At 40.4% G+C, this 496,211-nt stretch overlaps 3 protein-coding genes across 10 annotated transcripts; all 3 read right to left on the bottom strand.

Annotated features, from left to right (window-relative positions):
- Positions 1-14,348: 14,348 nt before the first annotated feature.
- Positions 14,349-421,418, bottom strand: SHANK2 (SH3 and multiple ankyrin repeat domains 2). 2 transcript variants are annotated; one of them, XM_054200512.1, is made up of 31 exons: positions 420,824-421,418; positions 419,884-419,996; positions 419,104-419,176; positions 417,786-417,902; positions 402,067-402,317; positions 387,611-388,374; positions 371,979-372,109; positions 351,405-351,476; positions 333,480-333,699; positions 323,681-323,884; positions 320,300-320,371; positions 319,432-319,540; positions 319,011-319,162; positions 318,030-318,197; positions 314,555-314,671; positions 310,142-310,219; positions 288,311-288,377; positions 240,166-240,475; positions 235,434-235,603; positions 221,461-221,574; positions 174,778-174,853; positions 155,124-155,206; positions 153,396-153,520; positions 55,209-55,344; positions 52,176-52,256; positions 51,813-51,821; positions 49,044-49,064; positions 31,671-31,801; positions 30,236-30,368; positions 26,759-29,171; positions 14,349-14,922 (listed from the first exon to the last, which is right to left on the bottom strand). In XM_054200512.1, the coding sequence occupies exons 9-31, from the start codon at positions 333,681-333,683 to the stop codon at positions 14,349-14,351; spliced, it is 5,547 nt and encodes a 1,848-aa protein (XP_054056487.1). In that variant the 5' UTR covers positions 333,684-333,699; positions 351,405-351,476; positions 371,979-372,109; positions 387,611-388,374; positions 402,067-402,317; positions 417,786-417,902; positions 419,104-419,176; positions 419,884-419,996; positions 420,824-421,418. The 2 variants fall into 2 exon arrangements, with proteins under 2 accessions (XP_054056487.1, XP_054056488.1); XM_054200513.1 differs by lacking the exons at positions 288,311-288,377; positions 310,142-310,219; positions 314,555-314,671; ... (12 more) ...; positions 419,884-419,996; positions 420,824-421,418 and adding an exon at positions 243,951-243,987.
- Positions 421,419-424,570: 3,152 nt separating this feature from the next.
- LOC128909591 (actin, alpha skeletal muscle B) lies at positions 424,571-444,842 on the bottom strand. 3 transcript variants are annotated; one of them, XM_054201486.1, is made up of 10 exons: positions 444,540-444,842; positions 444,313-444,389; positions 441,964-442,110; positions 440,239-440,367; positions 435,495-435,605; positions 432,881-432,965; positions 431,583-431,744; positions 430,741-430,932; positions 429,137-429,318; positions 424,571-427,873 (listed from the first exon to the last, which is right to left on the bottom strand). In XM_054201486.1, exons 3-10 carry the CDS (start codon positions 442,090-442,092, stop codon positions 427,730-427,732), a joined length of 1,134 nt encoding a protein of 377 aa, XP_054057461.1. In that variant the 5' UTR covers positions 442,093-442,110; positions 444,313-444,389; positions 444,540-444,842; the 3' UTR covers positions 424,571-427,729. The 3 variants fall into 3 exon arrangements, with proteins under 3 accessions (XP_054057461.1, XP_054057460.1, XP_054057462.1); XM_054201485.1 differs by having other exon boundaries at positions 444,313-444,842; XM_054201487.1 differs by lacking the exons at positions 444,313-444,389; positions 444,540-444,842 and adding an exon at positions 442,544-443,185.
- A 717-nt stretch (positions 444,843-445,559) lies between these two features.
- On the bottom strand, positions 445,560-492,241 carry LOC128909590 (golgin subfamily B member 1-like). Of its 5 annotated transcripts, none has more exons than XM_054201480.1 (29): positions 492,135-492,241; positions 487,967-488,021; positions 487,163-487,306; positions 485,895-486,041; positions 484,602-484,724; positions 483,767-483,934; positions 483,181-483,366; positions 480,108-480,230; positions 479,792-479,905; positions 477,701-478,022; positions 477,235-477,344; positions 476,741-476,858; positions 475,930-476,021; positions 474,825-474,975; positions 470,936-471,045; positions 469,956-470,079; positions 468,996-469,129; positions 467,262-467,371; positions 466,828-466,996; positions 466,365-466,469; positions 455,209-466,095; positions 454,766-454,917; positions 453,036-453,195; positions 451,092-451,244; positions 449,951-450,118; positions 448,957-449,054; positions 448,463-448,597; positions 447,445-447,559; positions 445,560-446,645 (listed from the first exon to the last, which is right to left on the bottom strand). In XM_054201480.1, exons 2-29 carry the CDS (start codon positions 488,006-488,008, stop codon positions 446,487-446,489), a joined length of 14,619 nt encoding a protein of 4,872 aa, XP_054057455.1. In that variant the 5' UTR covers positions 488,009-488,021; positions 492,135-492,241; the 3' UTR covers positions 445,560-446,486. The 5 variants fall into 5 exon arrangements, with proteins under 5 accessions (XP_054057455.1, XP_054057459.1, XP_054057456.1 ...); XM_054201484.1 differs by having other exon boundaries at positions 455,326-466,095; XM_054201481.1 differs by having other exon boundaries at positions 468,996-469,126.
- Between the last annotated feature and the right edge of the window lie 3,970 nt (positions 492,242-496,211).

Below are 496,211 nucleotides of genomic sequence, written 5' to 3'. Positions count from 1 at the left end.
TAAAGGCTCCGAAGAGCAGAAAATCCCGCAGCTGTGCGGTTCGATGCCTTCACCTCCTCTCTTTCTGCAGGGGAAGGAGGATGGCCAAATCGCAACCGAAGAGCCAAAAGGACATTTCTGGCGTCCTTGTCCTCCTCCGAGCTCAGCTGAGAGCCCAGGGGGTGGCTACACCGGTTCTGGCTGAGCATAAGCTTCTAGCAGGATTCCCACCGTAAAAGCGAAGATGATCCTCAGAGCTGGGCTCACGCAACTTCCCAGGTCAGTTTTTTTGGTGTCAAATTCCAGATTTTTGCGTTCTAGACGTTTGAGGCCGTGCAGCGTACTGCCAAAACACAGAGATACTGAAAATTAGAAGCTGAACAAGGTTAATGAGTTACCTAGACGGCAAGCTCCACGGCAAGAGAGAGAGTCCTAAGGGAAGAATAAACTTCAGGCAAAGGCCAAGTCAGGAGCTGGGGCATCACTAAGAACAGGATTCAGTTGATTTTCTTTTCAAAAGCGTGTAAGCCTATGCCTACAAAAACTTTAGAGAAATCATGCAATTTGCTTTCTTGTCCGTTTTGGCAATGAGGCTCAGACTAGTTGTGAAAATGTCAGGTAAAGAGCTTTATAGTTTTTATTAATAGCCATTTTCCTCACGGTTTTGAGCCTAGTAAAGCTGTCACTGAAGAATTATTAGAACTTTTTAACTGGATAAGGAAATCTTTTGTTTCAGTAGATCCGTGACTGGAGAGCAGGCCAGGAAGCAGGCAAATGCAGGAGCTCGTGCTGGAGGCGCTGAGGCAGGAGTAGGCGCGATGCCAGCATCCACCCTGTGCCCATCATTCCTCTGCATGGAAAAGCTTTAAAAATTACATTCTTCGGTGCATTAATGCTCAAAATCTTTATGCTCAGGGGATGACACTAACCTAAAAGGAGTCCGTGGTAATTTTATAGCCCTATGGAGTAACTGATTCGTGTGTAAGTTCAGCATAAATTACTGCATGAACAAATTACTCCACAGCCCCTGGCTTGTTCGGTGGCATCGGAGCTACTGTGCTACGCAGAGCGGGGCTGTGTTCCATGGCCTCTGGCAATGCGTCCTTTGCCGGCCGAGAGTACGGGCAGAGCGTTGCCTGCACTCGCAGAATGGTTTCTCGTGTTAACAGCCTCCAGCGCGTCAAACTTGGAAAGCAAAATAGTTCTTGGACTGTGCATAAGACATCGCCTGGGTGCCAGAGCGTAAGGTAAGGCCTAAACTACATCAAAAGCAATTTCATTTGCCTTAGAGCAAACTTCTCACACTGAGGCTTTTCCTTTCATTCTCGGTGCTGCCTGGTCCCGCGTGCCTGATGTCCCCTGACGTGACATTTTTGCCAGTGAGGGTGTGCAGGGCTCCACCCTGGGATTTGGTGCCTCCTCCCTTTCCCCAGCGTGGGGGCACGTGCTGAACCTGCGAGCCCTGGCCCTCCTTGGCTATCAGGGAGGGACCATCTCAGCTCCTGGCACTGCTGCTGTGGCTGGGCACTTAAAGTACATAAATTTACTTGTTTGACTTGTTTTCTTCTGCAACTAGTTGGGCTTCTCCAGATGCTCAGTTGCATCTGCTCACACAGGGCAGAAATACTGCTGGTAAGCGCAGATGCGGTCACAGCTGTTTGGGTTGCATTTCTTTTGCCAGTTGTCGTCCTCCTGGTTGTCCCACTGTGATCTGAAGATCTCCAGTTGACAAGCACAGTCCTCTGTGCCCCGCTCCGCGTGCCGGTGTCCTCTTGCAGTAGCTGGAGTTCCTATTTCACATCTCCGACTTTCGGTAGAGGAGAGCGATGGTGGGAATGGTTTAACGTTTGAGCTTCGTTTGCCCTTTCTGCAATCTTTTCGCAGAAACCATCCTTTCTGCGCGCTCCGGGCCGTGGCTGTGCTGCAGTGTCCTTCCTCGGCAACATAAACCCAGGATACGAGTGTGATTTCAATGCTGGCAGCCAGCAGGGCGCAATACAAACCCCTGGGTAGCGCCCTAACAGCACCATGTCCCTATTTTAGGATGGGTAAACCATTGCTGGACAATATCACTGTGAGAGAAGAGTCAGGCGAACCAATTCTACCCGCAACTGTCCAAATAGTTTTGTTTTTTCATACACGCTTTTGGCCAACCTTGTAGTTGGTGTCCCTGTTAGAGAACGTTTTGGATCGTATTTAGAGCTACAGTCATCTATGACAAGTAGTTGCTGTAACAGTGGAAGTGATGTCACGTTGATTGTTTTAAGGAAGGTCCGCTGTCTAGCATTTAATGTAAAAGATCTTAAATTGAAGGTCTGGGTTTTCTGGAGTAAAGCCAGCAGTGCACGTGCCTGGCACACGCTTTCTCTGCAAGCGGCGCGTACAACAAACTAAGCTTTAGGGCAGGTCAGAGGAAGTACAAAGACATTCTTAAAATCACGTTAGGTGTTTCGTTGAATCTCGGGCAGGAATCGACATTCGCTGAAGCTTTGGAAGAAAGGGACTGCGCACTGCTGGATCCAGAGCCGAGGAGCACCTCCTTGTCTCACGGGTAGGTTCGTCCTCTCCACAACCATTACTACAGATCCCGCTTTCATAGCAGAGACCAAGAGCAGCCAAGTTACCCTCTCCTATTAAAACAAAGGTAAGCTCTTTTATATGCAAAATCAGCTGCTGTTCCCTTGCTGCCATGCTGAGGAACAGCAGGAGAGAGTAGTTCTGTCCTCAGGCGACGTTTCCCAGGTCTGCTGGCCACCTTCTCCTCAAGCGCGATGGTCCATGCCCTAGCTCACCTGCTTACTAACTTTCTTCAGCAATGTACGTTCATTTAACCTATGTGGTACTAGATAATTATGTGCTTATTTACATTTTTACCACTTCTAACATTATTATTAATGCTGCTATTAGTCAAATGTAGGTGTCAAACAGCCCCGGACACCGGCCCACGCGCAGCCCAGCCTAATCAGCGTTAGTAGCTTTATACTTGACTTCAAGATCAATTATTCTTCCCAGGCACACCGAGCACTATTACCTTTTCTGGTAAAATATAAACTACTGCATGTATCATCTTACCCTGAATTCGTCTATTTATGCCAGCTAGAAAAAAAAATAATCCTAATTAACTAAGCCTCTCAGGTCTCTGGCTCCCTTGTGTTTGCACAACAGTGCAAGAAACCTTAATGTGGTCAACAGAGCACTGATAAAAATTAAGGCCATCAAAATCATTCTTAATGTACCAATATAAGAACTCGAGTACAGTCTGGTAGTATTCCAAGTTTACAATAATATTCCTCTACTAAATACTGGGTGTTATTTCTATTGCAATCTGGAAACAAATTCTCCAGGGAGCTCACTCTACCCGAGTCTACAGCTTTTAAAATGGCATTACTGCTAATTTGCACTCGAATAACCTTTTCCTTCTGTCAACCTTAGACGTTAGTTTTGGCCTTTGGCCTTTCTAGCTGAAAACGACAAACAAATTCAAATGTTCTTACACCGAGGTTTTAAGTGTCCGTATTCTAAAGAAAAGGCTATTTATGTTGAAGGGCTCTGAACGTATTAGAAATGGTTGATTAAATCCTGCCCTTTATTAGCAAGGCTGCATAAACCTTGTTGTTCTAACGCTTGTCTCTGATTTTAATGGTTAGGTGTATACGTCAGTACAAATACCCACCCTTTCCCAATTAAGATCCCCGAAATATAAGTTGGAGCTGTACTTTAGGTAATCCTGTGCTTTAGGCAACCCTGCTCTAGCAGGGGAGTTGGACTAGATGATCTCTAGAGGTCCCTTCCAACTCTGAAGATTCCGTGATCTCTGAAAGCTGTTCTTCATAGGATTTGTTATTGTGGTCAACTAGGTGGGACTTTCCCTATCTGATGGAACATCCTCCAGTTAGAGAGTTTCCTTCCTCTGTTATTTAATGGTGGGGAAACAAAATAAGGCAATCAATATGTTTTGCTAAAAAATAAGCTTTCAGGGCTTATGAAAATTGCTACAAGTTTTCTGCTGTCTTTGCATACAAGCTAAACAAACCCCCCAACCCCAGTTATTTGCCCTGATAACTTCTAGTCTGAGGTGAAGGAGGAGGATATGACCTCGCACCAGACAGCTTGGAGGAAGAGCAGAAAAAAAAACAATCAAACAAAAGGATTCAAGCAAAATAGAGTGACATTAAAAATCCTTACCCTGAAAGAGCACAAGGAAAGGCTGAGACTTCCAGCCCCAGAGCTCTGACCCCAGCTCTTCCCGGTGGAGAGGTGAGAACCATCCCACTCATGGTCCTTCTCTCTTATGAGCCCCGTGGCTAAAGCACATGACCAGGCAATAAACAGTCAATCGATAGCGGGGGAGGTTGTAAATGCCTCTGGATGGTGGTCAGGTGTCTTTGTTTGTCATAATTTATGTTCTCGTTAGCAGGATGCTGGTAAAGGAATTTGTCAGGCCTGACCCGATGCCTGGTGACGTCCATCACTTTGAATTTCAGTAATTTTCACCTAACCTGAAATACATCTTGCAGAGAGACTGGCTTGCTCAGGTGCTTTAACGCAATAGAGGAAGAAGCCCGTGTGTCTACCTGGGGTAACTGTGCCGATGCAGCGCGATGCTGGGGCGCCGGCACAGCCTCCCGGGGGTCCCCTTCCCTTCCCTTCCCTGGGTGGTGGGGGTTAGAAACATAGAATGGTTTGGGTTGGAAGGGACCTTAAAGATCACCCAGTGCCACCCCCTGCCCTGGGCAGGGACACCTCCCACCAGCCCAGGTTGCTCCAAGCCCCGTCCAGCCTGGCCTTGGACCCCTCCAGGGATGGGGATGTCAGTGCGCCCTCAGTCCGTCCCAGTAAGGTGGGAGCACCCTGTTACAGAGGGATTTAGGAGAGTGGAGTCACGGCCACGGAACCATCTAAAGAAAAAAAAAATCTGCCAAGAAGAACTGAAATTTGTTTCTCTTTAATTCAGGTAATACAAAACCTGGTGTTCACTTTCCTGGCTTTTATTTTTTACAGGGATCTATGATATGATGTCAGCTGTGATGTAATACACAGAAGAACACCCAGCGACAGTGGACAGGGGGTGAGTGATGCCAACATCAATCCAATGGGCTTTAGTTGTTTTAGTTCTTTCTTTTAAAAAAAAAAAAAGAACAAAACAACTGATGAAAACAAACAAAACCGGAAGGTGAGGAATGACTGGTGCGGCCCTTACTCACAGCAGCATCGGGGCCAGATGCTTAGTGCCTGAGTTGTGGAACCTCGAATTAATCCCTAATGAGTTGCAGCTCAAACACCTACTTCTGTGCTCCCTGGAGGATGTGGCAGGATTTTCTCTCTCCTGAACAAACCATTGCCCCTACCCTGAAATTTATTAACGGCCCTTCTCCCCTGAAATGTATTAACGCTGCAGCCTGGTGTTAGGTTTTGCATCCCTTAGATGCGTATCTTGGGTTTTCATAGAATCACAGAATGTGTTGGAAGGGAAGGGACCTTTAAAGGTCGTCTAGTCCAACCCCCTGCACCAAGCAGGTTCTGCCTCTCTCAGATGCGTATCCTAGGCTTTGCTTCTCTGCTCCAGTGCTTCACCTAGTGCTTCAGCATTAATCTAATTATTATTTTTGAATGTAAAATATAAAATGCATAAAGGTGTCGCGATTTACGACAGCTGGGCTTCCCAGTTGCCAAGCCCTTGTGTCCCACCCTGCTCTCCGAGGAAGGGGGCTCGTCCCGTGAGCCTTTGCAGCCTCTCCTGGGCCAAGCGATTTGAAATCCTGCTGCACACGGAAGGCGCCCCCCCCCTCACCGTGCAGTGCAAATGCCTCAGTCATAGAATCAGAATGGTTTGGGTTGGAAGGGAGCTTGAAGACCATCTAGTGCCACCCCCCCTGCCCCAGGGACACCTCCCACCAGCCCAGGCTGCTCCAAGCCCCGTCCGGCCTGGCCTTGGGAGGGTCAACCTCCCCACTCCAGCTGGGAAACAGCGGTTTAGAGCCTCCATCCGTTGTCCCAACTAAGGGGGCTTGCCCCTGGGGTAGGCTGGGTTCCCACCACCCTCTTCTTCCCAGCCCAGCCCGTGGCTTGGGCAGAACAGTTTGCACAGAAGACGCCGTGAGAAATACACAGGGGGCAGCTCCTGAATTCATGAACTGTCAGTGCCTGGGACTGTGAACTCCCCCACTATTCCTTGTAGGAGACTACACCGCAGCCCCACTCTTCTCCCCGTTAGGATTTTCTTCCAGTCTGAATTTATTCATCGCCAATCGGTAACACGTTCTTCTAGCACCAACGTTCCTTGTCGTTACATCCCTCTCCTGGCTGTTCACCCACTCAAGTGAGTGGGAAAAGCAGACATCTCATTTCAGCCTTCTATTTGCTCGGTTAAACAGAGCGAGTCATTTCAAAACCCGCTGTAAGCCCCCACTCACAGCATCTCGCGAGCAGCTGGTTCCCACACCTCTCCCCATTGTACCCGCTGCAGATGAGCTCCTGCGAACACCCTCCAGCCCACTCGCCTTAACAGGGCCTTAGTTCTTGTTGAAAATGCCTGGCCTTTTTCAGGGCTGCGTACTGTGCACGTCTCGATAAAGACAAAGTTTTCTCTTCCTTTCTGTCACCTCCAAGAGCTCAGTCCCATGGATTCACGGTGAGATTTTTTTTTTTTTCTGCTCGGTGCATTTTGTACAAGCGAATTTTCCTTGTTTCCATCGCACTGGTCTTTCAAGTGAAAAATATATGCTGTGTTGATCTTCCCTGCGAATAAACCAGCCTTGTCATCAGCACAAGCAGTCAATGCACACACTATTAGGTCCAGGATTAGTGACTTTTCTTTAACGGGCTGAAGATTGCCCGAGTGTTCCAACGCAGAACGAGAACACCCCGTTGAGCGAGGACGTGTGCAGGAACGGCAGAACAAAAGGCAAGGCGTGGAAACGATCCGCTTTGAATACACACGGCGTGTGAAGAATTTCTCCCTGAAAGAAAACTTCTTTTCTAAAAATTGCAAAGTATCTTCTGGGAGCCACCTACCCTCGTTTCAGATCTTCTCCATAATGCAGAAAATTAGCATTATGAGAGATTCAAATCACCTCAGGTGAAATGTACAGCACGTAACCTGTGACTGGGTCACGCTGAAGTCTTACAGGTGAATGAAAGAGCCCTACAGAATGTTGCACACGGTAAAACCAGCGTCCACCGGTTTGTAAAGAAAGAAAATCGCTGAGACAGAGCAACTGGAGAGCAGGGCATCCAGCGTGGCTTGAAGCAAAAATAAAGTTCTTATCACAATAGTATTTTTTTTTTCACAATTAGACACAGAGCTCAAATCTGACTATGTCCAGATATAAAAGAAGTTATTTTTGTTCATTTTCCAACACTGAGTGTGGACCATTAAGTAAATGAGACTTCTAGCTCTGTCTCAGCCACCCTTCTGTCTGTTCTCCTCTGACGAGACACTCAGAGCTCTCCCCTTGGCTCACCGCCGCACACCCTAAAAGGTCTGAGATCAGCTTCGAACGAGCCCTCAAGATGCACCGACCAGGTCAAAGCGAAATGGCAAATGAATGACATGGTCACAATAGTTTTCCTCCCCGAGTATTTTCTGGGGGGCGGGCTGGGTAGGGAGCACCCGCGTGACAGCTCACAACGGTCTTTATGGCCAACGGAGCGCCCATGGAGGGAGCTGTGGGTGCTGTACATATAGAATCACAGAATGCGTTGGGTTGGAAGGGACCGCTAAAGGCCATCTGGTCCAACCCCCCTGCAGTAGCAGGGACATCTTTAGATCAGGTCGCTCAGAGCCTCGTCCAGCCTGGCCTTGAACGTCTCAGGGATGGGGCCTCCACCACCTCCCTGGGCAACCTGGGCCAGTGTCTCACCACCCTCAGTGTAAAGAGGGTGGTGTAAAGAACATTCATTGTAAAGAACTTCTTCCTAATGTCTAATCTAAACCTGCCCTGCTCTAGTTTAAACCGTTGCCCCTCGTCCTATGGCTCCATGCCCTTGCCAACAGCCCCCACAAACACTGTGCTAATGAGGCGCCGCTTCCCCCAGGATTCGCCTGGAAGAAGCACATCCTTAAGGAGCAGGAACCTTCAGAAGGCTGGGCAGCAGAGAGGTTACCTCCTCTCCCCCAAACCTCAGTTTCAGCTATTCCAAGGCTTCCTTTTCCTGAAGTTAAAAGAAATCGTTTTAAATTGCTTTTAAGTATATAAGGAAGCTAGACTATTGGAGACAATTAGAAAATGCAAAGATATCAGTGGAAAATAACCCATTAAAACATGAATTACATTCTTGAGATTTCTGTATATTGTATTCTCTTCAAGTTTTTTTTTTTTTTCAAAGCAAAAAGGTACACGGCAACATTTATCCCAGTACATTTTTAAGCACATGCAACACCAGTGTCCTATTTGTACATCGATTTCTAAAGCTGTCCGAGAACCTTTACATTAAAAGCATACACGAACTCACACACACGTGCACGGAATTCCTTCTAGCATTAGTCCTGAGGAAAAACAACTTAAATTTTACTTGAGACCCCCAAGGCCAGTTCTGCAAGTACAGGTGGTGAGTAACCCAGCAGCTCTCCTCAGCCAACTCCCAGCCCACGTCCCCGGCGCTCCGCTGCAGCCTGGGGCTGAAATCGCTGCTGGGCCGCACATCGCAACGGCTGGAACGGCTCAAAACAGTCCAAGCTTTGCAGCGCTGGAGACAAAAAAAAACTATATTCTCATTAAAAACACACGCTTGATGCAGATGAAGGATCGTATGGAGATGCTGACACTCAAAACACAAAAACTGAGAGAACATAACCACATATAAAGTAGAAAAAGCATTGCAGTTCGTTAAAGATTTTTCCTTCGGTGTATAATTTGTGTAATTATGCAGTCAGCCTTTTTTCCTCTGACAAATATTCAGGCCAACTTACAATAATAAAAAAAAAAAAAAGCTGCTAAAATGACTTCTTGTAGAAAGGACGACAATTGTTTAGAATAAATAAGTATTTTAAAAGCTCTTATATTGCTCTGAGACGATGCCCATCGAATTCCACTAGATGTCAGCGTTATAGAACCAGTTTGTTTCAGGCGCAACAGCGTGAAGTCCACCTGGTTTATTTATTCTCGTTTCCTTGTCTGTGACACACAGCACATGGCAACTACAGGAATAACCGAGCAAGTAGTTATGGTAGTAAACGGAACCCAAAATAACAGTCGTGTTTCAATTCTTCCCCCCCCCCCCATTTACTTGATTTGAATCGAGGACTTCAAATCAGTCTCATAATGCCGAAAATGCTTCAAAATAAGATAGAAATCATTTCACTTTTCCTAACACAGCGGCGTGGACTCCTCCCTCCAAAAAACCAGCACTACAAGCTCTTTTTTTTTGTTTTGTCTCCTTCTGTAATACCTTGAAGATAAAGCTCTTTATGGTAAGTACAGTGTAGTTGATCCCGGATGAAAATTATAAGGCACGTACATTATTATTTTTTTTAAAAAAACCCCCATGCTCTGTACTATTGTTACAATCGCGCTGTTCTGGATGGCCCGTCGTAGCTACTGGGGTTTTGGACAAAAGGGACGAAAGACCATGAAATGCAGAAAAGTACCAAAAAATACAGAAAACCAAGACCAAAAACAAAAGACAAGACATTGATAGGACGTACGCTACGTCAGCAATGAGCAAATCTTCCCATTTCTTTGACCAACAAAGCATTGACAGCTGCAGAGCATCCTTTGGTTTGCACTCGAAACACCTGACTTTATTGAGATACACAGATGTTTGTCACTGGAGTGAGTGCCACAATACCTGAAATAAAAAAAAAAGCTGCTTGTTTTTTTTCCTGTCTTTTATAACAAAACAAATCTGCCAAGTAATTGCTGTTGGTAAAATATGCGAGAACAAAGAGGTAACGACAAAAACGATGAACTAGAACGACATCTGGGAAGAGAATAATAGTTAAGGACCATATGAAACCAAATGGCAACAGTTCTAGGCGTTTATTCCAATATCTTAGAAAAGAAAAATAAAAAATATTCTTCATTGCATCACCATTTAAAGATAAAAAACCCCAGATTTTTAGATTAAGCCAAAAGAAGATGTGGATTGTTTCCTTTTTATTTTTTTTTTTAATTTTTCTCCCCCCGCCCCCCATTTTAATCCCTGTTTAGTCACAGTACAAACAGACCCGGCCGGTACGTTCTTTCAGTCACGAGATGCACACGGGCTGGCGAGGAGCACTGCTTCCTCCTCTCTTCTGTAAAGCTGCTCTGCCCTACAAAAACTCCACCCCCGCCCCCAAGAACCCCCTTTTCGGAGCCTTATTAAATCGCGGAAGAGATCCACAGTCGCGTGCCTTCTGCGAGCAGCAGGGCTACGTTGCGCGCATGCATCCCCACGCGCACGTTCAGCCAAGGAAAAACACAATTATTTGCAATCCACCTTAAGGCAAATAGATAACGCGCTCTTCTACCTCTCGCTGCGAATTTTCGCTTTTCAAATTTCAAACACGAAGCTGAAATTCAGCAAAAGAACTCATGTTCGGCATAAAGAATGCTTTAACCAGAAAGAAGAAATAAAACAGAAATATTTTTTTTTTCCCAACAATAAATCAATTATTTTGCCTTAATTCTACCTACATTTTGTTAAAGCATTTTATGCGCTTTCAATAACATCAGATTGCAAGGTTTTTTGGCAACTTTTTTTTTTTTTTTTAATAAAAATTCAGACAGTGTTCTCTGTTTGCAATCAGAACCACAACCTTAGTGCAATATTATATTTATTTCTTACAGTAATTTTGGTTGCCATACAAGAGTATTAAGGATTGGGGAAAAGTGCAAGTTACAGGAGCTTGATTTTTTAATCAGTCGAAATAAGAGTAATTAAAGCACAAAAATTACAGCAACATAGATAACGTGAACACAAGTTGTTACACAAACTATAGCGAGAAACATATTAATATCTAGAAAAGAAAAGAAAAAAATGTAATGGAAAAAAATTATCAATATTTGTGGCTCATACACATAATCATCGCCAGATCAACTGGGTAATGCTTTTTAAGAACTGAGAGAAAAAAAAAAAAATCACTATTTTTATTAACTTAAGTACCACAAATAATTAACTTTTGTGATATGTAAATTCTGTAAATCAACAGTCACATCTAGTCATTTTATAATATATGAATTCAACTTAAAATGTTCTCAGACACCTAGGGAAAGGAGTCTGTGCAGTTATACACAATTTACATCTTGTAAGATTTTGGTATTGTATACACAAATATTACAGAAACTAGGCATGTAAATGCAATTTATTTAAATTACAGTATATAAACAAAAGTTGATCCTAAAACCCAGAATATCGTAACGTAGTTCATAGATCTCTAACAACTTGGTTTTTTCACTATCATAGTAGCATGAAATAAATGGGTCTTCTCTCCTCCCCCCCCAACATTTCCAGACTGATGAAAATACTCGGCGGCAACGTCGGTATCTGTTACTATTGCTTTCTGTCGCAAAATCATCCCACAGAGCTAGAGACCAATTCATCTTGGCAGAGGCGTGTTTTATTGGTGAAAGTAGGTCCTCTCAGGTCTCCTTACCTTTGCGTTGTAAGACACAATGTAAAAAATAAACTATTTCGTTAGCTCTTGAGCGTGTTAAACCTCTTTTCTGCTAATTGTATCGTACCTATTCTTTCGGTACCTGGAAAGATACACGAGCAAGAAACACACCTGTGTAAGAAAGGGATTACCGTCAACTGGAATTTACCGTGTATGTCAGCGCTCGCTCAACGTAAATTCAACAAGAAGGTTGTGATTAAAAAGCAGCTTAAAAGTCAACTTCTACATTTTCTTTTACTACCGTATTTTCTAACGTATGTTCTGGCACGTATTATAGAGGTAATATCAACTGTACCCAAAGAAATAAAAAAAAGAGCATGGCATCAGTGGTTTATTTACTGAATTCTGTCGTATCACCAAATGGAAGACAATGATGGCTAAATTACCATTTTTACACTTCTTAAAGTATTTGATGGCCTCAAGTTGCCTGTATCGACTAGCTGAATGCAACTGCCATTTTTCTACACCACCTATGGAAAAATTCAGTACTCTTGAAAGTAAAATGCCTTAGTACTTGATTTTTATTACAAGGTTACTTGGAACTTTCAAATACAAATATAGCGTAGTAACAGATGGTAAGTCAAAAGATTTGTTGTTCCGTAAAGGGGGCAGGAGGCTAAATAAGTTGCTTTTTACGAGTATCCAATGCGTTGGTAACTATAACCACTTTTGAAGAAATATTCATCCTCCTTTGTAGAAGTTCTAGCAAAGATAGAAAATATAACACAGCTCTGCTGGTTCAGATGCATCCAAATGAGGTTGATTTTAAAAAGGTCAAGACTTTATAATTATTCCACAGAAATAGTAGTAAACCACAAAAGTTTTTTTTTTTGTTTTTTTTTTTCATTTTTAACTTTCTAGCACTGAAGTGGCACAAAGGCTGCCCAGTAGACCAGCCACTTATTTTCTTAAAATATTGTGCTTATAAACTATCTGTACAACTATTTAAACTTGCAGTAAAGAAAGATATTTAAAATGCTAAACTTTATGTACTCATACTAGGGCTGTTGCAGACCTAATTAGACACTTGTCTGTGAGCAAAAATAATCACAATAAAAAAATTAGAGATAGGCTGGACCATATCAAGGACCATATCAAGGAAAGAAAGTTCAGGTACCTTGCGAAATGTAAGGGAACCTGGAAGTACGGTAGGTAGGCAGTCTAGCCATCCACACACAACGTACCCACCTTGAACAGCTTGAATATTATGTTAATAAAGACCTACAAAACTCACAGATATTAAGAGGTGTTAATTACAAGGGGAGTTCAAACATGCAGAGAGAGACTTGTTAACTTTAAAAAAAAAAAAAAAAAAAAGAAAAGTCGAAATGAAAAGTCAGGTGAACCAAATCTGCGTGTTTCCCCCTGCTGACTGAAGTCTCCTGGAAAGCTCCCGAGCTCTCCTGCCCCACCGCCCCGTCCCTGCTCGGCCGCGGCCGCCTGGTTTCTAGCAGGGCGCGGGCACCGCTCCTGCCGCCTCGCTAAGGGCCCTGCAAAGAGACGGCCGGAGGCCGACGGGCAGCGTCCAGCTCCCCCGCGACGTGCTCAGCCTGCTCGCCTTGTCAAGAAGCCAATACCTCTTAACAGCGATAAAAGTGAGAACCTGGATGCCTACCCGGTTCTCCTGGCCCTCGGAACACACGCATTCTGAGACACTACATACCTCCTTCCATCTCGGCATTACCTTTTTACCTTTTTCATTTTATTTTTTTTTTTAACGAGGCTGAAATCTCTCTCTCACTTAAAATACTGGCAACCTTCCCACTGACTTCAATGGGAACCTTCATCTATCTCTTTCTCCTTTCTTGGCCTGGTGTTCAAAATAGCCAAGCACTTACCACTCACTGAATTCAACAGCATCTCTCAGGGCTCAGCATATCTGAGCACCTGACTGCGAAGTCCAAAGGACGCCTCTGGACATAACCCCACATTTGTACTGGCTTGCAGAGTTCATATCGCGACTCGGCAGTAGTTTAGCTGGTTGAAAACTGGGGGTCTCAGGTTCAAACTAGCTTCATTTTGTTGTACCTCTAAGTGTGCTTTCCTCCTCAGTTTTTATGCAACGTCTGCAGCGTCTTACAGGTCAAGTCAATGGAGCGTGTAGTGAACTTGTTCTGCCACCTTGGAAGAGTGCTAAGTATAACTGCAGAAATAAAGAAATACCAGGTAAAACAGAGCAAGGTTACCTTGGAACTAATTCCAGCAGAACAACCAGCTTCGCTGCCAACAAATCAGAGCGCTAAACTAGTAAAAAACAGCATTATGAACTCCTCTACCTGTCCTAACATTGTGCCTCTGCTACCAACAAAAACGGGTTTGGGTGGTAATGAAGCAATCTGTCCTCTGAAAACGAACTGAGGGTTGGGGAAGGAAGCCTGCTCGGAGACTGAACATCAAGAAGAGAATCTAGTGCTTTTCAATTAAAAAAATGAAATGCTTGCAATTTTATATTGAAAGAAAAGTGGTACGTGATGGTTCCAGCAGAGGGGCGTTATCAAGGGATAATATTTTTGAAGTTAACAATTTTCTCTCTCTCTCTCGTATCTCCCCACAACTTTGAAATCAAATGGCCCCACTCGTGTAACATATTTAGATTTCTGTTTGGGCATGTAGCATACAGTCTGCGTTACCTGAGTACCAGGAATTAAGCTGTTTTCCCCCTCCCCCCACAATTTTGCTGGCACTCGCAGACAGACAAGGCATTTGGGGTATTTCAGTACCAGCCCATCTCTAGTTATCAACAGAAGTTTGTGAGGCAAAATAGCTATTCTTATCTGTCCAGCAGCTGTTTCAAAGCTCTTTCTATGTTCATTCTGTGCCCAACTCTAGTCACTCCAAGGTCTATCAGATCTTCCTTTTGTAGATTTGGTAAATGAGTGCCATCTATTTCATTGTCCATAAATGTTTCTTTATGTTCACCTAAGTTTAGACTTTCCAACCAATCTGCCACATCTGGTTTAGTCCACAGGTGGACAGGCTTAGTTGTAAAAGGCTTATTTGAGATTGGCTGTTGTAATATTGAGGGAGAAGGAGACCTGCTGCGCCCTGCGGTCAAGCCAAATAAGTCCCCAGAAGGGGGCTGGCTGGGTAGGCTAAATACATCGGACAAAGTTGGAGAAGGAGATGAAGCTGAAGCAGAAGCAGTCAGAGGAGCAGGCATGATGTCTTTATTAATCTCTGTTGGTGAAACCACAGGGCTTGGAGCATGTCTTGCTCCTGAGGTCCTACTGTCATAGTCTGGGGACCTGCTCTGCAGTGTGATCGGCTGGCTGGTTCCAGGTCGGACAGTAAAAGTGATTGTTGTACTTCGTGTACCTGAGACAGTACTCATGACTTCCGTGCTCCTGCAATTGTAAACAGACACGGAAAGTTAGACACATCAGCCACCAGCTGAAAGGTTCTCCATACCAACACGTGATAAATATGGTTAATAATATAATAAATTAATAAATATGGTTAATAATGAGCAATATCAGGTTAACAGTACCAAGATGGCATTGTTCCATCTTTCCCATCAAACGATCATCAATGGTAAGCCATAGTTAAAAACAAAAACTTTGCTCATGAGCAGTTTGAAAAAATACCTTCCAGAGCACATTCTTCCTTTTTCAGGCTACACCAAATTAACTCACGGTTAAACCAGAGACACCGAGTGGATTAAGCACACGGGCACTTTGTGCTCCCCATGAAGCGCAATCAGGAGTTGTCTTCCCTTCGTTGTGTGGAGGGGCGGGATCCTTCATTTCAGTTTTAACCTACCAGTTTTACACACGTAGATGTTTAGATAACCTAGGTCATAACAGCAGTTATGGAAAGTATCAGAAGCATATTATTAACTTGGATTTTGGATCTTTGGACACCTACTTGGTGAATTTTAGGGCATGTTTGTATTCCCATTCATTCACAGAACATGCTCCACAAGCTCCTCTCATTTCCCTTTCTGTTCAGCTGGTCTTTTCGTGCTTTAAAAATGAAACAGTTCTTCTAAGGGTCATAAAAGGACTTCCGTGTCCATTTCCTTCTACACAGAAATTATACCTTGGCAGCTTCATTACGAAACATAAGAAGACACAGCTCTTGCTGCCGTGCATGCCCAGAGGTGATGTAGTTGTGATCAAGTCACCGACACCTCTCTCTTGCCTAAAGGAAATTTCAGATTACAAACTAAGCAGGCATGGAACTTGCCGAGAGGCGAGCCCTGACGCCGAGGCTGACAGGGTGAGTGAAGGTGCAGACCAGTCTGCTTTTGTCTACTGCCTATAGAACAAAATTAGAAGCAGAAGATCCAGGTTGATGTCTGCTCATATCATAAAACGCTGAACTCCACAGGCCTTACTTCTCACGAGAAAAGTCTGCCAAGTCAGCGTGCACACTTCAGGATTTTTTTTAATTTTTTTAAAATTTTTTTTAATGGTTGGAAAGGACCTTTGAGATCATCAAGTCCAGCCATACATACACAAAAACCCCCTACAATTTCTGCCACTAGAGCATGCCCTGAAGTGCCACATCTAGACGTTCCTTAAACACCTCTAGGGATGGTGACTCAACCCCCGCCCTGGGCAGGCTGTTCCAGTGCCTGACCACTCTTTCAGTAAAGTAATTCTTCCTAATATCTAACCTAAACCTCCCCTGCCACAACTTCAGACCGTTTCCTCTGGTCCTGTCATTACTCACTTGAGAGAAGAGGCCAACCCCCACCTCTCTCCAGCCTCCTTTCAGGTGGTTGTAGAGGGCAATGAGGTCTCCCCTCAGCCTCCTCTTCTCCAAGCTAAACATGCCCAGCTCCCTCAGCCTCTCCTCATATGCCCTGGTCTCCAGACCCCTCACCAGCCTGGTAGCTCTCCTCTGGACACGCTCCAGCACTTCCATGTCCCTCTTGTACAGTGGGGCCCAGAACTGGACACAGCACTCGAGGTGAGGCCTCACCAGTGCCGAGTACAGAGGCACCATCACTTCCCTACTCCTGCTGGCCACGCTATTCCTGATACAAGCCAGAATGCTGTTGGCCCTCTTGGCCACCTGGGCCACTCAACCCTTGGGTGCCTGAAGCTCCTGAGGTTTTCACTTTTAAAATACCCTGCCAACTAGGAAAACCTTCAGACAACCAATTTCAGGCACTTCCAGACCAAAGGAAGGACTTGTTTATCCTTGAAGCGATGCTGTGGACTCCAGAGGATGATCTGGAGGACGTTGCAGTTATATTTCTAACCCAGACCCTGGCCGAAGCCCTCTGTATCTGAGTGCCAGATTGTCCCCAGGACAGACCCATCATGCCTGGGCAGAACTGAAGGTGACCTGGGTGCACAATGGCAGATACAAATGCTTTCATTCATACGGCAGATTCACCACTGCGCAGGAAAGAGCTTATAGAGCCAAAGGACGAGTGTAGTTCTGGAGCCCCCATATTTAAAGTACTGCTACGGAAGAAACTGCGGTCTCTTCTTAAGTCACTGCTTAAGGATTTTTTTGTTAATTGCCACCAAATAAAGTACCAAATTGATCCATGAAGCAGGGTTCAAACCCCACATCTGTTGTCTCTGAGGTATGTCCCTCACCACTAGATCTGCTTCATAAACGAGATGCCCTCTCCTGCTCCTCTGCCCTAGGTAATCACGACGGCTTTGCTCCTTCCTGTGAAGTAGAATCACAGAATGGTTTGGGTTGGAAGGGACCTTAAAGATCACCCAGTGCCACCCCCTGCCCTGGGCAGCGACACCTCCCACCAGCCCAGGTTGCTCCAAGCCCCGTCCAACCTGGCCTTGAACCCCTCCAGGGATGGGGCAGCCACAGCTTCTCTGGACAACCTGGGCCAGGGGCTCACCACCCTCACAGCAAAGAATTTCTGCCTGATATCTCATCTAAATCTCCCCTCTTCCAGTTTAAAACCATTCCCCCTCGTCCTGGCGCTCCACTCCCTGATCCAGAGTCTCTCCCCAGTTTTCCTGGAGCCCCTTTAGGCACCGCGGTGGCTGGGAAGGAGGGTGTAGCGTGCAGGGTCACCCTGTCTCAGCGGGTCTGCTCCCCAGCGCAATGCAATCGTGAACGCCCATGGAAGGAGAGTGGCTTGACTTTGGTCACCCACACCCTGAACAGCAGAGTGGTTAAAATTTTAAATAAAAAGGCGGTGGTACAAGCATTTCCTCATCATCTACCCTAACCCGCTCCCCCCCCCCCCCCCGCCCCGAGAAGTACTCATCCATTACCAAACATGAAGAAATGTAGGCAGATAACCTGAGGCAATGATAACGGGCTGTTAATCTCTTGCTCTCCTACGAGCTTTCCTGCAGTCCTGGTAGTAGGGAAACTTCAGTGTTCCCTTGGTTTGCTGCTGGCTGTTGGGAACCCTGTTATCTACATCCCCCCCCCCGCATCTCGGCTGGGATTTTGGCACATAAGTAGCAAACCCAGACATCAGGTAACCTCCGGCACTGCTACATCCAGGTTCAGAGCACGCTCCTATCGCAGCGAGTCGCATTTCAATAAAGCTCCGATACCATGTCATTAGAAAAGCACTAAGAATAACTTTTTGGAGAAAGTACATGTTATTCACAGGAGCAATCCCACTGATCTCCCACAAATTGGTCCATATATTTCAGTGGGAACAGGGGGATCTTTTCGAGGGTTGAAAGAGCGGTACTTCACTTAAAACACAGTAGGAACAATACTGTTAGCACTTACGTCTTTGTAATTTAACAAAGAAAGGAAACACTTGGCAAGGTTTTGAGTGTTTCCTGTGATTTGTTTGGAGTTTAATGGCTCTCATTGTCTTCCAGGACTGGAGCTAAGCATTCTTACAAATAAAAGTCTATGGCAAGAAACTATTAAATTCTACTAACCGAGGAGAGCAAGTTATTTCTACCTACTTTAACTTAGCATTAGGAGTCTCACACACTTCAATAAGGCATGAAATCAACAAAAAACCTGCTCTGAAACAGGTTGGAATAGTGTTGCCCTAGTGACTGCGAGAGCAGGATGAGTTTTGTATAAATGTAGAAATTTCTCCCTGTCTCTTTACCTACAATCAGCCTTTTACTTAACATTCCTGTCCTGCAAATACTAGAAATGATGGTTTTGTATTCACACCCATTGTGGCGGTTATCAAATGGATGATGGAAATTTATCTTCTATTAGGCGAGATGCTGAAAGATCATTTCTGGCTCAGTGTGCGCCTCCTGCTCTGTAACTCACTTCTGCTGCTGCTTCTCTGTGGTGTTCCTTTCAGAGACCCCCCCCGTCCATCCTTGTTCAGGAAATCATCATCACTTTTCCTTTAAAAAAAGTATGTTAAGCCACTAGAACTAAACCTCCAAAAAGTAAACTACGTGCTCTTATTTTAAGTATTCCTTAGCCTAGTGCCCCCTACCCTTCTCGGACGCAGGGGCAGTAATGCTGGGTCACCGAAGCAATGCAGGCAACGTCGTACTTTGCTTTCTGCCAGCCTGGATCAAGGTAATGGCTTCACAGGGCCACAAGCAACATTAAAAGATCTGTGGGCATCTTCCTTTTTTTCAAGCCACAGGTTCAGGATTACTGACTATTAAAATACATCTCTGGAAGTATGATAAGATGATTTTTTTTTATTTTAGCTGATTAATGAGGTTTCAATAGCAGCTCAGTTTAAAGCCACATCAGTACTCTAAGCTTTTATAAACATTAACCCTTTTATGAGAAATCTCAGAGCACTTCGCCAACGTTAACGGACTTAATCTTACACACCTTCTTCAAGAAAGTTCTGAGTTCCATTGCACACTTGGGAACACCGACAAGTGTGTGACCAATGCATGTCCCCATCGCTGCAAGAGCGGTCCTGCGTAGGGCAAGGTTTAACCACAGCAACTCGAGGTCACCCGCTGCCTGCAAAAATCACTGGGCAACCTGCAAGACCGAGCTCGTGCTCGGGTCCCGGCTGCCGTGCTCCAGCCGGCTCTGCCCTCAGCTCCGCAGCCACGGCCCTCGTGAAGGTCATGCAAGTCTGCTGAAGCCCACGGTTGCATTTCCAGGCTGTCAGTTGAAAGTCTTTAATTCCAAGATTCATTTTTTTTCCCTTCTTTCCCCTGCCATATCAGCTCCAGCATGTTACAGAGTCTGCTGTGCTGTAATTGTAATCCAAGGAAAAAAACCCACGCGTATTTGTGTAACTCCTATGCATCCCACATTATAATTTATGACATCTCCGATACAATCTGTGATGCAGATACAGCCTTGAAACCATCAGCTGTCTTGCATTTTCCGGTTGATTGGTATCCTGGTCAATAAGGAGCAAGCGCATTCCATCTGGAAAGCAGGCACGTTTTTCTTGTGTTGTGGCTTTTCCAGATTTTTAATAAGAGCAATTTCTTATGCCTTATTTGATCATCTGTTATACTAAACGTATTAAATACATATTAAACCTGCCTAAACCCAAATTTTATTTTAAAAAGGTGAAAAGTCTGATTATTATTTTAAATAAAATTTGCTCTGTTAGAATCAGCATATGGTTGTAATTTATAAACATTTGCTGCTGTAAGACTGCACTGACTGCGATGCCCATTATGTTGCCTCGCATTAAAATCACAATATATGATTCCTATGTCACAACGATGCGGCCTCCAAGTACAGAAGCCATCAACTCAGCTCGAAGGTAAGCAATTCTTTTGGATTTTAAATTAGATTTCCAGGATTCAAATTTACTGTTAACTTAATATCAGAAGGAAATCAGAGAAAGATGGCACGCTGCAACAGCTCCTAGGAGTCTCCCATGTAAAAACCCCCCCAGACCATTACGCTCCCATGGGAGGCGTTTTATCCTGCAACTTGACAAAAGACTGGCTGTTTCTGACAAAGCTCTTCCATTGTGTCATTGAAAAAAAAATCCTAACAGCCAAGAGAACCAATGAGTGAAATGAGTCCCTACACGGAGGTACTGCGAGAAATTAACTTTTTACAGCTTTTTTGAGAACACCCAAACCCACAAACCCAAACCTTTGCCTTCATCTCTTATAATATTTTTACTTTATTTTTGGATTGTCAAAGGAAAATTATATGGTAGGAATGTAAGACAATAATTGTCTGTTTTGGGGGAAGATGAAGAAGAAGGGCTGCTGCGATGACTGGCAGGATACAGAGCTTCTTATAGCAGCGTTATTTCAGTGAGAAGAATCGAGAAACGGTGAGTGTCTGTTGCAAGTAACACCGTTCAGCTGGAGTGAAGAATAATCGTTAAAGTCTGTGGGAGTCTGCTCCAGAACAACAGTTTCCATGTGAATGGCACAAATGTCAGGACAGCGGCAGGAAGGGGATGGTGCGGGCGAGGGGAGGAGGACCAGAACTCGGCCTCAGCCTCTCTCCTTGGAGAGCTGCAGGGAAACAGGTCAAGGGAAGCTGGAAGGAGAACGGGGGAAATCCCACAGCTTCCAAGGATGAAAGACTCGACAGTGATGACCGCAGCAGTTCTTGATTATCTCAAGGGCTAGTTCGTCTTTACTATGAACTTCACATAGGTACGGAAAAATGCACTAACCATCCCGCCCAACCCTTCCACCCTCCAAAACACCCTCCAAAAATCCAGCAGAATTTGGGCATATTCAAAAAATCACGCCCCTTATCTAGGTGCTCAGACGTAAGTTCGGGAATCTGGTCTTACGTGCTCATGTTATAAAAACATTTGCCGAATACTTCTCTGATGAAAGCGGCTTTTATTTCAGCTTGAGATGATATCCTATTTCTGGTTTCAGAATGGCTACCATTTCTGGATTAGGATGACCTAATCCACATTGCACTTTGTAACAAAGTCAACACCAAAACCACTGCAATGCAATAACAATGAGCGAGCATTAAAGAGAAGCAGAATGTACAACACAGAATATTCTATGCTTTATGGTCGTCACTTACTTCATGGCACTTCAGCATGACCCTCCTCTGACAACAGCAGTCATGAGAGCAAATAAAAATGACAAAATGGAATGACTGAAACACTGCAGAAATTACAGACAAAGCAAGCAATCCTGTGAAACTGGCTGACAAACGGTTAACGAAATGAAATGAATCTAATGGGACAGCAGTAAACTGGAAAATCAAGGCTTGAGAATTATCCCACAAGATACTTATTTCATCAACTGCGAAATCCAGACACAATTCACAATAAACCAAACGCAGGACTCACTACTAAGTTCAGTTCTGCCTTACCTGTTTGGGAAGAAAGAGGAACTTTTCCAGCTAGTCACAAAAAAAATATTCAGAGACGGGCAAAACCCCTGGCCATAGGTGGTTGCACTTTTAAAACATGCTTTGCCAACACAGCACAGGTTATTTTTCCTGGAGAACTCGATCCTGCATGGTTAAGCATCCTTCATGCTCTAAACCTCCACGTTTATAATGAGCGTTTCCCAGTCCCAGGAGTGACGCCCAACCCGCCCCAGAGGCCACGGGAGGGACACTGTGCAAACCCAGCCAGAGAAACATAAGCACTGTTTGAAACAGAAATTGTTTCTCCCTTTGGCAAAGCTATTCATCATCTTGGTATGGTGATGGTGGAGAGCAGCAGCAGTTGCTGTTCATTATTCCCTCTTAGAACACTGGCTCGGTGGTGGAAGGATGCTGTTTTCACTGGGGGCTGTGTTTTTTCTCCCTCGCAGCCACTGGGTCTATTCTGCGTTAATCACGCTGACATTATTCAGCTGATCTCGCAGGCTCGCACTTGATCATCATGTTGCTAAGCGACTGCTGGGTTCACAGACAGAGCGAGCACTCCTCCCTTAACCTGATAAAAACCCCTCCATTAGTCTTCTCCCCATTTCTTTTATCAGCTCCATATAAAAGTCAGTAGCCTCTCAAGTGAATTTATAGCACTGCTGTATTTATAGCATCATGGTTGATGCTGCTGTTACACGTTCTGTCCTCCCTGTCCCGCTCGCTGAGAGCGGAGCATCCCCTGCCAAGCCACGGGGCTCCCCCACGCTGGGTTTTCCCACCTCTCAGGCTGTGCATACCCAACTTCGGAAATGGGAATGGCGACCAAAGCTCATCACTGGGGCTTCAGGGTATTTGGGTCAATCGGAGCCCCGTAACCAAACACCTTCACCTTTTCTGTAAGGAAGGATGGGCAAAAATGGAGGAAGTGATGGCTGGATGTTGTGGCCTGACTACCTCTGTCACCAGGGCTGATCTCCAAAAATTCATGAAGGTGACCAAAACCGGGAGTGGGATTAGCTCTAGTCTACAACCACTGATCAAACCCTTTAATTACACTTTTATTAGTGCAAAGTAAGCAAGCACATCCTTTCGCTTCCTCCTCTTTTTCCTTCCCCTACCAGTCTCCTTTTTCCTATCCCACGGCTGGTCACTGCCGCTGAGAAGCAGATGGTTTCCAGTCAAACGTTTCCACGCTCTATTTAAAAATCTTGAAACTCAGTGTCTCCATAAGAACCATGGAAAACTATAAATACACCGTGTAAAATTATTGCTAAACCAACGTGCAGAGAAAAAAAGCAAGACTGGGGTCGTTTTTTAATGTAATAATTGAGAGAGCAATGCTGCTCAGGACTATAGAACAATCTCTTCCTAATCCTCATTTATCAAAAACGTAGAAAGAAGATATTTTTATGGGTCTGTCACAAGCCATTACCCAACTATCTACAATTTAATTCACCTCTACGCTACCCTAATGGGGCAATTGCCATGACTGAGCTCGAACTGTACATCTACTGGCCACGCAAAAGTGACTCCTAGTGATATTCGGAACAGCTGTCCGGGCTATAACTTCATGTATTTCCCAGTGAGCAAATATATATTTTTAATTTCCTCAGGCTGCTAGCGCTGTGAACATAACCCAAGCGAGCCTGTGAACAATGTTCCTATTTATAACACTTCCCAATACTTCTCTTTGGCTGAAGGATATGAACAGGCGTACTCGTTTTTTATCACTTTAGCAGAACTAACGAGTCGTTCTTTAATTTAGCAGAATCCCTGCTTTCCATGAGCTAAAATTCCTTGCTCCCTTTCTAATGCTACCTCACAGAAAAGGGCTACAAGCTCCACGAATGGTTGTCCGAGGCTTCATAATATTAGAAAAAAAATCAATACATTCTAAGATTTTTAGCTTTAAAATTTAAATATTAGCTTTAGTACTTGGAATTTTGGCAAGATGGTATTCCTTGGTCATAATATTTGACAGCTTTGTAAAACATTGCGTCAGTCATGCAATTGGGCTAAAAAGGCTGTCATTTATTTAACTTCTTAAAAGACAAGGCAGGAGTAAAAGCAGTTAAAAAAAAAAAAGCCTTTTTCTGGGAAGCATTTACCATGCATCCATCGCTTTTATGCCGGCAGCTTTGAGGACAGAACCGAAATTTAATGCAGCCAGTTCAGGGTACAAACACACATCGCACAAGAAAAAGAAATCAGAGCATTTTGCTATTAGCCTTTTGCTCCCTCTCTCCCACTCTTTATCAAGCTCGGAAGTGAATCCCCTCTCATCCATCCCCGGGACGTGGCTCAGCTCAGAGGGAGGGGAAGGTGCCGCCTTGCCCCACGGGGGGCTGGGAAGCGGGCATGGGTGCAGCCGGGCAGACACCACCCGGCAAACCACCCACCGCCGCTTTCCAAGCAGGACTTGTGAATCGACAAGTGAACATCTCCCTTTACATCTCTCTGCCTCACCCTTGTTAAGATGAAAAGGAATATGCCTGCAGCGCCTTTTAGAACATACTTTTACTTTCTGTAGGTAGTCGGATCTCTTCTGCTGTCTCTGATTTATTGCTCAGCTTAAAAAAGGAACCCTGAGTAACCTTCTCTGATCATTTTTACTATCTCCAATTCACCTAATTTTCTGGAGCTCGATTAAAAAATAAGGTAATCACATCGGTTTTGAAAACAGAAGGAAATAAAATACAGCCCTCTTACCTTCCATTCCCACTGGGAATTCTGTGGGGGGTCATTTTCTTCCACAGTCAAACAGCAGACGAGAGTTTTGCTGCTCTGTGCCACTGTCAACTTGTCTTATTTATTACCTCACAGCTCTTTCAATATTGGTATATCCCAAGATCCTCCCTTTAATTTGCAAAGATGCTCATTGGGGTTTGCTTTTCAGGAAAGAAGTAGGATTTCAGCCACATTGAAATAATGCTTTGTGTGGTTTTGTTTCCAAATTCAGTCTCTGTATTCCATAATGAAGACTATGTAATTTGCCAAAGGTGAGTTATCAGGATTAAAAAAGCTAAAGGACAGAAAAGCCACTTAACTTCCAACACTGTCCAAGCCAGCTCTTTCTCTAAAATGTAACACATGTGGGATTACTCTTGATTACATGATAGTTTGCTTTTCTCCAATGAACTGATATAGTAGTTTTTTCAATTATTTTCCAGTCTTTATACCTGTTTAAATGTCTTTCACAAAGCGGTGCATCTCTATTTGCTTCTATTTTTCATTTTCCTCTCAGAAGTGCAGGACTTTGACATATTTACAGTACTTTGGAGTTGCTAGTCTCAGTTATTTTCTAATAAAGCAGGGACGATAAAGATCTCTACTGTAACCTGGAAATAACCATCAGTTTAAATATTATGCATATGAAGCTAGAGGCAACATGTTCATATGGTTTAACAAGAAACGTGATCAAGCTCTAGCAAAAATAGTATTCCTGAAAACATAGGAAAAATAATACGAAATGAAACTGTCAGAGCCCTCTGCAAGGCAAGACTTATGTAAATTCAAGCTTAGTGCACGAGTACTGATTTTATTCTGGCCTGAGGTATTCTTAAATGTATAGTGTTCCGTTGCTGTGCTAACTTTGTTTAAAGACTGCCTTCATCGGGCAGCCAGTATGTATTATTCTTCTTGTACAGTTTTCATTGTATTTTTGGGGAATATTAAGACTTTTCCTGAACAGACAACTCAATTTCTACTCTGTTTAGTCAAGTGCCACTGACAGGAATTCCAGAATTTTTCTTAATCTCTTCATTGTAAGAACTCCACACCTCCCTGGCACCAGTTTGGCCACTTCCATCTTGCAGGAAATAATACACCTACCTGACTCTGAGCCTTTGGATCACGCTGCTTGCTGAATGAGCCATCATTTGCGATTAACAGAGCCGCCCTTCCCCTAAAACCAAATTATCTTTATGCATGTAAAGGACAGCAGCTTTTCAAAGGCCGAGTTAGTTATTAACCAGCAGAATGATTCCAACAAAATTTTTAAAAAGCCAAAGTCAGCACTGCATTTCTGCAAAAAACGCATTTCTATGGAGCAGCATGGGCCAAACAACATGCAATACTTCAGTAAAAGGTGTCTTTAACTGCTCTGTGTAAGGCCAAACCATCCCACACCGCAGAAAGAAATACCTCAGGCTCTCAATAAAACTAACAAAATCACGTTTTTTTTTGTTTGGTTGTTTTTTTTATGAGCATGGATTTCATGATCCATACTCCACGCAAACGTGGCTGCACAATTACTTGCACATTTACCCAATGCTGTCTGGCTACTGTAAGTTACTTATCACTTAAGTACCTTCCGCAAACCACTTCTGTGCAAACGCACTGCGCCGCTGTTGGGAGAAACGAGCCACGTCCCTGAACCTGTCAACGGCAGAGACTGTTCACCAGCAAGGTGTACAGTAGAAAGGAAGAACTTAAACCCCGTAATACCAAGTGGCAGAGATGCTAAATTATCTTTTTAGTAATAACACAAATAGTGCAAAGTGATTTCAAGGAGTGGTTTTTCTAAGACAGCTTTATACTTCACGATAAAGCGGATTAGCAGAGGTGTCAGCGGGAACCAAATGACATCACACAGCGAACGTGTATTAAGCCTGGGCAAAACCACTTTTTTACCTGTTTGAAGCCAAAATAAGTTATGGGACTAAAGAAAAATTAAATTTTCGCCACATTTTAAAGAATTTTTTTTTCAAAGAGAAAAGTACTACTCAAAAATAAATCTAACTCACATCAAAACAACTGAATGGTTTGTGGAAACGGTCTTTGACGTTGGAGAAGACCAAGAAAGCTCCTGTCCTATGGCGTAGACTACAGAAACGATGACAGTGTTGGAAATTCTTCCCCTCTGTAAAACTGTTTGTCATAGACTATTCATTAAGCAAACATGTACAATAGAATACACTCTTTAATCTAGGTGATTTATGGGGGAAATTAGTGAAGGGACGGAAAAAAATCAAGCCTTTATTACAAAATTATTTGGTTAATTACATTTACCTTGTACTGAGACTTGCGGTTTTTGTTCCAGTAGGTGACTCCAATCCTTCCCCTGGCTTTGAGGATTTCTCTCTGTTCATTTGCTGGAGTATTGAGTTCAATTCACTAATAACATTAGCCTTTGGGCCTGAGAGAATTGGGCTTTTCACCTCTGTCACATCACCCCATAGCTTAGATGTCCTTTGGGGAACAACTTTAGCCATATTGGGCTGTGCGCTGATGGGAGGTGGGGGCGGAGCGGGAGGAGGAATAACAAAGCTGTCTACAGTTTCTTCAATCAGCGCGTCCTTGTAAAGTGCATTGCTTTTGTTGATTATGGGCTTCATTTTTGGCTTAGGAGGTACTGGGGGTTTGTCCACCAGAAATGTTTGCCCATCTGCATAGACTGTACAAGTATCCACGTTCTCACCCCCTTCCGAGGATAAGGTAGAGATGCTGGACACCGTTGAGATAGTGCTGGTTGTCTCTAAGTGATGGTCACTACTACTTCGACTGTCTACCTCCTCAATCCCAGAGTCAGTGACGTTATCAAAGCTGTCAGGGGGTGGCAGAAAGGAGGCAGGCAAACAGTTTGAAAGACCCACTTGTTTTTTACTTTCTAAGGAATTTGTTGACTGGCTGGGGGCAAACGGCGCGGGTGAAGGCGTGCCATTTCTTCTTTGCTTAATCAAGTCTGTTAGAGCCGAACCGGGAGCTGCGCGGTCGTCGGGGATATCAAAGCTGTTGGCAAACTCTAAGGGGGGTGGTAGTGGCTCAGTAAAAATAAACTCTTCATCGATATCAACTGATGCTAAGGGTGGCGGAGGGATGCGGAACGGCAAGATGACAGGGTCGTCAACAGAGCTCGCTGCTACGATGGTTTTGCAGGGAGATGCCGGTGGCTCGGACGCGGCAGGCACGTTCAGCTCACCTTCCGCTTCCTCGCTCCCCTCTGGCCTCTCCGGCGGGGAGTTTTCGGGGTTCGGTTCCATTTCAGCTCTCTTTTCCTCTTCATCTTCAGGCGTATCATCTGACTTGGCTGTGTCCACGGTATGAACCATCAACAAGCCAGCTGACTTTTGCTGCGAAGTATCCACAATGTTTATCAACATGTTTTTCTTCTCCTCAGCTTTCTTCTCTTTCCCCGCATCTGTTTCGTACTTGTTCTCGGTTTCCTGCCGTCTCAATGGGCCGCGAGTGTTTTGCCTAGTGACAGTAGCAGTAACAGGAAAAGTCGTTTCAATATTGGGTCTCAGCTTTGTATCGATGTAAAGTGGTTTATTAAGGTCAGCTTTAACAGCATCTCCTTTGCCTGGAATCTGCTGTGTTTGTTCTTTCATGGCTCTGTCCCTGGCAGAGAGAGCGAGGGCTAGCGGTGAGTTTGGATCTAATAGCTTTCCTGTGACTGGGTGAACGTAATTATCTGAGCTGGACGCATTCGTGGACTTAGCTGCCACCGTACTGTTTTCAGTACCTTTCGTTTTGGACGAAGCGTTTAATGTCCTTGAATCACTTTGATTGCTGGGTTCACTGCTATTAAAAAGATTTTCAGGCTCTCTGGGTGCAGGAATCGGAGATGGCGACATAAGCTGTCTAAAACCATCTTCACTACTAAACATTGCTTCATCGGTAAATTTAGATTGCCTCATACGTGGTGTTGGTGGCGTTAGTCCAACATCCTCATCTCCTAGGTCTGTGGAAAGGAAGGCTGGGGAATTACGCCTCGCTTCCAGCCTCTTTTCCCTGTCCCTCACTGCTCCGGCAATGGCTGCTGCAAACGGGCTGCTGACACCTAAGCTATCGTCGGGTCGGAGTTGCCCAGGTTGCTCTGAAGACTGAGGATCGATTTCCATGCTGCTCCCTTGGCTGCTTTTCCCACTGCTGCTGGTGGACGGCTCTTTCACAATAATCGTCGGGATTGGAATAGAGCAGGTCTTTTCCGGACTGTCTTCTACATTGGATTGTTTCACCAGCATCCCCTTCCGCCTCGCTGGTTTGGCTGGCACGTAAACTGCTTTGCTTGCAATCTTCCCAACTTCAGAATATGGGTTTTCTGGCATCTGACCCCTCTTGTTCCTGAAATTTGCCTGAGATGCGGCGCTCCGACTGTACAGGTCCTCAGAGTCCAGAGAGTATCGGTCCAGTTCTCGTCTGAAATAGATCCCTTTGTCCCTTATCATTGTTCCCACATTCTCAGGCCTAACCAAAGAAATTTTTGCACCTGAATTCTGATTAAACGGAGGCTTAATAGTTCCATAGCTCCTTGATGTTGGGGATTTGGGAGAGTTGTACAGAGAGGGAGAAGGTGGTGGTGGTGAAGGAGGTAAGGACTGCGGCGGCGGTGGGATATCTTCAGAGGTGTCAGGCATTGAAAGACTTCTGGTAAACTTCAGCATAGGAGGAGCCAAAAACTGCCGTTCTTCCTCTGTTATTCCTAAAAATCAGAAAGTATATTTAAAATACTGTCTTCCACTGGGGTCCCCCATATCGTATTATTTCTGTATCCAACCTAAAATGACAAGGTGCACTTCACATGACATGGGGCATATGCAAAATTATGAAAGGGGTCTTTTGGTTGATTCCTACCATAGGCATTCTTTCTTGTTCAACTTCCAGAGACCCAGATGCCAGAATTAAAAAAGATGCTACAGAATTTTAATTAAACCGATCACTGATGTGTAGGCAAATGTTTTGGTTTTATGTATCATCAAGGTAGCTGTAGAGAAGCACATTTCCTTTGAAAATTATTGAACAGGGAAGACATTCTGTGCAGAAGAGTAGCTTATGCCTTGCTCTAGCACTCTAAAAACGCATATAACAATGCAACTTAAAAACCTAATGAATTTTTAAGATGCAGTTGAAACTTAGCAAAGGGACTGTGCAGATTCTATTGGGGAAAAAAAATCAGACTGTTTCATTTCAAAAGATGACATTATATTATTGCAAATGCAGCTTTTAACATAAATAAACTGGATAATATTGGGATAATTTAGATGCTAATTTTACATCAGCATAATGTGTTTCTAAATTGATAAATATAACTACTAAGATTACTACCAAGAACAAAGCAAGCCCAAATTTGGTCTGCTCTTTTTTTCTTTTTTTTTTTTTTTTCTAAAATCATCTATTGTCAGTATTTGGAATGAAAAAGAAGTTAATTTTATTCCATTTGATCAATAGGGATTCCTTCATAAACTACATCGCATAACAACGCTTTTGCCTCAATAACAAAGAAAAAAACGATCAGCTTTTTTTTCCCTTCTCACCACCCTTCCTTGTTCGAGGGAACATTCTAAAGAAAGGAATTAAATTCCATAATACTTGCCTACTGCCATCAAAGCAGAATGTGGAAATTATATCATCTTACACACAAACTTCTTTTCTCATGAACTTTGTATAAAAATTAAACAGCCATTCACTGAGGTAAAGATGTTGGAGAAATACGCTTTAAGAAAGAAGCAAAGTTACTAAAAATACGTGATTAATGCACAAGCAAACTATACATGAGAAGCATTTTACCTATAGATTTTTGTCTTCTCATTGTACCCCGAGGTATACCCAGAAAAGGACCTTGAGGACTCCCTGGTACAGTGGGCGTCATCACAGCAATACCCTGTCTCTCATACATGGACTACAAAAAAGCAAACAAAAAACCCCACAAGCATTAAAGCATGCAAGTCTTTCTCTCACACGTAAATAACTCTTCTGTCATATCTGTTTATCCGCTATCATTTTTACTTAGAATTCTTATGGAAAATAACAAATTTGGTGTTATTCTGAAAAGAAAGGGATGACTGGGCTTTGTTTGTATGCTATTAAAATGGCAACAGCTGTAAGTGGAGTTCATTGAAATAATTTACAAAGCAATATGTTAACTTTTTAGCACATTTTGCGTGCCGTAAGAAGAATGAAGCGTTTTGTTTCATTCACTAGCCCCACGCTGCATAGGTATTAGCGTTCCCTCTGCACCAAGCCGGATGCTCTCTTCGCTTCTGAAGCACAGCCCCGCTCTCGCACAGACTCGAGGTGTCTTGCACAAGGTGACGCTGGCAGCCAGCATCTCAGCTAGGAACGGAGGAACGCCACCCGAATCCCAACGCACTCCACTGTCCCTCCTTCTTGTAGGTACATTGCAAAGCTATTTGTTTTCTGCCTCGTAGAACAGCCTTAATTTCCTTCCACCCCAAGCTGCTGAGAACAGCAAAAGTGCTTGTTGTATCAGGACTGATGCTCTTTCGGAGGCATGGGTAATGGAAAAATACACCTAAAATGCAATAAAAATATTTTTTTCACATGTGAAGTTCTGTAAGAGCCAATTGTGCAATTGAGTAATCCAATTTCAGAGTTCTGGAGTTTAAATTTTTCATATGTGCTATAGTACTAATGTCAATTCTTCCCTTACAAATCATTATGTATTATTTAATCAAGGTATTACATAGGCCGTTAGGAATAATAAAAAGCCTGCAGAAGGAGAAACCTTCACGTTAGTGGAAATGGTGTGGCTGCTCGAACTCCGATGCTGAAACTGCACGGGCATACCTTGACTTTCAGCAAAGTTTTTTAGCTTGGGATTAGTGTTGTACCGACACCTTCCAGCCCAGAACTGACTGGCGTCCCAGCAGCTCAGATTACAGGCAGAACAAGTGCACATCTGGCTGAGTAACACGGGGGTAGCAATGTTGCTGATGTGTCGGTCTCAAAATAAACATAAGGATATAATGAGAAAAGGTTTCTAGGGGTAGGCGAACACTTCTGTTAAAAAGCTATTATTAGAAACACAGAGTAGGTCACGTCTTAATACGAAAAGAAAAGCAAAGTGAGTATATAAAGCAACGCTTGTAAATTGGTTTGGGCTGTAAGCCCTGCCCGCTGCCGAAAGACCCCCTCCAATCAGTTTCAGAAGTGAAAGCAGAACTTCATAGCTACCACTCACATTCATATCTGTAGCTGAGGGAAAACATCTACTAGAAGGCCGCTGTTTAATAGTTGCCACTCTTGAGTCCACAGTTGCATTGTCTGCAATTCTTGATGGCTTGGAAACCGGTACTATTTCATCCACCTTATCTGTAATATAAAAGCATTCAGTAAAATAAATATCATTTGTCCCCAAACTGAAAATGTAAGTATTGCAAGGTCAAAGGAAGAGATTTACTTTTCAAAAAAATGCAAAGAAAAAGTTTTTTTGGCATTTTTAACAAGGCAACGCTTGAGCATCATAAGTCGTGCAAGCCGAGCACTTTTTATTGCTGCTACATAACATGCATGCTTTAGTTTTAAGCCTGCATGCATTTAATGTTTACTTAGTGTGACTCGAAAAACAATCCTCTTCTTCAAACCTTCAAAATGTGAAGGGAGAATATCTATATAGAAATGGAAAGAAGACCTTTAGAAATAATGAATCTGTACAGCACTGTTTCAAATAGAGATAAGCTGACTGTACCTAGTCATCAGAATTTCAGTGATATTTTGGACAATAACAAGTACTCCAGAAGTGCTCTTTTATGCCTATTCTCCTTAAGTAATCACAACCTAATTTATTCACACTCTTGGATTATTAGATTAGCATTAGTAACTGCATCGCGTGTTTGAATGAAACTTTTATATGTATTTTATATTTTAACAACTGCCCACTCTGGGAACGTATTTAGTTGTGGTCAGAAACAGACCAAATAGGCAAAGTCCAAATCTGAACAAGAACTTCAGCGTTTGGATACGGGATTCTGATCTACCATATGATGTGATCCTAAAATACAGGGAAAACTTTAATCAAGATCTGCCAAAGTTTAGTGTGTTAGTTTTAGCCCCGTCTCCAACTTGGTCACAAGCAAGGCTCACGAGTATTTAATACATAACGTCACTCCCTCAGACTGAAGACCTCAAAGTACCGTATAATCAACTAATTATAGCCTGACAGCTCCTTTATTGCCACTTCTACTGCTATGAAACTAAGGCACGGAGAAATTAAATGACCAGCCTAAGCCAGCAGGATAGTTTGATTTTTGAAGCTGTACTAGAATCCAAAGTCAAATCATTCCAACAGGTTTCCTTACTACGCCTTCCGCTGCATTTGCTTTCCTAAGAAAGCACAGACTGCACTCTAGGGTGTTAATTCAGTGTCTTTTCCTTTGAAGTTTCACCAAAGTAAGGATTAGTTATCTAGCCTGTGGTATTTATGTGAGTGAAATACCTTAGCCTGGCTCCTAGGCTTCCACAACGTGAGTCAGAGCAACGTTACTTTTCAGCAATCAGATCCATCTCCCAAACGATTATTTGCTTCAGCAAACACGGAGAGCTACTTCATTAGGATCCTATAGACTTTAAATCCCCGGGTTTCTGGTGGTCTAGAGACGGTGTTACTGTGCCAAGTACCAGACTTAGGGATTTAAGTTTTACCTCTCACTGGAGAGCAGCACACTCGGGGCCCTGGATATGGATATGGATGGGAATAAGGCAGGAGGAAAAGAGCTTTTGGTCCTTCTAAACAGTAGATCTGTCTGATGCAAGGATGATATTTTAAATGGGAGAAGAAGAGAGGGAAGAACTTTTAGCCTTCTGGTTAGGAAGAAGGTTGTCCTAGAAGTGGATATTTCAGTGTCACAGAGGGTCAGGGAGCAGGCAGGAAAGGGAAGGTTGAGCAGAACCAGTAAGCTGAACACTGTTGAAAACTGTCTCACAAGAGTGGTGTTGCTGTTTCTTTTCAATTGAAGTTAGCATTCAATTCTTGTCATTGGTCTGCTTTATTTTTTGTGTGTTTTAAATCATCCAGTGGAAGGAGAAAAGGAAAAAAAATTCTTAAAAACATCACATGTATTCAAAAATCAAACAAACTTCAAGTCACATTTCATAAGACTTTGTAATACAAACTGTGAACTTCTGAAAGAAAAATAGCTGCACTTCTGCTCAGCAAAAGGCATCAGAAAGCAATGGTGTAACCACGAACATTTGACCTATACAGCAAAAATATGGCTAGACTGTAGAATCGTACTCAGGGGATCTATCGCCAAGAGCTTCAACTGGGCAGAGATTTCCAGTTAAGTCTCTCCCACCCTTTTTTATCATCCCAGAAGCCAAACAACTGGTCTTTGGGATACAGAAAGAAGGAAGCTTTGGAAACTGAAGCACTAGGTACTCAAAATCTGTAAATAAGAAATGTAAATATACCACGTAAGAACTGATCCCCTTTATTTTTAACAGACACATGTAACCATATACCCATTCAGACAACAAAAAGCTACAGGGAAAGAGTGATGAGGCTATGACAGACACTTGAAAAGCATGAAAATATTTGTTGGGGGATGAAACATACATTACCCTCCAGCTGCACTGATATTGCTAGACAATACTCGAAGTCAGATCCTAATTTCGGATCTGACCAAAATATCAGTTGGTACCAACGCTTAACACCATCTACTATTTCCAGTCAGAAAAAAAAGACTTTGCTTCGTGTAAGTTTATTGCAGGTTTCTCGTCTGTAGACAGGTTCTCAGTCCTTCGCGCCCTACGGCTGCTCCCATTCAAGTGGCGCTTGTGCCTTGCCAAGTCTAGCTAAAGCACGCCGAAATGGGAGAGCAGAGCGGGTTAGAGCTCAAGCTGCTTTGCAAGGAACTCTTTAGAGGTTCCTCGCGTTGTATTTCCAACGGCAGCACTGCTACGTCTGCGCAGCTTCTTCTTTTGCCCTCCTGCCTCGGATCAGAAAGCAAAGGTAGAGTGGAAGTTGTCATTTTAAAACTACGACATAAAAAAAAAAAAAATAATCTGTGAAGCTGCAGCAGCAGCAGCCAGCATGTGGAACGAGATTTATTCTAAATGGCAGCAGCTACATGGCGGGTCCTGCAGAATACGTCAAAATCTTAGCGTCTGGCCGCAACTGCACCACACTTCTGAAGTGAAAGCACTATGTAAAATAAAAACATTCTCACTGTATTGTCAAACGTGCTCGTTAGGCCAAGAAAATTAACTGGCTGAATTGTATTTAGCTTCATTCAAACTCATCCCAAAGAAATAAGACGTAAGCGTATTGGGACAAACCTTCACCTGCCTTTGCCTTTAACTAGGCTGTTCATATCCACCGTACCAGTGTGCAAACCATGAATGCACCAGCAACACATGTTCAAAAGGCCGCACATACTGGAATAATTGGTCAGGCTTACTAATCGGCTTCTCTCCCAACCTCCTTAAATACTCTGCAGCATGCATGTCTCGCACCAATGAGAGGGGAATCTTACAAGCTCGCAGTGGAAATTCTCCAAGGATACCTTTACAAACAGTTTTAACAAAAGAGATATAAAAAAGCCACAGAATGGGTGCAAAAAATTTGCACCTGGTGTGAGGTGTGTCGACAGTGTGGCCAAAGAAGCACGCCTCCAGTGGAACTCTTAAAAGGAACGCAGCTGGATGTAGGTGGAAGGGAAGAAATACTCTGGAGCGGGAAAAAAGCCTACACTGGAGGTTGGCCATGCCAGCTGCATTTCATCGTTAAACCGGTCATTTAGCAAAGTACAGCCACAAGCACGCACGCACACACATGTATAAGGGAGCAATCTGTGGCTGACTGGTAGAGTAACAAAATACTATCATCTGCTTTATTTTGAATAACTTCAGTCTCGCAGAAAGACAGGGAAGAAGAGTCTACGGCTCACTGGACAGAGGGCGCAGCTCAGTTGTCGTCATGGAAGAGGATTTTTAGGCCTACAGTTATTCTCTAGTATTTGCCAGAGGAGGAATTCATCACTGCTTTGCCACATAAACTCTTCTGAACCTTTACGAGAAGTTACAACGGCATCTTGAGAGTCAAACACAGGAGCCATGCTACACCTGTGATAATTAGTTCCCACCGCTCAAGGGGCTCCTGGTAACAGCATCCTTTCGGAGAACTGTCAGGGATACCACATGTATAAGCCAGTCTGATGCCTCTGCATGCATATAGCAATTTGAGTGCCACTATATTAAATTCCCCCGAGAGAGGCAGCACCAACAGATATAAAATAATTTATTGCCAAGTGCGTTTCCATCTGCCCTGTGGGTCACCAATCGCACCCCTGCTCTGCTCAGGGTGCCAGCCCTCAGGAAATTAGATGGCCTAAAGGCACAGAAAGCAGTTGCGTTTTATCAACATGTAGGTCGTCTCTGATGAAAAGCTCTTAATCACAGACATAGTAGCACAGTACCCAACAGCATGTCATGACTTTTACATTCTCAAGAGGTCTGGCTGCTAGGCAAGTTGCTTTTTTTGTCTTTTTCTTAAATAATTAATATCTGTGATAATACAGGGGACAGTCTCCTCCTAACAGATTGGTTGCAGGAGATGGCTCTTATCCCCGTAGAACACATTGCTTAGTCACTCCTGGTTCAAATCCCCAGACTCTCTCAGAGGAAAAATTATAATGCTGCCCATCAAACCACCAGATCCATCATAAAAGGAACTTTGAAAATGAGAGTCAGGTGCCTAGATAGATCTGGTGGCACGTCACTATACAGGCCCCAAAAGAGAAATATGAGGTATGATCCTGGCAACATTACTTATTGTACGACATAGCCAAGACATGTGGATTAGCTCCACCGAGGGTCTTAGAAAGTGAGCTGGTCAGACCCACAGAGGATAAGAATGATCATGATCCGGTACAGGCTAACCCCAACACCTCAGGCTGGCATGCCAGAAACACCAGGCAAAGACTGATCGAACACAGTTTTGGAGGCGAGTATTGCCAAGACCTGTATACTTACCACCGAGTCCAGAACGCTTGCTCAGAGGGGATGGGATAATGGAGAAAGAAAACTCAAAAAACAGCTGCCTCAAGAAATGACTTGTATTTGTAAGAAAAGCAATGAATGCCTGGCACAGAGTAAAAAAATGCTCGTATGAAGTTAAAGTGAAAGAACAGAGGCAAATGTTCTTCAAATACTAGCAGCACACATTGTTAACAGTGCAAATATAAACTACAAAATGTTAGACTAATCTAGTCAGCCAGAATACAATGTTAGCCAATGTAGGAAATGGTTGAATTCTGCCACTGATGGCCGTATGGCTAAGAATTAAAAGGACAGGCACATTAAAAAAAACCCTAAAAATCCTATGGTGTGGTTACTTTTTCTTCCCTCCCCCTTTTGCCTGGCGTGTAGGCATGGGCAACGAGGCCCTCTCGGTTATGGCTCTCTGCAGCCGGCCACTGCGACAAGGCAGCGTGGCCTGCGGTGGTTCTCGAGAGTCGCTCGTCCCTTCGGCCCCTGGTAAGCACACAGTGGAGGATGCCACTGCGTCCTCACCAGTCCATGTCGAGGCACAGGTTAACTCGACATGAGGGGTGGCTCTTTGGGAGATGCGCGTTTCAAGGACCTGCGTCCTTGGCTGCTTGAGGAAAGCTAAAATCTCTGACAGGTAGTTATGGATGGCTCTTGTGGAGGTAGCCACAATGCCCAGCTGCAGCTCCATACGGCCCATGGACTGCGACATGAGACCCATGGACTGTGCATGCTCCCTCTTGATATTTTCCAGCAGCTGCACAATCCTACTGTTGGTTTCCATCAACAGCTTCTCTCCCTCTGTTAGCTGGGGCTGCCCTCTCCAACCCCGATCCCTAGGGACAGGCTCAACACCGCGGTGCTCTTCATTCATTTCATCATTTCCCTCCTCCTCAGGAGAGTCACTTTCAAACTGAGGAGTCCTACTGAGTGACTGATCCCCGGGAGACTGTATGTCCATGGTACACTCCGGAGTCCGCGCTGGCGTTTGAAATCCCTCAAAATCCTCCCCAACGTTGCTGTGCGTTTCAGACGAGGACAACGGCCACTGCCAGCTCTCTGTGGTCCTGGCCGGCGAGTCTTCGTCAGAGGCAGGCACCGAAGATTCCTGTTCTTCGGCCGGCGTGGACGGTGAGCTCCCTCGGTGACGGCTGGCTTGCCCCGAGGATCCAGGAACCTCCCCATCTTGTTCCCCAGTGACATCTGGCAATCAAATAGAGGAGCAACAACCACTGTATCTGAGGCCAGGCAGATGGAGGTATCTACATGCATTGGACAACACATAGAAAGAAGCCAGTTGGGAAGCCAGAGTGTATGTGTTTGGGCAAACGGAAGGGCGGACTATAGTTTAGTGACTGCATTGGGCACGTGGCAGTTGACGTTATTAACCGCTTTTTGGTACAAATGCACACTGTCCTGTACCCATAACACACACAGCCATGCTGCATCCCAAGGCAGGAACTACCAATTCACCTCATCGTGACTGTGACAGGAAATGTCAGTGAACCTAGCAAAAAGCTCACCTATGCACTGCAGTGGTGTCAGTCAGAAATCCCTGGGACGAGCTCAGGGCCAAGTGTCCAATTGAGCTTCCTGGGGTGCCAGATGTGCTCCACCACTGGCTGAGGGCAGCCCTTTGTTGTTCTGAAGCACTGCTGGCTATCTTCGCTTTTGTCCGACGTCTCACGTCACCCCCCGCCCCCAGTGCGCTCTCTCCCAAATCACTGCTGCAGCGCGACGGTGGCCGTCCACAGCATTTATCCCGCGAGCAATGCCCTCCCCAACATTGGCCGGATTTTCTGGTTCTTTTCTCCAAATGGTAGGTAACTCTATCTGAGGGCATTGCTCGCCAGGATCTCATCGTCTTCTGAAAATAAACTTAGTTTTGCCCTCCCCTGGCTACCTCCTCCCTTGCCTGAGGGCACAGGGCGGGAATCTGGGTGCAAGTGCTTCCCTGCTGCAGCTTAGTGTGCAAAGAGGCATTGTTACAGATGTTAAAGAGGAGGAAATTACGCATGTGCTTACTCTGAATCCTCCCCTACATAAAATGCACTCCCAAAGGCTAGAAATCGCTAAGCTTTTTGCACCCACAGCGATCGCAGGCTCCCAGTAGAGTGCGATCTGCCCAGCACCGTTCTTCATTACGTCAGTCAGTGGCCATAACTCTCACCCTTTCCATGCTTCAGATAAAAAAACCCGAGTCCCCTGCGGGGCTTTTTGGGGACAATTTGGTCATCAGAAATTAATCTGGGGCGGTCTGGCTAACATGTTGCAGTAGGGTAGCCCAAAGAGCCTGCATTCCTCACGCTCAGGCAAGGGACCCGCGGGAGAAGAGCTGCTGTGGGTAAGACTGTGACCTGGACAGTGGGGGCTGACCGTGGCGAGCTGCCCGTGCTGCTCGCGCTACAGGGGTCTGAATGCCAGAGCATCCCAGCCTTGAAAAACGTTATTCTCTAAAGGAGTCATTTCTGCTCTTTGAAATACTCGATATGCTGCTCTTCAGACCTCAGTTTGAAGCCGTAAGCTTACATCTGGAAGGTGTTGCTGAGGTCACGTTAAGTGATACTTCTGGTTCTGTTTATGACTCAGGGCTTTTATCTTGTTTGATTTTTTATTTTTTTTTTTTTTTATTCCATATGATTTTAAACGAAAGCTCCTTCTGACAGACCCAAGCATCCCTCCTCCTATATCTCAGTCCCTGTCTACCCTATGTGGCACTCGTCATTTCTACACCCAAGTGCCTCCAATATTGTACTGCTCTAAATGGGATTCTATGTGGCTTAATATAATTATGATTTTTAAAATTCTAAAATAATGGATATTATTGGTGCATTTAGCATATTCACTACTTCAAAGTATTCACATTCAAAGTATTCACATTCTCTCTGTGTCTGGCTGGACTGTCCAGTTGCATGTTTTATGGAAAGTGAGGATGAGATTGTATTTGTAAAAAGGCATGAGCTCCTTATGAAAATGAATTTTAGGGACAAACTGTCATGCAATCATTGGCTCTTCCACTCCATGGAGATTTGAAAGGGACCGTATATCAACCTAACTGTAATAACTGCTTCTTCCTTTGCAATTCTTCTCCCCCTTTGCCGAATACAGCCGTAGCTGCAATCCGTCATTAACAAACCTCTCTTAACAACTATCGTGTAGGACCATGAAATTATTTCTCAGCATTTTCCTATTTGAGTACACATGAAAAAAAGAACAAAAAAACCAGGGGACCTATTTTTACCACACATAGCAAACACACATTTCAGTTAAATTCTATGGAATCGGAGAAAGATAAGGGATCATATGTATTCATTCTGGTAGAGCCACTGGTCATACAAAATGTCTATTTCTTTTGACATGTCAGCAGAAAATTCCCCGTATTTGAAAACAAATATTCTAAACAGAGCCCACTTAGCAACTGGTAAGTAATAGAAGCAAACTAAATTAAAAGTCAAAACCTGAAGCAAAACAAAATAAAAAAACTCCAAACCTCACATTAAATTATGAATATTTCTGTAAATAGTATCACTGAGTTTAGTTTGTTCAGATTCAGGGGGATCATAACACTTTTGTTATTTGTGCATGTTTAGACACTTGCCAGAGGCTTGCGAAGAAAAGTTTCTCTGAAAAAGCATGATAAATTTTTGCAAAGTTCCTAATTCTCTATGAAAATTTACCACTTGCTATCCTCCTCATCGTTATTTTCAGCCTCTCAGAGCTGAAAGAACAGCATCTGGCAGAGGTGACCTATAGCACAAATGACAAAGAGTACAAGCAAACAGTCACGGGCAGAAAGTTAATTGTGGAAACTATTGGCGAATACTTATGAATAATGAATACATTTCACAGGTTTTAGGATAGCCTGCTAACTTGGCTAGCAATGAAAAGGAGGAATATTCATAACTGTTATTATTCGTAACAAAGTGTTCATCAGCTCTAGTAACTCCGGTTTCTGGAAGCTTTGTGAAGCATTGACGTGGGGCGTGGGGAAACCGAGGGTGCGTTACAGGCACGGCCTTACACAAGCTTTAGGTCACTACGGAGCAATCGTGGGTAAACTGCCTGAAAGTCAATGGCTGACACCACCTTGATGCACGTGTCAGTCTCTGCCCAATAAATCTATTCCTTGATGACCAAAGGTCGCCCTGAATTGAGACCGGATCTTGGTAAGATGATTGCACCAGCGGCTAGGTTGGTGCGGCGGAAAAAGTGTGGCGGTTACAGTAGGGGCACTGGAAAACTGGGTTTGGCCAGAAACTGTCTGATCGGCCAGAGAAGAGGCTGACTGCTTCAAACAGCTGCCGGCAGTAGGGTTAAAGCTGGCTGAAAGAGTTCCCTCAACTGTCTTTATCTCATTTCCTTGGCAAAGGGGTGATTTTCAAAAAAAAAAGAGGGCATTAAGACGGTCAAGTCAGAACTGGCTACGGCCCAAATGTGGTTGATCTTAGTCGGCTGTTAATTGGCTTTAAAAAAAATCTCTCCCTTTTAAAACCAAGCCTTAAATATAGCTAAAGAAGCACAGCTAGCTTCTTTAGGTATGAAGCAAAGGGAAGAGGTCAGATTCTCCGATCTTTCTAGTTGTTTCCACCTTACACACCATTCCTACATGCAGCATTTTGCTCACAGTGATATACAGGATTTACAGGCAAAATAGGTCACTTATGTCTTTTATAGATAGCTTTACATTTATACCTAGTGATACCAGCCAACAAACTGGCAGTCTTCAAAGTTGTGACTTGCTTCATGTTCCTAACCTCACGTCCCTTGCTCTGACTGGGCATGGCTCCCATTTTGATCCTTAAATGACCAAGTAAGGGAATCAGAAAGGAGCATGTGTATGGGCTAAAGGAAGTACGAATATCTGGAAATCAGTGACCCGCTGCACTTTAACTTTAGTGTTTGATCTCTGCGAGTACTATGCAGCTATTTCCAACAGTCGCACGGGACTCACAGGTCTCTGAAGCCTGTTTCTTGTTTTACCTCACTGATTGTGTTGTGTTTAAAGAAAAAAAAAATGAGATCTGTTACTAAAGTGGTCCATGTAATAGTAACTAGTGAACCTTCATCAAAGTCCTGGCTATCTTCCTTTCTTTCCTGTTAGACAGGTCCTCTGTTTCTGCAGCGATGCCCGTAGCTGGCTGCCTGTTTGCACTGGGCTGATACAGAGCTTGGGCTGATGTGGCAGATCAGCAATTGCTCCTGGTGGCCACAGGAGAACTGCTCCATCTTTTGTGCCTGCAGGGGTGACCTGTGGTTTGCCCCATGCGGTTCTGAGCGTGGTGATCAGAAGCCAGGATTATTCCAGCCTTTAGGTTCATGAATACGTCCAACATTTTGGAGCACCGCTATACCGTGCTGTCTCTTTGCCCCACAACAATCATTACCAGTGAGAGTCCTTTAAGTCTGCTATTAGACGTATTTAGGATCGTAGCAATAATTGGGTTGAAATACACAGAAAACCGAGCAGTCGATTCAGCTGTAGGGATAAAGGACTGAGACAGAGGCCAAGAACAGAGCAGGGCTTTGGATATAGACAAACTTTAGAGACATCAGAGGAATTTCTTTAACTTTTGTTCACTGAAGAACATTTGAGATTTATGCCTGTGTTGCGCCTTACCTGCCACTTGGACTGGCAGTTGATCCCTCCCCTGAGATGTGCTGCTCTTTAAGAATCCCTCCTTTTGAAATCCCACCATTTCTGTTTCACCTCTGCTACTGGATCGTTGCCTTTTCCATTATCTTTCCTTTTCAGATTCCCCACCAGTGGAGCTGGACGTGAGGGGTGGGGTACCGTCTTCCTGCTGACAGGTAGGTGGAGATGTTCCTTGGCCACACCAAGTGGGCCAGGAGCTCAACAACAGCGGTAACACGGTTGGGGAGCTTCCTGGGACCTGCCTCTGCTGCTCTGGACCTGGGCCTCTGCCTGTATCTGCATCATGCCTCCTGGGGTGGGTGCATTTTTCAAACTGCTTAGGTACCAAGGTGATAGATGCCTTGTAAATACCTAAGATAGATACAGACAGAAACTGTACCAGGCGCAATCAGTTATGCAAAACTTCATACAATGCCAATTGCACCTATATGCTGTATTTCACCCACCTTTTCTAGCATCTGCAGCCAACCACAGTCAAATATTTGGCACATGTATTTTTCCTTTTGAAAAGTGATGGGAACACAGGACATTCATTCTTCCTTGGTGTCAACAGGCCTAGGCACATAGCCCTTAATGTCAGGTACTGCATATGCATATATTTTGTTCCATCGCCTTCCCTAAATATGAGTTTGCAAGTTTAGTTTAATTTCTTTCAGTAGCCGATAAAATTTGTTTCCTTGTCAATAATCTGCAAAAATCAGTTACATAAGCAGTACTAAAACTAAAGGGGGAGTCTTTATGTGCTTATCAAAAATGCATAGAGATTTGTTTAAACTGCATTAAAATATGGTTGTGGTGTTGCTTTTTCCTTATGGAGTAAATTTCTTTTATTTTTAACTATAAGTAGCTTGTTTTTAGCATAAAGACCAGGAGTGATTATGTGTATAATTATAACTTTGCAGGTCTGAAAAAAAATAAGCATCTGAAACAAGTAGGTGCACTTATTTACATTGTATTTTAGATTTTTGTCACTTCCCACATATATATATACATATATATCTGCAAAAGACCTTGTCCTGCTTAGTTTGTAAAAGAATAGCTGGGAAGTAACCTGATAAATACTTCAGGGCGAATATGGGTGGGGAGAACTATGTAAAGGACAAGCTGGGCAAACAGTGCGTACTGCAATCTAGACAACGCTTTCAAAGAAGCAGATGAGCAGAATTCTCTCAGCTTTCCAATAGCAATGAGGTGGTAGCAGAAAGGCGAGACCCTACTGATTTCAAAGGAAAGCTTGATCAGACTATGGAAGTTCATGTGGTAACGTTGCTTGTCATAGAAGCAATGGTACTCGACTAGATCTCTAGCGTCTCTGGGGAAAACCAGGTGACTCCTATCTGCAGACGGTTAGAAATGGATCTCTGTTACATTAGCTATGCCCAATGAAAACTAACGTCTTTCTTTTTAGCTATTCAAATAGGAATAGATGTATAAAATTCGTCGAAGACCAAAAGGAGGTAAAGTATAACTAGGCCTTCAACATACTGCTAATAATTTAAAGACTAACCTTAGCTAAAGCATTGTTTCAGAGTAAAAATATTAAAGGCTAAGATTTAAATTCCAATTTGTTGTTTAAGATCATATTTAGAGGAAAGAAACAACAAGTTCAGCCTGTAGTTATGTCATGTAAACGTATAGTTAAAAAATATACAGAAAAGGAATGATTAGGCTAATCCTCATAAATCTGCCACCACGAGCACATTTTAATCTGGAATTAACTTCTTCCAGCCCCGCCCCAAATGAACAATTTGCAGGATTGTGCTTAAATCACAATGCCAAAATCCCATATGTCCCGTACTGCAAACAATAGGCAGAGAATATTACTTTAGCAGTTAGCATAATGAGGAAATAACAAAAGTGCTTTGCAATACAGTCAAAAACATAAGCCATTTGAAACACTCTCCTTCTATCAAAATTGAGTAAAAATACTTGTATGTTCTCTGGGATACTGTCAACTCTACAAAGTACACTAAAATCCAAAAAAGGGAAAATTACGCAAAATAAATCCGTAAAACATAAAAACTGCTTAGTGACTAAAATTAATCATTTAACATTGAGTATCTATAAATAGCATTATATGATTTATGAAAATGATTTGTATATATTCACAATAAAAGTGTATCAAAACTTTCTTGAACGAAAGTCTTATTTGTGTTTCTAGGGCTGAAAATATCTTCACATTAGTACATATAAGTCACATTTACATATTATAATCACACCATCAAAAGTAATTTTAAGGAAGGCAGAAAACGGATAGGTTCAAAGTCTTGCTACAGATACAATTTTCAAGTACCAGCTCTTTAACAGTATGTTCAATTCATGAAATAATTATACAGGCATTCAAAATGCACCTGCAATCCTGAAGCCTTACAATTCAGCCTACCTTGAAAGAGGAATGGTCATTGTCTAACAGTGGTTTCTGTTCAAGAACAAAAACAAAGCAGAGAATATAGTCAATACCCACTCCTACCCTGCAAGCCAGGTGGAATTTAAGTGGCAATTTGATGTTCTGTTTAAGAGACAGCATTTGAAAATTTGGCCTAGTCACAAAGGAAAGACAATCAACCGAAAGAAACCAAAAAGAAAGGTGGAGGACCTAAGACACTTGCAGCCTTCTCTGTTCTTACACTTACTCTCACGCTTCCACACCGAGGGGAAAAACCAAACAAACTATGATGAATTATCTAAAAACATTTATTTTTAATTATATTAGAAATTAATTAACATGGGTATATGAACATTTGAAGGAAAAAAGAGAAATAGCAGCAAAGGGAGTTTTGAGATGAGGGAGGTAAATCCTTCATCTCCCTGGCTCCTGAAAAAGAGAGAGAACACATTAAAAGTGTTGAAAAAGTTTTCCACTGCCCTAACTGTTCCATGTTGGGAAACTCATGCAATTTCTACTGTTCCTCAAGCATTTATGATTTTGAATATATGGTTAGGTATTCAATTAGTAATATCTGAGTATAGCAAGCGACGCTCACGTATGCCAACATATTTAATTTGTCTGTTTCCAACTGCTACAAACCCCACATTTTCTTTAACACTTACAATTCCTTTTCCAACTTCTTTTATACCATTGTCTTGTTTGGCTGATGTAGAAAGGTTTTGAAAACCTTTTCAATTACTGTCCTGTGGTAAAGAAAAACAAGTATCACGAAAGGGCGCTACATACTCGAGAACAAGCTGATAAATTCAAGACGCTACTAGTGTAAATGAGGAGAACACCCACACAGAGACTCAACTGACCACTGCTCAGCATTCCCAGGGTTTTCAAAACATTAGTTGAAGCTGCCCACCTCAAGCGACATAAGCCCTGCTTCGAAGAACTGTTCAGTCCTGAGAGTTACCGGTTAATTTAAGATTCTGTGCCAGAAGTTGCTAATCAGCACATTGCCGGCTAGGTGCCAATTTTTTTTTTTTCAGTGGAAAACATAGGGTTAGCATTGTTCTCCTTGAAACATGCCAACTTTCAATACTTTTCTCTTACAAAGTGTTTCAAAACCACATATGTTGTAGGCATAGTCCTAATCCCATACCTTCTTACACGGCTGTGGACTCCCCACAAGTTAGACTGCAGGTCGTGAAACCTGTAACCTTGCTATGTCAACAAAAAGACAGGGCCCGTATTGTTTTCACACATATACTTCACAAATTCCACCCAGAGTCACTGCTTTATGCTTGCAAAAAATGACAACCTGATGACAACCTTTATCTTATTATTATATTGCTATCTCATTAGAATTTCAAATACGTAATGCAAATCAATTACTTACACGGATACCCTTCAAGAATTCTTCATTAAGCCTGATGCCTTCTGCTCTCATCTTCTATAACACAGTGTCTGGTGAAGATCAGAAAACCTTCTTCCTACATAGAAGCACTGCGGATGCTGGGAACTATCAAAGGAGTCGACGTTGTGAATGCTGTAAAAGTTGCTTTGATGGTATTTCCATTGTTTCCTGCAGACAAATCTCCATCATCAACTCCACCACAGTGAAATAAAAAAATGATTTTTGAACCTAGACGTCTTTGTGAGTGGTTTCTTCAAACACAACATAACACTGTAAGCTAAGCCGCTGTTTGGCATTCACGTATATATATTTGCTCTGCAATTTCATTGTTTCAGATGCCATTAGAATGTGCCACCTTTGAAACAATGGACAACAGGAATGGGATGAAGTGTGAATGCTTATTGCAGACAGAGCTAATAATATTTCTTTTGAATGCCATCAACTGATATTTTTCTATTCAAATGCCACTAAGACTTGATGCCAGGCAACAGTAGTCTGTGTTGACGATATCACAGTTATTCTGTATCTGAGAGGTGGTACTAGCATCTAAACCCTTCAAAGGAGGAAAATCCTACATGCGTATTTGGTGCTGTAGCCCGCATCAAAACCCAAAGATCAGCAGCAACACGTAGCAAGGGATTATTTTATATTGATTACCATATCGAATCTAAGCACAAACCAACCCCTAGCTCACAACTGACACTCGCGTGACACTGTCAAAGTAATATTTATTAATGCAGAAGAACTATTTATTTTGTCATTCTCATTTCACTATGACAATTCAGCCTGCTGTATTCTCAGTTCTGTACTTTCTCTTAGAGGATTTTTATATTAGTTTTTTAAAATTAAACACTGTCCACTTTAGCTTTTACTGAAAATCCCAAATTACTCACTAAATCAAACCCAGTTTCTGGGTAATAAAAGGTTAGGAGCATGAAACTTTTAAATCATGTATCTAGACATTTACAGATCTTAGTTTATGGGTATGTTCCTAAAGTATCGTATCATTTTAAAATTTTCCATCCACAGGAAATTATCGATAAACAAGTCAAAACAAAAACTGAAGGAAAACCCCTTTAAAACCAAGCTTTTCATGAGCCACATAAACTCTTTATGAACGGAGTTAAAGGTATTATTTTAAAATATTCATTTTGAAAGTCTAATGATACCTATTTTCTGTAGTGATGATGAAAATTATGACAAGAAATTATTTTCTTTTGATGTTTTATTTTTAGAGTTTTTTCAAATCTTAGTCTTAATTTGCCACATGAATATTTTGGTTATCCTTCAGTATTAATGGGCTAACTACGCATTACCCAGAATGATATTTTAAGTACTGCCTCCAGAAAACTCCTGCTGCAACTAACTGTTAGTTTACACGCTGCCATAACTTCCTCATTCAACAATTCTCGAAAACCTACAAGTCACAAAAGAAAAAAAAAGCCTCTTCCCCCTCCCGGATAGCCCGCAAAATCCACAGAGTAGTTTTACTATTGCAAACACGTCCCCCTCCAAACATACATTTTGAAGTCGGGTGCTCTCTCTGAGTCAGGCAACTACTGTAAGCAGAAAGTCAGTGGCACAGATGAAGCACAATTTACATTTTTAGTAATTCATGCCAGGTAACTGCAGTAAAATGATAGTACTGTCCATGCCATACTGCTGTGAACCTAAAGATTTTATTATCTATCTCTTTAGACACGAATGTTGTATTTTCTATCCTGAATATAAAAAATGCAACCTATGTCCTTCCCTTCTCCTACCCTCCCAATGAACCAGAATCCCTCTCAAAAGACAACCAACAAAACCACTCAAACAGAAACACAAAAGCCAGTATTTTCATCTTAATGCCTCCCTCAGCCACGACCCAGAAAAATGAATTTTTGGTTGACAGAAGGTTCTATGATAACAAGGTAAAGATTTTCTTTTTTATATGCTGCCAAAATATATTTTTCAGAAAAATACTAGTAGCAATGGGGTTTATTCTGTCATATTCTCTGAATGGAGAATAGAAAATATCACTAGCTGGAACCTCTGTTAGTGACCTGAAAGGAGGTCAGGAAAGAGCAGAAAAATAAAGAGTGGAAAATAACCCGATGTTGTCCTGTTTAACGTTACAAAGCCAAAGCTTCCCTGTTGAGAGAAGGCACTGCCTACAGCCTAGCCTTCCTTTTTGTGACACTGAACTTTGTGGAAAAGCAGGACGTAGACAGCTTTACCAGCTATCACCCACGGGCTCGGGGAGGCTGGAGACTCCTCCTTGGGCCAGACGCCATGAGAACGTGGAAATGACACAAGCCCTGCTCAGGAGAGCTTACAATCTAAGAAAGCAAAATGACATACAGGGGTATGGAAAAATACAGCTAAACACAAACAAACTTCGTATACATATATATATATACGGTTACATTTATAAAAACTATTAAAAGAGCACCACTATTTCTCTACCTGCCCCTCTGCCTAGCCATCGTTACTGAGATGACTGCTTCATAGGGATCACAGGGGAAGCGGGTCTTTAGGAGAGATTTCAAGGAGAAGGTAGTGGCCTTATCAATCAGTTCAGGGAGGGCACTTCATGCATACGGGCCAGCAGGGAAGATGTTATATTGAAAACTTAAAATTGTGCAGAGCAGCATTTCTCCAGGTCACAAGTTCAAGTGTTGTGTGCAAGATCCCTACTTCCAGAGACAGAGACGGTGTGGTTATGGGAGTAACGTTTGGCCATTAAAAAGACAAGCGGAATCACTAACGTAGGACTACACTGAGGATACGTTACTGGCCACGTGTTCTCTGTGGCTGCCAGTTAGCACAGTAACTGTGAGGAGATGGTATGGAAGGGTTGGAAAAGAGCTGGATACAAAGAAGGAAAAAAAGGCAAGATGAAGGAAAGGAGACAAAAGGAAGGAATGTGGGGAATATTTTCAAATGTAGTCTTCTGTTTGAGTTCTTAGTGTGTTTGTAATTTATTAACTAAATAACTAAAAAACATATACAATAATTAATGTACATTTGACACCATAAAATAAACTGGACCATATGCCAACATTTACATTATGTTATTATCCTTCACTATGGAAAGGTGAGAAACAGGTTAAACAAGAGACAAAATGCTTCCCCTTACCCTTCTTCTTCCGTACTGAAGCTTGGAAATAGAAAGGGAATGAACTGTGAATCAATTCTGAAGGTAATTTTTATATGCTAAATCCTTCTCTGTCATTTTTGAGCATAAGCATTTATTTTCCATCTAAGAAGTTAGTCTCTCCCTTCTAGCCTCTACTACGCACGTATCTATCAAACCACAGCAGATAAACAGCTTGGCAAAAGCACAGTTTATCGGGGTTTATACCTTAACTATAAGAAATTGCTCCCCTGCAGATATTAGGGATACGCGTACAATTTTATTCTTTTTCCTAAATTCTCTTTTAAAACCAGTAATTGGGGCAACTTATTGATACGAGGGCTTTCCAACTATGATAATCTTTGCAGATTGAAGTGGAAAGGCATCATTAGCACACATTATCTGCCATATTTTGGATTAACTCATTAGAAAGAGAACAACTGAGATGGTCTGCTCAGTATTATGGAGAACAGAGAAGCTAAAAACATGTCAATAAAACCGTGAGTAGAATTCAGAGCCAGGCAAAGGAAGTGACTGTAAAGGCTGCAAGACGTATCTTTTTTTTTTTTAAATAATATGTTGTTTAGCTTAGCTAGGAGAAATTACAAAAATATATACTATCCGGGAAAACAAATGGGGAATTTCTATTTCTCTTTTTCTTCTATTACATAATGAGGGACATTCAATAAAATTAAAGGCATCACATTTAAAACCAATAAAAAGGAAATACATCTGTACACAGCATGTAATTAGCCTGTGGAATTCTTTGCCACAAGACATTATTGAGACCATGAGCTTCTTTGATTCAGAAAAAAGATTACACATATATATTGATGAGAACATCCACAGTGTTTGTCTATACATATTTCCTATTTAGTTTGCACGTATATGTTATGAAACAAATGCTTATTCATTAGATAGTTTAATGGATATAAAAATGTGGGTGTTCTCATAATTCATACAGATGTCCAATATATACACATATACATATAAAGATATATAAATTATATATAAATACACACATACAATCTGTGGTTTATGTCAGAAGACAACTTTTAACTGATGATAGCGAGAACATTTTCTTTTTGGAAGCTGGTTTGGTTGTTCTGTAATTTAAGAATTCTTGTTCCTTCTGATAGTAGCCCTTTTACAGGACAAATATTAAAATAGGTAGACCACAGATGTTATTTATAACAGTAGTCATATTGTCTGACAGGGCGGCAAACGTTTGGAGTATCATGGAGCTGGTATTTACAGTCTTGTTTAGGAAGAAGACAAATTTCTACCATGCTCTAGTATTCCTACAGCTTTATTAGGGGACATACACTTCTGGAACACGCTTCAGGACTATTCTTCCGAACAGCAAAGTCTTGCCACTGTAATATTTGCCCCATCTGGATAGAGATGGGAAACGTGCTTAAAGATTCGAGTATGTCCCATGGCTGCTAGTCACAAGAGTTGCAGTGGTTTCTGCCAGCCGATGAGAACAAACAGCAGATCAAGTACTATAACCTGAATAGGGGGTGAGAAAGCTAAAATATGATGTCTTCATTGCAGAGGTGACTTTACTATTAATAAGCTACTTTCCCCTGGATAAGAGTGCTGCTGCTCTCTGCTTTAAGAACAGTATCTACTATGTAAGCTTGAAAAGTAAGAGAAATAGAATATCCTCAGTTTGACTTGCAGGGGATAGTGAAGGGGGAAAAATGGTGCCTAAGTATATCTGTCCCCTTGGGAAAGTCTGTTGATAAGCCAGACAAGTTTTACAATCTCTTAGCACTCCACGAAAGGAAAACAAAGCAAAACACCCCAAACCAAAAAGTGGCTCCAGAAATACTATTTTACGTTTTAATCCTGGAAGAAAAATTATGGAGCGTTCACAAACTGCTGAAACCTTTAGTCAGACTCCTAAACTTCCTGGCACAGAAAAGTCAAATTTTCTGAGACCTGTTAGAGCTATATAATTAGGCTGCTTCCTTTTGGTCTTCATTTGGTTGTTATACCGTAGAGAAGACAGTAACCACTTCAGCATCCCTTTGTTGGTAAGAACTCCCACTGAAGCTATGTGACTTGATCGCTAAAGGACGGATGGAGTCCATCTGTCCCAGAAAACATTGACTTCCAGGGAAAAAAAAGTGGCCACAAGGCTTTGATTCCTTCCAGTTGGCCCTCATATGAGTCCATGCCAGAAAAAAAAAATACGATTATAAAATGTGTTTAAATCAATGTAGGATTACATGGAAAATGGTTTTATTATAGGATAGACTCTATTAGTCTGCTATGAGGGATGTGGTTTGTTTTTATACCCAATTATCACTTGCTCAACACACTGTTCTAGTGTAATAGCCGTATATAAATATACACTGGGCTCTTCTCTTGGTATATATGGTCCATCCGTAAGATGTTTATTAGTCTAGCTGCGGAAATTCTACTTTTTAATGACCTACCAGATTAAGACCAGGAAGAAAAGAACTATTACCTTCCTCACTTCTAGGAAATACACCAAAATTCCCAAAGAATTATGCATATCTGGAATGTGGATGATCAAGCAAAGGAATCTACCATCACGTTTCTTAAAATTAGCAAATAAAAGACTGAACGCTCAATACTTTTTTATTACCAATAGTGAGAAGAATTAAATTTATATCATGCACAGAAGTCAAAGTGATATCATAATATGCACTTTTTCAGATCAGAGTCTAACGAAAACAAGTTGAAGCTGAAGCTGCTTTAACACTCTCAGCTTTTTAACAACAGCTTCTGGCAGCTTACCTTTATCCACTAATGAGAGGCCACAGAAATTTAAAATAAAACAACATTAGATGAACTGAAAATTTAGAAAGCAAAGCTAACAAAATATGATACGGCATTACTTTTTAGTAGATGTGCCAAACTTCGATGATGCATAAAATGTATCAACATTCTCTTGCGTAGCAGTAAAGGCACAAGTTTAAATAAAAATTATTCATGCAAATCATGCATATTTGAAGTCTCCAAAGATGCAGCATTCTTAAAATCTTTTCTGTTCTATATACTGTACACAGTGCAGATCCTTTTAGTCAATTTAACATAGATATATATATATATTTAACATTTCTATTATGTCAGCATGCTTGTCAAAAAACACTTTCTTACCAAGCTCTTCAAGCTCTGAGGTCATTGACTTAGACCGCAAGGTCAGTGCAGTGGTTGGAGCTCGCTTAGGAGGTGGTGGGGCTTTGCGTTAAACAGAAGGATACACAGTGTAAGTAAATACACATCTCTAAAACACTACATTCACCTACACAATTTCATATTTATTTAAAAGAATATGCTACATTAAATAAGGTAATAATAAATACATACATGCCGAGGAAAAACCCCTGAGATGCTTTTCATGTACTGAATTTCTATACCCTGACTACTTTTAGCGTAGGTTGCTTGACACATCAGCAAGCTTTTATGTAACAGGATACATAGAAACATTTAAAGCTAAATAACTGTGCACTTCTATTTTTCACCAGGAAAAAGACTTTCTAGAGGAAGTGCCTCGCAGCAGTTGTGTCCCTCCTTCTAAGAAATGTACACAGCTAAAAATCTCCTGCAGACCAGCCAGTCTCTGCCAGAATAATTTCATCTTTGAAGAAACTTACATCTGAGAAATACAAGAAAGACGATTCAAATTTATCTTAATAGTTATGGCGAGACTAGGGAAAACAGGCGATCCTCAGAATAAATCAGATTGGAAAACATCAAGGCAATCATCTAGCACAGAAACTGAAATGTAGCAGGTGTTTTAGTCTCCTGATAACCCGTGTTTCTGGCGGTCAGAAAGGAGCATAACATCAGAAAAGATTACACCAAGGTTGGCAGGAAAGTTGATTTCCAGTAAACAAAAATGGCTCTGGGACACCAGGAAAAATTAAAGATTTTGTTTTGGTCAATATTATATATCGGGCTACACCATTTTGACAAAAGGTGGCAAAGCAGTTTGAGGGCGAGAAAGAATGATGGAGGCAAGTAGTATAGAATCACGGAATCACAGACTGGTTTGGGTTGGAAGGGACCTTAAAGATCATCCAGTTCCACCCCCTGCCCTGGGCAGGGACACCTCCCACCAGCCCAGGTTGCTCCAAGCCCCGTCCAACCTGGCCTTGAACACCTCCAGGGATGGGGCAGCCACAGCACCTCTGGGCAACCTGGGCCAGCGTCCCACCACCATCAGAGTGAAAAATTTCTTCCTAGTATCTAATCTAAACCTACCTCCTCCCAGTTTGAAGACATTACCCCTCATCCTATCCCTACATGCCCTTGTAAAAAGTCCCTCTCCAGTAGACACCATTCTTCCCATACCACCTATATCTACTATGTCAGCGTCATCCTTTCCCTGTTAAGCTCCATCATCTTACAGAGGTTTGAATGACAGGGTGTCAGGAGAAAGCAAAAATATCGCTCAGGTTCAGTGCCAGCTCTGAGGCTGCAGAAGGACTGCACAGATTAACTCTGAGGTCTGCCCTTGCCCAACACCAGAAGTGACAACAAATCTGCGAGGGAAACTGCATAAAATCCTGGACCGTTAAATGAGGCTGGGTACCTGACACTGGCCTCACCGTAAAGGAGACTGATGGCAAGAAAATCCTTCCACACAATTCCTAGCTACAACAGCAATTGTCAGGTAGCAAGAAAGGCCACCAACTTGCATTAAAAAGGGACAAGATTCGAAAGTTCATGTTTTTGTCAAATGACACCTTATCGATAGAAGGCTCTGGAAAGATGACAAAGAACTGGGTTTGCTTTTATAGAAGCAACTTCCCTTTGGGTTGCGTACAACAGCATTTTTATTTAAGGCCAACATGACACATCCCAAAAGGCAGAGGTGAAAGGTTTGTTTAAAATGTGTGAATAGTAATTCTATCAAGCTGAAAATAATGCAGGACCATGTTTGGACACGGTTTACTTTAATACAGCAATTTTCCCCCCAAGGTGCTTTATTTTTGATTTTTTTTTAATAAGCAGTACATGTCAAGAACACTCACAGCGTAGACACAAAGTTTTATTCGTGGACAGAGAGGTAGCCCTCAGGCGCCAGCTCCTAGCCCCGCTCTTGCATTGAAGAGCCAGGCGGCTGTGAGCGACAATTCATGAACAGGGATTTTCAAAAATGCGATTCCTCTGTATTGAACGCTAGCAGCAGCAATCTCTTCCATTGAATGGTAATGATGAGGGTCTAACGACTTCCCAGAGTAGCTGTTACCTGAGCAAACTCAGGGGTATCTAAGGTGAAGGAAATAGAGCAAAATCCTTTTTTTTTTTTTTTTTTTTTCAGTCTTTTTTGTTGGTTGAAGTTTTGGTGGTGTTTTTTTGGATGGGTGGGTGGGAAACATATTGACATTCTTAAGGGAGTAGCCCAATCTTATGATAGAAGTTAACCCATAATCTCCATTAAAATTAATATAAAAAACCCCAACCCTAGGCTGAAAAATACCCTGTCCAGTTTGTACCCAGACAATTCTTTGCCGAAGCATCTGTGGCACGCGATGCTGTACTAACTTTTCTTGGAGTAGCTGCTCTCTTGCGAGCAGCCAAGTGGCAGAAAAAGCAGCTCTATGTGTTTTCTATTTATGGGAGGAAGAGGGGTCTTCCCCGGCTGGAACAACCCCTCAACTTTGAATTCATCTAGAGGAATTTTCCCATTAAAATGTACTTTTTTTCCAACCTTAGAACTTCAATCTAAACATGTTGCTTGCTTTTCTTATTCTTACAGAGGTCCTTCCCAAAATATGTGTTTTGCAAAATTGTAAGTTCTCAATGATTTCAAGAAAAGTCAAACTAACCTCATCTCAAGTACGTTTGGAATTAATTAATAAAAGATAATTTGTTCTTTGTGCTTCTTCTCTCTCACTACTGCAAGAAATTCAACTACAAGATCTTCAAACATATAAATGTATAAAGATCCATGAAGATGAAATGTCAAAGCAAGCACGGCAAGAGAATATTACCCTTTTTGTCACACATCAGTGCAGAAGTCAACAGAATGAGATTACTCGAAATTAAATAACAGAAGGGTATTTCAAATTTTGAAAGTGCAATCTAGAAAGCAGAATTTATAAAACAGTAATTTCACATCCATACTCAGTTTTCAGTGGAGCAAGACTAAATGGACTCCATTAGAAAAAGAGAAAAATATACCTTTCTTTCTAGCTGTGTCATCTGGATCAAGATTCCTGGTTACTGTGACAACCTTAAGAACTAGGTGATTGCCCCCTTGTCGAATCATGTTCACCACCTGCCTGTGGCCAACTTTCACTACATTCTCATTATTAACCTGCAAAGAAAGAAAACAGTCATTTAGATGAAAAGGCAGAAAACTTCTTTCAGTTTTAAAAACAGAAGGTGGAAAGAACAGGAAGATACAGAACTTCTAATTACTGTCTTTTAATAAAAATACATATTTAAGAAACAGCGTATAGCTGACACGGTAACAGGAAAACAAAGCTAGCTCTTCATGAAATATGCAACTAATTTCCTTATAAAACCAGTTTAAAAAAAAAAAGAAAGAGTTAATGAGTTCAAGCAAATCTTTCCCTTTACAGATTTTATTTCCAATAATTAGTGTGCTACAATTCTGCATTTCATACACTAACATTTTCTTAAATGATAATCATTTTTCCTGACTGTATTATCCACAAACGTTTATATGCGTTTTATGCTAACATAACCAATGAGATACTAAAAAGCTTTTCTTTTCGGCTCATTCAGGAACAAAGGGTTTCACTCCTGAAGTAAACTCTCATGTTCAAGAGACGTTCTTTTATTCTACACGCTCTCCTCATTTCCCAGCATTTTCCTTCTGCAAGGTTCTGGAAGGATCTAATGTCCTGGGAGCAAAGGCAACATCACAGGAGTCCAAAAGAGTCTTTGTGGAAAAAGATGAGTTAACTCTATGAAGCTATTTATGGTCATGCCAATTAAACTTTAAACTGCACTGCAACATTAAACTCTAAAATGTCTACTCTCTGGGTACTTCCTAGTGCTACCTCATCATTTTTGCTGTATATGTCTTTCCATAATATCAGTAGACACAGAAGAAAGCATAGGCATAAAAACTGTAAATAAGCATGGATAAAAGTAGTTTATTTATTCATTCAATCTACAAGAAGTCACCGAGAGTTACCTGAAATCTGACTGATAGCAGCTTCTAAGTGCTGCATGTGCTATTTGAACATAAAGGATCTTGAGGAACGGAATCAGGGAAGAAGAGACGCTGCCAGAATACATGCTGGGAAGTTGATCTCTATCCAAAATTCAACTGACTCAGTTATATTTCACTGAGATCACTCGGTGCCTTCCAAAATGAACAGTCATTTTCAAAGTAAGTGTTTTTAGCCTCCTCTATTTATTCTGACAGGCTGGGCATCTCGCACTCTAAAGAATTTACAGTTTAGTGCAAAATCTCTCATTAAATATTATTGCCATTTAGCAGAACAACAAGCACAACCAGATACACTCCAACTTGAAATCGTTTTTTCACCCAGGGTATCAAAGGGAAATCTTGCCTTTTTTCAGGCTTTCGCTGAGACAAAATGCATTATGATGAAATAACATCTTGGTAAACGATATTTTTAATACACTGCTGCAGTCAAAAGTCTCAAAGTATGATCCCCGTGCTATGTCTGCAAGCTTGAGATGCTTTTTGAGATACTTTTTTAGCTTCATATACAGTGAGGTAGGTGTAACACATGCTGAACATCCAGACCTGTTGAGCAGGCAAATATGAAGTTCTCTCATTCTGTAGGTGGAGGATGTAAAAGAATATCGATTCGAATAGGACTGTTGCTGTTTTATTTTACACTTTCTTAGCATCTGGTATTGAATTCCAAGATACGGTATTTATTTAGCTGGACCGACGGCCTCTAAATTTAACCTGTCTAAAACATTTTAGCAAATGGAGTTATCCATTTACTTTCAAATTCCTTCCAGTATTAAAACCTCAACCAGGTAATTCTCTTCCACACTGAAAAAACTCCTGCAATTAAACTACCGAATGCATCTTCTACTCTGTCTTTACTGGAATTACTTTTTAAGGTTGGAAGGCAGTACGGATTACAATATATCCCTTAATGCTGTCAAAAAACAGAGACCTCCAAATAAATCAGAAGTTAATATTAATGAAACACATGTACACTTCACTAGTGTAAAGTGATAAATGTGTAAAATGATAAACAGCTTATGCAGCATACCATCTGTTCGCATCGTTATGTGCAATGAGATTTAACATTTAGAGCAAGAGCAAATATATACGACACATTTTTTAAAGCTGTCTCAGAAACAGAACCTGTAAATGACTGTTTATAGCAGCTTTGTTTAAAAGGCACAGTTACAAAAGCTGGTACCAAAAAGATTTATATTGCAAAAATAAAAATATTGATAGGAGATCTAGAAGATTATTTAACTGAAAGAGTGTACAGAAACACTCGATAACGAAAGAACCATGAAATCAGCAGAGCAGCACCTCATCTTTAGCACCTCAGCGGGGAAAACTGCAGCATGATTACAAAGCACGAACATCCGAACTGTCTACAGCTTATAGGGAACTAGGATTTCAGTGACAGATTCTCTATTTCTTTTAACCTTCTTCAATATTTTATGTATAAGCCAAATGACTGTAGAAATGGTCATTAAACAGTATGAGTTCCAGCAGGTTTGCTTGATAGTTTTAGTCTGATATTATTCAGCAAAACTTTTTCAGGTGTGAATAATTTGATGAGACTGTCTCTCTGCTTCCACTTCAAGCTTTGGCAGCGGGGAGATGACTACTGCATCTCATCCAGGCTTTGTAAACAAGCTGAAGAAGGTAAATTTTCATAATCAGTAAAATAGATATCTATTTCACCTATGCCAATTCATTTAATAATTGCATGTGCACTTGGTATTAAATGCGATCACATTCTTTGAAACATTAAAAAAATATTTTTGCTTTTAGTGGAAAAGTGTTTAGAAGATGTTCTGGAGTACTGTGTCCAGCTCTGGAACTGTCAGCACAAGAAGGACATGGACCTGCTGGAGCGGGTCCAGTGCAGGGCCACAAAGATGATCTGAGGGCTGGAGCCCCTCTGCTGTGAGGACAGGATAAGAGAGTTGGGGGGGTTCAGCCTGGAGAAGAGAAGGCTCCGGGGAGACCTTAGAGCCCCTTCCAGTCCCTAAAGGGGGCCTACAAGAAAGCTGGGGAGGGGCTGTTTGCAAGGGCATGCAGTGATAGGACGAGGGGCAATGGTTTAAACTAGAGCAGGGCCGGTTTAGATTAGACATTAGGAAGAAGTTCTTTACACTGAGGGTGGTGAGACGCTGGCCCAGGTTGCCCAGAGAGGTGGTGGAGGCCCCATCCCTGGAAACATTCAAGGCCAGGCTGGATGAGGCTCTGAGCAACCTGATCTGGTTAAAGATGTCCCTGCTACTGCAGTGGGGTTGGACCAGATGGCCTTTAAACGTCCCTTCCAACCCAACACATTCTGTGATTCTGTGATTCTATGATTCTATAAACAGTCAAACCAGCAAAGCTCATTTGCAGGCACAAATCTGTGTCTCTCTCTTCTTTTTCAACCCAGTCTTTCAGTGTGTTTTCTGTGATCTTTCCCTGCAAAACCTTAAGTTCTTTTATTCCTTTGACTCTTCCACAAAACTTTCCTTCACAGAGCTTTCTTTCCCATGTCCTTCATAAAAAGGTGAAAATAGATAATAGAAAAAAATAATGTGCTCTGGCTGGTTCCATGCTACATCAACGGCAAGTGGTCATCCAAGAAGCCAAATGCAAACAAAACTCTCCCTTGGGACCACCAACAATTTCAGTAACTCTCATCTATCTATTCCCGATTCTCAGGAAAAGCCTCAGAACTTTATATTCTTGAAATTCATACTTTATTACAATTTGGTTAAAACTGGGCAGTGGGATGGAAGTTACTTCGAGCGCTTTAAAAGAATCTGAGAAATAATTTAGGAAATAATACAATCTTACAGACCCCAAAGTCTTTAACAAATACCTAAACTGGAAGCCTGAGCTATCTCAAACTGAACTTACATTTTGGTTACGTATGAAGTGTTCTTGAAGTGTTTAAAAGGAAGAAGACCTTTGTGAATATCAAGATTTTTCAACTATATGTCTCAGTCCTTTTTCCACCTTGTATAATCAACGCACACAATTTTTTTTAGAGCAGTACAATGTTACAAGGCAGGAAAATTATGACTTAAGAGCAAGCTGGAGACAGAAATAAGAAAAATTCACAGTAGACATTTTTTCCAGATAAAATAATTTGCTAGGAGTTTGCAATGCAATGCAGTGTCTTTCAATGTCTTGAGGTGTTATCAGCCACATGGCTTATACCACTGTTTTACAGGTACCTCATGTAACACAACCCTGTGCGAACCACCCGTTGAAAGGCTCACCAAGGACAGCAGGTGAGGGACAGTGACACCCAGCCTTCGTCCCCAGCGGCTGCACCATTACTGCTTCGCTTGCAGCTAAATCTAACACGAAATACAAACAAAGCAACGCTCATGCTTTGGTCAGCATTTAGAGGTATGGATGGACCGGTTTGCAGCTATGATTGGTACATGCAGCTGGTTACTCCAGGCACTTCTGGATACATTTAAGACACTAAATATTCGTACGTGACAGCAAAAAATACTTGCCATCACCTCCGCATAGTTAAGAAGTTTCATTCCCTCCTCCCAGCTGCTGGAATCAGTTATTTACACAGTTGCCACTTCACGGCTCCCTACAGCAATGCAATATACTTGAGCATAAAAACACTCAGTTCTCCAAGAAAAAAAGCAGTCTGCTGTGCCTCCTCTGCACCCCTCACCACTGCCACCACGGCTGACACGTCCCTGCTCCCTCCAGCACCCTCTTGGAGAACTGAAAACTTTGGGGCTTGGATTCAATGTGCTTCCCAGCCAGGACTCACGCCTGCTTAAAGCTCCAAACCACAGACCGTGATCAACAGCAACGTTCCTCCTGCACAAGGAACTTTGAACACCAATGATGAAGAGTTCTCTCTCCAACATGGCCATTCTCTCCAGAGATGATTCAAACATATGGAGCAAACCAGTGACAAAGACAACTGACAGTCATAAATGTCACTATCTTTAGTATCAAGGTTCACCACTCTGACTGAGCATTTATAAATAGCAACATCTAAATGCCACAAAACCTAACAAAAATCATGACACTTTATCAAGAATGAATAATGATGTGGTCTCCAAGAGCAAAATATCAATCAGGTAATCAATTTTTTTTTTTTTCTGATCTATGAATACCCATGACATCAATAAATATCTCCTGAACTTTACAAAGAAAAAGATGTTCCTGTTCAGGCAACCTTATAATCCTGATAACATCAGAGACAAGCGCACGGGACTGAGAATGACAACAGCTTATGAAATGGAAGAAGTTTAGAAAAGGTTAGGACAAGGTGGCAAGTGGTTTCCAGTGAATATGAATGGAAGGCAGTAAAGTCATTTGGTGGGTGATTTCAAGAGACGGACTCTCGCTGGAATGGCAGGATGTCAGGAGGAAGGCAGAAGCTGTATCTACCAGATCTTAAATATGATGCAGTAAGAGAGAGGACTACAGCAAGACACAAGTCAGCGTAGCCACACAGATGCTGCTGAGAGGCACAGAAAATTGTAAATTGGTTGTTTCATGTATAATTACATTCACACAGCACTAAATGATCACTACACTGCCTACAGGGCAGCTGCTATTTACTTTAGAAGCAAGGTTAGAGAGAGAATTACCTTGAAATTTGTTTCCTGAAGATTAAACTTACCCCTCCACCCTCCAAATAAACGTGTACTTCCATATCTTAACGAAAATGAGGGAGTGTATTATTCTTCACAGTTCTTATTCCCCACAGAAGCGACAATTGGGTGGGTCCCCATTCTTTTGCCACACCACACCTCCAGGCAGTATTTGACTGCAAACAGACTCTTCACTGTGCAAATACATGCATTTAGTTTACTTACATGGGCAGATTCAGGACAGGAAAGAACAAATGCTATTATTTAAAAATGTAGAGTTTTTGGAAAGGGTTAATGAGTATCCTAGGGACGCTGGGGTAGATTTTATGGATATTGGGACAGCCTGCAGAGAAGCATTTTTTTTCTGAAATGTATAACTATGCAATGGGTTGGAAAATCACAGAATCACAGATTGGCAGGGGTTGGCAGGGCCCTCTGGAGATCATCCCCTCCAACCCCCTGCAAGAGCAGGGTCACCCAGAGCAGGTGGCACAGGAACGCGTCCAGGCGGGTTTGAATGTCTCCAGAGTTGGAGACTCCCCCACCTCTCTGGGCAGCCTGTGCCAGGGCTCTGCCACCCTCAGGGTAAAGAAGTTCCTCCTCGTGTTGAGATGGAACTTCCTATGGTCAAGTTTGGGCCCATTACCTCTTGTCCTGTTGCTGGGGCACCACTGAAAAGAGCCTGGCCAAAAATAATAAAATAAAAAATAAAATAAAATAAAATATAAAGTAAAATAACCTGCACATTGTAGGATAGCAGATGCATGAGCTGGAACATATTCACCAGAGCAGCCTTCCCGTAGGAAGGTGCAAAAGAAAAAACACTAGCAGAGAAACAGACCTTTGCAGAGTTTGTTCTATTAATAAAAAAAAAATAAATTAAATCTTAATTTCTTAAATGCATCATCCCGATCCTTCCATTATCTAAACATTCTCAGTGGAAAATGTAGTCAATCATTTTCAACAGTAATTAGGAAGACAAACCAAATCATTCTGCTCAGAATGACCATTGCTGCAGTGGTGAATAAATTCACCTTGCAGTTGCGAATGCACGTTCTGTCAAAATAAGCTTCTCAGCAGCTCATCCTATCCAATCAACCACTTGAAAACACAACGAACCCCCCAAACCTGTTACACACACTTACAAACCCCTGCCTACACACTTTTAAGAAATCCACCATTTTTTGGAAATACTTCACACACGCTAACCCAATTACAATTTGTACCTGCAAAATAAATAGCACACAAGGCGTTTTGTAGGCTCAAATTATACTTTTGCATTTCCAGTAACTACCCAGTTGCAAACAGATCACTGTCTAAGCATGTCACAAACTCGTATGAATGTCCCGTCTGTGACATACTCTTATTCTGTAGCCTAAAATGCGAGACAAAGAAAGACACAGTGACCCAGACAATCTTTGGGAAGCTCATTCTACCTGCCGTTAACCCGGGGCTCAGCCGCAAGACTCCGTCCTTCACTGAAAACCAGCAACCAGTCGTGGTGTCTATGGTTGTCCTGGCCTTCAACTCCTTGTGATGGGCTGGAGCAATATTTAGCACAAACTTAGACCATGTCCAAAATTTGCACTCTACGAGTATATTTAGTGTCAAAAATCTTATTACTTGCTCTAAGTTAAAACCCCTAAATTCGTCCTAAATGCTGAATACTTTCCCCAGTGCTTGCCTTCTGTCGTAATCCAGCATCATCCACAGGCACGAAGGTAGATGGTCCACCTAGAAAGGCTTCTGTGCAAAGCAATTTTTAACAGATTACGTTGGCAGCATACTTTTCCCTGAGTATTCCAGGAAAAGACTAAATGAATACACTGGCTGATAGAGTTTGGAGATCCAAAATGAGGAGGCAAGTAAAAAAGGTCCAAATCTAAAAGATGTTTGGGATTAATGTGATATTTTATGTACTTATAAAATGCATTTAACCGCAAACAATTTCAAGATTCATCTTCTCAAGAAACTGGCACGTGAGTTTAATCTGTGTCTAGGATTAAAATAGGAAGTAATAATATTACATATAAATGAGTCCCATAATGGAAATTAATGTATGAATTTGTATCTGTAAATCCAATTTTTCACATCATGCTATAGAAGCTTAAACAGACAAAAGCAGATGGCTTCCGTCCACTGGGCCTCGGCCATTCTTTTATTTGAACAGGTCCTGGAACAGGCCTTGAAGAGTCTGGAAAATTCCTGAAAACTTACTAATACAAATAGGAAGTTAGTTTACATTCTGACCTCCACCACAAACATCTCTGATTGTTATGAGTATTTGACCATATCCCATCTAATCTAATTTAGTGTAAAAGATGCTTTGGAGACTTCATGCTCTCTGTTGACCCAAAAGGCACCATTGAAAAGAAAATAAAAACAAAGCTTCACAGAACCAGGGATACAAGCACGTGGAAACTCCAGCTGAAATCTCGCATTAGTAAATTTTTAATAGTAATCCACTTGCTCATAGATTCGCCTGGATTGGTGGCCTTAATGCACGGAAGGCTATAAAGAAGATGAAGCCAGTGAGCAGGGAACTGGAGTAAGGTGATCACCAGAGGTGACTTCCCACCTCAACAGTTCTGTGATTCTGTGAGGTTTCTTCAAAAGAAGAAATATCATAAGGAAGTATTTCAGAAAAATACTTTTCAGCCTTTCAGAAAAAAACCTATGAATTACAGGAAAAGTATCAAGTAGCATTGCCACCACACAAATTTCTTTGCATAAACTCAAATATTAGGGTAAACAAACAAGATATAAGATATCTAAAGGAAACCACCCTGTGGAGATACTATGTCTTGAGGTTTTATATTTCATCCCATCACCACATCCCTCCCTCTTTGCGTGGGGGGAATATTGTGCCTTTTCTCTTGCAGCTCCCACGGCAAGGGAAGATGTTCTGCCTGGTGCTCGCTCCCAGCAAGGGCAGCAGGGCAGGCTGAAGCCTGGTCTCCCTGGTGAGACCCGGGACGTGCAGGGCTGCTCCAGCCAGGCAGCAGGCTTTGCCTTCAAAGAATGTTGTCTCCTGAACCGCAGCATGAATCTGGTCCCTGCCTTGAGAGAGCTGAGCCATGCTGTTGAGGACAGTTTTAGCCTGCATCTCTTCATCCCCTTGAGTAGCACCAGTACTGCAAATCTTCAGCTGCACTTAGGAACATCTATTTCTGATGGAATGAAGAGGCATCTCAGATCATAAACTCCAGACTCCTTTGTTGTCATGGCAACTGCATCACATAATCTGTTTCTTTACATTTAGCCAAGCTCCATCTTGGAACTCCTTCGATTTCTTTTCCCTCTTATTCCTGTTAGGCCCAGATCCTCTGAAAATAACTTTTTTTTCCTAATTTCCATCCTAAGTGTCACTAGTTTATATTAATCCTCTTTTCCTGGGCCAAACAGCCAATAGCCTAAATAGCTATTTCCCCCCCTACTCCCCACGCGTTCGACTAACAGATCAGGTGGGCGTAACGTCCTGTCTTGGCTAAACAAGCATTTTAATAACCTATTATGACAAAGAGTCTAAACCCACACAGCTGTCCAGCACAGCAGCTCTCCAGCTGTCCAGCACTTCCAAGCCCCCTTCCAAGGGGGTTTTTTTGGGGTTGTTTTTTTTTTTCAAATGTGTCTAAGTTCGGTCAAACTAGCATATAAAGATGGTCATATGTTCACCTGTATTTCACCTAACCTACATTGCACCCCTGTCAGTGCCTGACCTCTCTCAAAAGAAACTCACAACTTACTTTCTTCTAGTCACCTACCAGATGCAAGTGGGGAATGTCTGCACTACTCCCTTCCTCACAGCTGCTGACCTGGAACACAGACATTTTTGAGCATCTGAGAGAGTTATTCACACACAGCCAGTGGAAAATGTTTGGGACAGCAAACAAAATATTTGATCCTAAAGTTAGTTAAAAACTATAAAAGTCCTGACCTTTTTCCACAAGGGCCAAGTTGTGAATTTTGCTCACGTGACCACGTACATTTCTATGCACACAAACGCCACATAACAAGAAGACGCAACCGGATATTGTAATGGAACTTCCCTTATCCCCAGCTTACTTTAATTAAGGAGGTTCAATAATAATCTAGCCTTACTAGAAAAAATAAGCAGTGGAATAATATATCAGAATGGTTTCTCAATAACATCTTATTTTGTCCCATTAAAAACATTGCCAAGTTACACAAACAGCAGCGCTGTTTCCGTACAGAACTCAATGGTTCAGTTTGGGGTCAAAGTCGAAAGCATACTCTGGAGAGAAAGCAGCAGAGTTGAAGGTTGCTGTTTATCTCTCACCCATGCCATGGTTTCAAAGGTGGAACCATGTTAAACTAGCATTATAATCTAAAATTTTGCATTTTGCATACCTGTATCTGATCTGAAAGCTCCTGAAAGTAAGGAACAACTGTCCTCATGAGATTACCTTATACAGAACATTTAAACATCACTCAATTACTTGGACCCATTCCCATTAAAAATAATTGTCTCCATTAATCAGGACCTGTTACTATTTTGAATCATGTGGTTTAAGTCACATTTCTTAGGAGAGGTTCAATTAACTTTATTGCAGTTGATTGAACTGCAGTCTACCGCAATCAATTAAATTACACTTAGGATGAATTTGTCCAATGGCTTTCAGGTGCAAGAGGTGGCGGTTTTTCACGTCATGACTTCTCTTAGGAAAAAAAATCAAGTGAATTGTGCAGGATTGTGAGGAATCTTCAGAATAGTATTACACCTAACTGGTATATATCGATACAAGGCAGTATGAGGTTGTGACCTACACTTGGTATTTTCATAGAATTGTGGAAGGAACCTTAAAGATCATCTCATTCTACCCCCCTGCCCTGGGCAGGGACACCTCCCACCAGCCCAGGTTGCTCCAAGCCCCGTCCAACCTGGCCTTGAACCCCTCCAGGGATGGGGCAGCCACAGCTTCTCTGGGCAACCTGGGCCAGGGGCTCACCACCCTCACAGAAAAGAATTTCTTCCCAATATCTAATTTTAACCAGTTTTAAAGAATGTGACTTATATTCTCTGAATATTTAACAGTCTGGGAATGTCAAAGATGAACAATAGATGTGCAGCGGTTGTCTGAGCGCTCTCTGACCAGTTCTCACTTCCTGCGCGCTCAGAGTAGCTATCGGACAGGAGCTCTGCACCTGGGAACAATCCTTAGAGGTCCACAGACACAGAGTCTGGGCACAGTTTAAGTTTTCATCTCCTTTCTCTACCAAATCTTTCTCCTCTTCCCTGCCCCTGTCCTGATAACTCGGGAGCGTGCCAGAGCCAAATACGTTATCTGGCTGGTTCACAATGAGCCTGAGGAGGGGGGTGGCCTAATTTAATCACAGAGCTTTGGATTTGGCATTCACCTCATCCCTTGCCCTAGTTTTGTTGGCACTGTATTTATTTGCTGCTCCTTTTGTCTTCTCAGCATGTACTTATTTTGTATATCGGAATTCCATTAGTACCTGATAGTTCATCCACTTTCTGGTATGTTTGCTTTTGTGATGATCAACTGGTAACTGACTGGTTGGTTTTTTTGGTTTGGATTGTTTTTCTCAAATTCCAACGCTTTAAAAAAATATGTTCTAATTTAAAATTCAGTAAAATGAAAATGAAGTTTGAAGTGCAACAGAGAGTATCTTAACATTCATTTCATGAACATGCCTCTTGCATTTTAATTTGTTCTCAGTGCTATTGTAGCCTGTAAATTATGGTACAGAGCCAGCACCAACAATAGGGTGCCAAAAATAGCAACCTAGAGGTCACCCATATACTAATGAAATATCTCGAGCATATCTGCCCTTCACAGATGAAAGCACGCATGAAAACCTAAACCCACTTAACCATTGCCACCAGAGCTGCTTTCCCCTCATTTCTCTGACATAGGCATGGTCATCCACCTCTGCCGGGGTTTGTTCTGAGGTCTGACGAAACAGGGTTTCTTCACATAAAGAAAAGAAATACAACCCGGGCAGCACATTCAAGCAGTAGTTGTGTAGTCGAAAAGCAAGTTCAACAGACTCTCGTCCCTCTGCTCTCCTCTGCTGACCACCCGCCCCACACCAGTTCGCCATTCTCTGAGCAGTCACTAGCGCTTTGTGAGGCCCTTCTGATCAGCTGGCACCAGAGGGGGGAAAAAAACAAAAAAGAGGAGGATAATTTTAATCGGGATCATTTAAGCGTCATGGTTAACACTGCATAGTTTCACAAATTATCATTGTGATCTCACTGCTGGGTCAGCGATGGGCAGCACAGTGGGCGAACGGTGGCCAAGCTGTGGCCAAGCGCCCTTTTGGCAGGACCATGCCAGCAGATCCCCCTGTTGCATCCCTCAGCTCTCGCATTTGGGACAGACTGTGTTTCTAAGCCAGGCCTATTCCTGGAGCTAAGCTCACTGAGCAGCTTCCCAAAGAGCTCCACCAGTGGAGCTGAGCGGGCGCGCAGGAACAGGGCCGAGGAGCAGAGGAAGCCGAAGCCAGCGTTACTGCCACCAGTGCTCCTGCTATTACGCCCTGGGAACAGCACTCATCTTCCATGCTCTGACCTGGGAAGCGATTAAACACTTCAGACCCCAACTATACAATTCCCAGCTTAACACTTCAGAAAAACATGAGGCTATGTTCAACCCTAAAAATATATCCTTTTCTAAAATCAGGAGTACAGCGGTATTATGCAAGCAGTGAGAAGACAATAGATCTTCATTTGAATTCTGAATGAACCACTTGATAAGTATTTACAATAGGTAGAAGATAGCAGGCTGAGCCCTTCTATTTTTAAAACTGTGCATACCTACATTAAAGGCCATTAGGCAGAGAATTCTAAAATACGTATCAAAATATAGACCTCTTTATGAGTATTAAAATGCAGCCCAATCTTCTTTTTCATTAGGTAAGCACACATCAGCCAGGCAACACAATTTAAAATTAAACTTTATACATATAATATAAATTGACCGGTTCTGTACATTCCAATGACTTTCAGTTAAAACCTTTACAGAGACTACATAGATATATTGACAGAATGTGTTGTCATCAAATACAGATAATCTGTATTTCTGCCTCCCACATACAGTCACTTTCCAGAAAATGCATCTGCACTAGAACAATAAAAAAAGTGTATTACTCATGTATTGCTCTTTATGTAGGGAAGCCTAATCTTACAGCATATAGAGATAACTCTTTCTTAAAGTCATGTTAGTTTTAACCACGCTGCCTTAAACTTGGAATTGCTTATAAGTTTTTTTTGGAGGCCGTGTATCATGTTGTTAAAACTCACAGAACAGTCAGGTTGGGATGTATGTGACGGCTTTTGCTATACAAACCTAGAAGAAAAACGTAGTAAAGCATTCATGTCTTTAGAGCGAGACACGCTGCAAGGAAATAAGAGCTACATAAGAGAGCTTTAAATAGGTAAAACAAATGTAAGCCAATATTCCTTACTCAGGCATGCATTACATTCACTGTCTTTATGGAAGAGCAGGAACAGGACTGCTTCCAGAAACAGACACCCAAACAGGAACTGCTCCAGCTCGATTTTTCAACCACATAGACTGTGCCTCCTTGTAAAGCGCGTTTGACTTGACGCCTGCATTCAGTGGGTAATGTTGGGAAGAAGTGTGATTTTGTGTTTTAATACCTATGAATACATTACTATCTACATGGTCAGGTGTTTTAATTTGTCGCCCACCAGACCCACCAAGCCTGCGGGCAGGCCCGAGCTTGGCACCGTTTGCTGTTCTAAGATGGCTGGATCGTTAGGCTGTTGTTTGCCCAGTAGAGCCGTGCAGCTGACCTGTACTACAGAAAGGTATCCTTTGATTCAACAAAGTCCTGATTTGATTAACTTTAGGCTCATTAACTTAGAATCACAGAATCGTCTATGTCAGAAGGAACCTTTAACATCATCAAGTCCAATCATTAACCTAACACTGACAAAACCCACCACTAAACCATGTCCCTCAGCACCACGTCTACCCGGCTTTTAAATATCGCCAGGGACGGCGATTTCACCACTTCCCTGGGCAGCCTGTTCTGGTGCTTGACAACCCTTTCTTGAAGAAATGTTTCCTAATATTCATCCTAAACCTCCCCTGGTGCAACTTGAGGCTGTTTCCTCTTGTCCTATCGCTTGTTACTCAGGAGAAGAGACTGATGCCAACCTTGTTACGCCCTCCTTTCAGGGAGCTGTAGAGAGCGAGGTGGTCTCCCCTCAGCCTCCTCTTCTCCAGGCTGAACACCCCCAGCTCCCTCAGCCGCTCCTCACAAGACTCGTGCTCCACACCCCCCACCGGCTCGGCTGCCCTTCTCTGGACCCACTCCAACACCTCAATATTTTTTTTGTGGTGAGGGGCCCAAAACTGGACACAGCCCTTGAGGTGGGGGCTCACCAGTGCCGAGTACAAGGGGACGATTGCTTCCCCAGTCCTACTCACCACACTGTTCCTGGTACAGGCCAGGATGCTGTTGGCTTTCTTGGCCGCCTGGGCACACTGCTGGCTCGTATTCATCCAGGTGTTGACCAACACCCCCAGGTCCTTTTCTGCCAGGCAGCTCTCCAGCCACTCTTCTCCAAGCCTGTAGCACTGCATGGAGTTGTTGTGACCCAAGTGCAGGACCCAAAAACGGGCCTTGTCGATCCTCCTACCATTGGCCTCAGCCCATCGATCCAGCCTGTCCAGACCCCTCTGTAGAACCTTCCTACCCTCATGCAGATCAACACTCCTGCTCAACTTGGTGTCATCTGCAAACTTACTGAGGCACTTCAATAGCACAACTGACTAAAGAACTGGTAAGCAGTTGATGCCTGCGGACCATTTTGCCACAGCTGTGCCTGAGAACAAGAGTGAATGAAGACTGAAGTCTGGGCTTAAAAAATGCTTAAGCACATACAGAATAACCAAGCTCACACAAAAATGTTTTCTGTATTAGGTTGGAGGTAAGAAATATACATCAGTCAGCTGAGTCATGAACTTGGTGATGTTACGAGTGTCCCATCCTAATTTAGAAAATTACTAATTGCACTAACCATACTGCAGTTTTCCATTAACTGCCAAAAGAACCTGCATGTTTTATGCAAGACTTCTGAAATTAAAAATAAAAACCAAAAGCACTACCAACCATACCGTAGCTACAAACAAGGAGGTGTTTAGTTTGAAATAACTAACCAAACTGAATTACAAATAAATTTTAAACTACCTAAAAGCAAAGAATAAATTGGAATTATTAAGGCAAAAAGAAAATAATCTCCAGTTGCAGCAGCTTGTTTGCAGAAAGAGATGGTCCTCCATCTCAGATTAACGGCTCCTGGAACTCCAACCATGGAGTGTAAAACTCAGCTGCCCAAATTTGCGTGCTTAGAATGTAGTACTTGCATGGCAGATGCATCCCAATTATTTATATTCAATCCAGTCTTGATCATTTTTGGTTCTTTGTTTAAGAAAACCAGACAGAATTCCATTAATTTGTTTCAAAGTTATTTTTCCTTTAATACTGCATGAGAATTGCACTACAATCCCAATTCAGCCTGAGACTCACCTTGTCACCTTTAAGCCCGTGCTTTGGTTCAACAGCCTTGAAAAGGGGAAAATAACTAATTCCCTGTAACACACCCAGCCAACTGTCAGCCGCTAAGGCCCAACAGATGGAGGTGAGAGCTCGAACAGGTTTGATTAGGAAGCACAACACGTTATAAAAAACAATAATGGACAATCCTCTAGCATCTACTTTTGCTGAGGAGTGTCAGAATTCACCAGATGCATCCACAGGGACAACAACAAAAATCCCACTCATCCTACTTTGTAAAAGAATATCAGAATGTACATCTGCAATTACAGTGTAAAATAGACACTAGCCACGAACACATAGTGTTACACAACATCAACTCAACAAAAACTCAAAAGCAAAAAAAGACAACTTTTGCAGTTCTTTTTAAAGAAAACAAACTTGTTTATGAGAGCAACGTCATTAATTTATAATGAGTCTTCTTGTTACCGTTTCAAAGCAGCAGTGTTCTAATTTACTTACTGTCCACACAGAATGACTTTCTACCATCTCAACCAAGAGCAGCAGTGCAAAAAGCTTCTCCACTAAGAAGGAATGATTTGTTTTGGTTAGTGAACAAGCATCATAGAAGTATAACAGCAGACTCCTTGGAGCATTTTGTCATAGTGAATAAGGATCACCAACAAACCTTTCATTAAGTTTGATTTTATTTGTAAATAGTTAGAAGTAAAAATCTATTTTTGTATGATCTGATGACTCACGGAGCACGAGGAAATTTTCTGGCCTTTAAAGCGGCTCCACCTAGCCTACACAGAACGCTAGACTGGAGGCAATATCCTCGCAAGCAAAAGGCAAAACCAGTTGCGCAATGTTTTGCCGTACGCGCTGCTCCAAGTCTGTGGGTGCCTGCAGTGGCAAGGAGAAGATGCAGCCTGTCCCTTGCAAAGATTTACTCCACAATCAAATCCTATATCAAAACAAGCTGGGAACACTTCAGTGGAAACACTTCTTTCCTGCTAGTGGCCGAAAGGAACCCCAAACCTGCCCTCCTCTTTCTCTCACCACCTAAAGTTAGCAACCAAATCGCCTGCTTCGCAAACAGAAGTCAGCTGTGCAATGGATTGGATGAATCAGTGCTGTTACGCACGACATTTTAGGAACACACTGAATCGCTCTACGACCATATAAAAATGCAGCAACTCATCAGAAGCATATTATTGAAATAAACATGCCCCTAAACTCCACGCAGACGCTGAGGGGAGGGAGACAAATGAGGCGCAAGTGAAGACCACGTAACAGGTTTTTCAATTAGGAAACAGCAGCCTCTTTTGTAACAACGGTAATTTTGCAGGCTTGTTATCCTGCTGCGTTTGTTTTCTGTGCATGAAATTAAAAAAACACCCCTCAAACCCAAAACATCGACAGGTAGCAAAACCCCAGTAAGCTTGATTCTACGTTAAACCTTTTGGAGTTTGAAGTAAGTCTAAAGCAAGCAAGGAAAGATCAGAAAACGAACTTTGGAAGTATGACCAACAAAGAAAGGGATGATGCCACCATACACTGCAGGGTAGAAATCCTAGGTGCTTCCAGAAGTAAGGAAAAGAAGCTTGGATTTAAACACCAAATATGGAAATCCCTTATAATTTAAATGAAATTGCTTTGTAACTAAGTGTTGTAGAATGGAATTTAAATGTCAACCAAGTTCTTATGCAAAGGTTTAAACCCTAAAGGCACTGCGGGAAGAGCCAATAGTTTCCCCAAAGTTATAATTGTCAAAACCTGTGCCTGGGTCACTTGCACACCACTCCTGAAAGTGAGACGGACGCCTTCAGTGAGACTCGGGAGCTCAAATTCCTGAAGTACTTCGCAACCTGCAAAGGAGATATAACTACCCAAGATGCTGGGACGACTCCTGTGAACACTTGATGTGCCAAAGCTTAATCCTAAACCCTCCCCATCAGCAAAGGGCCGGTCAAACGCTCGCTCCCGACAGCAATACAGATGGCCAGTCACGCACTGCAACCCGGCTGCCTTCCTGAGCGCTGAGCTCCCTGCTGGGCTACTAAACCCTGTTTGGCCAGCACCTGCAAGGGCACTCCAGCCACCTGCTGAAGGATTTGGGAATTGTCATGGGCCAAGGACCATTTCCAGGAGACACCATGGATGCAGCTGCCTTGCTTTGGAGGCTGAATCTGATCGTATGGTAGCGCATTCTTCAATGCCAGCAGTCACTCTCTCCAGAAAACTTTTAATACTTTAATTTACTGGTGTATGTGAGTTTTACATGCAAGAGATATAACAGGGGAAAAAGAACTTTGCATTTTGCCAAACACGTATCAGGTAATCCCACCAGTAGCTACTGGTTTCACTTCATAGCAGCAATAACAATTTCTTTAACGACATGTTGCTCACACGGCTTTGCAGTGCGATACACTCGCCTGGAGACAGATCTGTGAGGAAGAGGTACACTCAACAAGACTAATGTATAAATTTTAGATGACTTTAAGGCAGTAACTGATTCTCTTTGAATGCCGTCTTTTTTTTTTTTATCCCAGCCTCTTAGCTCTTTGCTTAATTGCCCAAATTGCAGTAGCATCCAAATTGATTTCTCTCCAAATACCTTGACCTAAATCAGTTTTGGCCCAGCTGCTGACATTGACAAGTCAGTCTGGCAATGGTAGAGGGCCAATTTCAGTGTATCCTAATACTCTTTTTATTGATTTGCAGGTGTTTTTTTCTAGACTACAAGGGAGACAGACATGAAAAATGTGATTCAGATCCTGAAGGCTGACCATGGTAACATGAAAGCTTCAGTTCTAGGAAACTTGCTGTAAAAAAGCAACCCTAATGTGTGCTACTCACTCATACTAATGGGTACTCCGACTCCTGCACAGGCAGCACTGATGGAATTGCCCCAGTCTGAGGCACAATGTCTTCTACCATTGGGTTTCATTATTGCGTGTTTCTGAGTCTTCACAGTGTCCTCCAAGGAATTCCTGGTCCGTAACCAAGGCTCCCAAGAGCTTATGAAATTAAAAATATTTTTAGATGTTCTAAATGTATGCTGTCTGAAATAGTTAAGTGATCAATTCTTAATGATATATAGTTTCTTTCACAAACGTTTACAATATACGCTTATCACTAAGAATACATTTCTTACTGAAGAAGCACAATTTTGTCCACAGGAATGGAGAAAAAACGTAGGTGTGGATTTGACAATGTATAGGTCTACTAAAAATAATTCCACTAATGGGCATGACAACACTAAAAAACTGTGTTGTTTAGAGGCAGCAATTTAAAAAGAAATAAATCAGACAAAATATGCCATTAATGAACCCTTAATGTTTTCTAAGTGGGGAGGAACAGCTATAATCTGATACAACCTTTACTTACTCCATCAACTGGCTAATCTTGGTATAACAGGGAAGGGCTACATAAAAATAACACAAAACCACAATGGAGTGGGAAAATAATTCGGTCTTCTCAACAACGTATTGACTCCAATTGTAGTGTTGTCTCAACAGAAAGCTTTACAACAATTTTGCCCACGTTTACATGGCAGGTCTTTCCCAGTGTTCTTGCTCAGAAGGAAAGAGTTGGAAATTTTATGCTCCTGGAGAGACTGAATTTCATTATTTAATTTAGAAATCGACTTTATCCAAATACATAAAAACTAAGTTGCGAAATTCACTGGTTTTGTTCGTCAAGGTCAGGCAAACATTTAGCGTTTCCTGAATTCCTGTGCTATCCCTATGGGCTTGAGGGCTGTCTCTTTGGGAACCCCTGCAATCCCTGTTTAACGTGATAAAGCTCCTGTGCATCCTTCCCATGTACCATCCTGTCCACACCGAATGTCCCCATTCCTCTCCTTTGGATCTTAAAACGCTGAAGGGCACTTCATCCTTTACCTCATTACAATTTATTCTGGAGGCATGTCTAGGACACAGAGAGGGACCGAATTCCCAAGGTGTGTGAGAGAATCCTGGATCAGAGCTAGCACTCAGCAACCTGGCATACCTCCACGACGCAGCGTGACACCATGCAGAGACGTGAGCTCCAATCCTGGAAGAAACGCAGTCATAGCAGCATGGTGCTGCCCTCGGGCTAATTAGTACCGCATCACCACGTTTTTGTCACTCCTGGTTTTGGAGCTCGCACATTCAACGCCAGCTCAAGGCTCTTTCTCCCACAGGCCATGCACAGTGTTAACGTCCGCACCCACACTGCTAACATTAAATATACAGGGACAACGGTCAGGGGTGACATATGGAGATTGCTGTTGAAGGTGCTAAGTGTAGTTTCCAAAATTTAATAAAAATCAATACGAGTTTTTACACTAATGAGTACAATATTCTCAGAAGCGATTAATTAGCTAAGCCATTCAGTAGTTATCCCTCAGCAGCTGAACGTATCTTTCAGCTTTCAGACAAATGCGATTACGTGATTTCACCTCTTACTTGCTCAGAATTCTGATTTTGCAGCAAAAGGAAAAAGGGTTAAGCCTGTCATTTTGTGACCAGATTTTTCTCTAGCTTCTGAGAAAAATATTTATACTACCAATACTCTAAGGAGCCTAGACACTGACTCCTCACTACTCCTTGCATCTCAGACTGCTCAGAAGGAGAGAAAGCTACCAAAATCAGCTCTCGCTCTTTCCCAGTAGACTCAGATTTTCAGAAATGAAGTCAAAGATATCATTAGACATGTAGTTTCCTAGTCATTAATGGGGTAAAATTACTTTTTCCCCCCATGCAATCTGCATTTTGGAGTTTATAGAGATATAAGATTGCAAATCTCGAAGGAGACATCCCAGACCAGGCTTTAATTTAGTTAGTGAATGAATACATAGCTGTTTTCTAGTATATAAGCAGTGAATGTCCTGTTTTTGTTTTGTTTTGTTTTGTTTTTTAATTTCTAAAACAAACTGTACTACAGATGGGTCATTACAATATCATTTTACCTATACGGTATCTACTTCATCGTAGCTTAGAATTTTTCTCTTTTCTCAGTGTTCTTTAGACTGTTACAATGTTTTAGACGTATGTCCTTGCTAAATGATAAATTTCTTTGTGAAAGACTAAAACTATTTGCTTCTTACATTGCTCTTTATTTAGCGTTCACTTTTTTTTTTCCTTTTTTTCTTTTTTTCTGCTAAGTGGCATGACTGTATCGGGTGTATAGCACATACAGTCAGCTTCCCATACAGGCATCATCAAACAATTTTTAAGGAGCCATACTTGGATTACGGAGTATTTCTTTACTGCAATAACAACAACAACGAAATACTCTAAAGGCCAGGGACTTCCAATCGTTCTTAAAGATGACCTTCAGGTTAAGAAAAAGGTCATTGTAAGGAGAAAGAGACTGCTGAAATGTCTCAACAAGCTGAGGGACTGCGTTCATAAGAGAAAGATCTTGAATAAATACTTTCCTGGCTAGCTTTATTTTGAAAGAGAAAAGAAGAGAACGTATCACAGAGTATTACTCAGAAATTAAGTATACGTGAGAAAATAGCAAAAACTCTCTGGAAAGTTGTCCTGTGCCTATGGAATAGACAGAACTTCCATATGTAGGAAGTTGTGTGGATGCAAGAACTCTAAAAACACAGTCAGTCGCTTTGGCTATAGATCAAAGACCTAGAAAACATGATGTAGCCTCCTCAATGCATTAGATTCTCAATTTACCTTCTGATATGTTTCCAACATTGCCTCAAAATAAATAATTCTTATCATAGAATCACAGCATCATAGAATGGTTTGGGCTGGAAGGGACCTTTAGAGATGACCTAGTCCAACCCTCCTGCCATGGGCATGGACATGGACATCTTTCACTAGGTCGGGTTCCTGCCCATAAACTCAGACCACTTACCTTAGGATAGAGACAAATATACGTCCTTGTCACATATAAAATAAAGCAAATATGTTGAAACTTTAGAAAGCGAAGATTAGAACTGTATCCTTACTTGTATTTCATTAAAGCCTTATTCTGGTGCCATTAAAGTCTACTACCACTGAGGATGGCTCAGTTCTCTGCACTGCAGTGAGAGACTTCACAAATTCTAGAAACTTCTTACCAGGCAGGAATATTGCAAATACAAAGCGTTTTCCTCCATCTTTTTCCCACTCACTTCAGTAACATCAACTAAATAATCAGGGAAACAGGAGTGAAGTAAGACACAGGATCGAATTTTGTCCTCTACTCACAAAGTTTCTCGTAATATTGAGGAGTTGAGCCACTAGCTAACAAAGCATAACTGATAAGTAGGACAGAGCCTGTTGTCTTCAGCCAGAAAGACATATTCCCAAAAAAGAGGGTGAAATGGAAAATTTTTAAAAGCCAAAAACAGAAAGGAAGGATGGATTGTAGGTTGTGATAAAAAATGAAGGTTAGTTTCTTCTATCTGGAAAAGACGATGCAATCTTTCACTTTTCTAACCAGTATGGGGAAAGTCATACATTACCTGTTTTCACTTCTTGCTTTGCCTTCTATGGAAGGAAATGGAGTTGTATAATTTTTAATTTTGTTTAAAGTCTTGAATACTGCATTCAACACAGCTCCAGCTGAAACACTAGCAAAGTCCTATTAAATCTTTCCATCGGGAAATCATAATTACCAACTGGGACTAGAGGGCCTATCAGTTATCTTCTTTGCTCCTGTTTTTGCTTTTTGTTTTCGCTGGAAGAGTTACAATCCTTTTGGCTTGAAGCAGTTGTGCTACTTGGACTTTTTTCCTCTTCATGCGTTTTAAAATGAGTACCATCTGTTTACAAAGCTACATGGCCAACCTCTCACTTAGAGGGGGACTAGGCCACTTGTCACTGAAGCATCTCCGAGCTGCCTCCCTCTCCAGCATTCCCACCGCTGGCCCTCGGGTTAATAAAGAACACCCTCACTTAACTACGTATAACCGGGTTTATTTCTTATTTTTTGTCTCGCCCCAGGGTTATCACATAATTTATCAAGACGAGATGAAGAATTTTGTTTGACACAACCGTAGCCCATCTGGAAGGTTGTAGGAGATCTAACGTGGCCAAAAGCTGTGATTTAACACAGTACCATGACAGCTAGTAAAAACCAGCAAATGGCAGAAACCTCACTGAGCACTACAGAGTTCCAGAACTGTTGTCACTGTAGAAGCCGTATTAGTCAAAAGCTTCCTAGATAATACTTAGTCACAGAAACAATAAATGGTGGTTACTTATTTTCTTTCCCATTGTCTGCAGCAAGACACAGATTAAAAGAAAAAGCACACACTTTGAGGTTTTGCCAGTATTTTGATTAGTGGCCAAAGTCAGTGAACCGCACTTTGTCTTGTCTTTTATGTAAGAGTAAGGATGAGTCATGCAAGACTAAAATAAGCACCTTTTTAGAGGCAGCCATGCTAATAATAGCTGCTACATCTTTAGAGAGTCTTCCCCACTTAGAACTATTCTATTACTAAAACAGTAGTATGGACCACAGCGCAGACAGAGCTGATTTTTACCTCAGCTGATTTTACCTTAGTGATTTGTTTTCATGTTGATATCAAAACTGACAATTCACACTAGACAGTGGGGCACAGCAATTTCAGAAATGTGCTATCACCGAAATATTTATACATCCATCAATCCTGCTCGACAGTGATACCGAAAGGAAGCTAGATTTCTGACTGCAATCCTAACCTAGAAAACAGGAATAGTACCGATTCCTAAAACATAAATCAAGTCTGTGAGCTGTTCTACACAAAGCAAGGATATTTTCAACATATGCATCCATAATAAACACATGAATTCTATTTTGACACTTTGAGAAAATTATTAAACCATTAAATGTCTTTCATGTGTCACTGGGTAGCAATGAGTATATCCATCTCCAATGGTTTTTATACAGCAAATTCAAATATTAGCCCTATGTAGAGTGCAGAATACTACACAGGTAACGCTATCTGAGGAGAAAACCTTTCACAGCACAGCAAAGCTCAGCAAATAAAATGAAAGGAAAACTTCTCTGAGTTATAACGGGACCATGAAAAACTATTCATGCTTATCCCAACAGACAAGCTCTTCCTGCTTCAGTGTGCATCAGACAACTGTATTGGATTTATGTTTCGCTGGATTTAAACAGTTTTCAGATGCTGTCAAGCTCTCCATCCTCTCCATAACAACAATCACTGCCTGTTCCTTCATCTTAGCAGTTAACACAACAGCTGAACAATGGACTTCATATATCGGTGCTTATCCCCAGGACAGCCTTTCCATTATCTGATCAAAAATCAATCACTTCTGGGTTTGAACAGCCTTCTGTACAGCGAAGGCTTTTCCTAGTTAGAACCTACTTCTCCATCACAGTTGTTTTATTTAAACATAGTCAGAATTATAATATTTTTAAAACATATTTTAAAATTGTTCAAGGGGGAAAGCCATTTTGTAGAAAAACAAGAAAATGCCCTGCAGGTTCAACACAACTGATCTTTCATTACAAGCTTCAAACAGTATTGCTGTCGGGCACTGAATTTTGCCCTTCAAAACTGACAACCAAGACTGGCTGTTATTAGAAAAACATTGTCAATGGCTTCCTCTAAGATTTAAAAACCCATTTAGATTTTAGTTTCCTCTGTGAAGATCTTCTAAGTATGTAGCCAAACTTGGAAAAGCGACGCAACAACAGATTCTTTCATGGCTTTCACAGTCCTATCATACTATGAACATACGGCATTTGTGTTTTATCCACCAAATTATTTTAGCCACCAAAATAATTTAATCTTGTTTCTTGTGCACTTCTGAATTCTTTCTGGCAAAGAGAGGTAGTGAGATTAACAAATGAATTGTCCTGGCAGCAAGAACAGTTTCTTCCTAGCCTTTAACCACCCCCCCCAGTACATACATATATATAAAGTTATATATAAATGAAAACTTGGAATACTTTTCACCCACACTCACTGTGTTACACAAGAAACAACCACAACCTATGAAGTATCAGGCATATTATTTTCAGTGTGCCTTGTCTGAACAGACGTAGTAAATCTCAGAATTGTGATCATGCAGTGAGAGGGAGACAGTGCGCACCTTTTAGCAGGGGGAGAATTGTGCATCCCACGTACCTGCAAAGCTTGATTTGTATCTTTACATCTCTCTTTCGTTTCACGGAAACTTTAAGATTAAGCATGGTTCTCAATTTCTTTTTCCTTGGTTTTAACATACTGTTTTATAGAAGTTTCTTCCAAAACAGTCATCCACTCAGTGAATTAGAAATGATGACTCAGCATATTTTCCCTCACAAAGCAAAAGCAAAATATTTCCATAGATAAAAATAAGATTGAAAGGAGAATATTTCCTTACTAAATAAAAGGACCCAGCAACAGTATCTAATATAAACTTCCATAATCTCCTCCCCATCAGCATCCAAGAATGAAGACAGCTGCCCTGAGTATTCATATTAGATATTAATTTGAAATATTCTCCCAACTAATGAACTAAGTCAATGAACTAAGTTCATAGGCTGTTAGAAACTTTCTCACAATTGCAGCAGAATGAAAGATGAAGTTCAGAACGGCTGCATTCCACTACGCCCATAACAGGTCTACCGTTAGGGAGGTCTCCAGGTCTACTGGCAGGAAGGCACCTGCCAGTGCAGGAGGAGTGGAGATTGTCTTCCTGTCTCTGCCTTCCCAAATGTCTCTCCCAGCATACCATATGCTTCACGCGGAATATCCCAGATGGATGCTTAAAGGGTTTATTAATTCCCCCAACGCCAATTTCTGAGGATCTGTGCAACTCAGACCTTTGTAAAATAGGAAGGGAGAAGTGAGAGGCAGAAAAAGTTTGGGGAAAGGGAGTTTATTTAAGATGTGTGTGCAGGGATGCTAATAAGCTTTAGGAGCCAGCAGCAGCTCTGAATTACTTCCTTTGGATCAAACTCTCAAGAACTGTCTAATTCAATTGAAATAATTATCAGTACACAAATTACATTTTAAATACAGCTTCTCTTCTGTGACATCAGGCACAACTTCGTAGTTGAGTTTTGCTACGAACTGCAGATTGTATTAGTCATAACATTAGTTGCAATGATCCTTAACCTTTAAAGGAGCAAATACGTGGCCCATTAACATTTTTGGAGGAAAATCTTCCTAACACTCTGACAGCCAGAACAGTCGACCAGTGTCTCTCATCTTTACTTTCTTTGCTTTATTCTTTTGCTCTGCCACTGTCCGCTTTGCCACCCTGAGCGCTCTTCTATTGCCACAAGACAAGAAATCACAGAAGCATCAACCACAGGATGGTAACAACAGATTTTAGACTGTTAACTCACGTGGTTTGGGTTTAGATTAACAAAAATCACAAAGCTCCGGAAGAAAGCGCGATAATAAAATATGGCCCCTCCTAACTGCAGTTACAAGAGGAAAATTGCTAATATGAACAAAATTCTCAGCTCTTTAGTGTGTATATAATGCCTTTCACCATCTTTACTAGACAGAGCACAGTTCAACTAACAAAACATAACAGGTCACTTGGGAAGGTTCCTAATTGTTTTGTTTCTATCACAGAAAACTGCTTGTTTGTAAGGCAACAAACGTTCTCCCTCCAGAAAGTTAGGTGAGTTATAGGGTACGACTCAACACCTGCCCAAACTTTATCTCTACCAGCAGCGGGCTACAGAACGGGCCAGGAGACTGCGATAGTCCTTCTCCCACAAACAGACCATCAACAGATGAAACAGGTGAAAAACATGCACTTTCCAGGTCTTACAAACACAGCAGAGTTATTACAGGTATTAGAAAGGGTTTGGCTGGTGAAGGACAGCGCTAGCTCTGATGTTATCGCCGAATTTCTACTTTTTCTCAGTAACATCCACAAACACCCACAATATTGCCCTAGCACCTAGATGGACACAAACGGAAGCACAATTTATTGCGTTTATGCTGGACTAGCAAATGGAAATATACAGGTTCTATATTTCAGGTTACTGTAGTGGGTAAAATTCATTCACTCACTCCCCATACTGGCTCAGATTAAGGCTGCATATACATAAGGCTCACATACATATACTGAGGTAGAATACAATTAACTCAATTCACAGCAAAATGGAAAAAAGGAGAAGTATGCAAATGTCACAATATAGTGACAAAAAAAAGATAATTTTGGGGGGGTTAAAAATAAGACCATTTTGAAATGAGAGATGACTGTGATCCTGGAAACACTTGCTTCAGGAAGTGTGCTCAAATCCTACAGCACTTGAAGCTGGAGCTTGAGAAGATCATGACGCAAGTCATCCAACAGAGTAGCCTGTCAAGATCCAAAAAATCTAAAAGGAAGAAGCAGCATTTCTGGAGTAGAAAGGTAAGGGAAGAGGTAGAGACAATAGTATGGAGACCTGGAAATGGTGAAAAGAAGAGGCAGGGGAAGCACTGAGACAAGAATGGGAGGAAAATAGAAGAGTTAGAGAAGAGAAAGGTGTGAAGGAGAGACAAGTTCATAAGGAGAAAAGGAAAAACCTACAGTAGGCAGCCTGACTACTGAGGCGACATAGTACCCCAAAATAATAAATACTTTTTTTCATGATATCCCCTCACAGTCCTGCTTCAGAGCAAAACATTAACTAAAGACAACTATTGCACAGGCTAAAAGACAAAAGTTGCCAGAGATACAAAAATGTTTAGCAATTGTGTTAACCTCTCCTCTGGGAATCTCTGTCATTCTTTAATACAGCATCACCCAGTAACAACGGGTAAAAATGTATCTCTACTTGCCATAAAATCAGAGCTTGTAAAGCTAAGAGCTTCCACTGACGTATCTCATCACATGAAGCACGGAAGAACCTACTGTCTTTCTCATGCAAATTAATTGGGTGTTGTACTTCAGAAAAAACGTGCTAAACCACAAATCCTTTGAAACATACATAAAAATGTGATTGGTAGACAGCAGAAAGAGAGTGTAAAATTTCTAATGCAAATGTATGCCTCCTCCTATTGTCATTTAAGATTTCAGTGGTGCTAGTTAACCTCTTTTCCAGCTCTCCTCTGTAAGAATAGGTGGAAGTCAAGTGAATAACATGGAAAGGAATAATAAAGACCTATGCCTCTGTAAGAATGAAAAACAAACCATAGAAATAGATATATTTTCTCTTCTTAGCAAACTTTTTTTTTGCTATAAGTTTCCTCAAATACATTCCTTTTTCTCCAGTCTCTGTAATTGATAAACTGAAGAAGGCAGCTTCCATCACTAAAACATTCCTAAATTCCTTTAAGGGTTTTTTTTTTCCTTAAACTGACCCAATAATAAAAGGCTCTGACATTTTACACTGGCCTTTGAGGAAAGTACAGATCATCTACAATCAATTTTTAACATCCATCTCTGCAGCATCTAGACAATTACTATCCATATTAGAAACCTTTGTAGCTGAAGAACTAACAGAATATATGCCATCCATGAAAAAAATAATAAAACCCCCTACCTATTGAAGGAACTATTTGGAATTTTGGCTGTGGCTCTGAAAGGTGAAAAATTTCTGAGAGAACACTCATTCCAGAAGTGGTATCTCTCAGCTTTCAATGTACTGTCGCATGTATATTATTGTCTGGGTGCTAACACTGGAACCGGCTTCAGAAAAGCCAGGACAACGAAGGACGCAGCTTGGACCAGGCACAGTCCTAGTGTGTACTCAGGCAACTTGGGGGTGTTCAGCCTGGGGAAGAGAAGGCTCCGGGGAGACCTTATAGCATACCTGAAGAGGGCCTACAAGAAATCTGGGGAGGAACTGTTCGCAAGGGCATGTAGGGATAGGACAAGGGGTAATGGCTTCAGACTGGAAGAGGGCAGATTTAGATTAGATACCATGAAGAAATTTTTCACTATGAGGGTGGTGAGACACCAGCACAGGCTTCCCAGAGAAGCTGTGGCTGCCCCATCCCTGGAGGGGTTCAAGGCCAGGTTGGACGGGGCTTGGAGCAACCTGGGCTGGTGGGAGGTGTCCCTGCCCAGGGCAGGGGGTGGCACTGGATGAGCTTTAAGGTCCCTTCCAACCCAAACCAGTCTGTGATTCTATGAACTAATGCACTGCTGTACCTTTATTGCTCTGGTGCCTCAACTATCTATAACATAATCTTAACGGAACCTCACCTGTGTGTTTGTATGTATATACACACATACATCTAGAAGTGCCTATATCTCTCCTAAGTACACCAGCTGCCAGCAGCATGATCAGCCGTAGCAGATATAGTTCAGCTGCTAATTCAAGAGACATGACAAGGGGCTATGAATACACTGCCTTGACTTACCTGATACGTGACAAAGTAGAGTGCGATACTCTGCAGTACCAATGAGTCCTGACGGTCCACGCTTTGGAAAGCCATGCACATTTTAAATACTACCAGAGAAGATGAAGAAACCACTGCAGCGCGTAGATAACTACTATGTTCGTACGGTTTTGCTTTCTACGAGTCTGAGGAGAGTTCAAAGATAACTGCCGAGCTGATTATGCTGGTCTAGTGACAAAAGGACAGATCACACGATTCAAATTTGGCGGTTGGAACTAGATGATCTTTAAGGTCCTTTCCAACGCAAGCCATTCTATGATTCTATGGAATTAAAGAGGATGGCAACCGCTTCTTCCGCATCTCCAGCTAGCAAAGGACACTGGGCCACTACTGGTGTATGATCCTGCTGAGATAGCTGTGGGTCCAGAAGGATGTATTAGCATTTCGTATCTACAGACTTTGCTTGTACTTCTTATTTTGCGTCACATGTAATCATCTTATCACAACTTTTAGCTGTTTCTGACCTAAATTTAATTTGTGATCCTCTCTGCCCTAATAATGTAAATGATGATAGTCCTTTCATCTGAAGCATCGAGATAACTTAATGAATAACTAGGCAATAATGTCATCCCTATATTCCCTCAGACTATGTCATTTCACCTGTTTCCAGACCCTTGTGATCTGACTTCTTTTCTAAATGTAGCCCCTACATTTGTTTGAAAAAAACCTAGTAATTTTCTGCAAAATGTTGAAAATTCTTTAAAGTTGTTTCTTAGAGGGTTTTTAGCTCCCCAGACTTTGAGGTGGAAGTGGTTAGAGGGGATATCAAAAGTAGTATTGATTTTGAATTTCAAGAACCTGCTTATTTTTCAAAATACGTATTTTTCAAAATCTGGCCCTCAAGATATATATCATCTGGCCTTCCTGTACCTTGTGGGGATAAATACCGAGTTATTTCTCAATACAGAAAAGGAATCAGGAGAGCAGAAGTACAGCAATCTCTACCTAAAGCAGCAATGAATAGTTTTTAGGGACAAAGCTTGCCCAGCGTAATCGCATCATAATGCTTAAATCAAAACTGAAATCTGTGAATCCAATTAGAGTAATGAATGAAAGTATAGCAGTTTCTGCGCATTGACATCAGCAACCGTATAGAAATACAGATTCTCTAAAAGTGTAAGAGACCCATCAGATTTTGACTGCTATCATGTGAAGAGGAAATACGAATAAGAAAATATGTCACTTTAAGGGTGTCTGTGAGCAAATGCTATTGCTGTAAGGAAGAGTGTGTGGGTGGAGATGCGGGAATCTCTTTGGGATCAACCGCTGCACTATCACATATAGAACTGCTGAAGCAAGTCCACAAATTATAAAATAAAATTTATTTATTTTTTACTCTATTTCTTACATAGTATTCCAGACCAGTATTTGTTTCCCACTAGATAGCGTGTTTGTTTCTGTTAAACCACTCTTTAATAAGAAATGAATAACAACAGCTACAGCAAAGCAGGTAACATCCATTTGACTATTTAAATTTCACCACGAGCAAGCGAAGGTGTCACTTACAGCAGATTCAAAGACAACTGACTGAAGTCCCTGTGCTATTACTTAGGAAGTAACTGAGATAATTTCCAGCTTTGTTTCATCTTTTTTCAGAATATTATTTAATCCACTTCACAGATAATTCTCCACTTACCAGGCACAAGAATTTTGAAATGGATACCAAAGACCAACATTATGAAAAATGTGCCTCGGTCCACAATAGCTTTGATTTTTCAAAAGGCATGAGCAAGTCCAGACTTTCACGGAAATCCATAAAATGAGCAGGTGAGAACTTTTTTGATGGGAGGAAAGTTAATCTATCTAAATGGCTAATTATAGGCATGTGCATTTGTGAATGTGAGCTCAAAAAGTCTGCTAGCTAGTTCCGTTCAGTAGTAAGTTCAATATTCAAAACAGGAGGTTGATTACTGTTTTTATTATTTAAATAAAGAAAGCATCTGTTTCAAAGATAGATGTTGATACTAATAAGTACTGGAAATGACAATACACACATACGTGTGTGTGTTTGCATATGTCTCTATACAGAGAGATATATATATTGTATATGTCTCTAAATAGAACTATCTCAAAATGACCAAACTCTGAAGATTTGCTTTCTCCAAAATGAGGGGGTGGGAGGAAAAAGAGAGAGAGAAAGACAGAGAGGAAGAGCGTGTCGTGCTTTAACCCCAGTGAGCCATTTGGCCTAAAGTGACACAGTAAGGTTGCGTTTCTTAAATGCCACTGGGGAAGGAATCAAAATTGGAAGCTTCCCGTGAAAATAAATAAAGTTAGAGCTCCTCTGTTGAATGAATTGACAGAAATGCAAGTAACAGCAGGATTGCCCTAAAGGAGCCCTCCTGTACAAGTACCAAAATGTGGATTTTAAGCTTACTGACTACAATACTTTCAGCATACACACCCGAATTATGATTCCTTTTTAAATAAGAAAACTCATAAAGATACCGATTTTATGTCAAAGAATAGAAATAATTTGCCAAGCTCTATTTAGAGGGCTGGAACAGTACTTTCCTTCATGACCCCTATATTGGCCCTTTTGAAATGAAAATCGCATTGCACTGAAAAATGAAAATGTAATAGGAACTGAAAATGCAAAAATGTGGCAGAAGGAGAGTAATCTTAAAATAGTGGTGTTTATTTCTTTATTATTTCTAGTGTGTTTTAATGGTTACCTGTCTACAGACTTTAAAATCAGAGTAAGACATTTAATATCCTGGCCCCCAATTACCACGGCAAAAATGGCACAGCATTTGGCTACTAAGTCAACAATATGTTAGATTGGCATTACAAGCTGACCAGTCCCTCATCAGCCAAAATCTGTCAATGCTCCTTTCTTTAACTAATCTAAAATTAATGAATGAACATAAGAAATAGTCAATAACAGCGAAAAATAATCTCACAGTAAAAACTTAGTCAAACAATGACTTTTTTACCTTGTTGATGTAGGAATACAGAAAAACAATGAATAAAGCAAGAATTTTTGTGGGTCAGTAGCTAGAACACTATGGCTATAATGTCTCCCCTAGGAACAGCACTGCGTTCACGTTCAGCATGGGATCTTGTAGACCGATTGATTGTACTTCAGCAGAGGAAATAACCCAGCCGGTGTACTTTGAGTATGCATTTTAATTCTCCACCCTCTCTTCTTAGGCAGAAAACATATGCTTTGCTTGCTCAAAATTTCTTCCATATCTTTATACCTATACCTCCCTTAAAAAAATCAACTTTACCATTTCTTATATGATGCAAATATATGGAATTCGTATGTATATATAACACATTAGCATTCCAAGATGATGGCAGCAATATTTATTAATTTTTCTTTTATCAATCCTGTTGGCAGTCAGGAAGAAGTTAAAACTAATACTAAAAACTAATGCTAACTGGATGATTGAAGCCTCAAGCAACTACTTAGTAGTTATTGCTACCAGCAAAATAATCCTCTGCAGAATCCTTTTTGATTTTAAGTTAGAGCAAACATATCAAGTAGCAAAACAGACAGGAAAATACAAGGGCTTCTCTTTGCTACAACGTGCTAAGGTTTCCTTTGGTAATGGTCGGAATCTGGGTTGGAAGGGAATGACACCAAAACTCCTTGCCATTTATCATTTTCCAGGAAGACCTCTAATGCTAGACAGGCCAAAGCAGCCGTATCCAGCAGCTAATTCCCTAAACCGCAATGGTTCCCACCATGTCTAGGGAAGCTATGACCCATGCCCACAAAGATAAAGACATCTAAGCACAAGTAGTTAGTGGGATAAACCTCTGTACACCTATGCATAGGTTCTGAAATTACTCCTCACGTATGCGGGTACATTTGTTTGATAACACATACTTTACAAAATGGCCATTATCCAAGAAGTACTATAAAAAGGCTTCTTAGATAATAAAACAAATCCAAGGAGGAGTCCCATTTGACATTGTTGCAGTTATGCTGGCAACACACTTTTTAAAAAGAAACGCTGAAAGTAGCAGCTTTGAGAGAGAAAACAGAGGTCGTTCTGAAAAAGGGCAAGGTCAGCAGAAGAGACAGCATGTGAAAATACAGATGATCACCAGAGAAAGATACAATAAGGGCTGATAAAACCTGAAGGGTGGTTAAAAATAAAGCAGAAAGCGCACAGATAGATCTAGGAAAGCTTTCAAGTGACACAGCATTTCAGCTGCGCGCAGACCCAGCACGGCTGGGCTGCTACAGAGCGTCCAAAGTGATTTTGGCCACAGACATTTATCATGGAGATGGAGGACAAAGAAATAGATAAATTCTGAAAATAATGTAAAGCAAGAACTATTATTTCTGGCTACCAGTCAAGGGCAAGGAAATAAGAAAGTGAAATAACTTTTTAAGCTTGTGAAAGTCAAGATAAAGGAAAAAACCCCTTCAGAACATTTGGAGGTGGAAAAGAAGGATTTTGGTGGTATGTGAAACACAGGTAGAAGAACAGAGTTAATCAGGGCAAAAATATTGAGGACACACAGAATTACTTAAAGAAACTGGGAAAAAGACATATCAATTTGCCGTAGGAAGCTTATTTCATCTTCTCAAGTGAGGATTCGATCCAAATGACAAAGATAAATACTGTTCTGTAACTGCAGAATGTGAATTATTTTAGAGATGGTAATAAAGGAAAGAATAAACACCAGCTGAGAACACTGGCATAATAAAGATACACTGAAACAGAGGGGAGTCATGCAGTAAGAATCTTTGTTTATATTGATTTTTTCCCCTGAATATTATTAAATTAATACTGTTTATCACAAGCAATTGATCTTTAGAATCCAAGCAAAAAAAGTAAATGTGAAATAAAGAGAGGTGCAGCATTAGTTTATCAAACTCTGGTGTATGGAAAACATTTCAAACTGCATTCATTTATTAAATGGAATAAATTAGATTTTTGCCAAGACATAGGGTGAGTTAAAATACCACTGAGCTGCAAAGTAATATTAAGTAATATTTTTGCAGGAACTCGGCACTGCCCTACAGAATCCACTCCAGAAGGCACTAAGTCACTCATAGCAGCAGCAGAATTCGGTTCTATCCAGTTCAGGTACATTTAAGGATGAGGAATTCTGGACTACTGCTAACCTGCACCTTTATTCTCTGTACTATTATGGTTGGAAACATATTTGTAGACAACAACACTTAAGATTATGACGAACAGAACAGAGAGATGGTGCTACTATAAAAAGTAAGCAACATGGAATTTTCTCTTCAGAATTAACCAGCTCTCTGATGCTGGACCTTACAATTAACCATGTGTCTATCTTTTAAAGAAAAATACCTTGGATATAAAATAGTATGCCATAAATTTCAATTGGCAACACTATAGGTAAACGTGGCAAATAGGGGTTACGACATCAGCCTGTGTTCCTAATCCCTGCATCGCCTACATACATCTTTTCCCGCAGTACAACTACCTTGGGTTGGTTTCAACCATAACCTTTTCCCTTCCTTATCTCCAAAAAGGCAAATCCAGATAGAATGATCAAAGCCATTTTATTTTCTGAGATGGGCAATCAATTTTAAAAACTGTAATGTTGTCTCCTAAATGTTATGATTCTGCTATTCATAATCTTATCAGTATAGTTTTAGGAGAATTTGTATTTAAAATTTGCTTATATATAAAGACACAGGATTTGGAGGTGAATTCCTCCTTTTAGATCAGCCGTCTCAATTGCCTAAATTTACTCTTCCATGCAAAGTGCTACAGATCCTTGTACCTTTTACTTCCCACAGCTACTGCATATCACATTATTGTACCTGATCACTGGAGCCTGTTAGCAGAAATTCATTTACAGAGAGATCGGTTTATGAACAAAAGGCCTAATCCACAAAACCAGTTTTCATCAGTAATGTTTCCACCTAGATATGTGGAGCTTTAATCATTCCTATGACTACCTACACCTATGAAGGCTTCAATATGTTAAAATTCTGCTTGATTTGTGTTTGAAGAAAACACAAAAGAATGTAAGTACATTTTTATGGAGTACTCTTGCCCACTTCAGCTGGAAAGCACCACGCCAAAGAGTGTGCGATAGTATACTTGGGTCCTGTTTTCCTTTCCAAATTACCTGTACAGAAAAGGTAATTAATATTCCTGCTGCTGGTATCATGATCTATGTAAAACAGGAACTGAAGTATTTTATTTCATGTTGACATTTCTGTGTCTGATAACTGAAGATCCTGTAATCTACCAGACTGTGTCAAAGGCTTAAAAAACCATCTGATGTTTGGAACAAATGAAAAAAATCCTGGTCTCATTTCCTGCAAAGCAATGAACTTTAGAGATGGCAACAGATCCTCGCACCACGCTGTGCTGCTCTCTAGCAACGGCATCGACAGGTTAAACATTTCCCTCTTGTTCTCAAAGCTGCTTATCTCCATAGCTTGCTCAGAGTCAGAAACGTTTGGTCGTTAGGAGCAAATCACAGTGACTTCTTAAAAATTAGCTATAAAAACGTTACAGGCAGCACACTGGAACATCGGTAAGCATTTAAAAATCATCTGCTGTAATCACAAACCCGTTCAAATAAATTTCATTATCTTTATTACCCTTGAAATCACTGAACTGTCTGAAGATCACTTTAAATATAATTTAAGGAAGTAAGTGGCAGCACTCCACTCACTTTCTCATGGCGAAAGATGGCAACCGCACGTGGTCTTTTTTAGAATTAATTTTCACCTCAGAAAAGGCAAATTCTTAAGCACAACGTAAATTTCAGAATATTAATAGGTTTGCTTAATTATTTGTAGTAAAATAATTTTCATATTGCTTAAAAAAAATAATCACAGAAGTACAAGTCATAAAAAAGCCCTATAAAAATGAAGCCGTGAATTAGTCTGCGACAGAAGTGGAAAAAGCCCCACTATTTGTCCCAGCCAGAGAGATTTTCTTACCAATGGAGACCACTGAGCCTTTTGATTCCTATCACTGCCAGAAAATAAATTTTCTTTTCTAGAAGTATTCAGTAAAAATATTCCTCCACCTCCATTATTTCTTAATTAAAATTAATGTTGCAACCTATTTATTTAGACAAACACGATTTTTATGAAAATGCGTAATCCACTTAAAATAAACCCCGAGGTCACTTGTTTATGCGCAGCTCTTGGGGGCCTTTGCTTAGGGATCTGACAAGAGCAGGAAGCCCGTCTGGGAGCAGGAGTTTTCCCCGCGTGGTTTGTGTCTGACAGCACGGAGAAGAGCTCTAGAGCTCCTGAAACCATTCCCTCAACAACGCGTCTAGGAGGACACTAATCACCGCGTGATCTGCTTGTATTGTTCCACGCTCTCCACGGCTGTAATTTCTAAATCTTGATGCTGTTCCACATATTTGCTATGATTTTATGATTTCCAAACAAGCTTGATTGCTAATATCTTAATTAGGATGTCTAGATGCAGAAGCGACAGCAACACCTGCAACGGCACGGACCTCCAGGAAGAGAAATTTCCCCAGGACGCCCTGGCGAGACGGCATCCAGAACGCAGCGTCCCTCATTTTTTTCCAGCACAAGGATTGCTCCATCATACTTCAATTACTGCTCTGACTGCGGAATAGGCACATCCAGGGATTACTCACCTCTTGCAGGACTTCTGTATGAGCAAAGTCAGAGGAGCCAATCAAGCACCTACCATTATCAGTGGCTCGATGAGAAACAAGTTTGGAGAGGCAGTTAATGATTGTGATTAAACTCATTAGACTGCACCTCCTGTTTACAGGCTCAAAATATATTTCAGGTACTTTAAATCTAAGCTGTTAGCACCCATACTAAGATGCCGGCATTAGATTTTTAAAAGCATACCAAGACCCGAAGAAAAACTAGTACCAAACAGGTTTCTATTTTTGTGTGCTCCTGTTAATGTTTTAATGTCTAAAAAGTGCAGTGAAGGCATAGTATTTTAAACACCATGGAGATGACTTAATTCAAATACGTTTGAATCTTTTAATAAGTATATAACGTCAGCATTGCAAACCCAGGTTGGAATTTCAAATTCAAGTTAATCTTTTACATTCAACTGTATAAAAAGCATGGGGTGTGCGAATAGAGAGGTTTCCGAAATGCCCTAAACCAATGTGGGCAAATTATTAGTCCCTTGTAGAAGCTATTGAATAATGCAGGTATTCAAAGGAAGAGCCGAATGCTCACTACAGACTACTGGTTTGAATACCAGTTTCTTTCTCTTCTCCCTGTCGTACATCTCGATTAGCCTTCTCCGAATATGAGCTGTGAGTCCTCAAACCTAAGCACTCACCACTTGAAAAAACAACTACATATGTGACAATTTCACGATTCTAGCAATTTTTCATGATTCTAACAACTTTGCGTAGCGTTGCGATTTCACTCAAAGTCTTTTCACAATTTTCTTCTCCAAAATCTGATGCAAATCCAGATTACAATAATAAAGCTGTTTATTTACAGCTATGGCAAAGACGAACAACTGAATGTTGATCAAGAGCAAGAAAATATTTTATGTTCTGTTTCATCTCTTCTGCTGCTTTCTATTTCTCCACCTCAGCCTTACATCTCTATGACAATCATTATACAAACTACATCATTCTGCAGCCCACACAGGCAGTTAACAATTTATCCCTGTTGTCTCAATCATATCCACTTATGAAAATGGCAATCATTCTTGCTTTGAGATTCTGATAAGTGAATATGAATAATTAATTTTATCCCTTGAGTCTCAAAACGCGTTTTCCACTGTCCCTTTAATTACTTGGACAAACAGGTTGGGATCTTCATTTCTACGCCTATTAAGCCACAAATCTTTTAATGCGATCAAAGAAACAGTCTTCACACCCTTCATTTCCCCATAAAAATGTAAGTTAGGAGTGAATCATGTCTCAGTCTTCCACACAGTACACTGCTTTTATGAAATTTCAGATACATGTCAGCTGCTTCACTTGCATCTGTTGAATCTACAACCAAGCTGACTATACACCTGATGATTAACTGTACAATTATATATATATATATAAAAGCCCTGCTGCTCTTGTTGTTCAGTCTGTATTGCTCTTACAGTAGTGAAATCTCTCTCTCCCCATTAGAAAAATCCCATGCAGTAGATGGAAGACTTCAACCACCAGAAAAATCAATCTATTGTTTGCTCCATTTCAGTTTTTTCTTCTCTTTTCCCCTTCAATGAAAAAATTTGCTACTCAGATTCCTCTCAAACACCAACATGTCATCTGTCACTAAATACGCTGTCTGGCTTTCATGCTGACACTAGGATTTCTTTTAAGCACGGGAGAACGCGATTTATCAAATGGCTCACCTCCACAAAAAGATAAAATAGCCTGTGGCTACCTTAGTCAACATCTCCAAACAAGAGCTCAAATGAAAACCTGCATTCGTATTATCACTGTTCATTGAGGAAATAATTTGAGCTTAAAATTGAATTTCAATATAAACAAACCACCTTTGATTGTCTCATTATTTGGCCATGCCTACAAGGAAAACTGTATCGTGCTATCATTCCATTAGATCATTTATCAGCTTTAACTGATACAAACCGTGATGCATCCTCAAAGATCTGTAAAAGATTTAAAATAAGAGAATTGCAGTTTTCTATTCCATTATGCCTTTCAAGCTCACAGAAACTGCAAATATTATGCTTTCTCACATCTTATTGCCAAAGCTTAACCCCAGGTTAAGTGGTTACACCTTTCTTTAACAGATACGCAAGCTCAACATGGAAAGTGATATAACTTTGGTCCCAAAGCATATATTTAATACGATTTATAAACTTTATTTGTATTATACAATAAATTATTGTCCTCCAGAAGGCAATTTACAGTTTTTAAAACACTTATTTTGTGCTTATTTTTGCGCTAAAAACAGGACATATGTCTGACATTGTTGCTATATGATACAGAATGACAGAATGGTTTGGGTTGGAAGGGACCTTAAAGATCACCCAGTGCCACCCCCTGCCCTGGGCAGGGACACCTCCCACCAGCCCAGGTTGCTCCAAGCCCCGTCCAACCTGGCCTTGAACCCCTCCAGGGATGGGGCAGCCACAGCTTCTCCGGGCAACCTGGGCCAGGGGCTCACCGCCCTCAGAGTGAAAAATTTCTTCCTGATACCTCATCTAAATCTCCCCTCTTCCAGCTTGAAGCCATTACCTCTCATCCTACCACTACACGCCCTTGTAAAAAGTCCCTCCCCAGCTTTCCTGTGGGCCCCTTTCAGATACTGGAAGGGGCTGGAAGGTCTCCCCGGAGCCTTCTCTTCTCCAGGCTGAACATCCCCAACTCTCTCAGCCTGTCCTCACAGCAGAGGGGCTCCAGCCCTCTCATCATCTTTACATCAACAGTTCATTAAATCAGTCACATTTATTTAATTAACACAACTGGTAGTCTAAACATATCTTTTCCAGCTCATATTCCAGAAAGATTCTTGTAACAGAATAACCTCCAGAGAAGGAGGTGGATTCAGTGGTTTGGGCAAAGGCTGGAGCTGCGGCCGACGTGCGGCAGAGCCAGTAGCAGCAGGACTTGCCCTCCCCGTAGCAATTCCGGCAATTTAAGGATGTGGCAGAGTCTGTGCTGCGCCCGCAGCAAGGTGCTCCAGAGACTGTCCCCACAGCTTTGGGGAAAAAGTGCTGTTTTACAGAATTTGGTCCTTAATTTCTCCATACCCAGTTCCCTTATTGATGGTGGTATTTCTTCCCCCTCAACGCTGTATTTATAACAGACTAAATCCATTATAAGACAGTCGGTCCGATAGTACCATTTTGAGGGCGTTAAGAACATCCTTTTTTCATGTATAGGACAATTAGAAAAAAAAACAAACAAAAATCCTCTGTTATTGTAAGCGTACTTCTTGATCAGAGAGGACCAGCACACAATGAATTCATAAACTTCATGGCAATTACATTCATGAAGGGCCAGTGGAATATTCCTCTTTTCCTATGCATACTGTGGCCACTAGCTTGGTGGCCCAGTGAGCCGGATGGCTTGGCCAAAGGAAAAAGGGCTTCTAAAAGCTAAACTGGCAGAAGAGAGAAATTCAAGGTTCTTTTTCCTCCTATCAATATAAGTATCTGGAGCGTATTTAAACTCTTCACGTGTGAACTTTTCGCCACGATTTGTTTTAGGAATTTGGAGGAGCACATCAGTATTAATTACACAAAACGAATAACAAATCAGGCTCCCTGAAGCCTCCAAAAGACACGGCCAAGAACAATCTCAGTTCCTTCCATGTAATCTAATGCTTTGATTTTCTGCTAATAACTCTATGGATTCTGGCAAACTAAGAGCATAAAGGAGTCAGCGTATTACAAACAGGCTGTTAATTTACTTTAATTATCTAAATAGGACCATATAGGTACCTGAGAACAAGCAAAAAATCTAGTGTATTCAATGGAAAAATTAACGAGTGTGTGAATTCACTTCATCTATCACATACTGACTTCAGTAAAACCAGGATCCCAGCTTTACATTTTCAGTGACAGGCATTAACCAAGGATACATGGATTTAATTAGGTAAAGAACCATTAAACGTGATGAACTAAGCTCAGCTGGGTAAGGAGAAAGGCAGTTTGTCTTGTCACTTATTAACACACACTCACTGACAGGAATGAAAAAATTTAAGTAAGTAACTGAATTTTAGCAAAAATTTCCTCTGTGCTTGTTATCAACTCTACGCAATTAGGATACATTCACTAAAAGAATGAAGGAAGAAGCAAAAAGGAATTTGGATGACAACTTCTTTAAAGGGATCACTTATTGTATTATCTGTCCTTCTGGGGAAAAAAATGTGGCTTTAAAGAAAAATGCACAAGAAAAAAGGGGTAGTATTTGCACACACGAGCACATGGTGCTTGTGAAGCAGTGAAAATCAGCTCAGCAAAAATCAGTGAAAACCAGAAAATTATTCACTGTGCCATAACAATCAGAAAAGAGATAAAGAAAGTCAGGAAAAAACCATCTGGACAGAAAGCAGTCTACAAAGAAGCCACATCTGATTAATTCGGGAGTAGCCACTAGGCATTTTTTGAAGTGAAACAAATTAGAATTTGTATTGAAGTAAAGCAAAATTTGTGTATTTAGTAAATATACTAAAAGGAGTTATATAGACTTAAGGATCCGTCCTGAGAATTTTTTTTCTCTGAACTTTCTTCTAAGAGTTTCTAAATAATCTATAAAAATACTTCTAATGAAGGTAAATAAGCAAGTTAACATTTAATGATCAAAAATACTCACACAATAAAAAAGTCCAAACCATCAGAAACACCTTTTCTCTCTTTTGCTAGGTTGGTACTTCAGCTAGCTAAATTTATGCACTCATCGAGGTTTATCACCGACTATCATGGCACAGAAGTGCAAAAATAAACTGCATAGATTATTACAATATCTATCGTCAGATCCAGCAAAAGCTGTCGGACGTGGAAGGGGACATGTGAAAAGATAATTAGGCCAGCAATGAGCCTCACTGTTAGATCTGAGTAGAAACATCTGGTTAGACTGTATTGGGAAAACCAAGATTTGACCCAAGTTGTCAAGTTTTTATTTGACAATACCGTCTTATTTTGCTTTCTCTTCATAACTATAATCACTTGATTATCATTTTTTGCCGGGGGAAGAAATAAAACCCAACCAAATAAGTAAAACCAAACTCACTTGGAAAGGAAATTTTAGTTACAGACCACTTGCTGCTGCTGAAATCTTACAAGGACTTCTTGGTTAGTTTGGCTTATTTATTCTCTGAGGAACCTATTAGGAACAGTAATTATGAAATGCTGAAGATGAGTATCAAAAGGAAGTTGGAAAACCTGATATTCTTCTTAACAATAAGATTAGGAAAAATAGGGATTTTGACTGTCCCATGAAACAACGTTCAATAAAATATTAATTTGGTTTTTTAACAGACCGAATCTCAATGTTTTCATGTATCTGTCCGCTAAAGCTCTTCTACCACTGTAATTCTTCATAATGCATATTTGTTTTAACAAGACCAGAAGACAAGTACAAGAAACAAAATATGCTGCAGCAGGAGGAGGAACCGCTCTCTCCTTTGCACTTAAGTCCGCAGGAGGCCCAGCGGAGATGCCCACAAGGCTGCCAAGCCGCCCCTGCCGACCTGAGCCTCTGCCTCTTCCCCCCAAAGTGAAAGGACCGCTTTGGATCTCTACCATCAAATTCAACCACCAGTTTTTATTAAATTTGTACGAACGCTGATCTTATGACTAATGACTGAAATCTAATGACTAGATCTCATGACTAATGGTTCAATCTAATGACTTCTGGCTCTGTCAAATTTGCATGAAATTAAGCAATGTGTTGAAAAATGGGAGGAGGTTGGGTAGTGATAAATGGCTGAACAGGCAGACATGGAGACTGCAAAATTTGTCCCTTAGGAAGCCAGTCTAAAAATAATAAAAAAAAATATCTAAGTGATCGATCCATTTATTTTAAATTTCTTTGACAACCGTTTCTCTTCAGAAGAGGAGTCAACTCCACAATCCAAGCATGCTAGCAAACACGGTTCAATTTTAAGCAGTGTCATATCAGCAGGAATCGAGCCAACCTAGCATTTATGACTCTTTCCACCCTTCCTCGTTGTAGGGAGCATATTATACTGCTATTTCTAAACCTTTTCTCCAGTGAAGTAGGACATAGATGGAAATAGAAAATTGGTATCTTTTTTAAGAAAATGCTACAGTTAACTCGTACTTTGAAGAGCAAGTGAAGGTTATCCGATGGTCGAAGGAGTGAGGTTCTTCAGTGGAAAAACAGGACTTGTAAGGAAGAAAAGACTGTGCAAGTACACAGGCTGGTGCAGGACCAACACCCCCGGCTTCCTGACACTGGTTGCTGAAGCTCTACAATTAGCAGCTACCCAAGCAAATGAGGCTTGGGCACCCCAACAGAGAGCTGCCAGAGGAAGGCAGCAACCACCCTTTTCTAAAACTCTTCCCAGTAACAGCAGCCACCATATTACAGCACTAGGTGTGGAAGAGAAGATCTTCTACAACAAGAAAAGTGTTTATCGAACAACCCCATCAACATCCCCTCCCCATCGACACAAAACCATGCAAAGCAGTTAGCTAGTAAAATCACTTCGGTGTTTACAAACAGCTAGAACAGATTAGCTGTGCTTTTAAATTGATGCGAAAACAAAAAAAAAAAAAAAAGAGAACATCAACTTCGTAGCAAGATTATGATAAAACATTTTCCATTTACCAGCAAACTCTGGCTGTACATATTCTTAACTCTGGCTGCACAAATTCTTAAACAAGCGTAAGTAGAATAATTACCTGTTTTACCCTTCATATTGCATTTTATTTATTCAGTTTCTCTGAGTCTCTACAATATAAAATTCAACTAAAATTTGAGCTAAACTAAGTCAATTCCAACCTAGATTTTTAAATAAAAGCAAAAGACAGTAGTGAAAGCGTATAAATTAAAAAAATACTCAATAGGCATCTTTAGATAGATAGAATAAAAAGCAGATTCTCTTTTTGCATGAAGAATCTCAGGCATTAGAGACCAGGACAAATTTAGACGGGAGACAAAGGAAGACACTTTCTGCAAAGAGACCTGGAAGTTGGAATCTAACAATTCCTCCTGGCTGACAGCTGATTTGTTAACCAGATGTACTCCTGTAACGTAAGGCTGTTTTCCTAGATCGCTAAAGACAGACACGTGACAAATACAACAAAACCTTCACAAAGAAAATCTACTGAGTCTGCAAAATATGCTACATCGTCTTGCCTGGCACTTATTAACCAACAGGAGAGACTTCGGGGACAGACAAACTGGGGAAGCAAGTGAATGGAGGAAAAATGGGAAAAAGAATGCAGATGTGGGGGAGGACTCACATGAAACATGTGGAGGAGCTAATGACATCGTTAACACCAAATTAAATGGAGTTTTAATGAGCATTTCCCCCAGAGGAGATAAGGCAGTAAAAATGTTACTTGCTGGAAGTAGTAACTAGATGAAGATTTTGTTAGACTTTTCTCAATCTCTGAGACGCAATTTGTCTAAATGGAATTTTTTAACAAAATGCCATGATATAAATACACAATATTTTGTAATCTGCCAGATTTTACCATCACCCAGAAACACAACTTTTTATCTGAATCTCTTCCATAGGCTAAGACAGGATGTGGCTGGTAAAACAAATGACTGGGACCTATCAGTACATACTTGAAATCAGTTTGAAAATTTATTTTTATTGCATAGCTGAAGTGTTAATTACTTTTTTTCGTTGTCATTACTTTTAAAACCCACCCTTCTCAAAAAGTAAACATTTCTGAGCTGGGAATTCGGAAAAACCAAAGAATGCTTAGTCAGCTGTTTGACCCACAGTTTCAAAGGGGAGTCACCAAATTAAAGAAACGTCTCCCCAAAACCAGATGATAAAACCCACATTCATTCAGATTGACTGGGGGAAGAAAGGAAGGGGGAACCTGCTACTGAATGTTTCTGTTCAAACTTAGGTAGACCATGGTCTGTTGCATGGTGAATAATTAAATGCTGTTAACTTTCTCAAACAAAATACTAAAGAAATGCTCATCAAAACCAAATCTTCAATTTAAGTAATTTTAGAGTAGTTTTAGGTGGAGTCATTTTAGGTGGGGAGAAGACAAGTGGTCCTGTGAGGGAGACTTTTTCGTTGCTGCTCTAATACAGGGTTAGATGGGTAGTTAAAATGTGGATGTGCAATTACAGAACACCTTTGAAGTATGAAGGGTCTTCATCACAACTAACGGAAGAAATGAAGTCACATCCAGGAGAGGGTTGACAGAAGGATGCCTAAGGTACTTCCGGGTGTACACCAGCTTTCCCAGCCTGCAAACCCAGAGAGGCTGTGGTGGTGGGGCAGATGGAAGTACCAGGGGGAGACCGTGCAGCAGCGGGAAGAGGAGAAGGAGGAGCCAGTGACCTTCAGGAGCACCCAGGACCTGGAGGAGCTCCACTCCCACACCTGCAAGGCTCTGCACCACTATCTACTATTTTGGCCAGCTACAGCTGCATGTGAGATGTGCCCCTAATTGAGAGGCACCCACATTGGAGAAGGCAGGTCCATGCTGGAAAATGGAAAATACCTGGGAGTAAGTCAGAGAGTGTTTGGAGACACTCTTGCTCCTGGTCTTGTGGAGACTTCAGGATGTAACTCCTACAGATGCAAAGCTTGGCTCAGTGACTCTAAAGCAAAATGTACATTGTGACGCTTCCTGATTACCTGTGACTGAGAAAGAAAATTGAAGATGGTCTATTCTTAGCAAGGAAAAGGGATTTTAAGTAGTGTTTTGAGGCCAGAAATTCAAAAAGTACCTACAGAACAGTGGCCAAAAATAGCATATTTGTAGATGGTATTAAGCACTTGGCCCTGTCTATGAAGACCTTACATTAACTGGTTTCTTCAAAACTGAATTTATACTTCAAAAGATTAGATTTTCAGGTTGCCATTTTAGCACAGTTAAATTTTCTGATATTAATGGTCATAAATTAAATCTACTTCAGTTCAAAATCTAGTTATGTATTTAATTCCATTAACTTCCTGGCACAGACAATTTACGCAGGCAATTATGCACTCTGTATGCTTGTAACTAACAGTATTATTTATTAAAAAAAATGTTTTCTAGAGAAGTCATGTCTTTGATTCCCAAAAATCAAACACGTTTCATATTTTTTCCTGGTGGCCTTTCCCATTTAACTCCTTGCTATTCATTAGGAACCACAAAGCCTAAAGAGCAAAGACTGATGGAGCCAATCTGTGTGTAGTTCTTAGATTTGTCTTGCAGCTTCTTTCATTTCTATTTTGCCTGTGCTGATGAATTAAGTTAAATTTTCTGGCTAAAGGTGGATGTTACACAACACAAAACTGCTGAAATATGCAGCTGAGTAGAAGCCAAATCATGTTTTATCTGTATTCTATTGTAAATTATTAATTCTTATGACTTATTAATGCATATTCAATGCAGAAATCTTCAGATGCTTAACAAACATTCTACATCTGAACAAGATTTTAAAAACTACTTTTCTTTAAATGCAAAGCAAAAATGAATAGGTTATATGTAGTACAGCAGCCACGGCATGGTAATAATGGCCTCTTTTTGTATTTATCTAATTCTCATATATCTAGTCAACCTGCGGGGGCGGGGGAATCACATGGCTATATTTCTCTTTTGTATTTAAAATACATAATTAATCTACAAGTCTATTGTAAGTACCATGATTTAAAATCCACAAGCTCAAGGCACTGGGTAAGTCAAAATATTGTCAGCAAACTTTGCCCCATGGATTATTGCATACCAGACACTGCTTTGAAAGTAAACCCGCAGAGTCCGAGCCTGGAACTTCCATTCCATCTTGGTAATATCATGACTTTCAATGTCATACCTGTCGTACTCTCAACGTTCTTTTGTTCAGAATAATTAGATGCATTGGGAAAACATGCTAAAGTTTAAAAATTCACAAATAGAGAAAAATATCAGAGTGACTTCTACAAGCTCACTATCATCTACCTTTCGGAGTCAAGACAGGTTTTAGCCCATATTTAATAAAAATACATACAACCATCTCTGGGTTTAACACTATAGTTACACAAGTTTCACAGTTTTTCAACCTGTGAAAAATTAGTTTAAAAAATTTCTAAATCATAACAGTAGACAGAATGTGACAAGAGAAATAGGTGGTATCAGTGTGTAGAGAAAGATCACATTTCTTCAGCTAGGAATGAAGAACATGCGTATACCTCTCCAAATGTACGTTATTTTTTGCTATTATAAGCGAGTAAATGAATCAACAGCAGCAGTACTAGGACAGGACAGATGCAGTGAAACACAGTATAAAGAGATTGCAGCTGCTGGTGATTCCAGAAGCAGCATGCAGGTGTGTTTTAGCTAAGATTTCAAAATTTTCTTTTGATTTGGAAAAAATCTTGGCTGAAAGCACTCAGGAACAGCATCTGTACACAGACAACGCTCATGCTAACTTCATCCTGTTAACACAACCGCTTGGCTGTGCTGTTGATACAACTGCCTGCAAACCCGGTCTTTAAAATGCATCCCTGAAACCATCGGGTTTAAAAATCATCTGTTTTGAGGCAGAGTACCAAAAACTGCAGCACTGAGTTCTACTACAATTGCTGGGCTTGAACCCATAGCAACAACAAATGAAACGCTCCATTCTCAGCCTTCCTTCTGCAACCTTTTCACAGATATGGCAGTTAGACACCTTAAAGTTTTATTTTTTATGAGATCCGATGGCTACACAGACTGCTGTTAGCAGGCCCTTCTGCAACCCAGTCTGATAACCTCAGCTGATGGGGGCTTTGCCAATATGTCACAGAGACACAATAGTGTCAAACTTTTAAGGCATATTCTAAAGTGCTGAGGATAACAGCATGCTTACGTCTCCTCCTTCTGTGTCTTCCTCTTGCTCACGCTTGAGGAAAAATAAAAACTAGTGCAAACTTCCATAAACCTGAAACTATGTTAAAAAGGGGACTCTGCATTCAATATTTTGCCTGTAGCAAACAGCATATATTTTTGCTTCTACTCACGTAACAAGTGAGTTATGTACATGGTTCTAATAGGAATAGAAAGGAAAAGTTAGTTATTAAGGAAAAAATGGGACGCAGAAGAGATTATTTGTCATTTAACAGCATGCAATGAACAGTGCAGTTGCTGTTTCAGCATCCTTTTAACTTTCAAATTAAGGAGAATTATTAGTGTATTACATTCTTCTTTTCTTTCTCCCTCTTCCCTCAGAAATGCTACTTTGAAGTTCTGCTGTATTATTTCTAGTACGTTAACACATCAGCGTACTTAAAAGCCTGATCTCCAAATCCTTCCTCAAGGCTTTCAGTTCAATTTCATGCCCAGTGTTTCCTGTATCATTAGGTACAGTTTCATCCTTCCCTGGGGCACGAGAGTAGGACTGGATGCCTCCTCGACATACACACCCCCGCAAAAAAGTCTGAAATTATTTTCTGTGATTCTTCCTTACATTTTGCTTAGAAATTGTCACTGTGTTAATTAGTGATATTTGCTCTACTCTACAACTAAGGTAATTAGATCAGTTACTAGCAGAAGGAGGTTTAATTCTGTGTCTCTCAACTACAGGTGAAAAAGACAGAGAGCTGAGTTTCAGTGTGCCCTGCCAGGGGTGTCGCATGCTTTAAGGCATTTTTCCTGCATTCAGAAGGAAATTTCTTAACATGTATTGTGATTCTGTGCAGAAAAGGGTTATTAACTCAAAACGTAACTCGTAAGCAATACTTTGGTCACAAGATATACCCGATGAATTATTTAAAACTATTCTGAAAATAGCCCAGTCCATAAGTATTCAAGCACGTAAATATAACACATGACATTTTTGTATCTTTCCCAACTCGTTTAAGTGACCAAGCACTATAAGCAACTCCTGGCCTTTTAATACCAACAACACTTAATAACACTTGTTTATATGTTTATTCAAGCTCACTTAATACTGGGCTGAGGCCTACTCAGTACACAGTTAAAAATTCAGCGGCAATTTACATGATTTTTAAATTTCATGATATGCAAAGCACCGAGTTGCACTTCTACAACTTAGGACTCGGAGAAGGCAATGACATTGGCTGTATAAAGACTGCCGCAACTTCACCGCACAAGGCAGAACATGTGCCTTGACATTCAAATGCGCATCGCCTCTCACGACCAGGAAGCAATTACTTCTATTTCTTCTCTCTCAATAATACGCTTGCATCTGCATAATATGATAGATCATTTAAATTTTTTTTGACACGGTGTTAGTAAGAATACAGGCTACTTTGGGCTCAATGTCTCCTCTTGATCCTACATGCTCACTAATTGCAGAGGAAGAAAAGGTTCTGTAATTAACCTGCTGGGAAATATCAGAAATCTTTAAAATTCCCACTCTACATGCAAATATATGCCATCTTTCTGTTTTACTACAGGCTCTTCAGACTGCTGTCAATCTTAACAGGCTGCACAAGTCCTAGAAGAGAGAACTGCCACAAAATTCAGCAGATCACTTGAAGCAGTAAGGAAGTGAACAGTAAAAAAGGAAAAAAAAGAAAAAAGTCTTCTATCTTTTATAGAGATAACCTGATTCATTGATCTGGTAAAATTTATCAACATTCATAACAAGAAGACGATCTGGGTTTAGAACCAGATTTTCAACCCATCTTGATGAATGTCACAAATAAGAAACCTTATGATGTTTAAATATTTTTAAATCAGAAATGCAAGGGGGAACGTCTTTGAGGCTACAGCAGCCACATACAGCAACCCAACAAAAACATCCGAAAGGAGATACAATATTAAATTTACAGCCAAAACACACAAATGGCAAAACAGTAACATTCTAATCAGAAAGCTTATTAGTATTTAATTTGGGATACTTAGCTAGCTTTTTATAAGCCTATACTTCATTTTGTCATAGGATTTTCAAAACTGAAAACGGTGACGAGAACATTTAACATACTACAACAGAAATAATTCTTAAGAATACTGTTGTTGATTTAACAGTGTATTGGATGACTGCCAAGACTAGAAGCTATATTCAATTAGTTTATGAACATATGTCTTAACGTGTTTAGAAGAACCAGGGTACAATTAAATTCACAAAAATTATTTAGCAGATGGAATCAAATTAATGTGTTCCTGTGTCTCCTGTTCATATAATTATGTTTATTTTGCTTACAAAAAGCCTAAACCAGCTATAAAACTAAAACCACGTTTTTTGGTGGGTTTTTTTTTTTTTTCTGTTCGGATGCAAAGATGAGTATCAAAAGTCGCCTTGAACTCAAGGAACAAATTTGTATGATTTGTATTTCCTCATTTTTAATACATGTGTAGAACATTTCTAGCTAGGAGAGCAACAAGTTATCTGTACTGTGATAATATTTACATAACTTCTGAAATGTGAAAGAATGACTAATGAAGATATACACCTATTAAAATCTAGCACCGCTCCAAAACGAGGAAGCCAATGGTGTTTCTAACTTGAAGTATTTCATAAAATCATAGAATCATTTCAGTTGGAAGAGACCTTTAAGATCATCAAGTCCAACCATCAACCTAACACTGCCAGCTCCACCACTAAACCACATCCCTCAGCACCACGTCTATGTGTCTTTTAAATACCTCCAGGGACGGTGACTCAACAACGTCCCTGGGCAGCCTGCTCCAATGCTTGATAACCCTTTCGGTGAAGAAATTTTTCCTAATATCCAATCTAAACCTCCCCTGGTGCAACTTGAGGCCATTTCCTCTTGTCCCATCGCTTGTTATTTGAGAGAAGAGACTGACCCCCAAATCTCTACCCCCTCCTTTCAGGGAGCTGTAGAGAGCGAGAAGGTCTCCCCTCAGCCTCCTCTTCTCCAGGCTGAACACCCCCAGTTCCCTCAGCTGCTCCCCATAAGACTTGTGCTCCAGACCCCTCACCAGCTTCTTTGCTCTTCTCTGGAACCCCTCCAGCACCTCAATGTCTTTCGTGTAGTGAGGGGCCCAAAACTGGACACAGCCCTCGAGGTGTGGCCTCACCAGTGCCACGTACAAAGGGACAATCCCTTCCCTAGTCCTGCTGGCCACACTATTCCCAATACTAGCCAGGTTGCTATTGGACATACGTGGCAACCCTAAGCATACAGTCCACTTCACCTGTGACAGGAAAAGGGATTAAAATAATTAAGGATAGACCTATAAAGCCACATACTAGGAAAGGAAAGCTGCAAAGAAAACCCCCGGCATGTGTCTACTCTAATTCTGGAGCATGTGAGGAGAATGAAACGTAGATAGCTGAAACTCCCTGACAGTTTACTCAGCTTTCCAAAGCCCTTTTGACAAGCTCCATGCAAAAGACTATTAAAGCACGAGGTAAAGCCATGAAGTAGAACCTGGTTAAGAAACAAAGGAGAAGGAGTGAGTCACGCCTTTTAGTGCCTTGAAAGAAAGTGTAATGTCCCACACTTCCACAATGGAAATGGAAAAGAGGCTGAGTAGCAAAGAGGCAAACCACCACAGCAGACAACCATTCTCAGTCAGAGCTTGAGCTTACTGAAATTTCAAAATGAACCTTGCAGGAGAATGTAAATGGGAAGTCTAATACCAAAGAAAATTTAATCTTTGGGAACAGAGGACATTCATCACTAACAGCAAGAGACCTGTGCTTTATGGCACAGGTACTTCTGTTCACGTTCCTCATTACATGACAACTGAGCTTCCTCCTAAATGAAAAGGAAACATACTCAAAAGTCATAGAATCATAGAATGGTTTAGGTTGGAAGGGACCTTAAACCCCATCCAGTGCCACCCCCTGCCCTGGGCAGGGACACCTCCCACCAGCCCAGGTTGCTCCAAGCCCCGTCCAACCTGGCCTTGAACCCCTCCAGGGATGGGGCAGCCACAGCTTCTCTGGGCAACCTGGGCCAGTGCTGCACCACCCTCACAACCAAGAATTTCTTCCCAATATCTAATCTAAATCTACCATTTCTAGTTTAAAATTGTTACCCCTCATCCCCACATTTATTGCTGACAGGTAAATAGATGATAACAAAAGGAAAATACTTCCATTACTGAGGTCGAGACTGCATGGAGGCCCCTGCTGTCATCAGGATGGACTTAAAAGCTCTTTCGAGGGTGCAGCAGTGAGAACTTGTGGTATTAGTGTTGCTTAAATTGAATGTATGTGTTACAGAAAGCAATTTAAAAGAGTTCTTTTATAGGAAAGACCAAGGCAACTCATATGCCTTTTCACAGAATTCAGACTGAGAAAAAGAGGGCATTAGGTAGGGCAGATGCTGAGCTGTTATTATATGAAATTGCTGCTTCCCAGGTTTTGACTGAATGTCTTACTCAGCGCTGCATTTACCTTTCTGTGCTGCACAATTTCTGCAGCTGCAGTCATCCTTTAGAGATCAGTATCTCTGGCTCTCATGCCTCCTCGTCGCCCCCAGTTCACAGTTCTTAGCTCTCATGTGCAACTTTGACCGTTGCCCTGTTACTTTTTCATATCCACCGACTCAGTGGTGGATACAACTTCTTTGTATCTGCCCTGCATGATGAGTTTTCCTCTGTCTAAACAAGCCCTCTCGCTTTCACATTAGCCAAAATTTAATAAGCAAACATCTAAGAATATTTTCTAGTCGTGGTACAAAGCCATTAATAATCTCTGTCCATCCTGAAAGCTGTATTTTGTTCACAGCTTCTTGTTAGCCATCTTCCTATCCAACTTTTTCCACCTTCAATAATAACTTCCTATGGAATGCTGAAGTAATGTTTTGTTTAAACCCAAACAGATTGACGCTCCTCATTCATCTTATTTAAGAAACCAGCTAATCTCTCCCTCATAGTCTTCATGAACTAGCTTGAAAAAAACACTCTGCCATTTATACCACTTCCCATTTACTTTCAGTTACCCACCTATTCTTTTCAAAATTCTGGTTTAAAACTTCATACAGAATTTGCCATCAGAAAATCTGTCGGCCTATAGCTGTCTCACATTTTATCTTTTTGAATACAGATGTTATGTTCGCTATTCACGTTTCATTCTGGACTACACTTGGACTCCTGAGAAATCCAAGCAACATAAATACTGTTTACCAGCTCTGTACCTCACCAGCTCTGTAGTTGCCTGTCAGGCTCATTTTCAGTAGGTACCTAATCACCCACATGCCCAACATGAACCTTACTGAAAGCTGACGCAAAGCGCTCCCTTTTGTTTCCAGACCTACAGAAGAGGTAATAGTACATGTTGAGAGGGGTGTGAGCTTGCTATATGTGTCCCAAGGAAGAACGAACAATTTTTTTTATTTGTTTAAATATGCCTTACAAAATGCAAATCATAGGCCTTTCTGACTGTTTTGCATTCTTTTTATTAATTTTCCTTACTTTTCAATCCCCTTTCAAATCTTTGTAGATTCTCTACATCCTTTTGTATCCTCCTTAAAAAGCTTATTCACGCAAGTAAAGCTGCAGTCTTTTCTACAAGCTTTTGACACAAGCCCATCTCCACTGCGTTCAAGGCTCTGCAGACCAGTTAACTGTACTATTTCATTTTCTTCATTTTTCAAAGCTTGTTTTTCTAAAATCCAAGTGTGTAATCATATTAGAATGTTGGTTTGTTTTTTTTTTTAATGCTTGTATCTGCTTTGCAATCTGACGTGAACTGGTGCAGCTTGCAAGCTCGCTCAAATTCAGAACTGCTCTGTTGGACCCTGAGACTCTCACTCAGCACACAAACTCCATAAATCTGGGATTTAGAAGTCTCCTATAATCACTCATTTCCCATGGATTTTTATTTCCTCCCTCATCTTACAGAAATCCACATATATTTGACATCCGTATATATTTTGACATATGCAGAGGTCAGTAGCAGTCACATCAACACTATTTTACTTCAGTTCCTTCGCTCTTCATAAAAGCGGTTTAAATCGTTCCAATCATCAATATCACCCCCGCTTCTCTTTTTAGAGGAAAAATTTGGCTAATTTAAATGGTAGCCTCACTCAGGGCTTATGTTCCTCTTTCTTGAAGAGGTTCTACCTTTCAGATCTTGGTTCTCCACTTACGGCTGCTGTACGGGATGTCCCTGTGAGGAAAAAATGTGAGAGAAACCTCCAACAGAAAGGTCAGAGAAGGAGGGACTCATGGAGAGGACTGCGTGGAGCTGATGTCCACATTGCAGCCCTCAGAGGACCCCATGCCAGAGCCAGTGGACATTTTGTGAAGGAACCGCAGCCTGTGGACAGCCCACGCTGGAGCAGGTTGATCCCGAAGGAGCTGTAGGCCATGGAGGACCCACGCTGGAGCAGGTGCTAGAAGGAAGGACTGGCAGAGATGAACTGTCAGGGACTGACCCCAACCCCATATTCCCAGTTCCCCCGTGCCACTTGGGAGGGGGAGAAGCTTAGAGGAGTCGGAAATGATGGAATGAAGTTGAACCTTGGACAAAAAAAGGGGGCGGGGGAGAAGGTGTTTTCATCTTTGTTTCTTACTATCCAAGTCTTTTCTAATGGGCAATAAATTAAATTAATTTTCCCCAAGTTGAGTCAGTTTTGCCTGCAATGATAACTGGTAAGTGATCTTCCTGTCTTTACCTTTACCCCCAAATCTTTTCATGTTGTTTTCCCCCTTGTCCTGTTGATGAGGGCGAGTGAGAGAGCAGCTGGGTGGGCACCCCGCAGCCAGCCAAGGTCAACCCACCACAACTGTCTTCCTGCCCATCGAGACCGTTCACCCTTATTTCTACGACACTCAGCCTGGTGGCCCATATCAGGTGTCCCAATTCCTCCATTACAATACAGAATGCATAAAAACCATTGCACTTTCCTCTATCTAAATGCATTCGCTATCTATCAAAATAGCTATTTACTGCTACATCCTTTTCATGACCCTCACAAAAGTCTTGCTTTGCTGCATTCTTACTCACCTGATTTCAGTGTCTCTGTACACTTGTAAGCTGCTTCCAGCCTTCTGTGCTAACTTTCTAATGGTGCTTTGCATGTTTGGTCTTGATGCCTAATAGTCCTGCAGCTATTTGGGTGATATTCAGTCCCCCCCAAAAAAGCTGCCATCTATATTTCAAGAAAATCAAACGTGTCAAGTCTCTCCTGGTAATACCATTCCCTTAAGACTATTTTCAAAACCATTTCATGATTCTCAATTATTTCTCTAGAGGAATCCCACAAAAGTTCACCTAAGCTGCAATGACTTAGAGCATTTTTCACACCCTGGCGTACATGTTTCAGCAAGACTTTGGCTGTACGGTTTGTTCCAGCAGTAATAACAATAAATTGCCTCTTTTCTATTCCTCAAACACAAGTTTGTATTGCTGCCTCTCGCTGTCAAAATTGTTATCTAGATTTTCTCCTAACAGATCTATCTGCTCTTTTCATGAGCTCCCACCGACAAAGATCTCTTATAGGTGGCATATTTCAGATGGCTGTAACAGTCTCTAAAATCATCCTCACATTTCACCTCTCAAAACATTCCTAACTTATTGTGACTCTGATACTGGACACATTTAATGATTTCCTTTTTTCTGATCTCTGTGGACTGGTCTTTCTTTCCTTCCACGCAGCAGGTTCTTCTGGCTTTTCCCTCTAATTTTCTGTAACAGCAGAACTATTCCTCTCCATGGCCTACAGTCCTTCAAGGAAAAACTGCTCCAGCCTGGGTCTGCCACAGACTGCAGTTACTGCCAGAAAACCTGCTCCTGCATGGGCTCCTCTCCACAGGCCGCAGCTCCTGCCAGGTCCTCATGGCCTGCAGCTTCCTTCAGGGCTCCAGCATAGGGCCCTCCGTGGGATGCAGTGTGCATATCTGCTCTGGTGTGGTCCTCCATGGGTTGCAGAGGGACAACCTGCTTCTCCATGGATTGCAGGGGAATCCCTGCTGTGCTGCCTGAGCCACCTCCTCCCCTTTCTTCTCTGACCTGGGTGTCTGCAGGACTGTTTCTCTCACAATTTTTCTCACTCCTCACTCACACCACCCTTTTGACAGAGGCACTGCCAGTGTCACTGATGGGCTCAGCTTTGGTCAGCAGTGGGTCTGTTTCGGAGCCTGACTGAAACTGCCTCTGACGCAGGGACAGCCCCTGATCTCTTCTCACAGAGGCCACCGCTGCAGCCCTCCCCACCGCCCTGCTACCAAAATCTTGCCACATAAACCAAATACAACCATTATCTTCAGTTACGCCTCCAGTGCATGGATCTTCTCTTCCAATAGCAACATTAGTCGCCGTGTCACACATAAATAACTTCCACTGGAAATGACTCAAGAATGATGAACGCTCCACAGCTTGCACTATGTTTCTCTATCACTTGCATATTTTGGCACTTCCTGCATTACTTTTCACATTTTCCTCCTAAGGGAAATGGATAACAAAAACCAAACCCTACCAGTTCCTTTACAAATTCCATGTAAACTCCCCTGTTTGCTACCCTATCCACTGACTACTATTTACTTGCTGCTTAGCTTTTTAAAACTTACTGCATCAGTCATCTTTCTCTCTTAATTAGGTGCAGGGACCAGACCCTAATCTGCATAGTTCTAAGAAGTCTGTGAGGCCTTACTCATGAAACATCCCACAAGACAACACAAACTACCAACTGCTGTCAACCAGTGTCATCTCTTGGGAAAAAATATGCTCCACGTACCCTACCAAACACATGCAGCAGCAGCTCTTGAATTCCTACACAGAGGAATTTCCCTGTGCCATGCAGTCTTCACACAAGTGTTTATCCCTGACCAGGAAGAAGGAGAAAATGGAGGAACACTTTCTTTGCACATCTCGCGGCCTGTCAAAACAGTTGCTCTGACTGCCAGCACTCTCACTACCTTCATGACTGGCGTACTCAGCTGGTGTCAGCAATACCCAAAGCCACCAAGCGCTTAAAAAAAAATAATTTAAGTATGAATGAAAACGAGGTTCACGAAGACAAACCAAATTCTTGTATTTTGCCATAATGTTGAGGCCCGTGCAGGTAATCCATGGTGCTGGTGTGCAGACGCCTGCCTGCCACAGGGCTGAGCAAACAGCCATGCTGGGACTCCAGCTCTCGCTTGGTCCAGGACCCTGGGAAAATCTGGCAATAGGCTAAGAGAGTTCCCAAATATAGACTAAATACTTCTCTTAGCCACCATTTCAGGCTCTGAAGAGGCCTTGTATCTATCTTCATCCCAGGACAGTTTCTTATCCTAGCGTCATATTCCTTGCCTCAAACTTCTTAGCACAGGCTTAGTCTCCATCTTCTGCCAGTCCCAGTCTTCCCAGTCTATCCTCAGTCCCACTTGCTTTATACCCTCAACCCCACTTCCTTTTTCCTTGTTATTTAGGCATTTCGCCTCCTCTATCCCTCACCATCCATCCCATATTCTTTTTATTCATTCTTCTTTTCTCCCCCCTAGATCGTCCTCTCTCTGTCCTCTAACTTCTTCGCTCCGTGCACACACGGTTCCTAGGTTATCACTCCTCTTTAGTTCCCATCTCTCTTCCGTAGCTGTTTACAAACTCATTGTTCAGTCGAGACTGCTCCTTCGCTCAGAGTCTTCTAACCAGTTGTACCCACAGTTCAGCTTTATTAGCAGTTGAGAGAAAAAAAGTCTGAGATTTCCACCAGATTTTGAAAGGTCAACTGAGGAAACAAGTGCAATTAAAGACTTGACAAACAGAACCAAATACAGGACATAATTTGTGTATATTTCCAAAGAAAACTTCTTACTCAAAAGCATAAGAGCACTATCATTTTTCTAATCAAAGCTCACCAGAATTAAAAAAAAAAAAAAACCAAACTAAAACAGAAAACATCCACTAAAACAATTATGGTTTCAAAAAATGCTTAGTAACTTTAGTGAAGTTTCTAATAGTGGTTAAGTATCTGATAATATTTTATCATAAGCAGTATAAGCAATCTTATCTTCTAATAAGACATGAACAGATGTCAGTAGTGATTATACAACATCCATGAGCTGTGTTAGTGCATGAGAATTTCACCACAAAATTTATTAGAAGAGAAGCAGTAAGGAAAGTGCAACTTGTTTCTTTTCTGCATCCAAAGCACAGAAACAGCTAAGCTGCCTGAGAGAGTTAGCCACCTTCCTAATTAAAGTAGATAATGTAATTACCTGAAGAATATAACAGCATTATTTAATATACTTTCAATGCGTATTTGAAAAGCCACATGTAAGTACCTTATTTTTAAAATATAATCTAACTTGTCTTTTTAAGGTCTTTCAGAAAAAAGGTGGGGGGTTTTTTTGGTGTATCCATGGAAGGATATTTAATATTTGGTGTTTTCATCTTACCCCCAATTTACTTAGCAAGTGTTACTCCATCACGATTTAATTTGGACAAGAAAACTGCATGGCTGCTCAAGCAGTAAATTTAAAGTGTAAATGGATTCTTGGCTGACGATGGCCCAGTTTCTGCTTCTGTTTCCATAGAAACCCATGTAGGAGTGGCAAGAAGACATAACTTAAAATATGAACTTAAGGGTTTACTTCTCCCCTTTTCCTCCCTCTCATTCTAACTCCAACTTCAAGCAAATGGGATGTAGTTTAAATTTTTAGCCCCTTCTTTCTCATCCTATGATTTTACTCATGTAAGTATAGGAAGCAAAAATCCCACTGGACAGCAATTTCTTCTGCTAAATCACAAATTCTGGGCTGCAAGAAGCGTGTACTTGAAGAGGAGGAGGAATGCCACATTCTCACGTACCTCACACACATGTGTTTGGTACCACGTCACAACCTGTTCCTGCCCAGTGAAATTCTTACCTCCTCTCTCTTATTGATGAATGGGCGTAAATACAGATGGTAGAAAAATCATCTTTAAAATGAGATGTACAACGCTCAGACCTGCACAGAAGGAAACCGTGAATCCTCTGGTCAGATACTACGTATAGCTAAATCAATCTGCTAGGCTAATAATAATTCTCTCATTTATTAACCATCACTCTCACAAAATCTTCAGCCTTAAGATTCAATTTACGAATATCTATGATGAGACCCAAGCGTGGTGTATTATAGTAATATGTCCTGTAATAAAAAAATCACGAACATAAAAATTGAGTGAGTTTGGTCATTAGAAATGGCTGAGCTCTCAGAAGTGACTAAGCAATTCTTTAAAGGAGTGACAGGGACAAACGGGACCTTAACTAAGACTTCATATTAAATAACAGGTAAAGATCGTAAAGGATTCAGAGACAGGCACAGTTTCTTGATGTCACTACTGGGCATACTTAATTGCAAGCAAGATCTGATCTAGTTAAAGATGTCCCTGCTCACTGCAGGGGCGTTGGACTAGATGACCTTTAAAGGTCCCTTCCAACCCAACATATTTTCTGTGATTCTATGATTCTAAGATCCAGTGCACACGCTCTTAGGCTACTTTGGGCAGTTTTTCAACGATTAATCTTTTCAGAGTTTTGCAGAAATGAGCCCTACGTTAAACAAACGAACCAACCAACCCACCCACCCTCCACTGCCCACACCAGAAGAGGTCAGGCAGGGAGCCAGTGAAGTAAGTGAAGGCTCCCGTCAGTCATCTTCCTCTGCAGGGTCCTTCCCTACTCAGCAAACACAAATAGTCATTTTCCCTGCCATTAAATTCTAACACAGTAATCTACTAAAATACAAAATTCACGAGGGTTTGCAAACTTTTCTTTCAGAAATGGTGGAAATAGTCACAGTACATGAACCCCTCTTCACTTTTTCTTTCTAGCAGATGTCAGGAGTCTGAGCGAGTTCTTTTCCAGAAAAAACACTTGCTAATAAAAATCTTATCGTTTCCTGCTTCAATTTACATATCAGGCTGTTAAAGCAATGCCCTATGGACTGCTGGTATTCTTTGGTGGGCAACAAGGACAGACTCTTTCTTCACCTAGCATCACAAATAAAGGACGCGGCTACAAAGGGGACATCATTTCAGAAACTAATTAAACTTGCCTTCCAGAACACATATGCCCCGTATTCATCAAGCCTCCTACCGCATGGTAAAAACAAATTGAAAAATAAATAATTAAATTTCTAGCAACCTTCTGAGCAAAGGAAAGTGTATGATGTGATGAGTTGCTGAGAAGCTTTGGTAAGAAAAGCAGAAAAATGCCTGGAAGAAACCTAGAGAGGTCTTGCAATCTGCTTCCTGTTGCAATAGGATCAATTCTACATAAATGATATATGGCGCAGGTTTATCTCACTGATCTCCAGTAATGAAGATTCTACTATTTATGCTAGCAGAATGCTCTAATCCCTTAAGTATCTTTCAATCAACAAATAATTTTCTTTATAAAATAAAAAATGTGAAAGCTTTTCGAAAAGTTGGCACTCTTCAGTATTTGCCTTTCTCAACAGATATTAGTATATTAAACTTCTATGTTAAATCAGACTAGTCTGAGGGCCGGAATGTAGATAAAAAACATTCCTCAAGTCTGTTGGACTTCCTCCCCAGCCATTCTCCAAGAAGTCAGTCCCTGAAAGATTGGCTGCTCTATTCTGACTGGAAACGTAGGTGTTTCAGGCTTGTAGCCAGAGCGGCATGTGGCTTTGATCGGGGGAAACTCTAGATAATGCCATCAGCAGACTGTAACTTCCACCCTAAAAAAAATAATAACATGAGGTTAATTTTGTTCTTGGTCTCCTCTGGGCTTTCTTTACATGATCCACATTTTCCTTGAAGTCCAATGTCCCTACTAGACATGTGTCTCCAAATGAGGAATTATCACGCTTACTGCTCCAAACAGAGCGATTGATATACTTGCCTCCCTATTAGGAAAAAAAGACACACAAACCGATCTTAGTTGCATTTCCCAATATTGCATAGGTTTTTTGTTGCAACAACATAATATTGTCTGATTCACGGAATCATTATATCATAAACCCGACTGTTCTGTTGAGAGCAGGATTTCTAACAACGTTTTGCCTGAGAATTCCAAGACACCTAGATCTTGTGCAGGTGTCTAAGGCTAGAGATGTATTTATAGATTGCCTTTGGATATTTATTTTTATTTATACAGTGCCTGTGGTACTTCACAATTAAAGTAAGTGAGACATCAAAACCTATTGGGGTATGAGGGAATAATTATGCACCAGAATATAAGGAAACCAATTAAGCAGCAAGCATCCTTCAGAAAAAAACCCTGATGTTTCCAGACAATCGAGCTTTTTCCATATTTGTACAACACAAATTAGACAAACAACTCTTTGGAAAAATCTTTGAGATGCCACGGCACATAATGCAGCTCAAGCTAGCAAAAAAACCCCTGACTGTTCAAAATAGAAGTCACTTCCTAAAATATTTGCTAACCTCTAGGTGCTACTTGTTTGTTTTGCTGGCGTTCAGTTGTAAGATAATGACTGTGACAATTATTTTTTCGTACAACATCAGTCCGAAGTAAAAGAGAATTGTAAAGAAACCTTTCAGTTGAATACATGCTTGACATAGTGAAGGCTTCACTGTACCTATCTACAAGCACAGCAATTTTTCTGATGGCACTTTTAAGACTCAGAAAACTGAAAAAGATGATTGTTTGGTTGGGAAATAACAAAACATTTGCCTGCACTCCTCTGTGTGATTAAGGGAGAAATGTTCTCTGAAATAAAAACCACTCCCAGTTCTGGGATCTACATCCGAACCATTTGAAATCTCACCAATCAGCAATTTGAAAATCCAGCCAAAGTTCAAATGATAAGTAGAAAATTAAATATATGTGAAGAAAATGCAGTAGTAGGATATCGTACGTCTGGCCTACACATTTATTAAAGTGTTCCACTAGTTTACAAACTGGCTATTACACGAAATTATGTTGAAAACATAAAATTGATAACTAAAAGTACAGCTGTAAAATCCCTGAGGAAAAGGTAATATAAGTTCTATATAGTTGCTCTCCAAATCCCGCAAACTTGTTTGTGTTTAATACTATACCAAGTATTTAACAAAACCTACTAAGAGTTTAGATTATTTTTTTGCTGTTTTCTGCGTAAGTGTGCAAACAGCTTCTCCCCGCCCGAAACTTATTTTTTTTTACTAAAAATACATCAGTGGATAGAATAAAATGACAATTATAATTTTCGTGCTATTATACAAAGGTTATGACTCATTCATTAAAATATCTAAATTAGCAAGCCTTCTGCTAGCTAAAATGGAAGATGGTAATACAGCCAAATACTCAATACTTTGCCTTATATATTACTAAAAAACCTTTGTGTAGAATGATGCATAAATATTTCCTACAAAGCAAATACCCTTTGTAAAAAGTAGCACGATCTGAAACGCACTCTAATGAGTGAGATCGCATTTGAATGCATCCAAAATGCCCTTGATTATGTGACCGAAGCAGAAAAGCAGCAGCATACCTGCTGGGTTTCAATCCAGGAGAAATCATGGGGTTTTTGCCATCCACTGGGACTGGCAATTTAGCTTTTATAGTGAAAACCCTGTTTTCCTTTCATCTTAAATCTTGAAGTAAGTCATGTCTACTGCCACTTTTCCTTCTAAAAATATACCAAGAAGTACCAGATGACCCATAAATCACCGTAGGACTTTACATGTTCTTAGAGCTCAGTAATTCAGACATAAGCCATTTCCGTATTTTAAACAGGTCTATGAACGTTGTCCAGATGTGAGCAGAGTTTGAGATAATTCTTTTATTCATTTACGTATACCCTTGATGGTATGAAAATAGAGACTGCCTCATATGACATCTTTGGATTTCTCATTTGATTCTTACACTTTTAAGCTTTTCCTTCCCTCCTCCTTTCCACACAAAAGCAGCAGAAGTTCAGAGAAGGCTTTCCTGCCTCTAGTTCATGCTCTATTACTTCTTTTGCAGAGGTAGAAAAATGAGCCTCTGCTAAAACCTACCGGAACAGCAACACGAAGCAGACTTGAATCTACAACTTATTTACTGTTGAGCTGTACTTTCCCTAAAACTTCTTTCATTATTCTCTGATTTTCAGTTTAATTTTGCGTGTGTTATATTAATGGGTTTATAGCACCAGTGCTGTGTCAGCAGAGTCCTCACAGCAGATAGAGAGTAAATGCTGACGAGAGGAGCTTTTCTGCTGGCATCAGAGCACCGTCTCTTTGAGCAAAGAGAATAAAGTAGGCAGGCAAAGGAAAGCTCGTTCCCGTCAGCAAAGCTGCAACAACGGCGCTGATTTTACCACTGTATCAATGTCAACCAAGGGGCAGAATTTTTCCCATCAAGCTGATGTGACCACATCACGGGAACGCTGTAGTACAGATGAGAACATTACCAAACTTGTTTTGTGACACACACCTTTCACACCGTAACGGGGACAGCTTCCCCACTGCCATCAGGAGATTTCCATTCAAATTTCACGCTCATCCAAGTATTAGTGCCAGCATTTCTACGCTCGCTAACAAACAAGGCTTTGACCTCAAGCTAATGAGACAGCAAAGATTTTACAAATGTCTTGGATGCATGGAAGCAGAATCTGGGATTTTAACATGCCTCAACCACTTGTGAATGCTATTTTTTTTTAAAAACAAATTGTTTTTTTTTTAAAACTACTATAGTAGTCACTGTAGTAAAGCAAAAAATGCAATCCAATACAGCCTTTTCCACTGCCATCCAGAAATGGCCTAATCCATTATTAGAAGTGTATTCCATCCGTTGTTCCTACCTCTCCACTCCCCAGAAAACGTCAAATCGAGCACAATATAATTGCAAGAAAAGTAAAATAACATCAAAGTCCTCATGAAAAGCTCAAGAAAAAAGGTTAAAATAGACCAATATTAAATGTCATCCACAGGATTTAAGTCAATGTCCATAAAGTATTTTCCTACAAAAAAAATAATTCTGGAAATATATTTTAAATTTTTTTTTCACTTTTATATCAGAGTACTAATGCATTTGGACTCATGGATTCAGTTCCAGAGAAAAACTTTTCTGTTCCTATTAAATGATTTAAGTCAGCCTGCCTGGTAAAAGGAGAAACAGAACTCTCAACTTCAAGATCAAAGCCATAACCGTACAGAGAAGTCACACGAAATTAGGCAGCTGAGCAGAACCACTGACACACTAACGGTCAGGTTCCAAGAAATACTTATTAGAAGTAAACATTTTAGTGTCAACTTCAGCTTTGACAAATTTGAAGTAAACACATGAAGGAATGTTTGATTGTTTTTCCTAGATTAGGAACCTGCAGCAGAGATGCTCTGTACCTCTGTTGGCTCCATGCCTACCTGTTTTCTGCCAAAAAAGCCACTACAAACTCCACCTTCAGCCCTGTAGCTATCCTCCAAGGAAAAAGAAAGCCTGATTTCTTTCACATAGTGGTAAAAGAAACTTGTCACAGATGCCTACCCTTTTTGCAGAATCCAGTATCTCACTCCAGGACGCAGACACATGTTGTTTTCTTCATATACTTGGCAAAATGTTAGAAAAGACAAGACCCCTGGATGCAGACCACACCTGCCTCAGGGGACATTTAAACCAAACAAAAAAAATCCAACAGTAGAACTCAAACACGGCTCTGGCTTCTAAAAGTAAAGGCTGCCAAATTTGGATTCTAAAGCTTTAATCAAACAAAGTTCCACAACTTTAATATAGCAATTAAATGAACAATGCCCCAAACTCCAACCAGAGACCAATATCCTGACATTCCCTATTGCTGCTATGTAAAGTAAAATGAAAAGCATTCCCTATGCTATGAAACTTAGAGATGCCAATTGGGTAGCACCTTTATACCAAAAATTATCCTAAATTACATTTTGAATGCATTGCATTGTGTTTATAATTCCTAGACACTCAGAGACATACACACCATAAATATTTGTCAGTCTTTCCTGAGCAGTACTGCTCGTGCTTAAATTTTTCTTTCCTTAAAAAGTAAAGGCTGGTCTTCCTACCTATTAAATGAGATGTTTCTAAGCCAAGAGTAAAATAAAACTTCCCTAACCCCAAATCATTTTATAGCCTCTACAGCACATCCTAGGTCTGCATTGGATATATTATAAGAACTATAAATCAAAGGTATCTTAACAGACTATCTAAAGTTAGCATGTAAAACAGGTATCAAGATGATCACCTAGCCGGGCAGGTGAGGTAAGAGCAGATGCTGCCTGGGTTAGTTTTTCACATTCAAGATAGAGGCTTTTGTATTTACTAGCCTAAATTAAGGCCTTTCCACATTCCATTTGGAAAACAAGTTTTTTATGAGGAATGACAAAATAAAATTCTAATACCTTCACATCCAAAATACCTCATGCACCAGCAGAACGTAAAACCTTCCCTGCAAATAACACATCGCAAATAAAATTTCAGCACAGTCTCTCTTTTGGAATTCTCTTATTCAATTACGTATAATTATAGAAAGGTTTAGCTTTTTAGAAAAGTGTTTTTGCTCCAGTAGCTCTTAGTAGGAAGCACAATACTTAGAAAATTAGTGCTAAAATGTAGTGGGCCATTTCAACTTTCTACCACCAATGAAGTCCTATTTCTCTACTGTTGGCCTGCACTAGCTTAGGCCGGGAATGTAATCACACCAAGGGGAGGACAACCTCGGAGAATCTACCTGGAGGTTTAAGAAGTGTCTGAGAAAGAATAAAGATCAGTGGCCGATCTGTTCTTCAAACACAAGAGAGCAGGACTGTTAGGAAATGAGTCCCATCATCCATCCTACGTAATTCGAGCAAGCTTCAGGTCAGATATAGCAGTAATAAAGCTGACTAGCTTTAAAGACAGCTTTCCCTTTCAGCATGTTTGACAAAGATACATGGCAAACAGGAGCTGGCCCCCAGAGATGTCCACATCCATTATCTCTACCGCATACCCGACTTAAAATGAAAACTGCACTTTTGAAACACGATGGCCGAGGTTTCATTTCTCAGCTTGAGAAGCCATTTTTCCAACGTACCCCGTTCATAACGTGGACAGGACATGATTGTAATACACCAATATACTACCATATTTATGATTATGTAATGATTTTTATCGCCTTTACAGAAACCACTTGGTTTTTTTAATTACTGTTAACTTCAGCTTTGGGTTAGGTATTTGTATACTAAGATACTATTATTTTCTTCATTCATACTCAGTTATTTAATAAAGGTACACTGCTGCTGCGCGAACATTTATTTAGAGAGTATTTAGAAAATACTAGAAGTAGGAGTTAAAGGAAGAAAAATCTCTGTTGCTATAGCTAAAATATGTGCAGTCTATAACCACCTCCAGTAGGTATCTTCCTACTCCTCCGAACTGGTAATATTCTAAGTGTCTTCCCACTCTGTTGAGCTGTACATTCGTATCTCCAGCAAAATTTAATAGGCAGGTACATAGGGTCGGTTCTTTTCATCCCTGGCTAGTTACTATCAACGAATTTAGTAGATATCTATATCTCCTCATACTTAATACATTTAAATCTCTACTCTAAATTGCTGTTAAGATTTGCTTAAGAATCCAATCAATTAAACTTGCTAAACATATGCAATTCTTCAATGGACATATGGTCAGTTTAGAAACGCAGCTGAGGCCGTACTTTTAAACATCAAGATCTCCGTAAAGTACTGAAAAACCCAAAGCATTCAATGATGTTTCTATTTAGAATAGTCCCAGTCACAGGTAAAACTAGAGAGCAGAAAAACATAATAATCACCTTTATAACTGTAAAATAGTAACATGAGCACAAATTAGCATCAATATCAGAATGTTTAAAAGCCATTTACATCCTGTAAACATTAATGGAAATAAACTGAGAAGACAGTTAAACAGACTCAGATTTTTAGTCCTCAAACATTATTAGATTCCACCAGCTGTCTCAAAAAACATGTACATTCTCTCTTGATAACTTGACATCCTGAAGATAGGGATGCTGTCATACCATAATCAAAAAGCAAAAACGCCTTCCTACAATGCTAGAAGATAATAAACCCTGCAACTTCCATTGTCTATAAAATGTGTTGCTTTGTCTGATATATATGTATGCATATATGTACATATGAGCATCTGTATAAATATACGTGTACACACAAATCAATCAGCCGGTCTGTCTATCTATCTATAAAGCCATCCACATTTTATAAAACATCTGGGCAGGAAAGCACGGAAGAAATGCATTTAAAAGCTTGGTACACTACAATGACGGGGAAAAAATTCAATGTTCTTCCCACCAGGTAGTGAATTAGATGCAAGAATTACAATACCATTCTAACGTTAAAAATAGAATTCAGAAGACTTTCCCTTCTCCTGCCAAACAAGCCAGTGAAAATAAATGAGCTACCCCCAATCACAGCATGTGACATACAAGATTTAACATTATATGATTATTTTTTGGTGCAGAGAAACCTAAAAAACATACAATTTTTTTCTGGAAATAGAAACTCTTTTGTCACCCGGGTTTTAAATATGACACATTTTGAAGGGCTGTTATTCCTTAAATAAAGACAATCTGAAATAATGTCAAAATCAAGGGCTAACAGCTATGAAAATCACAAGTTAAAACCGCTTTTACATTTGTAATTTTCTAAGGGTGACACCTTTCATTTCTACTTCTTTCAGTTTCTCAGTAGGTTAGCATAAGGTCAATGTCAATACCCGGTAAAAGAACTTGATTCACACTAAATGTGGGAAGTTATTCTTTACGTTATGTGCATGTGGATAGAGAAAATCACATTAAATCCCAAAGCTGAATAATGTGTTTTTAGGCCAGAATAAGTCATTTGATAGAAGTCAAGATCTTTAAAAATAAATCTCATTCAAGGCACAGATCACAGTAATATTTATAGAAACAAGTTAGAAATGAGATTTTCTTAACCACCTACTAAACTACGTTCTTAATATTTGTATGCAGTAAAGGGTAGCCTTTGTATTCTTTTAACAACTTTATTTTTATATGCTTATGCCCTGTAGATTCACAATCATAAAGATGTTACAGTCAGGGTTGATAAATAAGGAGCACAAGAAGCACAGGAAAGAATAAAGTGTTAGTTTTGTACATTTTTGTATGGAATAGCAATTGCGGCCACATAAAATGCTGAAATCCTCTGTTTAGGTTTGAGTCAATGTCATACTGATGGATTCTGTGCTTTGGAAAGCCATCGCCATCCCTCTGAAACTGACCTAAAAAGCTTAATTTAACAAAAACAGATCTAACCAGTTGTCATGTTACATAAAGTAATAGAATAAGTAAAAACATCTGCAAAAACAAAGTAAGCCAATTTGGGGTTAGAAAAATGAAAGTGTTTAAAAACCTGAAGGTAAGTCAACAACTCTCTGTAGACTGTGGTCTACCCATTTAAGCTAAAAATGACTTGGCATGATTTATAGGAGCCAAACCCCCAGTCCATCTCGCCCAGCCTTCTCTTTCGACTAGCGTCCAGTCACTCCCTCACGCCGTATCTTACGTAGAAGAATCCAGGAATGAGCACACGTACACGGGTCTTCCCCTTGTGTGCTCTCCCAGAACTCCGAGTCTGGAGTAGCTTAGTGATCCAGACGTTGCATTTCAACAAGTCTTAAGACTCACCAGTGGACCTGTCCCCTTTCATTTCTTTCAAGTCTGTTTGTAATTCTGGCCTCTACAGTGATCTGAGGCCTTCTATGATGTGGATACGTGGATTTAAAAAACAACAACAAACCTGCAGAGTATTAGCCTTGATAACCATATTGTTTCCAGATTCCAGAGCCAACACATCTCCTCAGTGCTGTCCTGCCACCCGTTCACTTAAACCTGTGCTCCTGCTAACACGGGGAGTGCTCCCTGTACAATGATGAGCCCCATGACTTTTATTTTTTGCATCCTGGGACAAAGAAAGAATGTGCAGAAAAAAAGAAACAAAGTCTCTTGATTCCAAATCTTTTACTTAAGCCATTTAAGAACACCCATGATGATTGAAGTTCAACACGGATCAAACCCTTTGCAATATTAAAACCAGAAAGAGAATTCAGGGCTAGTTTGAGAACCTGAACTGAACCTGAAGAGTTTACTTTCCTCAGTTGCTATGAGTAAGATCAGCATCCGACGGATGCATGAGACTTCATGTAAGTGCAAATGTCAGCATGAGCTGACATTTCAGCTACTTATTCTTTAAGTGGTCTCAAGCCACATACAGCCAGAGAGAGTAAAAATTCTTTTGCCAAACAAGAGCAAAAAGAGCAGCAAAAAGGTAACTAAGCAACTGTATCCTATTTCTCCCTTTTCTCCTCTTTTGGAGGACACGGATGCAGGGTTGGTGTCCTTCCAAAGACACACATGATTAAAAACATTACAACTTCAGCAATTTTGTTGCATGTTGCAATATAAGCATAAAAGTCACTTTGGAATGCCATCTTGCTCCTGTGTAAAAGTATTATCTTCTGAAAAGAGAAAAAAAAGCAAACTAGAGAAGACCAACATCCTTGGGAAAGTCTGAAAACTATCGTGCATTATAAAGCATTATTTGACTGCTATGACTTAAAAAATATTAATTAAAGAAAGACAAAATATTGAGTTTAGAGAGAATTCTTCCAATTAATGAGCAGCACTCTGCATTTGTATTGTAAGGAAACAGAAAGGTTTGTGGTTTGGGGGTTTTTAAGTATGAAAAACCATAACCCTAGTGTTAAAATTTTTATAACATTCCTGAGCCAGGTGTGAATTACCTACGCGTCAAGACGCCAGAAACACTTGTGCCTACTGAGGCCACCAACACTGTCTTGAAATCTCAGGACACCTTCCCATTAGTGCCAAGGACTGCCTAAGCACTGTCCTTCAGCTGGAATGGTTAGCCAGTATTTAGGGCCTTCGAAGGATATTTATGTTAAGATATCAGATATTTGTCAGCTATGCTATTTGGAACAATTATTTGCTATGATCTTGCTTATTTACAAAAATAATGAGTTAAGCTGTATTTCCTGGGAACACAGCAGAAACAAACAGCAGGTAGTTCCCTTACTCAGAAATCCCCGACTGTGCCACAATTCTGCAAAATGATATTTTCATCTACATAAGCAGAGAAAAGCCTAAGCAGGACCCAACAATAGCTGTCTGAAGATACTCTGGCCCCACTGACCTCCTGCCTCTCCCTCTTGCCGCCTTCGTTGTCTGTCGCAGTCTGCCAGCCCAACACTGTTTCAGAGCTGAGCTACGAGCCTTCTGGGGGAAAAAAATATACTCAGATATATTTATTAGTCCATATTTATTTTTTCTTTTAAGCAGTACTGGATCAGTGCCTTGCTGAGCTGTGGGGTGGGACCACCTCAAATTTCCATCAAACAAGAGCTGTGTTCCCACACTGCACCTCTGTTGTTAGACAGTCTGATACCACGATTGCCTGGAGACATCTTTATTGAGTAAAGAGACCAAACTGCTTCCTCCACTGAGCCTGAAAGAAGGAAATTGGCACACCTCTAAAGTTTCTTTTGAAGTTCTCTTAAAGACCCTGGTCCATACTGGCAGGAATTACTGTCTTTCAAAAATAATTCCAGGAAAATACTGATTAGATTTGGGGGGGGAATTACATTCCAGGGTTAAACACTTTGGCAACAGATTTAAATAGATAACCATCAATTCAGCAGATTTAATGACCAAAAAGAACTGTCTTGTTGAACGATGACAGAGAGAAGTACAGAGAGAATTTTTGCATTATTGCATTTCAAGTCTTATCAGTAAGCTCATCTGGAAAACAGCCAGCGCGTCTGGGTTGTCACTACAGTTAGGCAAAAATTACAACAAAAAATCAAGAATCACCAAAAACTAATTACATCTGAAATTAGCCCTGTCCTGTGAAGGACAGCAAACACTGGACAACCTACTGGCAAACATCACTGAGCAAGGCAAAAAGAGCTCAGGCATGGGGGCTGGGGAACAGCCACGAGGGAAACGCTCCAACCCCCCTATACCCCTCCAAGGGCAAGGACAGGGACCCCAGATCTCTCCTGAGAGCTGGACTTCTGGTGTGAGAATCACAGAATCATGGAACGGTTTGGGTTGGTTCCTCAAAGCCCCATCCAGCCTAGCCTTTAACCCCTCCAGGGATGGGGCAGCCACAGCTCCTCTAGGCAACCTGGGCCAGGGGCTCACCACCCTCACAGCAAAGAATTTCTTCCTAATGTCTAATCTAATCTAAATCTACCGTCTTCCAGGTTGAAGCCATTACCCCTTGTCCTATCACTACATACCCTTGTAAAAAGTCCCTCTCCAGCTTTCTTGTGGGTGCCCTTCAGATACTGGAAGGGGCTGGAAGGTCTCCCCGGAGCCTTCTCTTCTCCAGGCTGAACACCCCCAACTCCCTCAACTCATCTTCATAGCAGAGGTGCTCTGACCCCCTGATCGTGTGAAGGACCTGACAGACACACCACTGCACTGTTTACCGTTCTTGCCCTCCTTGCTTTATCAGAGCAGAGTAGTAGCTCCGTGTATGAACAAGAAACGATGGCCTGTCATGCTTCACAATTTCTAGCCAATATCCGGAAACAGATTAGGTACTGCAATGTTAAGCCTCACTGAACATTTTTAGGTTTTTCCTCTTAGCACTCCTAGGAAAAACCACCAGATACGTATTTTAACACCCAGGGAAAATTACACACCTCAAAATGACATCCATGCTCCAGCACACTGAAGGAGGAGTTACCCTGGATAACAGGAAAGGCTCCAGAGAAAATGTGTCTAACGCCCCGCACTTCACCAAGCAGAGGTACTTCCACTTACGGGGGGTTCGGCTTGAGCGCTGTGGATGTGTGAGCATTAGCTCTTGGCATAGAAACAAACCAGAGTATTCTTCAAGAAAAGCAAGATTTTCACTTTAATCTAACTCAGAATATGACTCGAGACACATTCTGAAGAGAGGCCCTTCTGCTCCCTGCCTCCGTCTCAGTCAGTCTCAACGCAAAACGCATCAAAGCAGAGCAGGCGTGGGATCACAGGCATCCTTACAACCAAATAAAAAACCTACTGGGTAAGACAGTGGTCTGTTTTGGAAAGAAAATAAAATGGCATGCTTCTGCACTCTAGGTTCTTGTAGAAAATCTAATTCCTGAGGCAGCCCAAGCAGAATACTGGTTTGTTGACCCAGATGAGGGTCAGGAATGGGTTATGTCCCTGACTTCTCAGACTGCAAAGCTTGGCCACCATATACCTTCCCACAAGTATGTGACTGTTTGGAGGTGGCATGTGGTACCTGGGAAACTCCAAATATCCACAGATTAGGTGGGAGCTGAATGGGGTTTGAAGCACATAATGGCGAACGCAACCAACTAATGTGAGCATCAGGCATGATTTATACACCCATGTTATTCATATATAGCCATCGCCCCTGACACCAGAGGCTGGGGTTCAACTATTCAACCATGGTTTACATTCGACCATCGGTGTGTGCACCGGCCATCGCACAGCAGGACCATGATCACGGTCACTGAGGACACGTGGCTGCGGTCATGCCCACTCACCCAGCACACAGGATTTGAGGTTTAGTCAGCTTTATCCCTCTCCCTGAACATCGTGCCAGCTGATCCAGTACACACATTGCCAGTACCATCAAGGTAATCAAAAAACGTTTTAAAAAATTTAAGCCACAGAATCAACTTTGTGCTGGATCAATGCTTTGTGTCACCTGGATGTAGAAGGTTCAATTTGGTCCTGGGAACTCGGAAAGTAGATTATTTGCCCACCTTGCTGGCATTAAGAAGGAAAGGAAACTGTAAAATCAAAACCTGAGATCCATTGGTAGAAGAGTTTTAATGTGCCTTTTAAAAGGGCACATCTGCTCTATAAAAAAAGCTTAACACAGGAGTTACAGGCTAAACCAAACAGACGTAAGCTATACAAAATACTTTTTTTGCTATTACAAAAAAATCAGTAAATATAACAAGGCTGGGACTTGCATTGTGTTTTTAAACAGGGAAATTTAACCCAGCACCATCAGAAACTGAAAATTACAGGTGTGTAAATCTCCGCAAAATATTTATTAGGAAAAAAACCCCAAGTCACGGAGAATTTGAAATAATTGCAGTCCATGGCAGCTGTATGTATTGATCACAGATTAAAAATAAACTCTTACACTATTTGCAACAATTACCTTTTACCTAAGGGGCAGAAGTTCATTGCTTGAAAATTCTAGCTGCTTCACCTGATCTTCCCCAAATCCATCTCTCTTTAAAGGTTTTTTTTGTCATGCATTTTCAAGTCTAACAAAAATTATTTGATACCTATGAGGAAAAAAATCAGTCGAATCAGATTTTTGTTTAACTCAGCTATTCTTCTTCATCTCACTAATACCTATACATAATGTGATAATCACATGGAGTCCTTTTGACTAAAACAGTCCATAATATGATATAACTAAAATGATTATTAGCATTACCGATCAGGAGAATGAAATTAAACTTCTGGATATTTAAAAATACAGTCATTTGATCAGATTAGCAGAACCAAAAGAAAGTCAAAGCTCATCCAAATAATATTTATCTGACTTTACTTCATACCACTGTGATGGATGTTGACTGAATGAGCAAGAGAAGCAGAGGCAGAGGAGCATGGACAAGGCTTAGGAATAAAGCCTGTACCAATCAGCTCCTGGACTGCATTCAGTTTGAGGGAAGAAAACAAAAATAAAACTGCGTATGAGCATGGAAAAAGCAAATCTCATATATCAGGCATAATGCAAACACAAACTTTGCATAGAATTGGGTACGCAATAATACCAAACAACTGTTTTGCACTATGAGACATTTAAATTATGGAATAAGTGTCTTACAAAACATGGCATCTTCAATGTCTTAACAGTCAATATGACCGAGAATTGTGTTTATGAGGGACTTCTAGAAAAGTTGTATGGCCAGGTCTTGGGCACCCTCACCAAGTCACAGCTGACAGTATTTTGGCGGGGGGGGTGGTGGTGGGGAGGTGGAAGGGAGAAGACAAACAACATTGTTCCTGCCACATTTATGTAATGCCAAGCTGAAACAGGAAGCGGAAGGTGCAACATTCCCAGAGATGTTACGAGAGTGGGAGGTAAATTTTCTTAAAACTAAGACACTAGATACTAAGTAATACACTGCACATATAATAAAAGGAATAAAACCCAGTTGTTCATTACGTACAAACTTATTTTAGAGTTTATAAGGACTTACGTGTAAGTCTTATACATAGAAGAGCTTATAAAGGACTTCAAATTGATGTCTTTAGCTGCGTTTGGCTATCACCATTTTTCATATGCCTTAGAGTAGTTTGTCTTTCACGTCAGGCTACAATTACATTTTGGTCAAAGGTACCACACTCAGTACACTGTAATCCTCTTCTAAATTCTTTGATGGCTATAGACCTCCTGTGACCTTATTTTTAGCAGTTTCCACTTCAATTGCTGTTCACTGAGAGATTAAAAATATCTAGACGTATTTTGATAAAGTAAAACTTTTAACATATATAAACAACATTAAACTTTTACGAGCTTTGCCTCCTCAGATGTGCATATACAAAAACGTAGCTTCTATTTTATCTCCCAAGAAAAGAAGTTGTACACAAGGTAAAACACAGGCTAAATACAGAAAGTCATTACTACAACGCATGCCATTAGTACTGTTTGGAGGGTGCATCTAAAAAATGCTTATTCAACCACCAACTCCTTGATGACCACACATAGAAACAGAGATATGTACCCTTTTATGCCAAACCCTAGTACTGTCACAGGGCAAAACCAAAAACCAAACCAATCTCAGAACTCTGTAATAATAATAACAACAACACTGGCAACTTTACCAAGCTAAACATGCAGTGAATGGCATCATTTTTTCCTTCCCCAACTTCTTTTACCTGGGAAAACCATTCAAGAAAAACCTCATAATAAGTCCAAGATGTACCTAATTTGAAACTTTTTGCTGAAAAGGCATAAGCAGACTAAGTGTGCGCATGCAAGTAAACTTCAAAATGAGTTACTTACATCATTAAATTTTGTACATTGAGGAGTCTTAATCGAATTAATGGTACAACTTTGTTTTTTGAATTTCTACTATTGAAACAGAACTTGTATCTTAAAAGCTTAGGGTAGAAAACTGGGAAAAAGATGGTAATTAGAGTAGTCAAACCAAATGCCACAATGTGGACATTTCCAGATTATTTCTAGTCACTGATACTATGAGAAACCAAAAGAAGACAAACACTATGCACACAGCACTGCCAATGAATTGTACCGAAGCTAGAAAACAAATGCTCTCTGACAAAAAAAACCACTTGACAAACAGAAAAAATAAAGTCATAAGTCAAAATGGAACAACAGGTAAAGGCAAACCTGAATTTCTAGGCTTGGAAACATTTGCAAGCACATTGCACGTCTGATAAAGTATTCTTGTCACTGAGAAATAATATCTTCATAGTTAACATGACCTCAATAATAACCATTCTCTCTGCATTTCACATTTTTAACTAATTGCAAAACTGGTCCTCTTCCAATAAGAGATGTCTATCTATTATGGTCTTTATAAAACACATCAGGAAAATTCAGATTATAGCAGAAAGATGAACTTGGCATTAAACTAGATCTGCTTTGTGAAAAAATAAATGAAAATAATTGCAGGTATCTGGTGCCATCAGATAAGCCAACTTGTTAAGTAACTAGTTTGGGAGGTTTCTTTTGAAGAGTAAAATTTAATTTCATAAATGATAAAAGGAGGAGACATTCGAGAAACACCTTGAAAGCAAAAATCCTATCTCTGAAGAGCAGAGAAATTTATGTTAATAAATAGAAAATCAGTTGATGGAACAGTAAAACAATCAGAATTTGACTACATCAAATACCACTAAAATAAGATGTCAGTATAGAAAAATTCATGGTTTCTATGAAATTGAATTCTCAGCATTCTAGCGAATGCCGAGAACCTACACTTGCATATTAATTGAGGGAATATAATAAATGCTTTCAATATAGGAGATAATTAAAAATATTCAAAACACATACAGAGAGAACGAAGGACAAACCTAGGATCACTGGAAAGGTTTAAGAGTGGGATTGCAGCTGGGTTTTTTTTTTTTGTTCTTCCCTATGGATCTCCCAGAAAGGAGAACACAAACCCTGCAGTCAGCTTCAGCGCGCCTCACGTCCACGAGTGACACAGAGGTGGTGTTTCCACTCCCTCCCCTTCAGTTTCAGAGGTCTAGTCCAAAATGCAAAGCCATTTTCACTTCTAGGACATTTCATTTGTTTGTTGACAGATTTATTAAAAGTCCCCATGCGGGGGTGGAGCAGGAGGCAGAGAAGAAGGAAAGGAGTGGGCCAGGGAGATATGGATTGCCAGCCTTTTTTCCATTTCTCCCTGCAGGAAGCAGAAGGAGAAGAACACGCTCAAGCTGCGTTGCTGCTGCCTGCGGTGCCAGCCCCCAGCCCGGCGTGTCCCACCAAGCTCTCCCCATCCCTCACCAACCGCACGGAAAGGTTTGGGACACCTTGGGGCTCAGGCTTTCTCCGGAGCTGGCAGCTTTGTCTTTCATGCTGCTACCTTGAGCTAATGAAAATGAACCGCCTCTTTTGCCCTAAAAACACAGAATAATATTCTAGGTGAAGAAAAGGAGAAAACCAGCAGCTTAATCTATATTCACAGAAAGAGAATATATATATCTCTCTCATTTTCTCAGGATGGAGATCTAATCATGGAATGGGTGGGATGCAGCTCTAATCTCTTTGTCAAGAAGAAAGTAACATATATATAAAAACATATATATATATATCTCCAGCTACCAATCTATCCTTCAAAAGTTAATATAGGGTAACAACATCCTAAAGTCCTACTGGCAGAAAGGCATTACCCGTATTATCAAGTTCACATAAACATTTCTGACTCAAAACACCTTTCCAAGGACGGCAACAAAAGTGCAGCCTGCACAAGGTACCTGACTCGCAACTGGTTCTGTTCAGCTACGTCACGGCTGTTGTAAAGGGGAAAAAAGAACTTAGACGGTACCATCTTGAGAACATGGATACCTGTAATGTACTGAGTGTGCACCAAATGCTCACTGCGCCATTTATGTTACCAATAAAAATGAACCACACGCAAATAATATTAAAAGAAATGCTAACAGTGTTCGGTAATAAAATCTATAGATATCGCAAACCAGAAAGAGTTGGTGAGAAAGCCTAGTCCTAGCAGGCTCAGATGATCCCACAGCATCCACAGCACTGACAGAACAAGGGGTAATGGTTTCAAAATAGAAGAGGGCAGATTTAGATTAGACATCAGGAAGAAATTTTTCACTTTGAGGGTGGTGAGCCCCTGGCCCAGGTTGTCCAGAGAAGCTGTGGCTGCCCCATCCCTGGAGGTGTTCAAGGCCAGGTTGGACGGGGCTTGGAGCAACCTGGGCTGGTGGGAGGTGTCCCTGCCCAGGGTAGGGGGTGGCACTGGGTGGGCTTTAAGGTCCCTTCTAACCCAAACCATTCTGTGATTCTATGATCCCATCCTGTGTGCAGTCATTTCCTATCCCGGCACTGAATTTTCTACTCAAACTGAAGCGGAACATCATGAACTCCATGTGCACCTTCACAGCTCCTTCACTTGCCACCCAGCCTATCCTGCAGCGCCCACACCGAATCCCAAACTCCTCACACTCTCGAGGACTGCAGCCTCAGACCACTGCCCTTACGTCCATTACTGTTGGAAAGCATAAATCCATTGTCTAAATTTCAAGTTAAGATACCACTTAATTTTTACTGAATAATAATAATAGTTATGGGCTGAAAAGAGACTAATCACAGAAGCTAGTGCTCATGAAGGACTGTCAGCACATTGATGTGTTTCTGCAGCATAATATGCCACATTCTCTTACCTAGAAGCTTTTAAATAATTACAGCTGGAGAAGGCATTTAATTTGTGATATAAAAATGTTTCAGCGGGTTTTTTGGATTCGGCTATTGAGATCAGTAAAGACCTCTGGATTGAACAGCATTAACGAATGTCAGAACAATACGGAACATATCTATAAAATGAGCGTATCGTTATCTGCTATTAATATATGGTCATTAACAGAAGTCATTCACTGTGGACTTTTTACAATTTTGGAAGAAGAGAGAATAGGGAATAAATTGGGAAAAGCAAAGCAAACCTTACAGTGTATTTCCCAGCATCACCCACTAGCCTGCCAAATTAGGCTGGAGAATGGAAACAGCCAGCAAACTACCAAACAAAAAGCAGATCTAGCCTGACGTTTTCTTAACCTACTGCACAGGAGAACCGAGAAGCAACTGAAGTGCTGGTTCCTGTAGCTGAGAACCAGCTATACTGGTAGGGAGTAGAAGGTAGAGAGGTTTCTGATCCCATTTCAGGGTTCAGAAGCAGTCCATAAAAGCAGGAATATGCAAGCATTACTGCCAGAACAGTTTTGGCAACACATAAAAATCAGTGCTGATAACAAAATTGTACTGCTGAAACCACCTTGTGTTTGCTCCCATTCTGGGAATAGTTCTTTCACGTCCTTTTCCCTCTTCCCGTCTCTTCATCCCCCTAAGTAAAGGGTGAAGCTTTTAATCTTCTGAAACGCCACCAGTGTTTTGTCTCAAAACACTTTTTGCAAAATTATAAGTCCCCAAATCATCAATCACATGAACGATTATACAAATTATACCAGAACAAGGAAAAATCATCTTTAGCTACTAGCTTTCGTAGCACAGTATTTCATAGACTACAATTCCCTTCCATAAAGGATTCAAAATGTTACGCCGGAATTAAACTCTGGTAAAGGCGGACTGCTGCATTCCTGCATCTTATACAATGGTTTGAGTGGTCCTAAATGAAACATAATACAACAAATAACAAAATGATGAGTTTTATCAGAATCATGTACATTATTACCTTTTAATAGAAGTTTCACGCATATATTGCTAGTTTTGCATTTAGATAAAGCAGCTGAGGAGAAATTATACCAAACATATAGATTTTCTTTCTATGATGTATATTAATTGTAGTTAATTAGATTAAATCTACACGGATAGCTATTCTGAGCTGGGCCTGCAAAGGCATGGTTTTGGTTTTGAGAGCTTGTTTAGATTCAGCTAGCTGCAAAAATAACGTTTTGACAAGCGCTACCAGTACAGATGAGAGAGCTGAATTGATTAATACGTTCGAGTTATTTCAGCAAAAAGCCTGACGTGGGCAACTGATGACCCAATCCGATTTTCCACCTGCAGGAATAGCTGCCTCTTGCTGCAAAGGGCCATCTGGAAGGCAGTTGGAGCCTGTCTTTTTCCGGCAGGAGGCATGACCCGAGGGTTGGGTGGCCAGGGGTGCGCGGCGGCAGAGCTGCCTGGGGTTCCTCCAGCCCGGTTGTACCGCCCGGGCGGTCGCACAGTTGCTTGGAGACAGTTGCTGCGTTACAACTCAACTAGCACTGGGAAATAGCACTACAGGCACAGATTTGTTACACTCTGTCAAGATGAGATCTCGTACTTACTGACTGCTCAGGGCTTGCTTCCCTCGCTTTTGCAGATGAAGAGATTGAGGTATTTAGGAAGGAATGATTTAGAAAGTTTTCTGGCTTGACTGATACATTTTTTTGATCCATATTTAACAGGAAAGTAACATGTTTTCACACACCTCTTGAAACTGCACTGATTATTTCTCCATGTTGAATTTCATTCACAGTATTTTTCTAGTGGTTATACCAAAAAATGTGGAACTTGACATTATACAGGTCAGGAGAAATATTTAATACCCTTGCTCAATAAATAAAAGACATATTTTACTAATTAGTAGCTGTATTTCGTTCTTGCTCAATATCGGGATACAAAAATAACTTTTTCCATCTCTTATGAATACGAATCTATAGCATGTTGTAAAACATTAATTTAATTTACCGCCACTCTTTCTGTCCCCTAATAGCGGCCATCGTTGGTCATATGTCTGAGATTTTTTGCAGTTTGCATGCATGTATTTTAAGTTAACCATGAAATATAGCCATAAATATATTTAAAGAACAGAAAGCAGAAATAAAATTAAAAGTGACCAGCCTTCACTTTTGTACAAAAAGTTTGAAAATAGCTGGGTCTTAGGTGGCTGGCCACTGGCCATTCAAATTTCACGCCCATGGTTCACCGTTCAGTTGCCTTAGAATCACAAAAATGCTGAGTCTGGAAGGGACCTCTGGAGGTATCTGGTCCATCCCCCTGCTCAAGCAAGGCCATCTAAAGCCACCTTTTGAACATCCCCAAGGATGGAGACTCCCTTGACCCTGCTGGCAACACTCTGGCTAATTCAGCCCAGGATATCATTTGCCATCTTCGCTGTAAGGACACATTGCTGGCTCACGTTCAACTTGGTGTCCACCAGGACCGCCAAGTCCTTTTCTGCAAAGCTGCTTTTCAGCTGGTCAGCCCCTAGCATGTACTGGTGCCTGGGGTTATTCCTCTTCAACATAAGTACCTAATGCTATTTCAGTTACCCACGGTTATCACAGAGATCAGTCCATGACTGGCAGATAAGACATAGGACCTCCAGGATACCTAAAGGCTTCTGGAGTAAAAGACCAAAGCTAACCAGGATACCCTTGGGCATCTAAACTGGTACTAGACACTTGCATTGAGCCAACTGAATAGTACCTGGTGAAGCCCATCTGGAAACCAGCCCTACAAAAATTACTGTCTTCACCCCCAGTATGAAGTGATCCTGGAGCTTCCACCTACACGTGAGGACTGGACTCTGCATTGCCTGTTTGGAAGACATAGAGCAGGAAAGCACGCTGTAGGTATAACTATGCAACTGAACACCGACACAAGCGAGAAGGTATTCCTTCCTGACTAAAACTGAGACATGCAATCAGACACAGATATCAGTACCTTCTGGGTGCTTACTGATCTGTACCTGACCTACTGATAAGCGCTGTAAGCTACCCGTGCAACCTCCTAGGAGATTTTGTTGAAACACAGAAAGGTTTTTTTTCAGAAGGCACCCTTTGTCATTTTTTCCTTCAAAGGCAAGATGCATCTGGGGAGATAATTAACATGAACTGCTTCGTTTCCCTCATCTTAGAAAAAGGCTTGAGAAAGAATACAGAGACACGACAAGACCAAACCATACAGAGTTTATAAATCTCTTCCAGTAGGAGTTGCAGTTAAAGCCCTCTAAAACTTCACACCTTTTCCCTCTATTTTGAAAACTGTTCATTTATTTCTACCCTTTATTTCTTATCCTTTATGTTAGAGGTCATTTTCTCTTAGTACACAACAGTCTGGCTTTTAAGCACGTCTTTCTGAATATCCAAATCAAAGCTGAAAGAATCAAGGTAGTTATCCATATAACCACCGACCCCTTCAAAGCACGTGATTTCCCTTTATAAATGCCATTTTGACTCTCAGAGGTTCGTCTTTTTTTTTTTTTTTTTGTAATTACATTTCCGGTGATTCTAATCTTTGTGACATTAGTACCATTTCTTCAGCAGTGGAAACAAGGTTCCTAATTCAGTTCTTAGGGTCATTTCTACAACTCTGAGACCAGCGATGTATTTCTTATGTTCCACTTCTCGGCTATTGAGGCAGAGCAACAGACACTACTTCTGCTCAGAAATTCCATATCTGAGTTACCCTCAGAATATCACCTTGTCCTCATGATTTGTTACTGTTCATTTTGTCAGTCTGTTATGAAACCTTTCTACGGTGCCTATGAAACCAAACATTGCTCCTCGGGGTAGGCTTATGCTTAAATCGATCTAACAGTAAAGTGTTGTTCCTGTGGTAGAGCCTGCAGTCAAGAGGTTTTCTGGGTGGTTCTTGATGGTTAAGTTGATCACTGACCCTACAGGTTTTGTTTCTTACATTTTTCAGGTAGACCTGCAAATTATCGCTTGTGGAAAGCAGCACAAACCTGAGGGGGAAGGCGGGAGCCTGCACCTCAGGACACATGCAGGTATGGTAAAGGACCTACAGGCCAGACCACGACTGACCTAAGCAAAATGCAAAATTGCACCATCGGTCTTTATTTCCTGAGGAGGCAGCTGCATCCCACGTTCTTCCATAGGTAACACTACCACAAAGAATTCACTGAGCTTTTGATGTATGGCATTCTCTTTCAGAAGTGTTCCCTTTTACAGGTCCAGCATCTTCCATGTCTGCTGACCTCTGGCAGACCTTCCTGTTTCTGGTAGATTTGAAAGAAAAAAAAGTCTCTCATGAGATTTTATGCCTTCAGCTAGTTCTTCCTCAAGATCTATTTTGGCGAGCTGTAGTATAGTTTTAACTCTGCAGGATTTAAATTCTTTTCTCTCTTCTTTGTTCACATTTCCAATTTTGAAATAAGACTTCCTAATTCTAAATGACATTGCTCAGAAGCCATTTAACTGTGCTGCCTCTTTTGGCGTCTGCATTCCTACCAGACAAAATGCAAGAAACAACGGAAAAAGAGAGCAGATATCTTCTGTTTTGAGAGGTATCCAAGGCAGGCCAACCTGTATAAGTGGATGCTAAATTTCCAGTTGCCAAGCAAATGAAAATACTTGAAGAGCTGAAGAGAAGTCATGTTTAGTTGAATTCAGAATGTTTTATTGCTTGTAGTTTAAACTAATTATAATTTTGCAAACAAGATATTAATCTTTTGCTTAGCAAGAATGGAATTGTTTAATTTCTCACCCTTAAGCTCGTCATAGCAAGGGTTAGTCTGCAATATTCTGTATCACTCTTTCTCCAGAGCAATCAATCTACATAACGTGTATCCAGACAGCTCCTTGAGCAGCAACCCAGGACCACTTTGAGAGCTCTCAGGAGCTGGCCTACGTCTCTCACTAAACTGATGGGGCAGCTGGTCCTCTGGGAAGCCAATTCTTTACAGAAATATTTCATTATTTTCTAGTTTCTTCATTACTCTTCTGTAGACCAGAGACCATTAACTCAGTTCTCTTAGAGCTAATGGCACAAAACAGCCACACTTCTTTTCAGCCTAAGTAAACCAGTACCCATTCAGAGAAATTTATCCAAAAGACCATTGATGAAATTAGTATATTTTAGTGACAGACTGTGAGTCACAAATGCACGATTCCCAACCGTTAATTTATTAGGTCATATAACAGTGAAAGAATTTGATCATAACATTATAACACAGCTGTTTTATTTCAGATGTGGAATGAGTCCAAGTATTTGATAATTATGCCGCTTCAATTAGTGGCGACTCGAGAGCTAGTTAAATGGTATTGTTTGCTCCTAGGCAGGAAGCCCAGGGAAGCTCACAAACAAGTCTGAGGACCTGAAGGTCTGCTGGGCTGATACACAACACACTACGCGAGGTTGCAGCACGTCAACAGCACGTACCTTGCTTTCCCACACTGAATACGGGTAACACCAGTTGAGCATAAAATTTCCTTCTTCCAGTAAAAGAGTGAGGAAGGCAGGCATAAGAGGAGGAAGGATGAGCAGAGAAAAGCAGCAAAGGATATTTGGCAATGTTGTCTGGGCCTCCGTAGAGATCTCAAATAGTCTTTAATGAAGACTTTCATAACATGAAAGAACTGATTAGCATATCAGCAGCGTTAGTAAAATAAATGTGTTTGCTTTCTTCTGGAAATTCAAGCCTATAAGGATATTTTTTTCGGTGTTCATTTCCCCACATTAGAAACCAACAGTTTATTCATGCTTTCCCTGTCCTCCTTTTATCAAAATACAGTTGTTTTATCCTTAAGGCAGTGATGCGTTGTCAGTATTTTAATAATGTCACCATAACTCAAGCATCCATAGCCACCAGCTCTCGGTATAGGATTAGTGTCCTCTGATGATCTGGAAATCACTCCATGGAGAAGTTCGGAAGCACTAGCTCTTGATTTACCCAAGAAAAAGCCTGCAGTGGTGTTATATTGCTACTGCAAATCTTTCACTTCTAGAAGAGAGACAAGGATGGAGAAAGGCTGTCAGCATTAACCACTGTGGTTGCCATTCATATTTGACCTTGGCAGTGAAGTAGAACAGGAGAAAACAAAGAATCACACATCATCTTTCAAATGGCTGGAAAAAATGTAGGAGAGTCATACCCTCTTCCTTTTCTACACTATCATCTCCTTAGAAACTTTATCCATAGGCACCTCTCTAAATAGGTGGATAGCCTAAATAGCCTCAGTAGGCCTCAATAGGCTACCTAACACAGACTTCTTCACTGAGGGGGTGGTCGGTCACTGGAACAGGCTCCCCAAGGAAGTGGTCACAGCACCAAGCCTGTCAGAGGACAAGCCTGTCTGGACAACACTCTTAGTCATATGGTTTACTTTTAGGTAGTCCTGCGAGGAGCAGGGAGTTGGACTCGATGATCCTTATGGGTCTCTTCCAACTTGAGATATTCTATGATTCTACAATCTGTACATCTTGAGGAGCACAGAGGAGGAGAAGGGGTGAGCAGCAGAGGTTAAAAAGCGCTCTCTGCTCCACAAAATCCTACTCCTGGTCGGCTGAGATACAAAGGGGTTAATATTATTATTCCCCACCACTCGCATTACTCAGAAAAACCCGGCAGACTGCCAAAACTGCCATGTAACATGAACAGCCTGAAGAGATGGATACATATGGTAGCTGAAGCAGCTACATCCAGCTCATGCAACCAGTGGCATTAGTAATGCTGAGAGACAAGGGATCTATCTGGACCGTGTGTCCCTCAGAACCACGAACACCTGAGAAACGCGGCAGCACTTCCCACAGGTAGTTGCACTTCCCACAGGTAGTTGGACTCTCATTTTTCAATACCAGCTCTCTGAATACTATTGGGTTCTGAAGCCTAATTTTGACGATGAGCTAAGATGCACCGATTTGGATATCTCTGCTTGAACTATAGGGTTATCTATAGTAACTGATAGAAGAATCAGATGGTACAGTTGGCATTAACATTAAGATGAAAAGACATGGGAGGATAAAAGGAAAGTATGGATTCTACAAATACAATGAACGGTTTTACCTTTTCAAGAAATCCTTCAAAAATGAGGAATTTAGATAATAATTTTTTTTAATGATTGTTTTTAATGATTGGTCAGAATTCCCAGGTATTAGGAAGTGCAGGATTTATGCTGTTTTCCACATATAAAAAGTGTTACAAGCCTTACTTTTACATATTTTACAGTTGATAGAGCCTTGAGTGATTCAGTGCCTTGATATACAGCCATAAATATGACAATTTTCAAATGTTTAATTTTACAAAAACGTGTACTGCCATTGGCGTCCTACTAGCATTTATGCAGAAACACATGGACTGGATTTATCCAGCCCAACTTATGTGCTTGCCTGAAATGTCTTCTGAGCACTTTTGCCCCTAATCTAGGACAATAAGGCCCTTGCTTAAAGCCCAGCTGGGCTTTGGAGTCCTTAAGAAATAAATATTATCTATGAAGCCATAGTTCTAATCTTTGAAGAAAAATTTACTGTTTTATTTTGACTTGGATAGCTCTTAGCAATGCAGTCTGATTCAAAAAGCTCCACCTATAAAGTGAAATTCCAAGCAGCCTTTCTTTTCTACACTACGTAGTAGGTTTAGTAAATGTTACATTTGAAATTAGTTTTGGCAATTCTAGATCTACATATACCCTTCTTTTCTTCACCCACTCCTAATATCCTAAAAACCCAACAGAGCCATTCAGTCAAATTGATAATCTGAATATACAAAGTTGATCCTCAGATTGATATCTCGGAGCTTTATCCTGCATCACAAATTATATCACAGCCTGTTAAACTACCGCATCAAAACGTCTCAGTATGCTGATGGCAAAAAAAAAAAAATGTAACCAACTTTTCCCAACTTTCTTGTTTTCTCTCCGGTTCTTTCAACTTTCGGGATTACTTTTATAAGGGTTTTTTTCCTGATTTTTTTTCTCTTTAGCAAAAAGACTAACAAAAGAAAAGAAGTATGCTGGGATTACATTTTATCTATTTTTGGTCTCTTTGCCTTTCTGACAGCAGCTCATCCACTACTTAGTAGATCTTACTCAAAATCAGAATTACAACAGTCAAAGTTTAACTTATCGAAGCTGAGGAGAACGCAGTAAGACATCACTGGATCTTACAAAACCTCATAAATACAGATTGTATACACTGAAAGCATCAAATAAAATCAAACCTTTCTCGTGCTAGAAACAGACAGGGCTTGCAGAGTCCGGGAGGATCCGTTGGTAATAGGTCTATTGAGCCTACCTTAAGTTTCAGTCCCCCCTGCTGATGTATGCAAATTCCTCATACACTCAACTCAGCAGGTCGTGCAGACTAAATAACCTATTTTATATTTAGGATATGAAAGCCCAGACAGGCAGGAACCCTCCTGTAACTACAGGGAAAGCTGGGGTTTGAAGTCAGTTCCTCCAAGATGCAGTCTGCAGCAGGCGCTGCAGGAGAGCCCGGTGGGGCGACGCTTCCTAACTGCGTGTCTGAGACAAGATACACCTTCAAAACATCTTACCCTGCCTCCAACGAGTAGCATCGCGAGGACCTGATGTGTAATTTTTTCATGTCTATAATTGTAATGGGGCAGTTTTTGGAGTAAACTCTGTTGCGAGACAGTTCTCTGTATGCACAGGAGAGAACAATAAGCAAAGTGAATCAAAACTAATTAAAATAATAATTCAAAAGTGACACTTCATCCAAAGATATTATTATAGAACAATAAAAGAAGCTGCTGTGCAAACACGGCATATTTTATTGAAGGCAGTGTTTCTCTATTCAGAACCCTATGGACCGGAAATCAAAATCAGAAGGGGGCAAGAAATTGTTTCCAAGCTATAGAAAATTATGAAATTTAAGTATTAGAAGGAAATAAAAGCAACCCCAAAGCCAAAACCCAACACACCATTGGTAGTTTTCTGTGAAGACCTTTTAAGGACAGAAATGCCAGACAACTGTCAAACCAGCCAATATGAGAAAATAGCCACTAATACTAACAGACTCCACAAGTCTGAAAAAAATGAAGCTACCACTGAGCCATTTCTCGGTGCCAACTCAAAACACGAACACAGTTTGGCATTGGGTTACGTACTATCTGTATTGCTTCCTATTGCCAGAGCCCAACAAACCCAAGATGTAACAAAAGACAACCATGAGATTTCAATAGAATGTTGAGAATCAGAGATCTACATATTTTTTCCTTACTTTACAGACTTTTTGTAACAAAAATATTTAAAGGCGAAAATTAGAAGATTTATTTTTAAACGAGTATTATTTTTATAAGATAATAACATAAAAAATCTGGGCATTTAAAACTAATGAAAAAGCCATAAACATTGGAAGTACAAAAACGCGAGAACTGGAAGTCTAAAAGCACTGGAAATGACCAGAAAGTGACCCATGGCAACCAAACACGCCTATTTAAAAACCCAGTACTTGCTCAAAGCGTGAAAAATAGTCCCACCTAGGGTACCGGAGAAGTGTGTAAGATCTAAACTCTATTCATCATTTTGGAAAGAATATTCTGGCTGTATTCTCTTCCCTTGATCTATAGGCCAGACATTTTAAAACAAAGCTGCTCCTGCACATTATTCCATGTACTTAAACAGCAATCTAAGCAATACAGCAATGGAACAAACTAACTGAGATGCATCTGCTCTTGATTTTAGTGAAAAAATAATTAGAAAGAAAAATTAACCCCCAAACCCTACTCTGCATTAGCAAACGTATAAACAACTTAAATCTCAGTTCCCCTGGGTGGCTCAGCTGCAGTTACACACCTTTCCTAAGTAAGGCTACATTAACTTAGGAAGCGACTGCTAAGGATAAAAGTTTACTACCTTTCTTTTGCAACCGCAGTTTTCCAAACCACAGCCATGTGTGAATACGCATCATGCTGGGTGAACGATAGCACAAACTTCTTTCGCCTGCTTGTACATCAGCTGGCTTCTAAAACGGTTTAAACTTAAGTATATAACCTTTTACTGTGAGCAAAAGCCACCCTCCGATTGTGCTCTGCTGACTGCGCCACGGAAGTGGTAACCTGCAAGTGGCTCATCTTAATTCTAGTATCTTCCTTCATCTAGTTTTATATAATTTTCTCCTGTAAATAAACATAATTTTCTAAAACGTGGATTTGCACAATCATGCCAATTTGAAAGTCAATAATTAGAATGGGATCATGCATGTACCAAAAACTGTCGTCATGTCACTGATCTGGTGTTTATTATGACTAACTGTGTTGAAAACTCTCTGGGTGGATAATTGCCTAGCAGCATCACTTTTACATATAAGATCATCACTAAAAAAACATAAAAATTAAACAACTTTTACACCTCACTAAATTGAAAGGTCTTTAAAAAAATATTAAAAAAGGAATGGCTTCATGACATTCACTTGTATAATAAAAGCAGCAAAACAGTATATAAAACTACTTAAAATATCAAATATTTTTAATGAACAGAGAGGCAAGCTGATTTTTAAAAAGTAATCTAGCAATTAGATATGGGTTAGTACACAAATGAAGGAGGAATTTCACCTATTAAAAATTCCTCTGTAATGTTAGAAAACCGACAACGTTCCTGTTTCCAAAAGGTATTCTTGATGAGTTTTATAGCAGTGTAACATATTGTAGCCGTTCACATTCTTTATGTTCCAAACCCTTCCTGTTTTCTACTCCTAAACACAAGAACTTATCAACCACATAACCCCTTTGGAGATGGAAAAATTTATCTAAACAGCCTTTCTATTCCCGTGACAGCCAACATTAACATTAATACTTCCTAATCCATACGAAATGAATTTGGCTTTCATTTCAATCTCCCTTGAGGAAGGGAAAAAAAAAATACAGCCATCAGTGCCTAAATTACAAGATTTAACGTAGCTAGATTAGGTGCATCTGAACCGCACGCAGCCATCAGAGTATTTACCCATCATGGGAAAGTTTTGAATCACAGGTTTCCGCTTCCAATAAACCAGCTGAAACACGGACACCTGGATAAGGCAATTACAATCAACGCAGAAAGCTGGAACTCCGCCTCACAGAACTCTGAAATGCTGCACGTTATCCCAGCTACTTTGTAAGGCTATCATGCTGCAGGTCTTAAGATGGCCATTTTGCATTATTGGCTACTGGCTGAGACATGAGCAGTCTCCTTAAAGCCAGAGCTGCCAAAGAGAAGCATCTTGTCTCAATACTGAGGTTCAAATATCTTTACGGGTGGAAGACGACTGATGCAGCTCGTGGCTTATCTAGAGAAAGCACAACAGAACACAGCAGTACACCTCCGGGAGACCCAACGGTCTGGGAGACCCAACAGGACAACTTCAAGCACCCAGAGCTGGGCCCACACCACAAGAAAGGAGGAAAACAGCTGAAGAACTGTAGAGCTCTCCTGAAGAGGTTTGCATGGGATAGGGAGAAGAAATGGGAAAAAAGTTTCCGAAAAATGAGACTTGGGGATGAACAATCCTACTCTTTGATTCTTGGACAATAGGTGCCTGCATTATTTCCAACTCTGAAGAACAACCTATTTGTTAGATATACACTTGATTTCTATTAAAATATCTCAAACAGATTCTAAAAAAAAAAACAACACATGGACAGGGAATTATGGGAAAAAAAGACCTACTGCTCACAGACAAAACACATCTCAAATTCAATTCCCAATCTGTACGCTATTTGTAAAAGCCAGGTCTGTAATAGGCACAGTCAAGAAAGCATATTTAGATATAAAAAACTAACAAGAAACTTTAAGAAAATGCTTACAATAAATTTTTTGCTGGTCATTGAAAAGCAGTTCTCTCTTTAATTTAGCAGTTAAAGTGAGTCATAATAACCCTCAGTGTAAATAAATACACCAAGTGCGCTGTTAACAACTTACAAGTCTGTCAACAGTGAGTACTGCCTCACACAAATCTATCTAGTGCTGAAAAGCCAAGCCACAGGTTGGTTCCATTAAAAGCAATAACAGTTGTTCGAAGCCTGTTAGAAGAACAATTCTAAAAGAAAGAGTTATAATAAAAATACGAGAGAGATTTATATTGTGATTTCAAAAAAAAAAAAAAAGAATTCTTTGATTCTGCAGTTTATATTTCTTTAAAAGAAAATACAACATAGTTAACGCAGGACTTTGGCATCTGGGTCGTAGACCTGCTTTTGGGAGCAGAAAGCAGGAGCTTCACACATATCCTCACCTGTTTTAGCATGTAGGCTGGCATCAAATATATGCAAGGTTACAACACTTTGTTATATGACATCAGTGCAAGTCCAACGCGAGTCTTTATAAAAAAGCTTTTCTGCCATCTTTAATGCCAATTCTTTAACAACTATTGAACTAGTAATTTGTGCTTATTTCATGGTGAAGTTTACCTCTGCAATGACTTACTCTGCCCAGGATTGTCATGTTCTTTCTTAACTCTCTTTTTTATTGCACTGAGTATTTAGACAACCATGATATTTTTCCAGAAACAACCCTTTTTGTTCCATGTTCTAAATAAACTCTTCCACGACTTCTTCTTTATGTACATACATGCTTTTAAATTTTCTCTGCATCAGCAAATAGAGATACATTTAGCTACCTGCTTTTATCCTATTACTCAATTTACCAATTCTTGAAAAACTCCATTAAACCTTTGATGTATTCACTAGGACAATTTTCAGCGCTCTCATCAGCAAAGCCTTCAGAGACCTTCAAGTCCAACCACATCCAGCACCACCTAACAGCTGCCACTTGCTATGGAGACTATCCAGGAGCTCCTGTTTTGAAAAGTGACAGACAAAACTCTTACCAGGGAGAAATAAGGTTTTTGTAACAAGTGAAAACTTTGTACCACGAGGTGAGGAGAACTAGAAATCGAGCTCCCCAAATTACTGCCAGAATATATGAAGCAAAAATGAAGTAGTAGAGAGAAAGGATTATTATTCTCTGTTGTTACACACAAGAGTCTCCGAAAAGATTCATATCGGTCTTACAATAGGATATAAAATGTTATTGCTAATCTGATTGCTTTAAAGTATATTTCAATTTCCTTATTAGATAAATTTGCTGAGTCCCACAGTCGCAAGCTGTAGGAAATGCTTTGAATGTGGCAGAACGCAGTAAGGTGGGGGTTCCTCAGAAAGCCATCTTCTGTCACTACCTTCCTCTCCCTGGTCTCCTGCATAGAGGTACGATAGCCTCAGAGGAGCACAGCGGCTCTCCGAGAGGGATGACCACCCATTTACTGTGATGAAGCTTAGCACACCTCCAACACTGAATGCTCCCATCTACTAAAATCAGCAAGCTTTTCACTAGATCATTTCTCAAACTATGTTGCCTTGTGTTTTGATCACTTCTATTTTCTGTTCTAGAAGATAGACCCCTGTAGTGTTTGTACATACCATAATATTGTGTAAGGACCTGAATTAGACTGAGAGATCAGGAAAAAATCACAAACTTCTAACCTACATCTAACAGCCAGAGCAGGATGAGAAAAGGAACAGGGAAGGAAGCCTTCTCCTGCTTTTCAAAGTAATTAATGGATTAAATCTGAACCCATGGCCACTCTGTAGAGGACACATTCTAGAAATTGAATGTAGAAGAAATGTTAATTAAAAAAATGCAGAGCTTCTGCTAGATCAGACTCAAAAGTTCAGATTTTCCCTAAATTAAGAGTGTTTCTGCAGTTACGAGCACCCACACAAAAGCAGTGGGGAGCCTGTTCTGTACACCAACACGCAGCGATTTGTCTAACCCCTCTGAAACATCTAAACCAGTTTAGAAACCCCGTTCCACAGAATAGGTTAAAAGATTATGATTTTCAGGAAAATCTAACAAGAAAGCTAAATGAAAAGAATACATGTCAGGATCTAGAGTTTTCATTTACTTTTTCAGATTGGGAAATGGTAGCAAAGATGGATTTGCAGAGTTTGTGACCGCAAATGAAGCTATTTCTTCAGAAAACCAGGAATTTTGGGTGGGGAGGAGGGACGGGCAGGAAGAGAGAGTAAGGTTACTGCTCATGAAGCATGTGATTATCAAGTGTCAAGCAACTTCCTTTTAACCTCTGGACACGCTTGTGGTCCATGAAACACAACTTAGCATTTCAGCATCACGCAAATTGGTGGCTAGTCTCAGAATAAGAAAAAGAAAACTGGCAATAAATAAATAAAAAACACATACACACGCAACTCCTGTTATAGTATCTCTCCTGCTTGTAAGATGCTTACATTTCCTGAAAAAAGGAAAAAGAAAAAAAAAGTAAAATAAAAATTCTAGGTATTAGATTAGTTCTACTGAAGCACTCAACAATAGGAATTTTTCAGTTAATTCTCCACTACTTAAAACAACTCATCTGCTTTTCCTTCATCTGTAATTTTGCAGGTTTGTAGCAACATCCCGCAATTAAAAGAACTTGTATTTTCTCCCCTAAAATACCAGGCGCAAGTACTGTTTTTCATATAGCTCCATTCCGGCAACCGGGTTTCCATAGTACCAAGAGACTAAAAAAAGCCAAGAGGCTTCAGAGAAATTAATTTTAATATAATGTCTTCTGGAAATCGCCAAACTATACCTTAAAAACGGCATTTATTTATATAGTATTATTAGTCTTAATATCTAAACTCAACACCTAAGAGCTAGAAATGGAACAGATGAATTATTTTGGTATTATTTGAGTGGAGGATAGACAGACATCTGCAAAAGCAAAGACTGTCCATAGCTGTGCTTTATGTGAAACGCTGGATGGCCAAGATGGCCGGATGCCACTGGATGGCTTCTACGTGGCCAAGAACTGGCTATCTATAATAAGCAGCTTATCTTTAAACAAGTTTGCTATTTTTAGAGGGTTTTGTAGTAGGAAGTCAGGGAAATATTGGTTTTCATATTCACAAGAAGGCAAAAAGCTCCCTATGGATAGCTCCACACTCCACACACAGTCCCACGAGCTTCGGCAGAATCCCTCAGAATAGAAATGTTAGCAAACTTCTCTTAAAAATACTGTGGCATCTAGGTCTAAATGCCTTAAAAGCGATAATGGAGAACTGAACGGACACAGAGCTAGTTGCTGCCAGTATCACCAAAATTCCTTCCAAATCCTCCTCTCAAAAACCCAGAAAAATCAGTTCTCAGTATCAAATTGGTACTTGTTCCATTTCTGGGAAATCAGAGAAATAGCACCATTCTCTCTTGCACCCTGGCATTACAAGCCCAGTATACACCTCATGTAGAATCAAGGCTAAAGGAAAACACTTCCCAGTTTTGCTCACAGCCTGGTTTTGTATGTCTCACAACAGCAAAGTGATTTCATTTTTTGTCTGCTTTTCAGTCTTATTTTAAAGCATATTATTTGCTTAGGCGTGAATAACTGAGCTCTTGTAAGAGCCAAGTTCTTTTCTGCCTGCCCATTTCCATCTATGCCGAAAAGGTAACAGTCTTATTAACGTATTTTTAGAGTCAAACAAGATTGGTCCATCTTTTTTATGATTGCACTGAGCACGTTTGGAATACCATCACTGCCTACAGGTTACAGGCTGCATTTAAACAGATAAAAAGAACAATCCAAAATAGTTGTCATTTTTCTACAGTGCTATTGTGCAGACCCAAAGCACTTTGAAGGCACAATAATTTCATTCAGCTGCTATCACCCATTAAAAGCATAAATTAAGAAAAAAAACAAACCCAAAATCAAACCCTCACTCACCGAGTTTAAGTGGAAAGAAACCAAAATACTTTTCCATCAAGTGAAAAAATTAATCCGCTTGGTCAGAGACTGCACAGACACACCAGACTGCTCACCACTTGTGCCAGAGCTGCTCTTTTTCCAAGACCCCATTGTCCCACTTCTCCAGTACATCTGTAGTTACACTTAAGCAGAAGAATTTCAAAAGCAAAACAGGAAGGAAGTTTCCCTTGGACTCTCACAACTTTAATTTTAAGAAGTGTCGGGGGTATGCTTGCGCTTAGTAGACATCATGTTCAGATGTCACCAAGCGGATTACGGCTAACAGGTAAACAGACATTACCTTTTTCGTCTTATGGTTGGTTGAATCAAACTATGTACCAGTTAAATACACAGATTTAAAAATACTAGTGCCCAGTCTAGACGTGCAGACTTGCAGGTTAGTGAGAGCCCTGTTACCCTGACAATAACCATGTACATAAACGCACACACACACACTTCCAGTATATATTTTATATATATGTGTGCGTGTGTGTGTGTGTGCTGAAACATTACAGCACCGTTGCAGTTTTGGTAATATATTGTTTGTACAGTTCAACCAAAACCCAAGCTAGATGCTGTGTAGGACCAGAGCAGCTCAGAGCACACCACGATGAGCCTGGCCATCCTCCGGCTTAGCGTGCAAAAGGGGAGGCCCGCTGCATGGGCAGGAGGACCAGCCAAATTGGCAACTAAAAAACCCCAATGCAAGCCACCGAACCGGGGTGGACCTTACTCTTTTGGTCCATCAAAAGGCCCTAAGTGCGAGAGGTAAAGACAGCATATAAAAATGGAAGAATATTGTTTTTAATTTCTTCCTCCCACACACAATATTAGGGAGGCTCTTACTAAGTACTGCATCGAGCTGGCGTCCACACTTTTGGGAGCATATGAACAAACTTTCAGAAAACAACTGCAAAAAATAGCAATGTGATAATCCATGTTATTACAAAGACACTAACAACGCCTCAGTTTATTTCCAAGAGAGAAAAAAATATCATGGTGCCTTGAAAAATAAATAAGTAAATAAAAATTTAGATTTATATCTGGTGGCAGAAGCTAGCAAGGTTCACACTAGGAAAAAGAGAAAACTCAGCCACAGGGCAGTTAATGAAGATTACCTGAGGATGGGAAGGTTTCTCTGTTGCAGAAAGGATTTAAATCATTAACAGATGGCTTTGCAAACCCACTTTGTAAATCCAGCCATTGAATACAAATGTAAGACATAGCATTGCTATGCTTGCTGAAAGTATTTATAATGACTACAGTCTAAGTTACAACAATAAAGTTAAAAGCTTGCTTTCCAGATCACTTTTGAGGTTTTATACAAGTGTTAACTGGAATAAAACAAAATCTAACCTGTTGTTAAATAAGAATCTCAAGTTAACTCGTGTGTATTTTTTTAAAAAAATTATTCTAGATATTTTACATGTCTTCCCTAAATGCCTATTGCTGCTTCCTACATACAGTCAGAGGACATATACCTTTATCTAATACAGTGATAAAATAATGCTGCTGGTAATAAAATGATGGCTATTTTCCACCTATCACAGCTTAAAGAAAAGTCTGTACCAATAAATTCTATAAGCCCTTGAGGACGAAGAAATGCAGGCAGTTATACTCCAGACCATTTTGCATGGTTTAGCAGATGTACAACTGAACTGTTCTGCAGCAAAATGATGAGATTTCTTCTATGACCATCTCTGGTTTTGATCCTCAAATCAAACCTTGAATTTTGCCTTTTTTTTTCCCTTTTCTTCTTTTTTTTAATGGGTAATACGCTGGTTTTATCTAGTTTACATTTTAACTGGAATGTAAATAAGCAGCCACCCTATTCTGAAGACAATAACATTTCAATTTATCTGGAAAAATAAGTGATTTTATGGCACAATAATGCAAACTGCAATGCCTCATTTAGAGAAGAAATGCATTATTCTGGTAAAGTATTGCAGAATGAGTTTCACTTTCTAAGTATTGCTATTACAACCTTATTGTTTGATGTGAGATATGCTCTGCGGCGGATGAAAAATCCCCACACATCCCATCAGGCAACACCTGCAAAACAGCTGCACACTCATGGGTGCAACAATAACAAATACTTAATAATCCACTGGGGTTTTATTTAGTAAGATAGTCTATATTTAAATATATCTATGAATACTAAAAAACCCCCCAAATCCTATTCTCAGTTAAAAAACCTCTTCCACTTTAATGGATGCCTTTATTCAAGGATCGTTATATTTGTATATGTCATCAAAGCAAATCTCAAAAGAAAACACAACCCCAACTTAAAGAATTCTTTAAGTGGTGTTTTAAGGCAGGACTCTGAACAGTAGTAGCCAATGGGTCCTCTATTTATGCTGAGTTTGACCACACTAAACAAAGGCAACAAAGGGATAGGCATCTAAAGATTATGAATAAGTAAAAGATTTAGAGTCAGAGCTAATACTTTTCTTTCTTGCAAATATTTCAAGTAACAGATCAAATCAGCTTATGGCTCATTTTTTTTCTGATCAAGCATTTCCAAACTTGAACAGGTGTATTATTGAAATCCAGTCACTCTGACAAATTAACAACGATCTACAATGGCTTTAGAATTGGTGTGGACATTAATGGCGGTTGTAGTTTTGAAATCCCTTTCTAATGGAAACCATCATCTTTTCGGTTTGATAGCACTTGCACTACTAATATGTTGCTTTGCTTTTATCTGTCTTTTTAATTGGGCAGATACCAAGATTCAAGAAAATATCAACTGAAAAAGTGAAGAACGGCAAATAGGGCAAAGCATACAATCACTCTCAGTTATAACAACCAAGTCATAACCATACTCCATTTCCTACTGTTTATCAAAGCTAAGAAAAATCAAATGAATCAGCAACTGTGGAATTGCTTATGAAAATCCACATATAATGACAGCTGTCTCCGGCTAACTGTTTCAGCTCTAAAACTACTCTTGCTTTTCCAATACATTTTATTTGTGCTCTATCCAGAAAAGCCACATAATAATTTTTATCACAAAAATATGGGTTTGAAGCAAGGAGAAAAAAAATATATTGTCAGAAATTTCAATGAAGAATCTGTGAGCACTATTCCTACAGGCAAGTTTAATATTCATCTCTAAAGTCTCATGTTAAAATTAATTGTACAGGTTGGACAAATCAGTATCACGTGGCTTTTCAGAAAAACTGCAAACCTGATGAAAACTCAAAGGAAACTGTTCCAGCCAATATCTATCCTGTTTACCTGCTGAAGTAAGACAACGCCTTCTCTTCCTTTTATGTATAGATCTTTTATTTGTTCTGCTCGACACCGACCATCTTCAATGCTGAATTACTTTAGTATGCTCAGTAGCAGTTGTTGAAGTTTTACCCCCTTCGGAGGATCCAGAGACCACAATTACACATGAAGAAATGATGCCTTCTCTTCAGCTACTCTCATGCTTCCAAAAAAAGGATCTATCTTCCTGTCAAACCTGTCTTTCCATAGTGAGGAATGAGGGAAAAGGTTCTCTTTATCTCCATGACCCCACGCCTCCGAACCTCCTCGAGCAAGAGGGTAACATTTGCTCTCCCTTGCATTTTGCCTTCTGCCAAACTGGACTCTCACTTCCCTAAAGCCTGACACTTACTGCGAGTGTTATAAATGGCACTAATTAGGATCCTAGTTGCCCATTAACTCTTTTATTATTCATGTGACATTTATGATAAATGCATTATATTACTTACAAATGGTTGAGGTGGCACTTACGCACAGCAGCATAAACTTTAGAGTCATGGGAGAAATCATTTAACAATAAGCCAGAGTAACTACACCAGTTATGATAACCACTCACCGCAATGTATAGTACATGTAACTCTGCTCAGTTCAACACAAGAAATAAAATAGCTTGGCATTCCTAGAAGTGCAGGTGGACCAGTCATTTCTGTTTCAGCACTAGTATCTTTTGCATCAGTGTAAATATCTTCAAAGATGGCTTTCTATCGCTAGAGAGCATTGAGCACTGCACGTGCCGTTCATAAAACAGAAAAAAAACCCCTGCCTTTCTCCAACATAAAAATCTTCAGCAACAGCAAAGTTGTGATTTCTCAGGATTACCACATTCTCTTAATTAAGTTGCAAGATTCAGAACAGAATAACCCCGATGAACATAAATTACACAGAAATGGATTTGATTTGCATGTAACAACTGCTTCTTTCAGAATTATTACGAATATGCTGGCCTGTACAGAGTAGGGATTAATGTCGCGATTCAGCAATGCATGTGCATGTTTAACTGCTCCTCTAAGCTAAGGCTAGGAATAAATTGTCTGGACAATCAATTATAATTCTTCTTTCATTTGCCAGAAAACCAGTAAAGCTTTGTGCAGAATCAGTTATCCCAGACTTCTTGCATCCCTTCAGAGATCTTAAAAGAATCCATATGCATAGTTATCATTCTGTAATCCTCTCCATTAAATTACACATTATTCACCATCAAACCTATCTGTGAAATCAGCCAGTACAGACTATTCCTACTCCCTATAGATTAAAAGCCTAACAAGAAAACAACTTCTAAAAATGAAGCTTCATTCTAAAAAAACCTACCACCACCTAATGCCAATAATCATAGTTTTCAGAGCGTCCTTGCACAGAGTACATATCAGTACAATTTCTAAGCTATTGTTTAATAGTTTTCTATATGCCAATTCTGAAGTAAACAGTAAGAAAAATGCACTTTGAAGGCACAGATAAAAATGCACGTCTATTTACTTTAGAAGTCTGCAAAGCCTGTTCTTTCATTGTTATAATGTGAAGAAGTGGTGCAACTATTTAAATTCAATCACCAGGGGAGTTCAATGCACACAACAAATAAAAGCTGCATATTATATCCTCTCCGGAATGTAAAGGCCAGCTCTGCAGAAAGAAATGTTGTAGCACCAGTAAATACTTTAACAAAACACATATGTGCCTGAAGAAGAAAAAATAAAATAAAGTAAAATCAACAGATGTTAGAGACAAGCCTTGGTCAATTCATCCTGAAAGACCTATTTTCAAATACCTAGTGTCACAGAATCACAGCATCGCTTTGTTGGTCATGAAAAGATTATGGGGGGAAGAGGAAGAAAATCCCAAATCATGTTTTCGTTGCAAACTGCCCAGTAACACTAAAAAAGAGTGCCAACTATTTCAACAAAACCTAAATTACCAACCAAAAATCCTCCAAAACATAGAATGTGAAGCCATTTTTGATATGAAGAGAGTATTTAAATATAGCCTTTTTATAACGTAATTTATATTGCAATAACATCCATTGCTTATTTTTTGTATGACTTTATTTACAGTGCACTGTTGGAAATATTTAATTTCAAGCAATTTGCTTTATTCTCCATGGCTTTTAAACAGCACTAGACCACTGACATTTATGATTGCAGAAATAGTTGCATAAAAACTCATTAATTTTGGTGAGTCTGTAAAAATATTTAGAAGACCACAGAACTGATAGCCTACAATAAATATTGAAATTAATCTAAATTTCAATTCAATACGGCAAAGAAGGAAAAAACCTCCCAAATTCCTCTGACAGTGTATTCCCAACCAACAACAAGAACAAATAGAAAATTCCCAGCCAACCTGAACATTGTTCTTTTTAACTGCTTTCCCAAACGCTGCAGGAGATTTTAAAATAGATAAAGTGAAGTATATTATTGGTGTTTGTCCACTGAACCTGCTAGTCAGAAGCATCACACACTTTTTCTAAAGTAAATTCTCAAAGGGAACATCGCTCTTTCCTCAGCTGAGAATCAAATTTCGGGATCTCCTACCTCGATCAAAAAGTCTCCAGTTCTCAGGCCAGCTTGCCATGCTACTCCCCCTTCGTCCACAGATTCCAAGTACTGCAAAGCAGGAAAGGCTGGAGTTGGGGTGAATTCTTCAATTGGTGTGTCAGCTTTAAAAATAAATACCACATTAAAAAACAGAAAGTTATGGAGTGCTTGCAAATACCACTTGACTACAGGCCTACTATTGGCCATTCAAATTGATGGTTAAAAAATGGTGGGTGCTAAAAGTCAGAGGGCTCTGCCTCTGAGGATATGAAGATGCTGGGACCAGAGTGCAATCTCTCTGCAATAGCAATCCACAGGTCTTCCATTCAGAGAGAAAAATACATGCTTCTTTACTGACACAAACCAAATCAAGCTGTATGAGGCAATAAGCTGGACTCTGAGTATTCCAGGATATTCGGTATTAGGTGGGGTAACCCTTTTGTTTGTAACTCTGGCAACATCCAGCTAAAAATGAATTATGCACTGCAGCCAGGAGAGAGCATCCGGCCGAGCTGGGGGGGAAGGGGTGGGTGGGAAAGGATGAAAAAGATCAAACTGAATTTTTTTTCTTCTAGATTTAGATGTATATTACAAAGACAATAACGGAAGAAATCACTTTTTAGGAAAGGAGGCAGAGCAGGCCTTGTAACAGCCCTCTCTCTCTCCCTGTCACGTACACATACGAGCAGAAAAGTCCTTGGGTCTTTCACCTGAGGTGCCCTCACTGCTACGGAGAAAATCTGGGGACAGTTGTTGGGCTCACACAGAGGGAGCAACCTCTGCTCGATGCACAGACAACTCATGCCAACGGGTTAGCTAAAAGGTAGCGCTATTGGCTTTCCGAGTAGAACTCCAAATGTTTTTATTTAGCTAAAATTAGAAAAGCTTTTACGGCACTGAAAATCTACGGTGGCACTGGTTTAGGGGTGGGGAAACAGGGAGAGCAAAAACCATGTCCCAAGAGTGAAGATACGGAATAATTTTCATGCTCAAGCAAGGCAAGGGAGAACCCATGTAAAATGAGGGGGAGCAAGAGATGGGACATACCATCATATATTTTTTTTTAAATACAAAAGGAGCAGACTGGACTGGAAGTTAAAAAGCAAAGCATTAAATAGAATGCTTTTTTTAACTCTTAAGAATGCCATTATTCTAGATTTTAGTCTGCAGAAAAGTAACATGCAGCTTAACATATGAACAGCTTTTAAAATGAGCACACTACAGGCCATGCAACATACGTGCAGCTTCTGAAGATATAAAAAAAGATCATATTTTCATACTAAAACTGCACCAATGTCACCTTGCAGAAGATCCACACCTATTTTAAACAAAACATCACTCTCTCGTCTATTCCTATTCGTAGACCTATTTAAATAGACTGACATTTGAAATAAAGAAGCAGGTTTTATAAGGAAAGCAGGTTTCCCATAGTTAGGTAAACTGCATAACGAAACAGATTACTGACAAAACGTTACATATACCAACACAAGAAAAATACAGACAAAACTTTCTCCCCCCCAAACGATTATACAGTGCTTCTCCTATGGAAAAATGCAAACTGCTACAGACAGAAGCCACTAAAATCCGTCTGAGTAGTATAGCATACAGAGAATCCTGTTGTCTAGCAACCAAGTGCACCAAGAATAATTCCTGCTTATATTCAGAGATGTATAAATTTCTTCATGCCACTGCACATCACACACACACACACACAGAAGCACGTACCTTTTGCCCCTCTGAGCACAAATCCAAATCCTTCATTGTCTTTTTTCTGCAGGACCACTGCCTTTTCTTCTATTATGCAGTCACTGTAGAGAGAATTCCGAGGATAGCGACCATTATTACATCCCTTCATCACCACTGTAGTAGCTGCTCCTCCAGTGTGCAGGTTCATCATCATCACAGCCCGTTAATCAAATAATATTGCAGTAACCAAGCATGGGAAAATAAAGAACAAATAGGAGCGAGGGGAAGACAAAGACGAAGCTTAATGATAAAAGAGAACATGACAAAGCAACTTAAAAGGAATAAAAAAGGCAGAGAGGAAAAAGAAAGCAGAAGAAATCATGCATGGTGGTTTGTGTTCTATATGAATGACTGAATGAACATGTGATCATGTAATCTGTGGGCTAGCTAGGACTCTAAAAGGAAAAAAAGTAAGTGAACTGAACAACAGTATCATTAATAAACTCCTCAATCGTGGATGTACCAGATGCATCTTCTAGTGAAGCCAAAATGAAACCAACCAGAAGAAAAATGAGGCAGCATTTTAAATTTAAAGATAATAAATTATGATTTTCTATTAGCTAACTAAAAGGCACAAATATATTCTGAAAGCTATGCCTTGCATCAAAAGCCCTTTTTCAATCCTATTGAATGTTGCATGCTGCAAGAATCCCACATGATCATCTGACAGCCTACAATGCTAACAACGTGCAGCTGCCTTGGCGTCATCAAGCACAAATTTCCACAGCATCAAGAATCTGCATAATTGAAATAGTAACAAGGCATGCACAATCAGGAAAAGACATTTCTAAGGAATATTGCCCATCTTCTGATAAACAATTAATATTAGAAAACACGGAGATGCTGTAAAGGACTATTTATGTAAGCAGTATGTCCTTAAAGAGAAAGTAGCCTTAGGAATCTTACTGTCATTGGCTAAGAAAAGAGTAGACGGTAAATGAAGAAAATGCATAAAATCCACACTGAAATGGGACCTTTCATATACAGGGAACAATCTGTAAAAGCCTTAAGTTGTTTAGTGTCTTTTATGAAACATTAGGTTACTAAAAATAAGCTCAAAGTCAAAAAAAAAAAAACCAAAAACAACAGAGAAAAAAAAGAAAGAGATTTTGAATGCTCTTTTAGGTATAAAAACCATTAGACAGCACAAGTTGCAGGACATTCTTCTGAATAAAGACAGTGTCAGGGGTTAAGTATTCATGAATCGTAAGCACTGCAAAACACGCTGCTAGGTTGGCTTTAAAATACCTACTGAACTATTTAAGACAGAAAGAAGTATGAGCAAGTTTTCTTGTCTTTTCTTAATTGTTTTACTAGCCAACTATTGTTATCACCGGGATTGTACAGAATCTAGTCACCAAAGCATTCAATACAATAAGAGACCGGATCTGCCTCAGTGCCATTAATAATCCAGAAGGGGAGGAGGAAACCAATTAAAGAAAAATTGGTGTGACCTTTTTATTTAAAGCTCTGAACAAAGACAAGGATGATGACATCAGGACACCAATGTGCAAACTCCAGATCTTTCATGTATTACACACATCATCCTTTTGGTGACTTTCCTACTCTAACTGGGGGATGCAACTCCATGTTACTGCTGAAGTGATGATGTAATTATGTCCTCCAAACTACAAAGTATATAAACACCACTGAAGGGAACGACACCTGAATTAGAACTACCACAATGGTGACTTTCTGAGCACGGGTGATCTCCGTAAGTACCAACAACTTTTGAATACTCCCTCAACTTACTATTATTTACCATATAATTCAGACATTACCTTTTCTTACAATCAATACCTGTGCTATGGAAAGGATAAAATAGGAAAATGCCTATTTCTTGAGAAAGCCAAAGACACTCCTGTTTAGGGATATTGGGGTGGAATGGAATATGCAACCCTCAGAGTCCTTACTAGAGCGCTGAAGCCCTCCATCAATGCCCTAACGTTACAGAAACTGACTGAACCTACAAGTGTACTGGCTCGTTATCTTCATTTCACCACTCACATTTTCAAGATGTACTTCATACTTATCCACTGAAGAGTCAACGGTAAAGCTGTCCCGAGTCTTTTTCTTAATCCACGGTCAAATTAATAAAAGCCATTTCCTTCAAGTTTCCTTGTAAACAATCAATAGCTTAATAGAAGTTAGAAGGCTACTTTTGAGAACCTAATCACAGAAAGTGTTTGGTTCAAAGAACAACCCTCCTCTCCCCTACCCAAATCCCACTCTCATCATAATCCATCAATAGAAAGAATTCAGAAGCCTATTCGCCAGGTACCTCATCAGCCCCTGCACTCATTCTTTCATTTCTGTTGACAAAACCAGACAAATTCACAACGCCATTCCTTAAAAAGCTGAAGGCTGAAGTTCCAAAAGCAGCGCTCGGAAAACTCGGGATCAATTCACCTGATCAAAGTTAGGAATCTACACCTAAAAAAAAGGCATCCAGGGTCCTTTCACAGTCAGCTCATGAAATGAACAGGCACTTTCAAGTTATGGTCTCTTCATCCTAACGTAGAGGCCTATAACTGTCCAGATTAAAAATATGAAAGCCACCTATGATTTTCTTTTCATGTACAGCACATTTATTGCATAAACTACCCAGTTTTATACTTCAATTTAGACACTGAAAGTGGGAATACTAAATTTCCAAAATTTTACGAAGTTTTGTGTTTTGCATGCGACAGGAAGGGGAAAGGGAAGGGAAGGAGAAGCACAACATGAATTTTTGGTAGCCAAATATACCAACTGATCTTTATGACTTGATAAACACAGCTTACTAATATGCTCTTTCACTCATGTACTACACAAGGAAAACTCCATCACAGCCTGTAAAGCAAAAATGTACATCAGAAAAAATCAGATGTGTATCCATTTCTTCCCATTTATGTGCTAGGAGAAGGGGACCTGCAATAATCTTATGGCATGAGCAGTTTAAAGTTGTTTAAAGCAATCACAGAGAGCAAATTGATTCTCTACGCACACCCCAGAGCAGCAAAGATAAGAACTAGCAGCAGGAAAAGGATGGAAAACGAACACGCGGACACAAATGATTCAAACTCGCAACCTCCACACCCTTTCTCCCAGCAAACTCACTTTGCGTCTCCCAGAGAAGGAGGCAAAGAGGGGGGAAAAGAAGTTTACCCTCTGACTGTTTGCAATTCTGCTTTTTGTTTGCCTTGCCATGAGAGGGTTCTCTTATTTCAATGTCAGATTGGACCTCTTCCCTGAGGACACGTTGAAGGTCTGTTCACAGTCTACCTGGTCTTGGCAGGCAAAGCGGTGCCAAGAGTAAAAGTAGGTCAAAATTTCTCACAATGAGCCTCCTTTGGCAGCATTGCTTTGATCCTGAAGGTGTTGTAAATAGTTAGCGACAGAATGCGTCTAGGGTATAGCTACCAGTGACAAATAAAGGGGACGTTACATTACGAGCCCGTTCAGAGGTCTGAGCTCAAGCAAGAGGAAGAGGCGTTTCTGCAAGGATGCTCTGAGTACAGTGTACGGCTCTACATGAGGCTGAAGAATCCCTGCTATCTGTGATACACCAAATTTCAATAGGTAAAATCCTTAAACTCCATTTCTGTCCCATCTCAAACTGAAATTAAACAGCATCCATTTCAGAGACAAGTTTTCAGAATATTACTAGTTCCATATTATCTTAATAAAATGAGTAATTTTAAAATCAATAGCTCATTACTTAAATAGGGTACACATTACTTTGACTTTGGGCTGTATAAAGCCAAGATACATCGGATAAAAATTTAAACACAAAATACATTCTATCAAGTGCAGAATATTTCTGCATGAAGCACAATCTCAAATATAAAAGCTTCAGGCCAAAAAAAAGGTCCACCTAAAATCACTTTTGCTTTATCCAAACACTACATATTAGAAAACATACTTGTTCATCAGTTCATGGAGCTTCCCTAACATTTTAAGGCTCGAGAATTGTGCGGAGCTGTTAGAATTTCCAGAATTTTACAAACTTACCAATGGAAAAAGGGAAATAAAGAGATTTACCCATGGTCAGACAGACACCTGAGATTTGAACCCAGCACTGTTGCAGTCAACATAACAACCACCATCTGTGTAGACTTTTCAAGACAATACTGAATGACAAAGATGGAAACTATCAGGACCATAGAATATGTTTAGGCAAGTTTGCATCACATGTATCGCTGTTGATTTCATGTGTTGAAAACAGGACGTAGAATGAACACCACTGGAACTGACCATCATTATCTGGAAACAAAAATGGCTATTGGTATATTGTCAATTTCTCCCTAAGGCAGAGAAAAACTGAATTGAAACGGGAATTATTTTCCTGATTCTCTCCAATTGTACATCCCCTAGAAACAAAATCCAGGTCTAACCTTTTCAGCTTTAGCAAACTGGACTACAGCCTCCCAAGGTAGAGAAGTTAACTATCATCTCACACATGAGATTCAAACAACCATTTATACAACAAAATGAGTAGCTTGCTTAGCCCACAAACCCTTCAGTCACATGCTTGCTCTGTCCTTCAGTGAGCAGGTATTCTCTCCAAGTTCCCGTCTTTCAGTTCACCAAGTAAATCCAAATCTCTTCATCAGACCTTTTTTATATCCTCTCCTTAGCACTCTTGCCATTTCAATCTCTTTGAAAGATGTACTGAATTCACAGCTAGCTACTTGTTAGAAGGATCAAATCACAGCCCAACGATAAAGGAAATGTCTTTTTTATACTCTGCCAGATGCAAAAAACCCCAATATCTAAACCATTCCATAAATTTATATACAATGTCTGAAAGCAGGTGCGCTAATTCCATTCCGGCTAAGATAATAAATTTATGGTGGTTACGTTCAAGCCCATAGAAGGGCATTCTGGTAATCTATTCAAGAGGAGCTCTTTACTGCATGTTCTGACAGCCAATCCCTGTTAAAAGCACATAAAGAATGTTCTCTCCCAATATTTTCCTTTTTTGGGAAGTTATTTGTCCTGATACCATATAAAATGGAAGTGCTGTCTACAGCAAATCTTACTGCAAGATACAACAGACTTCCAGTGGAAAAAATTTTGCTGTCTTTGCTGGAAGGGGTCAACCTAACTATTTATAGTCATCTACTGTAATGACTCCAGCAAAATTGGCTAATCCTTGTAATTAAGGCCTTCAAGATTAATGAAGACTCTGTATGTGATTGCTTGAGTTCCCCAGGCATTGATCATCCAGCTGTAGGTCTTGCAGAAGAGCCTTCACAGCTCTTGTGTAACGTGGAACAGCAATCCCTTGTTCAAGAGGTATTAGCTCCGCCAGTGAGCGTGGTTCTCTGCACAGCAAATCGGCAAATACAGAGATGGGTCCCTACCTAACCTGCTCACAGCCCAACAGAAGCAGCATGATATAGTCAACCGTATATTCAAACTCATAGTAACCTCTCTGTAACACGTTGCTGTCACATGCAGAGATTCCCTCACATGATGACGTCTTTCACTGCACTGCAACGCAATTTGTCTTAAGAATGTGCTTATTTGGTAAGTATATGCTATAGCTTTGAACAAAACCAGGCTATTATGCTAACGAATTATTCACAAGCCAGTGTTACTGCCTTTGATAGAATCGTTTGTAGTTTCTTACGGTAACGTCTTAAATAACCAATAACAATTTCCACCTATTTTGGTGAAATGTTTTTACCATTTTTCAGAACATGTGATTATTTTCTACATTTTGCTTTTCTCAGCTACTTATTCCCACCTTCTAACAATGCTGTCTGTACACACAATATACATATTCAGTAAAATTAAAATTCAGTAAAAATAAAATTGCAAATTTTGTCCTGCCTTGTGTCAAAAACATGCACACCCCTTACTCTGTACAACTGATCAATTCTGCCAATATAATTTTAGTCATATAAAACGAGTCTAAATGATTTTCCTTTAGAACGTATGTTTATCTGGATGTTTATAGCAAGATGTGCTTGGGAGGAAGGCAGTAAAAAATAGGTTCAAACAGACGGTTGATAAGTCCTGGAGGACAGTTAACTTTAAGTTGATAAACTCCTTATTAGGTACCACCACCACCCTTGCACTATTGCTCTCTCTGGCTTTGTTATTTGTGGCAAATAGCTTCAAACTCCAATAGAAAGGGCATATTCTAATTTCTCCTCAGCCAAGTTTACATTTCCTCCATGGCTGAATGGCTAAGTCAGCATAGCCATGTCTTCCTCAGCTGGCTACGTTCAGGCCAAGTAAAGGAAAGGGAAAAGAAGAGAGGACGCTTCAGCAATACTCCTATGTACTTCCTATATCTACATATTTGTTTTTCAGATCTCCTGTATCAGTGCTCTTTCTACGGAGTTCAGTAAACATCACAGAGAGAGACCTACGATCATTAGAAAAACATGGCTGCATATTTTCCCTTGACACTCATTTGCTGATGAAAGGGGTATATGCCAAACTGTAACACGCCATAAAAGACGTTTAGATATTCCCCAGTTCCTACATTGCGCAGGTCTGTATTGCATTGTGAGGAAGTTACAGACTACTGTAAAAGCTGACAGGGCATAAAACTCCTTCCACTTACAAAGGTGTTTCATTCACACTTTTAAACAAGTAACCAAGCTGTCTCTATTGGATTTTGAATACTTGAAACCCTTGGTAAAAAATGAACAGCTCCTCATTAAGTTACAAAAAAAATTAAAAAAATCACTCATGGAGCGATTCAATAAGAATTAGGAAGTCAGGAAGATTGTACTGCTTTTTGCAGCCCTGAGACTGAGAGTTGCCCAAAGGATTAACCATGATTATAAAGAAGCAACCTATGTTAAAGGAAGTAATAGTGCTATATATGAATTTATGCTATATAACGTTACGAAGAAATACAGGTTTAAAAAGAGATGCATTACATTTTATGACACAAGTGCGAAGAAGTTACACAACTTCTTTACACAATTTCTTTACGTAGAACCAAGGAGAAACTTCCTCTCGCTATGTATGTATATCAGTCCACCTTCTTTTATCCAGCCTGTAATTACACTAAATGTCATATTTGGTGTGGAGAAGGGAGTAAGTAATCTGAAGTAATACCCAAGTCAATTAATTTGGCTAGTACTACTTTTGTTTTTTTCCCTGTTTTCACCTTAAGTTGCTGAAACCGTAACCACTAAAGTAACATATTGATATAGCGAAACAGGAAGTCAAACAACTTCCTGGAAATATAAATCATCCGGATTTTATGTTATACAGAAATCCCAAGCTAGCATATGAAGGAAAAAAAGAAGAAAGTCAATAGTAGGTCATGATCCTATATCTATGACTATATCTCTATATCTATAGGATACAAGCATATCAACATGTATAGATATATGGCTATCCGTATATGAATATATATACACATTATATGCACAATACAGTGAGTGTATATAGTCTTTTTTTAAGAGAAATATTATTATTCTCTCCCATCTGCACTGGTAGGGAGAAAATAAAAAAAACATTGTAGGGTGAGGAGACTGGCAAAGTGCGCTTAAAAAAAAGAAAAGCTTCATTCCTCTATCTTCATTAATTTTTTCTGTATTTAAAAATAAATAGTCAGTTCAAGTACCACACACAACAAAGTGAAAACCAAACATGAAACATTCAGGCAGGTGTCCTTCTAGTATAGAACATGAGAGTTTTATAATGCAGAGTCCTTCAAACCGTTTCACGCGGATGTTCCATCAATCACATTAGTATTTTGGGCTACAGCACACTCCACTTATTCCTGATACTTAGTAGCAATTTTCAGTTGTAATTATCAAGCATTTGAGCAATCTAAGCCTGCACTATGAAAATATTAATATTCATTGCTCATACTATGAGCTTTGAACAAACAGACTGTACAAACACATACTTATGTTTAGGAAACTAGAATATTTATCCACCTTTCTTCTTAGGTTTGTATTTTTCTAGCCCAAACCAGCTGCAGCTCCAGCCCCTGCTACTGACACCAAACCACACAAAAATAGGATTTTTTTCCCTAAGCAACTTAACATATAAAGTATTCACAGAAAAGGAATAACAATGATAGCTATTAATTACAACACTGCTTTTCTATATCGCTTTTTTTTAATCAATAATTTTCCAAATGGTTTTGCTAAAGGTGGTCAGTATTATCACAGACAGACACAGTAATACGGAAAAGAACGTGTCCAAGGTTAGGAAATAGGACAAATAACAAAGGTAGAACCAGGGAAGTAAAGTAAAAGATAATGGTATGAATTTACAGAAACATTACTATATATAACAATAAAGATTTTCTTCAGCTGCTACAGCATCTAAACCAGTTCAGAAAGCTTGCTAATCAATCTCTGCTTATCTCAGAGTTGGCATGTATCAGATAGGACTTTGAATTTTTTCCTTCCCTTTTTAGAGAGTGCCACTGGACCATCTGGAGCCCAAGATCCCGTCTTTGCCACAGGCCAACAGCAGAGAAGGGTGTAAGAGCTGGACAAACACATTTGGTGCTTCCCCAAAGCACTCCACCAGCCCCCACCCAAGCTGCGCTACTTGCTCCCTGTCTTATTGAAAAAAATCCATGGTATACTCTATTCCCTTCTTCTACGGTTTTGTCATCATGCTTTGGCACCCGCACAGCCCATGGAAACACAGGGGATTAGATCTGCCTTCCTCTTGATTGGGCTCACTATAATACACTTTAGTCACACTTTCAGTTAAAAAAATGAACGAAGAAACAAAAAAGTGTTTTATTAACACTTTTACAATGTGTTACAAGCCCTTTAAGGTAGCAGTCTGACATTGCAGGTCTTTATAACAATTACTAAACTCACTACACATTTCAGTATCGTAACTTGATTTGCTCCCTCAGTCATTCAGAGAGTGTGTAAACATACTAACAGCTAAACATAAATAAATTATGAAATAGGGGAAAGAGACCAGTGACTTCACGACTGGTGATAACCATGAGTTTCCAATTAGTTTTAAGGGGTCCCTCAGGGTTTCCGTCACTCCCTGTTCGCTATGATGAGCGGGAGGAATCATCCTCCTCCTCTCCTGCATTCCTTGGAAACTAAATACAGCTCTAACCACGAGAAATCAGAGTAAACCTGACTGTTCATTTCCGTTTTAGAGACGTATTTCACTTAAAATTCTACATTGTATAGAAGTGTATAGTGCTTTAATCACCAGTGTTAAAATTCCCATAAAATTTGATGACACTTTAGTATAAGGCATTTTACAAGTAAGTTTCAAGTTCTGTCTCAAAACAAGTGAGGTATTAACAAAGGCACAGAGGAAAGGTTTTCTGAAAGCATTTTCCCACCTTTTTCTTCTCCAAGAGCTTTAAAAACACAGGATAGCCTGAGAAACTTAGATTTTCTAGGATTTTACTGAAAAGAAATTGAGGTGGTTTCAAATAGAGTTTATTTGCATGTATTAGAATATATCAGGATATAAGATGATATAAATATATATATTAAAAAAAATAAAGATTTGAAAATCCTGACTAATCACCATATTGTTTTACAATCTCATTGTCAAAAAGGAGGTGGCATCTCTACCTTTTTTCTGAAATACATTCTCCCCTCTCTCCATTTCCCTAATTACACTAAGCCCTTTAGTTTAAGTTTACTCCAAATTTTATTCGCTTATCTGCAAAACAGCTTGAGAAACGTCCATCTTAAGAGCTTTCGCTGTTAAGTATCGTCATTTTCAGGAATTTTGTCAAAGCAAGGCCAGTTTAGCCAACAACTTTGGTAGCAGTGAAAACTCACTGACTTGACAGGTATCAGCTGATGAAGAGAGAGAACTCTGCTTTATTTAAATTGGCTGTTACTTTTCCTAATTAAGGGAAAGTTGAAATGCAATCTCTCCTTATTGCCCTCTTTCCTTTAATGTCCAGCTAGAGCTCGCTGGTTGCATTGACGTGTCACTTCTGGAAATATGAAGCTTTTATTTTGTAAGTACTGGAGACAGGGTAAAACTTTTGGTTTATCATTTCAATTGAGTGACTAACTTAAGATGCACAGAGTTTAATTTTAAGTGCACTTCAGAATTTATGATATCTGAAGTGTTTACTGTAGAGGAATAAACCTCCTCTGCTGTAGCTCCAACTGTTTTATCAATCTGACAGTGCTACGCTATCAGTCTTTGAAATGCTAGTTTAAAGGATCTACTCAGTATCAGCCCTAGTTTTCAAATGACACGTTAAACTCTTAATTCTGAGACCCGTTATCTGTGCCAACATGCTTTTTTAGTTTAAAAAAAAAAACAAACCAGAGAAATTAGAAGACACATGGGTAACAGTCTTTTTTTTCTAAATATGCAGTTACCACCATTTCCTAGTGCACATATTTAACTTAACATTCACTATTCTTCTGTTCGGAATTTTGCCATGAAATTAGTTTATTTTTTATTATTATTTATTTATTTATTATTATCTGCTAAAGCAAATACTTTGTTGAAATATTTTAGTCTAAATTAAGCCTTCGTTAGACATTTTTTCTCCTGGCTAGGGGATGAAATTTGATGCCAGAGAGAGCAGCCCCCCCAGCAATATCCCCAGCTATTCAATTGGCATACCTGCCAATCATGCGAACCTGCCGTCCCCACCTGCACGCCACAACCTCGGAGCACGGAGCTAGCATCTGCCTCTTGGCTCAGGCAAAGAATAATAGTTTCAAAAGACTTGGATAGAGAATCGCTCTATGCTCCATGTTCTTGGCATTCATCAGCAATACAAGGTACGGGTTTAAGTCGAAGCAGTCTAACACACATGGGACTCAAGCCCAGATCTTCTTTATTCCAAGTGAACACTCTGACACCAGCTACTGCTTGCTCTTTTCCGGGTCCCTCTTGGTACAGTTTGACCCCACCCAACCGGTAAAGAAATACAACTCCAGCACATCTATTTGCCCCAAGGCAAAACAAGACATCCTCCTCCCACCAACCTTAGGTTTGGCGCAGTGGAAGTGACCAGCTTTACTTGGAGCATGAAAGTCAACCCCTTTCTGGCTTCTCAATAGTGTCCTCTTTTAAGAGGAAAAAAAGACATACGTTGCCTGCCAGTCACCCTTAGAATTTGCCTTGTAGGTCAAATTCTGCAAACGCAACAAATATTTGTGAAAATCTAGCTGGAAAAAGGAAAAAAAAAAAGTGGTTTAAATCATTGTTCCCACTGGAGAAAAGCCCACAGTGCGAGCTCAACAGTTATTTGTTCCTTTTGGCCTGCCAAAACTTAAAAATGCATCACTTACAATCAGCGGCACCATATGTCGGGTTTTGCTCATCTAGTGATGAGGTGAGAGGAAGGCAGCCAAAGGTGTAGCGGGGCAGGGAATTAAAGGTCACATAGAGGAAGCTACGTCATCGCAGTGGAGGCCAGGAGACAGGAATGTAAAACACTAATTGTTAGAAACTGTTAGAATTGTTAATAGTTCTATTTTCTCCTGGAAAACAAATAGTTTCATCTCCTGTTTTCCTCTGCTCTATCCTTGCATCTAATTATGTTGCTCCTGTTTCTAACTAACCTGGTACCACACCCTCACAGTCTTTTCTTGCTGTCCTCACCTTCTGTCGTTTCCTTTTTTTTACTACTTTATTCTAATTTAGAAAACTTTATTCCTCCCCATGCACAGGACACAGGCTGCCGCTTTCAGTTCTGACATTTAAATCCATCCTGTCCTCCGGCACCTGGTCAGAGGAGTTACAGAGAAAACACTGTAGAGCTTGAGAGTATCAGTTGCTGTTCAGGAAACGGCACGTCCACCAAATCACGGCCCTTGCAATCGGGACCTTCTGTACCCATCGTTACACAGTTAGGTCTTCACTAGCACTAGAGGGGGATCTTTAAAGTTTCTCACAAAGAACATATTACTTTTAAATTTGGGAAGGGATATATAATTTTTTTTCAACTTCGGACTTGGAAACTGTTGGTCTGTCTTTGCTAACACTTTATCACTAAAAATTCAGGCAAACATCTAGCCCAGAACATGTCTGACAAATTTCAGTCATTAGTTACAAAACCATTAGTTGCTAAAAGTGGGATCTTATTGAAGTGCTTTAAAGAAACTTCACTATTAAGGCAGTAAACAATTTAAAAATGCACTTAGAAGTTCATGGAAACTCTGACCACTCACTGTATAGTTTTGCACCTTCCTGTAATTTTATTAGACTTTAATATTGCATCTTCATGAAATTATACTACAGATTTCAACGAAAAGTTCAAATACATATACACACACACCCTTTTTACCTCCTAGTTTAGCAATTACTTTAAATATTTGCTGTAGTCACCAACATAAAAAGCTCAGTCATGGCAGCGCACAACAGCAGGGGAGGCAAAGTGTGAAGTTGTTTATTAGCAAGTAAGATCATTTTCATTAGAAATTAAATAACTGTAAATGAAAAACTTCACATTTTGCATCTCCACCTGTTCCACAAAATCTACAATGCCTTAATTATTGCTTAAACATAGATATAATTTTCCAAATTGTATTAAATTATATTCTTCAAGTTAATGAGGCACGAGGTATTAGAAATGAGCTACCCTTGTCTTTCTGCCTCACACGTTAAGAGCAGTTCAGCGCTATCAGACTATTATACTCACAGAAAATGAATTAATTCAGAACAGGCATGAGGCAAGCCCAACAAAATATCTTTAGAAATAAAGTAACAATACGTGCACACAAAATATTTTACATACTTTGTTTTCCATAATTTGGTTGGTGCTGATTGTTCTCTATGCCAAAAAGAACCAAGAGTATCACAAATGTAGAGATCTTAAATCATTAAAACCTCAAGGAGCATTCAGATGTAATGACATCACTATATCACATGGTTATATCAGTTTTATATACATTACATTATAGATACATTACAATTATGAGCATACTCAGATATTTTTGCTACTATCTCCCGGACAAAAATTGAGCTATGCATACATGTAAAGAAGTTAAAATACTACTGCTTTTACTTCTTTCCACCACAGAAAAGGAAACCAAGAATTATGTTTAAAACCTATGCCTGCAGCTAAGAACAACTGTAAAATCACTTTCAACTTCTTATCTATGTATCAATTCCAGAATGAAGTAACAGAACTCATGAATTTCTTTTTAAGAATGAACAGTATCCATTTTAATATCCTCACTCCAGTTCCTGCATGAGACCAACTGACCAGTACAAACTTCACAGAAAACATTAGTACAGTGGAACTGGTACCATCCAACAGAAGAACAAAAAAAGCCAGTTATGTCAATGCAGAAAGACCTAATCTCACTTCTCTCAGTGTCGCCCTCGCTGTTCTGCAGGCCTAGGGAGAACCAATATGAAAATGTGTCAAGCAGGATATAAAAAAATAACAATGGCTCTTATATATTCCTTCAATTTGTGTAACGAACCATTTGCCAGGATTTAACAGATTGCTGCACAGAAGCAGCAGCACTCGGGAGTACGTATGCCCGAATCACCGTGACACGGGAACGGGACCAGTGCTGAGCCAGAACTGGGCCAAAGTCCCTTAGCTCCCTGTGCAGCATTACATTCCTCATGACTTGCAAGGACCAGAATTCTTCAAGACGTTTCCATCCATTTAAAACAGACATTTAAAGTCATGCATAACTGCATTTTTCCAGAAGGAAGACAATCAATTTATGCAAAATACCCACATTAAACCAGATATCAAAGTAGATGAAAGTATTTCTGCATCAAGTTGAGAGCTTCCACTAAAAGGAGGGCAATTACTGTGTAACACACCTAATGCTTAAACTATTAAGACAGCACCACTTACATCACAACTTTGGGACAAAGACTGCGGTATTCAACAGGTAGATTCTGCGGGTTGAAAAATAAAAGGCACTACAGAGCCTGCCGAATTACCGGAGTAGACAACTTCAGCTGTGCCAAAGAGTCTCTCTGAGGTGTCCAGGATTAAAGCTTATACAGTTCTATCCGACAGTGCAGATGACATCAACAGAGAACTGCTGGCATACATAGCAGAGAGGAATTTCTCATTTTTGTTACGTGTTTATATGTAAATTGGCTTTTGAGGAGTTGCTTCTGTCAGCTTCTACCCTCATGAGACATGGATGCTGCCGCCTGACTCCAAGTAGGGACATTAGGGTTAATGAATGAAGCTTTTAATTAATCTTTCTCACACATACCTCCCAGACTACCCTATTCAATTTTCTCCTTTTTCTTCATCCAGAAAAATAGAACTAAAAGCAGAAGGCAAATCAATTTGGTCCCGTCGTTAACTTTGTGACAAGAAGCCTTTGAAAAAGGTTATTTATTATTACATCCTCTCCTGTGAGCTGAGTAATCCTGCTGTAGCCATGGGATATCAAGAAAAGGCACCAAGAAAACTTCTCCCATGCAGTGATTAGTACCAGTTAAAGCGGTTAGGAAAAAAAAACCCAAAAGATGTGAAAGTCGATTGCACTGTGAAGACAGCGAAGACACAGAAGAGACAGGAAACCTTACATTTACACCACATACTTCATAATTGCATGGAAGTTGGCTTTCAGTTATGCTATTGACTTCTGCTATTTCACTATTCTGTTGGGGATGGGAGGGAGATGGTGCGATTAATGCAGCAGCAAAAGTTTCCACTCGTGTTCTAAAGTTTCCAAATGCATGAAGGCAACTGGATCATGTTTTCCACCAAATCAAGTTTATAATCTTTACATAGTACCAATATTGCCCATTCATTTATGTCTCCAGAGTATGAAAACTAAGTTACCACTAAGTCATCAGTCACATTTAAAAAGGTGCTAACATTTTACATTTGAAATTAAACAGCTAATTAATTTAACATAATTTGATAACTTCATTTTGCCTTCTCTCTGATTTTCCTGACTTAAAAATTCACGGTCCTATCTTAGGACAGTGAGAGAATTGATCAATTCCCTCACTTCAGTTAAAAAGCAGATAAAAACCTACCATTTCTAAAGGTTTACCTCATTTTTAATTTTTTAAAAAATAAAGAATTTTTTAAAATTCCAACATCTGTTCTATGCCTTAACAATAATTTCTGTTACTAAACTGGAATTTGACCTTGATGAAAGAAGACTCCATGAAATAACTGATTTAAGACGTACAAATAATTTTGTTTGAATGAAATGTAGTCCTGAACCTTAACTGGACTTCTGAAGAATATTTGTAATACTTTGGAAGCTTTTGCTTCGCTGGCCACAATATTGCCCATCCGGCCTAGACAAGACAGAGCCAAACAAACATTTTTCCTAACAAACCCATTGGGATCCACCTCCCCCAGCTCTTAAAAACACTGTCCCATGGTTGTCTTGATCACTGCTTACCACAAACACAGGGAAGACGCAAAACTCCAGAGACGTGTCAAAGCAGCCTGACATTATCTCCTTGCAACTTTGTTGGTATATCTGGTCTTTAGGACAAGGGAAAATGGTTTTAAACTAAAAGAGGGTAGATTCAGACTAGATATAAGGAAAAAATTTTATACACTGAGGGTGGTGAGGCACTGGTCCAGGTTGCCCAGAGAGGTGGCAGCTGCCCCATCCATGGAAACATTCAAGGTCAGGTTGGACGGGGCTCTGAGCAACCTGATCTAGTTGAAGATGTGCCTGCTCACTGCAGGGGGGTTGGACTACGTGACCCTTAAAAGTCCCTTCCAACCCAAACCATTCTATCATTCTATTCTATGATTCTGCTTTCTGCTCCTCTCTGCGGCTCTAAGGGATGTCAACAAAGTACAGCCTCGGGCATGGCATTTCCTGGGGTCTGACACCGTGGGTGCTCATGGTGTCGTTCCATTTGGGGAGGCAGAAGGAAACTTTGCTTGTCCCACTTGCCACCTCAGCCTCCAGAGCCGCAGCCCAGGACAAATGTCCAGGGGCTCCTGTCCATCCAGTACAGGATCGGAAACTTCACCCTCTCTCACATGTATGCCATTACAACAAAGCCTAACCTTCCCTTCAACATATGTCGATCTTCATCAGATTAAAGGAAAATGATTGAAAGTAATTAGTTCTTAAAAGATTTTAATAAAATAGTAAAAGAATCCCTGTAAAGGAATGTCAGCAGTAGCAGCGCATGACAGCTGCAGGAGACATCATTTTTGCACAACGGAATTAATTCATCCCATCAGTATTTAAAGCAGATAATACATTAGACCTGGTAGTTTCAAATATTATATTTGTATGATATTTAATGACTATTTGTACTGGCAAGCAAGTCTCGCTGCCTTTCTACATACTAGTAAGCACAGTACCCATTTTTCTGAAGTGCTAATGTATGGATAACTGATCTCTTATGCAAAGCTGAAATAAGATTTAATGAACCTCCATTACTCAAGCTGCACATTTTCCTAAAGATGAAAAATGCCATGTACAATGTATTTTCCTGCATGTGAATAAGCCCATTAATATAGATTTCTGAACATAGTGTTTCTTCTCGGCAATTTTTGCCCTTTGGGAGGGGGAAGGAAAAAGAGAAGGGGGCAGACACTTCCCCTCACTCCCCCACATCATCTCCAGAAAGGAACTGGATGGGCTTTGTGAATACTTGGGTTTCAAAGCTCTTCTAATACATAGGCACAATTGCCTTCTAACAAATGTTTATTAAAACTTAGCTGCAAGCAGTCAAATCTGTTTTACTATATTCTTCCTTTACTTTGACAGGAAATGATAACAGAGAAAGCAATCAAAGCAGTACAAATTTGGAAATATCGAGAATTGCTGGTAGTTTGACACCTTGTTTGCCTTTTTCCAACAATTCCCCTCCCTGAAGAAGCCCATGCTGGGAATTAAATCTGTACATCCTAACAAGAAATACTAATCTCCAGTCAGATTCTTAAACGCAAATTCCTTTTCTTTAGCAGCAATACGTAAGCACCAGTAAAATTACCATTCAGATGTACAAAAAGCTGATTTGCAGCCTCAGTCAAGTATCTGAAACGCAACTTTGTGTGCTATTGCAGTTTTAGGACAGCAAGTCCTCAAACTCTCTTTTGGCTTAGAAAAAAAGTATCAGAACAGCATTTAACTACATGTCATGCTTGTAAAGGATGAAAAGGGAAGTCTGCCTTTCATCATGGTGTGTGTTCTCTGTAAATACATCATTACAGTAAGTTATTATATGCACCTCAGAGAAACAAGTTTTTCTTTTCCAGCAACTAACTAGGTTTGGAAACCTGGACACCAAAACCATTTTTTTAAAATTTTTCCTCACGTCATTTAACAAAATTTCTAAAATTACTGTACTTTTCTCTACTTAAAAGTGTGTTAAGCAAGTCTGCCTTTCTACTGTATTTCTTGGAATTTCCCATTAATTCTACCCTCTCTTACCTTTCCCTCTCAATTTCCACTACTACTCTTCAAAATGGGTCCACTGGATTTCAGATTCTCTGAGTTTTCTTCAAAACTCTGCTTTACTCAGAAGGTGCCAGAACTCTGTTGCTTTCTCTCTTACTGCTCAGACAATAGATATCGATGCCAAAATCAGGAACAACTGCAGACATACTTCATACCTAATTTCTCAATAATAAGGCTGTACAAAACCTGTCATTTCATCTGACAAACTCTCCTGCTCAGCTGTGGTCCTGAATCAAGCAATGTAAATTTTTTGAGAGCTTTGCTGTTGCACTGCACAAACTCGTCACCTTAAGAGGAAAAAAAAAAACAAACCCCAATCCAAAACTAAACCAACAACCATCCTCTCTTCCCCCCAGACATCTCACACACTTCCCATGACTTCCCAAAACCAGGGAGTCTAATCCATTCAATCCCAACAGCCCACTGGTTAAAAGATATACTCGAGCACCACTGACAGGGGGTTCAAGCCCACGGTCTGAACGTGGCTTTTGGCCTCCTGCTTTCAAAATAACCTCTCTAAGCGATATGGTACTGCCTATTTCAGAAAGGCAGGTGGTATTGCTGCCTCCCAATAATGGACCTGAATTTTCTCGGGAGAAGGACAACAAAAAATCCGAATGCTTTAGAATCAATAGCTCCCACCACCACCACACCCAAAAAAAAAAGTTTTGATAGTAGTGACATTTTCAAATGAAAAAATCTTTTGTTAGAAAGTAGGAGGAGGTTTCCAAGTGGGACTATTTGCTATCTCTGAGGCAATATGCTGTGGCCGCAGCTTTTAGTTTGACGGAAACAATCCTATCCATTAACACTGAAATACATAGACAAGGCTTTGAGCTTCATAGAATTGTCACTCAAAGAATGTTGTGAAAAGCCCACTCTGCTCACTGGAAATGTAACTAGTAACCAGTTAGCCGGCTTTGCAGAACAGTTATGTGTTTCATATACAGACTAACAGCTTCTCTTGACAGCTTTATCATTATTAGACTACCTAGTCAACCACATTGTTGTCCAACCATGCAAAGCCTTGGTAACTTGGCTGATCATGACAGGGGAATACATGGAAGATGTTGAAATGGGGTTTCTCTGTTCCTAAGTCCTCTGTTCCTAAGAGCTGATGCCCTATAGCACACCGTATACACTAACAGGAAGACCAGAGCCTCCAAGGTGGGATGACTGTAGCCAACCCACAAGCCTGTGCTTTTTCCCCCACCATGTCACCAAACCTTCCCTCTTCATCCAACATTGCAACACTCTTTCAAATCACAACTCAAGGGACTGCAGATTTATATATTTTCCAAATACTTATAGGCTCCATAGAGCAGACAACCAGCAGGCCCCCTGCCTTTCAGAGCTCCACACACCGACTGTCAGGAGCACAGAAGGACATCTTGGGTATCCAAACTACTTCAGCTGACTTCAACTCCATCCTCCCTCCCCAAATTGTTTAACTGGCATAGAAACTACACATGGCCCTCAGAACAAGGATTAAGATCACATAATAAAAGAAACATTAACCACATTTTTTTTCCTTTTTCAAAAAATAGCGTGCTATATGAAACTCTGCCATTGTTACTTTACACGTCTCAGAATTCTCTACAAAAAAGGTGTTTTTCTTCAAAACTAAAAAAACCCCAAGCTGTAATTACTCAGCAAAGAAGCATAACGATTCCAGCACGCCACCACAGTTTTCTCAAGAAGATACCAACAGCTAACTGAGGTTCTGTGCTTTAAAATCATTCTTTCTACCAGAAGCGGGCTGTATTTCCACTGTATATGATGCATGTCGAAGAACCTGCTTAAAAATCATGAATACTCAGCAGAAACTGCAAATAAATAATATAATTTCTAATGTCTAAATTCCTCGTTTTTAACAGCCTAATTTCTACTTAGGACCTAAGATACCATTCAGAACAACAAATCACAAAATTTTATTTAGGTCTTCTTGTCAGCAAGTATGATTCTGTGAACAGATATAGAAGGTCTGATCTTGTGAAGTATCCAACAGCTTAAGTGGTCCTTGACTGTAGAAGCAGCTGGAACATACTGCTTCTTGAAATGCTGATCTCTTTCACCACTCACGAAAACAAGAATGACACTCATTACTTCGTTACTCACTATTTTTGTAGACCCATCGCATATGAAAAAAAGTAAGCAGTGATAAAAAACAGTTTAGATGTAAAATGATATCTTGAGAAGCTCTGTTTAGTAACCTGATTCCCTCTTTCCCTCAAAAGTCTAAACAAAAAGTAACAATTAAATGAAACCCAGAAAGGTTTTGTAAACAGATTGCGACCAAAAAGAAAAAATCTTACCTTGAAGCATCAAAGCTGTCATAGGATCCAACTGTGTAGTGTCTAAAGAGTTTCTTTGTTCTATCTGTTCGTGTTTCTGCACAAAGAAAAGAGAACTTTTAATACTACTCCTGTATTTCTTAATCAAGTACTGGTTTAATTTGCAATTTCAAAGTGGATTTTCTGCTATATATCAAGAAAAGAAAACTTACAGTACTTATCACAGAATCATGGAATGGTTGGGGTCAGAAGGGACCCCTGGAGGTCATCTTGACCAACCTCCCTGTTCAAGTAGGGCTACCTAGAGCCAGTCACCCAGGACCATGTCCAACCAGCTTTTGAATATCCCTAAGGAGGGAGACTCCATGATCTGGGCAACCTATTCCAGTGCTCAGTCACCCTCACAGTAAAAAACTGTTTCCTTTTGTTCCCTTACAGTGAATTAACATGGCTTCAAGGTGGTTTGAAAAGAATTTTGACTTTGGAGTTGGGACATTCTTTTATCATATCATACACATCAAGTGAACAAGGGGAACTTCTTGTAGATCATGTAATTCACAAGTTTTAAAGTTCCAGCCATATTCTCAGTGGCAAAACCTTTGAATTCCAATCATTGGTTCTTTTATAGCCTGGACTAAGAGGGAAAATACAGGAAGAAGGAAAGAAGAAAAAACAGCTACACATTTCAGAAAGGCTGGAAAAATAGCCAAAAGAATGCAAACTATTTTTTGTTTAAACACACACATATGCACGCACACGCACAAAACTAGAGCTATTCTATAATTTTACTAGGCAAATGGAGAATGGGGTAGGGGGAAAGTAGCTGCCCACATTAATCACCATCAATCAAATCTCACAGGAAATAGTGCTATGAAACCGGTACTACCATTACATAGCAAAAGCAAACAATACGAACAACTGAGGGATATGGGGTGACATAAAAAAGATATAAACCCCATATTTGGGAAACGTGAAAAACAAAGGAATAAAAGGCAACAATACATCTACTAAAAAAGGCATTTAAAAACTCAAATACATTAAAACTTGATACTTATGCTTTTCTTAAGGAAAAAACATTCATCCCACTGAAGCAGCTCCCACATCTAGTGGTTGCAGCATTACATCAACCTGCAGCACTTATGATCACATGTTATGACCAAGTATTTCTACAATTCACCAACTTTAACACTGGTTTAGTATGGTTATAACAGTTAAAGTACTTAGTTTAGAACTCTGTCTATAGAACAACAGACATCAGAGCTAAACTTCTCTCTCCTCTAGGATTGGAAAGATGTTTTCTCATTTATTCTTTCAGTAGGTACCTACAGGAGCACCAATAAATCAAGCAGGTGGAAAAGATGCACAAGCTACTCCTGAATTTGGTTGCTTCAGTTTGCACAGCAAAGGGCATAGTCTAAGAGGCGTTTGCTGAAAGGCTATCACTATATGTGTGTGTATATATAGATATAAATATAAATATATATATATATATAAAAATTACACTTGCAGGGAAAGACAGAAGGATTGTAGAGGTAGGTAGGTAAATCATTGTTACATTCTTCTTCAGAATGAATGGAAAACACACACAAACTTACTTCCAAGGAGGCATTCAAATAAAGTAAAACATTAACCAAAAAAGAGAGTAAGGAACCTTCTTCAGTAGCTTTATGTATTACAATAATTGTTGTTCAAATGTATCAATTTTCTGAGCCTTACTCAACCTTTACCACAATAATATTTTGGTGTATTCATCCTTAGACGAATACCTTTAGTGCAGCCCCTTTTTATATGGCTTCTTCACTCAAGGGAATATACTTTTGCAGAAACTAGTTTTTGAGACAGGAAAAAGTCTTGCTGAAATACAGCTTGGTCCTCCAATGCAATCACATTAAGTTAGGCTAACAGATATCAAAAGTCAAATTGCAAAGTTTCTGCTTTAGCTTGGGACCATGAAATTCTCATCTGCATGGCTGAGGAATTTTTCATTGAAGGACAGCCTGACTCCATCCAAACACATTTTATTAGTTCTCCAAGCTAGACACAGCCCTCAAGGCACACCCTCTCTGTGTCACAACTTTTAAGGATGTTAAAAATTACCGTGAGAGGTAGTGCTGTCAGATGACTGAGTGCTACTTTGCAGAGGGAACAAATACATCAGTGCAGGATGACAGGCTTTAAACATGGCCAAGCAACACGCTGCAGAAGAACGTACTGGGAGGCAGACTTTGGGAAGAAGGGTTGACAAAATGCATCTTTCCTTGGTTTAACCAGTTCAGCTAACCCATAACTGGATCATGCCCCCAGCTGGAGACATAAATACAAATACATCCGTAATAAAGAGGAATTATGGTTGAAAATATACGTGCAGATTGCAGCTGGCTAAAAGAGTAAGCAAGTTATTTCTTCATAGTGGTGCTCCAATTTTAAGATACAAGAGAAGCAGTACTAAGAAAAAACAGAAATATATACATTTATATGAATTTTGTGGAGACTAGTCAGCCCTATCCTATAGGATGGCCAAAGAAAATCTCTATTAAAATATGAATGCTTCAAGATAGTTTTGTATTGGCTTATTTTTTCCCTTTGTCCTTCACCTCCAACCTGTATTTTCTGCCAAAGAGGCCTTACCTTTACCCCAGGTTCCAGCTCCTACTGCCCTTACCCCCCTGCCTTTCTGGAAGACACAAAAAGGACATCCCTTGCTCCAGGACTCACCTAGCACCCACCTAGACACAACCAAAGCTCAGCCAGCCAGCACGTTAGCTGCAGGGCTGGAGGACAACATGGTTTTTTTTCAGAATTTCACGGAATAAGAGCTTTAAGTGCAGTGAGCAGCAATGGTACCCAAGGCTACATTGACAGCTGCTCAAAGAGATTTGGTTTTGAAGTAGCTCACTGTATGACTGTACCTCTTAATGTGCTGTAAGGGGTTCAGTGAATTTTACGGGTCATGCCTTTGTTGCTAAGTTTACAAGTTTTGCTTCCAAATCCAGTGCCCTGCTGTGATGTGGAATAGAGTGACCTGCATGAATTGCAGTCTGTTCCCCATCGGGGAACATTCTTTTTCACACCATCCTAAAAATCAGATTAATATCAAGAGGCATAATAAGAAAGACAGAAAAACATAAACCTGGATTCCACTCAGAGTTTACCACGGGCCTGTTTTCAGAAGTCACTTAGACATAATTAAAAAAGCAAAGTATGATGAAGACTATTTTGGAAATCTTAAAGCCACTGCTTGAGCCTTAAGGAGCCAGATGTTTCTTCTGCAGAAACTGTTTTCTAGAGCATGATATTTCAGTGCTATTAACGAATACAAAGTGGGTGGGAGGAACGGAAAGGCGCAGTAAGACAGACAGCTTTGTTCAGCTACTTAGGATTGCAAAGCCAGCATTCTTCAGCTGCAGCTTGTATCTGCTGCCTGTCTCTCCCACCCCTCTACTTCCCCCCACTGCTTTGTGTGCAGTCGTATTCACAGTGATTATTTGGGAAACCATTAGCCTTACAAATCCCTGAACTCAAGGCTAAGTGGTATGTTTCCCAGGTTGCTGTGGAAATTCTTTAATTACCCTCTTTCCCTAACCTCTGACTCAGGTTCCAGTCTGTCCTACTGCACAGCATGAGTACACACATCCAAAAGTGGGGGGGAGGGATCAGGAATCTGCCATCCTATTGACTGGATACTAAAAGAAAAGAAAAAAAAAAAAAGGAAAAAAAGAAGAAGAAAAAAATCCCCACTTAAAGGTTCCCTTCTCAAATTTGACTAAAGAATACAAAGAACCTGTAGGCAATTTTTTAACAAATGCTTTCCTGAATTCAAGCCATATAATAGCGTAGTAGCACTATGACAGGTACAATAGCACCAAGGGGTTAGTTCCAGGTTTCACTGGATTTTTACCCATTCTTATGTCCCCAGGTTTTCTGAAGACCAGCACTTTTAATCAGAGTGCTTTGGAGCAAGTTAGGACCACCTCCTAATAACCCCATCATCATTTATGGAATCTTTACCTGCAGAATCCCTTGAGCATTTCTTTTTAAACTTGACTGCAGACAGATTAAAAAGACTAGCAAGAAGATACAGACAAGAAGGTCCAGAAAAACATTATTTAGCAGTGTATATATTACTGCATTATTACTGAGAAGAACATCTGTCACCACAGATGAAAAGTCATTGCCATCTAATTGGATCAGATCAAAAGTTATTCTGGGAGGCAAAACAGAATACCAGTGTTTGCATTGCCAGAAAAAAGGAACATTGGTCTATCATTTGAAATTTCTAGATCTCTTGAGAAGCCCATATTTTATTAGATTTACTCCACTGTATTTCTTCCTAATATCTATAGGTTAGAGGAATTTCTCTACACAGGCCTTCACCCATCTATAGGTTACAGCAACAGGACATACCTGGGCATGAAGTATCAGGATAAAGGTGACAGCTAACAACACAACTCTCAAAGTACTGCACAGCCGGTCATGGGGTAAAAACTATTTACGTGGAAAAGAAGGTTCCTTCTACAGCTACTGAAACCATTTTCTATAACAACACAATATCACCATAAAGCTCCCTACTTTCTGTTAAAAGAGAAAACACCACAAAAAGCCCCAAAACCACCCAAGAGGTTTTATTCACATCAATTAATGTGCCATCTAGGAGTAACGTGAGTCCTAATATGATGAGAGCCATAGAATAGTCTGCAAGGAACAAACTAATGTGGCAGGTTTTTTCCTGGTCCTTTCTCCACTGAAGCCAATGGAGTTGCAGTAGAAATAAGCTATTTGGACTGTGCAATAGTGGTAATAAAAACAATAAAGCCCTAGCTTTTTCTTTATAAGAATCTATTATTGCAGACATTTCAGTAAGCAACAGACTCAAACCCTGCCATTCCAGAATGGACTTTATAGGGGTTCGAAGAAAGGTTAACATTGAGAAGATGCAAGTGAAAAACATTTTCTCCTTTTCTTCTTCCACCTTAGGAGGAGTGATGGCTTTCCTCAACCGAGAAATATGTGTATGACTTCCCTGCAGCTTCGCTGTGTTAGCCTCAGAACTGACCACAGGACTCCAACAGTGCCTGCAGACGTTATCAAGAGCTGAAAAATCACTGACATGAAAAGCAAGAAATAAAATTTGGACTCTAACCCACAGAGAACTCCATTCTTGCTCTAATTTCTTGAGTGATTAGCACGTAACTATTGCAGGCTTGTCACAACAGACAACCTGATTACCACACTGACACTATTATTTGTAGTAGCCTGCTTACATATTTGATATTGTTTGGAAGAGTAAAGAACTAGGGGGGGAAAAATCCCAAAGCAACTGTCTTCATTCCTTTTATTCTTCGCAGGGTATTTCTGCGGCCGTGTTTCCTAGGAAACTGCGAGAGGTTGCTCTGCCAGTGGGTATGTTGTCAGACTGCTTGCCAGCGCTCTGGGAAGGGTTTACAGTGATCGACACGTCCATAGGATGAACAAAGAAAATGAAGGTGTAACAGCCTAATTTATGTGTGATATTGGAGAGACAACACAGAGCAGCAGATACCTTCCCAGTATCGCTGACTGGTAAAGTCAGGTTAGACTGCTACTCCAACCTACTCACTGCACTTGTTAAGCTACCAGAATTTAAGAAATGATTTCAGTCTGTTCTAAGCCAATTTCCAGCAAGAAGAAATAAGCCTGCAAACTAAGAAATGCTTTTTCAACCCAAACATAGTAAAAAATAAATAAATTCAAAAGTAGAGCCAGAGTCTTTCCCTTTGCTCTTCAGCTGGGCACAGTAAATTCAACGATTTAGCACCATCCCAAAACATGAAGCTTTTCTTCCTTCCGTCTTCCCACTGACATCTAAGGAGAAGTTTCACAAATACAATAGATAGTTACAGATGTTTGTTGTGAAAAGAGGTTCAGGTACAGCACTCTGCCCGCGCCTGATGGCAAGCAATGCCCAACAGTGGGAGGAGGCTTTCACTCTGCACCGTCTTCTCCTTCCTGTGGAAAAAATGCTTTCACAACTATTTGCGTTGGGGCTTAGATCAAAAGTACTCAAAGCTGAGGAAAGGAGGCTAAAATTCTTTGTTCCATAACATAAAGTTAATAGAAGTTCACAATTCAAGTGCACTTTTTCCTAGCCATTATCCATACACTTATTTTGCAACAAGACAGTGCGCCTTTCTTATGAGCCTTTCCTAAAACTGATTCAACAGTATCACAGAAAAATTTGACCCTACAAAAAAGAAGTGGCAAAAAAGTATATGCATTGAAAACATCACTAAGACCAGCATTTACTTTTCTATCCCAAGTACATGCACATTCAAAATATTTGCCATACTAAACAACGCCAAATTATCTCTATGTAGAGGAAGCCACAAGCAAAATGAGGTAGCAGCTTTGTTGGCAAAACCATGTCTCAAAAATTGAACTTAAAGTGGATGTTCTTGTCCTAAAACTTATTTAGCCCCTGTTTTTCCAATTTATTAAATAAAATAAGCCCATCATTGCATCACAGGTTCATGCTGCTGTAGGATAACCAATTCTATATCATGTGCTGGTTAAAAAAGTGCTATTTTATGTGACCAGATTAATGAATGACAGACATAACTTAAGTACCTGCTTGTTTCACACAAAGGCCATGGACTACAAATCCACCCCACAGTGTTACTATCAAATCACAACATAACTAAAGCTTTGTAAAGCTTTGATTTAGATGGTAATGTAATGTCAAGTATGTGTGAAACAACGTATTAAGGAAATAAATGTCACATTTTGCAAGCCAGAAGCATGAAGAGTTACCCTATTCCTTTCTGCATGTTGTAAGCATAAAACTTTCATATTTTCACTGATTTAACTAATTACTAGTTACGTCTGCATTTTGCTTTCGAGTAACAAATGACCTTCTTGATAACAAACACACTATGAACTTTGCTCCAGAAAAGAATTGAATTAAAAGAAAAAACCAACACTCTTCATACCACATACTGTGAAGTCTCAATAAGCTCTCTAGTAAAATCCCTATTTTCCCTATTCCCTTTCCTCCTTAGAAAGTGGAGATTCCGCAAAACTGGGATCTTCTATGAAATATGGTACATTAAAGTTTTGATAAGTGAGAAGGATTTTCAGGCCTATGATACAATTGTTTAGCATAATATTTCATATTTCTGTCTTTGAGCAGTCATTGGAGCCATAGAAAAGATCTTTTCAGGGATCCTCCTCTAAATCAAGCAGAGTAGGATCTTGGATTCTAAACATCTGTACAAAAAATGTAAAAATGTGATTAAGAAATATAAACAGAATTTGTCCCTAACTATTTTATCGTAGGATCCTTGCTTTTTAAGAACAACAGTTGTTGCACTGAAGGGATTGGAGTGTTATTTCCTCCTATGTGCTGTCTTCAAAATCTTGACTGGGATTTCACTCCCTCCTGAACATTAGTGTGCATAATTTTGAAGCTGGAATGTATAAGGAATTTGTAAGATTTGTAAGCAATACTTGATGCAAGTACAGCCTGCTTCTGTTAAAGGGGTATTAAAACTTATGAAACTGAAATCTGCAGGTATGTTCCACCCAAGAACTCAGAAGAAACTGCAATTATCTTTTTCATATCTTTGCCAATCTGAAGTAATAACACCGTTGCTTCATTAGAAAGGATAAACTATGAGGATCCAGAAAAAAGAAATACATGATGAAGGCATTTTAAATTGTAAACTAATGAAAACCTTTAATTCATAATTCATTTTTCTTCTTTTTAAGCTTGTAGATGACTTTTTTGAATCCCAGTGTTCGGTTGATGTGGTGCTCTCAGCCAATATTTCTTTCAGTTGAAGCTGAGAAATAGCAAATCTTTGCAGTTTTTGAAGTTTTTCAGATCTGAGAATAGGCATAAAAATGTCTCAAGGATGATTCCTTGACTGGAATATCAAATCCTTGGATGTCCCCTGCCTGTCTTTTTTTTTTTTTTCCCCTTGCTAACTTCTATTTTTAAAAAAGAAAGGAAAACTGATGTTGATTCCCGCCTGCGCCCTTAGAGAAAGATGAGCTGGAATACACTGAATTAGCTTACTCAAAGGATGCTGAAATGGCTGATCAATGTAGCAAATCAGCAAGTTTGTTTGTAAGAGAAACCTCCATAACTGAAATACGCATGTTAGACCTACTGGAGAGGCAGTTATGGAACAACATTGGTTTCCCATGTCATTAGTTTTCCCTTTAATTTATCAAAAACCTCACTTATACCTGAATAAAACAGCAAGTAGTTGTCGAAATATTTGCTGCTGATTCTCTAACGCTGCATAAGGCTTACAGAGCTCAATAGAAGGAAATCAGTATTCTTTTAACAACTTTACCAGCTATGTATACAATTCTGTCGCTAAAGTTTAAATCTGACTGGAAACCTAACTTCATCTTTGTGTCTTATGAAGAAGCAAAGCTATATATGCATTAAAATCGAGGCAAACCTCTGAGGTAGATTTTGTTTCAGAACTTCCCTGTGTTAGGCAAACTGTTGCTGATCTGTTTGCAGAGCAGGAGCAGCAGACAGTTTATTCTTGCATGGCTTTTCCCTCCTTTGCCAAATATTTCCAAAACACAGTGGTGCTAACTTGATCTTTCCCTATGAAGCTCTCCTTTTGGGCTTAATGCAGGCCTTCCTTCCCTCTGCCCCTCATTTACAACCCATCTGCAGCAGAAAAATTAATCAACCATCTGCAGATGTTAGTCTGGGTGGTGTCATCAAAAGAAACCAGTTGGGAGAGGAGGTATTTTTTTTCCCTTCTTTGCCCCAAGATTTATTAGGCTTCACAGACTTTGTGGCTGGTAAAGAGATGGATGTTGACCTGGGCTGGTACCAGACCACAGAGATTCCAGCAACCGAGCATGGGGTTCGTCCGTTGGCACATGTTTCGATCATTGCTGAAACACGCTGTTTTTACAAAATTGGGTCCACATAAAGCAACTTCAATGCACTTTGCTTTACCCTTTGCTGCAGACTGGCAATATGTAGTGGATACTTTATAACAACCAGTTCTCACTGTCAATTCCCAAATTGGTCCTGAACACCTAAATAAAGGCATCTTATTTTTCCATTTTACTCAGAACAAAGAAATCTTGACTTACTGCCTGCTGGCAATATCATCTGTTGCAAATATTCCTTATCCTGAAGGTCAGGATGGTTTGTTCAACTACAAAGCTCAGGTGGTGTGATGTTCCAATTGTTTGGAACTGATTTGTGGTACAAAAGTCTGTAATCGTAACACCTTATTTCATATTTTCCTTCTTTCCTGCAAATATTCTAGTCAATGACTGCAGCGTTCTCCCTGATAACAGCAGCATAATCCAAAATGATGGCCTGTAACAAAGGGCAGGAGTCAAAAACTTGGCTTAACAGTTTGCTTAATAGCGGGATTTTATTTTTCACACTCAGTAGATGCTAATTTTGCAGTCCCCAACTTGCAATGCTTCTGCACATGCTTTACTTTATGCAAACACTAACTTCCCATATTTCGATAAGTGTCATTCATTTTAAGTCAAGAATACACCTCTGTGAGCAGCAGGGACAATTTAAAGTCCCAAACCACTACACTGCAAACAGAGACAATGTGATAACATGCTCACAGGTGGGAGCAAAGTGGAGACTTTGCAGGATTCATTGTTGGTACACTAACAAAATGTTCAGTTTATAAATATTTCTACTTTCAGCCCTTAAAAGTAGAAGAGGGCTTAAAAAAAGAAAAAAAAAAAAGGAAAGGGCAAACAAAAATTGCTCTCCGCCACTCACAAGGAAGAAGCTTGCTTTAGCTCCACACCCAACCTAGAAACCCAAGGAAAAACACACTTTTAGACTAAAAAAAAAAAGGAAATCCAAGTAGTATTTTAAAACTTGGCACCTATCTCATTCATTAATTAATTACGATTTTCTTACAGTTACCACTATTCTCGAAACTGCGAGCAGAATTTGTTTACTTCTGCTAAAGAGATGAAGTTCTGCAGCTGGAAGCAAACACAAAGCCACATGAGACTGGATCAGTCCAGTCGACCATTGGGAAGGTGCCAGATGCCCCCCCATGGAAAGTTTCCTGCAAACATTCAAGAGGTGACAGTAAGTGCCACTTTCCCTATTGCAGGTATCCTGGGATGTCACAGAGCAACAACAACAACAACAACAACAACAAAACACCAGAATAGCCTTCTCATTTTGGTCAGTTCTAGTTATTAGAGTGCCAGCTTTGGTATTTATTTTCTGAGGAGAGATGACAAAACAGAAACCATTTTAATCAATCTTTTTCACATGGTTATAAATCTTCCACAAGAACCCGAACAGCAATCTAATAGAAATATTCATGTCAATGTTATTAAAGAGTAGCAGATAACAATTTTCAGTAACTTAGCCTTAAATTTAGGGAAACTCGATTAGAAGTTTGTGAAAGAACTCTGCATTTGCTTGTGTGGCGGGAGCTGTGGTCTAGTCTGCATACCACAGCTTATTCCTCCTACCTGAGACATGTTTACAATCACACAAAGATAACCAACTGCTTTGAAGAAGGTCATTCTGCACCCTAAGGTGGAAAAAACAGATGGAGAACTATTTTGGGCTGGATTAGGAAAAACAGGCCCTGAAAAGCCATTTTTCTATTCAATTTCAAAAATCATTAATTTTCATGTACAGCAAGTTTCAACAAGAGTTATTATGGGCTTTTATCATCAATGGTGATACAAATGTTTCCCCTCAATTTCCTCCCTTATGAAACCTCATTCAAGTCTAAATCTTCCCCAGCTATATTCAGGATCAATGGTCTGTCAAATTCTCTCACTTCAATAATAGATAACATTTTGAATACATAAGAAGCCATCATCTGCTGTGCATGGGAGATACGCGAGACGTTCAAGGAACCTCCCCATCTTTTTCACCATAACACTCCCTGACACGCACAGTGGTTTCAAACGTCTTTTTGCCAGGTTTGCAGTTAGCTATCAAGTCAAACTACACAAAGTTCTCCTCCTCCTGCCATCAAACAGGCCCCTGACTGCCCTGGGAGGCCAGCGGGGATGCCAAGAGAGCATTTTTAATACTTTCTGCTAGATCAGCCATATGGAGAACTCATTTGCCTTGTGCAGAACATACTGATTTCCCTCTCCTTTACCAAGGGGCACTGAAATCAATGAGCTGGGGTGCTCAGTTCTCTTGGAATATTTCAGACATTTGTAAAAATGTCTCAAAAAATAACTTTCGCACTCTGTTCTGCATTTATAGATTGCACTTTTTCTTAACGCTCTTCCCAAACTTGCCAAAGTTATTCCCCCTAACATCACATAAGAGTAGTGTGACAGGTATTTAAAATATTATAAAATGGAGATGATTTCTAAGAACAAGATAGCGCTAAATACAAATCAAGCAAAAGCCAAAAGTTTAAGTCTTCGCTCCGTCTCTTTTCTTCCTCTGCTTTGATTGCGTATATGGGCTTTACAGTCTGAATTTCACTGTGGATAAAATAATAGCATTACCAAAAGCCAACAGACATCCAGAGGAATACACTGACTTCTACTGTAAGGGTCTTAGAATAACTTATAATTTAATAATATTACTTCAGTCAGAGCGAACAAATAGCTCAGATTAGCAGAGCAGAATGTTGCTAAGCAATGTTGTACCGGAGTTTACACAGGACCGGGGAGGGGAAGATAAGGGTGGAAGAAGGAGCTGCAGATGCGTACGGTTCCCCACTCAACAGGAAGAACTTCCTTGCCGCAGTACTGAGCGTGTCTAAAATACAAAGCTATCAGGACAGCAAAATTACTCAGGAACACTGCATCATTTTTAAGGAAACTGGAGTACAAAACTATCGACTGAACTTGTGATGCTTTATCAGCTTATATAGATAAAGCTATATGTAGCTTTTAGAATAATACAAATAATATGCATTATATAATATATAAAAATATAAAAATCATCTATAGATACAGTTAGAGATACTTTATATTGACGGCTGTTAAGCAACACAAGTTTCAGGGTCAGACCACAGGCTAATTTCTTTTCAAAAAGTGAACAACTGCCACATCTAAAATTGTAATTTGACCATTGGTTTGAAAGGCTACAGCTAGAGAATCTACATACAAAATAGTTAGGATCACTGCAGTTTGAAAGCAGCAAGATCTGAAAATATTTCTCCTTTTTAAAAGTATAGAAGGTACTTGTCCTTTCAGTATTGTGAAGACAGGTACGAGCAATGTAAAAGAACACAGATGAAAATCTATGATCTGCTGCAACCTTAAACACTCCTGGAAATCAGAATAAATTGCGGGGAATGCCAAGAATAAAGTTTTCCTAAGAAAGCACTAAAAATAATATTACTAAAAGATATTATAGGTTAGGCAGTGCATATGAAGAATGTACCAAATATATTGGAAAAGCAATATAGTACTGTGCAAAGTTTTTAGAAGTACCCATACTTTACTCACTGAAGTCACTACTCTATATAAAACTTTTCCATTTCCCACCATCACCACCACTCCAAAAACCAGCCATTCTTCATTAAAACTATACACAATACCTCCAAACTGAACTCTCTTCTTGGATCTTGACTTTTCAGCCATAGTTTCTAACCAGCTTACTTGAGTTTTGTGTGTTTCTGCATCTTCACGAAGAGAAACATCCCAGACATTTAATTTCAAAATGTACTATTTTAACTACATAAAAAAAGTTGAAGCTTCTCAAGAAATGTAGGATTTTCCAAGTCTTCTACATTTTTATACAAAATGCTGCTGGAAACATTTCTTATTTTTTCAAGAACAGCAACAACAAAAATCCCAAACCAAGCTGACCACAAACAAGAAGTCTTATTTTACAGAAGTTATAGGCTGAGACTGAAAGCCCACATCCCTGCAGTTCCACACTGTACCAAGAGATTTTTTTTTCCCCTGCTGCAGGTTTCCATGGAAATGCATCAGTCACTAATCTAAATAAGTGCGAGTGAAGGACGCCTGAAAACCTAGAGCAATTACGCATGCCATTAGAGGAAAAGAATATGATTCAACCCAGCTATCAGAAATGTGGCACAGCTATCACTTCTATATATTGTTGTAGCATTCTAAAAACAAAACTGCTTCTCTGTTTTTTTAAAACCCACTCTTTCACTGCCTATGAGAGGGAAAAAAAAGAAAAAGCATTAAAAATACCTCTCACGTAACAAGCAAACAATGAAGTCAGACCATACCAGTTGCAAAACACAAGTGTAGTTAATAACATACATTTGTTTTGCCATGAAAATCCATTGTACATGAAAACTATTCTTTCCATTATTGGTCAAAGATACTTCACTTTAGTCATTTCGATGAGCAATAGGAAATGGAATACTTTGATCTGCATTAAAGGGCTAATGATCCTTAAAAATATATTATGTAAATATAACATCTGATTAACGTGCTACTGAACATCTATTTGTAACCACAACACACATGTCAGGCATAGGTGGGTCTCTACTTCCAAAGCTAACTGCAATTTAGCACCCAATATAGCATAGCTATATACAACTTTGTGTATATAGCACAAATATATAGTATATATCAGTGTGGGCACCCGTTCTTCTCTCTTTGTCACAAATGCTTATAGCTGTATTAGATGGCACATACAGATCTCCAGAGACCCCCTGATGAAGTTTCACCTCTGGCACACAGCATATATTGCCCATCTGGTTCATGCAGCAGGCACACGAGCACTTTAGGATATATATCACCTAGCTTGTCCTCAGCCTGTCTTGTCCTCAAGCCACTCTGCCCTCAACCTGTTCCTGCCTCTTGTCACACAGGAAAATTTTGAATGATGTGGAACAGGGACGGTGCTGTTGTATATGAACAAATGTTTTGCCATAAAGGCAGAGAGTTATTTCAGATTATTTGAACTTGTTATTGCTACCCAGTTATTTTCCCCCTTCCCTCACTCTCGAAGAATGAACTACTGTAGTACAACTGATAAGAGAAAACACTGGGCAGCCTTGAAAAGATCCAGTTTTATGATTCTAATGACAATTTTGTCAAGTTCTGATTGTCTATATCAGGTTTTACAGAAAATGTCTCCCAAATGGTTGTAATTACATAGAAGAGTGAGGTTACTGAATAAATAGTGCTGTTCCAAAGTCTGGAGCGCAGATTTGAGATCTAGCATCTATGCTACACATATGTATGCCAGGAACACGCTAGCTGTAGTCCCCTTGACAAGTCTACTTGAAATTACTGTGATTTCAGCCAATAAACATTGCAATTAAACCACAAGCAGTAGGATCTGAGAAGGAGGAAACACACTTCTGGAGGAAAAGACCTCTTAAATTTTTAATTGCAGTCAGGTCTCTATTCTGCATGAGTGCTGTTTCCAGACAACAGTTAAGCACTCTCCACCTCCCGCACTGGGCACATCTAGCGAAGCAAGCACTCAGGAGGCAGAGAACAGGCTCAGGGTTCTCCTTGCTGACATCGAGACCAGAGCAGCAGCAGCAGAAACTGCAAAGGAGAAGAACGGGACTCCAGGAAGCAGCAAAGGGCAATGAAGCAAACAAGAGATCAAAGAGTCTGTCTAGGGGAGTGGGTCCTACCCAGGGCCAGGACTGTAAACTGAGATTACTTATTCCAAACCTTTCAAGCATTCCCTTGTACAGCTCATTCCTAGAGCGGATGACACCATACTGATCCTAATCTGCCGCTAATCAAACCACAGAAATAAAACACCTTCAGGTTTGAAACCCAGTCAGCAGTTCAGATAGTGTCTCTGGCTCTCCTACAGGCTATACCTTCAGCATTTAGATTTTAACTACCTAAGGCCAGAACAACCTGAACCACTCTGAATGCTACAGGACCCACAAAAGTACTGTGAAACGAACATGATGGAAAATGTCATGCAAGAAAAAAATAATTGTTTGCTTTTACTTCATTAACACCCGCAGTTTATTTTTTTTTTTAAAACATGACTGGCAGGATCAGGAAATTTTATTTTGCAACAAAACATGGAAAACCTAACCAAGTGGTATCTACCCAACCAGGGAGAAGCAGCTAGGGGAATCCCAGCAAAGTACGGAAAGCTGTATCTTATAAAATGTCCAAAAGTACCAGGTCCATATTTGTCCTGCAAAAATGGAAACAAAGAATTTACTCTGAAAAGTGAATCTTATGAAAATTTCACTATTAATCCCATATATTGTATTACATTTATAATAAAAAGTTTTCTGCAGAGAAGTTGACCTTTGTTTTCCAAACTGAAATGCCAACCTTGAGGTTCCTTTATGTGCAAGCCCACTTAAAATTACATCATGAAAATATCTGTATACGGCATTTCTAGTCCAAGGAGAACAGAACAGGATTCACTTAGGTACTTGCTATATTAGCCTAACAGACTATTACAGAAAGAAAGCAACTTTTTATTGTCCAACTTCAAATTTTGGGTAAAAACACAAAAAGGGAAAAAAAGAGGTGGGGCATACACATACATGAACAAATCAGCTTGAATATATATTATCCTTTAGGTTAGCTTTCAGTTTGCTAGTTCTAACAGTTGCACTTAAATGCCTTTTCTTCATCTGCTGAAGGCTTCAAAAAAGCAGCAGAAAGTAGGTCTCTCTCAAATCTGACAATCTTTTATCTACACCTCAAGCTAAACACTTCCAAGTTTCATTTTCTAATATTTAGTCCAATCTAGACTAAGAATTTATTTTAAAAGCGACAGTAAAATGCTTGTTCAAGTTAAGATTTTAGACCTCTGCTATGACAGAAACTTAAAAAGTTTTATTTATAGCACACTTTGAAACCCTTCGGAAATACATTGCCATGAACAGATGACTAGAAAGTTACATGGGTTTAAATTGTACGCTGATTAAATTGAATAGCAACTTGTCCAGTTATTGATCAAAATCCAGTCTCACTTCAGTGAAGATTAAAGCAAAGAGCATATGCTGATACACAAATAATGCCATTCGTGTGAAATTGGCTAAATTTAAGTGAAAATCATCACTGAAATGATCACTATGAACAGTAGAAGACACACTTATTATTGTAGGTTGACATTCATAAAGTCAGAACAACTATCTAAACCTTTGGGGTGTTTCTCCTCAGAATACCGTTGCAATTTAGGTAACTGATGCACAGGGAGCGTAAAGAGCATGCCGAAGACTCCAGCGAAAGACAAAGGGAAGGCAATAAACCTGTTCTAAAGTAGTTCACCTGAAAATGCATTTGATCTTTACGTTTATAAGATAAAAATGTATATTTGCTAACTGTTACAGAAATGTCAAAACATAACTTTTAAGATATCCAAAGGCTAAAAAAGCAGGAATGGCAAAGAAAAAATGTTATCATTTCCAGATGTTTTCTGTAAGTCTAAATGACTAATTCTTGGAAGCAAGTAGTGATATGGAAATGAATTCTCTTAAGACTGATATATTCCTGAAACTCCATTAGGTATCATGCTTAATGTCTATAAACTAATAAGAAAAAACTAATTATGTTGCATCTTGGTACTTAGGAGATTTTTAGTTATGAGATTTGTAAAATGTTCTAACTGAAGAAATCAAATACTCCGGGTATATTACTCATGTGAAAAGCAAAAATCCAGGAGGCTGACTGACAAGAAGGGGTAGAGACAGCAGAGAGCAGGAATTCAGATGCATTACACATAGTCAGCAGGTACTAACGACTCTTTTATGTATCAATCATACTTAAGTAGAGAGCACCATTAACTTTGTCCAGCAACAGCGCGCCTCAAAGCACAATCCTTGTTTTATAATGGTACCAATAATCCCTGCTGAACTGAATCAGTATCCAGAGGAGGACTAACAATTTCACTGAAGTTTCCGCTTTTAGACATACACTCTTACCATTGCAGATATAAAGAAAAAGAAAAAAAAAAAAAAAAGAGTCTGGCCAACTGTAGGTTTCAGAATACTATCTGCTCAAAAGTGTTATAGTTTGGTGGTCTGGTCCTGAGTCCCAGTGAAAAAGAAGCGCTAGTCAGCTTCACCCCGGAAAGGGAAAAGATGTAGCTAGAATTGGCCCTGGATCAGAAGGAAAGAATTTCCAGCCCCCCAGCTCTCCTTTACTGGGGCCCAAAACCAAAGGGACAAACCAGTGTGCTGAGCTGGCAACTGGAGGTGGCAAATTTACTACTCTGTTCTGCAAAGCATTTGAGACTAGAAGAGCTTCTCCCCAACAAAACAAGAAGGAAGACAATGGAGAGGTAATTCTGCAGCCTGTCAACCTATCAGGACTGATGGGCTTCTATGGAATCAGAATGCATTTTTCTTCCCCCACCTTAAAGAAAAATAATGTAAAAGCCTTGACCTAGTGAACCTCCCAAAAGCAGTTTAAAACTTGCAGCCCTTACTGAAAATGTAGCCTTGACCTAATAGAAACTTTTATATTGTAGACCTGGTCTAGTTGAAGACGTCCCTGCGCATTACAGGGGATTGGACTAGATGGCCTTCAAAGGTCCTTTCTAACCCAAACTGTTCTATGATTCTATGAGTTTGTGACATCTAAAATTTGACTAGGGAAAAAAATATGAAGAAGTGGAAGCGATTTTGAATTAGTGAATTTTTGTTTTGTAACATGGGATGCACTTAATTGAGTTATGTACATAGTAGGTTTATTCCTTTCTAAAAAGGTAATTGAGTATATCAAACCAACCTGGATAAGCCATCTCTCTGTACCTGGTAATCACACTCCCTCCTTCTCACCGTTCTCCCTCTCTCCTTATCTCTTTCTCACATATAAATTCCATCTCAGCGTACTCAAAATTAATCCTCAAAGAGAACATGCAAATCTAATCCTCCAAATATATCCTAAAAAAATCCCGTTTCATTCTATTTACCATAATCCTGCACACAGACAGTATGAGAAATAATCACCTAACAACGATAATGATTTGCACAGCTTGAAGAGTTCTTTTGACACTCAAAATTAGCTAACTAGTTAAACAATTATGCTTTAATACATCACTGTCTAATTACTCTTTACGGGACTGCTAGGGCATTACGAGTTATTGGCATACATGTAACATCACAATCATTTTAGGAAAGAAAGGACATATAACTGCTCTTAAATAATCTTCTTCCCCATCACATAACCTGAAGTTGACAACTTGTCACCTCAATAACATTATGATGTCAAAATTTTAAGATAATATTGTTTGAAAGAAAAAGCCTCATCTAGAAATGGGTAATGGGAATAAGGTGGCTAAAGGCAGACTTGCTATTCACAGCATCGTATTTATAGTTTAATGTAGTTCTGTCAGCTTTAAGTGCATTTTGTTACCAAAAAATGATCTCATTAATAACTCAGATTATTAATAAGACCCCAGGTATTTCCACAAGTGCTCAGACCTCTCTAGGATTCTTGCGGAAGCTATCACAGATTCATAGTGATTTTTAGTTTGTTTTTTTTTTTAAACCTGAATTCCTTATTCATCTTGACTTGCAATCACAAAAATCAATTGAGAGATGTTGACAGCACCAGCCCAGCTCCACTGAGGTGTTTTCAGGACTGATCAGCAGGGTGCTCCTCACAGAACTAAAGTAGTAATAACACTTATTTTTCAAAGCTTTTTATCAACAAAATGTCATAAAACTGAAACACTAGTTACACCTAGCTATTTCTAATCCTGTCTGTAGATACAAAACACTGAGAATAAGTAGCAACTAAACGACCTGCCTGCAATCCAGAGAGATTCTTAGTAAGGCCAGTAATCTATCATTTCATGTTAGTGGTGTTTAGTTTACTAAATAAGCTTCAGAGATCTGATTTTTCCCCCCAAGATGTTGTGTTGAAGGCCATCTGTTTTATTCCTGAAGTAATAGAAGCCATCATACATTTTGCCCTGAGATGAAGTGAAGCAGAATGGTCATTACTTAGCCAAAAAAGTAATGAGTAGTTTCCTGAATATGTAATTAGAGATCTCATGAAATGGACTTCTTTACCCAAAGAGTCAGAAGAGTAGAAATTAGCAGGAGGAAAGAAAAGGTCTCATCAGCTTTGTGAAAAATACAAATTACAGAGAGGAGAAAGAGCCTCCAGACTTTATAAATCAGGTACAATTTAAATGTGCATTTACTATGGATATTTGGAATATCCCGGAATCTGGAGGTGACATAGTAGGACAAAGTTTTTCCTGTTTTATTTACACAACTGACAGTTTAAGGAACTGACTTCACAGATGCAGAATATTGTAATATAGACACAAAATAGGCTATACGGAGGTATTCAATGCAGATCGTATTAATACAGACAACTTTTTTCTTATAAGTCTCAACATATTGCAAAGCTCACGTACTTATAACTAGCATTACTGAGGTGCAGCTACACAACTTCCCCTCTACGACTTTATTGCAGGAGCAGTATCCAATACCTACCTCTGACAAGTGACAATAACTCCTGCACACCGTGGCCATACTGCTCAGGATGAGCCTAACGCTACACCAAGTGCAAGACATGCCCTCGCTTTTCAGCTCTGAACAAAGTCTGCTGGCATGACATGGATTGCCACCTTGGGGTCTACATAGCGCTCAGGCACAGGCAGGGATTTACTCCAAGGCACAGAACGTAACAATGATAATAACATCGCAACAGACAACACGGAAATTATTTTAAGAAAAGCATTTCCACTCAAGGCTCTCTTGCTTTATGAAGAAATGCTTCAAATATTGACACAATGTTGCTGAAGTGAGTTTTTTGGACATCTTCATAGGAACAAACCCAAGAATGACATTAGGACAAAAATATTAGCACTGTCTTTGTGCAAAAGGATAGCAAACAACCAATTCAAAACAAATAAACCCTCTCAAACCCTGAAGAGCTCCAAAAAAATGAAAATACATCAGTAAACCAAGCACATGCCATTTCAGAGGCCTCAGCCATAGCCCATGTGACTTTAAGCTTTATCAAAACATCTCCACAAACTGGTTAGCTCAACTACACTCTACAGAACACAAGACAAAGGCTGTAATTTCATCTCCACATTAAACATGCCCACATCTCGAGTACTGTGGGCAGTTCTGGTATCACAGCAAAACTGCATTGTACTTCATTTACCAGTTGAATAGGAATTTATGTTAAAAAGATAAATAATTTAAAGAAAAATAAAGGGGGAGATTTTCTCAGTCAATTTGCACATTAGCAGTGTTGGTATCAGGACAGATTCTAATTACTTGCAAAAATTAATGAATTTGTACTATTAAATCTGAATTTCTGGTGGACAAAAGAACTGAAGCATAGTTTATATGGTGTGAGAAAAGGATTTTCTTGACATCTGGTCTGCTTTTTCAACTGACAATTAGGAAGGCCGGGATTCAGGATTTTCCCAGACCAATAGTCTCCTGTTGTTTTCAAGGCTTGTTGAGGCTACTGAGAACTATCAGACAGTATTTCCTCTCCCTCCCAAAAAGGCTTCATATACATCTTAGTGCTGCAGGTATCATATAGGAGGAACAAGGACAGCTAGGTAAGTTTTTTTTCATTTTACTGTGTATAGTAGTATTCAGGGTTTGGGGCTTATTTTGTTGTTTTGCTGTAGATATGTAACACTAAATCAACTCAGAAACGAGAATAATTCCTGAGCAGGAATCCAGGAAGCAATGCAAATTCCTCCTTACATTGCTAATACCCAAACTTCAACGTCACAGATGGAAAAAATTGCCTTAATTTCCCTCTGAGGATCTACCCTTGTGTAAAAGAGTAGAAAGTTCCTGTTTATACTCTTCATACCTTTGAGGTGTGACTATTATTAAGATAACAGGCATAGCTTTCCTGCATGGTCTGAAAACATGCTCAAATCTTCATTTATTGTCATATGCATGCAACTATTTGGAAACAGAATTTGTCTAAACATTTATTCAGCTATGCAGTTTGTAGCTGCGGCTAGGGACAAAGAACCCCAGAATCCGCTTTCTTCACTTACCAAAAGCAAGGCTATGGACACTGGGAAGCCCAAAATTATGCCTTTGATCACGAAAGATTTCAAAGACATTCATCGAGATAATAGTAGGCAACTTTGTGTTATTTCTGCTCGGTTGAGCACAGCAGTGATAAGATTATATCACACTCCAATCTATTTTATAGTTTCACACAGTAAAAACTTATGTCGCTTTCTTATACGTCTTTTTAAAGTTTTCTGTACTAGTTATTCATTTGCAGAGTTATTTTCCCACTCCATAATATCTTGCATGATCATTAAGTAGCTATTAGTATTGCATATTTTATTCTGGCATTTATGTTGCATGTAAAAAGATTAAAGAACCATCAGCCACTCTCTTTTCATTTAATTATTTCTAATTCACTAACTAAATCTCCAGTAAATTGCACGAAGTCATGAAAAGTTATTATGTTTAAAAAACATATTTATTACTAGTGGACAAGACTATAAAAAGTACCATGTAACTGTTTATGTTAGTCAAGTACAGTACAGACAGTATCTTTGCCACACACAACCAACCTCTGATCCTCTATGATGGAGTAAAAGGCAGAAGAGACACACCTTGAAGAAGGTGTTTTGTATGACATGACTTTTTTTTTTTTTAAGGGAACTTTCTCAGGTAAAATGAATATACACAGATATCTAGCACAAGTTTAAGGAACTTAACTAAATATCCCCCTAATATATACATTTTCCCTTCCCTTGATCATTTTTAAGTTGCAATATCACAACAGTTGCAGTATTTTTCAAATGAGAAACTGTGTATTCCTTTCCTAGGTGCCTGCTTTTATCTGAAGAAAATAGGGAACTGTAGATTCTAATCACAAAGTTAGAAAAATCAGAACTTAAATTAATGAAAAGAAAAATGATTATTCTTTCCAGAAGATGATGGCTGTAGGAATTCAGACCCCACTGATGCAGAACCAGCCATACAAGAGCTGCAGCCTGATAATCAGGCAACAGTCACTCCAAATCTATCCAAATCTTGGCAAGGAAACATTTCTGGTTTATAGTTCGATTATGCCATTTTGTCCATATTTTAAAAAACCCACAAATAAACAGTATAGCAATCTATACAGGATTAGGAAGGATCCTACTTTTGTTCATTTACTCTTACTGAGTGCTTCACAGGACAACAGCTTTCTCTTCCATGATTTATCACCCATGTACCATCTATACCCAGGTAAGAACAAAGAATCCCCCCCACATACAAACTATTGAAAATGGCAGCAACATGTAGGCAGCCAATAGATCAAGAACCCAAAGTTTATGTGAATTTTCACTTTTATACCATCCACAAAGTTTCTCTTCTACATCTCCCCCAGACATCATCCAGCGATCCTTTGGTATCTTTTTCAGTGACCTCCAGGCAATATTTGTATTTTTGCCACATTTTTTCCCACACACTACATCTGGCCAAACACGTAGGAGAAGGACAGGACAGGTTCCCTGCCAAACTTCCCCAAATGTTATCAAAACCTCCCTTCGACCTGCTCATATCTGATCTTCCCATGTCTCCACCAACACTGTTTAAGCAGCTTAACCAAGTAATCAGAGCTTTTTGCCTCTGACACCCACATCTTCTGCGTTACATGAAAATAAGCAACTCCTTTGGCTTTATTTTAAGATATCTATTTTATGAGCGCACTCCTTTCATGCAGAGGAGGAGTGATTGTAGCCTACTTGAAAGGGACTGGGAGTGAAGCAAGTGCACAGTGGGATGAAGGCAATATGAATTATATTTAACATGTTTAGAACACACACTGATTTATACCAATAAAGCTTAGGCTTTTTTTTTTTTTTTTTAAATGAGTGCATTTTTGTGTTATTAGTTTTCAAACAGTTTGCATACAGCTGGGGACACAAATCTATCATGTAGGTAAGATTTTAAAGAAGTATCTATTCTCTCCCTTAGCAACCAAGAGGACTGAATCAGAGAGGTCCTTCACACTGTTGATGACGAGAACTAGCCTGAAGGAAACAATTTGTTTGATAGATACTACGGCATCATTGATACAAACCCACGACAGACCACCTTTGCCACAGGCTGAAAGCAAAACAGGTAGAAGCATTCATTTCTGCTACTGAGCTGAGACCATATACAAAGGATTTAGCCACCGGGAAGCGTGCAAGAGGAGATGGCGTTCAGCAGCACAGGCCATTTACTTGGGAGAGAAGAACACTGATTTCTGTTCTAAGGATTATCCTATAAAAATTTAGGTGAAAACACTGGGTAGTGTCTGAATGACAGAGCTTCCTTTTTGTGTGTGGAACAGGAAAAGAAAACAAAATATAAGCTATAGCTACACAGACAAGTTGTTTTGAGAATTAGTCTGCGAGAAGAGCGTAAAGATCTGAATAGAGTAGATGGGAGAGGAGAGTAAGCGACAGCAAGAGACATAGGACCCAGGAAAGGCAGCTGCTACTGGAAACCAGTAAGGCATAAGTGCCTTGGGCCAGATGAAGTGATAAAACACAGATATGGGAAGAGCTACAGGAAATAAACTGCTTGGGCAGAAGAATGCCGAGCACTGATGCATTAGAACTCCTACAATTATGTCTAGGAAGAATTTGTCTTTAGAGAAGGATACAAAATAGTACTCAGGAATTAAGCTCAGGTATTGACCAATCAGCAAGAAAAATATGGAAACTCACCTAATTCTTTTTTTCCATTTTGTACAGCATAGCTCCTCAAATACCTTTAGAGAGTTATTGTAAGGATTTTACAGAACAGCTCAAGATAGAAAACAGAAACCGTCAATAGCTAGGAGGATTCTAAATAAAGGAAGTAAGCTACACTGACTTTAGATGACATGGATATATTTAATAAACAGTTTACTCCATTCAAATCCCAGTCCCTTATGCTCGCACTGTTTCTTCTTTGGCTTCAGAGGACTGCCACCTACTGAGTTACCCTCACCTTTATGTGTTATTAGGAAAGACATTAACATTACCTTCAAACAATGAGATTTTTCATAATAGCTTTTACTTCTTATTTCTATGTAAAGACACAAAAAGGTGTCTAAATTTGTAAGGTTTAGAGTGTTAAATATAATTTTTCTTTGCCGCTGAAATTGGTTTGGTATTAAACTGGAAATTCTCGCTAGTAACAGGCTCAAAACTATAAGGTTCCTAGGTTGTGATGCGGGCATGTTAGAGACTGGCACAGAGAAAGCCAGCCAATTAATAATCTTATATCTGAAACGAGCTGGATACCCAAAATCTCACCAGTTATACTGAAAAATTCAGGTAGCGCAGAAAGCATGAAAACCAGAGCATTCTACCTGAGCGAGCCCTTTCCTCTGGGCTGCAGAGGCAATAAAACCAACCGGCACACAAGTGCAGAGAGCCCTGTCTGCAATAAACAGCTGTTACTCAACGGCACTCGCAGCAGAGTGTTTATAACCACTTGAGATACTTCAGCTCTCGTTTTGAATTAGAACAAAATAGATGAGTCAGATCTGAAACACAGCTAAGAAATCAATGATGATGCTTTTATTCATCCTAAAATATGGCACTGACTGAGGTAAGGCAACTGCCATGTAGCCAGTTAGTACTTACAGCTTTTACTAGAGCAATATACTTTTAATTATTCCATGCGTTCTGCAGTACTTGTGATAGCTTTGCCACAGGTTTTATCAAGAAATGGTCCTCATGTCTAAAGAGGATTTCTGATCGACTTCTGAGAGGCAGCTTATCACAGTATTACACACACACCTTGTCCCAACCCTAAAAAAGACAAAATGAGTAAGTATCTGCACTCATGCTCTGATTACCAGAGCTTTCCTGCAGCCCTGCTGCACAAAGACAGCTTGCGTTGTTGATTAGCTGCTTTCAATTTTAAATGCTTTGAAGACATGATCTTATCTAGAACATTTCATAGGAATTGATTATCGTCTCTAAGGAGTGTGAGCAAAGCACATAACAGATCCATAGATCTGCATTAATCTATAAACCAAAAACATATTTCCATACACACTAACTACAAAAGTATTCAAAAATGCTTACACAATATTATTAGAGTTCAAGATAAACTACACTGCTTAGAAAGTGCAGCCTCTGAAATAAAATACAGTAAAATGCTTCCTTCTCCCCTCTCTCCTACTGCCCTAACACGTCCTTTCGTAAGTTTTTATATTCAGGCAGAAATAACAGTGGATAGAAATGCGGCTGAATACAAATTAAACATTACAGATTATTTTCCCCTTAAATTCTGTACCCAAAGAATGCCATCTAGTGACCGTCTACTGAACACAAGCACTGGTATCAATAATGCATCCCACTTCAACTGTTAAGATAACACATTACACATTAACTATGATGTGCATGTTCATTTTGTTACTCTATTTTTTTTGTGTTGTATGTATATGAGAAACAGGAAAGATGAGTTCTTTACCAGAGTAATTTTATTCAAGGGCATCTAATATCCCTCGACAAATTTGTCACTTCCTCCGTGCTTCAACTATTCCATCCAGAAGGTGGCTTCTGTCTTACAGAACATTTTTAGAATAATTGACTCCATATGCGCCTACAAACAGCTAAACACTGAGGCATTTATGGTTTTCCAGCATTTTCTAGACAGAAAATATCCCGTTTTCTCTTGCTACCCAGCTTCTCTTTTTTTCCTTAAGAAGAAATGTCGAGATAACTTCCGTATCAGTTAAAAAAAAATAAAATACAGCAGTTTATCTAAGCTATTTTGTGTTGTGAAAATATCTCTTACACAGCACATGTTATTATAAAAGACCAATGATATGACGTCTTGCCTGCACTGAAACTTGCAATACAGCTGAACACAAACTGTACTTTACAAAGATCCTAAAGGCACGACTTTCCAACAAACCCTCACACCACGTAATAAATATTATAAAATGTTTTGCTCTCCCAGAACACCACTTAGTCTCACATACTACGCTGAAAGCAACATATTAGCATCCCAGTCATTTATTGTCTGATAAGGGCATATTTTGTGGCATGGTACTGGAGACTGTAATATTTCAGCAGTTTGACACTTCCCTTGCTAATCTTTACTTCCCTCCTTTAGAAGATTGGGAGTATGTCCTGCTGCGTGGCTAATGCTCAGAATAGTATCGTAAAGTGTAACATACAAAATTATACAGCACACTGATAAATAAAATAAGAAGTTCAGAAAAACAGAATAGCTTAATCTGAATAATATTCCCAGATGTTTCCTATTTTAAAAATATTCCTATTTTTTGCCATTGCGTTTCTACTGATTTTGGATAACAGATTTGGCTTTTGATTAACAAGCTAATTCTTACAATATTCTTTTTCAGATGAATTTTGCCTTTTGTTGGAAAAAAGTAACCTTTGGATGGCAGGTAACGGGAGGAGAGATGAGCAATGGTTGCCATTCCCTTCAGTAGCACTCAGAATACAGGCTGGGCTAGTATGATGCTAATCACAGACTCAGTAAGCAATAAATGTAGAACCGAGTCACATGCAATTGATGACAGGAAAACCTAACCTCACTGGGGATGTCTCATTAGAAAACTTGAGTAAGCTCATGTTCTATATATAGTTTGATAGCAAAGACAAACTCTTTAAAAGCCCTCGCACTCTTGATTAAATTGCCTATTAGGAAATATAAGAAAAGGCTTTTGCATGATATTAGGTGGAAAACTGCAAGCTATGCCAATTTATAACTAATAATTACCATTAAAAGCTCTGCATTAAAGTTAGATAGATCCACCAGAACACGTACAGACAAAAGGATAATACCAGATAGGTTAAAGGAACAGTGTTGTTACCATCCTTTTTCATTACCAGGTAGTGGATTAAGATAAACCCCTCACACAAAATACGACTATCTACACAGGGATTTACCTTCCTCCGCCTAGATACATTATAAACCACCAGGAAAAAAAAAAAAAGTACCAAACACTTTGCATTCATTCATTTTGCTACTGTCTCTCCATTCACAGAAATTCACAATGCTGTGGTTTTACTGCTTCGTAAGCCAATCAATAGAGCAAACCGAACACAAACAACAGCTGCAGTACTCTGTGGAGGACAGTTGTAAGGGTCGATAGGAGAGGTCTCAGAGAAAAAAGCACCTCCTTGTGCTTACCTTTTTGGAATAAGGCAGCACACTGGTGACCTTATCTGAAGCCCAAAGGGAATTGAAACAAGGGGCACAAAAGAGATGTACACACCCAGCATCCAGAAGTTAAACTGTAGAATGAAATTCAAGCTTTGATTGTATCTTTTTAAAATTCTGCAACTCTAGGTAAGAGTAATTGATTTTCTGTAAGGAAAAGATGCAATCAGCAAGTTAAGAATGTAGGAAGGCTTTTGAATATTGATATTCCAGGTGAAGATACCAAACCAGTCACATTGATTGAGAAACAAGTTCCTAAACAGATGCTTGAGATTTTCATATACTATTGAAGTTAGCTGATTTGTGTCATACAAGATTTGAACTTCAAGAAGCCTTGACTTACATGCTCATCAAATGCATATAATAACAATTCAAAATACATTCTTGTTTCTGAGATGTTGAAAACTCCATGAAGGAGGTCTGTTAATGAGCACTAGGTCACATATTATGTGCTTTGAAAGCTGCAAGTCAAACCATTTATCTGACGTTTAGTGACAAGTTGCATCATCCAGAGCCTGCACCGTAAAAGGTTTTTCCAGGGTTAATCTGGAAGTTTTTTGTTTAAAAAACCAAAGAACCGCTGTCCTCCCCAACAATTCCCAGAACAAGATTCCAGCAATCAGAAATAAATGGTATTTTAAGCCTACCCATTTCAGTATCCTAGTAATCTGTTTGAGCTATCTGAAACATGAGGATTAAGGGAAAATCCTTGTCAGGGGTGAATCTTATTAGAAAGCCCAGATCCTTTTCCCTGCGTACAAGATACTGCCTCCTGTGATACTGCTTGCAACTATTTTCTTTCTATTCTACCATCATCTTGGCCAAAGAATGGATGGTAGGAGCCTATTGCACGTAGGAGTCTGAGACACTAACTCATTAGTGAGTTTTAAACTAGAGTTCAAACACTCTGCCTTATGTAAGGGAAATACATTTCACCAAATTAACTCAAAGCAAGTAGCGGTAGCACAAAAAGGTAAAAAACCATAATTCTGTACGCGCCCTTCCATAAAAATTACTTGTCAGCCTAGTTTCTCTGACTGTATGAAAAACACAGTTTGCTGAGCTGGTGGTTAATCTTGCATCACTTTTAATAAATCTTGTGTATTGTGCAAGGCTGGCGTAAACATGTCAACCTAACGAGGACTTCTGGCAGAGTCCCTCAGAGCAGTCTCCCAGAACTGCGTAACGAACGCATCAGGAAAGACTCCGATTACCAAAAATCAGCTTTTTATGTGCGGCTCCCCCGTTCCCCTTGTATATTCTTACCTCGAATACGCAGAACTGACTGGAATTTCAGTGAATGCAAGTTTCCTCCGTTGCCCGCTCCAAAGCCACATGATGGCGGCACAGAAAGGAGGAGACCTGGACACAGAGCCACTGGCAGGGGAGGAGAGTACTCAGCCTGCCTTAGCCTTGAAACAGTGCTAGTCCCAGGTATTTATTGCTTGCATTGGACAACAATGGCAGTGGATTCCATAGTAACGCGAGCCGAGGTGACCACTGAATCAGGAAGTCCCTTCCTCCTCATCTCCCCGTCCAAGCTTCACTCACACTTTTAGTTCCATACAAACAGCCTCAGACGCTGCCAAAACAAAGATGAGGGCACATTTCTTCCCTTACTTCCCTGATTCCTCCCCAAATAGTCTTCAAAAGCTTCCTTTCTGTCAGCTTTGGAGAGGCGCCTCACCGCCAGTCGAGGCCCACGACCACCAGCCCCTCACACCTTCCGCCAACGCTGCGCCGCCGCTCCAGCCTCCGGCTGCGCCTCCACTTCCCCCATTGCCCTCACTCCCCTCTTCCCTCGGCAAAAAAGCAATCCTCAGCCCATGTGTTCCTCAAGCCATTTTTGTCCAACCGTCCTTCCGGACAGCCTGCCTGGGAAGAGGGAGGCCGGAGGCAGCAGCCTCCTCCCTCATGTGCCTTCCCATGCTCCTCAGGACGCCATCACAGGCCCTCAGAGCACAGGCCCTCACGCCATGCCAAGGGATCCGTCAACCCTTTTATCACCCTTCAGCTTTACAGTTTATTTACCAAGTCCACTCAGAAACGAGAAAAAATGGTGTGATGCTTCCTCAGGAAAAACAACTGTGCTTTCTCACGCCAGTATAACCTATAGGTAGATTACCACTAAAAAAAGTGCAAAGGCCTACAATCTCAAGTGTGATTGGAACATTTTTTCCTTCTGAAACAACAGTTTTGAGCCAAAAGGCAATTAAGATGTCATATTTTTTTAAAAATAAAAGTCCAGACATCACACATTCTGGAAATGCGAATATTTCCTATATAAAAAGACAATGGCTAAAAAGTGGCAGCAGATGAAGAGAAACTATACCTTCCCCTATTCAGCTTTTGTGCACTCACAAAGATTCAACAAAACAACTAGAAAAGCCAGAAAAAAACCATCACTTTTTAGAATAAAAAGGTACCATGAATCAGAGTAAAAATATAAGAAAATACGTCTACATGTACCTTTACAATTTGGATGCTTTTTCAAGTTCGTCTCTCACAAACAATGTGACAACTTGAAATGTACCCATGTTTACAAATATACAGAAAAACATTGGGAGAATCCTAAAGTATTGTGCTTAATGACATTCTAACTGTTTCTTCAATATTGTTTTCATACAGTACGACCTAAGCAGTTAGATACAGTTTTTAAAGGAAAATTCCTCATATCTTTTGATTCTAAGTGGATCTGATCGTAACTTTAACAAGCTGCCTTATTTGTTATTCTGATGAATCTAAAAGAAGGATATCAACCATTTACTGATTCTTTACTTTTAAAAGATTCAGTAATAAATCAGACCAAACCAGCAGGAAGATTCTCACACTGGAGATACTATTTAATAAACTATTTAATAATTGATTTTTAAATATTTTTTACATTATTTTTCATAAGTCTATTGATTTTCAAGCAACACACAAAAAGTAGCTACTCAGATGTGATAAAACAGGTACCTGTGTACGGTTATGATTTAAGAATGTAGCTATGCAAGTCTTCAAGATTATTGCCAACGTCCATTTCCCAGTCATCTAGGACCAGAAACTAAATTAACTTGTACTGCAAAGCAGCAGTTTGTGACATGTTAGAAATATGCATGAGCCGTACCTATGCAAGGCCTCCATTTTCCAGAAAGCAGTCAAGTTCGGTGTGGTTTAAAAAAGCCACATATATGATAAATTTCTTACCTAATTGATCAAAACCGCTTTGCAAGAACTTTCTTAAATGTTTGGCTGACGCTTTAAAACCCATTAACTTAAGCACTTCCAATTAACTTTCAAATGTGACGTACACGTTGCAACATCCTACAAAGTAAGTTTAGACCTTCAAGAAACTCAAAACACTTACTTTTGAATAAGAGTATTTATAATACATTTCAATCTTCCAACTCGGATCTACATGGTGAAATCTCACTGAATCGCAAAAGCCAGCAACTATGGTGTATATAATATTAGCTATATGCTAATAAACTCAACTCCTATTTAATGAGGAAGAGAAATTCACTAACATTAGATAGTTCTCTTCCCATACAAATAGAAGCATGACTAAGCACAAACTCAGTTTCAAGATTACTTTAACTTTAGGTGCCGCAGTCATTATTTTAGGAACAATTTACACAGTTTTACACACAACCTAACATAAAACCAATATATATCTATTTCACAGGTTAGTGCCACTACTAAACGTGCAGTTGAAGACACACACAAAACAGAAGGGCAGCTGGAGGTAGTGGTGCACCGAAATACATAGAACTAACAGCACTTGAAACCATGTCAGCTATTTTTGCTTCCCAGGTGTATGTTTTTTCCTCCTTACCAGTCTTATAAACACTTCCCACCTCGAGCTACTTAGAGTCATTAAGCCCTTGTGTCAAGGTCTGGGACTGTGTCTACATGTACTACTAAGCGTCTGTACTTTTTAGCAATATAGCAATATGTTTTGGGGGAGTGGGGACCTGAGGACATCCATTCCTAAGAATAGCATCTTCTATACCGCAGCAGAGAAGGCATCCTCGGGAGAGGAGAGATGATGCAGAGAGAAAATGAGCGCTAGGCTGCTCAGCAGGAATAGCATTTTCCCACCCTGTTAGACTACCTCATAGGCATAAATTAGAAAAGACAAAAACTGGGGATTACCTACTTTTAATTGCAGAGCAAGAATGCATGATCCTTCCGAGAATCATTTCCACCTTCCCGGTTTTCTATGGACTCTACCATTGTCCGCATTAAACAAGACATTTACAAGAAACTAAAAATCTTCCTCTTCCTCATCAGTTCATCTGCTGCCCAGAGAACAGGTTAACACCTCACCACGTCAGCAGCACGCACCATGAAAATTGCATTTATTTATGATGAAAGAATTAAACCAAATAAATAATATAAAGATTTTAAATTTTCATGGGAAAACAAACTACACCCTTAAAACTTGTTTTCTGAAAACGAAGCAAGAATGAGAGAAGACCAAACAAAAGTTCACTGGATTCACCTGTTTTCCTAAGCAATTAGTAATAAAGAATTTCAATTTCCTTGAAATTGCCTTGCAGTGCACACTTCAAATACAAACTCCTCCCAGTAACTTAGCTGTGGGTACTGCTACATTTCTAGAGGATTTTTCATTTTATTTTCTTATTGAGTATGCCAAAAAAAAAAAAAACCCACACAGAAAAAAATTTAGAAAGAATATGTGATTTTGTGTCCTTTTACCTGTAATAATGATGTTGGGATGTTTGGTAACTAGTTCAAAATGGGTAATTATAAAGCTTAGGTGTGTCGTGTCAGAGGTTAAGTGCCACTCGTGAGCTAGTTAAGAGTATGGGAGCGAAGAAGGGGTCTCAGTTCTCTGCTGTTTTCACAAGGAAAGAGCAAAGAGCAAAGCTGAGGAGAAGAAACTGAAGACAGCTGAGCGTGTGGTGATGGCAGGAACGGAGGGAGGAAGCCCCACAACCGTCCCAGAGCTATAAAGGCCTTGCTCATTTTAAAAAAATAGTAATCTTTACTTCATAGCCCTATACTGTTGAACAGAAATGTTTGAAGACAGAGAGTTTTAAGTGTTTAAAATTAGACTAGATATCGAGATGTTATCACCAAAGAAGTACAGCAACTCTGCAAGCCCCTTTTCCAGCCAAAGGAGTTCCTATCTCGAGACTCACTGCTTCACTTTTTAGCCAGCTTTTCCTTCTGTCCGTGAGCAATACTTTATCAGCAGCTAACAGCCTACGTCTAGGATCACAACAGTACTTACCAATAAACAGAAAAAACTGAAGGATTACATTTCTATTCCAATTTTGCCTTGTACCTCTCTCCTCTGACTTTATCTAAGCTTTTCTTCCTGCAGCACTAATCAGCGCACTTCTCTGCAATTTGCCCTTCTGTTTTCTGGGGCAAGCACTTAGCAACTATCACCATTCTTTCTGCTACATTTTAAACATCATCTGGTTCTTAAAAATAAATAAATCCTGGCATTGTTTCTTCTCGCAGTCTTTTGTTCTCTGCATGTAACTGCATCTTGTCTTTGGATGACAAAATCTTAGCAAGATAGATTTGTTATTTGTGAAAGTGCCTTGGACGTTTCTGTGTGTACATATATATACACCTGTATGTATAAATCTATCTATATATATTCCTATATATATATTTTATATATATCTTTTATATATATATAAATATTATATACATGTATTTCCTCTCAACCAGTGGCCTACTAAGGCCTCAAAGTCTTCAAAGTCTTATGTTAGACCAAACCACAGCATAGGTTTTATCCTGACAAATGAAAGGAAAAGGATAATCTATGGTTAAATCTATAGGGATTTACAGTGAGGAATATAACTGTTTCTTTTCAAGTGTTAACTAACAAATGCTAATATAACATAAAAAATAGTTTTCTAACTTCTCTGAGGGACAAAACATTTAGAATGGGAAGAGCAGCTGCAATTCAAAAATTTTTCGTAAGTTTTTCTTTAGAAATCTTTTATCATGGAGTTTAATTCTAATGGCAAATTAATAACATCATGAAGACTCCCCTCCTTCCTCTTGCTTCCTCATTCCGATTTGTTAAATTTGTTAAATTTGAATAGCAAAGGAGTGGCTTGCAATCCTACATTTATGGGGTCAGCTACATGTTTGAAGCACACAGACATACTAAAAAGGTAGAAGGGTATCTGAAGGTGACGAACTCAGGTGGAAATGTTAATACTATAGACATTTATCTAGTTAGGTGATATGCGTCTTTCCCCACTGCAGCTTTGCTGTCTACGTTCCATCAGGTAAACTGCACTCATACCACAAAAGCATCGTGGAAAGGATTAATCGTTTTTAAGTGCCTTATAATTGCCACCAGCTTATTACTGCAAAGCAGAAGGTGCTTGCGAGCTCCTGCTCTTCAATAATTGCTGTGTTATCAGACAACTGACTCAGGCTGTAGTTCTCTGCAGTATCAACTGATGGGACTCCTGTCCTTTCCATTAATCCCTGATCATTTTTCCAAGTGAATCTGCTTACGGAACAGCCTTAAAAACTTTTTTTTTTTTTTAAAGCACAATGTTTTTTTCCCTTTCAGTCCAAAGTGCAGCCACACCAAGCTTTTTGCCAGTACAACTGCAGAGCAGAAATAGGGAGAGGCATAAAAAATGGTAAAAAAATAATTTAGATGACAAAGAAAACACTGTTGCACAAGATTTGCACCTGAAAAGGATGTGATTATGCAGACAATATTGTACAAGATGGATATATTACTATAAACTTTTCAGTTCACTTAGCAACTGATAAAGTGATGTCTCTGTCTTTTACGTAGCCAGGTAAAAGCATCTGTAAGCATGTCTGCACTAACTTGAATTTAATTTAAAACCTCACAGGCATTTTGGGTTATTCTTGTGCTTAGGTACTTTCCAACTGACAACTTCCCAAGTGCAGATGTGCTAAAAGCCTGAAACCCCTTCCTTTCCCTTCCTTCCTGCAGATACTTTGGCAAAGACAGACTCACGGCACGTATCATTTCTCAACACATCTTCCTCCTTCCACTGCCAAGACTTTCCCAAGCCCTGTCCGTTATTGATGTTGCTGGTATCTGACTGGATTGGTTTTGCCAACCCATTTTTCTTTTGACCATGCTTAGCTTTCATGGCACGCATGAACATCTCCAGCACATACTGGAACACCAAAACTCTCAATCTTTCATTACCATGTGGTTGCAAAGACTTCCACTCTTGTTACCTAACTTCAGTTTCCCATCTCCTGCAGTGGATTATGGCACACAAATGTGTCCAACAGAGCAGGAGCACTTTTCTTAACTCATACCATCCAACACTTTAACTATTCAGCCAAAAGATAATGTTAGAGCTTCTGGAGGTTTCCTGTTAACCTTTACTCCACAAACTGCAATTTTTTAAATGTAAGGAATTTTTAGATAAATGAGACAAGGATACATTATATTTAATTTCCTTAAAATACTAATATGTTGTATGGCGAGTTAAATATAATTCCTTTTATTATTTCCAGGACAGCAGCCAAAATATGTAACTATTTTAAATGTCTCTCTGGATAACATTAAAGTAGTGCTCGATACGTGTATAACATATCTATAGGCATGAAATAAAGACTCTATAGCTTCCTGTGATTTCTGTATAATTACAGTTGAACTTTTGGCTTCAAAAAACCCCCACAATAATACCCTGAAGCCCTTTTTGCTTGTAAAACATCCACAAAATTACCTTGACTTTTGCAGCCATTTTTGATACTTGTGAATTGTAGCCTGAATTGAGGGTTAAGAAAGTCGCTGGGCATCGTTCCCTTCAAATCATAACCAAATTCCCAAACGCAGTTCCAAACACAAACGTGCTTTTATAAAAAATGTAGCCAAGCTCCATTACCATTTAAAATTCAATATATTTTGTGAGTTCAGAATTAGAAACATTTACTCAGGTTTGCCTGTTTTACCTGAAGACAAATAACCTATTCCCAACTTGAAAAATAAGACATCGATATGGATGTGATGTTCTTTCACTTTTAGCTAAATAGATGCACTCTGGGATATTGACAGTCTGAGTAAGCACAGCCCTGGCACAGCCAGTTTCCAAGCCCGATGCTGGAGGAATAACCCAGAAAATCTGCTGCAACCGGGCTGACCGGTCCCTCCTGCCTCTGCCCTGCAGGCACAAAACGGACAGTGGCAGATCTCTAAGAAAAAGACATCTGGAGACAGAAAGCAACAGGAAAGGGGGGAAGGAGAGTTTGTGAGGTCCCTAACAGGAAAACTTCTCTCTGCAGGCTCTGTGCCCCAGGACAAATCCAGGCTGGGTGGAGAATGGATTAAGAGCAGCCCTGAGGACAGGGGCTCAGGGGTGCTGGTTGAGAAGCTCAACGTGAGCCGGCGATGTGCGCTCCCAGCTCAGAAACCCCCCGCAGCCTGGGCTGCATCCCCAGCAGCGTGGGCAGCAGGGCGAGGGGGGGATTCTGCCCCTCTGCTCCGCTCTGGGAGACCCCCCTGCAGTGCTGCCTCCAGCGCTGGGGCACCAACAGCAGAAGGACACGGAGCTGTTGGAGGCCAGAGGAGGCCCCGGAGATGCTGGGAGGGCTGGAGCCCCTCTGCTGGGAGGACAGGCTGAGAGAGCTGGGGGCATTCAGCCTGGAGAAGAGAAGGCTCCGGGGAGACCTTGGAGCCCCTTCCAGTCCCTCAAGGGGCTCCAGGAAAGCTGGGGAGGGACTCTGGAGCAGGGAGGGGAGCCGTGGGACAAGGGGTAACGATTTTAAACTGAAAAAGGGCAGATTTAGATTAGATATTAGAAAGAAATTTTTGGCTGTGAGGGGGGTGAGGCCCTGGCCCAGGCTGCCCAGAGAAGCTGTGGCTGCCCCATCCCTGGAGGGGTTCAAGGCCAGGTTGGATGGGGCTTGGAGCAACCTGGTCTGGTGGGAGGTGTCCCTGCCCAGGGCACGGGGGGTTGGAACTAGGTGATCTTTAAGGTCCCTTCCAACCTAAACCATCCCATGATTCTGTGATACTGAATGCCACCTGAGATACTGGTCAGGTTTGGGGCTTCCTACATCTGACTGAGGTGTAGGACTTCCTACATGAGACTGAACTGACTGGGCCTAAGATGACATGTCAGAGAGAAAATGATCTTCATTAAACACTTATCTCACTGGTCTGGGTTAACAGTTCACAAGGAAGGCGAGACCCTTTGATATCAATCTGATAATAGAATTAGCAGAGGTATCTAGCGAGGAGGTAATCCACTAACATGGTTCACACTGCAGAATAAAACCTGCAAGTGGCATGTAACGCACAATAACTGATCGGGTTTTCTAATGAATCAAAATAACACGCTTGTTTTCATGCTGCTTCTACTATGATCAGTTACTGTCATCAAGCAGCATATTATCAAGTCATTTTCTCCCCATCAGGCACTGGCGGATCTTTTAGCAAGCTGGAAAAAGCCCCTTTCCATTCTCTTTTGTTGCAGGCAGGTATGGAAGCAAAAAGCAGCGACATAATTTAAGAACAGAATATGGATTATCTAACAGCTGCTGCTATTTAGGTATCATTTTCCTGATCACCTCCAGCACCACCATTACTCTAAGTAGATGCTCTATCATCTTCCTTAAATTAATATGAATTTGATCTCAAATAAATGGGGAGTGTTTCAAAGAGTTTTCAGCCTCTGTTGTCAAGCCTTTTATCTGAACCATTAAAAATAAGAGGAGAAAAAACCCAAATGTGTCATTTAGTCCAGGAGAATACAGAAGAAAATGATGACTTCCCAACACGTTCAGAATATGCATGGATCTAAGGCTTGCCTTGCTTTATGTCAGCCATTTTAAGTAAATGGTTTTAAAAAGCGTTAGGTTATGCTAAATGAAACGAGTCAAATGAAATAGGGCACTTTATTTAATCCTGATGTATACCCAGGATGATTTTAACAGAAGTTGTATTCTGATATAAATAATATTTGCACAAGTGCATCAGAGAATCCTGATTAAACAGAATTTCAGAAAAAAAATGATGTAAAATAAAAATAAAAGCTAAAACCTATTGCTAGTATAATTTAAGATAAGACATTTATAGAAAGATCAAAGATCAACTATATTTGATCATAGCATCATAAGATATTAAGAAGTACCTCTAATCAAGAAAAAAAGGAACTATTAGTACAGGGAAGAGATGTCACTATCAAAATATATACTCTTTATGAAATTTGAAATGCTCCAAAATTCCAGAAGGTGAAAGCAAAGGATTTTGCCCACTAGCAATCAGTGAGATATGCCCAATTGGTTAAAACGCAAATAACTTGACCCCAGACTTTTATGGGTTGAAAAAAATACATGTCTAGTTTCCACAAGAACAAATAGGAATCTAAAAAATTAAGTATTATTTCTAGACTGTTAGCACGTTGCATAATAGGCCTGCTCAAATTCTGCCACAGGCTGAAGTGTCCTGTCTTAAACCAATAATTGGGCTTAAACTCCTCAGAAGGCTGTATCACTTTATAAATCATTCACTTTATACCTTTATCTTTTTCCCACTTCTAAAGTAATTTGTAACATCAGACATTGCTGGTATCTATATGTGCTCTCAGGCTTCAAAAGTTGCTTCTTAACGTCAGATGGACTGTGATTTTGAACAGAAAATGTGAACGCATCACTGGAAGTAAAAGGAAGATGCTATAATGGTAACTCCATTCTTTTCGAGACACTCTTCAGAGTTTGCATTTTTTTTATCCTATACGGTTTGAGAGACATCTTTTTGAGGAAAAAAATGCAGAAAGAATTAGAGAATGAAAAAATCTACACTTGCACGTCCGATTTCACACACCAGCAATCCCAGATGCGTTTGAAATGTTGAGTTTCCTAACATGTAAGTTTAATTCTATATTGCTGTGCAGTTTATTTTTAGTCTATTTCAATGCTTTAGAGAATTGTGTTGCTCCTTTTCATCTGATTAGAGTTATTCCTAAGTGGCTCTTAGCAAGCATGAAAATCAGAGTGAAAGGGATGAAGTGTATGTCAGCTGAAGAGTCCAGACAGTAAAATATTATGAATTAAAAATGAGTTATTCAGGGATAAAGATGCAGACAGGCTTACATCCTCTACAAGCTCTAGGCCTAGGCTTGTGTTTTATTTCTTTTGAATTATTTTTTCATGGTTTTGCTTTCTGCCGCTCTCAAAAACTGGATAAATTATGAAGTTACTATCATGGAATACTTTATTTTACTTTTTTTTGAAACCAAACTCATATCATTAGCAAAAGAAAACCACTGTAACTTGAGAGAGAGAAGCTGACCAGCAACATTAGTTGGCAGACTCAGTCTTCCAAAGCATTTCTTACAAATATTACTATTATAGTAAGAAACTTCTATTGCACCTTGGTCAGAAGACCAAGACCGAAAGAACGCAAGGTCTTCCAAGGCAGCCTTGCTCAGAGAGAACACGCGTTAGCAGGTTGTGTGGGAAGCGTATGACTCCATCCCATAGCCAGCTTCCAGACAAAAGCATCTCTCAAGTTACCTCTGCTTCCAAATTAGTGTTATTATTGAGCGATGATTCATTGACAAGTCTTTTCCCAAACTGCTGTTTACCATTGCTGAGAACACAAACGCTTTGCTCAGCAAAGCTAAAGCGCAGAAATTTGCTGAGGCTCATTCTTTAAATTTCCATGAGTTGAGACGAAGAGAGGAGTTGATTTACATCCTCAGCTACAGAGAGTTCTCAGAATTAGTTGACTATTACTGCACCGAGCTCCTATGTCAGCTGGGTTTTGGGGACTGGCTTGCCAGCACCTCAGATCTAATTCTTTGCATTGACTTCTTTGTTCCAGTATAAAGTATTTTTCCCGCTGTTGGATGGAAGGGAATGCAGTTTATGCAAATATATGGTATGTAGCACATTCCTGATCTTTCTAAGGCATGAACCAGAATACAGTGTCTTTGCAGATGATCACTGTGCTGAGTTTTGTCATCTATTCACTTTTTTTTTTTTTAAATTACAAATTTGTACATGGGAAACATATTTTGTGGCAGAAAATTACTTATCAAAAGATGAAACTTTTCAGAACCATGTGAGCCGTGTTGTTTGCTGTGCAAAACATAGAAGCAAGGCAGAAAAAAAAGAGTATTTCAGAGGTCAGCGCTTCGGACAATATCCTTCAAGGCAGGGGGACTTACTGAACAGTGTTTGACCTGTCAGTTCGAGCTCTGGGTACCAGTGTTTGAGCACTGGACAATGTTCATCGAACAGCCACGGGTAAACTTCAACAAATACATCTTTTGGGCTGCACGTCCCACATTTAGGACCCTGTTTGGGATTACAAACATACAATATTAATCTCTCGAGCTTTCTATCCGTTTTCAATGGCTGAATTTGTACCCGCATCACGTTTTACAACGAGAAGCCTCACTTACACGTGAGGAAATCCTGCACTTTCAATTTTTTTTTTTTAATTTGGTTTATATTCTGCCATATTAAGTCCAGCCATTGCCTGCACTATTGAGCCAGAACACGTTTCCAAGCTATCGGACTTCTTAGCTCTTTACACAACTGACAGGAGAATGGTTATGATTAACTTTCCTAACAAAAATGTCTTTCCCTTCTTAGATATATGAATTATTTCTATACTGCATGCATTTAGCGCCTCCGGCTGCAGTAATGTTTTGTCCTTAACTGCTCCTGTTCATGCCAGTTTGTCACAGATATGCAGGTACCTTCTATTCAAGGTGAAATCATGTGGAAGGAGCATTTATCGAAACTTATCAAAAACCTCGGGGTGCTCATATGGTCAGATAGCATCTCTTATTTGCAGGCCCTTCTGTCTCATTGAAACGCTCTTCCTTCCACTGCTTTTCAAAGTTATTTAGTTTACAGACTTTTTCAGAGTTCTAATAATCTCTAAAATGTTTCCATCTAGTCTTACAGTTCTCTTTCCAGCTAAATAACTACCAAGAACTGATCGTAACAAAACAGGATATAAGTTGTTTAAAACCGATTTTGTTAATTTGGATCATTTATAAAAGGTGGGTAATTAAGGGAAGAGGTGGAATGAAAAGATTTTTTTGTTTTCTGTTTTTATTTCTTCCAGTGCTGACCTTTAAATGCATAATTATATGTGATTAGGGAGTGCTTTTACAGCTGATTGTGTTCTGTCTATCTATTATGTCCAAACAGCAAATTTGGTAAACCAAAACTCCTGTCCTTCTTCTAGAAGGACCAGAGCTACAACTCACAAATTCCAGTTTTACATGAGCTCAGGAACTAACACCTGGATGGAAACTGAGCAAAGCCTCATCAGAGACTTCAAAGACATCTTAAACTGTCCATCTATGTAAATTTTTTCTATTCAGGAAAGAAATCCATATATGTGAACATGTGCTCCATCACGTCCTCTGGGCTTGATGATCTGGGGGCTTCCAGGCCCAGCACATGACAGTTCTGTTCCACACTGGGACGCAATGGGGTGCACACAGACACAGACCAAATTTCTGGGGTGTGCTTCAGTGTTCACCTGCCTCCTGGAGTACACCCAGTAATGACACTGCTTTGTAATACACCTACCACACCACCCACCACCCTGAGATACTTAAAGCAATAAAAAAAAGAATGCCAAAATTTAATTTTCCAGCAGCCATCTTTCTCAGGAAAGGTTAAACAGAACATGTTTGAAATTATCTGTAAGGTACGTAAGAGCATAAGCTGGGGAAATACAGTTTCTTGAACTTCAGGCAGCCTGCGTATGTCCACGCAGGACACAGTCAAGGCTGCAACTTGTGCTCTGGCGTGTAACCATCCATCCCTGCTCCACTGTTGGTGCGTCCCTGGCACAACTTCCCCTTATGCCAACTATTATTCTTCCAAACAGTACCCAGATACATTTCAGTGGACAAAAACTGGTGGTGACAGTTCTGAAAGGCAGCACGGAGAAAGCAACCTTGATGTGGCAGGCAAAGGGAAGAAAACTTTCAGGTACAGTATGTGCCAAGCCACTTGTAGATGTAGATACAGTATGTGCCAAGCCACCTACCCGCACAGACGACAGAGCATCTACAAACTACTCGTGCAGATGTAGCTCCTCCGTTCACAGTAAGGCAAATTTTCTTTTTTGCAAGAAGGCAAATCCACTTTCTAGCAGCCTGGCTGACTAGATTGTCTGGGAAGGCGATGTGCTAATTATAAAAAGGGATGTTGGAAATGAGAAACCAAGCTGGTTTTCCTGAACGCACAAGGTGTTAAAAACTAAGAATGTGGAATAAAGAAGATTCTCTACTTCTGAAAGAGCAGCGTGTGTAGCAAAGCATTCATTTTATTAACGCAACTTTGACTTGTTTGGTAACTTCTGAAATTCAGAGGGACTGTTGGATAAGGAATGCTGCAATTTCTGCTTATAACATCTGTGTATGATTACACAGGTAAAAAGAAAGGGGCAAGGGACTATACTGTACTGGATAATCTGTCATTGCATTTTCAAATCCCTGGAAACTCAGGAATAAGCTATACTGAATGTTTAATTGCAGACATCCTGAAAGCGAAATCCCGGTTTAGATGCTAGGTAGCATCTGCTCAGAGCACCAGTGACACTAGAGGTCAGCATGGGCGCATCTACATTAGCATTTTATTCCGGGCCAGGAATGTGCTTTGCAAGTGCTGCCTCCTCTGCTGCAGCCCACAGGACTGAGCAGACCTCAAACTGGATTCTTTCGTGGAAAAATGAGCTCTTGAACAAATGCTAATGGTCGTTCAAGCCACCTGTCCGGATTAGATCTAGTCTGAAATAAACTCTCAGGGCTTGTATGGCAACTGCAGCTACTAATAAGGTGTACCCCAAGGCCACAGGATAGAAAAATGCATGGAGGATGCTACTGAATTAAAATTCACCCCAAAGATGATATTAAAGATGAGCACGGAATGCAAGGAAAGCCACACTGAAGAGGCCAAGAGTTAAAAGACACCAAAAGACATGCTGAGTCTGCCTTCATTTCAGCATCATTTATAAAATCTAAGAGTTCTTCAGGCATATTAGGGAGGAAGGAATAATAAACAATAAAGACAGAATATAGTTAAGGATAATTTCTAGCTCGAAAATTAAATGAATACTTCACCTCAGTTATGAGCAATCAGAAAATCTATATATCTGAATTCTGAAGGACATGGAGTATAAAATCACAAGTCTAATAGAAAGCATTTTTGTAGCAAATCATAGATCTCTCAAGTTGCAGTAATACCCTGTGATGGAGGAAAAGCAAAAGGAAATATCTAAACTTCATTTAGAGAGAAAGAAAACTGTATCTTTCATTGGTGGGCCCGCTGAAAGGAGGGTGGAGAGAGGTGGGGGTTGGCCTCTTCTCCCAGGTGAATAATGACAGGACCAGAGGAAATGGTCTGAAGCTGCGGCAGGGGAGGTTTAGGTTAGATATTAGGAGGAATTACTTTACTGAAAGAGTGGTCAGGCACTGGGACAGCCTGCCCAGGGAGGGGGTTGAGTCACCATCCCTAGAGGTGTTTAAGGAACGTCTAGATGTGGCACTTCAGGGCATGCTCTAGTGGCAGAGATCGTAGGTTGTTTGGTTGGACTCGATGATCTCAAAGGTCCCTTCCAACCATGAAGATTCTATGATTTTATGGGCGAGAGATTCTTCCCATTTTCCATTGGAAGGTACTAGGTAGGAATTCTTACTATTTTAAGAAGGATAATGAATTCTAAGGGGAGAACAAACTGGTAAAATGAAAAGTCTTGCCCTTTTATTTTTTTACAGGTAGAAAAATTAGACAAAGCTTTGTCACACAGTGTGTTCTCAGTGGATGGAAACTGCTGCTGCCAGAGATCCAAGATGACCTGTGATCCTCTGCAGCACCAACGGCACGTAGCTAATAAATCCTGTTAAGATGCCTGCTAACCCCAGGTAGTGCCTCACATTTGCATAGATTTCAGTGAACTTGGATCTTACACGAATCAAGCTTCTCCCGCACAGAACTTTCTTCCATTCACCCAGAACACGTTAGCAAAAAAGCAGTGTATTTTCACATATTTAGGAATACAAAGACATTTAAGGTTCATTACTGAATAACAGAGGAAAACTGTCAATGAGAAAGAAGAAATATGTAACATTCGTGTTCTGTGTTTGTACAGGGAAAAACCAAGAGGTTGTATCAATCTCACCTGAAGGAATACTTTCATTCTAAGAATAATTCTGGAGAATGTTAAAAACTGGCTACTAAAGGCGACACTTTTTAAAATGAGATGGTACAATGGTTTTGTGTCCAAGAATTTTTTAAAAGCAGGCAAAAGACCTTAGCAGACCTCTGATAATGATTTCCTTTGTCATTGTTCTTTTTTCATTAGATCTCAAAATGCCAAGGAAACTTCTTAAGAGTGAAAGGCAGCGGGTCCTGTGCCAGTGCTGTTAAAGGGCAAATGAGACAACCTGGATAATTAAAAGCCTGTAAGCCTGGCATCAATCCTAGCAAAATAATGGAATAATTCCTACAAGTCTCAATTAATGAAGGATTAAAGAAGGGATATAGAATTAATGCCAGTTAACATGATTTTTTTTTGGAAAACAGAAGTTGCCAAGCTAGCATGGTATCTTTGAAGAGACCACGGGAACCAGGTGCTGTTCTGAACTGCCTATTCCAGAGAACAGTCGGGATGGCAATGAAGTTCCCAGAAAATGGATCTTGTCTTAGAAGTGAGATTATACATCAGCATGACACAAAACACCTGCCCGCCAGATTTACTGGGCACGTAGTGTTTAATTGTGGTTTGTTTTTTCCAAGAACTATTCCTCTTTCTTTCATTCATGGCACGCAAATGACAAGCTACTATTAAACACAATTATTCAAACTTAATAGCAAACGGAAGCTGTTTGAAGAAATGTTCCTAAATCTCATTTATAGGAAAGAACCGTTACTGTGGTGCTGGTGTGGAAAAGGCTGAGTTTGAGATTCATTTCCTACACATTAAGATGATCTACTTTCCAAATCATTATCATAAGAAGTTCTTTGCTTTGCAAAGTCCGCGATGCAAATTCTTGCAACTCGCACAAGTTTGTGATGTTTCTCAGCTGATGTTCCTTCAGCGATCCCAGCAGACCTAATTTAATTTCTAATCATTTCACCACGCTTAATGCATTTTTCTAAATTACTTTTGCATTCATACTCAGAGGGAGCACTGGCTGGTTTTTTTTTGCTTATAAAGCTCTCCTCTCTCATTTCCATTGTTTCCTCTGCAAAGGGAGGGAAGTTAACTGCAAAGAGCGATTCAGTGATCGGCTGCTTTCAGTCCATACCGTATTTCTATAATAATACGGCACATACTGTGGATTTCATGTATTTCGTACTCACAGCTCCATCGCATTCCACAGAGAAGCACCGTACCTCCTTTGTGCCTTCTGGGCACAGCACATTTTTCAAGACAGCCCAGCAAAACATGTGAGCGCACAAGTCCAAAGGTATAGAAAATGTGCCCATTTTGTCCTTATTTAATTATATCGTCATCTTTTTTAGAGTAGAAGAATGGTACATTCAAAGTCTTTAGCTATGTTAACATTGTTATTCACACTACTCTATAAACAAATAGGAAAACAATCGGAAAGACAATAGTATGTAATAGGTGAAATTACAGTAAATGCTCTGGTGTTTTGCCAGACACATAACAAAAGTTTTCATAATTTCATGCCAGACAAATTGTAAGATGTTTCTGTTTATATTCTTTTAACATTTCCAGCTTTGGTAATCCTTTTGCTGTTCTTGTAACAATTTTTTTTTTCCTTAATTTTCATTTTCCTTTGAATGATCAAAGAAATTTTTGCTCGAAAACAATCTTGTCATATATTAAAGCAATCGTGTCATATACTGAATTTACCTCCTATGGTATTTCTCGATAAGATCTCTAAGGATCTGCGACAAACTGGTTTGGTTACTTTTTCTTCAAAACCCCTAAAGGAGATGCAAAACTCCCTTCGTTATTTTAGAACTTCACTTAATGCCCCCCCCAAGAATTTTCTTCAGATTTGGTGATAAATGCACGATTCACATTTAATGCAGAGCTGCCATGACAGACTCAAGAAAGGTGTTTGTGATGACTTATAAAGCCTCCATCTTTCTGAAGTCTTTCCATCGAGTGCTCACAAGGTTTTATTGAAGGATCTTCAGAACAGCTGACAGGCGGCTCTTCACCAGCTCATGCTGCACACTGACTGCATTCATTTGTCTTCCACAATGTTTCCCAACGAATGAAATTCCACTAGAATTGCAACTTGTTATCCTCTCTGTACATCTAGTATTTGAGAACTGCACGGCTTCTGGATTTGCCAAATCCAACTTTCCTCTGGTTCAATACTCCTCCTCCTTTAAATTCTGATTCGCTCTTAAGCCCTTTGAAGAGTTATCCAACCATCCTCTCTCTGTTCTCGGAACCTAAATCCATTCTCTCCAAATATTAGATCTGGTTTTGCCTCCTTCTCTTTTTCTCTCTCAAAAGGGAAATAGAAAAGGAAGCGTAACCTGTTCACACAGTGTTTAGTTGTCTAGAGCAGTGTCCCTGATGCCTCATTCCCTTATTCTTTTGAAGTTTTCATATTACAAAAGCTAACCTTTCGCCTCCTCTTCGGCTCATCCCCTGAACTCTATTTCATCTTGCCACAGCTCCCATTATAATGGATGAAATTAAAATACTTATCAAATATTATAATTTTTTCCAAATCCTTACTACTCTGGCACTATTATCTTGTCCAGTGCGTTCTATTCCGTTCTATCATATCCATACAGTAGGCATAAAGGAAAAAGCAAAGTATACCTGCGCAATTTATAGTGACATACATAAAAGAATAATGTTTTTTGAATGAATGATCCGATGCATAAATTTTAGCATATTGTCTGTGCAATGCCAAAAGTTCTTAATCAATACATCACAGATCCAAACCACATCAATAGTTAATTTAAAACAGCATAAACTCCTGGAGAACATTAATTATATTCTCATTTATAATGAGCTTTTAATTAGAGAGGATGTCCTCCTATCTTAATTGGTAAAAGCAGAGAAATTATGAGATGGTAAGTAATTCTTAAAATAACATGCTTCAACGTACGTTTCTTTTTCTTTTATTATACCAGGACTGTAAAGGCTCCTTGCCTAAAGTCACTTGTGTTTCGCTTACTTACAAGTGTGTGATAAAGGCGGATTCTATTTCCTTTGTCACCAGTAAGGACGTATAGGGGACATCCCACTAATGGACACCGCCTCTAAAATTTAGTACAAGGTCAACAGCGGGAACCCTATTGCTATGAACAAGATCTAAATACATTGTCTGACTACCTCAGATTGGGAGATGACTGATCAGTTTTTCTTCCATTATTTAATTGTCTCATTAGCCGTTTTCCCATACTATAAGAAAATAAAACAAAATGTCTGCGTACAGTTCTGTGTAAAAGCTTTCACAGCACTTCACAGCACAGTCCCTCATGAGAAAGGCCGTTTGCTTGGACAGCATCCAGTAAAATCCCATCAATAAACCCATCTTTATTTTTTAATTCCGCAGCTCAGCATTATTTAATTCTCCAGTTTATAGCGTGGCACAAATGCCCTGCTGTATAACGCATTACTGTTTGGGCTGCCTCTCTGCTCGGACAGCCACACGGCATTTGTCATCGTTAGGAGTCAACAGGAACTTGATGTGATTACCTGGTTTGCTTTCATTTGGTTTACACTGAACTTCTTCAACGCATTCTGCTGGAAACCATCCGATATGTCCCCGGGTGCTGCCTTCCCAGAATCCACCTTCGCCGATGCTTAAAACTAAATAGAGAGAGACAGAGGAAGCGTTAGAGTTTTTTCTCTTCTCCTGGAAACCCCAAGATTAGTTACATAATACGTTCAGTAATAATTTAATACTGTGTTGGTAAAAGCAAACATTGTACAAGAACTCAAATGCTGGTACCCAAAACGTGGGCACAGAGTAACCTTTACATGCGACCCTCCCCGATCAGCCTTTGGAACCTCTTCCCAAATTTATTTGTGTCACAAGTTTCCTTGGCCCTCACATAATTCTTTCCATTTTCCGTTTTCTCATCACTGCTTTTATCAGACACAAATGCATTGTCATTCTCAGACCAAAAAAATTTGTCTTGTCTGTTCAAATTAAGCTGACGTGCTCAACCCATTGTCAAACTGAACCCACAACGAAATTGCATTTTAATAATACATATTTTGATATCTCATATATTTTCTACTTCCCAAGGAAACGTGCTATTTTATTTAGTGGGTAGCTCCAGAGATTTGTAATGTAGGTCGAGTAATAAGATTTAATGGTTTGAGTACCCAGCAAACACTTGAATATCCCATAGGTGCGATGCACAATGTAGATGCTTCTGAAACATTTCAGTGATTTTTCTCGGTAGAAGACAACAACAACAGGGAGAAGAATGATTACCAATAGGAGAAAAATCTTCTTCCTGTTCTAATTATCTTGATGTTAATCTTAGGACTCAACAAGGACTGTGAGAAAAGGCTGCAGAACAACAATGTTATGTTTTTACCAGTAAACAAGTGGAGTTGAATTACAACAATGAAAGGATCCTAAATACTTGCGAGTATTATGTTTAAATTAACTTTATAGAAGTTCCTACAAATCACTGTATGTTTAATGTATATTAAAAGAACAGGAATGTACTATTAAAAACATACATTAATATTGGAGCAAAGGTGATATTATAGATTAACAAACACACGGTTAGCTCTTCTAAATAGGTTGATTGGGAAGGTAGCCCAGTCGTACCACACAGGTCCTCAGAGGACGTCTGTACAAAACACGATGTTGGGTGGAGAGGTCCCTGAGCCACCAAAAACCAGCCTGCGGAAGTCGAAGCAGCAGAGCTCCTTAGCGGAGCGCTAGCTGGGCCGGCCAAGCTAACTGGCCCTGCTGAAAATCAAGGCTAATTAGCCCAAAGCACATCTCCTTGCTAACATACGCATACGGTTTTCAAGACCTAGGATAATCTCTCTGCAGGGTATTTCAGTATGGCAGGGATATTAACTTGCTCAGAGCTCCTTTGATGATTTCCAACACAAGCGCTCTTTGCGCTGTTAAAACATCCCTTATCAGGCTTTAAAATCATAGTTCCTGAGCCTGACTGCAACTGAATTCTGTATCAGTCGAACTGCTGAGACTCAATGCATTGAATTTGAACTTGATTTGCTCGTCTATAGAGTAAGATGAAAATCAAATCAATGATAGGCTAAAAAAAAAAATAAATCTTGTTAATTCTAAGGAGGTGGTAAGGAGTCTGGTTTGACACACCGAGATCTGTGAAACTGCATTTGAAATTAAATGTTTACCTAGTTTTTCATTAACGCAACCCTAAGCTATTTGTGGCATTACTTATGGAGCATGGATATCTATTAACATATCTATATATGCCTAATATCTATTTGACAGAAAAACGCTTTTAAATGTGTCAGTTTTAACTCTTTTAATGTAGTAAATTCAGAGACAGATTTCATGAACTGCATATTTACACACCACTGTCAATAAGAAATACATATTAAGCCCCAGGAAATAGATCCATTAAGGCAAAATCCTCCACCTGGATGGGTCCCAAATGCCCAATTTAGCAAGCACCTTTCTGGCATATATAGGGAAACCTATACCTACCTACCCAGGTAGTTATGGGATAACGGGGGAGGACACTGACCTTGGAAGACACCAACAACTCTACGGTGAGGCTTAAGCTGAGTAAAAAAATTTTAGCGTGCCTTTTCTTTTAGTTACCTAACACCTGTTAATATAACATAAGCAGAAAATATTTCATGTCTACATTTAAATGCAAGCAAAAATGAAAAAGTCAGATCTGCGCTTTAATTGTATTAATAAGATAAATATTACATAAACAAAAATAGTAATAAACATACGTTTGGGGCATAATTAATGAAAAATATGTTGATAAATTCCAGTTGATCCTGAAAATGTTTAAAACCTGTGCACATTCACACACAGTGTCAATGCGATAATTCAATGTTACATAAAATAGAAGCCTATTCACTCATCCAATAGATATTGGGTATTCGTCAGCTTCCACTATATTTTTAACAACGCAACCTGTGTTCACATAAGAGTAGAGTGCATTTCTTATATATGAGATAAGGAAGTAGGAAAAATTAATTAATAGCATATCTAGATATTATAATTATTGTAGGATCCTATTGCACATTGATTTAACTTCAAATCGTAAAAGTGAGCATAGGACTCCAGCCAAAAGGAATGTCAAAACGTGAGGCAGTGAAAAACTCCTATTTCAAGTAATTTGTTTTTTCTGAGGAGAGTTTTCAGCACTGAATCTCAGTCCTGATTTCACTCCACAAACTGGCACGACGGGGAGAACAAAAACTACTTAGAAATTGAGAAAGACTTCCCTACTTCGCTATTTTATTAATCTGTCACATCTGCTATTTTGACGCTCCAAATTACATGGATATTTCCATCTCCAAAAAGCATTTGCAGTGTAAGAAGGAAGTTGGGTATTTCACACCCTTAGAGTAATTTCATGTGTTTATGGTAGGAGCAGCTGATAAGTCATCCAAATCAAGATGGGAAAAGAGATTTGCTTTCTAAGTCTATCTGTGTGTGCACGGTAAAAAGCGATTACTACAGAGCAAAGCCAGTCCCGCTTCAGATCATTAGTACAGGAATTATTAAATATTAGAAATTACTAATAGCAAGAGTAAAGCAAAAATACACATAGACCTGCCTGAAGACACAACGTCTATGGAAAGGAGAATGCAGCCAGCCTTCACAATTCTGGTTCAAGCCTGCCTAGAGATTACACCTACAACGAAATCGACAGTACCTTCGGGCTTACAATTAAAGAAAAACATCATTATGGGTGCCAAGAAAGGCAGGGAAAGACGGATGGGACTGCAAGAGGCACGAAGATGACCCAAGAGGCAAAGGTGGGGTAGCCAGGGGTAGAGCTGACGTGCAGAGACAGAGACAAATACTTGGCGAGATGGAGGATAAGCACACGTGGCCTCATACTCAAAATGTAGAAGCTGAGATCTAGATGGTTCTGCACCACCAAAACACCTGAAATAATCTTTCTAACATATCTCAGGTGGCGCCATTAATAAGAAATTCTGCAGCAGGAGCCAAAGCCATAATAATCTACATATCCATAAAAACTGGCAACACATCACCTATTCCAACGTGGGTAACTGGGAACTTAGACGATAAATCAAAAAATACAATTGATCTTTTGTACCCATTAATGTTTTTTTAGAATAAGGCCTTAATTTCTGTCTTTTCCCTCTCACAATAGTGCTTAAGAGACACACCGTAATAGATAATTTGGTACCAGCAAGAGATTTTCCAATCAAAGTTTTCCCTTCTGAAGGACATAACAATGGTAAATCAAAGGATAACTTTCCCAAAATTAATAATTAAGCTTTATCATTTTGAGTTTTTTTTTTTTCCTTTTGCTTTTAGTAAAAACAAAAGATGTGGTTGCTATGGCAAGAGCAGGCCAGAGTCTCTTTACACACAACAGGAATTACAAAAAGACTCTGCTGTTATAAGAGTAAAATTAAGGTTCTAGTAACATCGTGAATCCTGGTAAGTCTCTTTCACAGCAGAAGTAGAGTTTAAAACAAGAATTACGTTCAATTATATGAACAAAACTGCAAATCAAAATTGGACAAATACCAAACAACTGAGTACCAGCAAAACATATATTGACAGGTGCCAACCTAGATCTTGTATTTTAATGTCTTTAAAGTATTATACTTGATATTAGGCAGCGTCTGCTTTGCCAAAATCCCGAGAAAAACACAAGAAAATTACATACAGTACCAATCGAGCACAGGATGTTTTGCCTCATGCAACTTCTCTAAGTTTATTGAAAATGTACGTATTTTAACTAATACTAATGTAAGATACTCATCTCAAACAGCTCAATTACTCAATACACTATCAAAAAATCACTTTAATCTAAGCAACAAAGAAGTTTTATTCTTCCACATTACAGCCCCCCTCATTATACCACAATCAAGAAATATACTCTATTTTTCCATCAAATGATGGTGCGTACTATTTCTAAATTCCTTGCGATGTTGACGTTTCAATGAGTGAATTATTCTAGGTATCCTTATTTCCAAAAACGTCAATGCAATTTACAGACAAATTCAGGCCATCGTCTTTACAGCTGCTACAGGATACATCTGAAATGTCTTTGTAATATCTAGAATCACTTTTTGGTCCTTGTATAAACTGCATTCTTCTTTCCTGGGAAAAGAAGTAATTATACTGATTGGGAATGACACATCATCTTCTGGAAAGAGAAGAACATTTCTACAACCAGGAGAAAAAGAAAATTTAACAGAATGGCAAGAAAATATAAAGTAAGGCTGAAAATCCATTGAAAAATCTCGCAGCTGAACTAGCCCATGCTGATACAAGAACTAAGAGAGCTAGAAGTAAAAGTTGTATCTGCTAATCAAGAGCAGCTGAAGATCTCAATAGTCTTAGTGAGATGTGGAATTATGTCACCTGAAAGCCCTCTAGACCACACAGTAGAAAGCAGAAAATTTCAGTATTTCATTCTTAACCTGAAAGGGATGGTGACAGTGTCCCTTCCATTCAAACTGCAGCATGAATACCTTATTTACCTTGATTCCACTGTTCTGTTATTGATAACAAATGCCATTTACCTAACGGAATACAAAGGGTTTTCACTTGAATTTTACCTAAGAAAGGTTCAGCGCAAATCTGAACTCTGGGTTTGTGTCCTGATCATAGAATCATTTAGGTTGGAAAAGACCCTTGGGATCATCGAGTCCAACCGTCAACCCCGCTCTACGAAGTTCCCCCTTACACCATATCCCCCAACACCACATCTAAACGAGTCTTAAACACCTCCAGGGATGGTGACTCCACCACCTCCCTGGGCAGCCTATTCCAGTGTCTGACCGCTCTTTCTGGGAAGAATTTTTTCCTAATGTATTTCCTAATGTAATGATGTAACAATCTTCTGGATTTGCTTTTTTAAAACAAAGTAGATTTTTGATTTCCAGTGAGTAGAGCCCTAACTTCTTTCTCTCAGAAACACTTAAGGTTATAACTTAGGCTTTTCTCCTGTAGAAATATCTGTTGCCTGATGTAAGTTTTCAGAATTATTTGCCTTTTGGAAGGAGAGCTTCCAAATGACAGATATTCTATGCAATGATAAAAACAATTTTGCTTAAAATGCCCCTAAAATGGTTACAACTTAAAAAAAAATGTATGTTCCTAACCTTCAGTTGTAATGGCAACTGATTTTCTAAGTATACGGACCATTGTAAAGAAAAAGTCAATGTTCGATCTATTTTTGCATGGAACCAGGAAAATCGAAAAGAACATGAAGAGACAAGTACTGTGCAGTGACCGTTCTCTGCATCTGAAGCGCAACTTGACTCAAACACACAACGCAAATGAAGGTCAGCACAAGTCACAACTTAATCGTGCTCTCCCTTAAAGAGAGATATTTTTCTTAAAATCCGGTTTGAGTTTCAATTTTACTCTATTTCTTTATCTCTCCCTACTTGCTCCTGATAGATATCCCTCCTGTGATTAATGTGGTTAATGATGAACAGGATGTGTCTGTTCTGCCTTATGGGCAGAGCGTTTCTGGCTTTCAAATACTTAATCAAGAGAGACTGACATAACTCGAGATCAGCGCAACAGGACTGGAACGGAAGTCATTGTCTATCGCCCTGATGACAACCACATTAAGGCCTCCAGCATGCAAACAAGTGACTGCGCCCCAGCTGCCACGTAGAAAATGTTCTTGTGCAGGCCACGTACAATCTGGAAGGAAAGCCTTCTGTATCTGCAGTTAATGATTTTGTATAATTGACCCGAGCAGTCACATTCCGCTGCGGCTCCACAGACATTTCTTTTAGTGGAGAAGCAAATTTCAGCGGTTCTTTCCCACCTTGGACTGTGGGACCTCACGGAGAAACCAAAATAGGGAAATAACATGGACAGCAAATATTCCTCACTTCTTACACTTACATTGAACTTCCAGTTTTGCCTCCAAAATAAAAGTGTGATCCAACAGTGGCTTCAAGGAGTTGACCTTTCTGTAATGCAATTGACTGCTGGTTAACCTGGAAAGCTACCTTACCTGCCTGTAATTCAGTATTTAATCATCTTACTTCTCCTCAGAGTCTAACTGCCATACCCTTAGTGCACATCTCCTGGTTGCGTCCCATCACATCTGCAAGCAGATGGTAAGACTAAGGAGCCTTAGCTTCAGCTTTTGGGTGCATGTCACAGCACCCAAACCACCCAACCACCATGGCCCCAGTCAATGACAGGCTAGATCTTGGATAAAAAACAGCTTTTTATCTTTTATCACCTCTACTTTCTACAGTGCAAACAAGCAATGTTTAGGAAAGGACCTTGGGATGAGAAGATGATGGTGACTATTAACAGAGCAACTACTCACTACGTCAAAATGTACAAATACAATAATCTGCACATAATCCTCTAAATCTAAGGAAATAGGGCTCAATTGAAATAAAACTGAATGAGCTGCGCTGTTCAAGATTTGGCCCTGTATTTTTTTTCTTTTTCTTTTTTAACCTTTGCCAACAACTTTCTATGAAGATCATCTTTTTTATTTGGGTGTCTCTCAAATAGCTTGGGGAAGGTGGAGGAGAGAGAAAAACAGCATAAGAAACCAATGTTCTGTGCTGATCTGAAGTTTGGACAGAAATTCAAATCCAGCGTTGGAAAAATCCATCTGTTTGTAACACTGATCGCCATCCCTGTCGAGGAAGGTGTGGACAGAATCAAGTTTGCTCTTCTCCACGACGCTCAAGCCAGAGGTCAGGGGAATGCAGAGCAGAGAGCATTAATCTGAGAAGATGCCCCAAACCAGATCTGGAGCCTGCACTACTGTGTTGGATTACACCACTCATAGCTCCTCTCAGGCTTCTGGTTCTCCCTGTCTCCTGAATATTTCAGGCCAGTTGCTGACTTCAGAAGGAAGGCTGGCTTTAAGTAATCCAGAGCTAAAATGACAGGTATCTGTGGATGGTCTTATTTCCTAATCACTTTCTTGCAGCCTTGACAGCGAAGCGAGCGGGAGCAAGGCCGTGTCTTTGTTACAACACTTCGATATATCAGTTTGAAGCACAACTCACTCCTGCTCTTCAGATGCGAGCAACTCGAAGAAATGAGTTAGGTTATTATCTGCGATGAGTCATAATTATTTATGTCAGGAATTTAAATCAAACCGATCGAGTCAGGAGACAGTAAGGAAGCAAAACAGACCAATGAATCTGAGCAAGATTAATATTCCATTTCACACTAATTTCATCCTTCACATAAAGGAGTAGCAAAACAATGCTCATGCAAACCTCTTAGGTTAAATTTTGCTGCCATACTTATTCACATAAGGTACAAGATGCTCTTGAAGAAACGAAACAGCGTTTCTGAGGCACTTTCCTTTCCAGTATTTTATTTACTAATCTAACAAGTACAAAAGCCTGGGAGAACAACTTTCCTTCTGCCCACAAGCACTGTCTGTTGGCAATATCTTCAAGCACAGCAGGGGTTTAATAATCTTTCTTTTTCAAAATGACTTACAAGTAGATTTCACAAGAAATGAAAATGTTAGCGATATATTTGGATTGCCCTACTGGCTGAGAGCACACTGAAATGAAAGCCACGTTGCAAGGGTCAATATTTCTAATCCTGAGAGCTACCGACTTTCTGCCTAGAACAGATGCTTGAATCACTATGACTGAATTGCTACCACTTCTCTGACCCCGGAGAATGAGAACAGACCTCGGTGGCGGTAAACTCCTCTCAGATGTGCAGACCGTGCCTGCACAGGAGGCATCTCAGAAAGTTCATGAAGAAGTCTGTTGGAGCATATCTGAGATACTGAAACAAATCCCCATTTTTCTAGATACTAGCAATTAGAAAATTTGTTTAATCACATTAAGAGCGCAATGTGCGCTCGCAGCGCAGGAAGCCCCCGCAGCCTGGGCTGCATCCCCAGCAGCGTGGGCAGGGGGGCGAGGGGGGGATTCTGCCCCTCTGCTCCGCTCTGTGAGACCCCCCTGCAGTGCTGCCTCCAGCACTGGGGCACCAACAGCAGAAGGACACGGAGCTGTTGGAGCGGGGCCAGAGGAGGCCCCGGAGATGCTGGGAGGGCTGGAGCCCCTCTGCTGGGAGGACAGGCTGAGAGAGCTGGGGGGGTTCAGCCTGGAGAAGAGAAGGCTCCGGGGAGACCTTCCAGCCCCTTCCAGTCCCTCAAGGGGCTCCAGGAAAGCTGGGGAGGGACTCTGGAGCGGGGAGGGGAGCTGTGGGACGAGGGGGAAGGATTTTAAGCTGAAAGAGGGGAGATTTGGATGAGATCTGAGGAAGAATTCTTGACTTGGTGGTGAGCCCCTGGCCCAGGTTGCCCAGAGAAGCTGTGGCTGCCCCATCCCTGGAGGGGTTCAAGGCCAGGTTGGACAGGGCGTGGAGCAACCTGGGCTGGTGGGAGGTGTCCCTGCCCAGGGCAGGGGGTGGCACTGGATGATCTTTAAGGTCCCTTCCAACTCTAACCATTCTATGATTCTATGAAACAGCATTTTCCAGAACTAGCCCTGTGTTCTGTTGGCCTTCCAGGTGAAAGAGGGGAGACCGTAGACCGTAACATCAGGGCAGGCAACAAAAATAAGAGAGGAAAGTAAAAATTTACAGTTGGAAGCCACCTATGGACATGCGATACTGTGCTCTGGGACCTAAAAACTGGAAGAAATAACTAGAAGTCACATGGTAAACGGAAACGCTGTAAGAAAAACACATAGAAAGACAAGAAAAACAAAACTGTGAGCAGGGTGAGTTTCAAAAGTTCTCTAGGTATTTGAATCAGGCAACCATGCGGGTTTCTTCTTTCTAGGTCAGTGAGGGGTAATTCATATGCATTTCAGGTATGTTTTAATGTTAACATAGATACTGAAAACAGTTTTGATTGTTTTGTTTCTAAGTGTCTGGAGATTGTCTGCCCCGTGTTGACCTGTTGCCTGTCCAGCACGGTGTGCTGGTGCAGACCTGAATCACAGGGAACCTCCTCGGGGATGCAGGGATACGTCTGTAGTCTTTAGCTTCGTGACACAGAAAACCGCTAATTCTTCGCTCACAAAGAACTTTGGAGCATCACATTCTCTTCACACACCCGAGTTTGGTTATAAAAGAGGCCATTCAATTTCCAGTTTAAGAATTAAATTTAGCAACACAAAAGCTGATTAAAATACATTTCACAGATACTTTACATTATAGATGTGTGTGTGTGTTTGGATTGTGGCAGATTTACTGCTATGGACTTCTGGATATACAATGAAGAAAGAAACAAAATCTGTGAAAAATGTTTCAATGAGGAATGAAGCTAACTCTTTTTCATTTATGTTTTCAGGTTGTTCTTGTGCAAATAAAGATATCAGATTTATTTTTACAAGAGCCATGGCCCTTCTCTCATGAGTGGCAGACACACAAGTGATGTCAGTATGAATGACTAACAACTAAAAATAAAGCAGATATTTTTGTACAGGCTACGTAATATCCTATTAATACAAGACCATTTTGTTTAGTTTACATTTTCTTTGGACCTTGCCCATTCACAGCTTTCTCTGAGCAGTTTCCCTGTATCAAGTACTGTGAACTATTGTCACTCATGTACTTCTGGTGGGTTTAGGAAGAAAGAAAAAAACCCTGCCTTGTCTTCATCTGATGAAAGCACTTTTCATCAAGAATTTAGGAATCCACCCCTCTCCGTGACCCTTCTAATTCTACCACGTTAAAAAAGAAAATCCATAAAAACATTTCCCAACTAATCCCTTTCTCTAATATGCTGTTCTGGGTTTTTATCCCTGTAATAAATGCCTTGCTACATCTTCACTGTGATTAGTCTCATGGGATGTACATGTGATGAGCATCTCCCCAGGCTCCGACTGAACACGGGTCAGAATCCCACAGCAAATGCCGATACGCGTCTGGATCCCCCGAAAGAATCCAAGAAGCCAGTACGTCAGCATCCATGTTTTATACAGAACAATGCAGCTACCAAGCTGGCAGAGGAGAGGGGCTAAGGCAAAGCTGCTTTATTTTTTAAATGTGAGGCTAAGGTGTTTCCAAAGTGAGGACAAATTGAATTCCTTAGGGAATTAACGTTGTTTCATTTCCTCCAAGCACTGCACACAGTGAGTCACTAAGCCCCAAAAAGGCACGTGTACCCCCAGAAAATCAAAACCTCAGTGCTGACTGGGTCATGGTCTCGCTATGCAAGTCTCCAAGACAGAAAATATATCCAGTACCAAGTGGAATTTCTGCTCAGAAAGAGAAAAAACTCAGGACCTCCGTATAGCCAGTGGTTCTGGCACTCGCGCAACACGCAGGAAGTACCGAGGACTGTAAGAGCTCTGCTGCCTGTGCGCTGGGACGATGGAGAGGGAGCCTATCAATCTTTCAAGTTGGAGAAATTTTTTTTATTCTCTATAAATAATTACATTTTGACTGGAACAGGGACTGGAATTTTGTCCATACGCTAAATTTGAATGGCTTCCTCAACACTGTTACGCAGCTGAGACCTTTCTAAAGCACCGCCGTCTTTTTACCTGGACTCTTCGTTCTCTACATGACCTTGGGTTATTCATTCTGACATATTTTTTGTGACAAGTGAGGAACCATTGACATGGCAACATGAAATAGGACTTGATCTCATCCTGGAAGTTTTTCCTTTGATTAGCAACGTTCCAGCTTTGCCGTGCAAACAGCCTGAAATTACACTCCACACGAGCTCCTCCTAAGTAGTACCACTGACAGTCCCTACGTACACCACTTCTTTTTGCAAACTTCCTCTACAAGCAGACCAACATGGATGAACATCTCCCTAGACTTTACCGCATCAAAGTTCTATAAAATACTCTAAAACAAGCGTGCCTGGAATTGCCACACCTCTGCCAGATTTTAATTCAATGTGCAAGTCATCTACTTGAAGCTGAAAAAATAATCCCTGCAGGGATGGTTTGATGTTGGATGGGTATGTCCCCCTTTTTCTAACAGTAATAATGAATCTTAGTCAGTTTCAGTAAACATACATTTTTGCCATAAATATAGACACAAAACTCACAGACTAGACACAGTCTTATTTTCTATTTCAGCATTTTGACGTTCATTGGTTAGTGTCCCCCACAAAAATCCTTGGTCTCAAATTTAGATACTACTATTGCAAGAAGATCTGAAAAGTGGACAAATTTCTTCTTGCGTTGTTTTCCAGTTACTGCCATAATAACTTACAACCAAGGGCTCCTGAACTAATTTTTTTAAAATATTAAACTCTTCATTGAAATTCAAATCTCTCCTTCTTGGGATATTTTTGTATAGAATAGTCTCAAACTCTAATGTAAACGAGCAGCCAAATAACGAATGCCCTACAAAATTCAGCGTCCCAAGCAACCTGTTGTACTGCTTCCTCTTTTGCCTGGGAACACACACATTTGCTGTCTGGTCTTTCTCCAGAACTACCCGGAGTCTCTATTGTTTTCTTCTGGTGACAAGAATCTACTTTGATCTTATATCCTCTAAATAAATAAAAATATCACTACATCTTTAAATCCAATAAGTCATTTGAACACAATTGTGTAGGGATACAACGTTCCCCAAAGAACAGATGATGGCACCCAACCGTACTCATTCTTTACCTATTGGCACCTCCTAGATCTCTGTAAACACACTTGCTGTAGAAAGTTATTTAGTACCACTCATGAGGCCCAAAATTTCATCTTTTATAGGTATCGGGAATTCTTCCTGGTGGTGTTAAACTTTCTGAGATTAATACGCAAAGAGTTCTGGGGTGTGCTTAAGTCTTGCTTTTTTTAATCTTTTTTTTTCTCCCACTATAAAAGTGACATTTTTTTCATTTTCTTGTAATTGACCAACAAGCATCTTTCTCAACTGTTTTTTTTCCTCCACCCTTCCAGTGAGAAGTCTATACTCCACACAGAAGATCCCAGGCCTCCGTGTTTTAACCCAGGAAGCAGTATTTAGTAAAGGTATGAAAAGATGGTATTTGCTTTTAATTTGCTTTACATTTTTGCATGATAGTTACTCGTAATGCAGCTTTACCTCTCTAGATTGTACCCACTCCTCTGACACTGGAAGGCTTTCACGCAGTGGTATTCTGCATTACTTCTCTTCCATTTCTTCTCATGTACTGGGCGCTTGCAAAGCTGGTTCCCAAACCATGCAAAGCTCTCTCAATTTTGTTTGAATTTGAAGATGACTTCTGCTTTTCATGACTTGAATTTTATCCGATATCTGGCATTCCAAAGAAATTCTACAACCTCAGAGCTTAGCTGGCCTTCTATTAATTTTACTCTAGCCTAGACAACTTCCATTAACTGCAAACTTTTGTAATGTTTTATGAAGTCTTCATATGGGCTTTTCCAAAAGTTCTTGTACGCTATTTTCTTTAGATCACAGTCATTGCTTCCTACCTGATCAGGGCACAATCTTCCAGGCTGCAAAATTATCTTTTCAGCCCTACAGACATCAGCAGCTCTCCTGAGTTTAACCTTCACCCTTGCATTTAAAATGAATCTTGCATATGTTTTAAGTGCAGCGTTCTTCAGATTTCGGTTCTACACCCTCTGAAGGCTTAACAAAAATTATTAAAGCTACAAACACTTCAGAATCAGCTACATCCAAAACCAAAGATACCTTCTAGTGGCTCCCCATTTTTTTCCAACTCCTGTTTGCAGGCTCAAGGGAGGAGGTATTTGAAGTTTTCCTTTGTAAGGGAAGTAGTTTCAGTTGCAGGGAAATTTTCAGCTGCTTAACACTTTTAATAAAGACACCGAATCTATTCTCTTTTATTTGATTTCCATAACCGGTATTTGGTTTGTACGGATTGAGCAGAAAGTCTTTTTATTCCATGACCAGTTTTACCTGAATGTGCAAAACCGAAACTGCGTAACGCTGCACCCTTAGGAAGGTCCATCCTGTAAACCACATTTCCCACTTTCTCAGCCGTACCTGGATGTACTTACGGCCTTCAAAACTATAACACAAAGTTTGGCCTTGATTTTAACATAGTCTTAGTTGGAAAGTGCCTCAGCGGATGGAAATTATACATGCACCGCCACACTTCCTCCCCAAAATACTTCCAGCAGGTTCTACCTACCTACTTATCCTAAGTCTCACAAGAGGACTTTTTCTACTTAACCAACAAATTGTTCCTCGAGGAAGGGGCTTGAAACAGACTTGACCTTCTCCCTCTTTCCTTCCTGAGCCGCTTAGATAGCTGACATGTTTACAACCTTTTAAAGCCCTGGAGTTGTCTTTCTGTAATGACTACAGAAGCAAATTACGTGCTCTGTGTGAAAGACAACGCTGCTGTTACTGCACATACTTCTGAACAGTCGTAGTACTTTGAAGTCACTGAACAGTTAAAGTGGTAGCTGAATATGCATTGGTTACAAAATAGAACCAGGTAAATACCCAGTAAAGAAATCAATCCATAAAAGCACTTCTACTGAACAGATTTATTTTCCCCTAAAACAGAAGAGAATTTTAAAGTAAAGTTTCCACCTGGCAGAAGAAAATTTTTATTCAAAATTAATCACGTACTCACCTTTGACTCTGTCTCCTTTGTGCAGATGTATTTCCCCTTCTCCTTGAGGTTGATATGGCTTTACGACGATAAAAAGTCTTCCAGGTACAGCACTGTAAAGCTTGCGTTTTGGACCCTGATAATCCAAGGCAGACAGAGTATCCTTGTTGGCACTAGGATTGTAAACGGCACTGGAAATTGAAATTAAAAACCATTAACTGGTTATTTAAAATGGGCGGAGTTAATCATTTACCATCACCTTAAATTAAGCATTGAATAACATAACTGTCTTCCAGCAAGGCATCTAACCCTTCAGAAAAAATACACGTAGTTCATCCTAAACGCATACTTTTAATGGTTGAAATCTTTCAATACGAAACATGATCAATATTCATCTGACCATGATGACCTAGGAAAGAAAACATATTAACACTAAGGTTTTTAGTTTTTCTGCAAATTAAACTTGCACATTCACAGACCCTGATGAAGTTTAAAATTTAGATGCAAATCATACATTATAAGCATCACAATTTGGAAGAAGGACTTTACAATGTCAGTGTTTACCGTTATTGTTGGGAATGAATATCTTTGTAATATTGCAACGTTAAATGAACAATCAAGACAACTGAATTATTAACTGAATGGACTGAATAATCAAGTTACTTCGTCACTCCAAGGCCTAGAGCTAAATTTTAGATCTGCAGAAAGCATGGTTCTTATGGATAACAAATTCTCCGAAAGATCATTTCTTATTGATGGCGATCAGTAGCTCTCCCAGTGACTTCAGCGTGGTACGCCCCAGTAAGTCACACGTCACCAAAGAACGCACAATCTACTTATGGCGTATACAGAAGAAATTATCGAAAGCCACCAAATGATGCACAAGATCATTACTGAGTGAACTGCCAAAAAGATCAGGTGAGAAAGAGGCAAATATTAAAGATGGTGGAAAATCTATAGGAGGTATTTTAAGAAACTTGGAATACACTAGTATTCAACTTTGGAAAAAAAAAAAACCACAGAAAGTCTAGAAACAGAAAAATATTAATGAGAAAAATGAATATTCATAAAGATCTATAGGAAAAAGATAGAGTACCAAAGGAAGAAGAATGACTTACGGTGGTCTAGCATTGCAACACTCTGCTTACTTCTTTAAGGAGAAAGAAAAGACCTCAAACTGCTACAAGCAAAATGAAATATGGGGACTGGAGTTTTCTGTTTCTTCGCCCTTTTTTTAACCAATCTCCTACCAAAATAGGAGGCAATAAGGCTCTCAATATAGGTAAAGAAGTTCTCTGGTAAAATATCAAACAGTGGATCTTGCATATCAGGAACACTTCCATTTTCTTGCAGTAACTTCTGTACCGTTTGGGACAGCATCCCCCTTTCACCTCGTTCTGTTCTCCTATTACTGTGGACAGGTGCCAATAAAGATAAGCCACGCTTAAGAGTTTAAAAGTGAGCTCTGGTTGCACGTCTGTGATGGAGTTTGCATCAGGAACCTCAGCCAGTTCTCCCAGTTGTTTAAAGGAAGACAGGAAAAGATGACATTCGGGTTTCAGCTGTTTTGCTCCATTCCTTTTTCCTTATAAGTGAAGAAACAGTCATCACCATAAAAAAAATCCATCTCTATAAACTGTTGCTACGCATCTGATTTCCACTTGTATCAAGCCCTATTTCCTGCCTAGTCTGGAAGCAGCTGTTCACCATGTTATGGCCCAGCATCTCCTTTAACTCCTGTCACAGAAGATTCATTCATTTTCTCTCTTGCTGAAAGAGGAGGGGGAAATGGCACATCGAACCTTCGCACTGAACGCGTCATTTCTTCTGAGACAGGCCTGCTAATGGAAACCAGGGCTGCAACACGGGACAGATGACTTCTTAAACAAAGATCTTTCCTCTCCCGCCTTGTCCCCAGCGTGGGCTGCCAGCCCAGCAAGTCCCGCGACGTGAAGGAGCAGGAGGAGGATGGGGAGATTTCAGAAGACGTTTGGAGATGGTTCCCTCTCCCCCAGAAGGCGGTGGCCATCCTTGATGGCTCAGCCCTGACTGAGGCTGTGCTGGCACCTCCGTCTGCTCATCACCGTGGGACAAATGTCACAGGGAGGGTGCCAGTCCCCCTGGCCCTCCTACCCTCCACCAAAACCAGTTTGGTGTGAAAAGCAGCAGCCTCATGAGAAGATAAAACACCTGAGCCACACAAGCCATACAGATCACAGGAACCCCTTCCAGGATCGCTCGCCACAACGCAAACCCCACAAACCTCATTAACCCTTTGTCGTACTCTAACCTTTCTCCATTAACCTATGCCTTCGGGCTGCTTCTGCTCCAGAACCCCATCTACTGCTATGTCAACAATGAATTTTTCATCTAAGGGAAACACAACAGCTTCGCGGTGCATGTATTATTTGCAAATAATAAGCAGAGACAGCAACAATTCCCACATTCAGCTGACAGTAAGTAGGTGGTCACACAGTTAAACAAAATCTGTGAGGGAAGTGTCATGTGAGGTGCCATTCATGACTGCAAAAGGGGCCTGGGGCAAGCAAAGGCATTGTTGGCAGGAAAAATTTGTATTTAAAATCCTTTCAGTTGTCTTTAAATTTAGAGAGCCTCCAGCTGTCTTCTGAGTACTTGTACACGCTCTGGACATCTCTGAAACAAATCTTGATGGTACATATGAAACTCGGCAGCTGGGTAGCAGTTTAAGTAGCCGTGATACTCATGCACTAAGAGAAAGACCAAAATTTTATTTCCACAACGCTTCAGGCATTAAATTGGTTTCCACTATCATTTGTGCTATTTTCAAACCGGCGTGCTCTCAGAAAGGGAAGAGGAAAGCGGCTGAATAAAGCCAAAACAAATAAATGTTTGCATATTCAAAAGAGTTTTTAATTGTTCCCCCCACCTCGAAGGATTTTTATATGTCAAGAATTTGGAAGTCCCAGGAATATTGATGAAAAGGCACTTTTTATCCCTTCCAGCTGCAACAATCATTGACTCGAAGGCAAAGCCTCCCCCTCTGGTGGCAGCAGCAATACCCAGTGGCAGACGAGGGCACTCCTTACGGCCACCTCCTCACCGGAGCGCAGCCTCATCACAGACAACCTGGTTTTAATCTCATACGGGTCTCTGTGAAGAAGCATCACCCAAATTATAACCAACTGAGTCTTTGCTATTATTTTAACATACAACCAGGTAAGATGAGGTTGCCCTACTGCATGAAACCACCAGCATAAGAAATTCCTGTCCTGTTCCTTCCAGCGATTCTTATATTTCAGACTTTTTTTTTTTTTTACAATGCCCCATATTTCCACTCTCCAGCAGTATTGTTACTACCACAAATAGTGCTTGTCAGTTTGGGTGCCTACAGCCAAGGAGAGAAGAAGAACGTGTAAGGTAGCAGGTGACAGCTTCAACTACATGATGTTTTGGCTTACTGACTTGACAGCTCAAGTAAAGATCCATTACGCCCACAAACAACAAGGAGAAACCAACAGCTCCATTTCTTAACATCACTCATGCCCTTTCCTAGTCCGAGCAGTGGATGTCTTTTGATACAAGGAAACAGGACAAAGCTTGATATTTTAAATGACCGTGGAATGGTCAATTTGACCATGTTTGGTCAAAACATTTAAGCTCTAATTCTCTCAAGGAACAGGTTGCCCAGAGAGGTGGTGCAGGCCCCATCCCTGGAGACATTCAAGGCCAGGCTGGATGAGGCTCTGAGCAACCTCATCTAGTTAAAGATGTCCCTGCTACTGCAGGGGGGTTGGAGGTCCCTTCCAACCCAACACATTCTATTCTTCTCACCATCAGTACTCAGCTCGTCCTCCCCGCAGCCCTGTGCTTCAACCCCTCATCCTGGTGCAGCTCCATCGCTCGCACACGTGGCAGATGCAGCTCCCGAATCCTCCTCAAAGTGAAGCCGTAATTGTCTATTCACAGGGCAGTGGCTTCACAAAGCTGAAGGCCTCGTTTGTGATCAAAAGTTAGACACAATCCTCTGTTTTATTATAGTACTCACAATACCTACATCACTCTAATTAGCCAGGATTTGCTCTCCAGTGGGACATAGCTGCAGGATATTTGCAGAGAGTGCCTGCTAAATCACATTTGTAATTCAAGAGGAAAGACAGAGCAGCAAAGTCATAGGGGATGCAAAACCCTGCAGCAAGGATAACCACGAAAGAAGCCCATGACATCTACCACCACCATCTCAAGAAGCCCCCTTTGCTCTCGGCCAGCCTCCTACACAGCCCCACTTATTCCCTCCGTTTGACTCTCTGGTTCAGCACACATCTACAGAAGGGAGAACTTAAACAGTCTCTGCTTCATCACCCATGAGCGGTTCCAACGCAGGTTTCAGGCGTGACCAAGAGTTTCATGAAGGGACCAAGCATCTCAGAAACATTTTACTTTGCTGTTAAATACAATCATTATTTCAACTTTTAAAAGATCTTGAGGACTAGCACCCTAATTCGGAGGTGCAAACTCAGTGACAAGTCACTGCTGAGCTTTGCTGAACTTTAAAGTCTGCCTGGCTGCTGGAGCTCTGTCGGGAAACAGCTGGCTTTGACTGGAGCTTCCAATTAAAATATTCACACTTGGACATGTTCCACTGTGCTGGGATTTTAATACCTATATATTATATAGAGTGCAAAACGGACATCTAATTAACATAAAAGAACGTGGCAGCCTGGCATGATGACATTAGGGACATCTCATGCTGTGCAATTCGTCAAAAACTCACCTGATGTGCCTGTGCTGCTGCCGTTTGGCATCCTCTCCCAGCCTGTTTAGGGACGGCGACCGGCTCCGGGAGGACGGAGTGTAACTCCCCACAGTTTTTACAGTTCCATTAGGATTATTCTGCATCTGTTGAAGTAGATGAGGTGAAAGGCTGCGGTGCGAAGAAGCAGAGGAGGAGGCTGACCACTCTGGGAGGTTGTTGATGTTGAGATTGTTGTCGCTGTTGGAACGAAGCAAGATCCGAGGTGCTGCCAAGGTGCTTGGGGGTCTCCGCCTTCTGTTGGAATAGGTGGGAGCCTCTCTAAAGGGCACTGTGTAAAGACAGACATCCAGGGTAATCTCAGATGATTTCACCATTTATATCTGTTTACCACCTCATAAAAAGATTTAGCAACATATGGCATTGTTTCTTCTGCAGAAACACAAACTCTACCTTGCCGGCAGAGCTAATCGGATTCGTTATCTTTAAAACATCATTAAAACTGAAAACAACAGGGCAACATTAGCCTGTTTGCTGCCTTTAATAAACAGGCAACAACCGCGGCATGAGTCTGCTGAACAGTCTGAACTATGGTCTAGGAAATGGGAAACACTTCAAGCTAAAGTCTCAAAAAGTTCATATTCATGCTATGTTGTCGTATTCCATCAGAAAGGCACAGAACAGGGTGATGGGCAGAATTTTCAATGCACGAACTTCGAACTTCCTTCTGCCATTGGCAGAGAATTGCCAATAGGAGATGGAGAATTTTGTTCCATCGCACGTTCAGGCCCAACCTGAAATCTGTAGTGTTAACAGTCACCTTATCCCCGTCTTCCAGGTTAAAAATTGAGGACATAGATTTTCTTCCTGGCAGAACTCTATTACATTGCTGTAATCCCTAGGTACTCCCCTCGTTCTAATCTAGGCGCTCCTACCGCATCTATTACTATTGTATATAGAACATACTACCCGAGGGTAATACACTCGCTCCGTCACGTGCTGTGTCCCAAAGAGAACGCGACTGTATCCAAGGGCTGCAATATACTAGTTAATGAAATAGTCATAACAGAAAACAAATGCAAGGGCAATAAAAGTCTAACACAAACCAGAGGGCCCATCCTTTCACCAGCGTTACTGGTAGAGTGCTGCAGTCGTAGGAGAATTTGTACAAGCAGACGCTACGTTTTCCTTTTCTCGCTGTAGTGGGTCGGTTGGTTCCACGTGCAACTTAAAAGGCAAATTTCCTAATAAAAGGCACCCAGATGCGATGGCATTTCTTACCTATATTATACGGTAAATAAAGGATCTGACCCTGCAAGTTCCTGTTTGCCTCCATCCCCATTCATGCAACTCCTCTCATTAATGGATTTCAGCGAAACTCAGGGGGTCGCAGGATTTGACCTAAAGTGCACATATTTACAGCTGAAAAGTCACAGGAGTCTAACTAACAAAAGGCAGCCAGGCATTACTCTGAGGACTTTATTGAGCTGTTGTAATTTGCAAAAAATCATATTTGAATTGGGAAAGAAGCCCCACAAAATATTCTCCTACGTGTCTAAAGTGCCGGTAAGTGCCATTCATAAAGTGCCAGAAATGTCGACGCATTCAATACCCTTCAAAAACACACAAAACCCAGAAGAAGAATGTCTGTCATCCTGTGCAAGTAAATAAATTCACATAAATATGAATACACATAGGAATCAATCTGTCCTGCCTTGAAATCCAGCCTTTAATTAAGAAAACACAGCAAAATTTAAGGTTTCTGAGCAAAACTGAAAGCATATTTATAACATAAAATAAAGATGGAACTGCAAGTAAAAGAATGGTTTATGTAATTTTCACCAGAATAGGTTGATGATTAACTGTGACTCTGAATATTTTAAAATAACATCCTTTGTATTTCTAATGAGCTGAAACTTTCTCTGGTAAACAGCTCAACAACATCAGAAGAAGGAAAACAAGAGAACCGTGAGCAGAGAGAGAAAGCGCTTTAAATTCATTTCCATAATGTTTCATTTGAAACAAGGCTGAAATAAGGAAAGTAATCTTTGAAGTCGTTAAAGGGGATAAAGCACAGAAGTCCAATATTTATGCTAGAAACTGGCAGAAACTGTCTGATTTTCAGAATATTTCACATTTTTCATATTTCATATTTTTTAAGGTTCCAAAGCAGCAGAGTATGTCACTGAAGGTGCTTCAAATGTCACAGTGAAAGCCCCGGCTAGTACTAACTTAAAGAAAACTCACAGCACTTATTTCCAAATTGGACACGTACAGATCCTCCAGACCGATGTAGATGACACAGTCCTGCCATTCCTCTATTTTTGACATTTGGAATACGGCTTTAAAATTATTTCATTGACGCTCGGGAGCTTTCCCAGGTAGAGTAAAGCAGAACAGCTCCTGTAATCGTCTCAGCAAAGGGGAAAGCACACGGAGCTGAATATGGGGAATGTTTTGCACAGAGGTTTGCGAGCTGCAGGTCTGCTGCTGTCCCCTGAGGGTCACCAAACTTTCTCTTGGACTTCAGTAAAAATCGGATCCGAGCCTTCAGTTTGAATTCTTCATGAACTTAAACAGGGAAGACTCCAAGCAGAGTGCCGAGCCTTCCAGCCACGGGCTGAGAAAACTAAGTATTGCCAATATTTTGGGGATGTTTCCCCATCACTTTTGCGAGGTCAGGGGGTACGTTGAGCGGGAGTGGGAGGGAGCAGGAGGGGCACGGCGCTGGGGCACGGCGCCGGGACGGACGCGGAATTGCCGGGCACCTTTACAGCGACAGGTTTTAGAAAGCACAAAACTGGCGCGTTCGTCCCTACTGAAAACCAGGGGATGTTTTGCATGTATACACCCTCTCCAGGTACCGGATTAAATGAATTCTTTTTCCCTTGCGGACCTTAGAAGGATTTTACGTGACCACTTAGGAGTTAGCTTTTACTTTGCTATTAACGTGCTATTCTTAAGGAGAGAACTACCAGCAAAATTAGCTTTTACTACAGAAAATAAACAGGACGGGGGACAACTAATTACACCAATTGACGTGTGTCTAACACAAATCTTTTATAGAAAGAGTTAAAAATAAGCATTTCCGTGCCTAAAGTGATTAATATTCCACCCAACTGTTTCTTTTCCCCAGCAATCTGCAAACTGTAAGTGGGTGGATATTTTTTTAGCTGCTTCTTATAGGCATTATTTATATTATTTTCACAATTAAAAAAAAAATAACTACAACACAAAATGATGAAATGCAAATTTCCACGCTCCAGCCCCTGTTGGACACTATTTTTTCCCCTAATATCTTACCACGTTCAGAACTGGAAGTATAACTGTTGCAAAACTTGTTTGGGAAAAACACTTGATATAAAATGACATGAAAATGTCTGAACTCAATTCACGCCTCTGAAGTTTAAAACAATCATCCCTCAAAGCACACCTAGAAGCACCGTTTAATCCTTCCTCCAGCTCTCAGAATTCTATTCCTGGCATTTCATACATCTGAAGGGGCAATTCAGCATCATTCACTGACAAAAATCCACCTAGGAAATGCCTTACATGGCTTCAAATGCATTTCTTAGGGAACAAAAACATTTTTATAACTATTTGACTCCTCAGAGAAACACCCAAAAGGAATAAAGTCACATCCAGCCTTAATATTCAGTTGCCTACTTGGACTGCCTAACACAAGATAATTTTGAAAAAGAAATTGCAGGAATTGATTAATTATAGAGTCACTAAGCCCACCATATTAAATGTACACAAGAAAACACCGGTCTGAAACATGAAAGTGTTCTGCTTGCATTGCTTACCTTCTTTCTTTGTGAAGGCATTTAACAAAGACTTCATTTTCCCTTTTTACTTTAGCAGCAATCCCCTCATTATATAACCTTTGCTGGGAAGAAAGAGGTTAAAAAAAAAATAAAAATAATAATAATAAAAAATAAAAAAACCCAAAGCTCCCCAATTTCTACGTGTTCGGGCTGCCTGCACCCTGACATAAGCAGCAGGTTTCTGGGCACTGTGGAATTGCGAGCATCGCTGGGCATGCAGTACCCAGCGTTCTGGTGACAAAGCCCACCCCACATTCTGTCTGTCAGCTGGGAGCCAACTGTGCATAGACTGGAGCTGCTCAAAAAAAAAAAAAAAAAAGAGGAGGAAAAAAAAAAATCTTGCAATCTTTCACAGCATTAGTCATGTGAACAGCATCGCCACAGCCTCACAGACGAGCCCCTCGCTTCCGCCAGCGCTGCCTTGGTGCGGGCGGAGGGAGGCGCGGGCGGCCGCGGCTCCAACCGCCACCAAAAATGCCCAGATTTGCCCCATGGCAGGGGCCGGCGAGGCGTGAAAAGGGGCTTCGCAGCGGTGGCCGGCAGCTGGGGAGGGGGAACCTCGCAGGGACCAGAGCTGCTGGCGCAGTGCCGGCAGCTTCTAAACTTCCACAGCTGACTCCAGAGGCTTTTTGCTATCTATCTGCTTTTTGCTAGCTATCTGCTCTTTTCTATCCATCTGCTTTTTACTCTTTACTTGCCTTTTTCTATCTATCTGGCTGCTTTTTACTCTTTACTTGCCTTTTTCTATCTATCTGGCTGCTTTTTACTCTTTACTTGCCTTTTTCTATCTATCTGGCTGCTTTTTACTCTTTACTTGCCTTTTTCTATCTGGCTGCTTTTTACTCTTTGTTTGCTTTGTGCTCTTTATTTGCCTCTTGCTCTTTATCTGCTTGCTTGCTACAATGCTCCAATTTTTCCAATTTGGGAAAAAAGTCCAGATCCCACCAAGCCTCACACGCTGACTCCGTTAAGAACGGCGACAGAAGTGCCCCTAAAGCGAGTATCTGAACACAGCCTGTATTCCAGTCCGAGATACACGCACAATTATTTTCCACTCCCCTTTCCACTGCACTGAAATGAAACACCATTTCTTTTTGCACAAGGTAAAAATACAAATATTTGACCGAGCCACTTCGCTAAATGCAGTGCGGACGCCAGAAAATAAATGACTGCTGGTTCTAAAGTACTAATTTTGAAAAAAAATTCTATAGATAGCCGTGCCAGCCAGTGCGAACACGCTCCCAGAGGAAGAGCAAATAACTGAAACGGGCAGATAGGAAGAGGGGGGAGGTGCTAAAAATCACAAAAATTTTAAGCAGAACTAGTTAAACGTAAGATATAAAGATTGCAAAAATAAGAAATTTCCTGTTTAAGAAAAAGAGCAACCTCCATTAAAAAATTGCCTTCAAATACTATAAGCTATATAACAGTTAATAAATATTTATGCCATTTCAGACGTTTCTGCTGATAGCTAATGCATCTATTTTGAAAATTAGGTCTTTTTCTCACTGAGACAGCTTCCTCAAGAAAGACAGAAAATAAATGACTTAAATGGATTTTCTCTCTGTTATATATAATGAACTCATATTTAACGTAGCACTGAAAAGAATTAGTAAGCATAAATAAATTTAATAGTTTAAACTTCATTTAACATTCCAGTGTTTACATAGTTATTAATTTATTAAGAAAGGAATATTTCTCTTAATTAATATAATTTTATGCTTTGGCTCAATTTATTTTTAAAAGCAACTATTCTTAGCAGGTGGAGATCTTACCAGAGCAAATGTACATCATTAAACGTCTTTATTTGACCGGAAGAATTTTCTCCTTAACTTTGAAAAGATGCAAATCTTTCTAAAGAATAACTTTGAACTGTTATTTGCTAACTTATAAATATGTGCATTAATTAGCTCCCCAGAAGAATCAATATCGTTTCCAGAGCAAGAACAGCTACGCCAGAACAGCCGTGCCACTAATTTGAATTATAAGCTGCTGCGCGTGACTTTTTCTAATATCTTCATTCAATCCCCCCGATTAGACTTGGAGCTGCAAATGATGAAGGAGTTATAATTATTAATAATATTCTGCATTTCCATAGTGCTTTCTAACTAAACTTCGCCAATTGTACGCGAGGGCTCGTGAACTCTGCACATAAACCTGAGCATCTGGTGGTGCTCCTGTTTCAACAGCCAAATGGGAGATCGACGGAAGGGAGTTTTATGGTGGTAGTTCCTGAAATCTCCTTAGCTCCAGGCATTGCCGCGATGTCTGCGGGCACAGGTTCCCTAGGGAGCGCATCTTCATTTTACACAGTGTAGGGCAATATACTTGCTTGACGATACCGAGCGTAGATTGATCCCCACGTACTTCCAGAGGAGAATTACCTGTCGCACCCACAGGAAAGGAAGAAAATCACTGCCTCCCTACGCTCAGTTCTGCGCTTTAACAACCAGAACACCAGTCAGAAAAAATTACGTACAGGCTATAAGCATTAACTATCTCCAAAGGGACGGGATCTCAGCGTTGGTCGTGTTTCTCTAAGCAGAACGTCCTGGGCGTCTTACTAACAAGGTGATGCTGGTGTAGAAACCTGGGAGTCGAATCCTGCCCTTTCCTTTAGGCGGGTGTCGGTGTTTCAAAGTAATGATAGCCTAAGGAGCTAATCACAGCGGTAAAGCAAGGAAAGGGTTAACTCAATCGTGCTCATTCATGTCTGTTCATATAGAGTAAAATAAAAACAGACAGGCAACTGTAGTCAATCAAAATCAATCCCAGGGGGTATTTTTATTAGATTCTTGCCAGAGCCGTAGCATTTCATCATCTAGAGGTTTCTAATCAGTGTTATAAAAATATAAAAAATATTAAAGTCACTTGGAATTATTGAGTTTCATGGAAATTGTGGGAACTGTCTGAACTACCCCATCAGATGCATCACCTGATGAGTGATCATTTTATTCCATTTAACTGTCTGCCTTTTCCCCAACACGGGAAACATAATTTCTTCCTACATGGCAGAGCCCACTGCAATAAACACTAGCGTGCAGTTGCAAAATACGACAATCAAGGAAGTCAGTGAACTATTTGCAGCTGCAGCTTTGGATTTTTTCTAATTTTCACTAATGGCTTATTAGAATTTGTTTATTTTAACTGAAGTCCTAAAATCTGTGGTGTTGAGAAGTTAAAAAAGAAAATATTCCAGCAGCTTTCACCTTTTCCTGAAAGGTTTTCTGACAACGGTAGTCTTGGTATTATTAGGTCAGGACAAAAACCTAATAATTCAATTCTGCTAGCACACAACAGTAATATAACCCACAAGCCATCAGCATCCATAACCGAAAAATCATGAAGAACCTTCCAAATACAGGTAAGCCCAGATTTCCCTACTTCTTCTGTAGGTGCTCAGGAAAACGTCTGTGAGCTCTGCATGGGCATGTCTCTGAGAAGAAAAGGCCACCTCAAACAGAAATCAAATCACGGGCTTTTAAATTAAATTTGGTTAGCAGTTTTTGTACATTTGTAACATCAGGTTCCCAAATTTTTGTAGATATTCCAGTCCATAGATCCCATTAGAAATCTGTGCAAATCAGTGAGTTACATACTCTTTAGGATCTGTTTTTAGGCACTCAAAAACCATTAGAAAAGAAAAAAATTACCTGTTTGACCAAATCTATGCTCTTGCTTAATCTTCCCACCTTCTCACATAATGGTAGAACACAGTTATAATTGCCAGGCTTTATGCTTTTTTGATTTTGTCTATTTTGGAGTTCTCGCCAGAAAAATCCCTTTAACTTGTATACGCATCTAGGTTTTTGTTAAAAATTCAGTTCTTGTATAATGTGTATATATATAAAAATACATAAATGCATTTCTCTCCACTATAAAATAGGCTTCCCGTATGCTAAGCCACCAAATGGAGAGTTAGACAAGAAAAGACAGATTCAAATATAGACTGTAAAGTAGAAGACGACTCCTGAAAGAAAATCAAAACCCCAACTCTTAGGTTGGTACGGAGCTTCTAGATTACTTACTTATTTCACAAAGCCACGAGGTGGTCAGGAACACAGGCAGTGGCGACAGATTCAGAAGGAAGCCACCTCAGGGGAACAAATAAACCCATTTTATAAAGCAAAGTGGTGGTTGGGGTTTTTTTTATTTTTCTGAAAAAAAAAAAATCTGGGGAGTTTGCTCAGGTAACTGCAGTTAAAGCAGCGCTGAGAGAGAAGCATCTGAGCCCACTCAAATGATGCTCGAAGAGCCCAGCCTCAGCTGACCCGGCCTTAGCGTCTCTCTGTCAGCATCTCCTGCCCACCCAGCTGCTACTGGTATCAGTCAGCTCCTTTCGTGGCCTTCAAGCCACAAGTGTGAAGGGTAGAACGGGGGCAGGAGACTGTGCGTAGGAAAGGACAGCTCAGGAACAGATGGCAGGAGTTGTCAATTAGAAGGAGAAAGAAAAACAAGAGATAGCCGGGCAAGCTCCACAGCCACGTGCCAGACGTGCCTTCCGTCACCCGGCCTCTCTGCCACCGTCCCCAAGCTTTGCTCGCTTTGACAACGGCCAGTCTCACTCTGCTCTCAGGAGGAACCTAGCGCGTTCCCAGAACTTGCTTAAAAAACAACAGCGAGGAGCTGGAAGGCTTAATTAGAGGCAATTCTTTATGTTGCGGAGGGATCTGGCCACTCCTGGGCTCTCCCATTTGGCAGAAAACACTTTACTCAATTCCTGTTATTAGAAGTATTTTAATAACTAAGCACGCAAGGTGTATGTCTTTGTGGGTACATTTCAAAAGAATTTAAGAGCTGATGAATGTAGAGTTGCCACACATAAATGAGCTTAAAATCATGGAAAATGCAAAACAATCCCTCTTTCTTACCATGCTCACATGACTATAAATAAGCCTTTACTAATACGACAGCAGTACTGCAAGAATAACATCCAAAGAGCTGCATGCTTCTGCAGAAGGGGACACGTTTTCACCTTAAGACTTTACTTTGAGATGCTTACACAACATCAAGAAGATACAGAGAGTCTTCTATTTAGATTACATTTTAAAATTGCTAAGCATTGCTTAGAACTTGTTACGTGTCAGAACAAATGTCTGCAATCTCTTTGAGAGGTTAGAAGATAATAGGGTTAGAAATTATGATTCAAAAGAGCTTGAATATCATGGGGCTTCCCTTTTTAAAAGAAAAATAAATTACCAGGCTCAATGTGGCAACACCCGCAAAACATCTGAAGCTCTGAGTGCAGTGATACGGATACACAGACCAGAATTTACCTGGGAAGCGAAATAAAACCTCTGTCCCCAAGGAGGAGAGGCTGCTTTGTAGCCTGCGATTGTGTGAGGAATCTGGGTCGGGGCGCGGAGAGAAGCGGAACAATGGAAGGTTAAAAGGTGGGGAAATGAAACCCTCCGATTCCGTGTGAAAGGCTGGGAAGTGGGGAGGAAACAATGGCCAATAATGAGGGAAATGTCTGGCAAGTAGCAGCTCGAAGAGAGGGAAAAGCAAATGCGATGACAGAAAGCTACAATAGCTGGAGGAGAATTTTAAAACATGATTGAAATCTATCAGCAACGTCGAAGAAAGCAGCCAATTTGAATAAAATATGTACGGCTGACTTTCATTCTAACAGGTACACTGCTTGAAAGAGAAAGCAACTTATCCAAATAAAAACCTGTGTTTTATGTAGTTCTGTTTCTGCAGAGCACTCTCCCTCCCCCAGGGCCAGGGAAGGGCAAGGCCAGCTCTGACCAGGGGTTCTCAGGGGTTTATAGTCCCGGAGCACCCACAGGCCCTCATTTCTATTATGCACATTTGGGGCGAAAGTAACATCCAACCGTACTCTGAATAATACAAACTACAACAAATATTTGTATCTCTCTTCTACACATTCATGCACCCAGATAACAAATCGTTTTCTCCGCTGTTTGTGAAGACCTTCCCACTGTAATATGGCCAAAGAAAATGAAAATGTTTTAAAAAGTAAACAGTTCATAGAATCATAGAACGTGTTGGGTTGGAAGGGACCTTAAAGATCATCTAGTCCAACCCCCCTGCAGTGAGCAGGGACATCTCCAACTAGACCAGGTTGCTCAGAGCCTCATCCAGCCTGGCCTTGAAGGTCTCCAGGGATGGGGTCTCCACCACCTCTCTGGGCAACCTGGGCCAGTGTCTCACCACCCTCAGTGTAAAGAACTTCTTCCAAATGTCTAATCTAAACCTGCCCTGCTCTAGTTTAAACCATTGCCCCTTGTCCTACTGTGACAGTTATTGGGAATCCTTTCAAACAGGGCAATGGGTGATTTGCGGTAGATAAAATATGAAAGTTGTTTTAATTGATTTGATTACTTTTTGATGGCATTTCTTTAAATATGGGCTGGGCTGATTTCAAGGTCGGTTTTCATCAGCGATTAGAACTCCTCCAGAATTGCTCACCTTCATACAGCAGCGGACTGTCAGTAACCAGGCACTTAGAAGTGCCGTTGAGGCAAGGGATTAACAATTTGTGCGGTACCTGGACAGAAAGATCTATTTAGCCCAGGCTACCAGCTTGAACTGAGAGCATTCAAGTGTGAACTCCTGAAGCTGCATTCCTTTACCTCCAACAATAAGATAGAAAATACAAATCAAATATAATTACATCCCACTACAAATTCTTATGCTCTTTAAACAAGCCGGTGAAAGGATGGTGCAATTTTCTCCACTAATAATACACCGGGAAGTCTAGTCCTGATGCAGCACCACTCAGAAGCACTGAATTACACAACAAATTAATTTAGTTCTTTGCATTATGTATACATTGAGCCAGGAAAAATATCATTTAACATTAGGGGGCTGTGTGTATCCCAACCCACATAGTTTATCATGAAAAAAGAAATAAAATAAAAAAGCAGTGTCATTCAGAGAGAGGAGAAATTTGATGGCTGGTAGCTCCTGCAAACAAACATGCCTGACTCTTCTTTTAACGTCTGACGCTGATGAGCCTTGGATGCAGCAGACAAATTTGTGGGTTGCAGTCTGATGTTGCAGAGGAGAACAAAGACAAATGAAACCACACAAGATGCTTAGAAAAACAAATGTACCAATATTGGATCGCATGCTGCTTCTGTGTTCTGGTGTTGTACAGAAAACAATCTAATTTTGCCTTTGTGTAACTTTCCTCCTACCAAAAGCTCTCAACGAATTCCTTAAATCATTATGTTGTTCCAGGCTTTATTCAGTGATTTGATTTCACTGCTTTAATCTAAGTGTGAACCTCTTTAGTAAATAGTGGGACAAAGCATCTGTGCTTCCAAAAGTGTTGGTGGATCATGTCAGTTTTATTTAGAATAACACCATTTTCATAACTGAAAAGTGTATATTGCTCTCAATGGCGGGGGGGGGAGAAAGAAGATTGGTCTCTCGTATAAGTTAAAAAATTATATAAGTAGCCGAAGTGGTCAAATGGTGGGCCACAGCCATGTGTGTTATGCTAGTACAATTTCTATAGACAACTGTAATTACTGGGAGGGTGGTGGGTGGTGGGTAAATTTATTTATACTATTTTAGGTTATCAGTCAGACAGATCCAATTCTCCAGGCTTCTTATCTTTCGGCACCGTTCCCCCAGCACATCAGATATGAAATGCATCCACTCCGCTCTGATAACCTTTTACGGTACCTGTGCAGAAGTCTAGTTGATAAGACAAGGTGCGTGAGGATGGAGGAGTACACCTGTGTCAACACCAGCTTTAGAGCCCAGCCTCGGCTCACATGTTTCTCAAACATACGGTTGCTCCTGATTTACTGCAGGGCAAATGACAGAAGAAACCAAGCCATGACATTAAAGTTCATGCACGACCGTGAGTTAGCCCAAGGCAGGAATTGTAGCAAAACAGCAAGGAAACAAATACACAATATCTTCTTCTAGCTCCAGCTCCAGCTCCTCCCTCATCTTCAACTCTTAAATCTTGGTGTCCTTGACTGCTATTTTTCCACCTCATTTTCCCTTCTTCTCATGGCTACAGTTCCCTTTCATTGCTTCCATCACCAGTTCTCTAAGGATAATCTATCTGCCTGCCAAACAGAGCCAACGGGAACTATGGAACGTAAGAGAGTATTTCTAGAAGATACCATGTCGCGGCAAAGTTACATAAAATTAGCAATAAAGACAGATGGATAAGGATAGGATGGTTGGGGGGAAGCAAGAAAAGAGTATAAGAGATAGCTCATCTAGAAGAGGAAGATCTCTAGGAGGTCACATCACACAAATGTCTAAAAACACTGGAAAAAAAAATATCACCCAATCTTCATATGCCGGAGTTTAATTGTGAAGAGAGGAGGGAACAATCAAGCGGTTAATATGACATTGCTAGATCTTTTTCATACCTTATTGCACTTTGAGGGTAATATTTTCATTGAGAAAAGAATACATTATTTTACTGAGGAGACATAGCTGGGCTTCAGCTGTCAGCAAAGCAACTACAGAACTAGGAAAGCTTTTCACTCTACTGGTTGGCTTTCTACAGGTGTACGCTACTTTATGATGTATTTAGTGACAAAAAATTACCACTTTCATTCTTATTTTACAGTAGAGCAGCAAAAGGAGCCCATTGTGGCAGAGGTATTATCAACAAAACCACACACTAAGCCCCAAGAGAACTTGACTCTGCAGCCTCCCTGAAGCCCATGAATCCGCAATTAGTCAGAGGAGAATTTAAGGAGGGAATACTGTTGAGGGGTCATGAGCGTAGAAGAAGCCAGTAAGACCTCCATATCCCATAGACCTGCATAACAATCTGGAAAGCAAAAAGCATTTCCATAATTGTAGATGTAGTTTCTCAAATGTGGAGTTGGTGAGAACCATCATTATTGCACCCCACGTTATACTCTGCACACTTTTTTTTTTTCCCTCTTACCTAGTATAAGCGATCTTCAAGAATTCCTCATTTGCTCTAATTCTCATCATCTCAGTTCCAAAGTGAACCTAGCACTGTGAGCACCAAGTTATACTTACACTTTGGAGACGATGCAGATTTGGGTTACCCAAGTAGAGTCTCTCACCGCAAATTTCCAAGCGTCTTTTATACTGCAGGTAGTAGATACGCAACGCAACCATTCAACCCTCAAAATATCTCCTCTTCTAAATAGAGGAGAGCAAGCTCTACCTAAATATCTCCTCTTCTAAATAGAGGAGAGCAAGCTCTATCTAAAGCCATGTTATCAAGCAGGATCTTTAAAAGATAAAACCCAATAATTTAAGCTGATAATTGTCTCACTATCCTTAGTTCCATTTAGACATTTGGTGTTAAAAAGAAACTAAAACATTGCTGACTTATTCATTAAAATAACAGCATTTTAAATTATATTAGTAGCCTACATTTCTTCATCTCAAAAATAACCGTTAATGAATCATGCTGGTATAAATAAGAAAGGATAAAAAAAGAATGTATCCGCTCTAACAGGGGGTTATCTTTGTACAAATATGTAGGTGTCTGCAGCGTTTGTAACGTTCTCAGTGGTTAATCCCATTGAGAAAGGAAGGCTTGCTCACCAAAGAGTTTTTGAGGTGGATTATTAAAGTAATATTAGCAATACTGTGCCTACTTCTGGTTCAAGTCATTATCACTTGCATTGTAAAATGTTTGAAGGGAAGACTTTTTTTTTTCTTTTCCCCACCGAGTGCAGTCTGCTCCTTGATGTTGCCGGCAGATTAAGTTTTGAGACGGTGCACTGAGAGCTATGCTTACATTTTCCGTAATAAGAGTATGAAAAAGGGCTCTCTTGTTTATATAGGTTAGTCATTCAGAGCAGGTAAATAAGATCAATTAAAGACTAAAGAAGGTGCACGCCTAAAGCCCATTATCAAAAAGTAATCTATGTATATACTATTTCAGAAATATTATCATTTAGTCTTATGTTTCTGGCAGCAGTGGTAGATACAGCTACATGATATTCATTAATTCAGCGGAAAATGCATGGCTGACATCCAAGACATTACTATGAAAACAGAAGTGTTCTGGATATTATCTGGCAGTCACACCCCCGGACATCATGAGTACTACAATAAAATTTGACTTCCGCGTTCAAGTTTCAAAATAACTCTGTTTTCGTCCGGACAAGAAGTGATGCAAATAAAGCTAGCGGAAAATGGCAATGCACATACCTAAAAAAGAGTGGGATCAGAGAAAGGAGAGTAATTGTATAAATAAGCCAATTGCATATGTTCTCGACTAAGTCACGGCATTTCAGGTGCAGATTCTTGATGTTTCAGAATAATTGCAGACTGTGTGTTTAGGAGAGAAATCATTCTCATGTTGGCATTACTTGTACACATGTGTAACTACTGTATGTGTCCACCACCACTTTCATTCGAGGAAGCGTCATTTGGCTCTGATCACCTCGGATCCAGCCCGTCGTCACCCACAGAAGCACATCTAAACTAAGTTATGATGACTGTACGCACACATTCAAGTGCACAGTTTCGGGTATGAGAATTTTAAGTAATAAACAGTATAATTTTATAAGCAACAAAAAAGTGCATGAAGAATACACTACGTATCAAAAGAAAAAAATAAGCAGAGATAAAACAGGGTACCATAAAATACGTATTTCCGACATTACACTAAGAAACTTCAGTCAAGAAGCAAATTCAAATTAACCTGTATTATTTTTTTGTTTACTAACATTTGTAATAAAGACCTAAAATGAAGGAAAGATCCAGCCCTCGGCTCTACCAGTGGACACCAGACCCAGTCTCACCAGGAACGTGGGGTGCAGCAATCCTGCAAGCAGCCCCCAGCAGCTTTGGCTTCTGAGGAACCACAGCTTCTAGACAACATAGAAGTGACCGCAGTCCCCAGGACACCTCCGTTGCAACGGGAGACAGAAACACAGTCAAAGATTATTCACACCCCCCATGTCGTGTTCCCAGTGGAGGTCAGGAACGCCCAAGACCACTCCCTCAGCTGGCCAATGACTGGTGGAAGGGTGGTGAAACAGAACAAGAATAAACAGAAACGTATGAAGCTGGGGAAAAGTTTCATAAAATCACTGTAAGAATAAATTTTCCATAAAGTCTTCCTATCTTTTTCCTGGTCTAGAATTTGGTAAGAAATTTAGAAATGACTCGCCCTAAGTCCCCCTGGCTAGGACCATGCTTTCCTTTATGCTGGGAAGCTGCAAGGAACATCAAAGGAATTATCAGCAGAAAAGAAGGAGGAGAAATAAATGGGACTCACAGGATACATGTGAGGTCAAGAAATAAAGTATAAATGGAAGCGGAAGGTCTGGAAGATGGGAAGAAAATACAGTGAAATTCGAGTGATTCCCTGGGAGTCTGGGAGATATAATCTGAAAGAGATTTTCAATGGAGAAAATGAAAATGGATTACCGCTTTAAGATGCTTAGGAATCACAGTACGCAATGACTCAGGAAAGTGTATGTCATGTAGTATTTAAAGAAGAAAGCCGCATACGTTTGGCTGCTGCACATTACACGAAGGAGTAAGGTGCAATTCCTACAGCCTCTTCTCAAATCTTACCCAGTTTCTGAATACCAGACACCAGTTTAACGTAAAGATTCATCAAACCACATGGCAACCAAAAGCAATACAGCATATCATGAAGATGCAAGAGGGACTAATTAGTGATTTAAATTTATGTAGGAAAGATTACAAAAAGTAAACGCTCTGAGCAAGCTCCATTCACAGAGTTTTGACATCGGCTTAACTTGGAAGCGACGCACCTCTCATTCTACAGGTTGATAAGTAATGAACAAACGGAAAGACACAACTGTTTAAACCCTAGTCCCAGTAAATGTGGTCTATCTTTTGCTATGGACTCTAATGGGACCAGAATTTCAGTCAAAAAATAAAGGAATATTTGAATGATGCAAGACAGTGGACTGTAACGGAGCAATAGAATCGGATCTATGGAGGACAACGAGAAGAATGGAACAGTACAAAAGCATAGAAGGTATTTGAAAGGATTTCTCCTCTCCCCCTACCATTCCTTTGAAGAATCATAGTTCAAGGATTTTTCTAAGCACATAACTGGGGAGAGCAAACAGGGTGCAGGCCTGGCTCCCAGCAGTCATAGGCCGGAAGGCAGGTAGCTCTCCACAGCCCGTCATCATCGCAAGGCACGTTTCCATCCGACAGCTGTACAGAGCAGTGCAGCTTGGACTAGATGATCTCCAGAGGTCCCATCCAACCCCTACCGTTCTGTGATTCTGTGATCCCTGCCCCTACTGTTGCCCTGTACTCTAGCCCAAACTAGACTTACAGAAATAAACGGAGAAATCCAATGTAGTTCTTTGACCCATCGAGTGGAGTAATCTGCGGAGCAAAAGTGAAAAATTTCACAACTGTAGACAGAAAGCACCATGAATCTTACGATTCTTACTTACACCGTGAATCTTATGGAGCACAACTCCATCAGAAGAACAAGCCTTCCATTTCGTTATTCAAACTACGTCAATATTTCAATAGACAAGGTTCAAACTATTAACTAGGAAACTCATTTATAAATAGTGCTCCACTGGTCCATTGTCTAAGAGAATGGGCAGGGTTTTCTTTTACATATATCAACTTACATAATCAAGACGCTTAGCATTTAAAGTTTGTTAGGTTTTTTTTGGAAGAGACTATATGCGAATTTCTGATCATCAACTGAAAGGAATGGATAGCCTTTCCTGAAAATACGTATTGCTAGTGGTAAATAACATAATAAACAAAATACAGGTTCTCTCCTTATCATCACCTTTCTCCGTCTCAATGTGGATTTTATTTCAGAAGCTCACTAATTAAGCCTTACCGACTGATTTTAACCTTCAGCTGTGCTCCTTAAAGGGCTGGACTGTCAGGACTATTGTTGCTATGCACCATTATGGCTGGGAAAACTTGTGTCCGTAAAATCAATTGATGTTTCTTATCTATTCTGTCACTCTCCTTTACAGGAAAAAAGGGGGTGAGGGGGAAGCAGCATCTCCTAACTGAAGTTCTGTGGCTGATGATAAATTTCTTGGCTTTGACAACATTACTGCTTTACATTTATTAATATTCTGCATTTTCAATACCTACCTAGTGTGGATGATAGAGTCAGTGACAGAAAACCCCCCAATACACAACTGCTAATGCCAGGTAAGAAGCACGTCTTCACTAACAGGGAGCACTGCAAAGAAAAGGCGTGCAAACACATAAAGAAAAAAGAGGAGAGAAAAAAAAAGGTCTAGAGAGCGGATTAGTAACGATGAATAGAACCCATAAGCACATAACAGCGCATAAAGGTAGCATAACAACAGGCAGTTCGGGAAACCGGCTGGCAAAAAACATCGCAGCTCCAGAAATGCCTGCAATGAATGAACTGGAGTAAGGAGAACGTGAAAGATGGCTGAAGTTATTAAACAGGAATCTAAGGATTACTAAGAGACAAAATTCAGGGAGTAGTTTTAAAGAGCATGGAAAAAAATGGAAAAGGAGATAGGAAATCAAAACAAAGCAGGAATTTAACATCAATGGCAACAATCACAGATATTTCCAAGTAAACGGAGGTATAAGCACACACTAAGGACAGAAATCACGACCGCTCTCAATGGCAAACGGTCTCTCTCAATGGTCTGTTGACTTTAATAACTTCTCAAAATATGACACATTCAGAAAAAGCTTTTTAAAGCAAACAAGTAAGACTTACCTAGCTTGATACTACATGCTAGAAACACTCAGGGAATTTGGGAAGATACAAGAATGCCAATCATATCGCAAGATCGTCTTCTTAGCTATTCATGCCAAAAGCAGGATGATCTAGAGCAGCGATTTTTGCACGCATTCATGCAAGCCCCACACAGCGAGTGGGAATTTCAGGCATGAGCGCAGCAGAAATTTCTTTGCAGAACCAAGACCTCTAAGGTCCAGGGGAATAAAGTTATGAAAGGAATGAAAACAAATATTATGAAACAACTTTAATTTTTGTTTCGTTCAAGAACAGACCAATTTTTCTCAAGCATTAGGAAGGAGCTTACTCATTACTAATCTACAGACATTAAAAATTAGTGTTCATAATAAGCTAGCAACAACATTAAAATCATTTTTTAACAAGAGTACAAGTGCTAAGTAACTCATGTAAGTAAGATAAATGCTTGAGTGCAGCAAGCGCAGAGCAGAACCCAGAAAGCTCTGTTGGACTTGGGCATTGCGGCAGCTTATGCCCAGATCAAAGAGCAAAAGGGAACACGGTTCACGCGGGATTTTTGAAGGGTCAGGAGGGTCTGGCAAGGCAAGCGTTATGCTAGAGCTAACAAGCCATCCTTTACCCAAAATACTCCATGCAGATCCACCTGAGAAGTCTCTATACAATTCCTGGGTATGCCAGGTTGTCATCGCTCCGGAGAGTGGAATGTTATGGCAAATGCTGCTAAAAGATGGTGGATTTCCCACTGACCATCTTTTCTAGGTCCATTTAACTGAATTCTGAAAGATATACTTCAATGGGGCACAAGCATTCGACCAGTTCAAAAGAGCATCCTAAAACATCGCTTTCTACACCATTAGGCATCAGCTACCTGTAAAGACCTAGCGGTTTTATGCCCCATGTCACATGGTGTTTAATTGTAGCTAATTAGTTTTACCGATCATGGTGTTTAATTGTAGCTAATTAGTTTTACTGAAAGTGGTACCGATCGGAGGCGCTGCAGCCCCTCCGTACGGGGGAGATCAGGGCTGTTAAAAACTGCTGTCTCATAGGAAATCTCAGGGGGAAAGAGAAAGAGAAGAGAGAACCATAGTTTTTACACATGCAGGATGGGGTAAGAGAGCTAATGAGATGGTTTGCGATGGACCCTAATGAGTTTCACACAGCCAAACAACCCCCAGACACCCCACTGCGTTTGAGTCCCTACTTTTGTTTGGTGAGTTAAAGGATGATGCTGATGGCGCTTTTAGAACTGGCGCAGTAGCATTTCAAACATCGGTATTTAAATGTTTCCCTCATTGAAAAAGACCATTAAGAGGGTTATTATTAAATTTATGGAATAACTTTCATATTATTGCTTCAATTTTTAATCTTATTGCTACAGAAAAAAAAGTATCATTATTCGTACTAGGCAATACCATCAGAAATCATCATTCAACATTGAGAACTACTGCACTTTTCTCCATAGGTATTTAAAAGCTAGTTGGACTAAACAAATATATTTAATTTGCGCAGTATTCTAGGATGACTGGAAAGAAAACAACAATTAAATTGTACCCTACGGAAAAATAATGGCTTCTTTATTTTTCTTGAAAGTGTCTAGGATCTACTCTAAGAAAAATCTTTCAAAAATACATCCTAGGAAAAACAGCATTTTCACCCACTGTGGTTTGAATATTCTAATTTTGTCCAGTCGCATGTGTCTGTGAAAAGCCATCATTAGATCATTTTCTGTCCCATAGCAACCACTTTGTTTTCTCCGGGAAATAAAATATTTTTACATCCTTAGGCAATACCTTTCCCTGCGTGGTTTCCTAAATGAAGCTGTTTGCAATCTAAAAGCTAACATCACAATTTACACTGGGCTTCACAGAGATTTATAGCTCTTGATGTGGAAAACAAGATGCCAGCCATAGGCTTTTCTAACTGTGTATACGTGTGCATGTACACAGAGAGAGTATTTCATATTTTATACAAAAAGCCTGGATTTGTTAATGAAAATAGTGCTTAGTTAAAGTAACAGATTCAAGTTATTCGATGCATTTACATAATTAAACAATTATCTTAAAGAGAGCAATGGAAATAAGAGAGACTTAATGTTTTAATGACCTGAATGTGCAATAATAATTTAGGTCTGACTTTGCTAAGTGATAAGAAAGTAAATAAAGAGACCGGGGACTACAAGCAGCTTGAGAGGATCTTCCTGTAACTGTCACAGCCGACAATTTCATGGTAATCCAAAAACTTCAGGGCTTCTGGCCAGAGCCACCAGTTCTCAAATGAGGGTTCTCAGTACTTTAGCAAAGGTCTCTGTGGAGCTGGCTTTTTCTTAAAAGGGGTTTTTAATTATTAAATCACACTAAAGTGACTATACCTCTTTTAAATAATTTACTGACGCTATTTTACTGTGCGAGTCACTGCTGAGGTTCCCTACAGGCATTACAGAGAAGCAAATGTGAAGAGAGGAGTACGCAGTAGTAGTATGCCACCAAAATAAAGGCCAAAAAAAAAAAAAAAACCACTGAAGCAGACTTTGTACTACGCTACGACTTACTGTAGTCAGGTGAGAGCTTCAGTGCCGACCTGAATGTTGTCTCCATCCAAGCAGAAAAGGACTATCATGAAAGAAGAATTCCAATTTATTTATTTTCTTTTTAACTTGGCAATTCTATCGTGACTTTTCATGACATCAAAATATTACTGATTTAAATTTTGACCATGAAGGGCACTGGAATGTGCAAAACTCCCAGGGAAACTGGAAATGCTTGAGCTATGGAAGGCTAAACAGGATGCAAACACCCACACGAAATGCTGCAGGAAGATAGTAAACTGGAAAAATAAGATTCAAGTAGCTGTTGTACCACACCGGATCTTTAGCAAATCTAATTTCTCCAGCTAAATTTTGAAAAATAAAACATCAAGGAGGTTGCAAAGGGTGAAGCTTTGAATTTTCATAACAGTTCATTAGGATTGCTGATTTCAGCGAAGCTGAAATGTCTCCCTCTCTATTTGCCCTAGCTTTTGAAACCAAACACGGGAACACGACAAGTAGGAATCCATTTGTTCGCAGCGTACAGCCTCAATCTTTTGTCATTAAGCTTTAATGCAAGGAAAAGACATGATGTGAACAGTGTTTATTTCAATGATGATGCAATGTGATGGGTGCACCGCATAATGTCATAGGATATCAAAAGACGTGTCCTGGTGTAACCTTCCCTATTCATAGGGAGAAGCCTCTGAAAATACAGGAGGCAGCGAACAGCTTTGAAGCCGTTACTGGAAAGTTGTCACTCGCTTTCAATAACTGCACAGGATTTGTGACTACCTACCCGTAGTGGTTCAAGTTGCTCAAATGCTTGGTTATGAAACTACGCCTTCCTTAGCTTCTGAAAGGCTCATCTTTCGCCTTTAATTTATTAAAGAGCACGGAAAAGCACTGTACGAAATGGACTGAAGGCGAGTTTTGTGCTCCTTCGTTTCGGGGCTGACTCAAAGCTGCGCTAATTAAACCCCAGCTCCCCAACGGGGCTTCTCGTTCCATCAGTCAGGGACGCCGGGATGATGGGGACAGGTCGGTCACGCTGCCGCGCTCGCTCTGCCTCCTGAAGAAGGGGGGACTGATGTAAAAGCTTCCTGGGCTTAAGGTACTGCTAAACCGTCAGTTAAGTCGAGCCTGGATCCGCTCAAAGCTGAAAAAGTGATAAAACTTAGCAGAAGCAGGACTAGTGGTTTTGCTTATCGGTTTTGTAACCCCTTTGGGCGTTTTGGTTTTCAACGCTTTGTATAAATTCCAAAACCACCTTGCATAAATTCCCCTTCAGTTGCACGTTCATAGTTTTAAGAATTAGATCAGCTCTCAGTGCCTTTTTTATAGCTACAAGATGATGCCCCATACCGTGCGTTTATGAACATTTTATCAGGTAAAGATGGAGCAGAATTAGGAACCCATGAGATTTCAATTCCTTGTTAAGCAATTGTCACAGCAGATTCTGACAAGAACAGAAAATGTCACAAAACTAAGCAGTCCTCAAGATAATTTCCAACTTCTAATAAAAACAGAGCACGGTACATCTATACATTTCATTACAAAGGCTGTAACCATGGTAGAAAACGCAGCACAATTTGATTCTGACAACCTGTAATCCTCGTTATACCACAGTTTGAATAAAAATTTTTTTTAAAAAAATCTCCAAAGCCACTATATGTTATACCTTCAAACAAAGAAAAACAAAACCTAATGAAACTGCATTGAAAACTTCCTATATTTTAGGGGGAAAGGCTTAAAACATTCCGATTACGGCACAGCACACCACTACTTGGGCTGAACTAATATAAAATGCACTCGAAAAGACACTTGGCTGGAGAAGAGAGAACTAAGGGGACCTATGAGGGAACGATGGCAGGAGATGGGAGAGCCACGGTCAAGTCTCCAGGCGCAGGTAACATCCTACGTTGGGCAAAGAGTGGAGCAGCCACCGCGCAGTATTTCAGAGGTTCACTAAACCGGAACTTTTCCATAAAAAAGTTGACGCCTCCAAAACCAAAAAAGTGTTTTCGGAAATTTTTAAACAGCTCTAAGTGGGTCAATGCTGCGTAGGCAAACTTAAAAGCTGCCAGCCCTGTGAATGTTGCAGTTACCAGGCACTGTGGGGTCTTCGCGATGCCAATCTAACAGAATCTACATCCCAACAACTTCTTATAGTATTGGGTAACTACACATTGAGGTTAGGTTTGCTTTTTTTCCTTTGAGACATAACAGTGACAACTGATAGTAATTAAATGGAGTCTAACTGAATGTCTCTCACCAGGAGCATAAATGACTTATCTTCAAATTTTCTCCGCAACAGAGAGGCAAATTCTACTATAACACAAAGACTATCCCCTATGATTTATTCCTCCAATACGTACTGTGCAAGCATTTAAGAAAACAAGCAATCTGAATCGCTTACACTCATGATGCACAAAGCATTGGTTAATTCATCCCTTCTGATTTTAAAAGAAGTTTATTTGGTTTTTAGCAAACTGTGAATATGGCTTTTGTTGCTCCAACGTGTATTTAAGTTCTGAAAATACTTCCTTTGATCCAGCATCAAACTATTAGTGACACTCGTTTCTGAAACTCAGATCCACAGAGATAAAGAGCAGTTAAAGTGATAGAAGTGCACAAGCAAATACACCTAAAATAACAATAAAGGGCACTGAAAAAATCTAAGATTTGTTGTTCCTTTGTTAAAGTATTTGAAGCATTTTATTTCAAGTTCTGAGAACTTAATTACCGTAAAATGGCTCCTGCCACTCACTGCACCATAAAAAATGGACACACGTCCACAGACACGTGGCCTTGCTGTAGGCACACCACAAGACCTCTTTATGTAAGCTTTCCTTGTCTAAGCTGTTCTTGATAAACATTTTACATGAAGAGACGTGGTAAATCTGAGCTCGCATATATACTACAACCATTCCCCTACCGTGCGGGGTCCCTGGCATTCTGCACGGCTCATGCAGACACCTTGCACATCTCAGGGCAGCATCGAGGCCATTGCCTCAATTAAATCCCAAAGTCAGGATGTTCAAAAGGACCTCTGTGCCCAAATTCTGTTGGCGTCGAATAAAAATCGAGCAGCTATTTTTTTAATATGCAAAAAAAAAAATCCAGCCGAAATTGTTCAATGACATTTGGAGCCTTCCTAGTAACAACTGACTTGTAAACCACATTAAAAAAACAATATACTAACACAAAGTTACACATCAGTATACATTAAGCAATAACCATTCTCTTAAAAGAACCTGTAAAAAAACCACTACCTGTATTCATAGAAATATTTATATATTATTAGTATCCTATTTATTATGCATGAAAAGTATTAAAATCAATGTGTTTTAAGGTTTTCACCAAAAAAACCTGCATCAAAATTAAACAGATGACACTTTACAGCGGATGGAAGACAGGTACATTGAGAACTGTTCCTGGGGGACTACCCCATTTATTGCAAGGAACATCTTAATCTGTAGTTATATAGTTAAAAAATTAAAATCTTAATGCATCTTAGTCTCTCCTTCGATCCATTGTTCTGACAGCTTACATTTTTAAGTTGCTAATTTGGTCCATACCATAGAACATTTATTTGTTATGCAGAAGTTTTCGAACCAGAGCTGTCCTTTTTCCGCTGCCTATTCAGTGGCTTTCCCAGGAAGAAGGTAGGTGGGACCACATGGAGCAGGCGCTCTGTATACGGAATCCTTACTGGAATGTCATGAGGTGCAGAACTGCACTATTTTGCCTTGACAATAGGAATACCCGGTACTCCTTACAGTAGCACTACTCTTCAAATAAGAGTGTTACTCTCAAACAACCCAAGAAAATACAGCCCTGTTTGACTGGGACAATACAGCATTTAATCACTAATTTAGATGTATGATTCCACATCTAGGGACATAGTATAAAACATATTAAGATGAAATTATTCTATTAGTCACAATGAATAGCATCTTACACTAAAAACACTTGCTCTGTTCCATCCATCTTTTCAACGTTCTGAGGGCCACACGTGGACTTCAGAGTAATCTGGAGCCCAAAATCTTCAACTGAGACCTTCTTTACCCACCTTTTACCTACCTACTGAAACAAACTCAAGTCAACAGAATATGGGTCTGTTCCCCTCACGGGAAAGCTGCGTTTCATTGATTTTCCTTCACCAGGAATACAAGCACCAAAATCAGACCTTTCTACCATTGCCCCCAAATAGAAAAATGACCACGGTTTAACCCTTACCTGACGGCAACAGATTCCAGGGGCTTCTACTTGGATATGGGAAGCAGGATCCTTTAAGAAGGGCAAGGAACGAAGGCAACATCAAAAAGAAGTTAGGTGTCAGAATTCGATTTTAAGAGGAAAATTTGAAAGCAGAAGTTTGCGTAAACGAAGCTCTTCTGATGGCATGATTTGAAAATGGAAAAGCGAGCAAAATAAACATTTAGAGGAGAGGAGGAAGCAAACTCGAGTTTCTCTCACTTTCTCCTACTCTCCTGTCCCTGCCACTTCACACATGAAATGAGGAAATGGAAATGAGGTAATGGAAGGCAACGAAGAATGTTCAACGTGATTAAGGACGGCAGAGGAAGGTGAGGCAGGGTTTGGAAGACTGGAATATCTCAGCGATACGCCTGGAACAATGAGACAGACCGCTTTAACGGCAGTGTTTGGAGTGACACGTGGAAGTCAGGGACCACTTGCTGCAGCGATGGACAAGAGACCAACACCACCCCCCTCCCTGCCCCGGTAGCGTTGGAATTGCAGAATCACCGTCACAAAAAGAACAGTTAGCTTTCTGGAAAATAGCTCTCATAGCATGTTTTGTAATTATTTCAAACTAAAATCACGTCTTCTCAAAATATCTTTTCTCTTTTTCCTCTCTGTCATTCTTGGTTATACTTTGAGAATTCATATTGTACAACCTCATACTAGTAAAAAACTAACCCTTCTAAGAATGTGCATTTTTGCCGAGTATTTTCTTTGCAATTTTCAGCATCTCTACATCAAATACTATAAAAAGTCCGCAAAATACTCATAGACCCTTTTTTGAACATTTATGGAATCCTGTTATCATAGCTATTAATCTATATCTGCTTTTTAAACATTTGCACCGCTCTGTGCCTTGTTTACTATACCTCTCCAATTTCACACGCTTTCAATCTTTTACCTTATGAAATGTCCGACTAAGTTTAGTTTAAAAGTGTTATTTTACAATACCCTTATCGACGGTTCATGTCTGGATGCCTGTAAATTCAAGGGATATTGTTACATTTGGGGAATTTCAGAGAGTTCTACTTTATAAGACTGTTTTGTTCAGAAGCATGATTCCATATTTTAGGAAGTTCTTTCTAACCACACTCCCACGGGACTTCGATATCAAACATAATTTTCCAAAGTATTTGATATGTCAGATACATCCCTGGAAGTTTTCACATTTCGCATTTGACCATTCCAATTAAATATTTTGTTTAGAATGGCCCATGGCATAAGTTTCAGAGTTGTGATATTTTAGGGATCAAATTATAATCTTGAATAGATGATCCGTAATTACAAACTGAACCACAAGCAAACAAGAACAACGGTTGTGCTTCAATTTTCTAGCATTCTGGAATATAAAAGGATATTTTCTAATAAGCTGGAAAAGGAAGAAAGATCCTCCTACCCCAGGGACTGAAAGAAGTGTACAGCAAGACGCTCAAACGTCCCTTAGTAAATTAATAAGGGAAAAAATTGAAGAGGTTTTCCAACTAAGTGAATCACGGGTGGGTTTAGGTGTTGCTTCAATTATTACAGCGTTCAAAGTGTTTCGAACCACCTATAGGAAACATTGCACATATTATACACAAGAACTACATGTATCTGCGCCTCCACGTTGCTTGGGCAGGAAAGGATACTCCAGGTATCTACTGAAGAGCAAGAAGGAGGTGCAAGAAGGAGTCAGTGTTCGGATTTGGTAAAACAAATTAACCTTAGTGGGAGGAGAACAAAGCAAAAAAAAAAAAAAAACAAAACAGTTCCTGATAGTTTTCAGGCAGCTTCAGCAGCAGGTACAACAACGTCACACTGAAATCTTGAAGGGGAGTCCCAAGGAAAATAAGCTCATAATGGAAAATTGGCAACTGACTTGACTTTTTCATTGTAATAACAGGTATTCAAACGGAAAAGAAGAGAAAAAGCAAACATTGCCAATATTTTGGCACTTGTAGGAGTTATCCCAAAAAAGCATAGCTAGGTTCTCTACAGCTTTAACCTGAGAAAAAAAATGCACATTAATGCTGCAAGGGAGCTGACACTTCTCATCTGCAGCCCACTCAGCCAAGGAACATCCACTTATATACCCTCATGCATTATTCACCAGGAAAATTGAAATAATCTACAGTGGTTAAGCAGCCCAGAATCAAATGCAAATCAAGGGAAAGCCGTTAAGAAGGAGGATCATTCACAACCTGCTCTGAACTCCTGACGCCCCCCCACACCGCAAGGCTGGAGGCTCCCGGATGCTCCTGCCGGAGCCGCCCAGATCATTCTGACCCCAATCCCGGCTGCCACGGGCCTTCGGTAGTAAAAGCCTGTGTTTACCGTAGCACTAATTACAATTATATTCACTCTTTATCTGACTACGAAACTTCCGACACACAACAGTCAAGCAGAAAAACAAGTTTAAAGTTACTTAAAAATTTTTCCAATGAGGGGAGAAGTTATTGCCGTCACCATCTTAATTTTCAATAGTAAAATTCCACGGGAATTACCTTACACCACGATTTATAACAATTATTTTATTATCTTTAGGAGTATACAACAGTAAACATTAAGATCAGAAACAATAAATGAATTTTTAAGTCACAGTGAGCAACTAAAAAGCCCAGTCAGCCATTAAGAAGTTCTACACCGTTACTTAAAAGCTAATGTGAACAGTAGAGGAATGCATAATTTTTGCAAGTTTATACAAATTACCCAGGACAAATTTTCCATGAAATCTACATAAACCTTATATTATGAAATACTTCCATGTGTCTGAATCTATTATCATCCGTGCCTACTCAGGCAGGGCTAAACTCCATGCATTAATGTTCTTTATCAGAATTTAATAGCTTTAACCCTTCTGTATTTAAGGACAATCACGAAACTATTTGTATTTGGGCAGCACGGTTTTTCCACACAGACTGTACACAGCAAAATAGTTTCAATTCAACAGAAATCGATGTTTATTTTTCAGACAAGACATTTTCAAGGAAAAGAAAAAGTTGGATTTAATCAGCTAGTTATTTATTTCAACAATAGGTTGAACCCCCAAAAAATCTGTTGGCAACCCTAGACCTGATCTCGTGAAGTTACAGAATGACAAATTACAACAGGAAGCATCCTTGGCATAACCGTAAAATCAGAAAGTGTAAAATAATGGATAAAAAAATCAAATATGCCTCGCTCTAGGTGGCAAAAAAAAAAAAAAAAAAATCCATTAAGGTCATTTATTTTTGCAGTCCTTTCAGATATATATTTGACTGTCAGAAAGCCTAAGACTAACAAAAAATGAATCCCAAATGTCAGATATTCCAGGTACAATGAGAAAAATACGCTGTTGACGAAGAAAAAAATCAGACCGATAACCACCTCCACCTAGAATTCAAGAGGAAATATTGTTCCAGTAAGTGTTTGGCTAGTGTCTTAGGATATTCACACACTTTTTAAATGTTTGGAAACACTACTGAGATAACACTACACCAGCAGCTCATTTTCCTCTAGTTCAGTTGTATTTCCCTTCACGGATCTTTAGTTAAATTTGCTCTTTTAGATGTGCTGGAGAAACGTCTGGGGTGAGACAACTAGACTGTCTTGCAGCGACTGGGGAGTGACAACGCACCAATTAGCCAAGGGAAAGAGGACCCCCCCAGTCAGACAGATCAGGGTCCGGCTCTCACTTTATGGAAATTACCAAGACATTTTTAATGTTCATACAAATCCAGACCAAAACTCCACTTTCATGGTGCCTTCTTGAAGATTTCCACAGAGAAATCTTTTCCCTAGGAAGACCAAGAACAAAAACATCCCTAAATAATGTTAATCTCCAATTCTCGGGATCCTGGGTACTTCAAACACGATGTTTTTACTATAAAGATACATTAAATTTTCCACGGGCTGTTTGGAGGCTTTTCTTTGACTAAAATAACTCCTAAATTTGAGATCAACTGAAATTAAAAAAATAAAAAATCCTTTGCAATAAGGTATTTTATATCACTAGCACATCATATACACACACTCAACATCCTTAATTAAACAGATTACTCATTTAGGTTGAATAATTGAGATCTCCTATGCTTCTATTGCTCATCGGAGATACAAAGCGGTAGAATTCTAGAAATAGGAGATGAAATATGTACCCCAATATTTTGCCAAATACTTCAGAACTGGTTTCTCTCTTCACGTGTAAACTATACTGACCTTATCCCAAATCCGTATGTGTTAAAAGAGAAAATCTTAAGTATCACTAAACATAGAGACACGATTTTGATTTCAAGCTTCTGTTGGGTCAGTGCTAATTGCACTGGTAGCAATTAAAAAGGTAGGGCCCTAATGGCTTTATTTTATACATGTGTAAATCTTGAGTCTGTGTATGTGTGTTCAGTTTTATGCAATTAAAATTGCCTCGCAAAAATATTCTTTATCCAATGATAAAAGAAGTTTAACTACTGATCTGGATTTTAACGTTTTTAAACACATCTATTCACATCTTGCCACATCAGAAATAAGCATCCTATAAAATGTCATTTAGCACAGAAAAATGAAAGCTGTTTAAAAAGGACACCCTGTAGCTTTTATGAGATTAATATAAATGTAATGGCTTTATCATGAAACAAAAATGGCCAGAGTATACATGTGAATTGCCACGACTAAAACCCATTTCTTGTAATTCTACATCTCCTGATCTGGGTTAGGAAGTTACGTCACAGACTGCTATTTATTTGATAATGATTGCTAATGAGTCTATCTGTGTTCTCGCCTGACAGCCCAGGAAATAAATTCTAGACTTGAACATTTTGCCTCTTTAAATCGCTCTCCTCACTGCAACAGCTTAATAAAATGCTGATCTTGGCAAACAAGGACTCACATACGAGTTAAGAAACGTACCTTATTTCACCACTCATGTTCGCTGACGGTCAAATGCCTCGATACCACACCAGTGCCACCCAGTACCCCCATCCCTTACAGGCACCTCTCACATAGCAGAGATGACTCTGGTATTCCCAAAGTCAAATTTTAGCAGTATTTACCACGAGAAAAAAAAAAAAAACAAAACCAACCAAACAAACAAAAAAACAAAAAAAAACTTGCCAAAATTCTGAGACTTCTTTAACACGATATGATACTTGGCTGACTTTTCCTTATTGCCTGGAAGCAATTCAACCAGAACAGAGAATTTAATCCTCCACAACATGTATTTTAGTGACTCATTGTTTTCCTATTTCTTTCTAGTTTCCACAAAGCTTAATGGACTTGAGCACGATTATTAAAACACTGCAAAAAAAAAAAAAAAAACAACCCTTTACTTTTCTCAAAAAAAGAAAACTATATGACAAAAACAATTTAGCTGTAACCAGTAAAGGACATTCTAAAATTAGAGCCTGTTGTGTTGGGGATGGTAACAAAGCGTCTAAGCCATATGCTGGTGTAATCTACAAAAGCTAGATACAAAGCTTTTGTCATTGTAACTTACTGTTTCAGAAACCAGCACAACTGCTATTGTACATGAACCCAATATTAATCAAATAATTTTAATTTGCATATAGCACTGGATCAGTACAAACATTTGGATATCAGCAGAACATTACAGTTTTATCTTCATATGTCAAGAACATGCTGTTACCGAATACTAAATATAACAAAATGGGGAATCTTTGGTTTTAAACAGCTCTTTACTCGCAACTTACTCCATTTTTTCACTTGGAAGATGCAGATTTTTTTTAACCTGAATAGATATTCTTCAGATTGCATAGGATGCAGTCCATCAGCTGCCAGAAACAGACTGAATAGATTTTGTCTTTTTTCTTCTCCAAGAGGAAACTCGAACACACCCTAAGATAAGGCACTAGCCTAAATCCGTAATAATTTATGTGGATTTTACCCAGATTTACACTTCTTTAATGCAGCACACGATTTGTCACTTGCATAACAGAGTTTAGACACCAGAAAAAACTTCACCCATCAATTGAACTATTTCCCTCATCAGCTGGCACAGAATAAACTGCGACTGATTATTTAGACGTAGCCATGGGTGGAAAACAGAAACACCAACTAAAGAGGAAAGCACAGAGGCACAGTAACTCCTGGGTACCTACAGCAGGCGCAGCGGTCATTCCCAGCCCGCAGGATGCTGTGCCACAGTGTTCAAAGCAAAGCGCCGTCACCACAGCGAGCAGAGCACCACCCCGCGCAGGGACCGCTATGAGCAGAACCACTATCAGCACCCCAGACTTAATAACGGGCGCTCCGTTCTTTTAACTTCCACTTATTTGCAGCAAAGAAGAGGCCGATGCTTCAAAAAGGGGGAACCCTAAACTATCTTCTGGGTAATTCCGTAACTGGTTTTTTAGAAATAAGAAAATGAAAGAAAATTAATTAACAAATCCTGTATGGGAATGCCGTATAATTAATGCCAACATACAATCAAAAAGTTTTTAGTAAGTACCTCTCACTCCAAATCTCTGGACAGGCCAAAATGATGCTTAATTCCATGAAATTTCTGAGAGTAAGTAACTTTTGAAATGCACTTTCTAACATAGTAACCCGTACTACCCAGAAAGATGAGACTACTGTTAACCCACAGGGATTTTGACTCATCTAGATCTTCTCTTCTTTTAAAAAAAAAAACAACAAACAAACAAAACCAAAACACAACAAAACAATCCTTCAGTGCAAGCGTGTGGAGAGAAACCTCCACCAGCTTTGGAGGTAGACCGGCTCCAAGCTTTAGCTTTTGTCCATAAAGATGAGGAAAGAGAAATCCTTCTCCCTCCCACCATCATAAGAAAACGTATGTTCTCCCACTATGCTCAACCAAGCTCACAATGAAAAAAAAAACCAACAAAAAACAAAGAAAACAAACAGTAAAACGATTGCTGCATTATTTACCACAAGAAGGAAAATACAATCCAATGTTAAAAATCCAAAGCATTTCCTATATTAGGAATCTAGCTAAATTTGCTCTCATTCAGTTGAAATAAACAATATCAGATTAGTTCTTATATTTTTTTGTCTCTCTTGGTTAACTTCACATGTAAGAACGTGCATCTGTTGCTTATGAAGATGTCTGAATAAACATTGTTATCCTAATGGCTCAAAAGAAAAAAAAAAAATACTCTGTGCTAAATACAGATTAGAAAGGAAGAACGGCAGCAGGCTCTTGGGGTCACTTGTAGCTATTTTTAATTCCTAAACGCCAAACCAAATATCACAGAACTTGTAAAACATAGAATCACAGAATGGTTTGGGTTGGAAGGGACCTTAAAGATCACCCAGTGCCACCCCCTGCCCTGGGCAGGGACACCTCCCACCAGCCCAGGCTGCTCCAAGCCCCGTCCAACCTGGCCTTGAACCCCTCCAGGGATGGGGCAGCCACAGCTTCTCTGGGCAACCTGGGCCAGGGGCTCACCCCCCTCACAGCCAAGAATTTCTTCCCAATATCTCATCTAAATCTCCCCTCTTCCAGCTTGAAGCCATTACCCCTCATCCTATTGCTACATGCCCTTGTAAAAAGTCCCTCTCCAGCTTTCCTGTAGGTGCCGTTCAGATACTGGAAAGCTGCTAAAACGTGGAATTTCATGGATCCAATCTAAGACCAGCAAGATATTTTACAAATGCTTGTCACTTCTTATTTGTCCTAATGTAATCTTTTCTTGGAGGCAAGTTAAACTATTAATCCACGGCAAACAGCCCAATGCTACCATAACCCAAGGCCAGATCTGCCAGTAGCTGCGACACAGCAGTACGTAAGAGACCATGGTACTCACTACTCGAAGCTCAAGTATCTCACATATCACTTTCAGAATTTACTGACGTTCAATGCAACTGCTAAACATACAATGGCATGATAAAGAGCTTTAGCTTTGTATCAGCCAGGCGCTGAAAAGGTGCAGAAGATTATCCTGCGTAGGCCTGAAATTCAGCCTTGCTCTTGTTTAGGACAAGGGGCAAGGAAAGTATTTTCCTTAGCCCGATAATCTTACAGTTTCTTACAAAATTGCTGCGGGCAAGGACAAGTCAACACACAGAAAGCTTAGCAGCTTCCTCAGACACAGGAAAGGGTTTTATCTTATGAGGGAAGGGAGGCTGAAGAACCGAGGCAAAGCAGTGGGAGAGCCCAGAGGTACAATACAGAGCAGAAAAGCTGGCGCCGACAAAAGGGGAAGAAAAATGAGGAAAGGCGACACCAGAGGAAAGAGACAGGAAAGCGATCACAATTAAATGGAAAAGTGATCTGAAAAAGGCAAGGTGCAACAGCTGAAAAAAAAATTATAAATCCTTATTTAGGGTGGAATTAGCAATTAGACAAATCCAGATGGGATACGAGTACTTGGTAGCGGTGCTGCAGAAAAGGCTCTGGATGTTATGGCAGATCACAACCCGACTGCGTAGTGCTGGGGCAGACAAAGGAGCTCATTCCAGCCATTCCTCAAGCCAGACTGACGCTGTAGCAATTCCTTCGTACAGCACAAAGCTACGCTAACAACCTCCTCGCTTGGAGGCTTTCTGGTGTTAAACGTGGCTCAACACAAAGCTTAGCTCTGTGCCTTTCAGTTTGCAGTCTCCCAGCTGCTGCCTCTGAGCACATGTAGAGAACTTCTGGGATTGCCTTCAAAAGACAAAGATACACCTGGAGTCACCGGACTGTAGGAAAAAAGCAAACACAACCCTAAGATGCGTAGAGAGCACTGTCTTAAGCACTCAGTTCGTGGTATTCAACCACAGTATTGCATATGGATCGACCAGAGAGAGTTTAGGGGACAAGCAGAGTGGCCAAAAATCCAAAGGACCCACAGGGAGGACTGAACCGGTTTGGTTAGCTTAGTCTTAGGAACTTTTTCTTGCCTTACTGCTACACTGCAAGTCACCGTAAAGTGGTTCTCTGCTATTTTGCTGGGTTTCCATCCCATGAATATCAACTGTCCATCAACTACCGCAGAGTAAGCTCCCAGTCCTTGCCCTTGGCGGCCAGGTCAGCTCCAGAGTCCCTGTGTTGGCTGGTGGCTTCTGCACAAAGGATCAGAGCACCTCCTTTCCTCCCTCCAGGCTCCCTCCAGCCCAGTCAGTTCTCCGTTTTTAAGGCAGGGGACCACTGGGGTTAAGCAGACACCCCAGTAGATCACATGCTGCCTCCTCTGGGGAGAAAGAGCCATCAGGTACCTCAGCACCCTCTCACTTTCTGCAGATAACTGCTTAATATTGAATGCTAAATAAGAAAGCACTGGAATACCCGTGGATAAGGGAGAAAATTTCTGAGCCACTGATACTTGAGAATCCTTTATTCAAAAACCTAAAATCATGTTTCATAGAATTATCTGGAAATAGTCAATTGACTGATGAAATATAGCTAACAAAATGTGCTATTCCACTTTTTATTTTATTTGTTTTTATATGCATCATTTCCTGCCTTTAATTTTAATTCCATGCCCTCTCAGAAATGGAATCTCACAGATACATCCTCCCCTTTATTTTCCTGTAATAATATCATAGCAGTTTTCTCTGGCTATTTGCAATCTCTTTGTTCCCTTCACAGCTTTTCCTAGTCATAGAATGAAGAAATATGTAAAAATAGGCCACAAGAAACTAGACACACTCGATCTGCGCAGCAAAAATAGAGCTCTTTAGCACCTGGCATTCTCAAGAGTGTTAATGAAGCCGGCAAGATAAGCCATGCTTTGACCCAAAATAAAAAGCTTACCCCTCAAAAGAAGGGTAAAGATAAATTTGAACTAACACAAAAATTCCCGTGGACTCACGGCCTCTTTTGATTTTTTGTAAGGTGTGACCCCAGACATCTGGACAAGTGCTACGTGGAGAGGCAGGAGGGACCGGGTTTCCTTTTGAAGGCCAAGGCAATGAGCTGAGATCAGGTTCCGCAGCACGAGCTCCAGCACGTCTCTGCGGGAGGGGGCGGCGGGGACTCCCGTCTCTGCTCAACCCCTCACATAGGTGGGAAACGCAGGAAGAGGACAAGTAACACACAGAAAAACATTAATTTTAGTCTGCTAAAATCCCTGAGGTCAAGATACACGTGTACCTTGGTGCCTGCAATCCCAGGAATGCTACAAGTACTAGTGGCTGGGTGTTAGATCAAAAAAAAACTAAAAAAAAATTTAAAAAAAAGGAAAGAGAGACTCAAAGGACAAAGCAGCAAGCTGACAGTCTGCACTTGGAAGGCTTTTTTCAGGAGCAACAAATAATTTCTTCGAGATAAATGATCTGTGTTAAATTATAGATTTGATAAGGCACATTTAAAACTGAAAACCCATCACAGAATTTATGTTAAATTTTGCCATCTCAGATTTTCCAAAGAGATGTAAGAGGCCGTTTCCTAAGTAGGAATTGCTATAATACTAAAGATATATATAGAGAATGGAAATTTATCAAGTAGTGGGTTGTTTTTTTCCATAAGAGAATAATTTAGGAGGAGGAACAAAATCTGGGCATTTCATTTTCATAGTTTCCTTATTTCTGAAAGCCAGACAGCTAGGATGATAGTTTTAAGATGGTATCCTTACTAGGGTACTAAAGCCCTAGTCTACCGGAGTTAGTAGAAATACATAATTAACAGAAAATGAGAGATACTCCTACACACGTACAAATAATACAGTCTTAATGCCGTAAATCTTCCTGGCTCTTCAAGTTACTAAATGTTTTGTTGTTTTCATTCCACGTGGATTTCACCCTATTATAGTCACTCTGCTGGATTGTATTTACTCTGCAACCTCTTCTGACTCAAGACAGTATCATAATTCCGTCTTTCATGAGAAATCCTGGACAATTATTTCAGCAACATTAAATAGAAAATGGAGCAGTAAATAGTCTTTTGACTTCAAAACCTGCAGATGAAATTATCGGGACACAGACGGAAAGAATAAGGAAAATAAATCAAAACAGAACAGAGATTCACTGAGAAAAGAAGGCACAGCATGGGAACTACGCTGCCCTGGGCAGGGTGGAGGAGACTGGAGTGCACGGGCTGGGCTGGTTCCCGTGGCCGGGAATGAGCAGGGGGAGATGCTCCAGAGAAAGAGGTGCCAACCAGTGACCTCATTCCATAACCGCCTTACTTATTTGTATTTATAGCTACGGTTACACCCAAATACAAAGAACGGTTTAGGCAGGCTAGTAAATAAAACCTCGCCTCATTGGTTAACTTGGAAACTGAAGGAATTAAAATTGTCACCCCTTAACACCACGTGCCATCCATAAATTCTGTCTTATATTACTATGTTTAGAAGTAATTTACACTTTCAACTACTCCTGAAAGCACACAAAGCCAGATAACTCCAAAGGAATTATTCCTCTGCTATCCTTAAAAACCAGTTACTGTAACAAACAATATAAACCTCCTTTAGGAGGGCCACTTGTGACTGGAGAGAACCATGGAAACCAGTAAACAAGGCATCCTTCTGATTCAGCTGCCCTTAGAACTGCCACATACAGAAAAATCATCTAAAACATTTTTTTGTCAATGAAGAGGGCATCTGGCAATGAAACAAAAGAGGCAAAAAAACCCCCAATATGAAAATCTCCAAACACCAGCTCATTAAAATAAAAAGGGAATGACAGAAAAGGTTCAAGTGGTTTCAATGGCCTTGGGCTTTCTGGCAACTTTGTCCCAGATCCTAAGGAGATCCGATTTAAATACTCGGAAAGTGTTTACTCCGGAGATATCTTCCACAGCGTGACAAAACCTTGACTGCAAAAAGATACAGCTTATCCTGAGCTCCAAGGGAAAGACTGTCAACTGAGACATAGCCCAGGAGACCGAGATATAAATGGAGTAACAGCAACAGCGTGAAATATTGTGAACAGTGTGAAATACAGTGTGAAATATTACACTCATTACAAAGCAGTATGCTCCAAAGCCTATCCCTTTATCAAGCCCCATCTATAATTTGACAACAAATGATCTTCTACGAGGATACTATTTCCGTTGAAAGAGACTGCACATTACAAGATCAATTTTCACGAAAATTCTGGCATTAATACCTTGTTATGAAAATCAGATTATTCAGAAGACATTAAAAACAGATTTCTCCAGTGAAGTCTCGGTTCTTAAAGTAAATTGCCCAACCATTGTATCGTGAATGGAAAACATAACATCAACTTGATTTCAATAAATAATCTAGTTTGGAAGAAAACCAGTATGTTTAGCTGTTAAAAATCATATAAATATAAATTTAGCATAATAGAAAGAGGAGTTCCGAGTAGGGGAGTCACCGAAGTGTAAGAAAACTGTTGAAAATGGAGGATATTGGTTATTACTGAAAAGGGTTCAAAAGGTTATTTGAACCAATCTAAAAGAAAAATGTTATCCTTGCAATCACTAAGCTCATACAAATATTTAGTTTTATATTCATAGCAAGTTTTTTATTCGTACAAATGCTTGTTTTACGTGATTGGCAGTGCAACCAAGTTGCTTCTGTATTTGGAAGTCTATCCTTATCCACATCCAATTAGCCCATGGAAGATATTCCTTTCCCCAAATGGGAGTTGTATTCAACCTAATTATTTTCAATAACACAACAATTAAGATATACACTAGCACATAAAGATCCACATATTCAGAAGCTACAAAGCCACCCTTGTGCCATTAGTCTTAACGTTTTCGTAGCCTAATTCTGCAAAGGAAATTATTGGGTGCATAAAAAGGCTTGTGATGAAGTGCTGAACGTAAGGACCTACATTACATTGAGAGTTTCTTGTTTTTTCCCCCTCTTCCCTTCTTTTTTTCTTTTCTTTTTTTAGACCATCTTTGTATTTACTTTGGGAAACACAGGAAATTTTTTCAGGAAGCATTCCTCACTAGTCTTATCAATCTCTACGTTGCCTTTTTTTAATTTTTTTTTTTTTTAACTCTAGCATTTATTTCATATTCTTTCATCTCTTTTTCCTGTATTCTCACCATTGTAAATGGGAGAAGCAGAACGCCATGGGATTCTGCACACATCTATTTCTCCATTTGTCCTACCTCTATTTTTGACCCGGCTTCACTGCGTGAAATCCCGCACAGCGTTTGACACGATCTTAGAGAGCTCTTGAGGCTCACGTTGAAAAACGATTTAAAGAAAATACATTAACTTTTCAGGAATACTAGAGTTCTCTGTGAGACACTTCAAACAATTTTTCCTCTGTACTATCCCTTGTTGGGCTGCCTCATATCTTACCCCTGCATCGAAGGCTCCCTGCCTCATCCTGCTGGGTGTGGGCCCTTTAATATCCTCATATCGCCATCCAAACCCTCCTGGTTTGTTACACAGAGACCTCTCTAAATATATATATTTATATATATTTTTTTATATATATATATAAAAATACATATAAAAGGATTGAAATGTACTGATCACATACTTCCAAAGGATGTACCCTCTTAAAAAAAGGACAATTATATAAAGTCTAATGTCGTGGTCCTCAAACCAGGACATGTAGGGATACAGTTTTTAGTGGACCCTGAGAAAAGCTGAAAGGCACTTAAGATAATACGGATCAAACAGAAATAGAAATAAAAACCACAAAGTCCATAGTAGTTTCTTATGCTCGGTTTAGACCTCCATTTAAGTTTTACACCTCCTCCTGAGAGTTTTTCCTCTGATAGTTGAGATCAGCTCCTTGGCGCTAGGGAAGGAGTGGCTCCAGGAGAGAGCCGGGGGCACGGCCGCAGCTGAGTTGAGAAGGCTCAGCTACGCGCGGGGTCCAGTTCTCGCAGCCAGACAGGCTGCTAGCAGAAACAGGACACGTCTGTTTAATGAAGGGGTAATCAACTCTAGAACAACTAACGAGTGGATCCAAAACCACCAGATCGCAAGACTAGGATACAATTTTCCAAATCCCATTTATGTTATTGCAGGTCTTTAACAAGAAAAAATGTTTTTTTCTAGTTAGAATCCCGTTCAAGCAGGAATTAGTTAATACAAATTCTGTGATCTGGACTATGGAGAAGGTCAGACAGCATCATCACGTAACTCTCTGACCTATAAAATTGAATCAGAGATCCCTGAACGCATTTCAGGGCCCACACAAACTCAAAAGTACTACTTTCTTCTTACATCCCCTCAGCCTAATTCAACTCCTTAACTTATTCTAGTACCTGCCCTCGCCCCCCGAAGACACCCTGGTGCAGGATCAGGCACCTCATCTGGAAGGCTCAATGAGAAAGCCGAATCCCGAGGGACAGGTCATCTGCTGACCATTTCCAGCGACTCCGAGGGGAGCTATGGGGGTCAGAAGGATCCAGCCACCAGGCTGAACAGCACTGACAATTTCATGCGCAAGGAGTAACAGAACATCATTATTGTAAGTTCCATTTTGGCTGAAATACAAGTTCAACATTTCAGCGTTTGAGGGTTCTGGGGTGCTTGCATTGCTGTCTGCTCATAACATGGCCCTTGATCTACCTATTCAGCTCAGTGGCATTATCCTTTTATGTACTTCCCCAGAATTTTTGAGGATAGCACAATGCACTCAATTACTTTATTTTTGTAAAGCAACAAATTAATCTTACTAATCCGATAACCTGTTTGATATGCAAAAATACATTCCACTTTTGTCCCCAGTCACAGCAACTCTCCCTGATATACTCAAATCATTTTTCCTACTGATTATGCTTTACAGCTTTATTTCTCTTTTTAATTCAGTGACTTGCAGTACTTCTATACCTGATTTTACTCCCCTGTACACCACTTCAGTGGTGTCGAGCCAGTGGAAACTATTACAAAAAAAATAATCCAATACTGGGGAAAGGCCCATGCCTTATGGCATGCATAACCTTTAAGCACTCAGGAAAAGTAACTTGACCCTATTCCTTGATAAAGCAGCACACTGCTGATAGGAACATTACCAAAAAAAAAAGGCACAGTTCCCAACCACTGGATGTAATGGTCCCAGCCTCGATGGAGCAGCGAAAGCGAGAAGCTTTTCTCCTGATGAGGAGCTAGCGGACTAGGAGCTAGCCAGAAGCCAGATTTGGGGGAAGAGGGAGCTGGGAGCCCTGGAAACACTTCTAACCAGTTGGGTCTGAGCACCAAGACTGGGGCAAGACCCAAACACCCACCAGTTCTCCCCCTGGAAGAGGGGATGGAACTAGATGATCTTTAAGGTCCTCTCCAACTTAAACCATTCTATGATTCTAGGATTCCTTTCCACCCTTCATCTGCCACCCTCCCAAACATCTCTAGGGGCCAAGCCAGCAAGCCCCGCGTGACCTGCACCCACTGCTCAGACCACAGAGTTCTTGCCCAAGACCAAAACTAGCTCAAAGGCACTGAAGATGGCCCAGGATTCCTCCGGTAGTTTATTTTTGGGTCAATTACAAGGTTCTCCTTGTTCAGTCTGTAAAATAAACTCTAACAGGTGTAGCTGTGGCAATCGTTGCCTACCTGGCAGGTGGCAAGGACACACTACAGACTGGTTTAAAAAACCAGGCCAAATCATTCTGAAATCTACTGTACTTGTATCAGCAGTTCCATATGTCATCAGTTCTCTCCTTACTTTCCTGCTTAAAATCTAGAGCAAGCCTAAGAACTGACAGGCAATGACCAGGCATAACATAATTTGTGCTCCTCTGCAGGCAGTTTCCCGTTGCAGAAGAATACACCGAAGTTCAAAGGCCAATAAGAATAATCTACTTCTGAAAATAAAGTTTAAACTTTAAAACAAAACTAGTTACTGCACAATTTTGTACTAATACACAGACAGAAAAAAATTACTTGTGATCAAAGGGAAAAAGAAAAACCTACTGGAAGTTTTTCAAGCGCTGTCCTACATTTCGGTATGTAATTACATTAGCAGATCACAATTCCCAGTTTTCCAATTTGTTTGCTACCACATAGCAAGAGTGAGCATATGACATTCTATTCCTTGCAACCTTTTGGAGAAAAACAGATAAGTAATAGCAATAAATTTACTTCATGCCAATCAATATTCATGCCATTAATGTAAAGGGTCTTTTCCTATGGACGTGAGAAATAATTATTAATTTAGCAGAGGTATTTGAAAGAAACCACAAAGGGGAACACAGGATTATGACAATCTACCAAACAATATGCATTTAAAATGTGGGCAATGAAGATCCCAGTGTCTTTGCCACCCTGATTACACTACTATCATCTTTTTCCGCGTTCAAATGCCCGCTAGCATATGGAAGAGGTTAATGTTCTTCACATTGAAATGACAAATAGCCAGGGCTATAATACAGGCTTGTGTCCCTTCTATTAAGTAACAGGCGACAAAAATAGAACAAGTCACTGCATGCTGCTGACAGTTTTGTAGATTTTTAAGTCTTTTGATTTACTGCCTTTTCTTGTTTCTGCTTTTATCTTTCTAAATATGATTTCTCCCAACTTGAGAAGTATTCCGCAGGCATTTGATTCATGAGAAATCAAAATTACCAAATGGCTCCCAAAACCAAAATAAATAAGTAAACAAACAGAATATTCATTGGGCTGGCTAGCACTTAATAAAAACACTTGCAGCTGAAAAACCAAGAATCCTGACCTCAATCACTCTGATCTAATTACAGAAAATGGGTTAGAGAAGCAATTTTACCACAAACCAACTAATATCCTTTTCTTTTCAAAGACCTGTTCTGCTTATTCTACAATGAAATGCATGTTTCTTAAGATGTTTACAGTCACAATTTCAATAAAAATCAATACTTTTACACATATTTGGAAAATGTTTTATTTAAAAGCAACTGCCCAGTGTGGAATATGTATATCTTAAAGGCTAAGCCTACCATATTAGCAGACTTTCAATATTTAAAAAAAAAATAAAAAAAAAAATCCGTGTGAAAGCACAGACAAACCACCACATACACATATCTCCGCATAATTATAGAGGAATACAGGAACTCTGACTCGAAGCCTAGCAACAGTATCCAAGTATTAGTTAGTCTGCTAATCAACTACCAAAAACTCGCACACCAGCTCAACGTGTTTCATTTTTCTCAAGAGCAAAAAAGCAAACAAAAATAAAACAAAAGAACCCTATCGCTTCAGAGCTGCTGAAGGACAAGATGTACAATATAAAACAAACCTTGTTCACTTGAAGAAGAACAACCCATGTCATTTAATCCATCTGAAAATTCATCTCATCACAAAGAACCAAGGCAAAAGAGAGATTTAAAAATAGGTTATCCGAGTCAAAGGATTATCAGCTTGCAACATACTTAATATCTGCATATCTATATCTAATGAAAGCTTCAATATTCTTACATATATGATTGGGGTTTGTACCTCCATCCTACAGAAGCCATAGTAAATTCTGTACAGCAAATGCTTCCTAAATCTGCCGTGCTCATTTACTCACAGACAGCTGCAGGCTGGCTGAAAACAATCAGGGATTAACTTTTCTATTCATCGCAGCTTTTAATCCATTACTTTCTCTTAGTTTGCAATAAATAAATGCATAAAGTTAAACAAATTATAAACGTGCTACAGCTAGTTAAAAAAAAAAGAAAAAAAGAAGTCTAAAAAGGGAAATTGTAGTTATTTTTTCAATGATGTGTCAGTGCTGTGCTGTGCATCAGGAGCATATGCCCTGTCTTCCTCAAAGCAGAGAAGAAGATGGAACAATAGTCACTGAGCTGCAAGTGACTTCTGGGTTCCAAAGACTTTCAAAATAGGTGATAATTAAAATAAGCTGCTTTGATGTTGCTATTATTCCTCAAAAAAAAACTAATTTGGGGGCACGATGAACTGCAATAAGCTGAGAAGCGAGACTAAGTATTTCATACCGCTTGTAAAACAAGTTTCTAAGTACCTTATGGTAATAGGTTTTCTTGCTTTATGAAAAATATTATTTTAATTTGTTTCAAATAGGATTACTTTTTAAGTGATACGACAATATTCATTCACCTTTCAAACATCTGTCAAGGAAACAAAAGGGATTCCCTGATGTTTAGAATCTCATAAAAGAAATAAATACAATGAAATCTGGATCTTGTTTTTTAATCCTTTACTGATATCCTTTTTTCCCCTCTCTGAATCCTTTATCTCTTATGTTTGATTTCGTCTTACAAAACTGCATCATCCCTGACTGGAATAAGACTAACGTGAAGTTTCTCCGGTAGTGACATAGTGACAGCAAGGTGTCTTTTATTGTATTTAGCCACAGGAATAATTTGCAAAGGGGTTTTTTTCCTCAGTTTATTTCTTAAAATGGCAGCACCGAGTCAAAAAAAAAATTGTTATCTGTGCTAAATACTTTTCATGCCAGGGTTTCAACAAACCGGTCACCTAATGTCCTAATGTACTACTTGAGATGGAAGGATGAATTGGCAATTGATGGTGGGAAAGGCAGCAAGGTAAGGAAGAAGCGACTTGCTGACAGAAGAAGGGAGAGCATGTGTGAGAGAACCCACATGGTGCTGAATATTCAGAGGAAAAGGCCACATTTTTTTAAAAGGACGGAATAACTAACAGATTTTTATGCTGGTATCGTGGCTAAGCGGAAGCGGGTTCTGGGAAACTCCAGTTTGCTGGGAGACACGAGGGCTCACAGCCAAAACGGAATGTAACTGCTTGAAGTGCAACCTTGCCGGAACGTTTACATGCTGTAGATCAGTGTCATGAGAAGAGCCACTGGGTTTGGATTCCAGGTGTCCCCCTTCCATGGATCACCCCTCGTTTCATCATGAGCCTCCTCTGAGAAATTGCCCAAGAGACAGAGAGCTGCACCCACCCGGAAAGAGGACGTGAGGGACACTGGGCTTTCCCCAGACTGCAGAAACACCTGGAGGTAGGTAGGTAGGACCACTGTGGTACACGCTCTTCAACCAAAGTGCTGGTGCTCAGAGCTGTCTCAGAGTACATCTTCTGACACCTCCTAAGTGTTTTAAAACCCTAAAAAGCCTTATCCATCTGGAAACACGCCCAGCTGAGCCAACCAAATGGCCTCTACAGCACAATTTGATGTAGCTGAGAAACCTTACGGGCAAAATCTCTTCTTTCATTTTTTCAGAAGACCAGGTCGGGACTCCTCAGATTAAGCAGGTTGCCAATGGCACCTCCACCTTCTGTTACGGATACAAACTTTAAGTCATTTTGCTTCTAAAGAAGGGAAGCAGACAGACTTCATCGCTCTGACTAAACACATATGCTCACGTTGGTCCTAAGTAGACACTTTTATCTGGCAAAACCTGAGTGAGATAACCAGACACTACACACCTTGGATGAATATCCTCCCCTTACAGCCAGATGTCACATTACTCCAGTAACATGGGTCATTATTTTTACCTTTTTTGGCTCTAAAATAGATATTTTTATGTTTTCTTTTTACAGAACAGTAGGAAGCCTTATGACTATTGCAAAGAAGCTTATTTTATATGTGCCTAGTTTTTCAGCATTTCAACACATTTGTCTAATGGAAGTGCTTTATAATTAAATAAAAAGAAAAAGGAAGAACAATCTCTGTGGGATTTGGTCTGAGGAACAAAGACGTAGTAGTTTGGCTGTAAATTAGAATTTTCTACTGCTAGAGAAAATGCCCTGGTCATTTTCCACCTGGGCTGCTTCTCCATCATCTTCAACGACAGGGAGAGTCTCGGCATTGCAATCTGGCACACATCCAGGCCAAGGGGAAAAGGGGGAAAAAAGGGGAAAAGGGAGAAAGGGAGAAAGGGAGAAAGGGAAAAAGGGAAAAAGGGAAAAAGGGAAAAAGGGAAAAAGGGAAAAAGGGAAAAAGGGAAAAAGGGAAAGGACTCCCTTTAAGACATGCAATTCAGTCTCTTCTTAACTGAACGACCCCAGACTTCACATACGGCTTAAAATGGTATTCTACGCTCTAAACGCCAATGAAATGTAACTGGCAGGCAAAGGTGGAATAGATAGTAAGTGATATACCCAGCACTTAAGCAGATAAATTAATTTATATAGAACTCTTGTGGACCAGATCCAGTGCTTTTGCTGTCGACCCGCTGCAGCCGCATCCCTTTACTCCATAGCAGTGATACCCTCCTTCCGCGGAACGGCTGAGCTGGGATCTCCGCCACTGTACGCGGCGGCTCATTCAGTGCAAGGCATGGCACAGGACCATGAATCATAAGCATTACGTTACCGCTCTTAGATCCTTATAATTGCAGTTTTGGCAACACTACTTGAAACAGCTTTGTGACTACTGACAAACTGGAAGACACCCACATAATACCTTCTGCATTGAAAGTACAAGCGACTTCCTACTGCAATAGTTTGGGACAACAAAATTATCTAAGAATAATGTTAATTAGCACATGTCAAAACAGATGGACACGGATAGTGTAGTTCCTCGCTATGTAAGATTAGAGATTTCAAGCAAATATTATTTTTCATATTTCAGATACTTCAGTTTGGAAAATGTAAAAACTTGTCTCTCTAACCAGATAAAAAAAACCTGCACTTGAAACTCCTAAATTAGGTCCAGCCTCCAATCACTACCACCAATTAAAATTTTCCCACCCTTAAGACAACATACGCAGGAAAGTAGATAGATTCTTTTTTGAAAAAAAATAGTATTACCATTTATATTACTTAGTGGTATATTAGGCTTGCATTTAGAACTATCTATAGCTAAAGAGACCCTGTGTGAATGTCGCTAAAAGTTAAAAGATCAGGTCAGAAATCTTACGTAAGCAATGTGGAGTTTTTTCCAATGAATCAAGAGCAATGTGGAGTTTTTCCCCAAATGCATCCCCAACCTCTCCTTCCAATGAATGCTATTGCGAATAATCCTGGCTTGTATCAGGAATAGCGTGGCCAGCAGGAGTAGGGAAGTGATGGTGCCTCTGTACTCGGCACTTGTGAGGCCTCACCTCGAGCGCTGTGTCCAGTTCTGGGCCCCGCTGTACAAGAGGGACATGGAAGTGCTGGAGCGTGTCCAGAGGAGAGCTACCAGGCTGGTGAGGGGTCTGGAGACCAGGGCATATGAGGAGAGGCTGAGGGAGCTGGGCATGTTTAGCCTGGAGAAGAGGAGACTGAGGGGAGACCTCATGGCCCTCTACAACCACCTGAAAGGAGGCTGGAGAGAGGTGGGTGTTGGCCTCTTCTCCCAAGTGAGTAACAACAGGACCAGAGGAAATGGTATGAAGTTGCGGCAGGGGAGGTTTAGGTTAGATATTAGGAAGAATTACTTTACTGAAAGAGTGGTCAGGCACTGGGACAGCCTGCCCAGGGAGGGGGTTGAGTCACCATCCCTAGAGGTGTTTAAGGAACGTCTAGATGTGGCACTTCAGGGCATGCTCTAGTGGCAGAGATTGTAGGGGTTTGGGGTTTTTTGTGTGTGTATGGTTGGACTCGATGATCTCAAAAGGTCCTTTCCAACCATGAAGATTCTGTGATTCTATGATCATTGACAAGCTTACTATTAAATGATTAAACATCTCTAAGCTGGTAGATGATGAGCAAGAGAAACCCACCCAAAGCTGCACATATTCCAAAGAATTTCCCACAGTTGTAACTTATTAAATGAGTCTAAAATAATTATAAAATATAAATTACAATTATTAAATGAGCCTAAAATAAAATCAACAAGGTTTAATGAATTGATCAATATCGAAATTCAGTATCTAACCAAAAATACACTTTCTGAGGGATGAAAAATGAAATGTTTCTCAAGAGACTTCGTAGTACGATCTGTCCTCCTTATCTTCAGGAGGATATTTCTCAAGCTCTTTGCTATTCCTTCCCACTCTGTTGCCTCTGGGCTTTGAGAAGGTACATTACTCCAATGATATATGTTGGAATGCATCCAAAACTACATGAATATAGCGGATAACCAGACAAGTAAGATAAATAAAAGCCAACTTGTTGAAGTTCAAGTGCTGACATTACTCCGCACATTCATCATCATACTAGCTCTCAGGTTTTCTGCTCAGGATATTGTCCTTTGATTTATTTATTTTTTTTAAGCTGAGAGACATTCCAGAATTAGACATTTCAATGACTTCACCTTTTTGTCCAGCTAAATTAAATTAGCTGGGAGGAAACAACATAACGTAATGCTTATTCTTTAAGACAAATTGCTAATTTAAATAGTTATGTGCAATCCACCACCATCTTGCAAAAAAATGCAAGTGAATCATGGATGCACCAATATTTCTATTTTTCAGTGGAAAGGGGAAGGCATCAGGAAAATTTTGAGAATCTTCCCATGGAAGATTATTTTCTAAGCATTTTTCTAGAAATCACAAAATCCTACAGAAAGTTTTTACGCAGCAATAGTAAGTTTTGCCTAAAGCCTCAGCCCCATGGCTGTCACTTGTTTCCTGGACCGAGCCTCATCCACCTGCTTTCTAACTACATTCCAGTTTCTCCCCCGCATTGATGTAACTTGGAACCTGCACTGGTTGGGAGAAAGGAACAGCCCTGCAGAACTGGTCAGTCCAAAAAACGATGACATTAACATTAATGCGGTTTCACGCAAACCAGTTTAGCAGCAACTGTTTGTAAGCGTACTGTAAGTGTTACTTTTATTATACAGTTACTCATACTGTAAGTGTATGCATAATTAATACTAGCAAGTCATTCCTTTACTAGTTTTTTTTTTCTTTAACCGTACACAACTATTTTTAAGAGGAAAAAAATCCATTTAGAGGAACATAAAACGTAATACTGTGTATTGTCTATGTGCAGTACTTGCTCTGCACTGACTCTACACACAACCCAAAATATCAAAAACTAACATGGCAGAAATAAAGGGAATATTTGAACCTAAACAATCATTTCCTTTAATTTCAACATCTTCACGAAGCTATAAATCTATTACCCATATGTAAATACAAACAACAAGATGCTCGCCCTATGAGGAATAACCGGTTCATTTTTAGTGCATATTTTACATCTTATTGTTTATAAATACAGAAGGATGAAGATTTCTTACATGGGAAGGAACTATCCCACTATCTCAGGTAAAAACCTCCCAAACTCACTACCAACTTTTATGCAGAAGTTATGACTTTTATGCCAGACCTTTATGCAACGTGTCCTCATTTTTCTCACCGCATACCGCAAAGAGTTCAGAGTATCACAGTGCTACAAGAATTCACATTACCGCACAGAATTTTTAACTATATCCCTGCAGATCATACACAACCAGGAAGGGAAAGGAAAAGGAGGCCTTAATCCAGAGAAATTACAGTTTCCTGTGAGCTGGCCTAGTTTTCCACATAAATTAAATACTGTCAAGTCACAGATTTGCATCACTGAGTTAAATCAGTGCAGTCGACTACACAGACCCTCCTGCTTCAAAAGGAATGCCTTTTTCCATTCAACTTCAGGAAGTTCCCGTGGAACTTCAATTAACTTGAATTAAAGCATTTCAATTCATTTTAATTAAACTGGATTGGACATCACTTTTATCAATCTGGTTTTTATTTTAATGGCAAAACTCTCTATGTAAAACCAACTTTAAAAAGCCTTAAGGATTTTTGTCAAGGGCCCTTAACGCCTGTCGCTAGTGCCGCACACCCACCTCAGGGAGAGGAAATGGTTTTATGGACAGGCAGTTTCCGCCACATCTTCATTTAATTGCAGAGAAGTATCTCTCTTAATCTTCTTCTGACCAATTATTCCTACTTCAGGCTGCTTTAGGTTGATGCCAAAACAGCCTGCAAGAGCCAATTTGGCTCTTCCAGGTATGTGGATGTGTATTTAATCTCTTACAAACTGTCTAATTTATACTTATAAAAGCATCCACCACTCTTTTGTGGTACTGAGCAAATTTTCATTTTCAGAGCTTATTCTGAAAACATTTCTGCTTTTTCCCCATCGTCATTTTTTACAGAAAAGTTACTTCTAAAATCTCCCCAAATGATACTATCGTCAGCCCTGTAGTCATATCTCACGTGGAATCAGATTTAACATCTTTGCAAAATCCTGGTTTAAACACATATAGCTTATTTTCTGCATCTGTAAATATTTTGCTTACCAATATCAGCTTCCCTGTGATTCTTGATATATTCAGCGAGCTCAAAATTTCCCGCTATTATGGCCACCTAAAGGATTGTAAAAAAGTTACAATTAGCATATTGCCATCACTTATTAAGTAGGAAAATATGCACGTTACGTTACTGACAAACATCATACAACTACATTTTCACTTCGCAAGGTGGAGTAACTTTATTATTTCTATTCTGCGACTACTACCCGCAATGCATTTCTGAAGGAATGTTGAGAAATGACGTCTCCAACTATTTACAAGCAGCTCTGCTGGTCCCCCAGTTCCCCATCTACCAGGAACGCTGGGATCGTGGATGTCTCGGGAGACCCCCAGAAGAGCTGAGGCTTTTCATGTGGCGGCAGTCAAAACCAGAAGTGAACACTAACCACACCATCCCCAAAGCTCTGGGAGCTATTACTGGCGTGTGGGAACGGTACAGGAGCAGATTCGGAGAGACACATCCAAGATATTATTTCTCTTAAATTGTTCCTGCCTCACAACTTACCTGAGCAATGAAAACAGGGGCTACAACGCAACGCAGGTGGGATAACCAGGGAAGAAGTACCAAGAACTACAAGTATTCAGGTACCGCTAAAACACCAAAAAAGACTAAAAAAAAGAAGAACTGGAAAAGCTTACGCATATATATAAAATTTAAAGTATTTTAATAAAAATAGTTCTAAAGTAATAATTTCCTTTTTCATGTATTTCCTGGTTGTCAAACATAGACGTGTAACTACTTATTCCAAATTCCCATTTAAAGTACTTAAAAAGAGAAACATCTCCACTGGATACGAGTAAAGTGATTTGGTTATGCCATCGCTGTCTCCTCCCTTTTTCTTCTTCTCCTATTTTTGCTCTGAATATTCAGCAATTACCTTTGCTGGCTCTGTTTGGCAGCTTTATATTGTGACGGATACTGTCCCCGAATGGCACTGTGGCTTTCCTGGTGCAGGTAAAAGGGCGACGCTGGGCGCACCTTTCTCATAGAAGCTTCTGCATATACAGGGTGCAGGCCAAAAAAGGAAAAAAATTTAAAAAAAAAAAAAAACAAACTTATTTAAGGATTCCCCTGGATATAGGACTACTGGCAGTCGTGAGAAATGACTGAAAACTCAGGGAAATTTCTGAGCTGATGACCAAGAAAGATTACCTCCTCGTACCAGTCCGCAAATCTCAGGGATGTCGAATAACGCAAAGGAAGACTGAAGTGCTGAAACGGCCTTAGGGAGGTGTATCAAGTACAGTTAATGTGAAAAATATCTCTTCGAGTAACAAGCATAAGACCTTATTTCTGCACTCATCACAGGAAATTGAACGGACAATTTTATTTACGCCCAAGCGAAACAAACTAATATGGAAATCCTCAAAAATGAAGACTTAACACACAAGCAACACGCTTCAGACAGAAAATCTTGACTAATTTGTATTTAAGTTTCCAAATCTGCTTTAAAGGGTAGACTTAGAGCAGGTTTAAATCACGAGTCATGACCATTACATCCGTTTCACCTAAAAATAAAATAATTACACATATTTTCTGCACTTTTCATTCAGCATCGGTTATTTACATGATGTCTCCTTCTGCCATTAGTGCATCTCACGCAGGGCTCGGAGTGGACACACCATAGATCCTACCACACCACCGGCAGAAGTCCCATTGAAACACTGTATGAGGAAGACTATTTCCTATGGGCATGGGTGCACGGCCTTAGAAAAAAGAACTCACTGCAACGCTCCTGAATAAAACTAGACGGGATTGCTGAAAGTCAGATTATCACGCTCTTTTTTCCCCTCCCGATGACTTCATTTTAAGGCCTTTCCTTAGACCCGAGACTCCCATTGTATTAGACTTATGCTTCAAGCCATTACTCATTAGTCCTTTCTGTACGCAGCCCTGGAAACCCTTGGGGAAGGACCCCCAATAATTAAAAAAACTATTTCAAACACAGTGAAGCAGTCTCCGGTTTATCTTTGCGTCCTAAGCAAGCAACAGTTGGTTTAAAGAAAGACAAACCGATTTAGTTTAGGCTGTAAAGCCTAGTGGCTAGTAAAGTACAAGCAAGACTAAAGAAATTACCATATTTTAAGAATAATACCATATCAGAATAACTTTTTTACCTTACCAAGCAAAGTTTAAAACAACTGAACCTACCATTTATCATGTTAATTCCCTGAATCCAGGTTTTCCCCCAATATAATTTTTTTTAATGCTTTTCAGGTTCCGTCTTTTTTTCTTGGCAAATAGTTTCTCGTTTCGTTAAAAATTTCTATCCAACATGAAGGCTAAACACAGTAATTACATTTTCTTTTCATTTCAAGTGTATCTATTTCATGGCAGACGTTCTATTCCACATTTGTCTAGCACCGGGCAGTTACACTCAATACGCGTACCCTCATGTTTTAAAATAAGCCTCAGGAGGCAGCCATGAGCACGGCATGTGCAGTATAATCATTTCTGCCCTTTAAATAATTAACTCACGTGTAATATCACCATACTTACTAGTGATAATCGTGTAATTATTTTCTCATATTAACAGTAAGGAAACGCTTTGCTTTGGGCACTTCTCAGCTGTGTTACATCAAACGTTGATGGATTCTTGGGAGCAAAACGCATTACTACGAATCAATAATACTGGTTTCAACTCAATCCCACTTCTGCTTTTAGACCACAGCTGGAAACATAAAGACTGTTTTTTCTCAGACATGTCGTAAGACTTCTGCATGCCATAATGTCTGCGAAGATCAGGGAGGCCAGAGAGGCAGATTGGTGCGCTGCCACCTCATCGCCAACAGAGGCAATTATCCACCTGAAAACTGCTACTTGAACCATTAGGAAGAAGACCTTTAACTCCAGGAACTACTCCTGAAATGAACTGCTTCTCAGCATGGAGAAGGCATCAGAATCTGGCCCTCAGCCTCCTCTGTACAGCTTCTGAAGCAACTCACGGCTGCCCACGGCAAACAGCCCCACGAAAGTAACAGCAGAGCTGTACAAACGCTGGCTCTTTACCTTCACATTCTGCAGCCTGGCTTGGTTCCGGTCCATAAAAGCAACGTTTGCGTGTAGATCGGGGCTTTTCTCTACGTTATAAGCAAGCAACAACACCTCTCTTCAACATTACCTCTAATTAGCATGTAAAATTCTAACAGGGAATTCACCAGTGACAGGCAGCTCGCTAGACAGCAGCCATGTTACTCAAATGAAAGAATTTTTGATACAGAGTAGATTTTAAAACTCAAGTATAAACATGCTGTTCAAGGGATAAACACATTTTATTACTCAAAAAAAGATATTGCCAGATAGCTAAGAGACAGCTTGACAGAGAACTGTTCCCGTGCTTGCTTCTGAATCAAGCACTGAAATTCAGCGAGCTCAAGGTATCATCTCTCTCGGTTTAATTTGCTTCAATTCGCTAAAAACAGCATGTAAAATTCTAACAGCAAAAATGAAGGATGTTAAGAGCTAAAGAAAGCAAGAAAAAGTTTAAAAGTACAAATATTTCTTGGCATAACATCAATACACTTCACTTGAATTTGATGGGTAAAGAGTGTGGGAGAGAGTGAAGTCAAGAGAAAAATCTGAGAGCTACAAAATTACACTCATTCAATTTTTACAGTTGCAAACTACAAAGCACAGCAACCACAGCCGCTTTTCCATCAAAATTTATTTGGAATCAAAATTATAGGGTGTTCAAATAAAACTGTACGCGTGAATGGTCTTCAGAAGATCTAGGGCTTGAACCAAATTAAGGCGGTGTAAAGTCTCCCCTCGATTAAGACGAAAACTAAATCAGAGCCTTACTGGAGTTCTATAATTGTATTAAATTTCTTTGTACTTAAAAAATCCCCCACAAACCTAATGTAGCATCTTCACAGAAAATACTCTTCTCCATTTTCCTGGTTTTAAATAGCCATATTTTGCTTTTCAGGACGCTCTGTAGTCGAGTGCTGGATTTCTAACTGAGAGGTTACGGCAGGAAAGAAGGTTTTATTTGGGGTTTTTTTGGATCACAAGACACCTCTTCTTGGCAGGGAAAAAGCAGCAGAGCCAGCAAAACTGCAGGGAAAGATTTTTTTTTTTGCAATTCCAGTAGGAACTGGATTCCAGTCATCAAAATGCATCACGTGCATGTTTACAGACATGAAATATTACCGTGAGAGGCTGGAGGTAGCGCTTTACAACTGGAGGCCAACTACAGACTCTGTTATGCTGAAGCTTCAAAAACGGCAGCTTTTTAAAATCTGCAAATACAGCACTCTTACTATCTGATCCCTGCAGCAAATGCCCTTCATTGCCTCCTTTTGCCACGGACGAGACGCTTGTCTTACATCAAAAATCTGTATGTCCTTAGTCACGTTACTCTGTATACCCGAGAAAACCTGTTTATGCATCGTCTAAAAAGAAAAAAAAAAAAATAAAAATCACTCCTTGACAACTTCCACTAAAACCTGCACAGCTCAAGCACAGAGTTTTCAGACCCAAACCAGGATCCTTCTCTGCTGCAGTGCCATTTGGTTGGGATCGCTGCCATGGAGCCCACTGTACAACACAGAGAACAGAAACTCCTGGGTTGGTTTTTTTTTTTAAAATCATCATTAGAGGCAATTTTACATGAATGATAGTAACCAAAGTGACTCATTTATCGGCTCCCACGCCTCCAAGTTTAACTGACCCCCACTAAGGGTGTTAACAAGGGGAATTAGTTATTTTCAAATTACATTCGATAACATACATGACTGACCTGAATAAGTACATACGCCTACAATAGGGAAGGGAGCAGGAAGTAAAACTGAGCAGGAAGATCTCTCTCAGGAGGAGACAATTCGTACAAAATAAAAAGAAAGGAGGGTAAACCATGCAGCTAGACTGGCGGTATCTCCTCCTATTTCCACGACACTCTGTCTTCCTAATGTCACCGCAACAAAAAGCGAACGGAGTCGCTGCAAGGGGTGACAGCCGAGACACGCTCAGAGGGCCGCGGAGCACCCAGGCACGGGGTCAGTGACCGCGGGCAAGGCAGCGGAGCCCAGGCACGAGCTGGTGTCGCTGCCAGAGCGAGACCAGAAGCTCTGCGTTTATATGGATATTTGCTCCGCCGTGGTAGAAGGAAAGCTTGTTAGAGCCTCGCGGAATGCCTCACAGACAGACGTTTCCTCCGCACGCCGCAGCTGGTCGCAGGGGGTTACTCCCCACCACGGCAGGCGATGCCAGCTGCTCTGCCACCCGCTCGGTGCAGGAGGTGAACTGACACTTGGCCAGTTGCTATGGCTGGTAACTAAGGGACAGCTCGGTGAAGTAGAAACTTGAATGAATGAAGTAGCTGTGACGCAGAGCGGGGGGAGCAGGCAGGAGAGGGGGCACCCCATGACTGCCAGTCCAGCACAGGGCACGGGACGAGGAATGAAACCCTCATAACTGGTGATGAGGCGCTAAGGTGAAGAAGGTGAAGAAGGACATTTCTTCCTCCCGGCACAGCATTATTCTCATCCTCTGATTTTCTGATATTTAGTCAGAAACGTTCCCTCTGGATACAGGCAGTTTTGAAGTTGGCTTTCAGAAGTCAATTCAGAAATTAAACATTTGACGCATCTGGTTAGTTCTGCTTCCCTGAATCTCGCGGCAAGTAAGACTACTCTGTGTCAACCGTGAAACCTGACACATGTCCAGTTACAGGTTTCGGTGCCACAGAGTTTCGTAATGTTTTCAGACTCTGGACCAGATATAAGCAGCAGCACTGACTCACCAGCTTCTCTCTTTTCAGCCTCATAAATGCAGTTGTCAACGTATCACTTACTTACATCCAAGTATTTAGATATTATTCTTTTTTATTGTGATTAATGCAGTGTTCTGTTCCTTTTGGGAAACTGGAAATTATACATACACTTCACCTGTCACTAACCTTTCACTATTGATTTTTTTCTGCTCTCGTAATGTATCACAGGTAGACTCCACATTAAATTAGAGCAGGATCTTTGTAGCCTGTTAGCAAACACAATTTTAGAGCTTTATAGGTCAGTCCCTGAAAGGCAAGTACCAAAACCAGTGTTACATTATCGCTCTTTGGAACAAACTGCTCCATACAATAAGAAACAATACAAAAAGAGACAGAAATTGAAGTTGTCCCCTCTCAAATCCAGCCAATGAACTTTGACAAACTTTCTAACCTGGGAGCGAGGAGGGAGTCTCTCGGTTCATTTACGTTCCACTCTCAGTCAAGGCTGCTGCGCTTCCTTCTGCCCATGCTTAAAGCTTAGACCAGGCGAGACAAAGCTTCAAAGCGCTCTGCCTAAACGGAGAGCGGAGGAAGCTGTTCGGGCTGCCCAGCTGTAGCTGCAATTCACAATAAGCAGTTCAGGATAAAACACTCCGCACTCCCCACCTGCTTTTTCTCCCCCTTCTCTTCCAGACCATTTGACCTTCCTGATGAAAGTACCCTGCGTTATCCTTTCCTTCAGGGCTGACGCTTCACCCTTCCACCGCCTCTGCTACCCAGCAGCGCCCACTAAATGAGGGTCTTTCAAGAAAGCTTGAAATGGCAGAGTTCAGGTATGGCCCAAACACAGAAGGAGGTAGCTCTATCCCAGGACAAAACGCCGCTTCAGTCTCGACTTTGCTTGGTCTCAGCCAAGCAGCAGAAAGGCAGATGGACACACAGAATACTGAAGGTGGTGAGACACTGGCCCAGGTTGTCCAGAGAGGTGGTGGTGGCCCCATCCCTGGAGACGTTCAAGGCCAGGCTGGATGAGGCTGTGAGCAACCTGATCTAAAAATGTCCCTGCTCACTGCAGGGGGGCTGGACTAGATGGCCTTTAGAGGTCCCTTCCAACCCAACACATTCTGTGATTCTATGATTCTCTGAGGTACATCCACCCCACGAGCTCCCACCTCCAGGTGGAACTGGAAGAGGTGATACAACCCTGCCAATGAGACTCTAACCATAAGACTCTCCAGAAATTGCCTTCCACTTAAATCACAGACTTATCCTAAATTATTTCTTGTACCACTAAGGACTATATTATTTTAGCAATGAAGAAACACCATCCAAGCAGTTACAGCCGTTATGCAATAGGATTCACGATCAGCAGAGACTCATGAGAAATGAACACAAGTGAGTTTAGGAGGAATGGCTGGGATCACCTCCTTAACGAAGAGACCACCTGAAAAGCTCTTCCACATGTCATAATAAGGACGTGTTTTCTTAACATTAAAATTATAAGAAATTATATCATTTTTTAAAAGTGCAAGTTCCCAGACAAGTATCACACCAGCAATTCACCCAATAACTGCAATATCAAGAAAGAGGTGACAATCCAACAGCAAGGCAATCTCTAAACCATTCCATTATAATCAGAACCTTTGCAGACAGAAACCTTTTTAATTGAATCTGAAAATCCAATGGTGCTTACTGTGGGGCAATGAAAAGGCAACGAAGTTCAAGGTATTTCTATCGTGTCCTCTCGAAAGGAAAGCTCTCCCTAATAAAACCAAGAGGTAAAGACTTTTGGGAGTCTAAAGCCCCTTTGAAGTCTGTCACTGTGTACCATCAAGTATGCAGCAGTCATCCACCAGGAGATTAGAAAGTTAAATTAAGGTCAATTAATTGCGAAGACCCTGCTCTCACATATGCCTGTGCACGCCCATGCAGGACACAGCACCATCAGGTTCTATCCCTCATAAACAGTGACACAAAATCATGCAGCACACTTTGCAGGCTCAAAAAAAAAATATTAAAAAAAAAATAAATCTTAAATCAATATGTATCCGTTGCTCTCATATATGAGCAGCATGTAGATTTTAGAACTCTCTTCAGTGGTACAGATGGAGTTCGGGTTGGAAAAGCAAGAAGCAATCTGTGTTCCAAATTTCTTTTCCATAGGTGTGGGAGAAAAATGTACGGATCAAACACTATCGGTTTCTGACACAATTTCAGAGAGCTTCTACATGAGGGTACGTCTATTTATTCAATAAATGGAAGAACACACCTAGAACTCACTTTCCTTTGGAAATACATTCTTTTCTAATACCGTAGCAAAACGTGACCATTTGACAAGTATTGTTCTGAGCTCAAATCACAACACAGACAAGAGATTTGCAATTAGAGAAGACACTAAGAATTCAATATATACAACAACATGGGGTTTTTTTCTGAACCAGTTGGAAAATTCTAGGCACTTCCAATAACTATATGATCTAAAAGACAAATGCTGAATAATCATGAATTCTGTATTTTACTTTCCAAAATCAAGGGGCAAAGTATCATCCCACATTTTGTAGCTGTATTGATTACAGCTGATTTTTGACTTTTAAGCTACAACACTGTAAAATAAAGCTAGCGGAAGCTTCTTAGTTCACCTCATTATAAAATAAAACCCAATCCTCGATTAATATACTATTAATATCACTAACTCACTCTCTTTTTCTAACAGCGCTCCTGAATACATATATTATGGATGACATATCTCAAGAAGATACATATGTTTACATTATGGAGTAAATGTAATTTACATTTACACTCCGAAACTTTATTAAAAACTAATCAGTTTTGAAGTTGAGATGTAACACGTCTAATTAGAAATATGTCAGAAGCAAATTACCATTTTGAGAAGTTTATAATTGTGTAATTTTTGCACATATATAATAAGATAATAATGTTTTTGTTGAAAATATATCAGAACTGAAAGGTTTTATTTATTGATAAAATTAATGTTATTAATGTTAATTAATGTTATCAATTTGAAGCTCCACTTCAGGTATAACATTTTCAAGTTTCAGTAAAACTCACTGAAATAAGATGAACAAGGTACACATAGAATAAAGAAAAGCAGTAAAATTTATTTTTGTTTTCTTTAAATAATAGTCAGTAAAGATTTATATTAAGTGCAGAAATAATCCCCGTTCTCTACCAGGAGAATAAAATGCTAGCAATTTTCCTAAATCACTCTGTAGTAACGTTATGAAAGAATATCAGTAAAAAATCATACTCAGCATTTTCATACATGCTGCTTTCCCGGACAAAAAAATAATTCTTAACAGCTTTAATTCTATAATGTAATGCAAGCTTAATATTATGCATTTTGAAAGGAACTAACTTTGTCTATTAATATATCTGATGTCCAGTAGATGGCAAAATATCAGCAACCATCACCTTTAATCTTCTTGAAACTTGCTTAATTTAAACCCTAAAGTATATAATTTTTTTTCTTCTTCTTTCTAGTCTCCGCTTTCTATTTCACCGGACAGCAGGATTAGCTTTACCTTTTGGATGTTTTCTGTATGTTATCTGCTTGAACGACAATTTCATCTTCATCAGTTCTTGATACAACAAAGGACAATAATGTTACTATCCTTTAAATAGTCCTTTGAAGACAGTTTCTTCACCACTGAATTTTTTTTCTCCAAAAGCATGCTGCTGCTACTGTTCCCAAATTTGCCAGCACATGTTAGCATACTGTGTACAAAAATCTCTTAGCAACAATATCTTAGTGTCTAACATTTTCCTTCTTCCAACTATGATTCACGGAGCCATCTGTAGTCAGATATTGACATGCAGTATCTTAAAATAGATACCTTACATTTGCTCAACAACTAGTTTTAGCATCTGAAAATATAAATTATGGGAAAGGGCCAATATTTCTTTGAGGCTCTTCATCATTCCCTTGATCATTTTAGCACTGTTTAAACAAAGGCTTGCCACGATCACTTCGCCTTAGTATTAAGGTCAAAGTACTGATGCCTTCCTGCGCGCAGCCGTAGGCAGCTCGGCTGTGCTGGGTACCGTCCCTCCCGTAAGCCCTCCAAGCAGTCGCGATGGCTTCCCTGGCGAGGACCACCTCACGCTGCTGCTCTGGCTGGTTTTTAATAGTAACCAAAGACGAGGGTTTTAAATTTCAAATATTGCTACTAGCACTAAGATCTAAGCATTTTTCACAGCCTTGGAGCATAAACCTGATGGAACGTGCCCTACAATGGGTGGGACAAGGTCAGCGTCAATGGGCAATGGGCAATGACGACCAGACTCTGCAGCAGCGGCTACACAGGGAATGCAACAACGTCCCCTATTCTGCTCAAGGAATGGAAAAAAAATTACAACCGTAGCCTCCCAAGCACTGGTTTTGCCTCCTAAAACTCTTACAAAGTCTTCACTCAGGAGAGGAAGCATCTTGTTTTCAGCTACAGCAAATAATCTATTAGTAGCTAAAGACTTTGCCTAACCAAAGTTATTTGTTACAATGTAGTCTGCAATTTTGTATAACTAAAAAGGCTAGCATGGTACTAAAATCAGGAAATGCCGATTAGCAATACCCATATTCACTAGAATAGAGTATATAGAAAGGTTTGGTAGCATGGCTTTGCAACAATCTTAGGTGAAGTGCGAGGAACACGCTCCCACCCCCCAGTGAAATCAAACAGAATGTTACCCACTTCACAGGAACTAGGATTTTACCCTAAATATTTTTGAGCAACTAATATTTTAAAAATAAGCAGATCTATAACAATGTGCATCCAAATACACGACATGTATTTAGCTGAGTATTATCAAAAAACTACAGTGCAAGCATAACAGTGCTGGCACATTTTCATCGCTAAAATGCTCGTTTTGCTTGCAGGAGATTTTACGGTCCCTGTGGGTCTTCTGAAATACACTCAGTAGCCACGAACCAGTGCCAGAGCTGACTAGCCTGGTGAATTCAAGCCAAAATTAAGAGAAGGGTATCGCACTGTATGACCTCCTTTCGCTCGCCCTGCGTCCTCAGTGCTGGCTTAGCAGGACTCTATACTGGACCGACACCTAAACTGCCTGTAGGCAGCCATGCTCACTTCCCAGTAACCTTACTATGATTTAAAAACTAGAACCTGTATTTCATTTTACATGAACATACACAACTGCGTTCTTAAAGCTTAACTACTCTTATTCATGAATAAGCCATGGCTGAATACCTCCAGATTAAACTAAGCCTGCATGGACACCAAGATAAAAAAAAAAAAAAAAAAAAAAGTAAGTCCTTTCCTCACAACATGCGAGCAAATCACTTCTAAATCATCTCACTCTCTCAGCTTTGAAATGCAAACTTAACTCCTATGACAAAAGGATCCCTCGTTATGCAAGAACCAGCGTGCCAGAAAGCGTTGAACTGAATACGCGGGCAAGTCCATTAAAGGTACCATGAAACATGTCAGGAAGCAAAAAAGGAACATGAAGGAAAATTCATCCCAGGCACAACTTCGCTGCTTCACGCCATTCTTTCTTTTATTTCCTCCTGTTTCTTTAGATGAGAAATAACTACGATTTTTAGCTTACCCTACTTCGTATAGATTGTATTAAGCCTCCTCCATGGCCACTGCATGTGTTGGGAAATTTAATTTTTATTTCTATTTTAAAAGTAGAGAAAATAAATTACATCCTCTTTCTGCTTCTGTGCTAAAATGCCACCTAGCAAGTCATTCTCAAGTAAGATGTGTTTTCCTACACCTGGGTTTTAATTATTAATACGGAAAAGAAAAAGCAAACGGTGCGATACACGCGCATTTACAATTACAGACCCATTCCAGGGGAAAATCCGGCTCAAGCTGGAAAGAGCTATCAAAAGCCAGTTATTACATAATCCTCGTTAGTGCTACATGGGCGAGCAGCGATTGCAAAGGAGTATTTACTAAAAGCAGATAAAGCCAGGTTGCAGCATCAGATGAATCAGATAAGACACAGCCAGTAATAAAACTGACTTAATTTTCTCCCCCCTCCAATACTATGCTAAATCAAAAAGCCATGAAATGCAACCTTCTTCAGCAGAACTCTGTTAGAAAAAAGATTGAGAAAGCGTTTTATTTGCTAGATTTCGCTCTCCTGGAAATTACGCTCCATGTCAGGTTACACAGAACTTTCAGCTAAAGCGTGTATAGGTCTGTGCTGCTGCAGGGTAAAAACTCTCACCTCTGAAGACAGTCCCACCTGATAGAAAAGGCAAAACGTGCTATATTAGCAGCTTCTTCCCCAAACACTTTCAGAAAAATGTCTTCCTACTCACAGCAGGCAGTAGATACTGCCCACTACTTCACAGTAAAAACTGTTCATGGGATTCAATTCTGCAAACACTTAATAATACAGTGTTGCTTCAACTGCTAACCCAAATGGCTGAAAATGCTTTTGGAAAGCCCTTAGGATCAAATGCATTGGGTTCATAAAATACTGTGACTATTTTACCTAATACATTTGGTGGATTCGTTCCAAATTCTGGGGGTTAACTATAATAAAACCTTTGGAAACAGCAGTCTAGTGAAAGTCAATGCCAATAACATACTCTGATGAAGATGGACACGGGACGGCAGCGTATGCCAAATGCTTGTCACGAACGTTCTCTCCAAATAGCAATGCAAGAAGATGCTAAGTCTGTCCTAGAGGCACAGATCCTCCATTTTTATAAGGAATAAGAACTCACTGGGATATTCAGCACTGATTTCTGGCAATAGCCTATACGGTCATGTAAAGGCAAGAGAACATGCCACCACATCACTGTCCATCCTCACTATGACCATTCATCTGTACTTGGAAGCCTGAAGTGCCACACTGACGGCCATGGACACAAAATTAAAATATCATCGTTGCCCAGAAACGCAAGTGTAAGTTCATAGAATCATAGAATGGTTTGGGTTGGAAAGGACCTTTAAAGTCCATCTAGTCCTACTCCCCTGCCATAAGCAGGGACATCTTCAACTAAAGCAGGTCTCTCAGAGCCCCGTCCAACCTGACCTTGCATGTTTCCAGGGATGAGGCATCTCCCACCTCTCTGGGCAACCTGGGCCAGTGTCTCACCACCCTCAGCGTAAAAAAAATTTCTTCCTTCTGCCTAGTCTGAAGTTGTGACAATCTGTTTGGACACAAGCAGACAGAGGAACACAGGACAGGAGCAGGACGCCGTTGGGCACCCTGGTCATCCATGGCAGAAGCAGCCTCAGCACAAAAAGCGGATTTCAGGTTCTCTGACGTTCCTGGTTCATTATTATTGACTGATTCAATCAGTGTCACTAGCACTATTGCATACACATGACAGCAGCATACAAAATGTAATAAGGTATTACATTTTATAGAGAAAGTGAATGGTATTAATATCTCAAAATAACACGGTTTAATAATAAGAAAAAATTAAATGTAGTAGATTACCACAAGCATGCTTATCTATGGTTTGTGAAACAGATTTCCCATAAGGTTTAACCTTCTTATACCACGCATACAGGTACGGGAATCAAGGATTCCTCAAAGGACAACATCTCTCATCTCTCCCACAGTTCAATCTGGAGCAGAGTCTGATACAATGCACTTTCCTGCAAGAACACTGAGAAAAAAAATACTGGATATCTGTCACATCTTTATATGGTGCCTAGCATTTCCATTTCAAGACATGTAAACCCCTGGTAACAACGTAATACAAATAAACGGGCATTTTAGATTAATCTTGTTCATATAGCTCCAGTCTTAGAACTAATGGGGTATTTTTATGTCATTTATTCACCCCAAATTTGTCCTAAACCCATAAAAATACAAAACCTTCTTCTGATAGACACAACAATGAAATAAAGCTTTTCCAATGACAAGATTTACATCGCTCTTTACAGCTACAGTAAAAAACACACACAGTTGTCAGAGCTGACCTTTTTCCAAGGATAAGACACACTACGTGTGACTGCTCAGTTACGATCAGGCTATTTAAGAACTTACCCTTGCTGCCTTCTCTTCTAGGATACAGTATAAATAAAATCACGAGAGCAATATTCAATCCTACTGTCAAAATATTACAATTAAATTAAGACTGTACGAACCACCATTGCCTCTTGCAACTTCACCCATGACAACCAATCACGTCTGAATCGCACACGAGCTTCTTACTTTGAAGCAAGAAGCGGTAGTGACCCTTACAATTTAGTTTGCTTAATTTGTTCCCTTTTATAACCCAATTTCCGTCGCTTCTGAGCTTTTGGAAGTTTACCCATTTGGTGGAAAAACAAACAGATTGGCTCCTAGCGACCTCAGAGACTGTTTTTCCCAGGGAAATCCTGCTGCATGTGAGAACACCTGAGGCATTTCAGCTGGGCACCTCTGCCTGAGAGGGGAGAAAAAGCACAAAGGGGAAGAAAAAAGGGTCTCGGATCATTTACAGGGAGCGTGATACAAAAGATGGTCTCATGGACACTCCCCATAAGTTTACAGTCACATAACAAGAGTGCAGCAACAAAAGCTTCTTTTTTAAAAAAAAAGGCACACTCTGCAGTAAGTATTTTTAGCATCTCTAAGCGTGGCAATATTTTGCATCTCTCACTAAAAGATAATCATATTATTTCTTTATATTTTACTATGTAACTTATATTGTCTGCTTTTCTGAGAAGTGACAGAGGTTAAGACAAAAGTTAGGAGTGATCAGCCAGCACTATGCAAACCATCCCTGGGTGGAACTGAATGGATTTTAACCCAATTCTGTGTTCATATGTATTTTTCTGCTCCTGGATGTCTTACTATATCCAGCCCTTACCAAGCCAAGGGAGTGCACTGCTGAAAGTCCCTTAGGCTGAGGTCCGAATTTTCAAAAGTAGCAGCAATGTCTTCAGAGTAGTTGAGGCATCTTTGCTGCCACACGTCTTCAACAAGAGTATTACCCTCTGCTTTGTTACTGGCTTGGCACCAGCTGTATAATGAACCGATTACTGACCTTTGGTACTTGTACTTCATGTGCCAGTAAGGAGAAGCATCTGCCCAACAGTTTGTCGATATTTCAAAATTGACAGTAGGAGGAAATCTGCTGACACTTGAGGTCACCTCTAACCTGCCATCAAGCACTTTCCTGTTGGAAGGGTTATCGGAACAGTATCTTGTATCTCTAGTCTCAGGAATATTTTAATTTGGCAACATTTCCCCCAATACCCTAACAGGTAACACACATATCAGCACCACAAAGGCATAAATATGCCCAAAGCCATGTGTAAAATACCCAAAAAGCCTTTTTCTCAAATGAGAATGGGTGTTCCTCTGTGTGAGTAGCACTCCAAGGTAAGGGATGAGAAAACATAACATAAATAATCATTGTTTGCATCTGGATATATCACCATGACAGCTCTCCTTTTTTTCTTTTTTTTAATGTTAATTACGTTTTTTAAGAAATTGCATTGAATCACAGAATCATTGAATCTTCATGGTTGGAAAGGACCTTTGAAATCATTGAGTCCAACCATACACACACACAAAAAAAAAAACCCAACAACCTACAATCTCTGCCCTTCAGAGCATGCCCTGAAGTGCCACATCTAGACATTCCTTAAACACCTCTAGGGATGGTGACTCAACCCCCTCCCTGGGCAGGCTGTTCCAGTGCCTGACCACTCTTTCAGTAAAGTAATTCTTCCTAATATCTAACCTAAACCTCCCCTGCCGCAACTTCAGACCATTTCCTCTGGTCCTGTCATTACTCACCTGGGAGAAGAGGCCAACACCCACCTCTCTCCACCCTCCTTTCAGGTAGTTGTAGAGGGCAATGAGGTCTCCCCTCAGACTCCTCTTCTCCAGGCTAAACATGCCCAGCTCCCTCAGCCTCTCCTCATATGCCCTGGTCTCCAGACCCCTCACCAGCCTGGTAGCTCTCCTCTGGACACGCTCCAGCACTTCCATGTCCCTCTTGTACAGAGGGGCCCAGAACTGACTGGACACAGCACTCGAGGTGAGGCCTCACCAGTGCCGAGTACAGAGGCACCATCACTTCCCTGCTCCTGCTGGCCACGCTGTTCCTGATACAAGCCAGAATGCTGTTGGCCTTCTTGGCCACCTGGGCACACTGCTGGCTCATGTTAAGCTGGCCGTCCACCTGCACCCCCAGGTCCTTTTCTGCTGGGCAGCTTTCCAGCCACTCTTCCCGTATGCCTACATATATACATAGTAACACACTTTTTTATTTTTAAAGGAATTTTTTTGTTCCGGTATGGCGGCTTGTGCAGATTTAAAAACGCTAAATGCAACTCTGACTAATACCTCTATGTCTCAGTCTTAAAAGCCGTTCTGTAGATTTTTTTATTATACTTGTTCTAGTACTTTTGGGGTTTTTACGTGATTAAAACCTTAAATCTTTTCCTATCAATATCTAAATATCACAAATAATGAGTAAGTGCAAATTAGACTGTACACTCTTCCATGACAGATTGTCCTTTACCTATTATTTCTGTACTGCAAAACACAGCGGAACTGATCAACACAAGCGGTGATCTAACATAAAAAAAAATAAAACAACCAAAGCAAGTATGAATAAATTCCATTATTTGACTCAAATCAGGACAAAAGCTGGAAAAAGCTGAAAGTCTGACTAAAGGCAGAATACATAATGAGAAAAGAGCTACACACTAAGAGTAATAGACAATATTCAATGAGGCATTCTTCACGCAGGTGCTTCAGGAAAGGAATTAGGATGAAAATAAATACCTGGCAAAGACAAAGTCCTTGTGTAATTCGTACGCTCCATTAACACAACAGTTACATATTTTAACATCAAGAGAGAAAACATTACTTTATATTTGTAAAGATGCCTTTTTGAGGCACTGGACAGAGGTTTTCGGTTTTAAAATTAGCTTGCTCAGAGTTTCACCCTTTCGACAATAAGTCAGAGACAGAAAAAAAAAAAAAAACAGAGAAAAAGTTCTTTGCCTGTAAATTTCATCAAAAAGATGAAATTCAAAATTATAACAACCTAAGCAAACCTGGGGTTTGCAAAGCCATTATAGTGATATGCTGGATAATAAACGAGATTATTTTTTTCCAGACCACTAGCAGGGCTGGGAGCATTGCACGCCCTTCCACCTTGTGACAGCCCCATCCTCCCCGGCCTCCCAGCTCAGCCATTCCGGTCCGAGCCTTCCTCCCCAGCATCGCTGCCCCAGGAACTGCCCCAGGAAAGCTCCCTCTTTATACAGTCAGTCACAACTTCCCTCTAATCTGAACTTCTCTTCCCCACAAGACCCTTATCAATCTTGGTCTTGCCCCATTCACTCTATTCCTTCGAGTCCCAGCTGGTTTTGTGTTTTCTCACCCATCTCCAAGCTCCATATTTACTTACCCATCCCCGATGGCACCTGTCTCTATTCCCCTCAGCCAGCTCAGCTTCCAAATACACAGCCTGGTTTTGGTGCCCCTGTATTTGAGTCAGACTGCAAACTGGTTTACAGTGCCACGTTATTAACACGGAGATCACTGACAGCATGCACGGCAATTAAAGAAAACAAAACAAAACAACACAACATAACACAACAGGGGAGATGGGACGAGGAGAGGTGGGTCAACAGAGTTTTTTCAGTATGAGCAAAACAACACATGTTTTCCCTCACCCATACTCCGAAACAGCTGAATCATTTTGTTTTTCCGAACAATGCCGCCCGAGATACCAGGCGTGGAAAATTTCATTTCAAATGATTCAAATCTGGCAAAAAGTATGAGCAATTGAAAATGGATGTACTGCCAACACACTGAAAGGAACAATTCTACCTGCAGTGGACCTGGGAGATTGCTGCTCCTCCTGCCAGCTGTGTCACACGAGCGCGTTAATAACCCATGCGGATTTGGGACAGCAGTGGTCAATAATAAGGTACAGCCAAGCGCAATCATTCTCAGGTACAACTCTGCCATTAAAAGATGTCACTAAATGCCACCTCAGAATAGTTCCGTGTATTTGAACACATATGCTTCAAAAACACTGACTAATTATTAGCTCTATTGGCTCTAAGCTTGGAAGCGCTTTATAGCCCATATGAAAACATATGAATTATTCGCATAGAGCTTCTGCTCACTAAAAGAAAATGGAAAATCACGATAAACAAGGTGTATGTTCATTTTAACTTACACAACAGAATTTCAACAGCTTGCGAACACTGCAAAACTCTGATATTTCCGGGTTATTGGACTAATATTGGCCAGATAGGTGAGAAATTATTTTACATTAATCTAGGAGAACATAAAATGTGTGGAAACTTCGCTATGGACATTGACAGGATATCACAGTTTTTCTGCAAGGATATTCTGTAAGGTTTTACCAATACAATACAGACGGTAACATCAAAAAAAACCCTAAAGCCACTGGAAACTTTAACCTATAGCTGGAACAGAAGTTACAGTTCAGCATTTCATAAGCCAGCTTATGAGAGCTGTAATTCGATGTACCGTACGTTGGTGGCAAACACTGTTTCAGCAACCTCTAGCATAAGGCACGAATGGTTGTGGAGGCATCAGCGGTGCTTACAGCAGACATGGTTGAGGGCACATCCAAGTTCAGGTCTACAAACGAAAGCACAGACCCGCTCCGATTATAGTTACTTCAAAAGAAAAATGGCCAAGCACAATATATATACCAGTATATTATTAGCTAGCGCTTCCAGCTCTGTAACGTCAATTTTTTTTCCCATCTGTTAGCACAGAATAATTAGTGTGTAAGGTACTTAGATTACCCAGCTAAGACAGGATGGATAAGTGATTAATAAACAGAGGTGGTAATACAGTATAATGATGTGGCACAGGTATCATCTTAACTCTAATTGCCAGTCAGCCTTTAACCAAAATGCACAGGACACGCAGAATTCTCACGCTCAGCCCGAGGACGGTGATGGAGAAATTGCCCCAATCTGCTTGGAACATACACGGAGGGAGGAGATTCACCCCACGCCCATACAAGTGTTAATACTTATTAGGAGGGGGAGGGACCCCCCCCAAAAAAAAACCAGAGAGAGAAATGCCTGCTGACCCATATTCTGCTATTGCAGAGTGCATCCCATCAGCAGCGCCATCCATCAAGGCTGACAGTCACCCCCAGACTTTCGGCTACGGGTGACATCACCCATACTCAACACTGATTACTAACCTAATGGACCCCAGTAATCAGTCAGGATGAGACACGTTTCTTCAAAGGCAGCCAATAAAAGCTTAGGTGCTTAACTGAGAAATACAGACAAGCTTTTTCATGGCCTCGACACCTGACCACGCCATTCCAACACTAACTCCGCTAGACACTGAGAAGGACAGCCGGGTCCCAGGCAGAGATGGGTACACCATGTGGGATACCTGAATTAAGTGGCACAGAGTTCAGCCATGATGAATTTGCCTTCCATATGATCCGGTAAACCCACGCTTGTTTTAATAAGCACTGTGATCTGGTGAGAAGTGAAGACGTGCACAGCTGGGGTTTTTTTGGTGGTAAAATCACACTACATTCATAGGACACTAATGCCAGATACAAACTCTGCTGCTCGTTTTCATCAAAATAAATAAAGCTTTGGCAGGCCTTGAAAGCAAAAAATTTCTCCATGTCAGGATACTTCTGTTTTACAGAATAGCACAGTTTTCACATCATCAATTTTCTAAGCAGCAATTCAAAAGAATCATCCTTTTAGATTTCTGAGAAAAGAACATAATGGAGGTTACTCAAAGGAATAGATGCTGCAGCTACAACCGGTCTCATTATGTACATATGAGATGCTTCGATGTTCCTTGCTACTGATTACATGAGTAAACATTTTTAGTATGCAAAATCCTATTAACTCGAGGGGATTCTGCATAATTTTATAACAGCTCCACTTGTGGTGTCTGATCGACTGGGTCAGCAACAGACAGATGGCAAAGAATTAATTCTAATGCTGCTTTATTGCAGTGCTGGCGTCAGGGTGTTCTCTACTCGCTGCATTTGAAAAACTAGAACTTTTCCTACATTCCCTACAGCTAGAAGTAACACTCCATAGAGCAAAAAGATGGAAAGTCATTTCCTTTTTTAAAGCATGTGGCTCTAGAAAGGATAAAAAAAAAGCCAACCTTATTGTCAGTCCTTATGTTCATACTAAGGGGAGAGTGACCAGTCAAAAGCCCAAGCATCAGAAGCGTTAACATATAATAAAAATCATACAAAAATCACATAATAAACAATAAAAAATAAGATTTCATTCCGTAGGGACAGGGGACAGGTCCCTGGTCAGTAAGTGCACTTCTACAGCTGTACCCTTCTCTTGAAATTATTTCTTCTGTCTCCTGTACTCATTTGATTTTATTTAATTTTGGCTACTCGTCCTTCACTTCCCAAAGCCCTACAATTACCAGCACCAGCTCTTACAAAGATTTTCTTTTCTGCCTTTTTCCCCTGTATTTTTCTGTTCTAAGAGGAAGAACAGGAATGTTGCAGCAGTCAGCACCACGAGGAAGACAAATGGAAACTATTTTACTTGCCACTTACCCTCCCCACATCAAAAACATAAAGGAATAATATAATCTCATCTCTCAAAGTAAAGAGATGACACTGGAACCCCATTCCTCCAGTAATTAGGGTTTTCTCTTATCCCATTTTTTAATTGCTCCCTAACTCTAAGGTACAGTGATAAGTATAGTACTTAGTGAATTTGAGCTTAGCACAAATTTAGACAGCAAACTATTAGCAGTCCAAAAATGGTGCCTAAAATTTAATTATTAAGGGACTGTTTCCCCAGTTTTGGGAAAACGGTCCCAAAAGTAAATAACAATCTGGCTGGGATGTGCAAGCAGAACTCGCAAGCTCTTGAGATACACAACTTACCTCCAGAAAACCTTCAAAATATGGAGAGAATTAAACTCATACAGATATATTTGGCTGAGGGTTTTTTAAAAGACTGAAACTCAGAGGCGTTATCTACACATAAACTTTGTCGAGCCAACATGGGACATAGTTAATATTCCAACTAGTTCAAAGCATGAGAGAAAAGGCAGCCTTCCTTGAGTTCCATGCCAGCATTATCCAAAGTGGGTCGAGGATGTAACGGGAAAGATGCAAAAAGCAAAGGTAAATCAGGATTTCTTTTGGCTGAAAGACTACTTGGCTTTGGGAAATAGCCCCCTCATGTTTCACAACAGGACAGTTCCTGTTAATGGTACTGTGCCATCGTTCTTCCAGAAGCACCACCTTCTGTAACTTGAAAAACGTTCTTTCTGTTCCTTTTTCTTCAAACGTTACAGCTTTCATCCCTATTTCTCACATGTCAGTTTGCATTATGAACGTTTCTCTGAAATCCGGGCTAATTAAGACTTCTTCAGAAATGAGGGCTTAAGGTTGTCAAGCATACCTGACAACCCTTTGGACAAACAACTACCTTCCATTTGGATTTTTAATTAAGCTTTCCGAAGGTACTGTAATATAAGAAAACGGTGAAAAAAAAATAAAATCTAGTGAGTTTTGACTAATCCAAAGAAAGACTTCATTTTCTTTCCAAAGAAAGACTTCATTTTCTTAATTTTCATTCAACTTTTACCACTGACAGTGCGTTAAATCAACCCCATCCCTGAAACTGAGCCCAGCTCTTTGGCCTCACATCCAAGGAAGGAAGAGTTTCTTCCTCGCTAAGTCAACGGGGGCCAAGCAAAGCTGAGCTGCCCGGTCGCTCCTTGGACCTCTCTTATGTGGGACTGGAGACCATTGCAAAGCAAAGCACATCCAACCACAGGACACCAGTCATTTCATGTCTTGTCATCAACGGCTCACAGAATTCTCAAACTCATTGACAGCGTCATGGGAACTGCTAAGAGTGAGCGTGTTTTTCTCTCGTTCCTCATTATCCCAGGACATCTTCACTTATTGCATTACACAAAAGCCACAGTTTCCAAAACTAGTTCTCTTCCTAGAAAATAGTAATCTTTCCAAAAATAGTTCCCTTACTCTACAGTTGTTTTCAGCTTTGTGCAGCGTTAACTTCTCCACAAAATCAAGTTCATGTGAGATTTTCTTGCCAATATTTCTGGAGGGCAGGGGGAAATATTTTTTATTTTTTTTTTACCTGAAATATTCTTTTTTTACCTGAAATGGAGACTGGCTGTTGTAATTCTTAATCTCCTTGTTGGCTCCCCGGAACAGCAGCACTCTTGCACAGCCCTCCTAAAAACAACAGAAGAGTAAACTTATTAATAGGGCTCTTTAGTTACTAAATCACAGAATGGTTTGGGTTGGAAGGGACCTTAAAGATCACCCAGTTCCACCCCCCTGCCCTGGGCAGGGACACCTCCCACCAGACCAGGCTGCTCCAAGCCTCATCCAGCCTGGCCTTGAACCCCTCCAGGGAAAGAGATATTGTGGCTACGAGACGGGTTGCTGTTTGGTATAACTTTCCTTAAATATGACAAGGCTCTAGCTGCTTTCACAGTGTGTGGAAACAATATGCAAGTATAAAAAAAAAAATGTAGAGAAATGTGAGAGATAAACACCTTACTAAATTTTTGAGAAAGTGTACTGTGGAAATTCCATATATGAAAAATCAGATTTTGCAGAAAATGTGTCAGTTCAAAATGAAATTTGGCTCTCGTATGGTTTTTGCCTATTTTGTAGGAAAAATTGAACTGTTCACAGTACAGTAAACAGCACCTGGGATGAACCACATCCTCCTCTATTGCTAAAAATTAAATAAAGCAGTTTTACCGCTTGCATGCACTTATTTTGGTTTTTTCAACCTATCTTCAATTTTAAACATTTAGTGTATGATTATTTTTTTTTTAATATACCCGAAATTATTTGGTCTGGCTATACACGCTGGACTGAGCAGTCTTACCTTCTCTTTTTTCCCTGAGAAATACTGACAGTTACAGCACTAACCGAATACAGCCCTTCCATTAAGAGAAAAGTATGGCTTCAGGCCCTCTGAACCGAGGAAATCTGCAAATGAAATCCCTCTAAAGCAATTTTTTTGCACCGATACAGTGTATTGCTTAAGTTGGTACTCTGCGCTGCTGTAAAATACGACTGACCGTAACCTGCTGAAAATCCTCCGTGGTTCTGGCACGGTTCTCAAAATACTAGACTATTTGATGATCCGTATGTAGGCTGTATTTCCTACCTGTCATCTTTAATGTCCATCTTAGGACCTGTTGCAAACCAGCTCATGTTTCAACATAGTTTTACATTTCCTCATCACAAATATTTCTATTAATTTTGTTGTGCTTTCCAGATTTCTTGCCCTGTTGTGTTACGGAGTTCTACCTAATGAGGTATTTCAATGTGCTGCCTTTCACTTTTAACAGTAAATTTGCAACCAGAGAAAACAATCATATAATTTAGCTATTTCAGTGGCAGAAATGATGCTTATTTACTAGATTCTGAGTCATAAGTGAATGTGCTGAAATTATGATTGAAAATAATTTTTGTCGTTGTGGTTTCTAATTTCTCCCACCAGATTCTCGATCCCATTAAGTCTCCTCCATCACAAAGTTGTCCTAAATATACCTGGAAAATGATTCAACACTACAAAAAGCAAAAGAATTACACATTTTAAAACACCACATGATTTACAAATTTAATAAGCTGTCTGCAGCGTAACAAAAAACACGCAAAGTGATTTATTTATTAAATGGTTTTGATAAGGAAGGTTTTGACAAAAGTGCTCAGAGTTGTTCAACGTAAGAATTTCCACGGAAACGTGTTTTGGATGAAATACTGCATCTGTTTATTTATCCTTTTAAAAGAAACAGAACCATTCTTAGCTTCACCTTCTCTGCTTTTTTTCTCCTCCCCAATACTAAGGGCAACAAACTAGGAGAACACGCAAAAAAGTCACCACCAGAAATTATTTTGATTACTTTTCCTTTGTTAAATTAATGGAAATCCACATTTTAGAGCTCTCCATTGTTAAGGGGCTGCTGTAACTCCTGTTTGCGCGTATTTTTGCCCTGACAAGCTAGTAATTTCTGATATTGAGAGCTTAGTATTTCTCATTCATTATATCATACATAAATTGAATATCCAGCAGCTTTTTAGATTTCATAAGATTAAAAACAATTTCACAGAGAAGTGTGGGCTTGTCAACAGATTAGATCCAATTTGCTGTCTGAAAGCGAATTACCTGATCTAACACTAAATGCTTTTCATATAGAATCCGATCCATTGACTGAAAGAAAGCAAACTTCATCCCAGCGTTGTTACTTGCAAAATACAGAGGCATAAGATCTGTCTAGATTTTATTCATTTACTGGATGGCCACAAAATAACTTTAAAAAACAAGAATTTATTCCCATCACCACTTAGCTGAGACTCAGGAAAACAGAATTACCAACTTCAGAAAGCATCTCAAGAAAATCCCCTAATCCCCTAGGGAAGGCTGGAAGGGAAAAATCAAATGGGTAATGACTCCATCTACAGGAATGAAGAGGTAAAAAGGATACTGCTGTCCTTCCCATCCTCTCCATCCAGAAAAGGCCAGCACCCTTCCTTCCGCATTCCCTAATAACAACTTGCAATAAAAAGGACACCGAAAAAAGTCAGCACACCGATTTTTAACAGCAGGTTACTGTTCACAGCACCCTGAGAAAAAAACCCTGATTTTCACATACACCTGATTAAGGAAAACAGAAGCACGACAGCGTAGTCACAAGATGTTAAACTTCCATTCCCGAAGCCAAGCTTAATGACCATGAAAGTGTTTGCAAATCTGTAGATACAATTTCAATTAGTGTCTCTAAGCCTCCTACAGAATAATTTTTCCCACTGAGGTCAGGAGAAAAAACACCTCTCGACATGAAAAATACTGTCATGCTACAGGATTATTCTAATTTCAGCATCATACTGCATAAACTTTGCTAAAGGTGTATGGTCTTGTAAACAACTATAGTCATGGAAACACAGCAATAAAACGGTTACAAAAAATCCGAGATGAGTTAATATTTTTATGTGCATTATGGTCCAGGCCTCAAAATTCTTACTCAGGGAAAGTGAAGTAAATGAGCTTAAAGTGAATATTTTAAATTTTTTTTTTTTTTTTCAACAAAAGTACCCATAGTTACACACGTTAAGCTCTTGACGTGAAGCCTAAATGCAAAATTTTTGTTGATATGAAGGTGAATTTCATTTCTCTGCAAAATTTTCTAGGAATTTGAACATGGACCAACTTGCAAAAAGCTTTATATGCCTACAGTCGCAGAAGCCACCCAAGCTGAACAAAGAAACTCTTGCTAGTACCTTAAATTAGTTGATGTTGGTGCTTGAGAGCCTGTTGAAGACGCTTGGTAGACAGTGGGAAAGCAGCAGTCCATGGAGGTACTGGCTCCCACTGACACCCCGTGTACTTCAAATAATCACCATTAACGCGGAAGGTTTGTATGGCTAGACTCTTTATGAATTTGTATCAATTGTGACACGCGCATCAAGTCAACAGTCTTGAAAAAAGTCAAAAAATATAATTTTGGGAATAATTTAAGAAGCTGAGGGTATTTTAGACCTAATTGAGGAATCTGTCTTGACAAGACTTTTGAAAAAAGCTAAGATGGTAATTAATTAAGAAGCAGATGCTTTAACAGATGTTTCACTAGTTACAGTCACATCTCATGATTTGTGTTTTCCTACTTCAATGTAACATTATACGTGCTGTGTTTTAACATAGTTGTAAAACTCGTTTGCTCCCCATCCCAGCCACACAGAATATAAAATGCTATCAAATCAAATGATTCTATTATTTGTAAAGGACTACACAAGGTGTAAAGAGCAGAGAATCCAGTATCTTCTGCAAAACCTACAGATACATTTCCAAGTATTCACCAAGTATTTCCTATTTAATTCTAACTTAAATTCTAGCAAAACAGCAATAAACTCTGAATACGAAACAAATATTGAGATATGATACAAAAGTGTGTTGTTTTATTTTCTCATTAATATGTATACTCTCGCTACCTCCAATGAGCAGCCCTATTTGTAATCAGTGAATGAAGTACTAATAATACAGTTTTTAATTATGTTCTTCCTAGTTTCTATGACCACTGTTTAAAAGCTGTAACACTTCACTGCATATTAAATAAAACACATGAAAAATAATGAGCTACGCTCTTCTTCAGTGTAGCTTGCCTCTATGGATCAATAATAATGGGAAATTTATCCCAAAATGCATTTATTTAAGGCGAGGAAGCATCTCGGGAAAACCTATCACAAAACCAGTGAACTTCAACAGAAAACTCAACAAGCCTCTGTTTCTGTGGATGGACGTACAAGATGGAGCATTTGTTCCTCAAATTCTGCCTTTTTTTTTCCTGGCTATGTATCATTCTCTTACAGCACTGGTTTCCAGTTTCCACGGGACTGGACTCTCTGGATCCATCTTCCCCCAAAGCAAGACATCCCTCCCACTTCTGTATGCAGAAGGGACCCCAGGTACGCCTCGACTCCCGCCGGGGATCTTGATGTCACTGAAGGAGGACAGTGTGCCTCTGCCAGCAGAGGCGGCGTGTGCCGGCTCACCTGGTTGTACAGGGCGCAGATGTGCAGCGCTGTGTTTCCCGAGGCGTTCTGCGCGCACATATCGGCGCCGTAGAAGAGGAGGTGCTCCAGATGTTGGACGTGTCCGTATCGGCAAGCCTGTGAAGAGATGAATTCGTATTTTGGTTATTATACAATCTACGCAGGTGTTCCAGGTAAAGATTTTTAGCAGAGAAGATGATATTCTACTTAGGGTCTAATTTTTAGAACCACCCCTGGACTGAATGGGAGGACTAACACCCAGATGTGCACACCTGCCTGTAAACACCAACTTGCGCACTTCAGGTACAACAAGTCTGTGCGTAAGTTTAAGCATCTGCTTATTTGAGGAATGGACGTTTAAGGGATTGAGAAAATACAAAGTTTGGCACTTTTTATCCACTAATATTCCTAACTGTCAAACATGATAAGCAGACTAACATAAGATCGGGTTTTTTGTCCTGCTGATCTTCGGGAAGTTGCCCACTAGAGGGCACTGAAGATGATCAGATTTCAAAAGCTTGTTTTTAAGGGGTGAAAACAGTTTGAGGAAATCTGGCCAGAATTCAAGTAATAATCTTCTTGATTCTGTGATGTCAAGTAGATGCACAGTATACACAGGGCACTGATCCAAAGGAGGGAACATCCTCAAGAGTTACTTTATCAGGCACACAACTGAAACTGTAGACCCTGAATACTTGGAAATAAACATCTATGAATGAGACTCCAGTGAAATTTGAAACTGTCCTATTCATGAAATAAGTTGGAGCAAAATCACGGTATTTCCATTCATCAGTCTCATTTACTTGACTATCTTCTCCTCTATAGCACACCAACAGAGTGCCTCCCGATTTGTGGTTTTTTTAACTTGATATCATCTCAGATGAGTATCATTCCTGCATAATAATATGGAATTTACGCTGAGACATACAGGTATACGAAGCCATTCACTCTGTCTTAGGTACCTAATTACCACTGATTTCAGTGGGAGTTACAAATCTACACACGTTGCAGTTTGGATGAGAAAAATTAAGTGTGTTGCTCAATACACAGATCACATCCCACATCCCAGTCTAGTATCCTAACCATTAGATCTTTTCTTCCTCTGTTTTCCATTTTCAACACACAGAAAGAGGTAAAACAGTGTTATATTACATAGTCTATTCATTTATAAGTTATTTGCCAAAACAGTATGCTAGCTGTTATTAGAACAGGAACATTTTAACACTAGGCACCAGAAAGCAAGCATCCAGCAACAAGCAAAGGGAGAATCAGTATCAAACCATAACTGTGTTTCTGACTGTCCGGGAGATTAAAGCAAATACGCAATTAGCTAAAAATTGCCAATTCTGTCTAGTCTCCAAAAGTCACTCAACATCTAGGTATGAATATGAGGATGTAAATATTAAAATAACTCGTAAAATACAAGAACCGATTCCAACTTTCTATTCTTACTACAATAACCTGGGCTAAAATCAGGCCCTTTCTCCACTTCGCTTCCTTTGCTGGAGCGGGATTTGCCTCCTCTTTGCCAGTCTGACCATGGCACTTACTCAGCTTATGGGGAGGCACTGGAAGAGAACCAGCGCAGGGGAGATGCATTTCCCCTCGTTGCAGAGGTCGCGTGGTAGGTGAGTTGTCCAAACCATTCACCAGGGCTCCCCAGCACGGTCAACAGAGAGAGACAGTTATCTCCAGGAGATATCCTTTTTATTAATATCTTAGCACAGCATGAACCGTCACCTTACCTTTTCCCCTTCACTATACAGGCAACCCAGAGGCTTAATTTCTACAGCTAGAGACTGTGTTAGCAACGTGAAAAATAGACGTGCTACCGATTATTTCCTTGCCATGCAAGGTAACTTTGCCTTCTTCGTGCAGACAACAGCAGATGGGATTGTATCACACCATCATCTCAATTCACTGAGGAATGCTTGTATTATTGATTACTGAAAACAGATTGCCCGTAATCCAGATGTAAACATTGATTTATTTAGAAATAAGTTTTGAAAAAGCTCTGTTTCATTATAAGAAATAATAGCCGTATGTGTATGAGGCTGGGTTTTCAAAATAGGGAATTTTTTTCTGTATTTTCAGGGAGTCCAGATGAGGTACTATTTGATCTATACAATCCATTTCCTCCGCATCCTCAGGTAGTAAATTAATCATTTTTTTCTTTCCTACTAGAGATGAAACCACATGACCTTGATCTGAACACACTCACACAGTGAAAAAGCTCAGATCCCCACCCAAACCTGGGTACCACAGCTATCTCCCACTTCTTTCAAAAAAAGAGAAGAAAAGAAGTTGTGTACTAAAAAAAATAGCGCACAAAAAAGAAAGTGAGCCTAGATTTACCTAAGCAAACCTGTAAGGTTCATTATTTGTTTCTTTATTTATCTGATCATACTACATCAGTTCCATTTTTTATGATTATTCAAACTCATCCATACAGAAGAAAGGCATCAAATAGCTGTAAGGACATTAGGACTCCTAGAATCTTTAAACTTTGTAAATTACTGAGGACGTTGCTATGCAGAGACATCAATAAGCATTCTTACACAACTGTTGCATAATACTCAGACGTTTCTGGAGAAGACAAGATAAAACAGTTCGAAGAAGAAGTTTTTTCAGAAAATGCCTTACCAAACATTACAGGTGTTTTCAAGAGACAGAATTTAGGTCTTTGGTGAGGCTGGAGGTCTCCTTTTCCAACAGCTATGGTGAAGCTGACGGAGATGTGCCAGCACCTGATGAATTCTGGCACCACAGCTGGCTCAAGGTATCATGAGCACCATGAACCTCAAAAGATTACCTTTTTAAATAATTTTTCTTTATAGATCACGCCACCACCTTTATCCACACACTGAATATGTAAGAAAGGAAAGGAAACCCCATGTACAAGCAGCAAAAGAAAAATCCTTAGAATCTCAGTTTCCACACACACAGGGAATGAAAACTGACTCAAACCGTGAGTTTATAAGAGTTTAACATCCTTCAGTGCAACATACTGAAGGATCCTAGCAGCAGGATCCTGCATCCAAATCTTCCTGTAAAGTTCACCAGAGAGAAAGAAGAAAGTATCTCTGACAAACACACAAGAAGCATTACCAGGGATACTAAAATTGGCATCTAACAAAAAGACTGAGTTACGCATTTTTACTGAAGTGCCACTAATAGGATGCTAAACTTCCAAGAGTCCATTACATAAATATGACTAGTGCAATTTCTCCAGCAAAACCCACAGTAACCACAGGATTTCAAAGTTACAGAACTCCACAGGAACAGTTGCCACTTCTAATTCGCCACAGCAGGATGCAAAGTAATAAGCAAATAGAAAGAGGAAGTCATTCCATACTTGTATGTGCATGGACTAAACACATCCAAACGGCCTTCCAAAACAGCATTTAACCACAGAAGACCCACGGCACATTTCCTCACGCAGCTTCAACTCCAAAGAAAAAGTACACTCTCCTACCTGATGAATTTCTTGCCATCCATTTTCATCCTTGCAACTGACTGTAGCGTGTTCGTGCAGTAACAGCTCACAGCAGTAAGGGTCCCCTCCCACAATAGCGGTGTGGTACAGTGGTGTCAGGCCACAGCTGTCTTTGTAGTTAGGAGACGCTCCAAGCTCTAAAAGGGTCTGAAAGTAATCACAAACTGTGAAAAAAAATATATTTTGGAGGGGCATCTAACTATAAAGGGACTTTTCTACCTGAAAAAGTATTTACAAGGTTGATATTTGCCATAATGTTTATTTTTTGCTCACTTCTTTAAAAGCGGATAGAATGGGCCGCAGCACAGAGTAAATTAAGCAAGGAATGACCTTGGAAGAATTAGGATCTGAAGGAATCTATGGGGATAGCAAGGCAAGGATGAGTGGCAATGTCCCATTTCCATCCTCTCCTCATTAAGTTCAGAAATCTCAGTTCTGAAAATGCCGCGTCGCCTTTGCAATACATTCACCTCTTCAGTTACAAGCTGCTTTATCAAAAATGTCATGCAATTTGCATATCTGTCAAAAGGCAATAAGGAAAGCCATAAACATAAGATTTAATCTAGGACATCAAGGTGATTTAAGAATAGCTGTTAGAATACAAAAGAAAACAGAGGAAACTGTGTTAAGATATAATGTGTAATCCATGCCACTGGCATTTGCTTTCAAAGCAATAAGCAACAATAACGCTATTCCTATTTCCTCAGACAGATCTTTCCCAAAGTATCAATGAATAAGGTTGAATTTCACCACTTGTTCTTCCTACCAAAAAAAAATAATCAGAAATTAAAAGGCCCTTTACTGAAAGCAAATCCTAAAATTTGAAAGCCGTAAGAAAGCACTAGAACAAGCACATACGTAAGGATCTATTGAGGACAAAACACTAATTAACTGAAAACATTCTCCTATATATATATATTTTTATAAAATAATGTATAATTTCCTACTGAAAGCATTTACCTTGAGGGTTACTTGGTTCTTGGCTCTGGCTGCTTTGTGCAGAGCTGTCATTCCATCTTTGGCTCTGAAGTCTAAATGCGCTCCTCCATTTTTCAGAGCTTTTATGACTTCTACCGTATTGTCAAGCTGAACTGCCAAAGTCAGGGGTGTTTCTAAAGAAGAGAATAGCATGTACTTGAAAAAAGAGGAACAAATTTATAAAATAAAGAACACTTGCTTTAAAAACGTTAAAATACTGCTCAGAGAAAATTATAAATTATCAATTTTCTCCTTTGGACAGCAAAACCATCCAGAATCCATTAGCCTGGAGTTAGGAGGCAACAGAAAGAATGTGTGAGATTCAGCCTGTTAATCAATTTAGGTTAGACAAAAAAAGTAGTACCAAAGTACTACTTTATGCTGCTGGTTTTATTGTTCTGACCTCCGCTTTCTAGGTCATGATAGTTTGGGTCCAGTCCTCGGTCCAACATCTTTGTGATTTTTTCCACTGAGAGATGGTGGACATGATCCATAAATTTCCTCAAGTTTGCCTGAAACAAAGAGCGACGAAGAGCGAATCATCCTCTAATTTTAAAAAGAAAATTTTGACTAAAAGTGAAATATTCTGTCAGTTGCTGTCAATAACTACTGACATCATTGAACAATAGCTAATTCACATTCCTGGAGAACCTGACTTTATACTGAGAGCATAAACCCTACGGTTTATAACGTTCTAAAGTCAAACACAGTAAGAAGATTCTGGTATTTATAATCTTAAGGAATAAAAATGAGGGAAAGCTTCGTTCAGTAAGAAATTCGGTGTATGGTGATCGATATTATTATTATCATAGAATCATAGAATTGTTAGGGTTGGAAGGGACATTAAAGATCATCCAGTTCCAACCCCCTGCCCTGGGCAGGGACACCTCCCGCTAGACCAGGTTGCTCAGAGCCCCGTCCAGCCTGGCCTTAAAAACTTCCAGGGATGGGGCTTCCACCACCTCTATTCCGACCTGCAAATGAGTCTAAAGACATAAATCGACATTTTTGCCTGAAAGCACATTATATTTACAAAGTAAGGTTTATTTAAAATTACTTGTATACGTATGGAAGAGCTGAACATGGGAATTTTTCTATGAGAGAAATTCCCAGCTCACAATTCACACGTCTCTGTTGGTGCTGGAAGCACATGCTCTCTGTTGGTCAGCAATGGGCCCAGGTGGTGATGAACTCCTACTTATTTCCAGTTTCTCAGACACATTACTTTGCTACCTCGGCAATTGCTAACTTGTCCAGTAAATTGGGCGTACCTTCGTGTGAAGCTTGGCCAGCTGTTTTTCATCAAGATTGTACTGTTTGTACACTCTTTTCTTGTATCGAAACTGAGGGAAGAAAAAAGAATAAATTTTAAATGTCCTATTTTGCTCAAAAATTTGTAATATAATTTCCTGACCTTACCAGAAAGTATCCACGATGATGCAGATTTAGGCAAAATTTTAAAAAAAGGCTTAGTATTTCATTTTGAATATTCACCAATAATCAGTACTCTGCTTAACATAGTGGCACCATATTTTTACAGTTCATGTAAGCAAAATTCAGATCTTTTATAAGTATACTGAAATCAGTGGAGGTGTATGGGAAATGAGATCGGCCTCTGGAATCTACATAAATAAGCAGGAATTACAGTGAAAAGAGCTTTTCCCTAAGGATATCTGCGCACTTTCAGTTATAGTCTCAGGCAGAAAGACAAACTGGGAAGGCATGTTAAATTAAAAAAAAAATACATATTTCAAAATATCAGCTTAGCATTTCACAATTTTTATTTTAAAAAATAAATTCCTGAAAAAACCCTTAATCAACATAGGCAGAACTTACACATGGGAATAGTTCTCCTGACGTTTAGCAGGGCTGGTCCTGTGAATGAGGTTCAGAGGATTGCCTCTTTTTTTTTGGTTAAAACTCACTCAAATTTTACCCTATGGCCAGAGTAGCAAGATCTACGGCAAAAATCATGGGCTTTATACAGTTACAACTTACTATTATCTAATTCTACTATGGAGAATTCAAAGAATGCAGCACGTCTGTTGGACAGGGAGACTGTATTGAATGAGGCTTTAATACCAGCTTTTCACAAGACCACTTTTAACCCCTCCCTGAATTGCAATCCTTTAGCTGCAGTGAAAAGAATTCTGCAAACAGTGAACGCTCATGAAACAACATGAGTACTCAGGGAGCTGGCGGGAGAGCTGGTGGTGGGAGAGCTCACCAAGCCTCTCTCCATCCTTGATCAACAATCCTGGTCAACGGGGCAGGTGCCAGATGACTGGAGGGTGGCTAATGTGACGCCCATCTACAAGAAGGGTCGGAAGGAGGATCCAGGGAACTACAGGCCTGTCAGCCTGACCTCGGTACCAGGAAAGATCATGGAGAGGATCATCTTGAGCGAGCTCTCACGGCAAGTGCAGGGCAGCCAAGGGATCAGGGCCAGCCAGCATGGGTTTAGGAAGGGGAGGTCCTGCTTAACCAACCTGATCTCTTTCTATGACCATGTCACCCGCCTTCTGGATGCGGGGAAGGCTGTGGACGTTGTCTGTCTGGACTTTGGTAAGGCCTTTGACACCGTCCCCCACAGCATCCTCCTGGAGAAGCTGGCGATTCATGGCATAGACAAGTGTACTCTTCGCTGGGTTAAAAACTGGCTGGATGGCCGTGCCCAGAGAGTTGTGATTAAGGGGGTGAAATCCTCTTGGCGGCCGGTCACCAGTGGTGTCCCTCAGGGCTCAGTTTTGGGGCCAGTTTTGTTTAATATCTTTATCAATGAGCTGGATGAGGGGATTGAGTGCACCCTCAGTAAGTTTGCAGATGACACCAAACCAGGTGGGAGTGTTGGTCTGCTTGAGGGTAGGAAGGCTCTACAGAGGGACCTGGACAGGCTGGATCGATGGGCCAAGGCCAACTGTATGAGGTTTAATAAGGCCAAGTGCCGGGTCCTGCATTTCGGTCACAACAACCCCCAGCAACGCTACAGGCTTGGGGAAGAGTGGCTGGAAAGCTGCCCAGCAGAAAAGGACCTGGGGGTGCAGGTGGACGGCCAGCTTCACATGAGCCAGCAGTGTGCCCAGGTGGCCAATACAGCATTCTGGCTTGTATCAGGAACAGCGTGGCCAGCAGGAGCAGGGAAGTGATGGTGCCTCTGTACTCGGCACTGGTGAGGCCTCACCTCGAGTGCTGTGTCCAGTTCTGGGCCCCGCTGTACAAGAGGGACATGGAAGTGCTGGAGCGTGTCCAGAGGAGAGCTACCAGGCTGGTGAGGGGTCTGGAGACCAGGGCATATGAGGAGAGGCTGAGGGAGCTGGGCATGTTTAGCCTGGAGAAGAGGAGGCTGAGGGGAGACCTCATTGCCCTCTACAACTCCCTGAAAGGAGGCTGGAGAGAGGTGGGGGTTGGCCCCTTCTCCCAAGTGAGTAATGACAGGACCAGAGGAAATGGTCTGAAGTTGCGGCAGGGGAGGTTTAGGTTAGATATTAGGAAGAATTACTTTACTGAAAGAGTGGTCAGGCACTGGGACAGCCTGCCCAGGGAGGGGGTTGAGTCACCAGCCCTAGAGGTGTTTAAGGAACGTCTAGATGTGGCACTTCAGGGCATGCTCTAGTGGCAGAGATTGTAGGTTGTTTGGTTGGACTCGATGATCTTAAGGGTCCTTTCCAACCATGACGATTCTGTGATACTGTGACATTAAGAAACATGACAGAAAAAAAAAAGAAAGCGGATATTTATTTTGCTTATGGCTATAATACGGACATCAGTGATTGAATCTCTGAAATAAACCACTAGAAAAGTTAGGACCTGAAACCTTCTCTGGAGCCTGTTGGGTTTTTTTCTGGGATTTCTGTTATAGTGGAGTAAGTCTATTAACTGTAGATTATTAGTGGTTGATTTACCACCATACAAGCAATATCAAAATTAATTAAATACTAGTTTCATGCCCCAGTTTCTTGCTATACTGTGTTTCAGGGCGATCTGGCTCTGCTCCATGTTCACCCAGCGCCACAATAGTTCTGCCCAGTTTATCCCCCAGCTGCGCAGCCTCTGCATGAGCAACGGAGAGGGGGGAAATTCCAGTGTCTACGCGTGACTGCTTCACACGTACACCCCCTCTCTTCCCTTACTGCTTTCCCAGGAGACAGCCAGAGGAAATCTGCATACTCTGACGGAAGGCACAGAGGGAACGAGATGGGGAAAAAAAAAATAGTAAATGGCTTTACCGAGAAAGACAGACCCTCTCTTTGGGAGAAAGCAAAGGCTGGTAATTCAGCAACTGCTACCCTACTACTGCAAAACTAAGGAGAGATCCAAAAGCTTAATCTAGAAATGTACACTTCTTTATTAAATTACAGGACAAGATATATGTTCCTATGGATATAGGATATAAGATGTATGTTCCTATGGACATATCCCAAGATATGTTCCTCACCAGAGGAACACTCCAAAATCAAATTTCCCAGAGGGACTGATTCTTTTAGGGATAACACATAGAACAGCTCCACTAAGAAAGTGATGTGGGCAAGGGTTCAAGTTCAGACTTGCTGACAACCATTTCCCAAATGCAATTCCTGTCGAAACCTCAAATATAGCTTTCTGCATAATTTGTATCAGGATACAAGTGTTTCAGATACTAGATCTACAAATACCTCAAGTGAAGGAACTCCTTTATTCACTGGCTGTGGGTATTCCCTAAGAAGTCGTTCCTCATCCAGAAACTTCCCATCTCTACCATTGCTTGCAGGCTGGAAGAGTCCATAATTCAGGACATCTTTCAAACTCTGATTCAAAGTGCACAAAATCCGTTGCTTTGCAACCCACACTGAAGCTTCTGGGTTAAATCTAATGCATTTCTGCAACAAGAAATTGTAAAAAAAAAATCTAATTAATGAAAAAAGCATGTAAATAGTATCTTACATTCTAAAATTTACAAGTGTCATAAATATATACACACATACACAATAAACCTTCAAATTCCATGACAAAAAATACATCAACAGAATTACATTTCAGACACACATTCCTCTGTAATAACTAATCCACAAGTACTGTGAAAAAACAGGAAATCTCAAGTCTTTCCACAAACATCAGAGGTGACATTCTTCTTCAGAAAGAGAACAGCTCCATGGCAAACCTGTTCAAAAAGCCAAATGAAAAGGATATTACAAGATATTTAACCATCCACTTGACTCCAGGCTGCCCTGATAACCCTGTCTCCACCACAACAATTTCACAAAAGAACAGAAGAACAAGTAAAAATAAGACTGATGTCTTATGCATATGTCTTATAAGTGTAAAGTGTTTCCTTTAACTTTACCCATGACTGCTTCCACAGTATCTCTTGTGTCTTTTTAAAGTCTCGAGGCCGTCCATGAGAAAATGGTTGGAGTTTGTCTTTTAGAACTAAACGTGTTTATCCTGGCGAGCTCTGCACACATCTGAAAGTAATCTCTGATCCCATATACACAAATCAAATACCAAATTCATTTCAATATTTCAATTCTGAATTTGAAGAGCAGATTCAAAGGCAGAACCATAGAATCACAGAATGTGTTGGGTTGGAAGGAACCTTAAAGATCATCCAGTGCCACCCCCTGCCCTGGGCAGGGACACCTCCCACCAGCCCAGGTTGCTCCAAGCCCCATCCAGCCTGGCCTTGAACCCCTCCAGGGATGGGGCAGCCACAGCTTCTCTGGGCAACCTGGGCCAGGGGCTCACCACCCTCACGGCAAAGAATTTCTTCCTAACATCTCATCTAAATCTCCCCTCTTTCAGTTTAAAACCATTCCCTTGTCCTGTCCAAAGTCACAATATTTTATATGTTCAAAGTTTCTTCTTGACTATTCCAATATTATGTCGCAAATATTTTCAACAATAAAAAGTACAACCAGGACATGAAGGACTTTCAATTTCCAACTGTTTTTAACTAAGTAAACACTGCAGTCAACCAGTCCTCCATATATATATATTCACTTTATCAGAGCAGAGATGACCAGCTGGTGTTGACTATCACGACATGCTGAAGTTGAGGAGTTTGGCTCCGTTTCTGTGAATTAATCCCCAGATATGAGGACTGTCAATAGACACTGATACTAAGATGTCCTCTATTCATCGTGGCTGACCAGCGGTGCCACTGAAGTTGTCGTGATAGCATCTCATGGGGGTTTGCCCAAGGAAGAAGGGCAGGCTCGTGAACGTTGGGCTTTGTCCAGCTCCGCTGCGCCTGGGCATGAATTATTAAAAATTAGCACTTGGTTTGTCTTCCCTCAGTTCCTGAACAAACTGCACTTTTTCAGATATGGCTCAAGTCCCGATGTTAAGACATTTTGGGGTATGTAAGGGAAGCGAGATAAAACTTTCATTGCAATGTGCTCCAGTGATGCTTTGGCCTAGGAAATAACAGATAGCTTTAATCCTTTTACAGTCTAAAATATAAAAATGTAAACAAATGAGGTATTAGATTTTGTCACAAATAACGTTGTCTAGGAAGCAGGTTTCATTCCCCTTACGTATTGTACATATCAAGGTGGTTTTGAAAAGTTGAGGGCTTTTAAATGGTGGAGGGAAGGAGAGAGGGAGCCAAAAAACCTTATAAACACCATTTTCATTCCCAAACAGCCCAGGAGTTAAGGTACTGACTTAGCAGCAAGGGCAACCTGGTTTACATCCCTGTGCTCCTTCAGCTCTGAACCTCTCTTGCCCCATGACTCTTACATGGATTCAAAGTTTGGATTCAAACTTCAATACAAAGTTTGGACTCAAACATCAGCAGTTTTCAGCAGCTCTAAAAATTGTCAGTTACAATGTACGTTATGAGCTTAACTTCTCCATCCTGGATCAACATGCAGTGACTTGTCATTATCCACATGTCCTGAAAGAGTATAAGAAATGCTACTAAAATGGGAAGAAGCAAAGATAATTTTGAAATTACATGTATTTTTTCCCAGGAAAGCCTTTCTTACATGAAAATGTTACATGAAAGAAATTATTTTTGGACTTTTATGACACTGCTTTGATTTTAACAATACAAAACACTAACTTCCGATCACAGTTCAACTAAATCTGTTTATTTTAATGCACCTTGAGAATTGGGCATATTTAATTTTGTTTGGTTTATTCTTGTGTTCTATATGTCCTTGATTGCACGCAAATATTGCAGATAACCGTGTGTGTTTCTAACTGTCAAAGATTTGCTATATTGGCAAAATTACAAATAATTTCCAATTTCTTCAGAATATATTCCTATGGAAAATAAATCTTTCTACGGTGTTTATACACGTTGCAGAAACACACGATATTTATCTTCTGAAATTGGCCAGTTTGCTGTCCATAGGCCTGTCATTGGCACGTTCATATAATGCATGAGGACGGGACGTAATAGTTTAAGCACCTTCACTGGACTGAAACGGCAGTGAGGGATTCCTTTTGTGCTGTAGCTCAAAGGCTTGTTTTAAAATGAGTTATCCAGTAACTATAGCACTATTATATTTCTACCACACTAGCTACAATATTTTATAGAGTCCTCAATGGCAGAATAAATACGGAAACACTTTGAAACTAGTAATTTCAAAACCTAATTTATTCACAGCCCTTGCTTTTCTAGTGATTCACAAGAAACAAAAACATGCTTACTTTAATAAATGTTGATCCCATTAGTAATTTCTCGTGAATTAAGTAAGAACAATGACGTAAAAAGCAAACCAATAAACGAACAACTGTTTCCTACCAAAATTTCTCAGACTCGAGTAAGTGAAACTAGTGAGAAAAGTGTATTTATGCTTCCCATGAAGCCAGGCAGGATAGAGATGGAGGCTGTTCCCACTCTCTCAGAGGCAGCTGCTGAACAAGGGGATAAGAAGGACCACTCAAATGCTGCATAGGATGTGTTTTAGATCAGCCTGCCCCAGAATGCCTCCCCTGGACCACTTCTCTGTCCCTCAGCAGCCCTCCCAGGACAGAGACCACCACAGTCATCATCTCTGTCATGTAGATGAGTCATCACCTACTGCCACACTTGAAAACATCCGCTGAATCACAGCAGAATCTACACACAGACTGCTTTAATTAGGAAATAAGTAAGAATTCACTAGATGCACATGGTCCGGTGACCACAAGGAAATGAGACAGTAGTTGAGTCAAAAAAGCTGGACAACTTTATCTAATCTTCAGTGAAATAAAAAAAATAAAAATAAAAAAATAGGGATACTTTAGTGGCAAAGAACTACAGAAACGCATATGAAACATAAAGATATTTTGCATTAACAGATGTGGGATCTCTTCTTTCTGCCCTTTTTGTTGCATCCCAAGACCAGATAAAATGCGATAGTTTGTCTTGAAGGCTAGCTACATACACTATAAAAACTGCAACAGTTCTTTCAAATAAGAACCAAAACAGAAGGCCCGAGTGGCTCAAAACCACCACTGTCAAAGCGACACTAGGCCACTCAAAATCCAAGTCTAGCAGCAAGACAGCATGTCAACATCGGTTGCTGAAATATAAGACCCGTGGTTTTGATATTAAAGCTCTTTGCATCATGAGAGACGTGGTCAATTGTAATCATGCATTCCTGCACACTGGTGAAAGCCACTAACTAGAAGCAAGGGGAGAATATAGCTCACCCACTCCAGATAAAGGGAAGATATTAATTCAATGGGAATAATGTTCGTGATACAGAATCTCTGAGGAATAACGTTTATCTGTTCAAAATCTATCATCCAACACATCTTTTTCATCAGACTCACAAAGCTGTCAGTCACAGAGAACCGCGCTACAACAGAGGAACCATGACAAACGGTTTGTACAGCTGCCTCCAAAATGTGATTGTCAGAATATCAAAATACAAGTTATTCCTTTCAGTAGAAGACGGCGATATTAGACATGTGACAACCAAAAAGTAGAAAATGCAAATGAAAGTCGGGTATCATGAAAAAAACAGAGCAAGTCGCTCATTTTGATTTGTGCTCGCTGTTCACCTTAATTCTTGGAGGCACTGCTTTCCTTCATCAGAATGCATTCAGAAAACACAGAATTCATGAGATGAAAGGTCAAAAAAACCAGTCTGGCCACATCGACACGAGCAAGTCAGCTCCCCTGTCCAGATCAAGGGCATAAGAACAGCAGCACCCACAATGTTTCCGTTGTCAAACTGAAGACAAAAAGAAGGAAGATCAACTATAAACAGAAAGCAGCAATGAAGAATCAGTCACCGAATGGGACAGAGAAGAATACTCGTGAGCAGTTGCAAAGGAAAACCTGGAATAGATCTGAGGCAGAGGATGTCAGTACAGACTGGAAACAAGTAAAAATGGAGACAATTTAAGCAAAAGATGTGACTCAAGCTGCAGTTGTGACAACTGGGTTCCTACCTTTGTAAGATAAAAATTGCACGACCTAAACAAGTGTTTTAAGAAAGAAAAGCACTAAAAGATTCTTAATCCTAAAGGTCAATAAATACTAGAAAAAGTTAAAAAAGATATAAAAGTATAAAAAGCAATTTAGAAGCAGAAAACTAAAAAGTAGCTACAACTTAAGCTGTTGCTTTCCCAAACTGCCACTTACCAAACAACATTTTGCATGGAAAGTCCAATATAGAAAAAACCAGGTGCGGGAAGAGTCAGTAAATGCTCCTTGCTGAAGCAGAGCAGCAGAACAGATGGGCGGAAAGCATTTCAAAGAAGTCTTCAGCAGACCCAATCCCATCTCAGCATCAGAATTTAATAAAACATACAAATCTGAGCATTTTGATTTTAAATCTAACCCAGAGGGAGCACATAACTAGAGGATAAAACAAAAGAGCTCAACAACCACCCTGCGTTGATAATAAAATAATGAAAACATTCCTTAAAACAAGGAATTCCTTAAACATTTCTTAAATCTGGCTGACAGATCTGTTCTTCAAGTCTGGGAAAAAGAGCGATACTAAGCACAAAGGGTTGGACATCACTGTCAGAATATCACGCAAAGGAGATTTTCTTGACAACAGCTACTGGAGAAGAACCAGACTCCTTCCAGTCATAGGCAGAATCACTTGTGACATGTTCTTCCATGGGCTGAGAAAGGAAAGGGATACAAGAAGACTTACCCTGGATTCAAACCAAAAAGGTCCAGGACGAGGTCAGTTATGCCAGGCATCACAGAGGAAAGAGCAAACATGTCAGTTCACACAGTTTTCTGTGTCCAAAAAGACGTTCAACACCTTTAGGCACAAGGTAGGGAGCCACCTTGGGCATCAAACTGCTGGGGGCTGTTGACTGCTGCAACTTTGCTTACCAAGGAGGAAAGACGCAGATCTGTCATCAAGCGGTGCCACTGACAACATGAGACTGACCTTTGCTGCCCCAGAGATGAAGCATCCTCACATTAAGGGCAAACACAATTGAATATTGCCCAAGCTGCCACAAAACCCTGCACCACTATTGCAAAGAGAGGAGGAACCAGTCAGGTACTGCCATTTCCATCTCGATAGCAAGCAGTAGGGGTCATCGTCAAGCCAGAGCCCTCTGGGCTGGATGCACTGCGAATAAGCTTCTGGTCAAAAGAGATTACACTTGTGTCCTGCCTCCATAAAGAATCTATTAAAGCTGAGCCTCCTGGCTCATTAAATCAGGAAATTAAATGCCAGATAATATGGCTTTTCTACCCACTCTCCTATAGACACATTTGTGAATACAGAGGGTTTTCTATGCTCTCCGTTCCCTCAGTATTTTTACTGAGCTCATTTTAATCTTTCGGTCACTCAGTTAAATACTCTCCACACTCCTGTGCTAAGGATGACACTTGAATACAGATGACACACAAAAGCAATAAGAAATTACTCTTTCTACAAAGCATTGTTTCAATACATCGGGTCCAGGGGAGGCCCCGGAGATGCTGGGAGGGCCGGAGCCCCTCTGCTGGGAGGACAGGCTGAGAGAGCTGGGGGGGTTCAGCCTGGAGAAGAGAAGGCTCCGCGGAGACCTTCCAGCCCCTTCCAGTCCCTTAAGGGGCTCCAGGAAAGCTGGGGAGGGACTCTGGATCAGGGAGGGGAGCCATGGGACAAGGGGGAAGGGTTTTCCACTGCAAGAGGGGAGATTGAGATGAGATCTGAGGAAGAAATTCTTTGCTGTGAGGGGGGTGAGCCCCTGGCCCAGGTTGCCCAGAGAAGCTGTGGCTGCCCCATCCCTGGAGGGGTTCAAGGCCAGGTTGGACGGGGCTTGGAGCAACCTGGGCTGGTGGGAGGTGTCCCTGCCCAGGGCAGGGGGTGGCACTGGATGAGTTAGTTAAGGTTCCTTCCAACCCAAACCATTCTGTGATTCTATGATTATCACCTGAACTGAAAAGGAGACAAAAAAGAATTTATATAAGAACTGAAAAGTAAGTCTTCATAAGAGCTTTGTATGAACTTGTCAAGGTTTACATTATCTTTACATTCTCAAATGAGAATAAAAGGGCAACAAGAGAGATTTTCTGCAATGGCTGACAATTAATAAAGTTTTCTGTAGGAGCACATCCTACTTAAGATGCCTGCTGCTTATCTCATACGTGCAATGAAATAAAGGTGATTTACACCAGTCACTGCAGATGAGCAAACTTTTATTCCTAGTGAGTTTAGCTTGGGGTTTAAAGCTTCCCAGTGGGTTGAGTTTTATCTAAAACCCTAAACTTGCCTTCTTTTAAACAAATATATTCTTGATCATACTTTCTAAAAAGCAATAAAGATTAAAAATGTAAAACTAAGTGATGTCATTTCATGCTCCTTTGATTAAACAGACTAATTTTAAACACCTCTTATGTTAAATTAATTATAATTATACAGCAAACGGGGTGTATGTTGGATTTGGCTTGTAGCTATAACACAGCTCATGAAATATATCTTCTCCAATCTTTGCTATGCTACATTTAGCATTTACATATACAATCTTTGCTATGCTACTGATAGCTTATCAGTCTTGCTGTTTGCAAACCTAAACCCAGATTTCACTTTTCTGTACTAGGGCTTGTGGGCTGATAAATTAAATCAGAAATAGATCATCTGCTATAAAACTGGTTAAAACCATTGAGTTACTTTTCATTAAGAGTTTATTGAAAAGGAAAGAAAGTGCAAAAAGTAAAGCAATATAAATGAACAAAAGAAACACAAAACCAAAAATACTTTTCCATTTATTTCATTTCCTGCACAAAATGAATTTTAAAAAAACAATTGTTTCAATAGTGTCAGTAAATATCTTATTATTGGTCTAAAAAAAAAAAAAAGTAATGAAATAAGAGGGCTTCAGGAGGCTAACGTCCCTCTGTTTTTAACAGCAGAGTAAACCTAGCAAGTAAAGCTAATCTTTCCATTTTACTGGATGTATTCATTGAGCACTGAACAGAGTCAAAGATGATGATGGTAGGATCATCAATAAAACCCTAACCATGGCCAGTCAGAGCTTGCCTTGACAGGGGACTTCACTACTGGCAAAATCCTTTAAAATTTAAGATGTACCACTGTGCATTTCAGTATTTTAATCAACACTGAAATGAAAGACCCAAGGTGATGGCTGCTTCAGCCAGGATTTAATAAAAATCCCGTGTGTACCCCACAGCAGCCTCAGTCCTGCTCTGCCCTCTGAAGACCCTCCTCTCCAGCTCGGGTCCCACACCACTTCTTCTTCATAGAGGTTAATCTCACGCCATATAAACAAATGGTACTGTAATTTCAGCAGAGATCCTCATTTAAAAGATTTTTTTTTTAAGTACAAGAATTTAAGAGATAATGCTCCCAACTCCAACACAGATTTCTCTGAGTTTCTGCAGCACTGTGTGTAGACTGGGCTTTAAGAAGAGAGATCTACAACCACACCTGAGGCCACACTGTCAGAACAGCTCTTCCCTGTCAGCCTGTAGACAGGCCATCTCTATCATTCTGAAAATGAACTTAATTAAAAAGAAAGGAATAATTTCATCTGAGATAGATCTTCAGTGGCAGCACAGTATGAAGTAGATCTTATATGTCAGCACGGAGTGATGTATGTAGCACACATCCATAAAAAGAATGTGTTTTTATAATCATCATTGAAATGAAAAAAGTCTGATGCCTACCATCAATTGAAAAACCCGACAATAGCATTCAAGAAGGCCCAGGGTAATTTAGACGATTAATCACAAACTTGGACAGGTAGTGATTCTACAGAGAATCAGTAAGTAACTCCCAAGACCTTCTCCGGGATAAGATTGTCATTCCTGTCATAGCACTTGTGGAGGACAGGGATTCTTGTACTTACGCAGTTACAACAGCAAACTTTTCCTACTTGATGCCTGTAACGCTGCAGACATTGAATGTTACACATTCAACCATAAAAGAAACACAACTTCGTAGGTCCTTCTGAGAAAGAGCAAGGAATTTGGACTGTAGATTTCTAATACGTAAGGAACAGCCAAGATATTTTTTTAATTTAAAAAAAAAAAAACAACTTTTTTTTTCCTCATTTACTCAGTTAATCAGGCATTTTTAACAAATGTCCGTTCAATTCTCTCTGTAAGACGTGAGAGATTAGAGGCTTTTCAACAAAAGATTTATTTTCATCCAACAGATTTAGGGATGTGAGATATAGCCATAAGTCCACAAGTTAGCTTGCAAACGACTCCTCCAGAAAAATCAGAAAAGGTTCATTTTACCCTCTGTGATACGTTCCCAGTACAAGTGGTGAGGAGGTGGAAGAGAATAAAATAGCCATTTCATGTCATTGTGAAAACTGTGGAACAGTACGATGTTATGTTTTATTCTTTCTCCAAACGGAGTGTGTTGACTTCTCTGGGTGGAAGTCTGAGAAACACCACCATGTAAGTAAAGGCATAGCAGCAAAGGAGGAATGAAAGATTTATTTGTGCTTCCCTGGTTTTTATGCTCTAAAACCCACCAGCTATCTAACAAGGATATCTTTTCGCGGGAGGACGAGAGAGAAAGGCAACTAATATGGTAAAGAGAGAGAATTTGATGACCTCCTGCTAGACCCCACTCTAGCATCAATCACAAACTGTATCAGGAAAAGAGAAAGTAAAGAAGAGAATGAGGTTACATATGTATGTGTCTTTTGTAGAGATAATGTGATTTTGGGGTTCAACCCTCATCTTCTGATGAGATTTTAGATGCCTAATTCTCTTTCTTGTGCCAAAACGCCTCTGAATGCAGATCAGACAGGTTGGTGCTTTATGATCAGAGCTTTCATCAAGTTAACATACTAAACGCACCCTCTTGGACGGGACGGTGCCTTTAGTCAGACATACCATTGGCATTTAGTCAGTGCCAATCAGTCAGACATACCATTGGGGAAAAAATTTAGACACTAGAAGAAAACAGGACATAAGTTTTGCCTGGAATTTGTTAAAAAATTATCATAAAATAGAACAGATGTACTGCAGATTGAAGGCGGCAAAGCTAATAATTTAATTATTTTTTTTTTTTTAAATTGTAACGCAATACCCCTTACCGTTTGCTGCAGATCGGGTATTATAATTCGGATCACTAACGTGTTGCTCTGACTGTCTTCCATTCTGCTGCTTGGCTTTTCTGCGGTTGCTCTAATTGTGTCATAAATGGTTTCTTCTTTGGAGCTGTCTGATTCAGATTCAACAGAATAGTCGGAAAAGCTTTGTGCCATTTCATCTTCACTTGATGTTGGGCTACGAGGCATGTTCAAGATTTTTATCCTGCCAAAACACAGCAGAAACAACAACAACAAAAAAAGATAGGTTACAGTTAAAGTCTTAAAAATGAATCAGCTACAAGTTTTGTTTTCTTGGAAGTAACATGCATTTAACAATGAAGTTGTATGTTTTATACTGCTTGTATTTCCTCCTGTAGTTTATGTGGGTACGCAGAGTATAATGGAAATAAATCTGGCTACCAATTTACTACAGAAGAGGAAGAAGGACAAGAGAAGGAAAAAAAGTAATAAAAGGGGAGATGACCTTTCTTCCCAGGCACACCCAACCTCCCAAAGGATCCAGAAAAACCCAGCATAATTACAAGGTTCTCCGCTAAATAGCACTCTTGTAAACTGTACTTAGAACTAGATCTGGCTTTGAAGCCGACTTCCCCCAGTGCAAAAAGACATTTCAGGAAAAACGGGTGCTAAAGTAATATCATCCTGCACATCGAGAAACTCTACAGGTAAAGCTTCAATAAAAGACAGTATTTTGAAAGAGCGGAATCAACCAAAAAAATGAAATACTACAGGGAGCCAGACAGATGCAGATGCTGCTTTATGGTTTGTGGCTCATACAACATCCTTTAATATCAACACTACCAAAATCTGGCTATTATATGTATTCAAATATAGATTTTTAGAAATATTTTTAATCTGTGGTATAAATTAGGCTAAAATGAAAGTAATGCTTATTCCAACGTAAGGACATTTGTATTCAGAGGTCTCACAGTAGGAACAGCAGAACATTTTCCTTCTGGGTTTTTCCCACTACAGCAGCAAAAGACTTTTTTTTGTCCCACAAACTAAAAGTTTCTCTGGGAAATGAAAATTATTATTCTATTGAAAAACGGGGAAATATGTGTACTGGAAAAAATTGAAAATACCACCATAAACTTTGCAATGCTTGGTAACCATGCACTTTTTCAGTTTTCAGAGGCCAGAAAAATTTAAACGTTATTTTTCATATATTCCATAAGAAACCTCCCAAGGCAACTTCTCTGCTTTTTAATTAAAAAAAAAAATCAATTAAAAGAAAAACAAACAAACAATTCCACTATCAGCCCCTATTAAAAGACGACATTAAAGCAAAAATAAAACACAGAAGGGTGAACTCACTTGGCCACAGTCACTTACGTACCAGGTAACTGTTCTGAGATATCCAAATATATGGTTTTTATAATGGTCTCATAGTCAGATCCCCCAAAGTAAATACAGTCAAACAACAGCAGGGACTAAGGGAACATTTTTTACCACTGTGTTTCATGATGTAGTTTGAGCCAACTAAATATCACAACCAGATTACACATTCCTCTTCGCCATCCGGTCACTTACACGGCAATGATTATAGAGCGGGCATAAAAGGCTACCGCTGTCATTTAGCATTTTAAGGTGACCATATGTCAGAGGCAGAGCTCACACCCGGGGACAGGCAGCAGCGAGGCAGGCCCAAAGCCTGAGGTCAAGGGCAAGCATTTCCAAAGCACATCACATAGCCACATCATCAAGCCTTATTGTTATTTCTGATGAAGGACAATTCCAGCGTTATTACCCTCAGCTATAATTACTAATGAAGACAAAAACAGTGCATTCAAAAATCTGAATGCATGCCGGTTCACAGCAGCTTAATGCAAGGCTCTATTTACAAAAGAAAACTCTTGAGGGAGTATTTCATTTTCTTACTGCTTCACTGAACTGTAGATTAATGCTGCTCTCCAAAGCACCTTAAAGTCAATAACAAGCATAAATATTTCAATGGCTTCCTTATTTATCTACCAACGCTAAATCACACGAAGCCAAAATACAGTAGGTCGATACACAGTATTAAGAGCGTAAGAGGTATAGGCCAGTGATAAGATCATCACACGGTTTGTGTCTCCCTAAAGCCATTTGAGAGTGCAAAATATTCCAGGGTGATGGATTAAACTCCTCTGACAGACAGCAGTAAACTGCAATTATACAATACACAAATAAAGAGTTGAATTGGGGGAAAAAAAACTTCCTACAGTTTTGGCAAGCGGATTTTCATGCAAAAACTACCCAGAAATACCTCATGATGGAATAGCAAAGGGAAATTACTAGCTGAAGAATCAACTCCCAGGTATCAAGCACTTAAGTTTAATAAATAGTGGGACAAAGAACTCCTTGGAGATGCATCAACAAGGCACAAGTCACCTAATTTTCTGGAATAGAAAATAAAAATGCACAAGTAACCATGGAAAGGATAATGAAAGACTGTATCTACAGTGGCAAAAGGAACGGAAGCGATGCCCCACCAGCGCCATGGAGATCATTTAAAGGCCTTTTTAAACCAGACACTCTAACCACTGGAGAAACTAGATCTGTAGAGGTCCCAGTGTAGGGCAGACACTGCCAGGGAGCAGAGGTCAAGCACATCTCCCTAAAGCTACAGACACCATCGGGCAATTTCGCTGTTTGGCTCAAGTTGCGTGGAAATGGAAGACACCACCATTCGTTAACCAGAGATGCTTGCTATCATAGCTCCCACAGGGAAGCTGTTATCTTTTAGGAACTGTTTTAGTTTCATCCTAGTGATATTCCAAAGACTTTTCCACAACCAAAACTATTATCTCAGGAAAAATACAGCCTGGTTTACCTAGGCTTGCACAGCAGAAGAAAACATAGCATCCCAGATCCCTAATTCCCAGTTAGCAATTCATTGGTTCAAAAGGATATTGCAGAGCTAAAATATAGATTTGGTGTGGCTGATACGATTGTCTGGGATGGCTTCTTTCATTTTATAAAAACACAACAGATCTTGGCTTCCTATGCTTAAGCTGATTGTATGTTATGGCAATGTGATACATCAGTGGCTGCTTTTGGTATAGAGCAAAACACATGAATGAAAACAAGCTTCCAAAGATCTTGGAAGTAAACTCACTATCAAAACTACCACCACGACAGTCTTTGCTCCACCTCACGTCCTCTGTCCTTATTTTTGACCCCCATACCTTGAGCTCCCAGCGTGTCCCAGCCCCAGGCATCCCAGAAAGCCAACGGCACCCCGGGCTGCATCCCCCGCAGCGTGGCCAGCGGGGCGAGGGAGATGATTCTGCCCCTCTGCTCCTCTCTGGTGAGACCCCACCTGGAGTACTGTGTCCAGCTCTGGAGTCCTCAACACAAGAAGGACATGGACCTGTTGGAACGGGTCCAGCGGAGGGCCATGAAGATGATCAGAGGGCTGGAGCCCCTCTGCTGTGAGGACAAGCTGAGAGAGTTGGGGATGTTCAGCCTGGAGAAGAGAAGACTCTGAGGGCACCTTATAGCAGCCTTCCAGTACCTAAAGGGGGTCTACAGGAAGGATGGGGAGGGACTCTTGATCAGGAAGTGTAATGACAGGACGAGGGGTAACGTTTCAAACTGATGGAGGGTAGATTTAGATTGGATATCAGGAAGAAATTCTTTACTGTAAGGGTGGTGAGACACTGAACAGGTTGCCCAGGGAGGCTGCGGATGCCCCATCGCTGGAGGTGTCCAAGGCCAGGCTGGATGAGGCTTTGAGCAGCCTGGTCTGGTGGGAGGTGTCCCTGCCCAGGGCAGGGGGGTTGGAACTAGATGATCTTTAAGGTCCCTTCCAACCTGAACCATTCTGTGATTCTACGATTCTCCCTCCCTGCCCCTGCACATCCCCTAACCGCCGGCTGAACAAAGCCAACATGAGCTCCAGCTGCTTAAACACCACTTCTGACACAGGAAGGGCGTACGACAGCTGGAAGATGAAAGATAAAAGGATGGCTATATGCTTACCCTTATTACTGTACTTTTTCTCTCTATTACTGTACTTCAGCTTTGCAGGAGCACCGGGATGTTTACTCTGCCTCTATGGCTATTGCTGGGTTACGTTTCTCAGGCCGACAGGTCAGATGAAATAAGCTGAGCTCAGGTTGCTGCCTTCCCCTCACAGGTGCTATTCTTAGATATGGGGTTTTTTGTCTCTATGCAGCCAGGAACTTTCACAAAATCTGCAGGAATTTCTTATCCTGCTATTTGTTACCACCCAACCATCAAGGGGAGTTGAAAACAGCCTAGGAATAAATTAAAATAAAATAAAAAAACATGGGCAAGTAGCATGACCGTCTAACTGCCTTTTTCTTTTTTTTTTTTTTTTTTTTAAAAAAAAAAGAAAAGACTAAGAGCACATTATGAAAGACTGGAATTACCACAGTGCACAGATTATCAAAAGGCAAGAAATTCAATTCCCAGAGCTCACTCGCTCTCTATCTGAACAGTGTGCTCCAGTGAGCGCAAACTGGCACAGCAGGGAAAAAAGCAAGAGCAGCCACAGACTGATCCATTTTTTGGAGCCTTATGGTTGTTAAACATCATATGAAAAGAATTTATTAAATATATATGTTTAGATTTATTTTTAACTATGTTAAGTATTATAAACTTGATATTTACTAAAGGATTTAAAATATTGATATGGACAGATGCAGGCCAGGGTGTCTTCATTAAACATAGATGTATTATACGATATACAACGCACCTCCCCACTACAAAAATCATGTTTTAGAATCTTCAACTTAATTATGGCTATGTTCTAGTTTCACGTTAGTAAATATGGAACATAAAATCATAGAATGGTTCAGGTTAGTAGGGACCTTAAAGCCCACCCAGTGCCACCCCCTGCCCTGGGCAGGGACACCTCCCACCAGCCCAGGTTGCTCCAAGCCCCGTCCAACCTGGCCTTGAACCCCTCCAGGGATGGGGCAGCCACAGCTTCTCTGGGCACCCTGTGCCAGGGGCTCACCACCCTCACAGCCAAGAATTTCTTCCTCAGATCTCATCTCAATCTCCCCTCTTTCAGTTTAAAACTGTTACCCCTCATCCTATCGCTCCACTCCCTACACACACAGAAACCTATTTCAAAAGATCTGTCCCATATAAAGTCCCCTCCCTACCATATCCCACACCAGCAGCTGCAAACTGGATGATGGGGAGTGCAGGTGTGTCTGTCCAGTTTGCCCAGAGCAAACCCAACGGTCACTGTATCTCTGACAACCACCCAAAGCAAACAGGGATGTGCAGAGAGATCCCACTGCTCTGCAGCACGTCTCCGGTTATCGCTACGGCAAGAGCTTCTCCAGTGGGAGCAAAATGACGCTGCAGCTGCGGCAAAGGTTCCCCCCAGGATTCTGGCCATATGACGAGACAGAAAAAAATGCACCCCTAAGACCAAGGCTAACTTTTGGTAGGGAAACCAATAAAGGACATTAAAGGATGCAACCCTTCCTTCCCCAGCCTGTTTTGGGGATTTTGGATTTGTTACCATGTGTCACACAAGTGGCCATTCGGACTCATCACAACAGTTATTAGTTCTCCTCTCTCTAAAATACAGCTGGGGCAGATGCATCAAATGTCTTGGACAAGGCCAATAAGGCTAGATCTCAGAGCAAGGTTTCAAATTCAAGGGTCACCGGCTTCTAGTCATGATAAGAACAACCTATTTTTATATAAACATTCATCTGCACAATAACAGCCCTGTTGCCTGCAGGGAGAAGCCCTCTGGACTGCTATTGTCAGATGAGTTAAAAATGTACCTGTGGGAATATCCCAGACACAGAGGCAGCATTGTCAGGGGTTGAGTAATGCCATTAACCAGACTGTGAGAAAAGTTTGCTGTTAGAGTAACAGCAACTGCTAGAAAGAGGTATTTAATCATTAACTCTGAAGAAAAACTATTCACGAAAGGGATTTCCATCTGTGTGAAACCTGCCAGAGCTCCTAACACTTGGATTCTGCGGCTTTATTCGGGATTATATATATCAGCTCAAGAACCAGCTCGCCAAGTTACTAAATTAAAATGCTGGAAAAGATCAAGCATCGTGTTTTCTAATTATAATAATATTAAAACAAAAATGCATTTCAGACAGAACTGAAGATGGGGGGTACAATCCCAACGCGCCATGCATTTCACACCTCTCCGGAGATGAAAGGTCATGTGGAAGAAAGTCTGAACTGAAGACCAAGTCCAACAGGCAATTTGCAATTTGATGAGTTCCATTTCCACTTTCCACTCTTACCTTAAAGCTGGCAATAACTGCCACTGCATCCCGAAAAAGAGATCCCACCCTCCCCTGCTCCCCAGCCCACTTCACTCCTGCCCCCAGCCTGCTTTAATCTCTGCACTAACACGAACAGTGAAGCAGAACAAAGCATCGACCCAGCTTAAACACCAGCTTTTTTTGGTTTGGGAGGTTAGTTTCAGCATCCGTCACGTCTCTGAACTGGATCACTATGCAAATGTTTGCATAAGCAGCAGGGGGAAGATGGCAGAGGGCCAGAAGCAAACAGCCAGGGCATGAAAAGGGCAGAACCACTTTTTCCAAAGGCAGTATTAATGCTTGCCAGGGTAAAGCGAATCTGAGACATCACTGCCTAAGTGACAGGAAAGAAATCTACATAAATACAGACATCTGATTAACTCCGATGAAAATCTCTCGATTATTAGTACCCAAATACCATAACTCCAAACAGGACTGCTTACTGAAACTCACTGATACAAAATTCATCCCAGGTAAATGCAGAACCTAAAAGAATACATCTACAAGAATTAAAACAGAATGTGCACAAGGAGTGCTAGCCCAGCCCACGGCCACATCTCGCTGAGACGAGGCACTTGGAGCTCCCCCTGTTCTCCCAGACCCACCAGCCGAGGAGGCAGCTTTGGCGTTGATGGGACACCAGATGAAGCTGTGCTGGTCAGGCACCAGTCCTGGGGGCCCTCTGCAAAAGGGCCGGCACAGACTCCAATGTTACCTTTATTCTGCTAGGAAAAAAGAGCGGCCAGGCAGCAAAATGGAGCACTGTTCCCTTGGCATGTCCCCACGTGTGCTCCCTTGGTCAGTGCCAGGCAATGCCCATGAGGAGGTGCCACGAGGCTCGGGGCTCTCCGATCTCTGCAGGCTTTCATGCTGCTGAAATGACTCCCTGCAAAGCAGCCCACGTGCTATTGCAGACACCGACTCAGAAAGGCTAAATCACAAAAAAAAAAAATACTTTCTTGGGGCTCAGGAGCTCAGAAGGTATCCGAGGGTCAGCAAGGTCCACTTCATGCCACATGGTGTCAGGGCCAGGGAACACCTCCTGGCCCAATTTTGTTTAAGAGTATAGACACAGGTTTGGAAACTGAAAAATAAAGAACAATGACATGTATGAAGGCCCTAAGAAAGTGTATCTGTTATCCTGCAGTTCCCTTGATCTTCCTCTGTAAAACGGAGCAACTGATTCTTGAGTCTTCTCTAAAGCATTTGCATTCTGTGGAAGAAAATGCTAGAAAACCAAAACACTTGCACATTATTTGAAAAAATCCCCCTCCACGGTAATTACCTAAACAAATGTAATCATACCATATTTTGCTGTTCACAATCCCCATAATTATGGTTTTATTCCCTATACACCAGTCCTTCACTTAAATTCACTTTGGTTACACTGTCTGGTAATGCATTTTGGATCTCTCTGTTAAATAACTGAAACACTCAAATAAATATTTTAGAAGATGTGTGCTAAGGCATACATATTAACGTACCAGAATGCCAAGCAAAACTCCTTTACTTTTCTCTAAAGCTGTTGTTTCTCAGCGTGGCATCTCTTATTTCAAAACTTAAATATTGATTTGAAATCAGTATTGAAAAAATCTATGGTCATATCCAGTTGTTCTCACCAGCACCACCAGAAGATTTTTCTTACTGCCCTGTTTGAGGGCAGATTTATGCAGTCCTTAATTTTTTTGATAGGTGATCTGCACAGGTGACAAACTGTTTTGCAAAAGGGCTTAAGAGTGACACTGTTTTCCCTTTTTTTTTTTAAGGAAGAAAAAGAAGAATATTGAGTGAAGTAATTGTTAAACCTGCTCCATATTTCTGAGGCAGCTTGTTATCCCTTGTTCATGTATATTTGCACAGCACAGACTTGCCAAGAAGAGGCTAAGCCCCATTAACTTCTGGTATTTAGAGTCTTAAATACCAACATCATATGATTAAAGTGGGTCTTAAGATCAGACTGTAAGAATGTAATTTTTTTTTTTTTTTAAACAGATGTACTTCACCATGAGCGCTCCTGTGCACATACAAAATCTACACACGCGACCTATTCCTGCAAACACAGGGTGGGTTTCTGAAAGTTTCTTTGGTTTCCAAGCTGCTTTGGATGCTAAAATTCTCCTCTGTCCTCCGTCTGTTCTACTTAGTATTTATTTTCCTTTTAAACTATTCAGCCGGTCATGGTATTTTCGCGGAAAGGATGAAGTTCAATGAGACAGATGCAAAGAGAGATTTTGGGGAAGGACAAATACAAAGAAGACAGGAGACAAGCGACTCATTGTACTGAACGAGCAAGGCCAGAAGACACTAGAGAAGCAGACGTAGAAAAAGCTTAAAAACATTTAAAGTGTAAATTCAACATGAGAAAACAGAAAAACATTTGGAGTTCAACATGAGAAAACAACATGCTAGAAGAAAGAACAAGGTGTAAAGATGTAGCACAGAATGGCACAGTCAGGTTGGTTAAAATGGTTAAAATCTTAAGAAAAATAAAAAGATTCAAACATATTACTAGGGGAAACATGGCAAGTATTTATAAATGTTAACCACAGCGAAGTTTACAGTAAAGGCCAACTCCCACTGGCAATATAATATCTTAAGTGCCGTCTTTTACGCACCTGCGAGGTTTCCAGTGCAATTCCATCTGACCTTTATTTAAAGGTCATTCTTCCAGACACGGAATTACGGCCAGCCCCGCGAGCCCCAGGCTCTGTTCGTTTCTATAGTTGTTTTTAATTTGGCCTCTAGTTTTGTACATTTAGTAGAACTTCCATTTTCTGATAGACAGACTAACAAACAACAGTACTCATAAGTCATTCTTTAAATACTGCTTGCAACGGATACTATAATTTACCAAGGACAAAATCTTTGAAGGGTTAAATAAGAGACTGGATCCCACAGCAATTGCGTACACTTACTTGGAAAAACAACTTTGAATTTGAAAATTCATCCGTTCAGAACATAATTATCCAGAATTCTAAAACACTTTAAACAGATGTTAAGCAACAGAAGCTAAGTAAGTAGCAACTCAATAACTAATTCAAATATGATGAAATACAACAAAACTTTTAAAGAAAATGAACCAAGCATATAATCCCAGGTACAAAAGTTCATCAGCATCCCAAATCTGAGATGTGTCTTCTTGGACTCCTAAATTCAAATAAATACCTCTTTCTAAGCAAGTAGGGTTGGATCTGTCATATAACCTTTATTTGTTGATCTTGCTAGGAGCAAAAATACATAAAGTAACGGTCCAAGATCCTTTTAAAGCTATTTCTTATCTTGCACGGGGAATCAATCATGTATGTAAATCACTCTAGGAACAGCTCCCACAAGACTTGACCCCAGCATGTTGTATTCATGAGGAAAACAACAGCCAGGACAAGTTATGAAAAGCCAACACGCAACATTGAAAAGTTCATCCGGTTCTGGATCCATTAAGGCATTTCTTTGTAATATGACAGCTTTTCAGTTATCAAATCAGGAAAATACGTACGGATTCAGCTGTGACACTGACTCTGTCCCCAGTCCAAAGTACAACTTATAAATATTTACTGTCATGAAGCATACTTGCATATAGTAACTGGAGATTTCAAACCTCAGCAAGAAAAAAAAAAAATCCCCTTCAGTTATCTAAAACGAGAACGATACTGCGTGAGTAACTAGCTGTGAATTATTTTCTGAGTCATGTGGAAGTATCACACGACTTCAATTTTAAAAAGTCATTATCTCCTTATAAAAGATGGCTATAATGCTCATTTTGGTTTCCCCAGAAATCTTCCTTACAAAACAGAAGCACGTAGAGCAAGCAATTTTATCTTCTAGCCTTTCTGTTTCCAGCCTCTGCTTGCGCTCAACTACATAAATATCAAAAAGATTATAATACATTGGAAGGGAAAGGACATAAGAGAATTTAAAAAGATTTACAACAGGAATTTGAAAAAATTTCAAAGCTTGTTGAACATATTTACCTCAGGTTCATCTGTTCGACAAAGCAGCTTAGTTGCTTATTAATTTGCATTTTATGCTTATCAACCTGTTTCCTCTTTATCCATAAGGAAAACACTTTTGTGATAATTCAAATACAAACATAATTAAATGTTAACAGATAAGCACTGTTGTTGTCTTGTCACATAGATTAGATCAGGTCCTGAGAGCAGACAAAGCAGATTCCCTCTTCTCCTTACACACGGGTTAGCATTTAGAGTTTGCCAATAAGTTCAACCTGAATTTTCTTCAGATGCGATCCTGATGGGGGCTACTGCGTTATTTTAATTTACTTGCTGTGTTGCCAAAAGTAGCCTCCTTGTTTGCATTATTTTAATCAAAGAAATAATATGTCAGTTAAAAAAAGCAAAGCTTCGAACAGATGCTCTATTTTTCTTATAAAACTATGAATTATCTTTGTCTGAACTGGTTGAAAAAAAAATCGATTACCCTTTCTTGTTGTGTGTGTTGGGTTTTTTCCTTGTTTAGTTTCAAAAAAATAATTTTTCTTTCAACTCAGTGGGAAACACCCCTTGAAGTTTGTAGAGGACACTGGGTACCCAATGTCTCCAGTAGCCTGCAAGGTGGGATTTGGGGGGACCAAGCTCAGACTCTCCAGGTCTGCAAATCCAGGGCAGTCCCCCCGCCAAAGTGCTCTGTAGTTGGAAATTTCCAAGTTACGCCACTCCAGTGCAGTGCTCTAGGGAGGACACCAAAATGCGGGAGTTTTATTCCAAAGCCCAAAGAAATCAAGTTTTGAAATACAGACATCCTTTTTCTCTGTATAGATCTGCTTAACTAGAGCAGTTTGCAAGCCGTGAAATGCAGACACCAGTTTCATTGCTCAGCTTCATTTGTAGTCAGGTTTCACTTGAATTACTAACATGAGGGTCCAGAAGTCTCAGATCAGGAGCAATTGTACATACACAAGTCAAGTTGTGACCATTATTTTTCACCAGCATCAGTAAGTATATTGGCAACACACGAGGCAATATATTAGGCGAATAAACATCTAGTTCAGTTGCTACCTTAATTACTGACTAGCTGAGCAGGAACAAGCCCTGGCCTCAGCTAGAACAACTAAACCAACTTGTGTAGAGAGGAGGGAAGAAAGGCAGAAGGAACTACCTGGCCTTTACATACTTAATTTCTTTTCTTAATCAAGAGGGAAGCAACAAACAAATGGTGACCCAAAAAGGATGCACACGTTGTAGAACTAGGACAGGTGACCAGCCCTTGGTTTAGCCAAACTCCAGCGTAAGTAAAGCCACGTGCCATGTCCTCACTATCTCTGCGCCCATCTGTGTATGTCTGCAGCAAATATCCCTGCTTCCCAGTGACAGATGGTCTCCGGGCTTCTCTTATCCTAATTGCAGAAAAAAAACTTACCTGATTATTTCCAGAGGAAATTTTGAAAAAGGAACTCTGCTGATCTTATCTGCACCTTGCCTGCTTCTTTTCCAAGCCGAGGAAAGCATATCTTGGGCTTTAACTTATACTCCAGCCTGCGCAAGCAAGGCTGCGCTCATGGCACAATTAAGGACGTTCTTTGGGATTGTGTACGTGAACAATGATGGTGACGGCAGACTGGGGAAAAATATCTGCAGGCTCAAAAAGGTTAAGTGATCTGCCAAGATGACCCAGGCAGCACAGTGATTCTGTAGAAGAACTGAGAAATAAATTATTCTCTTGACCTTTGAGATTTTGATTCAACTCATTGTAAAGATAAGAAATTCATTTTTACCAAATTATATCTAGCCAAAATTTGGGCAATCAAGACACAATAAAACTGATGAAAAGAACCGGTTTTTCCTCACTGACTACCGACACTTAATTATTACCTTCAGTAAACAGCTCGAGAAATAAAATGTCACTTCTTAGGCAAGAAGAAAACAGAATGAGATACTTGTTTATGACTATTATGCAAAAACAGGGAAACAAAAAATATAAGGAATACTGATGTTTAAAAATACAGAAAGATTCACAACAAACTCTTCAAGCTTTCATTGCTTAAATGCCAGCTGTAGTTTGGAATTTAATATTAAAAATAAATAGCATGCTAAATCACCCTGGGATAACTGCTTACAGTACTTTCAATTTAGAGACAAAGTTTAGAGTACCAACAGCACTGCTCTACTGCTTTTCTGAAGCATCCCTCTCTCAATCAAGAACCAAGACAAATACCAGCTTCCATGAACACAATGACGTGGATTCTTTGTTGTGCCTCAGAGTCAGAGAATTATCAAGTCATTTGGGTCAGAAAAGTTTCCGGACGTCTTTAGTTCAACCTCCTGCTCAGAGCAGCTCTAGCGATGAGATCTGCTTGGGCTGCTCATGCCTTTATCCAGGTCTGTCTTGAAAACCTCCAAGGGCAGAGGTTACACAATCTCTCTGAGCAACCTCCGCCCGACTGCCCTCATGGGAAAAAGATTTTCCTCATACCCAGTCTGAACTTCTCTTGTTTCAACTTATGACTGTTATCTGTCATCCTTCTGCCACGCGCGGCTGCACAGAGTCTGGCTCTGTCGTCTCAGTGTCCTCCTGTAGGTCTGGGATGGCTGACGCTCCCCGAAGCCATCTCTTCTCCAGGCTCAGCAAGCCCCTGTCCCTCAGCCTCTCCTTGCAGGACAAGTACTCCAGCCTCCACCTTCTCGGTGGCCCTCCGCAGAACCTGCTCCACTTTGTCAACATCTTTCCTGTATTGGGGGGAGGGAATCACTTTTCTCAATCCGGTGGCTGTGCAGCTTGCAGGACAGCCCAGGTTGCTGTTAGCTGCTGTTGCTGCCAGGCACACGGCTGGTTCATGCCCAGCTCGCTGCCCAACCGGACACCCCAGTCCCTCTCCTCTGAGCAGCTGCCCTGCCAGACAGTCCGCACCAACACTGCTGCAGGGCCTCTGCCTTCCCAGGTGCGGGACTTAGTATTTGTCCTTGCTGAACTTTACACAGCTCCTGTCAGCCCATTTCTCCAGCCTGCCTTGGTCCCGAGGGATGGCAGCTCCGTTCCTCGAGTTTGGTGCCACCCACAAACTTGAGGAAAGCACAATGCATTGCCTCCTCCAGGTCAGAAACAGAGAAAAGGTCATTTTGCCCTCATACGGATGCATGTAACAAAGCCGTGACCAAACCATCACAAAAAACTTGACCCTACGAAGAAGGGCAAAGCCTAAGTTCATCGAGAAAAATGGCACCCACGCTGGGCGCATGGACAGCTTGGTCTTACTGAGGCCGACAGCAAAATGCAGCACTTGTACCTGTATTTTGTCTTTAAATAGAACTGTAAGGGTTAAGATAAAACCAAAAGATTAACCTACAACTTAGTTCTGTAACGCCAAAACTTCTTGGAAGTTAGAGTATAAGGAAACACACATTTTGCAATCAATATGGTCTCACATACTCACACACCACAAAATATACTGATACGTATAAAGTTTTTCCAACTACACAAATGAATTCTGGCTGTTAAAGCAACCATCAATAATATCTTCCTTTCTTGTGCTTTTCAAGGGGACATCACATTTTAAGTTATCATTGACTGAATCCATAGTTTTATCTATGAATAGTCCAATCTATAGTTTACAACAGAGATTCAGGTGCATGTCAGCATCACTAAAAGTTCTAGATTTGTTTATATGACTTACAGTGATTTCTTTACAAAGTGTAATTTCTACCTGTTGATGTAGGTGTCTAATTCAGTGGCAGGTAACGTAAGTCCTAAAACGAGGCTGCTGGAGAACCAGAAATATTTTAAACTGATTTATTTCTAACTGACTAGATTTCATGTTGATTGTACTCCTGTAAGACCTGATTAAGTGAATTCATTAACATCTATAATTTTATGACAGCATACTTTGGAGATTCCAGTCATGGAAATTATCACAGTCTAATCAGGATATGCAAGCTGAATATAAAAGCACTATAAAAAAAATAATCTTGATTGAATCATGATATAGAATATTCGTAATAAAAAACTGCATCTCTTGAACTCAAGACATATTACAATCAGTTTCTGCCATTAGAAAATATTTAGTAAAAGTTCTTACTAAATGCTCCAGAGGTATCAAGCAGCTGCTGATATGGGATTTGAGTCAGAAACCTTGGTGATGGCCACCCACACGGGACTGTGTTCCATGAGGAATGAAGAGCAGCGACACCGTGCTTGAAAGGACTCCTAGTTCTCTATAGAACTGGGGACTGGAGTGACCCTACAAGACATCCCCTTCGCTTTGCTCAACTTCATTCTATTTTGCTACTCAAATACTTCCACGTGTGTTGCTAATCTAAACAATTTCTATGCAAAGCTCGTTTCCTAACGCTGCTGTTGATGCTGTCAGAGCTACCTATCCCTGCACCTCATTGTAAGAGAAGAGCAACATCTCGGCAGCTCTGCTTACCATGTAATGCAGCTGTGCAGGGAAGGAAATAATTAAGCCCATCATGTGAAACAAATCCTTCAGGACATACCCATTAATGAGATTTACTGAACCCACTCTCTGCTTTGCCACTTGCAGGAACGAAGGAGGCAGAGACAGAGAGAGAAAAGCCCTCCTTTTCAGCGGTAATACAAAACTAGAAATAGATTTTGTTCAATTCACACTTTTAAAGGAAAGAACCATTAAAAAGAGATTTGCCATTAGGTTTTATGTCTGCTTCACGTTCTCCCACGGCTTTTATCTAGTCTACCTCACAGTTGGTTCTTGGAGTTTTTGAGGGTTTTTTGGGCTTAATAAATCCAAACTCCTCTTCTGCACATGGTCTTTCAGTCACACATGGAGAGTGAGCATTTCTGCCCGTTTCGTGGGCAGAAATACTCGAAGCATTTTAGAGTTTTATTTTCTTTTACGCCTTCGTTTTTACTTCATAATTTTGACAACTTCTGTCTCTTCCTTAGGTCACAGTCACCAGTTCCTCCCAAGGTTTTTGTACAAGATTTTGGGTTGTCTCCTAACTTTTCACCCAACAGGAGCTGCTCTCTCCCACTGTGAACTTGCAGCTATCAGGATGCCTGTCTGCTGGATTTCCTGCCATTATAGCTTGCCTTTTCTTGCCATGCAAGAACACGAGGCACACTGGGCACCAGAACTGCACCACCACCTCCTTGGCAGGAGGATTGGGCAAGGTGGGATGGTCCACAGACCACCTCCTCTTGCAGCAGCACCCAGGCTGCTGACTTGGCTGCCCAGCTCCAGGCAGGCAGGGCTGGATCCCCCATCTTCTAGCCAGAGGAAGACTCATTAGATCATAGCAAGTCAGAAAGACTACATATAAAATAACGTTTTGCTATATTAGAAAGAAGCAAATATATATAGGGAAGTGTTCAAGACCAGGCTGGATGGGGCTTTGAGCAACCTGGTCTAGTGGGACGTGTCCCTGCCCATGGCAGGGGGTTGGAACTAGATGGTCTTTAAGGTCTCTTCCAGCTCAAACCATTCTAAGATTCTATGTATATATAATTATAATATTTTCTATATTGTGATAAAGGCTGTTGAATGTATATATAGGTATGAAAAGGCAAAACAAAACAAAAAAGCCATATGTGCAACAAAGGCCTATAATAATATTTTTAAGAAAACCACAGAATGAGGTTGAAAGTTCCATTTCACTAACTACTCCAAGCATGTAAAGCGCAGAGGAGTGTTTACAGCCTATATCAAACATCACTGTCACTGCTGGCGCTCGCTATGAAACGGTACTGCGTGCTCAGTCATGAATGTCTGCTTTTCACATCTGCCGTGACTGCAACTGCTAGGAATGTAAATGGGAAAGAACGACATTAAAAAAAAAAAGTAACTACCAAGACTGAAAAGGTAAGCAAAGGTCTTACACAATCACATCTATATTTCAAACTATATTTCAATGCTTATACATTATCAAAGCTAGCTATGAGTAACTGTTGTTCCTTATGCTTCAGACTTATTTGAAAGGTAGTTCAGCCATACACTGACGAGGTCTTTCTGTTTCCCATAAACAGTTCAGTAGCACTGAGCAAATAATGTAAAAATTGAGCAATTTAGGTTTATTTTCCTGTTCTTAGAATTATTTCATATATTTCCTTTCACAAACCACTTCTGTATCCATTTCAAATAAATATATATCCCTTATCAGGACCGAGCGCATGGGCTCTGATGGATGACTTTGGTCATGCCATAGACTAAAGGCCAGCTTGACTCTTGAAAAGCTCCTAACCGCAACTGCAAACTCACTCACACATTTCAGCCGACAAAACATAATTATTCAGATTGACTCAACACACTGTCAAATACAATAATTAAAATCCAAATTTGCACACCTGTTTGTATACAATTACCTTTCTCTTCTGATTGGCATAAGTATTTATCTTTGACAGTGGCACTTCCGCAGAGGCAAACAGTCAATTGGTAAATGCCCGATAAACTAGAAATTTGTATTCATACTGGTCTTTCAGGTACACATCTTTTTTTAATCTTTTTTCTTCTTTTTTAATCTTTGTCTCCTTTTTCCATTTCTACAGAGCACTGCTCCAAATTGTACTACTTTGTGTCGCCACACACTTTACGGCATTCCCTTTCACACATTTTACATAATTTTTGTATTTTCACTCTCCTTCCAGTGCTCATCCAAAGACACTGTTAGGACTCCCCATCTTATCTTTGACCTGTGTTCATAATGTGCATTGACACAGACACCTGCAGCAGCCAATGCAAGAAAAGGCACCTTTCCTTTCTCTTATCACAGAGTAAATGGGTTTTTTAGTTTTCAGATCATACAGAAGTAACACGCTTTACCAAAGGAAACTTAATTTTAAATCACTGTCCATTTTGTTCTAGCTTTCTGATTTCTGAGTTTAAAGTTCCTATTTATTTTGTAACTACTAGATTGGAAGCAAATAGAATAATTCTAGTTTAAGAAACTGTTTGGCATAAAAAGTTGTAAGTTGTCTCCAGAGTACTACCAAAACTTTTTAAATTGTGTTTTAAAAGGATAATAGAAAAGCTAAAATTAAAAAAAAAATTTAAAAAATGTGGAGACCATAAGCCTTTTTGAACAGAAAACACTGAAAATGCGCAGATACAGTAAAAAAAAAAATAAAAATATAAGGAAAATGTTTGTTCTGTATCACAAGAGGCTCTACGCTGATCCACTAGTGCAGCAGTTCTCACCTAATTGTAGGACAATGGCACTACAGTACAAACCCCCAGAAATTATTTATCCATATCTAACATCAGCTGAAGTTTACAGTGAACTAGTTAATAAATTGCTCCCACAAAAAAAAAATAGGGGTTTTAATAGGTCTAACAGAAGAAGTACTATAACATTAGTCTATCTGCTAGTTCATATTTAAAGTATATTCGGTAGGAGGAGGAAGAGAGCCGTTATGCATGAGGATAAAAGTTAACAAGATCTGCCAACCGTCTTCACTACAGGCTACAGTTAAAGTGCAAATTCCGCCGCTCTGAAATCATTCTTGTAATCCACCCAACACTGTAAAGCAGGATGAGAAACATTTTCCTTGTTGGGGATCAAGCAGGTTTTTCAAGGATTTTTGACCACCTGTTTATTGAAATACACCTCAGAAGAATCCAGCAAAAGACATGGTTTACCTCCCGGGCTGTAACTGTATGTTGCCCACTGACACAACCAATTTAAATGATTTCTTTACAAAATTAGTCTAGCACACTTACCTGTCAACATACAGGTGAGAGCAACGGTGTCAAAATAATCATCAAAATCTAGCGTTCTCTCATCTCAGATTCCTGTAAAAAATACATAAAGACGTAAAGAAGATTTGCATGTGGAGAAAGAAATTCAGTGGCCTAACAGCCACCCTATTTAAAATGTATAAAGCAGAAATGCTCATGGCATGAAGGGGATTTTGATATGTCAGTGGGTAAGAGAGGGAGGAAGTTTATCACATTACAAATTTCCAACATATTCCTCATGCTGTAACATAAATATTATGCATAGCTTTGCAAGGGCAGAGCCTGATGTAACGTACTTCAGAGTGCTTCTGGCAGCATGAAGTCACTACTAAGAAAAAAAATAGGCTCTTGGTTATCAAGGCAGACATAGTTTCAGGCCAGATCTGACAGAAGGTGAAAGATGCTGCTCTCTTGTTTCCCCACAGACATCTTCCTTGATTTAAGTCTTGCCAAAGCAATGAGCATCCTGGGCACGCGCATTTGCTGAACAACCCGAATTTGAGCAGCAAGATGCTTGGTTTTTCCCCAAGTCCACCTGAGATCCAGAAATTAGGGTCTGCTCTTTCCAGCACCCCAAAGAGATTCCCCAGACAAGCAGACGTGTGCTGAGCATCACAGTCCAGCTCTTGGCCAGTAAGGGACAGCCTGTAGCTAAAGTGATAAACTCTGAAGTGTGTATGACTAGGTTCAAATTTTATTGCCTTTGTTGACGAGCAGAAGCTCATGCCGAAGAAAGTCTTGCCTACCGTGTATTTCTTCCTTCTACAGGTATAAATGGAAGGGAAAATCCAGAGATTTCCATTGAGAAAGTAAGTTTGACAAACTTCTTTAGTTTCTGGTGTACAGCACTCCATCAAAAAATAACACTAGATTATGTTACATCTGCTACTTCTAACCACATTAAGAGGTCTGAATGGGCACTCTCTATTAGGCACAAGAGAAGCAGTCATGCAGCTACAGAAAAAATACAGAACACGACCATAAGTGAAACTGGAATTACTCAAGGATAATTCTGTGAACATCACTGGCACCGCACTGTTTACTCCTATATACATAAACACTGCATTCACCTCAAATTCACCCTCCCTTATTCTATGCTTTATTAGACCCTTCCTGCTGTGCACATTCAAGTAATAGTTAATGCCTATATGTACATGTATACTCAAACATTTAAATATACTTTCAGTGTATTTAAGCTCATTCTTTATTTTAAATATAGACTTTGACATATTTTACTAAAAATAAACCTATCCAAAAAGTTTTGAGAAATACTTACAAATCTGTCTCCAGCACCTGCGTAATTCTGCACAACTATCTTTCAGCAACCACAAAAAAAAAAAAAGCTATTTAAGGACATTTCCCACACTGAACTACTGTATTTTGTACCACGTAGAAGTAAAGCGCACTTGAGATTAAACCTGGTAGGTTTTGCATTTTTAGAGCAGGAGATAGAAACGTGATCTCCACAATCATGAATGTCACAGAAAAGGTAGGTAAGGAAAGATCAGCGTCTGTTTCCCACAAGGCAAAAACCAGAACCCATACAAGGAAAGAAGCCGGCAAATTAAAAACAAAGCAAAATCAGCTAACTAACCCAACAGGTTTCTTAATCTCTGAGAGACGGGATAAACTGCTTCCACTTCTGAAACCTCTCTTTTACACACACCAGCTTTCAGTTTCAAACGGATCCAGAGACAGAGGAGGAAGAACTACCTGGGACTGGAAATATCCATCACAGATGAAACTTTCCAAAATTGCTCTCAAATACTGACACGTCTGCTCAACATATTCCAAAAACAAGTTTTGTTGGTTTCAGGAAAGACTTATAACTTGGTCAGTTTTGGATAGATATGGCTAAGATTTACTAAAGGTCTATCAGCAGCGATAGCCTGAATCTTAAGCAAATATTTTGGGACTCTTAGTAAATACCACAAATGGCAAAAGCAACATAAATGTTAAGCATTCAGCTACTAAATACCCCACAAAAACAAAGGCTACTGAAATTCATTGCAGGGAATTTTTGCACTTCATTGTGGAAGAGAGGAGAATGCCAGCAGTACTGTTCGGAGGCCAAATTCTTTTATCTACAAGAATTACCCAGCAGCATGACTCCACTTTGTATTTTGGATGTTAACTTATTTTTCGTAGTACTCTCCAGAGCTAACCCTAAGGATAAGAAAATCAACGTGAAAAACAGTGGTTTGCCAAGAGCTAGGAAAAGTTCTTTAAATGAGAGCATTTGTATATCGCAAATTCATAGAAAATAAATTAAATGGTGCTAATACTGACTTCTTAATGAGGCTGGGTGAGGTTACACAGTGGAGAGACACCATTGTTTGAAAAGTGAGCAACTGGCCTCTCCTGTTTCTGCAAAAGGATTCTCTTAACACCTGCATGCAGACAAAAATTACTGAGTCCTCCCCAAATCCCATTTTTCCCTCTCTTCAAGCACAGGATCAGTAGAGCAGAAGTTCCTCTTCACCTCAGAGCCTCCGATGCATCCCTAAATAAATCTCTGTGCCGTGAAATCCCAAGGTATTTGCACATCCCTAGCACTTCCTACCACTACAGGTTTCTCTTCCAGACGTTGCTTTCATGTGTGGCTGCGCAAGGGAGCGTGGCCGTGCACGGGCTCATCCCTCAGGTGACACACCAAACGCAACAGGCAACATGTCTTTACCTCCGTGGGAGCTCTAGCATGGGTCTGTCCTATACCTAATCACAGTTTTTAACATGTTTGTAGGAACATAAAACCTTCAGAGACTTCTATTCCTTTAAAAAATTTACCTGAGGTTGAGCAATGAATTCAAAAGCCATTGGAAAGTAGAAGGAACGGGATAAGGAGGGGAGAAAACTGACAGCACGGTCACATAAGCTATTTTCCTTATCAAATCAAAAACACCGAACCGTAACTCCAAGCCAAAAGCGAGATGAACAGTACAGTGATTTATTTCCACGTGATTCAGTGCTGTACAGTGAAGAGATGTGACATTTTTGCAGTGTGCAGTGTACCAACAGTAAGTTAGTTCAGGGAGCAGTATAGCCGCGGCCATGCAGTATTTATAGTTCTCTCTCCTCAGCTTCTTAGTGCTGCTCCTTTTCCCCCGGCGAAGGAGCCGGGAGACAGCACTCTGCAGCTGCTTCCAGGGCTCGGAGGAAAGCCTTCGCCCGACCGGCCTGCCGCAGAATCAACATTCTCAAAGAGGGAGACGGGTCAAATCTTCCCCCAGATTTGGCAAGTTTCAAAATTAGAGATGTTTTTGTAACATCTAGAATGACAACATTAGAGATGTTATGATTTGTAATGAGTGGCATGAAAATGTCAACATTTTTGCATTCCTGTTTTTTCATGGTAGCACGTACCTTTAATGAGTCTCCTACACAGGAAGATAACCTTTTTTGTGGGCATTACTCTATGCTCAGATGCCCACCTAGGAAAGTAAAAGTTATTAACTAGTAAGAGCAAAGCTCAAGTAAATTCACCTACTGCGTAGATAAGGCATGTCTAGAAACTCCTCAGCAGACAAACATGCATTTATTCTACCTTACACAAACATAAGTCAACAAAAATCATAAAACCGTATTGGCAAACTCGAGCGAATATTTCTGCATAACTTCTTAACACTATTTCAACGCCAGCATGGCCCCAGTTTCTGGTTCTGAACTGGCTCCCAGCTGACCAGCCAGCTTATCTGCACAGATGTCTGCACAGCCACCGAGAAATATCCATCTCTGGAAATTTATGAGGATGGGCAGAGAGAATGGATACACTGAAACACTCAAAAATGAAGCATTTGGAAGTATGCTACTAAAGGATTAGCATGTTTTAATTAATACAATTTAAAACAATACATTTCATTCATTTATCCGTAACTTTTCTGAACACAAACAGCCCTTAAAATCTTAATGCTATCACAGCATCCTAAGCGTTTTCTCTATTTTCATGTACATAAAAACATGTCATCAACCTTGAAGACCCTCTTATTTGCACATAAGCTCACATTACCAGCGGCTTCTGAAATCAAAGACAATTTATACGTGATGTCTACAGAACATGAATACCAGAGGAGTTCACGTGACTATAGAATACACGACCCAATTTAGTAAAAAACTGCTAAAGCAGTTCAGTTATGCTACATGAAAGTACTAACTGCTGCTTTAACAGTACACTCATATAATTTAATTTATAACGAGCTGAAGGCACTTTGCACTGTAAGGCTGCAGGCAGTCCATTAGTTTAGTAGTACTCTGAGACTCCCAGACGTCTTTAATACTAATAGACCCCAAACGCACACACTGAATTCTGCACTTTTTTCCCCATGTTAAATTGAGAGCTCAAATCCTGAGGTAAGTACTAGGGCCAAGGCTTGTGTCTCTGGCACGTACGTACACGATGGAGTGAAATGCTGCTTAAGAGACACTTAATAAGCAAACCTGATTTGATTCCAGCTCAGCAAAGAACGCAGCAACAAGCTGAAAAATGAATTTAGCAAGGGAAGAGCTAGCTGAGATTTTTGAGAGACTACTATCATCTCATTCTGCCATTATATAAAGCCAGAGCAAACAAAGAAAGTCTGTTCACAAGGTTGAAATGTGAACAGAATCAGGAAAACAGTTCGAGGAAGTGGAAGAATAGTTATTGTATTCATCAGGAGAGACCATATTTGGGCATATATTTAAAATTCAGAACAGAAAGAACTCCATATGGACCTTTTCAGAACTAAATAGGAAGTCTACAGCTGCTTAAACACTTACTGAAATGAATTCACATATTTGTGACTCTTAGTTTTTTGCTATGCTCGACTACTCTAATCTTTTTTCCTCAGCAGTCAAAACATAAAGGAGGCTTAAATGCTTGTATATTGTGTGGTAGCAGAGAATGGTCTTCAGAAACGCCAGATGCTTTGCAGCTTCAGATTATTCACTACTTACAGCAGCAAGTTCATGCTAACAGCAAAAAAACCAAAATTTAATTCCTGTCCAAATACAGACAATATAAATATGTACTGTTAATTTCATACACACTAAAGACACAGAGAACCTCCACAGTGCCACACATTGTTAAGTACCTTTGAAGAGGCAGACACAGGAAAAAGGCAGCATCGAGAATCGGGACAACAGAATATGCTAAAATGAGACAAGTTAGCACAAAACCAAGAGCGCTCCATGTAAGTACAACGTAGAGGTACAGAAGAGATCCCTCAGCCACCCCCTCCTACTCAGGCACTAGATGGCTTCTTCTAATTCTCTGATGTAGAGGAGGAGGGAAGACAAGGCGTGAAGTTGTGAGCAAGACATCAGGGTCATTCCACTGCCCAGTTCAACAGACCCAGATCGTTTCCAAGACAGATTCTGCCTGGACCGTGCAACAGCAGAAGACTGAACGAGGGCTATTTTCACTTTTTCTAGAGTTTTGCTCCATGTTCATGACCCCACTTGAACCTGTGTTACAGCTGACTTGACTTTACTGGCCCTTATTAAACCTGTTTCCAAAATACTTAGCAAATTAAACAGTTGTTAGACCTCACGTAGTAGTTTTGACCTGCATGCAAACTGCTGATCTCTTAACACCTTGGCCATGCATAATGCAGAAGGAACAGCAAGTGGGTAAAGTTAAGAGTATATGCAAACCCTGAAACTCAGTGACACGCTTTGTCTTTGCTCCATGGCCGCACAAGCTGAGCACCACTGGGCAGAAAATCACGACCACTTGCATCTGGAAGCCAAAAGGAGCGTGTGGTGCTATATGAAGCAAAACCTTTTGTGACAGCAAGAGCCAGGAATCTACATATTTGATGTATGACTCTTGATCAGCATGAATAAATGTGGAGCATAGTAACTCATCAGTAAACTCATAAGTAAATGAGTTAATATAAATACAAATCCATCAGGATCTGAGAAGGACCTATAGTAGGAACCCTTAGGACAACAGCTTTGTAGATTTCCCTCCTCCTCTCATAAAGTGGGACAGCCACAAAGTCAGAGCGTATCACTCACGGCTCCTGGCTTCCCTAGCAGATTACTTAGTGTAGTACAACCTTCATTAAAAAGGTCCCGTTAGGGAAAACACTGAAGAGTCAGGATCAGTAGATCTTGCAAGATATTTAAGCAGCAGTTGTATTCCAAACAGTTGGACTGACAATCACCTGAAGCAGAGCATGGTTTAACTTATACGATGAGGATTTGAGACCTCTGAGCGTGTGACCAACTAAGGAGAATTCAAATAAGAAGAGACCACATGAAGCATTTTTTTTTGCCTGGCACTTCATTAAGGGATGGTCTGTAGCCACTAAAACAACTGCAATATACGTAATACTCAGGCTGAGTATTGAAGACAAGCTCAAGAATAAAATGGGCACTGCCAACAATCCTTTTTCATCCCCCAGAAATACCTGGATGTCTTGCTAGTAGTCTATGTGAAACCAATTCAATGCCTATGTTCAACATTTCTAAATTGAAACATTTTCACTCTAAAACTTGAGCTCATGGAGACCCATATTACTAGGAAAGCCACAATGTATAAAGAATAATATAATTCCAGACAGCTTAAATTCTGAGTTCATGATATCAAAACAAAGACTAGAATCAGATCCTGCATTTTTGTTGCCTGTTCATAGTAGGTTAAAAAAAATGTTCAGTTATGGAAAGAAAAATACCTCCTTCCTATGCTTATCTAAACATAAAATGGCAATATAATTAAAGTAATAAGTATTACTGCAAATTATAAGTAATCAGTGATGAAAGAAAAACGTGTCATCCTCAGTTCATGGCTCATAATTATTTCATTTCCCGAATACTGCAAAATCCATGATAACTAATAAATAATAAAAGCTTTTTGAAAAGCCAGAAGGTGCTTACCTTGGCTATAATTTTGCATGTAACTCATGAGATCTGCCCAACTCAGTGAAGTCAATCCTAAATTTTGCACTGCAAAATTTCTATGCTTTTGTTTTATGAGAAGGTGGGCAACTTTGAAACTTGGATTCACAGAAAGACTTGTACCCATTTTCTACCTATACTTGAAACTGGATTCTGAGTCTAAGCCTATCCATTGCATTTACCAAACAAAAGCGGGCTGCTTGTTTTTTAGACTTCAGCACATTCCAAGGGTTGTAAATGTTACCAGCTGCTGACCAAAAAGAAAAAAAAAATATTTTCAAGAAGTGAATGGAATCCACAGATTACGATTACCTAAAAGGAAGAAATAGTCTACTTAATCTACTCAATCTAGCAGAGTACTGTATTTGCCATGCTTTCAGCAGTCCAGATGGCTCCATTTTATTTACATGTACCATCTAAACAATCATTGCCGCGTTGTGGAAACACTATTTCCCGTTTTGACAACAGGAGGGAGATTACTCCCCCGAGTTATAAATCACAAATCACTGAGGGCAGCTGCAGCCTCTGTTTCTTTATCATTCTCTTCAAGATAGGAATTTTAGTGAAAGATGGGCATTTAGTAACTTCCCTGGCTGAGCTACAGTAAGTGAAGAGAGATGAAAGACGAAGCAATGAAAGGGGGAGATACCGGAGTTGTGGCTGACCTGCGCAAGGAGAGCCGACCCCCTCAGAAGGAAATTATTCGACTGCCAGGTCTTGCCTTCAACTACAGCGGTGTGAATGCACAGGTCAACCCATTCCCATTCGGTTCAGTTTACTGGCAACACATTTAGGTTGGTGTAAAAGGACACGATTGTTAGTATTTGGGAGAGGTTGGGTTAAAAATTTGGTTAAGAAAAACATTTGCCATTATCAGAAGAAATAAACTAGCTTATATGATGCTAGCGGTATTTAAAGGAAATAGAAATGCAAGATAAAATGCAGCAATATATTTCAAATAATTTGATCGACCTGTCATGGACAATTAAACTGTTCTTATTATAAATACTATGACAACCATGTCAATAATAAAGAAAACACTTGTGCTAATTTAAAATTTTGTTAAGGTTTAGCAAGTAAATCACCGTGCACATAACAAGCTACAAAGGTTAAGAGCTGCTGCCACATGATCTCAAGAAAATTCATCAGGCCCAATTAATCTGACGGTGCACAGTCTTTTCATTGAGAAAATTACAAGCCAAACAAACAAGAAAATGTGAAAATGACACAAAATAGGTGTTGCTCAGTTTATCCCAGTTCAACGGGGATAATACATTTTTTTGTTCCATCATCGTACAGGGAACGACGCCCTTTAAATGAGCAGCATGTGAACCCTTCCTTGGCAGAATCCTGGAGAGAGTTTGCCTCCCCAAATTCAATCACTCGATTCAACAGGATCTGGGATTGAGTTTCCTAATCCAGCCTAGGATTTACTTGTGAAAAGTGGTGAGCTGGAAGGGAACCAGATGAGAAAATAAAACCACAAGAAAACAAGAGCCTCAAAACGCGCTATGAGCACAGTTTGCCATGAATGAGACTTACCAACGTAAGTAGGTATAGCAAGTAACAAAACATTCCCATGAATTTTTTGAGCTGCCTAAACGGGATTATCTCCATATACATTGGTGAGTATTCAACAAGATTAGACTCCTTTATGTTACAACACATGTTTATGTGCTTTAACACAGCAGATACGTAGAGCAGAAGCAAATCTTAAGCATCTATACTGACAATACATTGACTTTTAAATGAATAGTTTCACTCTAGGATAGAATTCTCTTCCTTCCCTGATGAACACAGACAGCAGACACAAGGTTCAATGAAACTGGAAGCACAACAAATGGAATACAAAAGCTTTCCACAACTTACAAAATCCTAAGTCTTTGCATATTTTGGATAGCGACATGCAAACAACGCATTAAGATCACAATCTCAGATCAAAACAAATAGGTATCAATTTTGAGTCTCATTAACAACTCATCATCCCAGGAAAGTCACTGTTCCCAAGCAAACATTCTTCTCTGATAAAGGGATAGGAGAAGGGAGAATAAAATTGACAGATGTACACAAATCTCAGTGGAGATCTCAAGTTAGACGAATAAAACCCACACCAATCAACCAAATTATGCAACGCTTATTTACTTCTGCTGAAAATACACTGCAATTTTCATGACAAAAGAATTACACCAGGAAAATAAACCCCCAAGAAGGCAGCTCTGACATTTTATGAAAAGGACGCTTGACTCCAGCTGTCTCCTGTCGAGCACCCGTGAGACACAGCTGCGTGGTGCTGACTCCCCCTCCAAACATCTCAGTGATAGCGTTACCTGTTTGCATACCATTGCTGATGCCAAGACATGACCTTTAGACTGGTGCATCAGTGAAGCACTGGTTTTACACTCTGCAGAAAGGCTGTCACACCGGCGCTGAGTTCTGTCCAGTTGCGTCTCCCCGCTACCCACTTGCACCTCCTTCATGTGGATAATCCAGTCCCTATCCCCATGAGCCTTGTTTGGCTTTTTGCTGGTTACGTGCCGGGGCAGACAGGATGGTGTGTACCACATATGATGACTTGGCCTGTTTATTATCAAAGTATTGAAGTTAAGGTCTGCTGACTTGGGTGCTGTGGAGAAGTAAAAAATATTGCCCCTGAGGAAAGGCTGAGAAACCTGTTTAGCCTGGAGGACAGAAAACTGAGAGGGCACCTCATCAATGCTTATCAATATCTAAAGGGTGGGTGTCAGGAGGATGGGGACAGGCTCTTTTCAGTGGTGCCCAGCGACAGGACAAGGGGAAACAGGCACAAACTGGAACACAGGAAATTCCATTCCAACATGAGGAAAAACTTCTTTACTTTGAGGGTGGCAGAGCCCTGGCACAGGCTGCCCAGAGAGGTGGTGGAGTCTCCTTTTCTGGAGACATTCCAAACCCGCCTGGATGTGCTCCTGTGCAACCTGATCTAGGTGACCATGCTTTGGCAGGGGGATCTCCGAAGGTCCCTTCCAACCCCTACAATCCTGTGATTCTGTGATTCTCTTCATCACCACAAAGACATTTAGCACATTAGTGGAACTTCATTTATTAATACCAACAAAGCATCTGAGCCACGGATATAAAATCCTTGCTCATGTAACATATTGCAGTAAACGGAGTTACACCAGGCATCAATTTGTTTATTCGTTTGGATTTTCCAGTAAGGATCTACTGCAGAGAACATCAGCTATTATTTCCACAGGCGATCTATTCTGCACTGTATCCCTACTCACAGTATGAATGCAATTTAGGGTCTTCAATTTTTACAAACTTTGATTTGTCTTGAACATAGAAACTGTAAATACAATTAAAGAAAGCACATAAAATTTTCAGTAACTTTCAAATCTGGGTCATGCTGGTTTTTGTGACATGTTTCTTCTATTCACAGCTTGTTCCCTTCATTGGTTTTATCTGCCTATATACATGTTAATTAGTCTCGTCCATGGGACCCAGTTTTGTTATCCACAAATTTGTTTGTTTAACCCCATAAGTACTATGAAATAATATAATACTAAGAAAATTTATTCTCAAAATAAAAATTTATCCTCAAAATAAAAGGTATTGAAAAAGTCATATATCCCTATAAAAGACACTCAGCTGCTACTACAGATTACTAAAGCCAGCTCTACACATATGTAGCTTGCTATACGGAGAACTGGCCCTCCATGCAGAAAAAATAAATGTTAATATGCCCCAAAGCAGTATATGGCCATGTAGCCTGTTAAGTGCATTCAAATATTCATATACACGGGGTACTTGTAAGCTGTTTGAGTGATCTTTACCCTGAGAAACAGAGTATTTTGATTCAAATGCAATCTCAGACAGAAACAACCTTTCCCTTCCACCCCCTGAAAATACAAGGTGTGTGTCTGTCAGGAATTAAGCAAAGCTAATGCTGCACAGTGTCACCCTGACCTCAGCTACAATTCCAAGCTGCACCACAGACTTAAAATGAAAGAAAAGAAATTATCAGGAACCCCGAAGAGCACATTTGTGCATATCAAATATAAAAATACTCATTTGTTGAAAGATGCATATTGCTTTCATTAAGCAATTCTTTAATCTCTAGCTGATCGAGTATGCTTTTCTGGCTACGTGGAAGAAATAAATAATAGCAGGGAGCACAAAATAGCTGTAAAAGCCAGTAGTGGCAATAATGCACAGAGTGAGATCTGAGCAGCCTGACCTCTCTGAGCTATCCTGCAGGATTCTCAAGACAGCTCTTCCTCCAAAGAGGAGCTCAGGGTCCTGTTTCCTACAGGGAAGGCAACACTAGCTGTCCATGGAGCTACATCAAATAGCAAAACTTATATCACTCTCAGGGTGTTTCCAGGTTAATGTTCAACAAGGTCTAGGAGAAACCTGAAGGGAGGAAAGAAGCTGGCTGCAGGGAGCAACAGGAGAAAGTGATGACTGGGTAAGAAAATGGCAGATTGAACATGAAGTTGACAAATATGAAGTAACATGGGCAAAAACAGCTCTACACATACAGCAGTGGAAACTGAGCTAATTACTGCCATTCAAGACAAACAGTATTTTGCAATTGTCAGTTTTACATCCTGCATTCACAAGATTAACAAGAATATTAGGAAAGAAATAAAGAACAAAATAAAAGATATTAAGTGACGTTATAAATATGTGAAATGCAGGTCTTGGCCCTATGCTTTCCCTGTCTTCCTCTGCTTCCTCCCAGGCTCGAAAGGGCTAATGAAGAACTAGAAAAGATACAGAAAGTTGACCAAGAAAATAAATATATAAAACAGCTAGCATGCACATAAGAAAAAAATGTCTTACAACTTCTTAAGTCTGGGGAAAGTTTACTGATAGGTATGTACCATCATGAGTGCCTGGAGAAACCGAGCAGAGTACTTACTACCTCCTCTAATAAAAGGAGTAAGAAACAGCAAGTGAATCTCACAAGCTCAAAACACACCGTGAAGCTGAGGAACTCACTGCCACAAGATGCCATTGGTCACCGAAGCTCAGCATACGTTCACAGCACAACTGAACACATTCCTGGAGCAAAACTCATTGAGGGCTCTCAAGATACTGCATCACTGCTTTGGTGAGATTATGGACCGTAGCTTCAGCTGGGAGAGAAACCGTGAGCATTATGGCAAAACCACGAATCTAACCTATCCAATGTTATCTAGTCAAAATCTGCTTCAGTACTACATTAAGAAGCCCACCTGCCATGGCCCAGTTTGGCTGTACCTTGCATTGCAAGTCTTCTCTGTCTCTCCCTATCCACCTCCCACCTTCACTTCACCTTCTTCACCAGCAGGGTGATGTGAGCGGATGCGATCTACAAGGCATCTCAACTCCGACGGGTCATACCATTGTACTTTCTTATTGATATTATGTACATTATAACATGACCAATCACAGACAAATCAGAAAAATTTAATGTGGCACTGAAAAGGACTACACAGAACATTCTCTGACCATAAATTTTGCTGGACACTTGCATGGAAATTATGGGCATGGAAATTATAACTACTTTATTATTAGTAGGAAACAGAAAAGTGAATAAATGGTATGAGGGGAAAACAACAAGGACTATGTTTATAGCAGTATCACAGAATCACAGAATCTTAGTGGTTGGAAGGGACCTCTGAGATCATCGAGTCCAACCACATAAAAAAAAAAAAAAAACCACAAAAAAAAAAAAGCACCCACCTACTAAACTCCACACCCGCAACCCCACACACAACACCCCACCACAAACCAATAATCTTGGGCACTAGAGCATGCCCTGAAGAGCCATGTCTACACGTTTCTTAAATACCTCCAGGGATGGTGACTCCACCACCTCCCTGGGCAGGCTGTCCCAGTGCCTGACCACTCTTTCAGTAAAGTAATTCTTCCTAATATCTAATCTAAATCTCCCTTGCCGCAGCTTCAGACCATTTCCTCTGGTCCTGTCGTTATTCCCTTGGGAGAAGAGGCCAACCCCTGCCTCTCTACAGTTCCCTTTCAGGTAGTTGTAGAGGGCCATGAGGTCTCCCCTCAGACTCCTCTTCTCCAAACTAAACATGCCCAGTTCCCTCAGCCTCTCCTCATATGCCCTGGTCTCCAGACCCCTCACCAGCTTGGTGGCTCTCCTCTGGACATGCTCCAGCACTTCAATGTCTTTCCTGTAGTGAGGGGCCCAAAACTGAACACAGTACTCGAGGTGAGGCCTCACCAGTGCCAAGTACAGAGGCACGATGACTTCCCTTGACTTTTCAGATAAATCTTCAGAGGACAAATAACATGAGTATCTTACATGCCTCATTAGTACCAATAAATGCAAACACAATAGTAAGCAACCCAAATTAAGCATCATCACTAATTGCTAATAGAAACAGTTGTTAATGACCTATTAGCATCATAATTAGCAAATTGGAGATTTATGCTTATTATCTATCATTCAATTTGTAAACAATATTTTGAATAGCTTAAAACACATTATCATCAGTGAATGCCCCACCTGAAATGTAACATTTTCAATTAAGAGGTTACTGAGTTTCCCCATAACAGACTAAGGTTTGCTTGTGGAGCTCCTAGATGCTTTGAAAACCTGCTACCCATCGAGACATTGTTTCAGAGAGAGAGAAGGAAAAAAACCACCAGATTTACCAGATTCTCTTCTACCCAAATAAAGTGCAATTCCTAAGTGTCTTCCAACGACGGTCACGCTGGCAATGTTTTGTTGCCAGTATTGACCACGATTCCTTACCACACCAAGCAGAGAACTGCAAGGTCAATGCATTCTCCGGTTCAACAGTGTTCAGATGTCGTGGTCTGGGTTTAACCCAATCCTACTCAGGTACCACTAGTGGAAATCTTTTTGCATCGTTCCAAGAAGAAGAGTCTTCTTGGAACCCTTATTAGAAGCTTTGTCTTGGTAATCACATGCTACAAAGCCTATACGTGACAATATCCACTGTGCAAAACTGTACTTTATCTGTGTTAAACCAATCTACCAATTTCAATTAGAAATTTCTATTTTTAACTCATGCTGCAGAACTCAATGAACAAGTTCCACATACACTTAAACAACCACTTTCACGATTTTGAAAACCTCAGTTCTTTCTCACTCAGCCTTCTCCTTTCCAAACTGAAGTCACAGCTTCTTTATTCTCTCTTTGTATCTCATCCAACTCCATTACATCCTTCATCAGATGCAGATATACAGTATTAAAGAATTACATCACATTAAGTATTTACAGAGACGAAAAATGATTCCCTCTGTCCTCTTCTCAAGGCCTCTTGTTCATGCCTAACACAATGTGGATGTCTGAAAATTAAAACCAGCATTCTTTAACATTAGAACTTGTATATCATCATACAGCAGGTATTGGTATGCAACACTCCATGACACAGGTGACACGCAGACATCTGAGACCCTAAGAAAACAAATCATGTACCAACTTGAGTTCCCTGAGTAACTGTTCCGCATGAAGGCTACATGACTGAGCTTTAAATGAACCCCTGAAACAAACGTGCTCAGAGGCTAGAATAAGACATATTGCAGTATATTTGCCCTGTTCTTAAAGTCCTTCCCTAAGCATCAGATACTCATCCAATACAGACTTCTAAAAAACCCCTACTTTTACTCATTGTCGTGGTTTGGGCCAGGTTGGCGAATGACAAGATGACAGATGCTCTCCCCCACCTCTCACTCCAAGAACAGGACGAAGAGAGATAAAGAGAGTTACAAGTTTAGAAAAAAACACTAAACTACTTTCATGAAAAATTAATAATAAAATAAAAAAGGTTATAACAAAATAGATACAATATAAATAAATAGATACAAAAACATATCATGTTCCTAGGATGATGTCATTGGCAGGCACTGGGAAAGTTCCAGACTGGACTCAGCAACAAATGGGAACTGGAACACACTGACTGGGATCAAAAGGCAGATGAGCCGACAGGGTCCTCCTCAGACATCGGTCACTGAAGAAAGAGAGGCACTGAAGAAGCAGGCCATTGAAGAAGAGCCACTGAAGAAGAGCCACTGAAGATGAAGAGCCCACACAGAAGAGCTGAAGACGAAGGGCCCTCAGAGAAAAACTCACTGGAGAAAAGCCTGACGCATTTGGTCCCTCAGCCTTTCTACCGAGCATGGCGGATGGGATGGAACACCGGATTGGTCAGCTTGGGTCACCTGACCTGTCCATGCCTCCCCACAGGCTAAACACCCAGGTCAGCTGACCCTGGTTGCCACAGCAACAAGGTGTGAGCTGAGCCTCCCTCACTGAACGGGCAGTTGGCTGCGCTTCACCCCAACCAGGACACTCATATTGGCTGCACTATATAAACTGCTTTAAACAGTTATCAACATCCCTGTGAGGCCTTTTCTGTTGAAGGACCACACCGTTGTACGTGAATTCAATGATTCCGATGAGACTTTCAAGGTTTTGTCTGTACTTCTCTCAAACCTTGAGTTTATTATTTTCCATAACATCTCAAACCTATGTAACCGAATCCCCTATTGCAACATCGATCACTTCTGTTCAACGTTAAGATAAAGGATGCAGTTACAACATATTTGAATTGTTTCTTACTAAAGGACAGCCAGCATTCGTGACCAGCCCTATAACCAGGTCTAATGCAAGTATCCTATAGCTACACACTACCCTTTCTCCTTGCATGGCTTAAGTCAGAATAAGCCCAGAAAGTTCAAAGGATGATAATGTTCAACTTTCAGCTTCGCCGCTCTTTGGCTCCTCTAGCTCTAGGACCCTTCTGCAAGGGAACCAGTCCTACTCCTTCCACCCACGCCCAGCCCTGAGCGATAGCTGCCCTGTCTTTCTCTTTCCCACGCTTGCCTGGCCTGAAGGTTTTCACAGCCTCTACTTTTAACAGCCTGTTAAAATTTCTGTTGAAAGAGGGAGAAGACTTTGGTGGGTAACGCTTCCTTTATCCCATGGCCAGCTATGACATTTACAACAGCAATCTCCACAGCAACTCTGGAATGCAATCCAGTAAATAAGAAATAGAACACAGTGCAGGTAAAGGATTTTTTCCTGGCAAGGGATAAAGTGGATGCGAATGCTCTGGGTAAGACAAACTAAAATCTAACTTACATATTTCTTTTGCCATAATAAAATCCTATTGAACCAACTTAACTTTGTTTGCAGCTTCTTTTCAGGAGTATGCCAGTAGAACTAAAATAACATTTCCTTTGGTAGGACTAAAAGTCAGCAGAAGCTCTTCTTCTGCATACTTCTCTGACCTTGAGTTTAAATGTACTACACAAAAACCTTGTACCTTATTAATGTCTGATTTGGGGATCATTGTCATTACTCTGTCTTGGGATGCAATAGGTTTTTTTAAAAAAAAAAATATTCACAAAGCACGTAACTGTCAGCTGCTTATACACAATTTTATTTTCACTGGTTTTGAAACACATTTCAATCTTTTCAAGACATTGAAAACAACTGTTCTGAAGCCGCTGCACTCTTTTCTCTTTACTGAAACTTAAGCATTTTACAAAACACGGACCACCTTAATGATGTTATTTGGGAGACCTCACTGAACGGTCCTCGGAGCAACGTGGTCTATCATGACCTGAAAAATCATGACGACCTTTGTAGTGGAAGCGAAGTACATGGAAACATAATTTCAAGCATTCCAGTGAGTTTTATATATTGCCAGAAGTGACAATACCATCAGTCTCTCCATTTACCCCTGAGCAGCTCGAGCCAGGGAACACAGACATCCTGTTGGCTTTCATCCCACTAAACAACTGATTGGTGCACCTAGAACATTTCTTCACTAGTGTAGTGAATCTTCTGAAAGCATTACAATTCAGCACGGCTGCTGGGCATTTGCCACACTCCTTCCTTTTTAAGAAAGCCTGAATTAAAAGCGTGTCCCCACTATCAGCCAGTCCATTAATTAAATGATCCACACACAGAAACTAGAGCAGGAATTTACACCCCTCTATTCCACACCACCACTTCTCCCTGGCTTTGTAGCCAGTCCATACTGGGTACATACTGACTCCGGAAAGGACACTGGGGCTACATGTTCTTTTAACAAAATTCTTTACAGTAACGAACACGTGATTTTGGTCTTCCTCACACACACAGGTGAATTAATGAAGAAATTCTGGAGAAGCAATTAACTGATTATCATCAGCAGAAAAAACTAGTGTGTAATATTCGGTGAATAAATTTCTTCAGGAAAAATAAATTCAATCACACTTTCTCAGCTTCATAAACTATTTTCCAGCAAGCTTTTAGCTGACCACTTCAGATTGAATGCCAGGCAATTTAGGGCCAAACAGACATTGAGAAGGTGTCTAGTGGATTCTCTGCCCCTAAAAGATAAATAGACTTTGGTATATCCCAGCATGTATCTCTTACTTGTTCTTACAAGTGTTCAGTGACAGAGACTTCACAAGCTCCCTAAGAAGTTTGAAACTAAAATAAGTGTTAACCAAATAACCCTTTCAGACACAGGTAGAGTACAAGGTGTGACGTTCACTGTACCAGCCTCTCAGCCTTTCACACAGCAGGAATATCAAACATACAAGACAGCCATGAAGCAAAAAGGTACTTTTTTTTTTTCCTGTAGCCAATTGCAGCCAATATTTATGGTTACCTAAGAAACTCACTTCAATGGTGACATGGCTATTTTTCTAAATGTGTGATAGTATTCAAGTATTTGATATGAATTTATTAATTTATTTTGAAAGAACATTAGCATGGTTGAACAGATAAAACTATGCCTAATTTTTTTAACAGCAGGATGACATATAGTGGTTACTTTCTCCAGCGCAATTGATAGGGTGGTGGGGTTTTTTTACATTCCATTTTTACATTCCATTTAAGCCAGACAGCTTTCAAGGTAAAACCAATGCTCTCTATGGTACGTGGCAGGATGAAATGCCACCTGTTTAACACCTCTAGGTGCTACTGGAGCACAAACATTGTTGTATATATTTGCAACTATCAATGCAACACTTGTATACAGTGTGTGAGAAACTGCTAAATTTAATCTGTGATGTTTAGGAGATCAGGAACTTGCGCATCAACCGGAAGTGCCCAAGGGGACCCAAGTTCTCCCACTGATGTGATTCCACAGACCCAGTGGAAAGCAAGTCTAAAGCAGGAATTAAATTTATTTTTGTTGATTTTCAATATTGAGTTTAATTTTCTTCTTGTTTTGCATCTGTGAATCTGATTCTACAATTGCATAATTTCTTTACTACTCAGGGAAAGATATAACATTTACACAGAACTCTGAAGTCCTTATCTCTTAACCGACTGGCATATAAATAAAGGTCTAGAAAACACGTAATCTTGTTCACTCTTCTCGTCACTGGTTGAATAGCTGCCTTTCAGAGATGACATATTTAAAAGTTTGTATACGTGACGCTTCTCACTTTGCAAACATTTCCAAATCATAGTTATTTACTGAGACATTACCACAGAATAAATTGTTTACAAAAAAAAAAAAGAAAGAAAATAATACCAAATTTCTAAACTGAAAAGGTAAAGCTACCATCTAGTTCAAGCAGTTAAAAAATTTAAAAAAAAAACAAAAACAAACTAAAAAAGAGAGAGATTAAAAAGTAGTTTCAAAGTGAGAGCTGACAGAATTGGAGAGAAGCTGAAATACTGAACAGTAATATAAAAAAAACAAACAGCTGTAGTCAAATGTTAAGAGGGCTAAGAGGGAAAAAAATAAGAACAAAACATTTTGCAACAACATTGTGGAGCAAGGCTTGGGTTAACAATTACACTGATATGCAACAAAAATTACGAAAGGCCACTAATTAGACTATACTTCATGGGACCATCTTATACTTCTAGATGACCAGTAAGAAGATGTTGACACCTGAGGACCTCAGCAGGATATTATTTTCAGTTTAGGTTAAAAAGGATAGAATCTTAGGTATCAATAAATACGAATATATTGAATTAACTACTACACGTCATTTTTCACTGCACAACATTCTGTCACTCTGAATAAAAATAGTAAGCATGAATAAACTATGCAAAAAGTCAGTATGCATTCTCTGCTAAAAGTGTATTATCAAGAGCGGGGAACAGTGTTAAACTGCTACATTCCACCTAACTAGCATTGTGGTTTTGTCCCATCTGGTTTGGCAAGTAAGGGAGTTTGCAAAAAGGGAAGGAAAAAGCAGTTTGATGAGTTTAACTTCATGGAGTTTTACACCTTCTTTGTCAATCTGAAGTCTCACGTGAGAAAAGTTTCACAGTAATCCTCAAAGTTTTAGTCCTGCTTTGTTGACAGAAAATAAAGTCGTACCCCATAGGTGGATTACCACAGGAGACAAAATTTCAAGGAAATGTTTAAGTCTTCAGTTGAACTTTAGAAAGGGCTCCTCTTTCTGTCTTCTGCCTTTGGAACATACAGAAGGCTTTTATTTCAGGAACTCATTAAAAATGAAGATCATGTCCTCAATGGAATGGAAGGCAGAAAAGCCATCAGACACGAGAACACTGCGGTATGTAGACATTTGGGGTTTGAAATATAATCCACTGGAAACCAAAGAAACAGTGACACACTATGATCCAACTCCATGGGATATAAGCCACTGAGCTGTGTGGGAGGTACCACTCTTCCCAGGAGAAAAAACGAAGGCGGCAGTGGTATTGGGATATCATAGGAATGGGAACAGGAGAAAGGAGAAGGGTGAAAAAGCATACTATGTTGGAGTATTTTTTGTAGTATGGATCTTTTGGAGATCTTGATATATCTTTTTCCATGTGGCATTTAAAGGCTACTTCACAGTGCCTGCTCTTTGCATTAACGCTTGTGATTTTGAAGTCGGCTCTGAGGTGGCATAGATACCTGACTTCAGCAGAGATGCTGACACCAGCTGAGGATCTCGAAGGATGTAAAATAAACACTTTTGTTCCTCAAACATTTTTCATGGGTTTTGAAATATAAAAATTTCACATTGCTTTATTCTGCACGTTCATTTCATAGATGTCCGAAAAGCTAAGCAGCATTCATAGCAAGACAAAAGTGTTATTTTTCAAACCTGACTGTAAAAGTGCAAAGGGCAGAGTAAAAAGCAGAATTTGTCACAAGCTCAGTTCTTCCACGATAACATTTTCAAATATTTGTTTAGGGGTGATCTTCGCTATCAGGTAAACACCATGCTGATGGCAAGGCGACACACACCTTCTGGTTCATGCAGCAGGAGCATTTAAAAAAAAAAAAAAAAAGTTTTTCTTCTGTAATGCTTTTTCGTCAGATGGAAAAAATAGAAAAAGTTCAGTTCAGTTTTGCAGGTGGTGCTTGTGGTACTTACAAAACATAGATAACACCTCAGCTACAGGCTGCAAGCTGGCAGACATCAGAGGACAAACTGTAAAGATGGTGTGCAGCAACTATCAGCAGCAGTGGGAGTCGGAGGAAACCTCAAAACTAAGGCCAGGCTGCAGGAGGAGAGGGACAGCTGCCTCTGTCACCAGCTCTCATCCCTCACACAGCTGTAACCACACAGAGGACAGCACTGGGGGATCTCGGACTTACAGACAGGAAAGGAAACAAAGAAAAAAGAGCATCCACAGGTGCAAAACAACTTCTATGGGGCAAAAGTCCAGGAGGGATATTTAGCGCTGACCTTGAGATCGCTCTTCCCTCACATGAGAAACTGTCGGAGCTCACCTTGTGTCCGAGAGTGGAGTCGATTGTACGGTGGCTGGTGCCCACGAAGGCGACCTGCAGATGGCTTCTCCGTCCTGCTGGGCTTCTGCCTTCTGATGGGGAGTGGATGGATCAAAGTGGACGTAACAGGGCTGAAAGTGAGAAACAGGAAAAGCACTGAATTTCTGTGGGCTGCTGACTTTCCAAGAAGGTGTCAGGCCCATTTTAGAGAGAAAATGCTAGTGAGAGGAACGGCCAGCCTTCCACCTGGAATCTCCTCAGATCCTCCCCTCTCAAGCCAGAGAGTCACCGGAGCACAAATGCAGACTTTTATGGGACACAGGAGCCAGGTCTGCCATCCCTGCAAGCTCAGGCGGGAGACAGAAACTCACCCTGGCAGAGGTGGCTGAGCCACGTGGAAAGAAGGGCTCTCCAGAAGGACCATTCTCTATTCACCACTGAAGGCACTTAAACCACTAAAGTTAGGTGAAACCAAACCAACCCTTAATTAAAGATTTTTTTAAAGCAGTAAAGCCCTGTAAAATATTCAGTGCAGGCCACAATTTTTCCTTGGTTCCTGGACCTGCTTCTTTGCTTGAGTCTCTTTGCTCGAGTCCTCATCTAGATCCCTCCTCTCAGGAACCCACAGCTGACACATCTTGCTGATCCTAATATGAATTACGTGCTTATAAACTGTAATTGCCTGCAGTACACAGCTAGACAAGCCTTGTCTACCAAAACACATTGCCATTTAATTATGAACTCTTCAACTTTTTCAGGTCCCATCTGAACAGCATATCAGGACATGACAGGAGAGGGGCAATGACTGAGCTGAATTAAGGTCTTTGGGTATACATCAGCTTTTGTTGCTCCCACAATTCCAGCTTCTGGGAGTTAATGTAAGACATTCTTACTGCAAAATATATGAAACAACCAAGTTAAAAAAAAAATAACTGGCCAGCAGTCACACTTCTTATTATTCCTAGGAAGAGACAACGGGTAACAAAGGATACGCGACCATCAGTAGTAGGAAAGGGTATCATCTTCTTGCTTATGTTTTTCAGGCTATAATAAGCTTCAGAAAAGCCTATCTTAATATTTCCTGGAGAAGACAGAAATTGTACAGTCCACTGCACTGATGGTAGGATCATTCTGCACTCTTATTAAAGTAATGTATAATAACAAAACCAATAACAATATACTACACCAAAGTTATGTTCTATGAGAATACTGTCTAATTGGATAGATATCATTTAAGAGAGCCATAATATTTCATATAGCTACAATCATTTATAGTCTACCTAAAAATCTATTTTCAGAAATAATGGCTACAGATATGTATACACGCTAGACTAAATCAATGGGCCAAATTACTGAGCTTGCTACAGTGGTGGCATGCTGTAAGGGGAACCTAATTGGAAAGCAGCTGGTCTAAAAGAGCTAGTGGAAGATTTCCACAGGTCAGTTACCTGCCAGTTTAACTGCTAACATCAAAGCTGTAGGGATGTGTCCTGGGAGTAACCCAAAGGCTAGCAAGTGGCACAAGTTTTATTACACTCCATTTTTCATCAGATCAGGTCTTTTGAAAGCCCTTCTCTGGAGGGGAGACGAGCAGTAGCAGCAGGCATCCGATTCCTCCTCCCCGTGTGTGGCACAGCAGTGGGGCATGACTCAGGTGGGAATCCCTCCAGTTTCATAACTTCCTAAGGGGTGTTATATGGTGGCAGGACTCAGTTTAACTGATTATGATTAACTGAAAAAAAAATATCTCCATCTGTTAAAGTATCCAGTAAAACATTTGAAAATCATGGGGAAATGGGAAAACGCTAATACACAACAATTTTAACCAAAATGTGACTGTTAACTAAATGCAACATGGTTTCCAGTGACACACCCTATCCCATCACTCTCTTTCACTGGAAAAGCTGCTTTCAAAATACACACATGTGAGGAACGTCAATGTAATTCACTAACAGCCTACTGTACATCACAGTTTCTGCCATCAGCCCTCCTTTCCGAATAGGGTGATGGGATCTGAGCACAGGCTTTTCTCATTACAAAAGCATCTTTCTGTACCCACAAAAGTCTCATCTCAAATTCTTTAATGATATGCATGGTTTAATTATAGCCTGCATTTTGGTTAAATATTAGATTGGAGCCAGTGTATAACGCACTGTCAGCGACACCTTAAGCTAGCAAGACGACTGGTTCAGATTTCTTATTAAAAATATTCTGAGAGGAGACACTTAAAATGTATCCCAAGAAGAGGCAAGTAACTTTGAGTCTTTTACACTTAAGTCAACATCATGGACTTTCAGCTGCAAAAATAACTGCAGCTTTTACAACTAATGAAGAAACTGAACACCAGTTTGATCAGAAATGCAGAAAGCCAAAGGGTGTTTAAGAAGTAAAGTTAAATTTGGGAAAGAATTTTATATTTTTTACAGGGGCGGAAACAGAGACATTAGTTTTCACCAGCAACAGAGGTTCTTTTACCAGCAGGATTAAATATGTGGCATTTTAAGGACTTGTTCTAATACTTCTCTTTTTGCCTTTTCCACAGATTATTTTAACCCATACAACCCACATTAAGGTCAGCAAACACTTTCTCCCTGGTTAGGATTAACATAATGCAACACCTTAACTGTTACAGGCTTCACTCTTGGTCATTTCTCTCCATCTCTCCTTCTCTCCTTTAAGAGCTGTCATCTTTGTCCCTTCTTCTCATCTACCCTTTTTTTTCCTCAGTACTCCAGTCAGGCTTCATTCTAGTTGGTGTATCAGTGTATCGTAAGTGACCCAGAGACAGATCTCCCTACCTGGGAATTAAAAATGTGAAAGGATGATCTGCAAAAGTCACAAACTATTCAAGATACACAGCCTCTCCTCACATCCCCAGTCATAACGGTGTAATGGTGGGATGATTTAAAATATTTATATTGCAGTGTTAACAAAATTAAAGGAGGAGCATCTTGATAGTCAGAATAAGGACTGTTGAACATATTCTCTCTTATACTCTGGTGATTAAACTTTAGATTTAAAGCTGAAACTGCTGGTTTCATAGCTTCACAGTCTCAGCGTTGAATATAAAAATACCGTTTAACTAACTGTTTTTGTAAGGCTTGCTTTCAAAATTTACTCAGAGTAAATATCCTCTGTTTGTAATTGAAAGGATGTTAGTCCCAGTACTGTATTTCCATAACTACTGCATCCTCATTACAATTCTCAAATTTTGTCAAGTACTCACACTGCTGATATTTTGTCACTAAAGTTTAATTAAACAAAAAGCACACATGCACTATGAATCTGAAATGGCAACAATGAACCAGTGTACGTGGCTAAGTATAACGGTGTTACCAAAATCTAAATCGGAGACATTTAGAATCCAAACGTATGAATGGTTTAAATCAATTACATATGACAACCCCTTCTACATGAACGTGCAATAACAATTTCAGAAGAATGATGCCATAGGTCCTGAACATTACAGCTGCAGCTATACTAAACAAAATAGGCCAGAGACTGTTTATGCTGCTTAATTGCTTGCGCCCTTGCTAGCATGTTTTTTGCCTGCTCATCCCAGCATCCCAGAGAGCAAGTGCACGGGCAAAACTCGGGCACTGAGAGACCTCAGGATCCATCCCCGACAGACAGTCTGGTCACTGCCACTCCGTTTTGGAGAGGAAGCGAGCTCAGGTGTGCGGGAGGGAGCTGTGCCATGCCATTTGGCCTCAGGGATGGAGAACAGACACTGGCCTATTTTATTTAATTGTAAAGGCATGGTCTCTGGTGCCTCTAAGAAGGTGTTGGCACAACACTTATTGCCTCGTTCAGCATCCCCTCATTAAGCATCCTATTGCTCAACCATGCATGGCTATCAAGATCCTCGCAGCCCACTCACACTGCTGAGCACAAGGCACATTTCCCCACATGCTACAACAGACCCCAACTCACAAGAACAAATGCTCAAGAGTGAACATCATGCATTGTGGCACTGCTCTCCTGTGTTTCTTACCATCAAAAAGACACAGTAGCCTAGTTGGTTTCTAAAAACTTAGCTGGTTTCCAAAAAAAAAAAAAAAAAAAAAAAAAAAAAAAAAAGGGGGGGGTTGTTTGAGTTTTTTTTTAATTGAGAGATCATATACTGTTTACTCTTAATACAGAAATTTATGAAATACAGCCACTGTATCTCAGACATCAGACAGAACCATATGCTAAACGTGTTAAAGCAAAGAAAATCAAAATGCTTTTTCAAATATAATTTCAACTTAAATCTGATCCACACTTTGCCTTATGTTTTATCTCACCATTTAGAATGAGGTCTTTATTTGTACCAACAGAAGTGTTACACACTGTTTTCCCCTCCTTCCTGAAAGAAAAGACATGTTAAAGCTGCTATATTGAATCATCAGTAACAGTGGTCCTTTCTTTTTGCTCCTTAGGGGTCCAGAATGTGCATTTCTAACCAACAGTACAACGCACTCCAGCAGCACACAGTATTTGCAGGACTACTGATAATCCTGTTTTCAAAGACCGTTAGCGCTTTCAGATAGGGATAGCCCTTATATGCTATGGCATCTGATCCAAAGTAACCCTGTGCTGGCCTACAGACTCACTGACTTGAAGGCAGCCTATTAAAACAAGACCTGAATTCTGGGCAAATGATGCATATCAAGGGCTCGTTTCAGACCCTAGGTTTTTAACATGAATTACATCTCATCTGCTTATTCTTAAAGATAGAACAACTGCGTCCAATACACATACTCAGCATCCCCGAGATGTCAGTGACAATCATCTCCACAACCGAGCAAGAACCCAAGAATTTTTATTCTCAGCATCTCTGACATGAAGCAAAAACACTTGTGTAAACTGCTGGCAAAGTGCCTGTGCTGTATCCTTGTCTACTGATTGCTCCATACAGAGACTCACAGCCTGATCTTTCAGTTCATACACAAAGCTCTGTGCTCGGGAAACTGAAATCCAGTCAGCTACACTGCTACCCTGGCTCCAATGGCATTATTTTCTCCTGGTTTCCCTCTATTCCTCAAAATCTGCAAGTTCCTGTCCACAGGTATAGGTACTTTCCCTGAAATTTATGGAATGTGTTAGATGCTGTGTTCACAAATGATCACAACGATATCAGTGCTGGCAAGTTCAGTGTAAGTATTTACCATGCTAAGTTTGTTCACTTTTAAATAAAAAAAAAAAAAGCAATGAAGCTTTCTATTGAAGTATGAAGACTGAAGAGAGAAACCGGTTAGAAAAGTCACCATCACCCTATTTTTAAATTATTGCTCTTCCCTAGCTGTACTGAAAAATGCAGGAAGTAAATGCAGAAAGTAAACAGCAGTGCTCAAAGTAGTTTTTATTTTCAGAATTCTTAGTTTGTGAATTCCAGGTGCTACTTCTCGGGCAGGCAAGAAAATTAGATTCCAAAAAACATTGATTTTTAGCATGACAGTGTTTTTCTGAAGTTAATGACATGCAAATCATTATGCATTTATTTACATTTTTGATTAGGACAAGATTGAGAAGTTAGAAAATAGAGCAATGATCCTCCTCTAGGTTTCAGCAAAGACATTTCAGATAAGCAAGAGACATGAATAACTAACACAGAAGAAATAAGCAAAGGTTAAAAAAAAGTATTAAAAGGCTGAAGATAAATAACTTGTCTCTACTATCCTTATCGGAGAGTTCACGCTATCTAGGGTGCATACTTTTTTAATTAATGGAAAACTAGTTTGATGGGAAGACCTACGTCACACCGGGGCTCTGAGGGGCTTCTCTAGAAACTCGCTGTTCTGTTACACGGCGAGCGCTCGTCAGACTCTCCAACATAACAGTCTGACCTCAGGAGCAGCGAAATTGAAGTCTGCCAATGAAACTCAAGAAAGAAATTTGATCAAGGTATTGGAGTCTCTTGCATAATTCACTTCCTCTTCTTTGGACCACTCTTGGCTGATGTGGAGAAGGAACACCGCGCCTCCCAGCCCTCTGCCATCCTCACATCTCAGATACCGTACAGACACCTTACCTATGGCACATCCTAAAGGGCTAAAGCCTAAAGGGCTACCACCCACTCCAGGAACACAGTGCAAGAAGAAGGAGTAGTATTTCCAAGATACAAACCACTCAGAAATGGCTGTGGCCGCCAGCTGTAAGCAACCCGCAATGAGAAAGAGCCAGGACTATTTCTGAGTGGGGGAATCTAAGAAGTAACCCAGGGGTTACAGCATGTGAGAAATGTGTAAGCTAAAGGAAAACAGAAAGCTTGAATAACCTCAGCTGAAAGACAGGGAAGCACAAGTGTGGGGAAAAAGAGAAAAGCTGGGATGGAGGCAGGGGAAAAATCGACCTGAAGAAATTAAAAATTATTTTTTCTGGACCTAATGCCAGGAGAAAGCATGAGTGCTGTGGGAAAAAACAGGGGCTGTCAAAAGAGGTAGTCAGAATCAGTGCAAAGAATTTGTTAGATGGCTCTGACTCTTAGCCGTATCTTCATGGGCTTTTAATTCTAGTTTACAGCAAAACACCTGGAAAAGGTGCACAGGAATAATGCTGCATTCGAACAGTCTTCAGGCCTTGACACCTAAATTCAAGTGCTACTTTTTTCAGCTTAATTCTTCTAAACCATCAGACCAACTGTGGCTAGAGAAGAAATACCAGAACTGCACCGTAGTTTGAAAGTGCTGCAGAAAATCATTGCAAATGCCTGGGTGGCGCTGATACCTAACATATATAAGACAATATGGGCCATCAAATTTGAAACTGGGAAAAGTGTTCCCCCTATTCAAGCAAGGGCCTTTTGAGGCCATTTTGCCACCTCCTACAAGACTGGGAATACTTCTCCTAACTGGGATCCAGCTAACCTGCCACTGCAAGGAACTGAGCACTGACAGCATCTCTGCTTCCCTACACTCTATTTGCAGTTTGTGCTGTCATTTGATTCTGGGGGATTAACATATTTGGCCTAACTACAGTCCTTGGATTTTTAATATAGAAGGTATGGGCAAAGTTAACATCCTATGATATGCAGGACAGCTGGGACTTCAGTGTCTTGGAGCTATGAAAGGCATATAGGTGACTGCTTAAAACTCACTGCATTCCAGAGATGCTGAGGACCTGTTAGCTCCACTCCCATCCATACCCAAGCCTGAAAACTCTTATGGTGGTGCCCAGCAACAGATCCAAAAATTTAACAGCAGGTACTCCAGTTCGCTAATTGTAGCTGCAACTTTTAAAAAGAGAAGAGAAGAGGAGACAGACCTGGAAGGAGTGAATCCATACTCTAACCCATATTCTTGCTGTCTCCTATTACATCTAAGCTGGTGGATGCGGAAGTGCTCTCAGTTTCCCTCTGCAGATGGGAGGTGGGGTGTTCATCGGGGCATTACTGAGCCCAAAGACCACGCTCCAGGCAGACGAGGCAACAGCCACTGCTGTTTCGTCCACGTACTCCCTCGGGTATAACTATATGCTATTCTTTATTATTTGTTCCACAATGACAAGTAGATTAAGGCCACGCCGTGCTAGGTGATATAAATGTATTATAAGAGGAACATGACACTAAAAGGATGAGGTTGTTTATTGATTCTCATTCTTCACAATCATGGGCAATTACGGCCATCACAAGTCTAATTCAGACAGGTCCACGGGAAATCTAATCCACTCGCCAACGCATTTTAAAATAACATTATGTACCAGTAAAATAATATAGCATACCATAACAAACATAAACACCAAACAACATAGCTACAGACCTCAGGAACAAAGTGGGAAAAATTAAAAGTGTTATCAATTATAATCTCTATCCTGAAGTACTTCTTCAAACAAAACACAAAAGTAAAAGCTTAAAAAAAAGCCCTACAACTAATTATATATTTATTCACAAGAGAGGTGAGGTACTGTAAAAACCTACATTGAAGTCTCACACTGCTGAACTGCATTTCAGCCTAGTTACCTCCTAAGACTTTGATTATTTTAATGTTATTGTGTTTTTAATATAAGCAAAAAAGAGCCATGCTATTTCACAGTTAAGTCACAACCTTGATCCACAAATAGCTTTAAACAAAGATAGCATTTGTTTTTGAGGACTTTTTTTTTCATCCCCTGACAGAGACTCCCTTCAACAAGACAGGTTATTCTGAGAGGAGTTAAACAGAGCCAAGACCACAGGAAAGGAGAAAAGGAAGATCTAAAAAGGAAAGGATGTAAAAAACTTTCAGGAGAAGAATAAATTGACTCGTGTGTTTGTTCAGTTACTTGTGGGAAGGTTTTGTGACTTCTGTTTTAAAGAGCCAGGCCCACTGACGCAGGTGTTTCAGATCAAGCATGCCAGCAGCTAACTGAATTCCTACTGCTTTTACTCCTCCATGGAGCCCTCAGGAATTGCTTTCCTGCTGTTCATACTCCGACCCCTTTCCCTTTTCCTACCTCATCCTGCCGCTCCCAGAGTCATACAAACAGTGTGAGGGAAGGTCACTCTGCTTCCAGACAAGATTTCGCGTTCCCTTGCTGAATTCTGCCCTTCCTGCTCTCTTTCTTCTGCCCCATCCCTGGAGGTGTCCAAGGCCAGGCTGGATGAGCCTTTGAGCAGCCTGGTCTAGCGGGAGGTGCCCCTGCCCATGGCAGGGGGTTGGAACTAGATGGTCTTTAAGGTCCTTTCCAACCCAAACCATTCTGTGATTCTGTGGGAGAAGTCAGGATGCGCTGGTACCCCCACCGCCTCCCAGCCCCCGCCCCCGCTCTGAGAGCCGGGTCCACCCGGGGACCGGCCCGTCGCTGCCCTCTCCAGCCCACACCGCGCCCTCCCCTTCGCCCCCTCCTCACAGCCACGCACCCCCTCACCCCCAAACGGCCCCCAAACGCGCCGCTTCACCGCCCCCATCCCCAGCCGGGGATCTCCATCTCCCGCCCCTGCCCGCCGCCATCCCCGCCCGTCGGGCTCGGCTGGGCGAGCCAAACTCCGCCGCCAAAGCCGAGGGGGCAGATGGAGACCCCGCCCGCGGGCAGCTCTGCTTCACCGCTTTCCAGGGGGTTCCCTCACCGAAGCCCTCCCTCGGTGCAAGGAGCGGGGGGGGATGGGGAGGGGGCAGCTACCGACCCCCCGGACGGCATAGAGCCGGTCCCTCGAACACGCCGCCGGCAGGGCGATACCCCCCGCCTCGGGGGCGAGACCAGACCCCCGCCTCAGCGAACGCCCCCCCCCGCCCGCTGTCCCCGGGCCGTGCATACCTGTCGCGGGACGGGGCGGGAAGCCGTGAGGGGAACGGGGCGGGAAGCTGTGAGGGGGCGGCGGGGGCCGCGCTCCCTTCACTCCCGGCTGCCTCCGCCGCCGGCCGGGCTCGGCGGGGCCGCGTTTCCCGGGGTGGAGGGGGGGGACGGGCCGGGGAGCCGCCCCCCGCCCTCAGACAGCCAGTGCCCGCCTCGCTGCCCGGGCCGGCTCCCCCCTCCCCGCTCCGCTGTCGGTGCCCGCCGCCGCCAAGCTTACCGGCTGCCGCCCGCTGTCCTCGCCGAGGGGCCGCTGCCCCCTGCCCGCCTCTCCACCGCAGGGCGCGTAACCTGCGCGGCGGCGGCCGCTACGGCCCCGCCGCCGGGATACTGGGATTTTCGGCGGTTGGCTGGGTCAGTGCTAGTGGCCCTGAGGGCTGTCCGGCGCCTCAGCCAGCGCCCGTCCCCGCATACTCGAATCTTCTTGAGTTTCTGCCTTATTTTTTAATCTTGCTCCCGCCCTTTCCTCCGCGGCTGAGCTCGAGGGAATGCGGGGACGGGTCCAAGCGCGGTCGGTGCATCCAGCGGAGCGTCCTCCCCGGAGCCGCGGGGCAGAGGGACGGGCGCAGGGCGGCCGCCCGCTGAGAGGCCGCAGCCCGGGTCGCCGAACCGCACCGCGGCCAACTCCGCGGCTGGGGAATATCGCGGCCGAGGCGAGAAGTTAAGAAACTTCTACCGATACTTGATTTCCTAGAGGAACGTAAGGTGTCAGGCTCGACCCAAGAGAAGGACTTGGGGGTGTTGGTTGAGTAGAAGCTCAACGTGAGCCGGAGATGGGCGCTCCCAGCCCAGAAACCCCCCGCAGCCTGGGCTGCATCCCCAGCAGCGTGGGCAGCAGGGCGAGGGGGGGATTCTGCCCCTCTGCTCCGCTCTGGGAGACCCCCCTGCAGTGCTGCCTCCAGCGCTGGGGCACCAACAGCAGAAGGACACGGAGCTGTTGGAGCGGGGCCAGAGGAGGCCCCGGAGATGCTGGGAGGGCTGGAGCCCCTCTGCTGTGAGGACGGGCTGAGAGAGCTGGGGGGGTTCAGCCTGGAGAAGAGAAGGCTCCGGGGAGACCTTACAGCCCCTTCCAGGCCCTCAAGGGGCTCCAGGAAAGCTGGGGAGGGACCCTGGATCAGGGAGGGGAGCCATGGGACGAGGGGGAACGGTTTTAAACTGGAAGAGGGGAGACTGAGATGAGATATTGGGAAGAAATTCTTTGCTGTGAGGGCGGTGAGCCCCTGGCCCAGGTTGCCCAGAGAAGCTGTGGCTGCCCCATCCCTGGAGGGGTTCAAGGCCAGGTTGGACGGGGCTTGGAGCAACCTGGGCTGGTGAGAGGTGTCCCTGCCCAGGGCAGGGGGTTGGAACTGGATGATCTTTAAGGTCCCTTCCAACCCAAACCAGTCTATGATTCTATGAGATCCAAGCGTGGGGTGGGCACAGGGACCATGAATCTCAAGCTGAGGGGAAATCCTGGATGGAGATGTGGACAGAGATGCAGTGGGGAGCACAGCGGGGAGGCGAATGCATGGGACTTTCTGATCTCACACACTCCAACTGTCCGTGTGCTGCTGCCGTTTCTCCACATCTTCCCAGACATCACGCACCTGCATCCGAGAGGCAGGTACAGCTCGACAGCTAATCCCAAACACACCACAGTTTGTCATGGCATGGGCTGAATCTCCAACAGCTCACTTTGGTAAACACTCATTTCCAACTATGATCACTGCCAAGCCACTGAAAGGATTTGTAGACATTAGAACCATAGTTTGAGTCCTTGATGGATGCAACAAAACTAGGAACTGTACTCAGGAAAACGTCTTTCTAAAAAGGCCGTATCTTCAACATTTTATCCCCAAACCCAAACAACACCAATTTCGAATCAATGATTCCACTTGGTGCAAATTTCAAGTTACTCCATGCAAGAATATGGATTTTAAACCACTTGAAGGAGTCAACCCTTAAGGCACAATGCCATACTGAACTTTAACAACAATGACTGTCTTGCTATATTTTTTTCTATATAAGCCATTTCAAAGTAAATAGAACAGAAAATACATGTAAATATCTTTAGCAACTCACTTCTGGACTTTCTGAACTGCTCTGTATACTTACAAAACTTCTTACCATGGTAGCTCTCAAATGGCTCTTTTAAAACGAGAAACGTCCTTGAAAAGGAGAATATTCTTTAATATACACAGAACAACTATGTTACCTCATAAATATTAATGAACATTAAACTGCGTGCCATGAAAATAATTTTCATGCAATAGGTCTTATGCACATAGGTGCATTCACTGGCGAAGTTCACACGTAATTCTCCCTACTGGTTGCAAGTCCTGGAGGTCTTTCCTTTTAGATACAGGGAAGGATGTTGAAAATGCCAAGGTTTCAAAATGTAACATCGTTAGAGGAAATTAAAAGCAAACAAAAACAACCCAGAAGCAAGCAAGCAAGCAAACAAACAAAAAGAAGGCTATTTGATTTGAATGTGGAATTTCCTACCTCTTCTAAACTGATTCACCCATCCCTACATTTTGCTCTTTAAATTTTAAAGCATCTGAACATTTGTTCTGTCAGTCGAGAAAAAATGGACTTACTTAAACTCATGTTAGATCCCCAGGGGATATCACGGGGAAAATAGGACAGCAGTGCTAAGAAGAAAAACTCCATCTACAGCATCTCTTACAATTAAAAACTTGCAAACAGTGAACAACAACAGCCAAAAAAACCCAAACCCAGTGAAAAGTGTTTTGTTCCTTTTTATGCTTTAATTCAAAACTCAACATTGAATCCAATGACCAGCGTACGAAAAGTGCAAATGAAAATTACTTGTCAGTGGCAATAGCTGACAGTTGCTCTGCATGAAGTGCACAATGCTACATCCATATTTTTACTGGCATCTAATTAACACATACTGTCTTCATCAAATTTCAGATGAAAAGGCTCGAAGTACAATCAAGTTGAATGGTATGTATTTCCTTCTCAATCCTAAGATACAAGAGAACTTTGGCATCCTTCAAGTATTTTATAAATACTGATAGAGAACACAGGAAAGCACAAACAAATTTATATCCCCCAATTTTTTAACTGTGATGTTTAAAACTACTTTGATGAGTTAAGCCCTGCCAAAGCTTTATCTATAATTAAATATGTTTTCAGTTTCTACATCTTTAGGTTTCTTCCGTTAAGAAAAAATTACGACGACCTTCAGGAGCTTCAGCTGAGTAAGAGCTAAGAAAACTGGGACAAAGGAGCTGCTCCCAACCATAACCAGTTTCCATGAAAAACACGGTAAGTTGGGATGTGATATTAGAAAATTTTGTCTGTTCCTGTAACGAAAGGAAATACAGCGAGAGCAAATCTCTGTATGAAATTACACAACTTCGCAGCTTCGGGGAACTTTCTCTGATGAGTATGTTTGACTATTAATTTCCTAACCCACTCTATAACCTTTTGTGGTTGTCCATAAAACTTCTGGAAGCCCATAAAGCTGCAGCAGTACTTTGGGCTACTGCATTTCTGTTCCTTGAGCCAGCAAAAGGTGACTCCTGACTGTCACAGAAGGGGTTTGTCTGATCGGGCACCGTCTGAGACAGGCCACCTGCAGCTGCTCAGCTTTTTCCGTTTATTACAGAAGTATGGGGAATTATATTAGACTGGAGAACTAATACTTCATAGGCTGAGAGGGTTAGGGAGGATGAAACCCATGCTTCTTATTCACAGTAAGGGAAGTTTCAAAGACTTTTTCACCTCGCGTTGTTTTAGATTAATGACCTGGTTTCAGTACATTCTGATAACTTTGAATGCAAGTTCAGCATTAGACTTACTATTAGACTTATTACAAGGTTTTTAAAATTCCAATCAAACAGAACCTGCATGTAGTTGAATTACAGAAATCAACAGAAATTACAGAAGGCAATAATGTGGCAGACTCCAAACTCGGATTTCTTTACAAAAGGTAAAAAGTGAAATATTTTGTTAAAAAAACCCTACAAATTCCTTAGCATTTTTATAAGTTTCCAAAAAGATCAAGTTGTAGACATTAGTTAGGAATTTCATTTAGATTTTTTTTTTTTTTTTGCATTTACTTAAACTCATAAAAAACACTTTCATGGCCAACTTAAATCTTTTAAATAAGTTTGAGGAATGTATTTGCTTACAGATAAGATCTCAAACCCCTCATTCTCTCAAATGGTCCTGCCCATAATATCTTCACCACTGAATTCCCAATCCTTTTCTGTGCTCTGTTCAATACTCGCAAAGTTGGACTTCCTAAGCTCTTTTTGGGTGTGATGTTTTAACATCTTTATCCATTTTTTCTACTTTGCTTCCATGCTTCTTCTGTAACTATTTTTCCCCTTCTGTTCAGAAATGGTTTATCTAAGTTTATCCAATGTAAAGTTAGATTAATGTAGAATTATTTTTTTCCTGCGACTGTGAATACATTTCTCCAGCAGTTCTTCACATTCTTGAAGAATAATAAAAGTCATTAAAAGCACCAGTTAGACACAGATCTGAAAGGGCTGTAAAATACATGAGTATCTCCTGATGTAAGAGTATTGTGCCCTTTAAAATAATAGGCCATTTAAATAGAAATACTTGGTGTCAATTTTTATTAGGTTCCTTGCACTCCGAGATAAAATACTTCTTTAAATTAGTGACTGATAAGGAGATAAATCTGTTCCTTTTCCATTATAGGTAAATTACCATGGAGTCATCTGTTGCCAGTTTCTTGCTATTAAAAAAAAAAAAGAGAGAAAAAAATTCTTCCCTAACTTCCACTCCTTACTTTGTTCATGCTGAAGAAAATAATTCTTCTATAAAGTAGTATGCAAGCAAAAATTATTATTATTATTATACAACAAACATTAAACAATACATTATCTAATTTTCCTGTATCAAAAGTCAGAGTGTCTGTCTTTTTTCTTCTGATAAATTTGTGATTTGTAATATGCATGTTCTGATTTCAATGGTTAATTCATTTCCTCCTCAGGTTACATGCATAATGACACGGTTACACAATAGTTTATTTTAAGAACTTGGCTGTACTCGGCCTGTCATGAGTATTATACATAATCATGACCTTCCAGAACCCATCTTCCATCGGTACCTCTAGAGTTATCCCGTCGGTTGGTTATATTGCTCCACTGGCACACATTTACCAGAGACAACAAGCAACGCAAAGAGAATTGGCTTTGTGATGTGTGTAAACCGGCCGGAGAATTTTACAGATTTCAGTTCCTAATATCAGAGTGTCAAGGCATCTTGCTTAGTCTGCTCTGAAGCCCTGAAGGAAGGCTGTGATTTAGTCCAGAGCGGCTGCACCACCGCACAGCCGTCCCTCCACATCACCACAGCTTCTTCCAGCACCAAACGTCATTTTTAAATAAAGAATCTCCTCATTTTTGTTGTTGGGTGTGAGCAGACATTGTACTTGTGTGCCTCTGCTCCACATTGAGCCCTCATTTACTAAAAGCCTTTAATCAATCGGATTTACCGTCTGAACTAATTGAAATAAGTGAGAATAATAAAATAGAACACAACAAAGAAAAACTGGAATTTAAATACAGTACCTCTGGCTTTCGCTGAACATTCCCCAACTCTTGTGACCAGCTACACTGTTTTATAGAATTTGTTATTTTGTACACACATCTATTTTTCAAACTATGTAATTCCAGTCTCTTAACTTTTTTTCTTGTATGAAGTCTCTCCATGCTTTCTGTAATTGTCATCTATATCTGGATGCTGGCTACTTTTATGTATATTTTTAAGTTGAAGCCGCCAGATCTTAGTGTAGAATAAAGAAACGAAGACACACTATTGTGTTCAGTAGGCTGTATGCTAACAGTCCTTTTCTTACAGACTGGAGGGGTCAGTGTCCCGTTCTGCATCTGTCCTTCCAGTCCCGTTTGGCTTTTTGGACAACAGATCTATTATCCACCGTCAAATGTAGTACAGATAAGGTAAGACTTACCATTGTTCTTTACTGTATCTAGGTAGCAAAAAAACTGAAAATCAGAAGTCACCCATACAGTTTCAGAAATAATCAGAAAAGTAGATAATTTACCACACTTTTGATAAGTGAAGATGACCTAAGAAGATTCAGAGCTGCATGTCAGTCACAAATACTATGGAAACACAAGTGTTACTTGCCTTGTTCAACTGCTATTTACATAGATTTTCTCTATATATAAAAATAAGTATAATTTTAAAATATTAAAGTATTCCTCTCAGAGGCAATTAGCTTTTAACTCTCTCAAGAAATATGCCCAAATGAAGCATCTTACACAAAATATAAATTACGGCATCAGAGTAAAAAAGCCTGCCCCTATTCACCCACAGAACTGCATAAGGTAGGGACAACAAACTTTCTTCATAGTATCTAGCCAGTATGAAATTACCTTTGATAGGCTCATTTGTAGACTATCAGGCAATTGAATCTTCATGGCCTGTTAAGGCATCCTGAGGCAGAGAGCGAAAGCGGCTTCAGGCTGAGAAATCTCCCGTCCTCCAGCTAGATAGAACCAGGTTCTAGATCCTCTCCCCACCCGATTTCAGCAAAACGAGGAAGGGTCCTCCAGCCGTGGCCTGAGTCATCATCCCAGCTCGCACGATGTGATGCTCGTCACGTCACTTCATAGTAACAGAAGGTCCTCTCCTTTCCCCACTGAGAAATGTTCAGACAGGCAGCATCGGGGGACATGCCATTTGGGACCATAACATATGTCACCTTAAAACAATATGCTGTATCAGTGGCCAAATGCTTAAACTGCTGTATGAGTATTTACTAAACACACCTATATAGAGACATTACAGATTGCCCAAACTTGATTTCTTTTCAGAGAGAAGAGAAATCTTTCATACAGACATCACAGGAACAGCAACCGAACTCACAGAATCATAGGATGGTTTGGGTTGGAAGGGACCTTTAAAGGCCATCTAGTCCAACGCCCTGCCACGGGCAGGGACATCTTCAACTAGATCAGGCTGCTCAGAGCCTCATCCAACCTGACCTTGAATGTTTCCAGGGATGGGGCATCTACCACCTCTCCGGCCAACCTGGGCCAGTGTCTTATCACGCATCATCGTAAAAAATTTCTTCCTTAAGTCAATGGTCAATTTATCACGGTAGCTCTCACAGGCAAAACTCCTCCTCCAAATTAGACTGCAGGGAATCAAGAAAAACAGCAAAAAACATATTGGAGGTTATTTCTATTTCCACGCATTAGCACATCTATCTTTAAGAATTAACATAACAGACATCCAAGGCTAATTGTGATGGCATCCATAATTGCCTCACCCTTACATCAAACCTAACTGTAGGATATTTGAGATTCAAAGGTGTTCAAATTGCCGGATCTGTTTTAAATCAGAGATATCCATGCACAAAGTGAGTTTAGGAAAAAAGTGGGCAAGAACTGTTTGGAGCCTGTGGTCCAAAGTTCAGACTGGCATCACAGCTCAAGACCAGACCCACAACCGTAAATATATGTTTAAACTTGATTTTGGAAGATCTGCTTGGTGTTTTGCATGTGCTTTTGTGCATTTCTAGGTAGGAACGGACAAATGCTTCCTTAAATACTTTAGTGAAGACAAAATCAAATCAGGACATTTCATACACATACAACTCAGTTTGGAGCTGTACTAATAGTTACGCAGTCATTACAGCAGTTTCGGAAGATACCAAGGAAACGATTTAAAAGGTGAAGTGTCATTTTTTTAATGCTTTTAGGGTGATTTTAAGCAACTTCAAATGACAAACATTTCTATTCATTGCACTCCCGTTCTCTTACCAAGCCATAGCTAATCAGCTGTAGGCTGTCCTGCTGCTAGCTCAGGCAACAAACCATTCGTGACTTTAGCAGATGTTCTCCTTTTCATGCCAATAGGAATATTTACTAACATTTTTTCATGTTATGATTTTCTGTCTCAAAACTTATTCCTCTGGATCAGGAATATGCCACATTTAACCACTTAGAGCAGTAAATATCCATTTATTAAGGTTGGCGCTTGCTTGAAAGTTACACAAGCAGATTTTTACGGAGTTTAATCATTCAAACTAGGGACCACACAGACCCCATGCCTTTAAAAACAGGAGTCTGTTGAAGTTTGTTGTTAAAAGACAAAGTTTGTCAAAACGAGGAAGACTTTCTGCTGTCAAGCTAAACGTACACTCTATCCAGATTGTCTCAGCCAAATGAGGTGGTTGCTCAAGAAGGGGAAGAGATGCTCTTTTATTAGGCAGATTCTATTCAGCATCCACTAACCAGCAGCTCAAGGAGAATTAAGCAAGCTTTTATACAGAAAAGCAAATAAATCAGTTTCTTTAGACCTAACATTTAAATGTCTTTACCAATCATTGACTACTTGTTTTTATTGACATAGAATTTTCAAAGTTCATAAATACCTTCAATGCATTCCCGTGAAAGTTCATTTTCCATGTGGGTCTTTCAAGGTAAAAATAGAGATCAAGAAACTTTTACAAAGGTACGAGTTAGTCACAGTGGATGGAGAATTCATGAATCCTGCTTCTTGCTAAATCCAAATTATGTTTCCTCTTATATTAGTCTGAAGCTTCTGAATTGTAGTTAATGCTACCAGGTGTTAGGTAAGCTTAGATTTTATTGCTTCTTAGTCTCTTGCAAACTGTAAATCAATTTTAAAAACTGAAATATATATGAATACTGGCTGGTGTCGGACACATTACAGACAGACAGGGCAAACAGAAAGGAGAGGAAAATACACATAAGTTTTTTCCTCTCTTTTCTTTGTTTTGTTTGGTTTTGTTGCTTTGCAAGCTTGGCACAATCACTCCTTCCTTTGAATCGACATTGCAGACCACAGTAGACGGTAGCACGTCACTGAACGAGAGTGCTGTCTGCTGAGTACAAGAGTTAGTAGTCCAAAGGAAGCCATTTTATTTCTCATTGCAACGGTGGAGGAATTTGCACATGGTTACACATCTCAGCTGAGGGGGCAGGTAAACTCAAATGTAAACAGCCATGTGTTAAAATAAGCTCATTGGATCTTTATGGCTAATCTATTTTATTTGTTGTTAGGGAGGACCAGATGTATGTACATAACCGTTACTGGGCAGCGGTTTCCTAAAATTTGCTAACTTGGTCACTTTGATTATTTGACTGTATCTTGAGTGAATCGTTGTTACAGTTAACCTCCGAGAAGCTGAGAAAATACACGAGAGCTGTATTTTGAGTCAGGTTCGGACTGTTACAACACACAAGCACAGAGTCCTAATGGACAAATACAGTGTAGGCAAATCTTCAAGTCTTAAAAAAAAATTATTTCCCTCAAATGCATATTCTTGTACCCAATAGCATGGCAGTATCGACAAGAAATCATTTTCCTCCCAGACAAAAACTAAAATAAATACAAAATAAAAATATAGCCATCCTGTGTAACGGATTTACAAATACCTCGTGACACACAAAAATTATAATCACTTTGACATGAACATTTTAATTTGTTTTACTGCTGAGCGATAACTCTAGCAAGGGGAGTTCATGCACGTGAATTGCAAAAAACAAATCAGCTGTTCATTTCCTAAAATTTACTCTTTAGGTTTACATACTGTTTGACTCTTCAGAATAAACGCAAAACACCGATGCATTCAACAGTTGGGGATAAAAACACTCCACCCATAGTCTAACATCTCTTGGAAGGTAAACAAGGCAATCATTTCCAAGCCCTGTAATTTTTAGAAACTCGGATATAGTATTGGTATATGAGACTGTTACACTGCTGCAAGGTTATGTAAATTTTACTGAAACCGAGGGGATTCTCTGTATAAAGACATTGTTGGTGTTGTGATTTTCGAAGACAGCGAGCACCCAGACCTCCCTTTGGCTTCACAAACAGCTGTAGGTGTTCATCGTGTCATATTCAAGCCATTAGCCTTTCAGCATTCTAATATTTAAGATCATTTAGATAGATTTACCCAGAGGAAATTACTGTAGCTATTAATTTATGTTCATTTCCTCACACGTAGAGGGAACATATGAAAGTCAAGTCATTTTTGCTGCTGACAATAAAAGTCATACATTCAAAGATCAAGTACTTTGTGGTTTCGCTGGCCCGAGCCCTTCATGCCTTGTCAGCTCTCCGTCCTCACTGGAAGACCACCAGTTAATGGATTTAACCTTTACATCAGTGAAAAATAACAGACCGGCGTGTCAAAGATAAGTTACACTAAAGTCACGTACGTCCTCTTTCTCCTCCACTTATTTTTATAGTCATTCCATCTAATTTCCTTCACCATTGCTTTACTTAGTTTCATAGAAAGTACAGTTATCCAAGCAAGTAGAAGGCAATCAAAAAGAGCAAAGTTGCAGCTGTTCAGAAAGCTCACTACCCTCTGAATTTCAGCTCCCACATCTGCCAGCTTCAAAATGTCACTGACCATCTCCTGGAGACACCCTGACAACCTCGTCCAGCTCTTGACTCCAGCAACAGTTTAAGACAACTGAACGTGTAATAACTTGTTTACCGAGGTAATGTAAAGAAAGAGAATGATCACTTGGTGTTGAAATAGATCTCCGTGTATGAAACAGCTGAAAAAGATTGTTATTTCACTGGTGGGTGATGCATTTCCTGCAAATACAGTTACTTGTACATAACATAACTTGTACATATCTGCCAGTCCCATAAATACTGGCAGATAATATGGAGGTGTCAGAAGGTCTACATTGCAAAACTCTCGGATTGTGTGCAACAGCTACACAATTTCAGCTTGATTCATGTTTCCAGGAAAACACCTGAGACAACACGGTAGAAAAACAAAACCTGAATTGTAGACAGTGAGAAACTAAAAGATTTAGGAGTTCAAGAAGTCAAATCAAGAAACTGCTAATAACTGTCTTTTCCATGACGCTTAGGCTCCTAGGACGACTCCAAACGGTTTAAAATGAGCAATCTTGCAAAACCAACTTTGTCAATGTTTTGTATAGATTCAACAGTAGAAATACCGAAGTGGAATGACTTATTTCATTTATTATTTACAAGCGAGTTGTGCCTGAAACAAGCAAAGTTCAAGCATAAATTTTCAGGTCCCGTAGAGCGTGTTGCTTCTGCTAATATCAGCTGGGTTTCTGAGCCATGAAACGGAAACGCAGACATTGCCAGCTCCGGCATCTGTCTGCGCGTGTGAGGGGTTTAACAGAAGTTGAAGGCATCGGTCGTAGTGAACAAAAGTTTGACGCCGCAACCGGCTGTAGTGTGGATTTGTATCAAGTTCAGTGACTCCTCCGTGGACCCATGGGCTTTGTTTAGTTCTCTATAGCGAATATTTCTCTTTTTTACCTCAAGGTGAAAGTCCACGTACTGTAAAGCAATAACAACGATGCTAACCAAATACATTTTGAAAACTTATTACGGTATTTACAGAGGCATCCTCCCAAGGCTCTTTCTAGGATACCTTTGGCTGCAGTTTATTATATGTGAACAAATCCTTGGAGCCAGCACAAAGTTGTAGTGTTTTTGAGTATAATGATTCACTGCAACAGCTTTGAATGCAACACTAGGTCCTAAATCCATTCACTGTGTGTAGAAAGAGCTGGATTTTGGTGAAGAGAAGGCAGAAGCCTGAAAGAAGTCATAGTTTCCGTAGGACTTGTTAACAGTAACATTTCCAAAACAGGGAAGGGATTATTTTCTGCTAGATTTCTCAGCTCTTACAGCTCTTTTCCCTTCCCCTATCTGTGTTTCCAAGTCGGAGCTGTTATCTGAAACACAGCTCAGTAGGAGATCAATTCAGACAGTCTTCTATTTCCATACACACATGCATTTGATAGTATATTGGTTTCTGCAAAGTCCATGACAGTTTTGCCAGATTTCAGTAAAATTATGTTATTGTTCGTCTCTTCAAAAATTAAAAATCGAACTCAAAGTTATAAACTCATACAGTTACAAACAAAATGAAGTTTTACTAAGATAAATTATGGTATGCAAAATGCTGGCACTAGGTACTTGTTTGCGGGGGAAAAAAAGTCTTAGAGGAGGCTGGAAGGACAGACGATGCTAAAACTAAGGTTACGATGGGGACTGCTATAGCTCTCATCCCATAATATAGTGAATTAATGGAGCTGTATAAGTACATTTACAGAAGGGTAAAATATAAATCAACTGACCTCTTAATGTTTATTTTACAGTTCCAAAGAGGGATTTACTTCTATCATAACTATATTTAAAAAAAAAAAAAAAAAACAAAACAGTAAACAGCTGTTTGGTCCTAACTTTCTGAAAACTTTTTCAGTGATGACAGCCATTTGGATATTTTTGGATATACTCCGGTATTTCTTGGGTATGTACTCTTCCAGCATAATCACAGAATCATAAAATGACAGGGGTCAGAAGGGCCCTCTGGAGATCACCCAGTCCAGCCCCCTGCCAGAGCAGGGTCACCCAGAGCAGGTGGCACAGGAACGCGTCCAGGCGGGTTTGAATGTCTCCAGAGACGGAGACTTCTAAGAGACGGACTGTAAATTCCCTGCCGAGGGGCAGGAGACCCTCCAAGCCTTCAATGCCTCAAACGCTCGCAAGGAAATAAATAATGCAGGCCTGGCCTTCAAAGAACTGATAAACCTAACGCTTCTGGCGCCTGAAAGTGTGGGAGAACTGTCTTGTGAAGACAGGATAGTTCTGCCACTCGTGTGGTGAGCTCACTAGTTCTCAGGTCTCGAGGCCATTGTGTCCAATAAGTGACCTTTGCTTCATTATCCGCGAAATGCATATGCAAGCGCACACTCTGCATATGCTAATGAGGATTATAGAGATCATGCTAAATACGTATGACTATGGCACTTGTCTCTCCACCCAAATCATGCTACACGTCACCTGGGAGAAGGCAGAAACCTGAGATGAGGCTGTCCTCGACAAGAGGGGTGGACCGTGCTAATTCAGCAAACATAAAAGGGGAAAGTAAGTGCTCCCAGGCAGGGGAACAAAGAAGAAACAGAAGATGACGACCCTGCCTGGGAAGATTCTTCCCAAGAAAGAAGATTATGCCTGGGAATATTCCCTGAAAAAGACGCTGGAATCAGGACCGGTGATCTCTTTCTTTATCTCTGTCTTTTTCTCTGTCTTTTCCTTTCTCTATCCCTCAGTTTCTCTTTTCTCTTAGAATTGTTAAGTAACAGTTAGAGTTGTTAAGAAATGACCTTAAGTACAACCTTAAGTACCACTTGCCATAAGTTGTCCTACGCATGCCTCACCATTTGCCATAATTATTTATATACCTAACCAATTATCGTGGACTTGTTAAGAACTATACTAACCATTTTGGGAAGCTAATAAATGTTTCTCTATGGACCTCGAGATTTATCTCACCTTAGTCCGCGCCGTTGGTAATTTACAAATCTGAAGTCACTTACCCTGGCTCTTTCCTGGGAGCGGGACGTGACAAGACTCCCCCACCTCTCTGGGCAGCCTGTGCCAGGGCTCTGCCACCCTCACAGCAAAGAAGTTCCTCCTCGTGTTGAGATGGAACTTCCTATGGTCAAGTTTGTGCCCGTTACCTCTTGTCCTGTCCCTCGGCACCACCGAAAACAGCCTGGCCCCATCCTCCTGACACCCCCCCTTTCAGCATTTACAAGCCTTGATAAGGTCCCCCCTCAACTGTCTTTTTTCCAGACTGAAGTGACCCAAATCCCTCAGCCTTTCTCTTCATCAGAGAGGTGTTCCAGTCCCCTCAGCATCTTGGTAGCCCTTTGCTGTCCCCTCTCCAGCAGTTCCCTGTCCCTCTTGACCCAGGGAGCCCAGAACTGGACACAGGACTCCAGCTGTGCCCTCCCCAGGGCAGAGCAGAGGGGGAGGATGACCTCGCTCCACCTGCTGGCCACACTCTTCTTGATGCCCCCCAGGATGCCATTGGCCTTCTTGGCCACAAGGGCCCATTGCTGGCTCATGGGCATCCCGTTGTCCACCAGGTCTCTTTCTATAACCCAGGATGTTTTAACAATCTTGCTGATGGCCATAAAGCTTATAAAACAATAAATAACAAAGAAATGCAAAAAACTTCAAAATTATGGCTCACAACCCATTTTAATAGATGATGTGCCTCAAGGTCTGTTCCTTGGATCTTGTCTGAAAGAAGATAACAAGGCCAGCTGTCTGTGACCACATTTTCTGTACCCACTTTGTTATTGCTTGATAAGAATGCAGTAATGGGCAGTCCCCAGAGTCCTGGACTCCATTAGAGCTACCAGAAAGTGCCCATAAAAGGAGAGAACGTTTTGGAGACTGAGAAGTTATTGAGCAAAAAAAGAAAAAAAAAAAACACAGTATTTTCCACGTATGAATTGGCCAAGGTAAGATGAACATGAAATTACCAAGACATCAAGAGCAGAAATTCAGTACCACACACGTTCAAAGTATCATCCAACTCCTTGAACTAGTCTAAGAAAAATGGGCATGCCGTTATTTTATGGACTTTTTTTCCTCAGTTTTGTCACAGAAGATGATGATCACGATCAACCGCTGCAAACTGCAAAGGCTGAGTTTTTCAGAGAATTTGGCACTGACTTGCAGAAAAACATTATGTTGTAGCAGTTTCCCTTTGCAACTCTTCAGTTTAATATTATGGAAATGGGAAAGCTAGAAATGTTTTTGAAATACGTTCGTAGAGTATTTCCCCGCCTTTTCAGGATTACTCATTGATTAGGGAAAATGATTCATTCTACATCTCAGCTGAAGTTAAATAAAAAAACAAAATCTAAACAAAACATGACTTTGGAAAGCTAATTTAAAGAATTTGTCCTTTTTTACATGTATTTTGGACAAGACCTCAATTAGAACAGCCCATTACACAGCAAGACGTTTTCATTTTCACCCTCAGTCGGTCATAATGAGCCACGCTGGTCTCTGTCGTGGGCCTCTGTGCACGCACTCCATCTAATCGTGCTCGCCAGCCCATTTCAGCCATGTAACAGTCAAGCAGGAACATGTCCAGCCAGTAAGACGTTGGAATAACGGGCCAGGTTCACCACTGAAGTCAGCGGGAGGGCCGACTAATGGTTTGGCCCATTAACTCACAAACATAGGAAGTTTCGTTATGGAGTAGCCACTTCGCAGAACCAGACTGTCTTGGCTCCTGCTCTTTCCTCGAGACCCAGACATAGCGCTCATTAATATCAGATGGAAATTTAAAATCAAAAAGGAAATATTCCCCTTGTGAGAATGGGATTGACGTTGTTACTGAAAAGCCCCGCTTACCCGCCTTTGGCTGTGGTCTGACAAACAATCACATCCCACTCACCAGATAAGCCACGAGCAAATCGCTGCCTCCCCCTGCGCTATAATTTCCAGATAAGAAAAACGGAGATTATAATTTTAGCTGCCATGATTAAGACGCATGCATGGTGCTCAGTGTAGTGGGGATCTCAACTGCTCTAAAATTCAGCACAGCGTACCCAAAAGCATCCCTTTATCCACTGGATTCTTAGTTCACGCAGAGCCTGCTGCAGCGATCTATCCCTATTCAGCAAAGCGTTTATGCATGTACCGAGTAACAACTGCATTTAAGCAAATTCTTAAAGATAAACATGTCTTCAAATGCTTCACTCAACAGGCAAGAAAGCTAAGCCGCGCCTAAAATAACCAACCAGACTGCGATCTTGCCTTTAAAGTATTTTCAGATGCTGAAAGCAAAATTATAATAAGCACAACAAGACTTTCTTTCAGTGTGTATTTTTCTAACTAGACTCCGGTGAAAACAGTATTTCTGAGTGGAAAAAGATGCCTTTTCCTTAGTTAAAAGTGGTGGAAGTTGTATTCTTCATTAGACGCAAAATACCCTTCCTTCATAAAAACATCTTTCCATTATGATATTTTTAGATTTTTCATTTTAAATCTTCGATGGAAAATGCTAATATTAATTAGTACTTAAGTGCTAATTAGTATTTAAACTGAATTTAACTACCAGAATATTAAAGACAAGGTAAGCGATTACAGTGTTTGTTTCAGGGATAGGGAAGTTTAGTTTAGTTTTTAATTTTCCGGAGCAGATTACTGTAACGATAGGAAATACATTCCTTCACAGTCAGAAGGCTGTCTGAGGACAAACCGATCCTCACCTAATTTAGAGGACGTCATCATCCTCAGCTAATTTAGAGCACCGCAACATTTATAGCCTCCCACGGGAATCGATTTACATAACGTAAATCCTTTGAGTCAACGGTGCCGCCAATTCTTGGCGGGATTTCTGTTTGTCTGTTTTACCAAAAATCCCATCTTTTTTCTTTTCTTTCCCCAGAGTCAGAAGGCAGCTTGTTCTTAACGAGTACCCCTTTTACACCATCGCACGTTCTTCCACTTCTGACCCTTGGTTATCTTTTCCTATGACTTTCAAAGGCAATAAATTGACTCTAACTTCAGGGAGGACAGGAGTCAACCTGTGCTTCAGACAACACCACAATGTCCGTTGGCAGAAGATTTCCAGGCACCAGAAGCCTACCAGCCTTCCACAATTACTGGGAACCGGAAAATTACCTGCCCTCAAAATGTGGCTACACTTAATAGCAACATCCTCCATTTTCTGATCTGAGAGATCTGTTTCAGTCCAACATCTACCTACAGACAACACACGCACGAAGGACAGGCAGGCCCCAACATTTGACAAATTTTATTATTGCTTTAAAAAAAAAAAAAAAACAAAAAAAAAACCTGTTGGTCCTCCCTAGCAATGTTTCTAATAAAGACCAGAACCAACCACACACACACAACCAACATGTTCACAGGGATCCAGCTTTTTGCTTTTCTACCACTCGTACACAATGGCAATGACATGTAACAAGCACAACTTCATTTAAAGCATTTTATACCATCTATGTGCTTGTCACTGAGCATTTTCAGAACATAGCTGTACATTGCTGAGAATCCCATCGTCCTGGAAACAAGATGGCGTGAATCAGTGGTGGAACGCACCAGTGGAGTTAGACCTGGGAAACCCCAGCCTTCGACTTCAGTGAATTACATCAAAAACATCGTACCCTGACTTTCCCGCTTCATTAGGGGCTATGAATGGGAAACGTGCTGCATTAACATACATAACCTCCTGCTTGGCAACACTGTTTGATTTATATCGTTTACGTTCTGCTTAATGCCCCTGCATAAATACATAATTGTACTGCTGATTTTTTTTACTGCTAATTTTTTTCAGAGACATTTGCCGAAACTAAAGAACCTTTTGCTTCACTTCACAGGGAACGTGGTCTGAAAGCAGAAAGGAAGCGCGAAAGAGGAAAACAATGTAGTTTTACTCTCATGGTTGCTCCTGCCATAAAACATACATAAACTCCTTGCAGTCTCATACAGTTTTTATCGCTCTCTGAAAAAAAAAAAAAATATCATTCCCTTATACATATTTGCTATACTAGAACTGACAACGGATCAGCAGACTGCTTTCTTTCCCTTTAGGAATGCACTCGGTCACCTAAGGAAGAAAATGGTCCCAACTTGGGCATGGGATCATTTTACATTGAGCTGCTTGAGATCAACGTCTTTACTTGGCTTCTAACAAACCGCACAAGCTGTGTCAGTGCGCTTGGTCTTATTCAGCTTCTAACAACTTTGCTGTCCTCTCCACCTTTTGAAGCACACCAATGACTGTGTGCTACTTATAGTAATATTCTGTATTTTTTCCTCTGCAACTCCAAAAGCTCAATTACATTTTGGGGTGCCTCAGCCCACCGCTAGACCTGTTGTAGCAAGAGAACCGCAGGGAGAGCTGCAGAGACAGCTTCTCTTGAGTGCAGAGAAGACCACGAGCCCCATATCTGCATCTCCCTGGTGCCTGGTGAGCACAGGACTGGACGAAGCCCAGCCAGCGTGGCTGTACACCACCCCGACTCTGCTCTCCAGGGATCAAGTAGACACTGGTGGATCGCTACAATGCAGAGCAACCTGCAGTACCAAAAAATGTATGCATTTTATAAACTGCCTTCTGCTGTAGACTTTTCATCTAAATTCCTGGTGCTCTGAGGTCGTTCTGTCTGCATAATATTGGGGTGCCTTATTATTTGCTGATAGGATACGGAAAATGAGACTTGATTTTCCCAGCGCTCGTTGGTACGAATACAGGAGGCAGACAGATGTGCCGTCACCAGCAAATTGTGCTGATCTACAAGATCCTCAGCACAGGAAGGACACAGACCTGTTGGAACATGTCCAGAGGAGGCCATGGAGATGCTGGGAGGGCTGGAGCCCCTCTGCTATGAGGACAGGCTGAGAGAGCTGGGGGGGTTCAGCCTGGAGAAGAGAAGGCTCCACGGAGACCTTACAGCAGCCTTCCAGTACCTAAAGGAGGCCTACAGAAAAGCTGAGGAGGGACTCTGGATCAGGGAGCGTTGCGATAGGATGAGGGGTAATGGTTTTAAACTGAAAGAGGGGAGATTGAGATGAGATATTGGGAAGAAATTCTTGGCTGTGAGGGTGGTGAGCCCCTGGCCCAGGTTGCCCAGAGAAGCTGTGGCTGCCCCATCCCTGGAGGGGTTCAAGGCCAGGTTGGACGGGGCTTGGAGCAACCTGGGCTGGTGGGAGGTGTCCCTGCCCAGGGCAGGGGGTGGCACTGGATGATCTTTAAGGTCCCTTCCAACCCAAACCATTCTCTGATTCTATGATTCTTCCCTGCCAATGTCAGGAGACGCAGAGGGAAGTCAACTTATCAAAATCAAAGAGGTTTTAGGGGATAGCAGAAAGGCGTCCCCTCCTGCTGAAGGCAATGGCCGTTAAGGGAGGAAAAACAAGCACCTGCCTGAAGAGAGGGTGGGAAATTCAGATGGCACCGTATGAATTAATCCAAGTGTGACTAATGAAGTGAGAGGTGATTTCCAGTGCCATTTCACCTTCTGAGTCCACGCATTGCTCTTTATCAGCTCACCCAAGCTGAAACTGCAGCCTTGTCCCTAACTGGGGAAGAGCAAACAGGCTGTCACCCTCATCAGGTTTTTCCCTCCCTCGACATGAAATCTGACATTGTGGTAGTGAGACATGCATTACAAGGAACAGCTCGACAGCTGGGAAAAACAAAATAGCCCCGAAACAGCTACTGAAATAAAAAGTAGCTGTGAATCCTCAATATTTAAGAAGAAAATCAATATTAAAAAAATACCAAACACGAGCAACCAACACAATCATGAGCTCTGATTATGAATTTCAACTACACAGAGCAAACGTGCAAATGCAGAGCGAGAAACTCCCGACAGTCCCTCTGAGCGCCCGTACTGAGAGCACCACTGAGATGCTCCACACAGGTCTTGCCCAGTAGCTTTCTCCACACATCCTTTGGAGAAGGTGAGGTAGCCTAATATTAAACTTAATCAGAGCAGATTAATGACTTACAGCTGCTTCTTCTAACCACATGTCCATAATATCTGACTGAAGAGTAGCCTCCACCTCTGTAAAGCCACCACTAGACACACATACATGGACGCATGGAGCCCAAGCTTCATTTTTTAGGGTTTTCCTTATCTTGAAAGGCCTAAAGTGGGCAGAAAGTCTCTGCCAGATTGTCATGGGGCACTGAACTTCTTACTTCTGTTTTTCTCTTTCACCTAGGCATGCATCAGCTACCGTCTTGCATGGTGTTACGAGTTTCTTCACCAAAAGGGTTGTCAGGTACTGGAAGAGGTTGCCCAGAGAAGGGGTTGAGTCACCACCCCCGGAGGTATTTAAAAGACGTGTAGTCGTGATTCTTAGGGACATGGTTTAGTGGTGCACTTGGCAGTGTTAGGTTAATGGTTGGACTCGATGATCTTGAAGGTCTTTTCCAACATAAATGATTCTATGAATTAGTTTACAAGGTAAACGAGATACTATAAAGTTATCAACCATATTTGTGTGATTTACAAACCTGCTCTCTAAGTTCAACACGCAATAATCCTTCAGGGGAATATTATTTCCAACTCGGGGTCAACCTATGTCATGATCACAGCTGAAAAACAGTGATTCGGTAAAAATTTCCTGAATATTTAATAATAAGAGTCATGCCGTTACCAGTAAGCACTGTAACGAGCTGCCTCGAGAAGCAATGGGACCGAGACACCAGCACAAGTGGTTTTGCTGAGCAGCTTTTACAGTCGAATGGTTCACAGCCACATGTGCATAAAACAATACATTTCATAAAAGTTAGGCATAAAGTATAGAAAAAAAATCTATCAGGAATATTGTTGTTTTCAAATTAAGACAGGCTGGCCTCAGTCACGTCACGGAGTGTGTTTTGTGGAAAGATCTGAGCAATCAACTTCTCATAAACCAATGCTCTGAAAAAAAATAATCATTTAAAAGTCAAAGGTATGAATATTGCTTAAAAACAAATGGGAAAATGTGTCGATGCAAATATCTGAACAAAGAATTCCTCTGTTTTTCTCCAATAAAGAAGCAGGGATTACATACAATGTATCTGGCCAGATACGTTCAAATAATAGCTCAAATTTTGAATATTCATGGTCAGTCATAACATGAATAATCCTTATCTTGAAAAAATAATCTACTTCAGAGCTATTCTGTGAATTAAAGGAGCAAGAAAATTCACCAGAGAGAAATTATGTTCTTTGAAAGTACGTGATTTTGCTCCATCACTTAACCTAAAAAAATAGGTATCTACTTAAATTTTCTGAGTTTCAGACTAGAAACATTCTTTTTTTTGGTTTGATTGTGTTTTTTCACTCTTTTCTTAATCTTTTTTTTTTTTGTTACCCATTGCAGATAGTTGTGAACAGCTTGAAAGTGTGCTTTAACTTATTCCAGGGATATAGAAGATAAAACTAATTTAGCCATTAGAAAAAAAAAATAAATACTCATCATTGCTTTTGAGATTGAGCCTAAGGATTTTAAGTGATTGACTTACCCTTGAAATCTCCAGCTGGAATCTGCAAGGGAGGTAGTGAAGAAAGGAAATCCGGAACCAACTTTACTCACGACTCTTAGTCAAGAAGAGCCCATTCCTCCGGATGGCGCGCAGCATTCGCCCCTGCGGGCCCATGCATTTCCAGGGAGCACGAGAACAAAGAAGAGTTCCTTCTCACCTTTCCTTTTTGTTTTTCTGTGCTATTTTAAGATTGTTGTCTTCTTGAATTTCCTGCAAAGCGTGATGTACACCTGCGGAGCAGAGAACAAGGTAACGCTAAGCACGCACACACCGGCAGTCTGTCTCCATTTGCAAAATCCAAGACTTGCCATACGCTACGAAGAAACTCTGCTGAGCCCACTGCGACACACTCAGGGTATTTAATGCCCTCGTTGGCTTCTCGCTGTTCAACTTTCCTACCAATTCCCTGCTTGAATCTGCATCCCAGCAAATATCTCTGCATCAGCAGGGAGCCAAATCAACCATATATTGCTCCATTAAAGCCGGGGAAGTTTCTTGCTTGTGCTCTTTTACGGGTCTGTCTAAAATCACATTTTAAAGACAACTTGCAGTTCACATTAAAACTCATGCTATAGATAAACATCTGACAAGATACCGAAATACTCACTGTTGGATCTTCAGAATAACTTTCAGTTTATTATCTGCCGTACTTGCACAAATAAAATATGACAATGTTCAGACAATTAAAAATACTCCCTGGCTCATTTTAGCCGATTTAATCTTGCTTTCTGGAAAATTTTCCTTAGTTATACATATTGCTTTATAAATTATGTTGGTAACATCTTGAAAACCTATTTTATCCCAAGTGGAAGATACAGCTTTTAACTGAGAGAATTCATGGGGATGGTCAACGCTGGGTCTCAAATAATACGGCAGCAGTAAAGTAGCTCATTGTTACCTTGATCCCACAGTGAAAGGCAGATGAGCTGAGCTTTTCTGTGGAGGTCTTCACTCAAAATCCCAGGGAAAAAAGGGTGCTCTGGTTCACGGTAAGAAAGGTAAATGCAGTATAACTGAATTTTTACTTGCTATGGCGTGCATTTTGTACAGGTGACAGGTCCTTTAAGGGTCTGGAAGAGTCTGGTTCACACCAGCTGTGGTTGTTAGAGTCAGTGTTAATCACCTGATAAGAACGGGACACACATCTATTCTCCTTCACCACCGAGGTCACTTAACTTGCAGTTATAATAAAGCCTCATCCTAGTTATAATCTCTGTCTCGGTGTTTTCCTTCGTCATCAACACAGGATACTCCGCGTTTCACAGCAGGCAGCGTCCATTTACTGAGGGTTTATATAATAAATTGACCACCAAACTCATACTACAGTCTGGGAACAGACAAAGGAGGTTTGGGGTTTCTATGTGGGACTTGTCTTCATCATAGAATCATTTAGGTTGGAAAAGACCCTTGGGATCATCAAGTCCAACCATCAACCCCACTCTACAAAGTTCCCCCTTACACCATATCCCCTAACACCACATCTAAACGAGTCTTAAACACCTCCAGGGATGGTGACTCCACCACCTCCCTGGGCAGCCTATTCCAGTGTCTGACCACTCTTTCTGTGAAGAATTTTTTCCTCATGTCCAGCCTAAACCTACCCTGCTGCAGCTTGAACCCATTCCCTCTTGTTCTATCACTAATTACCTGTGAGAAGAGACCAGCACCAACCTCTCTACAATGGCCTTTCAAGTAGTTGTAGAAAGCGATGAGGTCTCCCCTCAGCCTCCTCTTCCTCAAACTAAACAGTCCCAGCTCCTTCAATCACTCCTCATAAGATTTATTCTCCAGGCCCTTCACCAGCTTTGTTGCCCTCCTCTGCGCTCGCTCCAGCACCTCGAGATCTCGCTCGTATTGAGGTGCCCAGAACTGGACACAATACTCAAGGTGTGGCCTCCCCAGTGCTGAGTACAGGGGGACAATCACCTCCCTCCTTCTGCTGGTGACAGCTAGACAGCCCCAAGCAATCCTTTACAATCAGATGTCAACAAGGTAAACACCAGCTGAACTTGCTCCCCAGTGTAAGCCTGAATTTTGGGACACCGTTTCATGAACTTTCCCAGGTCGGGGATGCGCGATCCACTCCTCTGAAGCAATTACAGTACAATTGTTGTCCTCACATGTTTTCACTTCTCGGAATCAGTTTTCTGGCTATTTTTAAGCAACGGTTTCTTTTTAAATCGTACTTCGAAGACAACTTAGGTCTACATTGAATATTTTGTTTGCATGCAGCTTATAAAGTTTTACATTTGGTAAAAGTTAATAACAAAAAAGTGGATTAAATCCAAAAGCAGCAGAATAAAAATAATTCCCAAGAAGTATTATTTCTATAATTCAAAGTTTGATGCAAAGGACATCAAGTCATTTATCAAATCAAGCTGAATTGTACTTGTTCATAAAGTTTTACAAATGTGTTAGATCCAGCAACAGTGATTTCAGGTTCTATAATTAAATTTGTGTTAGAAAGCTGGGATATGCATCACCACTAAAACAGACACTAAATTCCTGTTATCGCTATATACAATTTAAAATCTTATTTAAATTTCATCAACATCGTCTTGGCAGTAAATTATACCGGTGAGGGAAATGCAATCATATGGCTTTATTGCTAGAAGGCTCAGAATACCTTTTTTCAATTTATTTCTTAAACAGCTGCATTTACTGCTAAAGATTTCAACAAAGTGCCTTTTTTCTTTAAAAAAAAGTTGCAGTTGAAAAGGTTAGGGATTTTTCCCTACTGTAAAATTTTTACTCGCTGTCATGAAGAAATTTTTAAGGCAGCCAACAAGAATGTTCTAATTCTTTTGTCCCCGTTTCTCAAAATATCAAAATGATGTTATGTGCCTCGTTGTCCCAGATTGTCTGGCGGTAGATTGCAGGGCGTAATAGATCATTTTATGGTAACCCAGAAATACGGAGCTACGCGCTATCCTTGGTTGTAATACCCACGCTGCTGGGTCGTAGTACTGTGCCAGAAGACAGGGCTTGGGTTGGCTTAGCTCTGTAAGAGAACGTGTCAAATATTGGCTGCACCTTTGATATTCGTAGTGCCCCAAGAGTGCTAAATGTCAGCCATCAGCACGAGATAAAGTGAATTTATGCGCACTGGCACAGAAGTCTCTAGAACGGCTGTAACAGATTGGATTTCCTCAGGGTCTGACAAGAGCCGAAGCCCGCGTACAAGTACATCGTTGTGTATGATCTGTGCTCATGACGGTGTTCACTGGAGTCACCACTTCTGTCTTAATGGTATGACTTTAAATTAGGCTATAGCCTTTTCACTATTTCAAGTGTCTATTTTCTGTACACGACAACACAGCTTTCAACAGCCTGCAGTTACTTAAATGCCATATATATTACATATTTATCTTTTCTACTATATATATATATATATAACGTCATATACATACAACCTTTATAAAGTCTATCCTCCCCAATGCCTAAAACACCTTCCTTCCCAGGCTGCCACGAGCCAAGCAGGCAGCGGTGGGGAGGGAGCCTTCAGGAAGCTGCTGGGGCATTAATACGAAATGCAAGATGCCACGTTTCCCGTTCGGAACAATTACCAGACAGAGAATAACGAAACCTCCCTGCTTCTTAGAAAACAAATTTGCTGCCCGTCCAACGGGTGACAGCTAATACAGCTACTTGCGACTACCTGTGACAGCTGCTAAATAGAAACAAGCCGCTCTTGAAGCGGACATCCTATTTGTAACGATATTGCCGTTGATACCGGGTGCCTGGGCAGCGTATGGAAGTGGTATATTTGCCCATCAATAGAATTAGCCAGAGGTGTCAATAATTAGGAGAGCCCTTATGCTCTCCTGGATATTCCATCCATTTGAACACAAGAAACATCCGAAGTAAGAAAAGGCTTTGTACCGCCAGGTTAGATCCCTGGAACGCTCTACAACATTAAATAATTAAGGTTCTCCACTTTCACATCCTCGGCGAGAGCAGTTGTATACAGATATCGATTGCTTCATCGCACCGTGAAACCTGAACAGCGTAAACGGCATCGCTCCGAGGCAGGGTTGAGACAGCCACCCATCGCCAGGCAAGAACTGAGCAAAATCAGGCAATCTGACCCAAAGTGAAAGCCTGCTCAGCTACTGCAGCTCCCTCATACAGATCACGACTTTGGAAGAAGGTGAAGCCGGTGACCCAGCACGTGGGAAAGCCAAAGGCGGCTGAGACTCGAGGTGGAGTTTTCCCCAGGCAGAAGAGCAACAACAGCAGGACAAAGCCAGGGGCTTTCCGCAGTTCTTCCCTACAGCGCCTTGAATCAACCCAATACAAGCCCCTGCCTTGTGACACCAGCAGAGCACAACCACAAGTTACGTGCTGTGAGGCTTCTATAGGGAACAAAAACTGAAATTAAAAAAAGTCTCTTATACATCTTAAAAGCGCCAACAAGATCCCTACTTTACCCACCCTTCCCAAAAACAAACACGTAAACAAGGATCAATAAACAGTCTCCTTTTGAGGGCAGATTAAGTCATTCCAAAGTCTTTTCCAACCAAATTACTAACTGTGTTTTTAAAGATTTCAAAGGGCCCAGTTAATTATTCCCTGGCTGTGGCTGTGTCTCCTCTTGTCCCGTCTCCCTTTAAGCATTATTCTAAGTGAGATATTCTTCCATTCGGCTGCGGAGCTTTATAAGCGCTGGCATGCGGCTCGGGAGATCCCCTCCCCATCTGTTCAAAGCATTTTCATGCGCCTGGGCTGAAAGTGTAGTTGTTCTACTCTGATTTTTTTCAAATAACTACTCGTCTGAATGCTTAGCTTGACTCCTGCGAGGGGGCCTGCTGCTTTCAATGTTACTTGTCACGCGGGCATCGAAGCGTTTGCGTATCCGTCCGCTTCTGTTCCCTATTTCCATACAGGCGATGTGACTTCTCTCCCTGCGTAAACATTGGAAAACAAACTCACACCTGACAGCGAGTTGCTCAAGTACCACAGTGACGGCACAAGCGCTGTAGCACGTTTGATTCTCCGTTATTATTAACGTGCCAAGTGAACAGTGCATCAGAGCTGATCTGATACAGGCAAAAGAATGGAAAATTAGCTACCGCCAGTGGCTTTAAGCTGAAACACGAACATAATGCCGGGAATGCATCATTCCTAAGAGTGCCTCTCTACGGCTGTGATAGACAACAGGGAAGAGGATGCAAATGGGTTTAAACGACTGTATCTAAAGCCATTGTTGCTTTGATCTGGTGGAAACAACCCGGTATTTTAAAGATCATTCACATATTAAGTGGCAGGTGCATGTTTCTGCCGCTTATTAGAAAAACCCCCAGCTGCTTTCTGTGAATTTAGCTTTGGGAGCTGGAGCGTTCCAGTTTCAGCCTGCATTCTGGGACAGGTAGCACAGACCAATTAATCACGAAAGCTCCCTCAGATGGTCTCACCTTCCTTTGTCTTTGAATAGCACGATACAAAATAAAAATGGGTCATCAACGCATTAGCAAGAGGCTATGATATCCTACCCTTGAAGAGGCGTTGCACTTGCAGCGTAGACATGAGATACAGAGAAAAGCCATCGTGTGCTCGTTCCAAAAGCCCATCACCTGCGCGGGGCCGGGGGGATTGTTTGCTTGTTTGTTTTTACAGGCAGCACTAAAATACTTTCTTATTTTATTGATAGTTTTCAACTCTGTAAATCCTGGGTGAAATGACAGAGCTGGAAGACAGAACGCTGAGGAATAGATTAACTCGCCAGAGATGCTCACTGTCAGTAAGAGAAATAAGGGGATTTTGGCAAAAAAACGTGGAGGCCAAATGCCTGTGACACAGGCTGTGCTTACAGGCTAGGAGCAACAGGTAGATGAGAGAAGCATGTTTAGGGAGAAAAATAAATTAGCTGGAAAAATGGGTGATAAAAAGAGAGGTAGAAATGGAAGAAAGTTGTCATAAGAGGTATAAAGCCTCATTATCAAAGAATCGCCCAGGTTGGAAGGGACCTTTCAGATCATCGAGTCCAACCATCAGCCTAACTCTGACAAAAACCATCCCTAAACCATATCTCTAAGCACTGTGTCTACCCGTCTTTTAAATATCCCAGGGATGGTGCCTCAACCACTTCCCCAGGCAGCCTGTTCCAATGCTTGACAACCCTTTCAGTGTAAAAATTTTTCCTAATATCCATCCTAAACCTCCCCTGGCACAACTTGAGGCCGTTTCCTCTTGTCCTATCACTTATTACTTGAGAGAAGAGACCGACCTCCCCTCGTTACACTCCTTTCGGGGAGCTGTAGAGAGCGAGAAGGTCTCCCCTCAGCCTCCTCTTCTCCAGGCTGAACACCCCCAGCTCCCTCAGCCGCTCCTCACAAGACTCGTGCTCCAGACCCCTCACCAGCTCCGCTGCCCTTCTCTGGACCCGCTCCAGCACCTCAATGTCTTTTTTGTGGTGAGGGTCCCAAAACTGGACACAGCCCTCGAGGTGGGGGCTCACCAGTGCCGAGTACAAGGGGACGATCGCTTCCCCAGTCCTACTCACCACACTGTTCCTGGTACAGCCAGGATGCTGTTGGCCTTCTTGGCCACCTGGGCACACTGCTGGCTCATACTCAGCTGCTGTTGACCAACACCCCCAGGTCCTTTTCCGCTGGGCATCTTTCCAGCCACTCTGCCCCAAGCCTGTCGCACCACACGGGGTTGTTGTGACCCAAGAGCAGGACCCGGCACTTGGCCTTGTTGATCCATCACTTGGTTTTCATGAAGAGAACGAGGAGGGACCGTATACAAAACAAAGGGGGAAAAGAGGCAAATATATGACAATTCTAATCTCTGACGAGGCAGAAATCAGCCAAACGGTACTGTAGAGCTTTAACAGCAATAACAGATTCCTTGGAATTGATGGAATAGGCAGAAGTGGTAGGGTAAAGTCCATGCTACATTTATTACGGATATCAAGAAAAGAAACAAGGAAAAACCCCAAAACTAGAAGGCTCTACAAGCATGATTTGAATAATAAGAATAGCAGAAAATAATTGGCATGGAACATTTAGCAAATTATACCTAAATTGCAGACAGTCAGCATGCATTTACCATCAGAGAGCTTGCCTGACAAACCTCGCGCTGCCTCATTGGAGAGGCAGCAATAACGGAAAAGATTTTCCGGGGAGAGAATCTGTGGGTATAATTACACGGCCTGCAGGAAACGCTGCTGACAGAATAACCAGCTGGAAGTTAAAGAGGAATAGGGCAGCAACCCCGACAATCCAACTTCGCTCAATGCAACGGTGGAAGAGAAATCGTAAAGAGCAGGAATAAATTAAAAGAGATCTTACGTTACAGGACACCAAGGGAGCAAAGGGTCTGGAATGCCGAGGCATATTCTGCATTATTCCCAGGAAAACACTGGGGAATGTGTGTGGGCAAGAATCCCAAGAGAGGTGATGTTCTGTATTCCATCAGGAATAAGCCATACCCCTTCCCCAAACACCAAGTAGGAAAAATCAAAAATAAAAAACCTGAAGTTTTGAGCATATGAGGTTTAGAGGCTTAAATTTTAAGGCTGGAAGAGACTGCAATGAATTATTCTGACTTCACACAGAACACGATACCAAAGAACCTCACCCAGTCATTTCTGGCTGGACAACCTAGGAAAAATACTTAGTCTCAATTTAAATACTTCAACAAATTCCCTACGTCCATAGGTTAATTGCCCTGATGGTTCATTACTCTCAGTGAATCTTAAATGAACTCTGAATTTGTCTCCGGTTTTCAAACTCTGGGTTTTGTTGCACCTTGGTTCAATTTCAGCGCGCTCTGCGATCCTCTCCCTGGAGGTTCTACAGGTTTCCTCCAAGCTGCCTTACCTCGGAATAGGTTGAACTACTTTAGTTTCTCGTTACCCATCATCATTTGGAGACTCCAAATCATTCTTGGAATCTTTTTTCCATTCTTTCCAAATTTCTCCTTTTCTCTCTGAAGCGCATACACCGTGTGTCCACAGAAACTGGACGCAATTTACTAGTAAATGCCTAATCTGCAAAAAGTGATAAATCTTATTAAAAAAAACCCACTAAAGCAATTGCAGGTAGCACTGAGTCTTGGTGCGGACCAGAAAGTCAGCTCTGAATTCCTGAGAATGAGTCCACAATCTGGCTTCTGGTAGAGTCAACTCTGATACAGTTTTTCCTGATTTTTTTTACACTTAATCAGAAGAGAATCTGGGGCAGCTACGCCGTTCTGGTGAGAGGAAGGAAAAAAAATAAAATAAAACGGACAACACAGAAGGTTCAAGAGAGGATAACTGAGATAATAAGCCTTAATGACCCTAAATGATAAGCGAAAGAAGGTTAAACGTGCTGTGGAAAAGAGAAGATTAACAGAAGCCCTCGCTGATATATAAAATACCTTTAGGGAATAGAAAGGATAAATTTTAGTAGACAAGCAATTTAGTAGAGAAATATGCAAGCATGATTAATTAATTAACATCTGTATTAGTTAATGACAATGGAAAGCTCTACATTACTGCTGAGCTGTATTATGAGGAAGAATAAAGGCAGCAAACAACTTCTCAAGCAGGACTTTATACTTCTCAACACGGAAGTTTAACAAAATTACCAGGGAGGTATCCCTAGGCTGTGCGAGCACCTGGCTTGGTATAACAGCGGAGGAGGGGAAGGGGACGGGGCTGCTTTGGCCAGGGTAAATTTCTGATGTAACACTAGAAGTCTTTATTTGGAGAGTTCATTTTTGCCATCTCTGCCTTCGAAACAAGCGCAACTACCTTCCAGTTCACTCAGTTCCGAGACTCCCAGCGCAGAAGGGAGTTACCTTCTCACGGCTCCTTCGATATTCCAGCTCTACAACAGAAAAAAACCTCTCAGGATAATTATATATTGGAGCAGATTGCCCACAGAGGCTGTGAATTCTCTGTGCTTGGAGGTTTTTAAGACCTGGTTAGACAAAGCCCAGAATCGGCCTCGCGTGAATTCAGGCCTGACCCTGCTCTGAGCAGCAGGTTGGAGCGAGACTCCCCCAAAGCCCCTTCCAACGTCAACAAATCTACGATGCTGCGATATAAGGGAAGATTTTATAACTTAAATAACAGAGAAGCTGTATTGATAAGGAAAATACTAACATAGTTTACCAAAATATGAGATATTTAAATACCAAAAAAACCCGCAACAAGTAATTTAGGATATTTCTGCCTGGAGTGATTTCACACATCGCGGTCTCTGAGGTGTTTTTGCGGGTCTTGATAGCTCTCATGAAGCCTACTGAAGCAGATGTATTTTTCAAGCAAGAGGCTGATTTATATCAAACAGAAACTCTAATCCCCTTAAAGTCTGCTTGTTTGATTTGGGCAGGTGAATACTGTTTTTAAAACGAATCTCAGTTTAAAAGAAATATTTGGAACTTACTTTTCTTTCTCCTTTGATTGTGAAAGACACAGCTGGAAACAGGTGGTTTCCTTTCCGACACTGAAATTCAGCATATTGCTTATAAAAAAAATATTTTTTTGCTAACCAATTTTCATGATTAATGTCTAGGACTCATTTGATGCTATATATTGTAACTATATTATTTAAAATATTGCGTTTATATAACATTAGCTGCTTTATAATGTCACAACATCTCCAACTTGCTGCACGTATCCCATTTTGATACAAATTCAAATTGCTACCCACTTACATTTAGAGTGGAATTATTATATTATTATAATTATATTATAAATTAAATTACACATAGGCCTAACAAAAATATAGGGCCAAAAAGCTCAGTCTCTACCCGTCCCTCCCTCCCCAGCTAACCCGTGGCTGTTTAACCACCTGCGTCCGGTCTGAACAGAGTTTGATCTAAATACAGAACTTCTGCCTGTGGGCTCACCCCTGTAAGCACATTCAAGTTCCTTAAAAGTCTTGCAAAGAAAGAAAATAGAAAAGAAAAAGTCATTTATGTTCCAATGCCATTTCCAGCCCCAGGAAACGTCACTTTTAGCATCACCGCTAGCGTGGCTCAAAATGTTTCATCTAAGTTCCTATTGAACTGAGGTTGCCGATGGTCCTCCCCTCTCCCTCCTACAGTCAAACTCAGCTTCCCAAATTCCCCTCTTTGTAGGGCTGTACTGCTAGACAAGTCCTCACCTAATTATCAAGTCAGAAAAGGCTCTTTCACCCCCGCTACCACTGTTGTAACAGCTGATAATATGGTTTTTCTGGCATCTTCTGGCAAAGGACTATGTCGGTAGGAGATCAGACACTCTCCTCAGAAAGCGGCACAGGTCGGCCGCGCAGCGCTATACAAATTAGCGTCCTTTCTCCTGCCAACCGTCAGAAATCCTAGCATTGTATCACTCCCAATTTGGAAGCTGTATCTGCATTGCCAAAGCAGGAGGCTCCGGGAACACAATCCATACTCCCTTCCGTGAAAGGCTCCGCCATTGCGCTGCACGGAGGAATTCCTTCCCTGGAGACATCATTCTGGCCAAGAAGAAATACTTAATGGTGACAGCAGACGGCACAATAACGTTGGTATGTGTAAGCAGCCGATGAACTTTATGGCCTGGTTTCATGCAGTAGTAACGTGAAGAAGGACGTGTGGACACATAGCATCCCTCAGCTCAAGGGGACTGGATCCAGCCTCCTGCTCCGTCGTGCAAGGATCCCTGCTGCAGGGCACAGCTCTGGACTAATCAGACTGAGCGAGAGCTCCCCTTGCAAGATACACACAGCAAACCGAGCAGCAAGGTACCTCAACTGTCTGCTGCTTCTACTTCCAGCCCACCGATCTTGCATCTGCGTCTTTTCCTTACCAATACGGCACCAATAACACAACCACAATTTAAACGATTATAGTGATATACAGCCGTTAGACAGAAATTGTGTCCGACCTGGTCTGCCTTTGGCAAGATGAAACACCAGAGAGCAGGAATCACATTTGTCTCTATCCTATTCTCCTAAACGTCAAATCCGAAGTTTTCCAGTATAAACGTAAAGAATGTATAGAGGTAAAGGACCCTTTTTTAACAGGTAAGGAATCCAATAAGGGAAAAGCTGCAGCCACACTGATAGTATATCCTGAAACACTCGACGGTGTTTTAGAAGCAACCCGTGACTTTGGGGGTTAGGTGTAAACAAGTTATGACATCTCGGATTTACGACTCTCATTTCAGACTGGTTTTCTCTGCACGTAACCCCCAGGCACAGATACAAAGCAAGAGACAGCATTTTCACCGTCAAATAACACCTAGTTGGAAGACTTTTTGACACGCATTCAACCTTTGTAACAATATTTTTAAGTACTTTAAATAATCTAAAATATTGCCAGCTAAAAAGTTTAGTCTAACTAAACACAGTAATTAATATAACTGTGATGCCATTATGATCGATAGATGGTCTGTAACTGAGCAGACAGGATACCTCTGTAGGAAAGAAAGGCTGCTGCCAACCGGTTCTATATTTCAGTTCTACCGACCAAGACAAATACGAGGGCTTTAAATATGATGACAATCTAATTTTAGCTTCCAAGAATCAGTTTCGAAGCGACTGTCTTGGACGGTGAAGTCGATATAAAACATTTAGCCGCTAATTCTGTAGAGGTTTGGGTTGGTTTGGGTTTGTTTGGGTTTTTTTATCCCTGAGATTTCAGCAATGAAATACAAAAAGAAAAATGGCTCTGTATTTCTGGTACCAGCCCAAGAGACCAAGATTCTGACAATGAACTCCTGCACAGTTTTCGGTAAAGCCTCTTACGTTTCCTGTGCCTCAGGGAATGGCAATAATCTCTCCAGCATCCAGAAATGTCTTTAAACGACACTTTTGTAAACTTCAGTTTCTGAGTTGGGTACCATTTGAGCTAGTGCTCATTTTCAAATGCTTTGCGGTTTCAATACAAACTCACGGGATGGTCTTGACGCTGTTTTTTTTCAGGGCACAGAAGCCTAACGGCAGCGGTACCTCCTTGCCTTCCAATACCTGTACCACAATGTTTTGCTAAGACAGAATATGCAAAGTCACAAGGGAAAGAATTAGAAGGAAATGCCGGGATCGCATTGCTCTGATAATGAAATAATGATGAAAATGTTACCGGGGCTGAACTCTGTGCATTTAGCTCTATTTATAACAGAATTCCCTTGCAGAGATACAGGTCACTGATAAAATGGGGAGAAAGCTTTTCTCACCGAGAAATTAAACTTCTCTCACAGAGAAATTTAATAATTCTTCATAGCGCAATTGCTTGCGTCTGTTAGGAAGTCGTCAGTCTAGTTTCATAAGACAGAACAGAAATCCTCATCGAATATATAGCCCATGCTGAATTTTGTTGTATGTCCTCAGGCTATAGTCCTGCTGAAGTCAAAGCTTTCTTTGAGGAGATTGTAAAAATTTAGTGCCAGAACATTTCTTTTAATGGAAGAAGTAGAAATTTGGCTCGTTACTTACTCCACTTTTGTGTAAGTGTGACATCCACTGGCAGGTAGCAAAGAGTAAAACCTCTTCAGCAAACAGCTCGGTGAACTGCAGCGTCCCAGAGCTCCACATTTATGTAACCTCTTATTCCAACAAACTTTACCAACATATTTGCCCAATATGAGTCTCATAGAGTGATGTTTGCCTAGTAAACACTTTTGAGAGGGAAAAAGATATTAATTAAAAGCAAGCAATGAAGTCAGAGGTGCTTACTACTATTTCTCCAATAATTCTCCTTTTTTAATAAACACAATCAAAAGCAGAGCGGGTTAGATAAAGTTTTGCAGCAACAGCAGCTGCTTAACAATTGTCTACGAGACGCTGGTGTGAATAAAGACACACACAGAGAAACATCTTCATGGTTAAAACACAGAACTCTTATCAGTTGTTCTCATGTCTGTTTTCGGATTTGCTGATTATTTTTTTTTCTGAGAGCTCGGGCAAGTGGACAAATTATCCTGCATTTATAAGAGAGACAAAGTAATCACAGATGAAGAAAAAATTAGATTGGAAGAGACCTTTGAAGTTCACCTGGTCCAGTCCCCTGCTTGAAGCAGAACTAACTTGTAAATTAAATTAGGATCCTTATGGCATTGTCCAGTCAAGTTTTAAAAACTTCTAAGAATGAAGATCCCCCTACGGCTCCAGGCAGGCTATGCCAGTGCTTCACCACACTCAGGATGAACCATGTTCTCCGTAAGTCCAACTAGAAGTTCCATGTTTCAGCCTGTGACCATTGCTTCTTGTCCTTCAGCTGTGCACTTCTGAGAAGGAAGCCCTTCTGTTACCCACCCATCCCCACCTTTTTGGCAGTGGAAAAAAGTGATTCCACTCCCTCCTCTTCACGTTAAACAAACCCAGTTCTATCAGCCTCTCTCCATCTGTAGTCCCTTCTCAATGCCACACTGCCTTCCAGCACATAGAATCATTTATGTTGCAAGGGACCTTTAAGATCATTGAGTCCAACCATCAACTCACCCCCCTAATTTGGCATCATTTGGAAATTTGCTGAGCAGTGCATTAGGGCCCATCATCCGGGTGAGGGTGGTGAGACACTGGCCCAGGTTGCCCAGAGAGGTGGTAGACACCCCATCCCTGGAAACATTCAAGGTCAGGTTGGACGGGCCTCTGAGCAACCTGATCTAGTTGAAGATGTCCCTGCTCATTGCAGGGGAGATTGGACTAGATGACCTTTAAAGATCCCTTCCAACCCAAACCATTGTATGATTCTACAATCCAGGTCATTGCAGTACTGATCCTCGAGAAACATCACCAGTAAGCAGATGCCAGTCAGACTTTGCACCATGGACCACTGCCCTTCAACCAGTTTTTCCCTCACTTTGTTGTCCACCCATCCAGTTCACATCTCCTTAATTTGGCTACTAAGATAATACGCAAGACTGTACCAAAAGCCTCTCTCAAGCCAAAGTGAACCTTCAGCCATTCCTGTCCCTTCATCCACAAAACCTGTCGTTTCATCGTAAAAGTCAGTCGGGATGGTCAAGCATGATTTGCTCTTGGTAGATCCGTGCTGGCTCTTCAAATTTTTGTTCTTCATGCGCTAGTAAACTGTTTTCATGAGGAACCGCTCCGTAATCTTCCTAAGGACCAAGGCACGTAGTTCCCTTCCTCCTTGCCCACCCTGAAGATGGCGTAGCATTTCCTTTTTCCTGTCATATTAGTTAATTCATGTGAATTAATTGTAAAAGGTTATAAAATCCTCAGACAAATGATAGGATGCAAGGGTTCTGGTCCAAGACAATAGAAAAAGGTGTAACTGAGTTTGGAATGTAGATGAGAACTCCGGTTTCTCAGCAAACACTAAATTCTCCCCCCTGATGCTGCAGTTTAATGAAACAGGAGGGCAACGAACAGCATCCTGGCAATGAAAGGGGCAGCCAGCTCCCCCTTCATCTCCCACTGGTTTGTATCAGCCTCGACGGTTGCCAGGACTATCCAAAATTAAACAATTCAACAATTTAACTCACAAACCCATCTGAAAACTAACTAGTCAAAGCAAAAGAAAAGAGGCTACTTTTTTTTCTTTTTTTTTTTTTTTAAAATCAGGTTACCAAATCAGCTCATGAAAAAAAAAATCCCTGCAGACTAGGCAAAAGGAAAGGGAGGATAAGAGATGAGGGGGGAGAAAAAGACCGTGCCTTTCTGATGGCAGCAAGCCAACAGATCAGCCTGGACGTCTGTGAACTGGCAACCTAAAAGATACATGTACCTTTAGGATCCTAAAATAGTTCTCTAGAGCAATGGTTAGCCCAAGTAGCTATAGTTATAAGTGCAGAAAAGTAATCTTTTTAATCATTTTAAAATGGTCAGATGAGGAAAATTTAAGTCATACTTTTCTATCTACTAAAGCAGACGAGCCATGCATCCAAACTTCTAACCTGTCTCTCAAAAAGGAACCGCGGGGCTAGACACAAGCTGGTTTCCCAGGCTGCCGCACAGTATTCCGCTGTCAGGAACGCCGCTTAAATATTAACCAAAAGTCTGCAGCAGTCCTCCTACCCCCATCACCCAGAACAGAGGAGAGATGGCACTTCAGCTGATGTTTATTTACCCTGCACAGAATTTGAAGTAAAACTTCAGCTGAATGAAATCACGGGCAAGCTACCGTCTGTATTTATGCCATCAGGATTACCATTCTTTGTTTTATTTTGGGGAAAAAAAGTCAGACAAGGATTGTGACTTTAAGGCTGCAGCATGTACAGGCTTTAGGAGGTGATGTACTTGTGTTTGAAACTGCATTTCTTTGTTGGTTTTTTTTGCGGGGCTTTTTATTTCTGAGGCCATCACAGCTGTTTCACAGACTCTATAGCAGGTCTCTATGTTTGATGCCTTTTACATTTTGTAAAAGAACTTTAATTTTGCTATTCAGATTTTTTTTTTTCCCTAAATTGATCCCTACTCTTCATAAACTCCCTTTTCAGCCTTTCTACTTTCTTCCAGTTACACAGTAACGGTGGCTGTTGTCTAGGAAACGCATCTTGTGTTCTCCCGAGCATCCCGGCACCATTAATGAAAGAAATCCCTTTGCATCTCTGGGTCACATCATGTTAATTCAGCAACTCTGCGTGAGAGCCAAGTGACTGATTTAGTGTGCATCCTGCAATGCAAAATGCTCTTTACAAAACTACCAGAGTGAAAGAGCTACCATAACGAACCCTTCCTCCCCAGCCCTAACAGCAGTGGGCTATAGCGGGAATTGCACATATTCAAAGAATTGCACATTTTCAGAGAATCACATCTTCTCGTACTTACCAAGGACAAGAGCAAAATATTCAGCAACTGGAATGGGAGCAGGAAAAGGCCCAGAGCATTGATATTTTCTCAAGACAAGCTCCATACATCCCCTTCAGACTGCTATGGACCATAAGTCTGTATAAGAAGTCAGAAGAGGGTTTGTGATATTTTGTTGTACAAGAAAAATCTTACTAAAAAAAATAAAAAAAATCCAAGCCCAGACCTCAGCACTTATTTAATGCTTTTTCACCTTGAAGGTATGGCAAAGCTCTACCCAAGTCAACCATCCTCTCCACCTCTGAGCAGAGGAGTAGGTAGGTTCATCCAGTAACACGGGTGAGACTAAGCATCAGCAGAAAGTGGGTAGACAGGACTGTCGTCTGGAACTTGAGCGGCACCAACCAGGCAAGTTTAGGCAGACTGGAGCCCATCTTCACTTTTTTATTATTTATTTTTTTTATTAAATAAAAGTGATGCTTCCAAGGTCAAACTGCCAGAGAAGGATGGTTCTTAAGGCAAGGTCCTGTGGCTTGGGAGCAGGCTCAACCCAGCTACATCGCTGCCAGCTCTATGAGTAGTATTGGCAAACCATAAGGTCCAGTTGGCCAAGTTGATCTAGTTGCCTTTCAGCTTGGGTATTTTACAGACCAGTGGAGGCTATGACTGGCTGAAATTCTTCTCTGGTTAAATTAGGAGGCTTTGAAGTCCTGCAAGAACATCACTTGCAGACGGGCCAGATGGGAAATCAATTAGAGAGTAAACCTGGAAAATTCACACTCGGATCATGAGCTATAGAAAACTGCTCAATATCAGCATCAACTTCAGCAAAACTATGTATTACTTCATGGCTAAGAAAGGTTATTTGCTAACAGCCTAGATGGAAAAAGACTGCTATAAAAAAAAAATTATCTGTAAGAAAAGCAGAGTGATGCCCGACTCAGTTAAGGTGTTCCCTAAACTACAGGTGGACAGCCACAGAAGCACTCCCAGCTGCTACTGTACTTACGAAACTGTGTGAGAATTGAGACTCTGGTGACATAAAGATGATATAAAGCCTTCAAAAACAGGTAAGACAGGAAGGTATGTAGGTCCCCTTATTAAATCTTTATTATTGTCACAAGCAAACAAAAATGCAAATTGCTGGCCACTAGAAAAGATGCTCTGTGGGAACTAAAAGGGGACAGATACCCACGGATTGCGTAAAGGCTAAAGATGGGGAGTGCTCATTCTAGCCCACTGCCAAAAAGGCAGCAGATACCTGAAAAACGTGGCAAGAGAGCAGGAAGGGATTTCAAATAACTCCCTTTTGTACAAATACATTATTTGTTCTCCGTACCTACTGACATCTTCTCTGTGATTTTTTAAATGATCCACCACACTTTTGGTCCTTTGCTCCAGGGGAAGCAAGCCTGCATTAAAAGGATAATAAAAAAAGCCATAATCCTGGTGATTTATAGTCTCAAACTGAGGCTTCTAAATGATCCACTCTCCGCAGAATATTAAAGCTATTTGCCATTCAAACCCAGACCCGATTTTTGCAGAGGGCCTCTCACAATTGAAGGTCAGATCAATATCACTATTTGTAGGGTGTTTGGAATACATGCCAGGAGACATTTCCATATTAAAATTCAACAAGACGTTACACCAACAAACTCATTCTTGCCCGAGGTTAACCTTAAACAGGAAAGAGATATTTCAACTCGTTAATCTCATTCTCCTCCGTATTAGCTTGTCACGTTGTCGGGCATGGCTTCCGCCTTTGCAAATTTAATTCAAGTCAAAGCTTGCAATTTTTATTGCTTGCTGTCCCTACATTATGATTTTTGTTTTCTTTCTCTCAGGACTGCTGTTTTCTGAAATCCCCAGTTAAAGGGCGATATGCGATTTGGGTAATTTTCACCACGCAACGCTACGCAAACCGGTCGCCACCCGTGATGCGATGAAGATTGGGCCACGCTGTCGCACTTGCTACAGTCAATGACCCGGCACCTCCCCCCAGATTTTCTAACTGCAGATTTGCAACAGAAATCAAGATCTTTACCTAAAAGTGATGCAAGCCAAAAATGAGTTGCAGTAATTGCTCATCAACGAATTGTAACCCAAATCTTGCCCTCACCTTGATGTTCACTGCAGTCAGACACGTGTCTCTCAGCTGTCAGTGTCTGGTGCGTGAACAAGCTTGCCCGGGCTGGAAGACAGCCTGGGCGACCTCAGTGGAATTTTGTATTTCTATTAATGAGAAAAATGCGTGGGGAATGGAATCAGAAATGTGAACGCTGTCCACTATAACCCTTTAAATGTGTCAAGTGTATTTCCCACTTCTCTTATCGGACGTGAGTCCACAATCGGGAGGGCCAGGTAATGAGACCTGCAGGCTTCGCTTCTTACATAAAATGCTCATCAGTATTTTATGTTATTAACCTTTGCAGTAAAAGATCATCGGGTCCTTTTCCTCTTTCATTAAAAGCTTTCCAGATAGAAAAGAGGGTCAGTTCATCCCAAGTACAGTGCACCCAGTGGTTTCAAGAAGCTTTTTACAGAGGTGACTTGCTCTCATCATTACACCTTTCTCTCCCTTCCCTCCCTATTCTGCATACATGAGGTGAAGCAGATGTCATTTGCTTTTGGAAGCTGAGCATCCCCAGTTAAAATTACCAATACTCATTTTGATCAAAGGTTAACGATTAGTTTCAGGATTTTCCATTTCCCTTGTATTTACCTTGAAATTTGGAGCTACCCAAGCGCTCGCCTATTTTGTCTCTCCAAAACACTACTGCTTTTAAAAACAGATTTTCCTGTTTCAAAAAAAAAATGTGCCTCTGACTCTGAACTCTCTAAGAGTCTAAAGATTCTTAGAATGTCAGCAAAGCCCAAATACCGACTTCACTAGTTTCCTAGTTTATAGTTCCAAGAAAATACTATTTCGCCAAAGATGCAACATCTAACTTTGTAGCAAAAATGGAGGGAAAAGCCCCCAGAAGAAGCCTTCCAACTGCTGCTTGTGTTTTATGAGTGAACATCGAGATCCGTGACATAACTGGTGATGCATGTTTCACCTCGGATCCCGTATCATTGTCAGGAACAGCAAAGCATCGCCGATGTGAAATGCAGAATGGGGAGGTACCATTACAGGAGACTGGAGCCTCAGAAATCACCTGAAACACAGAATTCACATTTAAAAGCTAGATGTCGAATATTCAGTGGATTTAATAAATTACGTCCACAGAAGCAACTGCAGCTCTGCTAGTTTATACGCATGGAAGTTGGTAACCTTCATATGAGTGAGCATTTTCCCCCACCAATTTATTCCTATGAAAAGAAGGTATTTCCCCTTGGGGAAAAAAAAAAAAAAATCCATGAGGGGGAATATCTGCTTACTCTTGCGTTGGACAGATTTTCTTTCCTTTAGAAGAAATTACATTTAAATGATGGCGACAAAGTTTTCTTTGTTAAAGGGACTATGGAACAAGGGGTCACTTTGAAGTGACACATTATTTAACATGTTTCCAGGAAAGCAATTTTGAGAAATGTTAATGAAAGCTGATTATTATGTAGCCATTACCAGATTGAGAAGAAGCAACTGTGAAGTTCAGAAAAACTTGGGAAATTTTAAAGTACATAGGAGGCATCTTCTTGAACAGCCAGGTAATAAGCAGGTGGGTTCTGAGCTGAACCTCACACGCTACATGAGGACACCTTGTATGTCTAGGACAACATCAGTCTGAAAAATACTCTTATTCTTACTTAAGAGCACCCTTACTCTTAAGAATATTATTCAAATGCAATGCTTCACACACCCCGAGCTATTTTGTACTATTATTTGTTAAAGAAACTGAGCAGGTGAAAGAATGAGGCCGCTTCAACAAGGTTAAGGAGCGCATAAAGGACAGCCTTGAAGCACGTAGTAACTCTGATCCACCCACACTGCAAAGCTGCCCAGCTAAGGCCAAAAACCTGATTACAAAAGGTCCTGTCCAAAGACAAAAGGAAAAATTGGTTCCTGTTCGTGAGTACTTTTTAATCTAAGAAAAGGGATAACATTGGGGTGGCAAAAAGCAGGGCAACATTTGATAGAAAATCACCTGAGTCTCTCATTCTGGTCAGGATTAAGAGGCATCAAGGTCTTCCAAAGTTTTGTAGAAGCATTTAGAAGGACTGCGGTTGCAAAGATGTAGCAACAACATGCTTGACTTGAAAGAGAAGCTGATCAGAAGCATAAAACAACCATTTGATAGGGAAAAAGAGGAAACTTAAAACTATGAAAGGGTCTTGTATCCAAAGACATACATTTCTTGGATAAAGGATGGACATAAAATAATCAAGGACACAGGCTAGGAGAATGATCTTAAGGAGCATATTTTGAAAAGGTACAGGACTGCATTAGTAAAGGTCCAACAAAAGGATGTGGCATTAAGCAAAACATATATTTAGAATTTTAAGGATTTTATCTTGCAAATATACTGACCAAAAAAAAAAAATCATACCTTCAAAAGCCAAAGATACAGCACCTGCAACTGAACACGGCTCACTGCTGAAGTTGGAGGATACTCTTTGCCCAAGCCATCCAAACGTAGCTGAGGATTCCTCTTCGGGAACAGGAGTAGGTCCCTGCCCTTTACCTTATGCTCCCCACGGGACAGCTTCGGCCAGCAGGAAAAGGCACGCTCCTGACGCGGAACAGTTTGTCTTTACAACTAGAAAAAAACTGGTGAAGAAGAGTCATTACCACTGGTATTTCTGTTGCAAGACGCTATTTCCAAGACAGGCACAAACTGGGACCAATGTAACACGCTTCCTTCACGTCGTATTGGTTGGTGCGTAGGGAGGCTATGACACACTCTCGGCCCATACAGAGCAAGCTCTTGAGTTTCCTTCCGCCATGACAGTTTATAACAGTAACTCTCACTTTCTGCTCCAAAGATACAAATATTTTCATGATTTAAGGTAACTTCTAGTTAAACGTTCTTGATACATTTACCTTGAAGTAAAACAGTGATGCAAATTCACCTGGTAAGAGTCTACCTGCTCTTTCGAAAAATGTGATTAAATCGCCATCGTGAACTGAATCAAGCAGATTACCCTCGGCCACACAAAGAGTTATTTGTAACCTTTGACTTGCTGTCAAGTGTTCTACCTTTGGAGTGTCTCACCTGCAAGCTGACATTATTTACAGAAAAAACAGAATCTATTAAAAATACAAATCGTAGAATCTTCATGGTTGGAAAGGACCCTTAAGATCATCGAGTCCAACCAAACAACCTACGATCTCTGCCACTAGAGCATGCCCTGAAGTGCCACATCTACACGTTCCTTAAACACCTCTAGGGATGGTGACTCAACCGCCTCCCTGGGCAGGCTGTCCCAGTGCCTGACCACTCTTTCAGTAAAGTAATTCCTCCTAATATCTAACCTAAACCTCCCCTGCCGCAGCTTCAGACCATTTCCTCCGGTCCTGTCATTATTCACCTGGGAGAAGAGGCCAACCCCCACCTCTCTCCAGCCTCCTTTCAGGTAGTTGTAGAGGGCCATGAGGTCTCCCCTCAGACTCCTCTTCTCCAGGCTAAACATGCCCAGCTCCCTCAGCCTCTCCTCATATGCCCTGGTCTCCAGACCCCTCACCAGCCTGGTAGCTCTCCTCTGGACACGCTCCAGCACTTCCATGTCCCTCTTGTACAGAGGGGCCCAGAACTGGACACAGCACTCGAGGTGAGGCCTCACCAGTGCCGAGTACAGAGGCACCATCACTTCCCTACTCCTGCTGGCCACGCTATTCCTGATACAAGCCAGAATGCTGTTGGCCTTCTTGGCCACCTGGGCACACTGCTGGCTCATGTTAAGCTGGCCGTCCACCTGCACCCCCAGGTCCTTTTCTGCCGGGCAGCTTTCCAGCCACTCTTCCCCAAGCCTGTAGCGTTGCTGGGGGTTGTTGTGACCAAAATGCAGGACCCGGCACTTGGCCTTATTAAACCTCATACAGTTGGCCTTGGCCCATTGATCCAGCCTGTGCAGGTCCCTCTGTAGAGCCTTCCTACCCTCAAGCAGAACAACGCTCCCACCGAGCTTGGTGTCATCTGCAAACTTACTGAGGGTGCACTCAATCCCCTCATCCAGCTCATTGATAAAGATATTAAACAAAACTGGCCCCAAAACTGAGCTCTGAGGGACACCACTGGTGACCGGCCGCCAAGAGGATTTCACCCCCTTAATCACAACTCTCTGGGCATGGCCATCCAGCCAGTTTTTAACCCAGCGAAGAGTACACTTGTCTATGCCATGAATCGCCAGCTTCTCCAGGAGGATGCTGTGGGGGACAGTGTCAAAGGCCTTACCAAAATCCAGACAGACAACATCCACAGCCTTCCCCGCATCCAGAAGGCGGGTGACATGGTCATAGAAAGAGATCAGGTTGGTTAAGCAGGACCTCCCCTTCCTAAACCCATGCTGGCTGGCCCTGATCCCTTGGCTGCCCTGCACTTGCCGTGAGAGCTCGCTCAAGATGATCCTCTCCATGATCTTTCCTGGTACCGAGGTCAGGCTGACAGGCCTGTAGTTCCCTGGATCCTCCTTCCGACCCTTCTTGTAGATGGGCATCACATTAGCCACCCTCCGGTCATCTGGCACCTGCCCCATTGACCATGATTGTTGATCAACGATGGAGAGAGGCTTGGTGAGCTCTCCCGCCAGCTCCCTGAGTACTCTTGGGTGAATCCCATCCAGCCCCATAGACTTATGTACGTCTAGGTGCAGAAGCAGATCACTGACTACTTCCTCCTGGATTATGGGTGGGTTGTTCCGCTCTCCATCCTTATCTTCCAGCTCAGGAGGCTGAGCACCCTGCGGATAGCTGGTCTGACTACTGAAGATGGAGGCAAAGAAGGCATTACATATCTCAGCCTTCTCCTTGCTGTTGGTTGCAACTTTCCCCCCGGCATCCAGTAAGGGATGGAGATTCTCCCTGGCTCTCTTCTTGTTGATATATTTATAAAAGCTTTTTTATAAATAGCTCTTACCTAAAAGTCTCGTTGTAGGCGATGATCTTTCTTCTTTCTCTATCAAGTTCACCTGCTCTTAAGATTAAAAATTTCTGGACTACCTCTGCCCATGAGGTCTACTTGACGTGATATGGTAAAGCCATGATTTATCATGAACCTCAAGATACATTAGTTCTGTGGGGAGGCGTCTTCTGAGTCCTGACTTCTAAAGGTGAGAGAAATTTGATTTGTTTATTACTTAAAGAAGATATTTATGGCCTCTATGGCTGGAGGGAAGAAAACCTGAGTGAATATTATGAATGCAAAACCTACTAAATTAGAAAACTGAAATGCAAAGCTATTCTCCAGAACCAGATGGCTTCTGAATGCTTGGCACTGGTGGCACTGTTGATATTACACAGGAAGCTCTTCCAAATTTAGGATACTAAAGTAGTACCATCCTAAATAGTACCAGAGTAAGGCATGCACAGGTATAATCGAGTATAAACGTTAACACCTCCATGGGTTTAAATATAAAATTAAAGTGAAATGGTAACCAAGGAGTAGTTGGGAACATCAGGTGAGTGTTTGGAGAAAACTGTGAACTAGTTTCTTGGGGAAAACTGTGAACTATTTTCTTGGCTACAGGTATTCCCTACTCTCTCTTCCAACCGCTACAGTGTTCTGTACAACAGCATATAGAAAAGGAACTTCCATGGTGGCTAAGGCCATTTCCTCTCAGACAAGCAGAGGTTTGCCAAATGACACAAACTGCTTAATAGTTTTACTTATTTTTATCTGTATTTGCTCCGAGCACGTAATTAATTCCATTTTCAAAATGCATGTTAATTTTCAATAAGATTCCACATGCAGATTGTTAGGGAGGTATTCAGAGCGTAATCATGCTCTTCCACACTGAAAAAGGAGTCAGCTGCGGGATGAGGATTCATATTGTAACCATTGAGAGCTCACGTCTCAGCGCCAGCTGTGCCAGCAGCTAGAGATGCCAACCAAGGACTGAAGAGAATTTTGTTTTGCAGAAGGAGAGGAGGAGACCTGGGGAAGGGAGGGAAGAAGAAAAGCCCAAAGAACTCTTTCAGTTATACGCAAATGTTGTAAACAAGTATCTCCCTTGCCACTTACAAAAAATATAGACACTTTTAAACATTTTCATTCTTTTTTTCCCTGATTAACAACCTGTAAGTATACACTGAAAGGACATATTAAAAAAATAACCTGAAAACCTGAAGAAGATTCTTTGTTTTTTTTAATATCGAAACAAGGACAGGTAGATTATTAGCCAACTGAATGGAATTTTGCTTTGATCCTAGAGGGGACTGCACACGTAATTTGGTTCCAGACATCCGAGTACCTAGGTTTATGCTCTTGAACATCACACCTACAAGAGGTCAAGATTCAAATGTAAGTGATGTTGCCTAGGGAGGCAATAAGGCCAGTTAACAGTGCTATTCCTAGATATAAGGGATTTATTATCAACTTAAGAGGCAAGCAATCATATAAGCTTAGACCAAGGTAATAAACTTAATGTAAAATTCATGCAGAGGCTGAGAAATTTGCAGTGATTTACATTTGCTCAAGAAGACGTGGACGCTGGCAATTTGAACTGACTGCTGTTCCGAAGTGGGAATGAAGGTAAGATCAACCTCTTTTACTTACGAGGCAGCGCTAGCTGCAGCAAACCTTTGAACAATCCTTCCCTTATACGTCTTCCAGCTTTTACCATTAAGAGATCATTTGGATAAGGAAATGAGATCCCCCTGAGCGAGAACCCGCAGCACTAAGAAGATTCCTTAAAACATCTCCTAGATACGTTTTCAGAAAACTGTAAATCCAACTGCTATCTTTTCCACATCTTTGGAAAGAGGATATTGTGTTTACTGACAAGAACTTGACAGGTTTGATTTAAATCATGAAACGCGCATCAAGCCTGACATCACGTCAATTCAAAGTCTATGGCATCCAGAATCATATTTTCCTGCTACCTGAAAGAGTAGAATCTTCACAGCTGACTCTAATCTTCATATGGAACATTATGAAAAAGTTTGTCATCCAGGAAGATTTATTTTTTTTAATAGAAACTGTGAAACAATTCTGTTTTCATTTTAAAATTGCTTAGCTAGAAAACTCAGAGGGAATGAAACTTTTTTCATAATAAAATTCAAATATAAATTAGTAATTATTATTTTATCATTAACAGATAAACTAGTCGCTATGAAATTAATGTAAGCCACAGCAGCCTTACATGGGTAATTACACTTTTTATTGATCCATTAAACCCACAGTATTTCAGTAACATTTTCAAAAGGTTGTTATTTACTCTGTAATCACGAGCTGTGCTTAGCATAGCGCACACACGGTAAAAGTAAATGAAACATCAGTTAACTGCTTAGGCAGAGAGATGAAGAAAGCAATAATACATCCAATAAATTAACCTGTGACGTGTAAGTTCAGACGTAACGTAGCTTGTTGAAGCTCCTTACTGGTACCCACGTGCACAGCGGTACCCTCCTAAATCCACTCTATCCTCAGTAAAACAAACCCTCTTAGAAGAATCCTGTGTACCACTTCACTGCATAGAATATGCCTTCTCTGGTACCTAAATCTTGCATTATGTTTGAGTTTGAAAGAATGACTTATGTGCATACTTCAGACTCACCATCGATTAGCGGAGACGGGCACACAGCAGCCTTGTGTGTCACCTCCCGGATGGCAGTACAACACTTGCAAATGGTGGGAAAGGAGGTCTATAAAAACGTGTAGTGTAACTACTGTTATTAATCTTGGAAAGCACCCATCACTGAAACGTTAGTCTCATTTTAGCATCAAAAATTAGAAGTGATTCGCTAATTCGTACAACATCCATACAGTGCGGTTTGTCACACGTGGAAGAAAGCCAAGCCACCCTCAGAGGTGAACGAGGGCAGGTGGTCTGTAGAGAAACTTCTCACCGACAGCACGTGATGGAAGTATTCAAAAGCACTTGCGATGGACAATAGAGGGGCCAGCTTCCTCATATTCATCTTTACTGATCCACATTTGCTGAAACGTGGACAGAGATGCCAATATTGAACCCCCAATCCAGACCGAGTATTTGCGCTCTGGTGGTGCAATCATCTAGAAGAGAAGTGCAATCTGTTGTAAATAAAGTGACAAGCAGATAACACAGTAAACATCTCTCTGGATGAAAAGATGAGGTGAAAGGCTCTCCGTCATAGGAGCACAATTCCAGTCAAGTAAAGCCCCTCAGAGGTGGGAAGGCTGCCATGTTTTGTCTTCCGCCTCAAGTCGACAGAGATGCTATAACGTTACCCTGAGCAGGCAAATACGGCAGCTCATGAGATATTGGCAGATGGCCCATAAAGCAGCTACCAAAAGAGTTATAAACAGATATGAAAGAAAATTCAAATTTTAAAATATCAACCTAACTTGGTTGTAAATAAAGCCCACTGGGACTACACTGCGCAGAATGATCTGAGCTTTTCATTTTATTTTTTTTAAGGACAAGGAAATTCTTTAATGTAAAAAAAAAAAAAAAAAAAAAGGAACAACAAAACGTTGAGATACACTGGCATTGTGTATCGAACTAAGCACTAGATGTAGATCTAGAACACCTCCTGCCACTTCCCCCCTTAGCCACTGAATTGGTAAAACACGCTGGATGTACCCCTGCTTCGGCGCGCTCCTGTCTCCATTCCAGTCACTCTGTCCTGCCCGTTCGGCATGCGGCCTGCTGCCTGATAAAAAGGTGCCTCTCAATTTCACTATACATTTTCTTGAATCTAGGCTGAAAGGGTCCTTTCAAACAGGTAACTAGCTGCAGACTTTGCACGCTGCTTGGATTTGGGATTTTTTAGTAAAGAACTTGTAAGTGAAACGCCTTTCACCCTTTTGACTGCTGACGTTCACTGACAGCTAAGCCTTGACGTCTGTAATATTCCCAGCATCTTCAAGTTGTTCGTGCCCCCTTGGTATTTACAGCTCCACCTTCTCTAGGTTCATCCCTACCTCTCTTGTTGTTCCTCTCTTGTTTTTCCCATGGTGTCTTTCAAGCAGCCCTTTTCTCTCCCATAACCCTATTTCTTTGGGAATCCCACGGGATTCTCTTCCCTAACTGTTGCTTCACATTTTCTCAAAATGACCTCATCAACTCCCATTGCTTCAGCGACCATTTTTATTACCTCTCAAATCCCTTTTTAAACTCTGCTTTGGCTGGTAGGAGGAAAAGAGGTATACATTAAGAAGGCTGTCCGAGGCTCCCCTAACATCAGGATTTGGGATGCAAGACCTGGACATTCTCCAATGGACATTTCGATTTGTTTATAAGATCTAACTTTCCAACAAAAAGCTTCTTTTGCAAGTGCAGGTGTTCAAAATTACCTTAATCTTCATAGTACTTGGAGCCAAAGCTGTAATCTCTTTCTGCATACGATCGCCAATCCCAGGATACATCGTGGTTCCTCCAGAGAGGACGTTATTAGCATAAAGATCCTTACGGATGTCGATATCGCATTTCATAATACTGTTGTAAGTAGTTTCATGGATACCTGCAGATTCCATCCCTGAGTGGAAAGAAGTTTCAACATGTTATTCTCTTTGTCCCTCTCTTTTTATTACTGTGAAACTGAAACAAAGTCTCACTAATCCAAGCTCTTTCCCTTAAAACTCCAAGAAAAAAAAAGCTACGTGAATCTTAGGACAGGAAGGAGAAAGACAGAACATATTCCTCACCTTCTTTGTCCTCTCAGCATAGTAATTATACAAGCAAAATACACTCAGGAGGAAGAAAGAGCCCATTATGATTTCATACTGAGGTCTTTTTACTTCCTTAATTAAAAAACAATTAACATTATTTAAAGAAAATTTTAAAATGAGGCATTACTGCAATAGTTTGCCATTTTTATAATCTTTTATGATGATGTTATCTAGTAACAGAATCCCACTCGGTATTTCAGTGAGCTACCTTGCTTTTGAGGTGGTGGTTTAATCTGAATGCCAGTACAGTAAAGTTAACTTATGGTACTACTTTTTGCTAAAGAAAAGAAACAGACCAGATACAGTCCTGGGAAGAGGGTTTGACCTTAAAGTGGTAGACTTTTTAACTAGCTTAACACGCCCATTTCGACAAAGTTCTGTCATCCAGGAAATCCAGATTTCCATCTCTGCGTTTCTGATACTGACCACTGTTAGGCACCAGCTACGATCCCTGATACACGCCTGGCAGCCAAACCCCTCTGTCTGCTTCGGAGAATTTCTCCTGCTGATGTTCAAATACAGAATATTGGAACATCGCTCCTACTGATGTTCAAGTACAGAACTTGGAGCTGTATTAACGCCTGAATAATTTCATTTCTACACACAAACGTAGCTAGCTTCGCCGTTTAGTTTAACGGAAATTGTGCCAAACTGCCTGCAGCCATTTTGCTCAGTCCTCAAGCACGGAATTTAAGTGGGAAGCGGGAAATTTGTGAGGGCGGCATGAGTTAGCACATAAAGTGTCAGTCCTCCACTGGATAGCATGGGAATTTTAACATACAGCTAAAACTACTGGAAAATAACGTATGATTTGATTTTGTATGATTAAATTACAGATTAATATAATAAAACAATAAGCGGAAGCAGCATCTAGATTTAAAACCCACATAAGCAGCTCTGTGCAGTTATATATCAGCCAGTCAAGATAAAAAGCATGATTTTCTGACAATACCCTAAACACCACCTTAGAAACTCTACTGCATTTATAAGAGGTTGAAATTATATTAGAATTCATGTGTTTCTAAACTGACAGGCATCTTCATGTCCAGCAGCAGTAGCAGCAGTGTTCATAGCTTCTAAAGAACTGATAAATCAATAGAAGCTGCATGTTTCTAAGGACATTCGAGGCTAAATACCTCAGTTCCTGCAGCTGAAGGCTATCTATACTTTCTAAGAAATTCTTCCTTTCATTCTCTGTCAAGTCCCTAGAAAGAAAAGTCCTGTCTCACCTATGAAGGATGGCTGGAAGAGCGTTTCTGGGCATCGGAACCGTTCATTGCCAATGGTGATGACTTGTCCATCAGGAAGCTCGTAGCTCTTTTCAAGAGAGGAGGAGGAAGCAGCAGTTGCCATTTCATTTTCAAAATCCAACGCCACATAACAAAGCTTCTCCTTGACGTCTCTCACAATCTCCCGTTCCGCTGCAGACAGCCAACAAGTTTTTAATCAACATACAGTACGGCAGCTATTTCTCATGCACATTTCCTTGGTTTCATTGGTGGTCATACGGTTCTTTGGATTATGACCTCTCTGTTGTCTCAACAACATTACTTTCCCTTTGCATTACCAAATTTCCCTCATTGGCAAATAAAAAGATATATTGTACTACAGAATATTGTAAAGATTAATGTTTACATATCTATGTCACAAAACCTCGATCAAACCTCCAGATGTTTGTCCATTACCAGCTACTAACTTCGTTCCTTTGTCTGTGGAAGAGATATGATCAAACATGACAACCAGTTATATCTGTCAGTGACTTAGGATTTCCTAATGAGGTGGCATCTTCGTCCTTGATGCTCAACATATGTAGAATCATAGAATCATTTTGGTTGGAAGAGACCTTTAAGATCATCAGGTTCAACCATTAACCTAGCACTGCCAAGTTACCACTAAAACATGTCCCTCAGCTGAAAGTCAAAGTCAGGAGAATCCTGTTCGCTAACGTGAACTGTTTTTCCCAGGCCAACCTAATGATTTTGATGCATCTCACCAGGTATGGGCTTCCTGCATAATAAGACAACTAACAGAGCAAACGTATGCGAAGTGCATCCAAAGCGCAGCTTGTTACCAGTGGTGACAAAAGAGTAGCCTCTTTCCGTAAGAATTTTCATGAGATAGTCAGTCAGGTCTCTGCCTGCCAGATCCAGTCTCATGATGGCATGAGGCAAGGCATAGCCTTCATAGATAGGCACGTTGTGTGTGACACCATCCCCAGAGTCCAAAACTATTCCTGGAAAGTGAAAGAAAAGGAGAAGCTGGTTATTTCCCACTGACACGGGGTTTCCACGTACTCCATATTCACAGCTGAAACATGCAACGACAAATAAAGATGCTCACAGGCCAATTGCTTCTGCCATTTCTATAACTAAAGAGCTGCTCACGTGAGATGAAATTGTTAGCACAAACTAAACAGCAACTGCGTTCAGGGAAAAAAAGACATGTAACATTCAGCAATTTGATTGTATTGTTCTTCCCGAATGGAGGCAAGCAATAATGATCTTGTATGGATGCAGAGGCTTCCGTTTCAGATAACCTCGAGCACTTTACAGACATGAAATAATGTACAAACTGTAACTGAAAACCTATCTATAAAATTAAAAATTTGAATCTGCCATTAAAATAAGCCACCCATATTAGAGAAAATATAACAATGGTTTATCTGTGCAAAGCCATGTTACTTATGTTCTTGGATAAGAAATGAAGTACATGTTTTCCGCTCAAAACGAATAAAGCATTTCTGATACCAAACATGCATACAAATAATTGAATTTTAAACATAAACCAAGTATTTATGACAATTGTAATTCCTGTAAGCTGGTGATCTTTCTATACAAAATTTTATTGCGGCATCAGGCTACAAAGACAGATGGTATTTTAATTTTTTTCAAAATATACGAAGACTCAAGGGTGGCTAAGAAGTAATTTATCGTCTCGACGCCTGATCAGACTCTAAATGGCAATAAGGAGAGACCTCCATGCTAACTCTAATGATCGCTTAACAGCGGACATCTTTAGGTGACTGAAATTCAACATTTAAATGAAATATTTTCATTTAGCTACTGAATGGTTGGGGTTTTTTTCCCCATGCTGTTCAATTAAGGGCAGTATCAAACTGCATCACCTTTCATCTGTTCATATAGTCGAGACATAGTCATTTGAGCTTTTGAAGCAGAAAGTCATAAATCTATACCCATACATGCCATGAAGCACTTGCGCAGCATGGTGGGAAGTATTCAGTCTCCATATGGCTGCCGGTTCTTCTTAATACACAGCTGGTGCATCATCTTCAACATATATGTGTGTATATATGCACACACAGCCACGCGGGAAGGACGGGTGGAAAATAGGACTTCCAGAAAGACTCACCAGTTGTTCTTCCAGATGCATACAGAGACAGCACCGCCTGAATTGCTACATACATGGCTGGCACGTTGAACGTCTCAAACATAATCTGGAATGAAGAATTTGAAAACCTTTAGGATCTACACTTAAGAGTATCTGAAGAGACAGCAAATTTTTTTTTTAATGAATACTGCCAGTTACTACTCCTGAGTTCCCCTCCTGAACTGTCATTCTTCTGCGAACACCACACTATGTTTCCTTTAGAATTTCATGAAAAAATCATGGAAGTAAGTGGGTATCTTTCCATTAACCTCAGTCTAGGTCAGATTCTTACTGATAATATAATTGAAGATGACACCTTGGGATAACTTTTTTACCCTGCGAGCAGGACTGCAAGAACGCAGCAATCAAAAATATTCTTTTTTTACATATATGCACACAAGCACACCTATAAAAGATTTACAGAAGACACAGCTGGAAGAGGCCACGAGGAATAATCTGCCTATTCCCATCTCAAGGAAGAATCAGCCATTTCTGACACAGGTTCTGTCTCAGAAATTCCTCTGCTGGAGCGTATGCAGATTCCTCCGGCAAACAAATCTAGTGATACACTATATTTACAATTATCAGGGGTTTCTTGGTGTCTAGCTAAAACCTCACGTGGTCTAGTTTAAATGCATTGCGCCTCAACCTGCCCCCAGCAAACACAACAGTATCTTTTCTCTTTATGGCGACCTTAGCCATATCCTCTTGTCTCATCCCTCACCTCCTCTACTCTAACAAGCTTCGGTTCTTTCCATCTCCTGTGTCAGACACACTGCAATTTTATCTGAGCAGATGGAATAACATTTGTTTCCAGCTGGACTTCCACCGGAGCTCTGCTAAGGAACACCATTAAGGGCACACAGTGAACTAACACACCCTGGACAATGCGATGTGCTTTATCCTTCTTAAACCAATGCCACCTACGCCAGGCAGTGCTACCCCATCGCCAGTGGTGCTGCTGGGACCATCAAAGAATCATTCAGGCTGGAAAAGACAGTTAAGACTGAGTCCAACCATAAACTTAACACTGCCAAGTCCACCACTAAAACATGTCCCTAAGGGCCACGTCTACCCGTCTTTTAAATACCTCCAGGACTGGTGACTCAACCATCACCATTGTACCCGTCAGAGACATCAGGGGGTTAAACTTAAATGTAAGCTTTGAATTTCATAAGCTAATACCTTTGCCAATGAAGTCTACTTTTAATGAAAAGTATGCTTTCAATTAAAAAATACACAAATTACCGATATTTCATAGTTAATTAATGTAATGAATTTAATGCAATCAGTAATAAACAATCTTGGAAACAGGATTTATCATTACAGTATAATCACAGAGAAACAGTCCTAGACATGTCTACTGTATGAAGCACACCTCCTGGTTGTTACAAACTAGGCTTTTCTTACGGTCTCTTGTTGTTTATTAGCTCCCAGTTGTATTATCTCCCAGTAATGCGTGCTGCCAAGCTCACTACTTAATTAGTTTATTTACACAGTTGCTAAATTGATGCATAATCTTCCCATTAAATATATGCCAAAAGTGGGCACAAAGGGAAGCACAGAGCCACATCTAATTTTCCCAGGTGACTTTAGACCTATATCTGTATTTAAATCACACTTCTGGTTAGATCACCAGCTACATTTATAACATGGGCTTTTGGCCTGCTCTAAAATACTCAAACCTCAGAGGCTGACTTTTGGTTCTGACCCGAGTTTGCTACATCAGACTGGGTATGTCATGGGCAAAAACGTTTAGCAAAATATCATTTAAGTTTGCTTCAGTCAACTCATTTTCCTAAGACAGCACACAAAGACTCCAGCTTTTGAACACTTTTCCCCCTGGTCCCTGAAGAGATGCTCTAGTTGCGAGTTCCACAAAGTCATCTACATGATGGCCTTCAAACATCTTTATTCAAATCTTCCGAAACCCCACAATTCTGATATGATAACTAGCATTTTGTATGATGCAAAAGCATTGATACAGTGCCAGTCCTCAGGGTAGAAAGCAGAAGTTAGTACAGCACGAGCTGAGGAGCCGGGCTACTACAGGTTGAGCACTCGTGGTGGCCAGAGGTAGGTACATAAAAGGCGTCATTGATCCAAAACTCAACACAGAAGGGTGATTCAGCTGGTACATGACCAGTGTTACAGCGCTTGCAAACCTCAGATTTAAATACATCAATGACTCATAACTCCATCCAAAATAGTTATATGAATCCTGGGTTTGACATCATCTACCCACCAAAACTCAGCTTCGGAAGGCACCTTAGCCTCCAGTTTCCCCACTTCCAGAACTGAGCGCACATGTGATCTTGTGAACAAAGAAAATTACTTCCAGCTTTTCAGAGGCTGGTTTCAAACAGCTCACTGCCACACACAAGTATGAAACATTTTAGGGCCATCCAGAGAGCTGGTACTGCATGAGCAGCAGAAACTCTCGCTGTCTCACCACGGCTTAGCCAGCACGCTAACCCACACGAGCCCTAAGGGATTATTCTCCCAGATTAAGAAGAAAATTGAATAGCCAGGACTATTTATATTTTTAGCTCCTTCAGTGCAGCAATGATCCGCAGCACAGCATTCAGACAATTACCTGAGTCATTTTTTCACGGTTGGCTTTGGGATTCAGGGGCGCCTCGGTCAGCAGGACGGGGTGTTCCTCCGGCGCAACCCGGAGTTCATTATAGAAAGAATGATGCCAAATCTAAAAATGAAAATTACTTTAGAATTACGAAAATTGTTTCTTCTGTCCACAGAACCACACAGAAAGCTTTTCAAATACAGTCGGAGCGATTTTTTTTATTTTTTTTTTTTTACAGACATATTAAAATAGACAGAAAGCAAGCAAGAGCAAATCTGCCAAATTCAACTCTATTTTAGAACTGAAACCATTGGGTTTCTACTGTATGTAACAACAGAACATTACCTGCGCAAGGCAGGTATCCTTCCCCCTGGATTCCCTAAGCAGAACGGAGACCACCCTTTCTAAGCAGGGGCACCGGTGAGTTGCCGCCCCCAGTGCTCCGACACAGAAGCTCAGCCAAGCACCGAGTTGTTGGACCTGGAAAGCCTTCTCCACCTCAAGCTGCTTGGAGACTGCTCCAGTTGCAAGTCATTGCCGAGATGCTCTTTAGGAATCTAATTATTTCCACAGAAGCGAAAGGCCTTTTATGCCAGAGATATTTCACCCGGTAAATCCTGACTCAAACTCTTCACTTATTCTAGAATACCTAACTTTCTTAGTCGCAAGTCCATAAAGTACTGTCATATTTTTTCATGTTGGAAGGTGCTACCTATATCAAAAGATGTTCACTTTGATTGCCTGAGGACCATGGCTGTGAGGAACCAAAGGGATTTTTTTCTTGATTCCAGCTCAAAGACAGACTGTTCAGTAACATGATGAAATATTTCACCTTGTTCAATTCTTTCCTACTCTTATTTCTTCTCTTTTTTTTTTTTCTCCTATTTTTAATCATATTCCAGCTTTGCCTGACCCAACGAGTTTACTTTGAGCACAAACCATCACGACAGTTTTATGGGTAGGTTTATTTGATTAACGTCCTAGAAACAAATACTATTATGCTTCAAAATAAAGTTGAGTGGGAAAAGGATCTTATCTAAATCTGAAGAACCTACAAAGTCAATAGCTGTCCAGAGTTGGAATTATTAAGAAAATTATCAGCCCTAAAAGAAATTTCAATTCCAACTCAGTTCCCTAAAAAAAAAAAAAAATTATCAGATGTTTCCGGAACTGGGGCTTGGGATGCCGGGCCATCTTCCATTTGAAGGTTTAGAACAGAAATACAGGGAGAAGGTGAATAAAAGAGAAAGTAATCATGTAAAAGTTAAAAATATAAATCAGATAGAAGACGACTGCCATTTCAGACACGAAAGAACTAAGGGAAGAGAAAAACACCTCCGTGCTTCCACCATTAACAAAGTACTGGCCCTTCCAGCAGTGAGGAACAAACCTGGACTCATAAAGCAGGACCCTGCCTAAATCCCTGGCAGTTGCAGGTTTTTCCTCAAAACCAGGCATGATTAGGCACTGCACAGCCCATTAGATTCGCCCTAATGGTAACCATAATGTTAATGGATAATTATATTCTGGAAGAAACAGAATATAGTTGAGTGTTGGATTTTATAGGTCACGAGAATTAAATGTAAGCAGCAAGCGCAACAGCAAAGAGGAATGACTGAGGAAGAATTATTCCGACACTTATATTAAACATTTACATAGTCACCAGAGCCAGAAAACGCTCCGTCCCAACCCTTTCCCTCCCATACGTTGTCAGCTCAGTTGCTACGAACAAATTGACAGTGATGTACAATGCCCTGTATTATTACCCAGCGGAAAACAGAGCAGTCCCAATTTGAATATTGTGAACTGAAGCACAGGAGGAGAAGAATGCTTCATTTCATCGCCTACATGCTCTCCTCCCGCTTCACACGGATATCTGTGTGTCCTGCAGCATCCTCGCTCCCGCTTTCTCCTGCGCACACGCACACTCAGCCGAATCTTTTGGCGACCACCCGGCTTTTTGTAACGTGCGCATGGTTGGGCACTGGGCTACTCTGCCTTTGTCCCACTTTTGGCACAGTTACCCAGTAATTCTCTTGTTTCTTCTACATTGTGATGCTTTTAGTAGTATTATTTCCAAGCACTGGAAAGAAATCTGTGGTCCGGACCAAAATCATGCAACTGGTTTCAAAAATCTTGAGGAAAATAAATAAATAAATTTATATACTTATATATAAAAATATGCGCACACACACACATATATATGTATATACACACACATATATATTTTTTTATATATATATATACACACACATATATACGCACACACACATATACGCACACACACATATATACACAAACACACACATTCCCTTAGCACCAAAAACTTTAGGGATTGAATTTCAGGACTTCTTTCAGCCTGAAGAGTGCATGCACACGTCTGTGTGCGTTCCAGAGCTTTAGGGGAAGTTGAGATATGCATGTAATCATTAGATTGAATCAGGGAAGCCCATACATTAAAAAAAAAAAAAAAAAAAAAGCTTTTTTTCCTTATTTGCAATAATCGCAAGAGTTAGCAACGCTGTTTCTTGTCTCTTCCCTACCGCTGCCTTTCTCTCATGCTGCTTTTTTTCCTATTTGTTGCTCATTTCCTTGCAAGCAGCCTCCACTTTCTGTCCCGCCCTGCTCCTGGTTCTCAGCAAGAAGTCTAAGCACAACTCAGTGCTGGGGCATCTTCGCCGGCTACTGGATGTTGCACACTATCTGTCAGAAGAAGGTACATTTGGGCCAGGGACGCACTTTCGCAAGTAATTCCTTCATCCATTGAAGTGACAAAGAGAAGAAGAGTTCAAACCACAAGAACCCATGTAGTTTCTGACCATTATTTGAATTACTGCACTGCCTGAAGCCTCCACTACGTTATACCCTAAAATACGATCAATCTAGCCATAAAGTTACACTACCGTAAAGCACATCCCACCTTTTTTACCTTCCCTAATTCCCTCTCCTAACTAAATTCTAGAAAGTCTGCTCCAGCATCCAGCATTACCCAGGAAAAAAACCATACCGGTATGTCTTATACTCAGGACAATTTCCAGATGGCCAGTCACGGAGGGAAGAACATAAAATAGTGACCTCCAATTTTATTTTATTTTACCTAGACGGAAATAAAATTTCTTGCTGAATGCCGACAGCAGGAAAATTATCTGGAAGACCAACATACCGGGATGTATGAGGTAGACTTTCTACTCTGCAGAGATGAGCAAGGTGTCCTCCCAGGAAGCAGTGAAATAATGAAATGCAAATACTATGCTTCCATCTAGAGGAGTAGGTGGGCAATTTATTTCCAAATGTGAACTGGGGAACTCCTGTATCCACTTCGGTGTCTTCATCTTTAGCAGGGAGTGTAGCAATTGGACAAGGGGTAACAGTTTTAAACTGGAAGAGGGGAGATTTAGATGAGATCTGAGGAAGAAATTCTTGGCTGTGAGGGGGGTGAGGCCCTGGCCCAGGCTGCCCAGAGAAGCTGTGGCTGCCCCATCCCTGGAGGGGTTCAAGGCCAGGTTGGACGGGGCTTGGAGCAACCTGGGCTGGTGGGAGGTGTCCCTGCCCAGGGCAGGGGGTGGCACTGGGTGGGCTTCAAGGTCCCTTCCAACCCAAACCAGTCTATGATTCTATTCTGTGATCTGGAACAGTCTGCACTTACCACTTTGGGTTCACAAATATGACACAATAACTGACTTTATGTATATATACGTTATAATTTTATACACCTCATCTCAGCAAGTAGGACTACAGACCACCACCAGCCCTGTGTCTTCCTTTCCGTGGTATTTTCCACAACAAAACATTACTAGAAGCATTTGCTTGCAGAGTTTCCACACCATTCCACCTGGAGACAACAAGGGACTGAACTGCACTCCTGTCCCTAAAGAAGGCATACAATATTCCCACATCCAGACTCAGATGTTCCCTGAACAGACCAGGACACATGGGATATTTGAGGGAATTAGCAGAGTGAGAGTGCCTTTAGGACTCCTCCTGCCTCTCCAGCATGTGCCATGAGCAGACCTTATTGCCTGCACCGGCTTTGGGACATCCTTCAGCAGGCATGTCACAGAGAGGCCATCGCGCTGGCCACACACCAAGGAAGTTGTGCTTGATAGGGAATAAAGACGCCTTCTCACCATCCAGGTGCTAAAAGCTAACTGGAATTGGCAACAGAAAAACATCCCTCAGGGAAAAAAAGATATCCCACCCTCAAAGAATTAGTAGAGGGATAGGAAGCCCCAATCTGTCTTTTCCTCTTTAATTGACAGTGAGAATGTCATGTGCAATATGAGATGTGGGCATCAACCATCATCTTTTTCTTCTTGTAGGCAAGTACTGAGGAGGGAAAAAAAAAAATCACCCCTCCACCTCACTGTTTTTGTTCCCAACTTCAGTAATGTATCTTTAATATTTCTCTGATTCACCTCTGATGCTGCAACCTGTATTTTTTTTCCTGTAGCTACTTTCTATCATTGTCAAATGTTCTGCTTTAGTATCAACTTCAAGACTGAAAAGAGTATGTACAAATCATAAAATACTTCTGTAACAGACTGCCAAATTTGATGAGTAATAAGCATTTACTTTTTAAAATAGTAACCCTAGAACTGCCAAGACCTGATCAACCCCTGCATAAGCATCCTGTACTTTACCCGTACTGCAATTACAAAGTCTTCAAGGATTTTCCCTTTGGTTTGCAAGAAGGTTAACGGCAAATTGTATGTCTTGAATAAGATGACGCCTCAACAGGATTGCATTAAACACCCACCTTTTCCATGTCATCCCAGTTAGTGATGATTCCATGCTCAATGGGGTATTTTAGCGTCAGGATCCCTCTTTTACTTTGTGCTTCGTCCCCTACATAGCTGTCTTTCTGACCCATTCCAACCATAACACCCTGCAAAGCATATTATTCTAATATTAGTGCAGTATATCACACGTTAGAGCTAGAATATTTTTAATTTAAAACTTCATGTGAAATACTGTACCTGCTTCTACCATTCCAGAACACACCCCCAAGACGTGCAAGGAACTAAAATGTGAATTTATCGGTAACCACCTACTCTGTACTAACACCCCCTATGATCCCACCAGAAGAGGAAGGCAGCTCCAAAACGGAAGGACGGTTTCTCACACCTGCTGCAACTAACGTCCATGCAGGAGCCCAGCCAAGGCAGGCATCAGCAAATTCACGGTTCTCCACAAGGGACGGGTCCTTTGTCATTGCACAAAGCAATAAAGGGAAGGAATTACAAGTGAAAAAGGTATAATCTCTTCTTGGCTCCCTAGATTTACTTCATATATTGGGTTGCACTTTGTGTCTAGGCAGTTCCACTGTTGCCTTTAAACAGTGACGTTATTCCCCCTTGCTGCAAGTGAATTGGTTTTTCAAAATATACTTTCTGGGGAAAAAAAAAAAGCGCACTGATTTATATAAAACAGATATTTTATAAAAGAAAACTCACTTACTAAATTAAGGTTTTACTAAGTTTATCATTTATGCATTAGGAAGCCTATCATGATTGCCCCAAATAATGTAACATACAAGTACAATATTATTCATCAACTGGCATAAAAATATTTAATTTTTCTCATGGATACATCTGAATTCCATGGATTCAGTAATATGGCTGCTGAGCTGCTTAACAGTGCAAAATTACATGCCAGCTCTAATCACTAATAAAAGCCAACGAACAACTTGAGATGTTAAAGAATGGACATATTTTCAACCACTGACATTCAACTTCAACAGTTCGTGGAGGTGTTCAAATTGCATTCCTTAAAATGCTTAGTATTTTATGCCTGTCAAACCAGGCATGTTTAGCTGAGCAAAAGAACACACAGAACTTCAGGGAAGGGGTTTTACTGCCCAGAAAATTAAAATCTGACTCAGATACGAATCAAATGAATAAAAATCTTTATTTTCTATTTATAAAGGAACTGTTAAAGAACGACTCAAGCAGAAAGACCTTTTCCAAAGTCAAGAAAAGCCAGACTTGTCCGTTCCAGACTTAAGTTTGAGTTGATAAAGTGATGTGCTAGAGACCTTTTTGGAAGTTTATTGGGCCATATTGTTGCTTAACGTAACTAGAAAAGGAACTTACCACTATTAGTCATTTGGTTTCTCTTGTTAGCAATGTTCTGCCTTTCGTTTTTCTTTGTATTGATACAGCAAGTATTAACTAATCCAACAAGTTGGGGGGGTGGAGGGTAGGAGAAGCGTGTCCATAAGACACCTTCGTATATTTAACACACTCGCATTCTTCTACAGTCAACGTTTTATGGCTGAAACATCTTTTCCAAAGGATTGAGAAGTTTACCTTAAAGCCGTGCAGCTTAATCCCCCAGTTAACAAGCCAAATTCCTACAAAGGCCGATGGGAGTTTTGCCTGAATAAATCTGACGCTTTATCATTGTCATGTCTAAAGTCTCAAAAAAAACCCAAAACCAAGCACCCAAACCAGACAGAACTCCCATTTTGGTACCAACCAACCTGATGTCGAGGACGTCCAACGATGGATGGAAATACAGCTCTTGGGGCATCATCTCCTGCAAACCCAGCTTTGCAAAGCCCAGAACCATTGTCACACACAAGGGCAGTGGTTTCATCGTCATCGCACATTATGCCTCACAATTTTGGCTGCAAAACAGTAATTCGGAGGATTGGGGAGGAGCAGATGGAAGGGTATAGGACAGAAGCAACTCTCCATCATTTAGAGAGCAAACTGCTGTAAAAAGAATAATTTTGGCAAAGAATAAACCTAAACAGCAAAGTCTATGCAAAAGCCCCAGTCTTGCAAAGCATCTTAAGCATCCGCATAAATTTCAGCTTGAATAGGTTTTACAGAAGCAAATTAATCAGGACATTCAGGCTTTGTTTCCAAAAGGGACATCTCCACTGCCGTAGCCTCAAGGAGTCCTGTGATATTCTAGTTAATTGGCCTCGTGACCATATCTGCTACAGGATACACATTCGGCTCTACTTGGACTTAAGCACGCATAACCCCATCTCTTCCCAGGATGAATTATCTTCTAGAAATTTCCTTTGTTAAAAATGAATTGGTCATACGTACCTACCAGTTATAAGGGCAGATGGCAAATAAGAATCACCGAACATTCATTACTTCAAAGACCACGATTGTTCCCTAGCGGCATGTTTAAATTTGCCTTTTTCATAGAGGGTCATCAACAATCTTAACCAACCAACTAAAAATACCCCACCCCCCAAAAAAAAGTCTCAGGAAAGCGTTCGCTGTGTGTTTTTAAATGACAGCTCCTCTGTAACGTGAAGTGCTCCCTAGAGGACTGATTCCATATTTGTAAGTGGTAAATACCTTATCGAAGTGGTTATTCCAGGAAAGAGGACAAGAGGCAGCTGGCACACCCGCCCAGGAACAACTCAACTTCAGCGGTTGGCCAACACATCAGACGAAGCCCTGAACTCATTGAAATTCATGGCAAAACTCCCACCAAGGGGGGGGCCCTAAATTTCACCAAGACTTCTGTTTCAGATTCCTTGGTTATTTTTAGGACTGTGCGATCGCCTCTTTAGGCAGTCAAGGACAGGGAAGGATTTTATTTTTCCTACTCTGGCAACCTCACTCGGTAAGGAAGGCTACTTCAGTTTTAATATAGGAATGTTTAACCATTAGTTCTAGTAGCTGGTATTTTTGAACATTCATTCATGTTACCATGAATTGTTATCTTCTTCTAAAACCCTCGGGAAAAGGCTTTTAGAATGCAATAAACCAACCACTTACCAGCAGCATCCAACACTACAGAACTGCACCCAGACTCTGACCCCATCAACGTAAAACGGAAGGAAAACTCAGTTCTTAAATACATCAGAAATGACATCGGATGAGATACCAGAATTTAAGAGTAGAGAATTTTAAAGTAGGGAAATGCTACAAAGCTCAGAGATCAGCATCGCTCCTTGGATCTAAGGAAGGCTGTATAGCACCAAGATGTTTAATCCTCCGCGGTAAGAAATAACACTCCCATTCATTCGCAGACACAGCATTTCCTATATAGCTTGACATGTAAAACTAAGGTCAGCGCAGCCATACTCGGAGACACAAAATTCATAGAGAAACTCCAGCTGATCTTTACAAGTTACACTTTGGAGCGCTGGCAGCAATCGCTTACGCTTTTACTCACTATTGATTAGATTCCAGAGAAGCCACTGACACTCCCTAATAAAATCAATCGCTGAATTTAATTTCCCATTTTAAAAAAAAAAAAAAAAAAAAAAATCTTGCTTTCCTTATCATTGCTTAATTACAAGGTGAACGAACTGATAAAGAGCACTACTTAAAAGTTTTCATTGATTGAATCACATTACAGCTTTACAGCTGCTGAATTCATAGGTTTAAAATAATCATTTTCACAAAGCAGCTATTTGGAAACCTTTTTACCAGATGAAGTTTCTAAATAAATTTCCTAAATTTGCTGGATTTTAATTTTTATTTCAGTTTATCTAATTCCCAGTGCAAAATTAAAGACAATTAACACTTCCTATTTGGTTTCTGCATAAGTCCTGATATCCAGACAGCAAACACTACTGAAGTGTTCTTCCAGGTTTCAGGCAGATTAAGAAGGTTTTCATCGCACCCTATTGATCCTTCCAGCAACGAGGAATGTCTGCAGTTTCCCTGCATCCATGCAGTCAAACCTGAATTACCTTATACCAGTAGACCCCCTGGAATTCCTCCAAAGCCTGAGGCAAGCTACATCCAAGTCCAGCAAGTGTGTAAATCCCCAAAAGATCTCAGACCAAGTGAAGCGAAGCATTAAAATAATGAACTGTGACATGAAAAAAACCTCTCATGGCAATACTTACCCAGGAAACGGTGATGATTTGTAAAAGCCTCGCTGTAAATGACATGGTCGCATCTTCCATTACATTTATATCAGCTTCTGGAATGGAGTTCACAAAATATCTACATGTGTCAAGCCATTTTTGGAAACCTTTTTTCCCAGTTTGTGCTTATCACAGTGACAGCACAAAGGCCTGGATAAATTAGGGCAGAACTTCTAACCTCTCTGGATCCTTTCCCACTCACTAACCTGCTACGCCTCGTGACAGAGGGTTGTTTCCTCCCCTGAAGACAAAAATCCCTCACGCTAGATGAGTAAGACTGGAAGGATTTGTGTAGGTCCACTGTTGTCATTGCATTCTGCTTCATTATAACATAATTAGCTAAGAATAGCTCATTATCATTCTGTTAACAGCCGTCTTCAAGCTGGAAAGGGAAAAGTCTTACCATGTACATACAGTACTCAAGTTTCAACTGTACTTGTTTGTTTGCTTGGCGCAAAGACTGAAAATAGCCGACTTATCTCAGGAGTGGGGTGACACGATGGCTGAAAACAGGGACTGAATCAGCCATCAGCCATTCAAAGGAGACGAACCATGACCATTTCACAAAAACAGACACCAATTATATAGGAATATATTGGGTTTCTACAGAAATCCAGGCCTTTACTAGACTAAGAAACATTAAAGAGCCATCGAAAGAAGGAAGTTTACAGGATTTACCGACAGTTGTAACTACGGCTAGTTGTATTTCCCATTCCACGTGAAAAAGACAAGCAATGCAGAACATCAGATATAATCTGGTAAACGTTAACTCTGCAAACGCAAATGCCAACCAATCCCTCTTTCTAACCCGTCACACGACTCCGCAGCAAACCTCACATACAAGAATCCTTGGACCTTAAGCAGATAATTTACTTCACTAGCATCTCTTCAAAGTCAACCCTGTGTCTGCCCATCAGTAAAACTGATGGAATCCTTCCATTTCCATGTGGCTTTATGTCTACTCCTTTAGACTGGACTTGCTTTGATTGTATCTCCATTTTATACAGCGGTGAGCCGAAATGCAGACAGAACAAACACCAACAAACAACAACAGAGGCTTTAAAAACAACCTTCCAGTGGCCACAGTCTTCACAAATCAGCTACTTTTTGAATCAGAGAAATAGCTGTGCTGTTTCAGAGAACGCTGTAACAAAACATGAATGTATTCCTATGCAACGCAAAACACCCTATTACGTGTCTACAGGAATGGAATGCAAATCCTCTGCTTCTTACAGCCTCTTAGTCGAAAGTGTACCCTTTATTCATTTATATCTTGAAGCCCAAGTATGCAAAATATGTAAGGCTGTGTCTTTATAAGCTTGAATTTCACGTGTCAAGCAGCTGAGTAACATTTTGCCCCAAAGATAAGCAGTAACTAAACCCACCAAGACAATTAGGGCAAGTGAATTAAAAAAAAATAACAAAAAAACAAACAAACAAAAACAACCACGAGAAAAGCTACACAAATTGCACCTTTAAACAACAGTAAAGGAATATAAGAAGTTGAAGACATTACTTCGTGTCATCTCAATTCTGAATCTTTAATCATCAGCTTACCTCGTTACCATATACATAGCTGTACACCTTGTCAGAGCCATTACAAACTGTATGGCCAAAGCACAACCTTCTTATATCTTTAATTTTCAGCCAGGAAAAAATAAAATCAAAAAGAAAATAAAAAAATCCAGTAGTCCTTTCTTTATTGCACTCTATAAAACCTCTTGTTATAATCAAGAAGCCAATAAACAGTAATAGCTGATTATTCCTTTAAAATTTATAGTTTAACTCTTAAAATAAAATTTATATAGAAAAGATATCATTTACAACCCATTCAGTAGTAATCAGTCATTATGTACTCACAAACAATATTAAATAACTTGTATGCAGCAGTTTCTTTATAGGGCAAACAGAAGGGAATATTTTCTCCTTAGCAAATATAATATTCCACTGATAAAGAGCAATTCAAGTCAACTTTGGAGCAACTGTGATATACACAAATTTCTCTGAAGAAGCATAAGATTCATGTAGTGTAACAAGAATATATACACCTGTGTCCAGTGCATAGCTTAACAGCAGCATGTGAAAAGTCTAGTATCTTGAATTGGCACACCGTTACCTACAGAGAAATCATTTACCCAGAAAACACAGTGTATTCAGAGAACACCGGTGAGGCAGAGTAAAACAACAAGATGTAGTGTCACTAGGTAGGTGAGGAATAAATAGCGGGATTTTGCTCTGGAGGTCAGCAGCTTAGAACAGTAAAGACTTCGCCCTCGAACCCATCTTCTGAAGGAGAGGGCTCCTCCTTTCATCTGGTCAGGAAACAAAAAACGTCAAATAAGCTTCTCAAATAAGCTCAAATAAGCTTCTCTGTAACTTAGATTTCTGAGGCACTATACACCTTTTGCCTCTGATGCAGCAACGGATGCCACAGCACAGGCTGTAAGCAGAAATGATTTAAAGGCCAAGGAAAACAGCAACAATAAGGGGAGAGGAATGGACCCAAGACAGTTGTGTATTATGTAATTACTAACTGCGTAATTATATGCATGCATGTTTTATTTAATGGCCACATGTGCAATATAAATATGATTACTCACATTTTAATCTGGACAGATGTAATGTGTTATATGGCATGGTTTTACACAGCTGCCTGTATTTAACTCGCCATCCACAACCCAGACAGAAAGAAATTAAGGACATTTTTTCAGTAAAGCGTAGTTTCAGTAGTAGTTTGCTACTCTGAATGGACGCCTTTACGGCCCACCCATCCCCATGACATCTAACCCAATAAAAGAGTATTTCACGGTCAGCGTTTCAGAGACAAGGCAGATTAGGCAGGTAGCTGCTTCGTTCTAGTGTTTACACATAAAAAGGACAACACAAAACCAGTGACTCCCAGTCACTCGGAAGGGAAATCCACACTCCAAGAATGAATTATAGTTGAAAGAAAGGGATAGCAGAGGGAAGACAGGAAAAAGAGAGGAGTAGCATGAAGGAGATAATGAACTGTGCTGTCTTCAATCCAGTCTGCAACCAGCAGCATACAATATGCACACCACTTTTAAGTTGCTGATAATTCAGGGGTTTTAAAAACTTTAATTCACTTACCTTTCGCACAATAACATGTTCACTGGGATTGATGATTAAGGCTTCTCTTTCCTCTTCGGTTTCCATCTGAACAGAATATTCGCTAGGTACAGACCTGTAACTGCTTACGTCAAATCTAGAGAAAAATGAAAGGGAGACAAGGGAGCACTGAATTATCTGTTCTTTTAAAGTACCGAATTCACATAAGAAACATCATTTTGTATACTTAAATTACTGGGGGAAAGTCCCCACAAAAAGCAGCAAAACTTAGTTTGCGCTGCCAGGTCTTGTTCCATCTCTGTTTGCTATCTACTCTCAAGGTGTTCCATTTATTCAGAATAACCCCCATCATCACTACCTGACTGAAAGTGATTTTCAGACGATGGTAGTGACGGACACTTTATGTAGGCAGATGGATAATGATATTTTACATCTATACAGTAGCTGTGCTAAAGCTGCTATATGTGAGATTTTTTTTCTAACTTGGAAAAAAAGAAACACCACTCACTGAGTCCAACATCTGAAGCAAGACATTAAATAAAGAAAAACAAATCCCAAAGCCCATAACATTTTCTTGATGCATAGCGTTAGACCTAGCTTTTTAACACAGTTACACATGCATTTGCGTTGCTTCAGGTACCGTGGACTCACAAAGAGGTTCTATTATTCGTTTGTCCTCTTTGTTCTATTATTTGCTCAGAAACCTAACACCCATAGGAAAACCTATCACTAATCTCACTAAAAATAAAAGGCAAACAAAAAACCTGACACTCTGTTTTCCAGTTGTGTGGTACACGTGGCATTTACTCCAGGCAGAGTGCAAATGAAAACCTCAGCACGCTTCTGTCCAAGGGGAAGCAGAAGTGAAAGATGGCTTCGGCTCTCTGAACATGCAAGTTATTTCATACCCACATAAAGGTTTAATGCAGCAATCTAACTGCCACATACTTCAAAAGCATGAGAAAAATAAATATTGTTTTACAGACACTTTTCTTTCAAAAGAGGAGAACCCCACGTCTTACAGACAGGAGTATTTTACCTGTTACTTTGCTCCTCCGAGAGTCCAAGAGCCTCTTCTGCAGCTTCTCTCCTCCTCTTCTCTTCTGACAGTGTTTCTGTCAGCTGCGAGAGCGTCTGCTGCACTGACTCATACTGTTGCTCGGTCTCTGCAAGCCTGTGACAAAATGAATTCTGAAATCAGTATATTATGTACGTAAAGAATTACTTTCTTGTTCTTTTTTATGAAAGAATGTTCTTTTATTGCGATAAAGACTTAATTATAATGAGATGCTTTAGATTAGATACTGAAATAAAAAGTCACCAATAAGTATGTATCTTTACTAAAGCAAACCACAAATGCTACCAGATAATAACAATTCAAGAATATGACTATGATTCATTTAATCCACTGTAAATCCGCTTCTCTCCTTTTTCCCTCCCAAATGCCTTAGAGGGATAGAAAAGCATTACTTTCACACTTACAACACAGCTGTCAGGAAAACGATATTGCTAGTACACGCTCTCACTCCTGACCTTTTTCGGAGCTCATTTAGTTCCGTATTGTCTATTTCAACAATAACCGCAGATCTTTCCTGTGGTGCTCCAGGGGGAACTTCTGCTCTAGCTTCATCCTAGAAAATATTAAAGGGGGGAAAAAAAGCCAGTTACCGTTTTTCTAGTTGCTAAAAATCTTTGTTTCGATTAAATCCAGAAGCACCATAAAGCAGTGGAACAAACCACTCCTTGTGCTATTGAATCTTTTGATTTCTGGAGCTATTCTTTTCCAAACCTATCTTCTAACAGAAAGCTGATGCAGAATACAGCCGGTGTGTGCTGCGGACTGGGAGGATACGTTCACAATGCGTAACACAGCAATCTGAACAGTGTCTGAAGGGCAAGAAATGCACGTACACATCCACACAGTAACACAGCACTGACCACAGTTTCATAAGTAATGCTGCTACTCATTTATTTTTTACTTTACAGTTCTCCTCATTTGTGTTTATTTCTGCTTATGGAAGAGTAAGGGTTGTTTTATATATGTATCTATATAATATTTTAGGGCATTATATTAATTGATCGCTACTGAGTAACCAAGGCAGTACAGAAAAACTTTGGAAAAATGAAGAGATCCCAAAGGCATAAGCTTACAGACGTGTATGAGGGGTTGGCAGAGGGTACTGAAACTCAAACACCTTGCAAAATGATTCACAACTGCTGGGAAATTATCACTAAACTCTGTTGATCCAATGATTAGCGATCATCCAATTACCTCTACCAGCTGTAGAGCAATTCAAGATGATACTTCAAAACAAGAAAAGCATGTATAAACAGCTTCCTTAAATGAAAAGTCAAGTAAAAACAGCTCTACAACAATAAAGTTATCTTCAGTGCATCATGGGCTAGCAAAAGTACTAAATCAGTACAACAAAAAGTATTTACTTTATTTTCAGCAGAAAAACAGAAAAGGGCAAGCACAGAAGAAAAAAAAAAAACAACCTAAAAACACTTCCATGTATTTGTTTACCTGAACAGTGCCTTGGAAAGATGTTACTTGCATGGTCTGATATTCCCTCTCCAGTCTTAAATAACGATTTTGCAAATCAGTGTAACGAAGCTGGTTATCCCTAAGAGTCTGCGAAAGAGTCTTCAACTGGGCAGACAAGACAGCATTCTCTTCTGCTGACTGCGCAACCTGAAACAAAATAACGTTAAAGAAATAAAAATTAGGAATTACCTCCTCTGGGAAATTACTACAGATTTGAGACCTGATGTTGAAAACCAAGTACTAGTTTCAAAATTGCATCAACTTTTTGGCAAGCTCACAGATTTAACTAGTTGTTTTATGAGCAGTGGAAATAATGAACCCTGAGTATTGATCTCCCCTGTCTTCAACATGCCCAAACCAGAAACTCAAGAGTTTTTAACCCCAGTACTTTCCGCCCTGTGTTTGCTGTGACATCACCACCTGGCAAAAGCTGGTATACGTAAGTTGCTACTTCAGGACAACACTCATCTTCACTTGTAGGAGCTTGAGATTTCTACACCTGTTTCAATGTTTGGTTAAAACTGTTATTAGGTTTATAAAATGTTTGGGTGAAGCAGCGAAAATGGACACAGTGACAGATGCAAGTTAACATAAACCTAACTTGCTTTGAACACCAGGCCACAGAAAGACAGATAAACATTAAGGGAAGGTTTCCAAGAACATTTACAAACTTTTGCCAACAAAACTGAATACAAACACACACGTGCATGCGGGGACACACACTCTTACCACCTTAACAGCCAGAAAAGTGTTACCAAGAATGTGTAAAGAAACATTTTTGAGGTGTTTGAAGTTTCATATCAGATGGCTAAAAATCTTGTTCCAGCTAAGACAGCCATCTGTTTCTGTCTATAACAAAAAGTATTTTACTTTGAGTAGAAGTTCAGCAGTGCCCCATCAATCTCTTCAGAATGCAGATTCAAATAAACCTCTCTCAGGCAAATAAATATGACATTTAGTTTGCAATTTCTAGTCTGAGCCAACAGGGCTGTTTTGATGCATCTAAGTTCTAAAGCACTTTCAAGTATACAAGACATCGCCAATTTAGCAGTATTTCTATGTTGATACAAGCTCAGATTCTCAGGAGCTACTGAGGATCACTACTGTTGTTCTAGGTTACCTTCGAATTAACCTGCTGAAAATGCAGATCCTTCTGGTGTATCTCCTGAAGACAGCGCTGCAGGTCATTCTGAAGCTGATTCTTCTCAGCTAAGACATGTTTGATTTCCTCAGGCACGTCTGCACTTCCGGCGAGGGAGGCAGTTTCTAAAACCTTAAAAAAAAAGTATTAGCGTATTCAGTGTAAATGGTATAGGAGTTTTCTAAATAATATACAACTCCAAGGCTAAATATACGCACAGACTACAGAACAATTTCCTTTTCACAAGATCGTTTCCTTCTCACAAGTTAATACCGCATTTGCAAGAGACTTTATATATATATATATCTAAAAAAAACCCAAAAAACTTCTGCTTAGTGTTTTCAACCTAAACACTTCGATTACAAAAAACAATTAAAAATTAACATGAAAAGGCAACCCAATGTAATTTTTAATTTGCAAATAGTGTGAAGCACAAAAAAAAAAAACAAAGGGAAAAAACAGAAAAAGGCAGATTAATATAAAAACCCTTTCAAAAATTACTTTCAAACTAATAATGTATGTATTCATGACTTGTGGAAGAGCTATTTGTAAATATGAATTTAAAGCTGAAAGTCCATTTTGGAAAAAAACCAAAACGAACACTCAACTTTATGACTCATTCACATCTTTGGCCTTCCTTGTCTCTGGCAGGTCAACATTTTTATGTTAATCTCCAATAATGGAAGGAAGTGTGCCATCCCTAATACTTTATGGAATCTATTTTCCTATACAATCATGAAATAAAGACTTCTACCACATAAAATATTCCATAACCCAACAGACATTACTGGTCAATAGCTCCTATTAGTGATTTTAAACACTAAAAACGAACTGCATACGAGACACAAACTTGACCAACTAAAATGCTCTTTTTAGTGAAATTAAAAGGAATAAGGTTCACTTCCTTTGGCACAAAAAAGGCAAATAAGAATATTATTCTAAAATAACGCTTTCCTTGAACCTTTAATGATAGGCTACAAAAGTAGACAACAACTGCCAGCCTGGGTCTCAGCTGCTGCCTTTCTAAATCTAGTATTTTGTTCCTGCCAGATGCCAACTCCAGCTGCTTCAGGGCAATGGTAAGAACGCTTCCATTCAGCACATCATCTCTCCCTTCTACCCCCAGTTAGGTCCTGTTCTAATCTGCAGTAGTTAGAGATTGGTTTAGGCTCTCATGAATGAACTTTATTAAGTCTTTAAAATTTTTTAGCATGAAGTATACAAATTCCGAAAAACTGCTGTTGTCAACATAAACTACAAAGTCCTTTTTTGATCCTCTTAAAAACTGTGTTCCTGAATATAGGTTGTAGCTATACTACATCTCTATTGTAGAATCATGTTTGAACCATTTTATTATGATACTTTTTTAACTTCTTATTATATTCTGGATTTAACTAACCTAAAACAGTAACTTACAAGATGACTAAGGTAACCTACTAACATGGGCAACTCAGGAACAAGGAAACGCCGTTACCTTACAACGTAGGGACGGCAAATTGTTACTCCCTTTTGACCAAGAATCAATAACCATTATTGGTTCGTGACCTTCACCTTTCACTTCACAACCATTTCATTTCTTTGTGAAGATGCTTTCCATGTTTTTAACCAGTAAAATACACCACACGAGCAAGTTCTCTCTATTTTCTCATATGTCCATATCAACCTATGAGAAACTCATGATTTTTCTTTGTTTAAAAGAAGTTGATCGATATATCAGACTGCGTTATAAAGTGGTTTTAATAATTGCAACTCGTTTGCTTGGAATAGTTGTAACTTGCTGACTTGACCCTAGGCAACACTGACATAGAGGTAATGCTCTCATCGGCCTGCTGTATAGTTCTCATTTGGGAAGCAGGCTGCAAATTTAATACAATAAACCGATGGAAGCACATCCGTGCCTCCTGCTACATTTCATTTGTTTACCTTGGCTGGGTAATTGCTGCCAGCGGAGACTGATTTCTTAACAACCACGTCTTGCTGCAGCTTCTGTAGTTCTGCAATCTGTCGGTCTTTCTCAGCAACTGTGATTTGACATTGATTTCGCAGTGCCTGGGACTCTGAGAGGAGGAGGTTGTTTTCCATTCTGAACATAAAATATTAGACTAGGCGTTAAATGATAATACGCTACATACTAGTGAATGAAAAAGATAAAGCTGTACTCACTTATTTCTGAAATAAGTAATGGTATTTTTTGAACTGTTATATGCAAATATGGAGCACTACATGAACATTCTCAATACATGTTTCAGTTTAAAGACATCTGCTAAAAAAAAAAAAATATTAAAAAAAAATCAGAAAATAAAGCCTGGGAAGTGATAACATCGTGTTTGCTTCGTTGGCTTGGAGATGAGAGAAGTTAATTGGCTGTAAAGATACTAACATCCGTTAACACAATAAACGGTTCAGCTACGTAAAGAATAAGGTTGCGCAGCAAAACGGCTCAAGGTCACAGTTGTGTAGAGTCCTGCTCGAGGTAGGCAGTCTACCCTACTGCAAAAACACAAGTTTGAAAAGGAACAGCCAGACTCAGAAGATTGAAATAAACAAACACACCACATTCCCGGACACTGCTGTCATACACAGGCAGTATCACAAAGGGCATGAAAGTGACTGAAATCCTTTTGAATGCAATTTAATATATGTTTTTAAAGTTTTGGGGGGGAAAAAAAAAAAAATGGGAAAAGGCTCTTCATGCTGTTCACTGGTTAAGTCTACAAGTTAGAATGAGGTTTGAATGTTTCATGTTAACTTGCTCACAGATAAATGTGGGGGCTGACCTTTTGATCTACACCCCCTCCTGCAAAAGCTTCTCGTGTAAGACAGGTATTATCTCACACAGACTTTAATGAGAGATCTAGAAATTGCACTTGGAACAATAAAATGCAGTAAGGCACTAAGGATACTGCCTACTGGCCTCAAGTTCAGCCAAAATTATCTTCACTGAACTGATCATATAGCATGCTTTCACACTTCAATCATCTGCATAAGTTTAAAAGCCTGAAGAAGAACAGTTGAAGATGATCAAATCTTGATCTGCCTCCACTAAGTGCCACTTAAAAATGCCTACTGCCTTCTTTGAAGCAGACCTCACGAGGCATTCACAGAATCAGGCCCAAGGCGTCACATTATTCACTTGTCACAGATGATGCAAGATGTGAACAGTGCCGAAACGGACTCTTGAATCTACAAAAACAATGCTGAAATGTGAAATGAAGTCAATTTTCAATATGAAGTTGGGCCAAAGATGCAACACCTCAGACATCCTTTAGAAAAAGATTTCAGGGAAAACGTTCAGCCATATCAATCATTACTCTAAGAAGAGAATATAATACCAAGCATTGAAATAAGATTCTTAAACTGTAGTTCCGTATACCCAAGTCACCAACCGAATGTTTTCACAACCAAGAAAACATTCACTTAAGACTGTCTGAAACTTTACACAAAAAAAAGAGACCATTACATAAAGATAGAAGGATAACCACGAACAAAGACAACTCTGTGGAAGTTGATTTCACACATTACAGAAATATCCTCATCCTACTTCCTGCTAAACAATCCATAATTTTGGTTGTGTGTCAGTTTTAGGTCAGGTTGTGAAGTCGCTGAAGAATTCTAAACAAGAGCCATGTGTTGGTTAATTTTAACATTTATACCTTAATCCAGCAAGCTCATTCTGGTACGATGCAATCTCTCGCTCAGTTTCTGCTTGGAAGGTTTTTGTCTGATGCAATGCCTTCTCCAAATCATCAACCTTGGTCTTCAGTTTTGATATTTCAACAGCTGCAAGGCTGGCTCCTTCTTTAGCCTATGTTTAATAAACATGGTCAGTGAACTGGAATGAAAACTACAGGACTGAAGTTTTATTCGTGCTAGAATTCTAATTACAGAACAATGTATTTCCCCCATTTGCTCCTGTTTAACAGGATAATTATCTAAACTCCCAAAAGTGTAAACGTGTCTTCTCTAGTCACACAATGTTTTCTTAGAACTCACATAATTTACAAAGTTCAACTTCAGAATCCATAATGCCTCTAAGCATTCTCGGTATTAAAAAAAAAAAAAAAAAATTGAAGTGATACAGCTAATTAAAACTTACCAATCTTTCCCTATTGTTCTGAGGCGTATCCAAGCTACTTTTAAAAGGATTTATCTCACTGATGCTGTTACAACCAATGGGAAGCGAAACTGTGCCCTGTTTTGTTTCAGAAGTTACCTTCTGATTGCCGAGTTCCTGCAGCAATTTGTCTCGGTCATCCTGAAGACTGGCCATAGCCTTGGAAAACGCTTCAATCTGGTGAACGTAATTCCCACACTCAGATGAGAGCCTGCTAATCTCCATCTCACGACTGACTAACGTCCTACAGAGATTTTCAATTCCATCAGCAATCTGATCAAGTGTAACCTTATCTGCAGCATGAAAAATAACCCGATTCAGAAGAGAATTTTCTTTGAGCGTACTGATAAAATGTAATTTAAAGCCATCCAATTGAGCCTCAAGTTCATCTCCTTTCTTTTTTTCAGTCTTGAGTTCAGATGTGTATTTGCTCTGAAGTACCTTTAAGTCCTCTATTATCCTATCTCTGTCATTTTGCAGCGCAGTCATTGCTTTCCCAAAGGCCTCATTTTGGGACCTCAGGTCACTATTTTGAGATTGAACTTCTAGTAACATCTTCTCTGCCAAAGCATCAGGTTCATCTCTGCGTTCAAGTTTCAAAAGACTCTTACTGTATTCCTCATCTGCATCCTTAGCGTTTCCACCTCTTGATTTATGGAGTTCTTGAATCTTCTTCTGAAGATTTTCTCCATACTGTCCATTGGACACACTTTCTTTTTTCTGAACGCTATCACTAGTTAGCAGCTTCTCTCCAGATTCAGAAACAAGCTTCTCTTTGTTTAAGGATGCAATTAAAGATTCTAAATCATTTATTTTAGACACTAATTTTTTGTTTTCACGTTCCAAAGATTCAGCACTATCCTTCTGCAGTTGACTGGAGAGTTGCATTTCTTTTATTTGTTTTTGAAGGTCGTATTTTTCTTGTTCCAGGCTTTTAATACAATCCAATTTCTGCTTAAGTAAGTCTTTCAGCTGATGGTCTTTCAGAGACAGAACCTGGTTAAGATCTTCCCTGTATTTTATCAGCTGTGCACTTAGCATCGCATTTTCAGAATGAAGATCATCTATCTGATTGAGAAGTATCCTTATTTCTTGCTTCAAAGCATTATTCTCACTGGCGTTGCCAACTATCAGACTGTCCCGCTGACTTAAGACATCTCGGTGGTGTTGTTCCAGTTCTTTGTATTTAGAAAAGAGATCATCCCGATCATTCTGAAGAGACGACATGGACTTTTTAAAGGCATCTATTTCACTATCAATTGCAGCCTTATCTTGACCTGCTTTGTCTGCTTTCATCTGGAGATTTCTCAATTCGTTTTCCATCCTCTGACAGGACTCCTTGGATTGTTGTTTCTCTGTCTGCAAAGACCTCAACTGAAGTTCATACTCTTTGATTTGTTCTCTGTGTTGAGTCTGTACCTGAATCAGGTAGTCAGAAATTTCATCACCTTTTGAAGAAATCAGTAAGGAGATTTCTTTGTCTTTATTATTTAGCATGATCTTCATTTGCTCAGAAATGGTAATCTGCTTTTGCAACTCAGCATTAATTTTTTCCTTCTCAGCTAGAAGCTCTTGCAGTTCTTGTTCCTGTCTTGTAAAACTACTTTCCAGAGCTTTTATCTCTCTTCCTGCACTTTTGCTATTCTCTATAAGATGATTAAGAGAATTATTTTCTTTAAGGAGTGCTTGCAAAGCTTCTTCTTTGGACTGAAGAACACTCTCCAATTCTTGCTGCCTGTTAAAGAAAAACATATTTTCTTCCTTTATTCTGCAGAGCTCTTCATAGCGTTGTGTATCAACAGATTTTTGCCTCAAATACAGTTCATCCTTTGTTTCCTCTACCACAGAATATTTGATATTCAATTCTTGAATCTGAGCAATTTTGTCTTTCAGTTCCTCTTGCAGAGACGTTATTTTTTTGTTGCTGTCTTCTACCTGTTTCTCTTTATTTTGGATGGCCTCTTTGAACTGCATTTCCCAGGTTTTCATTTCAGTGATTACCCTGTCCCGGTCATCCTGAAGAGAGGACACACACTTTGTGAAAGCGGCTAATCGTGCCAAAGCCGCATTCAGATCTGCTTGAAGTTTCTTGTTTTGAGAGTCCTTAATGCTAACTTCCTCTCGCAAACCACGAAGCTCAGTAATTGCCCTGTCTTTTTCTCTCTCAAGGGCACCGTGTCTTTCCTCTAGGTTCAAAAATTCTCTTTTGTGAACCAATTTTAATTGTTGAAGATTAAATTCCAATTCTCTCTCATATTGTCTCTTTTGAATTTGTAGTTCGTCTTCTTTCTTTTTAAGTTCTTTTCTCCAATTTAGATTCTCATCTGCAAGCCCGACCACTTCATTCTTTGACTGATCCAACAAGTTCATCTGTGAAGAAAGCTCTCCCTTGAGACGACAGATTTCTTCATTTGATTTTGCAAGCTTTTCTGAAATGTTACTTAAGTCTTTTTCGAGTTTTTCACTTTTTGACTGTGAGAGTTTCACAGATCTTTCCAAATCCAGGATCAGCTCCTGGAACTTTATAGAATCCTTTTGCAAATGGTTGATCTCCTGCTGCTTCTCCTTTAAGAGTTCTTGCAATTCTTTTGTTTTGTTTTTACTTCCGTTATTATCCCTCTGAGCACTTTTCACCTTCTCCTCAAACATTTTTACAAGATGTACCTGCTGCTCTTCTTTTTCTCTGACCACATTACATTTTTCCGCCTTTAATTCTTCCAGTTGCTGTAACAGCAAGTTATTCTGTACCTGTGCTGATTTCATTCTATCAGTAAGATGATCAACTTTTTTAACATGATTAAGCAATTCTGTCTCAAGAAATTCTCTCTCATTCTTTATTTTGTAAGAACTTTCTTGGACGTTTTCTAATTCTTCCTGTAACAGACATTTATCATCCTCTAAAATCTTAACTTTTTCATTTAGACTAACAATTTCTTGTGTCAGGCTTTTACATTCCATGTCCAGCTTGGTTAGACAATGATTTTTATGGTCCAGAGATTTTTCAATTTCTTTTGCTTTTTCTGACATTAATTTTCTTTCTTGTTCTAGGACAAGCACAGCTTGCTCTTTTTCAGAGAGTTTATCCTTTAACATATTAATGTCCTGCAACAATGATTCATTCTCACATAATGCATCATTGATTTTAGATTGCATATCATTTTGGTACACTTCCATTTGAACTTGGAGCTCCCCCAAAGCTGCTTTAGTTACAGTAATGTTATTATGAAGGATATCATTTTCATTCTGGATTTTCTCTAAAGCCTGCTTTAAATTTTCAGACATTTGTTTCAGCTGCTCATTCTCCTCCATTAGCTGATGATTCTGACCAGTGAGTTCATGAAGCCGATCCTGGTGTTCTTGCATCCTTGCCTCTTGCTCACGGATCTGCCTTTCTGCTTTACTTTGTAATTCGTCGACTTCCATTTTCTTGGATTCGCCAAGTTGTTTCAGGTGATTCTTAATAACCTCATTTTCATCCGTGAGTTTTTGTAAACGCTTCTCAAGAGTCTCCTTCTCAGATTCTCCTTCCCTGAGCCTTTGAATAGCCTCTTGCTTCTCTTTTCTAGTGAGATCAATAACTTGCCTCATATCAGCTATTTTACTACTGATATTCTCGTAAGCCTGAAGGAGCGACTCATACTCCTGCTTTAATTCACTATGTTTAGCCTTCCATCCTGTTAATTCAACTGTCTGAGAATCTTTTAAGGTATTTAGTTGGAAAGAAAAGGCCTCTTTTTCCTGAACTATGGTCTCCATGGTAGATTTAAGACTTTCACATGCCGCGGTGAGGTTTTCGTTTTCAGTCAACAGTCTGGCATTTTCAGAAACAAGGCGCTCCTCTTCAGACAACGGAGAAACAGCACTTGAACTTTGTGTTTCTCTACTAAGCTCTAACAAGCGTTCAAGCATATCTGTCTTGTTCACCAGTTCTTCTCTTTCCAACATCAGCTTATCCATCTGGTCTTTTAGACATTTATTTTCTCTCAGGGCTTCTTTACGTGATATTAAAGCTGCCTGTAATTTTCTCTGAAGGCGCTCTCTGGACTTCTCTTCTGCTATAGTTCTTTGCTCTTGTGGTTTAGAGTCATTTACATTTGCAGTTTTTGACAGCGGCTCTTCAATCATTTGCATTTGTTTCTGAATTTGACATTCTGTTGCTTCTCTCAGTTTAGTTTTCCCAGAGTAATCAGTCTCTGAGGGTTGGAAACAGGTGCCTTTACCTTCTAGCTTTCCTTGAAGGGAATTACTTTCCAAACAAAACTCTCCCAATTCTTTTTCAGTATCATTTCCTTCCTTAAGCTCTTTGCGCGACACCACAGGTCCACTCATCTCAGCCTTCTCCCGTAGCGTACATAGCTCTGTCAGGAGTTTTTTGTTTTCTTCACTGAAATGTTTTACCTCCTTTTTCATATTAATTAGTTCCAAATTGGACTTTTCTAAACAACTGAGCAGTTTCTCTTTTTCACCCTTCATTTCTTCAAATGCTGTTTTGTAATGGTGGGCTGCTTCTTGGCCCTCCCTTGTAGTTTTGTTTAATAATTCCTTTTTCATATCAAGTTTATCTTTGACATCCGTAAGTAAACAATGCAACGCTTCTATTTCTTCATTCTTTTCTGCAACCTCTTTCTTAGCTTCACTTCTCAACCTCTGCAGTTCCTCCTGGTTCATCTTGTAATCCTCTTCACTTTTTTTAACAAGTGCTTCTTTCTCATTACTTACATGTTCAAGTGCTGTCTTAATCTCTACAGCTTCAGCCTGGTATGCTTTCAGTTTTTCCTGTAGCTGCTTTACGTCCTCCAACAAGGTGCCCGTACATTGCTCCTGCTGCCTCAAAGAGTCTAAGCTGACTGTTTCTTCTCTTTTACCACCAAATTCAACCGATATTTTTCTCAACTCTTTCTTTAACATTTCTGTTTCCTCCTGAAGTTTTGCGTAATTACTTCTTAGTTCTTTTAACTCAGTTTCTTCACTTGCCGCTGAAGCGATCGTGTTTTCTGACTCTTTTAAGGATGCATTCTGAACCTTGTTTCTTGCCTTCTCTGATTCCAAATTCCTTAGGTCAGCTGCTTCTTCTCCCAGCACTGCCTTTGGTGAAGCCAGCTCTTTCCCTAAAGGGTACTCTTCTAACTGAATAAAGTCAAGTTCTTTACTTTTTGTTTGAAGAACTTCCCAGAGTGCTTTATGTTCTTGTTTCAGTTGCTCAAGGTATTTTTTTTGTTTTTCAAAATCTGCCGTGAGTTTAGTGTGCTCTTCCCTTTCTTTCTGAAATTTTTTCATATCTTCTTTCCTGACCAAAAGCTCCCTCTGTAAAGCTTCTTTTTCTTTTTTTAATTGATTTAAGACATTAACGTCATGGTTGAGGTCCAGACGCTTCTTCCTGTCCCCAGCACTTAAACCAGGCTCTTCTGAACAGGAATTTTTCAACAATTCTTCCTTCTTCTTAACTTCAGACTTCAAATTTTCAAGAGCTAAAAGCAGCTGAGAACGTTCCTCTTCATATGCACCTGTCTTTTCATCAAGTACAGATTGCGTATGAGCAAGCATGCAGTCCTTTTCCTCTAAAGATTTTAGGTTCTGCTCACATATATTTTCTTTTTCAGCAATGACATCATTTAGTTTTGTAATGTTGTCCTGAAGTTCCTCTAAACAAGCAGCTTTTGAAGACAAAATTTCAGTCAAATCACTTATTTTGGCATCTTTTTCTAAAAGTTGTTGCTTCAAACTTCCAAGATGAGACTCAAAATCTTTATTTTGTACTTCAACTAGTTTCAGCTTGTCTGTTAAGTCATTAACTTTCTTCAACAGCTCCTCTGCTTTTTTTTGCTCTTTTTCTACTTCTTCCTGCCCACTCTTTTCTAGTTTTCCAACTTTTTGCATTAGATCTCTTCTTACTATCAATGCTGCTTGAAGTTTCTTTTTCAGATTCTCTTTTTCCTTGCCCATTTTCTCAAGATTAAACTGCATCTCCTCTTTTTCATTCATTAAATCCTTAAACACAGCTTCTCTACTGCTCAACGTAACCTGACTGTGTTCCAGTTCTTTCTTACAATCCTCAAGTTCCTGCAATACTCGGTTTAGCTCTCCTACAGAACTATTATGAACAGCTTCGAGGTCTTGCAGTTTGGTATTTAACGTATTTCTCTCTTCAGAAAAATTCAGCATTTCATTAGACAATGATTCCATGATCTGGGTAACAGAACAGTCCTTTTCTTTCAGTTGCTGGCTTAGACCAGAAATTAACTCTTTCTGCTGATTTACCTGAGTAGTTAAGTTTTCAAGGAGTTGATCTTTTTTTCCCATTTCTTCAAGGAGACTTGTTACTTTTTTACCTTCAACGTGCAGTTTTTCTTGACTGGTTCTTGCAATTTCTTCTGATTTATTTATCTTGTCCTGAAGAAATTCAACCTGCTTATTTATTTCTGCAAGAGACTCTTCCCTTTCTTGCAAGAGACACTGTTGTTTACATAATGTTTCCTTGACTGTGACCAATTCTTTTGACAGACATTCGATTTCAGACTGGTATTTGTCCTTCATCTTTTCGATATCATTCTGCAGCGACTCCTTCTGCTTCTCAAGTGACTGCATACTTTTTAATTCATCTTTCATGGTGTCTATTTCTTTCTGTTTTTCTAAAAGCACCAGTTGCAATTGTTCTCCTTCTGTTTCTTTGCTCAAAATAGTGGTTATAAGAGTGGAGAATTTTTCCAACTGAATTTTACTATCGGTTAGCTGCAGTTCAGAATCTGCAGTCTGTGCCTTCTTTTCTTTACATAGAAACCTACTGCTAAGTAATGGAGATAAGCTTTGAGTTAACTCCTCTTTTATAAGATCCAGCTCTTGCTGCAAAGACTGGATTTTGCTATCCTTTGATTTCATTTCACTTTCTAAACTGCTCAATTGCTCAGTAAGTTTATTATTTTGTAAAGTTGCCCCATCAAGTTCTGTCACCCATTTGTTTTCTGACTCAAGTAGATTTTGTTCTAGAGTTTCAAATTTAAGTTCTAATTTAGACAGTTCTTCACCTTTCACACTAACCTGCATCTGTAACTTCTCATTTTCAGTCTTCATCTGCAGTTTGACAGCATCTATCTGCATTCTTGAATAATTCTCACTGGTTTCTAGTTTTTCATTGATTTCTTGGAGCTCTTCCAATTTCTTTTGCAAATGATTTTGAGATGTAGTAAGCTGTGCATTTTCAGCCACCAGTTTACCAGCATCTTCTTGCAACCGATTTTTTTCTTTCTCTAAAGACTCTACCTGGCACTGCAGACTATCTATTAAAAGCGCATTGTCATGGCAGTCTTGAGATGATTTAGAATTTACATTGTTCAATTCTAGCTTCAAACACGCTATGTTATCTGCCTGTTCAGTGCACTTCACACGTAGAGACTCCACAGTCAATTCTTTTTGCTGTAGTTGTTCTTTCCATGAACTTATTTGGTCTAGTGCTTTTTGGTGTTCATTTTTAAGAGAATCAAGTTCAATTGTCAAAGAACCAATTTTCTTCTGATTAATATCAAGCTCCTCATTCTTTTCCTGAAATTCCTTAGTAAAGTTTTTCATGGCTGTATCCCTTTTTTCTAATTTTTCTCTGAGAACTTCAATCTCACTAGAAAGAACATCAACATTGCTATCTGCCAACTGTATGCTGGTATTTTTCTCTTTTAAAGAATTTTGCAGTCCAGCAATAACTTCTTCTTTTTTCTCAAGAGCTGCATCCAACTCAGTCCTTAATACATACTGTGCTTCAATTTTCTCCTGAAGAGATAAAAAGGCATTTTCACCCTCATGGACTAGTTCTTTAGATTTATGTAGTTCTTGCGTTAGTTCATCTACCTGACTTCTAAGCCGAGAAATTAAATTTGTCTTCTCTTCATCTTTCCTTGCTTTCTCCTGCAGAGTTTTGAGGAGACTTTTATTTTCCGTAAGAGATGACTCCTTTTCTGATAAGGATTGGTTCACCTCAATTATTACACTCTTCTGACGTTGTATTTCTTTTTCTAAATTCACTTTCGCTTCCTCCAGTTCTACCACCTGTTTCTTTAAGACCTCACATTCATCCTCTTTCTCTTGAAGTTGCGTCTTTAAATTCTCACTAGATAATGAAATATTGTTGATGGTTAATTCTTTTTCTGAAAGTAGTACTTTTAATTGCTCTGCTTCAGAGCCTAGAAGCTCCAACTGTTTCCGTTGCAAAGCAGAAGATTCCTGTACCTCAGAAAGCTGTACTTTTAAACTGATGTATTCATCTAACTTTTGTTTTAAAGATTCATCCTTCTGTATAATTGAATCATTCAACTGAGATGATTTTTCTGTCACATTTTTAAGCTGACACTGAAGGTCAGAAATAACCTCCATATTCTCAGACAGTTGAACCCTAAGTACATCAGACTCTTCAGATTTATCTTTTAATAACTTTAATTCTTGGGCTTGCCTCTTAAATTCACTTTCTTTTTCCTGCATTGCATGTCTAAGATGGCTGGTTTCAAAACCTAGGGCTTGTATTTGGTTTTGCAGATCTGAAATGATTTGCATGTATTGCCCCTCTCCTGCCATTTTACTATCTTTCATTTGCTGAATCAAAGCCTCCTTTTCAGAAAGGAGAGTTTGTTTTTCTTCAAAGACAATTTTTAAGTTTTCTTTTTCAATCAAGAGGCCGTCAATTTGGTCCTTCAGAGCTAAAATATTATGGCTTTGTTGAGACAAGTGTGAAGTTAAAGCAGCTACTTCGTCTGACTTTTTCATTACCATAACATTAACTGTTTCGATGTCTACTTTCAATTTTTCATTTTCTAGAGCGGCTGCATGTGCTTGTTGCCTTGCTGAAGCAATTTCAGACTGTTGCTGTACCAACTGTGACTGAAGAACTTCACATTCACGTGACTTCTCGCTCAATAAGCTTGAAAAGTCCTCCTTTTCATGCTTAAGCACATCCAATTCTTTGCTTACTAGCTGTAGCTGATTATTTAACACTGTACTTTCTTCCATTTTTTCAGACATTTGCCTATGAAGGTTCTCAAGTTCTGAACCCTGACTTTTTACAGTCAGGTCTCTTTCCTCTACCAACTGAGATAACTTTGTTTTTTCATCTTTAAGATTTTTTATTTCATCCTGCAGCTCTACAATACAAAACTTACTCTCTTCGGTTGCCTTACGTAATGAATTATTTTGAAGGTTTGTCTCTTCTAGAGACCTGTTCACAGCTTCAAAATCCAAAGTTAGGCTTTGAATTTGTTCCTGCAGTAGTAAATTCTTTTCCTTACTATGGCTGAGCTCTTGGATTAGGCTACTGCATTCAGATAACTTATTATTTAACATTTCTTCTTTCTTTATTTCTTTGTCTCTAGTATCCTTCAGCTGAATGAGAAGTGATTGCATTTGTTCATGCAATTGTTGTGTCTGTTCCTTACTTTCACACAACTGATCAGCCAGCACGTTACATTCCTTTGTTTTCTCCTGCAGCTGTTCTGCCACTGAATTTTCTTTTTGCTCGGCAAGTATTGAAAGTTGTTCAATCTCTTTTGCCAGGGTGTTTTTATCACAGTTTAGTACTGAAAGAGTTTTTTCATACTCAGCAGTGCTAACAGATAACTTATTCTCTATTTCTGCCACAGCCTGGATTTTCTTTAACAATTCACATTCTTTTACATCCAGGAGTTTGGACAAATTCTCGTTTTCCCTGATCAGCTGTTCCTTCTCTTTTTCCACTATATCTATACTTCTTTTCAGATACTCGTTTGCTTTTATTTGCTCTGCCAATTTTTCTTCTTTCCCTTGAAGATCTGCGTGCAATTGCTTATTAGCTGAAGCTTTCTCCTGTGTCTCTATTTCCATCTTGTTAATTTGTTTATGTATTTCATTTAATTGGTTATTAAGTTCTTTGCAACATGTCTCTTTGGCTTTCAGATCTCCAGATAACTTAAGTTTAGTCTCTTCATTTTGCTGCTCCAAAACCCCAAGCTTCTGCTCTAATGAAGCAATGAACTCTTGTTTCTCTTGTAATTCTTTTTTAATTGTTTCCTGATGTTCAGTATGTTCTATAAGCTTTCTAGATAACTCAGCCAACTCTTCATCTTTTTTAGCATTTTCCAAAACCAGTTTGTTGTATGAATCTTTAATTGATTTTAACTCATTTTCAAGTGTCTGTGCTTTACTCTCTTTCTCTTTAAGCAAATTGTTCCATTTTTCCTTTAGCGTATTGTTTTCCTCAAGCTGAGATTTCAAGTATTCAGTTTCTTTTCTTTGTTTATCCTCGGTTTCTTGTAGCTTTTCAGATGATTTACTAATTTGTTCTTTCAGCAAAGTAATTTGTGACTCACATTCCGCCAGTTTGTTACGGTATGCGACATTGTTGGCTTTGATTTCAGAACGAAGGTCCTTAATTGTAACGCTGTTCTCAGTGTTTTGTCTTATTAATTCCTCATTTTCTTTGGTTTTAGCTTCGTTCTCAACTCTAACTCTTTCTAGCTCTAGTTTCATTGTATTACTTTGCTCCGAAAGGACAGATATCTTCACGCTTGCATCTCTTATATCAGCTGTTTGTACTTCTTTCAGTAAATGAGTTTCCCTTTCAGCCTTTGATAAAGCCTCCTCCATCCCTCGTATTTCTTCCTCTTTGCATTGCACTTGACGCTTCAGGATGATAATCTGTTCAGAATATTCTGTCATAGTCAAAGACAGGGCAGACACCTCCCTGTCTTTTTCTGCCAGTGCTTCTTTAAGATTATCAATTTCTCTTTCACGTTTCTGGAGATCTTGAATAAGTTGAGATCTTTCCTCTAAATGGCTTGTATTCAATTTGTCGAGCTCTTCATTTGTCTGGTCCAGATCCATCTGCATCGACTCTACCACGCCATCTTGTTTCAAAGTCTAAACATCAAGAAAATAACGTTAGAAGAATACTTCAAACATACGTTAGAGGGAGAACGGAAGTTACACTCCACATGTAGAACGAGTATCTAAGATAATCAATCTGTCCCCAACTGTCACAAGATAACCATGTTATTCTTTAAATTGTTTTAGCCTACAGAAAGTTTGGTGTATGAAATTTTTAGCAGCTAATGCTGTTATTTTGCTGACATTTAAATGGACCATGTCAAAAGAACATAAGGTTTCTTCCCTTTATTTTGACGAGTTACCTTTTCCTTCAGTGTAGCAACTTTTTCTGTTAGATCACTGATGACTGTTTTCTGCTCAGCGTTCTCCAGTTCATAAACACTGCACTTCTTTAAGGCTTCATTCAGCTTAGTATTAAAAATAAAAGTCAATGTGATAGAAATACATAGAACTATATTAAAACTGTGATGTTAGATTTGTCATATTTAATTTACAAAACAGCGGAGTTTATACTTTGAAATTAATAAATGAGGGTAACTTATCATCCTAATAAAATGTAAATACTTCCATGCAAAGCTCAGTGTTGGGTCTAAGAAATCCTTACGCCCAACTTAAAGCAAAGCAATTACACGAAGCAAACAAAAATGTAAAGAAACAGAGCAAAAGCCTTCAGCAATATAGCTGCTGGTACGCAAATAGAAAGTTACGGCTAATGCTCACCAGTTCTAATAAATTAAATACTATTTAATAATAACTTTAACTTACTTTTTGCTCCGTATGCACAAACTTTTCACCAAGCTCTTTGTTCAGAAGATCCTTTTCTTGAAGCTGTTTCCTCAAAGTTTCAATTTGTTCTAATTTTTCTGTCGTGCTCAACAGTTTTTGTTCTTTTTCTCCAAGTGAAGTTTCAAGGAAGCTATTTCTGTCACTTAATCTAAGAAGATAATACATATTTAGATATTTTGAAAACAAAGCTTGCTTTAAGCTTTCTAGGCATATTAGCTCCAAACTATGTTCCTAAAAGAAAAATTGTTTTCACACTTTCCATTTAAACTTCAAAGTACAAAAACTAACATTACTGCAACCAGAAGCAGGAATTAAGTAACTCTTTTTCAAGTGTTTTAAGAGATTATCCTAAGTAGAAGCTTAAAGCAAAGAAAGCGAATCCTGTATGGAGTTGTAAAGAGCCTTTATTTTACCCTTTAAGCTGCTCATTCAAGCCAGAGATCAGAATCTGATGCTTTTCCACATCTCGCATTTGTTGGCTGCGTAATTGGGTGAGCTGAGTTTGCAAACGTTCATTTTCATTCTGCAACAAAGTAAGAGTGAAGAGGATCATCACTTACAAACACTCAGAAAGGCTCAGGAAATCTGACTCTTCAGGAGATTTACAGCCTACACAGTAATAGAGACCATTATTCTAGCACTTCAGCAGATATCAGTGCAAAATACACCACTAATACCACCAACTAATATCACATCTCAACCAAAAGTTGAGATGTGATATTAGTTTAAATAGATGCAACCCACCTTTCAGAAATACCTCCTTCAGCAATGCTGTGATAGCATGAACTCAAGGATGATTGCCGTATACCCAACACACCACACACACTCATACTGTGTTAAGGCAGCTTACTTATCTTAACAGGGGGAGCTACTGCTTTGAAAATATACTTTCCTCGTTGGTTTGAGGACAATACCAAACTTGCAAATTTATTTTTTTCTGCCTATTTTTCAGGTTGAAGGAATGCAAAAACCTGCAGATGGGGGATTGTGGAGAAAAGAAAAAGGAAGCAAGCTCCATTCACACAGCTTTTTTTTTTTTTTAAAAAAAAAAAAAACACATACAAATCTCCTACTCTAGCCAGATCCACTGCACCAAATCAAAAATAAAACCACCAGAAAAAAGATCTGACAACAGCAACCAAAACCAGAACATATATCCAGAATCAACAGCAAATAGGACAAACACGGCAAACTTGTCACCTCTAATGCAAATAAGCTAGCATTCTGGAGAAGGCAGAACACACCTGTGCCGCCCTCAATAGCTGCCCTTCTTCATCTACACCAAACGTTACCTGTATTGAAAGGCTTTGTTACAAGATTCTCAAGTAATTAATAATAGAAGGTTGTCTTTCATCTTAAAATCGTTAATTCTTTTTTATATATGTGCAACTTAACGGATAAAGAACTATGAATAATGCAGCAAGCCTGAAGGAGTTCGAGTAAGAGATGAGTTGTGTCATTTAGTGAAAATAAGGTTTACAAATTATCAAACACTGTAACTTGTCCATCAGGAAATATTAAAAATAACTTTTCTGATAAACATTTACTTTACTGTTCCTTTTGGTGCCTTCACTGACTAATTTTACAATATAAGTACATATAAAATCAATATATGGGGTTTAGATTGTATGTATATAAATGAATATTAAATTATTATTTTTATATGTTTACACAGTTTCTTTTTTATAAGTGTGTGTGTATATATATAAAAAAATAGTAATATAGACACACACGCACTTATATAAAAGAAACTTGAGGGATGTAAGAAGAGGGAGACTTATGCCAGTAGGAAGAAAATCTAATTCTGGACTTTTTGACAAAGGCCACCTGCAAAGAATAATGAAAATCATGTTGCCTTTTACTATGTTTCCAAAGCAAATAACAAAGCCTACGTTCAAACAGGGTTCTCCCTGTAATGACTGTTACTTTTGCTGAACAGAAGTGACAGGCTTCAGCTTCAGAGCATAATATAATACGTGTACGCTCTCTGCCAACATAATTATGAAGCATAAAGTAGGCTTTAGACATTTTTGCTAGATGCAAATTGACATTTTTGTCTTACTGTAGGCTATGATAGTAAGACCATAAACAAGAGAATAAAATGATTCTCTTACACCGCAGGATTTTACACAAATACAAAAGCTCACCTGAAGAGCCTCCATTCTACCTTGAAGCTGCATTCTATCTTCCAAATCCTGACAACGCTCTTCTAGAAACAGAATTTGTTCCTGCAGTTGATTTCTTTCCAATTCTAACTCTTCAACCACACTCCGTAAGCCTGCTTAAGTCAAAGAAGAAAAATTATTTCAAGCAAGGTCTACTAAAATTCCTGAAATCTAGAAATGGTTTCAGCTTTTTCTTCACAATTCTCACCAATGTTGGGCACAATCAGGTCTCAACCATTTCCAGTGGAAATGCCCGAGGCCCGGCATTTCCAAACATTAGATGGCCTTAACTGTTGAAAAACCAAAATAAAGCTGCATAGCTCAAGAACTCAGAGAACCTGGCAGAAATATTCTAAACAGTATTGTGGCTCAATCAATAGTGTGTCTCACGTTACTTTAATCACAAGTCAATCATGTACTTGGCAGGATCAGATCTTAAGCAATTATTAATAAACAAAGTAAACTGGTCTGTATCAAAATTTGCAAGTGTGTCTATTCCATTTTAACAATAAGATATATTTGCAGCCTTTAGCAGCGATATAAAAACATTTGCATTAGAAAAATAAGAATTCGATATTTAAACTAAAAGCATACAGCAATGGAATTGCAACATAACTCTTATACAGATTGGAAACACATTCACAGGAACAAGACTCGTAACTTAAAAAACACATGATCTTGCCACGGAGGATATTTCATGGGCACCAATGTTCACCCAGTTTCAGTGTTTACTCGTATTTATATTCTACTTCTGAACCAAAACTAGGCAGTTCATACAGCACGCACATGCTTTAAAATGAAAAGGAAGAAAACACAAGCCAAAAAATTCAACAAAGATTAGAATACACCACAAATGGGTTGTTAGTTGAATTTGAAAACAAAAATAGACACAAAATACAGATGCTGTGCATGCTTTAATAAACTGTCTAGTCGCTATCACACCTGCATTAGGTGAAGTGTACTCTGGCCACCAACCTCCCATATTTTCTCCTTCAGCTGAATCAGTGCTATCCAAGGTGATGTTCAATTCTTGAAAGCATTGTTTTCTATCAAAGTTGTATTCTTCCTATGCACAAAACATGAGAATCAGGTTTAATTTAAAGAAGAAAGGAAGCAAAGGTAAAATACATATTCTGTTATCAAAAGCGCGATTCCAATTAGAAGTCCTAAAACTCAGCAAGTGACTCAGGTGCCTAAATATAGGTATATGGGGCTGCTGTAGAGTAACCTGCCCAACTTCCAGCTATTATTTCCAGAAAATCCAAGTCTCCCACAGGTTTTGTACCTGCACGGCCTTTGAAGACATCCTCAGGCATCTGAAAAGCCAATGGATAGTATTTTTCGATATCTTAATTGGTCCCCTGATTTCTACAGTTAATAGGGTTCTCTGAATCTCAGGGTAAAGTATGGGAGTTAACTAAACATAAAACTATTCTTCCAATGGTATGTTAATGTGACAATGGCACCCTAATTCTTCTTATAAAAGATTACCATTTTATCGTGCAAGTTACAGCACCGACTACCGACAAGAACACCTGAATGATCTGACACTACTTACTAATTATTCACTAAAGCTCCACCAGCAGAGATTTGTAAAGACTGTATCTAAACCAAAAATGGTGTTAACATATTAAGCATGCACATAGCTTCAAGCATGTGAATTACTCCAGAGGGAAGCTGGTTATTTTTCAGTGTAAAATTAAGTAGACTCGTTGCTCAAGGAATAGAGAGGTGCGATGCCATTGGAATTTCTCCTGACCACACACATAATCATTAAATTTACCAAAGTTTTCAGTTACACAACTAATCTAAATTCTTAAGCCCGTAATATTTTTAAGTGTGAAGCACCATATAAATAATAGCACTTTCCATATTTTTATTAACATACAGGTAAAAATAAACTGTTATCTCTCTTAACCCACCTGAAGCTTCCTGCTGGTCTGATTGCTTTTTCTTCGTGCCTGCTGCAGCCTGCCCATTCCTTGAGCTGTGGCCAGTTCCTCCTCCAGCTCCTGTTGCCCTGAGACCATGGCTGGATCAGAGCAGCCAGGAAAGAACCAGTCATCCTCAATCAGTTTTGTGCCACAGGAAAGCAGTTACATTTATATCAGACACTTACTACATGAGAAGAGACCAGGGACAGGCTGAAGTCCCTATGAATGACTGACAGGAACAAGATTAAAGAAGCAAATCCATTGCGTTCACCTTGTGATTTCCCTCCAACATTACTACGAAGAACGTAAGAATGAAGTCCACATATCTCACTAAGAAGAAGCAAACCGAAGTCTAACTTTACTACTTCTTCTCTAAATGAAGACTTTATACAGAAGACTGGAAAGGGTGAGGTTATGCTGATACTAAGAAAAAACGCCAACCAATTAAAAGGCCAAATTACATCTCATTTCAATTTACCAGGTTAAAATATACCTAATTTGTATGATGAAGGTATCAGCCGAAACAGCTGTGGTTTTTATGATCTGAACGATCACATTCATTTGTATGGAAATGACATACGTCCCTTTCAACTTTAATTTTAGCCAGATAATTTGAGGAAGTCACAAGCATGTGTTACACTGCAAACTGGCATCAAACCATCTTATAAATTAATAATACCATTCTTTTTAAGACAAATACAGAATCACTTGTAAATAAACACACTGAATAAATTCAGAATACGACAGCTTAGGTATGCATCCTGTTCATTGTTAGAAATGATTTGTCATTTAAAGTACATTCCCATCTGTTTTGTGATACGACAAAACATGTTTGGGGTAACAGATTAGGAAATAGATGTTTCATGCAAAGCAGACAAAACAGAACAGCCAGTGAAAAGAAATGAAAGTAAAGGTGGCTCCATACTTTAATTGAAAAGTAGATTAATTAGGTAAGTACAAATTTAGCTTTCCATTTAACCACATCAATCCAGAGCTGCCCCCACAGCATGCACAATTTGCAGAACTTATGTCGACGCACCTGGGAGGCAAACCCCAGGCACTCCTTTGAGATTCGGCCTAACTGGGGATACTCAGCTTTCATCTGAGTTGTCCAAGGATTACTTATACCACAAATTTCCTTAAAACACAATTCTGTAACACCTACTAGATTTAAGTTCTTCCTGTAATATTTAAAAATTACATACTTAACATGTTGTCAGAAAAGATTAGAGGAAAAAAGTTAAAGGAAAAAAAAAAATGAATGACCCTTTTCAGGTAGAACTACTAAATTGCATTTTACTTCTGGTTTTAATTACGCTTTGGCTTCTGGCACTGTCACTTTATCAGCATTCATTAAAGAAAGGTGTGTAAGTTTTCAAGTATAGATTCTACAATTTTTAGTATTTTTTGTCATTATAGATACTTCTTCAAAGCCATAAAAATAAATGCCAAATTTTCATCATATGCCTTAAATCTCTATTTAGAAGAACTGTCATTGAACTCAGTGAAGCAATTCAAGGAGCAAGCATTACTCCAGATAAGAACTTAACCCCTTCTTTGGAGGAAAAAAAAAAAATTAATTTCTTGGAAGTTGAAATTGAATTAATCTGTTTTTAAGCACAATCAACCCAAAATATTTAGGCTTCTAAGTATTTGATAATGAAAAAAAGAATGAAATTACCATTGTCACATGAAAAATGAAAGTATAGGAAGTGGAGCTTTAGAATGATTTCAAATGCTTAGGCAAGTGTTAAAACACTTTCAGTTAAATTCAGCATTGCTTTAACAACAATTAGTAAGTAAATACATCTTCTAGTGTTTTACAGCAGCGTAGGGAGCTTTTCATTTGCAATTATATCTAACGTAAAAAATGGAAAACTTCCCAGAACACCTTTCTTCACATACACGCTGCATTTAAATTAACTAATTATGTGTCTATATTTGCTGGTGTCACTATTCACACCAAATATCACAATCTTTAGTAGTTTGCGAGGAAACAAGCCCCAGTCTAGAGATGTAATCAATACCATCATCCTCTCTGCTTTTGCAGCTCCCCACACATTCAACCCAAAAGAGAGAATTGCCACATATGGCAAACCGTGATGAGCTATGATGGAATGAGTAGTGGGTTTATACATTGCTCAAAATATTGGTAGCTAATATTAATGCAAACAAAGTTCTGCAATTTATGAGATGGAATAATTCAAAAAAAAAAAAAAACTACTACTGAATTGCAAGTACTACTAAGAATATTTCAATGAATTTGATTCTTACTTAGTCACAACCACTTGCAACAAGCCAAGAGATTTTTCTCTAGATAAGGTTACAATATAAATATGGAGTCAGCTGTTACCACAAAGGAAAGTGAAGGAAGATGATTCAGTTAATATAAATGAAGAAACAGGTATTGGAAGGCAGAAAAAAAACCAAGTTAAACCCAGCATTTGTTACATGTACTGCTAAAAACCCACGTACCATCAATGGCAAATCTTATAAGGTACTGTTGGCAATTTCCTCCAAAGAAGTAACGACGGAAGAAATCAGCAGCAGTACATTACAAGTTGCCATCGCTGCAGGAACCTGCATGCACAAAACTGATGGGAAACTACGTTCTCCCTGGCTGACCAGATCGCAGTGTAGGGTAGGAGTGGAGGGGGAAGGGACGCTGAGGGCTCGTCAGGTGTAACGGCAGGAAAAAAAGAAACAGAAAGGTCATGCTTATCCCAAGGGGAAAAAATGCAAAATTAAACACGGACTGACGCAGATGAAATTTTACAACTGTTATTAATATTGCATGTGGATCTGTAGTTACCACAGATGATATAACAGGTAGTTTTAATGAAGGGAATATTATTCTTTTTCACTTCCAAAGCATTACACGCTTAAATCCCCCAAAAAGGAGAGACGTGATCCTTAAAACATTTCTACGCTTACATACTGAGCTTCCAAATTGATCATGTAAATGAAAAATAATTCAATCGCAGATTAAAAAGAGAAGGCTCAAATTAACTAACTGGATTAATTATGATGGTAGGTTGTGCACATTAAAATTTGCCATTAATCCCCACACAGTTAACTAACGGGATAAAAATTATAACAAAGTACTAGATGGCATAGAAAAAAAAAAAGGCAGCAAAAACTATCTGAAATTCAACCAAACTTTTACAAGTTTTAATAGAAGCTGCTTCACTCTCTCCTCACCTTCTTTATTAGTAATTTAGAAAACTACAAAACCTGAGGTCACTTGAAATGTTATTTTCTGTAGGTAATTTAATATTTTTAACTAGTTCCAAACCACTGCCAGTTAGTGTTATTCAGCTGACCTAACAGATTACTAGATATTTTAAGAAAGGTTTCTCATTAATTATATTTAAAAGAAAAACTCTGTCTCAGATACATCTTGCTAAAGCCACACCTTCATTCATCAAATTCAAACCAACACTATAGTTCCCCAGCTTCACCGGTCGTTCTAGACAGGCAGCTTTAATATTTCAGTGGTGAACTTTTTATCATTGATCCTTCAATACGCAGACAATAAGCTTTCGAAGTAAGTTCAAGCAGTCGTTCAGAGCAGCAACTCAGATGGCAAACAGAACAAGCACATCTACTCTTAAAAATGATACAAAATAGATGAATGTACGGAAAGCAGATTCAAGGAAATGGGGAAAAAAAGCAAAAATTGCAAATTTAAGCAATTTCACTAACTATACACATCTTATGACTACAGAAACGAGTCGTGGTGGTGTGCCATCAATTCAGTCTGAAGTACAGCAGACACACAGACGTGTGTGTGTGTGTGTGTATATATATATATATATATATATATATCTCTCGTATATATAAATATGGTAATTGTATCGTAAATAAAACGATTCACCTTCTCTCTCCTCCTCAATCTGAGCCATTCTCAAGGCCATAGCAGATTTCTCTTCTCTCACTTGATCACGGGACTCCTCGGACTCCGGTACGTTTTCTTGCCATTCCATGAGCTGACTCTGCAATTCATCCACGCTCCCTGATTCACTGGCCTAACAAGAGAAAATTGCACATGAAAATATATTTACCAAGTCCCACTGCAAATGGAAATAACATTTTAAGTTGGCAAGCCATTCACAGAGAAAACTATCCATTATAATTCAACACTCTGCATAAATAAAAATCTGTGAAAGCAATAATTGCTACTGTAGATTATGTATAAACCAAGCCTCACGGCTTTACAAAATTAAAAAACGCTACCGCCAGTTGCACTTTCAACCTGAAACATTTTAAAATGAAAAACATCTATTTTCACCAAAATATTTTTGCTGCACATTTTCGTCTTAGCTGTGTTCCATTGAAAAACAATATTCAACTGTCTTTACGTGGGATAACAAATATCTATTATCTATTATTCCGTGATTCCGTGAACAGAATAAAAAAAATTTCTGCTTTCTCATCAAAATAAAAACTATTTTAAGATTTTAGGAAAACAAAACAAAACAATTAACTTCTCCACAACATTTGGAAAAACAATTCTTTTTTAGCAAAATATAATTAATGGTTTCAAACTGGCTCTGCTGCTAGGGCTGCATAAAGGTTGCGTGATTAATGTATACTATTAATCCTTCTAAAGCCCTTTAACAATATTTTCTGAGTCTTCTCACTTTGTTATCCGGAGCTGTACATTTATCAAGGTTACAGCTATATTTCCTTCTGAAAGCTCTCTGTATTGTACACAAAATCACAGACACATTTCGATGACTCATGTTAAATGTAACTCAATAAACAGTAAACTGCTTGGGAAAATATAATGTAAGGTATGTGGAAAAGCAAGTAATTCAAAACCTGTCAGCTTGTTATCCAAGTGAACGGCTACTGGCACTGACAATTCCATATATCACTACACTAATTTTCAGCTCCAAAATCTACCTAACACTTTTCAAAGTCTAATTAGCACTGTCAGAGTTAATCAGTAACTCCTACAAATCAATTTGAAAGTTAACCTGTGAAGCTGCCCTCTTTGTAACTTGGTCAAGATCAGCTTGCAACTTCCTCTGCTGCTCTTCATAGACTTCCAGCTTAGTCAGCAATTCTTCTACAAAAAAATATAATAAATTTGGCTCATAAGGACACAAAACTAATAGGAAGATCAACTTAAAAGAAAAATTCAAAATGAAAATTCAGACGATAATTCATTTCAGTTAGAAGACGTCTGTTGGACTGTGTTATCCATTAACCCATGAAACTGTCTTCTCGATTATTAAATATTGATGAGTGCTTTAAATCTAATTTAGACTGATGAACTGAAAATTCTACTGTTTTCTATTTACTGAAAAGGACATCAGAGAAAATAACACAAGATGAAACAGAAAAATCTCTCACACAACTCTACTTTAAACTATCTGAGGTTTTAAGCAAAAAGTCTCTCTCAAATCCTTACAAAAGGAAAGAAGATTCTTCATTTACTTGAAACTCACTGCTCTCAGAAGTTTACCGTATATACTTTGATAAATTTTGTATGTTTGGTCTCATTTTTTCTCCTAAGAAGATGCCTCTTCCACAACTGCTGGAAAGGTTTACCCATATTCTGCCTAAGCCTAAATGCAACAAGAATTATGCACAGGTTGATACAGGGAAGTAAAAGCTGAGCCGTAGCTCTGACTTAAGTACTGTATGCTATTCTTCAAAGTTGCATGCAATTACTTCAGAATCTGTTTTAAAAAGAAGAAGATACACTTTGAAAAGGAAAGAGTTCATTTCTCTTTATCTCTTTACTTTGAATCATCCGCAAAAAAACATAGATTTCTTTTTTACCATTTTGAGTTCTAATTTCATGTAACGATTGCAGTTTCGACTGTAGTTCTTCATTTTCAATTTCTAATTCTGAGATACGATTGTTTAAGGCAGATACATCATTATTCTTTGATGAAAACTAAAAGAAAAAATAGTTATGAGTTTTTTACATGCCACAAACACAGCAAAGTCAGTGCAACTTTTTTTTTTCTGATTTTTTAGCAATATTTAGAACAGCTGTTTTTCTAATATTGGAAAGTGCAATAAACTAGCTAATCTCTAGCAAATTTACCCCTGAATGCTGGTAGCACCAGTCTGCACTATTTATTGTTGAAACTTGATCCTGTATCAATGTTTTACCACCACTCAATTTTTATACATTCATTCATATATAAAGGTACTCTGAGTAAATTATTTTAATGTTCTATTTACCCCATATATTTATTGTTCAGTCAAATCTCCAAGCACAGTAGTTTAAAACAGGTATGGAATATTAAACGTAATGTCACGCATACGTTTTTTAGTTCATCCTCCAGTTGTTTGATTCTTGATTTAGACCAAGCCTTCATTTTCAGAAACTTTGCTTCAGATTTGCTGGCCTCTTCTGTTTTCAATTTCACTTGTGCTAAGAAACAAGATGCAAAAAGTTATTTAAAACCATAGAAAGATTATTAATACAAGATCTATGTTTAATTCCTTTAGCACTGGAAGTCATACGCTTACACAAGACAACTTCATTTACCGAAAAATGTAAAATAAGAAATGCAGTGAGAAATTTATTGTTCATGTGATGATCTTGGTATTCCTATAACCCTCATTATTATAGGATTTGATGAGAGATACTTTTTAATTAGTGTGGCAATAACTCTTCTACCAAATTTAATGTATTTTTACTTGCAACAGGTAGGAAATCGGCATGCAATACCTAACAGTCTGGGGCAAAGGAACCCTTCATATGTAACAACTGTTTAAACAGGATACCTTCTAAATCTTCCATCTTCTCTTTGGTTATAGATTCCAGATCTCTAACTTCTTTGGAATGAATCTGTCCGCTACGGCTTAATTCTGCCACTTGTTTCTTAAGCTGGAACAGGGCCTGATCTTTCTCTTGTAGCTCAGTTTCATGTTTCTCTTGAATTTCATGCAGTTCAGCATTATATTTCTCCTTCACTTTTGTCATTTCAAGCTCATGTTTCTCCATCATGTCTCTTAACTGGGCTCTCATTACATGTTTCTCAGCATCCAGTTTAGACTGGAGGTTTTCTTTTTCAGACAGAAGACGTTTCAAGTTTTCATTAATCTCCTGTAAAAAAAAAAAATCAAACCAAAAAAACCCAACCACTTTATATTTTAATGCAAAGTATTTTTAGCACCACCGTCAAATATTATATGTGCATTGCTGTTGGTAACCTGGCTCTACTCCAGTAGCTACTCAGCTCTGACTTCCCAAGACACAAACGGGGACTTCAGCAAAATGGCATCACTATTGGAGTGCAAACTACAGGTAACTTCTCCCACAGATGAAAATGGAGTAAAAAAGAATGTTTGGTTCTATGGAATATAAAAGAAAAACAGAAGCAGATCTCTTCAACAGTGATCCCAACGATTAAGAATGCTCGCTACAATGCCACCCAGGTGCTGCCACCTACATGCATTAAAACTGAAGCTGGCAAACTGATGTACTTCTTCCTTACGATGTTTTGTTGCTAAATAGTTTTCTGTTAGTGCTTATTCTTCTTTTAGTGCCTTTACATTTGTTAGTTTTATACATAAAGAGGTAGAAAAGATTACAGATCACTGTAGCAGAGCAGTCCACTTACATTAGACCTGCTGTTCAAAAACTACGTTCATGATACATAAACCTCAGAATATAAACTGTCCAAGCAAAGAAGCTGTGCAGAAGAGCTGAGAGAACATTTCCAAAATACGGTTTAAAATGCTTCTGTAAATAAAGCAAGGCTTCCTGCTATTTTAATACTTAAGCTGTAATGGAATCTCAGGTTTAAGTGCTTTAAGTTCATGTTGTCACAGTCAAACCTTCCCCCTGCCCTCAAGGTGTACATTTCTGTCCCCTCAATGCGCTAGCACTAGGTACCATCAGTTCTTGCAGAGCACCACTGTAGAAAGATGCATCTAACCCAAAAGAAAAAAAAAAAAAACAATAAAGTCCTGCATAAGGCAGGAGGCATAACAAATCAGAATCACAGAATCTTAGTGGTTGGAAGAGACCTCTGAGATCATCGAGTCCAACCACAAAAAAAAAACAAAACAAAAAAAACAGAAAAAGAAAAAAAAAAAAGCACCCACCTACTAAGGTTGGGAAGGACAAATGAAACATATTTAAACTACCACGGATCTTAACTATCTGAGCAGGGCATCTACCTGGGTACACACAGTTGAAACAATTTCTAGTAAGATTTTGATTCTGGCAGCCCGCTTGGCAAGTTGAAAATTTATTGGAAATAGTGTATAGCTAAAACGGCACCCCGGACAGGCTGTAACGGGTCTGTTTCAGAGTCCCAAAAGCCCGTCTGAGAGACTGCAACATCCTTTTTCTATGCTGTTGAACCGAAGCAGCAGCACTCAAAGGCTATAATGAGAGTTCCTGCAAGGTGCTTAAACACAACACACCTTGATTAGGTATTGCTTTTCAATCAGTAGAAATTCGGCAAAACGAAAGGCACACAAATAGCAAAACACTCTCTGGGGAAAAAGGGAAAGAAAAGCCTCGGTTTTGGGGGTCACTGCAGTCTCTAACCAGAGAAGCTAAAAATCTTTTGACAGCAAAAAATTCTTCCCTACGTGGCAAGTTCCCAAAGTGAATCAAGACAAACTACAGGTGAGAGTTGACAGTTTTATATTTTATGGAGTTTACCGCTCCTTTAAGTTAATTTCCTAACTGGAACTAACATTTGTTTGCACAACTATGGTTACATTATTAGCACACTGAAAAGCCTCCCACAGAACTGTCTAAATATTTTATACAAAACTATCTTTTGCGTACAACCGAACAGCTTTTTGAACTTGTAATTGACCCGATGAGTTTAGTTGTGCACTTATGCTATTTCTTACTTTCAATTGCTCGTCCTTGGCATCCAGTTCGTTTTGCAAGACATCTATCACCTGTGTCCTTCCCAGCATGACTTCTTCCTTTTCATGGAGCTTCTGTTTCAAGGCCTTTAGTAACTAGCAAAGAAATTAAAAAAAAAAAAAAAAAATCAAGCCATCAATAAAGGAGTTAAAACTTTCAGAAGAGAAAGACGACGACTTCTCTTTATTCGCCCAGCCAGACACCTGAACTGTGCCACAGAGGTTAGTAATTACACAATTCCGAATTCCCACGTCTAACCAAATCAAAGCAAGCTATTGAATTTCCAAAGCAACATACCTGTTCTAGGTCAGCACTTGCATCAGATTTAGCAGCTAATTTAAAGAGCTCTTGCTCATGCTTTTCTCTCTGTGCTTCCAGTTCCTTTTCCTTTTCCTGGATAATATTTTGAAACACACATATCTAAAAACAAATAGAAAGTAAACATGAAACACAAAGGTACAGTAAAAGTACACTGAATTGTCCAAGCAGAGAAAGATACTATGTTCTACCTTGTCTCAATTTTGCTTCCATTTAACATTAAATATAGTAACTAGGCAGTGACTACTGATCAGATCTGAGCAGATAAACCTCCAACTTACATAAAGTTTGTCTTAAATCCACAATAACAAACTTCAAATGAGAAGCACAGTACTGTTCATTTTTGTTTAATATCACAGATCTTTGCCTTTCTTTTTTGGATGACGTTGTTCTGAGACTTACGATTTCTAGAAGACTACACGGATCGTGTTCATTTCTAGCAAGTTTCTACCAAGTAAGCCCAAATGGCAGCTTTAAAACCTATCTGCCTCCCCCTCAAAAACCTGTATTCTACTTCTAACATCTTTGTTAGCTATCTTACAATTTTTATAAGAACTGGATGTAGCTTTTGGAATCTCGCTAATGTTATTTTGAATAAATTCACATAAAGTCCTACCCAGATATATATTACGATATTGTGCTTGCCAAAAATGGCTTTTACAGTCTCAATTGTTTGTCTTTTTCTTTCTTTCCTGTATGAAAACTAATTCCTTGTGTGCTTCTGAACAGGTGTGGTCATTTACAGGATCAAAAGCTGCATTAGCTGGCAGATGTTATCGCTAGACCGCTCTCCATTGTCTTTGCAAGGTCATGGGGAACAGGAGAGGTGCGTGAGGACTGGAGGAAGGCTGACATCACTCCAATCTTCAAAAAAGGCAAGAAGGAGGACCCAGGGAACTACAGACCGGTTAGTCTCACCTCTGTCCCTGGGAAGGTAATGGAGCGACTCATTCTGGATGTCGTCTCCAAACACGTAGAGGAACAGGAAGTTATTGGAAGTGGTCAGCATGGATTTACCAAAGGCAAATCATGCCTGACCAATCTGATAGCTTTCTATGATGTTATAGCTGGTTGGCTGGATGAGGGGAGAGCCGTAGATGTCACCTACCTTGACCTTAGCAAGGCTTTTGACACTGTCTCCCATAACATCCTCATTAGGAAGCTGAGGAAGTATGGGCTAGATGAGGTGACAGTGAGGTGGATCGAGAGCTGGCTGAGTGACAGAACTCAGAGGGTTGTGATCAGCGGCACAGAGTCCAGTTGGAGGCCTGTAACGAGTGGTGTCCCTCAGGGGTCAATACTTGGACCAATTTTGTTCAATATATTCATTAATGACCTAGATGAGGGGACAGAGTGTATCCTCAGCAAGTTTGCTGATGATACCAAGCTGGGAGGGGTGGCCGACACTCCAGAGGGCCGTGCTGCCATCCAGCGTGACCTGGACAGGCTGGAGAGCTGGGCAGAGAAGAACCTAATGAGGTTCAACAAAAGCAAGTGCAAGGTCCTGCACCTGGGAAGGAAGAATGCCAAACACCAGTATAGGTTAGGGGCGGACATGCTGGGAAGCAGCTCTGAGGAGAAGGACCTGGGGGTCCTGGTAGACAGCAAATTATCCATGAGCCAGCAGTGTGCCCTTGTCGCCAAGAAGGCCAATGGCATCCTGGGCTGCATAGGGAAGACTGTGGCCAGTAGGTCGAGGGAGGTCATTCTCCCCCTCTACTCTGCACTGGTGAGGCCACACCTGGAGTACTGTGTCCAGTTCTGGGCTCCCCAGTTCAAGAGGGACAGGGAACTACTGGAGCGAGTCCAGCGAAGGGCAACCAAGATGATTATGGGACTGGAGCATCTGCCTTATGAGGAAAGGCTGAAAGAGCTGGGACTCTTTAGCCTGGAGAAGAGAAGGTTGAGGGGGGACCTGATTAATGTCTACAAGTATCTAAAGGGTGGGTTTAAGGAGGACGGAGCCAGGCTCTTTTCAATGGTTCCCAGTGACAGGACAAGGGGCAATGGGCACAGGTTGGAACATAGGAAGTTCCATTCAAATACACGGAAAAACTTCTTTACGGTGACGGAGCACTGGAACAGGCTGCCCAGGGAGGGTGTGGAGTCCCCTTCTCTGGAGATTTTCAAGACTCGCCTGGATGCAGCCCTGAGGGATGTGGTTTAGGCAATCCTGCTTTAGCAGGGGAGTTGGACTAGATGATCTCTAGAGGTCCCTTCCAACTCTGAAGATTCCATGATTCCGTGATTTTTGTTACAGATAAAATAAACTCAAGACATCATACGATGTGGGAAATACTGAGATGACCAGTTTCATATACGGTAGAGCTCGAACACTGAGGGATGAGGCATATCACATTAAAATCTGAGATTTAGCTTCCAAAGGAGCTGGAAGAGCCTGGTAACATCAAGGAATGGATAACATGCTCCCTAGTTCCACTTTTTTTTTTTTTCTTTTTAAGTATTATTTCAGAGGATGATGTTGTTTGTCTTAGTCTCTTAACCAGCTGCTAACTTCTAGAAAAGTTTCCCATTAAGTATGCCAAACTTTTTCAACTGTTTTTTAGTCAAGAGGAAAACGCAATTTTTTCCCATGCTCCCATGCTACAAAGTGTGCCAGACAGCTCACAGCAGAAGTGAAAGTGATACGCCAAAAAGCCATTTGTGCCAAGAATGGTTGCAATAATCCAAAAACACTACCAGCCACCGCACACGTGCATTTTTGCACTTTCAGATGTAGTGCTACAATAGAGAGATGTTTAGTGGTTCTTCTGCTCAACTCATTCCACTCTCTTCCACACTAGTTCCTCCGTGCCCAACCACCAGCCACATCCTTAAACTCCTTTCTTGCATAAAACTTTCAACTTCAGTTATCGCCAGCACATCTACTGCTTCATTATTCTCACTTCATCTGATCACCATATAGACCTTTACTCAAGAATCATCCAAAATTAAAAAAGGCATTTCTTAACTATCAGGATAGAAACACTACAGCCAAGACACCACTTCTTCTGCCAAAGAATGTAAATATTTTTATAGTGGTTTTACTTACATTTTCCATATACGTAGCTTCTTTTGCTTGGAAACGCTCTCTTTCTTTGTTCTGAGTATTTTTAAGACTTTCAATCTGTTCCTGGAACAAGCTGCACTTTTCTTCGCTGTCTCCAACCTTTTTGGTAAGGTTTTGAACTAGAATCTGCATGCTTTCTAGTGATGACTCTTTAACAGCCAGCTGATTCTTTAGAATGCAAACCAAAAGACAATTAGAAGAATGGACCCAGAAAAAGGACAGAGCAATTATCATGAAGCCACCTCCAACCCCTTCCCTCGGTTAAAGGAACATTAAACTCAAAATTCAGGTTTGGTTTAAATTTGAAAGAAATCTGTCTGCAGGTTGTGAAGTTGATACTAATACATATAAATGCTACTGACAAAAGTATAGACCTACTAAAAATGAATATACTATAGACCTATACATAGACCTACTAGAAATGAAAAATAATCAGTAAAGAACTTTTATTCACACGAATATCTGCAGAGGATTTGTGCTTCAGAGAAGGATCCACCATACAACACATCAGAATTAGCTGATTCCTTGAAACCTCTATGAAGATTTTACATTTGAGCTGCTAATATACCTTCAATTCTTCATTGGGCAAGAGCGTTTCATTGGCAACACCACTTGATCCACACGCTATCTGTAAGTCGATGATATAAGCATCTCTTTCAGCTAACTTCTTTTCTTTCTCTGCCAGCATGGCATCCATTTCAGCCCCACGACAGCGCTGGGCCTCCAGTTCAACACTCTGAAAATGAAAAGACAGCATTGCTTGTAATCTATACTTCCGCCATCTACAGCATGGAAGAACGGTTTGGATTATTTCCTTTTGGCCTGCTTTAGGGTGCTGAAAAAAATACAATCAAATTTATAACCTGGTTCAATTTGAAGTGTAAACTGTAATTACTAAGCCTTTCTTTCTGAAATTCTGCAGCACTCACATTCCTGCCACTTTCCACAGTCACATACACAAAACACATCGCTGCATGGAACAGCTACAAACCGAAACATGAAATCATCCCTTGCCTACGTTTCTTCCTGTTATGACTTACTTTTATAATAAGAAAAACGGAAGCAAACCAGCATTTTTGTTCAAAATACAAGATTTAAATATAGCATGAATCCACAAAACTCATATTTGTGTACCCTATTCCATTCATTTTCAAACGACTACAAAAGCACGCTTGAGGAATCACTGCTCACTGAAGACACAGTGACAAAATTCTCACTGCATTTGCTCATGCAGGTTGTAGCACATAAACTTCTTTGTCTACTCAACAGAAATCTCTCAGAATACCTATTTATATATTTAATTATACGTTATATTACTAAAGATATTTAAATAAATATATTTAAGTGCAATCCTACACCACAAATGTGAAAAACCACACACTTAGCATCATATAAAACATCACCTTTTTGCGTAACTCTTCATTTTTTTGGGTGATCTGGGATTCTAGTTCTTCTATTCTCCTTCTCAGTACTAATATTTTCCCACGATTCGCAGCAGCATTTTCCTGGTCGCCATCTTTTGATGCCTGCAAAAACAGGGAGTTTTGCATTCCGTAATTAGGTAACATCTGACTTCTGTACCTCTACCTATTCAGATAATACTGGTGAGAAAAAGTGGACTTTACTCATGGTTTGCGTTTCAGTTCTCTTGTATATTACATATTCCATGTAGAAGCTAGAGAAAGCAGGCACAGAATTCATATCAAGCTTGCAAAAATCTTTATATTTAAATTATGAATGATAATTATTGCTGCAAAGTGGACTGAAACGTGCAATAAGGGCATTGATTTCCTCTAGCAATTGTAACCCATACAATCTGGCAAGCGTAGTCCATATAACTCAGAGGGAAAATGGACTATTGGGGGGTTGGGGGCGGGGCGGGGGGAGAAGAGTGTAAACTAAACTGTTCTTAAGCACAATGTCTCCAATCTGAATTTCAGTATGCATAACTACTGGATTATAGAAATTATTTGTCGTTACAAAAGAAATCAAGCGCAATTGCTAAGTATATGTTTTATTAGCGAAAGGGATCAGAAACATAAATACTGCATGTCTTTGCAGACACGTAGGGACTTCAACAAACTGATCTATTTCTGTTCCCTTTCAGCATAGTTTTAGAAAACAAAAGCCCTGGAAATATTAAAGCCTCACTAAAGCCTCACTTACTAGCTGTATGAAGTTAAAATATGCTATTTTAAAGAAGTACAAGCCTACTCACACAACTGTGCTACTACGAACAGACCCGAGAATCTTTGTTAAAGGTAAAACACTGGTCATTTAAATGAAACATTCCAATATTTAATTCACATTTTGCCACAAAGGTCATTTTTAGATTTCCATTTTTATCTTCGACATTAAAGTAACAAGTTAGTTTTTGTTTTCATTTCTTCTAAATAATTTATCTTCCTGATTCACACGTGTTAAAAGTTTGAGCTGCTAATAAGATAAAGATCAGAAAGGATTTTTTTACTAAAATGATTTGAAAGAAATGTGCCATTTTGTAAATTTCTACAGAAAGATAAAAGAAGAATGAAATAAAAATACACGGATGGACTGACAGCACCCACAGAGTTTACCCTGATCCTAATCTGACACAGCTCAAAATGTGAAGTTCAGTTTCACAGTTGAGTCCAGCACACAAAACTGTCTATAGCCTTACAGAAATTATGTCTGCTTTAAAACGTAAGGACACTTACCCTTTTTTGTTCTGCTTTTGCCTCCAAGCCTCCTGATTCTGATAACTGTTTCTTAAGTTCTTCCAACTGTGAGGTTAATGATGCAACCTTGGCTTTGTTTTGCAGCTTCAACTTGGAAAGTTTGGCATCAGCAGATTCCTTCTCCTCCTAAAAACATCAAAGTCATGAAGGACTAAATTAGCTACGTGAACAACTGCATCCTTCGATTCTTCCATTTAAAAAAAAAAAAAAAAAGAGAAAGAAAAGTCTAAAGTGATTACCAAAAAAAAAAAAAAATCTTTCCCCCGAAGAGACATTATAATGTCACATGCAACAGGTCTGCATATATGAAACAACCTTCCTTTCATTATTTAAACTTTCTGCATATGGTTATTATTATTGCATAGAATACAGGGCATTAAAACTTTAGAAACGTTCTTATTTTTTGATAGCTATACAGATTCAGGGCTTCATTTTTTAACAAGAAGAGTTATTCATTTAAACTTTTTTGGGTTCAAAAAGACAGACACCTTCATAATACTACAAAAGCATGTTTCTTTTTGTTTACAGAGATGACTTAATTCACAATGAATTTTAGAAAATTTAGAAAATTTTAGAAAATTCAGTATTTTAACACTTGGCTGTTTGCATCCACGGAAGACATTTTTTTAGAAGCGTAAAAATAAGTCTCTTGCAGGAACAGACCAACCTTATCACTGTTTGAAAAACAACAGAGTAAAAAAAACAAACCCTCAAAAGTCTTCAGGATATTAGATATAAATTCTTTCTAGTTCCATCCTTCCTAATGCCAGTCAAAAGCAGAGGCATGATATAGAGTAACATTAACAGGAAGATCATTATACAACAAAAAGACATATATAGTGGAAGTAGAAATAAAAAATTATCTACAGAAATTCAGTCTGATGTAAGCTGCCGTCTCACTAAACGTCCAGCAATTATTTGGATGGTGGTTTTCCCTATATTTAGCCTAACGTGACCATGCACGTGCAGATCTCGGGAAGTCAGTCTCTCCCTTGCATCTGCTTGTGCCAGGAACACACGCTGCCTGTCTAATACCCGAACCCAGTTACAATTTTGGAACAGAAGACACCATGGCAAAAAGCGGCAACGTCCAGGAACCGCAACAGCTAATTGTGACCAATGCTTCTTGTGTTCCCGGAGCTGCTATAACTGAATATAAGCCTGTATCCATGAAAACAGCTCACGATAAACAGGACTGAAGGCGTTCTTTTTAAGCAGTCTTTTTGACATGAATACACGCACAGTACCTTTAACTGAAGATCTTTATTCCGAAGCTCAGCATCCTTCTCTCTGACAAGCTCCTTTAGCTGTGTTACCAGCTGTTCAGTACTTGTCAGCTGTTCAGTCAAATCTGTCACCGACATGCTTCTTGCATCTTGCGAGCCTGCGGCCTGCAGCCGTTAAATATACTTAGAACAAAGAAAATGGTGCAGACAATACTGCTTCTGCCGAACAGCCTGCACTTGGTGTTTGGTTCGGTATTTATAAACGCATTCAGCAAATCTTTAATTAGAGTGCAATACTAAAACTTCCATATACTGTATGTACCTATACCAGATGGTTTTTAGCCAGTTTGATAGACATAAGAAATTAATATTCCTAAACCAGTTTCTATGATTCATAGTTTTAAATACAGCAAAACCATCAAAGCCTCTAGGAATCTAAAACTGAATTGCCTCATTTACTGGATTTGCATTGTAACAACCAGTAGTAGCGTTACAGTAGTGGCAACAAAATATTGATCTAGAACATACTATACACAAAAAATACACTCGGGATAAAGCTTATGTAATTCCTCCAGATGTTTTCTGAAATCAAGATAAGCCTAGTGAAGAGAAACAGAGTTACGCACAAGAGATTAAATACCAAGCAGACAAAAAGCAAGAATCCAACCTGACTTTTTAGAGTCCTAAAACTGAGTCACGGTAAAACTAGTTAAGCAACTTATTTACAAAAGAGCAAAAACGTACAATTTGTCTGTCATCAATTAAAGACTCCCTAGATCAGAAATTCTTAAGAAAATATTATTTTAATAATAATTCAATACTTACTGTTTTGGAAGGAGAATCATCTCCACTACCCCATTTCCACATAGTTTCACGATGGCTACAAAAACATAAATGAAATAACACCGCAGTAAGTATCAGTGACTGTCAGATAACTGTAATTAAATCGTGCTTCTCACTACATATTCCACTGTAAAATGCTTGAAACTAATTTGTTTGTTAAATTCTGACAGCACCTCTGATCTCTACCACATTACTAGTTGTTGAAAATAATGAAATTATGTATAAAATATGCATAATATGCCTTTTCTAAAAAGTGTTAGTCAGTAAAATGTCAACACTACCAAAAATAATCATAAAAGTGTTTAAAGAGTAAATGCCATAAAGCATTAATCAGCATAGTCGCTTGTCCCACATATAAATAGAAGATACAAACCATGTATAGTTTGCTAATATTTAACCTGACCTTAAACACTTCCTGCCACGGCAATATGACAGGGATTATACCAATGCGTATTTCTACAAAACCATAAATAAGACTAAAAACATGAAAGAACACCAAACTGCATTAATTGCTGCACAAATGCTGCATATCTGAAAAATGAATGTTGCAACCCTTGAGGTCACTGGTCAGCATATAAAACACCCACATCTCAAATCCCAGGAACAGCGAGTGTTCCTTGCTTCTTTTGGTCCCAGTCAGGTACAAAAAATGCCACCAAAGTGCCAGACATATACATAATCACAGTTTCTGATCATGGAAAGCTGTAGCTTTCTAATAAACACAATATAGGCCACAACAAAGTTTCAAAAAGCAAAATCCTAAAGATCAGGTAGGCACCAGGCAGCTCAAAGCTTAAGACCTTTACTGAATAATAGTTACAAACTGGATTGAGAAAAAAAATGGGCAAAATCTATAAAATAGCCCATGCAGTAAATTCCAAATTGTGTCTTGGAGATATAATCTTAAAAGCAGATTACCACATCTTGCTCGGCCTCTGGACGATATTCCCAATAGCAGCATGAAGTGAGAAGGGAGGCTGTACCTGTTCAGTAATTTTCACTCTCACCTAGTAATAATGTGTCCTTTCTTGTTTATTACAGACTTTTGAAATATCCATACAGAGAACAGTACCAAATTTGGAAAACAGTTTATAATCAACATTAGCATATAGCTTATCTTAAAAAGTATGCAGGATGATAGCAGACGCTGCTCTTAAAGCCGTTTATCATTTCAAAGCTAAAACCAGGAATCACAGGCTGCAATCTGTGGCCTACATTATCTACAGGGCCAAACTGGATTCTGCTAAGGAGCCTTTCTAACATTGAAATCAACAAACGAGCCGTGAGTTTGGGGATCAGAATTACACAACTCGTAAGTAAAAACCTCCTCTCATAACTTCTCCAGAGCTGTACCACCAAATCTGTTCTCAATGAAAAGCTCATTTGCAGACACATAAAAGGGTTACTCGGGTACAAAGAGGACAAAATGACTCACTAGATGTAATGTGGCGGTGCATTTGTATTTAATTTATAAATATTTTAGCTCATTTCTAGCTCTGACTGATGCAATCACTTTTGCTCCCTTCATGTGATGGCATTCCTACCTGAATACCTTAACTGCCACTTTCTGATGTATTTTTATTTACATCAGAGACATTAAATATTGACGGGTTTTCCAAATCAAGCTGGGAAACAAAACTGAACAGATCTTCCTTACCCAGCATAAAGTCAACCAATAACATCTTTTTGCTTTTCTTCTGGGGTACAGACAGCAAGTTAAAGCCCTGAAGCTGGTGAAGCTGCAATCTGAATGCCGGACGGTTCAACCCAATCCCTTCTCCTCGCTAACACAATTCAATTAAGTTTTCTATCACCATTTTCCTTCCTTTGGCAGCCTGGACACAGCACTATCAAGCATAAGAGAAGCGGTGAATTCAAATTATCTGTGGCTACCCTCTCTGAAGTTTTCGCAGTAACAGATAATTTCTCTTTCCCCTGTAAATTCAAGCCGCTCACCCTCACTTTCACAGTTTCACATTGCTTCACGACTGCCAGCACCTCATCTGCTCTTCATCTTGCATATTCAGTGGGACTCGACGATTTAAAGGTCTTTTCCAACCTAAATAATTCTATTCTACAATTATATTCTGTTCCAGTCTACGGTGTTGACAACCATTCTTTGCCATGCACTATGCACTCATTTCTGCTAATCTCTTCTTCACTGAAGAACCACGGGCAGCAGTCACACCTTTCACAAATTCCACAAGATACAACAGAGGCCTACTTAATTTTATGAAACAAGTTTCTTCTGACCCTCAAAGTACAACCGAGGTTTCAGCTCTTATCGTAACGGGATGCTGCCAAAAAGAAAAGTGCCATTGGCAGTTTTGCCTTCGTACTCGCCCGTTCTGTTGTCCCAGCACGAGCTGCAGCCAAATCCAGCTAAAAGAAAACTAACCATGTATTATTCATCTCAGTAGTTTCCAGCCTACTCAACTCCCCTGAGTCAGATATCACAAGGCCCTGCACAAGGGGCACTCAGGAGCACACAACAGCAGACAGGACAGATTTCAGCAGCTGAAGTGGTCACAGAAGTCCCACAGCTTGAAGACGACCAATGTACGTGGTGAAATATTGAACTGCATTGTCACAAACACCTATTTGGATGACTACCCAGGCAGAGCAACAGCCCACTGACTCCCATAGAACTCCTCTTGTCTGTCTAACTTTCCCCACATCTATTCCAAAATCATTCTGATATAAAAAACGGCTTCAAAGAGCACTCATTTGAGTTCTCACTGTGAAGCTATTAAGGAAGGACCATTACCCTTCTCTTGCTCTTACCGCTCCTCTTACTACCAAGGCAGGCAAGGCTAGTCCCCTTTCTTCTCTCTTCCACAAGACTACAGCAGAAAAACAGACAATAGCAGAAGTGTGTAACAACTCAGGTGGTTTATTATTTAAAATCCATTTCCTAGAACAATTTTGTGCTTTAAACACGCACACTGGAAGAAAAGCATTTGAATACAATTATTTTCTTATTGTATTTAAGAATACATGTATTTAAGAAATACAAGATGTTTCCTATCTGCACATTTTTGTTCGCATCCTTGTTTGATGCCTTGCCAAGATGTTGCTTCTTCTGCTGAATAAGTTAAACTTGTTTTTAAATGGCCTGTGCCATCTACGACTTAAAAGCTCTTGGATAAAAACTGCACAAAGATATGACATACAGCAAAGAAGGACAAACACGGAAGCTGTGTTAAAGAAACCACAAGTGCTCTGTAAAGTTAATATAACAGTACATTTATATAGTTATTACTTGTGTCTATTTTAAACGCTATTTCTTAATAACACTGACTACATTTTTGTCTTAAAAATAATATAAAAGGGAAGTAATATTTTGTAACAGTGCACCATTGGAGAAATAAAGTATCAGTGCAGAGCCCCCACCAAATCACAGAATGGTTTGGGTTGGAAGGGACCTTAAAGATCATCCAGTGCCACCCCCTTGCCCTGGGCAGGGACACCTCCCACCAGCCCAGGTTGCTCCAAGCCCCGTCCAACCTGGCCTTGAACCCCTCCAGGGATGGGGCAGCCACAGCTTCTCTGGGCAACCTGGGCCAGGGGCTCACCACCCTCACAGCCAAGAGTTTCTTCCTCAGATCTCATCTAAACTTCCCCTCTTTCAGTTTAAAACCATTACCCCTCGTCCTATCGCTCCACTCCCCGATCCAGAATCCCTCCCCAGCTTTCCTGAAGCCCTTTTAGGGACTGGAAGGGGCTTCAGGGGACGGTAGCGCAGGTGCCTGTGCGGTGCAGAGAATTAGCTGTTTCCACCAGAGCTGCGGGCTGCAGCTTCTCCTGCAGTGCAGTGCTACCAGCACCCTGCGACTGGAGGTACACGACACCCCGCCTTCCCCCCCGTTTTCGGCGGGGCTCCCCTCACTGAAGGCCTTCACAGCAAGCCCCGCGGCGGGGAGCACCTTTCAGCCCGGTTCAGAGGCCGGCACAAGGGAGGGGAACCCACCCCCCCCCCCCACACACACACACCGGCAGAACCCCGGTTGGCCCTCCCCTCCCTGGGCACGGCCTGCTCCGCCAGCGGCCCAAGGGGCTCCGGCCGTCCCCCTGGGGAGGCCCGGCAGGGCCTGCCGGCGGCGGGAAAGAAGTAAAGCCCAGCGGGGTGAACCCCTGCAGCCCCTCTCACCTGCGGGGTGACGGTGGGCCGGCCGGGCCCTGCACAACCGGTCACCGCCGCCGCCGCCGCCTCCTCCTCCTCAGCGCGGCCCCCACAGCATCCGCCACGCCCCGGCGGGAGGCGCCCGGCGGCGGCGACAGCGCCCCCTCGCGGGGCGGAGGACCGCGGTCCCCACAGCAGGTACCGGCCTCCGCCCCTCGGAGGTGCTGGAGGGGATGAAGGCGATGTCGTACCTGGGGCCCGAGTACGAGGGGCCCCTGGGGCCAAAAAGTGGCTTGAGAATCCCACAAAAACAATTATTCTCTCACCGCAGGACCTCTCCCCACCCGGGAAGGGGAATCGGGAAAAAACAAGGAAGCTGGAGGGTTGAAATATTAACACATTCAATAGAATAAGACTAGATAATTAATATTAATAATACTAACGAACCAATATTGACTCTAGTCAGCCCATTCTCTCAGCAGGAAGCTGTGCTCTCCCCGCAGGGGACAGCAAACGTGGGCCCCTGCGAGCGCTGCGGCTGCGGGAGGAAGGGAAGGGCTCAGGGCTCCGGCACCGGGGCGAGGAGTTCTCAGGACGGCAGCCAGCAAGGGGGAGAGGGAGAAATTCTCAGCAAACTTTCTAATTTATATTGAATGTCACGTTCATGGTATGATATAACCCTGTTGGACTATTTCACCTGCTCTAGGCGACCCTGCTTTGGCAGGGGGTTGGACTAGATGACCCCCAGAAGTCCCTTCCAACCCCTAAAATTCCGTGATTTTGTGACTCTGTGCTCCTCCCTGCATGAGGGTGGTGAGACACTGGAACGGGTTGCCCGGAGAGGTGGTGGAAGCCCCATCCCTGGAAGTTTTTAAGGCCAGGCTGCACGGGGCTCTGAGCAACCCGATCTAGCGAGAGGTGTCCCTGCCCAGGGCAGGGGGTTGGAACTAGATAATCTTTACGGTCCCTTCCAACCCTAACAATTCTATGATTCTACGATTCTAAAAGCCTACAGATGCTTTAAAGTACAGCAGGCTGCAAACTGTTCAAAAGGTCATCTTGGCAAGCAAATAAAACCAGGGCAAAAAATGTTACCCAAGGAAAAAAAATGATCCCCCAAGACAATAAAAAAAAAATGAGAGAAAGGTAATTATTGAGTGGAAGAGAACAGAAAGATTGAGTTGAAGGAGCTGGTGGTACTTCCCCAACCTGATGAAGAATTCATATGGGGCAGAAAGGTGACCACAATATCTTCTGCCTGTGTGGGATGTGATCGCAATGGACTTGGGGGGGTTGGACTAGATGACCTTTAAAGGTCCCTTCCAACCCAACGCATTCTATGATTCTATGACTTAAATTTCAGCAAGGAAGATGAAGTTAAAGATTAGGAAAAAGTGAAGCCCTGTGATAAACTTCTTGTAGAGAGAAGGAATTTCATTCAGCAGAGGTTAGTGAGGGTATAGGTGCACACAGCATCATGAAAATTCGCAACTGGCCCATGCCAACCAAGAAGGGAGGCTTGGACACAGTGCAGAGAAATCCAAGAGAAACAGTCCCAGCCAAAGTGGGGCACCCCAGATGTGGTTTTACACAGGATCCTTACACCCTTCAAATGTTCAGGTACAACCCGATGCTGGTATTATCTTGGTTGTTCAGGGATATCCTTTATCCTTCATGGACAGCTCTAAGCTTCCAACGAGCAAAGTCTTTATTTCCAGAGCCAGGCAGTCCTTTAGTTTGTTATGCTGACGCATGAACATTGCCAAAGTCTCCAGTAAAATTCCACTACCTCATTGCATTACAGTGCATCATGTCAACTAACATATATATATATATATATATATCAACAAAGTTAAAACACTTTCATATGACAAAGACTGGTTGCTATACAGTTAGGGAAGGAAATTTTCATAACAATAGTTATATTGATCTTGCTTTCAAGGAGAGGAATGGGTTGAAAGTCCTTTTTCTAAGCAGAAAGAAGAAAACCACCTCCAGCTTTCTATGGGGTAGAATATACTCGTAAGTACAAAAGCAAGCTGTACATTGTGTGTCTGACAGCAGCAGCTTTCGTATTCTGCCTTCTGTAGTAATTCAGATAGTCATTTTCCCTGTGTGCGAACTGCAGCTCTCTACCAGTGTCTGGCACTTCTGTGTTCTGGTGTGGCCCAGCCCCAGCCCCAGCATTTCCCAGACAAGCATCGGTTCATCGTATAGTACCCAGAACAGAGAATAAACCTTCATTTACAGGAGACTACAACATTAAAATGACTGGGAAGACAAAGGAAGAAAGCCGTCAGACTTTAGCAGTGATTAGATTCAAGGTGTGCTGGTCATTTTCATCACTTTAACTTTTTCCCGGTGCAACACTGCAGACTCTACCTTCGTTCGCTTTGGATGCGAAAGAAACGATTATACTGCCTTGTGCATGTTCTCATCCACGCCTTGAACATTTAGTAATACAGCAGCTGACGATGAGGGGTGCCTCAGGCTCTCTGGAAGACATTAGCATCTCTGGAAATACAAACCCGAGCATGAAATGAACTACAGCGGAGCGCTCATGAGAATAAAGGCTTCTTTGGGAATCATACAAATGCGGGGGGAAAAAGCACCGCATTGCACCCTGAAGATACTGTTTGGCTAGCTTGTGATTCAAAAATATTGTGCATTTTAATGAAACCCAAAGGAAACTTGGATCCTTAAAAAGCAAGGGAAGATTTTAAGCCAGGATTGTCATTACTGCACTCACCAATTAGTCCTCCTTATGCATCCAGCAGAGCACAAGGTAGACAGTCACGTTTGCGCTATTTCTTGTTTCCGTCAATTTGGGTTTGCAGCAGTCACCAAAACAAATACCACAGTGCATCTGACCACAACCTCCTTCTACTCAACCTGTAGCCTTCATGATTTTAGCCCCATCCTGCAGTATCTCCACGGCCTTGTTTGTCTTTCTCAAAACCCGCCCCAAAGCAGCATCTCTGAAGAGCTGTCAGAAAGGAGAAGAGAGGAATGAATGCGCTTCGCGCTCATCCTTAGCCTCCAAAGTGCTCTAAGTGGGCGTTTTAAATTGTATCAAGCATCAAACCAACCCTGTGCAGTGAGGAACGGTGTAGTTATTATTCCTGAACAGCAGTAGCGTGCCATGAATAACTCAGCTGGACTCAGAACCGTGCTGGGATCTGAATCCTGGGAGAATCTCAGTCAATACAAGACTCATAACCACTTAAACGGAACCAACATCGGATCATACATAGAGATTTTTACATGCAGGAGCATGGGTTCAGATACAACAGTCCAAAACGTTAAGTCCAGATATATTCAGGTCATTTTTCCTCCTCCTCCATTTCTGAGGAGAGATTTTTTTGCATTGTATCTGCAATAGTGACATTCTAACAGCCGTTGTTAGAGCACGGCCGTCCTCATCCATAGGTAAATAAACACCTGGGGCTTGGAGGTAAAACCAAGAGCAGCAGAAGGTGTATGCAGAAAGACGTCAATATAGACAGCTTACACGTAAAGAAAGATTGGACTGTGAGTAGAGCCTGCCCTGTAGCCTCTTCAGCAAGCAAGAATTACAGAATTTTCAGCTCTTGTATACGGGGATGTGCATATCAGTGTTGCCTGGGGGAACGCTCTGTATTTATGTCCCTGTATCATATAAATATACCCTGTCTATTTACACCTGTATCGTCATCTTAATTGACTCTTCAGAATCAGTTTCTCATTTCAGAAAAAGGTTTTTTTCTGAAACTTTGCTCCAAACATGTTTTTATTCATTCCACTTAAGCACAAGAAACCAAAAGCATTTTTAAGCTTTCACTTTTCCAGGCTCCAGCACAGTTTTTCCTATGCTGTAAGTTGTCATACTGTAATAATCAATGCAGCATATAAATCCGCAGAGATAATATCATCTGCAGGTCTTTATTTTATCCAATGTATAAATTATTCTTGGAAAGATGGGAGTGGAAATGACAGCCTACTTCTTTTGGGGATCCCACAGCCAAATTAGCTGCTTTTTGCTCCCTCTCTAAAATGCAGAATGCTGTTATCACCGTCCTGTTAGTGCAATATTAGCAGCGTGTTATGGAGACAGAAAGCGCGGTG

The sequence above is a fragment of the Rissa tridactyla genome, chromosome 4 (genome assembly GCF_028500815.1).
Source record: "Rissa tridactyla isolate bRisTri1 chromosome 4, bRisTri1.patW.cur.20221130, whole genome shotgun sequence".
Classification (NCBI taxonomy): domain Eukaryota; kingdom Metazoa; phylum Chordata; class Aves; order Charadriiformes; family Laridae; genus Rissa; species Rissa tridactyla.
This window is presented reverse-complemented; position numbering and strand designations above follow the sequence as displayed.

What these genes read in the sequence shown, in the direction of transcription:
- SHANK2 (XM_054200512.1), bottom strand. Translation starts at nt 333,683, where the DNA reads ATGCCTCGTAGCCCAACATCAAGTGAAGATGAAATGGCACAAAGCTTT. An exon ending in TGGCCAAGCTTCACACGAAG is followed by an intron (nt 319,541 to 320,299) that starts GTACGCCCAATT and finishes TCTTTGTTTCAG; the next exon opens with GCAAACTTGAGGAAATTTAT. An exon ending in AGAACCAAGTAACCCTCAAG is followed by an intron (nt 318,198 to 319,010) that starts GTAAATGCTTTC and finishes GATTACTTTCAG; the next exon opens with ACCCTTTTAGAGCTTGGAGC.
- LOC128909591 (XM_054201485.1), bottom strand. Translation starts at nt 442,092, where the DNA reads ATGTGCGATGACGATGAAACCACTGCCCTTGTGTGTGACAATGGTTCT. An exon ending in TTGGACGTCCTCGACATCAG is followed by an intron (nt 440,368 to 441,963) that starts GTTGGTTGGTAC and finishes TATGCTTTGCAG; the next exon opens with GGTGTTATGGTTGGAATGGG. An exon ending in ACCGTGAAAAAATGACTCAG is followed by an intron (nt 432,966 to 435,494) that starts GTAATTGTCTGA and finishes TCTTCATTCCAG; the next exon opens with ATTATGTTTGAGACGTTCAA.
- LOC128909590 (XM_054201480.1), bottom strand. Translation starts at nt 488,008, where the DNA reads ATGTGGAAATGGGGTAGTGGAGATGATTCTCCTTCCAAAACA. An exon ending in AGACCAGCAGGAAGCTTCAG is followed by an intron (nt 470,080 to 470,935) that starts GTGGGTTAAGAG and finishes TTTTGTGCATAG; the next exon opens with GAAGAATACAACTTTGATAG. An exon ending in TTGAATGAGCAGCTTAAAGG is followed by an intron (nt 466,997 to 467,261) that starts GTAAAATAAAGG and finishes TTATCTTCTTAG; the next exon opens with ATTAAGTGACAGAAATAGCT.